Raw genomic sequence first — 576,716 nt, forward strand, 5'->3', positions numbered from 1 at the left:
TCAAATTAGTATGCAGATAGGATACTTTGAAATCATATATATATATGTGTACACACACACACATATATATAGGTATTTGGACAAATACTTATATATACATACATGTGTGCATATATAAGTTAGAAAGTAAACATTCTTATATAATTGCTAGTGTAAAGAAAACATGATAATAAAACTTGAAAATACTGAGAAAAAGCATGAAAAGAAAAGTTATGGCATCAAAACCACCAGGATGCATATGAAACAACAATTAGCAATATAATGTCTTAAACTCTGATCACTAAAATTAGAAATAATAGAGAAGTTCAAAACTGCCAAAGTTTGGTTCTTTGAAAGGATCAACGAAATGGACAAAAAACTGAGAATTTCGATGAGACAGAATGAGGAAAAGACATCTTTTATAAACTATTTTAGAAAAAAATTAACCACAGATAGATTAAATGAGTAATAATATACTAAAATAGTTTAGGCAAATAAGTACAAAAACATACACAGTCATAACCCTAACATAAATACTATATCAAGTAAGCAATAGGTTAATTGAAAAGTAAAATACACACATTACCATTAAATACATTTAATCAGTACATTAAAATATATGCCTATACATCGCACACCTCAAAACTATTCCAGGTTAAAATGATTTAGAAATAAGTTCTTACAAGGTTAACAATTACTCATCCAAATATATATAAAAGAATTATTGCAGATATTTAAAGCATTAATACAAGAATAGTATAAGCAATATAGTATAGGATTAGCAGAAGAATAGATAACCTCTGACCTACCCTGTTATGTACATAGATGCAAAATTTCTAAATAAAATATTCATGAATAGTATAACTAAAACATATATAGAGATACACATTGGAACATTTGATTTATGTGAAAAATGCAAGGATAATTTAATATTAGAATTTGATCACCTTCACTTTTGTAAACATAGCCTGTTTTTGCGCTTGAGATACTGAATGGAAAACTCCATTGTGTGTTGTTGGACTGTTTTGGAAATATTTGGTCAAATGTGTGTTAATTTGGCAGTAACGGCCTTTAAAGCAAACAAGCAAACAAAGCTGTGAAAACGGCCTTGGAGTATTATTTTTAGTTACTTGCAGAGTTTCTAGTTTTTAAAAAATATAATTTATGTTAAAATTAATGAATATATTAATTAATATATGATTATATAATATCTATAATATATATTATAGATAAAATGTCATTAATATAAAGAAGATAATGTCTATGAAAAAATTGGCTTTTGGACTTCCTTTCGTGGTCATTGTGAGTGAAATGACCTTTTCCTTTTATTAGTTTCACTTTTTCCTTTGTTCTAAAACTTAGACTGACATCTAGCTTTAACTGTCATTGTATGTTCTATTTTCCTGAGGGAGGAATAACTTATAATGCTGTTTGGTTTTATATTATTGGTGTGCTGGTGAATTTTTAAACTGTGTGCTAACTGCAATAAATTTTATGAACTGAAAAAAGACAAAATTAGAAGTTTTAATTTAGCACATTAATAAATTAAAAGAAAAAATGCACATAATTATCTCAGTTGTTATAGAGATGTTAAAATATAACATCCATTCATGATAAAAATCTATCAGGAAACCAAGACTTCCTTCTCTTGGAAAAAATTGTGTCTATCATAAATTTACAATTAGTGTCATATTTGATGATAAAGTATGTTAGAGACATTCTTTTAATAACAAGGGGAAAAATTAACATACTTGCTCACACCATTTGTATTTAGTAGTTACAGGACATTGGAATTAATATGTGAAGACAAGAAAGGATAACCAACAAAAAGAATGTAAAAATAAAAAGTAAAATTGGCTCAAATAATGAAAAATTTCATATTATTGATTCAAATAAGTGAAAGAAAATTAGTGGGCTTGAAAAAAATAAAGAATTAAAAACAAATTATTGTATAAAAAGTTAATATATGACATCTAATGATATACTTAAATACCAGCAAGAAGTACTAGGAAATGTACATAAAAACATTTTTAATTGTAATAAAATCCCCTACATGTTTTTTATGGGCTTAATTCCCTCTAACAAGAAAAATTTCTACTAGTAAAAGACCTCTTTGTTAGTATTTCACCTTGGCTACTCACACTCTTTGCTTGGGCTCCTCATGTTCCTCACATTGTTTGTTGGTACCATGGAAGTAATTAAGTGTTGTAGGCTTTAATTAGATCTTAACCAGTTTAATTAGATTTTAATTAGTTTTATCAAATCTTAATTAGTTGAGCATATAGAGAACCTCTACCTAATGGGAAGAGAAAATGGACAATCTTTTTTTTTTTTTTTTTTTTTCAGAAAGCAACTGTAAACATGGATGAAACTGTCATTTTGGAAATTAACTAAATATACAGTGAGATATTTATTCTTGAAAACTGTGAAAGTTTGCATTAGAAATGGGTTACTTTTACAGTGGTTTTCCCATATCTCACCCCAGCTCTCTCTGTGTGGTTGAACAAGTTGTGTGTGTGTGTGTGTGTGTGTGTGTGTGAGAGAGAGAGAGAGAGAGAAAGAGAGAGAAATGAGACTGCTTGGGAGAAACTAAAATACTAAAGGAAAGATTAAAGAAGACATACGGATGGCTAACAAACACATGAAAAGATGCTCAACATCACTCATTATCAGAGAAATGCAAATCAAAACCACAATGAGGTACCACTTCACACCAGTCAGAATGGCTGCGATCCAAAAATCGGCAAGCAATAAATGCTGGAGAGGGTGTGGAGAAAAGGGAACCCTCCTACACTGTTGGTGGGAATGCAAACTAGTACAGCTACTATGGAGAACAGTGTGGAGATTCCTTAAAAAACTGCAAATAGAACTACTTTATGACCCAGCAATCCCACTGCTGGGCATACACACCGAGGAAACCAGAATTGAAAGAGACACATGTACCCCAGTGTTCATCGCAGCACTGTTTATAATAGCCAGGACATGGAAACAACCTAGATGTCCATCAGCAGATGAATGGATAAGAAAGCTTTGGTACATATACAATGGAGTATTACTCAGCCGTTAAAAAGAATTCATTTGAATCAGTTCTGATGAGATGGATGAAACTGGAGCCAATTATACAGAGTGAAGTAAGCCAGAAAGAAAAACACCAATACAGTATACTAACACATATATATGGAATTTAGAAAGATGGCAATGACGACCCTCTATGCAAGACAGGAAAAAAGACACAGCTGTGTATAACGGACTTTTGGACTCAGAGGGAGAGGGAGAGGGTGGGATGATTTTGGAGAATGGCATTCTATCATGTATACTATCATGTAAGAATTGAATTGCTAGTCTATGTCTGATGCAGGATACAGCATGCTTGGGGTTGGTGCATGGGGATGACTCACTGAGATGTTATGGGGAGGGAGGTGGGAGGGGGGTTCATGTTTGGGAACACATGTAAGAATTAAAGATTTTAAAATTAAAAAAAAAAGAGTGAAAAAAAATAAAAATAAAAAAATTAAAAAAAAATAAAAATAAAAAGTTTCTTCATGTTAAAAATTAAGTTAAATACTTTTCATGAGTTAAAAAATGCTTTTGGTGAAATATTTCTTCTCAATTAATGTATTATGTATTTTCCAGTGATTTCAATATGATAATTCTATGTATTTGGGGGGGCATTTTTTTCAGTGTTTAAGAAGCATTAAAAGACTCGTTGGTGGAAAAAAAAAAAATGGCCTGGCATTTGAATACCCTCTACAGGACACACACAGATTTATCTTCAGAGTGTGAGCCCTGTTGACTTAAGGGGTCTGCATGCAGTCTTTTGTCAACTTCTGGCTGATCACCAGCTGTGCTGACACAGGGATAACCTTAAGAACCAGGCTTAAAAGATAAGATTCAGAAAATAAACTGAGAAAGAGTCACACAGAAATTCATCATAGATAAGTTAATGAAATTCAAAGAAAAAAGAAAATCTTGAAAGCAGCAAGAAAAATGAAAACAAATTACCATGTATAAGAAAACAATACTGTAATCTGGGATTGACTTTCTATTAGAAAAAAAATGGAAGTCCAAATGCATTGCAAAGATTTTTTTAAATGGTGGAGGGAAAATATTTTATCTATAAAATATAAAGGTAAAATTTGGACTCCCCTAGTTGTGCAGTAGTTAAGACTCTGTGCTTCCACTGCAGAGGGTATGGGTTCAAGCCCTGGTCAGGGAACTAAGATCCCACATGCAACATCCCCTTCCCCCAAAAAGTGATAAAATAACATTACGTTCAGAAATAGAAATTTAGAGAATTTGTCACTATCAAACCTATCTTATAAGAAACACTAAAGGTTGTCTTTCAGGCTAAAGAAAGTGATGCCAGGAAATAACATGAATTTCTAAGTAGAAGTGAAGAAAATCAGATACATCATATATGTAGGGTGAGTATAAGATAATCTATAGATATATTTCTCACTTTTTTCATTAACTCATTATAAAATTATATGGAGCAATAAGTGTAATTTTCTATAGTGGGGTCTATTACATATATAGATGTACCATATATGAATAAAGCACAAAGGAGAGGGGAAAAAATATATTGAATCAACAATGCTATACTTTAACAGAATTGTCAGTATTATTCCTAATTAGAGTATAATATGTTAAGATCTATTTTTAATTTCTCAAAAACAAGAAAGAAAATAAATGGAAGTTTTTTTTTAATCAGCAGAAGAAATAGACAAAAATATTTTTGACACAAAATAGGACATTTTTTTCTTTCTCTTTTAGAGGAAGAAGTGAGAAAAAGCTGCATGAATAAAATAGAAAACAAAGAGACCATAGCTGGCTTGAAATCCACCATTAAAGTAATGACACAAAGAATGAATGGGCTAAATACTCCATTCAAAAGGAAAAAAGAGATATTAATGGACTTAATTAAAAAGCTAACCTCAAATATATGATATATAGAAGAAACACTACTCAGATACAGAGAGAAAGAAAATTGAAACTAAAGGAAAAAAAATCATGTGATGACTATAAAAGAGAGAGAATGGTTGTATTAATATCAGGCAAAACCTATAATATTTGGAAGTTAAAAACACTCCTACATAAACCATGAGTAAAAAATAAAATCACAAAATAAGTTTAAAATATATATTTTAATATGTGTGAGAATGAAAATATATAAGAATTTGTTAGGTACAGCTGTAGCAGTGCTTAGAAATTCATAACTGTAATCTCCTCTATCAATAAAGATAAAACATCTCAAATCAATAAACTACATTTCCACTGCAGGAAAAATAGAAAAAAAAAAAAGATAAATTCCAAAGCAATCAGGAATAATGGAAAAAATAAAGCTTAAAGTGGAATGCAATGAAATAGAGAAAAATAGAGAAAACTGAGAAAAATCAGTACACCAAAGTTTTTTTTTAAAAGAAATCAAGAAAATTGCCAAACATTTAGCCTACTGACATTTAAAAGATTAAAATGAATTAAAAGAGGGGAACCACTATGAGGTACAGCAGTCAAAAAGATTATAATGACATATTTTGAACAACATTCTGCAAAAAGTTAAATGAACAAATGCCTGATAAATACAAAAATCTAAGATTGACTAACTAAAGAAGAAATGAAAAATTTGAATTTCCTAGGGAGTAAAATATTGAATTATTTATTTAAAAATTTGCCACAAAGGAAAATCCCAAACCAGATATTTCTACTACAGAACTTAATGAAGTATTTAAAGAAATGATACTGGTACTTCAAAAACTCTTTCAGAAAGCAGAAAACAAATGGAACATTCACAAACTCATTCTATGAGTGGAGTATTACTATTACATCAAAAAGAGAGATATAGATACTGAAAGAAAGAAAATTGTAGCTAGCCCTTAAGAAAATAGAACTAAAGTTCTTAATAAAATATTAGCCAATGGAGTCCAGCAACATAAAAAGGATTATAAATTATGGCCAACCATAATTTCTACTAGGAATGCAAGGTCACATAAGCATCAAAAATAGAATAAATGACAAAACCACATGATATTTCCAATAAGCTCAGAAAAAGCATTTGAAAATATTCTCTATCTTTTCATGGTAAAAATATTTAACAAACTAGACCTAGAAGGGAACTTCTTCAACCTGAGGATGGCCACTTTTGAAAGGCCTGTAGCTTACACTGAATGGTGACAGTGTTTTCCCACTCTCTTTGGGATCAAGGAAAAGATTCAACTCCTGACATTTCTATTCAACATTGTATTGGTGGTACTAGCAGATGTGAGAAAAGAAGAAAAAAGAGAGAGGGACAGACAGAGAAAAATGAGAGAGACAGAGAGAGAGAAAGAGAAGCTATTTTATAAGTAGAAAATCCTAAGGGACCCATAAAAATATTGCTAGAACTAATACACTAGAGAAGTCACAGAATGCCGTGTGTGTGTGTGTGTGTGTGTGTGTGTGTGTGTATACATACATATATTAAAACAAAATATATTTATATATAGTAATAATATTATTTGTAGCTGAAAATGGAGAAGCTCTACACAGTCAGCAAAAACAAGAGCTGGTGCTAACTGTGGCTCAGATCATGAACTCCTTAAGGCAAAATTCAGACTAAAATTGAAAAACTTAAGGGAAAACCACTAGGCTATCCAGGTATGACTTATATCAAATCTCTTATGATTATACAGTGTAAGTATCAAAGGATTAGATTTGATAGAGTGCTGGAAGAACTATGTACAAACCACTAGGCCATCCAGGTATGACCTATATCAAATCCTTTATGATTATACAGTGTAAGTGTCAAGGGATTAGATTTGATAGAGTGCTGGAAGAACTATGGACAAAGGTTCATAAAATCGTATGGGAGGTGGTGATCAAAATCATCCCCAAGAAAAAGAAATGAAAAAAGGCAAAATGGTTGTCGGAGGAGGCTGTACAAATAGCTGAGAAAAGAAAAGAGGTGAAAGTTAAAGGAAAAAGGAAAGGATATACCCAGCTGAATGCAGAGTTCCAGAGAATAGCAAAGAAATATAAGAAAGCCTTCTTAAGAAAGCAATGCAAAGAAATAGAGAAAATAATAGAATGGGAAAGACTAGAGATCTTTTTTTAAAAAGAAAATCAGACATACCAAGGGAATATTTCATGCAAAAATGGACACAATAAAGGACAGAAATACCAAGGGCCTAACAGAAACAGAAGAGATTAGAGGGGTTTAGGACGGGGAACACATGTACACTCATGGCAGATTCAAGTCAATGTATGGCAAAACCAATAAAATATTGTAAAATAAAATGAATAAATTAATTAATTAAAAAAAGAAGAGGTGGCAAGAATACACAGAAGAACTGTACAAAAAAAGAGAAAACTCTTTACTAGGAAGCAATAATACAAACAAAGCTAGTGGAGATGATAGAATTCCAGGTGAGTTATTTTAATCCTAAAAGATGATGCTGTTCAAGTGCTGCACTCAATATGCTAGAAAATTTGGAAAACTCAGCAGTGGCAAAAGGACTGGAAAAGGTTAGTTTTCATTCCAATCCCAAAGAAGGGCAATTGTAAAGAATGTTCAAACTACCATGCAACTACGCTCATCTCACATGCTAGCAAGATAATTGTCAAAATCCTTCAAGCTAGGCTTCAATAGTACATGAGCCGATAACTTCCAGGTGTATAATTTGGATTTAGAAAAGGCAGAGGAACCAGAGATCAAATTCCCAACATCTGTTGGATCACAGAAAAAGAAAGGGAATTCCAGAAAAACATCCACTTCTTCTTCAATGACTGCTAAAGCCTTTGACTGTGTGGATCACAATGAACTGTAGAAAATTCTTAAAGAGATGAGAATGCCAGAACACTGTACCTTCCTCATGAGAAACCTGTATGCAGGTCAAGAAGCAACAGAAAAAGGTATGGGACAATGGACTGGTTCACAATTGGGAAAAGAGTATGTCAAGGCTGTATATTGTCACCCTGCTTATTTAACTAATATGCAGACTACATCATGTAAAATTCTGAGCTGGACCAATCACAAGGTGGAATTAAGATGACTGGGAGAAATATCAACAACCTCAGATGTGCAGATGGCAGATATCTTAATGGCAGAAAGTGAAGGGGAACTACAGAGCCTTTTGATGAAGGTAAAAGAGGAGAGTGAAAAAGCTGGCTTAAAACTCAACAATGAAAAAACAAAGATTATGGCATCAGATCTCATCACTTCATGGCAAAAAGGTGGAGCAAAAGTGAATACAGTGGCAGATTTTATTTTCTTGATCTCCAAATTACTGTGCACAATGATGGCAGCCATGAAATTAAAAGATGCTTGCTCCTTGGAAGAAAAGCTATGACAAACCAAGACATCATATTAAAAAGTAGAGATGTCACTTTGCTGACAAAAGTCCCTATAGTCAAAGCTGTAGTTTCTTCAGTAGTCATGTGAGTGTCGGAAGATAAAGAAGTGTGAGTGTAAAAGAATTGATGCTTTTGAATTGTAGTACTGGAAAAGACTCTTAATAGTCCTTTGGATAGCAAGGAGAACAAATTAGTCAATACTGAAGAAAATCAATTCTGAATATTCATTGGAAGGGCTGATGCTGAAGCTCCAAAATTCTGGCCATGTAACGTGAAGAGGTGACTCATTAGAAAAGACCCTGATGCTGGGAAAGATTGAGGGTTGGAGGAGAAGGAGGAGACAGAGGATGAGATGGTTGGATGGCATCACCGATTCAATTGATATGCATTTGTGCAAATTCCAAGAGATAGTGAAGGACAGAGAAGCCTGGTGTACTGCAGTCCCTGTGGTTGCATGTTTGGACATGGCTTAGCAACTGAACAATGAAAAAAATGTGAACTAACAACAAAATTAATACCAATAAAATAATTTTATTCATAATAAAAAATCACTATATAAGAAAAATTATAAAAACATTTAATATTGTATGCTGAAGACTTGATATTAAGATAGTAATTATCCCCAAATTAATCTACTGATATAGTAGAATCACTATTTATATTCCAGCAAGAATTCTAATATACTTGGTTAGTTTTATATATATATATATATATATATATATATATATAGAGAGAGAGAGAGAGAGAGAGAGAGAGAGAGAGACAGGCAAAGGACCTAAAATAGTCAAAACAACTTAAAAAGAGAAGAGCAAATTGGAAGATTTAAACTACCAGATTTCAAAACTTATCACAAAGCTACAGTAATAATAACAGCATGCGGATAAGACAAAATTAAAAGCTATATATGACAAACCCACAGCAAACATTATCCTCAATGGTGAAAAATTGAAAGCATTTCCACTAAAGTCAGGAACAAGACAAGGGTGTCCACTCTCACCACTACTATTCAACGTGGTTTTGGAAGTTTTAGCCATGGCAATCAGAGAAGAAAAAGAAATAAAAGAAATCCAGATTGGAAAAGAAGAAGTAAAACTCTCACTCTTTGCAGATGACATGATCCTCTACATAGAAAACCCTAAAGATTCCACCAAAAAATTACTAGAGCTAATCAATGAATATAGTAAAGTTGCAGGATATAAAATCAACACACAGAAATCCCTCGCATTCCTATACACTAACAATGAGAAAACAGAAAGAGAAATTAAGGAAACAATTCCATTCACCATTGCAACAAAAAAAATAAAATACTTAGGAATATATCTACCTAAAGAAACTAAAGACCTATATATAGAAAACTATAAAACACTATAAAACACTGATGAAAGAAATCAAAGAGGACACAAATAGATGGAGAAATATACCATGCTCGTGGATTGGAAGAGTCAATATAGTGAAAATGAGTATACTACCCAGAGCAATCTATAGATTCAATGCAATCCCAATCAAGCTATCAATGGTATTTTTCACAGAACTAGAAAAAGTAATTTCACAATTTGTATGGAAATACAAAAAAACTCGAATAGCCAAAGCAATCTTGAGAAAGAAGAATGGAACTGGAGGAATCAACCTGCCTGACTTCAGCGTCTACTACAAAGCCACAGTCATCAAGACAGTATGGTCCTGGCACAAAGACAGAAATATAGATCAATGGAACAAAATAGAAAGCCCAGAGATAAATCCACGCACCTATGGACACCTTATCTTTGACAAAGAAGGCAAGAGTATACAATGGAGAAAAGACAATCTCTTTAACAAGTGGTGCTGGGAAAACTGGTCAACCACTTGTAAAAGAATGAAACTAGAACACTTTCTAACACCATACACAAAAATAAACTCAGAATGGATTAAATATCTAAATGTAAGACCAGAAACTATAAAACTAGAGGAGAACATAGGCAAAACACTCACCGACATAAATCACAGCAGGATCCTCTATGACCCACCTCCCAGAGTAATGGAAATAAAAGCAAAAATAAACAAACTGGACCTAATTAAAATTAAAAGCTTTGGCATGACAAAGGAAACTATAAGCAAGGTGAAAAGACAGCCTTCATAATGGGAGAAAAAAATAGCAAACAAAGCAACTGACAAAGAATTAATCTCAAAAATATACAAGCAACCCCTGCAGCTCAATTCCACAAAAATAAATGACCCAATCAGAAAATGGGCCAAAGAACTAAACAGAGATTTCTCCAAAGAAGACATACAGATGGCTAACAAACACATGAAAAGATGCTCACCATCACTCACTATCAGAGAAATGCAAATCAAAACTACAATGATGTACCATTTCACACCAGTCAGAATGGCTGTGATCCAAAGGTCTACAAGCAATAAATGCTGGAAAAGGTGTGGAGAAAAGGGAACCTTCTTATACTGTTGGTGGGAATGCAAACTAGTACAGCCACTATGGAGAACAGTGTGGAGATTCCTTAAAAAACTGGAAATAGAACTGCAATCCCACTACTGGGAATACACACTGAGGAAATTAGAATTGAAAGAGACAGGTGTACCCCAATATTCATCACAGCACTGTTTATAATAGTGAGGGCATGGAAGCAACCTAGATGTCCATCAGCAGATGGGTGGATAAGAAAGCTGTGGCACATATACACAATGGAATATTACTCAGCCATTAAAAAGAATACATTTGAAATCAGTTCTAATGAGGTGGACGAAACTGGAGCCGATTATACAGAGTGAAGTAAGCTGGAAAGAAAAACACCAATACACTATACTAATGCATATATATGGAATTTAGAAAGATGGTAAAGATAACCCTATATGTGAGACAGCAACAGAGACACAGATGTATAGCAGTTTTTTGGACTCTGTGGGAGAGGGCAAGGGTCGGATGATTTGGAAGAATAGCATTGAAACGTGTATATTATCATATGTGAAATGAATAGCCAGTCCAAGTTCAATGCATGAGACAGGGTGCTCGGGGCTGGTGCACTGGGATGACCCAGAGGGATGGGATGGGGAGGGAGGTGGGAGGGGGGTTCAGGATAGGGAACACATGTACACCCGTGGTGGATTCATGTCATTGTATGGCAAAACCACTACAATATTGTAAAGTAATTACTTCCAATTAAAATAAATAAATTTATATTTTAAAAAAGAGTCTAAAATAAACCCTCACATTTATGGTCAATTGACTTATGACAAGGTACTAAGAAAAATGTAATTGAAGAAAGGACAGCCATTTTAATCAATAGTTCTGGGACCATTTTTATATCCAACTGCAATAAAATGAACTAAACACTAAGCTTACACTATACACAAAATGAACTTAAACTGGATCATTGACCTAAATTTAGGAGCTAAAATATCAAACTTGCCAGAAAGAGACAAAGGATAAAACCTTCATGATTTTCAATTGGTAAAGATTCCTTAGATACAATACCAAAAGTATAAACTTTAAAAGAAGGGGAGAAAAAGATAAGTTGGACTTCAGTAAAATCTTACACTTCAAAAAGTACTGGTAGGTAAATGAAAACACAGGCTACAGACTGGGAGAATATATTTTCAAGTAATACATGGAGAAAGATATTAGATAACACCCCCATAGTTTCCTCCTGGTATCTGTGTCTTTGTTTAACTCCTTTCTATTCAGTGTAGGTAGCACATTTTTATGCTTGCAACTTAAAAGATCTAACAGTGATGAAATAACACTCTCAGTGTTAGTTATGTTAGGTAAGATTCTTTCTTGGCAGATGGCAAGCTTCTCCTTACTGGATTGATGAACTAAACAGCTGTGATGAGGAAGTTCATGTATTAAGCAACTGAGAAGACACCAGCCATCAGCCACCTTCCAGCAGTAAACCAGGGCCAACACTCATACATCAAAAATAAGAAGAATTTTGCCAGCAACCTGAATGAACTTGGAAGTAGATCTCTCCCCATTTGAGCTTCCAGAGGAAATTACTGTCCTGTCAAAATCTGATTTCATTATTCCAAGACCCTGAGCAGAGAACTCAGATAAGCTATGCCCAGAATTCTGACCCATGGAAATTTCAAGATTATAAATGTGTGTGCTGCTTGGCCACTAAATTTGTGGTAATTTATTATCAAGCTATATAAATCAAATGAATCATATATCTTCTAAACTATATAAAAAACGTACAGAGAATACATAAATAACCTCCAAATTTAATATCAAAACATCAAATATTCCAAGTAAAAATGAGGAAAATAAGTCAATAGACATTTCTCTAAAGAATATGTATAAACAGTTAATAAACACGTGAAGGTTCTCAACACCATTATTCTTTTGGGAGATGCAAATCAAAAGTTCAATGACAAAACACATTCTATCCACTAGAAGGGATATAACCAAAAGAATAGACAATGCTAATTGTTGACCAGAAATATGGAGAAACTAAAATCTTCATATAATGTTGGTGGAAATGTAAACTGGTATAATCACCTTGGAATAAAATAAAATGTCCCCTAACAGTTTCCTTAATAGTTAAGCATAAATTTATCATATGATAAAGCAATTTCACTTCTATGAATATTACCCAAGAGGGAAAAAAGTGTTTATGCTCACAAAAACCTTTGTGTGTGAATGCTCATAACTATGTTATTTATATTAGCTAAAATCTGGAACTGATATAAACATCAACTGGTAAACATAATGTGATGCATCTCTACAATAAAACACTACTCAGCCATACAGAGAGCCAAATATTCATCCATCGTGGACATAACTGAAAACACTCATGCTTTGTGAAAGAAGCCAGATGCAAAATTCTACACATTGTATGTTTACATACAACTGGCAAGCACATTTATAGAGGCAGAAAGAGATCAGTAGTTGCCTGGGTTTGGAAATGGAAGCAAGGTTAGATAGTAAGCTAGCTGATGGGGAATTTTGATGATGATGGAAATGTTCTAAAAGTAAATTCTGGATCTAGTTTCACAACTTTATTTACTGAAGATGACTGAATTTTATACTAGTGTGGTTGATTTTTGTTATGTAAATTATATCTCAATACAGCTGTTCAAAAAAACAAATGAAAGGTAAAGACATATTATAGTTTGGCCTGATTCACTGATTTGTAGTTTTTCTTTTCAGTAGTTAAATCCTCCAAAGATTAATGTGGAGTTAGAAATATCCAACCCAAACTGGTTCAAATAGAGTTATCACTCTATGAAATTTGGAGCTTGACAGAAGACACAAATGGATTGAGCTAAACTAAATCACACTCTTCCGATCCTTCTCTTTTTGCTACAGTGGTTCTGGGTGGTATTTAGGTCCTGTCTTCTCTAATGGCTCTTGTCATCTGTGAGTGGGTATTCTGCTAATAGAATGCACTTTTGCCTAAATCAAAGTAGTTTTCTATGATTTTCAACTAAAACTTAATCAATATGGAATTTAACTTCAAAACAAAAATGCTTATATACATTAGTGAGAGGGCAGATAAAACTTTAAGTCACTTACCCAATATATTTATGACAATATCCAGACCTTTAGTTATGTACCCTCAACATTTGTAAAAGAGAAGAGAATTAACAAACTTGAAAGATTTGAAAGATAAAATCACAGAATGCTAAAAATGGATATGATTCAATCATCAAACACCTTTTTTTTTTTTTTTGCTACAGTGGTGTAATAGGATATCTATAAACTCTAAAGCAAAGTGAAAAATCACTATTATATTTTTATTGGAAAAAACACTATTATAAAATTGCGCTCCACCATGCTGTTCCATGGTACCTCCTGTATGCATGTATGTATACTATGACTTAATAGCCCCACTGACAGAGGTACCTTAGAGTAATGATATTTTAAAACAGTGGTCTTATTCTCACAGGTATTAAGTTTTCATTCTTTAAAGAATTTTCAATCACTATTTTCTTAGTTTTTTAGAATAATTCTTTTATTGCATCCTTAGCTGTATATTCTAGAAATAGAAAATGATATCAATTTAAAGCAAAATGTGAACTGCAATCACTTTTATTTCTAATGAACTAAAGTTTGATTAAAGACAGAATTAAGAAGACACCTTCAAAGAAATTGTTAAAATTAATGCTAAATCTTAAGATTGTTATAACAAATCAATGAAAGCTATCTATCAACAAGTAAAATGTTTGCTCTATCATACTTTCATGTTTCTCTGATAAATTTTCTATCCTGTGATTACAATGTTTCTTCTTATATCTTACATAAAATAAATATTCTATTCCAAAAAACTCACAGATAAATAGATGTATTATAGTGGTACAAGATGGTATACACAAGGAGCAAGAGTTTGAATTTTTCCTAAAGCAAAGCTATGTGGCATAATCACAGATGAAAAAGATTCCTAATCTTTCCAAAACAAGAAAGACACAATGTGTTTTTGTAATCTGGCAATTCTGTATCTATTACTTTCAGAATTAAAGTGCTTCCTGAATTGGTTATCAGTTAAACTGGTGTTATCCTGTAATGCTGTTGTGCTTAGTTGATCTCATGTTGTTCACAAATGTTGTCTTCCCTTTCCTTTGGCAGGGCTCTCAAATAAGAAAAATAGGCAGAGTAGTGCAGTATTTGTGGGAAAATGCACTGACATGTTATACTTCTACCTATAGTTTACTTTTCTTAGAAGCATCTACAAAACAATACTTATTATTTCTAACAATAATTAAGATTATCAAAAAATAAAGGTCTTCATGTAGTAAAAAAAGAGAGAAAGAAAAAAACAAAGTGGAGTTTAGTGTATCATTGGAATTTTAAGATGTGTAATATACATGGAAACATTTTTTAACATATTTCTAATTTACTTGATGTTCATTCAAGAAGTTAAGATATGATCATTTTGCAGATGATATAGACAATGACTACATATAATGCTAGAACCTAAAGACAACCACTTTCCTGAGATCTAAATCTCTTTGAACACCATTAGTGATGATCTGGTCTTGGAGTATCTTTAGTAGTCAGGGATTTAATCTCATAAAGTTACCAATTTCATTTTTAGAAAGCTCTGTAAGTTATAAACATCTCTCTGTTAAGTTGAAATATACTCGCATTGGCTTTGAATTCCAAAGCCTATACTCTTCACAGAACAAATGGTGCTCCTCCCTGCCACATCTCGTTTCACATCTTTGAGGGTCCAGTTTCAATCCACTTTGCCATTGGGGCTTCTGTGTTTTTTGCTAGTTTTTAATTTTTGCAGATGTTCCTGAGAAGTGTCCCAGAAACCTCTGTGGGGAGATAGAGATGGAGATGGAAAGTGATGAAGAGAGAAAGACATTGGGAAGTGGAGGCTAGTGGAGGGAGTGATATCCTTTCTCACAACCCTAAACCCTGCTTTTTCCAGAGAAGCTCTGCACTTAGATCCTTTCCATTTAGCTCTTTTCTAAATTGGGCTCCCATATGAAATTTCAATTTTATTAGAAATATTTAAAAGTCAGTATAGTATATGACAACTCTAAGTATTTTCAAGTCACTTAGAGATTCAGAGACTGTGTCTTATTGATAATGATTTTCCTCACAATGAAAATATCACTTTGAAACACTGATATCAATGTGAATGCCAGAACTCATGTATCATGGGATTGAAACAGAATGAACATTAGCTGTTTGGTGAGGATTTTAACTTTCTCACCATTTCCTTCCAAACAATGCTAGAGTCCTTCAGAGGAGTCCTGTTAGTTCACCAAGAAACAGCTCCTTTCAATATGTCTGCTGCTGGTGGTGCTAAGTCAAGTACTTGTAATTGCAATGCTGGCCTGCCTATGGACGGTTCACTTTTGTTCTGGGAAAACATGAGGCTCTTTTACCACTGACCATCAAAAACAATGCCATCACTCCTCATTACTGTCAAAACAATGGTTTTGCTGCTGACGTCAAAGACAAATTTATCACTGCCCAAGATTAAGATATGGCTGAAATTTGCTCAGGTAAGGGCAATGAAGCCCAGGAACAATATATGCAGCCTCCGTCAGAATGACATGGCCATCCAACCTGGCATGGGCTTTGCACAGACACCACCACCATCAACACGGCAATTTTATAATTAATATTTCTACTACTAGCACTGCTGTTTCCACATCAGCATTGTAATCACATCATTTTTTAGGCTTTTTTCTTGTTTAGCTGTAAATCATTTTCAAGTCTTCTTAGTTTGACCACAATGTGTGCTTGCTAAGTCGCTTCAGTCATGTCCGACTCTTTGCAACTCTATGGATTGTACACTGCCAGGCTCCTCTGGCCATGTGGTTCTCCAGGCAAGAATACTGGAGTGGGTTGCCAGGCCCTCCTCCAGGGGATCTTCCCCACCCAGAGTTCAAACAAACACCCATCTCTTATGTCTCCTGCAATGGCAGGTGGATTCTTTACCACTAGTGACACTTGGGAAGCCCTTTGACCACAATTGCCTCTGCTATCTAGTCATCCAGGAATTTGAAATGCTTTTCTAAATTTTAGGAATATCAATTTTAAGAATGTCTGTTCTGTGAAGTTAAATCCAGCAACCTATTTCCATTTCCCTTGAGACCAAGCTCAGATAATTGATACCGGCTTCAGAGTTTGCATACATCCCCTGGAATGTTGGTTAAGAGGAGAGGGACGTAAATGAAACACTACAGGGGAATCCATTTTCATGAGTGTGGTAGAGAAACAGCCAATGTGCAGGTGTAGCAATGTGCAAGGTCAGATTGGCAGTGCTGCTAGAGGCTGTCAGTCATCTATTCAGTAGCCACGGAAACAGACTGCTCATTAGGGCAGACAAGTGGTGTCACGTGGTCATTGTTCTTGGCCGTGTACAGTTCTCTGTTCTTGTTCTCCGCAGTATAGGATATTGGCTAGACCCTCTTGACATTTTAATGAATTTATGTCTTGCTTAAACTAAGTGGGATTTATGATTTTTAATTATGTCCTGATAGCTATAGTTAGAATACTAAATATTTGAGTAGAGACTTGAATAAAAGCCCTTCAAAGAGCAAAATAGTGTAAAAAGCAAATTATTTCTATTTGAAAGGCAAAAATCAAGCTAGGTTAGAACACTGCTCTGACAGGTATTTTTTTAAAACTAGATATTTGCTATATAATTTTATTAATAAGGACAACCACAATCTTTTAGGGTAAATTTCTTCTAGGTTACGAATACTGTGTAAATTTATATAAGAAAATACATTCAGAGTAAGTATACTGCCATTTGTTTTCTTATTTAATAGTTCTTTATATGAAAATAATAATGATGAGACATACAGGATTATAGGGAATAACTAATAAAGTTTTAGAAAACTTTTTGTAAAGTATTGTTTATCACTGGTTAAGTGTCATATCATTCCTTAACACACAGAATAAATTTTTTAAATGATCAATATAGATAATAGAAAAAATACGAAGTATTAATTTATCTATTACTTTCTGAAAACAATATTCACTCCTTTGTTCCCAGTTTTCTTAGCTATATCATGAATGTTATATCTATTTTAGCATAGTTCATATGATTTTATTAGGAAAAAACTGCTCTAAGAGTAAAAATCTTATTTTTCATCTGCTGAAAATTTTTGTAACAAGGACTAACTTGTTCCATTTTACCAGTCATTAGAAACAGAACCAAAATTGCTTACATAGCAAATGTTTGCCAAGAGCTCAGTTACTTATCATAATGAATGTCAGAATGGTATTTAATAGGATTTGTGTCAAAGGAGGGAAATGGTGAAAACTCCAATTAAAATATATCTGACCAAAACACATTTTTTTTTTTTTTTACATTGCAGCAAACTCTGCTCATAGTTCAGTCTAGGTACATTTCAGAAACAGGATAGAGTAAATTATAATCCATCTTTTTGATAATGTAGATGATGAGAATGAAAATAATGATGTAATTTGGCTATAAATTTTATTCATAAAAAAGCATTTGTTATCATGAGTAACTGAACTAATAAAATGATTTTTATATAGCAAATAAGAACCTATAGTATTACATTTACAACACATATGTTTACATATGTAGATGTGTGCATGTGTGTGTACAGAGAGGAGAGAGACAGAGAAGGAATACATATCCTTAGATGTAAATGTAAAATCCAGAGAGCTATGCATCAAGAATTTTCTTCAAAATTCACATTTTAGCAAAGCTTGAAATGAACAATCACTAGGCTATTTGTAGCCTTAAAAAAAAAAGAGAGAAAAACTAATCATGATTGCTCACACATTTTCCTGCAGAAATGCTCAGTTTGATTATAGGTTTCTGCCACTTATCCCTCTGGCGGTGTTAGCTATTGTATAGTATACAAGCTACATTGCCCGTTTAAAAATGAAAAAAAGAAAAAAAGAAAGAATTCTAAAGCACACCTTTCCTCTGAGAATAAAGAGGAGGACTGTCAACCTGTATTGTTAAACCTTACAACCCACAGACTGGAGGGCTTATTTTCTCACTAAGTCAAGTGTTTATATTACAAATACCTGAAAATTCATCTCAAATGTTCTGAAAAGATAAAAAAGTACTGGTACACATTTACTGAAAAGATTAGAAGTAGGGTGGGTTTCACAAAAGATGGATCACAGTGATATCAAAGCTCTAAATTTCCCCCTGAAATTTTCTGAGCTCTCCCTCTAGGCAGTAAGTTTTCAGGAGAGCTCAAGGATCAACAGTTGATAGCAGTTGTGGGGATTGCTTTGTCTACAGAGAGAAACAGTGCTTTATGCTCCCACATATCAAGCCAGGCTGCTAAGTTTTACTCTGAGTTGAGCAATTTAGATCATAAACTTGAACTGGAGCAGGGATGCACTAATTGATCAAGGCTCTGTCTATCTTCTACCCTTAAAAAGAAGATAGAGCCACCACCAGATTCTGCAAGTTAAAACCATGGGTTACTGGAAAGAGCCAAGAGAGAAGTTGGTTCTGGGGAATCAGTCAGTGTGCTTACATTATAATTCACATTCTAGAGGAATGGAGATTGAGGATCAAATAGCCTAAAGTGACAACAAACATATTTTAAGCTGAGATCTATGTGACATCAAAACGTACTCTCAACTTTTTAAAATGTACCTATTCTTGGCTTTCTAACTTACTGATCTTCGATTTTCTTTAACTGAATCTCTTTCAGGAGAGGGGCTCCACAGATGGTGCTAGTGATAAAGAACCCACCTGCCAATACTGACATAAGAGACTTGGGTTCGATCCCTGGATTGGGAAGATCCCCTGGAGGAGGTAATGGCAATCCACTCCAGTATTCTTGCCTGGAAAATTCTAGGAACAGAGGAGCCTGGCGAGTTACAGTCCATGGGTGACAAAGAGTCAGACACAACTGAAGTGACTTAACACAGTTTAGGAGAGTTTCTGGTACAGGTAAAACTTGAGTTTCCAGCTATATAGCTGAAATATATACATTTAATGGACTTTGTTTTTAAATGCTTTCAGTACCTTAAAATAGAAAATTATTTTTATGTAAGCAGATATAAGAATAATACATATATGGATATATAGAGAGCCTGCTGCTGCTGCTAAGTGCTTCAGTCGTGTTCGACTCTTTGTGACCCTATAGACGGCAGCCCACCAGGCTCTCCCATCCCTGGGATTCTCCAGGCAAGAACACTGGAGTGGGTTGCCATTTCCTTCTCCAATGCATGAAAGTGAAAAGTGAAAGTGAAGTCGCTCAGTCATGTCCGACTCTTCGCGACCCCATGGACTGTAGCCTTCCAGGCTCCTCCATCCATAGGATTTTCCAGGCAAGAGTAATGGAGTGGGTTGCCATTGTCTTCTCTGACATCTATGTGTTTTTATGATGGATATTATTAGTTTCAAGAGCTAATAATATCCATCATAAAAGCACATAAAATAGTTTGTTTTCCATGTAAATGAATATTATAGTTTTTACAGAACCAGTTAAATATTTTCCTTTATAAAGTTGTTTTGTTGAGAAATCAAATGTACTGAAATGAGATTTAAAATGAATTAGATGCATTATTATGATTATTCATTTAAAGATTATTTAGCAGTATAAAATATTCACTTCTTTGATTTACCTAATAAATGAATACTGGCACTATTGGAAACAGTATGCAATTTCATTGTTTCATAGCAATGACAAATATAGAAAAAAATTCAAATACTTTACAGGGAGATCTTAAGTCCCTTGATAGTACAAATGAATCCTGGAGTGAAGAAATCATTTTACTTCAAGTAAGACTTTCATACTACCACTATTGAGGCTAACACCCTTTTCTAAACAACATTTTTTTATGAAATATTTGAGATCATCTACTCTTAGGTTTATCTTTTTCTGTTTTATGGTTGTTGTTTTTATTCAGAAAATTGATCCAAATAATCTAAATGACCTGTTTAAGTTCAAATGCCAGAGTAGCATATACAATCCAATATGCTATACTTTCAGAGTGCAAATGCATTTTCTCTTTGCCTCAAGAAAATTGCTCTGGGGCTTTTGAAAGAAAATTTGCTAATGTGGCCTTCCCAATGTTCATGTAAAGTTTACAGAAAGAGATTACCTAAAGAGGCAGCTAAGTGAGGGCTGTAGCTTGTAGTGGTGTTACACATTTTCTACTAACTTGAGAAAGTGCATATGTTATATCAAGCTTTAGTTTTCTCATCTGAAAAATGCAAGGACCAGGATATAACACATACTCAAACAAGGTTGTTGTGGTTGATGTTGTTCAGTCACCTAGTTGTGTCTAATTCTTTACAACCTCATGGACTGTAGCATGCCACGCCTCCCTATCTCTCAATATCTCCCAGAGTTTGCCCAAGTTCATGTCCACTGCATCAGTAATGTCATCCAACCTTCTCATCCTCTGATGAGACTCTGACACTCTCTTTTCCTCTGCTTTCAATCTTTCCCCGCATCAGGGTCTTTTCCAATGAGTTGGCTGTTCACATCAGGTGACCAAAATATTGGAGTTTCAGCTTCAGCATCAGTCCTGGCAGTGAGTATTCAGGGTTGATTTCTTTGCTGTCCAAGGGACTCTCAAGAGTCTTCTCCAGCACGACAGTTCAAAATCTCCAATTCTTTGGTGCTCTGCCTTCTTTATGTTCCAGCCCTCACAACTGTTCGTGACTACTGGAAAGACCATAGCCTTGACCATTTGTATCTTTGTTAGAAAAGTGATATCTTTGCTTTTTAACACAGTCTAGTTTTCTCTTAGCTTTCCTGCCAAGAAGCAATTGTTTTCCAACTTCATGACTGCAAGCATCATCCACAGTGATTTTAGAGCTAAAGAATAGGAAATCTATCACTGCTTCCACATTTTTCCCTTCTATTTGTCATTGGGCCAAATGTCATGATCTTTTTTTTTTTTTAATATTTAGTTTTAAGCTGACTTTTTTACTTTCTTCCTTCACCCTCATCAAGAGGCTTTTTATTTCCTCTTCACTTTCTGGCATTAGAGTGGTATCATCAGCATATCTGAGGTCGTTTATGTTTCTCCTGCCAATCTTGATTCCAGCTTGTAACTTCTCTAGCCCAGCATTTCTCATGATGCCCTTAGCCTGTCAATTAAACAAACAGGATGGCAACAAACATATTCCTTTCTCAATCCTGAACCAGTCAGTTCTTCCATACACAGTTTTAACTGCTGCTTCTTGACCTGTATACAGGTTTCTCAGGAGACAGGTAAAATGGTCTGGTATTCCCATCTCTTTCAAAGTTTTACATAGTTTGTTATGATCCACACAGTTGAAGGTTTTAGCATAGTCGATGAAGCAGAAGTAGATGTTTTTCCAGAATTCACTTCCTTTCTCTATGATCCAGCAAATGTTGGAAATTTGATCCCTGTTTCCTCTGCCTCTTCTCAACCCATTTTGTAATTCTTTATTTTTTTAATTTTTATTGAAGGATAATTGCTTTACAGAACTTCATTGTTTTCTGTCAAACCTCAACATGAATCAGCCATAGGTATGTATATATATGTGTGTGTGTATATATATATTCCCTCCAATTTGAACCTCCCTCCCATCTCCCTCCCCATCCCACGCCTCTAGGTCATCTTGGGATTCTTAGTTCACATAATGTTGAAGCCTAGCATACAGGATTTTGAGCATAACCTTACTAGCATGGGAGATGAGTGCAATTTTCTAGTGGTTTGAATATTCTTTAGTACTGCCCTTCTTGGGAACAGGGATAAGGACTGAACTTTTCCAATCCTGTGGCCACTGCTGGGTTTTCCAAGGTTGGTTTAGTTTAATTAAACTAAATTAGTATTAAACTAAATTAGTATTAAGGTTGCATTCAACATGCAAGGTATTAGCCTTTGCATGCATTTCCATGTACCCCTCAGCCTTCAAATTTATTATCTTCTTTTTCTGACAATATCTTTTTTAATGGATATACAACTCAGATCAAGTATAAGTAACATGAGTGCAGAAAATATTTCTTAACTTCTTAAAGACTTAATAACATTCTAAGAAGCTGATGTGTGTTTCACCCACATGAAAAAAAAAAAAAAGAATCTGAGGTAGGTTTTATTATAAATTCATTCTGCTAAGGAATTTGATCTGAGAAGGTTAAATGACTTGTGTAAAGTCATACAGCAAGGCATTTTGGAACCTAGATTCAAACCTCAGCACAATGTCATTTTTACCTCAATGTCTTTAGACTAACTGCTAAATTTCACCATCTTCAAATTAGTGGTCCGCAAATATCTTCAGGAAAAAAATCAAAAGTAATTAAATGTATATTTTTAATAATGTTCCCTTTCTATTGTAATTTCAAATATGGTATTTTAACTTTATCATGCAGAAGTCTGTGCATGGCTATTTCTCTTTATTTGAATAGTGCAGCTTTAAACTCCTTTAGAAACTGATTGGAGTATAAATAAATAAAAAGTTTAAAGGTTTTTAGAAATTATTTAGGAGGGAAGAAAATGGAAATAATCAAGTGAAAAAGAACTATTCATTAAATGAAATGGAAAAGAATATGACAATAAAGACATGGGTTATAACCAGGTGGGCTGGCTGTCTGCCATGTTTATCAATAATTAATAGCGTTCTTTTCATAAAAATGCCTCAAATACGTAGAAAATAGGTCTGGAATCAGGTTAAGTAATCCATAATCTCTAAAAGGATAATAGGCGTGTCATGTACTTTGGTTTCTAGAAACCAGTAAACAGTACTTTCTTTAATGTCAGTGCCTCAGGATTTGTGAAGTGGCACTGCAATTAGGAACTATGTCCATTCACTTTCCTCCCTTCTTTCTTGCTTGCTTGCTTGCTAAGTCACTTCAGTCGTGTCCAACTCTGTGCAACCCCATAGATGGCAGCCCACCAGGCTCCCCGTCCCTGGGATTCTCCAGGCAAGAACACTGGCGTGGGTCGCCATTTCCTTCTCCAATGCGTGAAACTGAAAAGTGAAAGTGAAGTCACTCAGTCACTCAGTTGTGTCCAACTCTTAGTGACCCCGTGGACTGTAGCCTACCAGGCTCCTCTGCCCAAGGGATTTTCCAGGCAAGAGTACTGGAGTGGGGTGCCATTGCCTTCTCTGCCCCTTCTTTCTACATCATACCAATTCTTCACTTAGCAATTTTCACTTGGTTGCTACAATATCTTGAGACAAAGTGATAGATCACCTGTCAGCAACAGGAACAGCTATTAAGATATGGCTGAAAAGAGACTAATTGTAAGAAATGGATTTGCTAGTAATCATTTGCTGGGAACTTTTGAAATCTCAAATAGTTCAAATATGTTAGCATGGTAGCTTTCAGTCAAGAGAATCAATATAATTCCATCCTTCACTGAAAAGGCTCAAAGTATACTGTCTCCATCCTAAAGTTCATTAAGTGCCTAATAAGTACAGTTCAATTCAACTAATATTTATTGATGCTTTATTAAATTCAGTATTTAGTATCTGGGTATTCAGGGAATACCAGGGTATACACTGAAGTTTCACCGAAGTGAAAGAGGGACAAAGCAAGAACAAACTGACTCATCACTTGTGTACAGAGTCATAGGAGAGACAAGAAGTATTTCATTTTTATTAAAGGTATTGAGTCAATTTACTTTGACTGAAGACATGGATAGCTTTCAATTAATACTTACAGTCTGGCAATAAAGTTTTTATAAATATTTATTACTTTAATAATATCTTTTGACACAATTTTAGGGCTGCTATTTTTTCTTTTTAGTGTGTCAAATAGTTCTTACTTGTGGAGTTTATGTATCTTTCATTTTGCTGGAGAAGATATATGTACTAAAAGAGTAACTGATTTTATTTGATGCTAGTAAAACAGCCACTACACTTGATGGGGTATTTCAAGTATGTTCTAATATGTCTTTCAAGTTAATTGAAACCCAGATGGCCTTCCTCTGACTTCAAGTGTCAGGGTACACTCTAAGAAAAACTATTAATAAGGACTAAGAGGGTCTAAAGTGGCCCTAACACCTCACTAATAACCTATATTTGGGAGCCAGGAGCAGTGGATACATGTGTGGTGAGGAGGCTTACAAGAATTAGGCCTTATTCAGTCCAAGGAAAAGTCTACAAAGATCTTTAGAATTCTCAATAGATTTGATCAGGGATCTTATCTGCCTTTCTTTTCATTAGTAGCATGATTTCACTTCAAAACTTTTGTTGAAAATCTTAGATAATTAAAGAGAAAACAGTTTAGAGTGATATGATACTTTGTATTTTAAAGGTTTTTCATATATATATTATTTTATATAATCCTTGGAGTTATTTGGTGGAGACTCTAGTTAAATTGGCTTCTCTGATGGCTCCCATGGCAAAGAATCTGCCTGCCAATGGAAGAGACCCAGGTTCAATCCCTAGGTCAGTCAGGAAGATCCCCTGAGAAACGGATGGCTAGCCATTTCAGTATTCTTGACTGGAGAAGTCCATGGACAGTGAAGCCTGGTGGGTTATAGTCCATGGTGTCACAAAGCAACTAATATTTTTTCAAGTTGGAAGAAAGAATGTATTTAATGGCATTTCACACAATGGTTGATATTTTTAAATGTGTAGCTCAAAACTTTACTGATAATTATGTTTGTAAATGTTTGCAATATTGCATCCGAGGTCAGTGGCAGCCGGGAGGAGACACCCCGCGTCCGAGGTCAGGGGTGGCTGGGAGGAGCAACCCGAGGAGCTGTGGCTGAGCGAGGCATAGGAGGGCCTAAAGGAGCTATCCCACATTGAAAGTCAGGAAGGGTGGTGGTAAGGAGATACCCCTCGTCCAAGGTAAGGAGCAGCGGCTGTGCTTTGCTGGAGCAGCCGTGAAGAGATACCCCACGCCCAAGGTAAGAGAAACCCAAGTAAGATGTCAGGTGTTGCAAGAGGGCATCAGAGAGCAGACACACCGAAACCACACTCACAGAAAACTAGTCAATCTAATCACACTAGGACCACAGCCTTGTCTAATTCAATGAAACCAAGCCATGCCTGGGGGGCAACCCAAGACGGGCGGGTCATGGTGGAGAGGTCTGACAGAATGTGGTCCACTGGAGAAGGGAATGGCAAGCCACTTCAGTATTCTTGCCTTGAGAACCCCATGAACAGTATGAAAAGGCAAAATGATAGGATACCAAAAGAGGAACTCCCCAGGTCATTAGGTGCCCAATATGCTTCTGGAGATCAGTGGAGAAATAACTCCAGAAAGAATGAAGGGATGGAGCCAAAGCAACAATACCCAGCTGTGGATGTGACTGGTGATAGAAGCAAGGTGCGATGCTGTAAAGAGCAATATTGCATAGGAACCTGGAATGTCAGGTCCATGAATCAAGGCAAATTGGAAGTGTTAAACAAGAAGTTGGCAAGGGTGAACGTCAACATTCTAGGAATCAGCGAACTAAAATGGACTGGAATGGGTGAATTTAACTCAGATGACCATTACATCTACTACTGTGGGCAGGAATCCCTCAGAAGAAATGGAGTCGCCACCATGATCAACAAAAGAGTTCGAAATGCAGTACTTGGATGCAGTCTCAAAAATGACAGAATGATCTCTGTTCGTCTCCAAGGCAAACCATTCAATATCACAGTAATCCAAGTCTATGCCCCAACCAGTAAAGTTGAAGAAACTGAAGTTGAACGGTTTTATGAAGACCTACAAGACCTTTTAGAACTAACACCCCAAAAAGATGTCCTTTTCATTATAGGGGACTGGAATGCAAAACTAGGATGTCAAGAAACACCTGGAGTAACAGGCAAATTTGGCCTTGGAATGCGGAATGAAGCAGGGCAAAGACTAACAGAGTTTTGCCAAGAAAATGCACTGGTCATAGCAAATACCCTCTTGCAACAACACAAGAGAAGACTCTACACGTGGACATCACCAGATGATCAACACCAAAATCAGATTGATTATATTCTTTGCAGCAAAACATGGAGAAACTCTATACAGTCAACAAAAACAAGACCAGGAGCTGACTGTGGCTCAGATTATGAACTCCTTATTACCAAATTCAGACTTAAATTGAAGAAAGTAGGGAAAACTGCTAGACCATTCAAGTATGACCTAAATCAAATCCCTTATGATTATACAGTGGAAGTGAGAAACAGATTTAAGGGCCTAGATCTGATAGATTGAGTGCCTGATGAACTATGAAATGAGGTTCATGACACTGTACAGGAGACAGGGATCACGACCATCCCCATGGAAAAGAAATGCAAAAAAGCAAAATGGCTGTCTGGGGAGGTTTTACAAATAGCTGTGAAAAGAAGAGAGGTGAAAAGCAAAGGAGAAAAGGAAAGATATAAGCATCTGAATGCAGAGTTCCAAAGAATAGCAAGAAGAGATAAGAAAGACTTCTTCAGGGATCAATGCAAATAAATAGAGGAAAACAACAGAATGGGAAAGACTAGACATCTCTTCAAGAAAATTAGAGGCACCAAGGGAACATTTCATGCAAAGATGGGCTTGATAAAGGACAGAAATGGTATGGACCTAACAGAAGCAGAAGATATTAAGAAGAGGTGGCAATAATACACAGAACTGTACAGAAAAGATCTTCACTACCCAGATAATCATGATGATGTGATCACTAATCCAGAGCCAGACATCTTGGAATGTAAAGTCAAGTGGGCCTTAGAAAGCACCACTACAAACAAAGCTGGTGGAGGTGATGGAATACAGTTGAGCTGTTTCAAATCCTGAAAGATGATGCGGTCAAAGTGCTGCACTCAATATGCCAACAAATTTGGAAAACTCAGCAGTGGCCACAGGACCGCAAAAGGTCAGTTTTCATTCCAATTCCAAAAAGGCAATGCCAAAGATGCTCAAACTACCACACAATTGCACTCATCTCACATGCTAGTAAAGTAATGCTCAAAATTCTCCAAGCCAGGCTTCAGCAATACGTGAACCATGAACTTCCTGATGTTCAAGCTGGTTTTAGAAAAGGCAGAGGAACCAGAGATCAAATTGCCAACATCTGCTGGATCATGGAAAAAACAAGAGACTTCCAGAAAAACTTCTACTTCTGTTTTATTGACCATGCCAAAGCCTTTGACTGTGTGGGTCACAATAAACTGTGGAAAATTCTGAAAGAGAAAGGAATACCAGACCACCTGACCTGCCTCCTGAGAAATCTGTATGCAGGTCAGGAAGCAAAAGTTAGAACTGGACGTGGAACAACAGACTGATTCCAAAGCAACAGTTAGAACTGGACATGGAACAACAGACTGGTTCCAAATAGGAAAAGGCGTACATCAAGGCTATATATTGTCACCCTGCTTATTTAACTTCTATACAGAGTACATCATGAGAAACGCTGGACTGGAAGAAACAAAAGCTGGAATCAAGACTGCTGGGAGAAATATCAATAACCTCAGATATGCAGATGACACCACCCTTATGGCAGAAAGTGAAGAGGAGCTAAAAAGCCTCTTGATGAAGTGAAAGAGGAGAGCGAAAAAGTTGGCTTCAAGCTCAACATTCAGAAAACTAAGATCATGGCATCTGGTCCCATCACTTCATGGGAAATAGATGGGGAAACAGTAGAAACAGTGTCAGACCTTATTTTTTTTGGGCTCCAAAATCACTGCAGATGGTGACTGCAGCCATGAAATTAAGAGACGCTTACTCCTTGGAAGAAAAGTAATGACCAACCTAGATAGTATATTTAAAAGCAGAGACATTACTTTTCTGACTAAGGTCTGTCTAGTCAAGGCTATGGTTTTTCCTGTGGTCATGTATGGATGTGAGAGTTGGACTGTGAAGAAGACTGAACGCTGAAGAATTGATGCTTTTGAAGTGTGGTGTTGGAGAAGACTCTTGAGAGTCCCTTGGACTGCAAGGAGATCCAACCAGTACATTCTGAAGGAGATCAGCCCTGGGATTTCTTTGGAAGGAATGATGCTAAAGCTGAAACTCCAGTACTTTGGCCACCTCATGCGAAGATTTGACTCATTGGAAAAGACTCTGATGCTGGGAGGAATTGGGGGCAGGAGGAGAAGGGGTCGACCGAGGATGAGATGGCTGGATGGCATCACGGACTCGATGGAGGTGAGTCTGAGTGAACTCCAGGAGATGGTGAAGGACAGGGAGGCCTGGCGTGCTGCGATTCATGGGGTCACAGGGAGTGGGACACGACTGAGCGACTGAACTGAACTGAACTGATTAGGTGAGGCTGAGGAAGACTGAAGATGGAAATTTGCTAAAAGATTTATAAAAATCAGTTTGCTTAAATAATCATCATATAAAACCCTATAAACCTCTATCAGTATCTCAGCATCAATTTTCATTTATACATATTCATTTTTAATATATGATTTGAAATATGTTTCATATATGCAGTATTATAATTCAACATGTATAAACACTACAAAGTGTTTATCACCATTGCCATCTATTACCATTTAGTTTATCCCTTTCACCCATTTCAACCACCCTAACCCTCCTCTTTTATGATAACTATAATCTATTTTCTACATCTGTTATCTTTAGTGAGTTTTCCATATTTTCTCTTCTAATGGAAGACTAGAAGTTGCAGATATGGAAGTAAATTGTTTCCTGATTGAAAATTGTAAAATCAGGCATTTTTGAAGACCAAAACAGGAAAAAAAAAATTATTTAAGTGGGGGAGTAAATCAATATCTTACTTTTTAGCTTAGAAGACAGGAAAATGATTTAAAAAGCAAAAAGAGGAAGAAAAAAAAGTTCATTTAAAAGATGGGAAGAAGAAATGTTGAATGCATTCTTAATTCATTGTAACTTTGATTTTTTTTAACTTCTATTCGTGAGGTTTGCCTTTGGTAACGCCAAACAAGTAACTCTGTGTGTACAAGGCACATTAATCATAATGTGTGCAATTGAAAGTTTTACCTCTTTTCATTCTAACTTGCATTGCATTCATTTTCTCTTTTTTTTTATAACCAGTTGATTCATTGGCTCTATTTTAATGTGTCTTGGCTAATTATTGTTATTTTTGTCTACGTTACCAACATCTGCTTGGAACTGAAATCCTATATATCTTTCATTTGAATTCATCTTATTTTTTTCCTTTTCTCTTGAGCATTAGTGTCATTTAAAGTGTGAAAATCAGCGTGGTCTACAACTCCAAAATTCTAAACCCTCACAAATGTAGGACTTTTATGCACCTCGCCAAGCTCTCTCAAATGAGCTTTGAAGGAAAAGCAAATATTTAATAATAGAAATGAGGGGTGGGGGGGAACTCAAGATTATTCATATAAGCATGGAAAATGTATTAAATAATTCTTAAAATCTTTGTCACTGCTCACAGTCCTTCCAGTGATCCACTAAGTTATTCAGAAATAACATACCATCTCTTCTGAGAGGGCATCATGCTGTCTAGTAAAATGAGATGGTGTATTTCAAGAGTAAAGCATCTTGATTTTAATCAGAGTTGCTAGCCGCTGACTGTGTGTAATGATGTTAATGGAATAGCCTGTGGAATAGCTCTTAATTTCTACTTTTTCAAAAGTCATTTTTACAGTAATCACTACCTCAATTAGTCATCATCTCATAGCAGATCCATAGCACCAATTTTTTCAAACACAATTTTAAAACAATTTTTACACATTGCAAGAAACAAAAAAAAAAAAAGAGAGAGAGAGAGAGAGAGAAGTAGCAGGGATACCTTTCTCCTTTTATCTATTACTTGAATATGCCAGAAAACCTCTTCACTTGCTAAAATTCACTTGCTATTAATAAAATAATAAAATAGCTCAGTATAAGGAATGAAAAGAGACACCTAAGGCACAAAAGAGATTATCTAGAAGGAATAAAAATAAGACTAACATTGACTTTCTCATATAAAATGCATGCAGTATTTTAGAATACAATGGAAAAAAATAGTTCAAAGATCAGAGAAAAACATACTTGAATCTTAAATTCCAAATCCATTTAGTCACAGGCAAGAGCCAAAAATATGTTCAATATGCAAAGAATAAGAACATTTACCTTGGAAGCATTCTCTCAGCAAATTCCTCCTGAACATACTCTATCAAAGCAAGTAAGTAAAATGCGAAAGTGGAAGATATAGGATTCAGGAAATTTTCACTTCATTTAAAGAGGGAAGCAAAAGGAAGTCCCAAGGTTACAGATTTGTAACAGATCTAAAAATCGCATATTTTAGTTTGTATAAGGAAAATGGTAAGCAGGTGGAATGGGATTTCCAGGAATTAAGAGGAATCCTGAGAATAGGTGCTATGATGGATCATTTGAAAATAATTCATGATATAATAGATACAAGTTTGGCAACTTTAAAAGAAAAATCCAATAAAGACTTTGGGAAAAGAAAAATCCTAAACAAATAAGGAAATAACTCTCCTAGTTATGTTTTGCAACATAAAAGAACAAAATACTGAACTTTGGTGACTGACAACAATCAGTGTATTAAATCTCACAATTTTATAGATTAGGAATGCAGACACTGTTTAGCTGGGTAATTCTGCTATTCCGTGTGGTATCAACTGAGGTCATTCAGTGGTGCTCAGATGGTAGATGAGCTAGTATGGAGGGTACAAAACTGATTCACTCATATGTCTATTATTTTGGAAGAAATGGATGAAAGTACAGGTCCCACTGTGACTGTCAAAAAATTATTTACAGATCCTCTCTCCCAGCAGTGAAGCAGGAAGTATTTCATTGGCACACGAGGGACCTCAGATGATCTTCTAAGACACAGAAATGAAAGCTGCTATCTTTTAAATTCTGGGGCTGGAAACTGACATTCCATGACTTCTGCAATGTTCTATTTGTCAAAATAGTCACAACACCCAGACTGACTCAAGTAAGAGTCTTCAACCACACTGTCAATGAAAAGAATGTGAATATATATATATATATATATATATATATATATATATATATATATATATATATATATGGCCATCTTCCACCTTTTTATCACAGTACATCATTTGGTTCTATTGTCCTTGATTTTTGCATAGACATATTTAGCTTCCCAGATGGTGCTAATGGTAAAGAACCTACCTGCCAATGCAGAAGACATAAGAGATACAGGTTCAATCCCTGGGTCAGGAAGATAGGAACGTTTCCTGAAGGAAGGCATGGCAACTCATTTCAGTATTCTTGCCTTGAGAATCCCATGGATGGAGGGATCTGGCTGGCTGTGATCCATAGGATCAGAGAGTTGGACACATAGCACATATGCTCTTGATTTTTACATAAACATATTTAGCTAGACAATTTTGTTGATTTAGGAATTTTAGAATCAGATAGACATAAAAAAAGATTTCATGTGGTTTTAAAAGAGAATGGAAATATTACTTAACTTGAGGCATATTAAAGGAAAAGCACAGATGACAGAATTTAATAAATGGCAAGAAAAGGGTAACAAAATTACAGTAAAATAATACTCCTGGAGTATTCTGGAGTAAAGTCACTGTGGTCTAAATGTTTGTGTCCATTCATCATTCACATGTTGAAACCTAACCTCTAAAGTGATGATATTGGAAGGTGGAGTGATTGGGACATGATTAGGTCACAAGGGTGGGGCCCTCATGAATGGGATTGTTGTTTAGTCTCTAGGTTGTGTCTGACCCTTTGGGATCCCATGAACTGCAGCAACCCAGGCTTCCCTGTTCTTCACAACCTCCTGGAGTTTGCTCAAACTCATGTCCATTGAGTTGGTGAATGCCATCCAACCATCTCATCATCTGTCTCCCCCTTCTACTCCTGCCCTCAATCTTTCCTAGTATCAAGATCTTTTCTAGTGAGTTGACTTTTCTCATCAGTTGGCCAAAGTATTGGAGCTTTAGCTTCAGCATCAGTTCTACCAGTGAATATTCAGGGTTGATTTCCTTTATGATTGACTGGTTTGATCTCCTTTCAGTCCAAGAGACCTTAGAGAGTCTTCTCCAGCACCACAGTTTGAAAGCATCAATTCTTCATTACTAAGCCTCCTCTGTGGTCCAACTCTCACATCCATATGTGACTACTGGAAAAACTGTAGCTTTGACTATATGGACCTTTGTCAGCAAAGTGTTATCTCTGCTTTTTAATATGCGGTCTAGATTTGTCATAGCTTTCCTTCCAAGGAACAAGCATCATTTAACTTTGTGGCTGCAGTCACAGGCCGCAGTGATTTTGGAGCTCAAGAAAATAAAATCTGTTACTGTTTTCACTTCCCCCCCAATGGGATTATATTCATATAAAAGAGCCAGAGAGCTCCTTGGCCTCTCTCACCATATGAGGACAAAAGGAGACTTTAGCCATCTGTGAATTAAGAGGGAGGCTCTCACCAGACACTGAATCTGCTGGTGCCTCCATCTTGAATTTTCAGACTCCAGATATGCGAGAAATATTAATAAATTACTGTTGTATAAGCCAGTCAGTTCACTGTATATTGTTATAGTGGACAAAATGGACTAAACAGAAGTGTAAAACAGTATTGTCTACAGTTGGCATTAAAGGAAATAGAAATGCATTATAAACATTAATTAAATAAAAAGTAACAGCAATACTACGAAGGTAGGCATTCCAAGAGAAGAGTAATAATTCAGTAGCTAAACCCTCATCTGACATACCAAAACCAATAGATAAATCAGAATGTACTAACTTAAAGAATAATACTACAAACACATTTTAAAAGAGATTTAGATGCAGCTACCTCAAAAAACAAACAAACAAAATTCTCAAAGTGAAGTGAGAGCAAAGAAAGAGGAATCTAGAAGAAAACTGCTCTTTTTTAATATAAACTGTTCAGTTCTACTAGTTTGTAGATAGTTTTTAGTTAAATATGTGAATGAATAGATTATGTTAGGTGTGGTCTATCCCACACTTCTACCCCTCTAAAGTCCCCAAAAGTGTTTTAGCATAATATCGGGAATACTGAAATCCAGGAATTCCCAGAGCAAAGGCCACAGGGTAAGCAGTGGTAGTGGTGGATCTAATGAGCAGAAGAAGGAATAACTACCAAGTCACTGAGTCCAGTGCAACATAAGAAAATTTTCCTCTATCCCAAAAATACTGAAGAAAAAAATAACCTTCAAGTGGATGAAAAGACATAACTTATACCTAGAGTTTTATAAGAAAAGAAACAAAAGATGTGTTAAGCATCTTTATAAGATGAATAAATTTGAACACTTAAGTTAACTCATAATTGGCAAGAGTCAAGAATGCTTACTGGGGAAAGAGTGGACTATTAAATGGTACAGGGAAAACTAGATATCTACATGTGAATGAATGAAACTGGACACCTATCTTACATTACTCACAAGAATTAACTCAAAGTGGAACAAGACTTAAAGACCTGAAACTATAAAATTGCTTAAAAAAAAAAGAAAAATCTTTTTGACATTGATCTTGTCAACAAATTTTGGGATATGACACCAGAATATAAGAAATAAAATAAAAACAATTTGAACCACATCAAAATAAAAAGCTTTTTAACAGCAAGGAAACAAGCTAATAAAGTGAAAAGGTAACCTGCAGAAAGGGAGAAAATATCTGAAAACCATATATTCCATAAGAGGTTAACATCCAAAGTATGTGAAGAAGTCATACAACTCAAGGGCAAAAAAATAAATAAATAAAAAAGAAAAGAAAAAAGTCAAATTATAAAGTGGGAAAAAGATGAATAGACATTTTTCCAAAGAAGTTATACATATGGTCAACTGGTTCATGAAAACGTATTCAAAGGCATTAATCAGCAGGGAAAGGCATGTAAAAACCTGACTTATTACCTTACCCTTGTTAGAATGTTAGTATGACTATTAGCAAAAAGACAAAAGATAAATGTTAGCAAGGATGTAGATAAAGGAGAACAGGAGAACATTTGTATACAATTGGTAGTGATATAAACTGGTACAGCTTCTAAGGAAAATACTACGGAGGTTTCTCAAAAAGTTAAAAATATTACTACCAGATGACCCAGCAGCTCTACACATTGGTGTATGGAATGAAATGAAATCACTAAGGAATTTCCACAGGAAATAAAATAACTAAGTTGAAGAGATATATGCACCCCATGTTCATTGCAACACCATTCACAATAGTCAAGACATGGAAGCAATCTAAGCACATCCATGGATAAATGAATATTCACATTTATGCAATAAGGTATTTGTTCAACCATAAGAAAGAAGGAAATACTACTATTTGCAACAGGAGGGTTGAAAATTTGATGCCATTATGCTGGCAAAATAAATCAGTGAAAAAAAATACTGCATGATGTCAGGGTGTGGAGAATGGGAATGTCAGTCAAAGTGTACAAAGTTTCAGTTACAAGATAAATATATTCTTGGGATGTAATGTACAGCTTGGTGACTATAGTCAACAATATTGCCTTACATCAGTTCAGTTCAGTCGCTCAGTCGTGTCCGACTCTTTGCGACCCCAAGAATTGCAGCACACCAGGCCTCCCTGTCCATCACCAGTTCCCGGAGTTCATTCAGACTTACGTCCATCAAGTCAGTGATACCATCCAGCCATCTCATCCTCTGTCGTCCCCTTCTCCTGCCCCCAATCCCTCCCAGCATCAGGGTCTTTTCCAATGAGTCAACAATTCGCATGAGGTGGCCAGAGTACTGGAGTTTCAGCTTGAGCATCATTCCTTCCAAAGAAATCGCAGGGCTAATCTCCTTCAGAATGGACTGGTTGGATCTCCTTGCAGTCCAAGGGACTCTCAAGAACCTTCTCCAACACCACAGTTCAAAAGCATCAATTCTTCAGCACTCAGCCTTCTTCACAGTCCAACTCTCACATCCATACATGACCACTGAAAAAATCATAGCCTTGACTAGATGGACCTTAGTCAGCAAAGTAATGTCTCTGCTTTTGAATATGCCATCTAGGTTGGTCATAACTTTTCTTCCAAGGAGTAAGCGTCTTTTAATTTCATGGCTGCAGTCACCATCTGCAGTGATTTTGGGGCCCCAAAACAATAAAGTCTGACACTGTTTCCACTGTTTCCCCATCTATTTGCCATGAAGGGATGGGACCGGATGCCATGATCTTCATTTTCTGAATGTTGAGATTTAAGCCAACTTTTTCACTCTCCTCTTTCACCTTCATCAAGAGGCTCTTTAGTTCCTCCTCACTTTCCGCCATAAGGGTGGTGTCATCTGCATATCTGAGCTTATTGATATTTCTCCTGGCCATCTTGATTCCAGCTTGTGTTTCTTCCAGTCCAGCATTTCTCATGATGTAATCTGCATATATGTTAAATAAGCAGGGTGACACTATACAGACTTGACGCACTCCTTTTCCTATTTGGAACCAGTCTGTGGTTCCATGTCCAGTTCTAACTGTTGCTTCCTGATCTGCATACACATTTCTCAAGAGGCAGGTCAGGTGGTCTGGTATTCGCATCTCTCTCAGAATTTTCCACAGTTTATTGTGATCCACACAGTCTGAAAGTTATTTAGAGAGTAGACCTTAAATGGTCTCATCACACACTCATACAAAGGTAATTAATTGTGTTACAGATGTTTAGCTGACCCTATTGTGGTAATTATGTTGCGTTACAACACGTTGTATACCTTAAACTTAAACAAAGTTATAAGTCAGTTATCACCTCAATAAAGCTGGGGTATAGGGGACTGGAAGACTGAAGAGTCTGGACTGATTGCAGCTGCAGTATGGTTGTTCAGTTGCTAAATTTTGCCCAACACTTTTGTGGCACCCTGGGACTGTAGCCCATCAGATTCTTCTGACCATGGGATTTTCCTAGCAAGAATACTGGAGTGGGTTGCCATTTCCTTTTGCAGGGGATCTTCCTGACCCAAGGAGTGAACCCAAATCTCCTGCTTGGCAGGCAGATCTTTACCACTGAGCCACCAGTAAGAAAGAAAGAAAGTGAAGTCATTAAGTCCTGTCCAACTCTTTGCAACCCCATGGACTGTAGCCTGCCAGGCTCCTCCATCCATGGGATTTTCCAGGCAAGAGTACTGGAGTGGGTTGCCATTTCCTTCTCCAGAGTATCTTCCCGACCTAGGGATCGAATCCAGGTCTTCCGCATTGTAAACAAGACGCTTTACCGTCTGCCACCAGTAAAGCCCCAGCCATAGTATATGGTTTGGGGGGAAGAAAGAATTAATGACTACTCACTTTTAAATGAACTTAAACAAATGTAATTGTAATGGGGTTCTGATATTTATTACCAAAATTATATGCTAGGTATCTATAAAAATCTTCAACCAGGGTGTGCTTATTGAAATAGACAAATTGTTGTTCCATTTTTCTAATCTGTCATGTCTCTTGTTTTGATGCATCCAATTAAGTGCCTTATCAATTGGTCATGTTGTTGTATGAAGATTTTCATTATAAATGCAATGAATGTTTGGGCTCCAGGGTTGAAATTGATTCAAGTACCAATTTTAAGAACTGTTTTCGTCAAGTTGATTTCATAGCTCTAGTTATTTCTGTTCCTATTTGTTATGCACAGATCTTTGCAAATTCTAAAACTCCAGGAGGTAGATCTCTCCTCCAGTTCTGCTAGCTACAGCTGTTCGTAAATACCAAGGAGTGTTTGAATCTAAATGTCTGCTGTTGTAGGAGGGCTTATATAAGATTTCCTGGCTCTTGGTGGAAAGGGAACATTCTTCCAATTTGAGAGAAACTCTTCTTCTCTCCACTTTATCCAACCACAATCTACTCAGAAGTAATTTGCACTGTATTCTTTCTAGTTGTTGGGATTATAAAAGTTATCATTTTACTTTCTCTGAATTTTTGAAGTTTAAATATTTCAAGAATATTTGTCATCTATTACCCTAATGTCAACTTCTAACAATCCTGAAATATCTAAAGATCAGTAATTTTCTTATTTGAAATAAATCATGCAGTAACACAAAAGGGACACTAGATATATTCAATATTTCATTTAGTCTGTTATCTATCTTCTATTTGTCTCCTTATTTTTAGTTTAGGTTTATGAGGCTTGATTTATTGTTTTTCCAATGACTGTTTTTCATTCCAGCAGCTGTTACTTTCATACAGAAAAAAAAAAAAAAGTTCTCTCATTAGAAAATAAGTATTTTTGAACATCTAGTAGTAGCTACTATTTCTGGATGTACTAATTCTGGATCCAGTCATAATCTCTGAGAAACTCACAATTTAGGGATGAGAGAAGATAATTACACAATAATGAATTTTCACATAACAACGTTTTTAATATATAATCACAGAGACATTCAGATAGCTGCAGGTACCAGGGAAGGAAATACCTAACTGCTAAGCAGGTGTGGAAAAGGTGGTAAAACTGTGTTTTTGGTTTTATAATGTTTATGAACCATGAGACAACAGTGGTGTGCACATTTTTCTATTTTCATAACAGCAAAACAAAATGTAAAAAATTAAAAACTCCAAAAGCAGAAGAAGGAAAAAAAAAAACCAACCAGAATGCAATACTGTAAGTCAAGTGATACCATTTCAGAGTACGTAAAATTGGAAAATCAACTGTGAAACCAATGTGTATCAACTGGAAAATATCTGCTATACCATTTGCCCTCCAGCTGTTATACATAGCATTGTGATCTCATCAGATCCTAGAAGGAGTGAAGCATTGTTCTTTCTCCACAGCATTCCTAAAGTAACAGGAATTGCCTGAACTTTAGATGCTAACATCAATGGCAACAGCTTTGGTTATTTTTCAGTTACATTTTTAAGTTGTGAACACTAGGATGTGCAGAAAAGAATTAACATAGAAGGTTTAACTGCTATCTTTGGGAGGCCTGCTCTCAAGGTTTACCTTTGGCTGCCATTTGGGAACTTGGATTTGGGAAGGGTCCCTGACATTAATTGATAAGAGTGACTTACTATGCCTAAACTCCTTGAACAAACAGTATTATATTATATTATGTTAGTCACTCAGTCATGTGCATCTCTTTGCAACCACATGGATTGTAGCCCACCAGGCTCCTCTGTCCATGGGATTCTCCAGGCAAGAATACTGAAATGGGTTGCCATTTCCTTCTCTAGGGGATCTTCCGAACCCAGGGATCAAATCCAGGCTCCCACATTGCAGGCAGATTCTTTACTGTCTGAGCCACCAGGGAAGCCCTGAACAAACAGTACGGTATATGTTAAATAAACACCTTCTTTCCTTCTGGGGCTCTGGAATTTGGATTCCTTCCAGCAGGGGATGCATATGTGAATAGCTCCCCACAAAATCTCTGCTCACTGGTCTCTAACAAATTTTACATACATGTTCACAACTTGTTGCCGGGGTGAGTAAGTGTGCCTTATAGACTCTACTGGGAAAAGATCACTGAAAGCTCGTTTCTATTTTGCCCCAAACTTTGCTCCATAAGACTTTTCTCATTGTCAATTATGTTTTGTATTCTTTCACTTTAATGAGCTGTGAATAAGACTATTAGAATCCTGTGAGTTCTCATAGTGAACCATCAAACATGGGATTGCTAATGGGAATTACCCTCCCCCCCCCAAAAAAAAGCTACATATTAAATTAGTTATATTTTGATAATTGTTCTGAAATTTGTTTATGTAAAATCACAATACAGATGATCTGAGTGTCAGTAGAAGAGGAGAAAATATTCTTGCCTCAGAAAACATAAAGTTCTTAAAGTAAGCTAATGGTTTTCCAATCATAGCTAGTTTATTAGCAAGGCCAAGTTTTAAATTATACATACAATTTTTGTTCAGTCACCAAGTCATGTCTCACTCTTTGTGACACCATGGACTGCAGCACACCAGGCTTCCCTGCCCCTCAGCATCTCTCAGAGTTTACCCAAGTTATGTCAAATAATTGGTGATGCCATCCAGCCATCTCATCCTGTCATCCTCTTCTCCTTCTGCCTTCAATCTTTCTCAGCATTAGGGTCTTTTCCAAAGAGTCGACTGTTCGCAAATTATTGGAGCTTCAGCTTCTGCATCAGTCCTTCCAATGACTATTCAGTGTTGATTTCCTTTAAGATTGACTGGTTTGATCTCCTTGCTTTCCAAGGGATTCTCAAGAGCTTCCAGCTTTTCCTTTTCTATTTGCCATGAAGTGATGGGACTGGATGACATGATCTTAGTTTTTGTAATAATGAGTTTTAAGCTGGCTTTTTCACTCTCTTCCTTCACCCTCATCAAGAGACTCTTTATTTCCTCTTTGCTTTCTGCCATTAGAGTGGTATCATCCACATATCTGGGGTTGTTTATATTTTCCTGGCAATCTTGATTCCAGCTTGTAACTCATCCATCCCAGCATTTCCTATGATGTAGTCTGTGTGTAAGTTAAACAAACAGGTTGGCTATAAATAGCCTTCTTGTACGCCTTTCTCAATTCTTAAACAGTCAGTTGTTCCATAAAGGGCTCTAACTGTTGATTCTTAACCCACATATAGGTTTCTCAGGAGACAGGTAAGATAACCTGATATTCCCATCTCTTTAAGAATTTTCCACAGTTTGTTGTGATCCACACAGTTAAAGGCTTTAGCATAGTCAATGAAACAGAGGTAGGTGTTTTTCTGGAACTCTCTTGCTTTCTCTGTGATCCAGTGAATGCTGGCAATTTGATCTCTGATTCCTCTGCCTTTTCTAAATGCAGCTTGAACATCTGGAATTTCTCAGTTCATGCTGAAACCTAGCTTGGAGGATTTTGGCCATAACCTTACTAGTATGAGATGAAGATGAGTGCAATTGCCTGGTGGTTTGAACACTCTTTAGTACTGCCCTTCTTGGGAACTGGGATGAGAATTGACCTTTTCCAGTCCTGTGGCCACTGTTGGGTTTTCCAAATTTGCTGATATATTAAGTGCAACACTTTAATAACATCATCTTTTAGTATTTTAAATAGCTCTACTGGAATTCCATCACCTGTACCAGCTTTATTGGAACAGAGTTTCCTAAGGCCCATTTGCCTTCGCACTTCAGAATATCTGGCTCTGAGTAAGAGACTACACCATCGTGGTTATCCAGGTCATTAAGATCTTTTCTGTACAGTTCTTCTGTGTATTCTTTCCATCTCTTCTTGATTTCTTCTGCTTCTTTTAGGTCTTCACTGTTTCTGTCCTTTCTTACACCCATCTTAGGATGACATGTTCCTTTATTTCTAACATTCTTCAAGAGATCTCTAGTCTTACCCTTTCTGTTGTTTTCCTTTATTTGTTTGCATTGTTCACTGAAGAATGCATTCTTGTCTCTCCTTTCTATTCTCTGGAACTCTGTATTTAGCTGGGTGTACCTTTCCCTTCTCCCCTCACTTTTCACTTCACTTCTTTCCTCCTCCATCTGTGAAGCCACCTCAGACAACCACTTTGCCTTCTTGCATTTCTTTTCCTTTGGGATTTTTTTTTTCACTGCCTCCTATACAATATTACAGACCTCTGTCCATAGTTCTTCAAGTACTCCATTTTCTAGATCTAACTCCTTGAATCTATTCAACACCTACATACATATACATTTATATAAAATGTTAATTTGTATATTAGTTATATATATAAATTGTATATTTACCTATTAATATATGTGTGTGTACCACTTCTGAGCTATTAACTCATAAAGAAAAAGTACCATTCTGCCTAAATCATGGTTAAAAGAATGTGAACTTTTCAAGCACAGGGATAATGACTTCTTTTCCTCCCAGCATTACCACTAGCCTACTGAGTGAACTGCAACAAGTTACTCAGTTACCTCGACTGAAGGCAGTCATCTCACTTTCCACATTTAGTTTTAGATGTTGGAATAGATAATTTTCAGAATGTGCTTCATTTCTGAAATTCTAGTTGTTATATGAGTAAAGGATGTCTTTGGCATTCAATCTATTTTCCGTTTCACCCTAAGGATTGACCACTGATCCAGCTGCCCTGTGGGCAATCCTGTACTTCCTCTAAACCCCTTGTGAGAACTACCAAGCTGCCTGTTCTTTCACTGATGAAGAATATCCAAGTCAGACGAAAGGTAAATCTTCTCTAACTGATGTATCAGTCTGGGTTAAGTCAGGTAAAGGGAGAAACTAGACGTAATAGAGAAATAAAGCAATATAAAATGTGGAAGAATCAGGTTTATATGTATGTGGGAAGAGCTAAAGGGGGAACTGTGGGAGTGATGGTAATGAAAAGATTTTAGAAAGAACCTTGAAGGATTCCAGCCTGAAGTACAGGAGCTGGGGGAGAGCGTAGTGCCAGTTTATCAAGAGGTGTGTCAAGAGGTGTGTGAAGCCCTGCATCTGGTCGCTAGGATCTCCTAAGAGGAATGGTTTCTGCTTCACCTTCTTCCATTGGTCAATTCTAATGATGATTCATCTAAAGAAGGGAATTAGAGAACTCTAAAGTTCTCAGACTTGGGAGTGTTGGCACGCCTTGTTGACAAAAGCCAAGTCATGCTGGCATGCTGGCTGTTGGGTGCCCATAGAAAACTACACATAAAGGGCTTCTAGAAACATATAAATCTGTATTTAAAAAACAATCAATCAGAACATTTACTACAATATTACATTTCCAGTGACATTGATGGTACTTCCTGTTTAAAAAAATGGGAGAAGGGAATCTGACTTTCTAAGATTTATTCAAAGGCTTTTTAGAAACACAGGATTTATATTTTATTTGATTGGAATAATTACTTTAAAAAGTATCAACCTATTCTCTACTGTCCTGGATAAGGGAATGGCGGCCCACTCTAATATCCTTGCCCCAGGAATCCCATGGAGAGAGGAACCTGGTAGGCTACAGTCCATGGGGTTACAAAGAGTTGGACATAACTGAGCAACTAACACAGTCATGCATGCACACACACACTAGTATATAAGACAAAATGAAATATTTAGTTGCCTTAAAGATGAATTGGGAATCTATAAAAGTATTCCCAGAGTTCAAATTTAATTATCATCTATCCATGAAGAATTTAGAAGACAACTGATATTATGATGGTAAGCCTCTAATAAAGTGATCTGGCATTTAAAAAATTTTGCCACTGAAAAGTTTATTTGGCACACAAATTTTCTGCAGCTATTCTAATATTTACTAGTTATAAACTAACAGATGAATTATATTTCAAATAGAATTGTGGAACCAAAGTTAGGGAAATCATACTTTCAAACTTTAATTGAAAAGTTAGTTTTCCATGCATGATTCTATAAGTTTTGAAGTTGCCAGCTTCAATATATGCTTTATTATACTTATCAATAGATATTTTGAAGGAAGTATTATTAGTTATGTTTGCACTTAAAAAGTCTTCCAAATTTGTCCAAACATATGTTTATAATAGTACCATGATGTTCTAGACTGAACAACATCAGTATGCCAAACAAAAATGTTACATAACATGAATGAACAACTGATAATCTGGGTCAAGTTACCCATCTAAAGGAAGAGGCATAAAGATCTGGATTTGAAATATGATGAGTACAGCAAATACTTGAAGGAATATTTGAAATTAGTGTTGTCCCCAGTCATAATCAGAAACATGGTAAACATAGTCCCTCGCCATACTAAAGCAATCACTCTTTCAGACACACAAGCTAAGTAAAGATAGTCGAAAGCACAGCACCTAAGGGTCAATTCTTATAAACCTCAAATACATTTTGGAACTTTAACTCATCATTTTCTTTTTCATTCAGTTCTCTGGTTAAATACTTCTGAGCAGCATACACATTTTTCTTCTTGTCTTCAAAGTCCTGATTCTTAATGTAATTTTGGATCTTAACTAGATTTTTTCATTAAATAACTCCTCCATGAAAGAAGTTAGGACTTCTGGAAAACAAAACAAGTAGATGTTGCCAATACTCAATCAATACCAGAGTTAGCGTTCCCTAATAAAATTTCTATTTTCTATTCATTTTTTACAAGGTTGCCTCATCAGTCTGACAGATAATCATAGATAGCTTTATTAAATGCTGTGTATGCAAAGGAGAATAAAGGAGCACTGCCGAGGGACATCTAACACAGGCAACTGGGAAAAGAAGAACATTGTTGTTCAGTCATTCAGTCGTGCCTGACTCTGTGACCCAGTGAACCACAGCACACCAGGCTTCCCTGTCCTTTTCTGTCTCCTCGAGTTTGCTCAAACTTATGTCCATAGAGTCGATGATGCCATCCAACCAACTCATCCTCTGCTGCCCGCTTCTCCCCCTGCCTTAAATCTTTCCCAGCATCAGGGTCTTTTCTAATGAGTCAGCCTTTCACATATTAGTTAATATTTCCTAAAAGGGGGGATATTGTCTCTGAATCTTTAAAGAGTGATAGAGCAGGTACTCAGCAGAGAAGAAGAAGATGCAAAGGGCAGAGCTAGCTGAGTGTGGAGCATTCAGACATCCACAGTACCGTTGGTTTTACTGGAGTAATGGCAGGAGTAGTGGCAGGAAATGAACCTGATTACTTAAGAAAGGAACAAATCATGAAAGACTTTGGCTTTTATTTGGAGAAGTTTAGCTTCTTTACAAAAATGGAAATCTATTAAAGAATCTTACATGAAAATATAGTTATTAAGATATTTATGTTTTAAAATAATTAACTCTTTTACTGAGAATACATTTAAAATAGAGAAAAATGTTAAGACTGTCGGATTAATCTGAGTGAGAAATCTCATGAATGTAAACTAAAACAACAAGAGGAGATACAATAAATATTTAGGGTATAAAATATGAAGGGTTAATTAATTGGGTTGAGAGTAGGAGAGAAATGAAGGGTGAATCTTAAATTAATGTTGAATTTCTTACGCGGTTGACTGAAGAAACCATCATATTAACACCAAGATCCAGGTTAGGAATAGACTTGAAGAGAAAATGAGGAGGTTTTGGTGTGATGAATTTGAGATGTCCAAGTCGGAATAAAACATTATATAAAGAGGCCAAAAACTCAAGAAGGCTTTTTCTGGAAAATGTTAATTTGGCAGTCACCAGTGTATTGGTAAAGTTCTACACAATCAGGTTTCAACAATATATTTCAGATCTCCCAGATAGACAGTAACAATTTTTATACCTTTGCTCAATACAGTAAAAATTATAGTCTTCCTCCTACATCAACTTATCCAGGCGTATGTCCCATATCTACATATAGAGCCTTCCATCTCACCCACACATCAAAATTCACATCACACAGTATGAAATATAAGATGTTTAAGAGTTATGTAAAACTCAAGTGCCAATAGCACATTTTTCTCTTAAAATTTCCCTGTCTAGGAAAAATGGGACAAAGTGCTTAAGATCTCTAAATTTATAGAATACTAAAATGTTCAAAGGGAAAGATGTAAGATTTCCACTGAAAAATACACAGTCATGTGACTTTAATGATAGATCTGAGTTTCGCAAGGAGTGAGTCATTTAGTAGTCTATTAATAATAAGAGAGTTTAAATTTCTTCATATAAAGTGAAGTGACTGGATTTGTTCAATGCTAAGATTCCTTCTTAATACCGAATTTCAAGATTAAATTAAAAATTATTGAAGTAATTCATTTTTATTGTAAGAATACTGTTGATGTGAATTTTGAATAATACACATGCATCATTATGCATTAGATTTATGGACTTACTCTGTACATAGCCATGTGCAGAAACTGACTTTTGCTAAAATATATTGGAAAAAAATCTAACTATTGCAGAATTAATCAATCTGGTCCTTATGGCAATATATTATGTTTATGGATAGTGTTTATTGATTATACTTTTCAAAATAATGCCTGAGCAGTCTCATTTTAATATAGTAGATAACTGTGTATGCACATCACAAAATGATGGAAATGCTTACCAAAAGAACGAGAATACATTTACAAATTCAATTATCGATTCTCTACCCTTTGAATTCATGCACTATTTATTTCATAATAGGTGTATGAATTCAGATTTATTTGGCCTTAAAGCTAGGCTTAATTTTGATAGCCATTGTAACAAAATAAACAGTCATAACATAGCTCCTTTCAGAATTGCCTCTCTATTCACTCAACTAACAATTGGTTTCATTTTTACAGTTGCTTTAATTTTGTTTCACTTTGACTATTTGTCTTCCCTGGTGGTGCAGAGGTTAAAGTGTCTGCCTGCAATGTGGGAGACCTGGGTTTGATCCCTGGGTCAGGAAGATCCCTGGAGAAGGAAATGGCAACCCACTCCAGTTGCTTTAATTTTGTTTCACTTTAATTATACTCACACTCACAGACATCACTCATTAACATATATTCACACAATTTCACAACCGTACACATGCATACTCAAACATATGCACACGTGTATACTCACATTTATGTGTCCTCTCTCTCTCTCACACACAGAGCAATGTGAGGTTTTTTCTTTCTGCTTCTGCACCCAATCTTACATATTCAAGACTCATGGAAAGTTGGTAGTTCAACCCCAAATAATGAACAATTATTTAATAAAAAGCTATTGCTCTCTATCCTTAAATATTTTTTAAGCTGGAAAAATGGACTTAAAATTTTTAAATGACACCTTTAGCTATCTAGAACTTTTAACTGAGATCAAATGCTTTAGAGACCCTCCTTGGTTCAATTCCAGGGTCCAATTTTACGGCTCTCAGCATTGCACAATCAAAGTAACTACAAAGTAAGAGAATCTGAACCCTCAGAGAACCTAAGAGAGGATCTTAGAGAATTTGAACCTAAGAAAATTTGAAAAACTGAGTTTTTTCTCTCCCACATCACATAGCTGTTAAGTGACACTGTTGATATATGAAACCAATTTCTTGTTTCTAAATTTAGAGATCTTTCAAGTACCTCAAAAAGAGACAGGAAAAGATGCATAAGCAGATTTTTCAACTGGATGTAAAAGATTCCTATCTGCATAATCCAGAGCTGTTTAATGAGGAGACCTAAAACCATTCCCTGGTGGGTTCAGTATATTCTGTCCTAGCTGGCCTCCCTTACTCAGAAGAATCATCAGCCACCTTGAGAAACTTGGGAGGACCATACAAAGCGGGTTTCAACAAGAGAGGTTGTTCAATTTCGTGCCTGCACTGAGAACTGTGCACTCTTGAGACTTGATTTCAGGTTTGTGTGGGTAACAAATGTGTTTTCTTACCCACTGGCATCTTTGCAGACATAGATATGTTCATTGTTAATTAACAAACACCCAGGCTTCTTACTGAACCCACTCTGTTATTCCAACTGATACCTTTTCATTGATTTTCATTGTCTCTAGGCCTCTCAAGATGAATTTTTTCCTATACCACATACATTAATGTCTACTTCCAGTCAGAATATTTCACGAATGCTCTCTCAGTTTGCAAATACACACACACACACACATATACATATAATATGGCCACTTTTTAAATGTTAAAACAGAAACTTTCAAGAAATGTACTTTGTAAAAACCACTCATGATCTTTAAGATGTATATGTTTAATTTATAATAAAATCAGGCTAAATTTAGGCCTGCTCTACATAAATGAAGTGATTCTTGTTGGTGCTACAATTGGTCATTTATCATAGTGACCTTAAGAATAGTTGGTTCATAATAATTTTAACCCCTTGATTCAGAGAACTGGTCCAAGTCTTAGTTCATAAACCCCACTTGTTCCATCTTCTTAGGCTGGAGCATCATTCTAGACATTTTCTTTCAGAACCAGTTCCTGCTATATGCCTATTCTTGTGGATTTATGGATCCAAACTTGCTTCCTAAATGTATAATATCTCAAAGTGCAAAACTCAGGACTGCCATTGTGGGTTTGTCTCAGGATAGCCACTGTGGGTTAATACTAACAAATCTCTTCCTCACACCCAGTTCCCTATCAACACTGTAGTCCTACACCTCACTTACTCAGCATCAGGGAAAAATTTTCTACTAACTGTCCCAAATTGTAGTATCTCATATTCCATGAGGCCTGTTTTCAAAATAATTTTAGACTCATCCTATTTAGTTACCTAAGTCTGCCCCCATCTTTTTGAATATATGAACAGTAAAAACTGCAAATAAAAGAATTGCCTGGATTTTCAGCCCTGGTTATGGACCTCAGACTCTGATGCTCTAATCAAGTTTTTCAGTTTCCCTTTTAGTTCTTCTGACAGCAGCAGGTCTAGCAGTAATCAAAGCGAGCAGAAGAAAAATGAAGCTTCTACTGAACACCAACAGGGCTCTCAAATTTTCTGCAGAAAGATTCACTGTCAGCTTTTCTATGCAGATGTGCTCCTTTGTATGTAGATGCTATTTATTCAGGGCACAGTAAAGTCAGCTTTATGGATGTTCAGTGTGAAGAAGCTGAAAGGTAAGTTCTTCTCTCATTTTAGAAACTGAAGGAAAATTTTAAAAAATGAATAATGATATAGACTCTCCCCAAAAAAGCAAAGAAATTTTAGCTCTTTGTCCAAGACTATAAATAGAAGAACTGCATGAAGCTCTATGATCTCACTTCAGTGAAGGAATTAATCAACTGTTGCATACCCTAATCTCTGTTAGCTGACTACAGCTGGCAGTGTGATCAAGTCTTCTTAAGCTCATGGCGGTGACTTTGCTTACTCTCTCAAGATTGAGAATTTGGGCCAGAACCAATTACACACTAGGGAGAACCAATGAAATTTCTGAAACATTTCCAGGGTAAACTGATCTCTATGAAATTACTTTCAAAGAGGTGGTATAGTGTATTAATCTGAAACATGCAATTTTCATAAAAGACTTTAATTCAAATACTGGATTTATCCAAGAATCTTTGGTTAATGCTATCTAATTCTCCTTACTGTAAAATGGGAAATATTATTCTTATATAGTGTTGCTGTGAGAATTTAAATCAGGAAATACAAATGAAGTGCTTAGTAGTATGCCTGGAAGACAGAAGCTAAACAATGAATAGTGGTGAACATTTTAAACTATTATTGTTATAATTCTTAATTGGGGAAGACACGTTGCAGACAGTAGCATTCTAGAAAATACTTGGCCAATTTGATTATATATAAATGATTTACTCAATACTGTGACCATCTACAAGAGTGGTGAGTAGAGCTTCACAATTTTCCTAGTGTGATGGGTTATAATATCATGGATAACACTTTGAAATAGCTCCATTGATATTATATCTCATAAGTGTTTAGTCCCATCAGTCCAGAACTGCTCATAGCAATACTGCCTCCAAGACAATTCCAAAAATCACAATTCTGAGAGCCTGAATTGACCCCCGTCAACAGGTATCCAGTATCATCACATCTGAAATGCCAGTCTTCCTAATCAACAAAAAATAAGAAATTTCTACATACTAATAGTAGTTTATTTCTCACTTTCTTGCCCTAAGTGAACTATGTACTTCTTCAATTAAAAACAAAGTATTTGATTGATCTCTAGAATTTGCTAATATGTTAGAAGAACAGAAAATGTAATTTATACCTGAGACTTAAAGATTGCTAAGACCTTTACCACAGAGATTACTGCCTTGTGCTGTCTATTGTCCAGGGACTGACAATTAGTACTTTAAATGTTTTATTTAGCTTACTATTTGTTTAAGGTGTGAATAATTTCACCAAAAAAAAAAAAAGTTTTGAAACTGTTCACCAGCACTATAATGAATACCAAATAAATGTTAAAAAATATATCATATTTATTGATTGGAATAATTAACACTACTAAGATAATTACCTGCCGCAAGTTAATATATGGAGCAATGCCACCCTGATAAGATGTCATAATGCTTTTTTAAAGAAATTGACAAGCCTAAGCTAAAATTAATATGGAAGTTCAAAGAACTTAGAATAGTCAACATAATCTGGAGGAAAAAGTGACTACATAATTTCAAGACTTACTATAAGTGACAGAAGTTCACTATACGGTATTAATACGATGATATACAAAAATAACAGAGAAGAAGTTTTGATAGATAAATATACAGATAGTCAACTGACTTTAGACACAAGTGCTAAGGTAATTCAATCGGGAAAGGGTTGCTTTTTCAACAAATGATGCTGAAATAAATTGATATTCTTTCTCATGGTGGGGAGGAACTTTGCTTTCTAACACCTAAAGCTCCTAGAAACAAATGTAAGAAAGAGAATAATGTAAGATTATTACATTATTAATTATTATTTTATGTCATAATGAAATAAAATACACAAAGTTTTTATAGATAGCATAAAAATAGTAACATAAAAGTATAAAAATATAGCATATATTGTATTTTATAAAAATTAATTCTACTTTTCTGAAGCAGTAGTTGGTCAACTTTTTCTGTGAAGACTGAATAAACATGAGAGGCCTTGGGAGCCACAAGCTATTTCTCACTACTTAACTCAGCTTTTAGAACTGGACGTGGAACAACAGACTGGTTCCAAATAGGAAAAGGAGTATGTCAAGGCTGTATATAGTCACCCTGCTTATTTAACTTATATGCAGAGTACACCATGAGAAATGCTGGGCTGAATGAAGCACAAGCTGGAATCAAGATTGCTGGGAGAAATATCAATAACCTCAGGTATGCAGATGACACCATCCTTATCATAGAAAGTGAAGAGGAACTAAAAAGCCTCCTGATGAAAGTGAAAGAGGAGAGTGAAAAAGTTGGCTTAAAGCTCAACATTCAGAAAACGAAGATCATGGCATCTGGTCCCATCACTTCATGGGAAATACATGGGGAAACAGTGGAAACAGTGTCAGACTTTATTTTGGGGGGCTCCAAAATCACTGCAGATAGTGATCGCAGCCAGGAAATTAAAAGACGCTTAGTCCTTGTAAGAAAAATTATGACCAACCTAGGTAGGGTATTGAAAAGCAGAGACATTACTTTGCCAACAAAGTTCCATCTAGTCAAGGCTATGGTTTTTCCAGTGGTCATGTATGGATGTGAGATTTGGACTGTGAAGAAAGCTGAGCGCCAAAGAATTGATGCTTTTGAACTGTAGTGTTGGAAAAGACTCTTGAGAGTCCCTTGGACTGCAAGGAGATCCAACCAGTCCATCCTAAAGGAGATAAGTCCTGGGTGTTCATTTGGAAGGACTGATGCTACAGCTGAAATTACAATACTTTGGCCACCTGATGCAAAGAGTTGACTCATTGGAAAGGACCCTGATGCTGGGAGGGATTGGGGGCAGGAGGAGAAGGGGACAACAGAGGATGAGATAGCTGGGTGGCATCACCGGACATGAGTTTGGGTAAACTCTGGGAGTTGGTGATGGACAGGGAGGCCTGGAGTACTGCAATTCATGGGGTTGAAAAGAGCCAGACACAACTGAGTGACTGAACTGAACTGAACTGAACTGAACTGAACTGAAGTCAGCTCTTGTAGTGTGAAAATGACCATTGATGGCAATACATAAACTAATGGGTGAGACTGTGTTCCAATAAACTATATTACAAAAATCAGGTAGCAACCTGGATTTAATCCATGGGTATTGTTTGTTGACCCTTGTTCTAAAGACACCATCACAAAAATGAGAAGGCAAGCCTCACACTAGAAGAAATTATTACTATTAAAAATCCTCTGGAGAAGGGAAAGGCTACCCTCTCCTGTATTCTGTCCTGGAGAATTCCATGGACTGTATAGTTCATGGGGTTGCAAAGAGTCAGACACAACTGAGTGACTTTCACTTTCACTTTTTGATAGAAGGTTGATACCCAGAATATAAATACCTCTCCTACAATTCAATAATAAAAAGGCAATAGCCTGAAAACAAAGGGAGGAAAGACAAGGATACCAAAGAATATAAAACTTTCCAATCAATGCAAGAAAAGTTGATTAGCTTCATAGACATCAGAAAAATGGATATTAAACCACCTAGAGTTAAAATGTCACACCAATCAGAATGGCTAAAAGAAAAAAAAAGTCTGACAACATCAAATGTGATGAGATTGTGGAACAACTGGAACTTTCATACATTTCTGTTAAGAGTAGAAAATTGTGCCATTTGGAAAACTCTTTAGCACTGGAATGCTTAGAATTCCCCTTCTAGGTATTTACCAGAAGAATGAAAACATATGACTAGAACATACTTCCATAACATTTTCAAAATAGCCCCAAGATGGAAATATCCCAAATATCCCTTAGCATAGATCAGCAAATTATGGTATATTGTTACAATGCTAAACTACACAGCAATATATAGAATGAACTATAAACATTCTTGATAACATGAATGAATCTTAAAAACAATAGACTGAGTTACAGAGGCAAGAGAGAAAAGAGAATATATGCATATATACTTTTTCCATTTACTTTTTGAAACAGGCAAAATTAAGCACCCAAAATTAAACACCCAAAAAAGATGTCCTTTTCATTCTAGGGGACTGGAGTGCAAAAGTAGGAAGTCAAGAAACACCTGGAGTAACAGGCAAATTTGGCCTTGGAATATGGAAAGACGCAGGGCAAAGACTAACAGAGTTTTGCCAAGAAAATGTAATAGTCATAGCAAACACCCTCTTCCAACAACACAAGAGAAGACTCTACACATGGATATCACTAGATGGTCAACACCGAAAACAGATTGATTATATTCAATATATAATATTGATGCTTTTGAACTGTGGTGTTGGAGAAGACTCTTGAGAGTCCCTTGGACTGCAAGGAGATCCAACCAGTCCATTCTGAAGGAGATCAACCCTGGGATTTCTTTGGAAGAAATGATGCTAAAGCTGAAGCTCCAGTACTTTGGCCACCTCATGCGAAGAGCTGACTCATTGGAAAAGACTCTGATGTTGGGAGGGATTGGGGGCAGGAGGAGAAGGGGACGACCAAGGATGAGATGGCTGGATGGCATCACAGACTCAATGGACGTGAGTCTGAGTGAACTCCGGCAGTTGGTGATGGACAGGGAAGACTGGCATGCTGCAGTCCATAGGGTCGCAAAAAGTCAGACACGACTGAGAGACTGAATTGAACTGAACTGAAAGCCTGGCTGGATTGGGATACTTGAAGAATAGAAGACCACATCTTCCCAGATGGTTGATTATGATGAGTCAGAGGATATCAGGGATCTTTAATCCCTAGGTGAATTTTACAAAAACACTCAGGACTGGCCAGAACAATAAGTAGTGATTTGTTGAAATAAGCATTACAGTTCTTAAGGACAAGATCAGACCTTGGTCCTTATCCTTAATGAGTTTCAGTCTAATTGCATAACACTACTGGCTCAGATGGTAAAGAATTTGTCTGCAGCAAGGGAGATCTGGGTTCAATCCCTGGGTCATGGAGATCCCCTGGAGGAGGATATGGCAACCCACTCCAGTATTCTTGCCTGAAGAATTCCATAGACAGAGGAGCCTGTCAGGCTACAGTCCATGGGGTTGCAACACTTGGACACAGCCAAGTGACTAACACTTTCAGTTTGTCTCATAGAAAAATGTACATGTTCAAAGAAAAAATAGATTATGGTTTATATATTATTTTTCTATCAATAACTTTATTGTTAATGGAATGAAAATAGATTAATATTCTCTTTGATATAACATATTGTAGATACATTTAAAAAACTTTGGTGATAATCTTTGCAAAAACAAATGGAAATATTGTGTCCTGAGCTCCTCTCAACACTTTTATATTCCTCAATACCAAAAGTCTCTTTTGGTTAAGATAGTTTAGAGTTTTGCTTCTAAATAGTCCTAAATTCATTTTAAAAATATTGACTTAAGAATAATTTTTAGTTTTAGAAAATAATGTGAATGGTAGGCAATATCATAGAAATTTTCCATTCAGTCCATTCATTAAGAATTGGTGATTACTCATGTTAGAGTCTTTACGTCAAAATAATTCTATATCCTATTTGTGGTGGAGATTTTTTAGTTTAGACCTAGTTTGGGTATTTTTGGTAATTTGTTAGTTCTGCTCACCCAGTAAGTCTATTCCTTCTGTTAAAAGAATAGGCATATATATATTGGCTTTGTTTTACTAACTAATTGAATATTAGATTCAAGGAACAGTACCTTAGGAACTGAACTCAAGATTTAGCTTATGTCCACTGAAAATTGTATTTTGTAATTCTAGAAAAAGCATATTAACCAGGCAGAGTATGCTGTTGCTGCTACTGCTAAGTCACTTCAGTCGTGTCCGACTCTGTGCGACCCCATAGACGGCAGCCCACCAAGCTCCCCCATCCCTGAGATTCTCCAGGCAAGAACACTGGAGTGGGTTGCCATTCCTTCTCCAATGCAGGAAAGTGAAAAGTGAAAGGGCAGTCGCTCAGTCGTGTCCAACTCGTAGCGACCCCATCAACTGCAGCCCACCAGGCTCCTCTGTCCATGGGATTTTCCAGGCAAGAGTACTGGAGTGGGGTGCCATTGCCTTCTCTGAGGCAGGATATAGCTATACTTTATTTTTGTTTAGGAGAGAATATAACAGGTGTGTCATATATTCTTTCTTGTGGTACCTATTAATAGGCAACTGCAACTAGCTTTCTTTTTATAAAGGAATAGAAAAATTACTTTCGCTTAAAATGTTGTTTACTGTGTATCTATGAAATACAATTTTTTAGTGATAAAATACTAGATTGTGTTCTAAATATACTTTGTCAATGGTTTTCATTTAAACTGGTTGACATAATTGGAAGTCTCAATGCTTCCTTAGTAGTCTTAAAACCTAGACAGAAGAAAATCATTTTATATAATCTCAGTAGAACCCCAAATTTTTTCAATATTTATTTATAGATAATACAGTTATAAAAAGCAGTATATAGAAGTTTAGAAAACAATCAGGGGATTAAAAAGAAAATTGATGTTAGTTTTAGTATAGCTTCTTATATTTTATTTTTTATATTTCATTCATATGAATTTCAGTATAGGCTGAAACTTACAGATGCAATATGTAGATGTAAGACTTAAAGAAAACTATATTTTAAAAAGTCACAGAAAAACAGGCTATACACAAGATCTCATTGCCAAATGACATATGATTTACTGTTAGTGCCTAACATTCTCCTGACTGCCAGATTATGCACCAAACCATTAAAACATCTATCTTGGCATAATCACTCATTGTAAGAATATAAAATATAGGCTCTCTAATTTCACTAACAGAAAGCAGTTAACTGAACCTGTCAAGTATCAAAATCTTTGTAGTGGAAACGAAATGTAATGTTCAAAAGGTTTGTAATAAAAAAAAATCAAATGTAATTTACCACTGATTTAGAGTGAACATTTTATTCTTTGAGTTAAAGCCATTTGATCAGAGAGAATATTTGTAACTAAAGGTATCAGTATTCAAATTCTAGAAGAGCAAATAACCTAAGAGTTCATCAGTTCCAAACCATAAACTTTATAGTGCTTCAGACAGATATCATTAATTTGGTTATACACATGCAAGTCTATCATTTTGAGGATGATTTAAATGATAAACTCCAAGCTGATTTCATACCACTCCTCAATAAGCTGTCTAGCCAATAAGACCTAAGGTATGCTATTCAACCTTAGTACTATTGAAATAAAAATAGTAAGGTAAACTACTCATACAAATTGATTATAAGTAAAGGGATTTTACTCTTTAAATGCACATATTGTAATATTATTTAATATAAATCAGGATCAAATATCTGGCATTCTCATCACACTTTTATTCCATTGTGTTAAAGCAAAGTATATTGGAGCTATACATGCTGTTACTTTTCCTATAAACCCACATGCATTACAAAATTTTGATTTGGTCACAGGCTAGCAATAGGGAAAGAAGTTGTAGGGAGTAGGGTGTGTGTGTGTGTTTCTATGTGTGAGTATGTGTGTCTGTGTGTAATTGATTAGCTAATCTACAAAGAGAAATTAACCTGATCATCAACATACAGGACTAGTTAGGGAACATATGCTTTTAGAGCCTAAAACACCTTTCTTCTGAGTGTAAAGAATCAAAGAAAATTTGTGACGTAATCGAGCTTTGTCCTGGGAGCATTGTTCCTTGCAACTGTTTCAGTAATCTTCCATTTGTTTGTTTGTTTATATCAAGATCTCCTTGATGAAAGAAGCAGTATGTTACTTTACATTTTGACACAGTCTTCTTTTATTAACTCTTGTTATTGTAGCTAATCTGGTTACTGAGTCTCTGCTTATCATAATATCATTTTCATTTTGTTATATGATAAAAAATACAAATAATAGCATAATTTCTGATATTCCAATAGATTTTATATATTCATTACCTTATTTTTTCTCTCAATAAACCTAGAAGATAGATTACATAATCCTTATATCTGTATTTGAAAATATTCAAATTATAGCTCTCTCAACTCACGCTTGCATCTACATTGGGAAGAAGTCTTTTATGATAGAAAAGGATATGACCTAAAGGCAGCTCATGGATGATGTGGCTTTGTGTATAGGTGTGAAGAAAAAAGTGTATTGCTACTTCATTAACATTCAGTCAGAGGTGGTGTTGAAAGGTAATAATGAGGTGAAATCCTCCCACGGTGCTGAGCCTTACTTAGGTGTCACACCTACTCATTGACTTGCTACATAGAAGTATCTTAAAATCAGTATGCATGTGAAATAAAAGGGGTAGTAAATGGCTTGGCTAGCTGACTGGGGCCTTGAAGGAGAGTGAGAGGATGGGGGAGGATAAGGAGCCGTGGACAAGAGTTATACGGATGGCCTTATGGGGGTGGGTACAAGGCAACCCACATGGAAGAGGCCCTAAACAGCTGTGTAGATCCAACAACTCATTCAGTTGATGTCAACCCACCCCTTTCTTCAGCTCTCCAAGAGCAGGCTCATGAATAGAGTAGTGATGACCAGAGGTGGAGTCTAAACTGCTTTGAAATGGAGTCTAACAGCTATCAACTGTTAGCCTTCCATTCTCCAAACTGAATTTAGCTACTGCTATTGGGGAATCTCAGATCTTACAGAAACAGAAATCAATACTGAGCACCAATCAAATATCGTTCTGTGAAGCTGCTAATTATCCACATAGTGATTAATTGATTACAACAAATACATTATACCCTGGAAATGCAGTAATCCTTATTGACTTGAATAAATATGACACAGGTATGGATTATCCTTTCCTATTGAAAGTGTAATGAACAGAACCATTGTATAAGATCTTACAGAATATCTGATTTTGGCAGGACTTTGTACTATATAATATCACCTCTGACCATTATGAATGGGACACTAAAGCTCTGGAGATTTAGGCTTCCAGTGACTCACAGCTGAGACGCTAACAGAGACTTGCACTTGGCCAAAGTGTATTGTGTCACTCTATGGCTCACTCTCTCCAGGGGCAGATCAGTGTGGGGAGATACAGACCTATCCTGCTAGCCTCAATCTGGCACAAAGATAAAGAGCTGTCCCAATTCTAGAACTTCTCATTAAATTGATTGTGGGCTTGCCCTGGTGGCTCAGACGGTAAAGAATCTTCCTGCAATGCAGGAAACCCAGGTGTGTTACTTGGGTCAGGAAGATTTCCTGGAGAAGAGAATGGCTACTCATTCCAGTATTCTTGCCTGGAGAATTCCATGGACAGAGGAGTCTGGCAGGCTACAGTCTATGGGGTCTCAAAGAGTCAGACACAGGACACCACGAACAACTAACACTATCACTTTCTTTCTCTTCCAACTGCATTGGAAATTAGCTTCCTCCACTCAAGCCTGCTTCTGCAGAAGTTATTCCCAAGAGCACTCTCCAATTATTAATAAATCCTTAGGTAGAATCTCTTCTCCAAATCTTTTTCATGGGAAATCCAACTTAAGGTAGGGACAGATATCAACCTAAGTCTCTCAAGATGCCTTGAACAGTTTGTCTGTGTAAATTTAAAAGGGACAAACAGCTCAAGCAGCTCAAAAGGAAAAAAAAAATGAAAAATGGGCAGAAGACCCAAATAGACATTACCCCAAAGAAGTCATTCAGATGGTTAAAAAGGCACTTGCAAAGATGCTCAACATCACTAATTATTAGAGAAATGAAAATCAAAATTACAGATATCACACACTGGGAGATATCATACACTGGGCAGAAAGCCATCATCAAAAAATCTACAAACAATAAATGCTGGAGAGGATGTGGAGAAAAGGGAACCCTCCTACACTGTTGGTGGGCATGTAAATTGGTGCAGCCACTAGGGCAAATAGCATGGAGGTTCCTTGAAAAATGAAAAATAGAGTTACTAAATGATCCTGTGATCTCATTCTTGGACTTACATCCAGAAAAGAAGAAAACTCAAATTCAAAAATATACATGCATTCCAATGTTAGACACAGAAATATGTCCATCAACAAAAGAATGGATAAAAAAGATTTTGTGTGTGTATATACACAATGGAATATTACTCAGCCATAATAAAGAATGAAATAATGCCATTTGCAGCAACATGGATAAGTATTTAATCGCTCAGTTATGTCTGACTCTTTGTGACCCCATGGACTGTAGTCCGCCAGACTCCTCTGTCCATGGGATTTCTCAGGCAAGAATACTGGAGTGGGCTGCCATTTCCTCCTCCAGGGGATCTTCCCATGCCAGGGACTGAACCTGCGTCTCCCATATCTCCTGTGTCTCCTGCATTGCAGGTGGATTCTTTATCCACTGAGCTGCTGGGGAAGCCCAGCAACATGCATAGACTTAGAGAATATCATACTAATTGAAGTACATCAGACAGAGAAAGACAAGTAACTATAATATCTTATACATAGAATCTAAAACATGGTACAAAGGAACTTATTACAAAACAGGCTCTCAGACATAGAAAACAGTCTGATGGCTATCAAAGGAGAAAGGGCAGGAAGGGATAAATTAGGAGTTTGGGGTTAGCAGATACAAATCAGTGTATATAAAAATGATAAACAACAAGGACCTACTGTATAGCACAGGGAACTTCATTCAATATATTTTAATAACCTATAATGCAAAATAATCTGAAAAATAGTGTGTATATATATATATGTGCATGTATACATATATATATATATATAACTGAATCATTTTGCTGTTTACCAGAAACCAACACAATAATGTAAATTGACTATATTTCAATTTTAAAAAGAGAGAAAATACTTCTTCTCTGAAATATAAAAAGAAATGAGATAGAAATGGTGAATTATTAGTTGATATTAAGATTTTATTCCTTGCATCATGACTAGAGGGTGCTAGCTCCATTTCTCCTTTATCTTGTATCCTGAGAAAAGATGAATCAAACTAAAATATGCCCAAGGAAAAGAGGGTAAATGGTTATGAATCCTTGCTGTATCTGTAACAGAGTCTCTTCTTTGGACATTTACTTATATTTTTTGTTACATTAAATATGTATTTATCCTCCTGGGGTATTTGAAAATATTCATAGTGACTAATGATGTTACATTATTTTCAGAAAAAATAAGCATCTATTTTTACAATGAGAAAAAAGTCTATTATTCAAACTTTAAATTGAAGTTCAAAGAGCATTTCTCTTTTCCAAATCTCAATGGTTTAATATATTTAATGCTTTTTAATTTTGAAACCTGTGGATAGTCTGAAACTCAAGGATCTTACATCAATCTTAAACATGTGTGACTCAGCTCTTTGATGTTAGTACAGTGCAAGAATTTTGAGGTATTGTTAATGTGGCTCAGAATTTTTTGAATAAATTTACATACCTAGCACATAATTGACCTAAGTGACTTTGGAAAGTTGCTGTAACCTAAATAAATTAAAAGTTTGTTTCTGCACATAAATAATATGTGCATACATTTATATTCCACAATATAATTTCTGAAGTTAATCTCAATAATTGTTTATCAGGTCTAAATGATTATCCCAGTATCTTAGATTAATTTTTGAAAAAAATATTTAAATACATTTATAGTATTAAATAAAAGAGGAACAATAAATACAATTGAACACAAATACACATTCAAAGAAGTAACTGAGCACAGCAGATCCCAGTCGATTATCCGAAGTTGGCAAGGATATTTCATTTCATACATCATTTAGAGACTAATTTGCCACAATGATTCTATAAATATAGTGGTTCTTAAGATGTCAGCAGAATGAGAAAGGGAAAAAAAAATATTTGTTTTCAACAAATGTCTATGCCAAGATGTGCAGAGCTGGTAAACCCTCCAGTTCTGTCAGGGGTATATTCGCATTGAACTGAGTTATATGCCTGACTTTTTGTAAGCTCAAAAATGAGATAAAATAAACAGAAATTACTTATTTCAAAACAGGGAGTTAATTTTCATGGATCCATAATATTTAATAGCATATTAGTTAGACGCTGGAATATAATGGCTCATCCTCTGTCAATATTTAATTAATAATTACGTTTCTTTTGAGGCCAATTTAGAGATAAGGTAAATGACAAAAAAATGGGCCCAAGTGTTCTGAAAAGATAAGTCAATATCAAATCCTGGTGACAAACATGAACTTGAACATTACATAAGAAGATATAGCAAAGAAATAATTCATGGATTTTGTTAATTGCTTCTCACAATATTGGACAAAGCACCTACATGCTAATCTTTTTCCAAATTTATCAACATCTGTAAGTAAACATGGAGAAGGCAATGGCAACCCATTCCAGTACTCTTGCCTGGAAAATCCCATGGATGGAGGAGCCTAGTAGGCTGCAGTCCATGGGATCGGGAAGAGTCAGACATGACTGAGCGACTTCACTTTCACTTTTCATTTTCATGCATTGGAGAAGGAAATGGCAACCCACTCCAGTGTTCTTGCCTGGAGAATCCCAGGGACGGGGGAACCTGATGGGCTGCCGTCTATGGGGTTGCACAGAGTCGGACACGACTGAAGTGACAGCAGCAGCAGTAGCAGCATAACTAAAGATGATGTCAATCAAGAATTTTTTCAATCAACCAAAGTATACAGATAGAGTGCCTGAAGAACTATGGATGGGGGTTGGTAACACTATACAGGAGGCAGTGACCATCCCCAAGAAAAAGAAATGCAACAAGGCAAAATAGTTATCTAAGGAAGCCTTACAAAGAGTTGAGAAAAGAAGTGAAAGATAAAGGACAAAGACACACCCAACTAAATGCAGAGTTCCAGAGAAAAGCAAGGAGAAAAAAGCCTTCTTAAGTGAACAATGCAAAGAAATAGAAGAAAACAATAGAATGAGAAAGACTAGAGATCTTTTCAAGAAAATCAGGGATCCCAAGGGAACATTTTATGCAAAGATGAGCATAATAAAGGACAGAAATGGCAAGGACCTAACCGAAGTAGAAGAGATTAGGAAGAGGTGGCAAGAAGGCACAGAAGAACTATACAAAAAAGGTCTTAATGACCCCAGTAAACATGATGGTGTGGTCACTTAGCTAGAGCCAGACAACCAGGAATGTGCAGTCAAGTGGGCATGGCTGTGAACAAAGCTAGTGGAGGAGATCGAACTCTAGCTTAGCTATTTCAAATCCTAAAAGATGATGCTGTGAAAGTGATGCATGCAATACGTCAGCAAATTTGGAAAACTCAGCAAACTGGAAAATGTGTTTTCATTCTAATCTGAAAGAAGGGCAATACCAAAGAATGTTCAAACCACAATACAATTGTGCTCATTTCACATGCTAGCAAGGTAATGCTCAAAATTCTTCAAGGGAGGCTTCAACAGTGTATGAACCAAGAATTTCCAGATGTTCAAGCTGGATTTAGAATAGGCAGAGGAACCAGAGATCAAATTGCCAACATCCACTGGATCATAGAAAAAGTGAGGGAATTCCAGATAAACATCTTCTTCACTGACTACGTTAAAGATTTGACTGTGTGGATCACAGCATACTGTGGAAAATTCTTAAAGAGATGGGAATACCAGAGCACCTTACTTACCTCCTGAGAAACTCATATGCAGGTCAAGAAGCAACAATTAGCACCGGACATGGAACAATGGACTGGTTCAAAACTGGGAAAGGAGTACATCAAAGCTGTATACTGTCACCCTGCATATTTTAGTTTTATGCAGAGTACATCATGAAAAATGCCAGGCTGAATGAATCAAAAGGTGGAATCAAGATTGCTGGGAGAAATACCAATAACTTCAAATACGCAGATGATACTACCCTAATGGTGGCAAGTGAAGGGGCCCTAAAGAACCTTTTGATGATGGTGAAAGAAGAGAGTGAAAAAGCTGGCTTAAAACTCAACATTCAAAAAATTTAAGATCATGGCATCCGGTCCCATCACTTCATGGCAAATATATGGGATGTTTGGGAACACATGTAAGAATTAAAGATTTTAAAATTTAATAAAAAAAAAAATAAAAAAAAAAAAAGGAAAAAATGGAAATGGAAACAGTGACAGACTTTATATTCTTGGGCTCCAAAATCACTGCAGATGGTGACTGCAGCCATAAAAGTAAAAGACACTTGTTACTTGGGAAAAAAAGCTATGAAGAGCCTAGACAGAGTATTAAAAAGCAGAGACATTACATTGCCAAGAAACATCTATTTAGCCAAAGCTATGTTTTTTTCAGTAGTCATGTATGGATGTGAGAGTTGGACCATAAAGAAGGTTGAGCACCAAATAATTAATGCTTTCTAACTGTGGTGCTGACGAAGACTCCTGAGAGTCCCTTGGACAGCAAGGAGATCAAAGCAGTCCATCCTAAAGGAAATCAACCCTGAATATTCATTGGAAGGGCTAATGCTAAAGCTCCAATACTTTGGCCACCTGATGCAAAGAACTGACTCATTCGAAAAGACTCTAATGTTGGGAAAGATTGAAGGCAGGAGAAGAAAGGGATGAAAGAGGATGAGATTGTTGGATGGTATCACCAACTCCATGGATATGAGTTTGAGCAAGTTCTGGGAGCTGGTGATGGACAGGGAAGCTTGGTATGCTGCAGTTCATGGGGTCACAAAGAGTTGGACAAGACTGAGTGACTGAACTCAATTGAACAAATTAAATTTATATTAAAAATATAGCATGTGTTGAATAAGAGTTCTATAAAAAAAGAATTCCAACATACAGAAAGCATTTCTTTATGAAACAATTTTTCTAGTTTTTTTTTAACCTTGTTAAGATTATCAAATAAGATAGTTCACTGCAGACATAATCTTCAAAGTTTTATTGGTGCTTTTCAGTTTTTTATTGTTTATGACTTACATGCTGATCCCTTCTTCTATAATTAAACATCTTAAATTTACATAGAGTCTGAATTTAAGAGTAAGTGATAAAAAGCATTCTTATATTTAAAGTAGTTATTGGTACACAGAGTGAAAAAATATTTGTAAAAATGTTAGACAAAGTTTAATATTTAAATTTGATTGTTGATGATGAAAATGTTGGTTAATATTTTAAAAAAGTCAACTGAGCAACTGAACAACAGCAACAATAAGGCATCCAGGACCTTAATGAGATATTAAAAAAAAAAATCCAAGTCTTTGTCCTAAAATGTTTACAGTTTAAAATAGGAAACATTTAAGCATTTACATATTAAATTTATAGAAAAAAAAAAGTAGATACCACAAATAGATACATCCATCCATCCATACCTACATGGATAGAGGGAGTGAGAGGTAAAGAGGTATGGATAATACTGTATAGTTTTTTTTTCAGTCAATTTTCCAAGCAATACAAATTGTTAACACTTACTCTTCACCAAATCATGTGCTATTATTAGTATTTAAAAAAAGAAGAAGTTGAGATTTTAAAAAGTCAATACGTTTGATGGAATTCCAATAGTTAACATGTGATGGATAAAGAAAGCCGACATATGCCTGGCTGGCTTCAAAGCATGTCCTCAACCAAGATGCTTACTCCTTTCCTTTCTATAAATAGGGTATTTCATCTAGTACTAAAGTGCTGGAATCATTTAAAAGCAGCCTTACACCATTTCTTGGAGATAATTTCTATGCACCCAGGTTCTGAGTAGCCCAGGGGGTAGGACTCTGCATTGTTCTATTAACATACCAGGTGATTTTGTTACCGGTGGTGCATCACTCACAATATGAAAGCACTTACAGAACTCACCTTGTGGCTAAAATTCAATGCAAAGGTAAAAGAAGTGTTGTTAAGGGAACAGAGATAGGCACTACAGGGAATTACTTCTATTTTTGTTTGTAACACAAGCAGCCACAATCCAAGAGAAGAGAATTTAAAAAGAGCAATTTGAATGATGTAATCCATAAAACCAACAGCTATCCTTCCATAAATTTTCTCACTGAGATCGCAGATATTGTAGCTATCCAATTTTACCTTCTCTTCATAATGCCAGGAGTTAAATTGTTTTAAATTTTGAGATGTAGATTTATATATAATTATAAGATAACAGAGAAATTCTATTTACTGAATTTCCATTTCAAGATTTCCTCTTCATTATAACATCTTGCATAACTATAGTTACAGGTTATAACCATACATTTCCTATCAATGTAATCCACTCATTTTATTCATATTTCATCTTTTATAGGCATTCATTTGTCTGTGCTTGTATTTAGTTCTATGAAATTTTGTCTCATGTATAGGGTTTTTTGTGTGTGTGTGACCATCACAGCCACAGAATATTTTCATCTCTAGGATCATACATAAAACCCTTGAAAGGCAACAGCTACATCTTTCCTACTCCCTTCCATAATCCCTGACTACCAGTATATCTTCACCTCTGTATATTTTGTTTCATAACACTATACAAATGGAATCACTGTGTATATAACCTTTTGAAATTGGCTTTTTTCACTCAAAGTAATTCCCCTGAATTCAGCATCATCCAAGCCATTGCTTGTATGAATCGTTGCTTCCTTATAATAGCTGAGTAGTATACCATAGTATGAATGGATTGCATTTTGCTTTAACTATATACCTTTTGAAGGAATATTTGGGTGGTTTTCAGTCTGGGGCTCAAATCAAAAGCCAAGAACCATTTTTGCTACCTTTTTATTTCATCAATTCCTGTATCCAATGACTGAGAAATTCCTATTAATACTACTTTCAAAACGCATCTCAAATCTATCCATCTTCATGAGACACCACGTCTAAGTCATTATCGTGTCTTTCTTGCCATACAGCCACAAGTCTGTTAGTTAGCAAATTGTCTTCTTAGAATCCACAGTGATTTACAGCTGGGCTTTTTACTAGCCTCAGCGTTTCCCCGTGACCCAATCTCTGCCTCTGTTTCTCGTCTGTTATAAACTGCATCCTCACATTTTGTCAGTAAGATTTAGCCACATTGGTCCTCTTTTCTTTCTTAAGCTCATTTTTTTCAGGGTCACTGTAAGTGCCATTCCTCTGCCCGAAGCATCTCTTTCTTCCTTACACGTGGCCAACTCAAATGTCACCACCTCAGACAGATCTTTCTTAACCCCCATATCTAACGTTGAACACTTGTAAGCTGTGATGGGAGCTTGCTTCAATTTCTTTTCAGGATGTGTCACCACTGAAATAACCCAATGTGTTTATTGTGAATCATTCAATTAAGAATCAATTCACTTGCTAGCTTGAAACATCTCTTATTCACCACTGTATTTTCAGAATCTGAATGGTATGATGCCTGGAATATAGTAGATATTTACTAAACATTTGTTTAATAAATACATGCATCAACTAACCTGTTTATCACCTACCTATCAAATGTTCTTTAAAATATGCACTGAAGTTAATCTGACAATCTCGTCTCCGATGACCAAACTCACACATCATGTGCCTTAAACAGAGAATTTTTCTTAAATATCATATTCTCTTCCCCATTTTCTTCCCTCTTCATAGAATATTTAATCCCCCCAGCCCACACTCCTTTGTTTGAGAAACTTTTACAGTATTTTGGACTGAATTAAAAAAAAAAAAGTCCCTGATCTTGCAACAAGGTTCTAAATGCTAACCAGAAACAAGTGACTTTTGGCTAACAGTCAGTATTTCAGCTGTTTTGCTACTTGAGAGTTCAAAGTACATCATTATATTAAAACATACTCATGTTCATCAGGCTGAGACTTTTTTCTTCATCTTGTGACATGTCTTTCAAATTCATGTTTAAAGTTTCAAATGTCAGGATTTGGTGGAGCCAGGGGTGAGGGCACATGAAGACAGTTTCCAACCTCTGAGGTTCTCAGTCACCTCTCATTGCATGTAAACTTATTCCCCACTTGGCATACATTTCTGTTACCCTTTTTTTAAATTTCACTACCAACATGCAGGCCAGCTGTCCCACCATCGTTTTGAATAGGATGCCATTATCCATGCTGTAGGGCTTTAGTATAGGACAAAATGTTCTTTGTTTATGTTAACTATTACTTAGCAGAGGGAAAGAGATATTTATAATTGATAAGGAGGCAAAAAATTGAGTATTAAAAAATCCCTAGATGTATAGATATATTTCAGATACAGGGCACCTTATGTCAGCAACCTTCTTTCCTTAGAAGAAACCCTTGACAGTCTCCATGCTTTGGTAGCCCAGTTGTATTCTGTCAGGAGTAAATTGGGTTTCTGGTAACACATTTTCTCTAAAGCAGCTTAAAAACTAATGACCGTGTCAAGCTATGTACACTGCCGGCAGCTACAGTATGCCAGAATAATTGCTTAAATTTGGATTTCTGGTACTATCGTTCAGTCAAAGGCTGTTTTGAATGCTGGCAGACAGACAATAAACTCATTGTGCATTTTATGGATAGATACAGACTCACAAGCTGGCTTATCTCCCTTTAGAACTCTGATTATTTGAGCAGTAATCATGTCCTTTCAATTTTCCAACCTGGCATCCCATTACAGAGCACAAAGCCTTTCAAACTATGGAATGGAAAATATTGGAGGAGGTCAACTTGAGGATGGTGTTTTGAGACTGAAGATATCTTACATACTTGGTGGAGTCCTACTTTTAAATAAAAACAGTAAGTCTTAGGGGAAAAAATTATAAGACTCAGATGCTGCTGCTGCTGCTGCTGCTGCTGCTGCTAAGTCGCTTCAGTCGTGTCCGACTCTGTGCGACCACATATACAGCAGCACACCAGGCTCCCCCGTCCCTGGGATTCTCCAGGCAAGAACACTGGAGTGGGTTGCCATTTCCTTCTCTAATGCTAGTGGGTGATAAACATGTGGACCTGTTTGACCTCATGTCATGTAAGGGTACCCTTTCTCTTCCTGCACTTATTCATGGGATTATTCTTTACTATTTTCTTTGTAGTTTCTCTTATTACTTCCTTTATTCTACCTCCATTTTATTCCATGGCTTTCTCAGCAACATTTACTGTATATGCATTTACATTTATAGTACAAAAAATAAATAAAGGAGTATAGTACAAAAAAAATAAAGGACTTTACCAGATTAACAAAAAATGAAAAATCCTGAGGCAGTTTGTTTACACTAGCCCTTCCCTATAAGAATTACCAAGGGGAATCCTTCAGTTGACATGAATAGATGCTAAAAAGCAATACAAAATATTGCACATATCTCACTGGTATAGGTAAACACATAGACAAACACTGAATACTGTAATATTGTAATGATGCCATGTAAATTACTTTTAATCCTATTAAAAAAGTTAAAAGACATTATTAAGAGTAATTGTGACTGCAAAAAATTTTTAATGGCTACACAATATAAAAGGAAGTAAATGCTGATGTCAATAACAAAGTATAGGGGGTGGAAGTAAAAGTGTACAGCTTTTGTTGTTATCAGCTTAAAATAGATTGTTAGAACTATGAGAGATTTGTTGCAAACCTCAAGGTAACCATTAAAGAAAAATCTACAGCAGATACACAGTAGTTAAGAGGAAAGAATCAAAGTATGTCACCACTCACACACAGAAAGATAGCAAGAAAAAAGAAGACAAGATAAGAACAAAACAGGAAATGGTTAACAAAATGGAAATAAGTCCTTACTTATCAATAATTATTTTATATGTAAATAGATTAAACTTACCAATCAAAAGATACAGAGTGACTAAATATGTTAAAAAATAAACCAACTGCTATCTACAAGACCCTTGCTTTAGATTTAAAGAGATCTGCAGGGTAAAAGTGAAGTTACGATTTTCACTTTAAAGAAACATTTGAAAAATCTGAAGACATTCCAAGTGTTTCAAGAGAACCCTCAGTTATAGCCTTATCATTCAGTTCAGTTCAGTTCAGTTCAGTTGCTCAGTTGTGTCCGACTCTTTGCGATCTCATGGACTGCAGCATACCAGGCTTCCCTGTCCATCATCAACTCCCAGAGTTTACTCAAACTCATGTCCATTGAGTCGGTGATGCCATCCAACCATCTCTTCCTCTGTCGTCCCCTTTTCCTCCTGCCTTCAATCTTCCCCAGCACCAGGGTCCTTTCAAATGTGTCAGTTCTTCGGATCAGGTGGCCAAAGTATTAGAGTTTCAGCTTCAATATCAGTCCTTCCAATTAATATTCAGGACTGATTTCCTTCAGGATGGACTGGTTGGATCTCCTTGCAGTCCAAGGGACTCTCAAGAGTCTTCTCCAACACCACAGTTCAAAAGCATCAATTCTTCTGAGCTCAGCTTTCTTTATAGTCCAACTCTCACATCCATACATGACTACTGGAAAAGCCATTGTTTTGACTAGATGGAGCTTTGTTGGCAAAGTAATGTCTCTGCTTTTTAATATGCTGTCTAGGTTGGTCATAACTTTTCTTCCAAGAAGCAAGCATCTTTTAATTTCATGGCTGCAGTCACCATCTGCAGTGATTTTGGAGCCCCCAAAAAATAAAGTCTGTTACTGTTTCCATTGTTTCCCCATCTATTTGCCATGAAGTGATGGAACCAGATGCAGTGATCTTAGTTTTCTGAATGTTGAGTTTTAAGCCAATTTTTTCACTCTTCTCTTTCACTTAGCATTATTCCTCTGTATTTTTTATTCTCTCCTGAATGTGTGTGTGCTCAGTTGTGTCCAACTCTTTGCCAACCTGTGGATTGTAGCCTGGCAGGCTTCTCCACGGAATGTTCCAGGCAAGAATATGGGAGTGAGTTGCCATTTCCTACTCCAGTGGATCTTCTTGACCCAGGAACTGAACCCGTGTCTCTTGAGTCTCCAGGCAAATTCTTTACCACTGTGCCATATGGGAAGCCTTAAATTTATATCCTATAAATATCAGTTTTTCCCCACGGATTTGAAATATAGTACGACACATATGACACCCAAACTACATATGCAATGTCATATCCTCAAAATTTCTCTTCATTTGGTTGACCTCAAACCATACAATGTCTACACTCATCAGATATCAGCTCCTCCACCTCAAACACAGACAGGCATTTTGCCACTGGTCATTTTCCCTTATGCCAACCTAAACAATATTTTATGCTTTTTTTCCTTAGTACTAATATATAATCACCCCCCATACACATTTTGATGATTATTTCTTTTGATGGCTTTCCTTTGCTTTCATTTTCAAAAGTTGCACAATAAGGAGCTGAAATATTTTCTCCCATAAAATTATAAAAGAGCATAGAGAGAGAAAATAAAAACAAGTAGAGCTCAGAGTCACATTTCTTGAAGAAAAGAATATAGTAAGAAACTTAGCAAGTTACATCTGAAGTTCTTAATAGCTAGTTTCTTATTCACATTTTCTTATTTATTTAATCTTTAGACATTAGAAAAATAACAATGCTTCAGATATGTCGTAGAGTGAATTTTGTGGTTCACCAGGGCCCAAAGGGCTTGTCCTTAAAATCTGCAGATTCAAAACGTGCTCTACCAATGCATCTAGAGTTTGACAATGATGATTATCAAATCGAGATGACAGAAACTACTGTGTCCCGAACATGGGCATTTACAGATTTATAAAAGGTAGGCATGAGCTAACCCTCTGCCTCTTATCCTTCTTTTTAACCTTGGCTGAATTACCAAATTTAAAGCTTCTGACTCATTAACTTCCACACGCTTTTCTGCTTTCTGAAACACTTACTGCCTTTATTCCACCTATGTCAGCCTAATAAGTCCTACTTCTTAGACTTCTTTACTATTTCCAAAGATACTTCCAACGTTTTGAAGCCTTGGAACCTCAACTGAAGACATGGTCCCTGTGTGTGTGTGTGTGTGTGTGTGTGTGTGTATGCAGGTGCACATTTGTCTAGCTGAAGAATGCTGAAGATGATGGAGAAGACATGTAGACTTCAGAGACTACTTCCGCTGGTTTATTTCTCCCATCTTGCAATCTTACATTTTCTCTTGGTCCCTTAGTTTGGCCCACATCTGAGCTCTCTCATATTATAGCCTAAGGCCCAAGTTGTTATCAAGATTTTTTTCTCCAAATATTCTCTAACTTCTCAAAAGGATTTTGATACAGGTGAAAGTTTCTAGAAAAATAAAAATAATAATTTGGAGAAAAGAGAGAATTTGATAGTCTGAAGAAATGCTGCTGTGGCACCAGGTCAGCCTCATCAGGGCCTGCGCATCAGATGACCAGAGCACGCGCATATACTAGTGTTTCTCTCTGTCAGCTTTTGTGAAAAAGAAAAATCTTTAGTTCCAGAGTTTAAGAATGCGTACATATATTAGCACTTTATCCGCTTCTTTTCCTCAACACATGCTTTCTCCAAAAACACTAGATGTGTTTCAGCCCTAAGGATAAACTCCTTTAATCTTGGTATTTTTCATGTCTTTTCAGTTACAGAATCGCAGACTTGTTTAGTAATAGATGACTTACAGAAATAGCAATGACATTTCCTTGTATATTATTATTCATTTAAATACCACCATGATGTTTATTTTTAACCTCTGGAACAAATTATAGTCATTCTTTCTATGCTGACTACACAATAGTTTCTTTGGGACTAATGTTAATCTTTGTGCCCCAGGAAAAGCCCTAGTAGTGGTTCTTGATGGCTTTTTATATCAAATCACAGGCTTTTTATAACAGATTCACAATTATTAATATGCAAGGTATGTTTCAGGAAATATTTTCTCAAGAAAATATATTGAACAAATATCTGAGGTTATTTACAGTAGGAAAAATATCACTGTCATGTAAACAAATGGCTACTTATATGTGTGCAATACCAGAGTGGGTAGCCTTTCCCTTCTCCAGGGGAAATCTTCCCAATCCAGGGATCAAACCCAGGTCTCCTGCATTGCAGGTGGATTTTTTACCAGCTGAGCCATAAGGGAAGACCAAGAATACTGGAAAGGGTAGCCTATCCCTTCTCTAAGGGATCTTGCCAACCCAGGAATCGAACAGGGGTCTTCTGCATTGCAGGAGAATTCTTTACCAACTGAACTATCAAGGAAGCCATATATACACACACACACACACACACACACACACAGAAATATATGTGTAATTGTGTATGCATGTATTTATACTTTGCTTTGCTTTCCCTGACGTTAATCCATGTGTACAATAGAAAAGTTCATTTTTATTACTCGTTTTTTTTACCTTTATCTCTGGGAAGAACGTAACAAAAGTCTATATTATGGAATCATTTGGCCAGTTTTAGACGAGTGAACCTTTCTGCCAGAAAAATAGCAATAGTCCAATCTCATTTTCTGATCTTTCTTTGGATCTCTGCTTGGTACTTGAAGCTTTCTTGTAAATGGATATAAGGGTTGTAAAGGTTAAGAGGAGACAGAAAAGCTAAAGCTTTAAAGTTCACTTATCATTTCTCCAACATAAGTTCTCAGGGAGGAGACCACTGAAAGCTTATTGGTCCTTCCTATTGTTTGATATCTTGACACCCAATTAACTGGGGCTTCAAGAGTTTAGCTCAAGTTCAAAAGGAAGAAAAATAAAACTCCGCTTTTTCCAAGTGTCTCCAAGACACTTCCCTATAAAATTCTGTTTTATAACATTATATTTATGCATTTTTAAACTATCAACTTTATTAGTTTTGTGGAAATTACACATCTTAATGAATGCTATCTAGTAGTACAGTAGCCTAAAGAGAAAAGCAAAGCATATGGAAGGTAGGCCTGTCTGAGTAACCCCCTAGTGTGTATAAGTTTAATCACTAAACTCTCCAGTACTGTGAGCCTCAAGGTCTAATTAATGTCTGTGAGAAATGAATATCACCTGCTGATTCACTGCCTTGAAATCATTCAAGCCCTCAAAGCTCTTAAGAAATGGGTGATCTTAGGTGGAGCAACCAGAGAAGGCACTGGCAACCGACTCCAGTACTCTTGCCTGGAAAATCCCATGGACAGAGGAGCCTGGTAGGCTACAGCCCACAGGGTTGTGAAGAGTCAGACACGACTGAGCGACTTGACTTTCACTTTTCACTTTCATGCATTGGAGAAGGAAATGGCAACCCACTCCAGTGTTCTTGCCTGGAGAATCCCAGGGACAAGGGAGCCTGGGGGGCTGCCGTCTATGGGGTCGCACAGAGTCGGACACGACTGAAGCGACTTAGCAGCAGCAGCAGCAGGTGGAGCAACAGATCAAGGAGTCTTGGTTTCAGTTTTTAATGTTAATATAATTAATTTTGGGGCCACAAACTTGTTGAGCAAAACTATTAGGTAAAGTGTAATCAGTTATAATATTTATGTTTACATGTTTTGTTTTCTTTGGATTTTCCCATGTTTCCTATGCCTGAGCACCAGAAATTTGGCTTCTTTCTCATATTTCTCCAATAAAGTCTCCTGGTTCTTAATGTGGACATATTCTTTTCAGTAGGTTTGTAGTTGAGTAGAGGGGGTACCTGGGACACCATGCATATCAATAACTATTTATGGACATTTCTTGCTTCCAGTTTTTAGTAATCGTAAACAAACAAAAACAAACAAACAAAACCCCCACAAAACTGGAATCTTCCTTGTGCCAGGAAATGACAGGTACTAGACTTGGGCCTCTGTGCCAGTTCTCTGAAGTTACTGCTCCCTTAGACTAAATATGGGCTTCCCTGGTGGCTCAGACAGTAAAGCGTCTGCCTGAAATGCAGGAGACCCAGGTTCTATCCCTGGGTCAGGAAGACACCCTGGAGAAGGAAACGGCCACCCACTGCAATACTCTTGCCTGGAAAATTCCATGGACAGAGGAGACTGGTAGGCTAGAGTTCATAAGGTCGCAAAGAGTCAGACACGATTGAGTGACCTCCCTTTCACATTTTCTTTTCTTTAGACTAAATATATCGACCCAGATTTTACACATTACTGTGGATTCTTGAGTACCCTGTGATCCCTCCTGAATTCCAGAAAAGAAATTCAACCATAATTCTAGAGTGCACGCTAATTCATGGACTGAACCCAAAGATAATTTGATCACCAGGCATGACATACAACTCACAGCAATGTTTTTATTTTTATTTCCTCTTGCTGCTAAAAACCTATAGGGGTGAAGAAAATTTATCTTCTTCCTTTTTAAGTTCTTTAGCTGGTCTAATAATTAAATTCATATAAGACAGATTAATACAAGAAAACTGAAGTTTCATACTATGTATACCTCCTATATACATAGGAGAGCCAGGAAAAACAAAGTAACTTTCTGAAATAGCCAAGCCACCACCTGAAACGCTGTCTCCAACTAAAGACAAAAGAAGACGTTGTAGGGCTAAGGAACTGGTATAGATCACCAGGAAAACACAGTAAACTAGGGCATGGGTTTTATGCAGGTTGAAGTGGGGTCCTTCTCCATTCATTGTTTCTAGAGATTTAGATAGTCCTTTCCCGACACAGCTAGAGAGACACCATCACAAATGAAAAATTTCCATACAAGTATAAACTTCTAGCAGAAGGGTAACTTCTACTCAGTTTTCAGAGCGCCATCCATGTCTACTGTTTCTTAAAATAACCAGCTGTATTAATCATTATGCCAAAGAAGCACATTTTGGGGTGGCATATCTTGTTCCCATTCAAAACTCATATGAAATTTGAACTTTAACCATTACAAGTATATTGACAACCTATACTTAAACTTTTGAATAGAAAATTTCCAGTTGGAATACTCACTAATAAAGACACTAGGATAGAAAATCGAGTACCCCAACACAGTACAAAGGCATTTAAGAGCTATTAATAAATTAAATGGCTCATAGTTTCATTGAGTTAGACAAGGCTATGGTCCATGTGATCAATTTGATTAGCTTTCTGTGACCTATATGCAGAGTACATCATGTGAAATGCCAGGCTAGATGAAGTACAAGCTGGAATCAAGATTGCTGGGAGAAATATTAAAACCTCAGATACACAAATGACAACACCCTTATGGCAGATAGCAAAGAAGAACTAAAGAACCTCTTGATGAAAGTGAAAGAGGAGAGTGAAAAAACTGGCTTAAAATTCAACATTCAGAAAACTAAGATCATGGCATATGGTTCCATCACTTCATGGCAAATAGATGGGGAAACAATGGAAACAGTAACAGACTTTATTTTGAGGGGATCCAAAATCACTGCAGATGGTGACTGCAGCCATGAAATTAAAAGACTCTTGCTTCTTGGGAAAAAAGCTATGAAAAACCTAGATAGCATATTGAAAAGCAGAGACATCACATTGCCAAGAAACATCCATTTAGTCAAAGCTGTGTTTTTTTCAATAGTCATGTATGGATGTGAGAGTTGAACCATAAAGAAAGTTGAGCACAGAATAACAGATGCTTTCAAACTGTGGTGTTGGAGAAGACTCTTGAGAGTCCCTTGGACAGCAACAAGATCCAACCAGTCCATCCTAAAGGAAATCAGTCCTGAATATTCACTGGAAGGACTGTTGCTGAAGCTGAAGCTCCAATACTTTGGCTACCTGATGCAAAAAAACTGACTCCTTGGAAAAGACCCTGATGCTGGGAAAGATTGAAGACAGGAGGAGAAGGGGACAACAGAGGTTCAGATGGTTGGATGGCATCACCGACTTGACGGATGTTGAGTTTCAGCAAGCTTTGGAAGTTGGTGATCGATGGGGCAGCCTGGTGTGGTGCCATCCATGGGGTCGCAGAGTCAGACACGACTGAGTGACTGAACTGAACTGAATAAATTAAATTTATATTAAAAATATAGCATGTGTTGAAGAAGGGTTCTGTAAAAAAGATTTCTAGCGTACAGAAAGCATTTCTTTATAAAACAATTTTTCTAGTTACCTAGTTGAGATTAGCAAATAAGATAGTTCACTGCAGACAGAATCTTCAAAGTTTTATTTGTGGTTTTCATAGCTTTGTATTATATTTGACTTATATGCTGATCACTTCTTCTATAATTAAATATCTATCTTACATAGAGTCTGAATTTAAGAGTGAGTGATAAAAAGCATTCTATGTTAAAAATAGTTGTTGGTACATAGAGTGAAAAAATATTTATAAACATGTTAGACAAAGTTTAATATTAAACTTTGATGGTTGATGATGAAAATGTCGGTTAATATTTAACACTTAGAAAATATATGAAAATGTATTAAAGGTCTTAAAGTTTTTATTATGTTTTATTTTTTATTACTTGATAACTTATTTGTCGATGTCTAAGAAAATAAATAAATAAATAGGTATAGTTATTAACACTAAATGATCTTACAAGTACGATATTATACAAAGGTAGGGTTGGGGACCCCAGAAGAAGAAAACCAGGCATGGCTTCCTTAACATAAGAGAAGCCATTTTTGGCCTAATCCATTCTGTGATCTAAACCTAGCCAAGATGCTCGCCCTTGAACAGATCTGAGCAGCAAATGATGTTAAGGAAACAAACAAAAATATTCAGAAATACCACCTGTCAGGCAAGAGAAGTAACAACAGCAACATCAGTAACAACAGTAACATCAGTTGTAAAGACTCCCATTTCTATTTTAATGGTAAAATTAGCCTGAAGCACTCAACTACCAGATCAACTAGAACCTTAGAGAAAATGATATAGGCATATTCTCACCATTGTGACTTCAGTCAACTCAAGCTTGGACTCTATCAACCAAGCCGCTTCATGAATACGCATGTACCTTTAGCTTAAAACTTGCCCATTTTGTTTTTGGGCCAGACACTGCTTTGGGAAAGATTTCTGGTGTTCTCCTTACTTGTTGCAAGAAATAAACCCTTCCTTCTATCTTTGTTGTGGTTGTGTTTTTTTGGCTTTGCACTCACCAAGAGGCAAACTCAGTTTTCAGGTAACAGTACTTTATCAAGAAAATTCATTTCAAATAATTTAAGAGGCATAAATATTCATTTCAGAACTGTATACCTCTAAAAGTTATTCACCCTAAAATCAAATTCTGCCAAGTTTATGATTAACCTCTCTATTCAGTGTACTAAAAAGTAGAGACATCACTTTGCTGACAATGGTTCATATGGTCAAAGGTATAATTTTTCCAGTAGTCATGTATGGATGTGAGAAAGAAAGTGAAAGTTGCTCAGTCGTTTCTGACTCTTTGCAACCCCATTGACTATACAGTCCATGAAATTCTCTAGGCCAGAATACTGGAGTGGGTAGCCTTTTTCCTCTCCAGGGGATCTTCCCAACCTAGGGGTTGAACCCAGGTCTCCCACATTGCAGGTGGTTGCTTTACCAGCTGAGCCTCAAGGGAAGCCCATGGATGTGAGAGATGGACCATAAAGAAGGCTGAGTGCCAAAGAATTGATGCTTTCAAACTGTGGTGCTGGAGAAGACTCTTGAGAGTCCCTTAGACTGCAAGGAGATCCAACCAGTCCATCCTAAAGGAAATCAACTCTGAATAGTTATTGGAAGGACTGATGCTGAAGCTGAAGCTGAAACTCCAACACTTTGGCCACCTGATGTGAAGAGCTGAATCATTGGAAAAGACCCTGATGCTGGGAAAGATTGAGGGCAAAAGGAGAAGAGGGCGACAGAGGATGAGATGGTTGGATGGCATTACCAACTCAATGGACATGAGTTTAAGCAAACTCCAGAAGTTGGTGATGGACAGGGAAGCCTGTTGTGCTGCAGTCCATGGGGTCACAAAGAGTTGGACATGGCAGCGACTGAATGACAACAGAATCCAAAACTTTATTCCCTTTCTTATCTTGCATCTGTTCCCCTCAGGACCAAGAAATATCAAAGAAAAGAGGGAACCTGCAGGGTCCTTCCAAGTACAAAAGCCTCTTGATGACATACCCCCTCTCCCCATCCTGTCTCTTAATTGTAAAAAAGGCTTTAGTCTCCTGGGCCTTGCCTGATTTCCAAAGAGCAGGCATCAGCAGTTACTAATTAGGGAAGCTGAAGTTGAACATGACTGAGCGACTGAACTGAACTGAATTAGGGAAGTGAGGAATTGCAGAAACAAAGGAAAAGCAGTCAGGAAAAAAGTGCAGGGATAAAACAGTACCAGTTCCTCCTCAAGAGATATGCAGAATAATTTGATCCCTGGTTTTGAGTTGTTCTGCAGGAACTAAGATTCTTCCCCTTGGGAGAGGAGGGTAAACAGGATTCCTGCTACCTCACCAGCAAGCAAACAATCAGAAGAAAGTCTCACTTTCTCACCCCAACCGTTGACTTTAAAACTCTTTCCAGAGTTCAAGGTCAGGACTTTTGAGCAGGAGCCACCATTTCTCTTTGCCTGGCCCTGCAATAAACCTTTTTCTGCTCCAAACTCTGATATTTCCATTTATTTGGCCTCACTGTGTGTATCGTGTACACAGATTGGGTCTGACAACACATCTCTTACCTGTGTCAGAAAATGTAAATTTACTTTTGATTCTATCTTTGAAGGCCACATGTGACTACAGTCTTAGAAAAACTGTAGAACTGGCTGTGTAACCTTTCTTTTTTCTGTTTCCATCTCTGCTCCACCTTTGAGCTGTCTCAATCTAGGCTGGCCTGCTGCTGTCTTACTCCTCAATATTTACCTCTGACATTTATATCTCCCATGTATACAGAAGGTATACATATTATTAAATATATATTTTTCCCCTGTTAATCTTTTGTTACAGGGGGTCTCAGTTAAGACATTAGAAGGGTGCAGGGGAAATTATTTTTCTTCCTTGAGAGTATTCTGGAATGTCTCCCAACACCTTTATTCTTCAAAGTGAAAAGAAACATCCATTGTAGAAAATTTGCAACTTGACTGAGGTATTAACCAAAAACACATATTTGATTAAAATACAAACATTAGAAAAATAGAAAACACTGTGAAAAATAATTCAAGGGATCCAACCTAGTCAAGTTCTACTTACTAATCATAGAACAAAAATACCTATCAATTTCTAGTTGATCTGACAAGCCTATATAATAGGAAACTGTGATAAAAGGAAAAAGGTAAGAATGGCATGTGCCTAGCTTACAATCCCACATTTTATACCATGACAACTCTATTTGGTTTTTAGAGAAACATTGAAAAGGGTGCAGGTATACACATGGAAAACAGTATCATGAAAGACAGATGCTCCATGAAATCAAGCGCTTTGCTCACAGAGAATTTAAAATACTTCTGGGAAGTGATTTAGCTTATATTAAAGTGCCCCCTTGAGGATAAAAACATAACTACATGACCCAAAGTTGTAGCCAGACCTCCAAATGCTAAAAAGAATTCATTTGAATCAGTTCTGACGAGATGGATGAAACTGGAGCCGATTATACAGAGTGAAGTAAGCCAGAAAGAAAAACACCAATACAGTATACTAACACATATATATGGAATTTAGAAAGATGGCAATGACGACCCTCTATGCAAGACAGGAAAAAAGACACAGCTGTGTATAACGGACTTTTGGACTCAGAGAGAGAGGGAGAGGGCGGGATGATTTGGGAGAATGGCATTCTATCATGTATACTATCATGTAAGAATTGAATCGCCAATCTATGTCTGACGCAGGATACAGCATGCTTGGGGCTGGTGCATGGGGATGACCCACAGAGATGTTATGGGGAGGGAGGTGGGAGGGGGTTTCATGTTTGGGAACACATGTAAGAATTAAAGATTTTGAAATTAAAAAAATAAAAAATTAAAATTAAAAAAAAAAAAAGAAAAAAAAAAAAAGAAAAAGAAAATTTTCAAGTGGTCATGTGTTAAAACTAGAGAAGACTTTTTTTGTAAAGCAAGGAGTTATTTGCATGACTTCTTTCCTATTTACTCTGTTAAAGGGGAAGAATTCTGCAAGAATAGCTGCTTAATCTAATGGGTAGGAATTTTGTCCATCTTTCATTGTTTAACAAATAAAACGTTTGTTACCGTGAAAGAGATGTCATTTTCAGTGACACCACTGAATTTCTGACCAACAAAAGATAACTTTATATGATTATATTCTATTTCAGAATCTCAAGCCTCTCCAAGGCATAACCTGGAGAGGTTGATGTGTTCACACAGGTTATTACTGAATCTCCAATTTTCCTTCCAGTGGCCCCTTCTCATTGGGTAGCTGATTCCCTTGAGGCTGCCACACAGCTTTGGTGCATGCATATTTCAGTGGGAACTTTAAATACTGGCTACTAAAATGGTCCATGAAGTTGGTCCACGTAGGACCATGAAAATGGTCCTTCACAGTTATATTGCTGCTTCCGTAGCACCCTGACTAACAGCATCCTGACTAAAGATGGGTCTCTCTTCTTGGCCCTTCTCTTGAGTTTTAAGAATTATATTTATGCTTCTTCAAAAACAATGCATTCTACCTTTTTGCTTCTTAAATATAATCATTACTTACCTGAAAGTTTCCTTCTAACAGCTTAACCTTTAAAAAATAAATGCAAAGCCATCTGTAAGCCCCCCTTTTCCCCCATTTCTGCTAACATTCCTCTCCTATGATAATGAACATAAAACCTCCCACATGCATAAAGAAGAAGAAATAAAAGGGAAAATTACAAGGAAGAAACAAATATTTTCTCAAAGTAAGATTATGCTAATTCAAAGATTAGGATCCTTAGAGTACTACTAACTGTGCAGATATGCTGCGGCTGCTGCTGCTGCTAAGTCGCTTCAGTCGTGTCCGACTCTGTGCAACCCCATAGACGGCAGCCCACCAGGCTCCCCCATCCCTGGGATTCTCCAGGCAAGAACACTGGAGTGGGTTGCCATTTCCTTCTCCAAGCATGAAAGTGAAAAGTGAAAGTGAAGTCACTGAGTCGTATCCAACTCTCAGCGACCCCCATGGACTGCAGCACCAGGCTCCTCCATCCATGGGATTTTCCAGGCAAGAGTACTGGAGTGGGGTGCCATTGGTGGAGAAATAACCAGTTACAAATATATAGGCAATTAGATGAAGTGAAAAGTGAAAGTGAAAGTCATTCAGTCATGTCTGAATGACTGTACAGTCTGTACAGTCCATGGAATTCTCCAGGCCATAATACTGGAGTGGGTAGCCTTTCCCTTCTCCAGGGGATCTTCCCAACCCAGGGATCGAATCAGGGTCTCCTGCATTGCAGCAGGCTCTTTAACAACTGAGCTATCGGGGAAGCCCGGCAACTAGATGACTCAGCTCTAAAAAAGTAAATTTTCTATAAAATCCACATATTATTTCTTGTTTTTTTTCCCCCCAAATTTAAATAAATTCTTCACCTTTGGAAGTTTGTCTTGACAAAAAAGAGACCCAGTCTTAAAAATCCCTGAACAGACAAAACCAGCTTAGTCATACAAACAAAGTTTAATTTAGCTTAAATTGCAAATTAAATTGGACCTGGGTCATTTCTTGTTTATACCCCTGGAAATGATAAGCAAAACTTGAACTGCTTCCTAAGGTTGTATGATGTAACCATTAACCAATTCCTCATGGTTTAAGAAAAGTCTAATATTACAACCAAGCACTGTAAAAATTAAACTGTCCCCACATTCTCATTATTTACATTTCTTTATAACAATAGCCCCCTGAGCCTCATTTCATGTTTTGGTTTGAATGGTCCATTTGCAAACACTCTTTTTGATGTGTGTACAAAACTTTTTTACTATTTACAACTTCGGTGATTAATAGGTTTTACTTCAGTTATTTCTGAACTTTTGACAATCTAGAACAAAATGCTAATATGGTAATTATATTTTCATACAAAAATCACACAAGTTGTTGAATTATCCCAAAGCTAGAAATATTGTCAGCTCCCCTTTCTGGTTTTAATCTAGGGATGTGTTAAGCATATGCATTTGCAAATCTTAATTTGTTAAAATAGTCAACTAACTACAAGGATACAGTGTGTGTTTGAGGTGAAAATAATGGTTAAAGTGAAAATTGGGAGATTTAGCAGAAAAGACTTGTGAGCTATGTGGGAAAAGAATGAACACTAAATCAAGCAAGTGGAAAGAAATATTACAAAATCTTAACACCATAACTGGAGAGAATATCCTTTGAAAAGTTAAATGCAGCTTAAAGAGATTTTTGCCTCAGGCTAGGATACAGACCTGGTGACAGCTTCTACATGGAAGAACTAGAAAAGCCACGAAAAACAAAGAAATTTTCTTTTTAGAAAGCAGCAACCCTTGACTGAGGACTGAGTTCTGTATGAACAGGGGAAGTCTGTAAGATGCTTCTATAAAATGACTATTACGTATTGAGAACAGAACCAAGACATCAGAGGTCACACAGTCTCAGAGGATGTAGAAAGTCTAGCTTATCCAGTGTGGAGAGATTTTGTCAACACTTCTTTGAGACACTAGCATCCACCAAGACAGAAATGTTCCAACTTGGGAATAAGGGCCACACCCTGGAGTAAGGTTTCCATTAGAAGACCACACTTTTATTTTTCTCTCCAAGTCCATAAGGACTCCCAAAACTATAACTCCTTATTTGGGGTTCCTTTGATCTTCCAGTTTACTGAAGCCCTATATTCAGACCCTATTGCCAGTCCATTGGCTACTGCCCAAGGAATAATTAAGAGCAAAAGCATACTATATTGTTATTCTCTTGTTTAGTGATGCCACAAATAATACCAATCTTAATTCTACCCATTCAGTGGATTTATCCTTTTAATCTTCAAATGACAACAATGAGTGTGTCGTAATGCATCTGTTTTCCAAGTCGAGTGTCCATCCTCTACTTCTGAGCTACCATCCTTACACCTAGATGCATATTTGGCATCCTATGATAACTGATTATAGGGAGGGGCTCCTCCAGCTATGGGGTTAGGAAACTAACTCCTGAAGGAGATTTCTTGTAGGGTTCAATGGCATAGCAATCACCTATTCATGTGTACAATGGACACTTCCAGTAGTTCCCTATCAAATATTCCTGAATATGCCATTTCATTTAATAGGGAATCCCTTTGTGCATGTCCTTCCTTGCTGGAAAAATGATCTGACATAAACCAAGAAACAATAGACATTTCGGTTCTCAAATTAATTTTATGTCTTAATATCAGTAGAATCATTTGCAACTGATGCCCATAATAGACCAAAAGCTGTCTTTGAAATCTGTGTAATTCTGATGATATATTAAGTGATTTTCAAGTTCAGAATCCCAATAGCTTTTACTGTTTGGCTTCAAACTATCCCTCACAATTTAAAGGATACTTTAAATATCCTTGTGGGAGACTGCCATATGTGTACCAAAGTCCATCATACATAAATACAAACTGACCCAACCAGCTAAAGCTCTCTTCCAAAACTGAAACTGAAAAGACAACATTAGCCAAACTGATTAAAGGAAACTAATGTCCTTTAGCATGTCTCGAAGCCTGAGTTTTTAATACCATATCAGGCATGGTCGATTGTACTCAAGGGAAGCAGATACTGCTTTATTAAGACATCAATCTATAGCTTCCTCTAGGGTCTATTAGGGATTTTTTAATAGATAAAACTGGAATTTGAAAAAGGATTTTGTGAGTACTGCATCTTATAAATCCTTAATTAAAAACAACATTTTCTAGTGCCTCCTGATAGCTGATATTGTTATAAACTAACAACTTTTGTGGGTTTGTGTATTTCTAGATGTTTTCATCAAGCATGCACAATTAACACTGAAAAGTAAATTTGCACATTTTTTGCTTCCATGATTAAAGTGTGGAAAGAATCCCCCATCCAGACATCACATTTGTTCCAGGAATATATTCAGGTAGTGGTAAAGCAACAACCATACAAAATATTCTTAATTTGAGTCACACTTCATTTTGTAAGCATCCAACAGTTGTCTTGTCAAACGCTGTTATTTTAAATTTACCTTTATATTGCTCTTTAGCTTTATATTAGCAAGTTTGGATGTAACTCTATGTCATATATCAGGATTCAACAAACCCTCCAGTCATTTTACCTTCACCACTTCAAACTACTTTGGGTCCCCTGGTGGAGATGGTGTCAAAAGACCTTGGCTCTTCTATCACTTGGAAATCCTTCCACTCATAATCCTCTCCTTTACCCCCTAGTATTTTAATTGAAACTAGCTCTGAAGAGATTATAGATTTATCTTCTGTATAATCAAAATGTTTAAGCCTCTGTGGCTAACATAAATTAAATGACTCTGTAGTGGCTCTTTTATAATTTAAGTTTCTGGTGGGACATTAAGACTACTTTATCTCTTACAGTCATTTATCAGAATTTTAGTAGCTACATATTCTGTATCTCCCTTTCCACAGCATTTTAAATCAACCATCTCTGCAATTCTATCCAGTTTAACTGTGCTTTTATTCATTTTTTTTTCTGAATAAAATCTTTTTCTTATTATTCAGACCCACTCAGGGCAGCTTTGAATCATTTAATCCTCACCAAAATAAATAAATAAATGTCAACTGGTTTAAAGTTTCAGTTAAGATGAATTAGTTCTAAAGCTCTTCTGTACAACGTTGGTATTTAGTCAACATTACTGTCTTGTGCACTGAAAATTTTGTTGAGAGTAGATCTCCTGTTTTAAATGTTCTTACCATAATATGCATGTATACACAAACATTTGGAGGTGAAAATATGTTTATTATATTGATTATGGTGATGGGTTCATGGGTGTATGAATATGCCCAGACCCCAAAATTGTATATATTAAACATGGGCAGGTTTTTGTATATCAAAGGGGCTTTCCTGATAGCTCAGTTGTACCTCAATTAAGCTGTTAAAAATAAAATGTCAGGGAAGTGTTTTCTCATTTCTTTTAACATATTTTATGCTTTCATACAATGTATGATACTTAAAAAGTAATGTTACAATATTTTCTTGCATTTTACTTAATATGTTTGGAATTTTAGCTGGATATAGATTCAATAGACTCAGAGATGTAACTATCATATACAATACAGTTTTTTAATGGGAAAATACTACTGAGTGCCAAACAATTGATCTGTGAGCACTATGCAAACACCTATGTTGAAAAGATGACTTTAATCCCTTAATCCATCTGACCTATGGAATTCTGGGTTACAAGAGTACCTGAAATTTTATGTCATGATGGATGTGTGAATTGGTTAAAAAAAAAAAAAAAAAGGAAAACTAATACAAAAATAAGTAAATAAAGTAATATAAGGAGCTGTGCCAATTTTAGTATAGCATCACTTAAACCATCACTTAACCATCACTGCTTTAAAAACACAGAAAAGTACATGGATTAGGAGAAACTTGAGTACTGTCATACCAGTTCTAAGTTGGTTGTAGTCACAAGGCTGCAGCAGCCTCATAAGCACAATCCTTATTCAATGTCCAAGGATTGAACTGGGTAGTTTTCTGTTTTAGGATATATATTATGTCTTCTAATTTTTCCTGGCTTAACAGGTTGGAACTTTACTCCTTCTGGCCACACTTCTTCAAAAGTTGAAGCTAAGTGAGGGTCCTGAAGTCTGATCATGCTTTCCCACTTGACAGTCTCTACACATGAATATAGCCTCTTTGTGTGTGTGTGTGTGTGTGTGTGTGTGTGTGTGTGTGCAAAATCCATTTCAAGAGAGACACAGAAAGGAGCTATCAATAAAGCTTTCATGTTTCAATAACCTATTGGATCCCTCTTCCTGCAACCTGTATAATCATTTTATTGACTATTAGTCTGATTGGAATCCTTTTGATCAGAATGGATATTTGCCAGTTCCCTTTGGGCAATAAATATGACCCTGCTCTTTACAGACTGAATCACCAGGTATAAGTCGATGGACTATTCTTGGATGATTTCTCAGTTAGCTTCATTTTTGCTAAAAGAGGCAAAAGCAGCCAAGACTTCCTTTCCATTAGAAGTCCTATTGTCTTTCAGAATCCATCTAGACCTGGGATCTACCAACTGCAAGTGACTTCAATGTATTTTCTCTGCCATCAATTCTTTCAGTGTTTGAAACATTGACCTCATCCTGAGGATGGCCAGGAAGCCATCCTGGTGACAACAGTTTCTCACTCTCACTTGCTTCATTTTATCCTTCCCAAACAAAACCTTAGTTAGGGATAACTTAATTATTGAGTCAAGAATTATTACAAAAATCTTATTTATAATATGAACTGCAAAAATTGCATAAGTCAGATAAGAGACAGGATCACAAACTTCTACAGAGCATATTTATGAAGGCTATAATAAAGGCAAATGATATGGTATAAAACAGAAAAAAAGCACAGGTAAGTGATGAGGCCCAGCAGATTTCCAGGCTTACCTCCCTGCAACGTTGTTTAGTCACACAGAATACATTTTGTCTCTAGACGACATGGAGCACATAATTCCTAACTTTGTTCTCTTAACTGTTACAATAAAAAACATAACAGGTTTATGTTTTTTTTATTGTTATAATAAAAAACATAATAAAAAACAGCCTTTCATCCTCATAACAACTATATACAAATTGCATGGCCAATAAGTTATTTCACTAATAGGTGCCCTTAAGGCTTTTGTAGATTATACATGAGAAATTTAAATTTATATAAAAAATTCACTGTTGCAATATTCTGTACGTACTTATATTAAAAACCAACCTACCCTAGTCTTTCTAATCAAGTAGTAACATGCTCTACTTAACAATCAATATAATGAATAACTATCTCATAAAGGTCATACAGTTTGCATATATTTTTAATGACACATTGTAGAAACAAAGGATTATTGTGAATTGCAAAGAAAGCAAAAATATCACAAATATATTTGAATTAGACTCATGGTAGAAAGTCAACAACATTCAGATCAATTCATTGACAGGTATTGAATATCAATTTACTGATTTGTAAAACATAGATAAACTGTGACCAAATATAATAATATCAATTTAAAAAAAGGCACAGCACCAGATAGGCCAGCCTTTGAATTCTGGCTTCATCATTCACAAATTGTGTGCCTCTGGGCACAAATGATTTACAATCGGCCCTTCATACTCATGGATTCTGCCTCCATGAAATTAATCAACTACCAATTGAAAATATCTGAAAACAATACTGAAATTTTCTAAAAACAAAGCTTGCGTTTTTCTTATACCAGCAACTATCTACATAGCATTTACATTATATTAGATACTATAGGTAATCCAGAGACAATTAAAAATGAATACAGGAAGATATGGATAGGTCTTATGAAAATGCTACATCATTTTATATAAGGGGCTTGAGCATTCTTAGATTTGGTATTCACAGGGGCTCCCAGAACTAATCCCTACAGATGCCAGAGAGTGACTTTATTAAAAACCAAATCTGTTACATAAATATTCTAATAACATGTTCATATTAAGGCCTATAAGAATTAGTCTATGACAAGCATAATCAGTTCCACATAAAAGGTATCTTAATAGTATTACTCATCTGAGAAGTTTTTACTCTCCTTTTCTCCCTGATTCAAATGCTTATAATAATAATATCTTTGCTCAAGAATTGTGAGGACAAAATGAGATCATGTGTGTAGAAATATTATAGGAAATATAAAGCAATGACCTTATTTAGATGCTTTGTTCTCATAATTTGTAGTTTCAAATTAACATTGTGTATGAAAGGGATTTATGTGTGTTGATTTTATATCCTGCAACTTCACTATATTCATTGATTAGCTCTAGTAATTTTCTGGTGGAGTCTTTAGGGTTTTCTATGTAGAGGATCATGTCATCAGCAAACAGAGTTTTACTTCTTCTTTTCCAATTTGTATTCCTTTCATTTCTATTTCTGCTCTGATTGCTGTAGCCAAAACTTCCAAAACTATGTTGAATAGTTGTGGTGAAAATGGGCACCCTACACAGAAATCCCTTGGATTCCTATACACTAATAATGAGAAAATAGAAAGAGAAATTAAGGAAACAATTCCATTCACCATAGCAATGAAAAGAAAAAAATTACTTAGGAATATATCTACCTAAAGAAACTAAAGACCTATATATAGAAAACTATAAAACACTGGTGAAAGAAATCAAGAAGGACACTAATGGATGGAGAAATATACCATGTTCATGGATCAGAAGAATCAATATAGTGAAAATGAGGATACTACTCAAAGCAATTTATAGATTCAATGCAACTCCTTTCAAGCTACCAATGGTATTTTTCACAGAGCTAGAACAAATACTTTCACAATTTGTATGGAAATACAAAAAACCTCGAATAGCCAAAGCAATCTTGAGAAAGAAGGATGGAACTGGAGGAATCAAGCTGCCTGACTTCAGGCTCTACTACAAAGCCACAGTCATCAAGACAGTATGGTGCTGGCACAAAGACAGAAATATCAATCAATGGAACAAAATAGAAAGCCAAGAGATCAATCCATGGACCTATGGACACCTTATCTTTGACAAAGGAGGCAAGAATATACAATGGAGAAAAGACAATCTCTTTAACAAGTGGTGCTGGGAAAACTGCTCAACCACTTGTAAAAGAATGAAAGTAGAACACTTTCTAACACCATACACAAAAATAAACTCAAAATGGATTAAAGTTCTAAATGTAAGACCAGAAACTATAAAACTCCTAGAGGAGAACATAGGCAAAACGCTCTCCGTCATATATCACAGCAGGATGCTCTGTGACCCAACTCCCAGAATACTGGAAATAAAAGCAAAAATAAACAAATGGGACCTAATTAAACTTAAAAGCTTCTGCACAACAAAGGAAACTATAAGCTAGGTGAAAAGACAGCCTTCAGAATGGGAGAAAATAATAGCAAATGAAGCAACTGACAAACAACTAATCTCAAAAATATACAAGCAACTCCTGCAGCTCAATTCCAGAAAAATAAATGACCCAAGCAAAAAATGGGCCAAAGAACTAAACAGACATTTCTCCAAAGAAGACATACAGATGGCTAACAAACACATGAAAAGATGCTCAACATCACTCATTATCAGAGAAATGCAAATCAAAACCACAATGAGGTACCATTTCACACCAGTCAGAATGGCTGCGATCCAAAAGTCTACAAGCAATAAATGCTGGAGAGGGTGTGGAGAAAAGGGAACCCTCTTACACTGTTGGTGGGAAAGCAAACTAGTACAGCCACTATGGAGAACAGTGTGAAGATTCCTTAAAAAACTGGAAATAGAACTGCCTTATGACCCAGCAATCCCACTCCTGGGCATACACACCGAGGAAACCAGAATTGAAAGGGACACGTGTACCCCAGTGTTCATCGCAACACTGTTTATAATAGCCAGGACATGGAAACAACCTAGATGCCCATCAGCAAATGAATGGATAAGAAAGCTGTGGTACATATACACAATGGAGTATTACTCAGCCATTAAAAAGAATACATTTGAATCAGTTCTAATGAGGTGGATGAAACTGGAGCTGATTATACAGAGTGAAGTAAGCCAGAAAGAAAAACACCAATACAGTATACTAATGCATATAGTTATCCTTCAATTAAAAATTAATTAATTAAAAAAAGAAAATAGTAAGACTGTATCAAAAAAGGAGGAGCCATGGTTATCTGTGGTCTCTGAGTCATAGGGTATGGGAAAAAGGGCATTACAAACCAGCAAAATGCTTTTTTTTTTTTTTACCTCATACCTCTCAGGGCCATTCTGGAATAAGCTCTTTCACACTGGGTTAAGAAGAAACTGATCCATGCCAACTTTTACAGTTCTTACAGTGTTACACCTCAAGGTACTTGTAAAAACTAAAGTGTTAACTTATTAATTTTCCTAGAATGTGTAAAAACAGTCTACTTTGCAAAAAAAAAAAAAAAAGAAAGGGGGGGGACAGAAATAAACAAGAGCATGAGTGACAGCAAAATATGGTGGTTCAGGGTACAGAAAAATGAATATACAATATCAGAAATTTATGATTAATAATGGGAGAGCAAAAAGGGATAGCAGGGACAGAAGGAGAGAGAAAAATTAGGAGTTTGGGATTAATAATATCCACTATATACATTCAGAAAACAAAGATCATGGCATCTGGTCCCATCACTTCATGGGAAATAGATGGGGAAACAGTGGAAACAGTGTCAGACTTTATTTTGGGGGGCTTCAAAATCACTGCAGATGGTGATTGCAGCCATGACATTAAAAAACACTTACTCTTTGGAAGAAAAGTTATGACCAACCTAGATGGCATATTCAAAAGCAGAGACATTACTTTGGCAACAAAGGTCCATCTAGTCAAGGCTATGGTTTTTCCAGTGGTCATGTGTGGATGTGAGAGTTGGACTGTGAAGAAAGCTGAGTGCTGAAGAATTGATGCTTTTGAACTGCGGTGTTGGAGAAGACTCTTGAGAGTCCCTTGGACTGCAAGGAGATCCAACCAGTCCATTCTGAAGGAGATCAGCCCTGGGATTTCTTTGGAAGGAATGATGCTCAAGCTGATCCAGTACTTTGGCCACCTCATGCAAAGAGTTGACTCATTGGAAAAGACTCTGACGCTGGGAGGGATTGGGGGCAGGAGAAGAAGGGGACGACAGAGGATAAGATGGCGGGATGGCATCACTGACTCGATGGATGCGAGTCTGAGTGAACACCGGGAGTTGGTGATGGACAGGGAGGCTTGGAGTGCTGCAGTTCATGGGGTCTCAAAGAGTCAGACACGACTGAGCGACTGAACTGAAATGAACTGAACTGAACGTATATGTATGGAATTTAGAAAGATGATAACAATAACACTGTATGTGAGACAGCAAAAGAAACACAGATGTATAGAACAGTCTTTTGGACTCTGTGGGAGACGGAGAGGGTGGGATGATTTGGGAGAATGGCATTGAAACATGTATAATATCATATAAGAAACGAGTCGCCAGCCCAGGTTCAATGCACAATACTGGATGCTTGGGGCTGGTGCACTGGGACGACCCAGAGGGATGGTACAGAGAGGGAGGAGGGAGGGGGGTTCAGGATGGGGAACACGTGTATACCTGTGGTGGATACACGGTGATGTATGGGAAAATCAATACAATATTGTAAAGTAATTAACCTCCAATTAAAATAAATAAATTTATTAAAAAAAATAAAGGTAGAACCTGGAAAAAAAATTAACATTGTGACCAGTGAACACATACACAAAAGTATTACATAGATCTGACCGGATTTTAACTAATTCAATATTTTTAAATGTTTGCAATTTGAAAAGAACCTTATTAGTAAGCACAGGGTATGCTTGCTTGAATGTGCTCCCTAATTCCTATGGTCATATTTTGAACTTCTCATAAAACTGACTCAAAATACAACTCTTAGCAGCTGTGTCCCTGTGCTCTTACTTATTTCCAGAAATAATATTAAAGGTTAAGACATTTAATTCTAAATAATCTAGAAACCTAAAGTGAAGTGAAGTGAAGTGAAGTTGCTCAGTTGTGTCCGACTCTTTGCGACCCCATGGACTGTAGCCTACCACGCTCCTCCATCCATGGGATTTTCCAGGCAAGAGTACTAGAGTGGGGTGCCATTGCCTTCTCCAGAGAGAAACCTAAACTATGAAAAAAAAAAGAACAATTTTTACCTGATGTTACCTACTTTTCTTTACCACCAGAGCAATTAAGAGCACTGAGAGTAGCTTACAATCTGCAATAGCCAGCCAGGTGAATGTAAACTATTTTTGATCATTTAAAAGATGCAGGCAGGGCTACCCTCTATGTGAGCTGATTAAATCTACTTGATAAATCTTAAGGACTTTTCTCCTAACTACAAAGCATAAGTCATTTTTATCTATCTTGCATATGACATAACTACTGAAATAACTGCGTGTACAGTATTACATTTATAAGAATGTCTATTGCCTCTTTTCCTATAGCTTTGGAGCTGCCAAAATAATTTTAAATTTCTATGAAGAATCTTAACCAGCATTGTCAGAAAATAGACTTCTATATGAGATAATTTTCTAGCTGATTCAAGCTAAATTTGTAAGAGCTTATCTTTATTTTTTAAAACAGCATTTATAAATGTTCCAAGTATAATATATATCCTTATCTACCTAAATATAGTGGATGAATAAAAGTCTTATCTTAATGAGGTAGGATATCATTAAAAGAATCAGTTGTGGCAATGAATAGCTAAAGAGCAAAAGCCTCAAGGGCAAGTCACTTCTTTGAAATGTGTTGGAAATATTAATCTTTTTGCCTTTCCACAGAATGACCTTTCTGTGTGTTTTGATTTTTATAATTATTCTTTTTCATTCACAGTTGAGCTATCCTTATCTAGGTGGTGAGCTTCTGAAGAGCAGGACTGTCTCATAAATTATCACAGATCTCCCCTCCCCACTCAAGGACACATCTTTGATCTGTCTGCCACCAGCAGCTACAGAGTTCTTCTCAATCCATCTTTCTTATTTACTATTTATAAACTTCTATGAGCTGGGAAATGGTCTTATAAAACTTGCAAGAACTTTGCTCAAAACTAGACTAGGCTCTGAGACAGTGTCTGTGGTATTTTTCATAGAATGTTGACTTCCTGACCTCAATACTGTTTTCACATTCTTCCAAGCCTTCTGGATAGTTGAGGTTGCCACAATAAGGAATACACTTGAATTCAGGCAGTTTGAGTCACCAGTTTAGTTGTAAACATATCTGGCTTGTATGATAGTTTAGATGTACAGGCATTTTGTAAATTAAACAATGCTGTACTGGCTGCCTAAGTTTTGTAATATTATATTTGGAAACAAGTTTAAATAAAGCAATAAATAATAGCACAAAGAATCCTTTATGTCAATAATGACATGCACATCTCCATTTATCAAATGCTTTCACAACTACTTAGTTTTGCAATGTTTTTCAATAAAGCACAAGGCTCCTATTGACTTTTTAATCTTTGTAACCAAAGAAGGATAGGCTCACATATATACCTTTTCATATAGTTTAACTACACCAGATAAAAACTTATACCTTCACGTTAAAAAAAAAAAAAAAAGTCCTTGGGCAATTGTCCCTGTTCTCTTGTTAGGCATAAGATGTCATATATCACACTCAAAGCTGACAGTTGCCACTGTTTCCTCACTCTTTAGACCAAGAGCACACACAGTTTTACTATTATCTGGATTTAGACCAAAAGTCTCCTGGATTTTCCAGTGCTGAAACAACTAGAATGTTGTCTGCTTTGACAAACCTTTAGCAAGTAACAATTATATAGTATAGTAGAATATATAATATATACATGTGTATAATATATATATAATAGGGTATAACACACATACATAATATATATGTATAGCAACACAGGATATATATGTAGCTATGTATATATGTAGTGAGATAGATATATATCTCCTGCTTAATGAGAAACCATCTACATGTTTTACAAGCATTGTAAGCATTTAGTTAGATGCTACCTTTGAATATGTATTATTCTTCACCTCACTCAGTTTTTCACTTTTTTTCATAACAATTTTGCCAAGCATCCACAGCCTCAGCACCCTCTGAAGTCTTAATTGGCACACAAATATATTTAAGGTACATAGGCATTTCTTCATGCCTGCTGAGGAGATTAGTTCAGATATTCTAAAGCAATAAAGCAGTGAATTCTGTAGTTGTACCAAAGCCTTTGCCACCTGTTAAAGAAAAGAGATCAAAGGTACTAGAGTACTGAGGCAATAGCAAGTGTAATAGCTGCCCCTGCTCTTTCTGGAAGGACAGTTCACAGCCCTTACAGAATTTCAGTCAAGTTCTAGTCCATATGAACTAGGATACTGTGGTTTGGGTTACCTCCTGAATAATTTTTTGGGTCAAGCTATGCAATTTTCTCTACAAAATTAAGGTGCTTGACCACAATAGGGTAAGTTACATGGAAAGAGAAGACTCTCCAAAAAAATAAACTGAGAGGGAAACAGCATCAAGAAGGACTTGGTGTGATCACTTTATTTTAAATCTGTATAGGTAGAGAAAATTTAGCACCACAGGACTGGTATTTTAAAATTTTCTTTAGCTCACCCTACTCCAAAAGGCCAAAAAGCTAAAGGCTTTCTCAATCTGAAAGGAGATAGAAGCAAATATTAATTTATGAACTGTAAATAGCTTGAAGCACACACATGTATGAAGCCCTTGCACAGCTGTATACTAGAAAAGATATTTAAGAATGTTGCAGTAACAGTTTCATAATAAACAAAAGGTAGAAACGTGCCAAATGTCCATCAAGAACAAAATTGATAAACGAATTTGGTATATTTATATAATGATCATAATAACAGCAAAAATAAATGAATTGTGGCCACACACAAAAACATGGATGAATCTTAACAAAATGTTAAAGGAAAGGGCATGTTATGATGACTCCATGCAGTGATATATATATATATATATGTATGTATATTGGATAAAATATGTATAGTTTATATATCATGTATATGACCCACAATTATAGATAATGAGTTGCTACCTCTGCCTAGGAGGCATGATTAAATGACAGAAAGAATCATATGAGAAGGAACATTATTGGTAATTTAAATATACACACCCATAAATATATAAAACAAGCATATGTAGACCAGTTTAAATATTGTGCTATGAACCAAAATGTGATTTATCTAATTACAAGCAATTATATTTATAAAATGTAATTTACTAACACAAACTAACTCACATTTTTTATCAGTCCTTCAGTATTTGCTAAATGCATTTCTCTTTTTCAAAATCTTTTTCTTATACTTTATCTTTGTGGAAAAGTTAAAAACTGGTTACCAGAGTATTTCAAACTTGAATACAACAGATATTATTTTAATTTAAATGAGCCAAGGAGAGGAAATATGACTAAAGTAGAACTCCTGAAGCTATAGCAAATTATTTGTTTGAAGTTGCTTTCCACTATCATTTTTTCTTTCCCACTTCTCACACCTATACATCCCTCTATTTTACATATACACACTCACACACACACATACACACACACCAGTAGATAAAAAAAAACTTCTAATGAAATATAAAAAAGAAAAAAAAAACAGGACACGTACATTGACATTTTTTTTTTCAACATAGCCTGGCTTCTAGTACATTCTAATAGCTTCTGGCTTCCATACCTTTTATTCTTCTCACTGGCTTCACTTCACTTTGATGAATGGGAGTTTCAGATGGAACACAGGGAGCACACACGGCAACACCAGTAGTGGCCCATTTACTGCCGCAAGCGGAGGTTTTTGTCTCACCTATTCTCACCTTGCACTCTTGCTGCTGTGACTGAGAGTTTCCTATGCCATATCTTCACACTGAGTTCATTTCTTGCTTTTGAATTCCTTTCTCCTAAAGATGAGTTCACTAATACCTGCTGCTACTTCCGTCAATGATCAGAGCACCTTAGCACATCCACATTCAACCTTTCCAGTAACCTATTCCAGCAGATAGCTTGTACACTTGCAATTGTATGAATACCAACTGTTATTGTACAGTTTTAGAAGTATCTTTGGAGTCAGGTTCTCTCGTATCTTTTTCCAATAATGACTTATTTTAGGATCCTCTGGCTAGTCTTTCCTTTTGCTTCTGTCTCTACCACCACAGTACCTGGATGAAAGCTTTTTTATTCAGTGTGGTCTGTCTGTCTCTGTATCTACCTACCCATGTATCTATTCATCATTTATCTACCTAAGTATAGATACAGATATATACAGCAGAGTATTTGTTTTGAAGATCCTTATTAAGCCAAATTTGTGGCTTAATCAGGGTTCTTATTTTTGAAACATTAATTATGTTAATGAATACTGGAAACCCTCATCACATTCTGCCTACCTATCTAAAGTAAATGAATTCCCAAATGATAATAATACTTTATTGGGAAGGAAATTAAATTGTCATTTAATATAGTTCACCAAATCTCACAATTTCCTTCTAAGTCAGTTATCCAAATTAAAAGAAATAGAATTTTCATTTATTTTTAACTAATACTTCCCTTTAATGATTAATGTTATAAAAATGAGGCAGGCATATTTTTTTATATTATCCATATATGAACTTGGAATTTATTTCATATAGTGAAATAATAAACATTATATATATGTATTTAGAGGATGCATTTTAGTAAAGTGAAGGTGAAATTGCTATCGTGTCTGACTCTTGGCGACCCCAAGGACTTTAGTCTACCATGCTCCTCTGTCCATGGGATTTTCCAGGCAAGAGTACTGGAGAGGGTTGCCATTTTCTTCTCCAGAGGATCTTCCCGACCCAGGGATCAAACCCGGGTCTCCCTCATTGTAGGCAGACACTTTAACATCTGAGCCACCAGGGAAGTCTTTTATTAAGAGAAATACAAATTTGGCTCCAGGTTGGTCTACAGCCATTGTATACAAACCACATGGTTGGTTTCTTGGGTAAATGTAAAAAAATAAAGTAATGAATGATAAAATCTGATCTTACTAAATATTAGACAAGCTGCACTATCTCTAAAGGATGAGTGAGCAATTATACATATATATTTTAAATATCTAATACTCAAAAGATGTAAACATTTTGTAATCTTTATTTAATCATAAATTTGACCATAAAAATTTATAAGGAAAAAAGTAGAACATCCATTTCAAAAATCCTGATTCAACACTCAAACTAAACACCCCTCGGAGAAGGCAATGGCAACCCAATCCTGTACTCTTGCCTGTAAAATCCCATAGACGGAGGAGCCTGGAAGGCTGCTGTCCATGGGTCGCTAAGAGTCGGACATGACTGAGCGACTTCACTTTCACTTTTCATTTTCACTCATTGGAGAAGGAAATGGCAACCCACTCCAGTGTTCTTGCCTGGAGAATCCCAGGGACGGGGGAGCCTGGTGGGCTGCCGTCTATGGGGTCGCACAGAGTCGGACACGACTGAAGTGACTTAGCAAACACTCCTAGTCATTTATTTAGATTAAACTGTATATATTGCTAACCAATGTTATCATCCCCAAAATAAGAGATCTGATCATTTTTTATTTAGGGAACTCATTTAAACATTCCCTAAGACTCATACATCTTGCCTAAACTGGCATACAGACTGTAACTAAATACATGCCCTTTTCCTTTTTTTTTGTTAATGACAGTGGAGTGTTCACATGGGCTTACAATTCTTGGTCTGTTTTCTCTTAAGTGTTGTCTATATGTTATTCCAATGTCTTTAACATCTGAGTGTAATATATGAAAATAAGTTCAATTTCATTATTTTCATTTTTTAAGAAACAAATTTTTAAAAGCTATAAGATATTGTCTTCATTCTGAAGTTTAGGCACCATTATGTGTATATATCTCAATGTCTTTCTTTTCTGAACTTCTGCCTGAAATTTGGGGGCTGTTTTAATTCTGCAAATTCAAGTATTTATTTCATAGAAATACTACTTGTAATTTGTTTAATTAACTTTGGTTTTTCATTTGCTTCTTTTGGGAAATAATTTATTTATATCATCTGCATTAGTTCTCTAGGAAGCTTGCTTTTCTCTCATCATTGCAACACTTTCAACTTGTACTGTGTCTATAAAGTGTTTCTTCCGCGTTATTGTCCAGGACACAAACCCAGGCCTCAATAATGGCAACCCTATTATTCAGTTTATCTACTAACTTCCTAAATGGAAGGATTTAAAAAATTTTTTCTATTTTGCAGTTGAAACCTCTTTCAACACTTCATATTTCTCGCAATTCTCTTTGCCTTCGATTTTGTCTATTCAAAGAATGGCTCTTTCTTCCTTTCTGCTGTTGGTGCCCATAAAGTGCCCTCACATGGCTTTGTCGATCCTTAGGGTACAAGTTCAAATTCCATGATACTTTATTGGGAATAATCCTTTGAGGGAGGAAAGGTTAAACAACACCTTTGTCACTCATTTACCAAAACCTTGACGAAGACTACCGTTACCTGGCATGTACAGCTTTAAAGTGAAACTTTCTTCATCTTGGTGGCAGCAAAAATTTATGATAATGACTCAAGGTAAAAGAGATCAGCAAGTTCATATTATTTTGACTTTTTTGATGTTTAGACTACACTCCACAGCTTATGGGATATCAGTTCCCTAACCAGGAATCAAACTCAGGCCTCCTATAGTGGAAGTACATGGCCTTAACCACTGGACTGCCAGGGAAGTCCCAGAAATGCAGTGTTCTAACAGTCTATATTAAGTCCCCTCCTACTCAAGAACAGTGAAAACAAGTTGTGCCTCAGCTCTTTCCACTGGGAGAAGTCTTCTCACAAAGTCAACAGCTTGAGATAATACCTCATATTTCAACCAGCTCAATAAATTGCTCTGCTCAGGACATACAGATGGTATTTGGAATACAATTGGAGAAATCAAACAACTTTTCAGAATCCTCTATTACCCAAATCTCCCAAGGCCTTATAATATGCTAACATTCACATTCCAAAAGAAAAGTTAACATCTTTAGTCCTGATTTCTCCACTGAGTTACAGATGTGTAAATTATGTGATTGAAATTTCTGCTTGCATATCTAATTGTCATATTGAACATAAATGTCCAAAAGTGACTCTCATTTTAAATATTTACTTGTTTACTTATTCATTTTTTGCCTTTTCCTTATCCATCGGCATGTAAACTCTAAGAACAGCAGAAACTTGATTCGTCTTATCGACCCTGTATCCCCATACTTAGTAGAATGTCTGCCCATATGCTAGCTGCACAATAAACACCTGTTAAACTCAGAGATTAATGCATGATAATAAATGCAATATAAGCAAGGTATTCACAGAAGAACAAAAGCAATAAACTTAAAAAAGCCTGGTCAGTGACAAATATTAAACAAACATAAAATAGCAATTTTCCTCTCCGATTTGAAAAGATCAAAAAGTAAGTACTTGAATCTAGAACACAAAAATTGTTCATTAAATATTTGTTGAGTTAATCAATGATGGAATTGGGCTGGTAAAATTGACAGTATTTGGTAGTGAGCATACAAAATAATTTGCCATCAAGGAAGAAGAGCGTTGAAAGAATTCATTCTCTTTGTATAGTTGTTTTGAAGCATAGTATGTATCTTGGAATATATACTAATACATGCATAAGGAAATAATGAGGGATACATTTATATATAAGAATATAAGGAGCATAAGCATCAACATGTTTGTAGTAGAATTACTTTGCAAATGGAAATGATTCTAAATTTACAATATAAGATGGATTAAATATGTTGTAGAATGCAAATATATGTTACAAAATTTAGTCTTCAAAAATGTTTTCTGAATCCTTTCTGACAATCTATTTCATAAAATTTCCAGGGAGAGTTGAGATATAAGGATGTGTACCACAATCATTAAAGAAAGAAAGGAAAAGACAAGGAGAGAAGGGGAAAAAAGAAAGTAATAGACAGGGAAAAGGGAGGAAGGAGAAGAAAGAAAGAAAAAAGAGAGGAGGGAAAGAAAGAAGGAAGGAAAAAGGGAAAGAATAATAAAAAGACAAGAAAAAAAGAAAATAAATCAGAGAATAGTTATCACTAGAGGAAAAGATAAATACCATAGATTATACCCTTAACATGAAATATTTGTAGCCCTTCAAATTAGAAATTAGAAATATCCTCAAAGTAGAGTTGTGTGAGAAAAGCTAGAATACATGTCACATGATTCCACTGTCTAAAGCAAAACCAAACAAAAATAATCAAATGATTTAAAAACTCTCAAACTATGTGTGTTTGTGGATCAGTGAAAGTGAAAGTCACTCAATTGTGTCCAACTCTTTGCAACCTATGGACTATAGGCCACCAGGCTCCTCTGTACATATATATAAATTATGAGAGTGAAACATACAGATAAATGAAATGCATAAAGGTAATTGATAGAGGTTACTTGGTAGGACTGAGGCCAGAGCTGCATATATAGGTTATTAGACAGAGGGTAAGCAAAATGCCAACCAAAATGGAAAAATAAATAAATAAATGACTGCTCACATAAGGAAAATAAACCACATAAAATAACATTTGGCCTTGGGAAAAATAATATTTGGCAAAATAGCAATATAAAACCCTGAATATACTGAATGACCCCAGTTTTAGGTATATTTAAATGAACAGTATATATCAGAAACTGCATTTAAAAAACATTTTATATATAACATGCATAAAGCACAGTGAAATAAGAATAAAATAATATATGTAATGATGCTTCAACAGTAATACCGTAGTGATATTTACTTTCTAATACACAACTTTTTGCTTATTTAACTATTCACTTTATATTGCAAATTTAAAATCCCATCAGGTTTTAAAAATCAAGTAAAAATTATCAAGTAAGATAAATGCTAGGGTACTCAAGGAAAAAAATACTATAGAATGAAAACAGAAGAACTGGTGTCAGAGAATCTGAAATTCAGTGTGAATGCGGGCAAATTTTTATTTCCTTAAGCCCCACTATCTATTCAATAAGATAGATGTATTAATAATAGCATTACACACATCATTACAAATATTAAATGAGATTACCTATGTGAAAGTGTGTGTAAAGTATAGAGATATAGCTTGCTATGTAAACACATACGGACATAGAGATCTAGATATGCAGTTATGTGAACAGTCACTCACTGGACAAATGTTCACTGAATTTCAACCACGTTGCATGTACAGTATTGAGGAAACCGATGAAATTCTTGCATTCATATAACTCACATTCTCATGAGAAAGAAGATAATAAGCACATATAAATCATGTAGTAATAAATGGTATTAAAAACAAAGCAACATAAAATGTTGATGGATGTCGATTTTTCTTTTTAAAATATTATTTATTTTAAATTGGGGATCATTGTTTCACTCTATTGTGCTGGTTTCTGTCATATATCACATGAATCGGCCAGAAGTATACCTGTGTCTCCTCCCTCCTGAAGCTCTCTCCACATGTCATTCCATCCCACCCCTCCAGGTTGTCACAGAGAACCGAGTTTGAGTTCCCCGAATCATACAGCAAATTCCCACTGGTTATCTGTTTTACTTACAGTAATGTATATGTTTCAATCTACTGTCATTTTGGATAGAGGAGACTCTGGGTCTTTGGAAGTGGCATATAAATACAGATCTGAATAAAATGAAGGAGAAACTCGTGTACGTTTGTTGAAAAAACTTTGCAAGAGAGAAAAACAAGTGCAGTCTTACTGCTGTGACCTACTAACGAATGAGATTGGATTAAATGAATAAGGGCAACAATGGCATAAGATTTTGGTGGGAGCAAGGTAAGGCAGGACATGGTAAGCCTTATAGAGAATCAAAAATAGATTAGCTCTCAATGAAAAAACTGGAAATAGAACTGCCTTATGACCCAGCAGTCCCACTGCTGGGCATACACAACCGTGGAAACCAGAGTTGAAAGAGACACGTGTACCCCAGTGTTCATCGCAGCACTCTTTATAATAGCCAGGACATGGAAACAACCTAGATGCCCATCAGCAGATGAATGGATAAGAAAGCTGTGGTACATATACACAATGGAGTAATACTCAGCCATTAAAAAGAATACATTTGAATCAGTTCTAATGAGGTGGATGAAACTGGAGCTGATTATACAGAGTGAAGTAAGCCAGAAAGAAAAACATTAATACAGTATACTAATGCATATATATGGAATTTAGAAAGATGGTAACGATAACCCTGTATGCAAGACAGCAAAAAAGACACAGATGGATAGAACAGTCTTTTGGACTCTGTGGGAGAGGGAGAGGGTGAGGGTGGGATGATTTGGGAGAATGGCATTGAAACATGTACAATATCATATAAAAAATGAATCGCCAGTCTAGTTTCGATGCAGGATACAGCATGCTTGGGGCTGGTGCACTGGGATGACCCAGAGAGATGGTATGGGGAGGGAGGTGGGAGGGGGGTTCAGGATTGGGAACACGTGTATACCCGTGGCGGATTCATGTTGATATATGGCAAAACCAATACAGTATTGTAAAGTAAAATAAAAAATAAAAAAATAGATTAGCTCTTTATAAGGGCAGTGGGAAGTGATCCAGGTCCTGGAGTAAGGGAGTTTGATACGATTTATATTCTAAATAGATTTGTGTTTATGAAGATATTATTGAGTGATGTCTGATAAATTAACCCACTGCTTTCTCTTTTAAAAATAACAATTCAAATCTCACACAGGAATAATTTCAAAATCTTTTTATTTTTTTATTTTATTTTTTTTTTTTTAAGTTAGCATTTACGTTTTTAGGAGGATAGCTGATTTACAACATTGTGTTTGTCGGTGTAGAGATTCTTCATCAGTTATCTCCATAAGCATATTGATTCATCTTTTTTTTCTCACATACACATTATTATAGAGTGTGTAGTACACTACCCTTTCTTTTTTTTTTTTTTTTAGCAATTAATTTATTTTTTTTTTTATTTTTTTTTTATTTTTTTTTATTTTTTTTTTATTTTTTATTTATTTATTTATTTTTTTAAATTAAATTTTTAAAATCTTTAATTCTTACATGTGTTCCCAAACATGAAACCCCCTTCCACCTCCCTCCCCACAACATCTCTGTGGGTGATCCCCATGCACCAGCCCCAAGCATGCTGCATCCTGCGCCAGACACAGACCGGCGATCCAATTCCCACACGACAGCACACATGATAGAATGCCATTCTCCCAAATCATCCCGCCCTCTCCCTCTCTCTCTGAGTCCAAAAGTCCGTTATACACAGCTGTGTCTTTTTTTCCTGTCTTGCATACAGGGTCGTCATTGCCATCTTTCTAAATTCCATATATATGTGTTAGTATACTGTATTGGTGTTTTTCTTTCTGGCTTACTTCACTCTGTATAATCGGCTCCAGTTTCATCCATCTCATCAGAACTGATTCAAATGAATTCTTTTTAACGGCTGAGTAATACTCCATCGTGTATATGTACCAAAGCTTCCTTATCCATTCATCTGCTGATGGACATCTAGGTTGTTTCCATGTCCTGGCTATTATAAACAGTGCTGCGATGAACATTGGGGTACATGTGTCTCTTTCAATTCTGGTTTCCTCGGTGTGTATACCCAGCAGTGGGATTGCTGGGTCATAAGGTAGTTCTATTTGCAATTTTTTAAGGAATCTCCACACTGTTCTCCATAGTGGCTGTACTAGTTTGCATTCCCACCAACAGTGTAGGAGGGTTCCCTTTTCTCCACACCCTCTCCAGCATTTGTTGCTTGCAGATTTTTGGATCGCAGCCATTCTGACTGGTGTGAAGTGGTACCTCATTGTGGTTTTGATTTGCATTTCTCTGATAATGAGTGATGTTGAGCATCTTTTCATGTGTTTGTTAGCCATCCGTATGTCTTCTTTGGAGAAATGTCTATTTAGTTCTTTGGCCCATTTTTTGATTGGGTCGTTTATTTTTCTGGAATTGAGCTGCATAAGTTGCTTGTATATTTTTGAGATTAGTTGTTTGTCAGTTGCTTCATTTGCTATTATTTTCTCCCATTCAGAAGGCTGTCTTTTCACCTTGCTTATAGTTTCCTTTGTTGTGCAGAAGCTTTTAATTTTAATTAGATCCCATTTGTTTATTTTTGCTTTTATTTCCAGAATTCTGGGAGGTGGATCATAGAGGATCCTGCTGTGATTTATGTCTGAGAGTGTTTTGCCTATATTCTCCTCTAGGAGTTTTATAGTTTCTGGTCTTACATTTAGATCTTTAATCCATTTTGAGTTTATTTTTGTGTGCGGTGTTAGAAAGTGACAAAATCTTTTTAGATTTTTGCTTTCTTCAAGGTCTTCTTGTTTTCCTACCTTTTTAACAGCCAATGGGATTCTCCTCAGATACTTTTGTAGCTTTAATAGCCGGTGTGATAACTTCCAGGGGTTTCTCATTTCCTGCTACTTTATGTTACACTGTTTGGATTATAATTTAAATTTTTTCTCTGAACTGTTTAATCTGAGTGTGCTTTGACTCCCCAATTAAAGCTTTAAAAATCTGAACTATTTAAATAGGAGTTAAACGGTTTCTTCTAAGAAACTTTCAAGAGTTTGCTTTTAACTTAGGAAAATATTCTGACTTTGAAAAATGGTACATAAAAACAGCTTTATCACTCAAGCTAACTTTCTAGTTGTGCCACTTCTTACCCTAAACACTTCTCTATATGTATGGCATCGTTAGGGAAGAAGAAAGAAGATGGAGAGAGAGAAACATCTCCATTTTGGTCCACAGTCATGATTTTTAAAAATACATCCTATCAGTTTATAATTATTGTGACTATTATCTTCAGAACTTATTATGTACTATTTTATAAGTAGAAATCTTAAAACACTTTTCAGTTAAATGTATCATCTATTTCATTACTCTAAAATAGTAATCATGCAAATAAACTTGATGCAAGGCTTTGTTGTTTCCTGTTGAAAGCAATCTAACAATCTCCATTACATTTTAGCTTAGCACGGCTTCACTGAAATAGCTAACAGCTGGTGGAAGGAGCTTACAAGTAGTAGAAAACACAAGATCTTGCTTATAAGTACACCTCATAAAATTCTTGAAGAATAAATACTGGATTGAAAAAATCAACTAGATATAAGTTGTGTAACATACAACTCTTTGTGTTTCAACAATTTATGAGGTGATTCCTGTCATCAGGGGTCTTCTCTGGGGCCTCCTTTCAATGGTTGTAGGTCCTACTAACTAGTAAGGGACAAAACCATATTGACTGATATATGTTTTATATATTATTCCTGGATGTGCACAGACTATCTGAATCAGAAGTTGGTTATAGACAAAAAGAATATGCAAAATAAAAGAATGTTTTCCTTTGCTAAGAAATCAGTTAATCATATATTGCCCTGAGATGTCTTTTCTACTTTTCTTATAATTTTTAATTTTTGTGTTACCTCGAATTGTATAATTCTTGAAAGTTGATTATCTGCAATACCTAGAGCAAATGACATACATTCCTATATATTTTAAACACTGGCAATGTTTAAAACATTTTTTTCTTGATAAAAGAAAATCTTACGGTATTATAAGGTATGAATCTCTGTAAACTTATTTTAGAGAAAAATGGAAGCATAGAAATAGATATTAATTGAGATTTTAAAGATAGAATCAATGTAGAATGAATGGATAAAATGATTTTTCAAAATTTTTACTGTATATGATATATACTTATCTTAGACTATACGTAAGTACTGACACTGAAAAACTCAAAGAAGCACTGCTCATATTATATCCTTAAAGTACAGCACCCTTGGAGTTCAATGCAACAGCTGGGTATGTATAATGTGATACTAGAATACAAAACTGTTTTAAAAATTATTTTCATGAAGAAGCTAATTAATGAAAAATGCAATATCCTATTATATATTATCTAAATATTTAATAAAATGTGGAAGATAAATTAAGACTGAAAATCCACATTACTTTCACTTCATTTTCTTTTCAGTAAATCACTTATGTAATACTTCTATGTAAATAAACTGCAAATAATTTGTTCTAATTTTGAATTAAGACACACTTATTGATTGAATACTATATTAATATCCATGTGTGTCTTCCTTTGAACAGTATGCCAAATGAAGTCTATTATAAATTATTCCTCAAAAGTTTTCTATGCAGATTCTGTCCATTTCATGAGTTTGGAAACCTCCCTTAGATAGAACAGTAGAAGCAAAAAGAACTAGTGAAATCACTAGCAACACAATTATGAAGCATTCAAAACCACAGATACATGATCAGCCTTCTTTTAATATCTCCGGCCACCCTCTTTTCTAACCGCTATCTCTTTGACTGCTGTTTCTAGAAAGAAATTACAAAGAAAGCTTGCATGTGCTCTATTACAGTTGTGGTGATATTAAAGTATTTCCTATTTACATGTATAGATGGAAAAAATGACACAAAGAAATTACTCATTCTTTGGTGAAGATAATAGGGTGATCAGAATCAGTTGTGAAATGCAGAATTTATATGCATCTCTTCCCTTTCCTGGATTGTAGACTGCAAATTCTGTTCTCATTTATACACATATTTAACATTGTGCACAATAAGAAGATATTCCCCAATGAATAACAAAAATCAGAACAAAATTTTATTATCTAACTTTACCTGTAAATTTAAGAAAACAATAAGCATATGACTGGTTATGTGGATTTGTTATATTTCTTAAAGAAGTTCTTAAATTCTTAGTTTGGAGGGTATATGAACTTTACATATTTTCTTATGTAAACATATATTTCAGATGTTTAATTTAACAGTTTATATACATATTGATATATACTAGACAGATAGGGCCAGCCATCCACATTAACTAGTTAAGGGATATATAAAACCAACAACAAAAAAATACAAAATACAACATCAAAAACAGTAGTCATGAAGGTAGCAGGGGGTGGGGTAAATAAGCAAAACTGTTAATATGGATTTGAACTGAAGAGATCAGCAGCTTGACTCACAGACACAGAGAACAGATTTGTGGTTGCCAAGGGGAGGGTGGCTGGAGGAAGGATGGATTGGGAGTTTGGGATAAGCAGATATAAACTATTATATATAGAGTGGATAGACAACAAGGTTCTACTGTATAGCACAGGGAACTATATTCAATATCCTGTGATATGTCATAATGGAAAGAATATGAAAAAGAAGGTACACATATGTATAAACAAATCACTGTATTGTACAGTAGAAATTAACACACCACTGTGAATCAACTCTACATCAATCAATCAATCAATAAATAAACCTCACTGAATTTTCTACATGTTACAAAACTGTTATTAACCTTCAAATCATTTAAACCTGTTCAAATTAAGTATTTTAAAGGTATTTATTTTCCTACAATTTAATTACATATATTTGAGGGTAAGAGTAATCTCCATCAATATTTTTAATTCTATTCTTCTCTAAGAAGCTATGGCACTAAGCGCAGGTGGTGGTGGTGGGCAGGCGCACTAAGCGCAGGCAGTGGCCACGGCCGGCGCACTAAGAGTGGCTGAGAGCTACCCCAAGTCTGAGGCCAGGGACGGCGGCCGGGGGGAGCTACCCTGCGTCTTGCCTTGAGAACCCCATAAACAGTATGAAAAGGCAAAATGGTAAGATACTGAAAGAGGAACTCCCCAGGTCAGTAGGTGCCCAATATGCTACTAGAGGTCAGTGGAGAAATAACTCCAGGAAGAATGGAGGGATGGAGCCAAAGCAAAAAAAAATACACAGCTGTGGATGTGACTGGTGATAGAAGCAATGTCCGATGCTGTAAAGAGCAATATTGCATAGGAACCTGGAATGTCAGGTCCATGAATCAAGGCAAATTGGAAGTGGTCAAACAGGAGATGGCAAGGGTGAACGTCGACATTCTACGAATCAGCGAACTAAAATGGACTGGAATGGGTGAATTTAACTCAGATGACCATTACATCTACTACTGTGGGCAGGAATCCCTCAGAAGAAATGGAGTAGCCATCATGGTCAACAAAAGAGTCCGAAATGCAGTACTTGGATGCAGTCTTAAAAACGACACAATGATCTCTGTTTGTTTCCAAGGCAAACCATTCAATATCACAGTAATCCAAGTCTATGCCCCAACCAGTAATGCTGAAGAAGCTGAAGTTGAACGGTTCCATGAAGACCTACAAGGCCGCTTAGAACTAACACCCAAAAAAGATGTCCTTTTCATTATAGGGGACTGGAATGCAAAAGTAGGAAGTCAAGAAACACCTGGAGTAACAGGCAAATTTGGCCTTGGAATGCGGAATGAAGCAGGGCAAAGACTAATAGAGTTTTGCCAAGAAAATGCACTGGTCATAGCAAACACCCTCTTGCAACAACACAAGAGAAGACTCGACACGTGGGCATCACCAGATGGTCAACACCAAAATCAGACTGATTACATTCTCTGCAGCAAAAGATGGAGAAGCTTTATACAGTCAACAAAAACAAGACCAGGAACTGACTGTGGCTCAGATCATGAACTCCTTATTACCAAATTCAGACTGAAATTGAAGAAAGCAGGGAAAACCACTAGACCATTCAGGTATGACCTAAATCAAATCCCTTATGATTATACAGTGGAAGTGAGAAATAGATTTAAGGGCTGAGATCTGATAGATAGAGTACCTGATGAATTATGGAATGAGGTTCATGACACTGTACAGGAGACAGGGATCAAGACCATCCCCATGGAAAAGAAATGCAGAAAAGCAAAATGGCTCTCTGGGGAGGTCTTAGAAATAGCTGTGAAAAGAAGAGAAGTGAAAAGCCAAGGAGAAAAGGAAAGATATAAGCATCTGAATGCAGAGTTCCAAAGAATAGCAAGAAGAGATAAGAAAGCCTTCTTCAGCGATCAATGCAAAGAAATAGAGGAAAAGAACAGAATGGGAAAGACTAGAGATCTCTTCAAGAAAATTAGAGATACCAAGGGAACATTTCAGGCAAAGATGGGCTCAATAAAGGACAGAAATGGTATGGACCTAACAGAAGCAGAAGATATTAAGAAGAGGTGGCAAGAATACATGGAAGAACTGTACAAAAAATATCTTCATGACCTGGATAATCACGATGGTGTGATCCCTCAGCTAGAGCCAGACATCCTGGAATGTGAAGTCAAGTGGGCCTTAAAAAGCATGACTACGAACAAAGCTAGTGGAGGTGATGGATTTCCAGTTGAGCTATTTCAAATCCTGAAAGATGATGCTGTCAAAGTGCTGCACTCGCTATGCCAGCAAATTTGGAAACCTCAGCAGTGGCCACAGGACTGGAAAAGGTCAGTTATCATTCCAATCCCAAAGAAAGGCAATGCCAAAGAATGCTCAAACTACTGCACAATTGCACTCATCTCACACACTAGCAAAGTAATGCTCAAAATTCTCGAAACCAGGCTTCAACAATACGTGAACCGTGAACTTCCAAATGTTCAAGCTGGTTTTACATAAGGCAGAGGAACCAGAGATTAAATTGCCAACATCCGCTGGATCATAGAAACAGGAAGAGAGTTTCAGAAAAACATCTGCTGTTACTGCTAAGTCGCTTCAGTCGTTTCTGACTCTGTATGACCCCACAGACAGCAGCCCATCATGCCCCTCTATCCCTGGGATTCTCCAGGCAAAAATATAGGAGTGGGTTGCCATTTCCTTCTCTAAGAAAAACATCTATTTCTGCTTTATTGACTATGCCAAAGCCTTTGACTATGTGGATCACAATAAACTGTGGAAAACTCTGAAAGAGATGGGAATACCAGACCACCTGACCTGCCTCTTGAGAAATGTGTATGCAGGTCAGGAAGTAACAGTTAGACTGGACATGGAACAATAGACTGGCTCCAAATAGGAAAAGGAGTACGTCAAGGCTGTATATTGTCTCCCTGCTTATTTAACTTATACGCAGGGTACATCATGAGAAACGCTGGGCTGGAGAAGCACAAGCTAGAATCAAGATTGCCAGGAGAAATATCAATAACCTCAGTGTGCAGATGACACCACACTTATGGCTGAAAGTGAAGAAGAACTAAAGAGCCTCTTGATGAAAGTGAAAGACGAGAGTGAAAAAGTTGGCTTAAAGCTCAACATTCAGAAAACAAAGACCATGGCATCCGGTCCCATCACTTCATGGGAAATAGATGGGGAAACAGTGGAAACAGTGTCAAACTTTATTGTTTTGGGGCTCCAAAAATCACTGCAGATGATGACTGCAGCCATGAAATAAAAAGACACTTACTCCTTGGAAGAAAAGTTATGACCAATCTAGACAGCATATTAAGAAACAGAGACATTACTTTGCCAACAAAGGTCTGTCTAGTCAAGGCTATGGTTTTTCCAGTAGTCATGTATGGATGTGAGAGTTGGACTTTAAAGAAAGCTGAGCACTGAAGAATTGATGCTGTTGAACTGTGGTTGTTGGAGAAGACTCTTGAGAGTCCCTTGCACTGCCAGGAGATCCAACCAGTCCATCCTAAAGGAATTCAGTCCTGAATGTTCATTGGAAGGACTGATGTTGAAGCCGAAGCTCTAATACTTTGGCCACCTGATGGGAAAAGCTGACTCATTTGAAAAGACCCTGATGCTGGGAAAGATTGAAGGCAGGAGGAGAAAGGGACGGCAGAGGATAAGATGGCTGGATGGCATCACCATCAATGGACATGAGTTTGAGTAAACTCCAGGAGTTGGTGATGGACAGGGAAGCCTGGTGTGCTGCAGTCCATGGCGTTGCAAAGAGTCGGACACGACTGAGCAACTGAACTGAACTGATGGTTAATATAACACTTCACAAGAGATTAGGTCCTTAGAATTCTCATCATAAGAAAAAAAAATTGTTTTCCTCCCTTTTGTCTCTTTGCAAGATGATGGAAATTACCTTAACTTTTTGTGGCAATCAATTTCATGATATATGTAAATCAAATTATCATGCTTGTACCTTAAACGTATTCAGAGCTGTGCATCAATTATATTTCAATAAAACAAAAAAAATAAAGTTTAAAAAATGCAACCCTCCTTAAAATTATCAAGCAAAATTTGACTTCATTTTGATAAACACATAAAATTTCTAGTTTTCAGAGAGAAAATTTAAGGTTTTTTCAAAGGTTTATTTAGGTTGTCTTTGATATTAGCAAATATAGATGCATTGCATTTATATGCCAAAATCTTAAGCACAAAAAGAAATGTGGTACTTTAGCAATGATATGAGTAAATATAAGCTTATAAGGTAAATGTACTAAATATCCTTAAATATTTCAATGTTTTCCTTTGTCTTGATTAGTTCCAATTCAACTTATAACATATAATTATCATAGAGTTTAGAAAAGACGAGAGAATAAAAGACATAGACTATTATATACATAAGAAGACTCAATACTGTAGAGATAGTCATTCTCTTCATATCAATCTATGTATAAAGAGGCACATGGTCTTCCTTCCTTATATCTAACTATTCATTAACAGTTCTGGGGCTGCATTATGTCTATATGTCAAAAAAAGTATTTACTGCACATGATGTATTACTCACAAGAGAATGAGAGGGAGAAAGCAGGCAAGACAGAAAACCAAAGCCCACCACGACCACACCCATGCTTGTTTTCTCATTCATTCTCAGTATGCTACTATGAAACATTTAAGAGATGCTCGAAACACCCGGGAACAGGTATGTCATGTTTGACTTCTTCCTGATCACGTGTACACGTTTGCATTCCACTGCAACATGCTACAGTACATCCGACCTTAAACTCCTATTGCCAGGCTTAAGAGGCTTTTACATCTGAAACAGGATACTGTGTATTTTGTTGGTGGAAAGCCAAATGTTCAGTTAGAAACAATAATGGAAAGTGAAGGCAACATTGTATTTGCTTGGAGGACAGGCTTGCTTTTCTGTTTCTTATGAATTATTTCACAGAGATACCTTGGTGTTCTGGATAGAGGGTATCAGGGTAAATGTTTGTAACATCCAATCATCATTTTCAATGTTTATTTTAAAAAATAAATTAAATCGACGGAATTCGCCCCAAAGTTTTGTAATTCTAGGTTGAAGTCAATCCAAAATATTTTCAAGGTAAAAGCTGGTGGCATGTGTTCATTCATTCAGCCACTATATTAAGTGCCAGACACTGTTCTATGTACTAGAAATATTGCAGTATATGAAAGTTTAAAAGCGTGCATGTTCTTAAGGTTTAAATAAAAACACAAGAGTACCACAAAGGTATGTTAATGGTGATAAGCACTGTGAAGGACGGTAAGGCAGAGAGTAATGAACATCGGGGGTGGAACGAGGGTTTGTAGCTAGACCGCTGGAGAAAATCTCTATTGAAGATGGTGTTTTAAGCAGTGTCACAGCAGAAGGAAGGGGCCAAGAGGTGCTGAGCCAAGAGTGGTTCTGGTAACTGAAATGGTGAAGGCAATGCATGTGAGCCACCGTGGTGCCTTCAAAGAAGTAGAAGAAGGCCAGGGTGTTTGGGAAAGATTGAGGGAGGAAGAGAATTAGTAGGTGATGTCTGACAGGTAATGTGGGAGAAGCCTGTGCAGGGCTGTGTGGACCACTGTAAAAATGTTTGCCTTTCACTAAGTGCTATGGGGAGTCACTGGAAATTTAAAAATGTAAACCAGTGTTTTGAAAGGATTATTCTGGCTGCTTCATTGAATTGAGGCTTATAGAGAAGGGAAAGGATGAAAATAGGGAGACGGGTTAGGAGCCTGTTGCAGGCAGTTGAGGCCAAGGTGGCAGGTAGAGCGTAAGATTTGAATTTTATTTGAAAGTTGCCAGTGGGTGTGGGGTGTGACAGAAGAAAGGGGTGAAGATTCGGGGATTATGCAACTCATGAAGGTGTTGCATAATTCCTAGCGACTAAAATGGAAAAGACAGGAAGGAGCAGACAATGAGGGAGGAAGTTGAGTTTAGTTTTAAATGTGTGCATTGTGTGAAATGTCTAGCAGAAATGCAGAATAGACAGTTTGATATGTGAATCTGGATTTCCGGAGAGAGACCTAGAACAGAGATGTAAATTTACAGAGAATGAGCTTCTATTTGGTATTTAAGCTACTTCAACATTGTCCTCACATGTATAAACTAGTAGAAGTGGCAGATAATCAGAAATTGTGTATGTTAGTCACTCAGTTGTGAGGCTCCTCTGTGGGATTTCCCAGGCAAGAATATTGGAGTGGGTTGCCATTTCCTTCACCAGGGGATCATCCCAGCCCAGCGATCAAACCTGGGTTCCCTTTACCATCTGACCCACCAGGAAGGCTTAAATTTTATAAACTCAGAATGTTACAGTCAGCTTCAAGGAGATCTGACGAGCTCGCTCTTTATAGAGTTAGGTCCACAATTTGCCGTTGTTATAAAATGTTATTAGCATAGAATGACGTTCTTTTTTTTTTTTTTTTGGCATGACTCCTTTAGTCATGGTATCAACATCTGAACAAGGTGGGCTTATAATCATTAGACGTAATAGAATATTTTGGCATTTTTTGGTGGCTGTTGAAAGGACCTAAGTATCTAAAGGCTTTAATAAAGTAAGAACATGACCTTATCCCTTAACACAATATATTCAGCTTTAGCTGCAATTTTTATAAAGCTACTAATAAACGCTCATTGTGGAGAAGGCAATGGCAAGCCACTCCAGTACTCTTGCCTGGAGAATCCCGAGGAGCCTGGTAGGCCACAGTCTATGGGGTCACTAAGAGTCTGACACAACTGAGTGACTTCACTTTCACTTTTCACTTTCATGCATTGGAGAAGGAAATGGCAACCCACTCCAGTGTTCTTGCCTGGAGAATCCCAGGGACAGGGGTCCCTGGCGGACAGCCGTCTATGGCGTCGCACAGAGTCGGACACAACTGAAATGACTTAGCAGCAGCAGCAGCAGCAGCAGCAGCAGCAGCAGCAGCAGCATAGCTCATTGATTGTGTATTTTCTACTTGGTTAATATTGAATTTTTAATATTGATTATACTTAAAGCTCAACATTCAGAAAATGAAGATCATGGCACCTGGTCCCATCACTTCATGGGAAATAGATGGGGAAACAGTGGAAACAGTGTCAGACTTTATTTTTTGGGCTCCAAAATCACTGCAGTTGGTGACTGCAGCCATGAAATTAAAAGACGCTTACTGCTTGGAAGAAAAGTTATGATCAACCTAGATAGCTTATTGAAAAGCAGAGACATTACTTTGTCAACAAAGGTCCGTCTAGTCAAGGCTATGGTTTTTCCAGTGGTCATGTATGGATGCGAGGGTTGGACTGTGAAGAAAGCTGAGCACCGAAGAATTGATGCTTTTGAACTGTGGTGTTGGAAAAGACTCTTGAGAGTCCCTTGGACTGCAAGGAGATCCAACCAGTCCATTCTAAAGGAGATCAGTCCTGGGTGTTCTTTGGAAGGACTGATGCTAAGCGAAGAGTTGACTCATTGGAAAAGACCCTGATGTTGGAGGGATTGGGGGCAGGAGGAGAAGGGGACGACAGAGGATAAGATGGCTGGATGGCATCAAAGAATCAATGGATGTGAGTTTTGGAGAACTCTAGGAGATGGTGATGGACAGGGTGGCCTGGCATGCTAAGATTCATGGGGTCGCAAAGAGTCGGACATGACTGAGTGACTGAACTGAACTGAACTCACATGGTATGCAACATTGTCTAAAGACAAAAGACCAAGATATTTTGAGACAGGCAAATGGTTATGAGAGTGTTTTGCAGAGTAAATACTGAAAAATTACTGATTGATTGCTAATGTAACATAAAATAATAATTAAATCAGGACATCATTTAGGTGTCATATTATGATAAATTGGGGATGAATTAAAGTATATTTAATGAAGATATAGAATGCAAACTGATAAGAAATGTAACTAGATGCATTGACTATACTGGTTGAATAATACACAAAAACATGTGCCAGCTAATATGGGAGATTTCTTATAGAATGCAAACTGATAAGAAATGTAACTAGATGCATTGACTATACTGGTTGAATAATATACAAAAACATGTGCAAGCTAATATGGGAGATTTCTAACACATTGGGCAGAACTTTGAACATCTAAGGTTTTGAATTCACCAATAAGGATTCTAACATGCATAATATGTAGAAGTAAAACATAAAGTGTGGAGTGAGTTTTAGTATAGGAATTGTTCATTCGGGTATGATACTTCATATGCCATATATTTCAGTGCATTTAAAAAGTAAATTATTGTATACCTCTATGTAGCTTAAAAATAAATATCTCTTAATAAATATTCCAGTTGAATATTAAATATGATGTATTATCTCTAGTAATATTAGAAACAATTTTATATAATTTATTTATATCATTAAAAAGTCATATTGCACTTGAAACGTGAAGCGCTTATGCTGTCAAAATCACACCAATTTCAAATATTTTATAAATTGAAAGATCTGTAAACTGAAATGGTGAATTTCCATTTATTGCCACTAGATGGTGATAGAACGCTTTATAAAGGGTTGCTGCTGCTGCTGCTGCTGCTAAATCGCATCAGTTGTGTCCGAATCTGTGCGACCCCATAGACGGCAGCCCACCAGGCTCCTCTATCCCTGGGATTCTCCAGGCAAGAACACTGGAGTGGGTTGCCATTTCCTTCTCTAATGCGTGAAAGTGGAAAGTGAAAGTGAACTCGCTCAGTCGTGTCCGACTCTTATCGACCTCATAGACTGTGGCCTACCAGGCTCCTCCGTCCATGGGATTTCCCAGGCAAGAGTGCTGAAGTGGGGTGCCATTGCCTTCTCCGATAAAGGGTTGAGCACAGCCTAAGTCAAGGATCTCTAGGGTCAATAAAAATAATAGGGAAACAAAATCCTGAGCAAGTAAATATCTATTAATTTTGAACTCAGTATTAGATTTTTGGAGGTAATTCTTGCTGTATTGGTTATTAGCATCTGGCAAGAATAACTTCTTAGGTTTTAAATAAATTCAAATACTGAACAGAGTTCATGAACTTTAAACCCATTTTTTCTATTCCTACCAGCAACAACTTACCAGAACCTTTTATCAAACTTATAAACACAAGATGAACCCTCTGACAATGATACATTTACAATGTTACTGTGATATTACATTTACAAAATAAACAATAATTAGGGTAAACTATACAATCACAATGTAGAAAGATGCAGAAAATTCTTTACGCTGTGATAAAAGCATAAAATTTTTGATGCAGTACATCATAAAATAAGAATTATCATTGACTCAGTCTCAAGTATCTGGCAATACACAAACATATCTAGAATATAATAGTCATCTCATTTTTAAAAAGTGAGTAGACTGAAGATTTCTATAAACTTTTTGAACTGTAGGTATCTTAGTGAAAATCTCTTACAACTTACTTATTATGCAAATCCATGAAGATTAAATGACTCATCCAATATTGTTGGAATTAGATGCCTGGTCAAGTGTTCTTTCAGATATACCATTTCTGACACATTTCCAATTCACTTATCCTCATGCCATGAGTTGTTTGATATCCAGCCATTTTATTTGTCCAGGGAAATAAACAGCATGGCCAACATCTGGATGTGTATTTCAATATATACTAGAACATTTTAAGTATGCATCCAACACAGATGTTATAATTGTCTCCAAATCTGCATAGGTCTGAGACATGCCATTCATGCTTTTAAAATTGCATGGCAGTATAGGGTACTTGGGCTTCCCTGGGGGCTCAGACATTAAAGAATTCGCCTGCAATGTAGGAGACCTGGGTTCGATCCCTGAGTAGGGAACATCCCCTAAGGGAATGGCAACCCACTTTAGTATTCTTGCCTGGAGAGTTCTGTAGACAGAGAAGCCTGGGGGGCTACAGTTCATGGGGTCGCAAAGAGTCAGACATGACTGAGCGACTAACCCTTTCACTTCATGGGGTACTTATCACTCACAGGTGCCTCATTATTTTAAAATAGAAGCGTATATGTTTAAAATGGGTAGAACAAAAGTGTGGTCAGAAAAATAAAACTAAATTTGAAGAATTAAATAGATATTTCCAAATATTCCATATTATGAATGTGTACTTGGTGCATCAGATAATTTCAATATAAAATCAGGAAAATTTTTTTCAATAAGGGCATGTTATATTTGATAGTCATTGTTAATACTAATTCCCACTGATAGCATCACATAGACTTTTCTGTAGTTGCTGCTTCTATATGTAGAATCATTTTCCAAAGTGCAACCTGAAACACTAGAGCTAAAAAATCTGTAATAATGAGTTTTGCTGCCAAGGGTATAAAAATTCTGCATACAATAACCCAACATGTCACAAACAACAATTATTGGACTCTCAATGTATATTAGCACATTAAAAGATAACTTTAAAAAACCTGTTGAATTTTTTCAACCCAGTATATAATTTTTTCAGCCCTCAAACTTGTTTTCATAAAATACATTTCTGGAAACAATACTCTCATTTTTCATCTCAGTATTCAGCTCCTTAAAAATTTAACTTCTTAGTATGTTGTAAAGTCTGACTTTATACAACTCCATGGACTGTAGTCCACCAGGCTCCTCTGTCCATAGGATTTTCCAGGCAAGAATACTGGAGTGGGTTGCCATGCCCTTCTCCAGGGGATCTTCCTGATCCAGGTATTGAAACTGGGTCTCCTGCATTGCAGACAGATTATTTACCATCTGAGCCACCAGAGAAGCCCTGGTTAGTTGCTCAATCATGTTTGACTCTATATTGTTGTTTTATTTTATTTTACTCTCTATCAACGTGTCCTTGGTATCTCATTTTCTTCTCATTTCTTCATGACCTCAAGATATAAATTTCAAATGCCCACATGAAAATAAAATCTGTGTCCTGGCTACTGTCCATATTTAATATGATTTTAATGTTCTATAATTAAACACAGCAGAGATATCCTAAGATGAGCTTATAAATAAGAGGAATTGCCTAAGGTCAGGAAATAGCTAGCCCTCAAAAATTCAGTGCTTGAACAAGTGCATCATAAAATAACTTCTTATTTATATTTTCTACTGCCAATAAATCTCCCTCAAGACAAAGATAAAATATCCATGCACTCACTTCATGTCCTTGAGACAGAAAATCAGGAGGATTAGGAGGAATTACTATCTGAAATCAATTCTCATAGAAAATTTATTATAAATATATCATATTTACTCTCAAAAATTATAGTATAGGCCAACTGCAATAAAGTTCACATACTCAAGGCAACTGTTAAAACATACAGAACTATGAAGATAAATTAAAAAATGTTGATTACCTTAACATAATAAAGCAGTTGCTAATTTAATTATGCACTTTATTTTTTGAATGAAAAATTACTGGAAATAAGATTGTGTTTGTTTATTTAGTGGAGTAGGGGTTTAAAAGAAATTTATAACCCAGACCTTCATTTGCTAAATTAAGATCATCTTGGACCTAACAGAAGCAGAAGATATTAAGAAGAGGTGGCAAGAATACACAGAAGAACTGAACAAAAAAATCTTCATGACCAAGATCATCACGATGGTGTGATCACTCACCTAGAGCCAGATATCCTGGAATGTGAAGTCAAGTGGGCCTTAGAAAGCATCACTATGAACAAAGCTAGTGGAGGTGATGGAATTCCAGTTGAGCTATTTCAAATCCTGAAAGATGATGCTGTCAAAGTGCTGCACTCAATATGCCAGCAAATTTGGAAAACTCAGCAGTGGCCATAGGACTAGAAAAGGTCAGTTTTCATTCCAATCCCAAAGAAAGGCAATGCCAAAGAATGCTCCAACTACTGCACGATTGCACTCATCTCACACGCTAGTAAAGTAATGCTCAAAATTCTCCAAGCCAGGCTTCAGCAATACGTGAACCGTGAACTCCCTGATGTTCAAGCTGGTTTTAGAAAAGGCAGAGGAACCAGAGATCAAATTCCCAACATCTGCTGGATCATGGAAAAAGCAAGAGAGTTCCAGAAAAACACCTATTTCTGCTTTATTGACTAAGCCAAAGCCTTTGACTGTGTGGGTCACAATAAACTGTGGAAAATTCTGAAAGAGATGGGAATACCAGACGACCTGACCTGCCCCTTGAGAAATCTGTATGCAGGTCAGGAAGCAACAGTTAGAAGTGGACATGAAACAACAGACTGGTTCCAAATAGGAACAGGAGTACGTCAAGGCGGCATATTGTCACCCTGCTTATTTAACTTCTATGCAGAGTACATTATGAGAAACGCTGGGCTGGAAGAAGCACAAGCTGGAATAAAGATTGCTGGAAGAAATATCAGTAATCTCAGATATGCAGATGACACCACCCTTATGGCAGAAAGTGAAGAAGAACTAAAGAGCCTCTTGATGAAAGTGAAAGAGGAGAGTGAAAAAGTTGGCGTAAAGGTCAACATTCAGAAAACTGAGATCTTGGCATCTGGTCCCATCACTTCATGGGAAATAAATGGAGAAACAGTGGAAACAGTGTGAGACTTTTTTTTTTTTTTGGCCCCAAAATCACTGTAGATGGTGATTGCAGCCATGAAATTAAAAGACGCTTACTCCTTGGAAGGAAAGTTATGACCAACCTAGATAGCATATTGAAAAGCAGAGACATTACTTTGCCAGCAAAGGTCCATCTAGTCAACGCTATGGTTTTTCCAGTGGTTATGTATGGATATGAGAGTGGAACTGTGAAGAAAGCTGAGGACGAAAGAATTGATGCTTTTGAACTGTGGTGTTGGAGAAGACTCTTGAGAGTCCCTTGGCCTGCAAGGAGATCTAACCAGTCTATTCTAAGGGATATCAGTCCTGGGTGTTCATTGGAAGGACTGATGCTAAAGCTGAAACTCCAATATTTTGGCCACTTCATGCGAAGAGTTGACTCATTGGAAAAGACCCTGATGCTGGGAGGGATTGGGAGCAGGAGGAGAAGGGGACGACAGAGGATGAGATGGCTGGATGGCATCACCAACTTGATGGACATGAGTTTGAGTAACTTCCAGGAGTTGGTGATGGACAGGGAGGCCTGGTGTTCTGTGGTTCATGTAGTCGCAAAGAGTTGGACACAACTGAGCGACTGAACTGATCTGATGGGCAATACATTCAATAATGTTCTTGGGAGTAAGTAGGGAGATCCTCCTTGACCGATATAAATTTTCATTCTAAGTATTTTCAAAACATTTCCAAAAGTCTTTCAAATCACTAAAGATCAAATTCCTTCACCATCTCTTGCAAAGTTTAATGTGAATGTTGTTTTAAGATTCTTTCAACAGTCACAGGAATTTTTTATTCCAAACTCAATGTTTCTTTGGCATTTTAATTCCCTTAAAAACTTTTAATGTATCTCATCTCTTTGTTGTCAGTTGGCTTTAAGGCCCAGTAGCCACACCCAAAGTTCCTTTTCAGACAGATTTCAACTCTGATTAATTGGGCTGCCCTTTCTTGTCCCACTGGTTTTCCTTCAGCTAAATCTATGCCCCAAGGGCCCACCTGGAACAAATGGATTGTGTGGGTGGGTAACATCCTCATCTGGTGTTTACTTCAAGCCTCAAGTCAAGCACTTCAACTGAGGAATCTCACTGGATTGCTCTTATTTTTATGTTCCTCTATTATTTTGGGGTGGAGAAAAGCAGTTGGCATTTAAAACTCTGAAAAGTTTACAATTTATGACTTAATCTCTTTTTATTTCTACTCATAAACTGGCCAAATATTTCCTGATATCATCTTTCTTATAGTGCAGTGTCAAAAGAAGCCTCCAGGAGCCAAAGAGTAGACACACAGGCTAAATAAGTCTATATTATGCCTTGCAAATTATCGTAGGTGATAATTTTACTTGAGGTTTTGTGGCTGCATAACTTAATCACATTTCCAGTCACTGATATGTTTCTTCATCACAGACCGCCAGCCATGCATCTGCCCTTTTTATTCAGCCGCCAAGTTGTGTCTAACTCTTTATGGCCCCGTGGACTATAGCCTGCCAGGCTCCTCTGTCTTCCACTATCTCCCAGAGTTTGCTCAAACTCATGTCCATTGAGTTGGTGATGTTAGCCAACCATCCTATCCTCTGCTGCTCACTTCACCTTTCACCTTCAATCTTTTTCATCATTAAGGTCTTGTACAATAAGTCGGCTCTTCGCATGGGGTGGCCAAAGTTGAAACATCAGCATCAGTCTTGTCGATGAATATTCAGGGTTGATTTCCTTTAGGATTGACTGGTTTGGGCTCCTTGCTGTTCAAGGGGACTCTTAAGAGTCTTCACCAGGACCAGTTTGAAAGTATCAAGTCTTCAGCTCTCAGTCTTCTTTATGGTCCAACATTCACATCCATACATGTTACTGGAAAAGCCATAGCTTTCTCTGCTTTTTAATACACTGCCTAAGTTTGTTGTAGCTTTGCTTCCAAGAAGCAAGCATCTTTTAATTTTATGGTTGCAGTCACCGTCTGCAGTAATTTTAGAAACAAGAAAATAAAATACATCACTGTTTCCATTTTTTCCCCTTCTATTTGCCATGAAGTGATGAAATCAGATGCCACGATCTTAGCTTTTTGAATGTTAAGTTTCAAGCCAGCTTTTTCACTCTCTTCTTTCACCCTCATCAAGAGACTTGTTAGTCCTCTTCACTTTCTGCCATTAGAGTGGTATCATCTGCATATTTGAGGTTGTTGACATTTCTCCCTGCAATCTTGTTTCCAGCTTGTGCTTTATTCAGCCTGGCATTTCATATTATTTACCTTAACATAGAAATTAAAGAAGCAGGGTGACAATATATACCCTTGTCATATTTCTTTCCCAATTTGGAAACAGTCTCACTGTTGCTTCTTGACCTGCATACAAGTTTCTCAGGAGACAGGTAAGATGGTCTGGCATTCCCATCTCTTTAAGAATTTTCCAGTTTGATGTGATCCAGATTACCTTGTTGTGATCCACAACAAGGTAGATGATTTTCTGGAATTCCCTTGCTTCCTCTATGATCCAAAAAATATTGGCAATTTGATTTTTGGTTCCTCTGCCTTTTCTAAACCCAGCTTGACTATCCGGAAGTTCTTGGTTCATGTACTGCTGAAGTCTAGTTTGAAGGATTTTGAGGCATAACTTTGCTAGCATGTGAAATGAGTGTAATTGTATAATAGTTTGAACATTCTCTGGCATTGCCTTTATTTGGGATTGGAATGAAAACGGACTTTTTCCAGTCTTGTGGCCACTGGTGAGTTTTCCAAATTTGCTGACATATTGAGTGCAGCCCCTTAACAGCATTGTCTTTTAGGATTTGAAATAGCTCAGCTGGAATTCCATCACTTCCACTAGCTTTGTTCATAGAAATGCCTCCTAAGGCCCACTTGTCTTCACATTCTGGAATGTCCAGCTCTAGGTGAGTGAACACATCATCATGGATTTGGGGGTATTAAGACTTCTTTTGTGTAGTTCTTCTGTGTGTTCTTGCCACCTCTTCCTAATCTCTTCTGCTTCTGTTAGGTTATTGGCCAAAAAAAAAACCCACAAAAAAAACAAAAAACACTACATGATCTCAGCCTTATCATGCCAAAGGAGCTTGCATAATTCAATGCACTTGTAGCACCCACATATAATTTCCCTTTTCTAATTATTCAATAATCTTAAAATCTTATAGCTATTTCTTAGTCAGATAAAATTCTAATGCATGTAGGGGTAGAAGAAGCTGTTTTCCACGGAGATGTCCTACTAGGAGAAAGAGAGAGGACGAGCGCGTACATGTGCGCATGTGCGAGCGTGTGAGTCTTGTTTCGGCTTAAGACAAGAGAACGCTTTGTCCGTGTCCATTCCATACCACAGCCTGGCAGTATGTCTGGGTAGCCACAGCGGAGAAAGGAAGTGACCATGGACTGTGTCTGAGAGGAGCCACAGATGTCTACAAAGGCATATCACTGGACCCCTGTAAGCATGTTAAGTTTCACTTGCTTTAGCACTCCCTTCTTTTTGGGCAAAAACCCCAGTGTGGGGAGAAAGAAAAACACCCTTAGAAGGAACAGAACCAGCTCAAGCCTGACCCTGAGGGCTTCCCTTCCAGCAATGGGAGCAAGACCCCAGTGGGAGAAGACCCCTCTCAGGGCAGTAACAGCCACTGAGCCGTGAAGAAGTCCTGCCTCATACCCTCTAGCTCCCCCATCACCATCACATCCCCTGCAGGTGAACGTAGCCAGGGCATCTCGAGGGAAGACTTGACAGGCATCCACATGAAATCCAGTCCTCCCCACAAAGGCATTGGGCACACATAGTGCACACAGGGTTGCTCCCACATAAGATCACAGTTTCAAGGCCATGATATATAACTGTTTCATCTAAATTCATAGAGACAGAGAAAGTTAAGCAAAATGAAAAGTCAGAGGAGCTACTCTTAATTGAAGGAGAAAGTCTCAACCTCTAAACAATTAAATAATGAAACATAAATATATAATGTACCAAAGAATTCAAAACAGTGGTAATAAAGATAGTAATTGAATTAGGAAAGAGAATTGATTTAAACACAGATCATTTTAACAAGGACCTAGAAAATGTAAAGAAAATAAAAATACATAATAAAATATCTGAGATATAAAGCCCTCTAGAAACAATGAACATTGACTAAATGACACAAAATAAAACATGAATGATCTAGAAAATAGAATAATGGAAACCATTCAATCAGAGCAGCACACAGAATGACAAAAAAATAAAATAAATCTGAGAAAACATGAGATGCAATGCATATCTGGGATAACATTAACATGCCAACGTTTGCATTATAGAGTTTCAGCAGGCAAAGAGAGAGAGAGAAGGATATTGAAACTGTATTTGAAGAAATTATGCCTGAAATCTTTCCATATCTAAAGAAAGAAACATATATCTAACTAGAGGAAGCACACAAGCTCCCAGAAATGAACCCAAACAGTACCATGTCAAGAGTATTATAAAGAAAATGGCAAAGGTTAAAGAGAGAATTATAAAAGCAGCAAGAGAAAAGTAGTTAAATACAGTGGAATCTTCATAAGGCTATCTGCACAAACTTTGGAAGCCACAAGGGAGCAGCAGCATAGTATATTCAAAGGGCTGAGAGGGAAAAAAAATAAACAAAAAAAAACCTTCATTCAAGATAACTTTATTTAGCAATAATTATCATTTAGAATGATAAAGAGAAATAAAGAACTTCTCAGAAAAATCAGAAACTGAAAGAATTCAGCAATACTAAACCTACCCTTAAAGAAATGTTGAAGAGTCTTCTTTAAATGGATAAGAAGTAAGAACCCACGGGAAAGGGAAAATACCAAAAGGAGAGCCAAATATATAATAAGGATCGAAGATTACTTAAATAAGCTAGTATATAGCCAGAATATATCTCAATATAATAAAGGCCATTTATGACAAACATACAGCCAAACTAATACTCAATGGTGGAAAGATGAAAGCATCTCCTCTAAGAACCAATACAATATTGTAAAGTAATTAACCTCCAATTAAAATAAATAAATTTATTTAAAAAATAAATAAAAGAAAAAAAATCAGGAACAGGACAGGAATGACCACTCTTGCTACTTCTATTTAACATCTATTGGAAGTCCTATACATGTATCAACCAGACAAAATGGGAGGAAGAAAGGAAGGGAGGGAGGGAGGGAACGGGAGAGGAAAATGGGGGGAAGAAAGGGAGGGAGGGAGACAGGAAGAAAAGGTACTAACCTTAGAAGGCAAGAGGTAAAAACTGTCACTATTTATAAATGGAATGACACTTTACACAGAGAACCTTGACGTCTCCACTCAGACTATTAGAACCGATAAATAAATTCAGCAGAGTTGCAGGATACAAGATCAATACCCAGAAATCTATTTTGTTTCCAGACATTAATAATGAAACATAAAAAAAAAAAAAATTTAGAAATCACATCAAAAATAATAAAAATATCTAGGAATAAACTTAATCAAGAAGGTGAAACACTCATATTCTGAAAGCTCTAAAACACTGATGAAGGAAATAGACGATAATACAAAGAAATGGAAAGATAGCCTATGCTCTTAGATTGGAATTAATATTGCTAAAACATTTGTACTATCCAGAGTAATCTACAAATTTAACATCATTCCTTTAAAAATGCCCATTAAATTTTTCATAGAATAGGACAAATAATTCTAAAATTTGTGTGAAACCACAAAAGATCTCAAATTGCTAAAGCAATTTTGAGTAAACAGAACAAAGCTGGAGATAAAACCCTGCCAGACTTCAGATTATGCTAAAAATCTACAGTAATCAAGACAGAATGATATTGGCACTAAACAGACACACAGATCAATGGAACAGAAAAGAGAGCTCAGAAGTAAATCCATGCACATATAGTCAATTAACCTAAGGAGGCAAGAATATACAATGAATAAATAGTTTCATCAACAAGCGGTACGGGGAAAATTGGACAAAACAGAGAAAATGATGAGTTTAGCATAACCTCACACCATGTACGAAAATAAATTTAAAATGGTTTGAAGACCTAAATGGAAGAAGGAAAACCATAAAACTCCTAAAAGAGAATGCAGGTAGAAAACTGACAAAAATCATTACAATTTTTTTCTTGGCTGAGTCTCCCAAGGCAAAATACATAATGCAAAAATAAACAAATAGGACCTAATTAAACTTAAAAGCTTTGGCATAGGAAAGAAAACCACTGGCACAATGAATAGACAGCATGAAGAATGGGAGAAAATATTTGCAAATGATGCCACCAACAAAGGGTTAATATACAAAATATTCAAACATTTCAAATATCATAAAAGAAACCACTCAATAAAAAATGAGCAGAAGACCTGAATAGACATTTTTCTTAAAAAGACATGCAGTATACTAACAGGCACATAAAAAGAGAAATACACATCAAAACCACCAGAAGATATCACCTCAAACATGTCAAAGTAACTATAATCAAATAGTTTACAAATAACAAATGTTGGAGAGGATGTGGAAAAAAAGAAACTTTCCTATACTGTTGGTAAAAATGTAAATTGTGCAGCCACTGTGAAAAACAGTATGGATGTGCCTCAAAAAACTGAAAATAGAACTACCATATGATCCAGCAATTCTATTCCTTGGTAAATATCCAGAAAAATAAAAAGGCTAATTTGAAAAGCAACATGCATCACAATGTTCATAGGAGAACTATTAATATTAGACACAGTATATGACAGGCAACCCAAGTACCCATTAACAAATTATTGGCTTAAGAAGATATTATACACATAGTCATCTATTTATGAATGAAATACTATCATTTGTAGCAACTAGGATGTGCCTAAAGAACATTATGCTTAACTACATAAGTCAGAAAGAGAGAAACAAATATTGTACTGGTTATGAATTAGAGTGGAATAAAAAATACAAATGAATGTATTTGTAAACAGAAACAAACATACAGAAATAAACATGTTTACTGAAATGGAGAGGGAAGGGGTTAGGGACAAATTAGGGGTATGGGATTAGCATACAACTATGTATAAAATGTATAAAATGTTGGTGAAAATGTAAATTATTTCCTATATAAAATAGGTAAGCAAGAAAGATATACTGGATAGCACAAAGAGCCACTATCTTGTAATAATCTATAATGAATATAATTGACAACAATGCTGAATCACTATGCTAATCTTGTAAACTGAGTATACTTCAGTTTTAAAAGTATACTTCAGTTGTGCAAGGTGTGTATGTTCTAGAGATCTGTCATACAACATAGTACCTGTAGTTAACCATATTGCATTGTGCAATTAAAACTTTGTTGAGGGTAGATCTGTTTTGAGTTCTTATATCAAAAGCAAAGGGGCACAAAGGAAATCAGAGGTGATATGTAGCTCTATTACCTTGACCATATTATGATTTCCCATGCATATGAATATGTCCAAACTAACCAAATTGTATGCATTAAATATATTCAGTTTTTAATACATCAGTTATATCTCAATAAAGATATTCTAAAAAGTGAAAATTAACCAATATTTTTAAAAGTACTAAAGAATTAGTGATATCAAATTGACATCTTTGAGATCAATAACATTGATAAACCAACCATATTGATGATGCCAAAAAGAGAGGACAAATTCTCTATTTCAGAGCATTGACATCAATATAGTTCTTTTCCATATTAAAGATATTAAAGTGGTATCTGCTCAGTTTTCTCTTTTACCCTTACCATTTTCCTATCCATATTCTATTTGTTTGAAGAAAGTTATTAAGTTTAGTAACTTTATTAAAAGTTAACTATTATTTGCATATATTTTCACTCGCCATCAGATGTGTCGTCTTTGTGTACCAGACCTTCAAGCGTAAATTGCTTACTGCTACTCGTGCAATGGTGAGCAGGTACTGATATGTTTTAACACGGCTCACAATTACAAAAAGAACTTTATTTTTAATGTTGGCAAATATACCCCAGTATATTTACATTCTTTCCCTTTAGCATTATTAATGAATCTTGATATTACAAATAGCTTCTTTTAAGTTTAATGAGCATGTCTCAAGAGAAAGTAGAGCTTATCACATTTAATATACCATTTAGTCTGCCCTAAATGTGATATCTTGATCTTAAAACTTTTATGTTTGAATGGGTTTGATGAATTGAGATCTCCCAATTTAAAGATTTCAAAAGGCTTACTGGATAAGGACACCTTTGTTATTAAATAGGTTTTTGGAAATCTACTCTTTTGATGGCTTAATTATAAATGGATTTAATTTCACCGGCTGGATGCCAAACTCAGACACCAGTGGCGGAAATGACTGACAAAATATGCTTTAGCCTTTGTAAAACACAAACATTTAATCACACACTTTGTAATAGCCAACTAAAACATATTTTCTTTTTTTACTCTTCATTTTTTTAATCCTGCTTTGAGGATTACCTTTCACCTTTATAACAGAATTGAATTCTGTGTTTGATGTGGTGATCCCAAACAAGCAAATCTTTGGGCGGGGGGAGAATTCTGTGGATTTAAGTTCTTTCCTGATTCTGCCCTTCATTAGTTCCATTAGAGACAAACAAAAATAATATCCTCCCACAAAGTATCAGAATAAGATGTGAGGGTTTCTCCTTTATGACAATATTAGAAGAGGTTTCAGGCAGCTCTAGAATTAAAATCAAAAAACTGCCACATAAAAGTTGTTTGTTTCAACTTTCTATATCTAGCATATTTTTATGTTTTGTATATGTGAAGTCTCACCCCAGTAAATAATTTATTATAACATATTACCTTATAACTGATGTGATTGAGAACTTCAAAGTAAAAATAACAACTTGTTGCTGAACTATGTCAAAATATAACAGAGCAGAGACATTCTCTTCTTAAGCAAGTAAAAGTCAACCATTTCTACTCCTTGTCATCATATGCTACCCAATAGTGCCGGGATAAGTGAGAAAAATGAGATCGGTTACAGAAAATATGGAAACCACGTGTTTCCTGTACCATCGAAGGTACAGGTAGTTTGTTAAATTTCAATCCTTCTATAAAGGCTATTTTGGGAATACAAGAAAGACATATTGTTGAGTATATTTGCCTCATCTCTGAGTACTTTAAAATTTCTCTTCTCTGTTATTGGAATTTTCATTTTACCTTAGTTTTTATATTAATATAATCACATTTCTGAAAAGTTTTTCCCAAAAGCATACCCAATTGCACATTTTCTGTATTATCCAGAATGTCTAAAACAGTTTTAAATAATGTTTGTTTTGTCATTTTTATTTCAGTGAGATGCTTCCAATATTTCCCTTCACAGTGTGATTTTGTTTGCTAGTCAGTGACTGACACCTTTTTCCAAGTTTACTGTTTGTAGAATGTATTAAAGCTTGCTAAATATTTTTTGTATTTTGGTTGACTGGTTTTAGAAATAAATGTGCAATTTATTTCTATATAAATGTGCAATATATATATATATATAGAGAGAGAGGCTATAAAAATGATGAATTTTAATATGATATTTAATAATAACTAGATTTCTGCACGGAGAAGGCAATGGCACCCCACTCCAGTACTCTTGCCTGGCAAATCCCATGGACGGAGGAGCCTGGTGGACTGCAGTCCACGGGGTCGCTAACAGTCGGACATGACTGAGTGACTTCCCTTTCACTTTTCACTTTCATGCATTGGAGAAGGAAATGGCAACTCACTCCAGTGTTCTTGCCTGGAGAATCCCAGGGATGGGGGAGCCTGGTGGGCTGCTATCTATGGGGTCACACAGAGTCGGACATGACTGAAGTGGCTTAGCAGCAGCAGCAGCAGATTTTTGCAATAAAAACTATTTGCTGATAAAGAATTTTTAAGTCATTATTTACTTTATTTCTTAATAATATATTTAGAAATTTGCATCTGTGTTTTCTTTTAAACTAAGCTGTAGTTTTCTTTTTCATGCTATGTATTTCAGGTATTTGAACAAAGGTTATTGTATTTTTGTGACATTAATTAGAAATTATTCCATCACTTTCAAAAGTCTATAAAAGCTTAAAAACTAATGTTATCTTTTATTGAAACCTGGAAAGAAACCATGGTTGATTTCTTATCTTACTCCCTGTTCTGAACTCTCCCTGATCTCCAGAGTTGAAGCAAGAATAGAATGATCAGGAATTGAGTTCACTCCAAGCTCAGACCAACTCAATTTAGGCAGGAGAGGAGAGACACTTCCTTTTCTCAGTTCCTGCTCTCTTCCATGCAACAATTTCATGCAACAACAAGTGAAGTTGAATGAATTACACTACATGGTTTTTTAGCAACTTCTCTCTAACCAGAGTTAGTGAGAGACGCCATCAGTTCAGTTCAGTTCAGTCGCTCAGTCATGTCCGACTCTGCAACCCCATGAATTGCAGCACACCAGGTCTCCCTGTCCATCACCAACTCCTGGAGTTTACTCAAACTCATGTCCGTTGAGTTGGTAATTCCATCAAGCCATCTCATCCTCTGTCGTCCCCTTCTCCTCCTGCCCCCAATCCCTCTCAGCATCAGAGTCTTTTCCAATGAGTCAGCTCTTCGCATGAGGTGGCCAAAGTACTGGAGTTTCAGTTTTAGCATCATTCCTTCCAAAGAACATTCAGGACTGATCTCCTTTAGAATGGACTGGTTGGATCTCCTTGCAGTCCAAGGGACGCCATAGGCCTGTGCTATCCCATACAGTCACAGCTCACATCCTGTGATTTACACACATACAAAACCTTCCTCCTTCTCACTCTTTTATTTGACTCTGACTCTAGTTTATTTCCAATATTCCTTTCTGGTTGGTCTATGGTACACCTAAGTTTAACCCACAAGACTCTCTACTTGTTTGCACATATTGGTATTGACTATCCCTCTCTTGTTTTAACTTGTGATTAAAATATATTAATGATTTAGTGGTTCCAGGTTACCTCATTTAAAAACTGCAGTCTTCATTTGATCATAATCCTAAAGTCAGTTGGTTTCCTTTAAAGTGTATATTAGTCATATTGTTTCTGTGATTAAATTATATGAAGAACCAAATGTTTAGTTTACTTTTCATTACTTATAATAGTAAATCAGAGAGTGTTAAACTAATCTCATTTTTCATCACTGTTTTTTTTTTTTTTTTTTTTTTTAGTTTTCACTTCTGTTTCTTCTTGGGCGGTCGTCAGTTGTGGGGGTACAAGACTGGTTTGCCTCAGGTGGCTAAGTCTGTGCAGCTATACAATGTAAACTTCAACTCACATATATTTTATAGCCAGTTTTAATTCTACAGATTCAACTGTGAATCTGTCTAACATTAGGAACATTCTTGCTATTTTGCACTGGGTCATTTGCAAATCCTAACTTCTCCTACTTCCTAATCCTACATATGTTTGATTTCATTGAAAGTAACTGAATGTTCTCCAGAACTGTCTCCTCTCTCATTTAGTTCCCTTTACTTTCACCAAGTTTCACACTTCTCTCTCCAACCTTCTCCTTTTCCTCTTATTCCTTCTCTGCAGTCTCCTACTTCTATGTGAGCTCATTTTACATCTTTTGCTCTGTTTATGCTTGTTTCTTGCCTTTCCAAAGAAAATCCTGTCAACAAGAAATAAGCCGTTTCTTTCTGATCAGTTAGCAAATAGAACATTGGATTAACCAACCTTCTAATCTTCTCTGTTTGCTTCTTACACTTTAAAGGCTGACTCTTTGTGGTATTTCTCCTCCTACTTTTTCCTTTTTCATTTATACTTCCAGTGCTGTCCAGTTACCTGAAGCTTTTGGAATACTAGACTCCAGGTATCTGAATTAGCCGTTTTATTGTAACATCATCCAGGTGACTAAGATGTACAAAATGGCATTCTTATGTTTTAAGCTGATCCCAATAAGTCTGATAGTTAAATATTCTTTTTATTTTACTCTCAGAATTTCAGAATTGACCTATGACTGCTTTTTTACATACATTTTGAATTGTCACATCTTTGTTTCTTGACTTGCTATTCTTTTTTGTAGATTTTATAAGCAAACATAATTATTGATACAATGTTAAATGTATGTATATATGAACTACATCATCAGGAAACGGCTTGGCAAAGTTATTTTTAAGTTACTGCTTTTTCTCATCAGCAATATTAACAGGCAAACCTAATTTATAGAAGTAGACTGGTTTATTTTGACATTTTGATGGAATAACTTCAACTATTTTTGAGCCAAAAAATGTCAGTGCTTGATAAATGGGCTCAGTTAGATGTTTTCCTGGGGTGGTTTCTCATTTCTAATTATTTATTGTCAACAATTTAAAATACTTAAATCCAGAATGATTCAGGACTTTACATCCTTCATTACAAGAATACTATAGCTAAGATTACAAGAGATAAAAGTACTAATGTCCATTTGGGCATGTCATAGCTTTTAAAATGATTATATATTTGAAGAGCCATTTGGATCTCATTAAAAATGAAATAGAATCTATGAAAACTGAAAAAAAAAAATCCACTGGGCAAGTGTTCTCTTAAGTGCCTTCAACTCCACCCAGTTTAAAGGAACTATATGTACAAGGTTGCATCTAAAATATTTTAAGCATTAAAAGACAGTTTAATCATAAAATAAATAGAAGTTAAACATATTGTCCATGATTTTATTTCTTCCCATCCCATGTCTTTGGTTATATTTAACATTTACTAATAAAAATGTATAATTCTTTCAGGAAATAAAAGCAAATTAATAATCATGTGGCAGAACTAATGCACAGTTACTTCTTTTCTCTAGTCTTCCAGTATAAATGGATTTTCCAAATAACTCAAAGTACCTTATTAGTCATTAAATTATGCCATCTCATTTACCAGGGGCACCATGGGTAAAGTTAACATCCCATCCCTCATGGAATACCAAACAAAAAGCGTAGATTTTTAATTTGACATTATAAGAAACAGAAAACTTATCTTCTCAATTCCAATGATGTGCAATTTAACACTGATCTAGCTGTTAGTGTTTTAGAATTCATAATAAACTGTGACACAGTAATTATCACATTTTTATTAGAGTAACTAATATGGGGGCTGTAGGAGAAGGGGACGACTGAGGATGGGATGGCTGGATGGCATCACGGACTCGATGGACGTGAGTCTGAGTGAACTCCAGGAGATGGTGATGGACAGGGAGGCCTGGCGTGCTATGATTCATGGGGTCGCAAAGAGTCAGACACGACTGAGTGACTGAACTGAACTGAACTGAACTGAACTGAATATGGTTGCAGAGAGAAGTATTTTTTTTTTTTCATTCTTTGTCTCTGTCTCTGTCTCTTTTTTCTCCCCATGGAATAATAAAATCCAAGACTTGGATGGAATCTTGGAAGTCACCTAATTCAACCCAGTGCCACCTTTATACTACCTCTAGCAGCCATAGCCTAAAGTATTCCTATGAATGGAAACATACTATTTTCCAGGGCAAACTCATTTATATGTCAAATTCTGCTATTTTCATAAAAGAATCTCTGTATTGAGCTGAAATATGTTTAAACTGTTAGATTATTGTTCCCTAGATTCATTTGAAGTTAACTAGAGGAAGTCAAATGCCTCATTTTATTCATTGAAAATATTTACATTCATTACATCCCTAAATATTATTTTTTACATATAAATCTGCTATCTCCTCTAAGGTTCTTTATATGACATAAAGACAGAGCTTTCATCATGTGAATTCCTCAACTGAATATAATATTGCAGAATATCCATTTAAATGCTAGATAAAAATGTACTGTTATTGGGATGGGGAGGAATGTGGGAGGGAGGTTCAAGAGGGATGGAACAGATGTATACCTATACCTGATTCATGCTGACGTTTGGCAGACACAATCACAGTTTTGTAAAGCTAGTATCCTTGAGTTAAAAATATAAATAAATTTAAAATTTAAAAAGATGTACTGCTATGTACATAATGTTGTATGGTGTATGTGTACTCAGTCATGTCTGACTCTTTCCCACCCTATGGACTGTAGCCCATCAGGCTGCTCTGTCCATGGAATTTTCCAGGCAATAATACTTGAGTGGGTTGCCATTTCCTATTCCAGAATGTTCAGTTCAGTTCAGTCGCTCAGTTGTGTCCGACTCCTTGGGACTCCATGAATCACAGCACACCAGGCTTCCCTGTCCATCAGCAACTCCCGGAGTTCATTCAAACCCACGTCCATCGAGTTGGTGATGCCATCCAGCCATCTCATCCTCTGTCGTCCCCTTTTCCAGAATGTTGTATACCATTAATAAAATTTAAAATTGCATTTGTGCATTTAATTACCATAATTAATCTGTCTTAAAATGAATTTTATTGTATGCATATCATATATCAATAAAGTTTAAAATATACATATAAATACGTACAGAAATATTTATCTCTGTGGTCATAGCTCCTCTCCCATTCTAACTTTCCATTATTAGATGTCCCTTCCCCTTTATTTTCATAAGCTAACTAGGGAATCTGTTAGTCTGCTCAGTTGTGTCCAGCTCTTTGGAGACCTCACTGACTGTAACCCGCCAGGCTTCTCTGTCCATGGCATTTTCCAGGCAAGAATACTGGAATGGGTTGCTGTTTCCTTCTTCAAAGGATCTTCCCAACCAAGGGATCAAACCCAGGTCTCCAGCATCACAGGCAGATTCTATACCATCTGAGCCATCAGGGAAGTCCCAAGTTGCTCAGTCGTGTCTGACTCTTTGTGACCCATGGACTATAACTTCCAGGCTCCTCTGTCCATGGAATTGTCCAGCCAAGAATACTGGAGTGGGTAGCCCTTCTCTTCTCCAGGGGATCTTCTGAACCCAGGGATCAAACCCAAGTCTCTCTCATTGCAGATGGATTTTTTACCATCTGAACCACTGGGGATAGTCTAAAACAAAACTGAATTTCTCATCAGTTTCACTAATGTACAGTGATGCACAGGGCAGGAGAAAAAGAAAGATCAGAATGATAAAACAGTTAAGGTTAAAATACATATTTATCCTAGAATGTAGGAAAATATTTATTTTTGAGTGTCTATGGAATAGTTACAAATTTTAAACATGAGTTAGAGAAGGAAAGGCCTAATAAATTTCAAAGAAAACACAAAGCAATAACAATAAAAACTATTTTTTAAATTATGAGAAATCCTAATCACTTTCAAATACATATGAATATTTTTAAACTCCCCTAACTGTTGTGCAAAACAAGAAATCTAGAATTTCTCAATAGTTTAGAAGTCTACATATCAAAAAATATGAGATGCAGATAAAGCTTTAATTGGAAGGAACTTTATCATTTAGCCTTAAATAATTCATCATGAATCAAAAATAATAACATATTAGTAAAATAATATATAAAAGTTAAAATTAGAAATGCCAAAAGAGAGAATGAAATAAAAAGCAAAAAGCAATAAATATAAAACAAATAAAATTTGTAAACAAATACCAGGTTTGGTTTTAAGAAAGGATACTATAAAATAGAATCAACATTTTTTGAGTAATTACTAGATGAAGAATATTGTGCCAAATACTATGTACAAACCATGCTCAACAATATTGTAATTAAATACTTATCTTCCAACTCAAAAATTTAATCTTGTCAATATAAATATAGTCAAATTCAGTGATTCTAAAGACAGATAAATAATGTAAGCTTGCTAGAGTATAAGTATCAAGAGGCCCACCATTTTTATGTTGGGTCACTATATGGCTTAGTCTTCCCAGGGGCTCAACGGTAAAGAATCTTCCTGTAATGTAGGAGACTCAGGTTAGACCCCTGGTTTGGGAAGATCATCTGCAGTAGGACATGGCAACCTACTCCAGCATTCTTGCCTGGAGGAGCCCATCAACAGAGGAGCCTGAGAGTTACAGTCCACAGCCTCGCGAAGAGCTGGACGTGACTGACGCGACTGAGAGCACAGGCACACGTACAGCATAGAATAGGACCTGAATAGAGAATCATTGAGTGAATTAAGGTAACAATTCAAAAAGATTTCTAGGCCTCTCCTCACTGCCAGAATGATGTTATCCCTCTCTCACTTGTCTATCTGCCTCAGTTTTATCCTGGCATATCATACAGTGTAATTTACCTCAGCTATTTCTCTGGTTCTCCCAACTGGCTTAGTGATCTAAATGGAGGGATATTGCAGTCTCTTCCTGGCAGGATGTTCCACCTTGAATTCCATGCTGTCCGTTTGCCTTACTATCAACTTCCATACCCCTTACAGAGTCCTTAGGCTCTTTCTCTTTCAGCTAATTTATATTCTGTTCCTGGAGTGGAGGTAACATAGTCAGTTTCCCCAAACCATGCTTGAGACACAGGGATTCATATGATTTCACTCAGGCTCATCCTCTAAAGCAACAGTGCAGTGGTGAAGACCATATACTTCTGATGTTATTTCTCAGTTAAAAACAGCTTGATTAAAAGCAACATTTGACTTCAAAATTTTAGGAGTTTATGGTAATTAATAGCATTTATTAATATTCCATGGTATGTCCTAATATTAAAAAAATCAGTTTTTTCCCTTTTGCTAAATTCTGACCAGTATTTATTTTATTTATTACATGCATACCATGAAGATCTTGAGAGAAATTAATACCTACATATACAGACAGTCCTTGACTTCATGATGATTCAATTCATGATTTTTAAATTTATAATACTGAGAAAGCAATGTGCATTCAATAGAAATTATACTTTTTTGAATTTTGATCTTCTCCTGGGCTAGTGATATGCAGTGTGATATTCTCTCCTCATGCTTGGCAGTGACGAGGGGCAGAAGCAGGAGGCCATAGATCTTAGCTTTACTAACATGAAGGCAAGTGACCACTATACTGACAAGCATTCTGCACCCAAGGTAAGTGTTCTGTTTTTCACTTTCAGTACAGTATTTAATAAATTGCAAGAGATGTTCAACACTTTATTATAAGATAGGCTTTGTGTTAGGTGATTTTTCCCAGCTGTGGGCTAATGTAAGTGTTCTTGAACACATTTAAGGTAGGCTAGGCTAAACTATGATATTCAGTAGGTTAGATGTATTAAATGTACCTTCAAATTACAGTATTTTAAACTTACAATGGGGTTATTAGAATGTAACTCCATCATAAATCGAGGAAAATCTGTATGGAAAAATGGAATACTATGATTTCAAATAATTTCTATTGTAGATTTACAGAGAAAAAACATTGACATGAAAATTAGTTTTATAGTTACATTTTAAGAAATATTTGGGAAATATTATATTTCCAACCTAGTTATCTGAAAAATAACCTGAGAAAAATTATACTATGTGAAGATAAAATAGTGTAGGAAGGTAAGCCTGATAGAATCTACCACTGGAAAAGGGCATTTTTAGGATTTTCAGTTTTACATAGAATAGGGCCTTTTCCAAATGTATTCTAGCAGGAAGCAACCTTTCCCTTAAAGAACCATGGGTATTGGAAATTCATACCTGAGACAGGTCATAGTGAAAATACATATGTTCTTGAAAAGTTTATTTTGTGAACACATAAAACTTGGAGGCTCATAGTGAAATAAAACTATTACAGCAGAGTTTCTGGAAGAAATAGAGACACTAGAAATTTAAGTAATTATACACTTTTCTGCACTCTGATTATTTCAGCTACATCTTGGAATGAGACAGGGTTTAAATCATAACATGTTTTTGTGTTTGTTGATGCCTTAATATATTGCATCCTGGAGAATGAAATGGCAACCCACTCCAGTGTTCTTGCCTGGAGAATCCCATGGACAGGAGAGCCTGGCTAGCCCCAGAACCTGGGGTTGCAATGAGCCGGACGTGGCTGAACGACAAACACTTTAATATATCCTATGTGATGTCATAACATACCTTTTATTTTTCATTAGCATAGTAATTCTTCTCTTTATAGCAAAACAGATTTCCTGCTAAGATATCTGGTTTACCCAAGCTTGACAGTTTGCTATTCTCTCATAATTCAACTATGGTCATTCGTCAGTCAGCACACAGCTCTTTTCTGAAAGTAAAGCCCTAGAGGATAAATGTGAATTCTCTTTCTCTCCTCTCAATCTCCCATCCTCCTCCTCCCCTACACTCTGTTCTCTCTATTGCTGGTTAGATCTTTTCAAAGTATTCTGAGCATATTTTGAAGAGGAGATCATTTGATTAACTTTTTGGCTATTTCAACTAAGTCATTATATTTCAATGGTTTCTGTAACTTGAGTTAGAAAACTGCTAAAACTAAATTTCTGTAAAAGAGAAGATATGGATTTATACAAATGATAACTTTTTGTGCCTTTTCCATACCTATGAAGGAAAAAAGTGTTTAAGGTACTAACTTTTTTGTTTTTTTTTTTTTACCAGAATTCTAGGTAGACAGGGAAAACTAATGAAATAATCATTGGTGGATGGGGGGCTTCGCAGGTAGTTCAATGGTAAAGAATCTACCTGCCAAGGCAGGAGACACAGGAGATGTCCCTGGGTTGGGAAGATCCTTTGAAGAAGTAATGGCAACCCACCCCAGTTTTCTTGCCTGGAGAATTCCATGGACAGAGAAGCCTGGTGGGCTACATCCATGAGGTCACAAAGAGTTAGACAAGACTGAGCAGGCGAGTGTGTGCACACACACACTCTCACACATGTAGGCTAGTAGTTCTCAAACTTTAGTGTACATCAGAATCACCTAGAGGACTTGATAAAACAGACCTGAGTCCTGCCCAGAGCTTCTCATTCAGTAGGTCTGGGATGAGGCTCAAGAATTTACATTTAAAAAACACTTTCAGTTGATGAAGTTGGGCTTCCCTTGTGGCTCAGCTGGTAAAGAATCCGCCTGCAATGTGGGAAACCTGGGTTCGATCCCTGGGTTGGAAAGATCCCCTGGAGAAGGGAAAGGCTACCCATTCCAGTATTCTGGCCTGGAGAATTTCATGGACTGTATAGTCCATGGGGTTGCAAAGAGTCGCACACAATTGAGCAAATTTCACTTTCCCACTTTCAGTTGATGCTAATGCTTTTATCCCAGGTACTGTGTTCTGAGAACCACTGATTTAGAGTCTAGTCAAATCTATTATGTAGTCCCTAACACTTTATGTATATCTTTTATAAATATTATTTAAGGAGATTTATATAGCAAGGATTTGATGACTTACTTCACATGCAAGGGTAAGTTTTGAACATCTAGGGATTGCATGGTTGATGAATAATTCAAGCTTACTACTTTCTATCTTTTATTCGATTGCCATTTTATAATTCTTCAATTTTAGTCTTATCTATTTCCAATGGAATAAAGAGTTTTCACAGCTCTTGTGTATGAATAGACAATCTGAGATGTAGTATGGCTGTATTAGTAATTGCAAAATATGTGTCCTCATACTAGTGACCTTTAATCAGTGAACAATTAAAAATGTGTATATTCCCGGGATATTTTAAATTCACATTCTAAAGGAAAGAAAGAAAAATGAAGAAAGGAAGAAAATATTCCCCAAATTAGTTACCTGAAATTGCCAAGTTTAATTAATATTTTAAGAGTATTGTTTAGTCACTAAGGTGTGTCTGACTCTTTTGTAGCCCCATGAACTATAGCCTACCAGGCTCCTCTGTTCATGGGATTTTCCAGGCAAGAATACTGGAGTGGTTGCCTTTTCCTTCTCCAGGGGATCTTCCTGACTGACACAAGGATTGAACCTCTGTCTCCTGCATTAACAGGTGGATTCTTTATCACTGAGCCACCAGGAAATGGTGTAACAGAGTGTATTAATATTTACTCAATACTTTGTAATAACCCATAATGGAATATAACCTGCAAAAAAGAACATAATCAATATACTGTGTACCTGAAACTAGCATGATATTGTAAATCAATGATACATCAATTAAAAAATAAAATCAGAATGTAATTTTTAATACTCTCACTTGGTATCATCAATGACAGTACAACTTTTCAATTAAAGGATACTTCTTACACAAGAAAACATATTTTAAATGTTTAGTTGCACACTAAACATTGTGACATCTTGTCTTCAGTTCCTCTTGGCATGATAATTCTATGCTGATTTGCTCCATTGCATTTTTGTGGGCTGATGAATACTGTGTAATTCTATATGGATTTCACCAGGGCACAGATATTTTGCATTGAAAGCAAAGTAGATTCAAGTATGTGTCCTTTGGCTTTTATGATCTGTGAGTAACATAAAGCTCAACTAGATTCCAGTATATAAACATGAAAAACAAAGATTGGAAAACACTAGTATCATTTTTGAGAGATAAAGTATCTGGACACATGTGAGCTCTTATTTCTAGCCACTTGCAGGACATGTTATTTAATCCATTTGCAAAAAAACAGTACATCAGAAGGACTTTGCTTATTTTATTTCAATGGTTTAATTTTTTGACAGTCAGTATGTACTGAATGTTAACTGAACTCTTTAGTAGCTGGTTTATCTGGCAAGTGATCAAATAGCTATAGAAACTGGCAACTCAGCAATCAAACAGTAGGAACCTTCAAGTAATCCCACTCTTTTCTATGGTCAGAAAATGTCAGTGAAATTAGAGTAAAGTTATCTAATTTTACTAGATAATTGTAGTGGAAATGTAGTGTTAAGGAAGCATATTTATATAGAAGTCTAACAATTTACTAACATGCCTTTCTTGATAACATTTTCTCTTTAAAGTTGAAGGAGCATGAGGTACAGAATACAATAACTTTTCTAGAAGGTTTCATGAATAATAGTAATGAGCAATTATAAATCATTGATTTGTTTCATTTATTTTTATGTCTGAAGAAAACTAAAGAGCAATGTCTGTAAACCATTTCTGTCCTTCTCAGGAAAAGGCAAACAAAATTTAATCATTGCCTTTTTTGTTGTTGAAAATATTAAGTAATCATTTTAACAGACTGTTCAAATGCTTAAAGTTTTTAAGAAGTTGCATTCAGTAAAGCAAATCCCTCTGACAAATTAGCTATGATTTTGCAACTGTTCAGTGAATTGGACCATTATGAGGTCCTAGCCAGTCAACAGGAAAGATGGTAAGCATGAAGTAGAGACATTCAAGTCAAAGGTAGAAGGGAGGAAAAAAAAAACATAAGGCTACAAAAGAGTTCCTGTCAAGGAGAAAGTGTTCAGATGCATACCCATTAAAAAACATGGCTTGATCTGATTCCATCTTTCATTCAGGAATGGCATGAGGGTAATCTTACTAATCTCAAGAAATGCCCAAATGTAGGCCCCCACTTTATGACATCCTGGCGTCAGATGGTGCATACTGGGTATCTGAGCAATGCTCTCCAGTTATTTACTCTCTTTTGACCAAATGTATAAACTGCTCTTTGTTTCCACACAATCATTCCACTGTTTGCAACTTCTGGTAGCGCTGAAGTTCACTCGTTTCTGGAAATTGATACATCAGTCATAGGAGCATTTTCTACTATATATACTTCAAGTATCACTGTAGATCAAAACATATAAGCAAAATGATAAACGTGACTGGTGTTTAGAAATGCCAAATCTACTCTCCCATGACCACTCACTTTCCAATTTCCTCTCAAGGTGGACTTGGAAGGGTCATTTTTGAGACTACTTTTTCTTTTTTAGTTCCTTTCAGAAGAACTTGCTTTTTCTTGTTGAAAGGGAAGAATGGCTTCTGCAGATTTTTCTCATAGGATAAGAAAATATAAGATAAAATAGAATAAAAAGAAGCATTTCTCCAACAGCAACAACATTACAAAGTTGGAAAATAGCTGTTAGTGACACATTACTAACAAAACAGCTAGAGAAAAATATTTGTTTTCCAGTAGTGATTTGTTTTTCAATAATGATAAACAGAACAGTGTTTCTATGCACCACACAGGTGAGGTTATACTAAAAAATCTCTGAATTTCCACCCCTGGCTCTTCTCAGGTTACCCATGTGACCACCCTCTCCAAAGTGAGCAGCCTTCACTCTCTTTTCTGATCAAAGATATACAGATATTAATAGTTGCACTACTTGCCATTCCAGACCACTGTGAGATGGAGATGCATGGGTGACACATATGCTCTTAGAACCTGCATGTCCTATTTAAGCAGTTTTTCACAGTGTTGATTTTCCTAACCTTATCACCTCAAGTCAATACATGAATACAGCATTCATCCATTCATACGTTATTCAGGAAACATTACTTGAATGCCCCATGTGAAAAGTTTCCACCAATAAAATATTTCCAAAATAGATGTGAAAACAATGGAACTATTATTTTATTTTCACTTTTCTAAGGTTCAGAGAGGAGAAGAAAAAAGAAACAGATACACAATTCAAGTGGGAAATTTTAGTAGGAGAAATTCAAGTTTCCAATAAATTTATTTTGAGAATGGAGTGCAATAAAACAACTAAAAAACAAACAAACAAACAAAAAGACCAAACAGAGTAGAGGTCCCATGCAGAAGTAGAGCAGATAAGACTTAAAGGATCTGGTACTTCCAATGGAAGTTACTAACTTTTAAGAAGATGTGTATGATACTGTCCCATTACCCCTTTTTGTCACTGAAGTAGCTACCTAATATTTACTAGTTTCCCCAAATCTTAGTTATGTCAGGAGGAAACACATGCAGTGTTTGCGAACACAACTGACAGTTCAAGATTATTAATGCTTAAATCTTGGCTCTATTTTTTACAGCTTTGTGCCCTTAAAATTTTTACTTAACTGCCCTGTGCTTTCATTTCTTTATGTGTGAAATTGGGGTGATAATGATACCTACCATGTTGTGAGGATGAAGTAAATTTATACATGGTAGGTACTTAGATGAGTTCCTGGTATATCATCAGTACCACAGAGCTGCTAAATATGATTGTTTTCTTTATTTTTTTATTTGAGTCTCTAAATGAGAAATACCACATATGAATCAACAATAAGGTAGATTAATTATAATCAGGCCCATCCCAGAAAATTTAAGGCACAAGCAACAATAATATCTACTATATACAGAGAGAGATTCACTTTCCCAGGCAGTCTTTTAAGTTTGTTACATGGTATATATATAATGATCCTCTAGTCTTAAGTAGTCACTATAATTATTTCTATTTGGCATATTAAAAAACTGAGGCATCCTGAGAGAAGCTAATTTACTCATGGCCATAGAGTTAGAAAATGGTTGAGCTGTGGTTTGAATGCAGACACTCTGTCTCCAGAGCTTGCACTCTTAACTCGTAGTGCCATTAAAAGTACCATATAGATATAAATATTTGTATCTGTGGTAATTCAAAGCTACTTAAAATGTTAACAAAAACATTCAGTTTTTCCAATACTCTGGATAAACAGAATTTTATTACACATACTTTTAATGCATCATTAAATTTTCTAATAAACTGTAAATCTTGAGCTTCCTTACTAATCTTGCACAGTAAATTATATTAATGTTTGCCACAAGATGGCAAACTTCACCAAGAAGTGCTCATCCTTGTCAGGTGCAAAGACCTATCACTAGGTACTTAACATGAGAGTCAGAAGAAAAAAAAAAAAGTAGCCTTCTGAGAGTGTTTTCCATAAACAATGACATTTAACTTTCATTTAGCCATGATCATTCTTGGCAGAAAACATGCATTAATGTTATTCAACTCATGTGTTCAAAGCTATGTCTTTTGTTTCTCTTTATTAAAAGCATTATATTCTGTTTCATAGATTCAATATTCTGCTCTCAAGATCAAAGCTCTCTGTCTGGCATTGTGATGCTTTCACATGAAATATTTTGATTATACAGAGATTATATATCCCTTTGGAAAAGCATTCTTTCAATGTACCTATCCAAATGGGTGCTTTGGGTGGAAATAAACATTTGCATTTAAACTGTTCTGTGGCCTGTCAGCATCACTATGGCCCATCAACACTGTCAGGGCATTAGCAGGAGACTAAACACTGGGGCAAAGCCTTGATAAGTGAGATGGACTAACTGAACCTATGAAAGCGGTCCTTTATGGGCAGATTCCGAGGGATACTCCCCATGCGGAAAATAACTGAAGGTTTAACATGTTTTACATTCATAGGTACAATGATATTAAAATGCGGAATGTCAGCACTATGAAACACATTATAAAATATACGTTCATCTTATCAAAATATAGCCTATTTTTCAAATTACAGTTCTAGTAGGATCCCAAGGCACAGCATGCACTTTTAAAAGTTGGGTATGGTTAAGGAAGATTTTCATGTTTAAGCAACAATGTCCTGTGAGCGATAGGGCCTGTGCAGAGGGCTGTCAGTTTTCTTTAAACCGTGTAGAACGATTCCCAGACAGCCAGAGAGGATGGTCCCCCTGAGTAGTGGGGTCAGTGAAAAGTCATGCCTGGCTCAAACTTTCTCACCCCAGAATCTGAGAGGCTGAGTTGATAGAACTCATGGCTCTGGCCAGCTTTGGAGTGGAAAATGGATTTGAGAGATTAAACCTAAATCTCTTGTGGATGAAGGCAAGGAACTAAATTCAGGACTACTGTGCTGGCTGTATGAGGACAGAAATGCTCACATCAGACCCTCAGGCCCTTATCTATGGGCTGAGGCCTCAACCTCCAGACCCTTCTTTGTTTTCACCCCTTAGGAGAGAGAAGGAAGTTTTAAGATATAAAACTTCTGAATATATTTTAAGAATAACTTTTCATCTGTTTATTTATAAAAGCAAGAGAATAGAGCTGGGTCTTTTTCATTATGTCTTTTTTTTTTCCTGTCCTCCTAGGGGGTCTCATTTCTGTTCAAGATTCTGTTAAAGATTAATGCATCAAAAGGTTTGCCAGAATTCACAGACTGGAACCAGGATTCTATCTCTGCTGTACCTACAATTCAAATGATTGCCTTAGGCCATGCAGTGGCCTTGGGGAGTGGGTCTTTTGAGGTCAACTGCTGTGATAATTGTCAAAAGAGGAAGAGGTCAGTATTTCACAGATTCAGAGCTCTTAGGTAATTTGTGAAGTAGTGCATTCAGTGGAGTTTTTGGAAACTTTCAATAATAACACTGTTAAGAGTATGCCTGGGTGAAGATTCAGGTCAACGCCGTGCAGTGGCTCCTCCCATGATTTCTGTGGTGAAGACTTCCCTCATAGCCAAAGACACATGTCGATTTCTTGTCATTTTAAGATAAGCTATGATTAATGTGGAAAGCAGAAGAAAAAGAATATCTAGAGCATTTTCCATGGATAGTGAATTGCGAGGTGTGCTCAGTGAATAAGGGATTCCCTTGTGGCTCAGACTGTAAAGAGTCTGCCTCTAATGTGGGAGAGTCAAGTTCGATTACTGGGTCTGGAACATCTCCTGGAGAAGCAAATGGCAACCAGTTCAGTATTCTTGCCTGGAAAATCCCAAGGACAGAGGATCCTGGCAGGCTACAGTCCATAGTGTCACAAAGAGTTGGACACAACCAAGCGGCTTTAGTTTCACTTGCCTTCACTTTTATTCATTGAATAAAACAAGAATCTACATAAACTGTATTTGTTTCAGAATTTATATCAGCATTCATTGTTTCTTTAATAGGAATTTGTATTAAGACTGGTTTTGATGCAATACTTTACTAATTTAAAGGTGTAGTGATTGAAGTTTATATTGAAAAATTAGAAAGTACAGCTTTAAGAATGACAGAATCAGTAATATTAGATTTCTCTCTCTGTGAGTCAAGAAGGGATTTTTAGTCCACAATCTGCTTTCTAGATCTTGGTTGAACAGTGCTATGCCCAAAATTACAGAACTAGTTATTAAGTAATATTCAATTTCCATTTCCGCTGTCACTAATTACCATGAACTTGGCAATTTTGGATAACACAAATTTCTGATCTCATACTTCCATTGGTCAGAAGTCCCGGGGATTGGTAGGTTTGTCTGCTCTGAGTATCGCAAACCTAAACTCAAAATGCAGGCAGGTAGAGTCGCATGCCCTTCTGGAAGCTCATTGGGAGAATCCATTTCCAGGGACATGTAGGTTGTTGGCAGGTTCAGTTCCCTGTGGTTGTAGGACTGAGATCTCCATTTCCTTGCTGGCTGACAGCTGAGGATTATCCTTAGGACCTAGAAGCCTTTCTCCAGTCCCCCACAGCTTGTTTCATTTTAATGCATGTCTCTATTGTCTTCAAGTGTACTTATTTATTTAGAAATGCTAATTTAGATAAACCATTTTGGGTTCACTTACATTGATCTAAGAATTTTCTAAACATGTTTCCTCCAATTATCTTGTTGTCAGGTAACCCAGCAAGATATTTAGCGGCTTTCCCAAGATCACCAGCAAAGAAATAGCACATTAGTTCCTAAAGAAAATGAAGCTTCAATGCAGTGAAAGTGTAACCAGACCACTATTAGATGTCTCCTGGGCCACTGCCCTTCCCACCAACTTTGTCCAACCAACACCTTCATACCTAAAACAGACCACACGTTCCTTCAGAGGAGGAATAGAATTTATAACAAAATTGAGCCTAGCATTTGGTAAAACTACAAATCAGAAAGTTCTGGTGAATAATCAAGAAGAAGGAGGCTCTATGGGGGAAGTAGGGAGTTCAGATTAATCACAAACAAGCTGAAAAATCAATAATAATAATGATGGTGATGATGATAATAATAGTAATAATACTAGTAACATGTTATTGCTAAAGAGTATAAACTTATTTGAGATGTCAGGCAAAGTGTTCAGACAAAATGAAACCCAAGTAGGTGGCACACCAGGTTGGAGATGGGAGAAGGGCAAACTTTCTTAGCCAACAGTCCATTGATCAAATACCTGCATATTTTAGCAACACAGCAGATGCCTAAAGTTCCAGGAAACGCTAAAGTGTACGCTGTTTTGAAAATAATATATTTATCTTTTTTCTCTCAAAATATTAGATATTAGCATTGTGGTGTAAGAGGTCAATAATTCTGAAGATTCTAATAAACAAAGAACTGTATATTGATTGAAGAGATCTTTTTAAAGCACAGAGAAAAAGCTGCTGCTTTTTCAATAATTTGGAGGGGGACAACACTGCTCACAATTGCACTTTTTCTGTTGGTGGTGACATTGTTTTAAATTAGGGAACCTGAGAACAAAATTACAGTTCTCAACAGATAAAGACAACAAAGTAACTTCATGATTATAAAAACTACAGAGACATGAAAATCTACATGGACTTACTTAGGTTTTTGTTATAATTTTCCCAAACTAAAGTTAACTAAGATGACAAAATCATAGAGGTAGTACACCACTGAGCAAAAAGCAAAAGGGAACTGGGTCCATAGTTCTCTTATGAGGTCTGTGCCTGTATATTTCCTCATTCTCTCCTGTGTGTGTGTGTGTGTGTGTGTGTGTGTGTGTATGTGTGTGTGTGTGTGTGTGTGTGTGTGTGTGTGTGTGTGCAGTTCCTTTCTCCCCACCCTTTTCTATGTAGATATGTCAGGCATTTGGAATACCGTTGGGCTCATTTGTCACAGGCTGCATCTCATCTTGGGCTCCCCAAACATTTGGGTTGATTCTTAACTTGCACACAGAAATATTCACTCTTTGTGGTGTACAGTTTTATGGGTTTTAACAAAAGCATATAATCATATACCTACTGCCACATTATCATATAGAGCGGTTTTATCAGTTCCAAGTGCTTCCTGGTGATACCCTTGGGCTCAATCTACCCTCAGTGCCTGGCAAATTAGATCTCCTTTTTGGTTTTAGATTTTTGCTTTTCTAAATTGTCATATGAATGGCATTATACCGTTTTTGTAATTTTTTGGATCAATTTACTTGGTTTAAATGCCTGGGAGGATGAGTACTGTATCATAGTTTCATTTTATAAAGAAAGTATTCAACTGTTTTCCATGATACTGCATTTCCTCCAGCAGTGTATGCATATCCCAGGAGTTCCATACCCTCTGCAGCCCTCGGTACTGTCAGTTTTCTGTTTTTCAAATTTTAGCCATCCTGAACAGACTTGTAGTGGTATGTCATTTTGTTTGTGGTGGTATCTGATTTTAATTTGCAGTTTGTTAACTGTTTATACACTTCTTTGCCAACTGTATGTCTGTATGAAGTGTCTACTTATTTAGCCCATTTTTTTTTTTTTTATTGGATTGCTTTCTCATGGTTGAATGTTAAAAGTTTTTAAGGTATTTTGGGAAAACATCATAATCAGATATGTTACTGGTGAATATTTTCTTTCATGCTATTGTTTATCTATTTTAGTCACTTAAGAGAGCATTTCATAAAGAGATTAAAAAATTATAAAGTCTTGGTCAATTTTTAAAATTGACTTTCTTTTAGAAGAATTTAAGGTTCACAGCAAAACTGAGGGGAAGTTACAGAGATTTCCCAGGTACCCCACATATACACAGCCTCCCCCATTATCACTGTCCTCAATCAGACACATCATAATGACTCAGAGTCTACAGTTTGCCTTAGAGTTCACTCTTGCTGTTGTATATTTTATGGGTTTGCATACACATATAGAGTATTGTAGAGTATTTTCACCATCCTGAAAATTCTCCGTGCTCCAACTTTTGGCCCCTCCTCACCTCTCCAAAGTCTAGCACATGCTGATCATTATTGTCTCCATAGTTTTGCTTTTCCCAGAATGTCATATAGTTGGAATCATGTATTGTACAGCCTTTTCCAGATTGCCATCTTTCACTTAGTATCATGTCCTCCATATCTTGCCCTAGCATGACAGCTTATTTCTTTTTAGTACTGAATGATGTTCCATTGTCTGAGTGTAGCACAGATTATTTATCCATTCAGCCACTGAAGCACACAGTGATTTCTTCCAAATCTTGACAATTCTAAATAAAGCTGCTCTAAACATCTATGTTCAGGTTTTGTGTGGATGTAAGTTTTCAAGTCCTTTGGGTAAAGCCACAGAGAAATCTTTTCAATTTTTTAATATTTTACATCTCATGTCTTTTATGTCTTACCTCAAACCTTTGTCAAACTCAAAGTCATACAAATTTTCTCCTATGTTTTACTCTAGAAATTATGTAATTTTATACATTTATATTTATGATATATTCTGAGCTAATTTTATACAAAGTATGAGATTTAAATCACTTTTAATTTTTGTTTTTAGATAACAAATGTCCAGCTATTTTAGCAACATTTGATGAATACAGTATGCTTTCTCCACTGAATTGCCTTTGTACTACTGTCAACAATCAGCATATTTGTGTAGATGTCTTTGGGCTCTCTGTTGTGTCCCATAATCTGTGTGCTTGTCACCTTCCACTACCACATTCTATTGATTTCTGTAGCTTTATAGTAAGCCTTTGATTTGCATAGGACAAGTCTTCCAATTTTGTTTTTCTTTTTCAGAATTATTTGCCTCTTCTGGATACTTTGCCTTTCCACACAAATTTTGAATAATGTTGTCAACAGTGATAAAAATATATTTCAAAGTTTTTGATTGGGATTGCACTGAATCCATAAAACAAATGACATATAATTGACAGTTTAATAAAACTGAAGCTTCAAATCCATGATCAGGCTCCTCTGTAGAGTATTTCTCTGATTACTTCATTATTGTCTCCCAGGTTCTAGCATAGAGTTATTACTTTCATTTGAATATTTATACTTAAGCATTTCTCCATTTATGCTATTATATTTGTAGCTATTTTTGTTTAATTTCAGATCCCCATTGTTTTTTTGATGATGGATAGAGATTTAATTTTTTGTATTGACCTTTTAATGCATGGCCTTGGATACACACTTAATTCTGGCAATTTTTAGTTGAATTTGGGGGGATTTTTACATAGTCATACTGAGAATAGACAAAAAAATACATTTTTTTTTCTATTCAATAGGGCTTTTGTTTTTGTATTTTGCCTTTAGTACTGACTACTGCTGCTGCTGCTAAGTCGCTTCAGTCGTGTCCGACTCTTTGCGACCCCGTAGACGGCAGCCCACCAGGCTCCCCCGCCCCTGGGATTCTCCAGGCAAGAACACTGGAGTGGGTTGCCATTTCCTTCTCTAATGCATGAAAGTGGAAAGTGAAACTGAAGTCGATCAGTCTTGTCCGACTCTTCACGTTCCCATGGACCGCAGCCCACCAGGCTCCTCCATCCATGGTTAGTACTGACTAGGACTTCCAAAACAATGCTGACTAGGAATGGTGAAAGTGGACATTTTTGCCTTTTTTACTGACCTTGAATTGTTGTTCAATTGCTCTTCCACCAGGGCTTCCCTAGTGGCTCAGACGGTAAAGTGTCTGCCTGCAATGCAGGAGACACGGGTTCGATCCCTGGGTTGGGAAGATCCCCTGTAGAAGGAAATGGCAGCCCACTCCAGTATTCTTGCCTGGAAAATCCCATGGACGGTGGAGCCTGGTAGGCTACTGTCCATGGGGTCGTACAGAGTCGGACACGACTAAGCGATTTCACTTCATTTCAACTGCTAAGTTAGGTCCAATTCTTTGCAATCCCATGAACTGAAGCACACCAGGCTTCATTGCCCTTCACTATCTTCTAGAGTTTGTCCAAACTCATGTCCATTGAGTTGATGATGCCATCCAACCATCTCACCTTCTACTTCCCCCTTCTCCTCTTGCTCTCAATCTCCAGCATCAGGGTCTTTTTCAATGAGTAAGCTCTTTGCATATAGAGAAGGCAATGGCTCCCCACTCCAGCACTCTTGCCTGGAAAATCCCATGGATGGAGGAGCCTGGTAGGCTGCAGTCCAAGGGGTCACGAAGAGTCAGACATGACTGAGTGACTTCACTTTCACTTTTCACTTTCATGCACTGGAGAAGGAAATGGCAACCCACTCCATTGTTCTTGCCTGGAGAATCCCAGGGATGGCAGAGCCTGGTGGGCTGCTGTCTATGGGTTCACACAGACTCGGATACAACTGAAGCGACTTAGCAGCAACAGCAGCAGCAGCTGTTTGCATCAGGTGGCCAACCTGTTAGACCTTCAGCTTTAGCATCAGTCCTTCCAATGAATATTCAGGGTTGATTTCCTTTAGAATTGACTGGTTTGATCTCCTTGCTGTCCAAGGGACTCTCAAGAGTCTTCTCCAGCAGCACGATTCGAAAGCATTAGTTCTTCAGTGCTCAACCTTCTTTATGGTCCACTTCGCACATCCTTACATGACTACTGACCTTAGTAGAAAATAATTCAGTTTTTCAGAATTAAGCATGCAGTGAGATGTAGAATTTTGTTGTTGCTACTGCTTTGTAGATGTTCTGGTTAATATTAGGTTAATGAAGTTTTCATCTATTCCTAGGTTTCTGAGAACATTTATCATGAATTGGTATTGCATTTTGTCAAAAAATTTGTTTCTGTGTATATGAGATATTAATAGTTTTTCTACTTTTTTAATATGGTGAATTATACTGTTTATTTTTCAAATATTGAATCAACTGCATTTTTGGAAGAAACCCAGTTTTTCATGATGTTTAATTGTTTCTGTATATTTCTGAATTCAATTTATTAAGGACTTTAGTGTCTATGTTCATGATACTGGGTTTGGAGCTTTCTTAGAACATCTTCATTCAATTTTGGCATGAGAGCACTGTTCGTCTCAGAAAGTGAGTTTGAAAGTGTTCCCTCTTCTATTTTCTGGAAGGAATTGTGTAAAAGCAGTATAATTTCTTCCCTAAATATTTGTTAATGTTCATCAGTGAAATCATCCACACCTGGAGTTTTCCTTTCTTGTAAAATTTTTAAGAATAAATTCAGTTTCTTAATAGACACAAGACTATCAGAGTTATATATACATTTATTTTTGCATATTCTATTAAACTGTTTTTCCAGGAAAGCATTCATTCATCTATTTTGCTGACTATATGAGCATAGAAATATAGGATTCTCTTATTTTTCTTTAATAGTCTATGGGAGCCTTCATGGTGTTCCCTATTTCATTTCTAATATTAGTAAATTCTGTTTCATTTCTTTTTATTTGCCAGTCTGAATAGAGCTTCATCAGTTTTATTCATCTTTTCCAATAACCACACTTTGGGTTCATTGACTTTCTCTACTGTTTTTCCATTTCAACCACATTGCTTTTGCACTGATCTTTATTATTTCCTTCCTTCGGCCTACTTTGAGTCATATTTGCTGTTCTTTTCCTACTTTAGTTGGAAAATTAGATCACTGATGTGAGATCATTCTTCTTCTCTAATATAAGCATTTTATAAATGTTCTCCAAGCACATGTGTATCTCATACATCTTTATGTGTTGTATTTTTGTTTTCACTTAGCTCAAAATATTTTAAAATTCCCTTCAAAACTTCTTTGATCCGTGATTTATTGAGAAATATGTTTCTTAATTTCCAATATTTGAAACATTTTCTAGATAATTTTCTATTACAAATCTAGTTAAATTCACTGTGTAGCAAGGAGATACAGTTTCTTTTATTTAAATTTATTAAGTATTATATAAAGAATGTATATCCTGATATGGTTCAGTTTTTCAGATGCATTCTATAAATGTTAACTAGGTCAATTTGTTTGGTTGTCTTATTTAAGTCATGTTTATTCTTAGTGACTTTCTTATTTGTTCCACAAATTATGAAAGAGTAATATCAATGAACCTACATTTAATTATGGATATGACTCTGTTTCTTTTCAGTTCTGTACTTTTTTTCTGCCTCATATAGGTGTGTGAACATTTAAAATGATGTATTTTTGGAGCACTGATCATTTTATCATTTTTAGAATTGTATTTATGTCTGATATTTACATTGTCTGATATTAACAGATATATTCCTACATTCTTTTGATGTGTTTGCATGATACATCTTTATTCATCATTTTATTTTTATCATTCTCTTTTGCTCTTTTTTAGTTATTTGGTTGACTATAGTACTATGTTTACATTTAAAGTGCCTTTCTTATAGTCAACTTATATATTCGGGTTTGCATTCTTTTTATATATCACGTTTGGCAATCTCTGTCCTTTAAATTGTATGTTGTAATATTACTGTTTAAGGTGATTATTTTAAATTGGTACTTTGTTTTTTCCTTTCTTTTTTCCTGTATTCCTCTGTACTGGTATTTTTATAATTGTAGTTTATTTCATGTGTTGACATTGATACTATTTAAAAACAATGGTAGTTTCACTTAATTTTACAATATATATGTATATATTTAATTGCTCAGATTTAATATCCAAATAATATTATACCACCTGACCTGCCTCTTGAGAAACCAATATGCAGGTCAGGAAGCAACAGTTAGAACTGGACATGGGACAACAGACTGGTTCCAAATAGGAAAAGGAGTACTTCAAGGCCGTATATTGTCACTCTGCTTATTTAACTTCTATGCAGAGTACATCATGAGAAACGCTGGGCTGGAAGAAGCACAAGCTGGAATCAAGATTTCGGGAGAAACATCAGTAACCTCAAATATGCAGATGACACCACTCTTATGGAAGAAAGTGAAGAGGAACTAAAAGCCTCTTGATGAAAGTGAAAGTGGAGAGTGAAAAAGTTGGCTTATAGCTCAACATTCAGAAAATGAAGATCATGGCATCTGGTCCCATCACTTCATGGAAAATAGATGGGGAAACAGTGGAAACAGTGTCAGACTTTATTTTGGGGGGCTCCAAAATCCCTGCAGATGGTGATTGCAGCCATGAAATTAAAAGATGCTTACTCCTTGGAAGGAATGTTATGACCAACCTAGATAGCATATTAAAAAGCGGAGAGATTACTTTGCCAACAAAGGTCCCTCTAGTCAAGGATATAGTTTTTCCAGTGGTCATGTATGGATGTGAGAGTTGGACTGTGAAGAAAAGCTGAGCGCCAAAGGATTGATGCTTTTGAACTGTGGTGTTGGAGAAGACTCTTGAGAGTCCCTTGGCCTGCAAGGAGATCCACCCAGTCCATTCTAAAGGAGATCAGCCCTGGGTGTTCTTAGGAAGGAATGATGCTAAAGCTGAAGCTCCAGTACTTTGGCCACCTCATGCGAAGTGTTGACTCATTGGAAAAGACTGTGATGATGGGAGGGATTGGGGGCAGGAGGAGAAGGGGACGACAGAGGATGATATGGCTGGATGGCATCACCAACTCAATGGGCATGGGTTTGAGTGAACTCTGGGAGATGGTGATGGACAGGGAGGCCTGGCATGCTGTGATTCATGGGGTCACAAAGAGTCGGACACGACTGAGCGACTGAACTGAACTGATTCCACATGAAACAACTGATACAGATCCAACTCTGTACCCCTCCATTCTATGTGATATCATCATGACAATGTATTTTGTACATGTATATTATTCCCATATTTGCTTTGTGTGATTACTTTTTAGAACATTTTTTAAAAAAGAGAAATAAATTTCATTTTATTCTATTTTCAATTCTCTGCAATTTGGGCGTAGGTACAAGTTTCTTGTATTTTGTCTGCTTGAGAAACTTAATTTAAAATAGATTTTTAGATTAGATCTGTTGGCAGTGGAGGTCTTCAGGTGTTTTGTTTTAGAAAATCTTTATCATTTTAAAGGATATTTTCACTGAGTATAGAATTTGGTGCAATTTTTTTTTCTTTCTTTTTCTCCATTTAAAAATGTTACTTAATTATGTTCTTGCTTGGCTGGGTTTATATGGAAGTCCACTGTACCTCTGATCCTCATTCCCGTATAAGTAATGCCTTTCTTCCTTTGGCTTCTTTCAAGAATTTTTATTTTGTCTTGCTTTTCAGCAGTTTGTTTGACTATTATTAGATATGTGCATCTGTATGTTGTAATTTCTTCTACTTGGTAGTCTCTGAGATTCTTGGGTCTATAGCTTAGTGTCTATTGCTAATTTTGAAAAATTCTTGGGCATTATTTTTAAGAAGTTTCATTGGTCTCATTTTCTCTTCATCTTTTTGAATTCCAGTTATGCATTATTCTCTTGTTGTTTAGTTGCTATGGCATGCCTGACTCTTTGGGATTCCATGAACTGTAGCCCACCAGGCTCCTCTGTCCATGAGGTTCTAAAGGCAACAATATTGGAGTGTGTTGCCATTTCCTTCTCCAGGGGATCTTCCTGACCCAGAGACTGAACCCTGGTCTCCTGCTGTGGTAGGTGGATTCTTTACCACTGAGCCACCAGAGAAGCCCAATTATGCATTTACAAAACTGCTATTTTCTTATAGTTCCTGGGCACTCTCTTCTGTTTCCTTTCGCTATTTTGCTGTTTTTTCCTTTTTGCTGTTTTTCATTTTTCTTTCATTTTTGGTGATTTTAGTGAGTTTTTCTTAGCTGTGTCAAGTTTAGCAATGAATCTATTGAAGACCTTATTTTTCATCATTATGATTTTTTGATGTTACTATGCTTTTAATTTTTAGTATTTTCATTTGAATCTTCTTCTCTTATATTGCCCATCACTCTGATTAAATTATCTATCCACAGCTCAGCTGGTAAAGAATCCGCTTGCAATGAGGGAGACCCTGGTTCAATTCCTGGGTCGGACGATCCCCTGGAGAAGTGATAGGCTACTCAACTCCGGTATTCTTGGGCTTCCTGGTGGCTCAGATGGTAAAGAATCCACCTGCAATATGGGAAACCTGAGTGTGATCCCTGGGTTGGGATGATCCTCTGGAGGGGGGAAAGGGTACTCACTCCAGTATTCTTGTCTGGAGAATCCCCATGGACAAGAGGAACCTGGCAGGGCACTGTCCATGGGGTTGCAAAGAGTCAGACACAACTGAGTGACTAAGCACAAACTTACATGTTTACTTTTTCTACTGACTTAAACTCTTCAAGCTATGACTTCAAGTTGCTTTCTTAAAATAAGGGAAACTAGATGACCTCTAAGGGGTCACCCAACACTAAAATTTTAGAATATAGAATATTCCCAGAAATCTACTTCAGGTTTTCTGAGAAGCTCTTCACCCTATTTTATAGAAATAAAGTAGTCTGATGCTGGGAAAGATTGAAGGTGGGAGGAGAAGGGGACGACATGAGATGGTTGGATGGCATCACTGACTCAATGGGCCTGAGTCTGAGTAAGCTCTGGGAGTTGGTGATGGACAGGGAGACCTGGTGTGCTGCAGTCCATAGGGTCACAGTAGAGTCGGACACGACTGAGTGACTGAACTGAACTGAACTGAATCAAAGCCTAGACCTTTTAGATTATTTTTTGTTAATAATCAGACACTTTTTCCCCCTGTAGCATGAGATACGAATGTGTGGTGTGGATGTCTATATTTCTGTGTGAGGCACACACACACATCTGTGCAGAAATCCATCCACGCATAGTCTTTGGAATCAGGAATTTAGATGGCATGCCAAGATAGAACACATGCTAGGGCCATCTGTCATTTGTAAAATGTAATATAAGAGAATGCATACGGGCATATTTACTGACTAAAAAGTGTTCTGGCACTTAATCAGATGCATAATGTAAACTGCACATTTTTGTAAGATTAAATTAAGTTGTTCTTTATGAACTTATCTGGGATTTCCAAAAGGAATTATACTTGGATTGTTACTTTTTTACTCATTTTTATCTGCTACAGAAAGACCCAAATAACTATATTAGTACTGCAAAAGTATTAAGGCTTTGCATTGGTATTAAGTCTTTTAAGAAACAGAAACATATTTAGCAGAAAAGTATTTAAACTTTTCAGTCACTAAGTCAGTCTTCAAATATATATATCAAATCACCTGATTTATTTTCCATATCCCTATCCAGTTACCCCATTTACAGTCCAAATGATAAAGCAACATTTAAAAGAAGGTGAGAAATACATTAGAAACATCTAAAAAGAAATAATCTATATATTTCAAAAAAACTTTCATTACTATGTTAAAATTTGGCCATTTTGTGTTTGAAAATATTATAGTGAAAAAAACTGATGATCTTTTGATATTGGAACATATGAGTGTCATACAAATTTGATCATTCTTTTTCTTACCTGAAATCTTATTTCTTTTTTCTGGAAGGATTTTTTTTTTCTTGTATCTTGATTAGAATTTCTTTTAAATCTATGTAATAACATTAGAGTAAGTGTAAGGAATATTACAATTCTTTGATGAAATCTTGAAACTGATGCTTGTAGTTATTTGGTTGAACTGGATTATCTTTTCATTCTTTATCATGTGTTTTAATGGACTGATGGAAAGTGCTAACTTTTATATCTCACAGCTCCCATCTAATAATTGAACTCATGTTCTTACTCCTAACTGGTCTAAAATTTAATAATAAATACAACTTACTCATCATATAACCTTTCTCTTCAGTCAGTTGTGAAGCAGTTTCACTACATGTAGTGTCAGAAATTATTGCTTGTCTCTCTCATGTATATTGTCATCTTTGTCATTGGTAATGGAATCCTTATTTTTGGCTTAATGGTAATTTTTGAAGTGTAAATCTTCGTGGCCTAGACTACTTTACAACGAGGGTGCCAGGGAAATGGAAGCAGGAGCACTTGGACGAGGTTTAGGGAAAACACTTTAAAGACTTTAAAGATGTGTGACTCAGTTGGAGGCATTCTTTATTGCTCTTGTTCCATCATAATTCCTGCTGCTTAAGTCATGGATGGATGGAGCTCTAGCGGGTCTTAGAACTATGATGAAAAGGCTAAGAGAAACAGAGACTTGGCCCCAATATCTAAACTACAGAAACAACTAGGAACTGTCTACTTCTGACAAGAAAAACAAATCCTTTTACATGTAGACCACTGTAATGAGTTCTCTGATAATAGGTGTCAGACCCAATTTGTACAGAAATGTGTGATATTCACAATGAATGAAAAAACACGTTTCCTCTTAGGGAGTATCTGACACAAGACTGTGAACAATTCTTGTCACCCAAATAAAATCTTAAAATATTTGTTTATAGTAGTTTTTAGTTTTGTTTTTATTGCCCACTTGTCATGCTCAAAGCCCTCGTGTTTTCAGTTGCTTATATTTTCTCTTCCTGAATTTAGTCATGAGTACCTGTGCTTCAAGTCTGAGACCAAATAAAAGTCTCTTTCATAGATCCATTTCCTATTATTGGTTTTTTAAAATATCATACAATGGTTTGCTAGCAGGGAGAGGGTAGGAGTATTCAGCATGCATCAAATTTTAGTTAGGCTATGAATAGCTCAATTGAAAGCTGATAATGCTAATTTAGAGAAGGGGTTGAAGGAATATTTTTTACCAACCAAGGCTAACTTTAATGACAATTTCAGGTGCAAAAATTATTTGTAAAACCAGAGAAAATTGCTAATAGTGATATTTCCCTTGATAAGTAGGAAAATATTTAAATATGATTTTTTAAATTAAAAAATAGTTTATATTGATTAACAATAATTTCAGGTATACAGCAAAGTTTTCAGTTATGCATATACATATATCTATTTTCTTTCACATTCTTTTCCCAATTTAACTTGTTACAGAATATTGAGCAGAGTTCCCTGTGCTATACAGTAGGTCTTTGTTGATTATTTTAAATATAGTACTGTGTATATATCAACCCCAGACTCCCAGTTTATCCCTCCTTCCTCATTGTTTCTACCTGGTAACCGTAAGTTCATTCTCTAAACCTGTGAGTCTGTTTAAATTTTGTAAAGAAGTCCATTTATATAATATTTTTAGATTTCACATATAAGCGATATCATATGGTATTTGTCTTTCTCTATCTGACTTACTTCACTTAGTACGATAATCTCCAGGTCCATATATGCTGCTGCCAATGGCATTATTTCATTCTCTTTAATGCCTGAGTAATATTCCACTGTATATATGTACCACGTCTCTATCCACTCATCTGTCAGTGGACATTTAGGTTGCTTCCATGTCTTGGCTACTTTAAACAGTGTTGCAGTGAACACTGGGGTGTGTGTATCCTTTTGAACCATGGTTTTCTCCAGATATATGCACAGGAGTGGAATTGGTGGGTTATATGGTAGCTTTATTTTTAGTTTTGTAAGGACCCTCCAAACTGTTCTCCCTGGTGGCTGTACCAATTACCATTTTACTGGCAGTGTAGCAGGGATCCCTTTTCTCCACACCCTCACCAGCATTTGTTTGTAGATTTTTTGATGATGGCCATTCTGACTGATGTGAGATAACACTTCATTGTAGTTTTAATTTGCGTCCCTCTTTGACTTCCCTGGTAGCTCAGATGGTAAAATGTCTGCCTACATTGTGGCAGATGCAGGTTCAATACCTGGGTCAGGAAGATCTCCTGGAGAAGGAAATGATAACCCACTCCAGTATTCTTGCTTGGAAAATCCCATGGATGGAGAAGCCTGTTAGGCTACAGTCCATGGGGTCGCAAAGAGTTGGGCATGACTGAGCGACTTCACTTTCACTTTTCTCTAATACTTAGTGATATTGAGCATTTTTTCATGTTCCTCTTGGCCATCTGTATATTTTCTTTGGAGAAATGTCTGTTTAGGTTTTCTGCTCATTTTTTGGATTGGACTGTTTATTTTTTTGATATTGAGCTACATGTACTATTTGTTTACTATTGCACCAAAAAAGAATAAAATACCTAGGCATAGCTCTGCATAAAGTGACAGAAGACTTGTACTCAAAATAAATACATAAATAAATAAAATAAGACCTGGTGAAGGAAATAGAAGATGACACAAATAGATGGAAAGATATACGATGTGCTTGAACTGGAATAATTAATATTGTCAAAATGACCATATTATGCAAGGCAATCTAAAGATTCAACGCAATCTCTATCAAATTACCAATGGCATTTTTCACAGAAGTAGAACAAGCATTTTTTAAATTTTATGGCAACACAAAAGCCCCCAGATAGGCAGAGCAATCTTAAGAAAGAAAAATGAAGCTGGAAGGATCAGGCTCCTTCATGCCAGACTATACTAAAAAGTGACAGTCATCAAAAAAGTATAGTATTGGCATAAAAATAGAAAATAGATTGATGGGTAGGAGATCCAGAAATAACTTGCATACCTATGGTCAATTTATCTGCACACAGAAGGCAAGACTATACAATGGAGAAAACACAGTCTCTCCAACAAATGATGCTGGGAAAACTAGATAGTTTTGTGTAAAAAAAAAAAAAAAGGAAAGAAATCAGGACATTCTTTTACATATTTAAATACTTATGAAATATAAAACTAAGCAATATAATATGGTACCTGGTACTTACTAGATGCTCAGAAAGTGATTTTGTGTGTCATCCATCCTAGGTATGAATTCTAGCTCTCTTTGATTTTCTCTAGGAGCATGGATAAGCCTGTATTCTGACTGGTAAAGTGAAGCTAAAAGAGTATCCATCAGTATTTTATAGAGTTATTGTTCATTATAGATTAAGTAATACATTTGAGGAAATTGCATTATGGCTACCACATGTTAAATTTCCAGTGTATTTTGGTCATCTTTATTTAATTATCAACAATGATACTGCAGAACTGTAAACTAATTGATACATTTGGAAAGCACTTTCAGGTACACTATCTATTTTAACCATGTGTTTCTGTGAGATCGAAAAACTTCTCATCCACATATTTATGGAGAAGGAAACCAGGGAAAGAAAAACTGCACTATCAGGCTAATTTCTCAAGTGGCAGATGATCTAAATTCTAGAATAAGGCTTCTTGATACTCTGAACATTGCCTATATGTTCTGCCAGTCTTGTATCTCTTCTCATGCACCTTCAGAATCTCATGAAATGCAAGGCGCCAAAACGCCATACAGTGTTGTTTGAGGGATGTTATGTGGCAAACACACACACACACACACACACACGTGGCAAACTTGCCCCAAAGTCCATCATCTATTTTGGTTCTTTGTTCCCAGCCCTTCTCCCAATATAGCTTCCATGCAGGTGTTTCCATGTGAGTACATGATTTCTTGTACCCTCTATGAACTTCTAGCTCATTCAATTTAGGTAAACATTTGAAAAATGACAACTTTTCTGCTTTCTACGATATAATGGCCTCAGATCTTCATTCAATTCTACTTTCTTCATCTCTGAAAGTTGAGTAACTGGAAAGAAATAATTACTTACAAATCATCTGTTTACACATATTATTGAGTAAACAAAAGGGCTCTTAGTTCAAATATATAAATATGTACAAAGGATTCATATTAGACAGGACAAATAACACTTCAAATGTTTTTACAGTCATCTACTATTTATGCTAGGCATAGGTGTGTCTCCTAATCACACTAAGTAGGAAGCTACATAGAAATAAATTGGTTTAACATATGTGTTCAAAAAACAAAGATGAATCTGAGAAAGTAGATCAATCTAGTAAAAAATGGTTAACGTGGCTTTCATATATTTGTGGTTTCTGAGTTTTAGAATTACATATTGTGAAGATTTATGTGGAATATTTGAAACTTTAAAAAAATATACAGAGATGCTTATTGCTCCAACTGCTGAAAAACAGTCATGTAAAAAGTGTAAGAAAATGGTCCTGTTGATAGATCCATGAGATAAGCATTAATGTTTTAACTGAATGCAATAGAAGTTTCAAAGTAGATTTGGTATTCAGTGCTACTTGAAAGCCTATCCAGATATATATTCTCAATATTAATGAAGTTTCTGCATGTCAGGGAATGAAGAATGACATGGCAGGTAAAGAATAAATAAATCATGGAGCCATCTTTCATTGTATAAACAAGACATTAACTTCTTGACCACTTACCAATCAGAATACCATAGCCTGAAAGAATCTTTCATGATAATTTAATCCATACTATAATTCAGGATACTGAATCCCAGAAAAATAAATGATTTATACAAAGTTCTAAAACTGAATCAGTTTTCTTAAAACTCTGTTTTGCTGATAATTATGATATTCAAGTGTCTAGACTCATAGGACTTAAGAGAGATTCCATGGTCTTGTCAATTATTTTTCCTTAGAGTTACAGAAAAGAAATAATGTGGACAAATAATATATTCATTTCATCCTTTTCTATAATAGGTTCATTCATTGTTTACATAAAATCAATCAGGAAGTTACTCTAACTTAAAGGCACCATTACCAGTGCCAGTAACTTTTAGCAATACTTGAGGTAAATTTCAATGCAAGTTTTTATAAAACTTGTTTTCTTTGGAAAGTGTTTTCTTAATTTTCTACTTTCTAACCTACTTTTAATTAACTTTGACTCATACAATACTTGACAATATCCTTAAAATAAAATAAAATCAAAGCAAAAGTAAAAGCTTTCAAATGAAAGGAAAACATCTGCAACATAGTAAGATAATCTTAAATTGAACTAATTATGGGGTTCATCAGGCTAGTCCTTAAAATCCCTTTAAACAACATTGGCTATAACCACACCTATGGGCTCAACTTTCAAAAGGAAAATATCACACTGAACACTTCTGAAAGAAACTTTATAAGAAGGCACATCTACCTAAGCTAAAAAACAGACATGGGGAACCAAAATGAGAGAGTGTGAAAAACATTTCTAAACTTTAGTCCTTACACCAAAATGCCAAATTGTGGCACCAAGATTGGAAAAAACCATACCAGCTGTATTTAATGCCCTTCATATTAAAAAAAAAAAAGTCTGGCATTGAAACAAAGCAATTACAGATACTTGTAACTTTCCAAACTCTACAATTTAACTCAAAATTTTCTCTCCTTATTCTAAAATTTCTTTCAAAAATTTATCTTGAGGCTGAGGTATATCATTCAACCAGTTCTCACAGAGCAACAAGAACTATCATTACTATTTCCTGAATAGAAGCAAAACCTGCTCTAGCATCTCTGAGATTTACCATTCTATTTTTACCCATGCTTCTTTCACAATGGGGAGACCAAGTTCAAAACACTCTTTTCCCTGAGTCACCCTCATTTTTTTCCTGTATGAATTATCTCATATCATGACCCTTTGCATCCACAAATGATATTCAATCTATAAATTTTAAGTTGAGTCATCACTGCCTACTTGCAACTCATTAAGATTTATTTAATAAGTCTATAAATTCAGGTTACAAACTTTAGACTTTATTTTGCAAATAAAGGGGGCACCAGAGAGATCTGAGGAGTACAAATTCTTCCAATTTTCAGTTTACAAGTCATTGTGGTAGTAATGTAGAGGATGGCTTATAACAATTTGTGACCTGAGGGAGACCAGCTAAAAGACCCTTCAGCTAGTCTATCAGAGATTTTGATGTGCACTTGAGCAAAGGCAAGTGTCAAAGGAAATGGAGTGATAGAAAGTGGTCTAAAGCTGTGATTCCTCAAACTTTAGCTGGCATCAGATTCAGAGCCTAAAGATATACATTTCTGAGTTCCAAGGTGATATTAATGCTGCTGGTCTAGGACCACACTCAAAAGACAACAAAACTAAAGCCTTTCTACTCCAAATGGACTTTGGATCAGAAGCACTGGCACCACCTCTGTTAAAACTAATATTATTAATAATTTAGGTATGAGATATCTCATCCTACCTTATCCAAGTCTGCCTTTTACAAGATTGTCCAGTGATTTCTGAAGATTGAGACTTGAGATGTGAAACAGTGATCTAAAATAAAGAACAGGTAAGATAAGCAGAGTTTGGAAAAGATGAAAGAGTATCTAACATGACTGATGCTATTGCCTAGAGCTGAGGGCTTCACTGGTAGCTGAGATGGTAAAGAATCTGCCTGCAATGAGGGAGACCTGGGTTTGATCCCTGGGTTGGGAAGATCCCCTGGAGGAGGGCATGGCTATTCACTCCAGTATTCATGCCTAGAGAATCTCCATGGAAGAGCAGTGTGGCAGGCTACAGTCCATAGGGTTCCAAAGAGTTGGACATGACTGAGCAACTAAGCATAGCCCAACAGAACATTAGGTAGACAGTGGTGATGGTGCTTATTCAGCCTATCCAGCTGATGGGTGAACAGGTAATGTCCTAGTGATTAACAAAATTTTCACAAATTTCAAAGTCACTTTTAATACATATATAACTCCAAGCTTGTGTAACACCAGCCAAAATATAAGGACAGTCCAAAGAGTTCACACAAGTCATGAGACATTTCTGAAACTTGAGATTAAGAACTGAGTTTTCTCTACAAAAAAAGAAGTCCCTGATCTACAGATAGGAAAAAACAAAAAAAAAAATCAATTCCTGGCTCTAACTCTGGATTTATCTCAAGATAGACTGTTTCCATCAATTTTTGTAGAGAATCAAGTTCCAAGCCACATGGCTAAGTGACTGCCTTTCTTCCCATAGGTAAGCCAATTTTTTGTTGTGTGTTTGAACAAAAATGGAAAGTAACTGCACCTGGGTTTTAAATGAGAAACCAGTTTCTAAAAAGAAGAGGATAAAAACCCAACACAAAAGCAAGGCTGCACTTTTGGTCCACAATGTGTTGCTCTTTGGGACTGCCTCTCAGGAAAGATAAAATTTCTGCCAACTTTGCTGTCTCTGAGAACAAGACTCAGTAAATGATGTTAGGAACCAAGAATCACAGCTAGAAAAGTTTTTAAAAAATAAGTGGCCAAACGTATGTTCCACTCACTAGGGGCAATGGCAGACCTGAGCAACTACCCCAGCCCCAATCCAAATCCAGGTCACCTGTTAAATGGCTATAAGACCTTGGCAAATTCCTTCATCCCTCTAGTCTCTTCAAAATAACCTTCACACGTGGTTTATGTGAGAATTAATGAACAATATATAAGAAGACTTAAAGTTAATAATTTCCAGTAATTTTAGGTATTTCCTGTCTTACTCATCGGCCACCTTAATAGATAAACATGCCATTCTTTCTTGGCTACTGCAGAATATCTAGACTGGCTCAGAAGCAACTGGCTCAAATTTTAAGCATTAAGTAGTTTTCAACTACTGGGCTGCACACTAATCGGCCAAGAGCTCTTTTTTCTCAAATATGCTACTCCATTACACTCGAAACTATAAACACTGGTTTATTGCAAGTGAATATATATGCCTTTACAGTGGTGATTATGCAAAAAGTGAAATAGAATATACACTGACGTTCATAATACCATCAAAAAACATGATATACTTGGGAGTAAATTTGATGAAGTATGTGCAAAACCTATACACTTAAGCTATAAAATAGCACTAAAAAAATTAAGACTTAAACTACACATACACATGTATCATGTTCATGGATCCAAAGATTCAATATTATTAAGGTGGCAGTTCTCTCCCAAACTGATTGATGGACTGAACACAATGTCAATAAAACTTTTAGTAGATTTTTTTTTTTTTTACAACAAGCTGAAATGATCATGGCCATGCAAAGAACACTATTTGTAAATAAGAACCAAACAACTTTTCAGGACTCAAATTATCACAAAAGATATATCAGACTCTCCCCCCCCCCACCAATATATCAATTCATTGTTCTATGATTATTCAAGAAAGTATTACTAGAGAGAAAAAAGCTCCCCTCAGACCATGACATAACACAGAGGTGACTTAACAACTATTTTGATGTACAGTGTAGAATCTGCCTGTCCATGCAGGAGACTCAGGAGATGTTGGTTTGATCCCTGGCTTAGGAAGATCCCCTGGAGAAGGAAATGGCAACTTAATCGAATATTCTTGCCTGGGAAAATCTATAGACAAAAAGGCCAGTGGATGGGGTCACAAAGAGTCAGACACAACTAAGCACACACATACACACAATGTAATTACCTGTGAATTTTTGTAGTTATTTTAGTTATGTTCTGAATCTTTTAATTTTCCTTGTCCATACACACAATGCTGTCTTCCCCGACTCACTTCAATACAAAGTTTAATTCTGTCTGGTTTCCTGAATATTAAGGGGCCTCCTGCCACAGTAAGGTTAGGGAGGATGAAGAAAATTAGAGAAGCAAGATCAGGCCAAGGTAAACATCCACAGAGAGGCGACACTCTCTGACCCACACAGGGAGCTAGGTGAAGTAGCTGGGAAATGTACCATTAAATGATAGAGTGGCAAAGAAATACAGTGTTTTCCCTTGTGCTGTTACATTTCTGGCAATAACTTACCTTGAAATATTCCCTCAAGTATGGTTCTCTTACGGTGTCAGAGGAAAATAGAGAGAGTATATATCAGGATATAAATGTGTCTTTGAGCCAAGAGGTACAACATTAGCTGAAGATTCTGGTTGCCTGTAAGGTACTTATATTTTCTTCTTCCCAATGGAAAAAAATGACCCTTCTAGATTGTTGAGCCAGACTCTGAAATTCTTTCTCTTGACCCATCAAAGTAATATTACTTCAGATCAGTTCAGTTCAGTCGCTCAGTCGTGTCCGACTCTTTGTGACCCCATGGACTTCAGCATGCCACGTTTCCTTGTCCATCACCGATTCCCAGAGCTTTCTCAAACTCAAGTCCATCAAGTCGATGATGCCATCGAACCGTCTCATCCTCTGTCATCTTCTTCTCCTCTTGTCTTCAATCTTTCCCTGCATCAGGGTTTTTTCAAATGAGTCAGCTCTTCACATCGGGTGGCCAAAGTATTGCAGTTTCAACTTCAGCATCAGTCCTTCCAATGAATATTCAGGACTGATTTCCTTTAGGATGGACTGGGGTTGGATCTCCTTTCTGTCTAAGGGACTCTCAAGAGTCATCTCAAACACCATAGTTCAAAAGCATTAATTCTTTGGCACTCAGCTTCCTTTATAGTCCAACTCCCACATCCGTACATGACTACTGGAAAAACCATAGCCTTGACTAGACAGACCTTTGTTGGCAATGTCTCTGTGTTTTAATATGCTGTCTAGTTGGTCATAGCTTTTCTTCCAAGGGCCAAGTGTCTTTTAATTTCATGTCTGAAGCCACAATCTGCAGTGATTTTGGAGCCCAAGAAAGTCAAGTCTTTCACTGTTTACATTGTTTCCCCATCTATTTCTCATGAAGTTATGGAACTGGATGCCATCATCTTCATTTTTTAAATATTGAGTTTTAAGGCAGATTTTTCACTCTCCTCTTTCAATTTCATCGGGAGGCTTTTTAATTCCTCTTCACTTTCTGCCATAAGGGTGGTGTCATCTGCATATGTGAGGTTATTAATATTTCTCCCTGCAATCTTGATTGCAGCTTATGCATGATACAGTCCGGCATTTTGCATGATGTACTTTGCATAAATGTTAAATAAGTAAGGTGACAGTATACAGCCTTGTCATGTTCTTTTCCCAGTTTGGAACCAGGCGGTCGTTCCATGTCTAGTTCCAACTGTTGCTTCTTGACCTGCATACAGGTTTCTCAGGAGGCAGGTAATGTCATCTGGTATTTCCAACTCTTGAAGAATTTTCCAGTTTGTTGTGATCTGCACAGTCAAAGGCTTTAGTGTAGTCAATGAAGCACAAGTAGATGTTTTCCTGAAATTCTCTTGCTTTCAGATGTTGGCAATTTGATCTCTGGTTCCTCTGCCTTTTCTAAATTCAGCTTGAACATCTGGAAGTTCTCGGTTCACATACTGTTTAAAATTACTAGGGTAAAAGAAAAAGCAGAGAAGGGCATGCACTGAAGGTTGAAAAATTCTCTTGTGTGTCTGGCTCTGGTCAGAACCCATTCATTTATACATGAACTTTCCATCTGCCCCATGGCTAAGGTGAGAAAGTCACTTGCACTTGCCACAGGTTTGGGTATTAGTAACGTCATTCAGAGTGCCAAGAATTCAATAAATTTCAGCATATGAAAAATAAAATATGGATTTAACAAAGTCATAAACATAAAGTCAACCTGTGAAAGTAAGAAAAACTGTAGATTTCCACTTATCTTTTGATTAAATAAAGTACTCTAGAAAATTAATAATAAAAGCAAAAAGTTTTAGGTGCTTGTCCTCACAATCCTTAAGTAGAAAAAAAAAATGATTAAAACATATAGAACCATTTAAGCTGTAAGAGTTTGTTTTTCTTTTTTTTCTAACTTTTGGACCTCACTGATTTTTTCTGTGCTATAATTAGAAAGGGGCAGTGGTATGGATAATTATAGATAAAACATCTGTGAAGTTTACTTTGGAATCACAAAATATATATATATTTAAAATGAGTCTTTAATTTTTGAAAATGTTTCATTTTCCTTGTCCCCTTATAGTAAGGGAAAAGCCAAGTCAATTCTCTCTCCGCTCCTCTGCAGTGAATTTCCACCAGCCACAAGTGGGAAAGCATTTCATATGTTTTTAGCACTTTATTACCACACAGGTTTTTTGCCCTTCAAAGACGAAGAGCAGACTCTACACTTATTGGTTTGTGATGATGATTCCTAGGGAATCAGTGCTTACCATACACCAGAATGCACTATCCCTGTACAGACTGTGAAGATTACACATTAGGTAAATAAAACTTTGCTCAGGCACATTTTATTTCATTTCTTAGGCAAATTTGCTCTCTGATTTTTAAATATCTTTTAAACACCTTTCAGCAAATATTTGGTTTCTATGGATGTTCACCGTCAGTGTTTGAAAGATTTATTGCCAGCGACGAATGAATCAGAAATTCTCAGAATATGTTTGCCAGTTGGAATGGTGCATTTTGTCCTAATCATTGTCAGTGCCAGGACACATTTATTTGAACAACAACAAAACATGGCACCATGCCTGACAAGTTGGTCTATAGCAAACTCAATGCTTTCTGGTAATACGGAAAAAATACTTCAGTACCAGATTTTATTTTAACTATATTTGCATGGAAACTAGGTTCATAAAACCAACACACGATATAAAGAAGTCTGTTGAAGTGATTGGAAAACAGAAGATGGATCCTTGGCAATCAGGAAACTGTAAAGTGTTTCTACTTGGATGGAACAGAAGGTAAAAATTGAGGAACAGAAGAAATTTAAAAAAAAACTATAAAATAGATTTTCAAGAAAAATTCACATGTTCAGTAGAAAGCAATTCTACTGTCAATACAGAATCTATTTAATATTTAATTAAAGACTTAAAAGGAATATGTAATCTAATATAGGAAGTTTAGAGAATAACTTTAAAAAGATTTAACAAATTACAGATTGTAGATACATGACAAAGAATCAAGAAAATTTAAGATGATTCTTTTTTTTTGGCTTAGAAAGTGGAAGACAGGATGTGCATATAGTGACTCTCTACTGAGTTTCACAATCCCAAGAAAGAAAAATATAAGAGCAGAGATGAAGGAAATATATATTAGAGAATAAAAGTAAAAGAAGTTTTCCAACAAATTATGGTTACCAGGGAAAAATGGGGGGGGATATAAATTGTGAGATTGGGATTGACAAATACATACTACTATTTGTAAAAGAGATAACTAATAAGGACCCACTGATAGCACAAAGAACTCTACTCAGTGCTCTGTAATGGTCTACATAGGAAAGAGGATCAAAAACAGAGTGGATATATGTATATGTATAACCAACTCATTTTGCCATACACCTAAAACTAACATGATATTTTAAATCATTATAAAATTTTTTTTAAGTAAAGGAATTTTGTATACAAAATATTCGTAATCCTGACTTTTAAGATGAGAGCAACTTTGAGATCCTTAGCAGCAGTACAAATCAGTAAATAAAATACAAACAGCTAACCATATTCCCAAGGAGATTCAAACAGTCCATTCTGAAGGAGATCAACCCTGGGATTTCTTTGGAAGGAATGATGCTAAAGCTGAAGCTCCAGTACTTTGGCCACCTCATGCAAAGAGTTGACTCATTGGAAAAGTCTCTGATGCTGGGAGGGATTGGGGGCAGGAGAAAAAGGGGACGACAGAGGATGAGATGGCTGGATGGCATCACTGACTTGATGGATGCGAGTCTGAGTGAACTCCGGGATTTGGTGATGGACAGGGAGGCCTGGCGTGCTGCGATTCATGAGGTCGCAGAGTCGGATACGACTGAGCAACTGAACTGAACTGAACTGAACCATATTCCCCAAAAACTTGTTTTTATAAATGTACAGAATTTCAAATTAGAAGAATGTTAAAAAAACCCTGATTCATAGTAAATTATTTCATTATAAAATATATGGCAGAGTAAAAATGTTTAATACTTATTAAACAATTATTATGTGCTAGACATCTATTTAAGCTTCAGAGAAATTAGACACGGCACAACTAAAGCTACAGTTTAAAAAAAATATCTGAGACCGGAACTGATTAGTCATGCCAGTGATAAACACCTAATCATGTTCAGTTCAGTTCACTAGCTTAGTCATGTCCAACTCTTTGGGACCCCATGAATTGCAGCACCCCAGTCCTCCCTGTCCATCACCAACTCCTGGAGTTCACCCAAACTCATGTCCATCAAGTCGGTGATGCCATCCAGCCATCTCATCCTCTGCTGTCCCCTTCTTCTCCTGCCCCTAACCCCTCCCAGCATCAGGGTCTTTTCCAATGAGTCAACTCTTCAAATCAGGTGGCCAAAGTATTGGAGTTTCAGCTTCAGCATCAGTCCTTCCAATGAACACCCAGGGCTGATCTCCTTTAGAATGGACTGGTTGGATCTCCTTGCAGTCCAAGGGACTCTCAAGAGTCTTCTCCAACACCACATTTCAAAAGCATCAATTCTTCACTCAGTTTTCTTTACAGTCCAACTCTCACATCCATACATGACCACTGGAAAAACCATAGCCTTGACTAGATGGACCTTTGTTGGCAAAGTAATGTCTCTGCTTTTGAATATGCTGTCTAGGTTGGTCATAACTTTCCTTCCAAGGAGTAAGTGTCTTTTAATTTCACAGCTGCAATCACCATCTGCAATGATTTTGGAGCCCCCCAAAATAAAGTCTGACACTGTTTCCACTGTTTCCCCATCTATTTCCCATGAAGTGATGGGACCAGATGCCATGATCTTTGTTTTCTGAATGTTGAGCTTTAAGCCAACTTTTTCACTCTCCTCTTTCACTTTCATCAAGAGGCTTTTTAGTTCCTCTTCACTTTCTGCCATAAGGGTGGTGTCATCTGCATATATGAGATTACTGATATTTCTCCTGGCAATCTTGATTCCAGCTTGTGCTTCTTCCAGTCCAGCATTTCTCATGATATACTCTGCATATAAGTTAAATAAGCAGGGTGACAATATGTAACCACTAAGTAATATACTTCCTGTCTCAACTATTTGATATAGTGTTGGATAAAGTGAACATTTGCTTATGAAAACCTCTCCTTTCTATAGGTACAAAAAATTAAATATGACTGATATGAAACTATCTCAAAATAAAAATTAATACAAGTATTTTGCTTAAAGCAACCTGAAGAGAATTGTTCTTTTTCTTGGCATTATTAATACAGTGAAAAATATTTAATCATTGATTTTTATACTACTATTATATGTTTAGTCTGGTCTTTTGATGCCAGATCTGTGATTTTTTCCTAGAATTGTCTCTGAAAGGCTAAGCTTTCTCAACTTGATATAGAATGACAATATAACTGTATACATTTTTCATTAATTACTTCTAAGCAGGTAAAATGATAATTTTTTATTTTTATTGAAGTAAAGTTGATGACCAATATGTTACAGATGTACAATATAGAGATTCACAATTTTAAAGGTTACATTCCATTCATTGTTATTATATTGAGGAGGAAATGTCAACCCACTCCAATATTCTTGCCTGGGAAATTCTGTGGACAGAGGAGCCTGGTGGGCTACAGTTTATGAGGTCACAGAAGAGTCAGACATGACTTGGCAACTAAACAAAAATAGTTATTATAAAATATTGGCTATATCTTCTCCATGTTGTAAAATATATCTTCATTTCTTATTCTCCACCTAAGCTTTGTACCTCTTAATTACCTGCCCCAGACTGCCTCTCTGCCTTTTACCTCTCCGCGCTGGTTACCACTAGTTGGTTCTCTATCTGAATCTGCTTTTATGTTATATTTACTAGTTTGTTGTATTAATAATAAACTGACTGTGTAAGTTAGAGATAATTAGAACCTGATTTATAAGGAGAGGGAGGAAGGAAAGGAAGAAAAAATGAACAGGTTTCAGAGTTAGTTGAAAAGAAAAGTCAATAGTCCCCAAGATCAATTGTTTATAGAAATATGAACAATAAGAAACTAATGAGAATCTGGCCTTTTCTTCCTTAGCTGTCAAGTGTAAGAAAGGATGGCATTAATAGACATAGGAGTACATATGTTAGTCATTCAGTTGTGTTGAACTCTTTATGACCCCATAAGCTGACTGTAGCCCACCAGGCCACCTTGTCCATGGAATTCTTTCCTTCTCCAGGAGATCTTCTCGACCCAGGAACTGAACCTGGGTCTCCCGCATTGCAGGCAGATTCTTTACCATCTGAGCCACCAGGGAAGCCCCAAGGAATACGTGAGTCATCCATAATTTTGACTTCCACTCTTAAATAGCCTAATTCATAATCTCAGGTCCATGTATCCTATGTGACTTCTCTAGAGTTCATGATACTGTGGAACATCTTCCCTTTTAAAGCTTTACCCCCTCAGCTTGCATGGTGTCATTTCCTCCCTTTTTCCTTCTCCCTGATGCTTCTTATCAGTGGCCTGTTTCTCTTCCTCTGCACACTCCACTAATGCTAGTTTTCCCTAGGATTTCAGCCATATATACAAAGGGAGTGTAGATTTTGAAGTCAGACCAATATGCTATTACATTTCAGCTCCTTCACTATCTTTGCAAACATGTGCAGTCTCTTTAGATGCTTTTTAGACTAGCTTAAAAAGCCCTCCAGTGGTCCAGGTCTCACTTATTGATCCAACTCCATCCATTAAAACTACTATATTCTTGCCCAACCCCGTATACTCTTGGTGGGAATGTAAATTGGTGCAGCCACTATGGAGAACAGTATGGAGGTTCCTCAAGAAAAATAGAATAGAGTTGACATCAGTTCATTCAGTTGCTCAGTCATCTCTGACTCTTTGCAACCCCATGGACTGCAGCATGCCAAGCCTCCCAGTCCATCATCAATTCCCAGAGTTTACTCAAACTCATTTCCATTGAGTCAGTGATGCCATCCAACCGTCTCATCCTCTGTCATCCCCTTCTCCTCTCACCTTCAATCTTTCCCAAAATCAGGGTCTTTTCTAATAAGTCAGTTCTTCACATAGGTGGCCAAGTATTAGAGTTTCAGCTTCAGCATCAGTCCTTCCAATGAATATTCAGGATTGATTTCCTTTAGAATTGGCTGGTTGGCACTCCTTTCTGTCCAAGGGACCCTCAAGAGTCTTTAACACCACACTTCAAAAGCATCAATTCTTTGGTGCTCAGCATTTTTTGTAGTCCAACTCTCATATCTATACATGACTACTAGAAAAACCATAGCCTTGACTAGATGGATCTTTGTTGGCAAAGTAGTCTCTAATTTTTAATAGTGCTATCTAGGTTGGTCATAACTTTTCTTCCAAGAAATAAGCGTCTTTTAATTTCCTGGCTGCAATCACCATTTGCAGGGATTTTGGAGCCCCCAAAAATAAACTCTAACACTGTTTCCATTGTTTCCCCATCTATTTCCCATGAAGTGATGGGACCGGATGCCATGATCTTTGTTTTCTGAATGTTGAGCTTTAAGCCAACTTTTTTACTCTCTTCTTTCATTTTCATCAAGAGGATCTTTAGTTCTTCTTCACTTTCTGCCGTAAGAGTGGTGTCATTTGCATATCTGAGGTTATTGATATTTTTCCCGGCAATCTTGATTCCAGCTTGTGCTTCTTCCAGTCCAACGTTTCTCATGATGTACTCTGCATAGAAGTTAAATAAGCAGGGTGACAATATACAGCCTTGATGTACTCCTTTCCCTATTTAGAACCAGTCTGTTGTTCCATGTCCAGTTCTAACTGTTGCATCCTGACCTGCATATAGATTTCTCAAGAGGCACTTGGGGCCAAACTATGGTGAAGGTATTGAAGATAATGGTGACCTCCTTCAAAAGGTCCCATGCAGGCACTGCTACACTCAATGCCCCGACCCTGCAGCAGGCCACCACCAACCCATGTGGAGACTCCTGGACACTCATGGGCAAGTCTGGCTCAGTCTCTTTTGGGGTCACTGCTCTTTTCTCCTGGGTCCTGGTGTACACAAATTTCTGTTTGTATCCCCCAAGAGTCTATTTCTGCAGTCCCGTGTAAGTTCGGGCAGGTCTATGGTGGGGTTAATGGCAACCTCCTCCATGAAGGCTTATGCCATACCCAAGTCTGCTGCACCCAGAGCCCCTGCCTCTGCAGCAGTCCACTGTTGACCTGTACCTCCACAGGGGACACTCAAACACAGTTCTGTCTCAGTCTTCATGGGGCCTCTGGGTCCTGGTGTGTACAAGGTTTGTTTGAGCCCTCTGAGTGTCTCTGGCGGGTGTGGGATTTGATTCTAAAGGCAATTTTGTCCCTCCTACTGCCTTGCTGGGGCTTCTCCTTTGCCCCTGGATGTGGGGTATCTCCTCACAGTTTCTCCAGTGCCTTGCAGCTGCCACTCCAGCACTGCACAGCCACTCCTCCATATGATCCAGTAATCCCACTCCTGGGAATATATCCAGACAAAACTATAATTTAAAAAGGTACATGCACCCCTATGTTCATAAAGCACTGTTTAAAATAGCCAAGACATGGAAACAATTTAAATTGCTAACTTCATTTTCAGATGAATGGGTGAAGAAGATTGGGTGTATATGTACATACACACATACACAATGGGATATTACTCAGCTATAAAGAAGAATAAAATAATGCCATTTGCAACTACCTAGCAACCAACTCCAGTATTCTTGCCTGGAGAATCCCATGGACAGAGGAGCCCAGCAGGCTACAGTTCATGAGGTTGCAGAATCAGACACAAATGAGCGACTAACACACACACACACACACACACACACACACACATACAAACAGACCTAGAGATTATCATATAAAGCAAAATTAAGTCAGAAAGAGAAAGACAAGTATTGTCTCATATCACTTATATGTGGAATCTCAAAACTAACATATTAACTTATGTATGAAACAGAAACAGATTTAGAATAGACTTGTGGTTGTCAAGGGGAGGGGTGGTGGGGGGGGAACAAACTGGGTGTTTGAGATTAGCAGATGCAAACTACTACATATAAAATGAGTAAACAACAAGGTCCTACTGTAGAGCACAGGGAACTGTAGTCAGTACTTTGTAATAAACCATAACAGAAAATAATTTGAAAAGATATATATAACTGAAACACTTTTCTGTACACCAGAGACTAACATGACACTGTAAATCAACTATACTTCACTGAAACAAAACAAAACTTTCCTCTTCTTCTCTTGCACAATTCCTATCCATACTCTGGGCTTCAGTTGTTTTCATTTGTTTTTTCCATTATCCAATGTAATGTTCTGTTTTTCAGAGTTATTGATGTGTTATTGCTTCTGTGTGTCACAAATCTCTATTCTTTTTTCTCTTGGATGAACCTGAATTGTAACTCAATTCCAACTAGGTACTGACAACCACTTCCTCAGTGATATCATTCCCAAAACTTCCAAATTAGGGTTAGTGCCCCACCATAACCCAAATTAAGGTTATGTCTAATGGTCCAGTAGTTTTGATGGCTATATAATTTATCCTCCAAACTGGGACATAATTGAGGGTAAAAGGAGGTACTATTATGATTATGTCAGTAAAACAGATGTGACCTGGGACTACTCTACCTTTAGAAAGTTCCTTTCTCAAACATAACATTGTTAGTTTGCCTTCTAATTTTCAGTCCTTATGTAAAGCATTCCATGAGGATGGGTACAGTGACGTTTATTACTCTGAACTTATGAAATTTATCCCAATGACTGATGCACAGTATGTACTCCACAAAGCATATATGTAAATGTTGTTAAGTTTCTTACAAAATAGATATTTTTAATATAATTATGCTTATAAAACTGTAGTTTCATTTTATTTGTGGTTTACAGGAATTTTCTTTAAAATAAACTGTTAAGTGTACCAGTAGCATTGAATTTTAATTTTAATTACTTAGTGGTTCTCCAAAATTTCCACGTAGAAATCATATTTGTGAAAAGTAACATTTTTGATCTTCTTTTACAATCCTGACTACTTTTCTTTAATTGAATTTGAATTACCTAGGAATTGCAGTATATTATTTAAAAGTGATGATACTTGTCACCTTGAGCTTAGCAATCATACAAATATGTATATATATTGGCAGTCATGTATATGTATATATTTAAATACTTTTAAACATATATATATAATGCTATAAAAGTTTTTCAAGTCAGTTTCTGCCATTTCTATGATCTACATTATCTAAATGTTTGCTTTCTTACTGTTCTTTTTATTGTTAAAAATAATAAATACAGAAAAAATAGATGAATCATATATGAATTTTCTTAATGATTATAAAAGTTATATGCACAATTTAATAATTAAAACATAAGAAGCATTAACCATTAATAGAAATAGATGGGGAAACAGTGGAAACAGTGTCAGACTTTATTTTTTGGGGCTCCAAAATCACTGCATATGGTGATTGCAGCCATAAAATTGAAAGACACTTGCTCCTTGGAAGGAAGGTTATGACCAATCTGGGTAGCATATTAAAAAGCAGAGATATTACTTTGCCAACAAAGGTCCATCTAGTCAAGGCTATGGTTTTTCCAGTGGTCATGTATGGATGTGAGAGTTGGACTGTGAAAAAGGCTGAGCGCCGAAGAATTGATGCTTTTGAACTGTGGTGTTGGAGAAGACTCTTGAAAGTCCCTTGGCCTGCAAGGAGATCCAACCAGTTCATTCTAAAGGCGATCAGTCCTGGGTGTTCTTTGGAAGGACTGATGCTAAAGCTGAAATTCCAATATTCTGGCCACTTCATGAGAACAGTTGACTCATTGTAAAAGACTCTGATGCTGGGAGAGATTGGAGGCAGGAGGAGAAGGGGACGACAGAGGATGAGATGGCTGGATGGCATCACTGACTCAATGGTCATGAGTTTGGGTGAACTGTGGGAGGTGGTGATGGACAGGGAGGCCTGGCGTGCTGCAATTCATGGGGTTGCAGAGTCAGACACAACTGAGCGACTGAAGTGAACCATTTACCTGCTCAAAACTAACATATTAACAATAGCACAGAATGATCCACTTTCTTTTCAGTGTTTTTAAACCTCTCTCCCTGCTATAACTCTTTGTGAAAACTATATCCTTGTGCAATTTTCTGGACTTACCACTTAGGTACATCTGAACAAGATATGTGTATCTTTAAAAGGTATAGTTTTATTTTCCATGTTATGGAACCACATGAGTATGAACTAAGGCTTTATGCATTCTTTTCACTTCTTTCTTTCAACATTGTACTCTTGAGTTCAGATGAAACTTGTTTATATTGATGCTTGCTAAATAATTTGGATATTTTCAGTGAAGTGTTGACCAATATCACTTGTCTAATACTTATTCAGATACACTACTGCAGATGGGCAAAATATTTTCTAATTTATATTCTATGGCTGGCAACAATGAGTCTTAGAGTATTGATATTCTTAACTTAATAAATCATGCCAAACTTTTTCTCCAATATGGTTACTCCCTCACATTAAAAAAAAAAAAAAACAGGCTTAGATTATATACAACATACTTGTTTGTTCCCAGAATTTAAAAAAAAGAATGATTTTTTGTGAATTTATACATTTATAGAGCTGTGCAACCATCATCACAACACAATTTTGAGAAGTTTCTCATCACCTATGCATATTTCTCATAGCCATCATTCTCCATTGTCACATCTATCCTCAGGCAACCATTCGTCTTCTTTCTATCTTTATGGATTTATCTTCTTTGAACCTTTCACGGGTTGTTGCTTACCACTGTCAGACATTCCAATTTTGATAACCTGATGGGTATGTAGTTTATTTTACAGTTTTTATTTTCATTTTTTTTTACAGTTTCTATTTTCATTTCTCTAGTTATTTATGTGGCTAAGTGACTTTTCTTATATAACCCCTTTGGTGTTTATCTTTCATGAATAACTTGTTCAAGACTTATTTCCTTTTTCCTATTAGATCTATGTGTGTGTATGTGTGCATGTGAAGTCAGTGGTAGGGAGGGGGTGAGAGAGTGATTTGCAGGAATTCTAAAATTTCCTCATCAGTTATAGGTGTTACACATCTTCTATCTCATTTTCATAACTGACTACTCATATATTCTTCACCTTGGATGAATGCATGTTTAATTTAATATAAACAAAATTGTCTTATCCTTTATGGCATCTAAGATTATCTGTCTTTTTCTTTACTTTTGCTCAATGACTTTTTATATCAAAGGTATAAAGATATTCTCTATAATATTTTATTAAAGCTTTATAGTTTTGCCTTCCATACTTTGTTTTGGAATCCTTCTAGAACGGATTTTTTTCTCTGTTTATAGGAAAGGGTTCTTTATCATAGTTTTCAATAAGTATATCCATTTTTTCTGCATATTTGAAAAGATCATTCTTTTCTTGCTGACCTGCCATATCATCTCAGTCATATATCAATTGCCATGCATTGCTGAAGGCTATTTTGACTGTAAATACTATTATACTTTTACTATGTTGCATCTATAAATAATACATGATTTGGTTATTTTAGATCTGCATTTTATAGCTTCTTATTCTCTGTAGAGATTTCCTGGCTTTTATTTCTTTAAAAACATTATATACATATGTGTTTCTAGTATCTGGTTTAAAAATTGTTTTGATGGTTTTGCAAGCTCCTTATCTTTCATATTACTGGTCAGGCTCTGTCATGGTAATTTTTGCCTGTGTGTTTGGTTTTCTTTACCTGGTGCTCCTTGATGACCTTTTACAATAGCTTCTTGAGCTTGCCTGGTGGCTCAGATGGTAAAGAATCTTCCTGTAGTGCAGGAGACCTGGGTTCAGTCCCTGGATTGGGAAGATCTCCTGGAGAAGGGAATAGAAAGTTGTTCTCTCCAAGGGCAGAGGAGTCTGGTGGGCTACAGTCCATGGGATCACGAAGAGCTGGACACAATTGGGCAACTAGAACTTTCTAGGGATGTTGTACCAGGAATGCAGCTAGGTATCCTGCAATGACCTAGAGAGATGGAAGTGGGGGGTGTGGGGAGCGGCACTGTCGGGGGGAGGCTCAAGTGTAGGAGGGGTATAAGCATACATATAGCTGACTCACGTTGTTGTACAGCAGAAACTAACACAACACTGTAAAACAATCATACTTCAAATTTTAAAAAAAATGAAAAATAAACACATAATAAAGTTACTGATTATTTCAAAGATGAAAAAAAAAAAAAACACACAAAAACACAAACTCAGGTTTAACATGAAAGGTTATGTCTTCCAGGAATTATTTGCCTTTTCATTTGCTTGGGCCAAGTACCTGAAGTACTACCAAGTGAAACTATGCTTGAAGATTCTTTGGCCAATCAGAGTCAGGCAGACTCAAACTGAAATTCATGTGATATCTTTCCAAGGGTTCATTTCTTAGGAAAAAGATTTAGCTGTTTATTTATATTTTTTTTCCCTATGCTCAACCTTTCTGTGAAACTCTAATGTATCACTATCTAATCATCATTGTCCTAAAGAGAACAGCCCACATGTTTCCTGCTTAGGTTGCATATGGATATCACAGTCTCCCAACCTTGGAGGGCAATGCTTATTAGAATGGATTTAGGTTCCATTGGCCCCTTGAGCCTTCACAGTTATAGCTCAGTTTCTCAACTGTGTTCATACCAAACGCGACCTCCTCTGATTTTTTCTTTGGTCTTTAAAGTCTTACTATCTTGATATTCCTAGCTTTGAAGAACAAGTTTTGTTTTGCATATGTTTATCAAAAGTTTTAGCTTATTTTTGGTGTTAGTTTGAAAATGTAAATTTGTGGGACTGCTGTTGGGCTTGAGAAAATTGGAAAAGTGAGATTGTATTTTTAGAGAAAGTAGTATTTATTGGTAATGCCAAAGTCTAAATTTTGAATTTGGTAGTAGGTGACTGAGTACAGTAGAGAATAAGATTACTAGAGGATTGGGAGCAAAAGGACAAAAGAAATAAATGCAGACACAGAAACTAGTTTTCTGACACCTATCGCTGAGAAGTAATGGATCTGGCCTTTATGAAGCCTGCTTACATTATGCCTTCTGTTTTCATTCTCTCGAGATAGTTGTGTCTTTTATTGCTGTAGAAACCCTAATAATTAAGCTCCTCTTATTTAGTTACAATGACGAACATCTATTTCTCAAAATAGACATTATCCATTCATTGGAAACAGTATTTGGATGAATGCCTCAAGTTAGACACACTGAAAATAGAATTAGTAACAGGATAGAAATGTCTACTAAATAAAAAATGAATTCACATTATTAGCATAACTCTGTGTGTAATATAACAAATTTATCATTGTTAATGGAAATATTCTAAAAATTTTAATTTTTACTCAAATTTCTCTACTTATTGGTTTTATTGTTTTCCCTTTATTATTTACTTCATATTTTAAAAAATTAGTTCATTAAAATTTTTTCATGTATTTACTAAACTACAGTTTCTACCTTGACCATCACTTTTTTTTTGATAATAAATTGTTCCTTTCTAAGAGAAAAATATGTAGTTTGTTTTTAATAGGCTTTATGTAACTATATTATACTAGTATATGTAAATATTTAACACTGATTTATATTATAAATTAGGATTCCTTCCTATGTATAATTTTAATAAACCTCTTTACTATTATTTTTATTTTTATGAGTTCTTCATTTAAAAATTACAAATAGATATATCTGAAACATAATTAAAGTAATTATAATATTTAAGTGGCAGTTATTCTTTTCTGTGAAATAGTCATATCTATTCTATTTTAAAATAGTTCAATGGTCTAGAAGGAACACATGTAAGAATTAAAGATTTTAAAATTAAAAAAAAATAAAAAACTAAAAAAAAAAAGAATTATGGGGTATAGAGGGCTTTTCTTGTACTATACACAAGTAGTGCACAAATGCAGCAAGATTTAACTTGTATAAAATTAAGAATTTTAGGATTTAATATCAAGCTCATCTCTCCAGAAACTGGACATATGAGCTATGAACCATATCTTAAGCTTTCTCATTTAGAAAATGGAGAGCATATGTCTTCTAATGTGTTTCACAAAGAGTAATATATTGGGTTGGCCTAAAAGTTTGTTTGAGTTTCATAATATGGTATGGAGAAACCTGAATAAACTTTTTGGCCTACCCAATATTAAAGAAGACTGGTGTACGTGTCAGAATTGTACAAAATAAAAACTATCATGGACATGAATAGTACATAATCTATACAGTATATAATATCCTCAATATATGTCAGCCATTCTCAATTAGGCCACTTAAAAAGAAAACTCTTTGTGATACAATGTGAGAAGTTATCCTGCTTTCCTCCAAAATATCGCTGTCCAATTTTCACAGTAATGTGTAATAATTAATGTATAATGCACTTGTAATGATTTTTGCATTACTAGATAATACTTTTATTTAAAATAGAGACTCTGTGATATCTGTACTTTCCCTTTGCCTACTCTTATGCAAGCAGCTCTTTATGCTAATTTTTATTATAATGTTTAGTAGCAAGAGTCACATCCTCTCCTATAAATAGTGGTCCAGGTGGTCTTCCCTGGTTACTCAGTGGTAAAAAACATGCCTGCCAATGCAGGAGACATGGGTTTGATCCTTGAGTCAGGAAGAGCCTCTGGAGGAGAAAACGGCAATCCACTCCAGTATTCTTGCTGGGAAATCCCATGGACAGAGGAGTCTGGCTTTAAAAATTTTAGCTCTTCTCTCAAATAAAATTTCCAAAATATACATATATTTCTTGTTTTTTCAAATAAATCCTTTAGTATCAAGTTTTATAATTTTATTCTTATTAAAATAATACATACATGGATGAGACTATTAATTTATTTTCTAATCTATGTGAAATTACTCATTATTATGGGTATATGTTGTTTTATTTATTTTATTAAAAACTAATCATGATTACTTGGGGTATAAATTAATCAGCCATTGACTTCTGTACATTTTAATTGCATCTAGCTACATTTTCATACCATTGCATTAAAAATAAGAATTCTCAAATTCTTTATCATTACCTTTTTTTATTATGCTATGCACAATGGACCAGAAATAGTGATGATATTATCTCCCCACCATCCTAATAGGTCATTTATTCCTGTATCATGTCTTAATATGCTGGAAAAATATTTCATAACTGTTAAAAATAAAGGCTAAATAAAATGTTTCTAGCTACTCCTGATTTCAGTGTAAATGTTTATTAATTCCCTTTTTATATTTAAACAAGAAAAAGTATGTCAGTTCTTCGAGGAGAAAAAAAATCACTATTCCACAATAATGATGGCAATAACTGATTCAGACAAGAAGGATTACTAGATGATTAAACAACTGGGATCATGTTTGCTGAAAAAAATATATGACACAGCATTCAAGTAGTTCATCACAAACATTAACTGAAAAGAGAAAAACAGTAACTGTCTTGTGTAATAACATAATGGATTCCATTTTAATGATGTAATTAAAATTAATATTGTGATTAATGGTGTAAATTGATATTGTGTGATTACTGCTGTGACATACTGAGAAGGACACACAATCACTCTTATCATTTTGCTAGAGAGATACAAAATGAACCAGATCATGAAGAAGTAGCTAACCTAAACTGAGGGATATTTTGTGAATGTAATGCCCTGCACTCTTTCAGAATCATGAGAGACAAAGAAAAGCTGAGGAATAAAGGAAAACATAGAAACATTTCTACTAAATACAATGCGTGATCACTGACTCAATTTGGGCTGAGGGGAAAAAGCAATATAGAGATTAGATGATGAATGAAATTTAGATACCGGCTTTCAGTTAGCTAAGAGAACCAATAATAATTTACCTAATTTTGGAAATTTCACTTTAAAAAAGATTAATCTCTGTTCCTTGGAAATACATACTAAAGTATTTAAGGGTAGGAAATATGATTTCTATTGCTCTCATATGGTTAAGAAAAATGTCATAGCTAGAAATAGAGCAAATATTAAAAAATAGTGAAAAGTAAATAATATAGTAATTACATATTAGAATTCTTTGAAATATGCTTGAAATTGTTCTGCATATTTGGAATTACATTAGCTTAAAAATATCAGTTTTCCTTTATTGGATATCTTAGACCATAGGATGACGTTTCCTTTTTAATTACAATTGCTGTGACATCTTGTATTAGCTCTATCAACCTAATCCTGTCACTAAATTACTCTTTACTCTTTGTTACCTTTAATGCTTCCTGTATTCATTCTACAAATGCTACAGCCTGGAAGAGAGACAGAGTGGTCCTCCCTTGGTTCTTAAAACCTTAATTCAATGGCACTCAGTGAGCTCTCCTACTGTGTATAACTAATCAACACCTTTCTTGGTCTGAACGTGTCTCTAAGAAGGTATAGGCTAGGCAAGGAGTCTCTGGTAAGGCTTGTTCTGATATCTGCTTTTTCCTCCTTCGTTTCTGTGTTATCACTTGGGTGTTGATACACAGTCGATCCATCAACGTCATCATGATGGACACTTGTCCTTCTACCCATTCATTATCCACAGAGAAATGGTAGTGAGGCATGGTCTGGGAATAGAGGCGTTTGAGGTTTACATTTAAGTATGTGACAAAAATGTTAGTCTTAATAGCAGCACAGTTTTTGATACACTTGTATCTTTTCATTCATGCTAACTTTTGCTAAAACAATGATTTGTACTCTTTTAGAAAATATTAACATTAGAAAGGCGGGTTGATTCAATTCTTCATTTAAGTTATAGGCAGAATGTTTCAGATAGATTCATAACCCAACAATGATGGTTAGATAGTTCAGACCCTGGCAGAAAATGTAGTTTTAAACATACAAAAGCACTAGAAGCTTCCTAGTTTCATCCCAATTTTAATCTCCCACAGTGTTCCCTAAGAGTTGAAGACTTTGGCAAGACTTGAATGCCCTAATGAAATGTGAATAATCCAGAAAGCATAAGTATGTGAATGCTGTAATGTATTTAAAGAATGACAACTGAAGGTAAATATGTATATAATTACTTCATTTATGGTTGTAGGTGGTAGTAATAAACTTTTGGCACAATAAGAATAATGTTATAATTAATTACTACATTTTTTAGGTTGTTAGTGGAACAGACCTGCTCTGTATATACAGTTTGGAGGTAGTAGAATAGCTATTTGGCATATGATATTCATAAGGAACAGGAAATGGTACATGTCTTTGAGTGAACTCATATGTGTCAGCATACTTTATTATGTAGTTTTATCTAATATAACTTAAGGGAAGGAGATTATATAGTTCATAGTGACTCAGAGGAAAAAAAAATTCTTAAAAAATTTTAAAGTTTTAGAAAAATCAGTGTGTTACAACCTTCAGTGATTTTTTTAAAACAGACTAAGCCACAGAAACCAAGTACTTTAAAGAAAAAATCAGATAATGTGCAAGTGTGACTTTTCCATTAATGGGCACTCATCTTATTAAAAGTTAAAATTTTGATAGGAAGTTTTTTTTAACCAGAGCAGCAAGATGTCAAGTTATTAAGATAATTAATTTATATATTACTTTACCTCTAATTATCATACTCTGAGTCAGTAACTTAATAATCTCAAAACCAAGATTTCTCCATATCATCTTCAGGGTAATTGTTTACATTAAAAAAAAATACAAAAATCTCTTTACAAAATGAAATATCTCTTTCTTATTGAAATTTTTCCTCTCCCTCTCTCCCTCCTTCTGTCTTAAAAAACAAAAACAAAAATACCTCCATTGTCCTCACATTCTTCTCCAGCAAGTGCTAGAGGTACATGTTTTCAATTTTTTCCCTCAGTTTCTTCTGAACTATCTCCAGTTTGGCCTCTGCTGACTGAGCATGCGCACAGACATGTACTACAATTTCACCAAAATTCATTTTCTACAAGATCACCAACACATTCTTCCTTACCAAAACTGATGGTTGTTTACCAGTCTTAGACACCCTTGAGCATTCTGGAGCATTTGAAAAGCTTTTCTTTCTTAAAGCAGCCCTCTCCCTCTTGGGCAAGATTCCTCTCAGAGCTTCCCACACTCCTCATGTCGCTCCATTTCAGTCTCTGTTTCTCTCTAATTTCTGACTATTAATGTAACCCAAGGTCACCCCTCCAACCTTGCTCTTTTCCACAGACCCTTTCTCCTTCAGCTTTGGCTTAATTATGCAAGAGATCTAGGCAGAAAGAAAGCTTTCCTTCCTGTAGGGCACAAGGCAGACAGCAAGCTCCAAACTTTGTCCTGGGGCCAAAAAGCTCTCTTAAGTTTATCCTTTTCTTCATTTAAATAGTCTTTAAACATTTAAAACTCCCTGCTTTGCGATGGCCGGTACTTTTTTTGTCCTTTTTTTTTGTGTTCAACGTTTTAGATTTACATCCATAACTGACTCATAGACCATATCATGCTTAGTAAATTTTTCAGGGTTAATTTCTTGAAGCAACTTTGTTTTTGTCACTTTATTCTCCTAATGTCATTTTACTTAATTTACAAAATTATGTAACTATGTCTTGTCTTGAGTTCAACACAAGTGACATATTACAAAGTAGTTACATCAGGCTACCCACATGTACTTCTTAGGCACACAGGAAGTTAAACTGATCAAATCTCAAAGTATTGAAATTATTACTGAAAGAGCTAATACCTAGATTTTAAAAAAAAAGACAAATTTTTTTTTCTTCTTTGTTATTTACAGGACAGTAGATAAAGGATATATAGATAAATGAGACATGAATCTTTTTCTCAAATTATTTCCTATATATATATAAAGTATGTTCATAAACATATTAGCAGGGCAAAGGTTAACAGGGTTTTGGGAAGAGAACTAACTAATGGTCATAGTAAACACCCTCTTTCAAGAACACATGAGAAGACTACACATGGACATCACCGGATGGAAAATACTGAAATTAGATTGATTATATTCTTTGCAGTCAAAGATGGAGAAGCTCTATACAGTCAGCAAAAACAAAACTGGGAGCTGAAGTGAAAATGAAAGTCGCTTACTTTGTGACCCCATGGACTTTATAGTCCATGGAATTCTCCAGGCCAAAATACTGGAGTAGATTTTCCCATTTCCAGAAGATCTTCCCAACCCATGGATCGAACCCAGGTTTCCCACATTGCAGGCAGATCCTTACCAGTTGTGCCACAGGGAAGCACAAGAATACTGGAGTGGGTAGCCTATCCTTTCTCCAGGAGATCTTCCTGACCTAGGAATCGAAATGGAGTCTCCTGAATTGCAGGCAGATTCTTTAAGAACTGAGCTCTCAGGGAGACTGGAAGCTGATGGTGGCTCAGATAATTAACTCCTTAACAGCAAAATACAGACTTCAATTAAAGAAAGTAGAGAAAACCACGAGGCCATAAAGGTATGACCTAAATCAAATTCCTTACCATTATACAGTGGAAGGGACAAATAGATTCAACAGATTAGATCTGATACAGTGCCTGAAGAACTGTAGATGGAGGTTCATGACATTGTACAGGAGGCAGTGATCAAGACCATCGTCAAGAAATAGAAATACAGAAAGGTAAAATGGTTGTCTGAGGAGGCCTTAAAAATAACTGAGAAAAGAAGAGAAGCTAAAGGCAAAGGGGAAAAAGAAAATTATACCCATCTGAATGCAGAGTTCCAAAGAATAGCAAGGAGAGATAATGAAGAAGGAATTCATAGGACCTGGACTCCATCTTAGGCCTGTTCATGCTGATCATGCTCAGCCACCTTTCCAATGGACTCTGAACTCTGTGTTTAGTGCCTATGAAAACAACAACAGAAGGATAAGACCCCCTCCAGACCGGGGAACCTTGAAGATCATATCTAGGTTACTCATCGCCTAAGAGAAAGCATACACTAATCACCCCTTCCTCCAGACAGGCCATAAATTTCTCTGTAACTCTCGGAGTGTAACCTCAGGTTTATTGAGTATTGGCTAATTGTTTGACTGTTTGAGCACGTGAGCACATAGCACTTGAATCATGGGGTTATTGGGATTGTATTTTTCTTGGTTTATGTAAGTCTCAAGGAATTTGGAGTGGTAGGTTCAGACACGTACACATGGAGTATGAAAGATTTTCACAAATGCTGGCTGGGGTCCTTGGCTAAGAGGAGACTCTGCCTTGGGTCCTCCAGTGTAATAAACTGCACTCCACTATCTGCATCGTCCTTCTGAGTGAGTTTGTTTCCCAGGATGCGTGACTACAACAATAAGAAAGCCTTCCTCAGGGGTCATTGCAAAGAAATAGAGGAAAACAACAGAATGGGAAAGACTAGAGATCTTTTCAAAAAAATTAGAGATACCAAGGGAACATTTCATGCAAAGATGGGCTCGGTAAGGACAGAAATGGTTTGGACCTAACAGAAGCAGAAGAAATTGAGAAGAGGTGTCAAGAATACACAGAAGAACTGTACAAAAAAGGTCTTCATGACCCAGATAACCCCAGTGGTGTGATCACTCACCTAGAGCCAGACATCCTGGAATGTGAAGTCAAGTGGGCCTTAGAAAGCATCACTATGAACAAAGCTAGTGGAGGTGATGGAATTCCAGTGGAGCTATTTCAAATCCTAAAAGAAGATGCTGTGAGAGTTCTGCACTCAATATGCCAGCAAATTTGGAAAACTCAACAGTGGCCAAGGACTGGAAAAGGTCAGTTTTCATTCCAATCCCAAAGAAAGGCAATGCCAAAGAATTCTCAAACTACCACACAATTGCACTCATCTCACATGCTAGTAAAGTAATGCTCAAAATTCTCCAAGCCAGGCCTCAACAGTACATGAACATCAAATTCCAGATGTTCAAGCTGGATTTAGAAAAGGCAGAGGAATCAGAGATCAAAATGCCAACATCCACTGGATCACAGAAAAAACAAAACAAAACAAGAGACTTCTATAAAACCATCTACTTCCTCTTTGTTAACTATGCCAAAGCCTTTGACTGTGTGGATCACAATAAACTGTGGAAAATTCTTCAAGAGATGGGAATACCAGACCACCTGACCTGACTGCTGAGAAATCTCTATGCAGGTCAAGAAACAACAGTTAGAACCAGACATGGAACAACAGACTGGTTCCAAATTGGGAAAGGAGTATGTCAAAGCTCTATATTGTCACCCTGCTTATTTAATTTATCTGCAGAGTACATCATGTGAAATGTTGGGCTGGATAAAGCACAAGCTGGAATCAAGATTGCTGGGAGAAATAATAGCCTCAGATATGCAGATGATACCACATTATGGCAGAAAGCGAAGAACTAAAGAGTGTCTTGATGAAAGTGAAAGAGGAGGTTGAAAATGTTGGCTTAAAGCTCAACATTCAGAAAACTAAGATTATGGCATCCGGTCCCATCACTTCATGGCAAATAAATGGGGAAACAATGGAAACAGTGACAGACTTTATTTTTTTGGACTCCAAAATGACTGCAGACTGTGACTGAAGCCCTGAAATTAAAAGAGGCCTGCCCCTTGGAAGAAAAGCTGTGGCCAACCTAGACAGCATATAAAAAGCAGAGCCAAATTTTGCTGACATAGGTCCATCTAGTCAAAGCTATGGTTTTTTGAGTAGCCATGTATGGATGTCAGAGTTGGACTATAAAGAAAGCTGAGCACTAAAGCAGTGATGCTTTTGAACTGTGGTGTTGGAGAAGACTTTTGACAATCCCTGGGACTGCATGGAGATCCAGCCAGTACATCCTAAAGGAAATCAGTCCTGAATATTCATTAGAAGGACTGATGTTGAAGCTGAAACTCCAATACTTTGGCTGCCTGATGTGAAGAACTAACCCATTTGAAAAGACTCTGATATGGGAAAGATTGAAGGCAGGAGGAGAAGGGGATGACAGAGGATGAGATGGTTGGATGGCATCATCGACTCAATGGATGTGAGTTTGAGCAAGCTCTGGAAATTGGTGATGGACAGGGAAGTCTGGCGTGCTGCAGTCTGTGGGGTCACAAAGAATTGGACATGACTGAGTGACTGAACTGACTGAATTGATGGTCATAATTAACTATAATATAAAATCATCATGAGAAATACAGGTAGTGTTATCAGATTAGAAGGAGAAGGGTCATTTATTCTTACAGAGTAGCAGGGACATCTCCTAAAAATGAGATTTAAAAGGAATCTGATGAACCACCCAAAATGTCATCATTTGGAGGAAACTGGCAGCAATTCTGAGTCACCCTAGTATCTCCTCCTATACAATATTTCAGTTTTATTCCCAAGCTGAAAAAAATACAAAATATATATATTTCCTTCTGTATTAAAATTTTCAACAAACAAAATGTTAAGATCCAAATTTCATGATATCATTGATAACATTTTCTAGAAAAAAAATCAAGAATATTTTAATTGTATTTACTTAAGAAGAATCCCAATATATATGTATCTTAGCATTTACGACTGGTTACCATCAGTTGTAATGATCATTTTCAAAGCTAAAATTGTCCCATCTTTAGCAAGAGCATTAAAAAAAAATTTAATTGGCACTAGTGTTAAAGTGCCTGCCTACCAATGCAGGAGATGTAAAAGAAATAGGTTCGATCCTTGGGTTAGGAAGGTCTCCTGGAGTTGGATATGAAAACCCACTCCAGTATTCTTACCTGAAGAATCTCATGGACAGTGGAGGCTGGTGGGCTACAGTACAGGGGTCACAAAAAGTCGGGCATGACTGAAACATGTACATGTTTCTTTTGATGTTATCCAGATGGCAAAGAATCTGCCTGCAATGCAGGAGACCTGGGTTCTATCCCTGGGTTGGGATGATCCTCCAGAGAAGAAAATGGAAACCCACTCCAATAATCTTGCCTGGAAAATCCCATAGATAGCGGAGCCTGGCAGGGTGACCCCAGGGTCACCCTGAATCCACGGGGTCACAAAGAATCAACATGACCGAGTGACTAAGCACACACAAGCATGAAGTCTTTGTCATTATACTGTGTGACACTGTGTTCCAAGATTTCCTTGGAAATTTTCTCTCCAGAATTGGAACTGGCCATTATTCTAAGAGAAAAAGTAATTAAGACTGCAATCTGTGTATAAGGACTCTTACTGGTACTAGGCTGGCCATTCTTTTTAGGCCTCCTCAGTGGACTGAGCAAAGAATATATGCTGATGAGAGATTAGATAGATGATAAATAGCGATAGGCACTTTTAAGAGATACTATGCTTTGTGAGGTCTTATTGATACTTCTATTCAAATTTAGGACCACAAGACTTTGTACATATTATGTTTCATATTACATTCATGACTGCTTTCTTTTACACTGAGAATTCAAGTTGCCTAGGGCACATGGCACAGCAAAATTTGTATAGTTCATAAGCATTATTTAAAGTTATCCCTCTTTATACAAACACTGCCAGAAAATGATATTAACACTTCTATTATGTGTATAATTCCTAAGAACAGCTTATTTACATGTGTTTTCCCAATATCCCCTAGTTTTAATAGTTGTTTTATATCTAATATAAATAAATATAATATCTAAGCATATGGTCATTACATACTATTCTATTTCATCTTTAATTCAATTTTAAGTCTATAAGTAACTCTGTTTAATGTTCACCATCCTCCTTATGTCCTTGCCTTTAGAGCTATTTTGGTTGTGTGAGATCATTCTCTAGTAGATTTCTTTAGAAGTCTCAAGGGAGCAAAATTCACTGAATTCTTCCATGTTGAGAAAACACTGATTATGCCTTTATAATTGAAATCAGTTCTGCCAGATTTTATGCTGACTCACATTCATTTCATTTTCTTGAATACGCTAAATACACAGTACTACTCTTTTTTTTTTTTTGACAAAAAGCACTGCTGTTGAAAGTGTTCAGTTCAGTTCAGTTCAGTCACTCAGTCGTGTCCGACTCTTTGCGACATCATGAATCGCAGCACGCCAGGCCTTCCTGTCCATCACCAACTCCTGGAGTTCACTCAGACTCATGTCCATCGAGTCAGTGATACCATCCAGCCATCTCATCCTCTGTCGTCCCCTTCTCCTCCTGCCCCCAATCCCTCCAGCATCAGAGTCTTTTCTAATGAGTCAACTCTTCGCACGATGTGGCCAAAGTATTGGAGTTTCAGCTTTAGCATCATTCCTTCCAAAGAACACCCAGGGCTGATCTCCTTCAGAATGGACTGGTTGGATCTCCTTGCAGTCCAAAGGACTCTCAAGAGTCTTCTCCAACACCACAGTTCAAAAGCATCAATTCTTCAGTGCTCAGCCTTCTTCAGAGTCCAACTCTCACATCCATACATGACCACAGGATGGTTTATAACTCATCTTAAAAATATTCATTTTCTCTAGGGATGTTTTTCTTCACCTTATTACCTTTTTATCTTATAATAAATGTGTGGAATTTGACCTTGGCAATGATCTCTTGGTTATTTTTATGGAAAAGTTTTTCTAATATATAAAAAGGCAAGGTTCAGAGACTTCTTTAACTTTACAGCGCTCCGTTTTCTGTTATTATCCAAGAGTGTTAGAAAAATACAACCATGCTTTCTGAACTTTTCTTGTTTTTTTAAATCAACCTCACTTCATCCAGTCATTTTCCTTTTTCTGTCTCTGTCCTTACGTTGCTTAATTTTCATTGCACTCAGCAATTTCTCCTCCATGTGTAGCTTTGTCCTGGCAGGGATCCCCAGTCAGTTTGGGGAGTTTTTAATGTCTGCCTGCAATGCAGGAGACCCTGGTTTGATTCCTGGATTGGGAAGATCCCGGAACGGATAGGCTACCCACTCCAGTATTCTTGGACTTCCCTGGTGGCTCAGATTGTAAAACATCTGTCCGCAATGCGGGAGACCTGGGGTGGGACACCCCTGGAGGAGGGCATGGCAACCCACTCCAGTATTCTTGCCTGGAGACTCCCCATGGACAAGAGCCTGGTGGGCTACAGTCCATAAGGTTGCAAAGCGTGGGACATGACTGAGTGCCTAAGCACAGAGACCCCTAGTTCTTTAGTGGTTACTGGGCAGTCATTGCACTCAACAACAAAGCAAGTTTTCTCTCCATTTCAGCTATTGTTTTCAAATTGGCCCTTAGGATATCCATAACTTTCAGGTGAGGGACCTTGTAGCTTTTTTTTTTTTTTTCCCCCTCACAGATAAGGGTGCCATGCAGGTTATTGATCTTTTTCCAAAAATTCTATCTACTTGTAATTTTGCACCCATAGCAATAACTTCCCCCTTAGTTTTGCTGTAAATACTGTCTGTGAGTTATGTTTTTTGTTTTTTTTTTAGTAAATAATCTGTTTTGATGTGAAAATTTAAAAAGATTGAGCTATTTGTCAAGAATACTCCACAGTTCTTGAATACTTTCTTGGGAAAATTTTTTCTGGATATCCAGTATTCCGTATTGCTAGATACAAAAGTCCTTTCTATAGATTTAAATTTCTTGCAATTACTGAAATATTAGGATTTATTCTTTGACTTTTTCTATGTTTATTTTATACTTATTTTGTCAATTATCTGCAGGTTATTTTTTATATGTATCTGCTAATTTGAATTTATATTTCTCATTTTCTTTTTTAGAAGTAAAGAGGAGGATCCATGGATCTCTCTTCCTCTCAATGTTTCTTTACATGTACTTGAGGCTGGTGGGAAAATGAGGAAAATCTCAAAAGCTCAGAATAGTAAGAAACTACTGACTCTTTACCACAACACTGACACACAAAAATGCATATAAATTATATGATTTTTATACTTTGGATCTGTGAGTTTATTTATTTTTTTGCTTTTGAAATTATAACTCCCCAACCAGACATTCATATAGGGAAATTTAAATAAACAGTGTCCAAAGTTAAAATCCTAAAACATACATGCATGAAAATTCAAAATGGATAATCCAGATTGCTGGACTCCTACTCCATCCTCTAAAGCTTGACACAATTGCCCTGGTCATCATGTTTAGATAGGCAAATGAGAGAAGAGCAAGAGAAAACCTAGCTTCTTTTAAATCACATTTTATTTGAGAACCAGTCCAATGGCCAGAGGTAGATATAAAAGAAATATGGTCCATGTTCACTCAGCTACTTACTAGAATAGTTGTTTAGTTGGTAAGTTGTGTCTGACTCTTTGCAACCCCATGGACTGTAGCCCACCAGGCTCCTCTGTCCATGGGATTTTCCAGGCAAGAATACTGGAGTCGGTTGCACTTTCTTCTCCAGGGGATCTTCCCAATGCTGGGACCAATCCCACCTCTTCTGAATTGGCAGGCAGGTTCTTTACCACTGAACCACCAGGGAAGACCATACTTTCTAGTATACTACACCATAGAAGGGCACGGGCTTTAATCTCTATTAAGTGCTTTCAATGACTATCAAAAACTCAAAACACTCATGGACATTTTAATATGTGATTAAAGTGATGATTGGGGATAAAAACCCACTAGACCAATACACTGTCCATTTAGTTTCTCTTTAATTGATAGCTTAAGATCTCTGAATTGTCTTTCTTTTAATCTTTGACTCATTTAAAGAAACATATCTGTTTGTCAAAAGATACTAGCCTAGTTGAATGGCCATTGATGTGACATCAGCAGATACCCTGGCCCCACCATTTCCTCAACTTGTTCTCTTGGCCAAGTTATTTAATCTTTTTGCTTCTTTTTATTTAGGTATAAACTAGACATATAAATAAAACCTAAGTCACAGAATAATAGAGAGGGTTAAATAAATTCATACTACACATGAAATAGAGTGGTACCTAGAAAATGCTTTTGCTGTTCTTGTTTTATTATTTTTATTATTAAATATACTCTGTCTACAAAATTGAATATTAAAAATTACTTGAGACGGAATTTACAAAATATCTTGAATACAATATGTTCCCAAGCAAATGCAAAGTATTCTTATCCCCAAAATGCTATTTAGCTTTGGCAGACCCTCTGAATTTCCCATTCAATCACCTTTTCTGTCCTGATTATTTTAATTGGTATTAGTGGATGTTCCTGTCTTAATAAATCTGTTTTAAGCTAGGTTCTATCCCCTTTAGACATGAAATAGTGTGAGCCTGTTTCCTTTTACATATCCCACTAAACACATGGCTCTGGTTAAGACCCAAGGTAGAAAAGGGATGCAAAGCACTAATATACAACCTACATATTTCCTCTGTGGAAATCAAGATTGATATCAGCCATCTTCTGAAATAGTCCATGTGGTACATAATAACCCTCTGGTAACTCAGAATAGGATTTCTTTAGTCATTTACATGGTAGTTGTAAAAGACATACATCTTGTGAAGCCAAAGCACAATTGTATTAAGTCTTGAAAGATAACCACTACCGGCAGGAGGGGCTGATAGAATTTAACCAAAATGAGGACACAACCTGAAAGAATAAATCCATATAATGTTGTATGGATTTACAAACAGCTTTAAAAAAATCAAGATAATAAAATAGCTGCCAAGTTGAATAGTCCATGTGCTTTACCCTAGTGGTGTGGTAAGTGGTTTACAGATTGAGTATCTATGGAAAACAAAGAATCTTTTTTATAATCCTCCAGGAAATTTAGACCATCAAATGTTGTATTATTGTCTCTAATTATATATGAAGAAAATCAGGAATTGTAGATGTGTGGGATGCATAAATTTCCATATTTTGTAAGAAATCATGTAAATGTCTAAAATATAGTTCTCAGTAAAAGTTATTATCTTTGGAATGCCATTCATATCACATGCTTCTTTTTAGTGCCTTCTAAATATGTGTTCCCTCTAGAGTTGGCTTCTTTTAAGTGTATGTTCTTCCAGTTGCCTATTTTTTATCAAAGAATTTAGAACTTAATAGATAGCATACTTCTGGACCAGACCAATTCTCTTTCTCTCACTATAAAGAGAAAGAATCTGCAGTTCAAAGAGGTTAATTACCAAGTGTTTAAAATAATGCCTTTACATATTGTGCTCACAATTTATCTTGTTGAATGCATGAATTAATTAATGTCAATCATAAATGGAAATACTGATGCACCACAGATTTTTGTTCTTAACTCTATTCTGTTAAAGACTTAATGCTCAGGCTCCAGGCTTTTGTTATGATATAATATGTGCTACATAGAAGTTTAAAGTCATTCTAAGTGAACAATGATTTGCATAACTTAGTTCTTGCTGTCAGCATGAACTGCAGAGACATGATTTTACTGCTGTTTTTTTTATTTTATATTTCCTCTCTGTGGTAAGCAAGGAAGTTTATGGTTATTATTTCATCTGAACCTTAAAAAAACTTTGTGAGAGACAGAGCAGCTTTTAATATGAGAAAACTGATAATCTGGCTTTACAAAACCTGGTAGAAATTTGGGGATGCAATTTCATATAGCCTCAAATAGTTTTTTTTTTTTCCTCTTCTATTCTTTACACAGTCAAAACAATGTTTTATGCACAAATATATTACACTTGTATGTGTGTACTTAAGGTGGGGACAGTGAGAATATGCCACTCTCCTTTTATCATAAGCTATTTGGCCACTAAGATTCCATATGTCTAGACATGTTTATAGGCCTCTTTCAGGAGCTTATTTATGAGCACTCTACAAAGCTTAGTGGTACAGATGATAATTCATGGAAAGAAAAAAACACAATTGATATGAAAGCTTCAAAAAAGATAGTTTCCTTTGCTAAAAGCATAGAGACAATATATTTGTTCAACTGATCTCCACTTACTTGTGTCTCAGTGATTTAGAGAAAATTTACTGGAGGAGAAAAATAACAAAAATTTAAAATAACTGTTTTTCTCTTCCAACAAATGAGTCCAAGAACCAATGAGTCACAGATCAATTCTTCAAACATTTAAAAGAGAACACCAACCCTTCTCAAAGTCTTCCAAATAATAGAAGAAAAAGGAAGACATTCAAACTCATTTTATAAGGCCAGTATAACCCTGTTACAAAAACCAGACAAAGATACTACAAGAAAAAAATTATAAGCCAATATCTCTGTTAATCACAGATGTAAAAATCTTTAACAACAACAAAAATAGCAAACTGAATTCAACAGTACATTAAATGGATCAGATACTGTGATCAAGTGGGATTTATTCCAGGGATGCAAGAATGGTTCAACAACCACAAATTAATATGAAATACCACTTTAAAATGGAGGATAAAAATTATTTGTCCATCTCAACAGGTACAGAAAAAAACATCTGATAAAGTTCAACACTTATTTATAATAAATTCTTTCAATAAAGTGGTTACAGAGAGAACATAACTCATCATAGTAAAGGTCATATAAGAAGAAACCCACAGCTAACATAGTACACAACATTAAAAAAAAATGCAAGCATTTCCTCTAAAGATGTCTACTGTCTTCATTTTTGTTCAACATAGTATTGGAAGTCCTAGGAACAATAATTGGGTTAGAAAAAGGAAATAAAAGGCATTCAGATTGGAAATGAAGAAGTAAAATGTCACTCTTTTACATGTAAAGATACAGAAAGAGAAATTGAGAAGACAATCCCATTTCCAAATGCATCAAAAAAAACAAAATATCTAGAAATAAATTTAACCAAGGAGGTAAAAGACCTGTACACTGCAACCATAAGACACTATGAAAAAAACTGAAGATGACACAAATAAATGGAAAGACATTTCATATTATGAAATATAAGGATTAATATTGTTAAAATGTCCATACTACCCAAAGGCAACCTACAGATTAAATGTGACCCCTATGAAAGTGCCGAAAACATATTTCACAGAACTCAAGCATGTAATCCTAAAATTTGTATTGAGCTAGAAAAAGCAAATAACCTACATAATCTTGAGGAATAACAACAAAGCTAGCAATACCATGCTCTCTGATATCAAACTATACTATAAACCTATATTATTTAAAAGTATGACACTATGTTAATCGAAAAAATATAGAACAATATTAACAGTATGATTCTGTTTAAGGAAGTATCATAAAAATTTAAGTAAACAAGATTAAGAAAATAAAGATCTTCATTGACATTAATATTTTGGTTTAGTTTCTAAAGTTTGTACAAGGATTATGCTTTATTTGCAATAAAAGGTAAAGCAAAAAAAAAAAAATAAACCAACTGAAACAGTGTGATACTAGCATGAAAAAAAGACACATAGATGAATGGAACAAAACGAAGAAACCAGAAATAAACCCACAGATACGTGGATAATAAATTTATGATGAAAAACCAAGAATACACAGTGGACAACAGTCTTTTCAACCAATGGTTCTGAGAAAACTGGACAGCCACAAGCAAAAGAATAAAATTTGACCACTATCTTACGCCATACACAAAAATTAACTTAAACTCGATTAAAGTCTTGAATGTAAGACCTGAAACCATAAGTCCTAAAAAAAAACATATTTGGAACCTCAATGACGTTGTTATTAGAAGGCTTTTGTGGATCTGATTTCAAAAGCTAGGGAAACAAAATAAAAAAGAAACAAGTGGGACTACATCAAATAAAAAGCCTCTTTACAGCAAAGGCAATCATCATCAAAATGAAAACACAGCCTACTAAATGGGAGAAGATACTTGCAAGTCATGCGTCTAATGTACAAAATAATTAAAAATTAATACAATTCAATATCAAAAAGCAACAATCTGATTTTAAATGGACAGAGGATATAAACAGACATTTTGCCAAAGAAAACATAGGCCAACAGGTTGATAAAAGGTATTCAGTACTGCTAATCAAGGAAATGTAAATCAAAACCACAATTAGGTGTCACCCTACATTTTTTAGAATGGTTCCAAAAGAACAAGAAGTAACATATGCTGATGAGAATGTAGAAGATGTGCATTGTTGATAGGAATTTACATTTCCATTGATAGCCACAATAGAAAACAGTATGAAGAGTCTTAAAAAAAAAACTAAGAACAAAATACCCATATGACCAAGCTATTCCACTTCTGGCTATTAATCTGAAGAATACAAAAACATTAATTCTGAAAGATAAATGCTCCCCTGTGTTCATTATAGCACTATTTACAATATTCAATATATGGAAATAGCTTAAGTACGTTAATGGTTGAATGGATAAAGAAGATATGACATTATATATATATATATGTTGCTAAGTCGCTTCAGTCATGTCCGACTCTGTGCGACCCCATAGACGTCAGCCTACCAGGCTCCCCTGTCCCTGGGATTCTCCAGGCAAGAACACTGGAGTGGGTTGCCATTTCCTTCTCCAATGCATGAAAGTGAAAAGTGAAAGTGAAGTTGCTCAGTCGTGTCCGACTCTTCACTACCCCATGGACTGCAGCCTACCAGGCTCTTCTGTCCATGGGATTTTCCAGGCAAGAGTACTGGAGTGGGGTGCCATTGCCTTTTCTGATATATATATATATTTTATATATATATATATATATATATATATAAATGTACACACATACATATATGGAGAGAGACATACACAATGGAATACTATTCTGCTATAAAAAATGAAATCTTGTTGTTTGTGACATCATAGATGAACCTTAAAGATAGTAATTTAAGTGAAATAAGTCATATGGAGAAAAACAAATACCATGTAATTATACCCTTATGTGGAATTTAAAACAACAACAAACAAATAAAACACTCACTGATACAGACAACAGACTAGTGGTTACCAGAGGTGAAAAGAGTTGGGGAGTACAAAATAGGTGAAAGGAGTTAATTGCAAGCTATACCTATTTTAATGGTCATTTCATAATTTAGCACATCAAGTTTATCTCAATTTTTTAAATTAAAAAGAAAATAATTGAAATAAAAATAATAAAATAGCTATTTTGTCATCCAATGTCTTCCTGAAGAAAAAAAAATCCTCTCCCTTTTGGGAGTCACCAGGTATGGTAATGGAGAAGGCAATGGCAACCCACTCCAGTACTCTTGCCTGGAAAATCCCATGGGCGGAGGAGCCTGGTAGGCTGCAGTCCATGGGGTCGCGAAGAGTCAGACATGACTGAGCAACTTCACTTTCACTTTTCACTTTCATGCATTGGAGAAGGAAATGGCAACCCACTCCAGTGTTCTTGCTTGGAGAATCCCAGGGACAAGGGAGGCTGGTGGGCTGCCGTCTATGGGGTTGCACAGAGCTGAACACGACTGAAGCGACTTAGCAGCAGGTATGGTAATGGGTGACTTGGTGCCATCAGAACTGGTGACAGTATTGCTAATAGGAGTCACTGGCAGCATCCAGGGTTTTCTGGTGTACTACTGGGCAATACTAGAGTAGCATGATAGCAGACTGAAGATTCTTAACGGCAAAGAGTGAGGCACTTTTCTTGGCTTTGGAATCAGGGTAGTGCATGCTTTGCTCCTACCCAAGGAGACAAGCTCAGTACATACCTACAGGCTCTTACCAGGACACAGAGATGGAGGCAGAAACTCCTGAACTCACCTTGCCCAGCAAGGTCCACAGTCCCCTGAACCTGGCAGCCATCTATGACAGTAACAAGAACAACATGAGTGACAATGAGGTCTATAGTGTCCACTATGACCAGATGCTGTCTGGGGAGGCCTTACAAATAGCTGTGAAAAGAAGAGAAGCAAAAAGCAAAGGAGAAAAGGAAAGATCTAAGCATCTGAATGGAGAGTTCCAAAGAATAGCAAGAAGAGATAAAAAAGCTTTCTTTAGCAATCACTGCAAAGAAATAGAGGAAAACAACAGAATGGGAAAGACTAGAGATCTCTTCAAGAAAATTAGAGATACCAAGGGAACATTTCATGCAAAGATGAGCTCAATAAAGGACAGAAATGGTATGGCCTAACAGAAGCAGAAGATATTAAGAAGAGGTGGCAAGAATACACAGAAGAACTGTACAAAAAAGATCTTCACAACCCGGATAATCATGAGGGTGTGATCTCTAATCTAGAGCCAGACATCCGGGAATGTGAAGTCAAGTGGGCCTTAGAAAGCATCACTATGAACAAAGCTAGTGGAGGTGATGGAATTTCAGTTGAGCTGTTTCAAATCCTGAAAGATGATGCTCTGAAAGTGCTGCACTCAATATGCCAGCAAATTTGGAAAACTCAGCAGTGGCCACAGGCCTGGAAAAGGTCAGTTTTCATTCCAATCCCAAAGAAAGGCAATGCCAAAGAATGCTCAAACTACTGCACAATTGCACTCATCTCACATGCTAGTAAAGTAATGCTCAAAATTCTCCAAGCCAGGCTTCAGCAATACGTGAACCGTGAACTCCCTGATGTTCAAGCTGGTTTTAGAAAAGGCAGAGGAACCAGAGATCAAATTGCCTACATTCACTGCATCATCGAAAAAGCAAGAGAGCTCCAGAAAAACATCTATTTCTGCTTTATTGACTATGCCAAAGCCTTTGACTGTGTGGATCACCATAAACTGTGGACAATTCTGAGAGAGATGGGAATACCAGACCACCTGATCTGTCTCTTGAGAAATCAGTATGCAGGTCAGGAAACAACAGTTAGAACCGGACATGGAGCAACAGACTGGTTACAAATAGGAAAAGGAGTACGTCAAGGCTGTATATGATCACCCTGCTTATTTAACTTCTATGCAGAGTACATCATGAGAAACGCTGGACTGGAAGACGCACAAGCTGGAATCAAGATTGCCGGGAGAAATATCAATAACCTCAGATATGCAGATGATACCACCCTTATGGCAGAAAGTGAAGAGGAGCTAAAAAGCCTCTTGATGAAAGTGAAAGTGGAGAGTGAAAAAGTTGGCTTAAAGCTCAACATTCAGAAAACTAAGATCATGGCATCTGGTCCCATCACTTGATGGGAAATAGATGGGGAAACAGTGGAAGCAGTATCAGACTTTATTTATTTATTTATTTTTAAATTTTTATTTTTACTTTATTTTGCTTTACCATACTGTATTGGTTTTGCCATACATTGATATGAATCCACTCCACCCGTGGTGGATTCAGACTTTATTTTTTTGGGCTCCAAAATCACTGGAGATGGTGATTGCAGCCATTAAATTAAAAGACGCTTACTCCTTGGAAGAAAAGTTATGACCAACATAGATAGTATATTCAAAAGCAGAGACATTACTTTGCTGACTAAGGTTCGTCTAGTCAAGGCTATGGTTTTTCCAGTGGTTATGTATGCATGTGAGAGTTGGACTGTGAAGAAGACCGAGTGCCAAAGAGTTGATGCTTTTGAACTGTGGTGTTGGAGAAGACTCTTGAGAGTCCCTTGGACTGCAAGGAGATCCAACCAGCCCATTCTGAAGGAGATCAGCCCTGGGATTTCTTTGGAGGGAATGATGCTGAAGCTGAAACTCCAGTACTTTCGCCACCTCATGTGAAGAGTTGACTCATTGGAAAAGACTTTGATGCTGGGAGGGAGTGGGGGCAGGAGGAGAAGGGGACGACAGAGGATGAGATGGCTGGATGGCATCACTGACTCAATGGAGGTGAGTCTGAGTGAACTCTGGGAGTTGGTGATGAACAGGGAGGCCTGGTGTGCTGCGATTCATGGGGTCGCAAAGAGTCGGACACAACTGAGTGACTGAACTGAACTGAACTAATGACCAGATGCTATCCCTATACACAGATGCACTGCACCTAGAAATCTATAGTGCCACACATGACATCCTGATTGAGAAGTACAAATGCTCAGAGGGGATTCAGAAGTATGACTACAACTTCAAGTTTGCCTTTGGGGCCTCCACTATGACATTCAGAAGAGCATTCAGATGAATACTTATATCTTCCATTACATACACCTGGGGCCTGCCCAGAGTGCCCCCAACTGTGCAGGATGAAGAAGTGATTCACTTATAATGGGATACTCAGCATATAATACCCCTATAACATATGGGCAGTTTCTACAGCAAAAGTCCCTCCATCATGCATTTCATGGATGTCTTCTACTGCCAGAGATGTCACTGTTCTGCATGGCAGACCACTTCCTGGCTCATGATCTGGAGTTTGACCACATGCACCAATAAATGGATATGATGGAGGTCATTCCAGATGCCACAGAAGACATGCCCTCATATATCAGTGGATTGAGTAGGGTTACAGAGAAGTACACCATGAGAGTGAAGTAAACATTTGCTGTCCTAAGTCACCTGGTGGCCTATGGGAAACAGTTGTTCCTCATCACCAGCAATCACTTCAGTTTCATGGAAATGGAGATGTTCCATACGATGGATCCTGACTGATCGGTTCAAATGAAATTATCCTCCAAATGGACAATTCCATCTTTTTTCACCAACCAACATAAATGCTGCAGAAAACTCAAAGAAAAGGGCTTATAACATAAACAAACAAACAAAAAACTTAAAACTCCTAGAATTATATTGCACAGTAATCAGAAATGCTAAAAGGGCCAAGATACCAAGTGTTGGCAAGAATATAGAGAAATGGAACACTCCCACATTAGGAGTGTAAGTTTTATCAGTACATTCATGTTGAAAGATTGTTTGGCAGTATCTAAAGCTAAATATACATAATCCCTGTTACCCAGATTTTCAATTTAATGGAGACTCAAGAAAAAAAAAAATGTATATTTGATTACCCAAAGTTGTGTTTAAGAAATTTATAGCAGCACTGTTTGTATTAACCTTGGCAGAAAATAACCCCAAATCCATCAATAGTAGAAAACAACTGTGGCATAATCACTCAATGGAACAATACCCAATAATAAAGTTAAACTAACTAGTATCTGCTTCCCAGGTGGCTCGCTGCTAAAGAATATGTCTGCTAATGCAGGAGGCACAGGTTCATTACCTGGGTCAGGAAGATCCCCAGGAGTAAGGCATGGCAACCCACTCCGATATTCTTGTCTGGGAAATCTCATGGGCAGAAAAGCCTGGTGGGCTATAGTACATGGGGTTGCAAAGAGTCAGACACAACTTAGTGACTAAACAACAACAACAAACTAGTCTTCAGTGCAACAACACAGATGAATCCCACCCACAAACTGTAGCACAAAAGATTCCAAACACAAAAAATACAGCCCTCAGGACTCCACTTATATAATATTTAAAACGGACAAAACATCTTTAGTACAAGGAACCTAGATAGGAATGGGGGAGGAGGTGGTGTAATTGACTGGAAGGAAGTATTATAAGTCCTTCTAGGTGTTGGTGATATCCTCCTTCTTGACTTGTCCATTTATGTGTATGTTACAGATAAGTTACTGGAAAGCAAGCAAGTAAGCCCAAATACATCCATTAAGAGGAATATCTGACTGGCAATTTCTATTAAATATATGTCTCCTTAATCAAACTCCATAATATCTTTTAGTAAGCTTGAAAATATACAAAAGTTAGGTACAATTCCTGTTTACAAAAAATAACAAGTAGCAAAGATCACTGTGACTATGCTGGAAATGAGTTTTAAAAGCTGTAAGGTCTTTCTAGCCATTAAAATCTTCTCATAGTTTTCAATAATCTGGAAGAATTCTTTCACCCACTGGTGAATGCATTGATTTTTATTATTTCCCCTGAAATAAATCTAAAATCAACATCACAAAGTTTGTCTGCCAAGGCAAATGTATAGCTTAAGCCACTTTTATACAGAAAGGAAAAAAGCATTTAAGTTTCCCACATCCCTACAACTTCCCCATAAGTGGGCCCAAATCATTGTGTCCCTCAGGATCCAATCATCTGGCTGGAGATGCCACAACTCACAATTCTATTTGGTGACTTCCTCAGGGATAATCACCCTAACTTCACATTTTTTTCATGTAAATTATTTGTTTTTAGGTTTCTTTCCTGGACATAGCACCATTTTTAGACCTGTTCTTAACTCCCAAACTGACAACAGTGAAATGTAGGCTCATTTATCTTTCATATTGGTTTCCTAGTCCCACTGTTTTCCTTATCTGATTAAGACCTTGGAAAGCTGTGACATTTTAAGCATCCCTCATCTTCATAACTCTGGAAACTATACAATGAGTGAAGCAGGGTGGGGATTTGGAACTGGCAATGATTGCTGTCATGTGTGTCTAAACATACAGACTGTATAGAATTTCAGCATGATTCCAACAGGTTTTTAGCAGTACGAGGCTGGCAGAAAGAAGTACTTGTGAGTTTCATGAATCTCGGCTGGCTTTAAGCAGTCTTATCACCTGGACCTATGTGTCCAGAGTAAATGCTGAAGACTTGGGTGATTCATCTTATTTCAGTTCTCCTGTCCTTCTTCATGGGCTTCCCTGGTAGCTCAAAGAATCTGCCTTCCATTGCGAGAGACGCAGGAGATGCAAGTTTGATCTTTGGGTTGGGAAGATCACCCTGGAGAAGGAAATGGCAACCCACTCCAGTATTCTTGCCTGCAAAATCCCATGGACAGAAGAGCCTGGTGGGCTACAGCCCATGGGGTCACAAAGAATCTAACATGACTGAGCAACTAAACAACAACATCCTCTCTCATCATGGTAATGCTGCTGCTGCTGCTAAGTCACTTTAGTCGTGTCCGACTCTGTGCGACCACATAGACGGCAGCCCACCAGGCTCCGCTGTCCCTGGGATTCTCCAGGCAAGAACACTGGAGTGGGTTGTCATTTCCTCAAATGCATGAACGTGAAAATGAGTACCTTATAGAATCTCAGGAGGACTTCCTTTGGGGGCCGGGGGTTGACTTGTCATAATTCTAACACTGCCTCTGTCATTTCCTATGAGGGTCTTTTCCTCATCCTAGAGAACAGAGTACCTTCTTGTTTTCAAAAATCCAATAAATAAGTGTGTTACCATAAAGACCAAGCAGACCTCAGACTCATTTACAGACTGTTCACACAGGATGTTTAAAAGCAGGAACCACATCCCCATCCGTAGTTCACCTAACCCCTATAAAAACAAGCTGCGGCGCCTCTTGCAAAGCTGGGCAACTGTAGCTGACCTTGGAGGGCCTGGCACTTTTTAGTACAATGAGCTGGTTTCTTTTCACTTCCAAGATGGGCGGAAGGAGCGCTTGTTACAGCCAGATAAGAAGTAATCCGTTGGCTGTGTTTCAGATGGATTTGCAGAGTATGATTTTCTTGGAAGAAAAATGAATCCCTTAACTGTTTTCTCCTGCCACCACAATAGCACTAACTGTGATTTACAGCAGTATGTTGCCTAATTTTCCATCTGCATATTATTTGGAAAGGGTAAAAGTTAGGGTAATGTAATGTGCAAATGAGTGAAAACAGAATTTGTTTGCTTTCTTTCCTGCCTACACATGGTCAGGGTTTTCTGATGTGTAAAGCATAGAATCTGTTTGCTTGGTATGTAGGCTCTTTTTTGATGTGAGTTCCAGTGGGTGTCTTAGACTAGGGCCAAGGAAACTTTTAGGGATGTTTTATAGGTACAAAATCAGGAGACAGTGTCTATGTGAGAGAAAGTGAATGGCAGGTTATCAGCCATTCTGTCCACACAGTTAAAGGCTCTTACTCTTTTGATGAGTGAACAGGAAAAATCCCCTACTTCTGTCAGTTTACATTACAGTAAGGAAAGAAGATAATTTTCTGTTAGCTGTTTTCAGCCCCACAAGAACTTGGAAGGGGATGGAGGCAGAGCCAAAAGGTGGAATTCTCCATCCAATTTCTGACTCTTCAGCTAGGTCTGTTCCTCTCTTCTTTCTCTTGTACGCATTGAAAGTATAGCTTTCACATACAGAAATGGTTATCTTTTTAAAGTTTGAAAACCATGACTGAAATTGCACTAACTGAATTAACAGTGCAAGTAGAAAGGTGGCATCAACCAGTTTGAGACTTAAAAAAAAAAAAATACTGACCACAGAATATGAGGACAAACTGTGTACACCAGCACCCCCTCTAATTAAGTGAATGTCATCCACGGAAGGGTAATATCCCTCACCATAATACAATCCCAAGCTTAGCTGGAGACACAATTATGATTCATTTGAAATTCAGTCTTGGAAGTGGCAATTTATCTGACATGATAAATAATGCTAGGTGAAAAGAAATTGAATTCTATTCATGTATTTATCTCTTGTGTGTATGTATATATGCTCAGTTGTGTTCAACTATTTGTGACCCCATGGATTGTGGCCTGCCAAGCTCGTCTGTCCATGAGATTTTTCCAGGCAAGAATACCAGAGTTTGTTACCCGTGTCTCCTGCATTGGCAGACAGATTCTTTACCACTGAGTTACCTGGAAAGCCTTTGTGTATTTAGAGCTCACTGTTTATGATCCCCCTTCCACCCCCCCCGCCCCCCCCCCCCCCCCCGCACACACACACACACAAAACCAGAATTGGCAGTTTGGGTAATAATCAGTGTTGTATATTTGATAAATTATGTTCTTAAACTCTGATAAATGATTATTCTCTTTAGGTCTCCTAGTAAGATTACAAAATCATATAGGAAAGAAGTAAACTGAATATTCCAAGATGGAAAAACAGAATTCCACTGAATAAAAAGTTATCTGATAACTTCACTCTGTTGCACTTTGTTAATCAGCATTGAATTTCAGGATTATTTTTCTTTTCGTTTTGGATATAGCCTACTATAAACAGAAAAATCATGTCCAGTGTTCTGTTGCCTGTTTGAAAACTTCACTTATGAGAAAATCCTTCTAGCTCACTGGAAATGGGGTCTGGCATTACAATATTTGTGCAAAATCTTCAGTAGTTCACGTACTGTGTTGCATATGCACATGGTATACACAATTTATATTAGTAAGCAGTACTAGTGTAAGAGGCATAATTACTGTATACCAACTAGAATTACTGCTACAGACTCACACGTGTTAAATCTAATTTGAAGAAAGGTGACTTTGACTTAAGAACTAACTAGAGATTACAAAGCAATGGTGTTTACAGTATTTTAGCAGAAAATATGGCAGTTTATTCACCCTTAATTTACTCAGATACATCTGATTTTATTTTTTTCCTAAGAAGGGTCCCAGCACATTTTTTTTTCTTGTGGATCCAGTTAGTCTTGTGATTCTGTGAAAGCAATCTAAGCTTACTGGCTACACTATGAGAACATTAGAGAATAACACCTCCTTGTCTCCATTTTCTACTTCAGCCTTTTATTCTTGCACAGATATGCCAAGGCACTGGGGAAACTTGGTGGTCTCTAAGGTAGCATTCCAGAGCCAGGAGAGTGCCTGGAAATATAATCAATGGTTAGATCTAAGGATACATGAGTCCTGGCTCATCTTCTGGATCCATCAATGTGTGAGGGCTATTTCTTGTGCTTGGCTTTAGAGAATATGGATTCATTCTAAACAGCTTCTCTTTTTTCAAATCTTTATGTTTAAACATAAACATTAAAACAGCTGACATTATACCCAGAAAATAACTCCACCAACAGTGACCTTACAATTTAACATCTTAAAAACTAACCTATTCTATATTGAGCATTTTCTAATAATAAAATTGTAATTGGGTATTATTTCTATCAAGGAGTTAAACTTGAACTTGGCTGAAGCAAAGAATTATAATTATGTATCCAAATTGCTCTTATTCAGAGGTTTTCAGCCTGAGGTACAAGGATATAATTCAGTGAGTTCAGAGAAACTTCTAAAATAAAAATATTTTAGAAACTTCTAAAATAAAAATATTTTCAGGGTTTTTTTTTTTTTTATAAAAAACATAACTTTTATCAGAATTTTATCCCAAAATTGCTAAGCATGACTGATTTTATAATGATTTTGTTATTATGATTAGTTGTTAATAGTACTCAAATGGTATTTTAGCTGATGAATCAAAACTGAAATTTGTAAAAACAAATTCAGAAATAGCTAGAGGTATTTTCAAATTTATGATTATCTATTATAAAAAGACTGTCAACATGCTGTCTCCAATCTAAAACACAATCATAGCTTGGAATCCAAAATTCCTGTAGTCAATCAAAAGTTTTCCTGAAGGCTTTGTGTTTCCTTCTTCTTTTTAAATAGGTAAACAGGTGCAACATAGCTACTGGGAAACAGAGAATAAAAGCTCCCAAAGATGTGAATAGTAACAGTAAGAATCCATCAATTACACAGTTATTCCTCACTTCCTGACACTATTCTAAGTGTTTTGCATATTTCATCTGGTTTCAGTTCAGTTCAGTCACTCAGTCATGTCCGATTCTTCGCGACCCCATGAATCGCAGCATGCCAGAGTTCACTCAGACTCACGTCCATCGAGTCAGTGATGCCATCCAGCCATCTCATCCTCTATCATCCCCTTCTCCTCCTGCCCCCAATCCCTTCCAGCATCAGAGTCTTTTCCAATGAGTCAACTCTTCGCATCAGGTGGCCAAAGTACTGGAGTTTCAGCTTTAGCATCATTCCTTCCAAATGAAAGAAATCCCAGGGCTGATTTCCTTCAGAATGGACTGGTTGGATCTCCTTGCAGTCCAAGGGACTCTCAAGAGTCTGCTTTAATCCCCCAAATAATTTTACAGATTAGGTACTACTGTTGTCCTCTCAGTTTTACAGATGGTAAAGCCAACACAGATCAATTTGCAAACTATACCCACTGTCAATTAGTTAGTGAGTCTGGCCTTAAAAACTTAAGGCCACCTAAGTTAACTTAAGGGCACTTAAATTAACCACCTTGGCTATGCTACCTTGAGAATCAAAGATCACACAATGCAAAGAACAATGTACATTTCAAGGCTCACCTCTTAGACTGAAGTAACAGCAGGACTCTTTTTTCTTCCTATCAGCAGCATTAGATCCTCTCAACTCCTATTTCTACAGTCTCTGTAGCTCTTAATCCCTCAGTCTCATCAACTTCAGTAATGTCCTATATCAATTACATGCACATGTTTCATTATCTCTACTTAATTTTGTTCTCTTCAACCTTTCCTCAGGAAAAAGGACTATATGGTCAATGTTAAAAATTAGAATGGTAATTTGGTATACCTCTGTCCTCCTATTGTTGCATCCCTTAGGCTATGACATAAAGTTGCACAATACCCAGACTTTTCTAGTTCAAGTGAACACAAACATGCCTATGAAATTCATCTTTGTAGAAAAGTCAGCACATACTTCAACTTTTGTAAGTATACTTCATTCATTAAGTGTCAGAAAATACCAAACTTTAGGTAACTGTATTGTTTACTGATATCACATATGGTGTCATAGTCTCCCTATTTATGTTTACAGGAGAACAGGAAAGTAGTTACTGTCACTAAAGAGAGTGGAGGATTTCTTTTAAAATATTCTTACTTGCAAAATGACTAGGAATACAGATTAACTGCAAAATAGTCAAATGAGAGATGAGCTAACACATATTTTTATGATTAACAAGTAAAATAGGCATCTAGGAATTAATATCATACTGAAATTTAAAGCTCTAACATAGAGGCTTTCCTTTGTATTAATATGCCTTTCCAACTCCAGAGTTAGCATATATGTATACAAAATGCATTAAAGCCATTGCTTTATCAGAACTTGAAGACTGCATGAAAATATTAAAAAGACTCTTGGGACAAAGAGTGATAATTCTCAGTACATCTGACATGGAGGAAAAATTTGTCATACATAGAAGTGAAGGGGAATTGGAAGTTGGCATAAGAACATCTTCCTCCATTTTTAATGTTTTATGTATTTAAGTTTTGTTGTGAACTTCAAGCAACACAAATAAATGTCATTTAATCAAAGTCAAAATAAGCTTTGATTTTCATACAATTTAAGGAAAAGATTTTATTAAATTTTGTAAATCTGAATACTTCTAAGGATCAAATCTGAGATTTCTTGGCAATTAAATAAAAATACCTAGGTATGTTATTGAAAATAGTTTAGCTACTTCTGATTATCCCAGTAGCTTTCAGTATACCAATAGAGAAAATTATCAATATTTGTAATGGTTGGGATATAAACTCTTTTCTCGGTGTAATTCCTTGTTACTATGAAGATATGCTTGAAGATCCAATGTATGCCATCAGGACAAAAGTTATGCCACAAAAATCTTATTTGCATAAGTGGTTAATTACATGAACAACTATAATTATAAATAGCTTTGCATGATTTTCATGCTCAGTTCCTTACAAAGGACATATGACACATGAGACAGAGTTTTAAAAATACTTTCAGAAATCCTGAAACAACACAAAGGCCATTCACTATACCAGTTACTTCCAGGCAGTAAGTAAAAGAGGAAGGTAAATAAGTGAAGTGTGCCATTTATGGGGTTTTGTTTGTAATTAATGACTTATTATTTTACAGTAATAGTATTATGACATAATTACTTTTTGAGTAATAGTGAAATGTTGAGCTTTAGGCAAATTGCTACATTTTGGCTGTGCATTTGGCACAAATCAAGTTGATGCTTAAAGAAACCAGGATCCTCCATGATCACATATCTAAAATGATACCTAGTATTAGACTCTTATTTTCAAAAGTATTTAACAGAAATAATAATATGTTATTATCATTGTTTTATTGTAATACTGATAATGATATCAAATCAAGCACTTTACCATACCTAGATCTGTAACCATAATACACCACACAACTTTGTTTCATAGCTATTAATTATTTTAGAATTGCATTGGCTTCAGTTTATGTGATTACATTATTATAATATGAAATTATTTAATAAATGTTGATATATATATATGTGTATCTCACAGATGTAAATGTGATTTAATGTATTGGTTAGGAAATCATTCAATCATTTTGAAATTAACCAAAAATGAGGAAAACATAAGTCATTTTATCCTCATATTCTAGTTAAATATTTTGACACAGGCCCATCTGGATAGAATCTTGTGTAACTTGTTTCTGATGACCTATGATTTTGACAGTTTGGACAGCAATTTTACAACAGTTACTTTAGTTCTTAGGTTGCCACACTGAGATTTAAAATACAGATGGAAGGGCCTACTTTTTTAGATGCTGGTCTCAGTGGTTATATGCAGAATCATTCAAAAGATATGGAAAGATGGAGTAAAAGGGGTAAAACTTATGGGAGTTAAGGACAAATATAAAAAGATCAAGTGAGCAAAAGACAGAAGCACTCTAGTGGAAAAAAACACAACAGGCTGGATCTATAACAAAATATTAGATGACCACAAAAGTCACTGCTTATAAACAGATCCAAGACTCAGTCTTGCAATAAGTATGAACGATTATGTTGCTATTAGTAAGCATATATATTTGCTGCCAGAACTTACGCTTATCTTAACATGAAAGATTTTATAAATATAATAAATTTGGACCCTTTAAGCAGACATTTTATTAATAAAACATTGTGATTAAAAAAAAATAAAACCCTCAAAGTTGATTTGGAACATAACTCCTGAATATAGACTAAGTAATCTCAATCTACTATAAATATAATACTATTCTCTAGGTATGTAAAATTTATCACACACACAGACACACACCCCTATCTTACAGTGCAGCATATCATTGATCACATTTTCTATATATAGATTCTCTTTTAGGTATCAGATTTAAGCATAACCACATTAGTCTCTCAAATACATTTCAAGTTAGATACTGACTCTGAGATTTTCCAGCATCAAGTAAATGCATATGTAACACATTTCAATTTAGATACTGACTCTGAGATTTTCCAGCATCAAGTAAATGCATATGTAACACATTTCAAAGGAACAGACTGCCTTTTAAGGAAAAATCCAAATCCCGAACGCTGTGTCTACTACATTGCTTAAATTGCTTAAAATTCAGAAAGCATGCAAAAAACCCTTAAGTAAAACCCAAACCCAAGATTATCCTACCGAGGAAAAACAGGATGGTCATAATAATCATACATACCATATGAATATCCACTTGATGTTCAGAGAAGATAACTCAAGGAGATGAAATGGTGTGAGTCATAATTTAAAACATTCCAGTTATCATCCATAAAAGGTTTGTGGTAACGTGAGAGGTCTTGTCTGCAACATAATTCAGTCTTGGCATTCGGCTTTGCCTCTATCACCCAAGGTCTGTTCTAGGTTATTATTGCAAACTCAATGGACTCAGCTGCAGTGATGATAGAAGCCAGTTTCCATATTATTGTTAACTGACCACTGGCTTGGGATAGAGCCTAGATCTCACAAAAAGTGACCTTATGCAGGGAACATTGGATTTATGCTATCAAAAGACTTTCTTTTGCTGATCTTGTAACTGCCTACACACATACATAGCAGGCAGCTTGCCAAAACACTCTGAAATAATGCCCCTAATTAAAGTAAGCCACTTTCACCATTTGATGTACAAACTGTTTCTTTTACAAGTTTATCAAAAAGAGATTATGTATTGAATATCAAAGTGGATTTTCTTGAGTTCAGAGAGTATTTCTGCACTGTATTTTGGCATCATAGATAGTGTGGAATGTGTGTGCTTGATCTTTTCATATCTTGGGATCTGTGGGTAATTTACAGTCATCAACATTGTTGACACAGCACAAAATAATGTAAAATCTAGCCAGAATAATGACTATGGGACTAAGTTTTTTGCTTTGGTCTCTTTCTTGTTAATTCTTTGTAAATGAAGTTTAATTTACCATGCCCAATTTTGAACTTAAAATTCACTGAAATCTTGAGCTGTATTTCATTAAGTAACATGGTATAAGAAAGTGGTGGTATATATTTTTTAATATCTAATGGTGTTTCTAAAAAAATGACTTATTGCCGCTTCAAGTCAGATGTCTTACAGGAACTTCTCTTTCATACATAATTTGTATATTAAATGATAACAGCTTTCTAAAAATGATTCAGATTCAACTCGTGCATTGTTTTGCTCTGTGTAATGGCATAATGGGCCCACTACTAAGCATGCTTTGGCACTAAATCATCTTTGTGACATTGTCTGGAAGGAAAGTTTGACTCTAAGGGCTAGTATTTCTATACTCCGTCCCAAGGAAAGGTTAAAACATGTTTTAAGAATTATTATTAGCAAATGAAACACAAAGGTAATGTGAAATAGTATATGGTAAATAAAGTGCCAGCATTATAATTGGAGGACTTATAAGGGGACTTGCAGGGAACTGGAAGATACTTCTTACAGAAAAAGAACTTGAGAAAGAAAATCTCTATTGACAAACTTTTTGGGTTACCCTTCACCTTGACCCCAGTCACCAAGATATGCATGTATGTATCTGTCTTAAGAAGTAGACAAAAGACCTTGGAAACTAAACCCAGAGACAGCCAGACAGACAGTTCCCAGACTATTCCAGTGTGCATCATACTCTGGCAATAGAAAAAATAATATTAAATATACAATCCAGAGATGGATGGAGGGGTGGGTGGAATGTATGGCTTAAAACCAAGATTGTTTAAAAAAAAGTATAAACATTATTGAGAGGTTTTGGAAGATATGAGTCTCATTACACAATATTTAAAATGTCCTATATTTAAAAAATACTTTGCAGACAGAGAACAAGGAAAATATCAACAGGCATATGATACAACAACCAATGTTTGCCAATAACGTGACACAATTGTTGGAACTGACAAAGACTTCAAAGCAGCTATTAAAAAAAATTCCAACAAGTAAAAATGATCACTGTTAAAATGAATGGAAAGCTAGAAAAGCTCAGAAAATAAGTGGAATATATGAAAAACAATCAAATGGGAATTTTATAACTTAAAACCAAACCCTCACTAGATGTGCTTAATAACAGAGTAGATATGACAGAGAAAGAGTAAGGAAACTTGAAGGCAATCGAAACAACAGGGGCAAAACATATTAGAAAAACAAATGCACAGAGCTTATGGAATACATGGACCGGTATCAAACGGCCCTAGAAAGAAGGGAGAAACTAAGTGTAACACAGAAAAAAAAATTGAATAAATATTGTTTGATCATGTCCTCAGTTTTATGAAAGATATAAACTTACAGATTTAAGAAACTCATTAACTTCAAACAGAATACACTGCAGAAATGTATATCCATATGAGTTGTTATAAAAGTGCTGGAAATCAGAGACAAAGAAAAAACTTTTTCAAAGCAGGGAGAAAGGAAAATAATGCATCGATTTCGGAAGAACAACAACTTGAAGATTGGCTTCAAATTTTATTTCAGAAATAACTGAGGACAGAATGAGTGAAGCCAAAAATTTAAAAGTGCTGTAATCCTAGATTTCTATATCTAGTGAAAATATCTTTTAGGAGCAAAGGGGGAATAAAAATACTTTCAGACGAAATGAATCTAAGAGAGAAGGTGTTGGCAGCAGACCTGTACTCAAAGTATCACTAAACAAAAATTTTCAGCCAGAAAACCAGAAGTAAATTTGCATTATTAGGAATGAAGAAAGAACAGCAGAAATGGTAAGCACTTGGCTAAATATAATGGACTCTTCATCTGTACTTGAGTTCTTTAAAATGCATCTGATGGTTGAATGCAAAATTGTAAAATTATCTGACAATTTCAGTGTATGTAGGGGTAATATACAAGTACAACACAAGGGGAGAAGTAAAGGAATACATGTTGTGCTAAGGTTTTTATCTCCATTGGAAGTGGAAAAATATTCTTTCTAAGCAGAAGTAAAAAGATAAGTATGTAACTGTAATCTCTAGGACAATCACTAAAAGAATTATGCAAAGACAACGAAGAGAGAAATTTAAATAATTTAAAAATATCCAAATAACTCAGAAGGAGATAGAAAGGGGAGCCAGAGTAAGTATGATAAGAAGAACCAAACAAAAAGAAATGCCAGACCTAAATTTGAAGATATTTATCATCTGGTATGTTCATATCCCTAAACACATCGATAAAAACATAGAATGCCAGAGTAAAAATTTTGAAATGTGAAACAACTATATTCTATCAGAAGTCACTTAAAATATAACAGAAATTGATTTCCAGAATGGCAATGTGAGGAGTTCTACAGATCCTCACTTCAGTGGAACAAACATAACTGGTGAAAACAACCATTCAATTTTCTGTAAAGGGTCCTAAATGATTTTAGAAAGTGGAAGAATAGTTGCTGAAGAAAATTTACTACATCTTGTGTGACAAGTGCAAGCCTTGGTAACTTGAGTCATTGTCTCCTTCATTCTTCCTCCATCCCAGCTCAGGAAGCTCCACTCATGGGAGCAACAAAGAAGACACAGCTCCTTCTCTCTCCAGGTCCTCGGTAGGGCTAATTTGGCCACCCATTCCTTCCCACCTCATACATTTCTTGTTGCAGAAACTCTGTTCCAGGCAAATGCAGTTGAGATGTCTGGGGCTCCCTTCCTCCATGCAGCTGCTTTCTTAAAGAAGCACAACTCTAGACAGGGCAGCCTGAGAACATTCTGCCCCAAACCAGACTTTCAGGCAAAGATTCCACATCATTAGAGGTAAGCTGAGAAGATTAAGGGCTACCATGGCCACTAAATGTTCCATTCATAGAACACAGGTGTCACCCTGTGAGAAGTGGTCATTCAGACGGAGGAGAACAAAAGTTCTGCCCAGAGGTAGAGGAGGCCTTGGGAACAGAGCTGTGTAGCTCCCACTAAGGAAACTGTGTTTATGACCAAGGTGATACGTTAAATCCACAGGAAAAAATAAAACTAGATATGATAAAAGTAAAAATTTTAATATAATGAACTCTAAATACATTTTCACCTTTTCCTCTTAGCTTCTTGGAAAGCTATACAATTATATAAATAATTATAACAATGTATCATTAGTTTTGTAAGACATATAAACATAACATGTATAACAAAAAAGAGTGAGAAGAAAGAAATAGAGCTATACACGAACAGTATTTTCTATTTCTAACTGAAATTCAGCTAGTATAATTCTGAGGTAAATTCTGGCTAGATTAAGATACATATGGTAAGTTCTGGAGCAACCAAAAATAAAACTCAAAAGTGTAAAGCCCTATTAACAGTATGTTTTATCAAATACCCAGTAGCAGGAGAGTAAATACACAATCAGGAAGCTCTGCTAAAGAAAGCAGTGGAAAGACAACAGGAAATGAAAAGAAATTACTCATTTCTCCAAGAATTAACCCGGAGAAAGTCATCTAAACTGTATGTATTATAGCATTGTATCGCTTGCCCTAGTTTGTGAGATCCTTGAGGATAAAGCCCATGACATATTGTGCAAGCCTCACATGCACTCTAATATTTCATAGGGTCTAGTAAACTACTGATGAATATTAACAATAATAAGAAGAAAATGAATTCAGGACATTTCTATACTTGGGAACTGAAAAGAAAATGGCAAAAGCTGCAGATGTTAGAAATCTTGGAAAAGCAATTTAAAAGTTATGATTCAGTGTGTTATATCTGTGTAAGTTACCACATTAGACAGAACTGAACCATCCTTTCCACTAGGAAGCAAGAGAGAAAAAGACTGAGGAGACCCTTTTATATATAAAAGGAGGAAGAGAGTCTGGATCTGGGGCTGATAGACAACCTGTTGAAGCACAACTGAATCTGGATAATTTGAAGATAAAATGGACAAAGATCATATCCAGGCAAAGAAGAGCAACGGCACTTCATTTTCCCTGGAGACATACATCTGTATGTGACCATTCCTCACACATGAATGAGTTTCTTGAAATATGAAAAAGTATGCTAGCATCAATATCTGGTTTGTTGATATTTTAAAGAACTTTAATGAGTTATTCTAGTTCACCTTTACATTAGTCCTATGTTATAAATCGGTTTGTTCAATACTTGCCTATAGAGGAAATATTTTACGACGACAGAGTGTCTTCATTGATGTGAATATTGCTCAGTCGTGTCCAATTCTTTGCAACCCCATGGACTGTACAGTCCATGGAATTCTCCAGGCCGGAATATTGGAGTGGGTATCCTTTCCCTTCCCCAGGGGACCTTCCCAACCCAGGGATCCAACCCAAGTCTCCCGCATTGAAAGCGGATTCTTTACCTGCTGAGCCACAACGGAAGCGCAAGAATACAGGAACGGGTGGCCTATGCCTTCTCCAGCGGATCTTCCCAGCCCATGAATCCAAGCGGGGTCTCCAGAATTGCAGGTGGATTCTTTACCAACTGAGCTATCATGAAAGCCCAAAAGGGGGCGCTGTGGCAAAAAAAAAATAATAATCTTGTTCAGTTAAATTCATTTTAGTCTCAATTATGTCCGATTCTTTGCGACCCCATGGACTGCAGCATGCCAGGCCTCCCTGTCCATCACCAGCTCCCGGAGTTCACTCAAACTCGTGTCCATTGAGCCCATGTTGCTTTCCAACCATCTCATCCTCTGTCATCACCTTCTCCTCCCACCTTCTATCTTCCCCAGCATCAGGGGCTTTTCAAACGAGTCAGTTCTTCACATCAGGTGGCCAGAGTATTGGAATTTCAGCTTCAGCATCAGTCCTTCCAATGAATACTCAGGACTGATTTCCTCAAGCAGGTCAATAATCATGTTACCCCACAAGTATTGATTGTGCAAAGTTTGACTTCCCAGGTGGCGTTAGTGGTAAAGAACCTACCAGCCAGTGCAGGAGACATAAGAGCTGCAGGTACCATCCCTGGGTGAGGAAGATCCCCTGGAGGAGGGCACCACAATCCACTCCAGTCTTCTTTCCTGGAGAATCCCCACGGACAGAGGAGCTTGGTGGTCCACAGCCCATAGGGTCGAGTTAAAGTGATGTGCTTCCTATTCACAGAAGCTCCAGGCTGGTGTCCCCACAAACTAACTTGTGATAAGATCTTCCTTGGCAGCAATAATGTGAGGAGAAGAAATTAAGGATCTATTTTTTATCTGAAATCCTTTCTATCTTGCCCCTCTCCCTTATTTTTTTGAGGGTAGGGATTAGAATATTCTTTCAGTTATAATAGTCATAGGAGCATTTTAAAAATAGCTGTAATAGCAAAAAAAAATGTGAAAGATTTCTCTCAACAGGAGTGACTGGAAGTATGAATAAATTATCTTGTATGATACCTCATATATTATGGAAGATTCTATATTCATACATTATGATATCAGTTAAAATGTGCATATGTCAGCTTCAAAAACATATAAGAATTTCAAACAGGGAATGTTGAAGGAAAATAGCAAGGCATGAGAAAATAAAGAGCTGAAAGCACTTAAAGTTCAACAACAAAATTATATTACATACATCAGATAAAAATTTTTTAAAAAAGGTAAAAATACAATTTGGAATAGTATTACCCTTGGGGACAAAACCATAGCCTTGACTAGACGGACCTTTGTTGGCAAAGTAATGTCTCTGCTTTTTAATATGCTATCTATGTTGGTCATAACCTTCCTTACAAGGAGTAAGCGTCTTTTAATTTCATGGCTGCAATCACTATCTTCAGTGATTTTGGAGCCCCCAAAAATAAAGTCTGACACTGTTTCCACTGTTTCCCCATCTATTTCCCATGAAGGGATGGGACCAGATGTCATGATCTTCGTTTTCTGAATGTTGAGCTTTAAGCCAACTTTTTCACTCTCCTCTTTCACTTTCATCAAGAGGCTTTTTAGTCCTTCTTCACTTTCTGCCAGAAGGGTGGTGTCATCTGCATATCTGAGGTTATTGATATTTCCCCTGGAAATCTTGATTTAGCTTGTGCTTCTTTCAGCCCAGCTTTTCTCATGATGTACTCTGGGACTGATGCTGAAGCTGAAACTCCAATACTTTGGCCACCTCATGCAAAGAGTTGACTCATTGGAAAAGACCCTGATGCTGGGAGGGATTGGGGGCAGGAGGAGAAGGGGACGACAGAGGATGAGATGGCTGGATGGTATCACCGACTCGATGAACATGAGTTTGGGTAAATTCTGTGAGTTGGTGATGGACAGGGAGGCCTGGTGTGCTGCGATTCATGGGGTCGCAAAGAGTCGGACACGACTAAGCGACTGAACTGAACTGAACTGAACCATGGACAAAAGAAAGGAGGATAAAATAGGAAGATGAAACATTAGAACATTCGTTGGAATTGGTAATATTCTAATTTTGAAGAAGGGGAACTAAGCATAGTGATTACTTTTATATAAATATGCATAAATATATCATGCTTGTTATATAATATATACTATTTATATATTTAAATATAAACTTCAAATTACAAATTAAGAAAAAAAGATGGTTACCAGGAAGTACTCACATTCCTTAACCCTTGAATATCTCTTTGAAGGACTTGACATAAAAAGTGCAATCATGTTCTTAATGAAGATATGATATTTGTAAGGAAGTGAAAATAAAACATTGGATCTTCTTTATATCTTTCAAGTATCTCTCAGATGATATAGTATCAAGCTTACAGAATTTTAGGAAAAGATAAAAAATATTTTCTATTAAACATTATAATGACTGTGGATAAGTTTCTCCCCCCAGTATTTCCCTAACAAAATACTAAATTTGTTAGTTCTCTAAATTTAGTTTGTAACATTTTCTGTTATTTTCACCCTGACATTTGGGAGTCTCTGGCCTCAGTATCCTTGTCCAGAAACCAGTCTCCTGACCCATTTTCCTTTTCAGCAGAGCTTGTGGTTCTGAAAGAACAGCTTCATTAAATAATTCAAATGAGCAGTGAATTAAATAAAACTGTTTGATTGTACCAGCCAATTGACTTAAAATTAATTTAAAACCTGATTCAGTACCCTGGCACAAAAACTGACTGTTGTTAATACATTGATAGTATTGAATAGTAGTAGATTGAAATAGAAATCATGAAAATAAATGGTCAATGCAATCTTTACCTATCTTTTAATATAATATAATATAATATATTATAGTAAAATTATATGGTTTAAAGAGTGAAAATGCTGCTTGAAGGGCTAGAAACATGATGAAAATGACTATACCTCTTAGAAACTTCATGGTATTTTCATTATTTCCAGTACATCAATTTATTATACCTTATAATTTGCTTTTCAGTTAACTCTAATAATTATGAAATGGGAATAAAAAGAAATTGAGGCCCTTTTTAAAATTTGAATACAAAATGTTATTAACTGAAAATCATCTTTGGCAAGTGTTTTACAATTTTGGTAAACTTAATTAAATGCCAATGAAATTTTAATGAAGTATTTTCTTTTGCAAGTTTATATACATTACGATATATAAAATAAAGGTAATGCTAAGTGTTGAGGCAATTACATTGTGTAGATTTCTTTTTGCTTTCCTAGGGAAAACAAATACCCTGTACTCTCAGAGCCAGCTGGAATAGGAGAACCCTGTAAATGAGGCATGAGGCAAGAATGTGGCTTCTTGGCTCAAGCCTCTTCATAGGAAATCCTTGACAAGTTAAATGAATAAAAACATATATACACATTTTAAAAGATTAGGAGTAAAATAAACAATAATGAGAAGTTCACTGGAATCTGGTGATCAAAGCAAAAGCATAATCCACCTTAAGAAAGGAAAGGAAACTTAAGAAAATTTTCTTTATTAATGTTGCTTGGGAGGGGCCCGCCTCCAGATGCCTTAGTGGCAGGTAGTACAAGGAAAGCTATCAACTGTTCAAGTCTGATCCAAATCATTGAGAAGGTGCTGTTTTCCTTCCATAATAAATTCATTTGCCATATGATTCTTTAAAAAGGGGTATGTTTCTGTAATGTACCCTTTTAGAAAACAATTTAGTATTTCTTTTCTTTCATTATGAGCTTTCCATGAATATTTTGTCTACATATAATTTTAAAAGCTCATATAACTTAATCGTTTGTGTTCTTGCAATAAACAGAACTCTCTGATAAATGTAGGCTATTCCAATTTGAACTAAGATAAATCTCTATGGAGATTCAGATGTTTCTGGACCCTGTTAATGGGGCTATTTAATAAGGTTTAGAAAAAAACAAAGGTTTCCTAGGCCTACAGGATTATAAAGTATCCCAACACTAAATCCAGTCTCTTCTCCAAATGGAAAAGTTTGACATAATATTCTCAGTTTAGATAGTTTCAGAAACAGACCTTAATATGTTGGACCAGCACCATGCACCTGGGCCACTGAAAACTGCTTTACCCTAGGATATGCATTTCAAATACAATCTTTGGACATTTGTTTGAGTTCTAGACTTCTATCCTTACTGATTTTTCATTTCCTTTTCTTGACTATGTGTTTGTTACCTACTATCCTTAATGCTTCCCTGCCTGGGCTTCCTTGGTGGCTCAGATAGAAAAGAATCTGCTTGCAATGCAGGAGACCGGAATTCTATCTCTGGGTTGGGAAGTTCCCTGGAGAAAGGAATGGCTACCCACTTCTTGCCTGGAGAATTCCATGGACAGAGAAGCCTGATGGGCTATAGTCTACATGGTCACAAAGAGTTGGACATGGCTGAGTGACTAAAAAAAAGTAATTCTAAACTTTTGGCAATTCCGTCACATTCGTATAACTGCAGCCCTCCTTTATTCTGATCATCCCAATTTTGAGCCCATTCTGAGTCCATCCTAATGCTGATCCCAATCTCAGTTCCATGTCCTGTGTGTACCCTTTTTAAAACCAACTTCCGCTCCACCTATGTCCTTGGCCCTCTCTCTGCCTTCTGTTTTCACCTTCTCAATAACCCACATTATGTAAGGCACAGACTAAGTTCTCTAGGGGATGTCTGGGATTATCTTCTGCATTTTCATTAGATATACACATTCCAAACAGGCTCAACAACAGGCTTAAGCTGATAGATTTAATTAGTGGGAAAAGAGAAACAGGTTATTGTATCATGACTCCCAGTGTAGTGTTGTTTCTATCAAATCAGAACTATAGATTTTTCACTAAAAGATGTTAAAATATGATTTAATGCTGTTGGGAAAACTGGACAGCTACAAAAGGATGAAACTGGACTACTCTTTCATACCATGCAGAAAAAGTTCAAAATGGATTAAAGACTTAAATGTAAGACATGAAACCATAAATTCCTAGAAGAAAACACAATCGGTAAGCTCTTTGATATTACTCTTAGCTGTATTTGTCTGGATATGTCTCCTCAGGCAAAAGAAACAAAAGCAAAAAAAAAGGGACTATATCAAACTAAAAACCATTTACCCAGAAAATGAAACAAAACATAAGATCTCCTACTGAATGAGAGAATATGCTTGCAAATGATATATCTGATATGTAGTTACTATCCTATATGTATATATATAAAATAAAAACTCAGGTAACTCAATATCAAAATATAAACAACCCAATTTTTTAAAAAAAGACAGGAGCTGAGCAGACATTTTTCCAAAGAAGATAGACAGACAGCAGGCACATGAAAAAATGCTCAACACAACTAATCACCAGGGATATGAAAATCAAAACCACAGTGATATATCATCTCACACTCATCAGAATAAATAGTATCCAAGAGACAACAAATAACAGATGCTGGTGAAGATATGGAGGAAAGGGAACTCTCTTGCACTGTTGGTGAGAAGTAAATTGGTGCAGCCACTGAGGAAAATAGCATGTAAATTCCTCAAAAAAATAAAAATGGAACTGCAATATGATCCAGGAATGTCATTTCTAGGTAAATATTCATCTGAAGAAAGTGGAAATGCTAATTAGAAAAAGATATATACACCCCTATGTTAATAACAAAATTATTATAATAGCTAAAATATGGAAGCAATGTAAGTGTTCATAACCAGATGAATGGATAAAGATGTGGTATATATATATTGCCTTATCATAAAAATGAAATTTTGCCATATATTTGACAAAATAGATGGACCTAGAAGGTATTATGCTAAGTGAAATAAGTTTATCAAAGAAAGACAAATACTCTATGATATAACTTATATGTGGAATCTAAAACACAAAACAAATGAACAATTATAACAAAACAGAAACAGTTATAAGCACAGAGAGTAAATAGGTGGTTGCCAGAGGAGAGGGGTTGAGGGGGGGAACAAAAAATAAGGGAGATTAGAGGTACAAACTTTCAGGTATAAAATAAATGTGTCACAAGTATAAAAAATACAGTGTGGGAAATATAGAAATGTATTAGTTAGTAGTTCAGTCACTCAGTTATGTATGGATCTTTGTGACCCAATGAATTGCAGCATGCCATAGCTCCCTGGCCATCACTAATTCCCGGAGTTTACCCAAATTCATGTCCATTGAGTCGGTGATGCGACCAACCATCTTTACCTCTGTCATCCCCTTCTCCTCCTGCCTTCAATCTTTCCCAGCATCAGGGTCTTTTCAAATGAGTCAGCTCTTCACTTCAGGTGGCCAAAGTATTGGAGTTTCAGCTTCAACACTAGTCCTTCCAATGAACACCCAGGACTGATCTCCTTTAAAATGGACTAGTTGGATCTTCTTGCAGTCCAAGGGACTCTCAAGAGTCTTCTCCAACACCACAGTTCAAAAGCATCAATTCTTTGGCACTCAGCTTTCTTTATTGTACAACTTTCATATCCATACATGACTACTGGAAAACCATAGCTTTGACTAGATGGATCTTTGTTGACAAAGTAATGTCTTTGATTTTTAATATGCTGTCTAGGTTGGTCATAACTTTCCTTCCAAGGAGTAAGCATCTTTTAATTTCATGGCTGCAATCACCATCTCCAGTGATTTTGGAGCCCCCCAAAATAAAGTCAGCCACTGTTTTCACTGTTTCCCTATCTATTTGCCATGAAGCAATGGGACTGGATGCCATGATCTTAGTTTTCTGAATGTTGAGCTTTAAGCTAACTATTTTTACTATCCTCTTTCACTTTCATCAAGAGGCTCTTTAGTTCTTCTTCACTTTCTGCCATAAGGGTGGTGTCATCTGCATATCTGAGGTTATTGATATTTCTCCTGGCAATCTTGATTCCAGCTTGTGCTTCTTCCAGTCCAGCATTTCTCATGATGTACTCTGCATATAAGTTAAATAAGCAGGGTGACAATATACAGCCTTGATGTACTCCTTTTCCTATTGGGAACCAGTCTGTTGTTCCACGTCCAGTTCTAACTGTTGTTTCCTGACCTGCATACAGATTTCTCAAGAGGCAGTTCAGGTGGTCTGGTATTCCCATCTTTTTCAGAATTTTCCACAGTTTTTTGTAATCCACTCAGTTAAAGGCTTTGGCATAGTCAATAAAGCAGAAATAAATGTTTTTCTGGAACTCTCCTGCTTTTTCCATGATCCAGCAGATGTTGGCAATTTGATCTCTGGTTCCTCTGCCTTTTCTAAAACCAGCTTGAACATCAGGGAGTTCATGGTTCATGTATTGCTGAAGCCTGGCTTGGAGAATTTTGAGCATTACTTTACTAGCGTGTGAGATGAGTGCAATTGTGCGGTAGTTTGAGCATTCTTTGGCATTGCCTTTCTTTGGGACTGGAATGAAAACTGACCTTTTCCAGTCCTGTGGCCACTGCTGAGTTTTCCACATTTGCTGGCATATTGAGTGCAGCACTTTGACAGCATCATCTTTCAGGATTTGAAACAGCTCAACTGGAATTGCATCACCTCCACTAGCTTTGTTCGTAGTGATGCTTCCTAAGGCCCACTTGATTTCACATTCCAGGATGTCTGGCTCTAGGTGAGTGATCACACCATCATGATGATCTGGGTCTATGAAGATCTTTTTTGTATCGTTCTTTTGTGTATTCTTGCCACCTCTTTTTAATATCTTCTGCTTCTGTTAGGTCCATACCATTTCTGTCCTTTATTGAGCTCATCTTTGCATGAAATGTTCCCTTGGTATCTCTAATTTTCTTGAAGAGATCTCTAGTCTTTCCCATTCTGCTCTTTTCCTCTATTTCTCTGCATTGATTGCTGATGAAGGCTTTCTTATCTCTGCTTGCTTTTTTTTGGAACTCTGCATTCAAATGGGTATATATTTCCTTTTCTCTTTGCTTTTTGCTTCTCTTCTTTTCACAGCTATTTGTAAGGCCTCCTCAGACAGCCATTTTGCTTTTAGGCACTTCTTTTCCATGGGGATGTTCTTGATCCCTTTCTCCTGTACAATGTCACGAACCTCATTCCATAGTTCATCAGGCACTCTGTCTGTCAGATCTAGTCCCATAAATCTATTTCTCATTTCCACTGTATAATCATGAGGGATTTGATTTAAGTCATACCCGAATGGTCTAGTGGTTTTCCCCACTTTCTTCAATTCAATTCTGAATTTGGGAATAAGGGGAAATGTATAGAAATAGCAAATCACTCAGCTGCACAACAGGAACTAGCATAGTGTTGTAGGTCAGTCATACTTCAAAACCTAACTAACATAGGAAAACCTTTTTTGATTGTTAGTGGCGGAGGGTGAAGAGGAGGGTGAAGTAGATAAAGGCAGCCAAAAGATACAAATTTCTATTTGTAAGTACAAGGGATATAATGCATAAAATGATAAACATTATTAATACCATTGTATGTTATATATAAAGATTGTTAAGAACATAAACCCTTAGAGTCCTTATCACAATAAAAAATTAATTTCCTCAATTTTGTATGTAGATGAGATGGTGAATATTCAACCATCTCACCTGTGTCATAATATACATAAGTCAAATTGTTAAGCTGTGATATCTTAAGTTTATACAATGATGTACGACAGTTATATTTCATCAATGAAACAAATAAAAATATATCTTACTAAATTTTTTTTTAGAGGTGCTCTTTCCAGTCTTTAAGATTCTTGTGTATTCCTTTATGATTGCCTTAGGACCTACACAATTTTGGTAAAAACAATGTGGAGTCATAACATTTTAGTGCCCTAAGCTCAGGCATTCATTTGACTATTTTCAAAGTATAAGACAGTGATAGCTTCTCTTTCACTTCACTAATTCAATCTTGATTTAATTAATATATTTCTATGTGTTAAGTTCAATTTACTAGTGTTTTTAAAATAACACTGATTAATATAAAAACAGCCACTCTCTCCTTCTCACTCCAAGAAACCTAATTTGAAAAAGGAAAAAAACAAAAACAAAAACAAAAACCTATCTATCTTGTAAGAGTGCTATGTTCTGCCTTTGATTCCTCCTCTCACCCTATTTTAAGACCCATTTTCTTAAACTTTTGACTAAATATTTCCTTGAAGAGACTTTCAATTCTGTCACAACACTAATATCTTCTTGGTGGCCCTGATCAACTTGTGCCTCTTTCTTCTCGTCTAAGAACAGTGTATAAAATAATAGAGACCCACACTTGTATTTCAAACAATGAATAAATGGGATAGTAATTATAATATCAAATATTACAGTTACTATAAAGGAAAATGATTGTTTCAAAAGAAATAATGTCTATTTATTTATTTTAACTTCAAAAGGAATTCATTTTTGTCTAGATATATAATTTTGTATTATTTTCCAGATTACAGACCATAACCCTTCAGATAAAAATACATTATATTTATAGAAATTTGATTCCAGTTGTAATTTCAGATGTAAATATTAAGACCATTCAGTCTAACTGGACTGACCCTGGAAACAAATCCTTGCTTTCATGAAATTCTAATTCTATCTACACAATTCATTTGCTTTTACAGTTTTCTGGCAATATTCTGTCTCTGTGGCTTATGTTTCTTTCATATAGCCAAAGAATTTCTCCCAACGTCCCCCATTAACCCAAAAAGAAATTTCAACTGAGACTGCTGGATTCCAGAATATCTGTATCAACTCCAGAATTTCCAAAAACAACTTGAGATTAAGAGAAACACTAGATGTCTCAAAGGAGCTTCCCATTAAATTTTATGTACAGTTTTCTAATAAACTTACACATTTGGATTGCTGGTACTTTAGTTTAAACATAGAAAATCATGTAAAACTATAGGTTTGTTTCATGTCATTGATATACTTTTGACTTCATATTTTTATGTCTTTATTAGAGGATTAAAGATATTATATAAACACACATATCAACTGAAACTTAGTTAACATGTAGAACCTTTTCATCATGATACAGCCATCAGTTAGACAAAAACAAAACTTATTGAAATGGTTGCCTCTTTTCTGCCTTACGGTTTTTAAATAAACCTGGAGTTTGACTTGAGTCATATTGGTTTGTGGGAACTGGCTTCACAGAATAAATGTTTACAAGATCAGTCCTCAAAAGGACATTGTCAACATCTTTAAGCCATGGGTTTGATAATTTTATTCATCTCCTGTTTATAGTATAATTTTATTTTTTTAACTTTCAAAAATGTTATCCCAACAGTTGGGCTTTATAAAATTGCTTTTAGTTCTTTCATCTGAAATATTCTTAGTTGAACTCAATTTTACACTGAAAAGTTGAGTAAAAAGTGTAAAAAAATAAAATTATTTATATGCAATTAATTCTTTTTTCTAAATGGTGAAGTTTTGCTTCCTTCTTTCATTTATATTACTGTAACTAAATGTTACTATAACTAAACCAGACTGTTAAAATATAATTTTGTTTTTGCTCAAAGTTTTGGCAAAGAAAGCAAACTTATTTTTAAGTTGCTTCTCTTAAATTGGAGAAACACTGATGAATATAAACTACGCTAACAAGGAACACAATGGGATGGTATAGGCCAGTATGTTACATGATCTATTAATACAATATTACTATTGATTTTAAATAGTTATCTCTGGTAGATATTTTAAATTACTTTTTTTCATTCCACTCTCCTAATTGGAGAGCTTGGATATTTAATGATATTTTTAAGACTTTAATGCTGCTTACCTAACATTTACATTGTATTTATGAATCATAAGTAATCTAGAGATAATTTAAGGTATATGGAAAGATGTGTGTAGGTAATATGCAAATACTATGCCATTTTATTCAAGGGACTTACATATCCTCAGATTTGGGTATCCATGGGGGTCTGAGAACATATCCTCCTTAAATATTGAGGGATGACTATAGTTGAATTCTACCATCAGTTCTGTATTAATTTAAGGTCATTCATACAGTCACACACATTCCGCATTCCATTGATTTTGGGGCATACTCAATTCCTGTTACTGGTAATCTACAAGAAGAAACAACTAGTTTGATTACTATTTCTAGGCTAGACTTGATTATTGTAACTGTATTTGAGGACTCTCAAATTAGATTTAGTTTTATTTATTTGGTTAGATATAGTTTTAGATTTATTTAGATTTAGTTTTCTCTTACAATATAGCTTCTATTATTTTTAATTAGACTTCAAATAAATCTGTAGAGTCAGACAAGATTTAGTGACTAGACAACAATAAATGATAAATCATTCTTGCTTTGTTTTATTCATGCAATAACAGCATTATTTTAACTTCAAAAGGAGAAAGAAGTGATTCACTTTTTTTCATATAAGAAATTCACTTCTGGATCCTTGTGTTGACTTTAAATCATACTTTACCAATATATTAACTTATTTTTAAATAAAATATTTTCTCTATACTCCTTTTTTTTCCATTTTTTATTTTTATATATTTTTTTTAATTTTTGTTTTACTTTACTTTACAATACTGTATTGGTTTTGCCATACATTGACATGAATCTGCCACGGGTGTACATGAGTTCCCAATCCTGAATTCCACTCCATATCATCTCTCTGGAACATCCCCATGCACCAGCCCCAAGCATCCTGTATCCTGTATCCAACATAGACTGGCAATTTGTTTCTTACATGATAGTATACATGTTTCAGTGCCATTCTCCCAAATCATCCCACCCTCTCCCTTTCCCTCAGAATCCAAAAGTCCGTTCTATACATCTGTGTCTCTTTTGCTGTCTTGCATACAGGGTTATCATTACCAACTTTCTAAATTCCATATATTTGTGATAGTATACTGTATTGGTGTTTTTCTTTCTGGCTTCCTGAACTCTGTATAATCGGCTCCAGTTTCATCCATCTCATCAGAACTGATTCAAACATATTCTTTTTAATGGCTGAGTAATACTCCATTGTGTATATGTACCACAGCTTTCTTATCCATTCGTCTGCTGATGGACATTTAGGTTGTTTCCATGTCCTGGCTATTATAAACAGTGCTGCAATGAACATTGGGGTACATGTGTCTCTTTCAATTCTGGTTTCCTTGGTGTGTATGCCCAGCAGTGGGATTGCTGGTCATAAGGCAGTTCTATTTGTAGTTTTTTAAGGAATCTCCACAGTGTTTTCCATAGTGGCTGTACTAGTTTGCATTCCCACCAACAGTGTAAGAGGGTTCCCTTTTCTCCACACCCTCTCCAGCATTTATTGCTTGTGGACTTTTGGATCACAGCCATTCTGACTGGTGTGAAATGGTACCTCATTGTGGTCTTGATTCGCATTTCTCTAATAATGAGTGATGTTGAGGATCTTTTCATGTGTTTGTTAGCCATCCGTATGTCTTCTTTGGAGAAATGTCTATTTAGTTCTTTGGCCCATTTTTTGATTGGGTCGTTTATTTTTCTGGAATTGAGCTGCATAAGTTGCTTGTATATTTTTGAGATTAGTTGTTTGTCAGTTGCTTCATTTGCTATTATTTTCTCCCCTGCTGAAGGCTGTCTTTTCACCTTGCTTATAGTTTCCTTTGTTGTGTAGAAGCTTTTAATTTTAATTAGATCCCATTTGTTTATTTTTCCTCTTAATTCCAGTATTCTGGGAGATGGGTCATAGAGGATGCTGCTGTGATTTATGTCAGAGAGTGTTTTGCCTATGTTCTCCTCTAGGAGTTTTATAGTTTCTGGTCTTACATTTAGATCTTTGATCCATTTTGAGTTTATTTTTGTGTATGGTGTTAGAAAGTGATCTAGTTTCATTCTTTTACAAGTGGTTGACCAGTTTTCCCAGCACCACTTGTTAAAGAGATTGTCTTTAATCCACTGTATATTCTTGCCTCCTTTGTCGAAGATAAGGTGTCCATAGGTGTGTGGATTGATCTCTGGGCTTTCTATTTTGTTCCATTGATCTATATTTCTGTCTTTGTGCCAGTACCATACTGTCTTGATGACTGTGGCTTTGTAGTAGAGCCTGAGGTCAGGCAGGTTGATTCCTCCAGTTCCATTCTTCTTTCTCAAGATTGCTTTGGCTATTTGAGGCTTTTTGTATTTCCATACAAATCTTGAAACTATTTGTTCTAGTTCTGTGAAAAATACCGCTGGTAGCTTGATAGGGATTGCATTGAATCTGTAGATTGCTTTGGGTAGTATCCTCATTTTCACTATATTGATTCTTCTGATCCACGAACATGGTATATTTCTCCATCTATTAGTGTCCTCTTTGATTTCTTTCATCAGTGTTTTATAGTTTTCTATATATAGGTCTTTAGTCTCTTTAGGTAGATATATTCTTAAGTATTTTATTCTTTTTGTTGCACTGGTGAATGGAATTGTTTCCTTAATTTCTTTTTCTACTTTCTCATTATTAGTGTATAGGAATGCAAGGGATTTCTGTGTGTTGATTTTCTATCCTGCCACTTAACTAAATTCATTGATTAGCTCTAGTGATTTTCTGGTGGAGTCTTTAGGGTTTTCTATGTAGAGGATCATGTCATCTGAAAACAGTGAGAGTTTTACTTCTTCTTTTCCAATTTGGATTCCTTTTATTTCTTTTTCTGCTCTGATTGCTGTGGCCAAAACTTCCAGAACTATGTTGAATAGTAGTAGTGAAAGTGGGCACCCTTGTCTTGTTCCTGACTTTAGGGGAAATGCTTTCAATTTTTTGCCATTGAAGATAATGTTTGCTGTGGGTTTGTCATATATAGCTTTTATTATGTTGAGGTATGTTCCTTCTATTCCTGCTTTCTGGAGAGTTTTTATCATAAATGGATGTTGAATTTTGTCAAAGGCCTTCTCTGCATCTATTGAGATAATCATATGGCTTTTATTTTTCAGTTTGTTAATGTGGTGAATTACATTGATTGATTTGCAGATATTGAAGAATCCTTGCATCCCTGGGATGAAGCCAACTTGGTCATGGTGCGTGATCTTTTTAATGTGTTGTTGGATTCTGATTGCTAGAATTTTGTTGAGGATTTTTGCATCTATGTTCATCAGTGATATTGGCCTGTAGTTTTCTTTCCTTGAGGCATCTTTGTCAGGTTTAGGTATTAGGTTGATGGTGGCCTCATAGAATGAGTTTGGAAGTTTACCTTCCTCTGCAATTTTCTGGAAGACTTTGAGTAGGATAGGTGTTAGCTCTTCTCGAAATTTGTGGTAGAATTCAGCTGTGAAGCTGTCTGGACCTGGGCTTTTGTTTGCTGGAAGATTTCTGATTACAATTTCAATTTCCGTGGTTGTGATGGGTCCGTTAAGATTTTCTATTTCTTCCTGGTTCAGTTTTGGAAAGTTGTACTTTTCTAAGAATTTATCCATTTCTTCCACGTTGTCCATTTTGTTGGCATATAGTTGCTGATAGTAGTCTCTTATGATCCTTTGTATCTCTGTGTTGTCTGTTGTGATCTCTCCCTTTTCATTTCTAATTTTATTGATTTGATTTTTCTCCCTTTGTTTCTTGATGAGTCTGGCTAATGGTTTGTCAATTTTATTTATCCTTTGAAAGAACCAGCTTTGTTGATTTTTGCTATGGTCTCTTTTGTTTCTTTTGCATTTATTTCTGCCCTAATTTTTAAGATTTCTTTCCTTCTACTAACTCTGGGGTTCTCCATTTCTTCCTTTTCTGGTTGCTTTAGGTGTAGAGTTAGGTTATTTATTTGACTTTTTTCTTGTTTCTTGAGGTATGGCTGTATTGCTATGAACGTTCCTCTTAGCACTGCTTTTATAGTGTCCCACAGGTTTTGGGTTGTTGTGTTTTCATTTTCATTCATTTCTATACATATTTTGATTTCTTTTTTTGATTTCTTCTGTGATTTGTTGGTTATTCAGAAGTGTGTTGTTCAGCCTCCATATGTTGGAATTTTTAATAGTTTTTCTCCTGTAATTGAGATCTAATCTTAATGCATTATGGTCAGAAAAGATGCTTGGAATAATTTCAATTTTTTTGAATTTATTAAGGCTAGGTTTATGGCCCAGGATGTGATCTATCCTGGAGAAGGTTCCATGAGCACTTGAGAAAAAGGTAAAAATCATTGTTTTGGGGTGAAATGTCCTATAGATATCAATTAGGTCTAACTGGTCCATTGTATCATTTAAAGTTTGTGTTTCTTTGTTAATTTTCTGTTTAGTTGATCTGTCCATAGGTGTGAGTGGGGTATTAAAGTCTCCCACTATTATTGTGTTACTGTTAATTTCCCTTTTCATACTTGTTAGCCTTTGTCTTACATATTGTGGTGCTCCTATATTGGGTGCATATATATTTATAATTGTTATATCTTCTTCTTGGGTTGATCCTTTGATCATTATGTCATGGCCTTCTTTGTCTCTTTTCACAGCCTTTGTTTTAAAGTCTATTTTATTGGATGTGAGTATTGCTACTACTGCTTTGTTTTGGTCTCTATTTGCATGGAATATTTTTTTTCCAGCCCTTTACTTTCAGTCAGTATATGTCCCTTGTTTTGTGGTGGGTCTCTTGTAGGCAGCATATATAGGGATCTTGTTTTTGTATCCATTCAGGCAGTCTTTGCCTTTTGGTTGGGGCGTTCAACCCATTTACGTTTAAGGTAACTATTGATAAGTACCATCCCATTGCCATTTACTTTACTGTTTTGGGATTGGGTTTATATGCCCTTTTTGTGTTTCCTGTCTAGAGAATATCCTTTAGCATTTGTTGGAGAGCTGGTTTGGTGGTGCTGAATTCTCTCAGCTTTTGCTTGTTTGTAAAGCTTTTGATTTCTCCTTCATATTTGAATGAGATCCTTGCTGGGTACAGTAATCTGGGCTGTAGGTTATTGTCTTTCATCACTTTAAGTATGTCTTGCCATTCCCTCCTGGCCTGGAGAGTTTCTATTGAAAGATCAGCTGTCATCCTTATGGGAATCCCCTTGTGTGTTATTTGTTGTTTTTCCCTTGCTGCTTTTAATATTTGTTCTTTGTGTTTGATCTTTGTTAATTTGATAAATATGTGTCTTGGGGTGTTTCGCCTTGGGTTTATCCTATTTGGAACTCTCTGGATTTCTTGGACTTGGGTGATTATTTCCTTCCCCATTTTAGGGAAGTTTTCAACTATTATCTCCTCAAGTATTTTTTCATGGCCTTTCTTTTTTCTTCTTCTTCTGGGACTCATATAATTCGAATGTTGGAGCATTTCATATTGTCCTGGAGCTCTCTGAGATTATCCTTATTTCTTTTAATTAATTTTTCTTTTTTCCTCTCTGATTCATTTATTTCTACCATTCTATCTTCTATTTCACTAATCCTATCTCCTGCCTCCGTTATTCTGCTATTTGTTGCCTCCAGAGTGTTTCTGATCTCATTTATTGCATTATTCATTATATACTGACTCTTTTTTATTTCTTCTAGGTCCTTATTAAACCTTTCTTGCATCTTCTCAATCCTTGTCTCCAGGCTATTTATCTGTGATTCCATTTTGATTTCAAGATTTTGGATCATTTTCACTATCAATATTCAGAATTCTTTCTCAGGTAGATTCCCTATCTCTTTCTCTTTTGTTTGGTTTGGTGGGCATTTCTCCTGTTCCTTTACCTGCTGGGTATTCCTCTGTCTCTTCATCTTGGTTATATTACTGCATTTGGTGTGGCCTTTCTATATTCTGGGAATTTGTGGTGTTCTCTTTATTATGGAGTTTCCTCACTGTGAGTGAGGTTGTATCAGTGGCTTGTCAAGGTTTCTTGGTTAGGGAGTCTTGTGTTTGAGTTCTAGTGGATGGAGCTGTATTTCTTCTCTCTGGAGTGCAATGAAGTGACCAGTAATGGGTTATGAGACATCAAAGGTTTTGGAGTAACTTTGAGCTGCCTGTATATTGAAGCTCAGGGGTGTGTTCCTGTGTGGCTGGAGAATTTGCGTGGTATGTCTTGCTCTGGAACTTGTTGGCCCTTGGGTGGTGCTTGGTTTCAGTGTAGGTATGGAGGCTTTTGATGAGCTCCTATCGATTAATGTTCCCTGGATTCAGGAGTTCTCTGATGTTCTCAGGATTTGGACTTAAGCCTCCTGCTTCTGGTTTTCAGTTTTATTTTTACAGTAGCCTCAAGACTTCTCCATCTATACAAGACCGATGATAAAACATCTAGGTTAAAGATGAACAGTTTCTCCACATTGAGGGACACCCAGAGAGGTTCACTGAGTTACATGGAGAATAGAAGAGGCAGGGGGTAGTTAAAGGTGACTGGAATGAGATGAGGTGGGATCAGAAGAGGAGAGAGCAAGCTAGTCAGTAGTCACTTCCTTATGTGCATTCCTCAGTCTGGACTGCTCAGAGGTGTTCACAGAGTTATACAGGGAAGAGAGGGAGGAAGTAAACAGATGTGGCCAGGAGGATAAATGAGGGAAATGAAAAGGAGAGAGACAGATCCAGCCAGTAACCAGTTCCCTAAGTGTTCTCCACCGTCTGGAACACTTAGAGATTCACAGAGTTGGGTAGAGAAGAGAAGGGGGAGAGAAGAGACAGAGACCACCTGGTGGAAAAAAAGGAGAGTCCAAAGGAGAAGAGAGTGGTCAAACAAGTAATCTTTCTCTCAGGTAAAATTGGGTACTGAAGATTGGTTTTTAAATGTACAAAATTGACAACAAATACCAAAAAGCAAAGATTAAAAATCTAGAGTAGAGGTTGGATTTTCAAAAATACAATATTAAAGAAAAGAAGAAGAAGAAGAATGAAAAAAAAAAAAACAAAGCCACAAGAATTATTAAAAAATAACAACCACAGAAAGAGTATATATGGTGTTTGCTTTAAAAACAGGGCCTTTTTTTTTTGAAAAGTAATAGTAGGTTATAAAAATAAAAATTAAAGGAGAAATAGAGGACTTAAAAATTTTTAAAGGTTAAAAAAAAAAGAAGAGAAAAAAACAATCACACAACAATATCAACAACAACAACAACAACAACAAAAAGAATGATTGTAAAAATAGTAAAAATATATCTGGCCCTTTCTCTGGTGTTGTGGGCAGTGTGGGGTCACTTCCAAGGCGGTTCCCTCTGTTTAACTTCTTCCATTTGCTGGTCTCTTCAGTGTCTCATTTCTGCCCTGTCAGAGCCTTTCTTTTTAGGCTCACTTGTTCAGTCGCAGTGGGGAGGGAGGGATGCTGCAAACAAGTAACACTGGTGTGTGCTTGCAGTGTCTCAGCCCCCCAGGCCTGCCCCTGCTCGTGGTGCACACCGCTCAGGCTCTACGTTGCTCTGCCGGGAACCGTCTGAGGCCAGCCCTAGGCTGCATGCACCTCCCCGGTCTAAGCCGCTCAGGTTCGGCGCTCAGGTAGCCCTCAGAGGCGCAGATTCAGTTGGGCCTGCGTTTTGTGCCCTTCCCATGTCCAAGTAGCTCAGGTGTTTGGCGAGTGCAGTCGCTACAACTTATCACCTTTCCTGTCTCTGCTGCTCAGTTTTCTGGGTGTATCGCTGGCGTCCCTTCTCTGGCAGCTGATGACTGTCCAGAACCCCCAGAAGTCTTAGTTAGCAAAGAAGCCTGCTTGCATTTTGGTAGGTAATGTCTCTCTTGGGCTGCAATTTCCCCCTTCCAGCCCTTACAGCTCTGGCTGCCTGTTCCCAGCGGGGGATGGTCTGCAGCCAGCTATTTCTGTTCCATCCTTTATTCTGTGCGCAGTCCTGGCGGTGTCTTATGTTCGAGCTTCTGGCATGGTAGCTATCCCACAGTCTGGTTTGATAACCCAAGCTAGTTCGCTCTGGTTACACGCGGGGCGTTCCAGCCAGAATCTTACAAAGCATTGCAGCCCACACCTCCTGTGCCTCCCTGCACAGCCCCCACTTGCTAGTGGCAGATGCAGGCTTCTGCACTGCTTCTCCACTGGAGGAGTTACTGTTGGGCTTGTAATCTGTTGGTTTTAATTATTTATTTATTTTTCCTTCCTGTTATGTTGCCCTTTGTGCTTCCAAGGCTCACCACAGACTCAGCAGCGAGAATGTTTCCTGGTGTTTGGAAACCTCTCTTCTTACGATTCCCTTCTCAGGATGGAGATCCCTCCCTACCTCCTTTGTTTCCTTTTTCATCTTTTATATTTTTTCCTACCTGTTTTTGAAGACAATGATCTGCTTTTCTGGGTGCCTGATATCCTCTGCCAGCATTCAGAAGTTGTTTTGTGGAATTTACTCAGCACTGAAATGTTCTTTTGCTGAATTTGTGAGGGAGAAAGTGATCTGCCCGTCCTATTCCTCTGCCATCTTAGGACCGCCCCGACTCATTCTTTGAATGACTCCTTCTTGAATAAGAAAATACAAAGATTTCAATGCCATTTTTTCTACTAATTTATCTATTAATAATTTGTCAATGACTTTCTCTGGCTTGAATTTAGAATCTATAGTAATTCTTTCTTATTTCATTTATGTATTCAGAAGTTTTATTTACAACAAAAATGTATTAAGCAATTGTGAGTTATGTAATATTTCTTGAGTACTTGGATAGAAATAACATGTCCAAGCCTGTGGGAAGCAGGTATATCCCTTAGACATTATGATGTGTCTGAGAGAAAAATGGTGTATTTTCATTTAGGAAATAAAGTGAGTAGGGAACAAGATGCAACTTAAGATTGCTTTGATTTAAAAATCAAATACATTTAATTTTATGCTTAGCACTCAGTTTCACCTATTACCTTTGCTTTTGTTATCCAGTCGCTAAATCATGTCTGACTCTTCGTGATCCTATGAACTGCAGCACGTCAGGCTTTCTTGTCCTTCACTATCTCCTGGAGTTTGCTCAAACTCATGTCCATTGAATGGGTGATGCCATCCAATCATCTCATTCTCTGTTGCCCCCTTCACCTCTTGCCCTCACTATTTCCCAGCATCAGGTTCCTTTCCAATGAGTTGGCTTGTTGCATCAGGTAGTCAAAGGATTGGAGCTTTGGCTTTGGTGTCAGTCCTTCCAGTGAATATTCAGGGTTGATTTAATTTAGGATTGACTGGTTTGATCTCCTTGCAGTCCAATGGACTCTCAAGAGTCTGCTCCAGGACAATTTTTTTTTCTCTCTTTTAAAATTTTATTTATTTATTTATTTATTTTAATTTTAAAATCTTTAACTCTTACATGCCTTCCCAAACATGAGCCCCCCTCCCACCTCCCTCCCCAGAACATCTCTCTGGGTCATCCCCATGTACCAGTCCCAAGCATGCTGTATCCTGCGTCAGACGTAGACTGGCGATTCAATTCTTACATGATGGTATACATGTTAGAATGCCATTCTCCCAAATCATCCCACCCTCTCCCTCTCCCTCTGAGTCCAAAAGTCCATTATACACATCTGTGTCTTTTTTGCTGTCTTGCATACAGGGTCGTCATTGCCATCTTTCTAAATTCCATATATATGTGTTAGTACACTGTATTGGTGTTTTTCTTTCTGGCTTACTTCACTCTGTATAATCCAGTTTCATCCATCTCATCCGAACTGATTCAAATGAATTCTTTTTAATGGCTGAGTAATACTCCATTGTGTATATGTACCACAGCTTTCTTATCCATTCATCTGCTGATGGACATCTAGGTTGTTTCCATGTCCTGGCTATTATAAATAGTGCTGTGATGAACATTTGGGTACATGTGTCTCTTTCAATTCTGGTTTCCTTGGTGTGTATGCCCAGCAGTGGGATTGCTGGTCATAAGGCAGTTCTATTTGTAGTTTTTTAAGGAATCTCCACACTGCTCTCCATAGTGGCTGTACTAGTTTGCATTCCTACCAACAGTGTAGGAGGGTTCCCTTTTCTCCACACCCTCTCCAGCATTTATTGCTTGCAGATTTTTGGATTGCAGCCATTCTGACTGGTGTGAAGTGGTACCTCATTGTGGTTTTGATTTGCATTTCTCTAATAATGAGTGGTGTTGAGCATCTTTTCATGTGTTTGTTAGCCATCCATATGTCTTCTTTGGAGAAATGTCTATTTAGTTCTTTGGCCCATTTTTTGATTGGGTCGTGTATTTTTCTGGAATTGAGCTGCATAAGTTGCTTGTATATTTTTGAGATTAGTTGTTTGTCAGTTGCTTCATTTGCTATTATTTTCTCCCCTTCAGAAGGCTGTCTTTTAACCTTGCTTATATTTCCTTTGTTGTGCAGAAGCTCTTAATTTTAATTAGATCCCATTTGTTTATTTTTGCTTTTATTTCCAGTATTCTGGGAGGTGGATCATAGAGGATCCTTCTGTGATTTATGTCGGAGAGTGTTTTGCCTATGTTCTCCTCTAGGAGTTTTATAGTTTCCGGTCTTACATTTAGATCTTTAATCCATTTTGAGTTTATTTTTGTGTGTGGTGTTAGAAAGTGATCTAGTTTCATTCTTTTACAAGTGTGTGTAATTTCAGAAATATCTGAAATGGACAGGATTCAGCTAAATAATAAAGATGATTTTGGAATCAAAGGTGGTTCTTAGAACAGACTACTTTAACTCCTAGGAAAGGGAAATGGTAGGGAGCTATGAGGATAAATCTTTGTCTGATTTTATTGACTTGACTTTTGAAATCATGCTTGGACATAAAATAACCCAGAAATGTCTAGCTCTCATGAGGGATACGTGACAGAATAAGCTGTGGAATTAGAAGTTACAATCGCTTCTCAGCCTTTTGGCTAAGATCAAGTGTAGAAGTTACAGGCTCTGAGTCCACTCTTTTGATTCTAATCCAATAGGATCTAGAGTAGATGCGGGCACTTTACTTTTTGGAGATACACAGATCTGATACTCTTCCCGGTTTGAAAACCACTAAGCTACATTACTAAGTGTGGTAAACATCTATAAAATTTCAAATCTATTCTAAATTTAAACATTGAGTATCTGGACAGAAACAGCCAAGTGAATTCAATAAAATATTAGAATCTGATTATTTAAAAGTTATTTAAAAATATAAAAATTGATTCAGACCACCTTCAGAGGAGTCAACAGAATGAGCTAAATGCCAAGACTATTTCTGTGACTGACCTCAAGGCTGAGCACATATGTACACTGCTGCTTAGGTCTAACTCCAGAAAAGAGAATTTAGGAATGGAAAGAAAATTACTGAAGAACCTTCTCCATTCCCCACCCCATCTCCCTGCCCAGACCAGTAACTACAAAGCAAAGACTTGAGATGAATATATTCTTATACCCTGAATTTCATTATGAAGAAAACAAGTTATACTTAATTTTCTGTGATAGCTTACATGAAACATGTTAAAAGGAAATACTGAGGCAGTTTTATTTAAACTTCCTTCTCTATCACAATATCCACTAACATGTAGTATCTACCAAATCATATCCAACAGATAGTTCCATGGAGAATAAATTAACTTTTTTATCTCTTTTTCTGAGACTTTCTGAAAATGCTTAAATTTCTTCTGGGGCATTGGCAGTAACCATGTCATTTCTTGGGACACATAGCAGAAACTGTTTGTGACTTAACAATACCCACATCCTCATCCTTATTAACAAAACATAGATCTTTGACTTGGAGAGTAACAAGCTCATCTAAGTATTGCCGTTATTCCTCTCTTTTGCTGTTAGATGTCAGCATACAACAAATTTCTTATCAAGTGGGGCAAAACTGGAAATTTGTGAAGTATTTCTGAAAAAAAAAATCTTTCATTTTCTGGTGAATAAAACAAGAGTCTGATGGTACTATTACACTCCTTCCTACAATGAGATGGACATATAGTCTGAGTTGCAATAACCTTACTGTGCAAGAACCAGCTGTCTCTTTTCTCAAAGGAAATGTCCTTTTTATCCTGAATGTGGCTTCATTTATCCCTCTGTTTTCAGCCAGGCTAATAGATGTTTATTGAACTGAATCAAAGGCTTTGGAATTTAGAGTGTGACTATGCTTAATCTGGATTAATATTTACCTAAACTTCAGAATTTTTATTTCACACAGACACACTTTTTTTCCCAAAATGCTTTGGCAAATGGGACTGGGAAAGGGACAGCAAGGAGCAAGGGCTAAACATTTTTTTTTTTTTTTTGAGGGGGTGGGGGGTGGACAAGAGCTAACTAATCTCCTCACACATTATTTCTCCCTTTCATGTTCTTACTCTTTCATACACCTAGGCATGTATATACACAACATGGATAGAGAGAGAAAGAAAGAAAAAAAAAAAAACCAGCTGCTTAAAAATATGCAGTTTTATCAAGATCCTAATAAAAATTACAACCAAAATAATATGTAACATTTAATGATTATAATGCAGTCATTATCATTAAAAATAGGTTGATATCTTGCCCATGATTTTGACTTTTACTTTCTGTCCTTTTGTGAGGCTCTCTTTTCCATATGTATACAATCTCTGTACTTATTCAAGCATGTCACAGATACAGCAGTGCTACTACTAATTATAGCTTTATAGTTTCACATTCCTATTCTCATCTAGTGTTACCTCCAATCTCTTCAACACCCCAGGTAGATGAAAATAATAAATATCACAAGTTCAAAAACAGGAAGCAAAATTTTATCAAATTATAAATAAGAAATCCAATTAGACTTTATAGAAAAGCTCAGAAGAAAATTGGTAATTGAAAAAATCACAACAGCAAATTTAAAAAGGCAATTAAGAAGTATTAATAACAACTGAATAAGCTACACTGATATTCCCCAGTGTGCCAAATGATCTGCATGGAAGTGTTTTGGCAGATACGGATTTTGATTGAGCAGAGAAGTGAGTGAACACTTCCTCATTTTCAGAAGCAATGCCAATAGCTTGGATTGAAGATGAGCACAGTTTGTGTTGTAGGGTGTTTTATGACTCAAGAGTTGTTGAGGATTCCAGATGCTGATGTTTCATGGGAGAATATAGGAGCAAAAGAGAAGAGAGAAATCTAAGGAGGGACCTGACATCTGCAAACCAATTCCCCCTTTTTTCTTTAATGGAAATTATGCTCAGACGTGTGTGCTCTGATGAGTCAAACTGAAGTCATTTTTACACACAGCTTATTGTAGAGGTGGGTAATCTATTGACACTGGCTGGGAATCATTCCAGCAAGACCTTTTATTCAAGTAAACAGCAATTGGAAAACTTCTCCTGATTAAATCATACTTGTTTCTGACATCAAGATGGCTTCCAAAAATTAGAACTTGAAGCAATACCATCTTGAAATACTTAATTGTATTCCCTGATCATCCTATAAATCAGAATTGATTTGGTTTCTCTTTCTAAAGGAAAAAAAAAAGGTATCTTTTTTTACAAATTATTTTTTGCTTCAACTATAGAATAAAAATGAAGATAATACTTAGACATCTTCATGTTGTTTTTGTTAATACAACAAAGAAAGAAAAATGAAAAGCTTTAGGATGGTAAAGGAAAGCAAATCATAACTTTTTTACCCATCATGTTGGTATTAATAACTCAAGAGAAGAGCCACTTCGTATTTTGTTTCCCTTCTTAGAAAGGATATGCACCCAAATAAGAATAAACTGGATTCTCTGTTCCAGGACTGTGTGTATAACAAATGTTGGCTTTAAAGTGTTTACTGTATATTAGTTTCTGTGCAAGGTATTGCACATGTATTACATAGTTTAATTGTACAACACCAGTGAGGTATTACTATATTCAATTCACAGATGAAGGAACTCAAGTCAGGCAGACCATGTCAACAGTACACAGTAGGGAAGTTACCAAGGCCCAGTTTGTCTTTTGACGAAAACTCCAAAATGCCCTAGTTCCCATACTCCAATTATCTGAGGTCTGTGAAAAAAATCCAAACCCAGCTGTATGAAATCACCCTGCCCAGGCCGGAACGCACCCTGAGCCATCTCTCTTCTACAACACAAACACAATTAAAACATGATCACTGTGCATCCAGCAAGCAAAGGGTTTGTGTGTGTGTGTGCTCAATTGTGTCCAACTCTTTCCGACCTCATGGATGGTAAATGACCATGATCATCTGTCCATGGGGCTTTCCAGGCAAGAATGCTGGAGCAGATTGCCATTTCCTTTTCCAGGGGATCTTTCCAACCCACGGATTGAACCAGCACCTCCTGCATTGGCATGTGGGTTCTTTACTGCTGAACCACCAGGGAATAGACTTTGTGAAAACAACTAAAAGCATAGGTGAAAATAGCCCTGTGGAATACTGCCCCAGTGGATCATTTTCCATAAGTCAGGTTTTCAAAAGTTAACAGCTAGGAAGAAAGATTTCCACTTGTATTAATTAGTGTCCTATTGTTGCCATAACAAACTACTAAAAACCAAGCAGCTTTAAAACAGTAAAAATATTGTATCTTACAGTTCTGAAGGCTAGCAGTCCAAAATAGGTATCACAAGGTGTCATTGGGGCCAAGCTCCTTCCCGGAGTCTGCCAACATTTCTTGGATTGGCACTTGCCAGCAAGATCTCAAACATCCTGACTCTGACTCTGACTCTTCAGCTCTACTCCTTCTCCCCTTCACACCTAAGTACTCTGGTGATTACATTGGGCCCACTTAATAACCAGAACTACTCTCCTTAATTGAAGATCAGATAATTTGCAATCTTACTTTCACCTGAAACTTTAATTCTCCTTTGTCGTATAACACAATAAGCTTCAGGGACTGGGGTATAGACACCACCTAGGAATGAGTATGGGCTTTCCTCGTGGCTCAGTGATAAAGAACTTGCCTACAGTGCAGAAGACCAGCATTTGATTCCTGGGTTGGGAAGATTCATTTGAGGAGGGCATGGCAACCAACTCCAGTAATCTTTCCTAGAGAATTTCATGGATAGAGGAGCATGGTGGGCTGTAGTCCACAAAGTCTCACAGAGTCAGAGGCAGCTAAGCAGCAGGGATCAGTATTCTGCCTACCATAGCCACTCTAAAAACAATGGAAAATCAAGAGTTGTAAGAGATATAAAAGGTCAAATGTGGGCAAAACCTCAAATTGTTTATCTTCAAATTCTAAGCACTGGAAGTCAGTAAACATCCATGGCAGGAACATAAGGAAAAACTCAAAAATCCTTATCACTTCTTGGGAATTTCAGAAGCAGCATGGAAGGATAGCTTCAATTCTGGTATCTAAAAATGGTGTGACTTAAAGCATGTCTGTGAACTTGTATTTCTAAACCTCGGATTCTTCATCTTCAAAATCACAGGATATGAATAAACAACCCTCAGGTCATATCTAGAAGGTAGAATATGATCTCTGAAAGACAAGGTTTTGATGAAGATATGAAATTCTGAGAAATGTGGGTAATAGGAACCTGTAATAGCACTGCACCTAACAAAGGCAATTAACATTTTATTACTTAAAAAAATGTATAATCTGACGCTGAGGTAATACTTCAGTTGTGAGTAAGGAGTCTTATTTTTACTAAAATTTGCAGATGATGAAGGAAAAATAGAATTATTTTGGTCAAAGTGAATACCTATGAGGACTATTATGTGAAATAATTTTTACTTTGTTATTCATTGTCATAGAAAATAAAAATTAAGCAAAATACTGTAAACAGAAACATAAAAATATCTTTATATGGTTACAAACAGTTGCACTGAAATATGATTAATGGGCTAGTGAAAGCAGTTGTCTTAAACAAAAATCTATAACTGACATAGACAATTAAAGATTCTCATATTTATGATATTTCATATAATATTAAATTAGGATTTATGATTTTATATTATATCTCATATTTTAACATCAAAATGAAAACTCAAGTTCTAATTACTTAAAAAGACTAAATCTTAAAAATGGATAAAGCAGAAAAGTACTTTCTAATATCAAATATGGGAAATTTTTTTTAAAAGCACATTAGTCAAAAGTATTCTTTGAATACATGTACCCCTTTAATTCATATTAAATATAATTGTACACATATTACTTAAACATAATTTTGTGGGTGATGATTTTATAATAGGCCATAACTTGAAATTTGAAGAAGAGACATCTTGTGGCTAGCAAAAAAAAAAAAAAAAAAATCAACTTCAGGTAAAAGCAGATGGGATTAAGGCAGAAATATAAAACCAGTAAGGGAAAGACATTTCAAGAATGTAAACTCCTGTAATCTCTTTGGTCCTTATTGTCCTTATTCATAACATATATAATATTTCCTATCTATCAAATCTATGATTCTATAAGAAGTGAACTGATAGGGTCCAGGAGATTCAATTAACAAATTAAAAATGAAAATTGCTCAATATTAAAAGGAGCGAGAGTATTCTATATAAACGCTGAAGAAATAAGACTCTCAGGAAGTGACTGAGATGAATAGGGGTGGGGAAGGCAGTGAGGAAGAAGTTGAAAGTAGTTTTAGGTAAAAAGATGTTCTGTGCTTGGGATTTGTGCCCAAGTTAAATTAGCAAAAAATGCAAGTAAGTAATTAGAGTGTGCTTTAGGCCTGGAATCATTTGGGATTATAGGGATTATAGGAAAGTATTGTTTTCTAGAGAGCCACCAAGAAAACTGAGGTTTAAATAGAGCTGAAATTGAGATAGAAAAAGCCAGAAAAGGAAATTAGGAGATAGGCAAATTGTTGGTGGCTAAAATTTAGTGTGAGAGATAATACATAGTTAATATTCACTAATACATTGCCCATCTTATTTTACACATCTATACACCATTTGGAGGAGGGTATGGCAACCTTCAGTAAGCACGCCTGGAGAATCCCATGGACAGAGGAGCCTGGCAGGCTACACTCCATAGGGTCGCAAAGAGTCAGATATGACTAAAGTGACTTAGCACACGCACTTACCATTTATACACTCAGATGATAGTAATTACAAAGATTGTGCATTCATTGTGCTCCAGAACCTTGTAACTAAGTTATTTTCTTCTTAGGAAAGCTATAAAGGTACCTAAAAAATAATGGAGATCTAAAAAGGAGATTTTCAAACTTAACATTTATTGGATTTCTGTCTTGTTAGTGGCATTAATATAACTAGATACTGGAGCAAGAAGAGAACACTATAATAGAGCAGTAAGGATAATGGTTACTTTTTTATGTAAACAGTGAAGTTTTACATCACTCAATATTTCTCATATGATTACTATTTAATTAATGTTGATAGTTATGATTGGGTAATGAATCAGAAGTCTTAGATATTAATTTTAGTCCTGCTACTTACCAGTTATGTTTTCTTCTATATCATTTTACCTCTCTTTAATCTCAGTTCTCATATTAATTAATTCATAAAGAAAAATATCTCTTGTAACCCTATTGGATAGGATTGCTGTGAAAAGAGACAGAATATATTATATCTCTCTGTCTGCCTATCTATATATCAATGCTGTTTGTAAACACCAAAAAACAATAAGAATCCATATGGCTATGGCAAAGTCTTGTCTATACAGAGACTGTAAAGTAAAAATTTAGCTATAATACATGTATAAAGGCTATAAAAATACATAAAAAGTGCTGACAACATAATGACAGAATACAGCAAATGCTGTAAGCAAAGTACAGTTTCATTTTCATGAATACATTAATGAAAGACTATGTGCTATTAACACCAATTGATTCAGTAGACTTAATGAAATGGATCAGAATAGATAAAAGGAATAATTAACTAAAAACCGAGTTGAAGAAATCTATATAAATATTACATAGAGCATATCTGCAGTGGCAGAATGTACTTTAGTCACTCCCACCCTTCAAAAGTTTCAGTTTTAAACCATATCAGACACTTGAAAACCTAACACACATTTCAGCCTAATAGTACTCCTTGATGACTAAAATAATTATTTTAAACATTGCAAAGAAAATGTCAAAACGGCTCCTGATTCATATGCTATCAGCACAATATTAGGTATCCCTTAAAAGAGGAAGAGTGACTTACAGTCATAGAGAAAATAATAATAAAATATATATTGGGTTGTATAGAGAAGAAACCACAGAAAAGTTTATGTTAAATTCTAGGGAAACCACAGAATGATTAGATTATAGAATCCTCTCCCTGGGGAAGTAAAAGATACCCTGTGTCTATCAAAACTTATCAGGGGAAATGAAAGAGGGTGGAGACAAGACAGGAATTCTACACCAAAAGGGGAGGATAAAGGAGGATGACGACCTTTGACTTTTTTTCTGTAGCATTCTTGGACACAAAACTGCTCAGAGCCAGTAATATTTTTTTCTGAATTAGCTGTAAATAAATCGGAAACATATGTATTATAATTTCACATTCTGAAACTGACCCTGGTCATCCCTAATGGAGTGGGGAAAGTTACTCATTAAATTCCATATATTTTCAATTTAGCAAGCTCTGAACCAAGGGCATGAGGATGGAGTATGAGGGCATCAACATCAATACTAGAAAAGACAAGTCTATGCAAGAGGTATCTGAGGATGTCTCTCTCCAGTGCCTCTTTATCTGTGCCAGTCATCTCCTTCAGACAAAATATTTTCTCACATGACAGAACTAATTTTGACACAAAATGTTCCGTATTGATTTCTGGGATTCTGTTGTCCTCTGCAGATTCCTGCTGGACTGAACAGGAAAACCACTTTGATCCATAATTCAATAGAAAGCCCAATATAACTTTTCAAATTTACTACTGACATCTGAGAAGATGAAGAATAGCATCCCATCCTTTTTCTTGGAATTTCAAGAACAATGAATAAAACTTTTCTGTCCAAAGGGCATATTTTGCATAAGGAGCCACATCACTGGGGAGAAATGTACCAAAAATGATCCAAGTTTTTAAATAATAAAGGAAAAGATGACTGGGTGTAGCTGTTATGTGCTTTTCATTACATCCTACACCCTAAGAAAAAGTACTCCTTCCGGATTCCAAGATTAAGGCCTTTGTGCCATAAAATGCAGCAGAATGATGTCCTTTACAGTAGTTTTTTTTTTTTTTTTTAACTTTTTATTTTTACTTTATTTTACTTTACAATACTGTATTGGTTTTGCCATACATTGACATCTAATTCCATGTGATCCAACTTGACATTCTAGCTGGATGTAGAAAAAACAAAGGGATCAGCAAAAAATAAGCCTGATTAGTATTATGCTTTTCAACTATCTTTCATGATATATAGTTAAGAATTTCTCTTAAAATATCACAATTTTCATTCATAAAAAATGTAGATAAATACCATATATTTGGTAAAATGTATATAGATCATGTTATTTTCAAGGCAATACTTGTGAAAATTTCAAAGATATATTAATAAAAGTTCAAATTGCTCCACCATAGTAAAGTGTAAAATAGTTTATCATTTTATGGTATTATGCTCTCTTATTTATATATTTATTAATAATACATTCAAATATTACTCAGGAACACATAAATACCTTTGTGACTTCTATGAACTATTGATAGCATTGTTATAATTTTATGCTTGAGATAATATGAAATCTGAGAGTGATTTATGTTTATCATACCTTACATTTGCTTGACAAATTTCTCAATCCTAAAATAATTGAAACTATTTCAAGATTAACCCATTACTGACTGGGAGATTTTTGCTGAAACTAATGCCTGTGGCCAATGATTTCTTATTTAAATGATACTAGTCTGTCTCTGGTCAATAACCTTCAGGTAACAAAAGATGTATTAAAACTCTCTGATCAACAATGTGTTAAGAGGGACTCTAGGCTTATGATGTTTGTCAGTCATTCAATTGCTTAATGTTTTTGAAAGAAAAACATGTTTACACACAAAATTATTTCTCTTTACAATAACAATAAAATGTCAGAGAAAGAAAGTAAAAAAAGAATCTCATTTTAAATGGCATTTTAAAAAACCCTAGGAATAAACCTAACCAAGGAAATGAAAAACATATATGCTAAAACTATAATATATTGATGAAGGAAATTGAAGATGAGACAAACAAATAGAAAGATATTCTATTCTCACATAGAATGCTAAAATGGCCCCACCACCCAAAGCAATCTACAGATTTAATGTGATCCCTATCAAATTACTCATGACATTTTTAACAGATATTAGAACATCCTACAATTCATATGGAAAATAAGCAATCTTGAGGAAAAAGAACATACCTGAGGTATAACCTTCCCAAACTTCAGACAATACCACAAAGCCATAGTAATCAAAACAGTATGGTATTGGTAAAAATAAAAATGAAAAAAACATACATACAGATCAATGAAATAGAATAGAAAGCCCAGAAATAAACCCATATATCTATATTCAATTAATCTTTGACAAAGAAAGCAAGAAAATATGATGGATAAAAGAGAGTCTCTACAACAAGTGGTGTTTGGGAAAGCTGGACAGTCTCATGTAAATCAATGAAATTAGAATACTCCTTCACACTATATAAAAAATAAAATCAAATGTTTTAAAGATCTAATTATAAGACACAACACCAAAAGCTCCTAGAAGAGAACAAATGCAAAACATTTTCAGACATAAACTATAGCAATATTTTCTTAGATCAATCTCCTGAAGCAAAAGAAATAAAGGTAAAAAGAGATTACTTGAACCAAATTAAACTTAAAAGCATTTGCAGAACAAAGAAAACCATCAACCTATGGGTTGATGAAAATACAACCTATGGGATGAGAAAATATTTACAAATGTAGCAACTGAGAAGGGCTTAATTTTTAAAATATATAAAGAGCTCATATAACTCAATATTAAAAAAAAAAGGAAAGAAAACCTAAATAAACATTTCTTCAAAGAAGACAGATGGCCAGGAAGCACATGAAAAGATGCTCAACATTGCTGATTATTAGAGAAATGCAAATCAAAACCACATGAGGTATCACCTCAGACTGGTCATAATCAAAATGTCTACAAATAATAAAGAGGATGTGGAGAAAAGGGAACCCTCCTACATTGCTGACAGAAATTTAAATTGGTACAGACACAATGGAGACTCCTTTAAAAAAGTAAAAATATCTACCATATGATCCAACATCCCATACCTAGGCATATACCCAGAAAAGAAAATTCTAATTCAGAAAGATAAATGCATCCAAGTGTTCAGTGTGGCACTATTTATAATAGCCAAGATGTGGAAACAACTCAATAAATAATTATTTTAAGAAGTTGTGATACACACACACACACACACACACACACATACATAGACACACGATAGAATATTATTCAGCCATGGAAAAGAAGAAACCATTGCCATTTGCAGCAACATGGATGGAAGTAGAGAATATGATACTGAGTGAAGTAAGTCCAACAGAGAAAGACAAATATCATATGATATCACTTATATGTGGAATCTAAAAATATACTACAAATGAATCTGTATAATGGAAACAAGACTCACAGACATAGAAAACAAATTTCTGGTTAGGAGCATGGAGTTAACAAACTACTATACATAAAATAGATAAGCAATAAGGATTTATTTTGTAACACAGGGAACAGTATTCAATATTTTATAATAGCCTATCATGGAAAATATTCTAAAATAAAAAAATGTATATATAACAATTACTTTGCTGTATACTCAAAACTAACTCAATATTCTAACACTAACAAAATATTGTAAGTAGACTATACCTTGATTAAAAAATTTTTTTCAAAACATTTAAAGAGTATTATATATATTTATATATAGTGGGCTTCCCTGGTGGCTCAGCAGTAAAGGATCCACCCGCAATGCAGGAAATGAGGGTTTGATCCATAGGTCAGAAAGATCCTGTGGAGAAGGAAATTGCAACCCACTCTAGTATTCTTGCCTGGAAAGTCCCACAGACAGAAGAGCCTTGCGGGCTACATTCTATGGAGTCACAAAAGAGTCACACGACTTTGTGACTAAACAACAAAATATTTATATACAATATTCATATAGTATATATAATACATACTATATTTAATATAGAAATATAATGCATAGTTTTCCCACTCAGAATTATTTTCATTTTACTCAATTAATAATTATAAATTATCAGGAATAATTCAAAACATGAGTAGAACTTTTTAACAAATTTTACCATTGATCCAAAAGTTCAAAGATCTTTGATAATTATACTTTTAGGCCTTGCAGATGTAATAAATTATAGATTGGAACTGATCTCACCTACTTCAATATGTTTAACCTTCCATTATTTGGTTGTGAATTCTAGCTTTAAAAACATGATATAAGATACACTTAAATGAATTTCCCTTTACTGCATTTTCAAATCTATACAGAAAATATACTCCAACTCAAGTCAGTTTGTGAAAATGTCTCAAAAGAGAAAAGAGAAAATAAAGGTTTATAATGTTTGGAAACTCTTTAGGAGCTTTGTTTCCAGTATATTATTTTACTTATCAACCTTGGTCCAACACAAACTAACTAGAGTAGGATAAATCTAGTGATTTTCCACCAAATGAATTCCAAGCTTGCAAAAATGAGAACTGATAATAACAAGAATAATATTTTTATATCTCCCTTTCCTATTTAGGTCCATCAAGAGGAAAACTATAAAGTAAATAGTGGTCCATCCAAAAGGCAGAAGCACAAACATGACAGGCCTTGTGGTACTATTTCTTGAATAGCTCATGTGATTTGTTGGAGTATTTTTATAGGCTAAATTACAGAATTATAGAATCATGAAATTTTTAGAACTGAAAGGAATGTTAGCAATCACTAGGGTGCTGTTTAGTAAACAAACCCTTGAATGTTCAAAACAATACATCAAGGAGCTCACCTAATTTCCTAAGACCTTCCTCTCCCAACAGACTACCTCCTATATTTCAGGAGGTGCTGGGTATAAGGCATCATGTAACTTCACTACACTGTGATCCGGTACAAGGTGGATAAGTTTGGGTTTTTTCAGGATTCTACCCAAGGGAGTTTATTGTTGGAAGTTAAAGGGATTCATAGGCAAACACATTTATTGAAACATAGCCCATACAGAAATCCAGATAATACCACTAGAATAAATTTCATAGGTACAAAAATGCATCTTGGTAACTAAAATCTGCAGTATATAGCAAAGAATCTAGCTTAGCTTATTGTCTCTAAAATTCATTATAATATCTTAATAGATTATGGGATTTTTTAGGGTAGAGTTTTACATGCTACATGACTGCTATTCATACAGAATCTAGCATTGCATTTAGTAGAAACTGGATATTTATTATTTTTTGTTTATTTTTTGATAATTTATGTGACATCTGTCTCAAAAACAAAAACAGAACAAACCTCTACAATATCATGCATGCATGCTCAGTAGCTAAGTTGTGTCCAACGCTGTGACCCTATGGAAAAGGAAATGGCAACCCATTCCAGTATTCTTGCCTGGAGAATCCCATGGACAGAGGAGCCTGGTGGGCTGCTGTCTATGGGGTCGCATAGAGTTGGACATGACTGAAGCGACTTAGCAGCAGCAGCAGCTGTGACCCTATGGACTATAGCCTGCCAGGCTCCTCTGTCCAGGGGATTTTCCATCCAAAATACTGCAGTGAGTTGCCACTTCCTCCTCCAGGGGATATTCCTGATGCAGGGATCAAACACATGTCCCCTGTGTCTCCTGCATTGGCAGGCATATTCTTTACCACTGAGCCACTTGGGAAGCCCCCATCAATATCATATGAACATCTAAAATGTGCCATTTATTTTAGTAAGATTATTAGTAAAAACTTAACTGTCTTAAAGATGATTATTTCATTTAAGCCTCACAAAAATCTAGTTTGCAAGTGAGAGGACTGCTTAAGGGGGATAATAATTTGACCTGAGTTGCGTAACTGTTATGGTATAGTTTTGATCTTCAAGCTCAAATGTCTGTTAAAGCCCAGCTGTGAGAAATGATAGAAAGCCAGAAGGATTTGCACATTAGTTCATCTATTTTTCAAAGGAAGGATAAAAAAATTCTTAGAAATTTACTTCAAATAAAGTATATAATAATACAATAACTATATGAAAAAGGAAAATTTAAACTGAGGTATACCATGCAATTTAATCAAAGAGGAAAACAAAACAAAATCATTCTCCCCAGAAATCTCCCTTTTACTCTTCCTCAAAGTTTCTTCATATTGAAAGAGAAACACAGTATCCCCTGGAGTAAAAATGATACCTGGTAAACATGCTCATGAAGATGTGATGGACTGAAGTCCCCCTCTATCTACATTCCTTTTGATCTAGCTCATAATTTTGAATGCCTGTGGTTTGGAATGCTCAGCTAATCTGTGGACTGACCTGTTTCCACGTCCATCTAACAGGTTTCTACATTTCCCTCTCACTTTCAAGCATGCATGCACAGATTTGGTAAATTATTTCAGTCTCTTTATAATTACTGTCCTTGATATGAGTTTTTGCCTTTCAAGCATTCTGTTAAAATTACACTTGTTCTCTGAATTCAACTGTCCTTTTACTGAGAATAGGAGATACAATGTTGATTTTATAGATTAGCACAATATTAAACAGACTTCCCCAATAGTTGATATTAGAAGTATATTATCTTTTTCTGTTTCATTAGGCATTCTTATTCATCTTTATGGGGAGTGTCTAAGGTCATTTGATACATTTATTTTTATTTAAGGGGGTTTCCTAAGGTCATTGGATATCTTTTACTTTTATTTAAATATCTTGGATCTTTCATTAGGGGAAAAAATAGAAAGTTTTCCACTGAAAATAAATCAAAATACTGGGTGGGCTTGTAAAGTTCCAAAATTATTTTAAAGTCATATTTAGCTGCCAAAATTGATATAATTCATCAGCTGGCATTCTTAGTGCAAGAAAATTTCCAATTATTTGAATCAAAATTTAAAATAGATGATATGATTCTCATGCTCATTTTAGCAATTTTTGAACATTGTGTTTCTTTGGCTATTTTGCAGTCTGGCTGGATAAAATTGACAGCATATTAAATGATTAGAGAGAATTAATTAGTTAATTGAGAACTGATTCCAACTCAACTTAGTATTACTATAGTAAGTTTCATTCAATAACGGAAATTTCAGTTCAGTTCAGTTCAGTCGCTCAGTCGTGTCCAACTCTTTGCGACCCCATGAATCGCAGCACACCAGGCCTCCCTGTCCATCACCAACTCCAGGAGTTCACACAAACCCATGTCCATCGAGTCGGTGATGCCATCCAGCCACCTCATCCTCTGTCGTCCCCTTCTCCTCCTGCCCCCAATCCCTCCCAGCATCAGGGTCTTTTCCAATGAGTCAACTCTTTGCATCAGGTGGCCAAAGTATTGGAATTTCAGCTGTAGCATCAGTCCTTCCAATGAACACCCAGGACTGATCTCCTTTAGGATGGACTGGTTGGATCTCCTTGCAGTCCAAGGGACTCTCAAGAGTCTTCTCCAAAACCACAGCTCAAATGCATCAATTCTTCAGCATTCAGCTTTCTTCACAGTCCAACTCTCACATCCATACATGGCTACTGGAAAAACTATAGCCTTGACTAGATGAATCTTTGTTGGCAAAGTAATGTCTCTGCTTTTGAATATGCTATCTAGGTTGGTCATAACTTTCCTTCCAAGGAGTAAGCGTCTTTTAATTTTATAGCTGCAATCACTAACTGCAGTGATTTGGGATCCCCCAAAAATAAAGTCTGACACTGTTTCCACTGTCTCCCCATCTATTTCCCATGAAGTGATGGGACCAGATGCCTTAAGTTTAAAGTAGCGCTAATGAACAGTAATCAACAAAGACTGAAATTTTTAATATATAATAGTTCAGGCTGAACTATTATATAAACATAGTATTTATAAACTATATTTTACCACATAAAAGCAAAAATATCCTTAATTTATATTTATTAAATCTGGTTAATAGTTCTTGTAAAGGTTTCCATTTCAGTTAACTGTTAGGTGTACATAGGAGGAAAAAGTATTCAGATTCCACTTTATAAGAAGCAAGAAATATGTATCTATTAATAAGAAATTTGGCTTGTTACTTCAGTCACCTTTCATCTCAACTTAAAAATTACCATATTTTATACATATCTATAAAGTATTGTATTTTATTTTAGCCAGCTTCACTTCTGCTTTCTTAATACAGTCCAGAGAGCCTATTTTTTAGCGAAACCACTCCTGTGTGCTTTTTATGGAGTTATTCACTTATTCCTTTGTGCTATATTTAATACAATATATTTTTCAATTGGAGATGATACCTTACTGTCTTCTAATTATTATTCATGTCTGTTTTCTCTTTTAAAATAATGAACTTGTAAATAGCCCAGTCACTTCGTTTCATCTTTTCACAGACTGTACTAGATACTCTTTCTAGCACTTAGAAGATGAACTGGAATGTAAATTTCCATCAGCCAATAAATTTCATGAGGCAAGGCTTTTGTTGTTTATTCACTGATGTGTCATAATCACCAAAAAAAATTTTAAAAAGCCTGGAAATTCTCACTAAATAAATATTCATTGAACTCATAAAATTTTCTTTAATTCCTTTAATTAGTTTATTCAATTGGAATTATTTAATTTGAATTAGATCTTAAAGTATCTAATCATGAAAATTATTATTTGCCTTTCTATTAGCTTCTATGATATAATTCTTTGAATTGCATCAGTGTATAAACTATTTTCTGAATTTAAGTTTGTACCTCAATTATACATTTAAGTCACCAAAATGAAGAATCAGATCTGCTACATCAGATTGTAACCTGTGCCTGCCCTTCTGACACAAGCGCCATCTAATATGTGTGCATTATGTCTCCCAAGTCTGGTACTTTCCTCAGAAGCTGCAACCAAACTGTGTTTGAGTCTTAACACTGAAAATGGGGTAGAAACTTCACTGAACAGTCTCACTCATGATGTTTCTGGCACTGTTTAGGTAATTTCATGCCAAAAAACTGCAAGAGGCCACATTAGATTTCAGAAGGACACACTACCTCTTGCCAGAAACAGGAAGATAAGTGTACATGATGAAATTCTCACAGGTTAACAATAATTACAACAACATATTTTTCAAGCCCTCTCTTTGGCAATCTCCTGTTTCTAGTCTGTAATTTTAATTGCTCCATTCATACTGAATTAAATGTGAACTAGTAAAAGTTAACTTGTTTATTTAAAACAGCATTGGACTGTGAAAATCAAGAGACCTAGAATCACGTACCAATTGAATCATTAACAAGCTGTGTGTTTTTGGCCAGTCTCCTCTGTTTTCTTCATTCTTAGGATCCCAAATTGAGAAAGCAGGAGATTGAGCTATGTGATGTTTGAAGCCTCATCAAGCTCTAAGATTCTAAGATCCTTTTAACTTATTCCTAAACATTGATATCTCCCAATTTCACCATATTTTTATACTCGTGTTATAGCTTTAGAATACCTTCCCTTTCCTTGTCTTTTCAAATCTTGATTACTTTCTAAGACCCGCTTACTTCAAATTTCCAACAAGAACCCTTCCCTGATTGCTGTGTGTGGACATACTAACAGCCATATGAATATAATATTTTTTCTATTCAACAATAGTTTTGAATATGTATTAGTCTTGTACCTTCAAGTAGCTTATTATGCTCTAGGAAAAAAGATGATAGCCATGATTTTTTTGTTTGCTTTATGGCATTTAGTAGCAGTCTAAGTATTTATTAGTTTTCTGTTATTATCATTGTAGTTTTAAGAAGTACTTGATAGACTGCTTACTTAATTCATTTTTGAATGGAATTATATCTGCAATTAAAAAAATCTACAGTTAAAACTCCAGTTTTGTCTTTTTGCATATGTTCTTAAATTTAAATATGACTGAATTTGCCATCCTGTTGGTAATGCTAGTAATCTGAAGGACCTTTCATTTTTGATTTTATATATACTTCATTGTTTCTGAGAATTAGTTTTGCCTATGAAAAAGGTTTTTGGTGAGACCTCTGTGTGTGTTCAAGTAGAGAGAAATTTTACCTTTTCAGATGATTCATTTAGCTAAAAGACTTTTTTATGTGGACTGTGGTGTTGGAGAAGACTCTTGAGAGTCCCTTGGACTGCAAGGAGATCCAACCAGCCCATTCTGAAGGAGATCAACCCTGGGATTTCTTTGGAAGGAATGATGCTAAAGCTGAAACTCCAGTACTTTGGCCACCTCATGCGAAGAGCTGACTCATTGGAAAAGACTCTGAGGCTGGGAGGGATTGGGGGCAGGAAGAGAAGGGGACGACAGAAGATGAGATGGCTGGACGGCATCACTGACTCGATGGATGTGAGTCTGAGTGAACTCCGGGAGCTGGTGATGGACAGGGAGGCCTGGTGTGCTGCGATTCATGGGGTCACAAAGAGTTGGACATGACTGAGTGACTGAACTGAACTGAATTGAAGGGATGAGAAGATCATGACTCAGGAGAACCAGAGCTTAGTACCAACTTTATCAGGAAGTCTTTGGATAACAAACCAATAAATTAATATGTTTGTGCTCAGCTATCCTATTACAGCTTTAATTCAGTCTTATTCTCCTGATTTATTTCACAGTTTAGTTGAAAATAGAATGAGAAATTAAAAAAATATTAAATATAAGCCTATTAAAATGCTAGAATATAACTACTTTCAGTTTGCTTTTTCTATCTTCACTTCAACTGTTTTTGCTATCAATCAGACTTGTTGAGATTATTTAAAATTTGGTAGAAAAAAACTCCTTCAACAGAAAAAACTGTGCATGAGATTGAGACTACTTTTGCTGAAAATACCTATAGGCAGAAGCAATGAATATGAAACTCGTCTAAATAATTAGTGTGGTTTGTAAAAATTTAAATAACTTTAAAACATGTTTTAAAATATTTCTGAGTTTTAAAAATATGCTTTATGTGACAAAATGAAGAGTGGTCCTATGCTGATATCCATTTTTAGTATATGTGCTGCCAAAGTGAGGATTAGTGATTTCCATTTTTAATTTACTTCTTTATGAAAAACACAAAAGCATGAGAACCACAGATCTAGCCCAACTCTACTTTTTTAAGTAGAAAATAAATCAAGGCTTGGAGTGATTCCACAATTTGCTCAACTCCCAGATATAGAAAGTGCATAAAATGATACAAATGAGCTCATGTAGAGAACAGAAAGTGACTGACAGATCTGAAAATCAAACTTATGACTACTAGAGGGGAAACTTGGGGAAAAGTGAAAAACTAGAGATTGGGACTAACATACACACACTGTTATATTTAGAGTCAGTTCAGTTCAGTTGCTCAGTCGTGTCCGACTCTTTGAGACTCCATGAATCGCAGCACACCAGGCCTCCCTGTCAATCACCAACTCCCAGAGTCTACACAAACTCATGTCCATCGAGTCGGTGACGCCATCCAGCCATCTCATCCTCTATCATTCCCTTCTCCATCTGCCCCTAATCTCTCCCAGCCTCAGGGTCTTTTCCAATGAGTCAACTGTTCACATCAGTTGGCCAAAGGAATATTGGAGTTTCAGCTTCAGCATCAGTCCTTCCAGTGAACACCCAGGACTGATCTCCTTTAGGATGGACTGGTTGGATCTTCTTGCAGTCCAAGGGACTCTCAAGAGTCTTTTCCAAGTCTTCTTCAAAAGCATCAATTCCTTGGTGCTCAGCTTTCTTCACAGTCCAACTCTCACATCCATACATGACCACTGGAAAAACCATAGCCTTGACTAGATTGTCCTTTGTTGGCAAAGTAATGTCTCTGCTTTTGAATACGCTATCTAGGTTGGTCATAACTTTCCTTCCAAGGAGTAAGTGTCTTTTAATTTCATGGCTGCAATCACCATCTGCGGTGATCTTGGAGCTCCCCAAAATAAAGTCTGACACTGTTTCTACTGTTTCCCCATTTATTTCCCATGAAGTGATGGGAACTAATAATGATCTACTGTATAGCACAGGGAATTCTGGTCAATATTCTGTAATAAGTTATACGGGAAAACAACTTGAAAGGAAATGGATAAATTGCATGTATATAAGTGAATCCCTTTGCTGTACTCCTGAAACTAACATGATATTGTAAGTCAACTATGCTCCAATAAAAAATTAAAAATATATAAAAATGGACATATGTAAAAAAAGCTTACTTTCCTATTTAAAAAAATACTCTTTTACTTTCTGAAGAAGACAGTTTTCCATAAAATCTCTCTAATATAGTATACTTTTAATTTATGGACCATAAAACATGACTTTTCTACAATCAGTAAATTTGCTGAAGCAAGTACATGAGCCAGTGGTTGAAGTTTTGGGGAAGTCTTATTTCTTACTGATCTCCTCAGTGTCAGATAAGACTGTTAAAACATGTGGGAGTGTCCATTAGTGTGTGATGCATTAACAATTCAGTTCTTACTAAGATACATTAATTTATAAAGAAACTCTAAAATTTATAGAAGACTTCAACTATATAACTTTCTGATAAATAGTAAATAAAAATGTCAGCAGATAACAAGTGAATTAATTGTCTTGAGTTTCTTCTTGGGAGAGTACACGTAACTTTTCTATTAATTAGATTTCTTCTAGTTTGTTCAGTTTTAGTGAACATAAAAGTCTTTCAGCTGTGTCTGACTCTTTGAGACCCCATTGACTGTACTGTAGTCTACCAGACTCCTCTATCTATGGAATTCTTCAGGCAAGAAAACTGGAGTCAGTAGCCATTCACTTCTCCAGGGGATCTTTTGGACCTAGAGATAAAACTAGGGTCTCCCACATTGCAGACAAATTATTTACAGTCTGAGATATCAAATGTCCATAGATAACAAGTGAATTAATGGTCTTGGGTTTCCTCTTGGGCAAGTACACATAACTTTGCATTAGTTATCTATTAATTAGATCTCTTTTAGCTTGTTCAATTTTAGTAAATTTTTTATATATTGAATGATTATTTCTTTTAATCTCCTTTCCTACTTCTTTTCCTTTTGGTTCATTAATTATATTTATTAAGAGCTCATTTTAATTTAATAAAGTACATTAACTTAATCATTTTTATCTTCACAATAAGCCCATGAAGTAATATTATCTTTCTTTAACTAAAGACAAAGTTAAGATAACTCACCAAAGACCACATAGTGAGCAAATGGCCAAGTCATTAACAAGATACAAGCATTTTTGAATCCAAAGTAGATATTCTTAACCTTAATCCATCCTGCCTTTGTCTGTCTCACTGGCATTATATGTTTATTCTTAATTCTTATTACTTGAAGAAGCTCATGATCATTCATCTTTAAAAATAATTTTCACATTTGAAATTTACAATCAGAAGAAAAATAACCCTATTTAAACTTTATCTTTATATCAATACTTAAGCTGCATTACATGATATACTTCAGAAGTTTTGAGAAAACAACTAAAATGCAACCACAGAATAAGCACATATTTTACATCCACACAATTCTCTCTAATACAAACACATAATAAGGTAGACTGATTGGTTTTCAACAAAGCAATTCATTCACCTAGTTAAGCAAAATTCTTTATTTTTCATCAAGGTCATGAAAAACAAGACTGAGAAACTGACATAGATCAGAGGATATTTAGGAGATATGACTAAATGTCATGTGGTATCCTGAATTACATCTTGGAACAACAATAACAACAAAAAGTCATTATAGGGAAAACATAAAATCCAAATAAAGTCTTTAGTTTAATTAATATATTACCAAGGCTAGTGGTTTAGTATTGACCAAAGCTCCATGGCATCTATTAGCATTAGGGAAAACCAGTGGAAGTGTTAGGGGAAGCACATTGACTGAAACCGTCCCCGCTGGCCAGGCACTATGGTAACAATTTGCATGAGTTGCTTCAGGACAGGAGATACTGGTAAGGAGCACAGAACTAATAAACTGCTACCAACAGGAAGAGCTCAGGGAGGGTCAAAAGGAGACAACACATGTCTGACCACCTCCCAGAGTCCTCATTGGCATCCATCTTGGATGAACAAAGTGTGCACCACCAGGAAGGATTCGGATTCAGAATGATTGGCTAAAGACAACTTGGAAACTAATCCCATCACCATAAAACCTGGGTGTCACATGGCAGAGCAGTTCTCCTGGGTTCCCTTATCCTACGGCTCTCCTGCTCTCTGCCTGGGCACCCTTTCCCAATAAAATCTCTTGTTTTGTCAGTACATGTGTCTTCTCGGACAATTCATTTCTGAGTGTTAGACAAGAGCCCACTTTTGGGCCCTGGAAGGGGTTCCCCTTCCTGCAAGAGAAGATGTACAGAAACTCCTTGGATCATCTTTTCAATTTTTATGCATATTTTGAGGTTTTTTTTTTTTTTTTAATGAAAGAAAAAATGTTTCATTGAGTACCTAGCATGTGCTATGGTGCTTCTCCAGTGGTTCAGTGGTAAAGACTCTGCCAGCCATACAGGAGACATAGGTCCAATCCCTGGGTGGGGAAGATTCCCTGAAAGAGGGCATGACAATCCACTCTGATATTCTTGCCTGGAGAATCCCATGAACAGGGGAGCCTAGCAGGCTACAGTTCATAGCATCACAGAGTCACACATGACTGAAGTGACTGAGCAAGCATGAGCAGGCATATATTGTGGGGAGGAGTAGCCAGGAAAGAAAAGTCAACACAGCTGCTGCCTTCTGCAGGTTCACATCTAATGAGGTTAGTAATTCTGACTACAAAAGAGTAGGACACTGTTTCATATGGATATGTACAGAAAGCAGATAGGGGGCCAAAGGAAGGAGGATATTACTTGGCCAACATGAAGAATACTTAGTGGTTCAGAAAATACTTCATTATGTTATCCAAATTTTTAGTGTGAAACAAAAATGTATACTATCTATAAGTCAATATTGCTTATTTTAAGGATAATCTTGAAAAAAAATATATGTAGACAAATATTTATCTTTATAACAAAAGTTTAGATACAGAGATAGAAGATAGATGCAATAAAAAGATTAGATATAATTTTTTTCTTTATAATACTAAAATACTTTTGTTAAAAGTAGTGATATGCAATTTGCTTTATTCTAGATATGAATAGCATCTAATTAGCCAGAGATTCAATAAAGTTGGAAATATTTTAACATTTCAATGGTAGTGGGTAGTATAGGTCTTAGTTCTCCATCAGAACATAATTCTACAAACTCCTGTTAGACTTGTAAAATTACAAACTTTTTTCAAGAAATAAGGGCTTATAACTGAAGTTTTCTTAGGCTTGTTTATAATGTCATTTATCATGTTCCAGATAGGAAAATTTTATCTTAATAGAGTCCTCAGATATTCAATTACATTGACTGTGTTAAACAGAGTTATGAATACTAGTGTAATAATTGCTTTGATAAGAGGGTTAGGTGAATATTCTAAAGCACAGTATATTTGTGAGAGTAATTATAAATCAATTATGGGATCTGCTTTTGTCACTAATCATTTAGAAATCCATTAACAGAAGGTTCTGTGAACAGCTGAAATACTGTGCATGTCACTTTATGTTTGGGTACTATAAATATAGGATTAAAAAGGCTTTATGAACATTTAACTACATTTTAACTAACACCCTGCAGTCCATTTTCTATCAGTAAAATGCCTAGGAGTTTACAATCATACAGTTTCAAAAAATCCAGATGGACCCCATTACCGTTTCGCTTCTTGTGCAGTTTGAAAACATGACCTTGTTTCTCACAAAAACATACAATTTTATATTAGTGTTAAGTGCTGTAATATCTCTATGCTTTTAACTTAATTTGAGCTATTCTATTTTGTTGTTATATGAAAATTGTTATGACTCACAATGATACTGGCCAATTTGCCAATAATGGGACCTAACATAGACATAAAATCAATAGCATCATGATGCCATCTTAGGTATGTAAAGTTGATTTTTTGATACACCATTAAACATATATGGGCATTCATTTGTTTTCCTGGTAGTGGTAATAGATTTGACTCAATCCATTCACATTGTGTTTTCCAGTCCTTCATATGACCTTTGGTTTTCATCTGCATTTTAGTTGTCAGAGTTCTCCGATATAGTAAACTCAGATATATTGAAGAAATAAAATTTATTTTTAGTTCACTAGCCCCTACTTTCTCTATGTTTACCTCTCATGCTTACTCAACCTTTAGATATCCTCTCAAGAGATGCTCTCAGGAGAGGAGCTAATGATTTCACTTACATTTCAGCGTAAAAAACAAAAAGCAGTTTAACTTACCCAGTGATATTTTCTTCTCTTGGCAGTTGAAAAATCTATTCAAGTAAAGGACACAATCTCTATAATACTGGATAAAAATAAGATTGTTTTAAGGTCAGCTTGGAAGGAAGCATGAATCTTTTCATTATCCTAACATGGATGATACGTGGAAAGGCTTACCTCTATCTTTGCTAGGAACAGATCCAGGTCAGGTCTGTTCTCCTGGCATAAGTACAAATTGAATTTCATTCCACTCTCAAAAAAAAATTCCAATTTGGATTTTAAACTATACAGTTGTTTAGTCCTATAAAAGACCTTGGCCACAGAGGGACTCAGATTTTGCCCTCAATAGGATATAGTGAAAAATATATGCATGAATGGACAGATTAATTGACGTGCATATTTTTTGAGTTCTTTTCAAATACTTAATGATCCTATAATCATGGATCTTAAGTTACATTACATTCTTTGCTTAAGTCTTTCCTAATCTTTTATTGCACTAGGTGAAAGGAAGGGTAGATTCAATGTCATACATCCGAAAAGGCAAAGTCAGCATACATTTCCTGGTAAAAAATCCAATATCTAATACCTGTTTCAAATCTTTGTAGGTGAGATGAGTAGAGCGATGACTGCCAAAAAGTCTGTGTTTGGCTCAAGATCCAAGATCCAGTATAAAAATAAAAATTTCAGGTGTTTCAATAAACCTGAAAGACTTTATCTGTTTGAAAGAAATTGATTGATATTACATCTGTCATTATTAAAAAATCTATTTTTAAAAAGTACAGTCAGAAACAAATAAACCCCATTAATAAAATCCGTGGAGGACTGAAATGGTTCAGAAATTCTGCAATGGAATATCCTTTCAAAGCGTGTGCTGTTTGGTCACTGGTTCTAATTACATTCATGATACAAGTCACGTTTTTGCTGAAAATCCATGACATAGCCACCATGCCAGAACCTGACAATCTCCAAAGCCTATTCAAACAACACCAGGGCAGTAGAAAGATCATCTTGTCACACACTTTAGTTAGGTCCAATATCTCACACGAGTCTATAATAAAACTTGTGAAACTCTTGTGCTGCCATTTTGTAAGTCCTCAATTTTCACATATTACTCTTTACATGAATACAACTAATTATGTAATGTGATATACATTTGTAATTGAGAAAAAATCAGGTAGAGGAAAGGTTTAATTAACTTTTGTTTAAATTTCATGACAAGGCAAACCCTGAAAGCATCACAATAATTTTGTAGAAAATAATATACACTGTTAAATGAAGCAAGATGAGGGAAAAGGTATACATTTCCATTTAGATCCACATCAGCAATAAACATCTCAATCATGAAAATGATTATTAGTAAAAAGTATTTCTGTTTATCCATTATAAATATATCTAATTGGTAGGCAAAGAAACAAAACACCCTGAGCCAGATCTAGTTATTTATTTTTTTAATTTCATTTAATATATTTTAAAATGGGTGCCTTTACATATTTTTAAAAAATCAATTCCTCTTTAGGTAAGATATATTTCTTACATTTCTCACCATTCTTGTACTTGATTCTTTTCATTTCTATACTGTCAGAACTAGGCATGGTGCTTTTCTTTCTTCTCTTGTTTTCTTTAACTTTATCTGCTGAAAAAAAAATTTAATTTACTTTCCTATACTTTCTTACAAGTAAGGAAGCTGGGACGCTCAAATCAACTTTCCCATAGATCCTTAACATCAAAATTCTGGATGTGTCTTTGGTTCTAGTAACTGATAAACTCAGATAAGTTTCGGAAGAAAGAGGTGAGGTACTTCTGTTTCTAGTTGTGTCCTTGGAGATGTACATGTTTAGTAGTGGTTAGATGGGTGGACCCAGCATTCCAGGTCAGAGATTGCTGTCGTTGCCTACATGTTAGCAACAGGAGCTTGATAAGCCCTGGATGGTGATTATGAACTGACTATTGTGATGGCAGTCTCTAGCCCTCCAGACATTCCATGATGTGGTAAGGGAAGATTTAATTCTCTACAATCATTTTGTTGTTGTTTGAAATAAATAGAAAGATATCTATTTTCTGTCCTGACACTGCACCTTTTAGAGATCCCTCTTCTATACTGAAAAAGCAAGCTACTTTTAGCAGACATTCATTAAGGAAAAATCATTAGAATTATCACTCTTAGTTATAGACATGTAAATTAAACTATACTCCTTGTCCTATGAAAAAAGGTAACAGAACATTTTAGATGGCCAACCCAGCTCCCATATCCATCATTAGGGACATACAAGTGCTTTTAAGTTGGGGGTAAATGAGCTGAAAGATCAAAAGCATTCTAAGAAGAGGATCAATGGCAAACCTATTTCATGAATTTATATATCCCCAACTAGTATCTATTGGTAGGAAAAGGAAAGAATATCAAGAAGCACACTCCCAAACAAATGGAGCTCACTGTAATGGGATAAAAAGTCTAGATATAGAATTCAGAATGAGAGGGCCCATTATGAAGCAATGATGTCAAGACTAACTGCCTGTACCTCGAGTCCAACAGACACTCTAACATGGCACATGTGTTCTGAGAGCAATGGCTAAGGTCAATTGAACAATATGAGATCCATTTCTACCACTAAGAGTGTTGATGTACAAGCGCTTCCATATACTGGGCATTTTGGTGCAGATAGAGAAATAATGTATGTGTTTCTAATAGAGAGATTAGCTTTCTGTTAATCTAGCTAGTTGTTACTGGAGCCAGATTTCTTATGACTGTATTTAAACCCTAAGTTGTGGATTACTTCCTATTGGTTTCATGATTGGTTTCTTTTTTTGGAGAATCAGGAAAATTATTTTCTCCCAAACTCTCTCCTTAGAATTCTTGTCTGTGAAGGATTCAAATGTTTCAGTGAAATACTTATATTGCTGACAGCCTAATTATAGTCCATGTGACTTCTTTCAAACCATACCTGAGGTCTTATATTGGTCTCCTACCTACAGTGTCTTCTCAGCACTGAATAATTCTAACAGATTCATCATGCCCTGGTTAAAGGATTTCAGTGGTTTCTGTCATCTTGGTATATGAACAATAGCATTCTAGACTGCAGGATTAAAGTGTTTATGAAAAAGTACTTGCAACTTAATAATATATAGGTCAACAGCAATTTACCCTAAAGGGTTAATGATACAAAAGTCCATTTCATTTCTAGTATACTGGCAGCAGTAATCACTGATTTGTCTCTACAATGACATTAGGAGAACCAGAAGCATAAAGTCCTTCACCCCTCAAAGAGAAAAACCTACTGTCTCATGTTGCATGTGCTGTGCTGTCTATTTAGTCATGTCTAACTCTTTGAGACCCTATGGACTATAGCCCACCAGGCTCCTCTCTCCGTGGGATTCTCCAGGCTAGAATACTGGAGTGGATTGTGTGCCCTTTTTTTTTTCTAGGGGATCTTCCCTTCCCAGGGATCAAATTCACATCTCTTATATTTCCTGCATTGACAGGCAGGTTCTTTACCACTAATGCCACCTGGGAAGCCCCATATGTGGTACAGTCTGGAGATATAGAGCTACTGCCTTGTAGCCTCATAGAGAGAAGGTCATGAAGCCAACCATTCACTAGTTCCACATGCCCTAAGAAAGGTCAGTAGCTCTAGTAGGTATTATTCAATGATCTGTTCTTTTATTTAAAAAAGGAGGCCTTTCTTGACATGTAAGATAGTATCACACATGGCAAGTGACTAAGCTTAAAGCTACAGTAGAGATGCACATGAACAATATGAATGCAAAAAATACAATGAAGAAGAGAGATTATTCTCCCCTGGATAGAGACTTACTACATCTGTTACCGTTACATTCATATGTTGACTATGTTTTCACCAATAAGCTTGCAGTGAGGCACACTGGAATAGGCCAAAAATTTCATCATATTTCATATATGAGAAATAAAAGGCCTCCGTAATACTTGCATCCAAGTCATTATCCATATATTTGACAAACTGTTTTCCACACATTCAATACATCAGTGAATTTGGTCCTGTTCATAGCCAAACATCAAATCAGCAAGTATTACTTCATTCTGAAAACACAATCACTTGTTACCGTCATTAAGTTATTCTTTAGAGACAACAGTACATAGGAACTTCCTCTGCTGTTAGGAAGCTCATATTCAACTGGAAGGGAGAGAGAGAAATGTAAGGACACCACTACAATACAATACAACACACGCGGCTCTACAAGCACAGGCAAGGTGAAGAAACACAGATAGGGAGGGTTGTAAGTCTTACTGAGGCAAGTCAGCAGGGATGGCAGATAATAGTCCACGTGCTTTCAAACAGACCATGCCTGCTTAAGACTGTATGCTACTTAAAAGACAGTTTCTTCTTCCCTCTCTTTCCCTTTGGTAATGGCCAGGAAGGCCTTGCGGAGATTGCAAAGCCACAGGACAGAGGCAGCCTGGAACTCTGAGTCTACTTGAAGAAGAGGTCTTGGCAGGATTGAGAAATAAACTCTGTCTTGTCAAGCCACTGAGGCTTTCATGTGTCTGCTGTGGCAGCTAACATTTCCTATCTTGGCTGTATCAGAGAAAAATTATTAGGTCAACTTAGTGAAATATTACAGCTTGGAACTGAGAATAAAAAATTGTCTAAGATTTTTGACAGGTGAGTCATAGACTGTAGTATCAAGTAGCATAGTCATAGAGTATATATGTATATGAAGACATGCAGTTCTGAAACATTCTACAATACTCTAAAATTTGATAGTCATAAATTGATAGACAGGACAGGAAAGATCAGATCCATGACATCAGATCATTAAAAGGAAATTTAAAAATCTTGTGCTTAATAATCAGGCACTGATTTTTAAAGGGAGTCAAAACTATGGTCTGGTTTGTGTTTCTTAAAAAGGTTAATCTGGTGGCAGAATGAAGAATATTATAAAAGTAGTTTGACAGATAAGTTAAAAAATCTTTTACATTAGTCTGGGGAAAAAATAAGACACTGAACAAAAGCAGAGACACAGAAGTTAAAAAGTCTAATGATGATTAACAAGGCAATTTGAAGGGGTTAGGTAATTGATTATAAATAGGAGGATTAGTGAAGGGAGGGTTAGGGTTTAGCTCCTAATTTCTAGCATCTGTACAGATAAACGCACCATTAACTGAGCAGTTACATAGAAAATATTTGGAAGTAAAATAAGAGTATGACATATTGAGTTTTCAAATTTTTAGCAAACAGGTCAAAACTCAAAGGCTACCCAAAACCTAGAAATAAAGAGTTCTCACAACATTGTGAACATAGTAAGTTCTCAATATGCATGTTTTCCTTTGTTTCCTTAATTGAATGATGGCTATATCAAGGGTTGGAAATTGAGGAACTAGACAAACGATTAGAAAGTATCATTTGTTCTTAAACCTCAATAGCAAAGTTTTCAACAGTATTACACCGAGAGGAAGCATACAAATGCTTTAAGAAGATTTGATATTTCCAAAGAAACTCTGAAAGAATGACAACCATGTCCTGTTTGACTATTGTCCAGTCTCAGCAATATAATCCTTTTGCTGCAGAACTGTTTCCACATATATCTGAAAATTAGCTAGAAAAGAAAATATCATTATTTCCTGAAAATTTATAAAGAGAGGGAAGAGGATGAAGCAGAACATAGGGAGGAATTAAAAAAGAAATAAAAAACAAAACAAGGTTTTCTATAAAGTCTCACGAAAGATTCTCCATTGTGATATTTGAGATGATTGACAGGAAAAATAAAGAAAATAAAACCTTGTTAATAAAAGGTGAATTGGCTTCTACCAAACCTAACATATCCCAAGTCCACACAAACAACGTACTTTATTAAGCTATATGCCAGTTGAATAGATGCTTCCTGGTGGCAGTTTCACTATTTACAAAGTTTCAACGTCATCCTGGAGAAGGCAATGGCAACCCACTCCGGTACTCTTGCCTGGAAAATCCCATTGGGGGAGGAGCCTGGTAGGCTGCGCTTCATGGGGTCTCGAAGAGTTGGACACGACTGAGCGACTTCACTTTCACTTTCACGCATTGGAGAAGGAAATGGCAACCCACTCCAGTGTTCTTGCCTGGAGAATCCCAGAGACGGGGGAGCCTGGTGGGCGGCTGTCGATGGGGCCACACAGAGTCAGACACGACTGAAGCAAGTTAGCAGCAGTAGCAGCAACGTCATTCTGGTTGTCCAGAACTTGTTAATGTTACTAAAGGTTTTTCCCAAGAGGGTTGACATAGCACAGCTGTCAAAAATATACCCACTGAGTTTAAATAATCAGTATGACATTTTACAAATGAGTAAAAGCCAAGAGACTCAAAGTCCGGAAAACTTATCCAGAACTAACATTCTTAATTTCCTCAAGGCCTTAAAAGCAAAAAGAATAAAAATGTCCACGTTACTGGTAAGATTCGTGAAGTTGTCTCCACCTAGTTTTCTGTAACTAATTACCTTTTAAAAATACATTTTTGCAAAGCTAATATAAAGCAGCCTTCTCAAATGGTCAAAATCTTCGACTGCATATACCTGGTATGGGTTGTTTTTTTGTGTGACCTTAAGAAGTTGCTTTCAATTTCCTCATCCACCAAAAGATGGCCAAAACACCCATTTACCCCTAAAACTCTGGTGGAAGTCAGTTAACAAGTTAAAAAAAAAAATCTGAAAATTATAAAAGTACTTCATAAAATTGTCAGTTATACTTTCAGAGCTTTATTTTTTCTTTCTCAAGGGCATTTGCACTAAACTAGATATAACATGGGCTTCCCAGGCAGCTCAGTGGTAAAGAATCTGCATCCCAATGCAGAAGACATGATTTCAATACTTGCATTGGGAAGGTCCCCCCTGGAGAAGGAAATGGCAACCCACTTCAGAATTTTCGCCTGGGAAATCCCATGCTCAGAGGAGACTGGCAGACTGCAGTCATTGGCATCAGAAAGAGTCGGACAGGATTTAGCAACTAAACACGTGAATAATTAAACTCTTATACTTCTTCTTATATGCAACCAGATGTATAAGTAAACACTTGGAACTAAGGAGTAAATTTTTATTAATGTATATCACTCAAGACAAAAAAGGATATTCATCACAAAAGTTGCTATAGGAAATGAAGGAAATGTTATGTGATTATCCATACTGTGATGGTGGTTTAGTTGCTAAGTTGTCTCTGACTCTTGCAACGCCAAGGACTATAGTCCACCAGGCTCCTCTGTCCATGGGATTTCCCAGGCAAGAATACTGGAGTGGGTTGCCATTTCCTTCTCCAGGGGATCTTCCCAACCCAGGGATCAAACTCTTGTCTCCTGCATTGTGGGTGGATTCTTTACTGCTGAGCCACCTGGGAAGCCCTATTCATACTGAGAAATATTTATTTATAATGCTGATAATAAAGGTCACTTTCACTGATTCTAAAACACATGATTTTAATATCTCTTTTCTTTCTTTCTCTCTCTCCTAATGACCTCTGGCAAACCATTCAGCCTCTCTCAGTTATGATTTACTGACAAATAAAATAAATATTAGCACTTGAAGTAGTTATCCTGTGAAAATATGTCCAATCGATTGACTAAAGTTTACAGATAATTCTAGATCATGATTAATAACACTATGGAATTCTGAATTCTGCAGAAAATGAAGAAATTGGACCAGCTTAACAGAACACAGCACGCTGATTCTGTTATTTCCAATCCAAGCCAGATCAGTGGTTTCTAAAGCAAACTTGAGCTATGCTCGTATTCTAACGACTCATCTACTAGTGGCACTACCTACCAGCAATACTGGATTTGCACAGACTGTTATGTTTCAGAAAGGGAAATATGCCTATAATATGTGGTTTTGAAAATATATGTATAAAATGTGAAATAATAAAAACTGATCCAAAGAACATGGTTCCTTATGGTTTCAAGATGGCTTTTTGGAAAAGTCCATTAATTTTTTAAGGTAGCTCTATGGACTAAGGCAAAAAGTACATTGAGTAAAAGAACAATAGAAAAAAGCTGAAAAGAAGGAACAGATTGAAAGTTTCATTGTGTCTCTAAATTCTGGTTTAAAGATCATATCTTTTGAACATGCTTTCATAATTTGTAAATTAATTAGCCAATATTGTGATGAGGTGATCAATAAAATGAAATTATATTTCAAATAAAATGTTTTAAAATTGTAGTTTATATAGTATATTATACACACTGTCTTTCTTGAATAATAGTGTAATATAATTGAAATAAATAGCAAAATTGAACTGACTTATTACTTGAAATACTTATTAAAATGGGTATCAATTTGGTGGCAGTAACCAAGTTATAAGGCTATGTATTTAGATAACTTCCTTTCCTTCTTAGAAAAATGATAAATAAAATTGTAGATGCCCTAAAGTTTAATAAGATGAAAGTGAGATGCAAACATGTTATTAAAGGAATCAAATGAGAAGCCATGGGAGAAAGCAGTTAGATGTTTGTCATTGAATATTAAATGTTTAATATGATTTTTTTAATATTTATCAACTTCATTAAGGTATAATTCACATATAAAAACCATCACTTTACATAAATGCAGACAAAACTATAATTCAAAAAGATATGCACCCTTATGTTCATAGCAGCACTATCACAATAGCCAAGAAATGGAAACAATCTAAATGCTCATCGACAGATGAATGGATAAAGATATGATATACATACACAATGGAATATTACTCAGACATCAAGAACAATGAGATAATACCATGTGCACAACACAGATGGACCTAGATATTATCATACTCAATGAAGTCAGAAAAAGAAAGGCAAATACCATATGATATCACTTATATGAGGAATCTAAAATACAACTCCAATTCACTTATCTACAAAACAGATACAGATTCACAGAATATAGAGAACAGACTGGCTGCCAAGAGGGAGTGAGATGGGAGTGGATGGTTAGGAGGTTGGGATTAGCAGATGCAAACCACTATACATATGATGGATAAACAACAAGGTCCTACTATAGAGTACAGGGTGCTATATTCAATATCCTGTGAAAACCATAATGTAAAATAATACAAAAAAGGATGAATATATATGCATAACTAAATTACTTTGCTACACAGCATTCATTAACACAATATTGCAAATCAACTCTAGTTCAATAAAATATGTTTTTTTAATCACCATTTTAAGTGTATGAATTTATGAGTTTTGGAAAATGTATTAAAAAATACTAACCACGATTATTACATGGAAATTTCTTTCATCCCAACAAAGTCTCCTCATGACTCTTTTCAGTCACCACTGTTTTCCTATTCATAGGCAAATACCCATCTGCTTCTTAAAATAACACTATAGTTTTGCCTTTTGTAGAATTTCTTACAAATGGAATATAGAATATAGCCATTTTGTCTGGCTTTTTTCACTTCAATGCAATTATATTGAAATTTATTTATGCTAATAACAATTTATTCTTTCAATTCCTGAGTACTATTCCATTGTACGGGATATATCACAATTTTTTTATCCTCTCCCCAATTGAGGGACATCTGCATTGCTTTTAGTTTTTGGTTATCAGGGGCAAAGCTGATATGAACATTCAATAGTAATTCTTTTAGTTCAGTTGCTCAGTCATGTCCAGCTCTTTGCCACCCCATGGACTGTAGCATGCCAGGCCTCCCTATCCATTACCACCTCCCGGAGTTTCCTCAAACTCATGTCCATTGAGTCAGTGATGCCGTCTAACCATCTCATTCTCTGTTGTCCCCTTCTTCTGCCTTCAGTCTTTCCCAGCATCAGGGTCTTTTCAAATAAGTCAATTCTTTGCATCAGGTGGCCAAAGTATTGGAGTTTCAGCTTCAGCATAGGTCCTTCCAGGGAATATTCAGGACTGATTTCCTTTAGGATTGACTGGTTGGATCTCCTTGCAGTCTAAGGGACTCTCAAGAGTCTCTTTCAATGCCACAGTTCAAAAGCATCAATTCTTTGGCACTCAGCTTTCTTTATAGTCCAATTCTCACATCCATACATGACTACTGGAAAAATCATAGTTTGACTAGATGGACTTTTGTTGGCAAAGTAATGTCTCTACTTTTGAATATGCTATCTGGTTTGGTCATAACTTTCTTCCAAGGAGTAAGTGTCTTTTAATTTCATGGCTGCAGTCACCATCTGCAGTGATTTTGGAGCCCCCCAAAATAAAGTCTGTCTGTTTCCACTGTTTTCCCATCTATTTGCCATAAAGTTATGGGACCAGATGCCATGATCTTTGTTTTCTGAATGTTGAATTTTAAGCCAGCTTTTTCACTCTCCTCTTTCACTTTCATCAAGAGGCTTTTTAGTTCCTCTTCACTTTCTGCCATAAGGGTGGTGTCATCTGCATATCTGAGGTTATTGATATTTCTCCCGGCAATCTGGATTCTAGCTTGTGCTTCTTCCAGCCCAGCGTTTCTCATGATGTACTCTGCATAGAAGTTAAATAAGCAAGGTGACAATATACAGCCTTCACGTACTCCTTTTGCTATTTGAACCCGCCTGTTGTTCCACGTTCAGGTCTAACTGTTGCTTCCTGACCTGCATACAGTTTTCTCAGGAGGCAGGTCAGGTGGTCTAGTATTCCCATCTCTTTCAGAATTTTCCACAGTTTGTTGTGGTCCACACAGTCAAAAAGGTTTGGTATAGTCAATAAAGCAGAAGCGGATATTTTTCTGGAACTCTCTTGCTTTTTTGGTGATCCAGCAGATGTTGGCAATTTGATCTCTGGTTCCTCTGCCTTTTCTAAATCCAGCTTGAACATTTGGAAGTTAACAGTTCACATGCTGTTGAAGCAATTCTTCGTGTGAACATATATTTTTCCTCTTCAGTAAATAACTAAGAGAAAGATTTTTAGGTTACAAAATAATTATATACTCATCTGCATAAGAAATTGCTAAATTATTTTCCTAAATAGCAGTCTCATATTATATGCTACCAGTGTTATATAAAATTTTCAATGGCTTCTCCACAATGATACTATCAATCTGGTTGTAATTCTAGCAGTTCTAGTGCATTTGAAATAATTTGTATGGTCCTAACATGGAACAAAAGAGTCCGAAATGCAGTACTTGGATGCAATCGCAAAAATGACAGAATGATCTCTGTTCGTTTCCAAGGCAAACCACTCAGTATCACAGTAATCCAAGTCTATGCCCCAACCAGTAACGCTGAAGAAGCTGAAGTTAAATGGTTCTTTGAAGACCTACAAGACCTTTTAGAACTAACACCCAAAAAAGTTGTACTTTTCATTGTAGGGGATTGGAATGCAAAAGTAGGAAGTTAAGAAACACCTGGAGTAACAGGCAAATTTGGCCTTGAAATGAGGAATGAAGCAGGGCAAAGGCTAATAGAGTTTTGCAAAAAAAAATGCACTGGTCATAGCAAACACCCTCTTCCAACAAAACAAGAGAAGACTCTACACATGGACATCACCAGATGGTCAACACTGAAATCAGATTGATTATATTCTTTGCAGCCAAAAATGGAGAAGCTCTATACAGTCAAAACAAAACAAGACCAGGAGCTGACTGTGGCTCAGATCATGAACTCCTTATTACTAAATTCAGACTCAAATTGAAGAAAGTAGGGAAAACCACTGGACCATTCAGGTATGACCTAAATCAAATCCCTTATGATTGTACAGTGGAAGTGAAAAATAGATTTAAGGGCCTAGATCTGATAGATAGAGTGCCTGATGAACTATGGAATGAGGTTTGTGACATTGTACAGGAGACAGGGATCAAGACCATCCCCATGGAAAAGAAATGCAAAAAAGAAAAGGCTGTCTGGGGAGGCCTTACAAATAGCTGTGAAAAGAAGAGGCAAAAAACAAAGGAGAAAAGGAAAGATATAAGCATCTGAATGCAGAGTTCCAAGGAATAGCAAGAAGAGATAAGAAAACCTTCTTCAGTGATCAACGCAAAGAAATAGAGGAAAACAACAGAATGGGAAAGACTAGAGATCTCTTCAAGAAAATTAGAGATACCAAGGGAACATTTCTTGCAAAGATGGGCTTGATAAAGGACAGAAATGGTATGGACCTAACAGAAGCAAAAGATATTCAGAAGAGGTGGCAAGAATACACAGAAAAACTGTACAGAAAAGATCTTCACGACCCAGATAAACATGATGGTATGATCACTCATCTAGAGCCAGACATCCTGGAATGTGAAGTCAAGTGGGCCTTAGAAAGCATCAGTACGATTAAAGCTAGTGGAGGTGATGGAATTCCAGTTGAGCTATTTCAAATCCTGAAAGATGATGTTGTGAAAGTGCTGCACTCAATGTGTCAGCAAATTTGGAAAACTCAGCAGTGGCAGATGACACTACCCTTATGGCAGAAAGTAAAGAGGAATTAAAAAGCCTCTTGATGAAAGTGAAAGTGGAGAGTGAAAAAGTTGGCTTAAAGCTCAACAATCAGAAAACGAAGATCATGGCATCCAGTCCCATCACTTCATGCGAAATAGATGGGGAAACATTGGAAACTGTCAGACTTTATTTTTTGGGGCTCCAAAATCACTGCAGATGGTGACTGCAGCCATGAAATTAAAAGATGCTTACTCCTTGGAAGAAAAGTTGTGACCAACCTATATAGCATATTCAAAAGCAGAGACATTACTTTGCTGACTAAGGTCCGTCTAATCAAGACTATGGTTTTTCCTGTGGTCATGTATGGATGTGAGAGTTGGACTGAGCACTGAAGAATTGATGCTTTTGAACTGTGTGTTGGAGAAGACTCTTGAGAGTCCCTTGGACTGCAAGGAGATCCAACCAATCCATTCTGAAGGAGATAAACCCTGGGATTTCTTTGGAAGGAATGATGCTAAAGCTGAAGCTCCAGTACTTTGGCCACCTCATGTGAAGGGCTGACTCATTGGAAAAGACTGTGATGCTGGGAGGGATTGGGGGCAGGAGGAGAAGGGGACGACAGAGGATGAGATACTGGATGGCATCACTGACTCGATGGACATGAGTCTGAGTGAACTCCGGGAGCTGGTGATGGACAGGGAGGCCTGGCGTGTTCTGATTCATGGGGTCACAAAGAGTTGGACACGACTGAGTGACTAAAGTGAACTGAACTGAACATGGAACAACAGACTGGTTCCAAATAGGAAAAGGAGTACATCAAGTCTGGATATTGTCACCCTGCTTATTTAACTTCTATTCAGAGTATATCATGAGAAACTCTGGGCTGGAAGAAGCACAAGCTGGAATCAAGATTGCCAGAAGAAATATCAATAACCTCAGATATGCAGATGACACCACCCTTATGGCAGAAAGTGAAGAGGAACTAAAAAGCCTCTTGATGAAAGTGAAAGTGGAAAGTGAAAAAGTTGGCTTAAAGCTCAACATTCAGAAAACGAGGATCATGGCATCTGTTCCCATCACTTTATGGGAAATAGATGGGGAAACAATGGAAACAGACAGACTTTATTTTTGGGGGCTCCAAAATCACTGCAGATGGTGACTGCAGCCATGAAATTAAAAGACACTTACTCTTTGGAAGAAAAGTTATGACCAACCTAGATAGCATATTCAAAAGCAGAGATATTACTTTGCCAACTAAGGTCTGTCTAGTCAAGGCTATGGTTTTTCCTGTAATCATGTATGGATATGAGAGTTGGACTGTGAAGGCTGAGTGCTGAAGAAATGATGCTTTTGAACTGTGGTGTTGGAGAAGACTCTTGAGAGTCCCTTGGACTGCAAGGAGATCCAACCAGTCCATTCTAAAGGAGATCAGCCCTGGGATTTCTTTGGAAGGAATGATGCTAAAGCTGAAACTCCATTACTTTGGCCACCTCATGCGAAGGGTTGACTCATTGGAAAAGACTGTGATGCTGGGAGGGATTGGGGGCAGGAGGAGAAGGGGACGACCCAGGATGAGATAGCTGGATGGCATCACGGACTTGATGGACATGAGTCTGAGTGAACTCAGGGAGTAGGTGATGGACAGGGAGGCCTGGCTCGCTGCGATTCATGGGGTCGCAAAGAGTGGGACATGACTGAGTGACTGAAATGAACTGAACTGAACTGATATTTATAACATCAATAGAAATTGTAAGTTGTTACACTAAGTAACAACTTATAGTGCTATTAAGCTAAATCTGAGTATACACTGTTACCAATTTTTATTCACCAACACATGGTTTATTCTCAGCCTCCTTCTTTTCATGTTTGCAAATTCCCGTTCCAACAGGATCCTACCATCCAATTTCCATTTACTTAATTGCTCAATTCCCATATACGTGAATAGTGGTTTCAGAATTATTAATCAATACATAGTTCTTTTTGTCATTAGTCTTATTGACTACACTAATTTCCAAAAGGATATAAGTCAGCCCTTGTACTCACCTCTCTCAGTGAGCTTGTCTCACTGAAGTACTGCAAGGATAGATATTACAGAAAGATACTGTGATTTGTATAAATAAATTTGTATATAATTGTATGAATAAAGGAGCTTCTAAAGAGGTATAATAGGAAAAAACAAAAATCAAATATATGAGAAAATAGCAAGAAATGTTGAACAATTTTTAAATCCATATGTGAGGAGTACAGGAAAGACATGTTTTTATAAATCCTAAATATTCCACTCTACTAGAACAATAAATTCATCAAGGCAGCAGGATACAAGATTAACATTTAGAAATCAGGTGTATTTCTTTACACTAACAATGAAAAACAGAAAATAAAAATGACAGTAAAAAGTTACTTAGGAATAAACTTTACCGAGGAGTATATGAGCTATACACTGAGAACTACAAAACATCGATAAAGGAAATTAAAGATGATTAAAAGAGATGGAAAGCCATTCTTAAATTGGATGAGTTAATATTGTTAAAACGGCCCTCCTACTACCCAAAGCAATCTACAGATTTGATGTGATCACTATGAAATCACCCATGACATTTTCACAGAACTAGAACCAAACAATAGTAAAATTTATGTGGAACTGAAAAAGACCCAGAATTGCCAAAGCAATCATAAGTAAAAAGACCAAAGCAGGAGGCATAACCTGCCCAGACTTCAGACAATTTTATAAAGCTACAGTAATCAATACAGGGTGGTACTGGCTAGATCATTCATGTTGATCAATGAAAAAGATAGAGAGCCCAGAAAAAACAAAAACAAGAAACCCCCACACATCCATGGTCAATTAATCTTCAACAAAGGAAGCAAGAATATTCAATAGATAAAAGATAGTATCTTTAATAAGGATTATTCATAGAATACAAAACAAGAAAATTATATTAAAATACTTTTAGTATTTAGTTTTTGACAGTGGAAAATATTTACTTAAGGGTGGAGGGCCACACATATGCCATATTTCATAAATTAATTCCTGATGACAAAGTGTGAGGACAATGACCAGCCACATTGTAGTTTGTCAGTATGTCAAATTGCTTTCCCTTGTCTTGCCTCTGTGCTTTGAACTGTTAGATCCTCTCTGCTTAATTTTCACCAACTATCCAATTGTCTCCTTCTCATTGTTCAAGGAGATATGCTCATTTAGTGCCCTGTGCTTTCCCTTTTATATGATTCATCACACTATAGAGTATGACTTCAATCTCTTTTTTAATTTAATTATAAACTCTTTTACAACTCTACTTCTTCCTAGAACTAATTACATTTCTAGTAGATTTATGCACTTATTAAACCTTTGTATTATATCCTGGAGTCTTTCCTTAGTAATTCTCTGTGTTAATGTCTACTAGGAGTAGAACTTATTTTTTAATCATATTTTTAACAATTATGAGCATATAAGACAGCAGTTATCAATTTTGATATAATTATTTCACAAACTTTTCTTTTTTAAATGTATTTATTTTTCACTGAAGGATAATTGCTTTACAGAATTTTGCTGTTTTCTGTAAAACCTCAACATGAATCAGCCATAGGTATACATATATCCCCTTCCTTTGAACCTCGCTCTCATCTCCCTCCCCATCGCACCCCTCTAGATGGATACAGAGCACCTGTTTGAGTTTCCTGAGCCATACAGCAAATTCCTGTTGGCTATCTATTTTATATATGAAAATGTAAGTTTCCATGTTACTCTTTCCATACATCTCACTCTCTCCTCCCCTCTCCTCATGTCCATAAGCCTATTCGTTATGTTTCTCCATTGTTGCCCTGTAAATAAATTCATTAGTATCATTTTTCTAGATTCTGTATATATGTGTTAGAATAAGATATTTATTGTTCTCTTTCTGACTTCCTTCATTCTGTATAATAGGTTCTAGGGTCATCCGCCTCATTAGAAATGACTCAAATGAGTTCCTTTTTATGGCTGGGTAATGTTTCATTGTGTATATGTATCACAATTTCTTTATTCATTCATCTGTTGATGGACATCTAGGTTGCTTCCATGTTCTAGCTATTGTAAATAGTGCTGCAATGAACAATGGGATACATGTGTCTCTTTCAGTTTTGGTTTCCTCAGGGTATATGCCTAGGAGTGGGATTGCTGGATCATATGGTGGTTTTATTTCTAGTTTTTTTAAGGAATCTCCATACTATCTTCCACAGTGGCTGCATCAATTTACATTCCCACCAACAGTGCAAGAGTGTTCCCTTTCCTCCACATCCTTTCCAGCATTTATTGTTTGTAGACTTCTTAATGAGGGCCATTTTGAGTGGTGTGAGGTAATATCTCATTGTAGTTTTGATACACATTTCTCTAATAATGAGCGATGTTGAGTATCGCTTCATGTGTTTGTTAGCAATCTGTATGTCTGTGGAGAAATGTCTGTTTAGGTCTTTTTCCCACTTTTTGATTGGGTTGTTTGTTTCTGGTATTGAGTTATATGAGCTGCTTGTATATTTTTGAAATTAATCCTTTGTCAGTTGTTTCATTTGCTATTATTTTCTTCCATTCTGAGGTTGTCTTTTCACCTTTCTTATAGTTTCTTTTGCTGTGCAAAAGCTTTTAAGTTTAATCAGGTCCCAATTGTTTACTTTTATTTTTATTTCTGTTACTCTAGGAGGTGGGTCCTAGAGGATCTTGCTTTGATTTATGTCATTGAGTGTTCTGCCTGTGTTTTCCTCTGAGTTTTATAGTTTCTGGTATTACATTTAGGTCTTTAATCCATTTTGAGTTTATCTTTGTGTGTGGTGTTAGGAGGTGTTCTAATTTCATTCTTTTACATGTAGCTGTCTAGTTTTCCCAGCATCATTTATTGAAGAGGCTGTCTTTGCCCCATTGTATATTCTTGCCTCCTTTGTAAAAAATAAGGTAGATGCATGGGTTTATTTCTGGGCTTTCTATATTATTACATTAGTCTATTTTTCTGTTTTTGTGCCAGTACCATACTGTCTTGATGACTATAGCTTTGTAGTATAATCTGAAGTCAGGAAGGTTGATTCCTCCAGCTCCATTCTTCTTTCTCAAGACTGTTTTGCTGTTCAAAGTCTTTTGTGTTTCCATATGAATTGTGAATTTTTTTTCTAGTTCTGTGAAAAATGCATTGGTAATTTGATAGGGATTGCACTGAATCTGTAGATTGCATTTGGTAGTATAGTAATTTTCACAATATTGATTCTTCCTATACAGGGTCATGGAATATCTCTCCATGTTCATACCATCTTTGATTTATTTCATTAGTGTCTATAATTTTCTGTGTACAGTTCTTTTGTCTCCTTAGGTAAGTTTATTCCTAGATATTTAATCTTTTAAATTTCTCTTTCTGGATCTTCATTGTTAATATATAGAAATGCAAGTGATTTCTGTGTATTGATTCTATATCCTGCAAATTTGCTAAATTCACTGATTAGCTCTAGTAATTTTCTGCTACTGTCTTTAGGGTTATGTACAGTATCATGTCATCTGCAGACAGTGAGAGCTTTACTTCTTCTTTTCTGATCTGGATTCCTTTTATTTCTTTTTCTTCGCTGATTGGTATAGGTAGAACTTCCAGAAATATGTTGAATAATAGTGGCAAAAGTGGGCATCCTTGTCTTGTTCCTGATCTTAGGGGAAATGCTATCAGTTTTTTTGCCATTGAGAATAATCTCTGTTGTAGGTTTATCATATATGGTCTTTACTATGTTGAGGTATGTTCCTTTTATGCCCATTTTTTAAAGAGTTTTAATCATAAATGGGTGCTGAATTTTGTCAAAGGCTTTTTCTGCATCTATTGAGATTATCATGTGGGTTTTATCTTTTCATTTGTTAATATGGTGCATCACATTAATTGATTTGCATAATTGAAGAATCCTTGCATCCTTGGAATAAACCCACCTTGATCATGGTGTATGAGCTTTTTGATCTGCTGCTAAATTTTGTTTGCTAATATTTTGTTGAAGATTTTTGCATCTAAGTTTATCAGTGATATTGTCCTGTTGTTTCCTTTTTTGGTGTTGTCTGTGTCTGGTTTTGGTATCAGGGTGACGGTGACCTCGTAGAATGACTTTGGAAGTATTCCTTCTTCCGAAATTTATTTAAAGAGTTTTAGAAGGATAGGCATTAGCTCTTCTCTAAATGTTTGATAGAATTCTCCTGTGAAGCCATCTGGTCCTGGGCTTTTGTTTTCTGGGAGATTTTTGATCACAGCTTCAATATCAGTGCTTGTAACTGGGTTGTTCATAATTTCTGTTTCTTCTTGGTTCAGTCTTGGAAGATTGAACTTTTCTAAGAATCTGTCCATTTCTTCCAAGTTATCTATTTTATTGCCATATCATTGTTCATAATAGTTTCCTATAATCCTTTTTTTTTTCTGCATTGCCTGTTGTAACCTCTCCATTTTCATTTCTAATTTTGTTGATTTGATTCTTCTCCCTTTTGTTCTATATAAATCTGGCTAAATATTTGGGAATGAGGTTCGTGACATTGTAAAGGAGACAGGGATCAAGATCATCCCCACAGAAAAGAAATGCAAAAAGCAAAATGGCTGTCTGGGGAGGCCTTACAAATAGCTGTGAAAAGAAGAGAGGCAAAAAACAAAGGAGAAAAGGAAAGATATAAGCAACTGAATGCAGTGTTTCAAAGAATAGCAAGAGGTGATAAGAAAGCCTTCTTCAGTAATCAATGCAAAGAAACAGGGGAAAAGAACATAATGGGAAAGACTAGTGATCTCTAGAGAAAATTAGAGATACCAAGGGAAGACTTCATGCAAAGATGGGCTTGATAAAGCACAGAAATGGTATGGACCTAACAGAAGCAGAAGATATTAAGAAGAGGTGGCAAGAATACACAGAAGAACTGTACAAAAAAGATCTTCATGACCCAGATAATCACGATGGTGTGATCACTCATCTAGAGCCAGACATCCTGGAATGTGAAGTCAAGTGGGTCTTAAAAGCATCACTACGAACAAAGCTAGTGGAGGTGATGGAATTCCAGTTGAGCTATTTCAAACCCTGAAAGATGATGCTATGAAAGCGCTGCACTCAATATGCCAGCAAATTTGGAAAACTCAGCAGTGGCCACAGGACTGGAAAAGATCAGTTTTCATTCCAATCCCAAAGAAAGGCAATGCCAAAGAATGCTCAGACTACCACACAATTTCACTCATCTCACATGCTAGTAAAGTAATGCTCAAAATTCTCCAAGCCAGGCTTCAGCAGTACATGAACCATGAACTCCCTGATGTTCAGCTGATTTTAGAAAAGGAAGAGGAACCAGGGGTCAAACTGCCAACATCTGCTGGATCATGGAAAAAGCAAGAGAGTTCCAGAAAAACATCTATTTCTGCTTTCTTGACTATGCCAAAGCCTTTGACTGTGTGGATCACAATAACTGTGGAAAATTCTGAGAGATGGGAATACCAGACCACCTGACCTGCCTCTTGAGAAATCTAACTGGACATGGAACAACAGACTGGTTTCAAATAGAAAAAGGAGTACGTCAAGGCTGTATATTGTCACCCTGCTTATTTAACTTATATGCAGAGTACATCATGAGAAACGCTGGACTGGAAGAAGCACAAGCTCGAATCAAGATTGCTGGAAGAAATATCAATAACCTCAGATACGCAGATGACACCACCCTTATGGCAGAAAGTGAAGAGGAACTAAAAAGCCTCTTGATGAAAGTGAAAGTGGAGAGTGAAAAAGTTGGCTTAAAGCTCAATATTCAGAAAACGAAGATCATGGCATCCGGTCCTATCACTACATGGGAAATAGATGGGGAAACAGTGGAAACAGTGTCAGACTTTTTTTAGGGGGGTGCTCCAAAATCACTGCAGATGGTGACCGCAGCCATGAAATTAAAAGACGCTTACTCCTTGGAAGGAAAGTTATGACCAACCTAGATGGCATATTCAAAAGCAGAGACATTACTTTGCAGGCTATGGTTTTTCCTGTGGTCATGTATGGATGTGAGAGTTGGACTATGAAGAAAGCTGAGCGCTGAAGAATTGATGCTTTTGAACTGTGGTGTTGGAGAAGACTCTTGAGAGTCCCTTGGACTGCAAGGATATCCAACCAGTCTATTCTGAAGGAGATCAGCCCTGGGATTTCTTTGGAAGGAATGATGCTAAAGCTGAAACTCCAGTACTTTGGCCACCTCATGCGAAGAGTTGACTTATTGGAAAAGACTCTGAGGCTGGGAGGGATTGGGGGCAGGAGGAGAAGGGGACAACAGAGGATGAGATAGCTGGATGGCATCACTGCCTCGATGGACGTGAGTCTGAGTGAATTCTGGGAGTTGGTGATGGACAGGGAGGCCTGGCATGCTGTGAATCATGGGGTCGAGGAGAGTTGGACACGACTGAGTGACTGAACTGAACTGAACTGAACATTTGTCAATTTTATTTATCTTTTTGAAGAACCAGCTTTTAGTTTTATTAATCTTTACTGGTGTTTCTTTCATTTCTTTTTCATTTTATTTCTGCTCGGATCTTTATGATTTTTTTCCTTTTACTAATTTTTGAATTTTTTTTTTTTACTTCTTTCTCCAGTTGTTTTAGGTATAACATTATATTATCTATTTAATATTTTTCTTGTTTCTTAAGGTAGGATTGTATTGCTATCAATTTCCCTCATAGAACTGCTTTTGCTGCATCCCATAGATTTTGAGTTGTTATGTTTTTATTGTCATTCGTTTCTATAAATTTTTTAATTTCCCTCTTGATTTCTTCAGTAACCTCTTGGGTATTTAGAAGTGTGTTGTTTAATCTCCATGTGTTTGTGTTTCTTACAGTTTTTTTCTTGTATGTGATATCTAATCTCATAGTGTTGTGGTTGGAGAAGATGCTTGACATGATTTCAATTTTCTTGAATTTACTGAGGTTTCATTTGTGACCCAAGATGTATTCTATCCTGAAGAATGTTACATATGCACTTGAGAAGAAGGTATATCCTTCTGCCTTTGGATGGAATGTCCCTAAAGTGAGTGGAGTCGCTCAGTCGTGTCTGAATCTTTGCGACCCCATGGACTGTAGCCTACCAGGCTTCTCCATCCATGGGACTTTCCAGGCAAGAATACCGGAGTGGGTTGCCATTTCCTTCTCCAGGGGATCTTCCCAACCCAGGGATCAAACTCAGGTCTCCCACATTGCAGGCAGACACTTTACCCTCTGAGCCACCAGGGAAGCCTGAAAGGTCCTGAAGGTATCAATAAATCCATCACATCTAATGCATCATTTAAGACTTATGTTTCCTTATTAATTTTCTGATTTGATGATCTGCCCATTGGTGTGAGTGGGGTGATAAAGTCGCCTACTATTATTGTGTTACTGTCAATTTCTCTTTGTATGTCTATTAATGTTTGTCTTATGTATTGAGGTGCTCCTATGTTGGGTGCATAGATACTTACAGTTATTAGGTCTTCCTCTTGGATTGATCCCTTGATCATCATGTAGTGTCCTTCCTTATCTCTTGTAATATTTTTTATTTTAAGGTCTATTTTGTCTGATATGAGGATTATTACTCCAGTTTTCTTTTGCTTCCCATTTGCCTGGAATATATTTTTCCATCCTCTCCTTTCATCTATGTGTGTCTTTAGGTCTGAAGTGCATTTCTTGTAGACAGCATATATATGAGTCTTGTTTTGAATTTTTTCAGTCAGTCTGTGTCTTTGAATTGGAGCATTTAATCCATTTACATTAAAGTGATTATTGATATATATGTTCCTATTGCCATTTTCTTAATTGTTTGGGGTTGATTTTTTAGATCTTTTTTCTTCTCATGTATTTCTTGACTATATAAGTCCCTTTAACATTTTTAAAGCTGTAACATTGTAAAGCTGGCTTGGTAGTATTAAATTCTCTTAACTTTTGCTTGTCTTAAAAGCTTTTGATTTCTCCATCAATTTTGAGTGAGATTCTTGCCAGGTACAGTAATCTTGGTTGTAGATTTTTCCCTTTCAGTACTTTAAATATATCCTGCCATTCCTTTCTAGCCTGCAGAGTTTATGCTGAAAGATCAGCTGTTAAGCCTATGGGATTTCCCTTGTATGTTACTTGTTGCTTCTCCCTTGCTGCTTTTAATATTCTTTCTTTGTGTTTAGTCTCTGTTATTTCGATTAGTATACGTCTTGAAATGTTTCTCCTTGGGTTTATTCTGTATGGGACTCTTTGTACCTCTTGCACTTGATTGACTATTTCCTTTTCCATGTTGTGGAAAATTTTAACTATAACCTCTTTAAAAATTTTCTCATACCCTTTCTTTTTCTCTTCTTCTTCTGGGATCCCTATAATTTGAATGCTGGTGGGTTTGATATTATTCCAGAGGTCTCTGAGACTATACTCAGTTCTTTTCATTCTTTTTTACTTTATTCTGCTTTTCAGAAGTTATTTCCACCATTTTATCTTCCAGCTCCCTTATTCATTCTTCTGCTTCAGATATTCTGCTATTGATTCCTTCTAGGATATTTTTAATTTCAATAATTGTGTTTTTTGTCTCTCTGTGTTTATTCTTTAATTCTTCTAGGTCTTTGTTAATTGATTCTTGCATTTTCTCCATTTTGTTTTCAAGCCTTTTGCCATCTTTACTATCATCATTCTGAATTCTCATTCAGGTAGTTTGCCCATTTCCTCTTCATTTATTTGGACTTCTGTGTTTCTAATTTGTTCCTTCATTTGTGCAGTATTTCTCTGCCATTTAATTTTTTTTAAACTTATTGTGTTTGAGGTCTCCTTTTCCCAGGCTTCAAGGGAAGTTTAATTCTTTCCTTGAAGAAGGTTGAATTTTTTCTTCTTTTTGGTTTCTGCCCTCCTAAGTTTGGTCCAGTGATTTGTGTAAGCTTCATATAGGGTGAAATTTGTGCTGAGTTCTCACTTGTTTGTTTTCCCTCTGATGGACGAGGCTGAGTGGGTTTGTATTTTTGTTTTGTTTGTTGTTTAGTGCTCCTTTGGTGGCTCAGACAGTTAAGCATCTGTCTACGATGCAGGAGACCCAGGTTCGGTCCCTGGGTTGGGAAGATCCCATGGAGAAGGAAATGATAACCCACTCCAGTACTCTTGCCTGGAGAATCCCATGTAGGGAGGAGCCTGGTAGGCTACAGTCCATGGGGTCACAAAGAGTCAGACACCACTGAGCAACTTCACTTTCACTTTTCACTTTGTTGTTTAGATGAGGTGTCCTTCACAGGGTGCTGTGGTGGTTGGGTGATGCCATGTCTTGTATTCAAGTGATTTCCTTTCTGTGAGTTCTCACTATTTAATACTCTCTAGGGTTAGTTCTCTGGTAGTCTAGGGTCTTGGAGTCAGTTCTCACACTCCAAAGGCTCAGGGTTTGATCTCTGGTCAGGAACGAAGATTTCACAAGTGGTTTGTTATGGCATTAAGTAAGATTAAAACAAATATCCAAAAATGAGAAACCAATCATGAACCCCAGACAAATGGCAGTTACAAAATCAGGCAAATAATGATTAAATAATGGAATAGGCACATATGTATATACACCCATGAGCAAAGTCAAACAGTCTAACAAAATAAAGTACAGTAGATTGACCCAGTGAACAAAGGATATCAACAATTATATTTATCAGTTAAGAACAAAACTAATTAAAACATAAACTGGAAAACAAAACTAAAGCAAGGTGCCAAGTGGGGAATGAAGCAATGAAAACAAAACTAACAAATATTTTGAGAGGAAAGGAAAGAAAGAAAAGAAAGAATAGATATGCAAAGTTAAATAGAGGCAGATGAAGATTTATATATATTAAAGATTAACTACAAGGGGAAAAGAACAGTAGGAAAGGCAAACAAAGGAATAAATGTAGGAGATAGGAGAAGATGGCAGAAAATACGACGGGGAGACCACTTTCTCCCTCACAAATTCATCAAAAGAACATTTCAATGCTGATTAAACTTCACTAAACAACTTCTGAATGTTGGCAGAGGACATCAGGCACCCAGAAAAGCAGATCATTGTCTTCAAAAACAGTTCTTAAAGCAAACGCCATATATATATATTTTTTGTGGTTGTTTTTTTTAATAATTCATGTGACTTTTTAAAAATTTCTTCTTCTTCATCTTTTCTTTAATATTGTATTTTTGAAAATCTAACACTTACTTTAGATTTTTAATCTTTGCTTTTTGGTATTTGTTATCAATTTTGTACCTTTAAAAACCCAATCTTCAGTACCCATTTTTACTTGAGAGTGAGATTACTGGCTTGACCACTGTCTCCTCCTTTGAACTCTTCTTTTCCTCCACCAGGTTGCCTCTTTCTCCTCCTTCCCCCTTCTCTTCTCTATCCAACTCCATGAATCTCTGTGTGTTCCAGACAGTGGAGAACACTTAGGGAACTGGTTACCGGCTGGATCTGTCTCTCCTTTTCATTCCCCTCTTTTACCCTCCTGGCCACCTCTGTCTCCTTCCTCCCTCTCCTCTTCTTTGTATAACTCCGTGAACATCTCTGAGCAGTCCAGACAGTGGAGCGCACATAAGGAAGTGATTACTGCCTAGCTTGCTCTCTCCTCTTCTGATCCCACCTCATCTCATTCCAGTCACCTCTAACTCCCCCCTCCCTCTTCTCTTCTCCATGTAACTCAGTGAGCCTCTCTGGGTGTCCCTCAATGTGGAGAAACTTTTCATTTCTAACCTAGATGTTTTATCATTGGTGCTGTATAGATGGAAAAGTCTTGAAGCTACTATAAAAATAAAACTGAAAACCAGAAGCAGGAGACTTAAGTCCAAATTCTGAGAACATCAGAGAACTCCTGAATCCAGGGAACATTAATCGATAGGAGCTCATCAAACACCTCCATACCTACACTGAAACCAAGCACCACCCAAGGGCCAACAAGTTCCAGAGCAAGACATATCACGAAAATTCTCCAGCAACACAGGAACACACCCCTGAGCTTCAATATACAGGCAGCTCAAAGTTACTCCAAAACCTTTGACATCTCATAACTCATTACTGGACACTTCATTGCACTCCAGAGAGAATAAATCCAGCTCCACCCACTGGAACTGCGACACAAGCTTCCCTAACCAAGAAACCTTGACAAGCCACTGATACAACCCCATCCACAGTGAGGAAACTCCATAATAAAGATAACTCCACAAATTCCCAGAATACAGAAAGGCCACACCAAACGCAGTAATATAACCAAGATGAAGAGACAGAGGAATACCCAGCAGGTAAAGGAACAGGAGAAATCCCCACCAAACCAAACAAAAGAGAAAGAGATAGGGAATCTACCTGAGAAAGAATTCCAAATATTGATAGTGAAAATGATCCAAAATCTTGAAATCAAAATGGAATCACAGATAAATAGCCTGGAGACAAGGAATGAGAAGATGCAAGAAAGGTTTAACAAGGACCTAGAAGAAATAAAAAAGAGTCAGTATATAATGAATAATGCAATAAATGAGATCAGAAACACTCTGGAGGCAACAAATAGTAGAATAATGGAGGCAGAAGATAGGATTAGTGAAATAGAAGATAGAATGGTAGAAATAAATGAATCAGAGAGGAAAAAAGAAAAATGAATTAAAAGAAATAAGGATAATTTCAGAGACCTCTAGGACAATATGAAATGCCCCAAGATTCGAATTATATGAGTCCCAGAAGAAGAAGAAAAAAGAAAGGCCATGAAAAAATACTTGAGGAGATAATAGTTGAAAACTTCCCTAAAATGGGGAAGGAAATAATCACCCAAGTCCAAGAAACCCAGAGAGTCCCAAACACGATAAACCCAAGGTGAAACACCCCAAGAAACATATTAATCAAATTAACAAAGATCAAACATAAAGAACAAATATTAAAAGCAGCAAGGGAAAAACAACAAATAACACACAAGGGGATTCCCATAAGGATAACAGCTGATCTTTCGATAGAAACTCTTCAGGCCAGGATGGAATGGCAAGAGATACTTAAAGTGATGAAAGAAAAGAACCTACAGCCCAGATTACTGTACCCAGCAAGGATCTCATTCAAATATGAAGGAGAAATCAAAAGCTTTACAGACAAGCAAAAGCTGAGAGAATTCAGCACCACCAAACCAGCTTTCCAACAATTGCTAAAGGATATTCTCTAGACAGGAAACACAAAAAGAGTGTATAAACTGGAACCCAAAACAATAAAGTAAATGGCAATGGGATCATACTTATCAATAAATACCTTAAACGTAAATGGGTTGAATGCCCCAACGTAAAGGCAAAGACTGCCTGAATGGATACAAAAACAAGGCCCCTATATATGTTGTCTACAAGAGACCCACCTCAAACAAGGGAAACATACAGACTGAATGTAAAGGGCTGGAAAAAAATATTCCATTCAAATAGAGACCAAAAGAAAGCAGGAGTAGCTATACTCATATCAGATAAAATAGACTTTAAAACAAAGGCTTTGAAAAGAGACAAAGAAGGCCACGACATAATGATCAAAGGATCAATGCAAGAAAAAGATATAACAATTATAAATATATATGCACCCAACATAGGAGCATGGCAATATGTAAGACAAATGCTAACAAGCATGAAAGGGGAAATTAACAGTAACACAGTAATAGTGGGAGACTTTAATATCCCACTCACACCTATGGACAGATCAACTAAACAGAAAATTAACAAAGAAACACAAACTTTAAATGATACAATAGACCAGTTGGACCTAATTGATATTTGTAGGACATTACACCCCAAAACAATGAATTTCACCTTTTTCTCAAGTGCTCACGGAACCTTCTCCAGGATAGATCACATCCTGGGCCATAAATCTATCCTTGATAAATTCAAAAAAATGGAAATCATTCCAAGCATCTTTTCTGACCATAATGCATTAAGATTAGATCTCAATTACAGGAGAAAAACTATTAAAAATTCCAACATATGGAGGTTGAACAACACATTTCTGAATAACCAACAAATCACAGAAATCAAAAAAGAAATCAAAATATGTATAGAAATGAATAAAAATGAAAACACAACCCAAAACCTGTGGGACACTATAAAAGCAGTGCTAAGAGGAAAGTTCATAGCGACACAGGCATACCTCAAGAAACAAGAAAAAAGTCAAATAAATAACCTAACTCTACACCTATAGCAACTAGAAAAGGAAGGAATGGAGAACCCCAGAGTTAGTAGAAGGAAAGAAATCTTAAAAATTAGGGCAGAAATAAATGCAAAAGAAACAGAAGAGACCATAGCAAAAATCAACAAAACCAAAAGCTGGTTCTTTGAAAGGATAAATAAAATGGACAAACCATTAGCCAGACTCATCAAGAAACAAAGAGAGAAAAATCAAATCAATAAAATTAGAAATGAAAAGGGAGAGATCACAACAGACAACACAGAGATACAAAGGATCATAAGAGACTACTATCAGCAATTATATGCCAACAAAATGGACAACGTGGAAGAAATGGACAAATTCTTAGAAAAGTACAACTTTCCAAAACTGAACCAGGAAGAAATAGAAAATCTTAACAGACCCATCACAACCATGGAAATTGAAACTGTAATCAGAAATCTTCCAGCAAACAAAAGCCCAGGTCCAGAAGGCTTCACAGCTTAATTCTACCAAAAATTTAGAGAAGAGCTAACACCTATCCTCCTCAAAGTCTTCCAGAAAATTGCAGAGGAAGGTCAACTTCCAAACTCATTCTATGAGGCCACCATCACCCTAATACCAAAACCTGAAAAGATGCCACAAGGAAAGAAAACTACAGGCCAATATCACTGATGAACATAGATGCAAAAATCGTTAACAAAATTCTAGCAATCAGAATCCAGCAACACATTAAAAAGATCATACACCATGACCAAGTGGGCTTCATCCCAGGGATGCAAGGATTCTTCAATATCTGCAAATCAATCAATGTAATTCACCACATTAACATATTGAAAAATAAAAGCCATATGATTATCTCAATAGATGCAGAGAAAGCCTTTGACAAAATTCAACTCCATTAATGATAAAAACTCTACAGAAAGCAGGAATAGAAGGAACATATCTCAACATAATAAAAGCTATATATGACAAACCCACAGCAAACATTATCCTCAATGGTGAAAAATTGAAAGCATTTCCCCTAAAATCAGGAGCAAGACAAGGGTGCCCACTTTTACCACTACTATTCAACATAGTTCTGGAAGTTTTAGTCACAGCAATGAGAGCATAAAAAGAAATAAAAGGAGTCCAAATTGGAAAAGAAGAAGTAAAACTCTCACTGTTTGCAGATGACATGATCCTCTACATAGAAAACCCTAAAGACTCCACCAGAAAATTACCAGAACTAATCAGTGAATATAGTAAATTTGCGGGATATAAAATCAACACACAGAAATCCTTTGCATTCCTATACACTAATAATGAGAAAGCAGAAAAATAAATTAAGCAAACAATTCCATTCACCATTGCAATGAAAATAATAAAATACTTGGGAATATATCTACTATAGAAAACTATAAAACACTGATGAAAGAAATCAAAGAGGACACTAATAGATGGAGAAATATACCATGTTCATTGATCAGAAGAATCAATACAGTGAAAATGAGTATACTACCCAAAGCAATCTACAGATTCAATGCAATCCCTATCAAGCTACCAGCGGTATTTTTCACAGAACTAGAACAAATAGTTTCAAGATTTGTATGGAAATACAAAAAACCTCGAATAGCCAAAGCAATCTTGAGAAAGAAGAATGGAACCGGAGGAATCAAGCTGCCTGACCTCAGGCTCTACTACAAAGCCACAGTCATCAAGACAGTATGGTACTGGCACAAAGACAGAAATATAGATCAATGGAACAAAATAGAAAGCCCAGAGATCAATCCACACACCTATGGACACCTTATCTTTGACAAAGGAGGCAAGAATATACAATGGATTAAAGACAATCTCTTTAACAAGTGATGCTGGGAAAACCGGTCAACCACTTGCAAAAGAATGAAACCAGAACACTTTCTAACATCATAGACAAAAATAAACTCAAAATGGATTAGAGATCTAAACGTAAGACCAGAAACTAAAACTCCTAGAGGAGAACATAGGCAAAACACTCTCAGACATAAATCACAGCAGCATCCTCAATGATCCACCTCCCAGTAAAAGCAAAAATAAACAAATGGGATCTAATTAAAATTTAAAGTTTCTGCACTACAAGGAAACTATAAGCAAGGTGAAAAGACAGCCTTCAGAATGGGAGAAAATAATAGCAAATGAAGCAACTGACAAACAACTAATCTCAAAAATATACAAGCAACTTATGCAGCTCAAGTCCAGAAAGATAAATGACCCAATCAAAAAATGGGCCAAAGAACTAAATAGACATTTCTCCAAAGAAGACTTATGGATGGCTAACAAACACATGAAAAGATGCTCAACATCTCTCATCATCAGAGAAATGCAAATCAAGACCACAATGAGGTACCACTTCACACCAGTCAGAATGACTGTGATCCAAAAGTCCACAAGCAATAAATGCTGGAGAGGGTGTGGAGAAAAGGGAACACTCTTACACTGTTGGTGGGAATGCAAACTAGTACAGCCACTATGGAGAACAGTGTGGAGATTCCTTAAAAAACTACAAATAGAACTGCCTTATGACCCAGCAATCCCACTGCTGGGCATACACACTGAGGAAACCAGAATTGAAAGAGACACGTGTACCCCAGTGTTCATCGCAGCACTGTTTATAATAGCCAGGACATGGAAGCAACCTAGATGTCCATCAGCAGATGAATGGATAAGAAAGCTGTGGTACATATACACAGTGGAGTATTACTCAGCCATTAAAAAGAATACATTTGAATCAGTTTTAATGAGGTGGATGAAACTGGAGCCTATTATACAGAGTGAAGTAAGCCAGAAAGAAAAACACCAATACAGTATACTAACACATATATATGGAATTTAGAAAGATGGTAATGATAACCCTATATGTGAGACAGCAAAAGAGACACAGATGTAAAGAATAGACTTTTGAACTCTGTGGGAGAGGGAGAGGGTGGAATGATTTGGCAGAATGACACTGAAACATGTATACTATCATGTAAGAAACGAATCGCTAGTCTAGGTTCCATACAGGATACAGGATGCTTGGGGCTGGTGCACTAGGATGACCCAGAGAGATGATATGGGGAGGGTGGTGGGAGGGGGGTTCAGGGTTGGGAACTCATGTACACCTGTGGTGGATTCATGTCAATGTATGGCAAAACCAATACAGTAAAGTAAAAAAATATAATTTAAATTAAAAAAAGGAATAAATGTAGAAAAATATAATAAGTTTTAAAAATTAAAATTATAAAAAAGAGAGAAAAAAAGGAAGAAAACAAAAAAAGGAAAACTCTAAAGAACTACAAAAGCCCAATGTAGAAGCAGAGTTTATAACAATAAACAGTGTGACAGAATATACACACACACATATACACCCATAAGCAAAATCAACACAGTCCAAGAAAAATAAAGTCCAATAGATTGACCCAGTGAACAAAAGAAACCAAAAATTATATCTACCAGAACAATACTAACTAAAGTACAAACTGGAACACAAAACTAAAGCAAGGTGCCAACTGGGGAATTAAGCAATGAAAATAAAACTAATGAATATGTTGAGAGGAAAGAAGAGAAAGGAAAGAAAGAAAGAACAGATATGCAAAGTTAAATAGAGGTAGATAAAGAAGATTTATATACATTAAAGACTAACTGCAAGGGGAAAGAAGAGTAGGAAAAGCAAGGAAATGAATAAATTTAGAAAAAAATATTAATAGGTTTAAAAAAATAAAAATTCAAATTAAAAAAAATATAGAGGAAAAAAATAGGAAAACTCCACAGAACTGCAAAAGCCCAATGTAGAGGCAGATTTATAACAACAATAAAAAATATGACTGAGAGAAATAAAAACTCAAAAACTTAATTGGATATCTTAGTGCCAATAAAATCAACAACTGCAATAGCAGGGAGGGAAGGAAAAAGAAAAAAAAAATCCAAAAGAATCTACAGAACAAATTAAAAAATAAGAACAATAAACGTTTTTCTTGAGTCACTGTGTCAGAGTCTTTTCCCTCACTGGGAATCACAGCCCACCTTACCACCCTAGGATGCCCTCCAGCACTGTGCTGATCGCTGGACCTGCTGTGGGGGCAGCTCAGATTCTAAATCTGGTCCTTCTCCTGTGTGTTCTTGCCTCCAATGTCCACAGCTATAAGAACTAGTGTGTTTTCTTTTGTTGCGGTTCTCAATGGCCTTTTATATATTCCATAGGCAGAGTCTGCCTAGTTGATCATGTGGATTTAATCTGCAGCTTGTAGAGCTGGTGGGAAGGTTCTGGGTCATCTTGCTTAGCCACACTGCCTGTGGGTTTCAATTATGATTTATTTCCACCTCTATTTGTGGGTCGTCCACTGGGGTTTGTTCCCAGTTGAACAAACTTGGAGGCTGGCCTGGAGGGCTTGGATTTGCCCCTGTGAGGGCCAGCAGTGGAGGTGGTGCAGCTGCTTGCGTCACAGGGCTTCTGGCAGAACCAGGTACTCAGGGGAGTTGGTGGCTAGGACAGCAGGAAATATTGTGCTCTAGAAGGGTATGGCAACCACTGTTGGCCAATATGCTCCAGTATTCTTGCCTGTAGAACCCCTTCCCTGACAAAGAAGCCTGACACACCACAGTCTACAGGGTTGTAAAGAGTCAGATATGACTGAAGCGCCCCTACACACATAAACACAAGACTTTTTGCGCCTGTGGCAGCTCTGCCCCAGTGAAAATTAAGTTGTAGCTTATTCTTCTTTTTAACACAATACTGTAGCCTGCTTGACCTTTTTCAAACTTTTTATTTAATCTCTTTGCTAATAAGTTTTCATATATTATAAATCCTTACCTCCAAAATACAATATTTTTGGAACCTACATTCTCTTTAAAGAATAGTTTTGACAGACTTACATGAGCATTAACTTTACATATGTGTGATTCCCATGCTTATCTCAGTCCATTTTTTCTTTTAAGTTTTACTCTTAGATTTTTAATATTATTTAACTTTTAAAATGTATGCTAACATATTTTTGAAGAAACATTGCTTTATATTAGGCATACAAATGCTATATTTTCTGATATACATAAAAATGTCTTTCTCTTTTTCACTTTTCCCTTTAAAAAGCACTCAGTTGGGCATAAAATAATTGCATCATATCCTTTTCCTCTTAAAACACTGTAGACTGTTCCTTTTTCTTATGGCAGTTTGATTTACAAAGAAGAATTCCAAAGTCAACTTGTATTTTGTTCCTTTGTAATAAAATATTTTTCCAGCTGAATTCTTGTGCAGATAAGTGCACACACACACACATACACACACACAGACACATTAACACACAAACACTCTCATACATATAAAAACCAATTATGGTAAATTAATTATAATTCTGGAATCTAGATAAGATGTCTACAGGTTTCATTTTACTATTCTTGCAAGTTCCATGTATATTTTAACATTTTCATTAAAAAATTTGTAATTTAATCATTTCCCAAGATGCTCACAGGTGTGATTTTTTTTCTCTGAATCAAATTCAATGAATGCTCCATACTGTATACTAACATGCATTTCAACTCAGAAAAATTTCTATAAACACTGCTTTGACTATTGTTCCAGTTCCTATTTCTTATTCCCTACTCTACAATGACAATAATTCTTGTATTGGATTGCAGATAATTTTTTTCCTTGCCCATCATATTCTATTTTAACTTTTATAGTCGTGTGTTTTTGAATTCTACATTTTGGGAAACACTAATGAGTTCTTTATATCCTTGGTTCCTTGCACTTCAAAGGGAATTATTTAAAAAGTCATTTTAAACATGAGTTATTTTACAAGTTCTTTTTAAAATTATTTAAATAAGTACATTAAAAAGTTAATTGCTATTTAAAATTTAACTTTCAAGACCACCATATTTATAATTATTTTAGATAGAAAGTAAAACATTTGAATTCTACTTTATTTAAAAGAGTGAAATACAAACCCACATATGTATTTATGTCTATTTAATAATGGACCTGATACAAGCACTGAAATAACAAGTAACTATACATATACTTTTACTACACCATGCTCAAAAAGTATTTGTGTTTATTCACTATGATGTACATGATTCATTAAGTCAATAAGGAAATTATTAAAAAAGAAAAAAATGTTGAAACAAAGAATAAAAAAATAAATTGAGTTACTTTTTAAAAAGTAAAAATTGGCCTCAATTCATGTCATAACTTATTTTACATAAAACAAACTTCTCTGGCATAGGTATTTATTTTCTCTCTAATAGCTTAATATAAATTACAGCTAGATTTTGGGTTCCAATTATCTAAATTAGATAAAGTATACTGAGACATAATCTGGATTCAAAAATCAAGCAAAACCAACTAAGGCAGATTATCATCTCTATGACTCAAAAGTTAGAAATCAGTTCTTGTCATAGAGAATTCTTCATTTAGGTTCCACAAGTGACTCAAATATGTATCTGGGGATACTAAATTAATCACATGTGTAAGTATTCTTAACATGTTGATGTCCAAATTCAAGCAGATATAGATTTGAATGGACTTTTACTTCTTTCAGTTGCTCAGTCATGACCGACTGTTTGCAACCCCATGGACTGCAGCATGCCAGGCTTCCCTGTCCATCACCAACTTCTCTCAGAGATGCTCAAACTCATGCCCATCAAGTCAGTGATGCCAACCAACCATCTCATCCTCTTTCATCCCCTTGTCCTCCTGCCTTCAATCTTTCCCAGCATCAGGGTCTTTTCCAATGAATCAGTTCTTCTCATCAAGTGGCCAAAGTATTGGACTTCAGCACAGCATCAGTCCTTCCAATGATTATTCAGGACTGATTTCCTTTAGGATTGATTGGTTTGATCTCCTTACAGTCCAAGGGACTCTCAAGAGTCTTCTCCAACACCACAGTTCAAAAGCATCAATTCTTTGGCACTCAGCTTTCTTTGTAGTCCAACTCTCACATCCATACATGCTGCTGCTGCTGCTAAGTCGCTTCAGTCGTGTCCGACTCTGTGCGACCCCACAGATGGCAGCCCACCAGGTTCCCCTGTCCCTGGGATTCTCCAGGCAAGGACTCTGGAGTGGGTTGCCATTTCCTTCTCCAATGCAAGAAAGTGAAACTAAAGTCGCTCAGTATCAGACTCTTCACGACTCCATGGACTGCAGCCCACCAGGCTCCTCTGTCCACGGGATTTTCCAGGCAAGAGTACTGGAGTGGGGTGCCATCACCTTTTCTGTCCATACATGACTACTGGAAAAACCATAGCTTTGAATATACCTACCTTTGTTGGCAAAGTAATGTCTCTGCTTTTTAATATGCTCTCTAGATTGGTCATAGCTTTTCTCCAAGGAGCAAGCATCTTTTAATTTCATGGCTGCAGTCACCATCTGCAGTGATTTTTGAGCCCAAGAAAAGTTTGTCACTGTTTCCATTGTTTCCCCATCTATTTGTCATCAAGTTATGTGACCAGATGCCATGATCTTTTTTTGAGTGTTGAATTTTAAGCCAGCTTTTTCACTCTACTCTTCCATTCTCATCAAGAGTATCTTTAGTGCCTCTTTGATTTCTGCTATAAGGTTGTGTCATCTGCATATCTGAAGTTATTGATTTTTATCCCAGCATTTTTGATTCCAGCTTGTGCTTCATCCAGCCCAGCATTTCTCATGATGTACTCTGCATATAAGTTAAATAAGCAGGGTGACAATATACAGCCTTGATGTACTCCTTTCCCAATTTGGAACCACTCCATTGTTCCATGTCCAGTTCTAACTTTTGCTACTTGACCTGCATACCGATTTCTCAGGAGGCAGATAAAGTAGTCTAGTGTTCCCATCTCTTGAAGAATTTTCCACAGTTTGTTATGATTTGCACAGGTAAACACTTTAGCATAGTCAATGAAGCAGATGTTTTTCTGGAATTCTCTTGCGTTTCCTATGATCCAGTGTTTGTCGGCAATTCAATCTCTGGTTCCTCTGACTTTTCTAAATCCAGCCTGAATATCTGAAAGTTCTCGGTTCACATACTGTTGAAGTCTAGCTTGGAGAATTTTGAGCATTACTCTGCTAGTGTATGAGATGAGTGCAACTGTGCAGTAGTTTGAACATTCTTTGGCATTGCCTTTCTTTGGGATTAGAATGAAAACTGACCTTTTCCAGTCCTGTGGCCATTGCTGAGTTTTCCAAATTTGCTGGCATATTGAGTGTAGCACTTTAACAGCATCATCTTTGGGATCTGAAATAGCTCAGTTGGAATTCCATCACCTCCACTATCTTTGTTCATAGTGATGCCTCCTAAGGCCCACTTCACTTGACTTTGCACTTGACTTTGCATTCCAGGATGTGTGGCTCTAAGTGATTGATCATACCATTGTGGTTATCTGGATCATTAAGATCTTTTTTGTATAGTTCTGTGTATTCTTGCCACCTCTTAACATCTTCTGCTTCTGTTAGGTCCATACCATTTCAGTCCTTTATTGTGCCCATCTTTACATGAAATGTTCCTGGCTCTATGATTTTAGGGCAGTTTTTTTTTTTTTTCTTAACTTCAGGATTGTCTTTAAATCTCTAAATGAGGATAATAGTATTATCGAAGTCTTAGGAATATTGTATTACATTATATAATACATCTAAAAGTCACATATTTTATGCCTAAAGAAATTCACTTGTAAACATCTGGCATATTAAAAAAGTTCAATCACCATGTTTCCAGAGGAGAATCACAAGTATTAACAATGAATAGTTGTGCCTATCAAATTCTGTGGACTCACATTTAATAGAGCCCCGGATTGAACTAAAATGGGTTGCAACATAAATAAACTTCACTACTGATATCTCATTAAAAAAACAAAACAAAACAAAACAAAAGATGAACAAGCAGTCTTTTAGGGATGACTTCACAGAATAGCTTCTGATTACACACAAAGAGGAAAATGTTGAGGGATTTCACATAAAAATCAGAATATTCAAATAAGACTAACAAGAATTTTAGTAGAGGATAAAAATGATAATTAATTCTTTTAATAGTAGGCTTACATACTTGTGATGTCAGAGGCAGGCATCATTATCTTTCTATTGAATTCTTTGCTTGATTCTTAAAATGTTCACAATTCCTCATTTCTAACCAAAGTTAGGGAAATGGCATTGCCTAAAAGACCTTCCCTTAAACTGGCCTCCTGTCTACTATCTCCCATTTATTTCTGTTTTTGTTTTTTACCCAAAACATTACAAACTATATATGCCAGAAACTTAAGACATAAGTTCCTTCCTATAAGGGCAAGATGACATAAAATGCAAAGATTTAGTTCTAGTCCAATAACTCAAGTACAATAAATGTACAGTGAGTATTTATTATTCTAATAAGAATCAACATGTGGGTCTCCAGAAATTCTTATGGTAATTTTTTAGAACTGTCTAGAGAACCACAGAATATATTATTAGGAAACACCAAAGAGTAGGTGTAGAAGGATTCTGGGAGTCCATTAAGCTTCAGCCACAAAAAACTCATGTGACTCGCACAAGTTATTGAACCTCTCAATAACAATGTTTTCATCTGAAAGAAAATAATAACACCTACTTCAAAGTACTGATTGTAGATTAACTCTCTGTTAACTATGCCTAAAAAAGGTTATAATAAGTAGTAGGCATTTTTAAAGTATCTGCTCTCATTATTACTTGTTTGTTTTTACTATGCTATTTCTCCACCTTGAGGACCTCAAAATTAAACATTTTTAAATGTTTTAAGATAGAAGACTAGAAAATCAATGATATGAGATATAAATGAGGACAAATGAACAAAAACACAAAAAATAAATATAAAATAAATAACATATTATGACAAAAGAGCCAACAATATACAGAGGGGAAAGGACAGTAAATGGAGCCTGGAAAACAGGATAGCCACAGGTAAAAGAATAAACCTGGAGTACTATCTTACAACATATACAAAAAAAAAAAAGTCAAAATAAATTGAAGACTTGAACATAAGACCTGAAACCATAATTTCCTAGAAGAAAATGGGCAGTAATTTCCTTGACATCAGTATTGGCAATTATTGTTTGGATTTAAGAGCAAAAGCAAAGGCAACAAAATAAAAAACCAAGTGGGACTAAATCAAACTAAAAGCTGCTGAACAGCAAAAGAAACCATCAACAAAATAAAAATATCACCTATCAAATGGGAGAAAATACTTGCAAAATCATATATCTATTAAGGCATTAATCTGCAAAATATATTCAAAAGAATTTAAATAACTCAATAGCAAAAGTCAAATAGTCTAATTTTAAGATGTGCAGAGGATCTGGATAGACACTTTTCCAAAGGAAACATACAAATGATTAACAGGAACACAAAAAATTGTTCAATATCACTAATCGTAGTATGTGTGTGTACTAAGTAGCTTCAGTCGTGGCTGACTCTTTGTGACCCTAAGGACTGTAGCCCTCCAAGCTCCTCTGCCATGGTATTCTCCGGGCAAACATACTGATATATGTTGCCATTTCCTGCTCCAGGAATCATCAGGAAAATGGAAATCAAAACCGTAGTGATATATACTTCACACCTGCTAGAATGGCTATCATCAAAAAGATAAGATATGGCAAATGCTTGTGAGGAAGTGGACAAAACGGAACCTTTGTGCACGGCTGGTAGAAAGCAAATTGGTACAGTTACTACAGAAAACGGTATGGAGTTACGTCAACAATTTAAATAAATAGAACTAAAATATGATCCAGCAGTTCCACTTCTGGTAGTCATCCAAAACCAAACAAAATGAAAAAGGACACTAGTAATTTAAAAACATATCTTCACCTTCATGTTTGCTGCTGCATTGTTTAAGATGAACAAGACACGGAAACAGCCTAATTGTCTATCATCAAATGAATGGATAATGAAAATGTAATACATATATGTATATATATTATAGACAACAAAGTATATAATATAGACAACCATTTGCCTCCTTGCATTTCTTTCTCTTGTGGATGGTATTGGTCACAGTATTAGCAACCTTCACCCATTGTTATTCAAGAACCCTTGAATCTATTTGTCACTTCCACTGTATAATCATAATGGATTTGATTTAGGTCATAGTTGAATAGCCTAGTGGTTTTCCCAAATTTCTTCAATTTAAGTCATATTAACAACATAATATAAACAGTATAATATAATTAATAATATATTTTAATATAATTACATATAATCATATGATATTATTAGTATGAAAAAGTGAAATTGTTAGTCATTCAATTGTATCTGACTCTTTGTGGTGCCATGGACTATAGCCTGCCAGGCTCTTCTGACAATGGAATTTTCCAGGCCAGAATACTGGAGTGGATAGCCATTTGCTCCCCCAGGGGATCTTCCAAACCCAGTGATCAAACCCAGGTCTCCCACATTACAGGCAGATTCTTTACCATCTGAGCCACAAGGAAAGCCCATTATATACATATAATATATGTAATATATATATAACATTTCATATATATACTATTATATATTATAATAAGTATTATATAATTATACATTACATATAACTATATTATACCAATAATATTGGTACTTCCCAGGTGGCTCAGGTGGTAAAGAATTGCCTGCCATGAAGGAGACCTTGGTTGAACCACTGGGTCAGGAAGATCCCCTGAAGAAGGGAATGGCTACCCATTCTGCTATTATTTTATATATGATTATATTATGTGTGTGCTTAGTATATTGCTTATATTATATTATGTTATTAAACTGGCTTAAATTGAAGAAAATAGGGAAAACCACTAGGCCATTCAGGTATGACTTATTTCCCTTGTGATTATACAGTGGAGTGACAAATAGATTCAAGAGATTAGATCTCATAGACAAAGTGACTGAAGAACAACCAATGGAGGTTGCTAACACTGTAACCAATATCATCCCCAAGAAAAAGAAATGCAAGAACACAAAACAGTTGTCTGAGGAGGACTTACAAATAGCTGAAAAAGAAGAGAAGAGAAAGGGAAACATATATTTAACTGAATGCATATTTCCAAAGAACAGCAGGTGGAGATAAGAAAAACTTCTTACATGAAAAATGCAAAGAAATAGAGGAAAACGATAGAATGGGAAAGACTAGAGATCTCGTCAAGACCAAAGGAATGTTTCATGCAAAGATGCCACAATAAAGGATAGAAACAGTAAGGACCTAACAGAAGCGAAGAGATTAAGAAGAAGTGGCAAGAATACCCAGAAGAATAGTAGAAAAAGAGCTCTTAATGACCCAGATAACCAGCTGTGATCACTCACCTAGAGCCAGACATCCTGGAGTATGAAGTCAAGTGGGCTTTGGGAAGCATCACTATGACCAAAGTTAGTGGAGATGATACAATTCCAACTGATCTATTTCAGATCCTAAAAGATGATGCTGTGAAAGTGCTACACACAATATGCCAGCAATTCTAGAACCCTCAGCAGTGGCCACAGGACTGGAAAAGGTCAGATTTCATTTCAATACCAAAGAAGGGCAATCCCAAAGAATGTTCAAAATACCGTTCAATTGCACTCATTTCACTTGCTAGCAAGGTAATGCTCAAAATCCTTCAAGCTATGCTTCAACAGTACATGAACCAAAAACTTCCAGATGTTCAAGCTGGATTTAGAAAAGGCAGAGGAACTAGAGATCAAATTGTCAACATCTGTTGGATCATAGAAAAAAGCAAGAGAATTCCAGAAAAACATCTGCTTCTGCTTCATTGACTATGCTAGAGCCTTTGAATAGGTGGATCACAACAAACTGTGGAAAATTCTTAAAGAGATGGGGATACCTGACCCCCTTACCTGCATCCTGGGAAACCCCAATGAAAGTCAAGAAGCAACAGTTAGAACTGGACATGAAACAACAGACTGGTTCCAAATTGGGAAAGGAGTACATCAAGGCAGTATCCTATCACCCTGCTTACTTAGCTTATATACAAAGTATACCATGACATATGATGGGCTGGATGAATCACAAGATAGAACCAAGATTGCCAGTAGAAATATCAACAACCTTAGATGATACTTCCCTAATGGCAGAAAGTGAAAAGGAGGTTCTTGATGAGTGTGAAAGAGGAGAGTGAAAAAGCTAGCTTTAAACTCAACATTCAAAAAATGAAGATCATTACCATCTTTCTAAATTCCATATATATACGTTAGTATACTGTATTGGTGCTTTTCTTTCTGGCTTACTTCACTCTGTATAATCGGATTCATGTTGATGTATGGCAAAACTAATACAATATTGTAAATTAAAATAAAATCTGAAAAAAAAATGAAGAGCATGGCATCCAGTCCCATCACTTCATGACAAATAGATGAGGAAAAAATGGAAACAGTGACAGACTTCATTTTGCTGGGCTCCAAATCACTGCAGACTGTAAAAGCAACCATGAAATTAAAAGACATTCCTTAGAAGAAAAGCTATGACCAACCTAGACAGCATATTAAAAAGCAGAGATATCACTTTGCTGACAAACATCTGTATGGTCAAAGCTATGGTTTTTCCAGTAGTCATGTGTAGATGTGAGAGTTGGACCATAGGAGGGCTGAGTGCCAAAGAATTGATGCTTTTGATCTGCAATGCTGGAGAAGACTCTTGAGAGTTCCTTTTTTAAAATTTATTTTAAAATTTTTTTTTAAATTTTTATTTTTTCTTTATTTTGCTTTACAATACTGTATTGGTTTTGCCATACATTGACATGAATCTGCCATGAGTGTACATGAGTTCCCAATCCTGAGCCCCCTCCCACCTCCCACCCCGTATCATCTCTCTGGATCTTCCCCGTGCACCAGCCCCGAGCATCCTGTATCCTGTATCGAACATAGACTGGCGATTCATTTCTTACATGATAGTATACATGTTTCAATGTCATTCTCCCAAATCATCCCACCCTCTCCCTCTCCCACAGAGTCCAAAAGTCCGTTCTATACATCTGTGTCTCTTTTGCTGTCTCGCATACAGGGTTATCATTACCATCTTTCTAAATTCCATATATATGTGTTAGTATGCTGTATTGGTGTTTTTCTTTCTGGCTTACTTCACTTGAACTGTAAGGAGATCAAACCAGTCAATCTTAAAGGAAATCAGTCCTGAACATTCATTGGAAGGACTGATGCTGAGCTGAAGCTCCAATACTTTGACCACCTGATGTGATGAACTGACTTGTTGGAAAAGACCCTGATGCTGGGAAAGACTGAGGGCAGGAAGAGAAGGGGACGACAGAGGATGAGATGGTTGGATGGCATCACTGACTGAATGTTCATGTGTTTGAACAAGCTCTTGGAGATGGTGAAGGACATGGAAGCCTGGCATGCTTCTGTTCATTGGGTCACAAATAGTCCAACACGACTTAGTGACTGAACAACATGACAAATTAATATATGATATATTATATTACATGTAATACTATATATTAGATATGATATATGCCAATATTTATGATAATAGTAATATAATATTTATTAAATAAAATAATATTCCATATTATTCAGCCATGAAAAGAAAAAATTCTGCTATTTGTGACAACAAAGATTGATCTAGAGGGCATTATGATAGGTGATACAAGTTAGACAAAACATGTACCATACAATCTTATCTACATTTAAAACCTAAAAAAAAAAAAAAAATCTCAGAGAGAACAGATTAGTGGTTATAAGAGACCAAGGTAGGGATTTCAGGGTAGGATGGGTGAAACAGATGGTGGTCGAAAGGTGATAACGTCCAGTTATAAGATGAATAGGTCCTATGGATATTATGTACACCAGGGTAACTATAGTTCATAACACTGTATCATATATTCAAAAGTCGCTAAGAAAGTAGATCTTAAAAGTTTTCATCACAAGAAAAAAAAATAGCTCTAACTATGTATATCAATGAATGTTAACCAGAGAGCATGCTGATCATTTCCCAATACGTACATCATCAAACCATTATGTTTCACAATTGAAACTGATATATTTACATGTCAACTATAGCTCAAAACAATTGAGAATAGAAAAATAATAAATAAGTATAATATTTTATTTATAATAATAAACAAATAGAAAAAATAATATAAACTGGAGATCAAGATGGTTAAATAGAAGGATGCTGAGCTTACCTTCCTGCAGGAACACATGAAAACTAATTCTACATGTCGAGTAACTCTTGCTGAAAATGGACTGGAGATTTGCAAGAAGGTCCTTTACAGACAAGGCTATAAAGAAAGATCAATGTTGAGTTTGGCAGAAAGGGAGGAGGAGCAATTCCGTCAGGACTCAGGTTCCTAGCAAGGGACATAGGAAGGTGTTATCATGAGCTTAGGGATACTCCTTGCGGAATGAGGGGTTTGAGTCATATAATGGGCACCCCAGCTCTGAAGTTTGACATGAGATGAGTCCCCTGTGCAGGTTTGAAAATCAGCAGGACTAACGGGTGGGCTATAAGAAACTTAAGCTCCACTCATGAACAGCGCACTTGCTAATAACTGGGAACACGGTGAAGCCAGCAGATTGAGACTGCCTGGAGCACCACCACCACACCAGAGTACACCACAGACTGCATCGTCCTCTGCTCCAGCCATTCTTGTTCTGATGCATCTCTCCACTAGGAGGAGGAGCTTTGCCAAGGGGAGCGCAGACAGAGAGAGAACAGCTCAGACCTGACTCTGCCTCTGACCAGGGTGAAGACAGTATTACTAGCGTTCTGCAGAGGTGGCAGACTGAAAACAGCCTTGGGCTCTGAACCATTTGCCTGGGCCTAAGGGACACCTAAAGGAAGACCTATGCTACCAGCAGATACAACTCTCCCACCGAACCCACACACAGACTGCATAAGGACACTTGTGCACAACACACCCCTTCAAGACTGGGACACAGAACTTTTCACCTACTGTCAGACAGACAGAGAAAGATAAACAGAATGAGAAGACAGAGGAATGTGTTTCAAATCAAAGAGGAGAAAAACACCGTGAAAAATCCCTAATGAAACAGAGATAAATAGTTTACCGGTTAAAAGATTGAAAGCTTTAAGAATAAGAATGCTAATAGAACTGGAGAAAAGTTAGATAAACTGAATTTTAACAAGGAATTGTGTTCAGTGAGTCATGTCTGCCTCTTTGCAGCCCTATGGACTATATAGCCTGCCAGGCTCCTCTGCCCATGGAATTTCCTGACAAGAATACTGGAGTGGGGTGCCATTTCCTACTCCAAGGCATCTTCTTGACCCAAGGGTTGAACCTGTGTCTACTGCATTGCAGGTGGATTCTTCACTACTGAGCCACCTGGGAAACCCAACAAAGGATCAGAAAATATTTTTTTATAAAAGAACCATTCAGAGCAGAATGCAAAAACTAAAATGAAAAAACAAACTAGAAGGGCCTAACAGCAGACTAAATAATACAGAACACATATGTGATCTGGAAGACAGAATAATGGAAATTACCCAACTGAACAGCCAAAAGAAATATCTTTTTAATGAGGATAGTTTAATGAGACAATATAAGGCATATTAATATTTTCATGATAGGGATCCCAGAGGGAGAAGAAAGAGAAAAAGTGTTCAAACGTATATTTGATGAAATTATGAGACTAAAATATTACTGAAACTAAAGAGAGAAACAGATTTCCAGGTATGGACATTACATATAATACTGTGTAATATATTCCTATTCTCAGATTTATATTCACACCGTGATTATACCATGTTTCCCATTCTCTGGTAGACAGAAATAGTTCTGTGTCCTTTGTGTGTATATACATATTGCAACCCCATCTTTTACTTATTTTCTTTTTCTGCCTTTCTATTAATATTTTAACTTCAAATGCCTAACGTATCTCTTTATCAGATGTGCTGGATTTACATGTGATACAATGATCTCATCTAGTAAATTAGGACCCTCATGTCAAGGCTTCATGAAATATGAGTGAATTATGCTGCAAAGTGCTAAATGTGAGGTTTTAAATAATAAATAAAGCCTATATATGAGCTGAGTGGATGGTAGACCTTCTTTAAAAAGTATTATTTTGTTAAACTGTCTTCTGACATACGATGCGATGAGAAAGAATAATACTACTTTGTTTCTACTCCATTCCAGTACATCTCTAATGATAATATCTTTTTAAAATAAATTTAAGGAATTAATCATAATTCCATAAAAGCATATCTAGAAATTCAAATAATAGACAATGGTGAGCTTGGTTATACAGGTATCAAATAACCTAGGGGAAAAGAATTTTTGATTGACCTCCTGACTTAATGAGGTCACAAAACTATAGCCATTCTGTTATTTCACTTAAGAGTATTATGTACCAGACAGTCACTGTCTGAAAACGTTGAGAAGCATGAAACTCAACTCTAGGATAAAGCTCTGTGGGCCCTGAAATAAACCATTTTTATTTCTAAAAGAAGCTGGAAATGAACCGTGGTATTACAGAACCTAAAACTGCAAAGTGCCCACTGGCCCATTTTTTTCCCCCAGTGCTTCTGCACATGAAGTATAACTCCCTAAAGAATACTGCCAAATGCTTCCTTCTTCTGTTAAATGATTCAAATGGTGGTCTTTCCACAACTGCTTTCACTTTTACAGTCTGAAAGTCTCAGCATTTGTATATTTAACCTCTGACTTTTCCTTTTTTGTTTCTGTATCTCTAAAACCAGCTTAATTCAGTGGGGAATATAGACTGGTCTGTATTTTAACACTTCCTGTACTTTGCCTACCATACAGACCTGAGTTAAGGACCATGAGAGCTGGGATCTATTATCATGTTTCATACATCACACCAAAACATATATTTTGACAAAGAGAAATTCACTCTCAGAATAGCCCCTATTATCCTCTTTCTCCCTCCTCATCATATAACCATACAGAATTGTCTTAATTTTCTTAAATGCCAAGGACCTTTTGACCAGATAATTATTTTCTAAGATGGCATGCTAGAATGCTTGAAAGTACATTAATTTTTCCTTTGACTTACAGGAGAAAAAAAAAAAAAAAAACTTTTGAAATTCGTTAGCTGGAAGGGTGCAAAATTTTGAGAGTTAACCACCTATAAAACATTAACACAAAAGGAAAAGTATGATTAGCCAACAACAGTGAGCCCCTGGGGCACTGGATCAAGGAACAAATGGAAAGAGTTCTGAAAGACTCTGAATATGCAGAAGAAAGTCAAGGATTGGGAAGAAATGCAAAACACATTTTGCCTATGGCATACCCTCTATGTAATATGGAGTCTTGCAAAATTTCAAAGGTTTTGACTGAGATGTTGATTTATATGCACACATATGCTTACTTGACAATATTTGGATTCAGGGTATTAATAAATGATGATTAAAGAAAATTGTGGCCTCCATATGTGCCTAAGGGTAGCCTTGATAGACTTTCCAATAATTACCATCTTTCTGATTACAGAAGGGAAGTTGAATGTTAAAGCAGAATGCCAAAGTTTTAATTAAATGTGCAAGAGAAAGTTGATACTAAGTCATACAAGAGAAAATTACTGAAGCATATCCAAGTTGATCAGAAGTCAAAAACTTTCAGTAAAAAGAAAACCTCATAATCATAAATTCTTAATATCAACATACTCATTCATCTGATAACCCTAAAATAGAATTTTAATGAGAGTATCCAAAACCAATAGTCTAAACACTGTTTTCATGGGGTTACAGAATTTTACCCTGTCCTCACAAAGTTTTTGACACAGACCCAGGATTTATATTACCAAAGTGTACTAACAATGGAAAGGTATTGTTCAAAGCAAAAGAACTGGAAAATGGAAAAGAGAGGAGAGTAATAGGATTTGTAAATTCAATGAACTGATTTTCTTCATATTGGCCTATCTAACCATGTGGCTATTAATTTCTGCAGTAGTCATTTCTGTACTAAACAATGTCTCTTTGATCTAAAAATAACTAAAGAGTTTATTAAATTCTACATAATTTTAATAGCACAGTGGAAATTTAAAAAAAAAATTAGACTGAAAGAGCAGACCACATTTATTACAAGCTCTACATGTTACTCCATGGTAAATATGTTACAGTGATTATATACCCTGAGAGAGACTTGAGTTACTAAATAATAAATGATATTACTAACAAACACAATAGCCAGCTTTCACTCATTGATTAAACTGGGACTGCCTGCTTGTTTTCTTTCATGTACTGTCTGAGGCGTAATGATGCAGACAGAAACAAATATTTTCTTTCAAGGAGCTCTCCTAAACTGTGGGTTAATCAAGTAAAGAATCTAAGGGCTGGATTAGCACCAAGAACATAGGGGGATCATATTACATTGCTTATACGTAGAATCTTAAAAAAAGAGAGATACAAATGAACTTATTTATAAAACAGAAAAAGAACCACAGACAGAGAAAATATAGTTACCAAAAGGGAAAAGCCGGGGTGGGGGATAAATTAAGTTTGAGATTAACATATACACACTACTATATATAAAATTGGGAAAGGATTTGATGCTGGGAGGGATTGGGGGCAGGAGGAGAAGGGGACGACCGAGGATGAGATGGCTGGATGGCATCACTGACTTGATGGACGTGAGTCTGAGTGAACTCCGGGAGTTGGTGATGGACAGGGAGGCCTGGCGTGCTGCGATTCATGGGGTCGCAAAGAGTTGGACACGACTGAGCGACTGAAATGAACTGAACTGAACTGATATATAAAATAGATAACCAACAAGGACCTACCATGTAGCCCAGCAAACTATACTCAATATATTATAATAACTTATAAGGGAAAAGAATTTGAAAAAGAATACATAAATATATATTTAGATCTATTTATATAACTGAATCACTATACTGTACACCTGGAACTGGCACACCACTGTAAATCAACTATGCTTCAATTTAAAAATAGCATCAAGTTATATAACTTAAATATGTACAATTTTCATATGTCAATGATATCTCAATAAGGCTATTAAAAAACAACATAGAAATAAATCTCCCAACTCAGGAATCAGACCCTAGTCTCCTGCATTGCAGGCAGATTCTTTATCTTCTGAGCTACCAGGGAAGCCATCGATATAAATACTAAGTGAGAATATTCACCCATACTGGGGCAGGGATTGGCCTAAACCAGAGGCATATCAAGCATCCAAAATAGCCCTAGGTTCCTAAGTCGCTGTCATCATGGATCTATCCATAGTTCTCTTTAGAATAACTTTATATCACATATGTATATGCTTATTTAATATCATCTTCAATGCTGTATACCTAAAACTAGCACAACACTGTACATCAACTATATCTCAGTAAAAAAAGAAACAAAACATTGTCTTTGGTTTTGCTTTAATTTAACTTTCAATTTCACTTGCTTGTACTGAAATAATGAACAATCAGGAACCTATCATTTAACCTATAACTAAAGCAAACTGGCATATGTGTTATTGGTGGTTCATATCTACCTACTTCTCTCTCTTCTATCCTTCCCCACCAGCCATCACAGAAATAACTATCACTCTGAACTTCATGATTACTTCCAAGTTCTTAATTCTTTCAACATGAACACATATACCTAAACACTATGCAACATGGTGTTGCTTGTTTTAAAGTTATAAATCTTAAAACCTGATCTATGTTTCAAAGGCTGAGCAGGTACTATTTGAATTATGTACTTGCTTTCTAATCAAGAAGGTTTAAAGTGGTGTTAATATCTTCTCTAAAATGGTAGGTATAAGTTCATCTCTTTCTAATTATTACGAACAGGTCAGTTTGTAGGGCACCAAAGTGAGGGACTGGCAGAAAAGAAAAGGCCGATTCAGTGTAAGAAGAATCTTTAATTCTTTACCATTTTCATAGTCAATTCTTGTGATCATATTATTACTCTGTGTGTGTGTGTGTGCTTAGTCACTCAGTTGCGTCTGACTCTTTGTGACCTCATGGACTATAGTCTGCCAGGCTCTTCTGTCCATCGGATTCTCCAGGCAAGAGTATTGGAGTGTGTTGCCATTTCCTTCTCCAGGGGATCTTCCTCACCCAGGGAACGAATCTGTGTTTCCTGCCTTGCAGGTGGGTCCTTTACTGTCTGAGCCACTGTTATTTAAATGTCTAGCAGGAGCATTTGGGCAAATTTTCAAAATATAAATATGGGTAAAAATCCTGCATCCAGTCCCATATGGCGAGGAGACCTCAGCCCGAGCCCCTTAGACGTTTCTGAATTACTTTATGTGATGCCCTTACTAAACCTTGGAGAAAAACAAAAAAAAATACTTACTAAGCCAGTTAAATACTGGCTGAAAGAAGGTACTTTGAGAGGTAGTATGTTCAATGGTGAAGAATATGGGCCATTTCTGTGTTATCAGTTTTCTCACTAATTTAATAGAAATGATATCATTATAGAATCTTGCGAAACTGAACCTGATAAATAGTCCTTGTTACTAGAATTAGATTTTGTTTTGTGTGATTGTTGTGAGGTTTCATTGACTATGTTTTCTTCAGGTATAAATTATTAATGATATCACAGATGTAACATACTTTTTATATACGAAATATGTATTTTGATATATGTTTTCAATCATAAAGTGACCAAGAGAGATATCAATTAATTACTAAGTTTATAGCCTTATGAGGTCTGTGGCTTATACAACTTAGAGGATTTTAAATATATATATATATATATATATATATATATATATGCCAACCTTTGATAATTTAATTGTTGACAACAATTAAATTATCAAAGGCTGGCATATATCACTTACATCAGAAAATCCAGAAAAATAGTGTAAATTTATTTTTAACTTAGCTATCTTAACTGACATGGTTTTATGATATGTTTTGCCAGATAGTTTTGGCTTAAAATTCTAACTTTTGATATAATAATGTTTTTATAATGGTTTTCTGTAAAGAAAGAGTTGAAATTGTCTTTTAGCATGGCTGATAGAAAAACATTGGTTATTTTTATTTAGTTCTAAGATTTGAAGGCACAGTTAAGTATATGCCCAAAGGAAAGGACATTGTTTTAACCTGAGTGTCATTCAAAAAAATATTATAGAAATCATTAACTGGCTTGATATATCTGTCACCTGATACTCTTTTCATTTCCCATATCCATCAAGATCAGGGTGCCATGGGACACAATGTTAATAGTGCAACACAACCTGTGTCTTCATACCTTTATGTTACAATGTTACAAATTGGCAAAGAACTTCTGGAAATCTCCTACAAGGGGATAGTGAGCAATATATTAACTATGCACAAAAGTCATTGCCAAATCACAAAGTGATTGCCAACCAGATAACCTACTAAAACCCAGACAAAATGTGTCCCAAGCTTCCAAGTTTCCCCTTAGACAGACTCTATAAAAATGCTCAGGGATACTTTGAAGCCACATGACACAGAAGTTCCAGTACAGAGATGATAATCTCAAGTAACTTTAATTGAAATTACTTATTCTGGTAAATTTCAGTTAAAATGTAAGACCAACAGAATACATTTCTAGGGTCTCTGCCAGGGTTCTGAAAGGAGCTCATGAAAGTTAAGAGATGAAGAGTTTAAACTCTGATGTTATGCTGGCTAAATTTTGGAAGTAAGAATTAAATATATTTTGAAAATCTGCACTAATTCAGCACTAACTGCTGCAAAAGATAATACTGATTATAAACAAAAGAAAAAGTACATGTATTCTTATAAAATAACTAAAGTACACATTTCTTTCAATTTCACTTGCAGTTTTGGGGGCAAATATGTCAGCTAATTGACAAGAAATCTAAATGCTATTTATTTTTTAGTATGGAAATACATAGATATATTCTGAAGTAGAATGACATCTTTTGGGGGATGTACATGTTAATAACTTTTACACAAGTCTCATGCTTATAATAGGTGCTTTGGTCTCCAAAATGTAGGGCCATGAATTTTTTATTAAAAAAAAAATCACATTTGGGTATAGGTACAAAATATTTATGACTCTTTAAGAATGATTAAAGAATTTTCCATGCTAGGGTTACTTTTTCCTAGATATAAAATAGAAATGACTTCAGTGATATCAAAGTATTACTAAATAGGAGAAATAAATTATTAAAATTGATTATCAAACAATAGTTCCTGAGATCATTTTGATTAGGTATAAATCATTCAAGATACATAATTTAATATTAGTTGTGATTAAATATATTAAATTCAGAGTATTGACCACAGAAGAAAATAGTGGCTCAATAAAAATTTATGGTTAGCACAAAGTAATATAATTTTGCAAACAGGAATAAAATTCAGGTGTTGGGGAAACTTTCTCATGCAAAGATATCTTCTCCCAAAGCAAACTGAGTGCATTTGTCAAATGATGTACTCTACATGCATTTCCTAAAAGGAGATTAGTATGTAGTTTGCAACAAGGCATCATCAACGTATTCAGTTCAGCTCAGTTTAGTCGCTCAGTTGTGTCCGACTCTTTGCGACCCCATGGACCGCAGCATGTCAGGCCTCCTTGTCCATCACCAACTCCTAGAGCTTGCTCAAATTCATGCCCATTGAGTCAATCATGTGTATTTAAAACTACAAGCCAAACATTAATTTCAAATGTTCAGTTCACTATAGGCTGAATACTATATATGATAGTGAGGGTCAGCTGTCAAGACGCTGCATCCCAATTTTCTTCTGTCAGTAAACCCACTGCATTATCACAGACATACTGCGTTAGGAAAAACTTTCCCCAAATTGAAATCACTCACAGAAAAATGTCCTTAAACCTGGTTAAGAGGTTTTCAATAGCCATTTGTTCTTTTTATAGGGAGAGATTCTTCTTGGCTTTTCAAAATACTCTTCTCATTTTGAAACCAACATAAAATCTGATTAATGTAACAGAACTACCTTACACTCTCCTCCATCTGTAAATTTCTGCACTCTCATGTATTAGAGAACCATCTGGATCAGCATCATGAAATGGAGAACAGATGGGCAAGAGACATAGGGCTTTGTGAGGAAAACGACAGGGAATAGGACACATTATTATTTGTTATTGTTTATAGTCATGCTAGGTATTTATCATGCATATACTGTTAGGAGATTAACATTTTCAAATTTCAGAAAATAAAAACCTTCCAAAAAAGTTTCCATGAATAAACCCTTCCTTCACTGGAAAATGTTATTTGACACCATTATTATAGTTTAGCAATGGAACATATTTCCTCTTTAAGATACAAAGTGCACTGGAAAGGCCCAACCAAATATATAAAATATGCATAAAGCTACCAAATAGCCATTAGGAACTAAATGGGATTAAGGACACTTATGGTAAGTGGCTGTTGCTGAGTATGGACTAGGGATAGCAGGAACGGGAAAGAGGAAAATATACTGAGAATTTAGGGGAGAATGCCCAAAAGCCCAGAATTAATTAATAGCCTTAAGATCACAGAAGGAGCTTGAAAAAGTGGAGAAACAGGACAGAATTTACATGATTCTTTCTTCAACTTTGTATCTTGTGGACACATTTAAAATATATTTCACTCAATGTATGCATGCTAAATCCCTTCAGTTGCATCCCACTCTGTGCAACCCTATGGACTGTAGCTTGTTAGGCTCCTCTGTCCGCGGGATTCTCCAGCAAGAATGCTGGAGTGGGTTGCCAAGCCCTCCTCCAGGGGATCTTCCCAGCCCAGGGATCAAACCCACATCTCTTGTCTCCTGCATTGGCAGGTAGGTTCTTTACCACTAGCACCACCTGGGAAGCCTCATATTTCACTCTACATAATGACTAACAAATGGTTAGTCAGTTTTTGTTCACAGTGTCTAGAACCACAGAAATCATGCTTGTAACCACCTTCATTTAGAGAAGTTATGTATTTCAATTCCACAATATATGTAATGTCAGAGTTGTAAACAATATGAAAGAAAATTTCTCAGAATGAGCAATCACCTTAATTTTTACATATTTTGTATGCATACATGGCAAGCAGAATTCTCTTTCCTTCATAAATCAGGATGTGTTTCCTAAAGCATATCATTGTATGTTCTTTCTAGAAGGAGGTTTTGTGTGTTAGTCATTCAGTTGTGTCCAACTCTTTGCGACCCCATGCACTGTAGCCTGCCAGGATCCTCTGCCCGTGGGATTCTCCAGGCAAGAATAATGGAGTGGGTTGCCATTCCCTTCTCCAGGGGATCTTTCCAACTCAGGGATCCAACCTAGGTCTCCTGTATTGCAGACAGATGCTTTGCCATCTGAACCACCAGGGAAGCCTAAAGGAGCTTTTATTTTTGACAATGTGTAACATCATAATACCATGACATAGTAATAATAATATGCTATGTAGATGCTTTTGTTTATACTTTAAGCTTTCTGAAGACTTTAGTTTCTCTCTTCTGAATAAGTTAAGAACCCCAATTCTCCTTTCTAATGATTTTCCTCATAAGTTAACATGAAATATAATTATTTCATAATGATTAAACAAAATAGCTACATTTTTGAAAACTGTCCTACTGTTATATGTATACATTCTCAATAAATCCCCCAAAGTGTCTTGAAGAAAATATTACTTCTGTCTCCTTTTTCATGTAAGAAAACTGAAGCTCTGAGAAGCCAGGTCACACCACTAGCAGGTGGGTGATCTTGAATTTGAACCCACACAGTCAAGTTCCAGTAGACTTGTACTCTTGCTGACCCTGTTTTTCTGTCCTACTGTGGTTCTTATGTGTATATTATGTGCCAAGAACCATTCACAAGTCTTTACATCTACTAATTCAATTAATCTGTCCTCACTATTAGGTACCACTATTATACTTACTTTATAAATGAGGAAACTGGTAGCTGGAAGTGTATAATTTGCCTAAATCTACCTGTTAAAGCAGGGGGAAATGTCAGTGACTTTAATAAGAGAAGAAAACGTATCCACCTAGTCTCTGTACCCCAGTCTACATCATCCAAATGTGCTTGCAAGCAGCACTAAGAGGTGAAGACAGATTGCCTGACTCCCAGACTAGTGCTTTCTCAACTCTTATTTAATGCAGAGCACACATCAACTGAGCCAAACCCACTGCAAAGGATGCTGCTTGTCTCATCTTCCTAATTTCCACAGTAAAATCTTGAATTTCCACTTTGAGTTGTGGTCCAATTGGTCCAGACATCAAGCTACAAAAATATCTGAATTGCTTTACATAGTTACCAGAATTTAGTATAAAAAATAAAATTAAAAACCAATAAAATTATGTAGGATATTATACAGTTAAGGTCATTAAAGTAATGGTATATACCATAATAAATACTATATGCTATGTTTCTGTGGTTAAATTCACTCAACTTTTTCTCATCTAGAACTAAGGAAATCTTTACATAGCAGTAAGCAGCTATAATCTGCCTTATCCTCTCTGACTCCTCTTCTCCCATGTCTCAAATAGCTCACAGTGTTTCTGAACTACTTTGGAATGATCCTTTCCACATACTACTTCTTTTATTAAAATTGGATATAAATAGATGCTCACATTTTTAATGGCTTATATTTAGATTTTAAATATAACTTCCACTCAGAGATTAGTTAAATATCAAATTAATTTAAAGTCATTATTTTTTTCTCTACTGAGGAAGAGAATTGAATGGGAAACAATAGAATGGGAAAGACTAGAGTTATCTTCAAGAAAATCAGAGATAGCAAGGGAATATTTCATGAAAAGATGGGTACAATAAAGGACAGAAATTGTATGGACCTAACAGTAGCAGAAGATATTAAGAAGAGGTTGTAAGAATACACAGAAAACTATATATTAAAAAAAAGACCTTTATGACCCAGATAACCACGATGGTGTGATCATTCACCTTAGAGCCAGACATCCTGATATGCAAAGTCAAGTGGACCTTAGGAAGCATCACTAAAAACAAAGCTAGTGGAGGTGATGGAATTCCAGTTGAGCTATTTCAGATCCTAAAAGATGATGCTATTAAAGTGCTGCACTCAATATGTGAGCAAAATTGGAAACTCAGCAGTGGCCACAGGCCTGGAAAAGGTCAGTTTTCATTCAAGAAAGACAATGCCAAAGAATGCTCAAACTACCACACAACTGCACTCATCTCACAAGCTAGCTAAGTAATGTTCAAAATTCTCCAAGCTAGGCATCAACAGTATTTGAACTGTGAACTTCCAGATGTTCAAGTTGGATTTAGAAAAGGCAGAGGAACCAGGAATCAAATGGCCAACATCTGTTTGATCATTGAAACATCAAAAGAGTTCCAGAAAAACATCTACTTCTGCTTTATTGACTACATCAAAGCTTTTGACTGTCTGGATCACAATAAACTGTGGAAAATTCTTCAAGAGATGGGAATAACAGACCACCTGACCTGCCTCCTGAGAAATCTGTATGCAGGTCAGGAAGCAACAGTTAGACATGGAACAATGAAGTGGTTCCAAACTGGGAAAGGAGTATATCAAGGCTGTATATTGTCACCCTGCTTATTTAACTTATATGCAGAGTACATCATATGACATGCCAGGCTGGATGAAGCTCAGCTGGAATCAAGATTGCTGGGAGAAATATCAGTAACCTCAGATAGGCAGATGACACCACCTTTATCGCAGAAAGCAAATAAGAACTAAAGAGCCTCTTTTTGAAAGTAAAAGAGGAGAGTGAAAAAGCTGGCTTAAAACTCTACATTCAAAAAACTAAGATAGATCATGGCATTCGGTCCCATCACTCCATGGCAAAGAGATAGGGAAACAATGGAAACAGTGAGAGGTTATTTTTCTGGGCTCAAAATCACTGCAGATGTTGACTGAAGCCATGAAATTAAAAGACACTTACTCTTTGGAAGAAAAGCTATGACCAACCTAGACAGCATATTAAAAAGCAGAGACATTATTCATTGACAAAGGTCCATCCAGTCAAAGCTATGTTTTTTCCAGTAGTCATGTATAGATATGAGAGTTGGATTATAAAGAAAGCTGAGTGCCAAAGAATTGATGTTTCTGAACTCTGGTGTTGGAGAAGACTCTTGAGAGTCCCTTGGACTGCAAGGAGATCAAACCATTCAATCCTAAAGCAAATTAGTCCTGAATATTCATTGGAAGAACTGAAACTCCAATACTTTGCTCACCTGATGCGAATAACTGACTCATTGGAAAAGACCTTGATGCTGGCAAAGATTGAAGGCAGGAGATGACAGAGGATGAGACAGTTGGAAGGCATCACCAACTCGATGGACATGAATTTGAGCAAGCTCTGGGAGTTTGTGACGGACAGGGATGCCTGGCGTGCTACAGTCCATGGGGTCTCAGAGTCAAACACGACTGAGTGACTGAACTGAACTTAACTGAGGAAGAAGTTCATCCCAAAATGCCTCTCTTTGCAATGGCATTGCTTTCCATTCACTTCACTTCCCTGTTAGTCTAATATCTATCCTCAGTGTAATCATGTTGGTTTTATCAGGTGATGTTGATATTGAAGTAGCATCAGGTATGAAACAAGGGAAGGTAGCTGAAATGAACTACTGCGGTACAGATAACTGGTATATACTGATGTAGAGAATGCCTGTTTGTTTAACAGAATTTTTAATAAAAAATTAATTTCTTGATAATGAAATGTGCCATTAAACATTGTAGCTAATTAAATGCAACCAAATATAAATATATACATGCATCAGTTCAGTTCAGTTCAGTCGCTCAGTCATGTCTGACTCTTTGCGACCCCATGAATTGCAGCACACCAGGCCTCCCTGTCCATCACCTTCTCCCGGAGTTCACTCAGACTCACGTCCATCGAGTCCGTGATGCCATCCAGCCATCTCATCCTCAGTCGTCCACTTCTCCTCCTGACCCCAATCCCTCCCAGCATCACAGTCTTTTCAATGAGTCAACTCTTCACATGAGGTAGCCAAAGTACTGGAGCTTCAGCTTTAGCATCATTCCTTCCAAAGAAATCCCAGGGTTGATCTCCTTCAGAATGGACTGGTTGGATCTCCTTGCAGTCCAAGGGACTCTCAAGAGTCTTCTCCAACACCACAGTTCAAAAGCATCAATTCTTCAGTGCTCAGCCATCTTCACAGTCCAAGTCACACATCCATATATGACCACAAGAAAAACAATAGCCTTGACTAGACAGACCTTAGTCGGCAAAGTAATGTCTCTGCTTTTGAATAGACTATCTAGGTTGGTCATAACTTTTCTTCCAAGGAGTAAGCGTCTTTTAATTTCATGGCTGCAGTCACCATCTGCAGTGATTTTGGAGCCCAAAAAAGTAAAGTCTGACACTGTTTCCACTGTTTCCCCATCTATTTCCCATGAAGTGATGGGACCAGAAGCCATGATCTTCATTTTCTGAATATTGAGCTTTAAGCCAACTTTTTCACTCTCCTCTTTCACTTTCATCAAGAGGCTTTTTAGTTCCTCTTCACTTTCGGCCATAAGAGTGGTGTCATCTGCATATCTGAGGTTATTGATATTTCTCCTGGCAATCTTGATTCCAGCTTGTGTTTCATCCAGTCCAGCATTTCTCATGATGTACTCTGCATATAAGTTAAATAAGCAGGGTGACAATATACAGCCTTGAGGTACTCCTTTTCCTATTTGGAACCAGTCTGTTGTTCCACGTCCAGTTCTAACTGTTACTTCCTGACCTGCATACAGATTTCTCAAGAGGCAGGTCAGGTGGTCTGGTATTCCTATCTCTTTCAGAATTTTCCACAGTTTATTGTGATCCACACAGTCAAAGGCTTTGGCATAGTCAATAAAGCAGAAATAAATATTTTTCTGGAACTCTCTTGCTTTTTCCATGATCCAGCGGATGTTGGCAATTTAATCTCTGGTTTCTCTGCCTTTTCTAAAACCAGCTTGAACATCAGGGAGTTCACGGTTCATGTATTGCTGAAGCCTGGCTTGGAGAATTTTAGGCATTACTTTACTAGCATGTGAGATGTGTGCAATTGTGTGGTAGTTTGAGCATTCTTTGGCATTGCCTTTCTTTAGAATTGGAATGAAAACAGACCTTTTCCAATCCCGTGGCCACTGCTGAGTTTCCCAAATTTGTTGGCATATTGAGTGCAGCACTTTCACAGCATCATCTTTCAGGATTTGAAACAGCTCAACTGGAATTCCATCACCTCCACTAGCTTTGTTCGTAGTGATGCTTTCTCAGGCCCACTTGACTTCACATTCCAAGATGTCTGGCTCTAGATTAGTAATCACATCATCATGATTATCTGGGTCGTGAAGATCTTCTTTGTACAGTTCTTCCATGTATTCTTGCCACCTCTTCTTAATATCTTTTGCTTCTGTTAGGTTCATATCATTTCTGTCCTTTATTGAGCCCATCCTTGCATGAAATGTTCCCTTGATATCTCTAATTTTCTTAAAGAGATCTCTAGTCTTTCCCATTATGATCTTTTCCTCTATTTCTTTGCATTGATCGCTGAAGAAGGCTTTCTTATCTCTTCTTGCTATTATTTGGAACTCTCCATTCAGATGCTTATATCTTTCCTTTTCTCCTTTGTTTTTTTGCCTCTCTTCTTTTCACAGCTATTTGTAAGGCCACCCCAGACAGCCATTGTGCTTTTTTGCATTTCTTTTCCATGGGGATGGTCTTGATCCCTGTCTCCTGTACAATGTCATGAACCTCATTCCATAGTCATCAGGCACTCTATCTATCAGATCTAGGCCCTTAAATCTATTTCTCACTTCCACTGTATAATCATAAGGGATTTGATTTAGGTCATACCTGAATGGTCTAGCAGTTTTCCCTACTTTCTTCAATTTGAGTCTGAATTTTGTAATAAGGAGTTTGTAATCTGAGCCACAGTCAGCTCCTGGTCTTGTTTTTGTTGACTGTGTAGAGCCTCTCCATCTTTTGCTGCAGAGAATATAATCAATCTCATTTCAGTGTTGACCATCTGGTGATGTCCATGTGTAGAGTCTTCTCTTGTGTTGTTGGAAGAGGGTGTTTGCTATGACCAGTGCATTTTCTTGGCAAAACTCTATTAGTCTTTGCCCTGCTTCATTCAGCATTCCAAGGCCAAATTTGCCTGTTCCTCCAGGTGTTTCTTGGCTTCCTACTTTTTCATTCCAGTCCCCTATAATGAAAAGGACATCTTGTATATGGATGAGTTATTAACTTGATGAGTTTGGAACTAATAGCTAAATCACAGGAAATGTATAACCAAAAGTCAACTTTTACTCACGTTTTATTAGGAGTTTCTTTAAACAGTAACTACACCTCAGGACTAGTTTGGAGCAGCTGACAGCAGACCGGTCTGGGATGTCTTATTTGGTAAGCACAGGATTTACAAGGACTTCTAAAAACATACAGTCATCAGAATGAAGTGTAAATCCCTACAGGGTACACTATTACAAAATCTGGAAAATAAATTTTATGTGTTCTAAGTAGCCAATCACATCAATGGCAAACCAAACAAAGCATGGAAAGTTTAGTTTCTGCAAAATAATATTAGCTCATGACCAAGTCATATTCTTTGGTGTAAAACTGCATATGAGAAAGATAAATGTCATATGATATAACTTATATATGGAATCTAAAAAATGGTAAAAGTAAACTTATTTACAAAACAGAAATATAGTCACAGATATGGAACACAAATTTATGGTTACCAAAGGGGATGGGGAGGAGGGATATATTAAGAGACTGGAACTGACATATACATACTACTCTATATAAAATATATAGTAACTAATAAGGACCTACTGTGTAGCACAAGGAACTCTACTCAATATTCTCTATGAACTATATGGGGAAAGAATCTAAAAAATAGTGGATATATGTACATGTATAACTGAGTCACTTTGCTGAACACCTGAAACTAACAAAACTCATTGTAAATCAACTATACAGAATATAAATTTATTTTAAAAATGCATGTGTTGTGTGTGGGTCCTGGAAGGTACCAGGAAGGTGAGTGTTGTATTGTGAGCCTCTCTAGCTTTCACTGTTAACTCCCCACCTTTCGCATGCTCAAAATATTCACTAAGGTTGTCTCTATCTGAAGACTGAGGGAGAAGACTTCTAAGAAGGAATTGAAATGTGAACTGATTTCTCCAGCACCAGGAAAATGGAATTATTTAACAATATTTTGAATGAGGGTGAAACATCCAGCACAAAAAAGTAGCATGACTAATTACAGGAGGGCTTACCAGCAGTTTCCTCTTTTTTATATTTAGCAACTTCTTATATTCAAGTCTAAATAAATTGGATAGGAAAATACTTTCTTGTCCTTAATACATGACCTACTTTCTTCTCAGTGCCTACAGTTTTCTTTACCATTTCTTTTTTCCCCCCTTCTTTTATCTTTATTACTGAAAAATTTTCTGAATTTTGCCTTTGCATGATTATTGTGGTTCTAATGAAAATTGTATATATGTGTTTAGTTTGGAGAGAAAGACAGAGATTGAGAGAGGGAACTATATTTTGACAAGTTCTTAGATTCTCTTAGACACTAGTTGAAGAGTCATTGCCCTAGATTTCTAACCTACTATTCTTTTTATTTTGTGGTGAAGTGGTGTCACTCAAATTCGATAAACTTATCTTGAGTCTTTTATCAATTTTGCTATGTGCTGTGTGTACATATATGAGGAATAGATGGTTTCTATCTTCAAGGAACTCGCATTTAATATACTAGTTTACTATCACATATTATCAAGTTGAAATCTCTAGACCCTGCAAACAAAACAGCTGCAATTATTTCCATCCTCATATGAAATACATCACTGAGAAGTAATTTCAAAACAAACCTTTCATGATCTCAGCTACATTTCTAGATTTCTGAAGCAAGTGTGTCAACAATGTATTTTGAAATGCTTTTTTAGATTTCAGATATAAAAATTCTGTTTTATGTATTTACCTTCTAACTGTTCATCTTATCGCTTCAACTGATTAAGTTTGAAAGGCTGAGTTCAGGAATACCTTTCCAGTGCCCAGAGGCATCACAATTGCTTTATTTCAAATTCTGGTTTAGAGAAGTAGGTTATGGAAATATCCTTCAGTCTTAAAACTTCAGGGAAAATGTTAATAGGAAACCTCATAACTTCTGTTGAATGAATTGATTTTGAAATGCAGAAAGCTATACCAATGATGTGTCTGACACAGAACTGTCAAAATACCATCAAAAGGTTTATACTGCATTTTCTAATTCTTACTGTTCCAGAGAAGCCTAGACAAAACCCAGGCAAAGTGTCTGCTATTATTCATTAATCACTGTAAGATTCACTGTGTTAATAAGTTTTTAATTATAAAATAAATAAATAAAGCGGAAGGGTTGAAAGTTTAGAGGTAACTCCTTGCTAAATGCTAAACTTCACAGTTTTGAATATATGCTTTCTTGAATTAGAAAATGGTTTTCATAGTAAATTATTCATTTTTATTTCTTTCATTCAATGTCCTACATTTTCAGGCATTGCAGTGTGTCCTGTCATCTTGACATTATGAAAAGCAAGCTATGGTTTTATTTTTCACTTCAAACTATTGCAGAATACCACTAAGGACTTTGTTTCTTCTGTGAAATTCCAGGGAAATCTCTAACTCACCTCAGACATGACGTGTATCATAAACATGCTTCAGGCCTCTTCTGAGTGCCTGCAAAGCATGGCCCATCTGGCGAGCCTGAGTCGTGGCCTTATTTCTGGCAAAGCAATCATTTAAGGGAGCCAAGAATAAGAGTAGTAGAAGGAACTGCCCGTATATCAGACTAAAAGAAAGTGATGAGTGTATGAAATCTCCCAGTGGGTAGAGAACCATTTGTAAATTACTCTGGCCGCCTTTGTAGACATATAGAGTGCCCTGCCCTTACTTTGTTCTCACTGGGATCGTCCACTTTCACGTAGGAGACCAGCTGCAGTAACACATTCAATTCATTGGAGAAAACACATTCCAACCATAGGCTTTGTAGTAAAATGAAATTTATCTCATGAACATTCTTTTGCAATTTTTAGACATGTTAATAGTCCCATGTGTGATCCTTTCTTCTATTCACTAAACAATTAATTTTATAATGAATTAATTTTGTCAAGCACAAAAAGAAGGATCATGTATACTCTACACTGAGTATGAGTCATGCAGAATAAGTGGAGTTCCACTACTACTAAAAATAGCAAGTAGTATAATTATAACAGTAATCAATATATATTACTTTCCCTGAAGAGGCACTGCACTTTGCATTTTACCTTGGCTATATTTAACTGCTAAAACAACCTTATAAGAAGGCATTGTTTTTACCCTCAGTATAATAGTTGAAGACACTGAGACTTGGACAAGATTATAATATCAAGACCTTGGGCAGACTTATAGAGCTAGGAAATAAATGCACGGGAGGTAAAAGAGACTCATCATACTAGAAATCTATATATAGTAACTGAATCAATCTACATGCAAATCCTCAAAGAATGATTTTATACACATATTGTTATGTTTAAATCATTATCAGGCTAAATATCTTCCCCAAGACCACATATGATGGGATTCTGATTTACACTCAGGTCTTACTCCAAAGACCACCATCTCTCTGTTAACATTACATTTCATTAGGTATATTTATCAGAAGAAGGAGTAGGAGGGTTAGGAGGAGAAGAAAAGAAAGCTACAATCATCTCTCAGCATCCACAGAAGATTGGTACCAGGACCTCCAAAGATATGAAAATCTGAGTATAGTCAAATACCATAGATAAGATGGCATAGTATTTGTATATAACATTCATCTCTCAATGTACTTGAAATCATCTTTATGTTACTTAAAATACCTAATTAATGTAAATATCAATACCCTGGACATGTAAATAGTTGGTGGAGCTGGCAGATTCAAATTTTGCCTTTTGGAAAATTTCTGGAGTTTTTCTTTTTTTCCAATATTTTTTATCAGAGTTTTCAAACCATAGAGGGTCCACTGTACTCTGTCAGGAGGGACTAAAATATTTTTAGATGAGCTTTACATCAAGCATCATGTATATTAACAATGTTAACAACACTATAGTCATGACCTCATTGAAACTTGGTGACTGTTATTTTTCTATCTAATCCTTCTCTCTAATCTTTCATCAATATGTTACAGTACAGTAATGATAGAACCTTCCATTTCCAATCAGACAATAGATTAAAGACCTAAATATAAGACCAGATACTATAAAACTCTTATAGGAAAACACAGGCAGAACACACTTTGACATAAATTGCAACAATGTTTCTTTTGGATTCACCATCTAGAGCAATAAGAATAAAAATAAAACTAAACAAATGAGACCAAATTAAATTTAAAAGATTTTGCATAGCAAAGGAAACCATCACTAAAAAGGAAAGACAACCCACAGAATAAGAAAGCATTTGCAAACAATGGGATGGACAAGGGGTTAATCTCCAAAATATACAAACAGCTCATGAACCTCAATATAAAAAAAGCAACCCAATTGAAAAAGGGACAGAAGATCTCAACAGACATTTCTCCACAGAAGACATACAGATGTCCAAAAAACACGAGAAGATGTTCAATATCACTACTTTTTAGAGAAATGCAAATGAAAGCAATGATGTATAACCTCACACCAGCTACAGTGGCCATTATTAAAATGTCTACAAACAATAAACGCTGGAGAGGGTGTGGAGAAAAGAGAACCTTCCTACACTATTGGTGGAAATGTAAATTGGTACAGCCAGTAAGTTGGGATGCCTGGAGAATCCCAGGGACTGGGGAGCCTGGTGGGCTCCCATCTATGGGGTTGCACAGAGTCGGACACGACTGAAGTGACTTAACAGTAAGTTGGGATTAACATATATACATTACTATATAAAGAAATAGACCTACTGTATGGCACAGAGATTTCTACTCAGTACTCTGTAATAACCTATATATAGGAAAAGAGTCTGAAAAACAATATACATGTAATATATATGTGTGTGTTTGTGTGTGTGTGTAAATAAATCATTTTTCCAGTACACCTGTAACCAACACATTGTAAATCAACTATACTCCAGTAGAAAATAAACAATTTTTAAAAGAAATGTAGATTGGTTTTATATTCTTTTTATGCCACTTTTATGGATAGTTACCAAAAACTTCAAAGTATAAAGAAGTGAAGTTTAGTTACCAATATGTGAGATGTTATTTTGTAATCAGAGTCAAGGAAATATGGTTTAATTAACAAAATTGTTCTTCAGCATATTCAGAAATATGAGTGGCCAGTTTAATTTATCTCACATGAAAATGTGCTAAAAATCCTGGAGGGGACAAATACAGCCAAGAGAGAAACTTTCCTCCTGGGCTTGTTTCCTATTTTTATCCATTGATAGTTCATTTTGGTTGTACTGTTCACATGCATCTTTGAAAGAATGATTTATTCACCCCCAGTCAATAAGCAGAGTGACATATAGTACATGAAAACAAAACCCGCAAGATCACAAAACTAAAACTACCAGTCTAGTTTGTCAAAGGCAGATGATCCACTTGGGAATGGGGAATTTGGCAGAAACAAGTTGTAATATTTTAAGGGTTGTCACAAACTTGGTTAAAACTGTCCTTCTTAAGAAAGGCAGTTTAATTGCATCACATTTCTTTTTTTTTCATATTGATATTTAGTTCTTAGGGACTACCAAGATACAAATTTCATAATATCAATTTCAAATCTGGGACACATATCAACGTAAAATGAACCAAATTTATATATAAATTTATTTCAGATTGCTCAAATTCCTATTTTGGTTAAAGTAATAAAATCTTAGCCATATGGTAATCACCATATAGATGTCTAAGTACACATTTAAATTTTTAAATGTCAATATGATTTAGATGGGACAGACTAACCTTAAAATTTTCACTTGTACATTCGGATCTCCCAAGAAGTAATGGCTCAGGAAAATGTAAGTCATCATATTAAAATATTATTCAAAACAGCTCCTCTTCCACCAAAGCTTGGGAGGTTCACAAACATTCGAATTCATAATACTCTCAGTAACTTAGGAATTTTTTTCTTTGCATATCCTAGGCCAAAAGAAATACCTAACAGTTCCCATTACTTAGTAGCTAATTCCAAACAGACTCACAAGTATTTATGTTCTAACAACTTAGCAGGCTTTTAGAAAAAAATACACATAAATTGAGAGAACAAAATAAAAAATTTTAGTTCATTCTTAAACAATTACTTACAAATTGGGTGTGTGCACCTGTTTAGCTGTGTAAGCTTTTTAAATCAAATCAAACACTCACACACTCATTTCCTGTTTCACAGTGATTTTCATATGGTACTTACTTTTTTATCATGCAACTGCAGGAAACACCATTCAGCAAGTCATGATGTCATCAAAAGGAATGCAGCCCTATGCAATGTTGAAATTGTTAATATTTTTCACTTTATGTCTGAGAGCTGTTGAGTATTGCCATGTTTTTCTTGAAATTTTAAGTTCTGCAGCTCCCCAATGTGTTTGCTGTAGCTCCTGAGAGAATACACTGGTGCATAGTTTGAGTGGTATGATTGTAGTCTGTTGATCTCATTGTCATATAGATATGTCTCAAGTAGAATTAGGTTTTGAAATCTGTTGTTTCACTACCAAACTGTTTTAAAGCTTTTGTTTCACTGCCAAATAGTTTCAGCATATTAACCTTCCAGTCTTCTGCCCTATGCACAGAACCCTGGGTAAGAGAGTGATTGGGAATAGCCAGCAGCTGAGTCCAATCAGCCTTTATTGCACTGAGATGTGAGACGTGGCAGTGGTATCAAGGCACTGGAATGATGAAGCTTGTCTTTCTGAGAACACATTCTGGGGTTCTACTCTTTGACTTAATATTACTGTTTGGGCTGGATTCCAGGGAAATATATTTGATAGGGCTTTTGTCTATAGGACAAAGTATGTCCATATGGGCTTCCCTGGTGGCTCAGAAGATAAAGAATCTGCCTGCTGTGTGGGAAACCCAGGTTCAATCCTTGGGTTGGGAAGATCCCCTGGAGAAGGAAATGGCAACCCACTCCAGTATTCTTGCCTGGAGAATCTCATGGACCAAGGAGTCTGGTAGGTTATAGTTCATGGGGTCATAAAGAGTCAGACATGACTAAGTGACTAACACAACACTTGTCTATAGAAACAGTTTGATGCAAAATAAATAATGCCATGTTGAGTACAGAGAAGTACCAATGAACATTCAGGATAATGGGTGGAGAGATATTTCTATACGGGAACTTTCTGTATTTCAGTTTATTGTCCAATCAGTGCGCAATGAGGTTTTTTTGCTGGTTTCTTTGGGCTTTCCTGGTGGCTCAGCTGGTAAAGAATTTGCTTTCAATGTGGGAAACCTGGGTTCAGTCTCTGGGTTGGGAAGATCCTCTGGAGAAGGGAAACACTACCCACTCCTGTAATCTGGCCTGAGAATTCCATGGACTGTATAGTCCATGGGGTAGCAAAGAGTCGGACATGACTGAGTGACTTTTACACTTTTTTCAGGGTCCAGGTTTTATTTCTTCCTGTTAATGTCCTAGAACTATCTCTTTATGGTTATCGTTAAAAGCACCACCCTGGCTAATTACACATCTTCCACTAAGAGAAGAGGATATAGTACAACCTCCTTTATATGTGGAATCTAAAAACAAACAAGCCAAGGTCATAGATATAGAGAACAGATTGATGGTTGCCAAGACTAGGGATAGACGGTGGAAAATGGGCAAAATGGGTAAAGATGGTCAAAAGGCACAAAACTTCTAGTTTTAAAACTAATAAGCCATAGGGATGTAATAATACTGTATCATGTATTTGAAGGTTGCTAGGAGAGTAGATCTTAAAAGTTCTCAATGCAAGAAAAGTATTCTATAATTATGTATGGTGGAAGATGTTAACTAGACTTACTGCAGTGATTATTTTGCAATATATACAAATAACAAATCATTATGTTGTACATTTAAGACTAACAAAAGCTTGAATGTCAATTATACCTCAATTAAAATATTTATTAATTTTTAAAAGTCTAAAAAACAGTAGCAATGCTATTACTACTCATGAAACAATATAGGAAGTCTTGACTCTATAGTTTCTGAATATCATTTATTTCACATTGATTGTATCACCACTCATGGTCTTGCATTTTCTGTAGTGTTCCCTATGAATGTTCGTTTCCAAGGACTCTGAATGGTTGTTAATATCAGTGTATTTTGTTAACAATGATAGTAAATGTGAGAGCTATAATAAAAATAAGCATCTAAAAAATAACTCATTTTCTAGTTAAATTTATCTTTAAAAATTATTGACATAAATGTCAAACAACACATCTTCCATCCATGTCTTTTCCTGTAATCACTAGGCAATAATCACTGGATCCCTAGAAAGTGATCTTTTTCAATGATGTCTGCACTCTCACCTTCTACACACTGAGGAGCGTGTCAATCAGAAGGACTTACTGATCTTGCAGAATGACAATCTCAAAAGCCCTTGGGGGAGATACACATGGCCACTCCAAGTATGGCCTGTCGCATGGCCTGGAGCCTGTGTGTGTGTGGTGGGGGTGGGGTGGGGGGGTGGTGATGTCCCTGGGTGTGAGCAGGGAAGGGTGGGTGGAGCATAGGGCACAGGGTAAAAATAAGACTAACAAACATCATAAGCCACTTTAGTGAACACTTTGTGGGGCATTTTACCAGGCAGCACATGAAAGTCAGACTTGACTGTACTGGTGTCTAGGCTTGTGAATGGAGAGTGTTACTCAGGCCAGGTCTATTTCAGTGACTTTACCATTGCAAGTAAGCAATGTGCTATTTATCCCCCCTGGGCAGATTCTCATCCTTTCAGCATTCCTCTCCTTGGGCTTTCTTCTTAAGATTTACATCACATTTCTTCCTAATATTGTCTTCTTCATACTTTAATTTTTTTAAAAATTTCTTCTCAATACCTTATTTTTTTATATTTTTGATAAATTTCTCCTTAATACTTTGTTCTTAAGCCTTATCCCAAATACATTAGTGTTTAAGGTTAACAGATATGTTACAAAGCTTACCTTTTCAATTTATGTCTTTATCTGCCATCTTTGAGGTCCAAAACAGGATTTTATATTCTGCTTTGCTCCGAGGTTTTCTAGTGCCCCACGTATTCCAGAATATTGGTGAAGGTAACACAATCTGGAGGGACTTTTAATGTAACTCTGCTCTTCCAAAGTATTGTGATCTTCAGAGACCTGTCACAGAAAAAAGGAAGCAATAGGAGTGGGCACATAAATTCTCGCCAGTTAGAAATTAGGTTTATATGTAATCCTCAATTACATATTGACATTTATCCTGCTTATTTTGTTTAGTTTTGTCTGTGTTTATCTGGTTATTTGGTTGTATGAGTTAAGCTGAAATGCTTGACTTGAGCATTCTGTTGAGCAAAGGTGCTTAGATTGGGTGCCAAGATTCTTGTTTCTAGACCATTTGTTTATTAACTGACTGCATGCTCCTGAACCAATCACATTATATTAAGCTTCAATATTATTTATCAAAATAATTAAGTTATATGAACTCTAAGGCCCCATTATTTATCAAAATCCTATATAGCCATGGTTTTAGGTTAAAAAATGATTGTGACTTGACTTGATATAACTCCAATTTATGTTATTTTTGACCACATACTTCACCTTTTATATATGACAGATTTATGGATTAACAAAATTGAATTCATCCTAGGTACTTATTAAAATATCATTAACCTCCTCCCCAAGATAAAACAGATTAATGTAATCTGAGGTAATGAGATTTTTAGCTACATAACAGGAGCTCTGGACCTAATCATATCAAGTCCACTTTTCTTCTCATTCTTAGATAATGAGAGAAGCACAGTATTTCTTAAATATTAAATAGGTTGTGACAAAACCTTCCAAAATGTCATTAATAATAAGTAAAAAGGGGCACCTAATTTGAGTTATGCATTACTGGAAAAATATATTAGTTCAAAAGAAATAACAACTATTTCTTAATCTCATTAACTAATTAAGCATTTTATTTTCATCAGAATTGTTACCCTAAGGAAACCAGTATCTGATTCAATACTCTTTCTTATACTAATGACTAAGTAAGAAAACTATTTAAAGATGAAGAATCAAAGATACTAAAAATTTATTATTTATACTTTAGATCAATCTTTTAATCTATGCATTTTCACCATATTGTCTGCCCCATTTTTCTCAAATGCATTTCATCATATAATGTTTACTACAGCATATAATAAAAGATAATTCTGTTCCTCACAAAGTGCCTATTTTGAAAATATCATCACTGTTTTCATTAAACATTGAAAGAAACAGTGTATGCTATAGCGGATTAAGAAAATGGATGTGAATACTGTCTTCAGTGGGACTTGGAATTTCCAGAATAGATATTTGGTTCATAATGAGTGCTCACTTTGTGTCAGGTATTGCTCTAAGTGACCCACATTCACTTATTTAATATAAAGCTGCTATGATTAGGCTTCCCTAATAACCTCATTTTATAAAAATGAAAAACAAGAACTGGAGTTCCATTACGTTGCTTTGTGCCACATGGTTCCTTAGTGCAGATCCAGAATGCCCACCCAGCAGTCTGGTTCCACAGCCAGGTTTATAACCACAGTTCCAGGTCAGGTAACCTTACTTTCTATGACTGAGTCTCTTCAAATGTGAAAATATGGACAGGTTAACACTGAAGATCTGTTTCAGGAAAAAGACTTTTCATGTCATCAGAAGATAAAACACATTTACAAAATGCATTCCCAAGTTAGTCAAAGATTAAATTTCTCTTAAAAACAGGAGGAAATTTCAAGATTCTCAATTACTTTGCAGAAATTGAGGAAAAAGTAGTTCAATACTAGAGTATTATTTTATATCTGCAATGTCTCTTTCTGGAGAAGGAAATGGAACCCACTCAGTATTCTTGCCTGGGAGATCCCATGGACACAGAACTGGCAGGTTACAGCCTATGGGGTCTCAAGAGTAGGTCACGACTTAGCGACTAAATAATGAACAACAAATGTCTCTTTTGAAGCTTAATTGAAGTCCATGAATGTTTTTAAAGCAATGGAAGTGAGAGAAAATATAAAATTCACCATGGCTCTTTTTTCTGCCTTCTCATTTGGTCATGATATAATGCCTATGCCTAGAACATTATCAGGAGAAACATCTCATTCTCTCCTTTCTTCTACAAAAAACAATTTTCTGGGTTTGATTGAAACCCCATAAGCCTCAGTGATGTGGTTAGTATAACAACAGTGTTCTCTTTCCTTGAAAGACTTACAGAGAACTACTGATGTCAGACCAGGTACCGCACCCCGCCCCCCTCAAAAAAATGGTAATGAAGGATCCACTACACATTCAAACAAAATTTAATTCATAATTTCATATTTCAAAACCATTGTTTTATTACTTAATTATTGCTGAGTTTATTCAAAGGCATTAAGATGTTTATAATACTGTCACTAAGGAAGCACTGTGTGTAGGGCATCAAAACTAGTCTAGGGATACTGAGATGGTCCTCTGACTTGGCATAATGCAAATGCAAGAATTGTATGTAACCCACGCAGTTTTCTGGGGGAAAAAAAAAAAAAATCACAAAAAGTATACCTACAGATATATTCCAATCAAAATTATTTGAATGGCACAGCTTTGCAAATGTGCATTTTCACATCAGATATAACAAAGATTAAATTAAATTAGGACTATACTCAAGTTTTTGATAACACATTTATTCTTCTAAAATTTAAAAACTGCTTACAAACTTCTTATTCTTACCATAATTTTGTTTTATAAATATGATCTCTGAAGATATACTGACTAATAATTCAAATGTTAATGACTTGGGAAGTATTAAACTCAAAAAGTAATGCTTTCTGAGAGAGACACTTTCATATACATTTCCCTAAAGATGTCACCTTTGCTAAAATCGGGGCCAAAGCTATTCTAAGTCCCAGCGTTTCTCTGCCTGTGAAAAATTCATATCTATCCCCCTCTAGATTCCTCACTTTAAATATATATTAGCACAACCTATTTGTTATTATGTTTTTGTGCAAAAGCAAAGGTTTACCTCTCAGATCTTGAACTAAGATGTAAACCACAGAGTATTGTTTGGCCAACAGTCAAATACTAGGCCATTTAACCTTTAACCTTTCCTTTCTCTAAGACATTTTCTCTTTTTATCAAAATATTAATCTCTTTGTGTTAGCTACTTCTGGCCTTCCCTGCATAGTTAACCTTAATCCATTGCGATCTTGTCAAAATACTTCTATTTCACCTTTTAGAGAAATTCCAGCTGCTTCTTTTTTGTAAGAGTTTTGTTTTTACTGAAAGACCACACAACTTAGACAAAGTAAGAAGGATTTTTCCTTATAAAAATTTTGTATTGTGAAAAATACTATTTTAGTTCTATCTTTAAAGGGTAACTAGACCAGTTTTTCTTAGCATAATTAAAATGCATTATTTAACATATTTAAATGCCTTCAGTAGGCCATGAACTTGCTATTTCGTTACTGCTACAAAGATGCCAGCTGAAAACTTTACCAAAGAAGTTATATACATTTTCCCCACATTTCCTATATTTTTCAAATTTGCATCCCAAAACTTGTAAAAGTAATTGAGTCAAAGATCCACAGCATTTTCAACCAAAGTGTAATAGTTTTTGATAAAGTACCTGGGTATATTGAGTGAATACTTCACGAATATTGTATTCATTGGTTTTTAGCATATTCCTACCCATTTAAAACAAGAAATTCACTATAGTATATTAAGTGTGCAATTTGAAGTTGAAGTTATTTTCAATGTACCCTTATTTGTCTGTCACTCTTTTGTGAAGTATACCATTATTAGAATAGCTTCAAACAAAAAAATATAGTGGCTACGTTTTTCAAGAATTTGGCTTTGCAACATCAGAAATTTAGCAAAGCAGAAAACTAAAGTCTTCAATTATCTTTCTGTATTTCTTTGCTTAAATTTCATTTATCTTTTCCATTACAGGTCTGCCTTACCTCTTATCTAGGATATGACAACACTGTCTTATCTGATCTGTCTTTGTGTCACATGCTCAGTTGTGTCTGACTCTTTGAAACCCTGTGGATTGTAGCCTTCCAGACTCTTCTGTCCATGAAATTTTCCAGGTAAGAATACAGGAGTGGGTTGTCATTTCCTACTCCAGGTGATCCAGGAGATCTTCCCAGCTGAGGGGTCCAACTCCCATCCTCTGTGTCTCCTGCATTGCAGCCAGATTCCTCACCTGCTAAGCCGTCTGGTCTAACTACCTTCAATCTTTCTAACCCTCCTACTTCTCATTCCATATGAACATCATAGCAAATTGTCTTTCTGAAGCATAGTTCTGATTGTAACATTTGGAGTCAACTTTTGTGAATTATCATTTACATATTATAATAATGACCACATCTCACATGTGCAGTATGCTGCTGTGACGACTGTATGTACCTTTAAATTATCAACACAATTAAGACATCAAGGCTACCCTGGTGGCTCAGATGGTAAAGCGTCTACCTGCAGTGCGGGAGACCTGGGTTCAATCCCTGGGTTGGGAAGATCCCCTGGAGAGGGAAATGGCAACCCACTCCAGTATTCTTGCCTGGAAAATTCCATGGACTGAGAGGTTCCTCAGAGCTTGGTAGGCTACAGTCCATGGGGTCGCAAAGAGTCAGACACGACTGAGCGACTTGCTTTGCTTTTTAAGACATCAAAAAATTCTGGCACTCCAGAAAATATGTTCATGTCCCTATTCATTCGATTCTCTCCCAAAACCTGACCCAGGGCAACAATTAAGCTGATTTCTATCAAAATAACTTGATTTTTAATCTCTCCTAGGATCTCATATAAAAAGGATTATTATGCATCTGGCTTCCATTACTAAGATTAGTGTTTTGAGAGTTATGTGTGTTGTGGCTGTATTGGAAGTTATTCTTGTTAATGTGTGAGTTTGGGCTTGTGGGAAGCCCATACATTAGCTGGTGGCTCAGTGGTAAAGAATCCATCTGCAATGTAGGACACTCGAGAAATGTATGTTTGATCCCTGGGTCAGGAAGATCTCCTGGAGGAGGGCATGGCAACCCACTCCAGTCTTCTTAACTGGAGAATTCCATGGACAGAGGAGTCTGGTGGTCTGTCATCGAAGTGGTTGCAAAGAGTCAGACATAACTGAAGTGAATGAGCACAGCACAATATTCTAGCATATACATGTATCAGTTTGTTTCCCACACATATGTTTTTGTATATTTGGGTTGTTTCATTCAGTGAGTAAAACAAATAAATCAGCAATGAACACTTGTTTACATAATTGATGGACATAGGTTTTCATTTCTCTAGGGAAAATTCAAAAGGGGTTAAACATTACAGGAAACATCAAAATATTTTTCAAAATCACACCCTCATCATTTATGAGAGTTCAAATAGCTCATATCTCAATCAATACTTAGTATTGCAATAACTTTAGGTTGTTATCATTCTAGTGAGTGTGAAATGGAATCTCACTGTGCTTTTAATTTTAAGCTCTTGACTTACATAGAACATCTTTCATGATCTTATTGGTAATCTGTATATTTTATTTTGGGTGGTATCTATTTGAGACTTCTGCCAATTTACAATTGCCAAGATATGGAAGCAACCTAAGAGTCCATTAATAGATAAATGGATAAAGAAGATATATAAATGGAATACTACTCAGCCATGAAAAATAATGAATGTTGCCATTTGCAGCAACATGGAAGGGCATTATGCTAAGGGAAATAAGCAAGACAGAGAAAGACAAACACTGTATAATATCACTTATATGTGGAATCTGAAAAATACAACATGCTAGTTAATTTTTTAAAAAAAGAAACAGACTCACAGATACAGAGAACAACGCATGGCTACCAGTGAGGAGCAGGGGAAGGGCATTATAAGGGTGGAGGAGGAAGAGGTACAAACTATTGGGTGTAACACAGGCTCAAGGGTGTATTGTAAAACATGGGGCATATAGCCAATATTTTGTAATAACTGCATGGAAAGTAATCTTTTTAAATTATATTAATTTTTAAAAACTTTTGCTTAATCTTTTAGTATTAATTTATAACACGTCTATTTATGTTCTAGATATAAGCCTCTTGACATATATTTTAAAACACACTTTTCCTCCAATATGAGTTTTTCAAAAGCAAACACAAATTTGTTATGAAATTGAACTTAACAATTAATTCATGTGTGATTAATATTTTTTCTGTCCTCTCCAAGAAACCTTTTCCTACCCTAAATATGTCGAATTTTTCTCTATATTTTCTTCTGGAAGATTTATATTTGTAGCTCTTATGTCTATGGGTAATATTTATTTTGCCTTTTTAGTAAGAATAATATATAGGCATCAAAGTTCACATTGTACCCACAGATATCCCATTGTTCCAGGAGCATTCATTGAAAAGAACGCTATCCTTTCTCAAATGAATAATCTTGACATATTTATTGGAAATCAGTTGGCCATATCTTTATGAATCTATTTATAGACTCTATTCTATTTCATTTACCTGTATGTCTGTCCTTATTAACTACTATACTCTTATTGTCACTGTAGCCCTATAGTACATCTCAATGATCAAAGTGGTCTAAATCATACAGTTTCTTTTTCTTTCTCAATACTGTTTTGCCCTCTGTATTCTTTGCTCTTTCACATAAAGAGCAAAACAGTCTTGCTTGGGTTTTTAATGGGAGTATAATGAATTTACAGCTCAATTTGGGAAAATTTGACACCATAACAATATTAATTTTTCCAGTTTATGGATCAGTATATCCTACAATTTACTTAGGGTTTCTAAATTCCTCTTAGAAAGATTTTATTGTTTTCAAAGTACAGGTTTATAATCTACTTTAAAAAATCATTCTTCAGTCTTTTACCTTAATGCCATTATAATCTTTTTTATTTTTACTATTTTTCAATTGTTCATTTCCAGTGTACACAAATATATTTATTTTATGTAAAGCTAATTACAATGGTTGGTTATCTTGGATGTAAAATTTTCATTCTTATGTTTTGCTTAAAATATAATTTCTCTTTGAAAGAAATTTTGCTAAGAATTCAGCATAATTTTTATATGTATAGAATTATTTGCCATTTATAGTGCTCTTCATTCTTCCTTTCAGTCTTTAATCTATTCAGTATTACATCCCTTCATTCTGAAGAACATCCTAAATGTTTCCTTGTAGTTTTCTCTGCCAGTGAGATGGTCTCTGAGCTTTCACTTGTCTGAAAATGCCTTTTTTCATACTTTTTTTAGAAGCACATTTTTATCAAACTTACAATTTAGATTTGTAATTTTTTTCAGCACTATGAAGAAAAAATTAACCATACAGAAATATCAAGTTTGGTTCAGTGCTTCAGAAATATCAGTGATTCAGGTTTCATCTGCATTTCAGCTCTATAGTCCTTAGCATATTGGTTTATGGGTCTTTGAATCCAAGATGGTTGTTGTAGTGACAAAAATTATGTCTTCAAGGCATAAAATAGCCAGGAAAGTATTTCTAGTTACATTTTCCTATTTCATCTAAAATATATAAAAAAGATTTCCAGAAGCGTTTGTATCAGATTTCCACTTAAAGTCACAGACTGAAATAAAGCTTTGTCGTCACCACTAGTTGTGATGTAACGTTGGAAAAGTATTTGGCTTTCCATCCTCTGTAATGTGATATGTGAAGAAAAAAGCTTTCACTATGAATTTGGGGTTACACATCATTAAGATTTACTTCTATAGGAAAATAAACTAAGAAATAGTCTTGTATGTACAATTGGGATGCCCCTGAAAAAAAAAAAAATCAGTTATAATTCCAGAGGGAAGAGAGCAATAAAGAAGAAGAAATGTTTGAAGAACAAATAGCCAAGAATTTTTCAGAAATAATAAAAGATGTCAATATCAACTATATATCCAAGATATGAAGAGCAGAACAAATAATATCCAAGCAAAATATCCAAGTAGGACAAATAATAATACACAATAAAAATCTAAGTGCTTTATACTCTAATTTATGAAAAGTCAAAGATAAAGAGAAAATCTTGAAGTCAGAGAACAAAAAAATACACAGAGGAAGAGAGATAAGGATTAGTGAAAACTTGCCACCAGGGACTATGCAAACCAGATTATCATGTACGTTTATTTGTATGACATTCTGGAAAAAGTGAAATTATCATAAAAGGGAATTGCTGAGTGCTTGCCAAGATTAGAAGATTAGGGTGTGTTTAAATATAACGTGGTACAGAGATGATTTTTTCTTTGTGGAAATTTTCTATATCTTGATCGTGGTAGAGGTTTCACAGCTATACATGTATGTAAAAACATATAGAATTTTGTCCTAAAAAGGTTGAATTTCACTGCATGTAAATTATATCTCAATAATCTTGATTAGAACATAGTGTAAAATTTCCAGTAAACATTGCAGACATCTCAGATATTTGCTAAAACTTCCTCCCAGGACATGAATGTGATGACAGTAAACAAATACTCTAAACTGGTATATAAACTTAATATGTGAACAAGAGAAATAGGAGAGGGTATGATAGAAGAACAAATTTCTGTAGCTGAAGGATTGATCAGAGATCAGGTGGGGAGGAGATGTGAAAGATCTCCCAGAATTCAGCACAGCCTTAAGAGACAAGATAACAATCAGTTCAGTTCAGTCGCTCAGCAGTTTCCGACTCTTTGAGACACCATGCACTGTAGCATGCCAGGCTTCCCTGTCTATCACCAACTCCCGGGGCCTGTGCAAACTTATGTCCATCCAGTCACTGAAGACATCCAACCATCTCATCCTAGGTTTTTGCCTTCCCTACCTGCCTTCAATCTTTCCCAGCATCAAGGTCTCTTCCAATGAGTCAGTTCTTCACATTCAGGACCAATTTCCCTTAGGATAGCGTGGTTTGATCTCCTTGCTGTCCAAGGGACTCTCAAGAGTCTTCCCAGGCACCACAATTAAAAAGCATCAATTCTTTGGTGCTCAGCCTTCTTTATGATCCATGTCCCATATCCATGCATGATTACTGGAGAAACCATTTCTTGGACTATACAGACTTTTGTTGGCAAAGTAATATCTCTGCTTTTTATTATGCTGTCTAGGTTGGTCATAGCTTTTCTTCCAAGAAGCAAGAGTTTTTTAATTTCATGGCCACAATCACCATCTTCAGTAATTTTGAAGCCCACAAAAATAAAATCTTTCATGATTTCCATTGTTTCCCCATCTATTTGCCATGAAGTGATGGGACTGGATGCAGTGATCTTCATATTTTGAATGTGAATTTTAAGCCAGCTTTCTAACTCTCCTCTTTCATCAAGAGGCTTTTTAGTTCCTCTTTGCTTTCTGCCACAAGGGTGGTGTCATCTGTATATCTGTGGTTATTTATATTTCTTCCTGCAATCTTGATTCCAGCTTGTGCTTAATCCAGTCTGGCATTTGGCATGATGTACTCTGCATATAAGTTATTTAAGCAGGGTGACAGCATACAGCTTTGACGTACTCCTTTCCCAATTTGGAACCACTTCACTGTTCCATGTCTGGTTCTAACTGTTGCTCCTTGACCTGCATACAAATTTCTCATGAGGCAGGTCAGGTGGTCTGTTATTCCAAACTCTTGAAGAATTTTCCAATTTATTGTGATCCACTCAGTCAAAGGCTTTAGCATCATCAATGAAGCAGAAGTAGATGTTTTTCTGGACTTCTCTTGCTTTTTCTATGATTCAACGGATGTTGGCAATTTGATCTCTGGTTCCTCTGCCTTTTCTAAATTCAGGTCGAACATCTGGAAGTTCTCAGGTTTATGTACTGCTGAAGCCTAGCTTGGAGAATTTTGAGCATTACACTGCTAGAATGTGAGATTAGTACAACTGTGTGGTAGTTTGAGCATTCTTTGGCGTTACCTTTCTTTGGGATTGGAATGAAAACTGACCTTTTCCAGTCCTGTGGCCACTGCTGAGTTTTCCAAATTTGCTGACATATTGAGTGAAGCACTTTCACAGCATCATCTTTTAAGATCTGAAATAGCTCAACTGGTATTCCATCACCTCCACCAGCTTTTTTTCATTGTAATATTTCCTAAGGCCCACCCTACTTCACACTCCAAGATGTCTGGCTCTAGGTGAATGATCACACCATTGTGGTTGTCTGGGTCATGAAGATATTTTTTGTATAGTTCTTCTGTGTATTCTTATCACCTCTTCTGGATTTCTTCTCCTTCTGTTAGGTCTATACCATTTCTGTCCTTTATTGTACCCATCTTTGCATGAAATGTTCCCTTGGTATCAATAATTTTCTTGAAGAGATCTCTAGTAGTTTCCATTATACTGTTGTCCTCTATTTCTTTGCATTGCTCCCTTAAGTCTTTCTTATATCTCTTTACTATCCTCTAGAACTCTCTATACAGCTCTGAGTATATCTGTCCTTTTCTCCTTTGCCTTTCAGTTCTCTTTTTTTCTGTCACATGTAAGGGCTCCTCAGACAACCATTTGCCTTTTTTTTTTCTTTTTCTTGGGGATGGTTTTGATCATGGCCTCCTATACGAAGTTCGAACCTCCATCATAGTTCTTCAGACACTCTACCTATTGATCTAATCCCTTGAATCTATTTGTCACTTCCATCGTATAATCGTAAAGAATTTGATTTAGGTCATACCTGAATGGTCTACTGGTTTTCCATACTTTCTTTAAGTCTGAATTTTGCAATAAGGAGTTCATGATATGAGCCACAGTCATGGTTTTTTGTTTTGTTTTGTTTTGTTTTCTGACTGTATAGAACTCTTCCATCTTCCGTGCAAAAAATATAATCAATCTGATTTTGGTATTGGCCATGTAGTGATGTCCATATGTAGAGTCGTCTCTTGTGTTGTTGGAAAAGGGTGTTTGCTATGACTAGCGTGTTTTCTTGGTAAAACACCACTAGCCTCTGCCCTGTTACAGATTGTACTCCGAGGCCAAAAGTGACTGTTAGTCCAAGTATGTCTTGACTTCCTACTTTTCTGTTCTAGTTCCCTATGATGAAAAGGACATCTTTTTTTTGGTGTTAGTTCTAGAAGGTCTTGATAGAACAATACAACTTTAGCTTCTTCCGCATTAGTGGTTGGGCACAGGCTTGAATTACTTAGTGAGGTAAGGTAAGGGTTTAGCAACAGGAGACTCGTGTAACAATGGCAATCAAATAACCTCCCTATACCTTCTTCATTATGTTCATTAAGTGTGTTGTCAAGAGTGGAAGCAAGTTTTCAAAAGGGAAAATTATTCTTTGGTGACAGAGGACAGAATTGTAGTTGAATGTCAATGGCATTGACATTTTAAAAGATAGATTCCTGTGATGGTAGAAATAGCCTACATCCTGATGTGGAGAATGGTTACCCTTAGGTAAGCACAAGTAAAAGTGCATTAAGATGAACATATAAGATTAATACACTCTACTGCATGTATATTAGATCTGAATAATTTTTAAAATAGGAATTATAAACAAAATATTTTCCTTTTTAACTTTCAAAAATACCAGATATCATGCTTTTGCCTTTTAAATCTCACAGGGAGAGTGGTGCCTCATATATTGTAGATGCTCAATAAATATTTTTGAATGTAAACAAAGGATGAAGTACAGTGATGGCTAAATATTTTACTAAATAATGGCTTTTAATTTTACATGTTACAAGTCTTTATTATTTAGTATGAAAATCCATTAAACTACATTTGCAAACTGAATTTCATAGGCCATGATTTTTTTCTCTTTTCTGCATTAGCTCATGTCGAAGATAATAGTAAAGCTCTAATAAAAATACTATAATCTCATATTTCAACTCACATTTTAGTGTAAGATGATGTTATTGACTGATGAAATAGCCCCAGAGGTAGGATGCTTAAAAATATTCTAGGACAATTTATCCCTAAGATTAACAGCAAACGGTTTAAGATCTTTTAAAATGTTCTTCCCTTTTATCTTCTCATGTGATATCTGCTGTGATATGGTTGTAGAGCATAAATAACTTGAAAATGTTGTCACAACTTTTATGTGGTCCTTCTCACAGTATTAAAGTTTTGTGGTAGGTCAATGGTGTTCAATAAACAAGTTGCTACATGCAAAAATCTTGTGACTTCTTTCAATGTGTACCATAAATGTACAGCCCTCCAGCATTTCCTGCAAGATTTACTGTGCTTCCAAGTAGTGGATAAGTGATGTTGATCACATACATGAAATACATATGTGATTGCTTCAAGCAGCCATAAAATATTATTGTCCAATACCTGCTTTTTGACAAGATCTCATAGAGATAAAATGTAAGTCTTCCAATAGCTGCATACAACCAATAGTTTGCATTCTTAAAAAATTATATCCATAGATCCTGAAATAGATTATTTCAAAATAGTTAACATATTTTGGAAGAGAAATTTGCTGGACTATCATAGCAATTGGAGTTATTGGGCACTGATGAACTGAGATTTCATTTGGAATGTAAATTTTCATTTTCATAAAACTAATAAATATTCAGTTATTGGAAGAATATGAAAAGGATAAAGGAAGAATGTTGCTTTTATATTTGAATTCTTTACAGGATAAGATGTATACAATAGAGCATCACATCTTATAATTTCACCACAACTTTTTAAAAAAGATAGCAGTCTATCTACTGCAATTAATTCTTTACAAATTAATCAATGCACAAACTTTTAAAATTACTTTTGTTTTTAAATTTGATAAAGAGGCATATATAAACATAACAAATGTGTTTGAAATAATTTTTCCCCTTGTTCTGGCTTCTACTCATTCTTTAAGGTCAAACAGAATGGAATATTTGTCTCTTAAATAATAAAGTATTCTGCTAGGTCAGAGTCTAAAATAATAAAACTTATTAGCATCACATGTATCATTACTTTTGGAATAATAAAAATATTTTTATAATTTTTTATATTTACAAGATGTAGTTAAGTCTATATCTTTCTTCTTTCTACTTGGGATTTGCTCAATAATTCTGAAGGGAATGAGGAATAAAAATGTAAATTTCATCTTTGATAAACCTTACAGAAACTTCAAACCTGCGTCTCAACTGAATAGGAAAAGATCTCAAATGCAGTGATGGTCAAACAAGGATTTAGAAAGACACAGGATACTCACTTCAGGGTACACTGAACAGCAACTAACACTTATCTAAAATAAGAGGCAAAAGCAAAGGTGCAAACCAACACATCTGTGCTTACAAAGGTGGGAAGTAGGTCCTTGGAGTGGCAGTGGGAGCTTTCTTGGATTTGGTTTGATTTTTAATCCTACATATGAGCAATATTTTCATAAAACATTTTGCCAGTGAGGCAGGGTAGAGGACAGTGACTGAAGTAGAAGCAACATATTCAGTTGCCTGAGAGAAGTAGCAGTAAAATAACTCATTTACTCACAAACCGTGTCATAAAGATAATTCTCACTACATTGGAAATGACCTTGAGCCCTTCAATGGTGAATGAGAGAAGAACAGTGAAGTTCCCCAAATGTGACCAAGGACATAACATGCAACTCAATTATGTCCAATATAGAGCTAACAGGCAGACATTTTAAATTTGCAATAACTCAGGGGATACACTGCTCATATATTGCTCATAAGCTTTTTTTTCAGTACTTGAGAATGAACTTCAGGCAACCTTGAGATGATGATGAAACTCCGGCAAAAGGAATGTGTGACTATGTCTAAGTTGAATATGGAGCTTAAGTTCACAATATACGATATACACATGATAAACCTTAAAACTTGGAAAATTCATGAATAATAAGTGATGTCAGGGAAAGGAGAAGGGAAATTTGTAGATAATGTCATGTCCCCATTTTTGCACATGTAAAAAATTATTTGAAGCTAACAATAACAGATGTATGAAGAATTTAACTACTTGTCAATAAACTAACATCTTTGTAAAGAACATCTTAAAGGGATAAAACAGTAAAATATATAAATATTAACTATATAAATCAAGATAGAAAGGAAGAAAATATATAATTATGTTATGTAAGAAAAACGTTGCCATAGTTATATAAGAAATTTAAAAAAATTTAAGAGAGTTCTTTGGGAACTTCATCACATAAATTTGTGATCCTATGGAAAAGATAATTTTCATGAACATACATATTATCATAACTGTCTCAGAAGATAAACAAATTCTAAACTGAATAAAAAATGACATAATAAATTTTAAAAAGTCCCCAGAGATTTTCTTCTTGAAAAAGCACTGGGCCTGAATTTTTCCACAGAGGTACCTCAGAGGAACTATAAGAAACAAATTCTTCATATACCATTTAGCACTATTCTTTCTTAAGAGAGGAGAACAATCAAATCATTTAGATATTTTGATGAAGAAAGTTGCATTTCAAAATCTAACAAAGAATGTAAATTATAAATTAAAAATTGCAATCTCCAGATCAATCTCACTGATATCAATGAAGAAATTAAAAATATATCTTTAACAAGCATAATTCATCAACTGATTAAAAGGATAATAAAATTTCATGACATATCATGTTTACTCCAAAAATACAAAGATTCTTGATTATCAGGAAATCATTTATATAATATACCACATTTATAGATCAAAAATGAAAATATCTAAACAAATCTGAAAAGATATTTAATAACATAAAATAACATTTAAGAAAAAGTTTTGGTTAAAACTGTCAAGAAGTAGGAATGAATGGACAGTTCTTTCACATGATAAAATGCATATATTTTATCCCAAAAGACAACAATGTGAAAAATCTGCTACTAAAATAATGAAAGAAAATCAACAATATTTAACAGTACTAGGCAATAAGAAATAAAGCTGTAGAATTTGATGGAGAAATGGGCAATATTGTTATATGAAGGTGACAATTCTTGACCTGAAAAATTACAAGATTATAAATTTATAGAATTCAAGCAAGGATTAGTCAGCATAGAAAATGGAAGGAAAGCTATTGCGTGATAGAAACAAGAACGACTTAAAATAGGCTTGTTAATATATTTAATAAGTGGTTAAGAAAGTGAAAGTGTTAGTTGCTCAGTTGTGTTCGACTCTTTGCAACCCCATGACTGTAGCTCCCAGGCTCCTCTATCCTTATTCTCCAGGCAAGAATACTGGAGTAGAGGGACGTTTCATTCTCCAGGGGATCTTCTCTACCCAGGGACTGAACTTTGGTCTCCTGCATTGCAGGCAGATTCTTTACCCGTCTGAGCCCCCAGGGAAGCCCAATAAGAAGTCAAGTTCTATATAAAAAAATTTCAGAATGATATACAAAAGAACATTTTGCAAGATGAAAAAACACTGCAAGCACATGCTTATTTAGAAGGACTTCACAATGTTTAGAAGGGTTTCCCTGGTGGCACAAATGGTAAAGAATCTGTCTGCCATGCAGGACACCCAGGTTCCATCCCTGGGTCTGGAAGATCCCGTGGAGAAGGGAATTGCAACCACTGCAGTGTTCTTACCTGGAGAATTCCACGGACGGAGGAGCCTAGCAGGCTATACAGTATATGGGGTTGCCAACAGTTGGACACGACTGAGTGACTAACACTTTCAACATTTTCCACAATATGAAGTAGTGATTATCACTGAATTTATCAATTTAAAATTGTTTCTATAAAATTACTTTTTTTTTTTTGTATGTATTAGACAGAATTCCCTGGTCATCCAGTGGTTAGGACTCCCGCTTCAACTACAAGGGACTAGGGTTTGATTTCTGGTCAAGGAACTAAGGTCCTGAATGCCCCATGATGTGGCTAAAAACAAGTAAAGTACTAGACACATTTTGTAGAAAATAGATAAATAAATAAATAACCAAAAAGTCAAGAGAAATTCTAAAAAGTTTTAAAAGTTGAGTGTAGCCATTATTCTCATCAAACTATTCTAACCACCTATCAGGTCAGCAGGGAAGCCCAATATTAAAACATTAAACTATAATAACTAAATAGCATGGTATAGGTGAGCATATAGACAGCTAGGTCAATGGAAAATACTGGAAAGCATTTGTTTTTAATTTGCAAAGTGAGAAACAATATCCATAATAAATAAAACATATACATACACACACACTACAGAGAGAAATCAAATGAACATTTTTGAAATCAACACAATGATCTGGGAATAATAATTGCCTCTGAGGAGAAAAACTGTGTATCAGTGACCAGAGATGGAAGAACTACTTAAATTTGATAATACGTCATTTTGTACATTTTAATTTTGGTACCTAACATATTCAAGAAATAAATTTTTTAATGTTTAAGGTAGCTATTTTGAACATTATTTCAATATATTCAACCAAAAGTTAATTTAGGGATTGTCAGTTCTTGAGGTTCAGCATTGTGACACTGGTAAAAATAATTATTGTATTGACTAAGAAGAAATAACTCATGCTACTACGGAATAGATTAATTGAAATGAAAGAGCCATCATGGCAGTAATAATTTAACTAATATTAATTAATTTGGACACTAACAGCAGAACTGATGTCTTTCATGATTTAAGTATTTTAACATCAACATATAACAAGCAATTGAATGATTTGCATTGATTTGCTATAGAGCTTTCCAATGCAATTAGGGGAAAAGATGTGAAATATAAGAAATAAAAATGTAAGTTTAGTTCTATGACAGGCTTCAGCCATGCAAAACCTTGTGTCACTTTTCATAAATATACCACAGGTGATCATTCTACCAAAAACTATAGTCCAAACTATAATCAATCTTTAAACTTAGCTTTGTTTTGTCATCAAACAAAAGATGATTCCTAAGTTAATATCTAAGTACTTTATAACAATTCAGTTTGGTATAACTCTTACTATTTTAATAGAAAGTACTTAGGTTTTCTCAGATAACAGGAACTTTGAATTTGTTTTATTAGAATCAAGTTGTGATTTCATACATACAATGAAATCTGTGGTCAAATGACAAAAATGACACAGAGTGTTTTATTAGTTTTTGTTTATATGAAGCCAAAAAGCCAATTCTAATAAACTGTTAAAAATATTAATTTCATTCGTATTTATATGTAATTAGTGAGTAAATGTCACAATTGTTTACTTAAACATTTCTACTTTACTAACAAGTGATCTTAAGTCAATATTAAAAACCAATTACGGGAAAATTGTATGTGCTGCCACTGGTGTTTGTCACTCTCATAAATTTTTTCCTTTATTTCATCACAATAGCATCTAACTCCATTTAAAAATGAAACAGTAGTCTTTAAAATCAGTTAATACATTTTATTTCTCTTTCAAAATACAGTTACATTTAACATGAACAGAAAATTCCAGAGAGTGGATGTAGACTAGCTCCTTTGGCTTCATCCTTATGTGACTGTTACAATATACTTAATCATATAAATAATAATATTATTAACATTGAGAATATCCATGGAAAAATGCCAATATTAACTAGGATGAGGGAGACATATTTTACTACTTTTTACACACAAATGAATAAACTGAAGTTTATTGGAGAACCATACACAGAAAGGAGTCAATAACCAAACTAGATCTTTTATCAATAAATATCAAAATTCCCAAGCTACTCACATTTCTGAAATCATACTTCTTCCCTTGTTCTGGAAGTATATTTATCATGTGTCTCATTCACTACAACACTGATCAAGTGGGAAACTCCCTTAAAATCATCAGGTTTCTGCATGCAGATTATCTTGGCAGAGGCATATAATATTAAGAAAAATGGGTCAATAATTCTCATGTGTTGTCAGCTTAGGAGAGAAGCTCATCAGTATATCATTGTTTATGTGACACAACCTTTTTTAAATTTTTTTTGGAAAAAGAATGACCATATATGAAGTACTTCTATCTTCAATTATATTTAAAATTAGAGAATGAGATTTTCTTCTTATTCTTCTCAGTATAGCCTTTACTAACATTTGATTTCTAAAGTTTTGCTATTTATTATTATCAATATTCTAGATTTTATTAATTTGTATTATTCAATACTATGGCTCCAATTCATCTTGTTTCTTTGGTATTTTTATTTTTATAATTTTGCAAATATCATGTTGTTTTATGTGATACAGGTATCATTATGTATGTTACTATAATTACTATATAATAAAACTATTCCTCATAGTTTAAGTCATTAATGTAACATTTACTAAGAAGAAATAGTAATTTAGAACCTGGATTAATATTTCAGTAATAAATGAAGATTTAAATATGAGCCCTCTCAACGAGCTTAGGTTAATGAGAGAAAAAGTAATGTAAGCAAATAAAAGCAACCTATCCTATCTTCCTTTTTTATGTGTAAAATGGTATGACTTAGGTTTTGAGTCATGACCCATCAATATGTTGTGGGTAATGAGAGATGTGTCCAAGCTACAGTTTGTCTTTTCATAAAAAGTTAGCCCTCTAATAATTCTAAATTGTTTAAATCTATTAAATTGTACCACAGATGCCCACAAGAAGGAACAACTGAACCTGTTTAGAGAAAGACAGGGATGTTTTCACATTAATGTCAGATATTAGTTTCTGGGGGTTCGCCTTCTTTTTCTTTTTTTTCCCCCAATATCTTCTACTTAAACATATTGTTAGTTAATTATTTTGGCCTTCATTATCTAGAAAATAAAATACTAGAGTTTGTACTTGCAAAGTGTACCGATTAGTTTGACTCTAATTAACTGATTTTTATCACTGTGAATATGTTTCCAGAATGATAAAAAAGGGGGTTTTGTACAGTAAAAAATGAACATGAAATGTAATATATTACTTATTATTTGACACAAATCGTCCAGATGATCTGATCAACTGTGATATAAGCTAAAATATCACTTGAGATACTTAAAAAGATTAAATGAAAAGTTTGGGTTTTTCACAAAGAGCTGTCATTCACATTTGCCCTATTTCCTTACAACTTTTAACTTAAAATCACAAAACTGCTTTTACTTGTAATTTCTTATTCTCTTTCTCTTTTCTTGATATTTAAAATATAGTACCTTTGTATCCAAGAAGTAAAACCTAGATGACAAATAACTGCTTCCATGTAATTCAGAGAAAATCCAGATAATTCATTTTTTGACCTGGAATTGAACTCCAACAGCAGTTAGCAAGTTGGTGAGCAAAGTATGTCAAACATACATTACATGAACGAGTGTCCATTTGACACGCATAATTCTCTGGCTGTGTTATTTATGTAAATATGGTAACATGAAACACATTTTTAGAATGAAAGGGAAGTAAATTATGATGCTCATTTTAGCTGAAATTTTATTTTAAAATATAATGAATGCAGGTAATGTGGGGTTAGACCAAGCTTAATCAATGTAAAGTAATAATAATAAAAAAAAGACTACTGATTACAAAACATGGCTTCAGTGGTCTTCCGTTTTCTTTTTAAAATATCTTTCTTTTTTACGTATTAAATCATATGACTTAGGCTTCATAATTTCAAATATTGAAAACATCATCCGTAAGTATGTTGTTGGTAATAACAGGTATACTCACCTACAATTTACCTTTGCATAAGATTTTAATGCTGTTGGAATTCCAAGGTATTTACGTTTATTACATTTCAAGTAAGTATCTAAAAGTAGAAACCTCAATTAATGGCACAGGAAAAATTCAGATAATCATCCACATTGAATAGCATCCAAAAATAATGGAAAGTTAAAATCTGTCACTAAAGAAGATAAAAGTTATTTTAGGATGTGTAGAATAGTATAATTATCTTACTTTCCATATGATTTTTAAGCTCTGAGAGGTGATTAGGAAGCTGAATCATGTATGGGAGACATATTCTGTTTCTACTTTGAAATCCTTATCATGCTGTGACATTTGAGGATACCATTTTTCTTCTGCTAAGTTAAAGGTATTATAAGATTAAACTCAATGTTCTAAAATATGTGTTGCTAGAAAGATAAGAGAATCTCTATAGCAGAAGTCATATTCCAAATGTGTTAGTGTCTGTTTGCACATTTAGAGTAAGAGTTATGCTGGCCACTTCTCAAGAATATGTGCCTGTTATGAATCCGAATTGAATTAACCAGTAAGAGTCATTTATGGTGGGGAAAGAATGTAAGAGGAGGTGCTTAGAATCAGAGCAGTGTCAGGGTTGTGTGAGTGTGACCTGATGCACTTTGAGAAAATTCACTACTTTCTTGAGACTATGAAACCATATATTCACATACTTGTCATACTTAAAGTAGTGTCAAATATTAAAGCAAATTCAATGCAATCCCTATCAAGCTCCCAGCCATATTTTTCAAAGAACTAGAACAAATAATTTCAAGATTTGTATGGAAATACAAAAAAACCTCGAATTGCCAAAGCAATCTTGAGAAAGAAGAATGGAACTGGAGGAATCAACTTGCCTGACTTCAGGCTCTACTACAAAGCCACAGTCATCAAAACAGTATGGTACTGGCACAAAGACAGACATATAGATCAATGGAACAAAATAGAAAGCCCAGAGATAAATCCACACACATATGGACACCTTATCTTTGACAAAGGAGGCAAGAATATACAATGGAGTAAAGACAAGCTCTTTAACAAGTGGTGTTGGGAAAACTGGTCAACCACTTGTAAAAGAATGAAACTAGATCACTTTCTAACATCGCACACAAAAATAAACTCAAAATGGATTAAAGATCTAAATGTAAGACCAGAAACTATAAAACTGCTAGAGGAGAACATAGGCAAAACACTCTCAGACATAAATCACAGCAGGATCCTCTATGATCCACCTCCCAGAATTCTGGAAATAAAAGCAAAAATAAACAAATGGGATCTAATTAAACTTAAAAGCTTCTGCACAACAAAGGAAATATAAGCAAGGTGAAAAGACAGCCTTCTGAATGGGAGAAAATAATAGCAAATGAAGCAACTGACAAACAACTAATCTCAAAAATATACAAGCAACTTATGCAGCTCAATTCCAGAAAAATAAACGACCCAATCAAAAAATGGGCCAAAGAACTAAATAGACATTTCTCCAAAGAAGACATACAGATGGCTAACAAACACATGAAAAGATGCTCAACATCACTCATTATCAGAGAAATGCAAATCAAAACCACAATGAGATACCACTTCACACCAGTTAGAATGGCTGGGATCCAAAAATCTGCAAGCAATAAATGCTGGAGAGGGTATGGAGAAAAGGGAACCCTCCTACACTGTTGGTGGGAATGCAAACTAGTTCAGCCACTATGGAGAACAGTGTGGAGATTCCTTAAAAAATTGCAAATAGAACTGCCTTATGACCCAGCAATCCCACTGCTGGGCATACACACCGAGAAAACCAGAATTGAAAGAGACACATGTACCCCAATGTTCATCGCAGCACTGTTTATAATAGCCAGGACATGGAAACAACCTAGATGTCCATCAGCAGATGAATGGATAAGAAAGCTGTGGTACATATACACAATGGAGTATTACTCAGCCGTTAAAAAGAATACATTTGAATCAGTTCTGATGAGATGGATGAAACTGGAGCCGATTATACAAAGTGAAGTAAGCCAGAAAGAAAAACACCAATACAGTATACTAACACATATATATGGAATTTAGAAAGATGGCAATAACGACCCTGTATGCAAGACAGGAAAAAAGACACAGCTGTGTATAACGGACTTTTGGACTCAGAGGGAGAGGGAGAGGGTGGGATGATTTGGCAGAACGGCATTCTATCACATATACTATCATGTAAGAATTGAATTGCCAGTCTATGTCTGACGCAGGATACAGCATGCTTGGGGTTGGTGCATGGGGATGACCCACTGAGATGTTATGGGGAGGGAGGTGGGAGGGGGGTTCATGTCTGGGAACACATGTAAGAATTAAAGATTTTAAAATTTAAAAAAAAATTTAAAAAAATTAAATTAAAAAAAATAAAAAATAAAAATACTGTATTGATAACAATAAACTGCTTTCATGTCTTAAAAAAAATAAAGGCTGATATACTAAGATGGGGGTAAACAAAAAAAAAAAAAATATTAAAGCATCTCCCAGAACTTACAACTACAGGATGATTACAGCTGAGTGGCTATTCTGGTGGGAAAAGTGTCTATCCCACCATCATTTATTCAACATCAGCAATGGAGTACATACTCTAAGCAAGATGCTAGGCTAAGTGATTTTTGGCGTGCATAGATATATTTGCTACAGTAAATTTAAAAACTGAGAAAATACAGTTAACACATTTTTTAATGCTTCGTATGAACCAGACACCTTTCTAAGTATTTAATTTATTAGTTCATTTGATTTTCAAATAATCGTATGAGCTTGGTAGTATTAACATCTTCATTTTAAGTAAAGGGTTGAATCCCCGAGAGAAAAGTAACTTGCCTCCAAATAAAGCAATGAGATGAATGTGTGGGATTCAACTCAAGGCTGAATACAGAATCTTAATCTCTTTACTTCACTGCTTAAAATACATCACTTCACCATGCTAACTCAAAATTTTACTTGAAAACATTCTGCTAAAGGGCTTGATATTTCTTCACACATCTCTTACTTCCCCTTCTTCACCTCTTCCTCATTTGTTATAGGGGTCCAAAGTTTAGACATGGCTGGTTTTTATCCTCATGGTATAACAGCTAAAATTAAGGTGCCCAATAGGATGAATTCTCACCTGGAGGATTTGGGGGAAATTCTACTTTCAAGCTCATTCAGATCGTTGGTAGAAATCAGTTTCTTGTGGTTGCAAGGCTAATCCCATTATCTTGCTGGCTGTCAGTAGGGGTCAATCTCAGCTCCTAAGGGTGCCCTCCATTCCTTGTCAAATAGCCCCTTCCACCCAGCTACAAAGAACCTCCCTTGTTCCTAATTCCTCTCATGCTTCTAGAGACATCCTCTGTCTCTAGACATCTCAACAGATTTACGGGTTTTATGTTATTAGGTTAGGCCCATATGAATAACTGCCTTTCCTTAAAACCAAATATGCCATAAAATATAACTTGATTATATGAGTAAAATCCCTAATATAACCAGCCTCAGAGAATATGAAGAGTATGTAGACCAGGCAAGTGGGGATGTTAGTCCTATCTTAGAAACCTGCTTACCACAAACAGTGACAGCATTAAGATTGGTTTAGGATGTTCAATCACCTGAGATATGCAGAAGACACCACCCTTATGGCAGAAAGTGAAGAGGAACTAAAAAGCCTCTTGATGAAAGTGAAAGAGGAGAGTGAAAAAGTTGGCTTAAAGCTCAACATTCAGAAAACGAAGATCATGGCATCCCATCCCATCACTTCATGGGAAGTAGATGGAGAAACAGTGGAAACAGTGTCAGACTTTATTTTTTTGGGCTCCAAAATCACTGCAGATGGTGACTGCAGCCATGAAATTAAAAGACGCTTACTCCTTGGAAGAAAAATTATGACCAACCTAGATAGTATATTCAAAAGCAGAGACATTACTTTGCCGACTAAGGTCCGTCTTGTCAAGGCTATGGTTTTTCCTGTGGTCATGTATGGATGTGAGAGTTGGACTGTGAAGAAGGCTGAGTGCCAAAGAACTGATGCTTTTGAACTATGGTGTTGAAGACTCTTGAGAGTCCCTTGGACTGCAAGGAGATCCAACCAGTCCACTCTGAAAGAGATCAGCCCTGGGATTTCTTTGGAAGGAATGATGCTAAAGCTGAAACTCAGGTACTTTGGCCACCTCATGCGAAGAGTTGACTCATTGGAAAAGACTGTGATGCTGGGAGGGATTGTGGGCAGGAGGAGAAGGGGACGACAAAGGATGAGATGGCTGGATGGCATCACGGACTCGATGGAGGTGAGTCTGAGTGAACTCCGGGAGTTGGTGATGGACAGGGAGGCCTGGCGTGCTGCGATTCATGGGGTCACAAACAGTCGGACACGACTGAGTGACTGAACTGAACTGAACTTGAGATGCTTATGGTTCATTTATGTATAATTATCATACATATTTTAAAATGCGTATTTGGCTTAGAAAAAGAGATTAACAGTAAGTATATAATTTTACAGTCATTTCAACATTACAATGGAAAAAATCATGGAAGCATATAATGAAGAGAACAGTGACAAAGCAGAATGCATGCTTTGTGGAAACACTGTTATTGAGGGATTGTGGAAAACAGACACACTTTTATGGAAAAGAGAGAAATAAAGGAGAGGAGAAAAACAGAGACAGAAAAGCAGAAAAAGACCATAAATGAATAATGCTGCATAAACTAAAATTTGAGACAAAAGTTGAAGAAAAAGATAGCAATTTGGAATGGACAGTGATTGGTCCCTGGAAACACACTAATGATGGACTTGAAGAAAGGAATACTGATGAAGTCAGGGCAGGAGTAGAAGCAGTTTTCAAAGGCTTAAGTAGAAAAGAGGAAAAAAATCAGCAGGTACCAATTATTATTGTGAATAGATTAGTAGCATAAAGAATTAACTCTAAAAACCTAACTTGATTCCCTTATGAATTATGTAATAATTAGGTTTTTTTTTTTTTTTTTTTAAAGGAAGAAAGATGGTGGGATAAGAAAGGTAGTTGACAGGCAAAGCCAAAGCCATGTGTTGACTGAAATATTCTCCTGGAGAAATTTTGGCACTCAAGTAAAAGCATGTGTTTGCTTGCATTATTCTGTGAATGTCTCCAAAGCAGGAGAGATAAAAGGATACATGGCATTTGCACTTTCTTGTCAGCTATTTTTTCTTTGTTGTCTTCTGTCCTGGTAAATGAAGGAATTTCCTGGCAAATAATTACCACATGAACTTTTAATAATAGGTATAAATGCTTTCATAAAAATTGTGCAGTGGCATTCATGGGGGAGATAAGAGGAGCCCATCATCACCTGGAAGCTAGTTCTGCTAAAATTCCCATTGTCTTCCAGACATTAATACATCAGTCATTCAAATCGCTGTACTATAGATCACCTCCGTGATCCAACAGCAACCACTAAAACTTTCAGCTCCATCCCAAAAGAGTTTTTCAGTCCAATGGAAGAGTGATGCTTTCAGAATTCACTCATTTCCATCCCTCTTTGGCATCAAAACAGCCTGACAAAGGCAGGTATTAAAATTTCTAATTATGTAAAAGTTTTTATTTTAATTTCTTCTCATAACTTCAGTGCAAAAAGGTTACCAGTGGCAATAATGCACTAAGATAAGTGCTGTGCTATTAATAAAAATAGCAAGCTAAAAATACTTTTTTGCAAACATTCATAGAAGTCTTCATATTTAGTGAATCACTGAGCAGCAGAAAAACTTCTTAGCATCTAAGCTGGAGCCACCACCACATTTCTGTTTTTGATTATTTATTAAAGTGCTTTCCTTATATAGAAACTGAAAAACATGTTTTACATGGTTATTTTACTATTTTACATGTTTAATTCACTATATTCCATACAATGAATGATTTAATTTTCACTATTTTATAACTATTCTTTCTTGAAGTCTGAAAATAATTTTATTTCATTGTAAAAGTCACTTCTCTGTAATACATCTATGCCATTCAATTTATTAAAATTTACAGATTTCTGTACTATACAAATTCATATTTAAAAGAGCACAGATGATGAAAAGTATATATAATATAGTCCTATAAAGAAATAGAGTAGGAATGGCTGTAGTACAAAAGATTGAGACAAATTTGTTGCATTATTCATAATTTCAAATACCATTATAAGCTATTCATTATGAGTGAACACAAGGAATAATCCATAATCAATTTCTGTTGCTTTCAAATCAATTAGGTATGAAAGTGAAAGTGAAGCAGCTCAGTCACGTCTGACTCTTTGCAACCCTGTGGATTGTAGCCTACCAGGCTCCTTCCTCCATGGGATTCTCCAGGAAAGAAAACTGGAGTGGGTTGCCATTTCCTTCTCCAGGGGATCTTCCCAACCCAGGGATCGAACTGGGGTCTCCCACATTGCAGGCAGACGCTTTAACCTCTTACCAGTGGCCAAAACCTATAAATCTAATCCACCTTGATAATGGTAGCACTCACAAAACAGGCAAAGCCTAATCACATCAGGGGATTAAGTAGTAGAATTTCTCATGCTTTTATATCTAAATGAAAGGGGAAAAAATAAGGATTAAAAACATTGATAGATTCTCAATAGTAAGTCAGTTATGACTGCCAAGACCCTCTGCCTAGAATTATTTATGTTATAATAATAAAATCGTGGTTTTCATGACCACAAAGAAAAACTTGTTTGTTTTTATCTGTATGAATCAACAGAAATAGCCTTTGCCAAGTACTTTGATTGCATATCCTTACTGCCAAATGCTAATGTCTAAACTGGCCTCTGTTAATTGTGCCATTTTGATTCAGCTCTGTTTTGCCATACAAATGATTGAGATCATAAAACTGTACCCATTAAGTCATAAACTAAGAAAAAGTTACTTAATGTTTGCTCCCAGCTTTTCAAAGGCAGATAGTGACAGCTCATTTCAGAAACAGGAATCTAAGATTTTTCTGCTAGGCTATTATCAAAAAGTCAGTCAGATTTACACTGCAATTACCTTTACAAAAATTGATACATTGCCAGAGTTTGCAGGGACATTAGATATTGTCTTATCCTGTGTTTCTCTGAAATAGTGCCTGAGACAGAGGATGACACATGAACAGTTCATTTGAGACTATGAACCCAGGAACCAGAAATGAGTTGTGGGGCAAGAGAACCAGGAATGAAAATAGAGCCATTATGCTATCAAATGGGCCATTACTATGGAAACAAGGTACTTGATGTCTTGGAGCCATATGAGAAACTTCATGAACACTTTCTAGGCATAAAAAGAAGTATTCATTTATCAGTTCCTACCCCCATGTTCAAAGACGGTTCCAAGAGATATGTCTTCACAGGAAGGAGACATGAAAACAGAAAAGCCCTGGGCAGAAATGTACAAGGTAGGGGCTGCTATTACATGCTTCCATCATAGAGATATATTCCATATCTCAGAGGACAAAAAGAAACACGCTCTAACAGGCTGTTTCATCCTTTCATTAGATCCGTTGCTCCTGGGTGACAGGGTATATACCTTAGATCAGCAGATGCAATAGTTACATGCAGATTATTGTATCTCTGTTGACAAAATAGGTCCCTTGAAAAGAAACAATATTGTGCAATATACTATTCTGATAAAACAAGCATGTAGATGGTGATGCTTGTAGATATACTGAACATAGGAAAAGGAACCCATATGCAGCATTGGTGTCAGTTCTGGTAAGAATGACCTATTGTCTCTCCAGGATAGAAAGCCTAAGAGGTCATCAACTTGAGCTGTTTTGTGGGGGTGGGGAACCTATAACATATTGAAGACTAAGCATCAGGAGTTTTCGAAAGAATGATAATGGCCACACTCAGTAATACATTCTGGCAGAAATGACAGGTGAAGTCCTGGCTATCCCATGTAGCAATATCAGAGAAGGCTATGGGCAAGATTTTCAAGGTGAGGCACTTCCATGTATGCCTACATGAAGCTGGATAAATCCTATTGGAGCTTGTCAATAGAGCAGTGTCTTTAGTAAAAGTTGAGGCAAAGAGAATTTTAAGTGGGCACAAGAGACTCTCTATAGAACTATAAGTAACATATTTCCATGTCCTACTAATATAGGAATTACAATATTCCTAGTCCATGCAGTCCATGGGGTTGCAAAGAGTCAGACATGACTGAGAGACTGAACTGGACTGAACTAATAGTTGAGCAACCACCTTCTGCTGAAGTGTCTTAATTAGGGTGATTAATTTCTTGTGATTCTAAAAATCATATCATCCATTGGCTAACCTATGGGGCATTCTCATGAAGACCAGGAATTCAGATGCTGTACCCACATGAGAATTTACAGAAGATGCCTAGAGGATGGATCATTCAGTGAGCCACTGGGATTAAACAAAGAATATCATTAAAAATTCAGGAATTTTCAGTCTTTTGAATAGAAACAGTGTTTTAAAACCAAATGCACTGTTAATTGAGGATTTGAAGAGATGAGATACATGAAAGGGAAGAGATACATGAAAGGGAATGCCTGAGGATGGAGATAAGACCCTTCAAGGAGTGAGGAAGGAAGGACTCAGAGAAGCATACATGGCTCCCCTTGTTGAAAAAGGACCCAAATAGTACTTAGTGTTTCCACATCATAATTGCTGACGCTATTTTGCTTTTTGAGCCCAAATACATCATGCCTGGAACAAAAGGAGTGGGTGTGTGCTCAGTTGCTCAGTTGTGTCCAATTCTTTGCAACCTCATGGACTAGAGCCTGCCAGGCTCCTCTGTCCAAGGGATTTTCCAGGCAAGAATACTGGAGTGAGTTGCCATTTCCTCCTCAAGGGGATTTTCCAGACCCAGGGATCAAACTCATGTCTCCTGTGTCTTCTGCATTGGCAGACAGATTCTTTACCACTGAGCTGTCAGGAAAGCCCATGGAACAAGAGGCGGCATCTGTAAAAGAGTCTATAGAGATGACATATTCCAACTGCTTCTGGCATCTTAGTGCACAGAGTTTTAACCTCTTCTATGGAGTAAGAGAAGCATAGGCATTTAGTGAAATACAATCTTGAAAATGTAAAGAAAGCTATTTAAAGATGTGTAAAGAATCTTATATTGAAATGAATTCTAATTGTTCTTTATTTTGCAATTGTTGTTTTTTAGTCTTAATCTTAGAAGATAGAAAAAAGTTTACTCTGATTTCTGTATGCCAATTCTTCAAATATTTGAAAACCATTATCATCATCTCTTAGTATTTTATTTCTTCTCTAGCTTCTTTAACAACTGTTTTTCATTTAAAAGTGCTTCCAGGCAACTTACCATCCTTGTCATCTTTCTCAGATCTCCTTCTGCATATCTTTCTCTGGCTGTGTTTTATAAAATAAAAGATCTTCCAGGGACATGTACACAGCCAAATCTTCAATAAAAAGTGAAAGAGGAATATTCAGATTACCTGTGGAGATCAGGAAAGCAGAATCAGGATCTGGTATAAAGTAATGGAAATTAGAAATGTCAAGCACACTGGAAGTAGAATGAGGTAGTATCAGTGGAGTAAAATGAGAGATTGAGAAACACACAGGTTATGATTATATGGGTAACCACTGTGAAAGAGGAGCATCTGGATCCCCAGATAACTGCTACCCCTTTCATTATAAACTACTTCTAACATGTCCAGACTGATAGTTTTATCATGGATCTTAACATCTTGCTATGGAGTTTTTGTTTGTAATAAAATGTCAAAATTGATATATTTAAAAAATTCAATGAGGAGCCCAAATATATTTATATAAAAGCAAAAACTATATAATAAAACAATAAACCAATTACTGAGTACTAAATTCCAGCTAGGGTATTAAAAACCTTCACATGTGCTTCTTAAGTATACGCAATATCCCTTTAAATGGTAGGTGGTAGGTTATTTGTGTCAAGGTAATGTAACAAATAAGTATCAGAGCTGAAATTAAAAAAAAAAAAATATTTATGTTTAACTTCAAAATTTGTGCTCTTAAATGTGATAGTATATGGAACAACTCCTCAAATAACTGTAAAGTTCCCACTCTATACAAAACAGAATGATATATGTTGTATTTGCGGTAAAGTCTCATATCAGGAAGCTGGCACTCTACTAACATAAAATATCAAACTTCCTCTGTAAAAGATAAAATTCTTAAGGGGCCATAATGGAAATCTAAGCATGGTGTCATATGTTGACACAGGAGGAAATAACTAATTTAACCTGGCAATTTGGGGAAAAAGACTGGTTTTTGGAGGGTTAGTAGGATTTCTATAAGTAGATAAATGATAAATATAGAAATGTTAAACAAAGGAAATCTATTATAGTAAGAATCTATTGCAGTTGTGCAGATGAGATACAATGACAATTTCAACAGAGCTTGAAGTTATAACTTATTTTTTTTCTCTATAATTAACTTTTAGTCACATAGGGGGCTGTTAATTTGTTTCCCTTTAATAAATTAAAATGTTGAAGATAAAAGCAATCCTTTAAAATCCCTCTCTAATGCCCTCATTACCACTGATATAAAGTTTCTTTATATGTCTCCAAGCCTTTGCTTTTACATACATTCATACATACATATGTACTACATGTAAGACAGAAATACATAAGAAATTACCAACTTGCATATATAGGTTTATATACATTACATGGTACTATTACATTAATTTGCTAAGACTACCTTTAGTACAAACTGAACAGTTTAATAACAGAAATGTATTGTTTCACAGTTCTGGAAGTTAAAATCCTAAATGAAGGTGTGTTCAGGGTTGGTTCCCTATGAAAGCTGGGAGGAAGAGTATATGCTTTGCCTCTCACCTAGCCTTTGGTGTTTTGCTAAGAATCTTTGGCATTCCTTGGCCTATAGCAGCATCACCCTAATGTGTGCCTTTGTTTTAATTTAACTTTCTCCTCATACACATGTTTGTCTTCAAATTTCCCTTATTTATAAGTACAATAATCATACTGTATTAGAGCCTATCCTAATGACCTCATTTTAACTTGAAAACCTCTATAAAGACCGTAAACTCTCAGCTGCATGTCTGTGTTCATATTGGGAAACTCTAAAATTCATATTTGGAAATTTTGTCCCAAAATTCATATTGGGAAACTCTAATTCTCAATGTGATGTTTTATCAAGATTGAGCCTTGACAGGTAATTAAATCATGAGGATACAGCCCTCCTGATGAAACATATATGCTTATAAGAAGAACCAGGAGAGAGGTTGCATCTTCTCTCTCTGCCATGTGGGGACACAGAGGGAGGTGGCTATCTACAAGCCGAGAAATTACTAGGCTCTGGATCTGCTACCACCTTGAGACTTTTTTGCCTCCAGACCTATGGGAAATAAATATTCCTTATTTAAGCCTCCCAGTCTACGGTGTTTTGTTATAGCAGCCCAAGTTGCCTAAGACACACTATTTCCAATTAAGATGATATTTTGAGGCACTGCGAGTTAGGACTTCAACATATGGATTTGGGGACGCAATTCAATCAGTAGGAGCTGTGAAAATGTTTGAACTTTTTATATCTAATATTCTTAGATCTAAGAAACTGGCTAAATATAAATATCAACTAAATGTACAAAATTAACATTTTTTAATGACCCACAATCAAACTAGGGCAAGTGGATATTGAAGATACTTCTGCTTTGTTAATTTTTATGAGCTGTTTGTAATTGATAAGCTAAGCAGCAATACTGATGTGTGCTCAGCTGCTCAGTCATGTTTGACTCTTTGCAATTCTATGGACTATAGCATGCCAGGCTTGTTTGTCCATGGGGTTTCCCAGGCAAGAAGACAAGAAAATTGAGTTGCCATTTCCTCCTCCAAGGGATCTTTCCGACCCAGGGTTTGAACCCATGGCTCCTACCACATCCCCAGCATTGCAGGCAGATTCTTTACCACTGAGCCACCTATATTTTATTCACATGAGAATTCTCCTAAAGCATTTGAAATGTCAATAGTTGTTGTTCCTCATGACTATATTGGAAGATAAGTAAACATATTTTATGTTTTTATCAATAATAGCTAAATTGAATTATATTTAGAAAAGATAGCCTCAGTGATAAATTGTTAAATGATATTTTTCAATTTTTAAATTGAGTAAGTGTAAAAATTTTGAAGAATATATTTCTGAACTAAAGACTTTTTATTTCAGGACAAAAAAATGCTATTTTGATGATTCATTTTTAATGATGTCACTTTTTTTTATGAAGCATAATTTCTATTAGCCAATTTAGTAATTTATCCCTTGGATATTTTGGAGAGTTTTTTGGAGAGAATTTGGAAATTTTTTTTTCCTCTCTTGTTTTAATACAGTATGATTTAAAAATAAAAAATAAAAAGGGAGGGACAGCAAATGACTCCAGCTCAGACTTTCCCCTTGAATTTCAACAAGGTTTCTGGCCAACATCATATCCAAAAGAAGACTCTACAGCACAGGCATGCTTTCCATTTCAGAATAGTGTCTTGTTCTAATATTCTAAATTTCCTAATTTTATCCACATGGTTTCCTCCATTATATAAAGTTAAATTAAAAAGTAAAAGACTGATCTGAAATCCATCTATTTGCTAAGGGATGTGCTGTGCAGTGTGCCAGGCATTCCACACAGAACTTTTGACGTTTCAGATCTATGCTGGGGTATTGCATATCTCCTCATCACTTGTTTATAAGGGTGGGTTAGAAAGAACAGCTTGACCTTAGTTCAGAAATCAGCAGAGTCTGGAAACAAAGAGAGTATGCCCAGAATAAACAGAACTTGCAAAGAATACTAGAAACAGGCATTGTGGTCACTGCAATCAATTATTCAGTGCTGTTGATTTCTACCACACTCCTTCAGCAAATGCAATGCAGTGTTTGGTACTCTGCACCACAGCACTGTGAGCTCATTTGCTTAAGATAATACTATACCACATTTGTCAACCAGTCCTTCAATAAATGACTTCTGACACCTTGAAAACAGGAAGAAATTTACTTCTTTGTTATTGATTGGCCCATCTTTAATGTAACAAATGCATTTTCTACAAAATTATGAAGATAAATGAAGAATGTTTTCAATGCATGACTCTTTTATTGTAGTAATACTAGATTTTAGAATGGTTTAATAAACTTAAGTGAAAAAAATGTATGACGTTTGGTAGTATAATCTCTGAGACATTTAATGTTAAACATCCAGAAGTGGGAGAATTGAGGATGCGGGAAGGGAAATGGGATTATGGGCTATCCAACAAGTCCAAACTGCAGAATACTGTAACCAAGTTTGTCAATGATATATCCAGGTCTTTGCTACTGCTTTTCTTCAGCCGCAATATGCTCTCTGTAAAGCTAGACTACTTAATTACAGGAAGCTGACATGTAACGATACCATGGGGCAAACCTGGAACATATAAATCATGACACCCTTTTTTAATTCCATAATTATTCATTTTATTTAAAATTATAATTCTCAAATGTTTGGGTTATGACATTTATGTTTGGGTAAATAGTCATCATTGTGATGAAATATTTTCAATCACTTTCATTAAAGAAAATTTTAGAGTTGGAAGGGAACTCAAAAGACATCAAGAGAACTTCATTATCTTACAGATAAACTTTGAGGTGAAAAATTGAGATCACGCAACCTGCAAGTGATGTCAACAAAACAGAGTCAAATCTGAATAGATCAGGTTCTGTTTACATGTCATAGCATAGCTCACCAGCTATCTAGTGGACTGACTAGCTTGATAGTTTATAATATGGCATAAACTGCTTATGGCAGGATATGATATCAATGGTATACTATATGGCATCTAAATCTACCTGGAAGGGTTTGCTTATGGAACTGATGGACAGCGAACATTTCATATATATCTTTGATCACCTACCTCCCTTCTCAGGGGTAGTCTTAAAAAAGATAAACATTTTTTTAAAAATTAAAACATCTCCAAGTTTAGTTTGCTTGAGGGAGAGGATAACCAAAGGAAGGATTTAAAATAATGTCTGAGTAGTATATAAGACCAGCCATATAATTTGTATTACCTAGTGCAAAATGAAAATGTGGGGCCCTTTGCTTAGTACTTTGTTATTAAAGGTACAAAAATATAAAATAACTTTCTTTAAAAGATTTTTATCACTAAGCATAACTATAAAATGTGGACACAAGTGTTAATAAAAATATTAATTTTCAAATTACAAAAAATTATATTATAATTTTATATAATAATACAGACAATAATTTTTAATGTGGCATCATGATTGATTATAGAATTTTGGTTCTCACTAGTCTGCAAATTCATTTACTAGATCATCAAAATTTATATTTATAGCAACATTTTTTACAATTGATATAACTGAAAGCATCTGTCACTCTGTAAATGCAAGGTCACAAGTAATTTTGATAATTTTTAATTTTGAGAAGGATCTTTCTGCTGATGTTACTGTTTCTGGATCTGGTAAGAATGTTTTAAAGGCTGTGGTACTATTAGAATAGATTTCTAATAAATTATTTCAAATATGAAATTTAGTACATCTGGATCTGATTTCTCAAGGAATTTTTTTTTTTATAAAAGATTTAACTTTTCATACAAATTAGTTTCCTGGAAGTCTGAATTTAATTTAAATGTAAATTTACAAAACAGCATTTTAATGTTTCTTCTGACATTTCCTGTAACTTGTGGAGGTTGTATTAAAAACAAAGCAACTTCAGAATTTTTACATAATTCAAAATGTCTGTCTAAGCATTCTATTGCTATATCTTCAATTTCAAGAAAATAATTTAATTTAAAATTGTCTTCCTTGTTAAAAATAGAGTCATCCAAAACTTCATATAAGAATAATGTTCTTTTCTAATAATGCAATGATTTTTAACTTTTATTTCTATTTCCAGGCCTACAAAAAATTGCTTTGCAGTATTGTGTCAGTTATCACAAAGGAGATTCTAAACTCTTTGAAGTGTTCTAATTACTCCCAGTATTCTTTTCTGCAATATCCATGTGTAAACTTCTATTTTGCAATAATATACTGAAATAGTTTGCAGCTTGACAGCAGCAGTTTCTTCCCCAGCACTCAGCCTGGAGACTTAATATTTCTGCAGATGTCTCAAGACAGGCCCTGGAGACAGAAGAGCAAGCCAGCCTCACAAATCAGGTCCAAAAACCCAGGCAGAACATTTCCTCTCTCCCATCGTCATCACTGCTGGCACATTTTCTGCTGCTATAGCCAATGCTGCTCCAGTCCGGTCTCAGACCCTGGCTTGGCAATCACCATGGTGCCCTAAAATGCCCCAAAGCATGTGCTTACAGGCCCTGCCAACTTTCCAGCATGCTTGAACCAGCAGGTGCTGACTTACTGCTAGATCACGACCATGTGAGGCTGCTGCCCCTCAGTATGTCTCCTCTGCTCATGCGCAAGCTCTCCTGTTCCATCAGCCTTCACTTAACTCAAGGCCAAAGAATTTCAAGACAGTAAAAGCAAAGCATTAAACAAAGCATGGGGCTTTCTTAGCATGAGGTCTGTGCAAGTAGATTGATCACCTGTCTCTGAAGTAAGAAGGAACAGATGACTGGATGGCTCATTGATTTGAAAACAGCAAAATCAAAAGATTAGATAATACTGAAGTTTGGGGAAAGACTTTATCAGATTTAGTGCTCGCTAGAGAGCTTTCCGGAGAAGGCAATGGCACCCCACTCCAGTACTCTTGCCTGGAGAATCCTATGGACAGAGGAGCCTGGTAGGCTGCAGTCTATGGGGTCGCTACTAGTCGGACACGACTGAGTGACTTCACTTTCACTTTTCACTTTCACGCATTGAAGAAGGAAATGGCAACCCACTCCAGTGTTCTTGCCTGGAGAATCCCAGGGATGGGGGAGACTGGTGGGCTGCCATCTCTGGGGTCGCACAGAGTCGGACACGACTGAAGCAACTTAGCAGCAGCAGCAGCAGCAGCAGAGAGCTTTCACTAGAGAAAAGACTTTCTAACAAAGAACTGATTAAACTATCAAAGATGGCCAACTATTTTTTGTTTTCATTATCCAATCTTGTTCTTTCTGATGGAACAAAACCAAAGCAATCAAGGGAGCAGGGATGAGAATGTTTGACAAAATCAAGAACATGACCTTCTTCTTACCGTGTTCTTCCTGGATTGAACCCTAATTTTCCAGGAACAAATCCAATGCTCATTTCATAATTAGTCACTGGGCCACCCACTTGTGTAACAGAGTTAGGTTATTCTGCCATGGGCCTGGAATTAAAAGATAAAAGAGTAAATTATCTGTTCTCCGTAGAGCAAGAAGTTGTTTCACACAGTAGTATTCAGACCTTTGAATGCTGACATGTTCCATGCTAAATTAATATTTTAAGAACAGTGGTTAATTATTTTGCTTAATGTCACACAACTAATAAGTGGTTGAATCAGCATTTGAGTCCAGAATGCCTGACTTAAAAGCTGCAATCCTACCCTATTACTCAGAATGCCCAGTACTACCTGGTCTTCTTTTATATTTATGAACAGGCATCTCAGATAAGTATTCATCACTCTCAAAATAAATAAACAAAAAATCCTATTATATTCCTTGAAAATAAGTTTACCACTCTTCCAGTAACTATTTCTCTATTATTAGTTCCTCTCTTCTGAGTTGTTAATCTTAGCTTATATGTCATAAGGAAAACAGATGCAATCAGATGAGACCAGCACTGCTCTTCTCCTCCAACATGTATATTAAAAATTCCTAATATGATGTAACAATACTGCCTTTTTCTGATCTAAGGGTAAGCCAGTTGTGCTATGGAGTATATCTCTCACTTCTCAAGGACTTTAATAAATATCCTCTTTCCCTATCACATGATCAGTGTTCTCCTTTTATAGTAAATCACTTTATCAGAATGTCTTAACATTAAAAAAAAAATTATTTCTTAAAGAAATTCTTTAGACTTTCTGCCTACTCATTTGTCATATCTTCAACCTGCTTCACTAAACAGCTCTTATTAAGATCACAAATTATCCTAAGATCAATGGCCAACTTTTGTTTTCAATTCACTTGATTTCTCGTCAGCATTTAAAATTGAATAATCTTTCCTTCTTTATTAAAACATGCTATTTCTTAAGTAAACGTTTCTCAGTGTTCCCCAGATAAGCAGCATGAGCATTATATCTCTACAGCCACACTGAAGCAGCATGATGGACACTGACCAAACTCTGGTTCATGGGTCAAGACAATCAAGATGATGATGCCACACACACACTAAGAAGGCATGAAAAGACATTACTCACATAATCACACTTTCCAGAGACATCAAAATCGTTCTTAAGAGGGCCAAAAATGTCTCATGAGAGCAGGCAAAGGAGACTGGCCTAGGATTTTATTGTGGTTAGGGGGTGGTGCCACAGGCAGAAATTTTTAAGGATTTGAGCTTGTTATCAGGACCAAAGGAGAAGAAGGCTGGGCTGTTCAATTGGTGTATCTAGAAGTGGCCAGAAGAGGAAGAGAAAGGAGTAAGGCTGAAAAACTTACTTATGTCTGCAGTGAAACATAAAAATATACCCAGACCCTTTATTATAACTGTGGACTTATGAAATAAGCAAATTATCACAGTTTCTGATTCAGAAACTAAGATGATGGGCCAGCAATTTTATGTCTTAACAAGCTTTCCAGGCTATTTTGATGCACTGTCAAATATAACCATCCTTTTCCCGGTGGCTCAGTGTAAAGAATCTGCCTGCAATGCAGGAGATGCAAGAGATCTGGGTTCAATCCCTAGGTCAGGAAGATCCCCTGGAGGAGGAAATGGCAACCTACTCCAGTATTCTTGCCTGGAGAATCCCATGGACAGAGGAGCCTGGGGAGTCACAGTACACAGGTCACAAAGAGTCAGACATGACTGAAGCGACTTAGTACACCCGCATACGCTCTAGCAAAAGAAGGTTTATCTGAGTTTTCCTCCACCTCATGCCTCAAAAATAACAAAATAACAGCTTTCTCTACCTAGAGGTCTTCTGTGGCTTTAAAATCCACCAAGAATGTATGACTCCCAAATCTTTAACTCCAGTTTGGATCTCTCCACTGTGTTCTAGTCTTGTTTTTACAAAAGGATTCTCCACATTCTCAAGATTTATACGATCTTTCATCTGTTTACATCTCTTCCCTCATCTCTCCCCATTTTCTCAATTCTCCCTAGTTATGAAATTGTTAATTTATCAATAAGTAATTGACAGTTTTCCTACCTCTTGTAAGTAGCTTGAAAATAAGGAAATTTTTTTTTAGTCTTATTCAACTTTATATCCCTAATTTATCCTTATATGAATAAACATAAAATTAACCTAACATATAACTGGTACTTAATAAATTCTGAATGAATAAATGCTCTTGTTAGACAAGTTGAGGTGGATGACCACTTTTGGAAAGGTGTAGGAATGATGCCATGTGTGAATTGCTTCAAGAAATAGAAAGTAATGGAGATACGAGTCAATGCTTTTCCACTCATGCCCACACTGTCAAACCAGGGGCACTGACTGAAAACCGCCCCTGCAGAGTGGCTGGTCATGCTTTATGTCACTGTTGATATGATCGGTGATGGATATATATATAATCCAAGGCAGCTCAATCCCATAATAAACACATTTTATTCAAACACAGCAGCACATACAAAATATGGAAGCATATTCAAACTGAGCAATGTTAGTATAATTTCACTGCAATGGCATATCTTTCTATATGGATGAGGCACATGAGACAGAAGAGGATAAAAATGAAAGGGTGATTTAAAAGGTTTCTAGGCAGGTGATCAGAAATTAGCTAAATGAGGAAAATGATGAGAAAAAATACAATGTCATAGTAATGGGAATAAAATTGGCCTTGCAAGAACTAAAAGTCAAATAAAAGTGGGAAAGGGTCACATAATAAAGTTGATAGGTTCCCCCTGTGATATTTTGTCAAAAAGAGAAATAGTCTAGCCCACCAGAGAATATTTGCCTCATTATTTTTCAATAATAAAATCTGTAAACACGTGTATATTCAGGGTCCGATCTGAACAAGTACTCAAATGTTTGCTCCGTATGGTGTACAAATCTCCTGGGCTTGTGGAACTACTCTAAAGCTTCTTAGAATGGGAAGAATATTCTCGTTAGACTTGAGGTACTTCCTCTTTCAGCTATGTTGGCAGTACTAGCTGAGTCTCTTCTCCTCTTGAACAGCCTTACAGAACCCACTTATTCTGACTATAACATACATAAGGGCTTGTATAGATGTACACACAACAAATAAATGAAGCTCGTTGACATTCACCAATATTTTCTTAAAAATTTCACCTCAAGGGACATTTCATAAACAAGAGTCAGTAAACTTAGCTCAAACAAAGATGTGGTTCAATTTCTTTCAGCCAAATTGTTTTCTTAATTCCGAGCTGTCATGTGCCTGCGGTTATAGAACTCCCCACAGACTGCAGCCTGCCCCCATGTGCTTTCGAGTACCCCTGGGTTTTGGATCAGATTCAAACTCATCTGTAGGTCTGTGGTTTTAAGAAATAAAGAAATAAATTCAAGAATGCTCATCACTATGTGGCTTATATGTGGAATAAAAGAACTAATTTCCTCATAGTAATTTAAAGCAGACTAAGTAAATTCAAAGAAAAAAAAAAGACACAAAACTTGCCATTTCAGAAAACATTTCCAAATTTCAAAAATCAAGTTATCAAATGTAACCCATAAATACACACATAGGCAGATGTACTGGAATATATACTTATCATAAATTGATTTAATCTTGATATATTCAGTCAGTAAATGCTTGCTGAGTGCATCTCTGTGCCAGAGGCCATTATATGCTGTGCATGCATGCTAAGTTGCTTCAGTTGTGTGAGGCTCTTTGCAACCCCCTGGACTGTATGTAGCCCTCCAGGTTCCTCTGTCCATGGAATTCTCCAGGCAAGAAAACTGGAGTGGGTTGCCCTGCCTTCCTCCAGGGGATCTTCCCCACCTAGGGATCAAACCTGGGTGTCCTGCATTGCAGGCGGATTCTTTACTGCTAAGCCAGCAGGGAAGCCCTATTATATCCTAAGACACACATTAAATAGACTTGATGCCTTACTTTGAAATCTTTACATAGTTCACTCATAAATAGAACACAACTGAATTGTAATAAGAACAGAATCATAAAGTATGTTCCTCTTATTTCAGTAAACTTAAGTTTAGTTGTAGAGATAAAGTACATGCAAAAATGAATAACAGTAACATGTGGCACCTTGCAAAAAGACCTAAATGAGTATTACTGACAGAATTACTCTCAAACATATGAGAAGAGAAATTTGCCTCTAAGATTTGTGTTTAAAAACAAGTCTTTTGTAAGAATTATTTCCTGTCAAAACTTGATGGAGCTCAAACTATAAAAGGGGGCTTGGGTGATGGGGGGAAGAAGACTTAAAAAGAAGATTCTAGTTGCAAGGGAGGACATCAAACATAGGTCAAAACTGGTTTCAGGAAAACGGTATTCAAGGTACTGGGGTAGACAAATATGTTAGGCAAAGTCAATTTTATTTTTTGAATATTCAATGTGAAATGCAGCTGTTACCAAATAAAGAAATTTTGTTTCATACACAAAAGGACATGACAGTGAATTAAAAGTGAATACAAGTGAATAAAAAGATACAGAAAAGTGGAACAAGCCAACAAATCTTTGGAGAGACACTAAGCTGTCCTGTGCAAAGCACTCTGCTTTCCCTCGACAGCAGAAGCTGTTGGAATCGTCCTCAGATTTCCTTCTGTTAGCCAGTGCATTCTTTCTATGGCTGCCATAGACATAGACTGCTAAAAACTCACAACTCCTCCCTTTTCTGGAAAATTCCCCTTGACTTAACAAGAATTACATTGGCCTGTAATCCATGTGCCACTATTTGCCCTTGCTCTGGAAATTATACTGTATGGGCAGCCAATTACTGATTGAACTTGAAGTTCTCCTCATGGATGCCAGGAAATTGATAGTTCTTGGTGTGCACTAGCATAGCAATAGCTAGGGTTTTCATACATGGTAACCTGAGATAAGATGCAGGAGGAAAGATATGTGTTAACATATGCAAAATCTTAGGTGTTTGAGAAGTATGGAAGAAATCGCTAACCAAAAGGGACTGTGGAGATAAGAGGTTATTTCTATGGGCTGTCGATGCATTGGAGAGAACACAATAGGCAAACTCAGGGAAACAGTGAAGGACAGGGTAGACTGGCATGCAGCAGTTCACGGGGTCAGAAAGTCGGACACGACTTAGCAGCTGAACAGCAACAATAAGAAGAACATGGAAGCAAACTAAAAGTCTAGCAACAGAGGGATGAATAAAGAAGGTGTGGTTCATATGTACTCAGGTACATATGTATTCCTTTCATAAAAAGGAATGAAATTGTGCTATTCACAGAGACATGGATGGACCTAGAAGCTGTCATAAAAAGGAAAATAAATCCAAAACAGAGAAACAAATATCATATATTAACACACACATATATATATGGAATCTAGAAAAATTGCAGAGATGAACTGATTTGCAAAGAAATAGAGACAAAGATGTAGAGAATAGTATATGGCCAACAAGGGGGAAGGGATGGTGGGATGAATTGGGAAATTGTGACTGACATATTTATGTGTGTCATATATAGTGTGTATATATAATATATATATACTATTGATACTATAAATAAATCCAAACCTACTCTACAGTGTGGGGAACTCTACACAATCATCTGTAGTAACCTAAATGAGAAGGAAATCCAAAAAGAGGGCATGTACATAATGTATAGCTGATTCAGTTTGCTGTACAGCAGAAACTAACACAACATTGTAAAGCAACTATATTCCAATATTTTTTTTTTTTTAAAGAAGAAGCAAGTGAGCATATTTACTGAATGAGCATTTAGGTCAGAATACCAGCTAGTGATCTGACCCTCAGAGATCTATGAAAATGTCTAATGGATCACAATGTTTCGGGTAGCAAGGGAGATAGGGAGACAGTAAGGATAAATAGGTACGTATGTATGTAACCATGCATGTTCAATTGTGTCTGACTCTTTGCGATTCTATGGACTGTAGCCCACCAGGCTCCTCTGTAAATGGGATACTCCAGGCAAGAAACCTGGAGTGGAATGCCATGCCCTCCTCCAGGGGATATTCGCAACCTATATGTACAGCAAAAATATTTTATTTATTTCATCAAACTCATCAGATTCTCTTATTAATACTAATACTGTTTTATTTATTCTTCAATTATTCTCTTTTTAGATAATCAAAACAACAATTTAAAAAAAGGTCAGTTTGATTTTTGCTTTAAATTTAGCATACATTTATTTATTTTTCTTATTTTATTCCATCAGTTCAGTTCAGTCTCTCAGTCATGTCCAACTGCTTGCGACCCCATGAATCGCAGCACGCCAGGCCTCCCTGTCCATCACCAACTCCCGGAGTTCTCTCAGACTCATGTCCATTGAGTCAGTGATGCCATCCAGCCATCTCATCCTCTGTCATCCCCTTCTCCTCCTGCCCCCAATCCCTCCCAGCATCAGAGTCTTTTCCAATGAGTCAACTCTTTGCATGAGGTGGCCAAAGTACTGGAGTTTTAGCTTCATCATAATTTCTTCCAAAGAAATCCCAGGGCTGATCTCCTTCAGAATGGACCGGTTGGATCTCCTTGCAGTCCAAGGGACTCTCAAGAGTCTTCTCCAACACCACAGCTCAAAAGCATCAATTCTTCGGCGCTCAGCTTTCTTCATTGTCCAACTCTCACATCCATACATGACCACTGGAAAAACCATAGCCTTGACTAGATGGACCTTTGTTGCCAAAGTAATGTCTCTGCTTTTGAATATACTATCTAGGTTGGTCATAACTTTTCTTCCAAAGAGCAAGCGTCTTTTAATTTCAAGGCTATAATCATGATCTGCAGTGATTTTGGAGCCCCAAAAACAAAGTCTGACACTGTTTCCACTGGTTCCTCATCTATTTCCCATGAAGTGATGGGACCAGATGCCATGATCTTCGTTTTCTGAATGTTGAGCTTTAAGCCAACTTTTTCACTTTTCACTTTAACTTTCATCAAGAGGCTTTTTCGTTCCTCTTCACTTTCTGCCATAAGGATGGTGTCATCTGCATATCTGAGGTTATTGATATTTCTCCTGGCAATCTTGATTCCAGCTTGTGCTTCTTCCAGTCCAGCATTTCTCATGATGTACTCTGCATAGAAGTTAAATAAGCAGGGTGACAATATACAGCCTTGACCTACTCCTTTTCCTATTTGGATCCAGTCTGTTGTTCCATGTCCAGTTCTAACTGTTGCTTCCTGACCTGCATACAGATTTCTCAAGAGGCAGGTCAGGTGGTCTGGTATTACCATGTCTTTCAGAATTTTCCACAGACCAGAATTGGTAGCACAATGCTGAATATTTTCAATATGCTGCTTTAGTTGAAGTGTATGAAGAAAACTAAAGCTTACAAAAATATGTAACTGAAAAAGGATGGATGATTTGAATAATCTTTTCAGATAACTAGGGATTTTTGTTTTGCTATTGCACTAAAATTTGACAAGGGGTAGATAGTAGCTTAAAAAATAGTGACAATGTAAAATATGAAATCATATCAGTAAATTTTTCATACTCTTTCACATTAAACTCCATCAGTTTGGGCTTCTCTGGTGGCTCAGTGGTAAAGATTTGGTCTGTCAATGCAGGAGACACAGGTTTGCTCCCTGATCCGGGAAGATGCCACATGACACAGAGCAACGAAGCCTGTGTTCCACAACTACTGAGACTGTGTTCTTGAGCCCGGGAGCCACAACACTTGAGGCCACGTGCTGAAAATACTGATGCCCATGGGCCTAGAGCCCATGCTCCACAAGAGAAGCCACCGCAATGAGAAGCCTAAGCACTATAGCTAGATAGCAGCCCCCACTCTTCACAACTACAGTAAGGCCCACACAGCAAGAAAGAGTCAGCACAGCCAAAAATAAATAAATAAATCATATACATATAAAAAATTCATCAGTTTATCTTTGACCTTGAAATATATACTTTACCTAAGCATGACTGTATAACATGATGAGCTGATCATTTGGAAAATACTGGTTCATTGAGTTACGCAGATCTTCCAGATGTTAGCATATTTCCTGATACAAATAAAACAGGAACTTTTGTTATTATCTCCTCAAAACAAGACATTTAGAACTGGGAAGCTGTCAAGTTTATGGTGGTGGAGACAATTTACCCAAATTGTAAGTTTTGTTCCAAGACTCCAATTTTATTATTGGCAACAAATACTGTTAACTGTTTTCCTTGATATGACAGGCTAACTTTGTTTATTTTCCAAAAGATCTCTGCCAAGTACCAAAATACGAATGGTTTTTCTGTCAGTTATTTATTTCAAGTAAAAACATTATGTTCCCTGGTGGCTCAGACGGTACAACGTCTGCCTACAATGCAGGAGACCTGGGTTCAATCCCTGGGTCGGGAAGATCTCCTGGAGAAGGGAATGGCAACCCACTCCAATATTCTTGTCTCACCCAAGAGTGACTCCATAAATAAGTGGCTGATTAAACTAACAACTCAAAACGTCATATAGTTATTTTCCTTGAAACAGCTATCATAGTGCCATATGCAGCATGAATCTTTATACATGCTTCCCACATGATTACAGAAAATAATTTTAACATGTGTACCCAAGAGTAGAGATTATAAATACAATCCATCCCTCTATACCCACAGGTCCACACCCATGGAGTCAACCAATCAGGGATTGAAAATATTAGAAAAACATTTTTCCAGAAAATTCCAAAAAGCAAAACTTGAATGTGCAACATACCAGCAACTATTTACCTAGCAATCTGCATTGTATTTGCAACTATTTATATAGCATTTATATTGTATTATGAACAGAGGAGCCTGGAGGGCTACTATCCATGAGATTGCAGAAGAGTTGGACACAATTTAGCGACTAAACAACAATGTATTACAAGTAATCTAGAAATGATTTAAAGTATATAGAAGGATGTGCATATCTTACATGCAAATACTACATCATTTTATATAAGGGACCTGAATATTTACAGATTTTGGCATCTGTAGAGGATCCTGAAATCAGTCCCTCACAGATACTGAGGGATGACTGTATTAATAATTTTTATTGCTTCTTTCAGGACACTTTGAAGTATAAACTTGCCTTTTAATTTTATTTATTAACTTTTTTAACAAATGCATAGTGATTTAAAAAGATGCAATTATCAGTTTGATTTGTTATCACTGCCTAGATCATTCAAAGATGTCAGCAGTTTCACCCCAATTTTGCTTTTGTATATAATACAGTAGAAAAACTAGTAACTTTCTACTATCATTATGAAAATTTTTTTGACATTGTGGATTTTTATTCCTGTCTCTTAAACAGATCTTAAGCTAACACTCAGGTCTTAGAGGCTCTGAGTCACTCTCCCTTAGGGGTTAGCTCATCTCACTGAATCCATGCTCTTCTCTAGTCTTAATGTTTCCTGACTTTCTTTCCAGTTCAACAAAGCACATAAAGTAAATTTTCATATTTTTATCTAAACTTTTTGGGTGTTTATAACGGAAATTTATTCAGGATATTCCAGCATATTCTCCATCCACTCTTCAATTCACTCTGCTTCTTCACTGCCTGGGCCACCAGGGAAGTCCATAATGTACTACATACCATGTGGCTTGTGTGGACTTAGTTCCTCAGCCAGGGATAAAAGCCACACCCTTGCAGTGGAAGCACAGAGGCTTGACCACTAGATCACCAGGGAAGTCCAAGACTTAATATGGCCTTCCCAAATGGAGAGATCCCCCAAATTGATTTTCTCTACTCAAACAAATAATGTTTATTATGCAAATCTTATACATGCACTATTATATGTATAGTTTTTGAAATATGCTAATAAAACAAGCCTAACAAACTACTACTTAATAAAATCACTAAACATTACCAATAACATTGAATATCTACTTGTATGCTTCTCCCTATTCTTACTTCCCCAATGGCTATCTTGAACTTTTAAAACTAGTCATTCTCTTGTTTTTCTATAGATTTAGGCATACAAATATACATATATGTATATATATAAACAATATATGTTTTGTTTGAGGAATTTATAAAAATAATACAATTTCTGTATGTGTATAGGTTAACTTTTTCACTTAAAATTTCACTTATAAGATTTATGTTGTTAGTATAATACAAAGTCATTTTTCTCATTTTGCATAATATTACTCTGTGTGAATATACCACTATTTATTTGTGAATTCTCTTGCCAATGGATGTTGGATTATTTCCAGCATTTTTGCTAATGAAAGCATTCTCTAAGATGTTCCAGGCTCATACTTGGCCCATTTCATGCTTGGTGGCTTGATAAACCACCTGAGAATTTGCCAAACTCCTTTCCAGAAGCTAGTCTTACGCAAGAGTTTTTATAGACGATATCTTTAAAAGTAGACAGATGTTGTAGGGAATATAAATTTTCATATATAATACTAAATTATTGTTGAAATAGCTTATTCTAATTTGAAGTCCAATCAAAAATTTATGTAAGTTTCTGGTTGTTTGATATGCTTTCAAACACTTGGTATAAATACCTATTTTTTCCAAAGTAAGTTGCATATGAATACATCTCATTGAAGTCTTCATTTTTATTTTCCTAATTATTAATGTGCATGAACAGTTCAACTAACCAAATTTGATACCTCTGTTAAGAAATGCCCATTCATATTTCTTCTGTTGTTTAGTTTATGCTGTTTGTCTTTTTAGAAAAATTTATTCTAATGAATATTTCATATACTATAGATACTGATTATTTAACATAATATGTGTTATAAATAGTTTCTAGATTGCCTTTTCACTTATATTTTTTAGTCATTGGTTGCCTATATAAGATACAAAATTATAGTCAGCTATATTAGTAAATATGCTAATTTTTATAGATTTTTTTGACTGTTTACAATTATTTATTTATTTTTATTCATTTCCCCAATTAGTCTCTAAATTCATGGAATCTAAGACAACACTTGCATTGTTCAACATAGTATCCTCAGTTCATGTCAGAATTCTAGAAGCAGTCAATTAGGTATGTGTTGGTTGAATGGAATGAGTTATTCCTACCATCTGTAGAGACCCATAAGTAAAAATTAACAATTATTAGCTTAAGTGGTCATTAAGTAAAAGCACTTTTATATATGTATTCCCAAACCAGATGCTTCAGAAAAATAAAAGAGATATACAAGGTATGACTCCCTACCCTGGAGGCATTTTCATAGACACAAATCCCTTTCTTTTCATGAGCTGAGCCATAAGCCCTTTATTTAGTCTATTTCAAGCAATAAGACTGGTCTAAGTATTATTTTTTAATACCTACAGCTATTTTAAATCACCTTGGCATTTGTTTCACTGGTAGTATTTATTATGTAAAACAATTTTAATGTAGCTTATATCTCCAGGAAATTATTGAGAAAACTGTGTCTAACTTTACTGAAAATTCAGAAAATTTGCCACTTGATCTGATTCCATGAACCACATATGTCAAACATTTTAAGAAACATTTGTGGTGCAAAAACAAAAAATATAACACCTTTATTTAAAATAATTAAGATGTGGAAAGTGTATCAGCACAGTTAAGTAAAAAATTGATTTTACTTTTTTTAATATGGAAAGTGCCCTCTTTCACATGATTTTTTTAAAAACTCAATACAATTATTATATGAATAAGGATATAGCTGGGAATCATGCCAAACACAATGAAGTAGACAGTTAAAGAACATAGAGAAGATAAAGAGTTTTCCTTATAGAACTTTCAATATTGCCTTTTAATATTTTAATATTGCCTAGGAAAGACAGGTCATGGCTCAACAAATGTTGTTGAAAGCAGCAAAAATGACATTCTACCGACCAGCATTTCTACCCATTGACTCATCCATAGCTCTTTACAATTCATAATGATAACTACCAAACTGAATTATACAGATACATATTAAGAATGCTCTAAAAAACTGGAGATGTTATAAGTGAATTCCTTTTGTTGTTATCTAAGCACAAAATAACAGTAATTTTATTAATCACAAGGGTACATTTAGCCAGATAAACATACTATAATCTTGCAATGTAAGTATACCATACCTTAAGTCAATACTTATATTTGTATTTTGGTATCTGTTCACCCAAACTTTCACCAACCATATTGGAATTTTGATAAAAGTGTCATGCATCAACAACAAGGCTAAAATATTTAACTGAATATGGCTTTTTTTTTTTTATTCTTTTTTTTTTTTTTTACTTTATTTTACTTTACAGTACTGTATTGGTTTTGCCATACATTGACATGAATCCACCACGGGTGTACATGCGTTCCCAAACATGAACCCCCCCTCCCCCCGCCTCCCCATAACATCTCTCTGGGTCATCACCGTGCACCAGCCCCAAGCATGCTGTATCCTGTGTCAGACATAGACTGGTGATTCGATTCTTACATGATAGTATACATGTTAGAATGCCATTCTCCAAAATCATCCCACCCTCTCCCTCTCCCTCTGAGTCCAAAAGTCCGTTATACACAGCTGTGTCTTTTTTGCTGTCTTGCATACAAGGTTATCATTGCCATCTTTCTAAATTCCATATATATGTGTTAGTATACTGTATTGGTGTTTTTCTTTCTGGCTTACTTCACTCTGTATAATCGGCTCCAGTTTCATCCATCTCATCAGAACTGATTCAAATGTATTCTTTTTAATGGCTGAGTAATACTCCATTGTGTATATGTACCACAGCTTTCTTATCCATTCATCTGCTGATGGACATTTAGGTTGTTTCCATGTCCTGGCTATTATAAACAGTGCTGCGATGAACATTGGGGTACATGTGTCTCTTTCAATTCTGGTTTCCTCGGTGTGTATGCCCAGCAGTGGGATTGCTGGGTCATGAGGTAGTTCTATTTGCAATTTTTTAAGGAATCTCCACACTGTTCTCCACAGTGGCTGTAATAGTTTGCATTTCCACCAACAGTGTAGGAGGGTTCCCTTTTCTCCACACCCTCTCCAGCATTTATTGCTTGCAGATTTTTAGATCGCAGACATTCTGTCTGGTGTGAAGTGGTGCCTCATTGTGGTTTTGATTTGCATTTCTCTAATAATGAGTGATGTTGAGCATCTTTTCATGTGTTTGTTAGCCATCCGTATGTCTTCTTTGGAGAAATGTCTATTTAGTTCTTTGGCCCATTTTTTGATTGGGTCGTTTATTTTTCTGGAGTTGAGCTGCATAAGTTGCTTGTATATTTTTGACATTAGTTGTTTGTCAGTTGATTCATTTGCTATTATTTTCTCCCATTCAGAAGGCTGTCTTTTCACTTTGCTTATATTTTCCTTTGTTGTGCAGAAGCTTTTAATTTTAATTAGATCCCATTTGTTTATTTTTGCTTTTATTTCCAGTATTCTGGGAGGTGGATCATAGAGGATCCTGCTGTGATTTATGTCGGAGAGTGTTTTGCCTATATTCTCCTCTAGGAGTTTTATAGTTTCCGGTCTTACATTTAGATCTTTAATCCATTTTGAGTTTATTTTTGTGTATGGTGTTAGAAAGTGATCTAATTTCATTCTTTTACAAGTGGTTGACCGGTTTTCCCAGCACCACTTGTTAAAGAGATTGTCTTTACTCCATTGTATATTCTTGCCTCCTTTGTCAAAGATAAGGTGTCCATATGTGTGTGGATTGATCTCTGGGCTTTCTATTTTGTTCCATTGATCTGTATTTCTGTCTTTGTGCCAGTACCATACTGTCTTGATGACTGTGCCTTTGTAGTAGAGCCTGAAGTCAGGCAAGTTGACTCCTCCAGTTCCATTCTTCTTTCTCAAGATTGCTTTGGCTATTCGAGGTATTTTGTATTTCCATACAAATCTTGAAATTATTTGTTCTAGTTCTGTGAAAATATGGCTGGTAGCTTGATAGGGATTGCATTGAATTTGTAAATTGCTTTGGGTAGTATACTCATTTTCACTATATTGATTCTTCCAATCCATGAACATGGTATATTTGTCCACCTATTAGTGTCCTCTTTGATTTCCTTCATCAGTGTTTTATAGTTTTCTATATATAGGTCTTTAGTCTCTTTAGGTAGATATATTCTTAAGTATTTTATTCTTTTTGTTGCAATGGTGAATGGAATTGTTTCCTTAATTTCTTTTTCTACTTTCTCATTGTTAGTGTATAGGAATGCAAGGGATTTCTGAGTGTTGACTTTATATCCTGCAACTTTACTATATTCATTGATTAGCTCTAGTAATTTTCTGGTGGAGTCTTTAGGGTTTTCTATATAGAGGATCATGTCATCTGCAAACAGTGAGAGTTTTACTTCTTCTTATCCAATTTGGATTCCTTTTATTTCTTTTTCTGCTCTGATTGCTGTGGCCAAAACTTCCAAAACTATGTTGAATAGTAGCAGTGAAAGTGGGCACCCTTGTCTTGTTCCTGACTTTAGGGGAAATGCTTTCAATTTTTCACCATTGAGGATAATGTTTGCTGTGGGTTTGTCATATATAGCTTTTATTATGTTGAGGTATGTTCCTTCTATTCCTGCTTTCTGGAGAGTTTTTTCATAAGTGGATGTTGAATTTTGTCAAAGGCCTTCTCTGCATCTATGGAGATAATCATATGGTTTTTATTTTTCAGTTTGTTAATGTGGTGAATTACATTGATTGATTTGCAGATATTGAAGAATCCTTGCATCCCTGGGATAAAGCCCACTTGGTCATGGTGTATGATCTTTTTAATGTGTTGTTGGATTCTGATTGCTAGAATTTTGTTGAGGATTTTTGCATCTATGTTCATCAGTGATATTGGCCTGTAGTTTTCTTTTTTTGTAGTATCTTTGTCAGGTTTTGGTATTAGGGTGATGGTGGCCTCATAGAATGAGTTTGGAAGTTTACCTTCCTCTGCAATTTTCTGGAAGACTTTGAGGAGGATAGGTGTCAGCTCTTCTAGAAATTTCTGGTAGAATTCAGCTGTGAAGCTGTCTGGACCTGGACTTTTGTTTGCTGGAAGATTTCTGATTACAGTTTCAATTTCCATGCTTGTGATGGGTCTGTTAAGATTTTCTATTTCTTCCTGGTTCAGTTTTGGAAAATTGTACTTTTCTAGGAATTTGTCCATTTTTTCCATTTTATTGGCATATAACTGCTGATAGCAGTCTCTTATGATCCTTTGTATTTCTGTGTTGTCTGTTGTGATCTCTCCATTTTCATTTCTAATTTTATTGATTTGATTTTTCTCTCTTTGCTTCTTGATGAGTCTGGCTAATGGTTTGTCAATTTTATATATCCTTTCAAAGAACCAGCTTTTGGCTTTGTTGATTTTTGCTATGGTCTCTTCTGTTTCTTTTGCATTTATTTCTGCCCTAATTTTTAAGATTTCTTTCCTTCTACTAACTCTGGGGTTCTCCAATTCTTCCTTTTCTAGTTGCTTTAGGTGTAGAGTTAGGTTATTTATTTGAATTTTTTCTTGTTTCTTGAGGTATGCCTATATTGCTATGAACTTTCCCCTTAGCACTGCTTTTATAGTGTCCCACAGGTTTTGGGTTGTTGTGTTTTCATTTTCATTAGTTTCTATGCATATTTTGATTTCTTTTTTGATTTCTTCTGTGATTTGTTGGTTATTCAGAAATGTGTTGTTCAACCTCCATATGTTGGAATTTTTAATAGTTTTTCTCATGTAATTGAGATCTAATCTTAATGCATTATGGTCAGAAAAGATGCTTGGAATGATTTTGATTTTTTTGAATTTATTAAGGCTAGATTTATGGCCCAGGATGTGATCTATCCTGGAGAAGGTTCCATGAGCACTTGAGAAAGGGGTGAAATTCATTGTTTTGGGGTGAAATGTCCTATAGATATCAATTAGGTCTAAATGGTCTATTTCATCATTTAAAGTTTGTGTTTCTTTGTTAATTTTCTATTTAGTTGATCTGTCCATAGGTGTGAGTGGGGTATTAAAGTCTCCCACTATTATTGTGTTATTGTTGATTTCCCCTTTCATACTTGTTAGCATTTGTCTTACATATTGCGGTGCTCCTATGTTGGGTGCATATATATTTATAATTGTTATATCTTCTTCTTGGATTGATCCTTTGATCATTATGTAGTGGCCTTCTTTGTCTCTTTTCACAGCCTTTGTTTTAAAGTCTATTTTATCGGAAATGAGTATTGCCACTTCTGCTTTCTTTTGGTCTCTATTTGCATGGTATATCTTTTTTCAGCCCTTCACTTTCAGTCTGTATGTGTCCCTTGTTTTGAGGTGGGTCTCTTGTAAGCAGCATATAGAGGGGTCTTGTTTTTGTATCCATTCGGCCAGTCTTTGTCTTTTGGTTGGGGCGTTCAACCCATTTACGTTTAAGGTAATTATTGATAAGTATGATCCTGTTACCATTTACTTTATGGTTTTGGGTTCGGGTTTATACACCCTTTTTGTGTTTCCTGTCTAGAGAATATCCTTTAGAATTTGTTGGAGAGCTGGTTTGGTGGTGCTGAATTCCCTCAGCTTTTGCTTGTCTGTAAAGCTTTTGATTTCTCCTTCATATTTGAAAGAGATCCTTGCTGGGTACAGTAATCTGGGCTGTAGGTTATTTTAATTCATCACTTTAAGTATGTCTTGCCATTCCCTCCTGGCCTGAAGAGTTTCTATCGAAAGATCAGCTGTTATCCTTATGGGAATCCCCTTGTGTGTTATTTGTTGTTTTTCCCTTGCTGCTTTTAATATTTGTTCTTTGTGTTTGATCTTTGTTAATTTGATTAATATGTGTCTTGGGGTGTTTCACCTTGGGTTTATCCTATTTGGAACTCTCCGTGTTTCTTGGACTTGGGTGATTATTTCCTTCCCCATTTTAGGGAGGTTTTCAACTATTATCTCCTCAAGGATTTTCTCATGGTCTTTCTTTTTGTCTTCTTCTTCTTCTGGGACTCCTATAATTCGAATGTTGGAGCGTTTCATATAGTCCTGGAGGTTTCTGAGATTGTCCTCATTTCTTTTAATTCGTTTTTCTTGTTTCCTCTCTGATTCATTTATTTCTACCATTCTATCTTCTATTTCACTAATCCTATCTTCTGGCTCTGTTATTCTGCTATTTGTTGCTTCCAGAGTGTTTCTGATCTCATTTATTGCGTTATTCATTATATATTGACTCTTTTTTATTTCTTCTAGGTCCTTGTTAAACCTTTCTTGCATCTTCTCAATCCTTGTCTCTAGGCTATTTATCTGTGATTCCATTTTGATTTCAAGATTTTGGATCATTTTCACTATCAATATTCGGAATTCTTTCTCAGATAGATTTCCTACCTCTTCCTCTTTTGTTTGGTTTGGTGGGCAACCCTCCTGTTCCTTTACCTGCTGAGTATTCCTCTGTCTCTTCATCTTGGTTATATTGCTGCATTTGGGGTGGCCTTTTTATATTCTGGTAATTTGTGGAGTCCCCCCACTGTGGGAGGGGTTGTATCAGTGGCTTGTCTAGGTTTCCTGGTTAGGGAAGCTTGTGTTGGAGTTCTGGTGGGTGGAGCTGGGTTTCTTCTCTCTGGAGTGCAGTGGAGTGATCAGTAATGGGTTATGAGACGTCAAAGGTTTTGGAGTAACTTTGAGCTGCCTGTATATTGAAGCTCAGGAATGTGTTCTTGTGTTGCTGGAGAATTTGTGTGGTATGTCTTGTTCTGGAACTTGTTGGTCCTAGGGTGGAGCTTGGTTTCAGTGTAGGTATGGAGGCATTTGATGAGCTCCTATTGCTTAATGTTCCCTGAATTCAGGAGTTCTCTGATGTTTTCAGGCTTTGGACTTAAGCCTCCTGCTTCTGGCTTTCAGTTTTATTTTTACAGTAGCCTCTAGACTTCTCCATCTATACAGCACCGATGGTAAAACATCTAGTTTAAAGATGAAAAGTTTCTCCACATTGAGGGACACCCAGAGAGGTTCACTGAGTTACAAGGAGAAGAGAAGAGGGAGGGGGTAGTTAGAGGTCACTGGAATGAGATGCGGTGAGATCAAAACAGGAGCGAGCAAGCTAGCCAGTAGTCAGCTCCTAATGTGCGCTCTATAGTCTGGACCGCTCAGTGGTATTTACGGAGTTATACAGGGAAGAGGAGAGGGAGGAAGTAGACAGAGGTGGCCAGGAGGATAAGAGAGAGGAATGAGAAGGAGAGAGACAAATCCTACCAGTAACCAGTTCCTTAGGTGTTCTCCACCGTCTGGAACACACAGAGATTCACAGAGTTGGATAGAGAAGAGATGGGGGAGAAAAGAGACAGAGGCCACCTGGTGGAGAAAAAGGAGAGTCCAAAGGAGGAGAGAGTGGTCAAGCCTGTAATCTCGCTCTCAGGTAAAATTGGGTAGTGAAGTTTGGGTTTTTAAATGTACAAAATTGACAACAAAAACCAAAGAGGTAAGATTAAAAATCTAGAGAAGAGGTTGGATTTTCAAAAATACAATATTAAAGAAAAGAAGCAGAAGGAAAAAGGAAAAAAGAAAAAAAAAGCCACAAGAATTATTTAAAAAAAAAAAACAAAACACCAATAACCACCCAAAGACTATATATGGTGTTTGCCTTAAAAAAAAAAAAAAAAAAGTCTTTTTTTTTGAATATTAATAATAGGTTATAGAATTAAAAATTAGAGGAGAAATAGAAGACTTAACTATTAAAAAAAAAGTCAGAAAAAAAGAAAAAAAAGAAGAAAAAAAAAGGAATGATTTTAAAAATAGTAAAAATATATCTGGCCCTTCTCTGATGTTGTGGGCATTGTGAGGTCACATCCAAGGCGGTTCCCTCTGTTTAACTTCTTCTTTATGCTGGTTTTTTAGGCTCACTAGTTCAGTCGCGCTGTGGGGAGGGGGGATGCTGCAAAGAAATAGCGCTGTCGTGTGCACACAATGTCTCAGCCCTGCTGGACCTATCCCTTCTCGCAGCTCACAAACCACTCCGGCTCTACGATGCTCAGCCGGGAACTGTCTGAGGCCGGCCCTAGGCTGCGTGCACTTCCCCGGTCTAAGCCGCTCAGGTTCGGTGCTCAGGTAGCCCTCAGAGGCACAGATTCCGTTGGGACTGCATTTTGTGCCCTTCCCAGGTCCAAGTAGCTCAGGAGTTTGGCGAGCGTGATAGCTGCGACTTGTCGCCTTTTCTGCCTCTGCTGCTCAGTTTTCTGGGTGGACCGCTGGCGCCCCTTGTGAGGCAGATGATGACTGTCCAGCATCCCCAGAAGTCTTAGCAAAGAAGCCTGCTTGCAATTTGGTAAGTGAAGTCTCTCCGGGTCTGCAATTGCCCCTTTCCAGCCCTTATGGCTCTGGCTGCCTGTCCCCGGCGGGGGGATGGTCTGCAGCTGGCTTTTTCCGTTCCGTCCTTTGTTCTGTGCTCGGTCCTGGTGGTGTCTTATGTTCGAGCTTTTCGCGTGGTAGCTATCCCACAGTCTGGTTTGCTAGCCCAAGTTAGATCGTTCTGGTTGCGCGTGGGGCGTTCCTGCCCGATTCTTACAAAGCACTGCAGTCCGCACCTCTCGCGCTTCCCTGCCCTGCCCCCACTTCCCAATGGCGGATGCAGGCGTCTGTGCTGCTTTTCCGCTGGGGGAGTTACTGTTGGGCTTGTAATCTCTTGGTTTTAATTATTTCTTTATTTTTCCTTCCTGTTATGTTGCCTTCCGTGTTTCCAAGGCTCGCCACAGACTCGGCAGGGAGAGTGTTTCCTGGTGTTTGGAAACCTCTCTTCTTAAAATTCCCTTCTCGGGACGGGCTTCCCTTCCCGGGACGGAGCTCCCTCCCCACCTCCTTTGTCTCCTTTTTCATCTTTTATATTTTTTCCTACCTGTTTTTGAAGACAATGGTCTGCTTTTCTGGTTGCCTGATGTCCTCTGCCAGCCTACAGAAGTTGTTTTGTGGAGTTTTCTCAGTGTTGAAATGTTCTTTTGAGGAATTTGTGAGGGAGAAAGTGGTCTTCACGTCCTATTCCTCCGCCATCTTCTGAATATAGTTTTAATTGATTTTATTAAAGAGAATTGTTTAAAAGAAGACAGAATAAAACATGTTTTAAACAGCAGGTTATTTTCAGGAAATCTAGAATTTGTCATATCCCTAAGAAACTAAGTTCTTCATAATTTTTAAGGAATAATGGCAAAAATAGTCATTTGGGCAAAGATGGTATTAGACTGCAAGTACTAATGAAATGATTATATATGTAATTATGTTTAAATTATGAATTAACATAAAATTGATACATAAAATGTAACATATATCAAATATGTTTACCTATATATTAGTATGTACTATATATGTATTTGCATATATATGCATATATATGTCTATATATATACAGTTTCATATATGTGTGCATGTGTTTATGTGTTTCTGCCTTTTCATTTGAAACAATTATCATTTTTTTTGTCTCTAATTGGATTCTTTGTTCACCCCAAGTCCCATATTCTACACTTTTTATCCCTCATTTTCTTGCATTATTTTCTTCTCTTTGACTCTGCAAAATAGAAGAGGACAAAAGTATAATTTTGAAACAATGAAGTGCAAAGATTATAATTCTCTCAATAGCAGTTTCTGTCAGGTTATAGTCATCAACATTCTTCCCCAAATTAGCTATTTCTGGATGGCTGGTGATAAACCAGCTCACCAACAAATCTTCCACGGGTCTTTAAAGCTAACAAACAGGTCTAGTATTTGAATCCAGACCTTCTAGATTAAAACTGCTTGATCTTCATCACTGGATTTTGATTGATATAAAGTAGACAAGATAGATTTTGGTTGATATAAAGTAGACAAGATAGATTTTGTACATACTGTAGTTTATAATTGGCATTTTTCAGAAATCAGCTGAAAGTGGAAAAGAAATGAACTGGAGTAGGTAAAGAAAATGCCCAAAAGAGGGAAAGAAATTAGAGTAATCAAAGGAAGTTCACATGAGTATACCAGACAGAAAATATAGACCATATTAGACTTTTTAACAGATGGAATTCAACATAGGTAATTGGTTACACTGATGATAGAGGCAAGGAGAATAAAAGCTATGACTAAATACATAACTGCAGGAAGCAGCTACTACCTAGAACTAAGGGAACAAAGGGAAGAAGTTGCAGTCATGAGAACCTAGAAGCTCAGAGGGAAGTTTCTATGGATTTAGAGTTCAGACCCCTGAAAGCCAGTGTGGCTGGCTGCTGCAGGGAAACAATAAAGCTTGTTCTGTGTATGCAAGAAGGAGTTGGATGCTGGAACCAATTGCTGCGAAGATGATGCTGAGAGGAATAGCAAACACATGAAAAAAATTATATTCTCCCTTCCTCTTGCTGGCCAATCTCTCTGCATTGCTACTGATGGGTACTAAAAGGAAGTCCAGTAGTATAGGAAAAATGCAATTTGCAAATTCTTCACAGATTCTGTTTTTTTTAAAGAGAGATTTATGTTGACATATGGCAGAAACCAACATATATTGTAAAGCAATTATCCTCCAATTAAAAATAAATTAAAATAAAGATTAATTGTTTCTGAGACAAAAATAGGTACATAGCACAGTTATATAGGACCATAGGCAGAGTGAATAGCTTAGAGGTGCGAATGCTGATGGGGCAGATAATAAATACAGAATTGAACCAATTCAATGTAAAGCATTTGTGAGATACATAAGTAGAATGCATGTGGTTGAATATTTATGTATATCTGTAGAATAGGAGAAATATCATTAGCAACACAAACATCATTCATTCATTATTCATTTGTTCATTCATTATTCATTTGTTCATTCATTTATTCAATATACCACTGACATATAGGTAATAATAAACCATAGGCTGGTTTATAATGTCCAGATAAATAAGAAATACTGAGAAAAGAAAAGTTATATCCTAGGATATAAATCCTAGGATCTTCATTTGTAAAAGGCAATCTAAAGAGGCTCAGGATATTTACTGCTTACCAGATGTTTGGCCTTGGCTACTTGGCCCTCTTGTACCTCAATTTCCTTTTTTGTAAAATGAGGATAAAATTTGCTTCACAGGACCGTTGTGAGTATTAAGGGAATCAATGGCAGATGCTTACAATAATGCCAAGTACATTGTAAGTGTCTATTCAGTACTAGTTTTTAGTACGGTTACAGGAACACCAAAATAAAAAGAGTCAGCAAAGTTTTTCTTACTACTTTTAAGGAAGACTGGAAAGTATGCATACTGAATCTCTACAATATCAACTTGTTTGTTCTTGTATATGCCTGTACGGGTTGTGTACGACTCAACCCCATATATGAGATTCACACAATGCTATTCACATAATGGCATCTATTAATGAGACAGCCAAAGTAATTCTCCACTTGATTAAAGTATAAAGCTTGTTTTCTGTGTAAATGCTTCCTATATATTATTTAAGACTTTTGATACTGTACCACTTGCTTTCTGATTTGTGAGAGGATCCATGACAGAATAAATGATACAAGAATGAAGTCAAATGAACGCTTTAAACTTAATGTAGAGATTTCACTAAAATAGTAAAGTGAGACATAATTTGAATGTGAATGCAGCTTTCTAAAATGCAATAAGATATTTTTCAGTTATGTAGAAATATTCATGGAGAAAGATGCATGTGAAAAAATGCATAATAAAATGCAAGATGGGACTACTGATTGACAGGGAGCTTCAAAATGCTGGGTGAGAATTTATATATTTCATAATTCAGTCTACTTTATACTCTACACTTTTACAAAAGGAATAGCTTGGCAAATAGATGCCCAAATCACTGCAGACGATGACTGCAGCCATGAAATTAAGAGACGCTTGCTCATTGGAAGAAAAACTATGACCAACCTGCTGCTGCTAAGCCGCTTCAGTCGTGTCCAACTCTGTGCGACCCCATAGATGGCAGCCCACCCGGCTCTGCCATCCCTGGGATTCTCCAGGCAAGAACACTGGAGTGGGTTGCCATTTCCTTCTCCAATGCATGAAAGTGAAAAGTGAAAGTGAAGTCGTTCAGTCGTGTCTGACTCTTAGCGACCCCATGGACTGCAGCCTACCAGGCTCCCGTCCATGGGATTTTCCAGGCAAGAGTACTGGAGTAGGTTGCCATTGCCTTCTCTGATGACAAACCTAGACAGCGTTAAAAAAGCAGAGACATTACTTTGCTGATAAAGGTCTGTATAATCAAACCTATGATTTTTACAGTAGTCATATATGCATGTGATATTTGGACTATAAACAAGGCTGAACACTAAAGAATTAATGGTTTCAAACTGTGGTGCTGAAAAAGACTGTTGAGAGTCCCTTGTACTGTAGGTAGATCAAACCAGTCAATCCTAAAGGAAATCAGTCCTGAATATTCATTGAAAGGACTGACGCTGAAGCTGAAACTCCAATATACTTTGGTCACCTGATGTGAAAAGCTGACTCACTGGAAAAGACTCTGATGCTGGGAAAGATTGAAGGTGGGAGGAGAAGGGGACAACAGAGGATGAGATGGTTGGATGGTATCACCGACTTGATGGACGTGAGTTTGAACAAGCTCTGGGACTTGGTGATGGACAGGGAAGTCTGGTGTGCTACAGTCCATAGGGTCACAAAGAGTCAGACACATCTTAGTGACTGAACAAGTCTGGCATATTTTCATAGTAAAATTCTTCTCTCTTACTTTATTTTTAGAATTAACAGATGCAGTTGTATTATTCAATACTGTGCCTTCAGAGCTTCTCTGAGATATATATATATATAATAATCTTTGTTGTGATTCAGATATCTTGTACATAAGAGAACTATGAAAGTTTTCACTTAATAGCTTGCAGTGCAGTTCATTCAGAAATAACTTTTTCAGTTTTTCTTGTCTCAAACTCACTTAAAATGAATTTCTTTTATTTCAGTTACTTGGGGGTCAAACATATTTGAACTGCTAGCTAGTATACTTTAATTTGCCTAGAAATGTAGGAGAAATATGATGTATAGAAGACGGCTTATGCTTGAGTGTATAAGCTACAACTAACTCCACCCCTGATGACTTCATCTTTATCCAAATGAAATATAAAATTGGGCCACATTTTGAAGTGTGCAAGTAAAAATAATGACTTAGTTGTTGTCACTATTGGCCTCAAATGGGAGAATTGTATAAACATCTGAGAGAAAGAGTAAGGAATCAAAATGACAGAATATACAATCTTTAAAAAGAAGAGAGCCAGGTCAAAGTATAATTTTTTTAATCTTTTTTTAAATTTTCTAGGATTGGGGGCAAGGGGTGTGTCTAGTGTTTCACTTTTCTGGATGACTTAGAGTTGAAGGGATTCTTTTAACAAATACTATACTGCTGAATGCTGTTCAATCAGAATGTAAAAGTTTTCAAATTCATGTTATACAGAGCCTACAGACAAGGTCAATTTGCCATCTCCTTAAGTGCCAAATGGTAACCATTGTTTTATTTCATTTACTAAGTTACATATGTACATGTCATGGCCAATATCAAGAAATAAATATTCAGTAATATCTGTCATTCTTCTTCTGTCTGTATTCAATACAAATAAAATTTAACTGCTATATTTCACTAGCAATTGTGACATTTTATTTTTTAAATGAAAATACATGATAATGAATATTTGTTCTAGAAATCAGCATAAAAATTTATGTTGTTATTTAGCAGTATTTATCTCATTATTCCTGTCATAATTTTATATAGAGATTAAAGTAGCCATGTACATTTTGCCTGTCCTCTGAAAGAATTGCAATTTAAAATTAGTTATATTTCCCTATTTACTCACTTCAGATCCCCAGAAATTTATGGTCTATCTCTTAAAAAAAGCCCAATATGCATAATAATAAATATAGAAAAAATTTTGATCTGAAAAGAAGGCTTGCAAGGATTTTTCCTCAAAGGTAATATGAAAATAAGACAAAATGCATGTTCTAGTTTTATAATTCTTGATTTACAAACATCATTATCAACATACAACATAAATTTTATTGCAATTAAGGGAATCTGTACTTTGTTTTTCACTGTACTTTTGTAGGTAAGAGAAATTATAATATTTAGTCAACATCAGCTCTGATGTTCTTTGAGAAAAAAGAATCTATAAATGCATGAAAGTAAGTTAAATAAAGTTAGTCATAATTGATACTGGAAGGAAAAAATGACAGACTGACTTTGATTCAACTTGACTCACGTGATCAAAGTCAACTTGATTGGCATAATCATCATCTATGTATAAATACTAAGTTTCTGAGAGTGGCAGGGCTTGGCTTAGTGATCTAGGAATCCAGAGAGAGCCTAGACTGCCTGGAGCCAGAGGTTTAAGTCTTGTCAGCCAACCCTTTCTCTTTCTGAAGCAGATAAAATAGGTTCTGAAAAGCCAGCTCTTTGTATGAGGTGGAATGGGGATCTCTCAATGACACCTTCAAATCATGGCCTGACTTTCCTTTGGGGCTCTTACAGATTATTTTGTCTGTCTTACACAACAGAACAGCTCTGTCTTTGCCACAATTCTGAAACCCCAGACCAAAATATCTAGTGGGCCAACAACCACAATATACCAATAAAGAACTTGGAATTGTAACTATTTTCATCTGTTTTACCAAAATTGATTTTTTTTTTTTGAGAAATTAAGAACAGGAGAATAAGCTTGTACATCCAGAAAGATGACCTCTAATAATGAGATATTTATAAACTACTTTGGAGTTAGGAGTTGAAAAGGAAAAACAAAGCATGAATGGGAAATCCATGGTGGAACTCCTGGGTCAGAAGGCAAATCGGATTCAACGAAATAACAAGAGCTGTGGACCTCGCGGGAGCTTTTAATCACTCATCCAATGCAACCTGGCACAGGCACCTCATTAAAGGATGTCTTCAGTTATTCAAATGACAACATAATGGTCCAGAAATCATCAGAAGAATTTAAGCAATGGACTGAAATATCTCCATTTATTGTTTTTTTGTTTTGTTTTGTTTTTGAAAATCGGAAGGTAAGAACAGAAATATAACAAAGTTTGTCTTTTTTTCCAAAAGAAAACCAAGAATACTATTAGAATGAAAAGGCACACAGTTTATTTTAAGAAGGTAGGTGCAGCTTTATTAAAAAGTAACTTAGGTTATGAGGATAATTAATAAATAATAAAGAGAACAAAATGAGACAATATACTTCGCATGTAAGTACATGAAAAGAAACCAAAAATTCCTTGAAGAATTTAATGAATGACATTGGCAAAGTAGGTGAATGTTTCTATTTTTGTCAGAAAAGATTATTTGATCTGAACCAAAACATTTTTGACATACTTTTTATTGTTTATCCAATTAGTCAAAAGAATTAGCAATATTAACATTTATTAAATAAAAGAGTAGCTAAGTATTAAAGGATTTAGAAGCTTCTAAATTGTGTTCTTAGGTACAGTCTACTGAAATCATGAAAAGCATGATAGACAATGCAGAAGCTATTCCATCTGCCTTGAAATAACTTAGAGGCCAATGAGCCATCACTGCAATGAACAAAATTCAGTGAAATTACTACTTCTTTGTGGACAATGTGTCATGTTTAATACAGAATCATATTTTCATAACACTTTCAGACTGAGGCCATTAAATAATTCTTTGGCCAAATACAGTACTTCAGAAAGTAAACAGTTTGTCTCTAAATCCGTCTATGCATAAGAACAGGACACAAAAACAAGGACATTTTCAGGAGAGTATCTGTAAGGAAGGAGCAAATAAGTCACTTCTTAAAACCTCATATATCTATCCAGTGTCAGAGTATTTGAGAAAAATCATATTTATTTCAGAAACCAAGAATTCTTTGTGACAGACAACTATTCCTTTATTCTCCAAGAAAAAAGTTCAAGACTTAGAGCAAAAACAGCTGCTTTCTCTGAATGTGGAAAAGTAGCCATGAATTCAGTCTATAATTACGTGTAATGGACATCAATTTGCCTGTCTAGATTTTTCAGTTCTCAGTATTTCAGGAATTTGCAGGTGTCAGAACTTTGCAACACTCAGCCATTTAAAACAATAGTAACTGTCAAGACTACTGAATTCTGACACAGAAAAGTTCAAACAGGCCCCTGGTACATCACTAAACAGATGACTTTTCTCCCAAAAGCCACCAGATCCCTGAGAAAATGCAGAGTGTCACACGGAGCTGCAATTAAAAATTTACCAAATAATAGATTCCAACAGCAGTGGTCAAAAGAATTCTGGTTTATGAAAAAGACATTTAGAGGTCATCTGTTCTATCTTTACTGACCTATATAATAATCTGCTTAAGAAAGCTGTCTGGCATTTAATCTTTTATACAATTTACTGACTCCACTAAGTTGTATTACTTGTAAGAAGCTCAAGAGTTCTCTAACTATAGAGTACAGTAAGTTTTATACTAAGACTATAGTAAGTTTTATACTATTGAGACTATTTATGAACTAAAAATTAAAATATGTAGGTCTGATATGGGGATAACTTTTTGAATTTGATATGTCTTAGAAAACTTGGAATTTATTATGACTGAGCTAAACCATTTTAAATTCTTCATAGCTCCTAACAACATATCTTTCATAATGCATACATACTACGTCGCTTCAGTCGTGTCTGACTCTTTGCAACCACACTGACCATAACCTTCCAGGCTCCTCTGTTCTTGGGATTCTTTAGGGAAGAATACTGGAATGTGTTACCATGCCCTCCTCATCTTTCATAATAGATATTAGTTAAAAAATATTAATGCATGAATTATGCAAAGTAGCAATTAAAGTTCTAATTAGTTTAATTATAACTAAATATATCTAACTTAATACTAAATAAAGCTTTCACCCAGGTTTAGTTATTCTGGATTTCTGAATGTTACATTAGTGACTGGATAATGTGTAATAGTTTACTTGGCATCTTGATGCCATCCTATCAAAGTGAATTAAACTGAAAGGATGAATATGAATCTTTTTCCCCTGAAGTTTCAAAGGTGCATAATCATGTGCAAAAATATTTAAATTCTGCCAGTCTCACTGAAATCACATTATAAAGAGCAAAAAGGTTCATATTTTAGTAAAAAAGATAAAATTTGAATATAATCCTATAAATGTAACGGCTTAAAATCTATAATGTGGTTGAGCAAAAACTGGTATAGACTTTTCCGAGTTTTGGTAAAATGAATTATAGCTGCTGCTGTTGCTGCTAAGTTGCTGCAGTCGTGTCCGACTCTGTGCGACCCCATAGATGGCAGCCCACCAGGCTACCCTGTCCCGGGGATTCTCCAGGCAAGAACACTGGAGTGGGTTGCCATTTCATTCTCCAATGCATGAAAATAAAAAGTGAAAGTGAAGTCGCTCAGTCGTGTCCGACTCTTAGCGACCCCCTGGACTGCAGCCTACCAGGCTCCTCCATCGATGGGATTTTCCAGGCAAGAGCTATAGATAGATAGATCTATCTAATATCTAAATAGTTATATAAAACTTCTATATAAAATCATATATATATAGTTATATATATATATAAAATATATACACATAATTTCTTTTACTCAAAGTTAAGCATCATCTGTTTAACAGTTTCTACTTTAACTTTTATCTTCATTGGTAATTATGTTGAGAATTAGATACAGAATAGATTTTAAATTTCAATCAAATTTGTTATATCACATAATGCCTAAATAACTAATTAACTGAGTCACTTCCAGTAGTCAATCAATTTCAAAAGTGTAAAATAATTGGGTGGATCAATCACATTGTCAATGCAGCTGGAACACTCCAAGAGTTATACAACAACATTGTACAAATCTTATTGCAATTATACAGTCACCTAAATTGTAAGTACATGCTTCAGTGTGTTTTACTACAATAGTTCTTTTCTTTTTGACATAAGAAGAGTTCATGTTCTGATTTGTTTTTCATTAAATGGATCAGTTATTTTTAAAAGTATGTGTTTTACCATATATTTTATATTTTAATTCTCAAAATAACATACTGGCATAAAATTTGTAAATGCATGCCCATTAGTTGCTAATATTCCATGTTGGAAAATAAAATTAGCAAGTTTAAAAAAAAAGTTGTTTAACTATGTGTTTACACATATAATGTAAGTGAATTCTATGGGGAGAAAAACAACTTTTTGTACAATAGCTTCAGGTTTCATTTAATGGAAATTGTTGGCAGTTTTTAATTCCAATTACTTATCATCTAACTAGTAAATAACTTCTTGTTCAGTATAATGAGGTAGTTGAACTTTTTCTTCTATAAAATAAATGCTGTAACTTCAAGACCATTTGGAGAAATACAAACCTCAGGAAAATGCTGCTTTTGCTTCAATAATCTAACACAGTTTCATTTTACTCTAAGTCATTGCTATGATTGTCTCCTCATTGTACTGGCTATTAAGCTATTATTTTTCAGCTTCAAATCCTCCCTCTGCACTTTATTTGTGAGATAGAACCTGGAACTTGGAGAACTGCATTTCTCAATTACCAGCTGGCTCTGTCTTCGTTTTCACTAGAGGAAGATGGAAAGTCTGAACTAGAGAAAGGACTCACTCCTCCTGTTTGCTTCCAGTTCCCTTCTGTCAGCATTATTCCAGTAATAGTTCTTTATCCTGGCAGTTGAAACTGATTCCAATTTGCAGTTTGCCTTCCACCTTCTTAAAACCAGTCTTACTGGGTCTCCTCAGCAACAATTGGCTGGCACCCTCTTTTCTGAAAACTGAATTTCAGATGGGCAGGGCCCTCATCTGACTTCCTGAGGTACCAGTCCTCACGGAGTAATGTTCTTTTTCAGAGGTCTGAATCTCATCACTGAGGGCAAGATCTGTCCTTTAAACTCTAGGCTTCCTTCCAATGTTAACTTTCTGCCTTTGTTTCCCAGCCCCAGCAGCCCTGCTTTCTTTAATTACTACCTCTGTGATACCTCAATGTTCCCCAACTGCTTTTCCACTTCTCCAATACTTACACAATTTCTCACATTAAAATGCTTCTCTACTAAAATCACTGGTATTTAGTTTTCTGGCCAGACCCTGATTGAGCCCTCACTAATTATGGCCCATCATTTAATTACTTTTCCTAAGTGTTTTTAAAGTCAATAATTCCATTTAAAGCCTACATTCATGTTTTAGTTCATTTTGGCTACATCTAATTTTTGAGTAATTATAGAAATGAAGAACTGGAACAGATTTTAAAGATCATCTAACCCAGTGCTAATATGGAAAAGCACCTGAAGTCATAGAGCTCTTTGGGGATTTTTGTACCCATGACAAAGAAATATTTAATTTTCTTCATTCTCAATGCTGACATATTTAATTCTCTCATATGAACTGGAAACATTTCTATCAGGATAAATATGAGTACATGATGACTGTGCAAAATAAATTATATTCTGAAGTACAGAAAAGATAAGTTGGTAGTATAGCATAATTTTGCATTTTTAATTACTTCCATTAATGCATATAAGTATTAATTTATATGTGATATAGTTTGCTGATACTTATTAGCTGGTGAGTTGGAGTAAAGGTCTAAGTGCCAATACTGAGGGAGAAAAATCTTAAAATTCAGAAAATTATATACCCTATTCAGTGTAGTGACAAAATAACTCATTCTAATCTTTGGAGATTAAGACTATTTCAGAGAGTTAATCTAACACCCTATTTTAATAAACAATGTTTATTTCAAACAATAAGTAACTAAATTATAAGGTCAAACAATAGTAACTAAATTATAAAGTCAAAATCAAAGAATAGAAACTAAATCATAAAAAATCAAATAATAGTAACTAAATTATGAAGTCAAAATCCTATGATAAAACCAGTGTAGTTTTATTATGCTGCAAATATTTAATATTAGGATGGAATGTGATTATATTGGGCTTCCCTTTATTTATTTTTTTCTGATTTTGTTTATAAACATTACTCAATTACGTAGGGCTAAGTCTGGCAAAAACTGTCAGCATGCAGAAAATACAGCTATCAATTTGAAAAAAGGAAACTTGTAATTGAATTAAAATATGTTAGCTTGCTTGTAAGAGTCTGGCCTAAGATAAAAGAATGAGAATTCTTTTGTAACAATTCATAAAATTCCAACAACATAAATGCCACTAGAAATAAGTCAAATTTTAAAAGAAATATTTTAAAAGGGTTTACCCTGGATAGGGGGCTTCCCAGGTAGCACATCAGTAAAGAATCCACCTGCCAAGCAAGAGACATGGGTTCAATCCCTGGGTCAGGAAGATTCACTGGAGTAGGAAATGGCAACCCACTCCAGTATTCTTGCATGGGAAATCCCATGAACGGAGGAACCAGGCAGGCCATAGTCCATGAAGATACAAAAGAGTCAGACACAACTTAGCTACTAAACAACAACAATTACCCTTGATTGAATTTATAAACAAAATTCAAATTTGAAGTTATTAATTTTTAAGTGATATATCTAATAATTCTATTTCCTTTAATGTGTCATATAATTTGATCTACGGTGCCAATCAAAGAAAAACAGACAGGTACCTACCTTTCTTCTCACTGCATTTGAGGATCAGAAGGGCTACTTAAGGTCCTACGTGAGTGTAACAGTGTAACTGGTCCTACATCAGATGTTATGGGGCCTTCCTGGGACAGATTCTTCTCTCTGCATCCTCTGCCTGCCTCTTGTTTGCAGAAAAGCTGTAACCTCCTGGGCCTCCCGTGAGTTACAAAAGCCTGGCTCAAGAATTAATGATTGAAAGGATGTGAACACGTAGTGACAAAAGTAGCAGTTGGGCCAGGAAAACTGGTAACAATTTAAATAGTAAAGCAACCATATAGTTCTTCCTGAAGTACTTAGACAATAGTATCTGATGCATATTTCCTGAGTTATTTTGTAGATGCTAAAATACCCATCAAATGGAAGAAGTTAACTACTTAGGACCAAAAGCACTTAATCCCCAGGCCTTCTGGAGTGTGAGGATTGATGATGTTAACTGAAACTGCCCTGTTACCTCACCATCAACCAATCAGAGAGTCACAGCCAAGGTGAGCAGGCACCCTTGGCTCTGCTTCCTTACCTCTCCTTTAAAAATACTGCCCTGAAATTCATCAGGGGAGTTCGGATATTTTGAGCATGAGCCAACCTGTTCTCCCTGCAGGAGCCTTACAATAAACATTTCTCTGCTTTAAACTCTGACATTTCGGTTTGTTAGGCCTCTATGCATCAGGTGTGTGATGACTCTAGTTCAGACTCAGGTTAGTCTTACAGTAAATGTCTCCATCTCCTTTATCCTTGTGGCTTTATCCTTAAAGGCATCGTTAAGATAGCATAAATCTAAATCCTATAGACTATGGGTTCTTAAAAGGCAAAAGTGATATTTCTTTTTTCCTCAGTGTCTCCTATTCTTAGAAAATAGTATTGAAAAATAGAAAAATCCTAGCAATGTTACTGTGAAACATGAATGAAAATACCTTAGGTATGCTATACTCCTTCAAAATAAGTCTTGCCTGTTAAATGTTTATTCATGAACGATGACAAGCTGTTATCTTCATGTGTCTCCATAACTAATACATTAAGAAAGTTTTCTATTTTTCCCCCCATAGTTGCAATAGAAGCAATATCGAGCACAGGAAGGAAAAAGAAGAAGAACTTGTCAAAGAGAAGGCTTCTATCTTGTCCTCATATTTGACAGTTGCACTCAGGCTTTTTTTATATTATCCACAATCAGATAAATCAGATACACAAGATGGAAAATTGCCCTGAAGATGCATGTCTTTCAGAAGATTAACTTCCAGACATCCACAGGTTAAGGTTCTTATCTATAGTTATAGAATGAAATTTTACTTTAAGAAAGAGCTGATTCAATGGACATGAGTTTGAGCAAACTCCTGGAGATAGTAAAGGACAGGAAAGCCTGGCGTGCTGCAGTTCATGGGGTTGCAAAGAGTTGGACAGGATTTAGTGAATGAGCAACAGCAAAGGAATAGCAGGCTTCAGTTATCAGGAGGAAGAGAAAGACAAGAATCAGTAAAGGCTCTGTTTACAGGACAAAGGTGAATAACTGCCAAACAGCTATTTCTTCTTTCTCTCTCCTAAGGTGCTAAGAGTTTGATCCTTGCTTCTCTAGGCAGAAGGAGTCCAGAAACATAGTTCCTTCTGATTTGGGGGCTCATAAACAGATATCAGGTACCTGCCACGCCCAACCATGAGCCAGTAAATGTACCCTCTCAATGAATACCTTCATCTTCCTTGAACGGACTTCACTCTTTTATACATCGAGTTCATATCTTGTGTTAAATGCTAACATTTTTACTTAAAATATATTTTTAACAACTCTTGATTATTCAGTATAAGAAAGTATATTCCTACGAACTTTAAGTTAATTTTGTTGATCATAATTCATTTGTTTTATTACTAAATGCCTTTTCTTAAATATTAATGTATTACCATTATTAATTTTAACATTATCCATTTATTTTTACAAATAATTTATAAATTTATAAGCACTACTAACACATGTATAATAGTTTTTAAAATCACACTAGGTCATTTAGTAAAGTTGATACTAAATAAAAGTAGTTGTCTAGATGTTAGTATAGCAAGTAGTCATGCTGAAAAGACAGAAAGTAGCCAGATTCATGAGTCTAAAATAATACCTAAATTTTACATTTTGAATAACCTTAGCAGAGATTTAAGCATTGGAAAATATATGAATATGAAGTAACTTCTGCAAACTGAAATTATATTTTAAGTATCATCCCATTGCTTTCATCAGTTCCCAACAGAGTGACTTATAAATAACAAGTTCTCTACCAATATTAATAATGTGGTTCAAATAGTTTGAAAAAATGGATAAAGTATGGAGGAAAGGACTAACCTTAATCTAAAAGAAGGCAAAGGAAGAGTGAATATGTTCAGTTATGATAAGTGTGCAGATGTGTGCATGTGTATATTAAAGAGAGAGATGAATGGAGGGAAATTAAAAATTTGAAAGCCTATAATAAAAATAACATATTATATTCAATATCTTGTAATAACCTGTAATGGAAAAGAATGTAAAAAAGAATATATATATTTATATACACATATATATATATCTGTAACTGAATCACTTTACCATATACCTGAAATTAATTCAACATTGTAAATCAACTATATTTGAATACAAATTTTAAAAAGAAACTTAAAAATAATTCTTAGTTCAACAAAATTTAAAGGTTTGTGCTTATCATGCAAAATATGAAAGTCTGCTGAACAAATTATGAAATTATGGATTTTTAAAATTTCCTTTAGGAAGGTCTAAAAGGCAGGCCATAGCATACAAGGGAAACTAGTTCCATCCACATTCAGCAGTTCTGTGATGAACTCCTAGTCTTCTCTGACTGCTTTCCAAACCAAATGGAAATGCTTAAGTGCTTGACAAAGCTTTGGTGGTATATATCTGCCATGTGGGATGATACCATATCACATAATAAGTTGTACATTTTAGGTGATACATATGCTAAATTAAATCGAGCTGTTTGCTTTCAGTAAGCTAAAGTGCCCCTTGAAAGATTTCCAGATCCAGGTGCTTATAAAAACAAATTTGAAAGGCAACATTAATTTTAATGCCTACTGAGCTGCATTCAGCAATTGCAAATTATGGAAATACTTCAAACTTTATAGGATTACAAAATGGAAAGTGATCAGGGTTCTGGGCATGGGTCCTATGCAAGTTTTTTCTAAACAGTTCTGCACTGGAAAATAGAATCCATGTGCTCCTATTTACCTGAATATGTTCCAAACAAAATCTAAATTTTTATATAAGGAAATCCAAAATACAGTGACTTAATGTCTAGCCAACACAAAGAATATCTGTAGTATCACTGTCTCATGATGTTCAATTTATACAGAGTCATTAAAAATAAAATAAAATAGTGAGGTGAATTATTTTCACCCATTCATCTTGTACCAATATATAAGAAAATGTCGATTTTTATTAAAAGATCTAGTACATGCCCCTGTTTAGGAAACAAAAAAAAAAGACAAAAAAGTATTTTTTTGTTTTGCTTATGTAATGGAAAAGGGATGGAGAGGTAAGGAAACATATAAAAGTAGAAGGAAATAGTTCCTGAATCTTGGCCCTGCACTAAATCAATTTTGTTCTGGTGCAAAATGGTGAATAAGACAAATATTTTTCTTCATAGAATTTATATGTTAGTGGAAAGGGAGAAAAAAAATATTCATGTGGAAAATAAGTAAATAAATATAAGAAGAGAAAAATAAAGCCGGTAATGAAAATGAAACATACTAACATGATAGAGTTGGGAAACAGGATCGAAAGGGCCACGAGGAAAAGCCCCTTTCAGTGTACATTTCTGAGAGAGTTAAAAGGTGAAAAGCCATCAGGCCATCACCTTGAGTAATCTGAGGATTTGACCAGAGCTATAATGGAACGGGAACATTGCAGGTAACTATTTCACTACTAAACTAACTCAATAAGTAGTCCTCCTTTCTATGACAATGGCTTTGATATACTGTGAAAGTTCCTTACTGTTTTGGCTTCCCTGGTGGTTCAGAGGTTAAAGCGTCTGCCTGTAATGTGGGAGACCTGGGTTTGATGCCTGGGTCAGGAAGATCCCCTGGAGAAGGAAATGGGAACCCACTCCAGTATTCTTGCCTGGAGAATCCCATGGACGAAGGAGCCTGGTGGGCTATAGTCCACGGGGTCACAAAGAGTCAGACATGACTGAGTGACTTCAGTTCCACTTACAAAACGTTAACAATTGATGATTTTAGGTGAATGGTACATAATGAGTGTTGTTTCTGCTTTTTACCAGTTTTCCTATCAATTAGAAAGTTTCCTAAATAAAAGGTTGGGAAATTTATTTCTTAAGAAACAGGAATTAAGTTCATCCAGTGACCAACATAGACAGCATATTAAAAAGCAGAGACATTGTTTTGTCAACAAAGGACTGTCTAATCAAAGCTATGGTTTTTCCAGTAGTCATATATGGATGTGAGAATTGGACTATAAAGAAGGCTGAGCACTGAAGAATTGATGCTTTTGAACTCTGGTGTTGGAGAAGACTCTTGAGAGTCCCTTGGACTGCAAAGAGATCCAACCAGTCGATTCCAAAGGAAATCAGTTCAAAATATTCATTGGAAGGACTGATGCTGAAGCTGAAACTCCAAAACTTTGGTCACCTGATGTGAAGAATTGACTCATTGGAAGAGACCCTGATGCTGGGAAAGATTGAAGGTGGCAGGAGGGGATGACAGAGGATGAGATGGTTGGATGGCACCACCGACTCAATGCACGTGAGTCTGAGTAAACTCTGGGAGTTGGTGACGCATAGGGAGGCCTGGCGTGCTGTAGTCCATGGGGTCACAAAGAGTTGGACAAGACTGAGCACTGAACTGAACTGAACTGAACATGGTAATTGCCAATGATTATGTAAAATGAATGGATGTCTTAGAGGAGGTTTCTTTTATGAAATACTCCATGACAGACTTCTATTTTAGAACAGAAATAATACAAACAGTGGCCTGTCCAACAACATAACACATTTCACCATGTCCAGATAACAGTGCAGTAAATGCTTAAAATAGAGAAGACAGCCAGAATTATTAAGAGTCTGCATAATATCTGAACCTGACTTTATTCTGACCCTATGCATCAATCCTTCTTTGGCTATTTTGTCTCTGTGTCTGACATGTCCCACACTTGCACTCATCTTACCTCTATTCTATCTTTCTAATGTCTCCCGGGCTCCAGTTACAGTTCTGGCTTCTGCACTGCATTACCTGCCTCCTTGTTCCTTATCTTACATTTCATGCTTTCTTTTCTCCCAGTTTGACTTCTTTATCCCTACATCATTATTCTTAGCATAGCATACAGGAGCCTGAAAAAAATGTGGTTGTCCTTTGCCAAATTCATTTCTTGCAGAAACTTGTATTCTATTCGCTACTCTAGGGATCCTGAGGCCTTATAAACATTCTGTAAATGTCAAGATGTTTCACACCTGCATGACTTTGTCAAAACTAATACTTTTATATCAAAAATCTTCCCTACAAATTGGAACACTCTTTTTTCTCAGCTCATTACTAAAGATAAACTTCAAAGGTGAAGATTATTCCAACAATCTCCCATCCCACTCTAGAACCAATTGCCTATATTATAATTCAAGAATAGTCAGCAGCTTTTCATTGATAACCCTTGTTATTTACAAGGATCTTTCATTTTTGGAATGAAACTTTTAAAAATAGGAATCTTGCCTAATTTATCACAAATGCACAGCACCAAGAACCTTGTGTGTTACAGAGACTCACTGATTAAACATTTGTTGACATGATGAATGGATTCAAAACCAAGACTGAAATTATTTAGTCATATTCAATATTTTTGTGTTTAAATAGATTTATGCTTACTCTTCAAAATACATGTACGATTTTCATTCCAAGATATTTATTGAACACTTACTGTACACAAGTCCAGGGCTATTTGCTAAGCATGAAGAAATAGGAAAAATTTCCTGTCATGATTGAGGTCAATGTCAAGAAGCAAAGACAGACAAAACTTTATTGGGAGTTTTAAGTGCTTTTATATGATATGTTAAATGATGCTACAAAATCAAAGAGGAATATAAATGATAGCCCCTTTGAGAAAATTACACATGCTCTGAAACTCAGAATATGTAGGAATAGCCTAAATGGAAGAATGTTAGTAATGTAATGTCAGCAGGAAATGATCTTATAAGATTACTATTACAGGGGAATTTTCATGATAGCCAATTAGAAGATGCATAAGAGAAAAAGACACTATCAGGGTACTGACAAACAACAGCAAAAGAAATTGAGAATTTAAAATAATACAGTGTCAGTAACAATAGAGAATGAGAAATTTTATGAGAAATTTTGGAAATAAAGTGAACGTAATTTGACATATGGGTGTTAAAATGTTACGAAACGGAAAAACTGAGAAGAGTCTTTAGTTTATGCCATGTACAGCAAAGTGTCACCTTAAGGTATTCTATGGCAAATGGTAGGTTAGTTAGCAAGTGCGGGGAAGGAGACAGTTGTCTTGATCTTGAACATGTTGACTCTTTAATACCTGTGATCATTAAAAGGCTGTCTCCAAATCTCAGAAACTGATTTAGATTTGAAATACACATTTATGGACTCTCAGTGTGAGAGGGTTGTTAACTCTGTAATTGTGGATGATTTCATCAAGAGAGGGTCCCAAAGTGATCACAGAAGTGTCCCTGGAAAATTTCAACAGATAAGGAATTAATGTAAGAAAGTGATATTAAGACGGGGACAGGGATTAAAGAAGCTATACACCATAGTTTAAAATGCCCCAGGGAATCACTAGCCATAAAGGAAGCTTGCCAAAACACTAGCTGTTAGATAGCACCTTTATCCTTTAAAAATTTACCTCCAATTACACAACCTCATTCCAGCAAACGGTGGGTTCAATCAATTCATTTTGTTCTTTTGTGTGTGTGTGTGTGTTTTAAATGATGCAATACATTTTTATCTGGGTTTGGTCTTGAAAGTCCCTAATATATTTGGAAAGTTATTCCACAAAAGATTACTGGTGGAGTTTTTTTATCTGCTTGCCTTTGTTTTCTGATTTGTAATATGGATTCTTAAGTTTTATGTTTCTTGAATTCACCTTTTACATGAACATGTATCACAAAGAGAAATAAGAAAGTTAAGAAAACAATATTTTATAATAAAGTATTTACAAAGGAAATGTAGCATTTAAGGGGTTCTTTTATAACATAAACACAAAGAGAAATAAGAAAGTTAAGAAAACAATATTTTATAATAAAGTATTTACAAAGGAAATGTAGCATGTAAGGGGTTCTTTTATAACATAAACACAAATTCAATATAGAAGTGGGATTTTTGTGACTATTTTATTTATAGACAGTGTTGGATAGTTCAGTTCCCCAAGATAGAATATCTATATTCTAGAAGTTATGCTATTCTTTTCTTGACATATAATTAGCCTGTAATTAAATGTACATATCCTAATTGTTCAGTTCAATGAGTTTTGCTAAACCCATGCATCTGAAACTAATAGCTCAATCAAAATAGCAACACCACCAAGACCCTAGAAAGTACTCTTATGTCATTGTCACAATCACTCTAATCGTAGGTTAGTTTTTTCCTGTATCTGGATTTAGATAAATGAAATCACTCTGTAATCCTTTGTGTTTGGCTTTATCTGCCTACATAGTGCTTTGAGATTCTCCTTATTGTTTTACTGTTCAGCAGTTTTTTTTTTTTTTTTTTTTTTTATCTTGAGAGTATATTATATGGTATGGTTATACCATAGGTTGATTATTCTTTATTCTGTTGTTGGGTGGGTATTTGACTTGTTTCTAATATTTGGCTATTCTGAATAAAGCTACTATGGACTTTATTTTATAATATTTTGTATGGATACATTTTCATCCCCTTTGGGTGAAAAACAAAAGTTGAATTACTGAGTTATACAGTAAATGTATATTCAATTTTGTAAGAAACTTGCAGGCAGTTCTTCAGAGTACTTGACAAGTTTACATTTCCACTGGCAAGGTATGAGTGTTACTTGAATTCTCACCAAGACTGGTGTTGTCAGAAATCTTTATTTGTCGTTCTACTGGGTTTGAAGTGGATTGCACTGTGGTTTTTAATATGCATCTCTCCAGTGACTAACAAAGCTGAACATATTTTCATAGGCTTAGTGACCATTTATATTCTCTGTAAAGTCCAAGTTTTTGGACTATTATGGAGACACTTAAACTTTTTTATTATTATTTAATGGAAACATTTTACTTATACAAGTTCTTTGTCTAATATAAGTAATTAAATATTTTTTCATCATGTGTCCTTTGTCTACTCATTTCCCTAATGTCATCTTTTGATGATCAAAAACATATTTTAATTTTAATAACTTCCAGTGTATTACTTCTTTTATGGTTTGTGATTTTTGTGTCCTCAGACTTAATCTAAAATTAACCTAAAATTATGAAGATATTTGCTTGTGTTTCTTCTAGTTCTATGGTTTTGAGTTTTACTTTTAGATCAATAATCTACCTCAAGCTAATTTTGAGAGACAGACTGTAACAGTCATTTTTATCTACATGAATATATTTTTGTTTCAGCATCATTTGCTAAACAATATTTTCTCCATTGAATTTTCCTAACATCTTATGAAAAAGTTTACTCTCTACATATAGGTTTATTTCTGAGCTCTATTCTGTTAAACTGTATTTGCTTACCAATATACCAATATCACAATGTCTCATAACTATAACTTTATAGTAAGCCTTGAATTCAAGTATTGCAATTTATAATTATACTTTTTATATGTTTATATATATATATTCAAATAATTCATACTACTTTTGGCATGATTGTGTCTACTCCAGATTATTTTTACCTTCATATGAATTTTCAAACCATGGTCTCTACTACCTTAAAGGGACTTGCTGAAATTTTAATATGGTTTATAGTTGAATCTCATTGGATCTCATTGAATCTCATTGGAAAAGACTCTGATGATTGGAGGGATTGAGGGCAGGAGGAAAAGGGGACGACAGAGGATGAGATGACTGGATGGCATCACCGACTCGATGGACGTGAGTCTGAGTGAACTCTGGGAGTTGGTGATGGACAGGGAGGCCTGGCGTGCTGCGATTCATGCCGTCACAAAGAGTCGAACACGACTGAGTGACTGAAGTGAACTGAACTGATAGTTGAATCTATGGATCAATTTGGAAAGAGTAGACATATCAATAATATAGAGTTTTACAATCTATGAATATGGCTTATTTATGCTTTTACTTATGTCTTTAGTTTATCTTTACAATGTTTTATAGGAGTCAGTATAGAGATCTTCATTTTCATGCATTGGAGAAGGAAATGGCAACCCACTCCAGTATTCTTGCCTAGAGAATCCCAGGGATGGGGGAGCCTGGTGGGCTGCCATCTATGGGGTCGCACAGAGGCAGATACGACTGAAGCAACTTAGCAGCAGCATAGAGATCTTACTCATCTTACATGAGAGTCATTCTTATTCATCAGATATTTCTTCATGCTACTATTAAAGTGAATTTAAAATCAATTTCCAAAGCTAGAATATATAGAAAAATAAATATTCCTTATGTCGTCTTTGTGTCCTTTCTAATTATTAATTTCTAATTCTTGACTAATTGCAAATAGAACAAATAGCTTTGCATTGTACTCTATAAAAAAAAATATTTAAAACTTCATCATTAAGTTATGGAAAGATTTTTTCTTATATATATTTTATTAGAATGAGAGTTACTTTCTATTTTAAGATTGCCTTAATAAAGTTTATATTATAAAGAGATACTGTTTCTTTAACTATTGAGATTATAAGTGGTCATTTCTTTAAATGTTTAAATGAGGGTTATTATTTTGATTTTCAGTGCATTTTAGGAATAATACCACTTGGTAATGATATATCCACTTTATATATTGCCCAATCCAATTTGTTTCATATTTTGTTAAGGATTTTAACATTTATATTTGAGGCTTATCAGTGTGGTATCAGGGCTATGTTGTCTTCTTAATATAAGTTGGGAAGTAGTGAATTTATTTTTGAAGTCAATAACCAAAGTAATTATGCTTAATCAAATTGTAAATTCTTGTGAAAAGTATCTCTATGAAAGCTTCTGGAATTATAATCCACAATTCTTTACAACTCCTCCAATAACCTGGCATAAATCTATTTCAAGACCCAAGGTTGAAATTAAATGCTTCCATGTCAGCAAATCTGCAGCTGCACAGGTTGCATCTTTACATTGGGCTTTTTGAATATTTTGGCCTCAATGGTGAAAATCTTATTAAGCATGATAGGATATTCTGAATCTTAAAACTCACTTGGAATTGCAGATCTGTCAGTGCTTTAGAGAGGCAGACACTGTAGAACACAAGATCTGAAGTCAGTAAATGCAGACCATCTTAGCAACAAACATAGCCATCCTGAGTTCATTTGAAAGGAGACCCCCCAAATCCCTCTCATCAAGAGATGAGAAAGAAATGACAGCTCTCTTCAACAAGAATAAGCTGATTTCAAGGAGTTGTTCAAAGATTTATCTAGAATGTGGACATTTTTTATCACCTGCATTCCAGAGATACCATAGCATTAGAGAAAACATTTAAATTGCTCTTTGAGCCTGATACTGTGAGTTAATTACTTAAAATAATAATGGGAATACATTTGAGGCTTTTAAACAGGAAAAATGTATTCAGGAGCATGGTCTTCTCTGTTTTATTTCTTTTGAAAATGAACTGTATTAGCAATGACAGATGAAGCAGGCCTGCAGGAGATGTGGCCTAGGTGTGGTGACAGGCTGGTATTCACAATGGACGTATCGTTGTGCCTCAGGCAGTTGTTTTATATACTCCACATTTTGAAAGCTAGTAATACAGCATTGTTTCTTACATATTTTCTAGCTATTATAAGATAAATGTGTTTGTATGTGCTCAGTTGTTCAGTCATGTCCAACTCTGTGGCCCCACGGACTGTACTGAACCAGAAGTCTGCAGTGCAGTGGCTCTTTTTATAAACAGAATGCCAATATTTCAAGTAAGGAAAATTTTCAGTGAGGATTGACTCATTTCTACTAGCAGGGAGAAAAGTACGTGGTTCTCCTCCCTCAATTCCACAATACCATAGACATGACTGATTTACTAGAAACAAATGTAATAAATTAGTCTCTTGCTAATAGAACTCAGTTATGTCTCACAAAGTAGAATCTTGGGTTCAATCTACATTAGTACACTTTTGTGTACATGAACCACAATAATCAAAAGTGCATCAGCTAGAATGTTGAGGTTATATATTTCCCAATTAATAATCTGTTGTTAACTCATATTAAGGAACATGTTTGCTATCAAGAAGTATCTTGTATCCCCTCCTTAGCAGGTGGATTCTTGAGCCACCCATTCCAAGAATAGCTATCCTGGGCTTCCCAGAAGATCTCCTGGAGAAGGGAATGCAACCCACTCCAGTACTCTTGCCAGGAAAAGCCCATGGACAGAGGCGCCTGGCAGGCTATAGTCCAAGGGGTCACAAAGAGTCAGACAGGGCTGAGTGACTAAACACCCACACAAAGATATACAGGGTAATATGCATGTGATATGAATCAGAGTGAAAGAGAAAAGTGACAGTGAAAGTCGCTCAGTCTTCTCCGACTATTTGTGACCCCAGGGACTATACAGTCCATAGAATTCTCCAGGCCAGTATAGTGGAGTGAGTAGCTGTTCCCCTCTCGAGGGGATCTTCCCAATCCAGGGATTGAACCAAGGTCTCCTGCATTGCAGGCAGATTCTTTACCAGCTGAGCTACCAGGGAAGGGGTTTCAAAAAGCCCAAAATGGTTTAGTTCTTAAAATTGATATTACCATTTTTTGGGTCAAATTATATAGTAGATTGCAATTATTTTATGTTTTATTTTCAAATTTACACTAAACTAAGTCAATTCTTTAAGAAGGTAAACATTTACAAATAAAATAGTAAAAATAGAAAAACACATTTCTCCAAAGAGGAAATGCAGTTGGTCAATAAGAAGAAGGAAACATACTCAACATCACTAATCAACAGAAAAATTCCAATCAGGGAGTTTGGGATCAACATATATACACCACAATATTTCAAATGGATAACCAACAAGGACTTACTGTATGAACTCTGCTCAATGTTATGTGGCAGCATGGATGGGAGAGGAGTTTGTGGGAGAATGGATACATGTATATGTATGACTAAGCCACTTTGCTGTTCATGTGAAACTATCACCACATGGTTAATTGACAAAACAAAAAGTTTAAAAAAGGTTAATGTATAGACAGGGTAAGTATAGATTTTTTCAGTTTTGCAGTTGCATAAGAAGCCATTCTTGGAGAAGGGCATGGCAACCCACTCCAGTATTCCTGCCTGGGGAATCCCATGGACAAAGAAGCCTGTCAGGCTACAGTCCATAGGGTCACAAAGAGTTGGACAAGACTGAAGCGACTTAGCAGGCAGGCAGGCAAGAAGGTCTTCTACACCTTTACAGAATAACAAAACAGAAGTCATGGTATCCCTAACACCTGGTCAGAATTTAATTTCCACTTTACATTTATTTGAGGCAAAATTAACTTTATATAAACACGCTGTGAGACTGCACTCATTTGCAGAGATTTCCACTTCCCATTATTCCACTCACAGCTTTCAGGAAACTCTGCTCGACATTTTTGTTATTCAGTCATGTCACTCCTCTCATGTTCAAAGGCTTTTGAAATCCCCTTGCTTAACAAAGATCCCTATGAGTTAGAGCACAAAAGAAAAAAAAATAAAACTAATCTCTCTGCCTCTAATTTATTTTTCTCCCTGGCACATTTCTACCAAAGAGTAAAGCCATTCCTGGATGTGCTTATGGCGCTTTCTTATCAGTTCTTATATGCATATTAATTGAATAAATAACAAAATTAACACTGGAAATGTATACATAAAGCCTTCATAAAAAGTAAGAAGAAAAATGGTAGTCAAAACCACAATGAAATATACATTTACTCATGTTCTAATGGCTCTCATTAAAAAGAAACTAAATTACACGTGTCGGTGAGGGTATCAAGAAAAGAAACTTTGTATAAATTTGTACATCCGCTGTAGAAAGCAATATGAAGTTTCGTCAAAAAATTAAAAATAGAAATACAGTGAGATCCAGTAATCCCATCCCTGTGTATCAGTCTGAAGAGAACAAAAATACCATGCCCACTGATGAATAAATGGATAAAAAAGATGTGTCATCTATGTATATATGTTTGTGTGTGTGTATAAAAGAATGCTTCTCAGTCATAGAAAAAGAATAAGATCTTGTCATTTGCAAGAGCATGGACAGACCTAGAGGGTATTATGTTCAGGGAAATAAGTCAAACTAAGAAAGACAAATATTATATGTATTCACTTATATGTGGAATCTTAAAAGCAAAGAAATGAACAAATATAATAAAACAGAAACAGACTCAAAGAGAATAAACTAGTGGTTGCCAGAGGGAAGAACGTGGTAGAGAAAGGAAATCAGTAAAAGGGATTAAGAGGTACAAACTGATACAGTAAATAAGTCACAGGGATATAATGTACAGCACAGGGAATATAGTCAATGTTTTACAATAACTTTGTATGATGTATTATCTATTAAAGTTTGAAATAGTATGTTGTACACCTGAAACTAATATATACTGTAAATCAACTATAGTTTAAAAAAAAAAAAGCATACTTTCTGACAAGGGGATCCAGAAAATTGAATCAGGGAAACTACGACTGCTAAAAAGAGTGGGAGAATCTCAAAATGGAAACAAAACAGAAATGCAGTCTCAAACTCTGTTCCCCTTTTGGACTGATTCTTGAATCATGTATACATGGAACAGACCCAAAGCAGCTCAGGAAGAGCATGAAATGTGAACTTAAGTCAGAGCTGCTGTTCAAGCAACCGATTATGCAATTCGAGTGCAGCAAAGATAAGTGCCAGCTAAAACAAAGAGATAAGAAAACTTATCAGAGAAAACATTTGAAACAAATAAAAAAACTCATCAGAGAAAATTACAGTTTCCAAAAGTTATTCATAATGTTCAGCATATAAGTTGAAGTCATTGGTTATGCATAGAACCAAAACGAAATAAAATAAACATATTTCCAGGAGAAAAAACACACAAGGATAAACTAGATATATAGAGATTAAATCTATACTAGATTATAATATATTACTAGATTTATATATTTTATATAAAGTTATAAAATATTCATTGGACATGGACCATGGAAAGTTAAGGTTGTATACTGTAGTACCTAAGCAATTACTAAAAATAATGCAGGAGGAGCATAAAGATGGCGGAGGAATAGGACGGGAAGACCACTTTCTCCCTCACAAATTCCTCAAAAGAACATTTCAACGCTGAGCAAACTCCACAAAACAACCTCTGTAGGCTGGCAGAGGACAGCAGGCAACCAGAAAAGCAGACCATTGTCTTCAAAAACAGGTAGGAAAAAATATAAACGACGAAAAAGGAGACAAAGGAGGTGGGGAGGGAGCTCCGTCCCGGGAAGGGAAGCCCGTCCCGGGAAGGGAATTTTAAGAAGAGAGGTTTCCAAACACCAGGAAACACTCTCCCTGCCGAGTCTGTGGCGAGTCTTGGAAACCCAGAGGGCAACATAACAGGAAGGAAAAATAAAGAAATAATTAAAACCAAGAGATTACAAGCCCAACAGTAACTCCCCCAGCGGAAAAGCAGCACAGACGCCTGCATCCGCCATTGGGAAGTGGGGGCAGGGCAGGGACGCGCGGGAGGCGCGGGCTGCAGTGCTTTGTAAGAATCGGGCAGGAACGCCCCACGCGCAACCAGAACGATCTAACTTGCGCTAGCAAACCAGACTGTGGGATAGCTACCGCACGAAAAGCTCGAACATAAGACGCCGCCAGGACCGAGCACAGAACAAAGGACGGAACGGGAAAAGCCGGCTGCAGATCATCCCCCGCCGGGGACAGGCAGCCAGAGCCGTAAGGACTGGAAAGGGGCAATTGCAGACCCGGAGAGACTTTACTTACCTAACTGCAAGCAGGCTTCTTTGCTAAGACTTCTGGGGGTGCTGGACAGTCACAATCTGCCTCACGGGGGACGCCAGCGGTCCACCCAGAAAGTTGAGCAGCAGCGACAGAAAAGGTGACAAGCCGCGGCGATCACGCTCGCCAAACTCCTGAGCTACTCGGACCTGGGAAGGGCACAAAGCGCAGTCCCAGCCGAATCTGTGCCTCTGAGGGCTGCCTGAGCGCCAAACCTGAGCGGCTTGGACCGGGAAGTGCACGCAGCCTAGGGCCGGCCCCAGACGGTTCCCAGCTGTGCATCGTAGAGCCGGAGCGGTTTGTGCGCCGCGAGAAGGGACAGGTCAAGCGGGGCTGTGACACTGTGAGCACACGACAGCGCTATTTGTTTGCGGCATTCCCCCTCCCCACAGCGCGACTGAACTAGTGAGCCTGAAAAACCAGCAAACGGAAGAAGTTAAACAGAGGGAACCACCTTGGAAGTGATCCCACACGGCCCAAAACATCAGAGAAGAGCCAGATATATTTTTACTATTTTAAAAATCATTCCTTTTTTTTTTCTTCTTTTTTTTTTCTAACCTTTTTTTTTAATTGTTAAATCTTCTATTTCTCCTCTAATTTTTATTACTATAACCTATTATTACTATTTTTTTTAAAAAAAAGACCTTTTTTTTTTTTTTTTTTTAAGGCAAACACCATATATAGCCTTTGGATGGTTGTTGGTGGGGTTTTTTTTGTTTGTTTGTTTTGTTTTTTTTGTTTGCTTGTTTTTTTTAATAATTCTTGGTTTTTTTTCTTTCTTTCTTTCCTGCTTTTTCCTTCTGCTTCTTTTCTTTAATATTGTATTTTTGAAAATCCAACCTCTACTCTAGATTTTTAACCTTTGCTCTTAGGTTTTTGTTGTCAATTATGTTCATTTAAAAACCCAAACTTCACTACCCAAGTTTACCTGAGAGCGAGATTACTGGCTTGACCACTCTCTTCTCCTATGGACTCTCCTTTTTCTCCACCAGGCGGCCTCTGTCTCTTTTCTCCCCCATCTCTTCTCTATCCAACTCTGTGAATCTCTGTGTGTTCCAGACAGTGGAGAACACCTAAGGAACTGGTTACTGGCAGGATTTGTCTCTCTCCTTCTCATTCCTCTCTCTTATCCTCCTGGTCACCTCTGTCTACTTCCTCCCTCTCCTCTTCCCTGTATAACTCCGTAAATACCTGAGCGGGCCAGACTATAGAGCGCACATAAGGAAGTGACTACTGCCTAGCTTGCTCTCTCCTCTTTTGATCTCACCGCATCTCATTCCAGTTACCTCTAACTACCCCCTCCATCTTCTCTTCTCCTTGTAACTCAGTGAACCTCTCTGAGTGTCCCTCAATGTGGAGAAACTTTTCATCTTTAACCTAGATGTTTTATCATCGGTGCTGTATAGATGGAGAAGTCTAGAGGCCACTGTAAAAACTGAAGACCAGAAGCAGGAGGCTTAAATACAAAGCCTGAAAGCATTAGAGAACTCTTGAATTCAGGGAACATTAAGCAATAGGAGCTCATCAAATGCCTTCATACTTACACTGAAACCAAGCTCCACCCAAGGGCCAACAAGTTCCAAAACAAGACATATCACTCAAATTCTCCAGCAACACAGGAACACTCCCCTGAGCTTGAATATACAGGCAGCTCAAAATTATTCCAAAACCTTTGATGTCTCATAACCCATCACTGGTCACTCCACTGCACTCCAGAGAGAAGAAACCCAGCTCCACCCACCAGAACTCCAACACAAGCCTCCCTAACCAGGAAACCTAGACAAGCCACTGATACAACCCCACCCACAGTGAGGAAGCTCCATAATAAAGAGAACTCCACAAATTACCAGAATATAAAAAGACCACCCCAAACGCAGCAATATAACCAAGATGAAGAGACAGAGGAATACTCAGCAGGTAAAGGAACAGGAGAGTTGCCCACCAAACCAAACAAAAGAGGAAGAAGTAGGGAATCTACCTGAGAAGGAATTCCGAATATTGATAGTGAAAATGATCCAAAATCTTGAAATCAAAATGGAATCACAGATAAATAGCCTAGAGACAAGGATTGAGAAGATGCAAGAAAGGTTTAACAAGGACCTAGAAGAAATAAAAAAGAGTCAAAATATAATGAATAATGCAATAAATGAGATCAGAAACACTCTGGAGGCAACAAATAGTAGAATAACGGAGGCAGAAGATAGGATTAGTGAAATAGAAGATAGAATGGTAGAAATAAATGAATCAGAGAGGAAACAAGAAATACGAATTAAAAGAAACGAGGACAATCTCAGAGACCTCCAGGACAATATGAAACGCTCCAACATTCGAATTATAGGAGTCCCAGAAGAAGAAGACAGAAAGAAAGATCATGAGAAAATCCTTGAGGAGATAATAGTTGAAAACTTCCCTAAAATGGGGAAGGAAATAATCACCCAAGTCCAAGAAACACAGAGAGTTCCAAATAGGATAAACCCAAGGCGAAACACCCCAAGACACATATTAATTAAATTAACAAAGGTCAAACACAAAGAACAAATATTAAAAGCAGCAAGGGAAAAACAACAAATAACACACAAGGGGATTCCCATAAGGATAACAGCTGATCTTTCAATAGAAACTCTTCAGGCCAGGAGGGAATGGCAAGACATACTTAAAGTGATGAAAGACAATAACCTACAGCCCAGATTACTGTACCCAGCAAGGATCTCATTCAAATACGAAGGAGAAATCAAAAGCTTTACAGACAAGCAAAAGCTGAGAGAATTCAGCACCACCAAACCAGCTCTCCAACAAATTCTAAAGGATATTCTCTAGACAGGAAACCGAAAAGGGTGTATAAACCCGAACCCAAAACAATAAAGTAAATGGTAACGGGATCATACTTATCAATAATTACCTTAAACGTAAATGGGTTGAACGCCCCAACCAAAAGGCAAAGACTGGCCGAATGGATACAAAAACAAGACCCCTCTATATGCTGCTTACAAGAGACCCACCTCAAAACAAGGGACACATATAGACTGAAAGTGAAGGGCTGGAATAAGATATACCACGCAAATAGAGACCAAAAGAAAGCAGGAGTGGCAATACTCATATCCGATAAAATAGACTTTAAAACAAAGGCTGTGAAAAGAGACAAAGAAGGCCACTACATAATGATCAAAGGATCAATCCAAGAAGAAGATATAACAATTATAAATATATATGCACCCAATATAGGAGCACCGCAATATGTAAGACAAATGCTAACAAGTATGAAAGGGGAAATCAACAATAACACAATAATAGTGGGAGACTTTAATACACCACTCACACCTATGGACAGATCAACTAAACAGAAAATTAACAAAGAAACACAAACTTTAAATGATACATTAGATCAATTAGACCTAATTGATATCTATAGGACATTTCACCCCAAAACAATGAATTTCACCTTTTTTTCAAGTGCTCATGGAACCTTCTCCAGGATAGATCACATCCTGGGCCATAAATCTAAACTTGATAAATTCAAAAAAATCGAAATCATTCCAAGCATCTTTTCTGACCATAATGCATTAAGATTAGATCTCAATTACAGGAGAAAAACTACTAAAAATTCCAACATATGGAGGTTGAACAACACACTTCTGAATAACCAACAAATCACAGAAGAAATCAAAAAAGAAATCAAAATATGCATAGAAACTAATGAAAATGAAAACACAACAACCCAAAACCTGTGGGACACTATAAAAGCAGTGCTAAGAGGAAAGTTCATAGCAATACAGGCATACCTCAAGAAACAAGAAAAAAGTCAAATAAATAACCTAACTCTACAACTAAAGCAACTAGAAAAGGAAGAATTGGAGAACCCCAGAGTTAGTAGAAGGAAAGAAATCTTAAAAATTAGGGCAGAAATAAATGCTAAAGAAACAAAAGAGACCATAGCAAAAATCAACAAGGCCAAAAGCTGGTTGTTTGAAAGGATAAATAAAATTGACAAACCACTAGCCAGACTCATCAAGAAGCAAAGAGAGAAAAATCAAATCAATAAAATTAGAAATGAAAATGGAGAGATCACAACAGACAACACAGAAATACAAAAGATCATAAGAGACTACTATCAGCAGTTGTATGCCAATAAAATGGACAATGTGGAAGAAATGGACAAATTCTTAGAAAAGTACAATTTTCCAAAACTGAACCAGGAAGAAATAGAAAATCTTAACAGACCCATCACCAGCACGGAAATTGAAACTGTAATCAGAAATCTTCCAGCAAACAAAAGCCCAGGTCCAGACGGCTTCACAGCTGAATTCTACCAAAAATTTCGAGAAGAGCTAACACCTATCCTACTCAAACTCTTCCAGAAAATTGCAGAGGAAGGTAAACTTCCAAACTCATTCTATGAGGCCACCATGACCCTAATACCAAAACCTGACAAAGATGTCACAAAAAAAGAAAACTACAGGCCAATATCACTGATGAACATAGATGCAAAAATCCTCAACAAAATTCTAGCAATCAGAATCCAACAACATATTAAAAAGATCATACACCATGACCAAGTGGGCTTTATCCCAGGGATGCAAGGATTCTTCAATATCCGCAAATCAATCAATGTAATTCACCACATTAACAAATTGAAAAATAAAAACCATATGATTATCTCAATAGATGCAGAGAAGGCCTTTGACAAAATTCAACATCCATTTATGATAAAAACTCTCCAGAAAGCAGGAATAGAAGGAACATACCTCAACATAATAAAAGCTATATATGACAAACCCACAGCAAACATTATCCTTAATGGTGAAAAATTGAAAGCATTTCCCCTAAAGTCAGGAACAAGACAAGGGTGTCCGCTTTCACCGCTACTATTCAACATAGTTCTGGAAGTTTTGGCCACAGCAATCAGAGCAGAAAAAGAAATAAAAGGAATCCAAATTGGATAAGAAGAAGTAAAACTCTCACTGTTTGCAGATGACATGATCCTCTACATGGAAAACCCTAAAGACTCCACCAGAAAATTACTAGAGCTCATCAATGAATATAGTAAAGTTGCAGGATATAAAATCAACACACAGAAATCCCTTGCATTCCTATACACTAATAATGAGAAAGTAGGAAAAGAAATTAAGGAAACAATTCCATTCACCATTGCAACAAAAAGAATAAAATACTTAGGAATATATCTACCCAAAGAAACTAAAGACCTATATATAGAAAACTATAAAACACTGATGAAAGAAATCAAAGAGGACACTAATAGATGGAGAAATATACCATGTTCATGGATTGGAAGAATCAATATAGTGAAAATGAGTATACTACCCAAAGCAATTTACAAATTCAATGCAATCCCTATTAAGCTACTAGCTATATTTTTCACAGAACTAGAACAAATAATTTCAAGATTTGTATGGAAATACAAAATACCTCGAATAGCCAAAGCAATCTTGAGAAAGAAGAATGGAACTGGAGGAATCAACCTGCCTGATCTCAGGCTCTACTACAAAGGCACAGTCATCAAGACAGTATGGTACTGGCACAAAGACAGAAATACAGATCAATGGAACAAAATAGAAAGCCCAGAGATCAATCCACACACATATGGACACCTTATCTTTGACAAAGGAGGCAAGAATATACAATGGAGTAAAGACAATCTCTTTAACAAGTGGTGCTGGGAAAACTGGTCAACCACTTGTAAAAGAATGAAACTAGATCACTTTCTAACACCATACACAAAAATAAACTCAAAATGGATTAAAGATCTAAATGTAAGACCAGAAACTATAAAACTCCTAGAGGAGAATATAGGCAAAACACTCTCAGACATAAATCACAGCAGGATCCTCTATGATCCACCTCCCAGAATTCTGGAAATAAAAGCAAAAATAAACAAATGGGATCTAATTAAAATTAAAAGCTTCTGCACAACAAAGGAAAATATACGCAAGGTGAAAAGACAGCCTTCTGAATGGGAGAAAATAATAGCAAATGAAGCAACTGACAAACAACTAATCTCAAAAATATACAAGCAACTTATGCAGCTCAATTCCAGAAAAATAAACGACCCAATCAAAAAATGGGCCAAAGAACTAAATAGACATTTCTCCAAAGAAGACATACGGATGGCTAACAAACACATGAAAAGATGCTCAACATCACTCATTATCAGAGAAATGCAAATCAAAACCACAATGAGGTACCACTTCACACCAGTCAGAATGGCTGCTATCCAAAAATCTGCAAACAATAAATGCTGGAGAGGGTGTGGAGAAAAGGGAACCCTCCTACACTGTTGGTGGGAATGCAAACTAGTACAGCCACTATGGAGAACAGTGTGGAGATTCCTTAAAAAATTGCAAATAGAACTACCTTATGACCCAGCAATCCCACTGCTGGGTATACACACCGAGGAAACCAGAATTGAAAGAGACACATGTACCCCAATGTTCATCGCAGCACTGTTTATAATAGCCAGGACATGGAAACAACCTAGATGTCCATCAGCAGATGAATGGATAAGAAAGCCTTGGTACATGTACACAATGGAGTATTACTCAGCCGTTAAAAAGAATTCATTTGAATCAGTTCTGATGAGATGGATGAAACTGGAGCCGATTATACAGAGTGAAGTAAGCCAGAAAGAAAAACACCAATACAGTATACTAACACATATATATGGAATTTAGAAAGATGGCAATGACGACCCTGTATGCAAGACAGGAAAAAAGACACAGCTGTGTATAACGGACTTTTGGACTCAGAGAGAGAGGGAGAGGGCGGGATGATTTGGGAGACTGGCATTCTATCAAGTATACTATCATGTAAGAATTGAATCGCCAGTCTATGTCTGACGCAGGATACAGCATGCTCGGGGCTGGTGCATGGGGATGACCCACAGAGATGTTATGGGGAGGGAGGTGGGAGGGGGTTTCATGTTTGGGAACACATGTAAGAATTAAAGATTTTAAAATTTAATAAAAAAAATAAAAATAAAAAATAAATAAATAAAATAAAAAAAAATAAAAATAAATAAAAATAAAAAATAAAAATAATGCAAAAAAGTATAGGAATAGAGCCAACAGGAAAAATAAAGTTGAATTCTAAAAAATATTGAAATATTCCAAAAATTAATCATAAGGAAGAGAAAAACAAAATGCAGAGGGAATATAGAAAAATGTAGATAACACAAAATTTAAAGTAAATATTATAATAAATATTAATGAATTAAATATTCCAACTGCAAATCACATATCTGACAGAGATTATATGAAGAATATAAAAGAACTCATACAACTCAAAAACATAATCAACTCACTGAGAAACAAACAAAAGTGGCAAAAATTCTGAATCAAAAACCACTTGACACAATAAATTACATAATGATAAACAAGCACACAAAAATATGCAAATATCTGTAGTCTTCAGGGAAATGTAAGCACAAAAAGACCAGGGAAATAAACACACAAAAATATGCTTTTAGGATTAAATTTAAAACATTTACAATACTAAGCATGGGTAAGAATGTGAAACAACTGGAATTTTCATGCATTGTTGGTTAAAATATAAAATTTTATAATCACTTGGGAGTATAGTATTACATACTAAGATGTGTATATAAATATATATATACATGCATCAAATACACTGCATATTATGTAAATGAAATATATAAACACACACACCATATGACAAAGAAATAATACTCCTAACCATATACCCAACTATCTGTATCCAACTGTATTGAATTAAACTAAGAGAACATAGATCATGATCGTCTGGGGCTAGGAGTTGGGAGAGAAGTAGATGGTAAAGGGGCACCGAGTATGTAACCATTTTAGATAAGAGAAAATTTATCTTTCTTCTTTGTGGGGTGAATCATATGACTACACATTTAATAAAATTCAGTTGCACATGTCATGAAATCTGTTGCTCAATACATTTGAAAACAACTATGAGAAAAGTATTATTTGGGGGATATGTAAAATAGGAAAGAAAAATAAGAGAACAGTGTATGTACTAGTACTGCTTAAAAAGATATTTAAATCTAATATTTTACTGAAACCAAGAATATAGTTTCATCTTTCCCTCTCCCACTCTGCCCTCTCTCCCTCCTTCTCCTCCTTCCCTTCCTTTTCCTTGTTCTTTTTCCTCTTTATTTCTTCTCCATTCCCTTCTCCTTTATCATTTTCATTTTTTTTTGCTTATTGTTTCCTCATGTATAAATTGGAGCTTTGCATATATAGTATCATATAAAGTGAAATATTACATTCAACCATTGTAAATGTCATCCATATCTTCATAATGGTGCACATAATGAAGTCACAAACAGAATTTTAATCAATGCTGATTTTTACATGTATAATTGCCTTGCTTTGGGTCTGTTTTTCCTACTTTGTCTTATTCACTGCCAAATTTCTAGCATCCTTAAGTGCCTGGCACATAAACGTCATTAGAAAAGTACTTCTTTGAAGTTGAACTCTGTTTCTTTGCTTAAAATAGGTAGATAGCTGGGAATAGAACACCATCAGTTGTAACATGTTGCACCCCCAACTTTAAAAATCCACTTGTGCTTACTGATAAGAGAAAATGTCTGAAAAAGAAATCTGAGAGTGCCTGGATGAAGCAATTTTAAATAGGGTCCAGAGAGAAGACCTTTCAGAGAAAGGGTTATATTTATGGGCAGACACTGATGATCCATACACACACAGACACACAGACACACACACACACACAGCATTTCCGTTTACATTATCTTAGATGCTTTCTTTGTGTCATCATTACAGATGAATGAGGAAACAGCATTCATAAAGTGCATATTCAATTATATAATGCAAAAGAACAAAATTTTATTAATATTGTACTTGAATGAATAGACTCATCTGATACTTTCAACAGCTGAATAACAGGTCACAAATGTTAATATCAACCAAATACAAGTTTTGAACAAGCAAAGATATTTTTATAAAGCTAAGAATGTAAATCTTATCCCTGGCTACAAACTTTTAGCTTCTGGCAGACCATCAGGAGTGTCCAAATTATGGCTAAGATCTTGGAGGAGAACACAAAGCTATGTTCTTTTAAGTTTACTTTAAAATTGTATTGTGCCTTCTGATATTTGGTATAAACTTTGATTCATAACCTTTCAATATCAACTAGAATGGCACAAGATAAAAAACAGCGCCAGAGCTATTGCCAGTGAAGGAGATAGAGAGACTGCTAGTCCACTCAGCAACCACTCATGTAACTTTAGTGACCATGAATCAGGAAGTTTAAATCCACTCCAAACCTTGTTATTATATAACATTTTTGGCAAGAAAACACATATACTTTTTATGCTTTCTGGATATTTTAAGAAATTTTGGAAGGTTATTTCATCTAACCTTTGTTTTTATTTTAATTACATATTTTGAACGCTAAGCTTTCCGTGAGTGAAAGTTGCTCAGTATTGTCCACTCTTTTCGACCCCAAGGACTATACAGTCCATGGAATTCTCCAGACCAGAATACTGGAGTGGGTGGCCTTTCCCTTCTACAGGGAATTTTCCCAACCCAGGGATCAAACCCAGGTCTCCTGCCTTGCAGGTGGATTCCTTACCAACTGAGCCAAAAGGGAAGGCCAAATGCAAAGCCACAGTACAAACTCAACCAATATTTTTTGGAAAAAAAAAAGTGTAAAATATTTGAAGTAGCCTATAATTAATTGGTTTATAATTATTACTATGTTTAAAGCACTGCAGTATAAAAGCACTAAATCCTTCTTTAAGAAAGTTCAGCTTGAACTTACTTTCTTTTCCTTTTTATCTGCCTATGTATGTAATAGTTAAATCATGAGTATTATAAATTACAGTTCAGATTATTTGGAAAGATTGTCTGAGCTTAACAGATTTACAAAAGAAATAAGCAAAAGGCATATTCCCTGTATAATTTAGATATATCATATTTCACATATTCTACTGAAAAATTTTGCAAAATGAAACTTTTATTTTCCAATTTGAAAACAAACCAGTGAGTTCTTTGACATTGCATCAAATCTTCATCTGTTTAAAATGGAAAAATCAATATTTAATCCTCTAAATTTCAAAGTAAATTTTCACTCTGTTTAATCATGGGTGGAATATACTCCGTGATAATTTTGTCCTAGTCCATCCAAACTCACTCAGAAGCCTAAGAGAAATTACTGGAAGAAAGTAATTTGAACTGTAAATATTTTCTAACCCAAAATCAATATTGAGACATTTTAACTTTTAAGTGAGAGTCAGATCATTCAGGTTAAGAATGTGAATGTCATGAAGCAGTATCACTGATGAATATTATTATTTGCCCTAAAACTGTGTGAAGAAAATAATGAACAGAATTTAAGAAACTCAGGTACTAATCTTAGTTTCAATTGCACTGTGAACTTGAGAATAAAATAACATGCCTACAACAGTTATTATTTCCATAAAATTTTCAGGATTTTATTTGTTGAAAAATATATCTGTATTAATTTTTTTAAATATTCATGAGGTTCTATCAATCTTAATTTTTTCTAAAAGTGTCATTTAGCTTCAAGTACATGAGACCAAGTTTTGTCACACAGTCACTATATAAAGGCCTATATGTGAGAAACAAAATCTTTTACAGGTAGCAAATTGAATAAAATTTTCAAAAAGAAAATGTTATTATTCACTGAGCTTTTATTATTGCTGCCATAAGCACCACCATAATAATTCTCATTTATTGCTATGAGACAAGTATTGTTAGCCCTACTTTATAATTCTCAGAGATTAAGTAATTTGCAAAACATCAAATATTAATAAATTAGGTGAACTCAACTCATCCTTTTTTTTTTTCACTCTGAATTCCACTGTCTTCCAATTAAATTACCTAAAATCAGCCACTTAAAATATGGAAAGCACTGAGTCTTTGACTTAAACATATTTGCCAAATGATAGCAACTATAATAACAAAAGCAATTAAGATGCAATGAGTATGCTTTATATTCCAGGAATTATAATTTTTTCAAAAAAGACTTTTAAAAATTATTTTATGTAATCATTATAAAAAATCCATAATATAGGTGCTATTTTATAAATGAAAAATGGATTCATTGGATGTACCTGGCCACCATTACAGTCCATAAATGATAGAGCACAAGTCAGAGCACAGTTTATCTTGTTTCAAGAGCCCCCACAGGAATACACCACTGCTAAATAACAATGTCTGTGTTTTGCCTTTTGCTTGAAAACATACCTAAGACATCTTTCCGAGCCTTAAGAGTCTAACTTCAACGACTCCTGAACACATATACTCATGAAAATGACAACAAAATCAAGTTAATTTGTATTAATTCCTGAAGACTGAAAAAGGAAAAAATAAGCTAACACGCTATTCAATTAAGAAAACTTAACCTTCTGGATTAACTCCAACGAACAGAGACAACCAATGAACGTCTTCTTTGAAAAGACAGCCACAATTGGATTAATCCTGTAGGCACTTGTACTGTTTTATCACTATTATACAGCTAGATGGTCAAGTTAATTAAAGAATTGATTTTCTTTTTTAACATTTTATTCAATTTGCTACCTGAAAAAGATTTTGTTTCTTATATGTAGGCCTTTATATAATGACTGTGTGACAAAACTTGGTCTCATGTACTTGAAGCTAAATGACACTTTTAGAAAAAGTTAAGATTGATAGAACCTCATGAATATTTAAAAAAATTAATACAGATATATTTTTCAACAAATAAAATCCTGAAAATTTTATGGAAATAATAACTGTTGTAGGCATGTTATTTTTTTCTCAGGTTCACAGTGCAATTGAAACTAGGATGAGTACTTGAGTTTCCTAAATTCTGTTCATCATTTTCTTCATACAGTTTTAGGGCAAGTGATACTGCTTCATGACATTCACATTCTTAACCTGAATGACCTGACTCTCACTTAAAAGTTAAAATGTCTCAATATTGATTTTGGATTAGGAATAAAATTCCTTTATTTTTCCTCCTGTTTTTCAATTTAATCCCTTTCAAACTGAATCAGAGAGAGAAGGAGAAAGGAAAAATGAATATGGAAATGTTAAGGCAATAAAATCACCCTGGACTATAGCCCATGCTCCATATGTAGCTTAGATTAATTATTCCTTAGCTCCCAATGACCATGGTGGAAATTTAAAAGAGTGTGAATTTAGATTCTCTGTTTCCTTAATAAACTATAAGGACAGAGTTTAGTTTATTTTCACATTGGAAAGTGTTCTTTATAATCTGAAGGAACTATTTTCAGAAAATAGCAATGATTATCTCATAGATATTTATAAAATGTTCATAAGCAATTCACTAAATTAAGCTATATTTTATCTTTGTAATTTATAGTCCAATATGAAAGTAAACACAGTAGAAAAATAACATGGCTTAACTTTTCAAGATCCATTGAAAATTTAAGCTAAATATTTTGGATATATACTTCTCAACTCACAATGATATTAATGTATATTGTTCATTAAAAATTGAGAAAATGGCTAATATCTACTGAATTTTCACTATGTATATAACTCGTTAAAAATTTTACATTTTCTTAACTTTCATCGTAATTGTTGTTCAGTCACTCAGTCCTGTCCAACTCTTTACAACCCCAAGGACTGCAGCACGCCAGGCTTCCTTGTCCTTTACCATCACCCGGAGCTTATTCAGACTCATTCCACTGAGTCAGTGATGTGATCCAAATATCTCGTCCTCTGTCATCCCCTTCTCCTTCTTCCTTCAATCTTTCCCAGCATCAGGATCTTTTCTAATGAGTTGACTTTTCCATCAGGTGGCGAAAGTATTCAGGACTGATTTCATTTAGGATTGACTGGTTTGAATTCCTTGCAGTCCAAGGGACTCTCAAGAGTCTTCTCCAACACCACAGTTCAAAAGCATCAATCTTTTGGTGCTCAGTCTTCTTATGGTCCAACTCCCACACCCATACATGGCCACTGGAAAAACCATTACTTTGACTATATGGACCTTTGTCAGCAAAGTAATGTCTTTGCTTTTTAATATGCTGTCTAGGTTAGTCATAGCTTTTCTTCCAACGAGCAAGTGTCTTTTAATTCCATGGCTGAAGTTTATATCTGCAGTGATTTTGGAGCCCAAGAAAATAAAGCCTGTTATGTTTCCACTATTTCCCCATGTATTTGCCATGAAGTGATGGGATCAGTTTCCATGATCTTAGATTCTCGAATGTTGAGTTTAAAACCAGCCTTTTCACTCTCCTCTTTTACCTTCATGAAGAGGTTCTTTAGTTCCTCTTCACTTTCTGCCATAAGAGTGATGTTATCTGCATATCTGAGGTTATTTACATTTCTCCCAGAAATCTTGATTCCAGCTTATGTTTCATCCAGCCCCAGCATTTTGTATGATGTACTCTGCATATTAAGTTAAATAAGCCAGGTGACAATATTCTAACTGATGCTTCTTAATCTGCATACAGGTTTCTGAAAATCAGTCATATATCGTCTCTTGAAGAATTTTCCACAGTTGTGATTCACACAGTCAAAGGCTTTAGCATAGTCAATGAAACAGAAGTAGATGTTTTCCTGGAATTCGCTTGCTTTTTCAATTATCCAGCAGATGTTGGCAATTTGATCTCCAGTTCCTCTGCCTTTTCTAACTCCAGCTTGAACATGTGGAAATTTTCAGTTCACCTGCTGTGGAAGTCTAGCCTGGAGAATTTTGAGCATTACTTTGCTAGTGTGTGAGATGAGTGCATTTGTGCAGTAGTTGGAATATTCTTTGGCATTGCTTTCTTTGGGATTGGAATGAAAACAGACCTTTTCCAGTCCCGTGGCCACTGCTGAGTTTTCCAAATTTGCTGGTATGTTGAGTATAGCACTTTTACAGCATCTTCTCTTAGGATTTGAAATAGCTCAGCTGGAATTCTATCACCTCCACTAGCTTTGTTCGTAGTGATGCTTCCAAAGGCCCATTTGACTTTGCAGTCCAGGATATCCAACTCTAGGTGAGTGATCACACCATCGTGGTTATCTGGGTCATAAAGACCTCTTTTGTCTAGATCTGTGTGTGCTTTTCATTCTTCTTAATATCTTCTGCTTCTGTTAGGTCCCTAATATCTCTGTCCTTTATTGTGCCCATCTTTGCATGAAACATTCCCTTAATATCTCTAAATTCCTTCAAGAGATCTCTAGTCTTTCCCATTGTATTGTTTCCTTCATTTCTTTGATTTGATCACTTAGGATGGCTTTCTTATCCTTCTTTGCTATTCTTCTGAATTCTGCATTTCAGATGGGTATGTCTTTCCTTTTCTCCTTTGCCTCTCACTTTTCTTCTTTTATCAGCTATTTGTAAGGCCTCCCATTTATCCTTTTTGCATTTCTTTTTCTTCGGGATGGTTTTGGTCACCACCGCCACCACCTATACAGTGTTAGGGACCACTGTCCATAGTTCTTCAGGCAGTCTGTCTATGAGCTCTAATCTCTTGAATCTATTTGTCACTTCCACTGTATAATCATAGGGGATTTGATTTAGGTCATACCTGAATGGTCTAGTGGTTTTATCTACTTTCCTCAATTTATGTCTGAATTTTGCAATAGGGAGTTCATGATCTAATTCAAGGCTGAATATTGTCACCCTGCTTATTTAACTTATACGCAGAGTACATTATGAGAAATGCTGGGCTGGATGAAGTACAAGCTGGAATCAAGATTGCCAAGAGAGATATCAATAACCTCAGATAAGCAGATGACACCACCCTTTTGGCAGGAAGCAAAGAAGAACAAGAAAGCCTCTTAATGAAAGAGGAGAGCGAAAAAGTTGGCTTAAAGCTCAACATTCAGAAAACTAAGATCATGGCATCTGGGCCCATCACTTCATGGGAAATAGATGGGGAAACAGTGGAAACAATGACAGACTTTATTTTGAGGGGCTCCAAAATCACTGCAGATGGTGACTGCAGCCATGAAATTAAAAAACACTTACTCTTTGGAAGGAAAATTAAGACCAACCTAAACAGCATATTATAAAGCAAAGACATTACTATGCCAACAAAGGTCCATCTAGTCAAGGCTATGGTTTTTCCAGTGGTCATGTATGGATGTGATAAAGAAAGCTGAGCGTAGAAGAAGTGATGCTTTTGAACTGTGGTTGGAGAAGACTCTTCAGAGTCCCTTGGACTGCAAGGAGATCCATCCAGTCCATCCTAAAGATCAGTTCTGGGTGTTCATTGGAAGGACTGATGTTGAAACTGAAACTCCAATACTTCGACCAACTAATGTGAAGAGCTGACTCATTGGAGAAGACCCTGATGTTGGGAAAGATTGAGGGCAGGAGGAGAAGGGGATGACAGAGGGTGAGATGGTTGTATGGCATCATCTAATCGATGGACATGAGTTTGGGTAGACTCTGGGAGTTGGTGATGGACAGGGAGTTCTGGTGTGCTGCGGTTCATGTGGTCGCAAAGAGTCGGACACAACTGAGCAACTGAACTGAACTGAACTGCACTGAAAATGTTACCATTTTAACATATATTCAATATTTAATAAGACTATTGAGATGTTTTACATTTTTAATATTAAATTTCCCCAAAAGTGCATATTTTGCACTTACAGAACATTTGAACTTGGACTAGCCATGTTTCAAGTGTATAGTTGTGAAATGTGACTGGTGACTACTTTATTGGACAAAGCAGATATGACCTAGATATAAGATGAGAAACCAAGGCATATAGACTTAAGAAATGTATCCAAGAGCACACAATTAGAAACAGAGACTGACCTTAGGTCTAGACCAACTGTCTAACCATAAAGCCTAAGAAGATTAATCACTATGTGTAACGTAATGCTTTTCAAACAAGATGATGAATAAAAATCCTTTTGTGCTAAGGATCTGAGTTTAAGTAAGTGACTGTGTGGCGCTGCTGCACTGGTGCTGGAGTGGCAGCTGCATGACGCTGGAGCAGCTGTGTTGAGATACCCCAAGTCCAAGGTCAGGAGCTGTAGCTATGCTTTGCTGGCGCGGTGGTGAGGAGATACCCTATGCCCAAGGGCAAAGGAGAAGCCTCAGCAAGATGGTAGGATGGGCGAATTCATATTTAGAATCAAATCCCATTCCTAGCAGAGATGCTCAGAGGGCTCAAATAAACCTTGTGCATACCAGGACCCAGGGACCCCACAGAGACCGAGACAGAACTCTGAGCATTTCCTGTGGAGGTACAGGTCAGCAGTGGACTGCTGCAGGGACAGGGGCTCTGGGTGCAGCAGACTTGGGTATGGCATAAGTCTTCTTGGAGGAAGTCACCATCAACCCCAGCACAGAGCTGCCAGAACTTACACAGGACTGGGAAATAGACTCTTGGAGGGCACAACAGAAGCTTGTGTGCACCAGGACCCAGGAGAAAGGAGCAGTGACCCTAGAAGAGACTGAATCAGATTTGCCCAGGAGTGTCCACGTCTCCAGAGGAGGCGTGGGACAGTGGTGGCTTGCTGCAGGGTTAGGGGCACTGAGTGTAGCAGTACATGCATGTGACCTTTTGAAGGAGGTCGCCATTATCTTCATTACCTCCACCATAGTTTGGCCCCAGGTAAATAGCAGGGAGGGAACACAGCTTCACCCATCAACAGAAAATTGGATTAAAGATTTACTGAGCATGGCCCTGCCCATCAGAACAAGACCCAGTTTCCCCCTCAGTCAGTCTCTCCCATCAGGAAGCTTCCATAAAGCCTCTCTTATCTTTCTCCATAAGAGGACAGACAGACTGAAAACCACAGTCACAGAAAACTAACCAATCTGATCACATGGACCAGAGTCTTGTCTAACTCAGTGAACCTACAAGCCGTGCCATGTAGGGCCACCCAAGACAGATGGATCATGGTGGGAAATTCTGACAAAATGTAGTCCACTGGAGAAGGGAATGGCAAACCACTTCAGTATTCCAGCCTTGAGAACCCCATGAACAGTATGAAAGTGCAAAAAGATAGGACACTGAAAGATGAACTCCCCAGGTCGGTAGGTGCCCAATATGCTACTGGAGATCAGTGGAGAAATAACTCCAGAAAGAATGAAGGGATGGAGCCAAAGCAAAAACAACACCCAGCTGTGAATGTGACTGGTGATAGAGCCAAAATCCGATGCTGTAAACAGCAGCATTGCATAGAACCTGGAACGTTCGGTCCATGAATCAAGGCAAATTGGAAATGGGCAACAGGAGATGATAAGAGTGAATATTGACATTTTAGGAATCAGCAAACTAAAGTGGATGGGAATGGGTGAATTTAACTCAGATGACCATTATATCTACTACTGTGAGCAAGAATCCCTTAGAAGACATGGAGTAGCCATCATAGTCAACAAGAGTCCAAAATGCAGTACTTGGATGCAATCTAAAAACAACAGAATGATCTATGTTCATTTCCAAGGCAAACCAAATATCATGGTAATCCAGGTCTATGCCCCGACCAGTAAGATTGAAGAAGCTGAAGTTGAACAGTTCTATGAAGACCTACAAGACCTTCTAGAACTAACAGCCAAAAAAGATGTCCTTTTCATCATAGGGAACTGGAATGCAAAAGTAGGAAGTCAAGAAACACTTGGAGTAACAGGCAAATTTGGCCTTGGAGTACAGAATGAAGCAGGACAAAGGCTAACAGAGTTTTGCCAAGAGAACACACTGGTCATAGCAAACACCCTCTTGCAACAACACAAGAGAAGACTCTACACATGGATGTCACCAGATGATCAATACTGAAATCAGATTGATTATATTTGCAGCGAACGATGGAGACGCTCTATACAGTCAGCTAAAACAAGACTGGGAGCTGACAGTGGCTCAGATCATGAACTCTTTATTGCCAAATTCAGACTTAAATTGAAGAAAGTAGGAAAAAACCACTGGACGTATGACCTAAATTAAATCCCTTCCAATTAAACGGTGGAAGTGAGAAATAGATTCAAGGGATTAGATCTGATGGACAGAGTGCCTGATGAACTATGGACAGAGGTTCGTGACACTGTACAGGAGACAGGGATCAAGACCATCCTCAAGAAAAAGACATGCAAAAAAGCAAAATGGCTGTCTGAGGAGTCCTTGGAACTCCTTATGGAACTGGACATGGAACAACAGACTGGTTCCAAATAGGGAAAGGAGTACATCAAGGCTGTATATCATCATCTTGCTTATTTAACTTATATGCAGAGTACATCATGAGAAATGCTGGGCTGGATGAAGCACAAGCTGGAATCAAAATTGCCAGGAGAAATATCAATAACCTCAGATATGGAGATGACATCACCCTTATGGCAGAAAGTGAAGAAGAACTAAAGAGCCTCTTGGTGAAAGTGAATGAGGAGGGTGAAAAATTTGGCTTAAAGCTCAACATTCAGAAAACTAAGATCATGGCACCTGGTCCCATCACTTCATGGCAAATAGATGGGGAAATAGCAGAAACAGTGAGAGATTTTATTTTGGGGGGCTCCAAAATCACTGCAGATGGTGACTGCAGCCATGAAATCAAAAGATGCTAACTCCTTGGAAGAAAAGTTATGACCACCCTAAACACCATATTAAAAGCAGAGTTATTACTTTGTCCACAAAGGTCCATCTAGTCAAGGCTATGGTTTTTCCAGTAGTCATGTATAGATGTGAGAGTTGGACTATAAAGAAAGCTGAGCATCAAAGAATTAATGCTGTTGAACTGTATTGTTGGAGAAGACTCTGAGAGTCCCTTGGATTGCAAGGAGATCTAACCAATCCATCCTAAAGGAGATCAGTCCTGAGTGTTCATTGGAAGGACTGATGTTGAAGCTGAAACTCCAATCCTTTGGTCACCTGATGCAAAGAACTGACTCATTTGAAAAGACCCTGATGCTGGGAAAGATTGAGGGCAGGAGGAGAAGGGGATGACAAAGGATGAGATGGTTGGATGGCATCACTGACTCAATGGACATGAGTATGAGTAACTCAGCGAGCTGGTGATGGACAGGGAGGCCTGCAGTCCTTGTGATTGCAGAGTCAGACATGACTGAGAGACTGAACTGAACTGAACTGAATTATATGTCAGGCGTTTTGCTAATTGTTGAGGATACAAAAATGGTTTCAGGTAATTTACAGTCTAAAAGGAGAGACAAGGAATAAAAAGTGTCAAAATAATCTGATAAATGCTATGGTAGAGATAGGCAAGGGAGGAGATGCTAAAGACCATAAGAATATTTGACTCACGCAGAATGATAAACTTAAATCAGTTCCAGTTCAGTCAGTTCAATAAAGGATAAGTTAAAATTATCCAGGTGAAAAATACAAAGGCCACTTAGGCAGAGGAAAAGAATAAGTCAATGAGGCATGTCAGAATGCATACCCTACTGAGTATAATCTGTATTACTAAATCAGAAAAAGGAGTAGCAAGAGGTAAAATGACCAGTGAGTAAAGGTCAAGAAATAAATTTGGACATTAGAGGTCCGCTGAAAATAGTTTAACAAGGAAATTATGTGGTTTGTCTTATATTTCAGTTAGAATATTTCAGCTACATTGGGAGGGAGACCATCAATCTAGGAAATAAAATATAAAAATTAGGGCAACATAATAAGGATGAAAAGGAAATGACAGGTTAGAGAAAATCTATATTGGGAAAATGTTTATTTTATTATTGTTTTTACTGTAGCAAATTTTTTCCCTGAGTTTTTTTGTTTCCTCTTATAAAATTTAGTAAGTATCGGCAGCTTACTAAGGGCAGCTCTAAGAGAATGTTTTCTCTCTCATATTCATTACTGGCTTTGTCTTACTCATGTGATCTGTTTATCATAATAAATTGAATACTCTTTTTTTCTTGGACTTGGATAGAGCCAAACATAATTGCTTCACTCATCTTTACACAAAAAGGAATGCTGAAATCAGTAAACATTCTTTTTTTTTTTTTCTATGTGGTAAGCCAGAAATGCAATGTGCCAATATATCCTGGGCAACACAATCATATCAAATGGTTTCCAAAAATATAATTGATTCAGCATACTGTTAAAGTTTCTTCCAGCAATAAAATAGCATCTCTCTCCTTATGCTGGCTTTTTTACTTAAATTCTAAGTGCTTAGAGCAGAAAATATCTGCAAACATGTAACAAATATTTTCAGGGAAGCAAGGAAAACTTGATGGTTCAGAAAGCCAAGTAATATTTCTCTTACCTGTGCAGACAGCCTTATGAAGATTTCTCCTGCCTAAAAATATATGCCCAAAGAACCCATAATGGAACAAAGATTTAATCATAAATGATTTGTCTCTTTTAGTTACCTATAGAAAATAGCCTCAAGAGGTATAACATAATAAAATCTTATAAGTGTTTTCAAAATGCTATACTGTGAGCTTATCACTTCATAACATTACGAGACATTAATTCTGTTTAGAGTGGAAAAAAGAATATTTAAGTGAAGAAAGTAAATACTTGATTTAATGCATTATTTAAGCACAGGTTTCCCCTGCTATCTGCAAATACAGTGTTCCTAGGAAAGTTTTTCTACACTGAAATGGCTTAAAGCAAAGAAACAATTATCTTGAGACAGACAAAATATTTTGTGCCAATGGATACACAGAATAAATTGAGATAAAGCACAGATGCCCACAGACACTGCTCAAAGCCACAGCGGCTTGATGCTGAGATGCTGTTTGTAGTTCTGGGAAGGAACTTAGGGTGCCACTCTCCCTGCTGGGGTGTATGCTGCCTCCATAACGGCCACACTCTGCAAAACAAACACAAAACCCTATTTCGCTTTATGCCTTTTTTTTTGGTAAAAGTGAAAATCCTCTTCCGATTTCTTTCAGTTAGTGAAAACAGGCATAGTTGTCCCTTGGTATCCATGGAGAATAGGGTCCAGGACCCACCTTGGATACCCAAAATTCATGAATGATCAAGCCCATTATATAAAATGATGTGATATTTGCAATATAGCCTGCACATATCCTCCCTTCTACTTTAATCATCTCTAGATTACTTATAATACTGAATACAATAGCAAAATGTGTAAACAGTTGCCAATCTACAGCAAATTCAAATTTTGCTTTTTGGAACTTTCTGGAAGATTTTTAAAAAATATTTTCTATCTGCTGTTGTTTGGATCTGCAGATGTGGAACCCATGGATATGGAAGGCAGATGGTGCTAATTCAGGTCTTCCAGAAAAGCCCAGTAAAATTTCAAAAAACAGGAAATACCTGTGTTTGTCCAGAAATTTGGCCAGGTTCTTCCTAATCTCTTTCTGCTTTTAAGATATTGACTTGTCAGTTCTTAACACTTTAAGAAGGATTGCTTTATTTACATCAGCGCATGACTAGATTTTGTTCATGGTATTATTCAGAAACTGGAGACTTGCCTGGATCTTTAGTTTTTCCATGGTTTCTTTGCTTCCACTATTAACAGGTCATAATGAAGCCAAATGAGCTTTCTGAAATAACTACTTTCTCACTGCTTTCCTACATGCCTCATAGAATAAATGGCTTCAAGAGATTCACATAACTTTCTTGGTGGTCTTCTGGGTTAGAATCACAAAGTGCACTTGAGTTTGTCCAATCTAGTTACAAGCCTGGTTTTCTGTCCACAGTTTTTTTGTTCACATAGCATATTCACTTTTGTTTTTAGCCACAATTATGAATTTACTGTCATAAATAAGGTTAAGTGTACAAATAAAGTTTAAATTAATTAATGATCTTTAATTTGCATGACTGCACTTGTGAGTACCAGTGCATATATATACACAAACTATGAAACTTATAAAAAGAAAGGAAGACACACACACACACATTTCAACCCCAAATTATTTAATTCAGTTGCCGAGCTCCTCCAAGGCAACAAACCAGAGCTTAATAAAAAACTCATGTTGCAATCCTATAATCCACTAACACACTGTGACTTGGGAAACAATTAAGAAGCTATGTGGCTGATATTTTTTTAATGAGGTGGCTGCATTATTTCTACATAGGGTAGAATTTTTTTTTCTATGACATAAGAGGGGGTTTCCCAGGTGGCACTAGTGGTAAAGAACCTGTATGCCAATGCAGGAGACATAAGAGATGTGGGTTCTATCCCTGAGTTGGAAAGATCCCCTATAGGAGAGCATGGCAACACAAGCCAGTATTCTTGCCTGCAGAATCCCAGACAGAGGAGCCTGGAGGATTATAGTCCATAGGGTCACAAAGAGTATCCATGTTTCATGAGTAATACAGCTTTATAAATAGCAAATAAACCAGATACTTTATAGTAATAATTGCAATAGTGAATTCCTCTATTTTGCTCTAAACTGATATAACTTTTTCCTGATTAAGTATAGAAAGCTAACTTTACTGGAATTATATTGCTTGATTATGTTAAATTAAATCTATTACTTTCAACAATGTATCTCATAAAGTTTCTTATGAAAGGTATCACCATTGGAAATTATAGTTATGTATGTATACATACCTACATATATATGTGTGTGTGTGTATATATATCATCATGCTTGTGTGCTCAGTTGTGCCCAACTCTTTGTGACCCCATGGACTGTTAATCTGTCAGGATCCTCAGTCCATGGGATTTTCCAGACAAGAATACTGAAGTGGATTGCCATTTCCACCTCCAGGAGATCTTCCTGACCCAGGAATTGAACTCACATCTCCATTTTTCCTGCATTGCTGGCGAATTCTTTACTGCTTGAGCCATAAGGGAAATTTATATATACATAAAATAAAAGAAGGCAGAGAGCCAAAGAACTGATGCCTTCACACTGTTGTGCTGGGGAAGACTCCTGAGATTCTCTTGGACAACAAGGAGATCAAAATAGTCAATCTTAAGAGAAACTAACCCTGAATACTCATTGGAAGAACTGAGGCTGAAGCTGAAGCTCCAGTATTTTGGTCACCTGATGTGAACAGTCAACTCATTGGAAAAGTCCCTGGGACTTTCCGCTGGGAAAGATTGAGGGCAGAAGGAAAAGAGGGCATCAGAGGATGAGATGGTTGGATGGCATCATCGATACAATGGACGTGAACTTGGGCAAACTTCAGCAGATGGTAAGAGACAGGGAGGCTTGGCATGCTGCAGTCCATGGGGTTGCAAAGAATCAGACATGACTGGATGAATGAACAACAAATAAAATAAAAGCACTGAAGTAAAACAGATAACAATGTAAAATCTATCTAATAACTCACTGTATTTTCTGGACATAGCATATTCAATACCAATTTTCCAAAGAATTAGCCCGTTCCAGAAATGTGGGTTTTTTTTCAGTTTTTTAGAGCTGAATTGTGGATATTTCATATAGTTTCTCAGCCATGTCACAAAGCCCTGAGCCTATTCAAATTCCTAAGATTTTTAAATAGCTTCTCATCTTAACTAAGTATATTGTTTTGCTATAGGTTAAAGAAAACTTGACTCTACCTTTTGAAAAGAAAAGTGGGAGTGGGGCAGGCAGGACATTTATCTGCTATTGTAGCTTATATTGCTGTAACACATTTCTTCAAACTTGCTGGCTTAAAAAAAAATGCAAATTTATCAGCTTACAGTTCTGTGGGTTAGTCAATGGGCATGCATCTCACTGGGCTAAAATCAAGCTGTCAGCAAGCTGCATTTCTTTCTGGATGCTCTAGGAAAGAATCTGTTTTCTTGACTTTTTTGGCCTCTACTGCTGTCCACATTTCTTGGGTGACGGCCCTCTCCTCCATCTTCAAAGCAAGCAATGTTACCACTTTGTGACCATTCTTCCAGAGTTACATCTGCCCCTGACTCTTCACTTCTTCCTCCCTTTTCTATTATTAAAAACTCTTGCAGTTACATTAGTCCCGCCAGATAATCCAGAATAAATTCTATTTTAAAGTCAAATGATTATCACCCTTACTTTTATGAGCAACGCTAATTACCCTGTGCTATGTAACCTAACAGATTTATTGATTTCAAGGACCTGGACATACTGAGAAAGTGTTTTTCTGTCCTTGACAATCATATTCCTAAAATGCATAATGAATAGCATCAGTTTCAGATACAGCTTTATCAATAATATTTACATAAAATATATCTTCAGACCTGCAATGCAGGAGACCCTGTTTCTATTCCTGGGTCAGGAAGATCCCCTGGAGAAGGGATAGGCTACCCACTCCAGTATTCTTGGGCTTCCCTGGTGGCTCAGACAGTAAAGAATCTGTTTGCAATGTGGGAGACCTGGGTTCGATCCCTGGGTTGGGAAGATCCCCTAGAGGAAGGCATGGTAACCCACTCCAGTATTCTTGCCTGGAGACTCCCCATGGAGCCGGGCTGGTTACAGCGGATGGGATCACACAGAGTCGGACACGACTGAGCAACTAACGTATCATCAGAACCATATTTTCTTCCTAATCTCCTGGATTGCTCTCAGTTCTATTTCATTTAATCTGTCAGTATGGGTGCAGCAGCATCTTTAACCCATATCCTTTCCAATTTCTGTACTAAAGAATGTATCTTTTCCCCTAATCCAAATAAAAATCTAAATTTACTGTCCTTGGCTTTCTTGGCTTGGCTGAAGGCCTGGGTCTATTATTAATCTAGTCACTCTCCCAGGAGGTAATAAGGCTGAAGTCATGTGCCATCCTTTCTATCAGAATTACTATCAGCAGATGCCCACTGACTGAGACTGAACAAAGTTATGGATATTCAAGTGGAAACTTGAAGCTAATTTTGTAAGTACAATTAATAGATGATGGGTAGGAAAAAAAAAAGAAACACACAAAACACCAGAAACATAAAATATAAAAGCGTCAGCTACTGCCCCAGGCTACATTACACTCATTATCAACCAAGTTAAAAACGGTGATAGAGGTCTACCAGAAATAAGAACACAATGCTGAAAAGCCAAACTCTTCTTTCATAGAAGACATTCTGTGTGCTCATTTAACGGTGAACCTGAGTTCTAAAGAAGAAACGTCTTCCAGATACAAATATAACCTCTTTGTCCAGTCTTATGTTCCTCATTCTCCACCTGTTCCCCTTACTCCAGCTAACCCAGATTCCTCACTGTACATACACCACTGGCAGTCCCACATCTACCTAGACTCTGGTTCCAGTTCTAGTTTCTTAACCTGAGTCACAGTTTCTATATGGAAATAATACTGATCTTGAAAAAAGAAAAATCTTTGATCTTAGTATTGTTTTAAAATAAAAGGTGTAGTAATATGTATAACACTTATGCAAAATAGTTGCTAATACATAAGCCATATATTTATATTTATACTTTATATTTTTGCATTTCTGTGTGTGTATGAGAGAGAGTAGTTTGGAAGTTATTAAATAGGAAGAGTATAAAAGACTCCTATACTGAGATGTCTGACTCACTCTATAATTAAAGACACAATTCACTAAACCACAAGGGCATATAGCTTTTTTTTTAACTAAGTGTGGTTTTAATCTCAAATATTTGAGATAATGACTATCCATTACCTTGAGACCAATGGTTGTCACTGAATATAGTAAGATAAATGTGTGTGTGGAGTTGTCTTTACCTCTTTTTTGCCATGTATTTAAGATACATTGTACATTTAGCCTGGGACATTTATCAAGGAAAAAAGGTTTAAAATTTAAGACATAATCAGTTTTAGATTTTGACTTGAATCTTACTGGTGAAAACTAGCATCGTACCATATTTTACAATCAATCAATTAGAAGGAAAATGATAATACTACTTCATATATCTCAATACTTTTCACTTAAAGGTCTCAAAAAGAATAAGACACTTTGCAAATAAGAATGAATGAAACCTTCAAAGTGCTGCTTTGAGTTACATAAATATTATTTCAGTCACTTAAACATCTGCAGTCCAATGGCTTGGACAGTTTAGTGACTTACTCAAGGCTACAGATTAAATCGAACACAGGGCCAAACTCCAGTTTAGTGGCTAAGCTGCCAGATTTCTACCGTGTTGTTTGTTGTTGGTTATAAAGCAAAATCCTCACTTTAAAAATGGAAGAGACATGTAGTTTTAATTTAAATCAGATTTATCAGAGACTCGACTGCTCTAGTTTTTAAAGTGCCCTTTCTTGTTCTGGATTTGTTCCACAGGTTTCTAAGATACAGTTACTCCACTCTTTGACTGCCATTTGTCTTTCCTGATTTCCTGTTAACCTTGTGGATTTCTGAAAGCATGCCTATCTCTTCCCTTGTGTCCAATGCACATGCTTCTAGTGCAAAGGAATTTACATCAAATGGGGAGGAATTCTTTCTATTCTGGAGGAGGGCTGTTGGGAGTTAACAATGAGGAGTTGGCAGAAAATCTTCTAAACTGTATATATCTTTCTTCCTCTCACAGCTCATGCCAATAAATGTTTTTTGTTTTTTTTTTTTTTTTTTTTAAATTTCCCTGCTGTGGTGTCCTGTTCATCATCTATGTTCTCGGGATGAACTTTCTACCACTGACATGATATACAGAGGTGTGCAGTACAGATGGGTTTAAAGGAATTCAAAAACTATGCATATTTTAGAGAATAATTTGAGAGGGTTATATGTTATATACATACACTTGAATGCAGCCAAGATTCCAAAAGGCAATATTTAGAAGTTAACACAATGAAATCAAAGAGGAAATAGCTATATAATCAGAGATACAAAACTCAATGAAAGCTAAACATGGCTTTAAGTAATAATTTTTTAAAAGGATAGAAAATATAAAGTTGTCTGCTATGTATTATAATTGACTTCTCATAATCTATAACCATCATTTCTTTTCTATTTAGAGGAATCTGCTATTAGAACTCTTACTGATGGTAATAACCAACTTTGAGTGGCAGTTTTATTAACCTCTTTTAAAATACTGGGAATTTTAACCCATTTAACAATGTTTGTGCATGCTAAGTTGCTTCAGTCATGTTCGACTCTTTTTGACCCTATGGAGTGTAGCCCACCTGGCTCCTATGTCCATGGGATTCTCCAGGCAAGAATACCGGAATAAGTTGCCATTTTCTCCTACAGGGAATCTTTCCCGACCCAGGGATCAAACCCATGACTCTTATGTCTCCTGCACTGGCAGGCAGGTTCTTTAACACTAGTGTCACCTGGGAAGACCATGTTTGACACTGCTGCTGCTGCTGAGTTGCTTCAGTCGTGTCCGACTCTGTGCGACCCCATAGACGGCAGCCCATCAGGCTCCCCCGTCCCTGGGATTCTCCAGGCAAGAACACTGGAGTGGGTTGCCATTTCCTTCTCCAATGCATGAAAGCACAAAGTGAAAGTGAATTCGCTCAGTCGTGTCTGACTCTTAGCGACCCCATGGACTACAGCCCACCAGGCTCCTCCGTCCATGGGATTTTCCAGGCAAGAATACTGGAGTGGGGTGCCATTGCCTTCTCCCATGTTTGACACAGCTGTGGCCAAATAGACAGGAATCTCATCAGTGGATACAGGCAAAGAGTAGGAAGCCATAAATTAGATAGCTGGAAATAAGTGGCTTAAGGTCACAAAAGCTGACCTTCATAAAAAAATAGCAGAGTGCAAAGGGATGAGACATATTTAAGCTTATTGTGACTTAGCTTTTGATATTTATAGGGAATTATAACTTGGTGGATAAAAATTCTAAGCTGTCATTTTTGTACTATATTAAGACAAAGAGATGTATGATAGTTTCCTTGTTTCAGTTCAGTTCAGTTCAGTCGCTCAGTCATATCTGACTCTTTGCGACCCTATGGACTGCAACACGCCACGCTTCCCAGTCCATCACCAACTCCTGGAGCTTGCTCAAACTCATGTCCATTGAGTCAGTGATGCCATCCAACCATCTCATCCTCTGTCATCCCCTTCTCCTGCCTTCAATATTTCCCAGCATCCGGGTCTTTTCCAATGAGTCAGTTTTTTGCATCAGGTAGCCAAAGTATTGGAGCTTCAGCATCAGCATCAGTCCTTCCAATGAATATTCAAGACTGTTTTACTTTATGATTGACTGGTTTGATCTTGAAGTCCAAGGGACCCTCGGGAGTCTTCTCCAATGCCACAACTCAAAAGCATCAATTCTTTGGCAATCAGCTTTCTTTATGATACAACTCCCACATCCATACATGACTACTCGAGAAAACATTGCTTTGACTATACGGACCTTTGTCGGCAAAGTAATGTCTCTGCTTTTAATATGCTGTCTAGGTTTGTTATAGCTTTTCTTCTAAGGAGCAAGTGCCTTTTAATCTCATGGCTGCAGTCACCATCTGCAGTGATTTTGGAGTCCAAGAAAATAAAGTCTGTCAGTTTCCATTCTTTCCCCATCTATTTGCCATGAAGTGATGGGATGGGACACCACGATTTTAGCTTTATGAACTGAGTTTTAAGCCAGCTCTTTTACTCTCCTCTTTCACTTTCATCAAGAGGTTCTTTATCCTCTTTACTTTCTGCCATAAGCGTGATGTCATTTGCATATCTGAAGTAATTTTATTTCCCCTGGCAATCTTGATTCCAGTTTATGCTTTATCTAGCCCGGCATTTTGCATAATGTACTCTGCATATAAGTTAAATAAGCAAGGTGACAAAATACAGCCTTTGTGTACTCCTTTCCCAATCTGGGTATGCTGTTCCTTGTCCAGTTTTAACTGTTGCTTCTTGACCTGCATACAGATTTCTCAGGATGCAGGTAAGGTGGTCTGGTATTCCCATCTCTTTCAGAATTTTCCAGTTTGTTGTGATCCATACAGTCAAACTTTAGTGTTGTCAACGAGGCAGATGTTTTTTTCTGAAATTCTCTTGCTTTTTCTATGATCCAACAGATACTGGCAATTTGATCTCTGGTTCCTCTGCTGCTGCTGCTGCTGCTGCTGCTGCTGCTGCTAAGTCACTTCAGTCATGTCCGACTCGGTGCGACCCTATAGACGGCAGCCCATCACCGTCCCTGGGATTCTCCAGGCAAGAACACTGGAGTGGGTTGCTATTTCCTTCTCCAATGCCTGAAAGTGAAAAGTGAAAGTGAAATTGCTCAGTTGTGTCTGACTCTTAGCGACCCCATGGACTGCAGCCTACCAGGCTCCTCCATCCATGGGATTTTCCAGGCAAGAGTACTGGAGTGGGGTGCCTTCTCAGGTTCCTCTACCTTTTCTAAATCCAGTTTGAACATCTGGAAGTTCACGGTTCATGTACTGTTGAAGCCTAGCTTGGAGAATTTTGAGTATTACTTTGCTAGTATGTGAGATGAGTGCAATTGTGTGGTAGTTTGAACATTCTTTGGCACTGCCTTTCTTTGGGATTGGAATGAAAAACTGACCTTTTTCCAGCCCTGTGGCCACTGCTGAGTTTTCCAAATTTGCTGACATATTGAGTGCAGCACTTTCATAGCAACATCTTTTAGAATTTGGACTGATATCCAAACTTTAGTAAGCATGTAAGAAAGTACCATGTTCTATGCTTTAGTTTTCTATTGCTATGCAACAAATTATCATAAATTTAACAACTTAAAAACAACACCAGGTGCTGCAGTGGTAAACAATCTGCCTGCCAATATAGGAGACTCATGAAACTTGGGTTTGATTTCTGCGTCAGGAAGAAGCCCTGGAGAAGAGCATGGCAACCCACTCCAGTAATTTTTGGTCTGGAGAATCCCATAGACAGAGGAGTCTGGTGGGCTACAGCCCATGGGGCCAAAAAGAATTGGACATGATTGAAGTGTCTTAGCATATAAGCATGCACATCAACCACGTATGCATCAAGATTTGGAAAGAAAAATGCATTTCATCCACTGTGGATATGGCATTACTTGATAGATTGGTATGAACTTGGGTTTTGACATCAGACTGACTTTTTCTTTTCAACTAATGAGAATTAAAACGTTAACTCTGTCATTGCCAGGCTACATACTTTGGGCAAGGCACATCAAAGATAAATTGAAGATAATGACATCTATTTCACAAAATTTTGAGCACAGAACTGAGGATATTGAAGGTCCCGTATTAGTCCCTTCTCTCTTTTAGCTCCAGAGCTGAGTGAGACTGTTCTCACTCAGTGAGCCAGATTCTCTGGCTGTTTCTGCAGTTACATAATACTGAAGAAGTGGAGTATGTCTGACACTGATCAGATCAAGTGCTTGGGGTGTTCACTGATGCTGATGATAAATTGTTAATTTACCATCTTAAGTTAGTTCAAAAGCAAAATCCAGGAACTGATTACCCTTTTAAAAATATTTATATAATTTATATGAGGTTATATGAGGTTTATATGAGGTTACATTTTTATGAAGTTACTTTAACTTTAAAACAGTATACCATTATAATTATTTTTAAAATATTTTTTTACTTAAATCAGACGCCATCGTGGCAAATTTGAGTTGCTTTTGCTAACATGAACTCCAGAACTTCAGAATTGAAATATTTTTCTTCATTCTAGTACTGTTTCTTTCGTTACTTTAAGAAAAGATATCCACCAAAAAAACGACTTTGGTATAGGAAAAGTATAGACAGTGCCATAATTTGGCCCTGGATGGTGTTTAATCAAAGATATTCTCATGAATATATTTAGGTCTGGTGTTGCCTACCACACTAAACAATTTCTTTTCTATAAGCTTACTCTTGAGGGGGAGGCTTCCCAGGTGGCGTTAGAGGTAAAGAATCCGATTGTCGATGCAAGTATATGTAAAAGATGAGGGTTCAATTCCTGGGTTGGGAAGAGCCCCTGGAGGAGGGCAGGGCAAATCACTCCAGTATTCTTGCCTGGAGAATCCCAAGGACAGAGGAGCCTGGTGGGCTACAGTCTCTAGGGTCACACAGAATCGGATACGACTGAAGCAGCTTAAAGCCCGAACTTTTGAGGAGCAATTAGACAGACACAATTAGGTTTCCATCAGTACCTTTTGTAACATCCTTCCTGGCTCTGAATTCATAAATAATAAAGAAAAATCAAAGCCAAAATGTTTGGTTAGATAGTGACATACACAAGATAGAACTTCCCTACAAACAAAAGCATGTTTACTAATGAAAAATAAAGGCTATAAATACTTAAAAGTATTTCAGACACTTTTACATTTTCCTGAATTGCTTTTGAGACATTCTGATTAGGATCAGTTGCTATGAAAGAAGGAAAATACATGGTCTTTAAAGATTCTTGAAACTCTTACATGGCAATTCTGGTCACATTTCATTAGCCATATAAGACATGGTCAAGCATAACTTCAAGTGGGTGAAGGGGGACATTTCTACTATGTGCAGAAAAGACAACTGTAACATATTTATTAAGACCCCTGTCTATCACAGTGTTGGCCTCCCCAGGTGACTCAGCAGTAAAGAATCTGACTGCAATGCAGGAGACGCCGCAGGAGATGCAAGTCTGATCCCTGGGTCAGGAAGACCCCCTGGGGAAGGAAATGGCAACCCACCCCAATATTCTTGCCTGGGAAATCCCATGGACAGAGAAGCCTCGTGGCCCACAGTCCATGGGACCACAAAGAGTCAGACATAACTTAACGACTGTGCACATACACATGCATTACAGTGTTCCCTGCTGGTCCCCAAATAAGTACACCAATCTTTCAGAATGCAGTATAAATTTATTCTGTCCTCCAAGGAAGGAAATCCCAAAATACAAGAGTCAAGGCACAAGCACACAGCGTGGGGTCTCTGAGTGGCATATGATAATCTCTACATTAGGGATGATGTACAGTAGTCTCTTTATCTCACTCAGCTGTGACTTCCTTAGATCCAGAGACATATGAACATAAGATAAATTAGTTCCCCACACATCCATCTTGCAGAGATACAACAGGTTCACAATAATGGCATACTTCAGAATGACAGAATGTGAGCCAACTTGCAGACTCTGATATTTACCACTCCTGAGATCCTTCTGGGTCAATATTCCAACAGTACCCTTCTTCAGAAATGGCCAATATACCTGCCTTATTTCCATTCTCTGTATGTATCTTACTTGATCAGTTTTCCACAGCTTCTGATACAGTCTTCTGGGAAGTTTTTCTTTTATCATAATTGTCTTTAACAATATTTGAAATGGGGCATGAGACACATACCTAGTATGGTAATTAAATGCTGGCCTAAGAAATACTTAGAGTCACTAGAACCCAGGAGGGACAAGGAAGAAGTCTTCACAAGAGCCTTCAGGGGAAATACGACCTTGTCTACACTTTGATTTCAGATGTCTAGCCTTCAAAACTGTGACAGAATACATTTTTGTTTGTGTTTTTAACCTACTAAGCTTATGACAATCTGTACAGCAGCCCTAGGAAATCAAAAACCTTCCCTGGGTCCATGTGACTTGTTTTGGCTGGTAAAATGTGAGCATAAAAGATGAGTAACTTTCTTGTGAATACACCTAGTTACTAGTATGGGGCACTGTGGCACTCTCCTTGCCCCAGTGATTGTGGAAGCATGAATCAAGATGAATATTGTTGTTCAGTCACTGAGTCATGTTTGGCTCTTTCTGATCTCATGAACTGTAGCACATCAGGCTTCCCTGTCCTTCACTGTCCCCTGGTGTTTGCTCAAACTCATGTCCATTGAGTCAGTGATGCCATCCAACCATCTCATCCTCTCTCAACCCCTTCTCATTTTGCCCTCAATCTTTCCCAGAATTTTCCAATGAGTCAACTCTTTGCCTCAGATGGCCAAGGTATTGGAGCTTAGGTTTCAGTATCAGTCCTTCTGATGAATATTCAGGGCTTATTTCCTTTAGGATTGACTGGTTTACTCTTCTTGCTGTCTAAGGGATTCTCAAGAATCTTCTCCAACACCACAGTTCAAAAAGTATCAGTTCTTCAAAGCTCAGTCTTCTTTATGGTCCAACTCTCACATATATACATGACTACTGGAAAAACCGCAGCTTTGACTATATGGACCTTGGTTGGCAAAGTGATGTCTCTGCTTTTTAATACACTGTCTAGGTTTGTCATAGCTATTCTTCCAAGGAACAAGCATCTTTCAATTTCGTGGCTGCAGTCACCATCCACATTAATTTTGCAGCCCAAGGAAATGAAATCTGACACTGTTTCACATTTTCCCCATTTATTTGCCACAAAGTGATAGGACAAGATGCCATTATCTTCATTTTCTGAATGTTGCATAAGCCAGCTTTTTCACTCTTCTCTTTCACCTTCATCAAGAGGCTCTTTAGTTCCTCTTCACTTTCTGCCATTGAAGTGGTATCATCTAGATATCTGAGGTTGTTTGCATTTCTCCCATTAATCTTGCTTCCAGTTTGTGATTCATCCAGCCTTGCATTTTGCATGATACATCTGCATGTAAGTCTAATAAGCAGCATGACAGTATACAGTCTTGATGTATACTCCTTTCCCAATTTTGAACCAGTTTGTTGTTCCATGTCCAGTTCTAACTGTTGCTTCTTGTCCTGCACACAGGTTTCTCAGGAGGCAGGTAATGTGTTCTGGTATTCCCATCTCATTAAGAATATCCCACAGATTGTTGTGATCCACATAGTCAAAGCCTTCATAGTCAATGAAGCAGAAGTATATGTTTTTATGAATTCCCTTGCTTTTTCTATGATCCAGCATATGTTGGCAATTTTATCTCTAGTTCCTCTGCCTTTTCTAAATCTAGCTTGTACATCTGGAAGTTCTCGGTTCACATATTGCTGAAGCCTAGCTTAAAGGAATTTGAGCATACTCTTGCTGAATGGTACTCAGCCAAAAAAAGCAACAAAATTATTTCATTTGCAGAGACTTGGATGGACCTAGAGACTGTCATAAAAAGTGAAGTAAGACAGAAAGAGAAAAACACAAATATTGCATATTAACACATATATGTGGAATCTAGAAAATGGTATAGATGAACTTATTTGCAAAGCAGAAAACCAGACACAGATGTAGAGAACAAATATATGGATACCAAGAGGGGAAGGCAAAGGGGAGTGGATTAGGAGATTGGGATTGGCTTATATACTCTATTATATATAAAGTAGAGATGAGAACTGACTGTATAGCACAGGAAACTCTACTCAATACTCTGTGTGTGTGTGTGTGTGTGTGTGTGTGTGTGAGTCACTCAGTCATGTCCAACTCTTTGCAACCCCCTGGACCATAGCCTGCTAGGTTGCTATGTCCATGGAATTCTCCAGGAAAGAATACTGGAGTGGGTTGCCATTCCCTCCTCCAGGGGATCTGCCTGACACAGGATCGAATCCAGATGTCCTGCATTGCAGGCAGATTCTTTACCATCTGAGCCACCAGGGAAGCCCACTTAATGCTCTGTGGTGACCTAAATGGAAAGGAAATCCAAAGAAGAGGGGATATATGTATATGTGTGGCTGATTCACTCTGTTGTACAGCAGAAACTAACACAAAAGCAACTATTAAAAAATGACAATGCCTAAATCAACTCAGGGCTCTGGTTGATTTAATGATCAGATTAGCCTGGCTAATCTGTTCTGTATGTGATTGCAAGCAATAAATAAATAACCTTTTGTAGTTTTAAGCCACTAACATATTTGGCCAGTTAGTGACTGCAACATATCTTAGCCCATACTCATGATTAAAGCAGTTAACAGAAATTCGGGGATTAATAATTTCCTTTCAATGTTCCAATGCAAACTTTACTAATTCCCTTTTAACATATTTGTTGCAAATTCAACTATGGCTCAATAACATTCCAAGGAAATATTAAAGAGGAAGTATCAAGAATCTTGGAATCAAATACACCTGCCTGGAATTCAAATACATTTAATTTCTTTGAGGAAGTCCCCCATGTCTCAGTCTTTTGATGTGCAATGTATAAGCAGTGTTTGTCAGGTTCCAAGTAGACAATTGATGGCAAAGACTTTGTAAACTATAAACAACTATATCAGTTCAGTTCAGTTCAGTCCTTCAGTCGTGTCCGACTCTTTGCAACCCGATGAACCACAGCATGCCAGGTCTCCCTGTCCATCACCAACTCCCAGAGTCTACTCAAACTCATGTCCATTGAGTCAGTGATGCCATCCAACCATCTCATCCTCTGTTGTCCCCTTCTCCTCCTGCCCTCATTCTTTCCCAGCATCAGGGTCTTTTCAAATGAGTCAGCTCTTTGCATCAGGTGGCCAGGAGTTTCAGCTTCAACATCAGTCCTTCCAATGAACACCCAAGACTGATTTCCTTTAGGATGGACTAGTTGGATCTCCTTGCAGTCCAAGGGACTCTCAAGAGTCTTCTCCAACACCACAGTTCAAAAGCATCAATTCTTCGGCACTCAGCTTTCTTCATAGTACAACTCTCACATCCATATATGACCACTGGAAAAACCATAGGCTTGACTAGACTAAACTATATACACATAATCAATTTCCATTTCACATCTGTGATGACAAGAAACTACCCATGCCATAATATTTAGGGGCAAGTCTTAACAAGGTGAACCAAAACTCCTGACTTTTCCTAAATGAATAATACAGATTCTTCATATTTCCACAAATTCATGAATTCCAGTGAGATATATCGAAAGAAGACTGAACCCAGAAAAAAAAAAAAAAAGATATATTCCACAGATAAATTCTGCTAAATGGTCTTCTCACAATGACTCCTTATCTTCAAGATAATGGATGAGCTTTTATGGCTTAGAGAATCTGAGCTGTTTAAGGAATATGGCTGAGGGCTACTTAAAAAGTCAGAGACAAACAATAACCACATACGATTATTCCAGCCAAAGCTATAGTACCTGGAGGATACAGATGATTACCAGAGGAAATAAAATGAACTTTGGAAATAAGCAAGGTTGTAAACAATATTTATTAGTATTAGTTTCTGCTTTATATGACAGAAAAATTGCTTAAGAGCAGTTATAGAAGAATTTAGGTTTTTTTCTTTCTCCAACAAAATAATTCCTGAAAAACTGAATGGCTAGCTAATATGCTAGCTCAATTAGCTCATGAAGACAGGCTCTGTCTCGCTACTCCACCATTGTTGTTTCTCAAGTGGTTGTTGGAACTTCAACCCTTACATTTTCCTTCCAGCATATGAAAACAGAAAGCGTTTTCTCCTTATCATTTTAAGGAGACCTCCTGGAATGACTCCATGAACATTTCTAATTACATGTCGCCACATGCAACTAGTCACATAGCCACTCTGAGACACAAATAGGCTAACAAATACAGCCTTTTAGCTACAAGTGCCATTACCACTTTTACTATGGACATTTGTTAGAATTTGTGAGTAGGATGGGGATGAACGTTGTAGTATCTGCTGCAGGAAGGAAAAACTGGAGTCAAAATGAAAGGGAACGATAGTTAAAGAATAAATAAGAAATCAGTACTCATTCCTTATGTAAATAAACACATTTATCTAGAAATTCATTTATTCAACAGGTATCTATTGAGAATAACATAACGTGAGATGTGTTACTAGGTCCTATGAGTACAGTGAAGAGTAAGACCCTGTGCATCTGTGCTAGGTCACTTCAGTCGTGTCTGACTCTTTGAGACTCTTTGTAGCCGCCAGGCTCCTCTGTCCATGTGATTCTCCAGGCAAGAATGCTGGAGTGAGTTGCCATGCCCTCCTCCAGGGGATCTTCCAGACACAGGGAAGAACTCAGGTCTATTACGTCTCTTGCATTGACAGGTGAGTGCTTTCACCACTAGCACCATGTGGGGAAGCCAAAGATACTGTTTGCCTTCAGGCAAATTGTGATTGAAGGAGGATTCATAATGATAGATAAATAATTAAAATGAAAATGTAAATATATAAGAGATGGGCAAGATGGAGGTAAAAACATCTCTTTCAGTAGGTTGAAACTATATGTTTGATTGATATTAGTAATAAGAGATGTCTTGAACCAGGGTGGAGGGGTTGTGTCAGTGGGAATCAAAGTCGCGGAACCTATATCAACTTTTAAGAAAGGCAGAAGTAGGCTTCAAAACTGAATGTATGTTTGTGAGAAAAAGAATAATAAATAATAGTATATCTAAGATTTTCTCTTCTAAGTAATTGGAAAAAATACTCTTATGTATTAAATGAGCAAGCAGATCAGGATGAGAATCAAGCTGAAGAGGCACTAAGATGATGCGGAGTTTGGGTTAATGAAACCTTGTCTGGTTCTGGTTGACACCAACTTCCCACCCCCCCAACTCTCTTGTGTTTCCTCAGCACTGTGACACACCTCAATCAAATCATTTAACACGCGGTCTAGAAAAGGCCACTGCAGCACCAACGTTTTGCTACGGCTGGCTTTTACCAGCTTGAATGCATTAAGTGTGTACTTTTTTTTTTCCCTTAGCCCTAGTTCAGTGACACAAATTGACAGTTTGAAACCAGTCATGGTGGGAGCATTTACACCATAGAAATTGGCAAATGCTTCTTATCAGGCTCTCTCTTTCCCTGAAGAGCTAGTTGTTAAACATCTATCAACACATCTCTATGTATAACTCTCTGCATCTCAGACTGTAAGTTTTTGGAGGGTACAGCCATATATGTGTCTTCTTTTGGCAGGAGTGCAGCATTTAGTGGTGGCAATGGGTATTGATTTTATTGAAGTTCCATAAGAAATGTGGGTTAATTTAACAGATAATCAGAGAAAAACATTCTGTACACAGTTGGAAAAATGGTTTGGAGTTCACTTTTGAGAGCGTAGCTTGAGTTATGTGTGGATTTGGTAATAGTTAAGTTTGAGAAAAGAAATAACTCATATGTGGAATGTGTTATAAAGTTGGTACAGCTGTTAAACTTAAATGTCAACATTGTGGAGAGAAAAATAAGCTTTTAACTACAGAGTTTGCTTTATCTTGCAGTAACCTGGAACTGGAATCTGCAAATGTATGGTTTATGGAATCATCTAGAAAGCATGGGAAATGAGCTTTACCTTGGGTCCACTTGAGAAAAAAAATGGCATCACATCATGTAGACAGGCATAATAGTAATGTGGATGAAGCGTGCCTCAGTTTCACCTTTCAGAATCACTTCGTCTTCCCAAGATTCATAAAACATGAATGTATGAAATGTTATAGGTTCCCCATACAAACACTCAGCATAGACATAGATTACTACAGAGTAATCCAATTATAAGAGAATAAAACTTATATTCACTCTGAATAAAAGAATAAACACCTAAATGTGGAGTAACAACTTAGTGAGCTACTTAAAGGGCAATTGCAGAGCAGATTTTCAATTGGTGCTAAAACCTACTGCAGAGAGAGAGCCACATTTTACATCCTTTCATTATGTGGGATGTTTCCAGATGTAATGAAGAATGCAAGGTCCTAATTCAGGATGCCTGTTCTTTAATATAACTAAAATAAAATCCTTGGTCTTAAAACAGCTTAATAACATAAAGAATCATTACATTGACCAAATATAAATTGAGTGCACGTAAATAATGTATTCTAAGGGTATAAAAGTAAAATCATATTAGTTATAAATTTAAGTGATAGTCTTTATTGAAAAGTATACAATTATATGATGTCCTGACTATCCCATAAAATAAAGAACATATTGTTACTATAAATATGTTAAGTCTAAAGCTGTGCCTTCTGGGCATCATGGTGAAATAAATTAGGTTTCCAACCTTTTAATATCACCTGTGTCTCTCAAATCAATGTAAGTTGATGCACAGTAAGGGACAACACAGTATTTGTGGCAAACTTTAAAAAAAATGGATTAATATATCTTTGTTAGAAATTACCTGGTCCCCTAAATGTATGTTCTAAGAATTTTCCTGCTATTCTACTAATAATTTAATCACCACAATCTATCTGGAAAAAAATATTTAGATTAATAACACAGATACCATCATAGACAGGCTTTTTAACATTTTTTGTTTTCTATATCTAAATTCATAGAGCATGACCTTTTAAAAAAAGTCTAAATTTTCTTTTTTAGGCCTATACTAGCTATATATTATTTATATACTATTAAATAGTATAAATAGTATATATTTATGTACTATTAAATGACTATGTATCTTGCTTAATCCTCTGTTGTTAAGCAAGCCAGAGAGCTTTGTGTGTATTTTCTCCACACAGAGCTCTTTAGAATTAATGTATAATCATAATGAGTTTTATTACTAAAGAATAAAATTATTTGCAGCTTCTGCATGGACACAACTGATCAGGTCCAGATGAACAATTTTAAAGAACTAGCTTAATTTAAAAGTGCTTTGTCTAATATTTCATAATATTCAGTGATCTATTTCTACATCAGTTTTGTGTCCTTGAACTTATTTTTGAGATGGGGACATTTCTGTAAATGCCTCATAATGTTGTTATAAGATTTAAAAGAGGTGTAATTTTTTTCATTCTCCACATTAATGACAGCTACTATTAAAAGTATCAGATAGTTTTAATTTTAATGAATTTGTAAATTAAAAATCATACAAATGACTAGAAATCATGTACAATGTACAATGATCATGTACAATGCATTATGTAAAGCTGACCATATATGTCACTAGTATTGCTTTATATTGTCAAAAAAATGGATTTACTTGAAGTATAAAATCTGTATTTAAAAGTCACTATTATGTTCAGAAGTGTTTCCTTGCATCTAGAGGCTGATAAAATGCATTTTTCTAATAAGAAATATAAAAATTAATTCGAAATCTAAAGCCTGATCTTTAAGTTCTAAACATCCTGAAAAGTTGGCGTTTATGACTTCTTGTGGGCAGATATACACTCAACTACCAGCAGGTGGCAGTATGCATATGGAAGAATAATTTTTCAAACTGCTTTACTGTTTGAGCCACCAGGGAAGCCAAACTGCAGATTATGGCTATTACTAGCAAATGCATTTGCATTCACTTTAAGGCTCTATTTAGGAGGGAAAAAAGGAATTCCTAACTGCTTTAAAAGCTCTTACTATTATCTTCCTTATTTAGTTCAAGAAAGAGTATATGGTTGTCATTTGTGAAATACAGTGTCTTAAACCTAGTGAGCAAGGGTGCATGCTAAGTCGCTTCAGTCATGTCCACCTCTTCGCGACCCCATGGAACTATATCCCGCCAAGCTCTCTGTCCATGGGGATTCTCCAGGCAAGGATACTGGAGTGGTTCTTAGTGAACCTGTCACTAGAAGAAAATCTTCGTGAACCTCATGCTGATTCTTAGATAATACTTTTTACTATAAATAAGTCAAAATATTACTCCATTAGGTGAAAGTTCATTAAAACATAAAAGTTTAACAACAGAAAAAAGACCCAGAATGGAATTCCGATTCACACCAAGTAAATGAGGATGGTGTTTGTAGAGACACTTAGTTTTTCTCAGTAGACCCTGAAGTCACGCCAGAGTCACACCGGAGGAGTGAGTTGCCGAGTCTTCCCTCCAGGGGATCTTTCTGACCCAAGGATCGAACCTGCATCTCTTACGTCTATTTGCATTGGCAAGGGGGTTCTTTACAACTAGCACCACCTGAGAAGTCCCAAGACTAGTGTAGCCCAAGTTTCCAGGAAGATGAGAATTACTGATTGGCATTTTAACAGGACTCTTCTCTGATCTGTCATTTAGCATCAAATAGGCCATTTAACTGTGAGATCCTTTAGTATATACTCTCATGGCTGTTTATTTGTTGGGGGTTTCTCCAGCTTGCACACATATGTATACAATGTTTTATGTTCTAAAAATGTATGAAAAAGGAAGGATAAAAATAGAATATGAGATAGAGATGGACTAGTGTCAATTCTTCAGGATTATTCAACAGTGAAATCATATCATTTATCAAACTAGTAGGAAGCTTAAATCTGTTTCAAAAACTGGTTTGGATATATATGTAGCAACGGAAACATTTTTGTTTTTTATCCTGTGTCTCTTATCCCCAAAACCTATGAATGAAGGGTCACAGATGGTGGAATATGCTATACTAGCAACCCTTCCCCACTGTCCCTGGTCATTCATGATTATGTTTTTTTTTTTTTTTTTTGGCAGAACGTGTGTCAGAAGAATGACTCTAGAACTTTGTAGAACAGGAAGAGATGGTGTTCAGCAGTAACTTAAAAAGTAGGGTAGTGAAGTGGAGAAGGCAAGAAGTATATGAGAAAGTGATGGTGATGGAAGAGGTCCTTTCTATTTGCATTGGGCTCATGGAAGTTTATTTTTACTTTTTTCTCCTAAATAAAAGTATATCTAAATAGATATATCTACATGTTTCCATATTATATGTCACATATCTTGTTCAAGAGTATAAATATGCAATGTAATCACATATGTATCTGAAATAAGAGAAACAAAGAGAATATAGCACTAAAAATCTATGACTTTTCAATAAAAATTATTTTGCAGTTTCATGAAAGTTTTGTGAATTCTTCATCTATAGTAATGCTAACATATGTTTTGAAATATATGCTATTTACCTACTAGCTCCTTTGTTGAAGAAAGAAGTTTAGGTTTGATGGGGGGAGGAAAAGGTGTTGATGCAGACAGCTCTGCTATTTTTCAGTTCTATTGAGTACTGCCGATTTTGAAGCACTATCCTCAAGTTACTAGTAGATTCACATGTGTACGTTAAAAATAAGATGGATACTATTAATTTAACTCAGAAATCTTCTCTACTTCCATCCTGTTAGGAGGCAGACTGTAATCCCTGGGCCCAATTCTGATACTGGAGAAGTATCCTCATTTCCATTCAATGAGTTTCCCATACTTCTCTTTCATAAGTATCATTCCTACTTTCTGTCTTAGTGAACCTCATGCTGATTATTAGATAATACTTTTTAATATAAATTAGTCAAAATATTACTCGATTAGGTGAAAGTTCATTAAAACATAAAAGCTTACAACAGAACAAAGACCCAGAATGGAATTCCAATCCACACTGAGTAAATGGGGATGGTGTCTGTAGAGACAACTGCTCTTTGTCAGTAGACCCTGAAGTCACACCGGAAGTGCAGCAGTATTAAACTAAATGAGATTTGGTGTGACTCACAAGAAGATAAGCATTTTTGACCTTTCCATTCCAGTAACTTAAGAGAAATGGACTATATGGATTAACCCATATGGAGAAACAAGGACATTTTATGCAATAGATTTTTAAAATGCATGTGTCAGCTAAACGTGTTTCAAATCCCATATTCCAAAAAAAAAGTGGATTTTTGAAAACTTTTTAAATTGTATTGAATTCTAGCATACATGTGGAAAAGTACACAGATCAAATCGACTGGACTGATGACTTGTTTTTTTATTTATTTTTACAAAACAAATGCACCTAAGTAACCAACCATAAGATTAAGGAATAGAATATACCTAGAACATAATGGTTACCTAATACTAACTTCTCCATCACTACTTCTATGTAACCATATCCTGTTTTCTAAAACCACAGATGAGCTTTGTATTTCATTGAACTTTATATAAATACAATCATGTAGTGTATATGCTTCTGTGGGCGGTTAATTTTAATCAACATAATATTTATGAAGTTCCAGCCATGTAGTTCTTATTCATAATCATGCCACACATCTCATTGTATCATGCAAATTTCATCCAATTTGAAACTGGAATAGCATTTCTATGAATATTATAGTACATATCCCTTGACACAATAGGGTGTGCATTTCTACTGGGTATATAACATACATATATTAAGTTACATAATTAGTAAATGCTGCCAAACCGTGTTTCAAAGTGGTTGTACTAATTTATACTTTCCCTAATTGTGATGAAAATTTTGGTCACTCTATATCTTCACCAGTACTTATTATGGTACGTAATTTTCATTTAGTCATTCTCCCAGTGTACTTTTAAAGACAATGTATATGTATAATATCATACAGAAAACAAAAACACATGTGAAATATGTAGCATATATTAACATGCATATGATATGTCACGTATACAACATGATACTAAAAAGAGTTTGACTTAGATGTTGCAGAGACTACCAGCCTGCTGTGGAATAAACAATTGACTGGACAGCCTACATGATCCTTGCCTCCACACTATTTTTTCCTGGAAAGAGAGAAGGAAGAGACCCTGAGGTCTGGAAGAGACCACACCTACTTACTTAGCAGCTCTCATATACAATGCATCATTAGGAATCTAGGTCATATCTTCAAAGAGCTTGCTGCTGCTGCTAAGTTACTTCAGTTGTGTCCGACTCTGTGCGACCCTATAGACGGTAGCCCACCAGACTCCCTCATCCCTGGGATCCTCCAGGCAAGAATACTGGAGTGGGTTGCCATTTCCTTCTCCAATGCATGAAAGTGAAAAGTGAAAGTGAAGTCTCTCAGTTGTGTCTGACTCCTAGCGACCCCATGGACTGCAGCCTACCAGGCTCCTCTGTCCCTGGGATTTTTCAGGCAAGAGTACTGGAGTGGGGTGCCATTGCCTTCTCCTCAAAGAGCTTACCTTTACCTTAATGGTTTAGAAGAATGCATCCTCCACCTGTGCTTGGTGATTGAACAGGGAGGACCTGAGATAGAGAGGCCAGTTCAAAAAGTACTGCTCTGTTGGACATGCTGGATCAGGTGCTGAAACGGAAGAGTGCATTGGAGAATCAGCCCAAGAATTTCAGTTGCTTTATATTTGCACCTCCTGAAAATGAGTCTCCTCTCTTGAAAAATATAAACTCTTAGGTTCGTTTCCTTCCTAAATTGTTACCTTGAATACAAAATGCTATATGTGTCAGCTTAATGAGAACTGAGAGAAGTTTTGGGCCATTTAAACTTCTGCTCCTGGGCCTAAATGGCATTTCATAGTTTTTGCCCTGAATGTTTATAAACTTCAACCATAATAGCCAGTTAAAAACAAATTCACTTCCCTAACAATTCTGGCCAAGTCAATCACGTGTGCTATGCCTGGAGAACTTGAAGCAGCTTTATAGTCCGACAGAGACCTGATTTTGAACTTCCAAGTTTTCAAGTCACTTCTCAGAGCCTTAGTTACTTCATTTGTCAATTTTGAATAGTTTAGGCTGGCTACTATGGGAATTGTGATAATTAGATTAAAGAATTTATATAAAATGCTTGGTACTGTCCTTGGAACACAATAAGTGAGTAAGTGAAGTAGCTCAGTTGTGTCTGACTCTTTGTGACCCCATGGACTATAGCCTACCAGGCTCCTCTGTCCATGGGATTTTCCAGGCAAGAGTACTGGAGTGGGTTGCCATTTCCCTCTCCAGGGGATCTTCCTGACTCAAGGATCGAACCTGAGTCTCCTGCATTACAGGCAGATGCTTTACCTTCTGAGCCACCAGGGAAATCCTAGAACACAATAGGTATGTAATAAATGGTCGATAACACTGTTAAAATTTATTATTAAATAGATTTTACATCTTAAATTTCTATCAAGATAAAAATGGCATGGTGTTTCTCATGTATTATAAATTTGTGTATAGCATTCAAAGTAATAGTGGATATTTCATATTTATATGCAATTTTCATTATTTTTTGGAGTTTGCTACACTGAGCAACATTTTCAACATCCAAAAGACTATATTTATTTCTACTGGTTTACTTAAATTTTCAATAAAAATTCTTACTTAATAGAGTACTGAAACAGAAAAAAAAGACCCCACACTAGGTTTATTATAATGAAAATGGATATTTATGAGTGTTTGTTTTGTTACTCATTATATATATGTATGTATTATGTGTGTATATGTGTATATATATATATATATGTATATATATATATATATATATATATATATGTAGAGAGATAGATATATTTCTCCATAGAATCCAACAAGTTTGGCAAGCTTTCTATGAAAGTTTATTTTTATGAAGATTGCCACAATTTTGTATGAGTAACTATATAAGACCAGCTTGTGAAAGTTTGTCATATTTTCCTTCTTGCCTAAGAGCAAACTAAATAAAGTCAATAAAAAATTCTTAAGCAAGGAGAGTACAATGCCTTTATGGAAAGAGGTTGATTCTTGGCAGAGAAATAACCTAAATTTAGGCTGCTACTTCAACTGAAGTATTGTAAGAAAAAAAATTATGCATCTGAAATTTCCTCCAAACAATGTAGCAATGACAGGAGTTTCAATAAAATCTTGTAAAGATATGACTTATGCCATAAACCCATGATATAATAGTATCATCATGTCATAGTTTATTCCCCCAAAACAAAAGGCAAAATGTATATTAAGAAGGAGTAGCAGTAATGAAACCATAATTTTCCATAAGTATCATGTAAATTAGCAATGTTCAAACAATTTTTGAGCTCTCAGTTTTAATCCTTTGCATTCTAATTGATCCTGTCACAATTTCATAAAATAATTCAGGGTTGAAATAATACTTATTTAAACAGTTATATTAAGTCACTAATTCTAATTCCAAAATTCCTATTAAGTTTTTACTATGTTTTGTATATACTGGCAGGCTTCCCAGGTGGCTCACTGGTAAAGAATCTGCCTACTAATGCAGGAGACACAGGTTGGATTCCTAAGTCAAGAAGATCTCTTCTAGGAGAAAATGGAGTATTTTTGCTTGAAGAATCCCATGGACAGAGGAGCCTGGCAGGCCTTGTCCATAGGGTTGCAAAGTCAGATACGACTGACTGACTGAGCACCATCGGTATATACTGACACTAAGAATGTGATAGTGAATAAGAAAGTTTCTTCCCATAAAGTTTATGTTGCAACAGATAAAAACAATCCACAAACAAGAAATTAGCTCTGATTGTTGCTATATAGAAATTGAAAATAGGTTTCAGTGTTCACAAACGATGACCACAAACAGGTTTGAATGGTAAAGAGTTGGTAATCAAGGAAAAATCAATGGCAAGAACATGACAGACAAAAATAACCTGTCTGATGGGAAGACATGATGGTAGGCACCCATTTAAGGCACAGAAAAATTATTCTGAGACCAAAACACAGGAACAAGTTAGAAAGTGGAAGGAGTGAAGTTCAGAGGTAGACAGGGGTCAGGTCATATAGAGCCTAGGGTTTTACTGAAAGTCATTTAAGAGTTTTAAAATTCTCCAATAAGTGATATAATTGATTGATAAGTGATTTAACTTGATTCATACTTTAAAAAATTGAAGATTGGGGAATGGATTATAAAAGTTCAGTAGAGAACTTTATTCAAAAAACAAAGCAAATTAAATAGTCATGACAATAAAAGATAGTAGCCCTGAGTAGAGATGACCATCATAGATATGGGGAGATGTGGATAGATCTTGGGTAGTTTTAGGACTTGCTTATAGGTTAAATATGGGTGCTGAGATATATTGAATAGTCTAGGAAACCTTCTAGGTGTTTATTTGGTGCTGTTGCTATTTTCTTAAAATGGGAAAGACAGTGACAAGCAGGCTCAGGATGGTGGTAGAAGTTAACAGTTCTATTTTTTAATTCATTTTTTAAGTGTGTATTACCTATTAGAAATGCACATGGAAATGTTAAGCTATTAAGTATTAAAAAAAACATGAAGTTCAGAGAAGTGGTCAATACTGAAGAAGTTAGTTTGGGAATGAATCATCATTTTAGAATGCCAGAAAGCAGTATGGTATATGACTGCACTTAATATCTACCACGACAGAGGAAGAATATCCATCCAGTGCCTGGTAAGTCAAGAGTAATCTGTGTATAGAGCTTTGAGACTTTGAACTTTATGTTAAAATCCAACCATTCAACCTAGGATTCATAAATTTATTGACCATAAAGTATGTGAAGTTCTTGCTGCTGAGCCCTGACTAGGTAGACTCCACCTTGCCTCCTGACTCACATTTATGCTTTTATCTTTAATCTGGTTGATTTTCCATAGATCTTTCCCAGTTTTTCACTGAGTGCTGAATCATAGAGCTTTCTCTCTGCCTCTATTTAAATCATCACATGTGATTCTTCTGGAAGAATGAATGAATCCAACAGGGTCATGATAATGAAATGACCTTACTAATGAAATACATATGTATGATTGTTTCATACACCAGCTAAGCACTCCTTGGCTCTTCAGTTTAGAAATATTTTATATTTCTTAAAGTGGAAGAATACTTTTAAAACAAAAATTGACCAACTATATTTAAACAATCATTTTCAAAGATTTTAAAACAAGTTTCAAAAATGGATAAGTTCATTAAATTAATCCTTTGATTTTTGGCAAATAGGCTGGTAGTGAATTGACTTTCTGGGGCTTCTCTGGTGGCTCAGATGGTAAAGAATCTCCTTGGCAATGCAGGAGACCTGGGTTCGATCTCTGGGTTAGGAAGATCCCCTGGAGAAGGGAATGGAAACCCATTCCAGTATTCTTGCCTGGAGAATCCCATGGACAGAAGAGTCTGGTGGGCTACATACAGTTCATGGGATCACCAAGAATTGGACACAAATGAGGAGCTAACACACACACACACACACACACACACACACACACACACACTGACTTTCTACAAATTCACCTACAAAATGTCTATTCCTCATGTGCAATTACCTTCTAAGGTAGTGAAGTGTGTGCTATGACTTGATTTTGTAAGGAAAAGTAATGTGTAAAACTTGATAGATTTAGTGTTGAGTTATTAAGCTCATGCTTTTTTAAAGTGAAAAATCAAAGATACTGCTAACCCTACTAAACTGTGTTTCCTACCTTAATAACTGAAGAGAATGCTGAATTTAATTACAGATTAGTGAATATAAATACATAATCCTACCCATACAATTTCAAGGACCCTCTGAAATCTATTCACAGATCTAAGGTTATAATACCCTGAACTTTATACTAAAATTCAAGACCACCTTGATATCTATATCTTGGTCCCCTTGATAATCCATGTGGTACATGGGAAACTATGTTGGACCTCCATGTTTCATAGCTTTTAGTAGGACATCATTTCTCAAAAACTGAGCAATTTCTGGGGAAAACAGAATCTTACAACAAACAGTACAGTTTTTGGAAATTAAAGGTCCCCAACTATAGCAAACATGGCAACATAAGAAACTGTGACTTCAAACAGAATTCTGTGAAGTAAAAAAATAATAATAAAATAAATAAATAAAAATTTTAGAAATCAACCTTGGGGGATAAATCTAATTTCCTGAGCAATCTTGGTAAGGGGTATCCATGGAGTATTTGTACAACAAAGTCTCACAGCTGATGTAAAATCCTGGCAATCTTATTAGGTTGGGTTCAGTCATTACATTTGAACACTAAAGTAAATTGCTCTTCTTCCCACTGATAGTTGGGAAAATGGATTTTGCCAGATATACCTATGCAATTGGCTACTCACCTTATAATAAGTTTAATCTTCATGAAAGCCTTATCCATTCATACACACTTTAAAACACTAAATAAACTCCAAAAATACTACAAGAAGTTCTTAAAAAGATCTCTTTGTTCTTAAGAGGTGCCCTATACCACTTCCACGGAATTCTCAGGATTTGGCAGAGTGAAGTATCAAAAGCCACGGCTTGGTGACCAACAGATGTGCTTCTGCTAACTATAATAGAACAAATTTCTAATTTGCTCAGTAAATATTTATAAGTGCTTAACACTTAGTGGTTTTGGTAAAAATATAAAATTAAAGTAAACAAAAGAACAAATAACATAACTAAACATTCCAACAAGAAATTAGTTGATTCTCTCTGGTTCAGTTCAGTTCAGTTCAGTTCAGTCGTTCAGTCGTGTCTGACTCTTTGCGACCCCATGAATTGCAGCACCCCAGGCCTCCCTGTCCATCACCAACTCCTGGAGTTCACTCAGACTCACGTCCATCGAGTCAATGATGCCAGCCAGCCATCTCATCCTCTGTTGTCCCCTTCTCCTCCTGTCCCCAATCCCTCCCAGCATCAGGGTCTTTTCCAATGAGTCAACTCTTCGCATGAGGTGGCCAAAGTACTGGAGTTTCAGCTTTAGCATCATTCCTTCCAAAGAAATCCCAGGGCCGATCTCCTTCAGAATGGACTGGTTGGATCTCCTTGCAGTCCAAGGGACTCTCAAGAGTCTTGTCCAACACCATGGTTCAAAAGCATCAATTCTTTGGCGCTCAGCCTTCTTCACAGTCCAACTCTCACATCCATACATGACCACAGGAAAAACCATAGCCTTGGCTAGACGGACTTTAGTCGGCAAAGTAATGTCTCTGCTTTTTAATATGCTATCTAGGTTGGTCATAACTTTTCTTGCAAGGAGTAAGCGTCTTTTAGTTTCATGGCTGCAGTCACCATCTGCAGTGATTTTGGTAGCTTATAGTGTAGAACAAGAAGAAAGTGTTAGTCACTCAATCATGTCCAATTCTTTGCAATCCCATGGACTGTACCCGCCAGACTCCTCTGTCCATGGAATTCTCCAGGAAATAATACTGGAGTGGGTAACCATTCCCTTCTCAGGTGATCCTCCCAGCCCAGGGATTGAACCATCATACTTCTGTCATTACACTTAACTCCTGGTTCTTCCGAAGGAATGATTTAATTATTACAGTACCAGGAGTTAAGTGTAATGACAGAAGTATGATGTACAGAGCTTCATGAAAACACAGCTAGGAGGTCACATAAACTAGACTAAGAGGCTTGAAAACTTTTACCAAAAATTATAAATTTAGACTTGAGTTTTGAGGGACAAGCAGGCATTAACATGCTAATGAGGAAAGTATTTATGCCCATAGGCCAGCATGTGCAATGTATGAATACATGGAATTACTTGACATGCTGAGAGTAAAACAAATAATTTAATATAATAGAAATTAAGAGTATTGTATAGGTAATAATTGGAGAATCAGACCATCAAGGGCCTTTTGTGTTCAGTGGAACAACTGACACATGTTTTTCCTTTAAGTTGTAGGAAGGACTTAAAAGTCTTTTAAGCACATGAACACACAATCATATTTATATTTTTTAAGTTTCTCTGAAAGGATATTGGAGTGAGTGAAGATGGATTGGTTAAAGGGACCCCAGTGAAGAAGTTATCATACTAATCCAGGATAGAAGTGGTGATGGGCAGAAATAATCTTGGAAAAGAAAAAGGGAGTCACTTTCAGGAAATAATAGGAAGGAGGAATCTACATGATTAAATAGTTGATACAATGATGAAGGGAGGAAGGAGGGTACAATAGATGCAATTTCTAGTTTTCCCACAGAAATAGAAGGTGTGGAGACAAGAAATTGACAAATATGTTTTAAGGAAAATAATACGAATTCAACTTTGAATATGTTGTGTATAAGGTTTGGGGGACATCAAATTCATTGTATGATACGCATCAAATTTATGATGTAAAACTTAGCAGTATAACCAACACTGGAAATAAAATGTTTTATTAGAATGCAATGTGTGTTACATAGATAAAAATACATATTATTTATTTAGATACTTGAAAGAATATACAGTATTACAATATAAAATGGATAATCTTTCAGCATTATATGTGAAGAAAATTTGAAAGGTCATCGTGTTTGTTTCATATCAGGAATTGCTTCACATTTTGAAGGGTCTTAAAGAAGGGATGAACTAGGTATGGCAGGACAAGTTGCACCTTCCTTTTAGCCATCAGAAAAAATAGAAACAAAACAGGAAAACACCCACAAAATAGGAAAAGATAATTGATTTGCTGTGTCCAGTGCTAATTTAATAAGAGAAAGTTCTCATAACACAATTTGTTTGCAATGTAATTTTAAAAACGATTAGTGTCTAAAAGTCTCCCAGAGAAGAACAATGGCAACAGGACTCTATTATATTGACACATTTAATTTCAGTTTTAGATGGTGTCTTTTCACTTTCCAACATCTCTGAAATATAGATTCATCTTAATATCAATAACATTTTATACTTGTTCTCTCCTAAAGAGCCAGTTCTTTCAACAGTCTGAACATGTGTCCAAAGCACAACCATTTAAAATTCAGGAAAAAGGGTTTTAGTTGTTTGAAAGGTACCTCTTAAAGCACAAGGAACAGATAATCAGAGGATAGGGGACTGAATGTTGTGAAAAAATTTTCAAAATACAAGCGCTAAAAGTAGGTTTGCCCTATATTATGTAAGTGCAAGAGCCCAGTACTAGTAATTTAAAACAAAATGATTCTTTTAAAAAATTCTCTATCATCAGTGCTTTGGAGCATCTGGATAAAAAATAGATGTCAATAACACTGAACTTAATTACTGAAAAAGTTATACTTTGAATGTGAAATTTAGAAATACAATATTCAATTTAACTGGCTTATTTTTTTTTTTTTTACTTATACATAAAAAAATGGTGATTTATAATTTTTCAGAAAATTCTGCATAATTAAATCCAAAAGAATTCTTTCAATTACCATAAAATTCTAAAAGTTAAGGAAAGCATTGTACCATGGTTTAACTTGCTTTTCTTTTTAAAAAATAACATGCATTCACAACTTATAGTATTATAGATAGATGAAATACTATGTCTGGTGCAACAACAAAAAGACAAAGAAAAAAAAAGTTGTTTCTGTAACTATAACTCTCTTCTACAAAGTTTTCTTTTTTCCTCTCCTAAAGTGGAAAAGAGAGCCAGTTAGATGGAAGATCATTCCACAGAGCAAGATGGCTCAACTAATCCTTACCAGCCACCATTTAGATTCTGAAACCTGGAATGATTAACTGTGACTTTTGAAAGTAAACTGACCACATGTACTCTGAGGATCTGCCTGTATGATCACCCAGCAGAGGAAAGAGAGATAAAGGTGAAAGGATGAGCACAGAAAGGGAGGGAGTAGACAGGTGGAGGTGTGGGGTGGGGAGAGAGTCCTGATTCCCAAGGCATACAAGTTTTCATTATCTTTCTCTGAGGATCTAAATGACATTAAATTGCTCCAGCAGAGCAAAGGCAAGCCTTCAGACCTCTGGAACAACTTCAGACCATGACGTTTTCAGGGTATAATGCAGGTTATACAACCCAGAGTTGACTTTAAAACAAGTGAATATTTATCAGGAAGCAGAGCTGTTGCCAGGGTAGGGAGGGTTTTAAAGTGTGCCTTAAATGCATTAAGGAAACATACATACATAAAATGTCTTGGAAACTGAGAAATCAATGAAAGAAGGTCATGGAAACTTGATGGAAACCTCCCTTGAAGTGGTAGATGGGTTAAAAAATAAAAGTAGCTCAATCTTGGCATATCTGTGGTTTTGGACACTTAAGTCTTTCATGTAGTTAAAAAGTACAAAGGAAAACCAAGTATAGTTCCTGGGATCCTAATAGAAGGAGGATAAAAAGCCTTTTTTCCTGTTGTAATTAGGCAAATATCTGTTCAATGTCATGGAAATATGTGTACTTAGACAAAGATTCAGAAACAATTCTTCTGATTGTTGGCAGGAAACATTTATCACATTAGTACCTTTGTGTTCAAACTCTTTCACTTTCGTGATGTAACACATTGCTTATTGGAATATTTATACTGATACATATTGCTTATTGGAATATTTATACCTGGATACAATTATCCAGGTAATAGTGTGAAAATTATAAGACAAAATTCTAAAAAGCAAATAATGCAATAAAAATGCATTCAAAGCACAGTCACATTGTATATTAGTTTTCTATTGCTGTCTAAGAAACCACAACACATTGAAGGGCTTTAAAACAATACCTGTTTATTAGCTCACATTTCTGTAGGTCAGAAGTGTGGACACAGTGTTACTGGAGTCCCTGCTCAAGGTCCCACAGGTTGAAAATCAAGATGTCAAGCAGTCACTTTCTCAGTAGAATCTTGCAGTGTTCTTTCAGTTTGATGGCACAAATTAGTTCCTTATGGTTGTCAGAGTCAGTCCCCTATTGCATTGCTTGTTGTGAGATGGACATCACTTTCATCTCTGAGAGTTCACCTGCCCTCTCCATCTTCAAAACCAGCAATGGAGAGTCTCCTCTCACACTTCAAATCTTTTTAGCTGGGAAAAGCCAAGATCCTTTAAGGGCTCACATGATTGGATCAGTCTCTGGCAGGACATCTTTCTCAAATATAATGGGTATCTGGTAGATATAGCTTGTTAACATAAGAGTACACAGTTAATCAAGAATGGGACTTAACCAGTAACACCCAGCCTGACATAGAACAGCACTGATCTTGTCTGTGTTCAAAGAATTTCTATAATCATAGCTAAGTATCTGATACAGTCCACCCTCTGTATCCGTTGCAGGACATCAAATGATGGGATCTTAATTACATTCTGAAAAGTCTCAACACAGTGGCACTCTTACTTGAGTTAGATTGACTGGTAGAAGATGTGTATTTTCCAGAGACTGGGAATCTCAGGTCATAATTCTGTCTATGACAGACTAGCAGATATAGTGACATTTAGGCATTTGGAAATGCAGTGAATTACCTAAAAAGCACCATGAATTTAAAAGACGCTTTCTCCGTGGAAAAAAGTAATGACCAACCTAGACAGCATATTAAAAAGCAGAGACATTACTTTGCCAACAAAGTTCCATCTAGTCAAAGCTATGACTTTTCCAGTAGTCATGTATGGATGTGAGAGTTGGACTATAAAGAAAGCTGAGCACTGAAGAATTGATGCTTTTGAACTGTGGTGTTGGAGAAGACTCTTGAGAGTCCCTTGGACACCAAGAAGATCCAGCCAGTCCATCCTAAAGGAAATAAATCCTGAATATTCACTGGAAGGACTGATGCTGAAGCTGAAACTCCAATACTCTGGCCACTTGATGTGAAGAACTGACTCACTGGAAAAGACCATGATGCTGGGAAAGATTGAAGGTGGGAGGAGAAGAGGACAACAGAGGATGAGATGGTTGGATGGTATCACTGACTCAATGGACATGAGTTTAGTAGGCTCCAGGAGTTGGTAATGGACAGGGGAACCTGGCATGCTGCAGTCCATGGGGTTGCAAAGAGTCAAACAGAACTGAGTGACTGAACTGAACTAAACTGAACCTAAAAAGGATGCAGGTTGGGCATTTCTGAGCTCTTCCCCTTTACTAGAAATGTCTTGGCAGATTTCACCTCTCACCCTTCAGTGATGTTGCCTTCCATTTTTAACTTGAAGTAAGTCTTGAGAAACCTTGTATCTTTCTCAAATATAATGGGTATCTGGTAGATATAGCTTGTTAACGTAAGAGTACACAGTTAATCAAGAATGGGACTTAACCAGTAACACCCAGCCTGACATAGAACATCACTGATCTTGTCTGTGTTCAAAGAATTTCTATAATCATAGCTAAGTATCTGATACAGTCCACCCTCTGTATCCGTTGGTTCTGCATTTGCAGATTCAACCAACTGCAAACTGAAAATATTTGAAAAAATAATTCCAGAAAGTTTCAAAAATTAAAATTTGAATCTGTCATTCATGGTAACTGTTTATATGACATTTACATTGTAATTACAACTATTTATTATAAAGAATATTTACATTGTATTAGGTATTAACATGGCTTCCCAGGTGGCATTAGTGGTTAAAAAAAAAAACCACTTGCCAATGCAGGAGACGTGAGACATGGGCTCGATCTCTGCATCGGGAAGATGTCCTGGAGGAGGGCATGACAACCTACTCCAGTATTCTTGCCCGGAGCATCCCATGGACTGAAGAGCCTGGGGGGCTGCAGTCCATGGGATCACAAAGAGTTGGACATGACTGAAGCAACTTAGCACATTACACTACACAGGTGTCAATATTATAAGCAATGTAGGGATGATTTAAAGTGAGATTCAGTAACCATTACTGAAGCTGTGCTCCTTTAAGTGATGAATCTGTCTAGTAAAGAGACTGTGTTTTCACCACTGAAATTTCCTCCTGAGATTTTCTTACCATATTTATGGCATCATAAGACCTTTGCTAAGGCATCCAGTTTTCTTCTCTTATCTCTGTCAAAAGAGATTCGAAATATATGTTCTCACATCAGTAATTTGCATCTCAGTCTCAACTAAAAGCTATATAGATATATTTTCACTTTATGTTGTACCTTATATAATGAAATAGTATGTCATTTAAAATTAATTTACTGATAGCAGGATATTAACACATGAAAATCACTTGAAAATTATTTTGAATCATGATTACTAACACATTGAATGCCTATTCTAAGGCACTATGTTAAAACCTTTAAGCTAGGAACTTGTTTAATCCTCAAGCTTCCCCTGTGTCTCAGAGGTAAAGAATCTGCTTGCAATGCAGGAGATTCAGAAGACACAGGTTAGATCCCTGGGTTGGGAAGCTCCCCTGGAGGAGGAAGTGACTACCTTCCCCAGTATTCCGTCTGGGACAATCCCATGACAGAGAAACCTGGTGGGCTACAGTCCATGGGGTTGCAAATAGTTAAGACACAACTGAGCAATTGAGCACATGGTCACATTACTTTAATCCTCACAATGTATAAGGTGGTTATTATAACTGCACAATTTTACCAACAAGAAAATTGAAGTATATAGGAATAAATTTAAAGCAAACTTATCAAAGTAATGTAGGCAGTTAAGAATATGACCCTAAGTAAATTGATTTTATTGATTGCTATAATAACTGCCTTCCACAAAGGACACCATTCAGTAACTATGAACATGTATATGGGTAAAAGGAAACTTTCCCTCCTGAAGTATGATTTCCCTTTGCTAGATGCTGCCACTGTGATCAGTGATTTTCCCCGCTTTGAGGAAAAACATATATATTTTATATATGTAAACATATATAAAATAAAAATGACTGTGCATGAGATATTTAGCACAGTTAGGAGGCAATAACATGCATCTTCCTTTTTTCATGTGTAAAGTAACACTGGAGATCTGAATATAGTAATTTGGTGTTTGGGGACCCTTTGTAGTATACAAAATGCATACTGAATCATGAGACTAAAGAAATCACTGTCTCCTCTGCTTCACAACTGGCTTCCAAGATCTGTGATAAGTCTGAGGCTTTACCATACATCCAAGACAAGCAGTTGGCCAGTTTTAGGGGTACTGCCAGAAAACATGAGACTCTTGGATCAGAGACAACTTAATTTTTATGTCAGTTCCCCTTGTTCCCAGTTTCCGAGGGGCCAATGTACAAAGACCTAGGTGAAGTGGCAACAAAGTAGCTTTGCATCACAGCTAAGAAGTATTAAAGTCAAGGAACTCAAAAGTTTTACTATGAATTGCAAACAAATTTGCCTGATCTTTACTCTGGGGGAGGCACTCAATTTCTTTAAGTTATTCTACATACAAATGTTCTTAAAGCAATGGTCTTAAAGCAAAAGGCAGTTAGGGCCTTGACTTGCAAGCCAAACAAAACTGACAAAATTATAAAGAACCATCACACAAGCTCACTAGTTGTGGAGTTTTGGTTTATCACTTAATCCTTCTGAGCTTGGTAATCTGTAAAACAGTAGTACCAGACATTTATTTGTCTAAGGATGAACTATAATAATGTATTTTAAATCACACTGTGAACTACAAAGTACTCCAAACAAATGTTACAGTTGTTATTCTGATCGTCCTTGAAATCAAATATATAAGCACTTTTCTGTGGTCAGCAAGTACATGACGGATTGGATGGATATTAACTTTGGCAATATTCTAGGACATATTCAGCTGGCCATAATACCAATTAAGTCTGAGTGAGAGATTTAGGATTGTTTGGGACCCAACGTAGGGAGAGTTATATTAAAATTCAATGAATTACAAGGGAAGATGTTAATTCATGATTAGAAAAAGAAATCCAACTCCTGAAAAGAAAGCAGGACATATTTTTATCCTGAAAAATGCCTGAGTGTTTTCAGAATTTGATTAAGTGGTTCATACCAGTTACAATAATATGAAAAACAGCTTAACTAGCATATGGAGACATAAAGATGACTTGTGTAAATAAAACCACACAGCTGATTGTATCTCTACATAAAAGAAGGGCTCTTACCAATAACCTAAAGGTCTAATTGGGTGTGAAAAATACTGGTTAGTTTCCTAACAGGTTAAACCTAAAAATATTTAATGTTTATTTACTATATTGTTGCACATATTGGATTAGTATTTATACTTATACCTTCATTTAATATATTTCCATTTTTAGTGCCCCTACTTATAAATTTAAAGTTATTTCTTTAAGGAACTTATTAATAAAATAAGGTTTTATTGAGTTATATCTTTAAGTTAAATGTTTCTCTGGGTTTATTTTCCTACAGAAGAAGTAAAAAATTAAATTTGGTTTGTTCACTTATCAAACGAATAAGGTGCACTGTTAACATAGAGAGCAGTTAAATTTCTTTCTCTATTGCTGACTATTTAATCCTTAAGAAAGATAGTATAAAATCTTTCTCTAAGTATAATAAATTCCAGATTTTATAAAATCCCCAGAAGCTTTTAAAAAATGTTTCAAAAGCTTTAAGAAGTCTCCTCTCCCCAACCCCAACAGGAAGCTCTGACAATAGTTAAATACATTCATCATATGTGGAGTACAAGAAATATGATTATGATGCATCAGTGTTGGAAAAATTGTACAGAGGAAAAAAACACATTACTCACTTTGTTCAATTTACAGGCTAATCAGACACAAAGCTAAGTTGTGAAGAACATGAAACAAAGAGCAAATAGGATTTGAGTGTGTGTGTGTTTGTGTAATCTATGCCAGATCCAAAAGACTAGAGTAAGTAATTAAAGTATAATAAAATGGAGTGGTATCATTTTTTCTATTTTTTATTTTATTGTACTGGGGAATATAGCACATGTAAAAAATGTTATCTATATATATATAATTTAAAATAATAATAACCTATATAACTACCACTCAAAAAACAGAATTTTGCCAATACCAGAGAAGTCCTTATGGTCCTCTGTAATAGATTTGATCACTTTCCAGTATGCTCTTGAATATTTTGTTAATCAATTCTTTGTTTTTCTATAATATTATGTATATATATTTCCTTAAAAAACTATGTCTGTATTTTAATTTTTCAGTTTCAATGAATGGGATTATTTTGTATACATTCTTTTTATTTCTCTCTTTATTACAGTTTTTGAGATTCATCCAGATGATGTATTTAGTTGCAGTTTATTCTTTCCACTGTTGAATGTTAATCCAATGTGAGATTGTACAGCAATTTATTTATATCAATATACTGAATTGATGATTGTTTGTTGGTTGGTTGGTTGTTTTGGCTGTTGCCAGCTTTGGGTGCACTGTCAATCATTCATTATTATGAACACACTGCAGGTTTTTGTACATGACTCCTGGAACACACATGCAGTGACTCAGTCTTACACTTGAAGACATATACTTAAGAGTGAAATTGATGGCTCATAAGGGCTTCCCAGGTGGCGCTAGTGGTAAAGAACCCACCTGCCAATGCACGTAGGCATAAGAGACTCAGGTTCTATCTTTGGGTTAGAAAGATCCCCTGGAGGAGGGCATGGCAACGCACTCTAGAGTTCTTGCCTGGAGAACCCATGGACACAGGAGCCTGGCGATGGCAGTCCACAGCATCACACAGAGTTGGACAGGACTGCAACAACTTACCATGCAAGGTATATATATCATCATTTTAATTAGTTTTTTCAGTTTTCCAAAGAGCTTGAAATAAGTTTGAACTCTTTGATCCTTCTTATATTGCTGATGGGAATATACAATGGTGTGTGTGTGTGTGTGTGTGTGTGTGTGTGTGTGTTAGTTGTTCAGTCATGTCTGACTCTTTGCAACCCCATGGACTGTAGTGTGCCAGACTCCTCCATCCATGGAATTCTCCTGGCAAGAATACTGGAGTGGATAACCATTCCCTTTTCTAGGGGATCTTCCCAACCCAGGGATTGAACCCAATTCTCCCTCATTGCAGGCAGATTCTTTACTGTCTGCGCCACCAGTGAAGCCCCTAAAATGGTACAGACACTTACAAAATGTATACAGCACTTTCTCAGCTCTTACTATATGAATCAGCAATCACACACATGGGCATTTATTACAGAGATGTGAAAACTTACATTGACACAATACATAGGAAAATACCAATACATGAATGTATTAGCAACTTTATTTATAATAGAAAAGCTGTAACAATAGCCCAAATGTCCTTCCTTTGGTGAATGTATGGACAAACTCTGATACATCCATACCTGGAATCTGTATATTCTATAGATGGAACACCGTACCACTAAAAAACAATAAACTATCAAATAAGTCTAACAACCTGAATGGACCTGGAAAATTGTTCTTAGTGAAAAATGTCAGTCTCAAAATGTTTCATGTTGTACTGTCTCATTATATAACATTCTTGAAACGGAAAAACGATGTAAAGATGGAGAACATATCCATGATTGCCAGGGGCCAAGTAGACTGTGTATGTGTGTGTGGTGAGGTTATAGACACAAGTACAAAAAGATAGCATGCTAGAGCTGTTTTGTAGTGACAGGACCATGTGGCACCTTAATTTGGGTGGTGGTTATATAAATCTATACTTATGATAAAAACTGTACAGAATTGTATATTCACATAAATTAATGCAGATTTTAAAATGATGAAAAGACTATATTCTGGTTAGCAGTGATGTGCCATTTCTTGGTTTTGATGTTATACAACAGCTGTGTAATATGCCTCTACTGGGGAAAGTTGGGTAAAGAGTATATGAAAATCTGCACTATTTCTGCAACCTTCTTTGAGTCTATGCTTCAGAATAAAAAACCTTTATGCCTATCATATTTAACTAAAGAATATTTTTTTTATTCTGGCATGATTTTTAATTTTGTGTGCATATGTATGTGTGTGTCTCAGGGAAAGAAATCAACATATACTATTTACAAAATGTTGTTGTCCCCTATTAGCCAATATAGATTGTTGATAGTATGCATATTCTTGTGTGTCCATTTATATACACTTACAATCCAACAGAAATACATGAAAGCTAGCATCTATTTATTTGTGTTTAAATTATGCCTTGTTCACTGAACTCACTCTTTAAAGTATGTAGGTGATATGACTATAGTCAGCTGTTCTGTACCACTCACAGAATTATTTCCTTACTTGTCTTTTGATTTTTTACATAACATTTGCAAAGAAACAGTTTTTTATTCATTTAGAATATATGAACCAGGAGGGTATTTGAGGAGAAATTACTAATCACACAGTCCAATGTACACAAGTTGCTAGTATGAGCTTTTTTTCTGAGAACAGAATTGAAGTGAAAGGAATCAGAAAAGAACAAGAGGCTCCAGGAAAAGCAAGGAAGTGAAAAGTGGTGGAGACAGTTGGTGCTGACAGAGGCTTTTCTGATGGAAGCTTAAGTACTGCTTCCATCGCCCTGTGGTGGAACCAGGTGGTACAGATTTGCGGTTTAATACATTGTTTTAAGTGTCAGATCATTCAGGCCATTGCTCAGGATCCAAATCCAAAAAGAGGCCTTAAAATCATTCAAATGTAAACGAAGAGAGACTATGCTTACCAGATCCTTTTTAGGTACAAGAGTTATATGAGGTTGGGGAATTCTTTGATAATTTATTAAAGCATGTGAGTAAAGAACTGGGAAGGCACCAAGTATCAATTGAGCATCATTAAACTGCCTTCTAAGAAATGGACCCTATTAACTACAGGATTATTTGCTTTGCCAAGTACAATGTGGGAGTAGGGGAGACTTGTTTGAGAAAATGGGAAGAGACTGATCACACCCTCCAATTAGCCGCCTTCCCTCCTTTTCTGCTACAAAGTTGTCAACCTTCTACATGAAAGTAGAATATAATAAACACCAAAAGCATCTTGATTTGAAGGACTGATGATTTATTAGCTTGCCTGGGGCATCCACATGTCTGTTTAGCCCTAGTGGCATATACACATTATATATGTGTGGCCACATAATTGCAAACATGCACAAATGCACAGAAAGTAGTCTTTCCAGCTGAAGAGAATACTGCTGACAATGCAGTAATGCTCCTGAAAATGGTGCTTTGGGATTTCACACCCTCACTCTCACTTGGGCTTCCTCCTCCAGATCTAACTCCTGAGTACTGGCACAGAAATATACCACATAAATATATATACAAAACACTTACATCTAGTATTAAATACTAGAATTCAGTATTCTTTGTCACACTGGAAACATGCCACATGGCAAAAAGACTTGGTTCTTATACAACAGAATTCTTTCCGACCTTCCTTTTTCCCTTAGTGTAAGATTACATTCATTTATTTGCTTGTAAAAACCCATGTAACTCTGTCCACTAGAAGTTGGCAAGGCATTCCAACCATGCAGAGCACAGATAAGTAAATTTCAGACCAATTGTTGATGGCTAAATTCATTTTTTCTTTACAGAAAAGACAATCCATATTTCCCTTTTTCCTTGACAGAAAACTGTACATACTTGTGTATGGGAATACTGAGGTCTTTTATTGAAGACTGTCATAAAAAAACATTCAAAAACTATTTCTATTCTCAGTGGCTGAGGTTTTTACTTTTTCCTTTTATGTGGTTGCAGTTTTCTTGAAATTATATGTGTGTGTGTGCGCGTGTGTGTGTGTGTGTGCGTGCACTGTCACTTCAGTCATGTCCGAGTCTTTGCAACCCTGTGGGCTGTATCCTCTGTCCATGGGGATTCTCCAGGCAAGAATACTGGAGTGGGTAGCCATGTCCTCCTTCAGGGGATCTTTCCAAGCCAGGGATCAAAACTGCTTCTCTTATAGCTCCTGTGTTGGCGGGCTGATTCTTTACCACTAGCGATATCCAGGAAGTCCATATAAATAAATATATATACACATAAAATTATTCTATGTGTATAATTATTTTAGTATGTATAATATTTATGTTGAAGATAGTTGTGCATAAACATTTCAGAATATTTCTACTCTTAGTGCTTCGTATTTTCTATTTTTCTTTTTACTTGGTTGCATTTTGTCTTGAGATTTCCTATATATGTATATAACATAATTCTAATAACATATATAGTATAATATAGTATAACATATATAGCATAATACATTAATATAAATAAACTAGAATTATAACCAGACTCAATCTTAAAAGAAAGAGGTAATATACATTTAACTGATTTTGGAGAAAAGAGAGGCTGAGAGTGAAATTTGTTTTCTCCTTTATCTACTAATTTGAAAATACTCTTAAAAATGAAGTTATTTTCGTTTGGTAGTTTAAGCTTCAAATACAACTTTAAAAAAATCTCTAAAGGCACACCTAGGTATTACTGGCCAGTCATGTATCTGGTCATTCCACATATTGAGCACTTTAACGCCTGAATAGAAATACAGACGGGAGAAGGCAATGGCACCCCACTCCAGTACTCTCGCCTGGAAAATCCCATGGATGGAGGAGCCTGCTAGGCTGCAGTCCATGGGGTTGTGAAGAGTCGGACACAACTGAGCAACTTCCCTTTCACTTTTCACTTTCATGCATTGGAGAAGAAAATGGCAACCCACTCCAGCGTTCTTGCCTGGAGAATCCCAGGGACGGCGGAGCCTGGTGGGCTGCCATCTATCGGATCACACAGAGTCGGACACGACTGAAGCGACTTAGGAGCAGCCCCAGCAGAAATACAGACATGGCCCTTGTGAAATGTATGATTTAGTAAATAAAAAAGTTATTAAGTAGACAGACACAAATACACATGTAATTATAGTTATAAAGGGCTTCCTAGGTGGCTTAGTGGTAAAGAATCTGCCTGCCAATGCAGAAAACATGGGTTCAATTTCTGGTTGGTAAGATCCCCATTTCCAGTATTCTTACCTGAAGAATCCCATAGACAGAGGAGCGTAGCGGGCTGCAGTCCATGGGGCTGCAAAGAGTCAGGCACAACTGAGCGACTGAACATGCACTTATAATAGCCGCTATGATAGAAAAACAAAAGGAATTTGGTTCCACATTGTAATAACTATCCTTTCTCTTATTTCAAACATTTCACATTCTATTACAATTAAAATTTAGCTTCTTAGCTATATTTGTCTATTGGGAAATCTCATGTTTGCTTATAAATTAAAAATCTAGGTCTCAATTATGAGTTATAAAATCATAAATTGACATCTTATGTTTATGAAAAAGTAAGACTTTTTGGTATAGTGCATATACTAGTAAATGTAGAAGACTTTTCTCCATTGATAGTATTTAAGCCCACCCCATTTTTGCATGCTGCTTTTTCTTCCAGCATGATCTAAGATAAGGTAGTGGTAAAGAATCGAATGTACAGGCTTATAAATTCTGGAAGTAGATCCATTTAAAAAACAAATAAAATGCCATTATTACAGGGTATTATTTATTAGTTTTTCTAAATAAATCCAGTAATGTGTCACACACATGTTTGAGCTTCCAAAATTGTGCAGTCGTATATTTCCAGTTTAATACATTGCAAGTCAATGTATTTACTGGATTTAAGTTCCAGTAAACTCTCACTACTAAATTTCCTTGGCTTCAGCAAATTAATCACTAAAGATCATAGGAATTATATATAGCTTGTATATATCAAATGGTAGCTCTGCAAATTTGTTTGGGCTTATTTAGATTTTGTTGCTATGTATGATAAATAATTAAAAGATAACTATTATTTCTAAATCCTTCTAAGACATGTGTGTATTATTTTAACAAATCAACTTAAAAATCAGCTTAATTTTCAGAATGATTTTCCAATAATGATGCCAAAACTTTAACATCAGTGTTCCAAGGCACATGCATTTCTGGATTCCTTTGGCAAATGTTGCCACAAAACTTTGATTGAATTTAAGTCTAATATATTTACTTAAGTGGAACCCTATGCCTGTATTTCTACTAACTAAATGCATTTAAAAACACAAGTATGTATGACAGAATTGAAAAATGTACATCCCTTTTCAACACTTTGAATAAAAATTATCAATTACTTGATAGCTGCCTTTAAATTCTTAGCAGTGTTTTGTTATATATTTTGACTTTTAGGTTGAGTGATATATGAAGAAAATGAGGTCTAGAGATATTGAGAAACAGACCACATCTACTTAGTAGCTAACTAGCTGTATAGTCAGACATATAATCACATGCTCCAGGATCCTAACTTACTACCTTTGAACTATGCTATACAACATTATTAAAGATAATCACTTTCAAGAACTATACCTTTTATAATCCACAACACTCTCTATCATTTTTTCATATCCCAACCATAAATATCACACGTACAATATGCGAAGATAACAAGTTACTATGAATTTTGAAATAACCTTATGTTTTCTTATGAAAGTTTGCAGTTTAGTTTTTCTTTAAAGACAATTATTCCATTTGTGGTTTTTCTAAAAGAGAATGGATGCAATTGTTTTCTTGCTGCAAAGTGGCCCATCTAAACATTACTGTTCCAAATAAAACAAATTATATATTCAAAAATTCAAGTAAAATTCCCATATAAAGGTTAATTATTTGTGTGTCATCCCTAGTGGAAGGAGGAATTCTTTTGCTTAGAATACATATTTAATATTCTATGAATAATTTAGACATGTGAGTTCTGCAGGGGTTGGAAAGCTAGCTTATTTGTTCATTTTTAAAGTATAAAGTATTCTATGTGTTCCAAAAACAATTAGAATTAGTTTTGTTCTTTCTAGTAACTGAGTTTGAGATTTGAACTCTGTATTTATTTTACTTTCTAAAAAGAAGTATGTTTACTGTTGATTTAATACAGTTTTTTATGAGTATATGTAAGTTTATATTTTGTATATTTCAATTTAAATAATAGTAAACTCTTGAAAAAGCAAAGGAGAAAAGGAAAGATATAAGCATCTGAATGCAGAGTTCCAGAGAATAGCAGGAAGAGATAAGTAAGCCTTCTTCAGCGATCAATGCAAAGAAATAGAGGAAAACAACAGAACAGGAAAGACTAGAGATCTCTTCAAGAAAATTCAAGATACCAAGGGAATATTTCATGCGAAGATGGGCTGGATAAAGGACAGAAATGGTATGGACCTAACAGAAGCAGAAGATATTAAGAGGAGGTGGCAAGAATACACAGAAGAACTGTACAGAAAAGATCTTCGCGACCCAGATAATCATGATGATGTGATCACTAATTTAGAGTCAGACATCTAAGAAAGTGAGGTCAAGTGGGCCTTAGAAAGCATCACTACGAACAAAGCTAGTGGAGGTGATGGAATTCCAGTTGAGTCGTTTCAAATCCTGAAAGATGATGCTGTGAAAGTACTGCACTCAATATGCCAGCAAATGTGGAAAACTCAGCAGTGGCCACAGGACTGGAAAAGGTCCGTTTTCATTCCAATTCCAAAGAAAGGCAATGCCAAAGAATGTTCAAACTACTGCACAATTGCGCTCATCTCAGATGCTAGTAAAGTAGTGCTCAAAATTCTCCAAGTCAGACTTCAGCAATACGTGAACCGTGAACTCCCTGATGTTCAAGCTGGTTTTAGAAAAGGCAGAGGAACCAGAGATCAAATTGCCAACATCTGCTGGATCATGGAAAAAGCAAGGGAGTTCCAGAAAAACATCTACTTCTGCTTTATTGACTATGCCAAAGCCTTTGACTGTGTGGATCACAATAAACTGGACAATTCTCAAAGAGATGGGAATACCAGACCACCTGGCCTGCCTCTTGAGAAATCTGTATGCAGGTCAGGAAGCAACAGTTAGAACTGGACGTGGAACAACAGACTGGTTCCAAATAGGAAAAGGAGTGCATCAAGCCTGTATATTGTCACCCTGCTTATTTAACTTATATGAACAGTACATCATGAGAAATGCTGGACTGGAAGAAACACAAGCTGGAATCAAGATTGCTGGGAGAAATATCAATAAGCTCAGATATGCAGATGACACCACCCTTATGGCAGAAAGTGAAGAAGAACTAAAAAGCCTCTTGATGAAAGTGAAAGTGGAGAGTGAAAAAGTTGGCTTAAAGCTCAACATTCAGAAAATGAAGATTATGGCATCCCGTCCCATCATTTCATGGGCAATAGATGGGGAAACAGTGGAAACAGTGTCAGGCTTTATTTTCTTGGGCTCCAAAATTACTGCAGATGGTGACTGCAGCCATGAAATTAAAAGACTCTTACTCCTTGGAAGAAAAGTTATGACCAACCTAGAGAGTATATTCAAAAGCAGAGACATTACTTTGCCGACTAAGATCTGTCTAGTCAAGGCTATGGTTTTTCTAGTGATCATGTATGGATGTGAGAGTTGGACCGTGAAGAAGGCTGAGGCCCGAAGAATTGATGCTTTTGAACTGTGGTGTTGGAGAAGACTCTTGAGAGTCCCTTGGACTGCAAGGAGATCCAACCAGTCCATTCTGAAGGAGATCGGCCCTGGGATTTCTTTGGAAGGAATGATGCTAAAGATGAAGCTCCAGTACTTTGGCCACCTCATGCGAAGAGTTGACTCATTCGAAAAGACTGATGCTGGGTGGGATTGGGGGTAGGAGGAGGAGGGGACGACAGAGGATGAGATGGCTGGATGGCATCACTGACTCGATGGATGTGAGTCTGAGTGAACTCCAGTTGTTGGTGATGGACAGGGAGGCCTGGGGTGCTGCAATTCATGGGTTCGCAAAGAGTCGGACAGGACTGAGCAACTGAAATGAACTGAACTGAACTGAAACTCTTAAAATGTCTTTACATGACAAATTAACTTTTCTGAACATCTTTAAAAAAATAAAGAAAATTTTTACAGGAAACTTTGGATCTTCTGTTCAATGGAGAAGTCTGTATTAAAAATACAGCAAAACCATATAAGAAAGAAAAAGCAAGCATTTTCTATGTGAAACCCAAAGGAATATTTATTATCTTAAGAAACTTAAGTTGCTTTTCCCAGGTCACAAGTCTGATTACAAGTGTATTGACATGGATTTCTCAGATTTTAGTGTCAGACCATTCTTATATTTTTATTGATTGTTCTTCTGTAACTAATTAACTTTGTAAAAGAGTGTATCTTATAACCTAAAAGGTTTAATAAATTATATATCATTACATTATTTATTAAATTATATATTTATACATTTATTTTAATACATATTTTTCTTTTGCAACTGAATGCAAATTACTTTTGAATAGTGTTTGTCATACTCTTTTATGTTTTCAGCACTTATGATATTGACAAGTACAAAATATTCAATTAACTCACTTCTTTAGTATCTTTTTTACATTTTTTAAAGACCTTATTTTTTTAGAAGTTTTATGTTTACACCAAAATTGAGATGAAGGTACACATATTTCCCATGTATTGGGTTGGCCAACCAGTTTGTTTAGGTCTTTCCATAACACCTTTTGGAAAAACTAAAACAAAACCCTTTGTCCACCCAATACTTTTTATTAATATATAACCCCATTATCAACATCACTCACCAGGATAGTACTTTTTTTTTTAACCAAGGATGAAACTATACTGATACATATAATCACACAAAATTGAAAATTTACCCAAAAAGTGTTGAACAAATGCACAATTACATATATCCCTCATTATTCCATACAGAGTTTATTTTTAGTACCCTAAAAATTGTTTGTGCTCTACGTATTCATTTCTCCCTCCCCTTCCTGTTCTCAGCTAACCATTAATCCTTTTATCGTTTTCAGAGTTTTGCCTTTTCCAGAATGTCATATAATTGAAATCATATATCATTCAGCCTTTTCAGGTTGTCTTCTTTTGCTTCAGTTCAGTTCAGTTCAGTAGCTAGGTCGTGTCCGACTCTTTGCGACTTCATGAATCGTAGCACGCCAGGCCTCCCTGTCCATCAACAGCTCCCGGAGTTCACGCAGACTCACATCCATCCAGTCAGTGATGCCATCCAGCCATCATCCTTGGTCGTCCCCTTCTCCTCCTGCCCCCAATCCCTCCCACCATAAGAGTCTTTTCCAATGAGTCAACTCTTCACATGAGGTGGCCAAAGTACTGGAGTTTCAGCTTTAGCATCATTCCTTCCAAAGAAATCCCAGGGTTGATCTCCTTCAGAATGGACTGGTTGGAGTTCTTTGCAGTCCAAGGGACTCTCAAGAGTCTTCTCCAACACCACAGCTCAAAAGCATCAACTCTTCAGTGCTCAGCCTTCTTCACAGTCCAACTCTCATATCCATACATGACCACAGGAAAAACCATAGCCTTGACTAGACGGACATTTGTTGGCAAAGTAATGTTTCTGCTTTTGAATATGCTTTCTAGGTTGGTCATAACTTTTCTTCCAAGGAGTAAGCGTCTTTTAATTTCATGGCTGCAGTCACCATCTGCAGTGATTTTGGAGCCCCCCAAAATAAAGTCTGACACTGTCTCCCCTATTTGCCCATCTATTTCCCATAAAGTGATGGACCAGATCCCATGATCTTTGTTTTCTGAATGTTGAGCTTTAGGCCAACTTTTTCACTCTCCACTTTCACTTTCATCAAGAGGCTTTTTAGCTCCTCTTCAATTTCTACCATAAGGGTGGTGTCATCTGCATATCTGAGCTTATTGATATTTCTCCCGGCAATCTGGATTCCAGCTTTTGTTTCTTCCAGTCCAGCATTTCTCATGATTTACTCTGCATGTAAGTTAAATAAGCAGGGTGACAATATACAGCCTTGACATACTCCTTTTCCTATTTGGAACCAGTCTGTTGTTCCATGTCCAGTTCTAACTGTTACTTCCTGACCTGCATACAGATTTCTCAAGAAGCAGGTCAGGTGGTCTGGTATTCCCTTCTCTTTGAGAATTGTCCACAGTTTATTGTGACCCACACAGTCAAAGGCTTTGGCATAGTCAATAAAGCAGAAATAGATGTTTCTCTGGAACTCTCTTGCTTTTTTGATGATCCAGCAGATGTTGGCAATTTGATCTCTGGTTTCTCTGCTTTTCTAAAACCAGCTTGAGCATCAGGGAGTTCACGGTTCATGTATTGCTGAAGCCTGGCTTGGAGAATTTTGAGCATTACTTTACTAGCATGTGAGATGAGTGCAATTGTGTGGTAGTTGGAGCACTCTTTTGCATTTCCATTCTTTGGAATTGGAATGAAAATGGACCTTTTCCAGTCCTGTGGCCACTGCTGAGTTTTCCACATTTGCTGGCATATTGAGTGCAGCACTTTCAGAGCATCATCTTTCAGGATTTGAAACTGCTCAACTGGAATTCCATCACCTCCACTAGCTTTGTTCGTAGCGATGCTTTCCAAGGCCCACTTGACTTCACATTCCAGTATGTCTGGCTCTAGATTAGTGATCTCACCTTCATGATTTTCCGGGTCATGAAGATCTTTTCTGTACAGTTTTTCTGTGTATTCTTGTCGCCTCTTCTTAATATCTTCTGCTTCTGTTAGGTCCATACCATTTCTGTCCTTTATCCAGCCCATCTTTGCATGAAATGTTCCCTTGGTTTCTCTAATTTTCTTGAAAAGATCTCTAGTCTCCTGTTCTGTTGTTTTCCTCTATTTCTTTGCATTGATTGCTGAAAAACGCTTTCTTATCTCTTCTTGCTGTTCTCTGGAATTCTGCATTCAGATGCTTATATCTTTCCTTTTCTCCTTTGCTTTTCACCTCTCTTCTTTTCACAGCTGTTTGTAAGACCTCCCTAGACAGCCATTTTGCTTTTTTGCATTTCTTTTCTATGGGGATGGTCTTGATCCCTGTCTCCTGTACAATGTCACAAACCTTATTCCATAGTTCATCAGGCACTCTATCTATCAGATCTAGGCCCTTAAATCTATTTCTCACTTCCACTGTATAATCATAAGGAATTTGATTTAGGTCACACCTGAATGGTCTAGCGGTTTTCCCTACTTCTTCAATTTGAGTCTGAATTTGGTAATAAGGAGTTCATGATCTGAGCCACAGCCAGCTCCTGGTCTTATTTTTGTTGACTGTATACAGCTTCTCCATCTTTGGCTGCAAATAATATAATTAATCTGATTTCGGTGTTGACCGTCTGGTGATGTCCATGTGTAGAGTCTTCTCTTGTGTTTTTGGAAGAGGGTGTTTGCTATGACCAGTGCATTTTCTTGGCGAAACTCTATTAGTCTTTGCCCTGCTTCATTGCGCATTCCAAGGCCAAATTTGCCTGTTACTCCAGGTGTTTCTTGACTTCCTACTTTTGCATTCCAGTCCCCTATAATGAAAAGGACATCTTTTTGGGGTATTAGTTCTAAAAGGTCTTGTAGGTCTTCATAAAACTGTTCAACTTCAGCTTGTTCAACGTTACTGGTTGGGGCATAGACTTGGATAAATGTGGTATTGAATGGTTTGCCTTGGAGATGAACAGAGATCATTCTGTCGTTTTTGAGATTGCATCCAAGTACTGCATTTCAGAATCTTTCGTTGACCATGATGGCTACTCCATTTCTTCTGAGGGATTCCTGCCCACAGTCATCGATATAATGGTCATTTGAGTTAAATTCACCCATTCCAGTCCATTGTAGTTCACTGATTCCTAGAATGTTGACGTTCACTCTTGCCATCTCACTTCCAATTTGCCTTGATTCATGGACCTGACATTCCAGGTTCCTATGCAATATTGCTCTTTACAGCATCATACCTTGTTTCTATCACCAGTCACATCCACAGCTGGATATTGTTTTTGCTTTGGCTTCATCCCTTCATTCTTTCTGGAGTTATTTCTCCACTGATCTCCAGTAGCATATTGGTCACCTACTGACCTGGGGAGTTCCTCTTTCAGTATCCTATCATTTTGCCTTTTCATACTGTTCATGGGGTTCTCAAGGCAAGAATACTAAAGTGGTTTGCCTTTCCCTTTTCTAGTGGACCACATTCTGTCAGATCTCTCCACAATGACCCGCCCGTCTTGGGTTGCCCCGCGGGCATGGCTTGATTTCATTGAGTTAGACAAGGCTGTGGTCCTAGTGTGATTAGATTGACTAGTTTCCTATGAGAATGGTTTCAGTTTGTCAGCCCTTTGATGCCCTCTTGCAACACCTACCATCTTACTTGGTTTTCTCTTACCTTGGGCGTGGGGTATCTCTTCACGGCTGCTCCAGCAAAGCACAGCCGCTGCTCCTTACCTTGGATGAGGCATATCTCCTCTCCTTATATTACTTCTTTTGCTTAGTAATATACATTTAAAGTTTCTTCACATCTTCATGGCTTGAAAGCCCATTTCCTTTTATTGCTAGATTATATTCCATTATTTGTATATTAGTTCAGTTCAGTCTCTCAGTCATGTCCAACTCTGTTGAACATGGACTACAGCATGCCAGGCCTCCCTGTCCATCACCAACTCCCACAGCTTACTCAAACTCATGTCCATTGAGTCGGTGATGCCATCCAACCATCTCATCCTCTGTCGTCTCCTTCTCCCACCTTCAATCTTTCCCAGCATCAGGGCCTTTTCAAATGAGTCAGTTTTCACATCAGGTGGCCAAAGTATTGGAGTTTCAGCATCAGTGTCAGTCCTTCCAATGAATATTCAGGACTGATTTCCTTTAGGATGGACTGGTTGGATCTCCTGGCTATGCAAGGGACTGTGGATTATTTATACCCTGGATTATTTATCCATCACCTACTGAAAGACATCCTGGTTGCTTCCAAGTTTTGGCAACTACAGATAAAGGCATTATAAATATCCATATGCAGGTTTCTGTGTAGGCATGTTTTCAAATCCTTCCAATAAAACACCAAGAAGTGTGACTGCTAGATCTTACAGCAAAGAGTATGTTTAATTTTGTATGAAACAACAAACTGTCTTATAAAATGGTTGCAACATATTGCATTCCCATCAGCAATGTATGAAATTTCCTATTATCCACATCCTTGCCAAATTTGCTATTGTCAGTGCTCAATTTGGGTGATTCTAATAGGTGTACAGAGGTGTCTCTTTGCTTTATTTATAATTCTCTTATGACATATGATGTGGAACATCTTTTCATATGTTTATCAGTCACCTATACATCTTATTTGCTCAAGTGTCTGTTAACTACTTTGGCTCATTTTTTTATCAGGTTGTTTATTTTCTTATTTTTCAGTTTTAATAGTGTTTTGCATTTAATTTGCATTAACAGTCCTTTATCACATGTCTCTTTTGCAAGTATTTTATATCAGTCTGTGGCTTGTCTTATAATTTTCTTGATATTGTCTCTCATAGAGATGAAATTTTCAATTTTAATGATCTACAACTGATCAATTATTTCTCTCATGGACCATGTCTTTGATATTATACCTAAAAAAGCACTACCATAGGGTTTCTTCTATGTAATTATTCTAGGATGTTTATAATTTTGAATTTTACATTTATATCTGTGATATATTTTGTGCTCATTTTGGTGAAGAGTGTAAGGTCTGTGTCTAGATTTATTTTTTTGAAATAAATGTTCACTTGTACTAACCCCATTTGTTAAAAGGCTATCTTTATTCCATTTAATAGCTTTTCTCCTTTGTCAATGATCAGTTGACATTATTTACAGAAATCTATTTCTGAGCTCTCTATTCTCTTTCATCAATTTCACTATTCTTTTGCCAGTACCACACAGTCTTGGTTACAGTAGCTTTATGGTAAGTCTTGACATTGAATTGCTGTTATTCCATCTCTCAGTAGTGTCCGACTCATTGCGAACTGGACTGCAGCACGCCAGGCTTCCATTTCATTCACTGTCTGTCAGAGTTTTACTCAAACTCTTGTGCACTGAGTCGATGATGTCATCCAACCATATAACCCTCTGTAGCCCCCTTCTCCTGCCTTCAATCTTTCCCAGCATCTGGGTCTTTTCCAACTAGTTGGCTCTTTGCATTTGGTGGCCAAAGTATTGGAGCTTCAGCTTCAGCATCAGTCCTTCCAATGAATATTCAGGACTGATCTCCTTTAGGATTGACTGGTTTGATCTCCTTGCAGTCCAAGGGACTCTCAAGAGTTTTCTCCAGCAATACAGTTTGAAAATATCAATTCTTTGGTGCTCAGCCTTCTTAATGGTCTAACTCTTACACCTACACATGACTGACTACTGGGAAAAACAAAGCTTTGACTATATGGATCTTTGTCGGCAAAGTGATGTCTTTGCTCTTCAACACACTGTCTAGGTTTGTCATAGCTTTCTTTCATAGGAGCAAATGTCTTTTAATTTCATGGCTGCAGTCACTGTCCATAGTTATTTTTAAGCCAAAGAAAATAAAATCTGTCACCATTTCCATTGTTTCCAAATATATTTGCCATTAAGTGACGGGACCAGATGCTATGATCTTACTTTTTAAAATGCTGATTTTTAAACCAGCTTTTTCACTCTCCTCTTCCACCTTCATCAAGAGGTTCTTTAGTTCCTCTTCCTTTTCTTCCATTAGGGTTGTATCATCTTCATCTTTGAGGTCGTTGATATTTCTCCCAGCAATCTTGATTCCAGCTTGCTGTTCATCCAGTCTGTCATTTCACAAGATACACTCTGCATATAAGTTAAATAAGTAGGGTGACAATATACAGCCTTGATGTACTCCTTTGTTCCATGTTTCCCTTGTGACTCAGCTGGTAAAGAATCCCCCTGCAATGTGGGAAACTTGGGTCTGATCCCTGGGTTTGGAAGATCCCTGGAGAAAGGAAAGACTACCCACTCCAGTCTTCTGGCCTGGAGAATTCTATGGACTGTATAGTCCATGGGGTTGCAGAGTTGGACACAACTGAGTGACTTTCACTTTTCACTTTCACTATTGTTCCATGTCCGGCTCTAACTGTTGCTTCTTGACCTGCATACAGGTTTCACAGGAGTCAGGTAAGGTGGTCAGGTATTCACATTTCTTGAAGAATTTTCCATAGTTTGTTTTGATCCACACAGTCAAAGTATTTAGCCTAGTCAATGACACAGAAGTAGATATTTTTCTGGAATTCTCTTGCTTTTACTTGATCCAACAGATGTTGGCAATTTGATCTTTGGTTCCTCTACCTTTTCTAAATCCAGCCTGTACATCTGGAAGTTCTCAGTTCATGTACTGTTAAAACCTAGCTTGGAGGATTTTGAGCATTACCTTGCTGTGTGTGAGATGAATGTAATTGTGCATTGTGCTCAGTCACTCAGTCATGTCCCTCTCTTTGTGACCCCATGAACTGTAGCCCATCAGGCTCCTCTGTCCATGGGATTTTCCAGGCAAGAATACTAGAGTGGGTTGACATTTCCTTCTCCAGAAAATTGTGCGGTAGCTTGAACATTCTTTGGCATACCCCTTCTTTGGGACTGAAATGAAAACTGACCTTTTCCAGTTCTGTGGCCATGGCTGAGTTTTCTAAATTTGCTGATATATTGAATGCAGCACTTTAACAGCATCATCTTTTAGATTTAAAATAGCTCAGCTGGAATTCCATCACCTCCCCTAGCTTTATTTGCAGTAATGCCTCCTACGACCCACTTGATTTCACACTCCTAGATACCATCTTGGTTATCATGTCATTAATACCTTTTTTGAAGTTAAGTAGTGCCAATCCTCTATCTTTGTCCTTTTCCTTAAATATTGTGCTGGTTATTTGGGGTCTTATGCCTCTCCCTGTAAAATTTAGAATCAGGATGTTGATACCTATAAAATAACCAGTTGGGACTTAGATTGTAATGGCATTGAATCTACAGATAAATTTGGTGAGAAATTACATCTTGATTATGTTGAATATTATATTGAATCTTCTTTACTAGAATATGGAACACTTTTCTCATCTATTTAGCTTTTTTTCTTTACTTCATTTATTAGTGTTTTATACCTGTTCCTAGTTTAGATTCTGTACATATTTTGTTAGATTTTTACCTAAATATGCTATTTATTTAAGTGTTATAGTTAGTGGTATTGTGTTTTTAATTTCAACATCCACTTGTTCATAGTTGGTATGTAGGAAGACAATAGACTTCTGTTTATAACCTTGTATCCTACAATTTTCTTAGAATCATTTATTAGATCCAGGAAGATTTATCGATTCTTTTGGATTTTCCACATAGAAAATCATGTCATTTGTGAATAGTTTTATGCTTTTTTGTCCAATCTATTCCTTTTGTTTTCTTTTCTTATCTGTTGCTTTAGCAAGGACTTTCAGTATGATGTTGAAAAGGAGTGGCAAGAGGGGGCATCTTCATCTTTTATCTGATATTTGTGGGAAGGCTTTGAATTGATCACCATTAAATATGGTGTTAGCTATAAAAGTTTGTGTAGGTAGTCTTTATCAATTTGAAAATGTTTCCCTCTATTCCTATTTCCTGAGAGGTTTTTTTTTTTTTTTTTTTTTTTATCATGAATAGGTGCTATATTCTGTCAAATACTTTTTTTGTACATGTTGACATCATCATGTGATTTTCCTTTTTAGTCTTCTCATAGAATGGATTCTATTAATTAATTTTTAGAGGTTGTATACATGAAGGGATTTGTCTCTAAGGTGTGAAGACTCTCACTAAACCTCTGGGTACACCAAAACAAAGAGATCAATATGAAATCAATATTTTATAGGAATTTTTCCGAATGTCTTTGCTGTGATAAAAGTTATATGAATATATAGGGGTTACAGTAGAGAATCCAGAACAGTATCACGAAAGGGATTATTCTGAAAACTGAAAAAAAAAAAATCATAGTACTTGAAATCAATTCCAAAAGAGATCAAAAATTTTAAACTTAGAGTAGGTATGTATTTTGGTAATACAGAATTTGGAATGAGGGAAAATGGTGAAGGAACAGCCAACAACATGTTGTTGAGTATATACTTTTGTTGAACAAATAAAAGAAAATTAGAAGTTTAGGAAAAATACATTAAAAAAGAAAAAAAAATCCAAAAACTGTACCAGAGTGTAGCAGCAACTGTCATATCAGATTGCTTGATATTTAAGAAGAAATTACTTTAGGTACAGAATGACTAGAGGGTTTAGATGAATGATAGCATAAAGTGGAGAGGGTTTTCTTAACAGAGTTTTAGAGGTCAGAAGTATAATTAGAAAGGTGAATTGGGGACTGATGTTTATAATTCATGCCAATGCTACAAAAGAACATGGGTTAGGTATTAGCACTTAGCACAGAAAAGGTCGAGATGAAGATGGACTGTATGACACTTGATAAATAATGACAAATATGTGATTTTACTGTTTTAAATAAGACCGCTTGGGGACTTCTGGTTTCAGCTTCATCATGAAAGTTCTTGGAAGGTGTCACTCCTATTCTTTTAAACAAGAAAAAGTTGGACAAATAAACTCAATTACTTTTCTTTAACATATCAGAAAACAGAGGTTTAAGAACAAAGCAACACCTAAGAATCTGATAAGACAGCCATATCCAGAGAGATACAGCACCCAAGTTTTACCTTCCATGAAGCAAAGCCACTGGAACCACACCTGATAAGAACATTTAGATGCTATTTTTGGAGAACTGCCAGAGGCGACAGAGGGTGAGATGGTTAGATAGCATCACTGATGCAATGGACATGAACTTGGGCAAACTCCAGGGGATGGTGAGGGACAGAGAGGCCTGGTGTGCTGCAGTCCATGGGGTTTCAAAGAGTTGGACATGACTTAGCAACTGAACAACAATAACCACAACCAGAGGCTGAGTACGAGTAGCAAGAGAATGACAAATTCCTAGGATCACAGTCCTAGGATTCCCCCACTCAAGCATAGTTTTATCTTTCCCTCCAGAAATGCCACCAGCTTCTCAAGATGAAGGTCTCTGAAGGATCTCCTTATGTGAGGATATGGGGTTGGAGATACCAAGAACATTAAGAAATATATCTGGAGCCTTCCCCAGAAAGAGACCTTCTCTTCAGGGGAAAGGACTTTGCCATAGACTAATCCTAGATTCTTAGTCCAATTAGGGGAGGTAAATCCTCCCCATTCTAGTCTCCTCTACCTCTTGTGACTCACCTAAAATGAAAACACACACACACAAAGACACAAACATACACATACACATAACAGGTATGTGTGGGTGAGCAAGGGGAGAGGGGCAGGAAACGGTGTCACAGTCCTGAGACACAGACACTAAAAGGATGGAGCTTAAGAAAAATGTAGAAAAATCACTTTGCTCCGCATATTACCACAAAGGCTCCAGCATAATAACAGTAGATACAGGTAAAGTGCTGTAAGACACAGACTCTCTCTGAAGTAGGGAAGCCTAAGGTCAAGAGAGGACACAAAAATAAGGCACTAGAAGAATTGGAAGTTGATGGTATCTACAGCTACAACAAACAGCAAACACATCCCCGTTCCTAGCCTGATTAATATAAGTCATCATATTAAGAGCCTATTTACCCCAGTTTCTATTACCTGACAAATCGCGTCCCAGCTTTCAAAAAATATAAAGAAAACACACCAATAGCGCCCCCATCAAAAAACAAAACAGAATCGGAAGAAGCAATCAGATTGGAAAAGCAATCATGAGAACCAGACTCACATGTGACACAGATGTTGGGTTAATCAGAGAATTTAAACTAACTGTGATTAAAACATTATGAATTCTAATGGAATAAATAGATACAATGAAAGTGCATATGGGTAATGTAAGCAGAAAGATGGAAAGAATCAAAAGGAACTTCTAGAAGCAAAAAAATACAATAACATAAATGAAGAATGCCTTTGATGGGCTCATCAGTAAATGTGACACAGCTGAATTCAGTGAACATAAAGAAAGATCAATAAAAATGTCCCAAACTGAAATGCAAGGAGAAAAAAGTATGGAAAAAAAATAGAATATAACATTGGAGTAATGTGGGAAATTTTCAAAAAGTATAATATGTGTGTAATTGGAGTACTATAAAGAAAAGAGAGAACAAAAGAGAGATATTTGAAGAAATAAAAATCAAGAATTTTCCAAAATCATAACAGATACAAAACCACAGATCCACAAACCAGTTTGGAGAACATGAAGCAGGAAAAAACAAAAACAAAACCCTCTACATGTAATATTTAAAATTAAAAAAGCAAAGACAGAGGAAAAATTGAAAGAATCCAGAGAAATAAAAACACTTTTTCTATATAGGAACAGTAAGTTAAATTCCATTGGAATCTTTTCAGAAACCATGAATCAAGAAGAAAGTGAAGTGAAATATTTAAAGCTTTGAAAGCTCTTTGCCTTGAAGTCGATGTTCAGAGAAATGATCCTTCAAAATTGAAAGATAAATGACTTTCTCAGCCAAAATAAAGCTGAAGGAATTAATTACCAGCAGACCTACACCTGCAAAAACGAAATTAAGAAATTAAAAGAAATGCTCCAAACAAAAGAAAGACAGTGTATGTTAGAAAACTGGACCTATGAAAAAAAAAGTGTTGGAGAACAGAAAAATGAAGATTAAATCTCTTCCCTTTGTTCCTTATTCTTAACTGATGTTAAAAATAACTGTTCAAAGAAATAATTGTAACTAATATTTTGGGTGGTTATATCATATGGTTAGTGAAATGAATGACAGCAATATCACAGAGGATGGGAGGAAGAAACTGAAAATACTTTTTTATTGTATCTGTACTACTTATGGAATGGTATAATGTTATTTTCAGTTGAATCCAAGCCAGTTTAAAATGTACAGAATATGGTAAACTTTAGGGCAACTACTAAAGAAACATTTAAAGAGTAAAAAAAGGGAGATAAATGAAGAAAAGAGATAAAATGGAAGTGTAAATTAATAAAATACTCAAAACTAGAGGAGGGAAAAAAGAGGGGAAAAGAGAAAACTGGAATGAACAGGAGCAGTTGCAAACATGGTAAATATGAGTTCAACTCTATCAATAATTACCTTAAGTAAGAGTGATATAAATAACACCAATTAAAATATAGAATTTTATGATAAGAAAGAAAAATAGCCCAGTTGTATTAAGAAATTCATTTTAAATATAAAGACAAAGATAGGTTGAAAGGAAAGGAATAGAGAAAAATACACCATGCTAACACAAATTAAAACAAAGCTGGAGTATCTATACTAATTTCAGACAAGATATAATTCAGAATGAGAAAGATTATCAGTCATGAAAAGGAATCTTGATAATAATAAAGTGGTGAATTCTTCAAGAAGACACAACACATCTGGACACGTAGGCATCTAAAAAAGTGTCCAAATAGCTCGTGCAAAAATTGATAGACAAACCCACATCATCCTAGAGTCTAAAAGCCCAGATAAGTAAATAATTCAAAAGATGCATATTCTGAGAAACAGCTAACTTGAAAGACTAAATAATTTAGGCTATAAACTATAAAACACAGATAAAACAAAAATTTAATATGTTATAAGGAAAAGAGAAAGTTACACATTTGTATGAATGCTGCTTTCTTAAAACATTGTTTAATTTTGCTGTCTCAATTTAGTAATCCTCACAATGAAATAGATCTAAAAATTCCATAACAAAGAAGCATTAATTTTCCCACATTATGCTGAATAATTTAAAAAAATGCAAAGTACCATTTGCTCTGAATAATTCTAGAGACAAATTTAATAAATTAACACAACCACCCAAGTTGGACTGAAATACAATCATTTAAATGCCTATTGTTTTTAGTAATATGGTAATTTTGCTGCATGTAGACTAACATCTGGTTAATATGTTAGAGCCAGTCATATGTAATGTCAAAACTATACAAGTAAATAATCTCTTTGTCCTAAAACAAATGTTATGGCTAACTGTAACTGAAACAGAGGGCTAAATCAATTTTTTAATAATTATAAGAAGAAAATGCACACACACACAAACATGCACAATGCTATGTGTGTATACTTATCTTAAGCATATTATGAATTAAACCTAAGCAAGGACCTGCTTACATCTAAACATGTAGGTAATAAAGAAAAATGGAGGTGAAGCAATATAAAAGAAACATGACTGAAATTTTCAAGAACTGACTAAAAGAAAAACTCACAAATTTATACATAAAGAAAATATAACAAGGGCTTCCGTGGTGGCTCAGAGGTTAAAGCATCTGCCTCCAATGTGGGAAACCCGGGTTTGATCCCTGGGTCGGGAAGATCCCCTAGAGAAGGAAATGGTAACCCACCCTGTGATCACCTGGCTAAGACTCCATGCTCTCAATGCAGGGCACCCAGATTCAATTCCTTGTCATGGAACAAGAGCCTCCATGCTGAAACTAAAGATCACATGTGCCACAACTAAGACCAGGAAAAGCCAAATAAATAATTTTTTTTTTTTAAAGGAAGTATAACATATACCAACTGGTATAAGAAAAAGATATCCACTGACATACTGTAAAAAACAAATGATAACTAACCAAATAGATGAGAAGTGAAAAGCAAAGGAGAATAGGAAAGATATAAGCATCTGAATATAGAGTTCCAAAAAATAACAAGAAGAGATAAGAAAGCCTTACTCAGCCATCAGTGCAAAGAAATAGAGGAAAACAACAGAATGGGAAAGACAAGAGATCTCTTCAAGAAAATTAGAGATACCAAGGGGACATTTCCTGCAAAGATGGGCTCAATAAAGGACAGAAATGGTATGGATCTAACAGAAGCAGAAGATATTAAGAAGAGGTGGCAAGAGTACACAGAACTGTACAAAATAGAACTTCACGACCAAGAAAAACATGATGGTGTGATCACTCACCTAGAGAAAGACATCCTGGAATGTGAAGTCAAGTGGGCCTTGGAAAGCATCACTACGAGCAAAGCTAATGGAGGTGATGGAATTTCAGTTGAGCTATTTCAAATCCTGAAAGATGATGCTGTGAAAGGACTGCACTCAATATGCCAGGAAATCTGGAAAACTCAGAAGTGGCCACAGGACTGGAAAAGGTCAGTTTTCATTCCAATCCCAAAGAATGCTCAAACTACTGCACAATTGCACTCATCTCACATTGTAGTAAAGTAATGCTCAAAATTCTCCAAGCCAGGCTTCAGCAATACGTGAACTGTGAACTTCCAGATGTTCAAGCTGATTTTAGGAAAAGCAGAGAAACCAGAGATCAAATTGCCAACATCTGCTGGATCATGGAAAAAGCAAGAGAGTTCCAAAAAAAAATCTGTGTCTGCTTTATTGACTATGCCAAAGCCTTTGACTGTGTGGATCATGATAAGCTGTGAAAATTCTGAAAGAGATGGGAATACCAGACCACCTGACCTGTCTCTTGAGAAACCTATGTGCAGGTCGGGAAGCAACAGTTAGAACTGGACATGAAACAACAGACTTATTCCAAATAGGAAAAGGAGTACGTCAAGGCTGTATATTGCCATACTGCTTATTTAACTTCTACGCAGAGTGCATCATGAGAAACCCTGGGCTGGAAGAAACACAAGCTGGAATCAAGATTGCCGGGAGAAATATCAATAACCTCAGATATGCAGATGACACCACCCTTATGGCAGAAAGCGAAGAGCAACTAAAAAGCCTCTTGATGAAAGTGAAAGTGGAGAATGAAAAAGTTGGCTTAAAGCTCAACATTGAGAAAACTAAGATTATGGCATCTGGTCACATCATTTCATGGGCAATAAATGGGGAAACAGTGGAAACAGTGTCAGACTTTATTTTGGGGGGCTCCAAAATCACTGCAGGTGTTGACTGCAGCCATGAAATTAAAAGACGCTTACTCCTTGGAAGGAAAGTTATGACCAACCTAGAGAGCATATTCAAAAGCAGAGACAATACTTTGCCAACAAATGTCTGTCTAGTCAAGGCTATGGTTTTTCCTGTGGTCATGTATGGATGTGAGAGTTGGACTGTGAAGAAAGCTGAGCACCTAAGAATTGATGCTTTTGAAGTGTGGTGTTGGAAAAGACTTTTGAGAGTCCCTTGGACTGCAAGGAGTTCCAACCAGTCCACCCTAAAGGAGATAAATCCTGGGTATTCACTGGAAGGACTGATGCTAAAGCTGAAACTCCAATACTTTGGCCACCTCATTGAAGAGTTAACTCATTGGAAAAGACTCTGATGCTGGGAGGGATTGGGGCCAAGAGGAGAATGGGACGACAGAGGATGAGATGGCTGGATGGCATCACTGACTCGATGGATGTGAGTCTGAGTGAACTCCGGGAGTTGGTGTGCTGTGATTCATGGGGTCACAAAGAGTTGGACATGACTGAGTGACTGAACTGAACTGAACTGAACCAACTAGAACTATATTTTCATCTGAACTACAAAGAATGAGAGAGCAATAGAGACCATTTAAAAGTGAAAAAGTTTACAACTTCAAGTCTGTCATGAAAGAAATTTCCAAAAGATAAACTTCAGGAAGAAGAAAAAAAAACATTACCACAAGAAAGGTCAGTCAGTGCAGTTGTGTCTATTTGTGATCGCATGGATTGCAGCACGCCGGGTTTCCTGTCCATCACCAACTCTCAGAGTCTACCCAAACTAATGTCCATCACATTACTGATGCCATCCAACCATCTCATCGTCTGTCGTCCCCTTCTCCTCCCACCTTCAATCTTTCTCAGCATCTGGGTCTCTTCCAATGCGTTGGTTCTTCACATCAGTTTCCCAAGCATTGGAATTTCAACTTCAACATTGAGAAAGAATATTCAGGACTGATTTTCTTTAGGATGGACTGTTTGGATCTCCTTGCAGTCCAAGGGACTCTCAAGAGTCTTCTCTAACATCACAGTTCAAAAGCAGCAATTTTTCAGTGCTCAGCTTTCTTGATGGCTCAACTCTCACATCCATACATGACTACCAGAAAAACCATAGCTTTGACTAGACCGACCTTTGCCGGGAAAGTGATGTCTCTGCTTTTTAATCTGCTGTCTAGGTTGGCCATAACTTTCCTTCCAAGGAGTAAGTGTCTTTTAATTTCATGGCTACAATCACCATCTGCAGGGATTTTGGAGCCCAGAAAAATAAAGTCAGCCATTATTTCCACTGTTTCCCTACCTATTTGCCATAGGTGATGGGACCAGATACCATGATATTTGTTTTCTGAATGTTGAGCTTTAAGCCAACTTTTTCACTCTCATCTTTCACTTTCATCAAGAGGCTCTTTAGTTCTTCACTTTCTTCCATAAGGGTGGTGTCATCTGCATATCTAAGGTTATTGATATTTCTCCCAGCAATCTTAATTCCAGCTTGTGCTTCCTCCAGCCCAGTGTTTCTCATGATGTACTCTGCATACAAGTTAAATAAAATGAAGTCCCCAAGTCGGTAGGTGCCCAATATGTTACTGGAGATCAGTGGAGAAATAACTCCAGAAAGAATTAAGGGATGGAGCCAAAGCAAAAACAACTCCCAGTTGTGGATGAGACTGGTAATAGAAGCAAGGTTCGATGTTGTAAAGAGCATTATTGCATAGGAACCTGGAATGTTAGGTCCAAGAATCAAGGTAAATTGGAAGTGGTCAAACAGGAGATGGCAAGAGTGAACATCGACATTCTAGGATTCAGTGAACTAAGATGGACTGGAATGGTTGAATTTAACTCAGATGACCATTATATTTACTACTGTGGGCAGGAATCCCTTAGAAGAAATGGAGTAACCATCATAGTCAACAAAAGATCCAAAATGCACTACTTGGGTGCAATCTCAACAACGACAGAATGATCTCTGTTCCCTTCCAAGGCAAACCATTCAATATTATGGTAGTCCAAGTCTATGCCCCAACCAGTATCTCTGAATATGCTGAATGGTTCCTTGAAGACCTACAAGACTTTCTAGAACTAACACCCAAAAAAGATGTCCTTTTCATTATAGGGGACTGGAATGCAAAAGTAAGAAGTCAAGAAACACCTGAAGTAACAGGCAAATTTGGCTTTGGGGTACAGAATGAAACAGGGCAAAGGCAATAGAGGTTTGTGACATTGTATAGGGGACAGGAATCAAGACTATCCCCAAGAAAAAAGAAATGCAAAAAAGCAAAATGTCTGTCTGAGGAGGCCTTACAAATAGCTGTGAAAAAAAGAGAAGTGAAAATTAAAGGAGAAAAGGAAAGATGTTCCTTGGTACCCAAATCTGGTTTTTATCAATGTCACTGAAGTATCTATATGCTTCTTTACTTATTTTTAATCTTTAATCTCATACATTTCTTCTCTTTCTCAAAGCCCTATTTTGTAGGCCAACCTATACTTCCAAAAACACATCAATAGTTCAATCTCCTCCTCTTCCACACAACTGGAAAATGTAAATAAATAAGTTAAATACATAGGCTCTGTAGCATCCAGAGTTAATATCTTTCTAATGTTAAAATTATGGTGAGAAGACCAAATGAAGGAAATCTCAATAGAGACTCTTTTGACTTTCTTTGGCTACCACACAGGACTTAATGAGAAAATCTCCAGAGATCCAAGGATGGTTATCTCTACAGAAGATTTCATAATTCTGGTAATTCTGTTTAAGTTCACTTGACATTCCTGGCTTTAAAACATATTTGTAGAATTAGACAATAATCACAAGTGGCCAAATGCCTAGTTTTAAAACACATTTAAAAAAATCTATTTTAGAAAGTTTTTTGCTTTGTCAACTTTTGATATTAGTCAGGAAATATGATACTTATACCTTATTTTATAACCTACATGAAAATCATATCTTTTTTTTGGGGGGGGCGGTTTACTCCTAATGTTGAGACCTTGATTTTATAGCATAGTGTTAATTTCTGTCATTGTAGAAGATGCTAATTTACTGTTAATACTTAATCTAGGTTTGTTGTTCCGTTTTTATACACAGAGACATACTCATGGTAGCAACCAGGCAAAATAGTTTTTATTAGTAATTTTCATCATATAACATATTTTAAGAAGGTGACAGTAAGGTAAATAAAATAAAAGTATACTATGGTTCATTTTTATTAAAGTATATATTTTATTAATAAGTCTAAAAATACAAAATGTGTATTTTCTGCAACATCAGTTTGTAATTTCTTCAATATGTGGAAATGTATTTTACATCATTTCTGCAAATCAAAATATCATCAGATATTGGCCTCATTATTGTATGCTGCTACAAAAATATTCAAAAATGCTGCCAATCATTATAAATAAAAAGCATGAATCATAAGACAATAAGTGTTAAAATGCAACATATGGTCTATGTTTTAAGTAATTTTTTAACTATGTATTGGTAGATTATATATATTTTGATACAATATGTACTTTAGATTTTAGTGTTAAAATGGTCATATCTGCACAGTCTTATGTAGAAGTGATATCATGAAATCCAGCAAATATTAATAGCAACTGCATATTGTTACAGGATGCAGACATTTTAACAGTAATTATAACTAATAAAATATATTTCTTCTTTATGATATATTTATATACTAGGGAGTAATTAGGAAGATGTTTTGAATAAAACCATTCTTAAAAGAGATCCATATGTCATGAAAATTAATGAAACAATTATTCTTGGCTAGAGATAATTTTGTCGGAAAGTTAGATGTGAAAATTTCTGGGGAAAATTCTGCTTCTACAAATAACATGAAGGTCTGTCCTCTTTGTTGTTTGTTGTTGTTCAGTCACTAAGTAGTATCCTCCTTTTTCAACCACATGAACTGCAGAACGCCAGGCTTCCCTGTCCTCCACTATCACCCAGAGTTTGCTCAAACTCATATTCATTGAGTCTACCCAAACTAATATCCATCACATTACTGATGCCATCCAACCATCTCATCCTCTGTTGTCCCCTTCTCCTCTTAACTTCCAACTTTCCCACATCAGGGTCATTTCTAATGAGTTGGCTCTTTGCATCAGCTGGCCAAAGTATTGGAATTTCAGCTTCAGCATCAGTCCTTTCAATGAATATTCAGGATTGATTTCCTTTAGGATTGACTGGTTTGATCTTTTTGCTGTCCAAAGGACTTTCAGGAGTCTTCTCCAGCACCACAGTTCAAAGCATCAGCTCTTCTATGCTCAGCCTTCTTTATGGTCCAACTCTCACATGTATACATGACTACTGGAAAAACCGTAGCTTTGACTATATGGACCTTTGTTGGCAAAGTGATGACTCTGCCTTTTAATACACTGTCTAGGTTTGTCATAGCTTTCCTTTCAAGGAGCAAGTGTCTTTTAATTCCCCTATAGATAACAATTATAGTTTCTGGGATACAAAAAAATAAATTGAGTAGTTAGCTATCTTGGAGAAGGAAATGGCAACCCACTCCAGTACTCTTGCCTGAAAAATTCCATGGACGGAGAAGCCTGGTAGGCTACAGTCCACAGGGTTTCAAAGAGTTGGACACAACTGAGCAACTTCACTAGTTAGTTATCTAGAGGCACTGGAGAATCACCAAAAGCAGGCAGAATATACTGAGGAGGAGTCACTCTTTGGAACCAGAAACAGCATTAGATGAAGTTTCCTTTTTTAAAGAATAGTTTTTATCTGATATTAGACTCCAGTCTGTGACATGTGAAGTGGCAAAAACTCAGATGGAAATTTAAAGCCTTACTGCTTTGAAGAACCACAGGAAAGAGTTCAGAGTTACTACAGCCGGTGGAAATGTAAGAGGAAATACAAGAAAGGAGAGATCCTCATTTAGAAAGCCTCAAGTTCTGCATATAAATTCTGTCCACATCTCTGGCTAACACGTGAATTATGTATGCAAACGGTTAACTCCAAACAGCCCAGGTAAGGCTAAAAGAATTAAACAGCTTTCTGAAGCTGCCCACATCAGCAAAGGTAGCTTTCAGTTTAATCTCGCTAACTGTGTACTAACACAAACAAAAAGGAGTAGTCTTTTGAGGACTATATTGTAATCAAAACTGAAATCTCTATAATACCTTCATTCACAATGACCAGGACATGATTGAAAATTTGACCCATATTCAAGAAACCAATTGAGATGACCCAGATTTTAGAATCAGTAGACAAGGATTGTAAAGCAGCATTTGTGTTTGTGGACACAAAGGAAATACACTTATAATAAAAAATAAGAAATCTCAAAAAGAAAGGAAGGCATTTAGAAAGAACCAGATGGAAATTTTAGAGTTGAGAAATACAAAATCTAAGATAATTTATGTAATGTTCCAACATGGTCAGTTCTCAAAGAGAGAGAGCGCAAACTGTAGCTAAAGAACTGCTAAATGTAAAGAAAAGAAAATCGTCTTTAATCTTTACGTTATTCTATGCCAAGAATAAAGGCAAAATGATGGCAAAGTTAAAAACACCAAAAGAATAGGCTAGGCAATTCATTCTTTTGAAACTTTTCGCCCTTCAGAAGTGGGCAATTGTTCTTTCACAATGATATTTAATTTAAACATTTACTCTTTCTAATAGGTACATTCAGCTGAGCAAATTTTGATACATTATACTGGAATACAGTTTAAGGATAAGTACAGAGCAAATGTTATATAATCTTTAGTTTTATGCTCAAGTATAAGAGTCACAGAATTTGACACATGGTTACGGGTTAAAGACACATAGTACCATATAAAAAAATAACTGAATTAGAACAAAAATGTAGAATATTTTAAAATACTAAGTATTTAACTTATGTATAATTAAAGCATTAACTCAATTCAATAGTGCTAGTGAAATCATAATGATTAGAATAGATTACTAAGAGAGAAAATTACTCATGTCAATGAACATTTGTTCATGGAATACTGCTATTTCATTCTTGAAATAATACACTTTTCCCTCAAAACTTGAGTGAAACTTTCCAAGGCAGAACCAATTATATTGTTCACCTTTGTTTTCCTCAAGCCTACTAATAGATTTAGCATATTAGATGCTGAACATACTAGTTAAATAAAGAGTTCCTACTCAAAAATCCTGAATATGTCAATTAAATAAGAAAATAGGCTTAGTTTCTGAAAGATTTTTATCCTTTGGTTTTATATATATAATGAACACGCTTTCAATTCTTAACTTGTAGTTAATTTTAAAGCAGAGTACAAGGAAAGTATTATAATTTGGCATTTTAATCTTAATAAATTCTTTAAAAGGGTAGAAAAAAATTCATTTCCATGGAAAATGTTTTGATAAGGTATGAAGGCTATTTTCAGACATATGTTTATCCCATTATACATGTTTATATTGATAAAAATCTGAAATTTCTATCAAAATCTTTAGTACCATTTACCTTCATAACTTTTGGTACTTTCATAATACAGGAACACTGATATTATATTGGATACCGCAGAAGAATTGATGCTTTTGAGCTGTGGTGTTGGAGAAGACTTGAGTCTCCTGGACTGCAAGGAGATCCAACCAGTCCATCCTAAAGCAGATCAGTCCTGGGTGTTCATTGGAAGGACTGATGCTGAAGCTGAAACTCCAGTACTTTGGCCACCTGATGCAAAGAGCTGACTCATTTGAAAAGACCCTGATGCTGGGAAAGATTGATGGCAGGCAGAGAAGGGGACAGCAGAGGGTGAGATGGTTGGATGGCATCACTGACTCAATGGACATGGGTTTGGGTGGACTCCGGAAGTTGGTGATGGACAGGGAGGCCTGACAGGTTCATGGGGTCACAAAGAGTCGGACACAACTGAGCAGCTGAACTGAACTGAATAATTATTAAAGTTTCCTTACCAATCTTGAAAAAAACATGTATTGGAATTCAATTAGTCAAAACTTTAGTTTAAAGCAAATTGTTAACTTTGGGGGGACCATGGTCTTTCATAGATTTAAACAATTTTTAAAAGGAAATTCAAAAGAAAATAGTTTAATGACAGATCATGGAAATGTTACTGGAGCATTTGATTCATATTCAATGTTTTCCTTGGCTAAATAATGAAATCCAAAGATCTAAAGGTATTTTCTTTTTCTCTTTAAACAACTTTGGAGAATGTATCCCCCATGGACAAAGTGAGAAAAGAGGAGGATAAAATTAAGTCCAGTAGAAAGAAAGCATTGTATTTTCAAAAACTTTGATCTATACATGAGGAAGTAGTTACAGCATGCAATTATGCAATGCTATGTGTACAGAAAAATACTTGGAGATGCTTAATTACAGATGCTACTCAAGACATTTACAGAGAAATAATACTCTGCACCTACTCCAGATTACTCCAAATAGTCAAAGTCAATGGAAATTTTCTCTGCTATTTCAATTTCTGTGATGTGATACCTCCTCAGAGGTTTTTTTGTTTGTTTGTTTGCTTGTTTTAAAACTACAACTAATAAAAATACCAATAATTTAGTGATAGCTCCTAAAAAACCTAATTAGTAAGTACTGTGAAGGAGACAGAGAGATACTGTTATGTCCTAACCCTCAAATAAGCCTTTCTTAAAAGTCATGTAATGGCAGGATCTGTATATATATCTTTTTCTTAATGTTTTCAGTGGTGCCTTTTCTTAAAATTCCAGTTTTTCTTACATGCACATAATCATAAGTAATCCAGACAGGTAAAGTTGACCAAGTACAAGATAAAATGTAATGTCCTCTCTTATGCCCAATGTATTATTTTTCAGGTAGAGATGGCATGTTCAGAGAATAATTTATTGCATTATTTGGTGATTTTTCTTTTTTTTTCTAAACTATAATGGAGAAGAAATTAAACTTTAACAGTAACAAATAATGTGCTCAGGTAAACATTATGTAAGTTGAAATGAAACTCTGGAATTAAGAAAAGGTTTTTCAAAAGCTCAAAAATATTTCTAAAAGTTTCTGTATTCTTAAGACTACAGAAAGCATACCTTATTTCTTGCAGCTTGCAACATTGCTCATGTTGCTTGAGTGACATGATCATTTCAGGTAACAAACTTGATAGACCTAGCCTTATTTGATGAAGTATAACTAAATTGCCAAGAAGTGCAGAATTCTATCAAAATACTGCTCTCTAACAAGAACAATTCATGCAAAAATGGACACAATGAAAGGCAGAAATGATATGAACATAACAGAAGCAGAAGATATTAAGAAGAGGTGGTAAGAATACACAGAACTATACAAAAAAGATCTTAATGGCCCAGATAACCATGTTAATGTGATCAATCACCTAGAGCCAGACATCCTAGACTATGAAGTCAAGTGGGTTTTAGGAAGCATCACTATGAACAAAGCTAGTGGAGGTGATGTAATTTCAGCTGAGCTATTTCTAATCCTAAGAGATGATGCTGTTAAAGTGCTGCACTCAATGCTCAGCAAATTTGGAAAACTCAGCAGCAGCCACAGGACTGGAAAGGTCTTTTCACTCCAGTCCCAAAGAAGGACAATGCCAATGAATGTTCAAACTACTGCACAATTTGCACTCATTTCACATGCTAGCAAAGGAATGCTCAAAATTCTCCAAGCTAGGCTTCAACAGTAATGAACTGAGAACTCCCAGATATTCAAACTGGATTTAGGAAAAGCAGAGTGAACTTTGGGAGTTGGTGATGGACAGGGAGGCCTGGCGTGCTGCAATTCATGGGGTTGCAAAGAGTCAGACACGACTGAGTGACTGAACTGAACTGAACTGAACTGAGGAACCAGGGATCAAATTGCTAACATCTGTTGGATAATAGAAAAAGCAAGAAGTTTCCAGAAAAACATATGCTTCTGCTTCATGGACTATGCTAAAGCCTTTGACTGTGTGGATCACAACAAACTGTGGAAAATTCTTTTTCTTTTTTTTTACCTTTGTATTTTATTCAGAGTATAGCCATTTAGCAATGTTGTGATAGTTTCAGATGCATATATAATCATATCAAAAATTGAACATATACAGCAGATAATGTTCAGTATTAGATGACAGTTTTTCAAAAAAAAGAATGCTTTGTGCATACAAACAGCTAGACATAATCCAATGGAGGAACAGTGGCAGGGTAGGAAGCAAGGTGGGATACCAGAGTCTGCTGCCAGCTTTGTTCCCTGGGACAGATCATGTACCTTCTTAGAGTTTCGCTTCTCTAGATCAGCTGTGTTTTCCAGCATTACTTCTTCATTAACATCCCATTGTGGTTATGCATGCATGCTGTCTCTTCAATCATGTCTGACTCTGTGCAGCCCCATAGATATCAGACCACCTTACATGCCTCGTGAGAAATGTGTATGAATGTCAAGAAGCACCAGTCAAAAGCAGATATGGAACAATGGACTGGTTCCAAATTGGGAAAGGAGTATGTCAAGGCTGTATATTTTCACCTTGCTTATTTAACTTATATGTAGAGTACATCATGTGAAATGCCAGGCTGGATGAAACACAATCTGGAATCAAGATTGTTGGGAGAAATGTCAATAACCTCAGATACGCAGATGACACCACCTTTATGGCAGAAAGTGAAGAGAACTAAAGAACCTCTTGAGGAAGGTGAAAGCTGGCTTAAAATTTAACATTCAAAAACAGACCATGGTATCTAGTCCCATAACTTCATGGCAAATAGATGGGGGAACAGTAGAAACAGTAACGGACTTTATTTTCTTGGGCTCCAAAATACCTTCAGATGGTGACTGCAGCCATGAAATTAAAAGAAGATTGCTTATTGAAAGAAAAGCTATGACAAACCTAGACAGTATATTAAAAAGCAGAGACATTACTTTGCCAACCCAAATCAGTACAGACAAAGCTGTTTCTTCCAGTTGTCAATTACAGATGTGAGAGCTGGACAATAAAAAAAGGCTGAGCATTGAAGAATTGATGCCTTTGAACTACAGCGTGGATGAAAATTCTTGAGATCCCTAGATCAAATCAGTCAGTCCTAAAGAAAATCAACCCTAAATATTCATTGGAAGAACTAATGCTGAAGCTGAAGCTCCAATACTTTGGCCAGCTGATATGAAGAGCCAACTCATTAGAAAAGACCCTGATGCTGGGAAAGATTGCAGGGAAGAGGAGAAGGGGACAACAGAGGATGAGATGGTTGGATGGCATCACTGACTCAATGGACGTGAGTTTGAGCAAGCTCTGGGAGATGGTGAAGGGGTGGGAAGACTGGTGTGCTGCAGTCCATGGGGTCACAAAGAATCAGACACAACCAAGCAACTGAACAACAACAACAACCAAGACTATGCTGAATTCAGTGAAACATTAATTGTACTGTGTCATAAGGACTATATGCCTGTTTATACATGCAGACAGAGTCACAGCCTCCTAACTCACTTAAAAATTAAAAATCAAAGAAGAAATAAAGCAAATAGAACAAAAGCAAAGCAAACTGAAGAAAAGAAAAAAAATTAACAAGAAAGGGAAAAGGAAAAAGAAAGGCATACAAGTAAATATCTGGCAACACGACAGTCAGCTTCCACAGGCCAAATGAAATAAATCTAACTTGACATAGGAAACAAATTTAGACAGTAGCACATTAAGTTCAAGAATCAGAAATATGATTTAAATAGTATAAACTTCACTTTTATTATAAACAATCACACTGTCCAAATATTTTTTTATGCCAAACTGAAAAGGAAGATAATTTTTTGAAGAAGGGCAATTACTGCCAAAATATGATTTCTCATGAATACAGACTCCTAAATAATTTTCTCTGGTAATGTCCGCTTGCTAAATGGTTTTCTAACAAATAATTTTGCTGATTGTTTCTGATGTCTAAGTGAGCCTTGACCAGAAATTTATCAACATAATGGAAATTTTGAACTGATGATTCTAAAATCAGACTTGCTAGCAATGACTTCCTACTCCTCAACCGAACTTAAGTCTCTTGAGGATAAGAAATCATTTTCATTAAACTTTGTATCACATTGAAGGAAGAAGAGAAAGAATAAATGGGCATGGACAATGTGACCATCTCCCCCAGCCATTGCACAACCAACCATTTCCAGCTAGAGTCAATGCATACAGCAAATTCAGGAGAACTCATTGGAAATGACTGTGACACAAAACTAATCATACGACACATTAAGGCATCAATAGCACTTCCAAGAAAATAAATATCTCTCATTTGGCATTTAACAACCTTTGTAATTACTTCTAATTGAATAATTTCTAATCTTCTCTGGACTTCTTGCTCCCTACTTCAAATTTCTACTATAGAAATACCTGGGAATTCACAATCAATAGGGCGAGAAACTAAATCCATTTACAAATTTCTCTACCTGTGAAAAATACTGGGGTTATATTAGGCTAATGCCAAAATAAAGACTTTTTTAGGGCCCTCTCTCAGATTTTTTATATGCTCAGTTAATCATATAATTTCTACTTTGTCCACACATTGCTCTCTTCCTTCCTGGTTCCTTTTCTCTACCTCACATTGCGTCCTTTTTTCTCCTATTTCTTCACTGATCTCATTTCTTTAGTCTTTCTTGAAGCCATTTATTATGATTAAGACTTCAGGTTAATTTTCTAAATTATACTTCAATCATGTTAAAACACTGAAAAAATAATGTGTACCAAACTAAATACAGTTTTCTTAAATTGTGACTCAAAATCAAAGCCTGATTTAGTTTTCAGCTGTTAATCTTAATAATTCCCTACATGGATCCAGTAGACCAATCCAGGTATATCACTCTTCTTCTGAAACAAGTAGTCATTTTCCTCCTTCTCCCTAAAAGTCCCCTTCTTCCTCAGCATTACTGTTCTGCAGTTTCACAAAACATGATATCAATGTTACTATCTGTGTGAAGTCTTGATATTTCCAAACAGATATGATCCCCTTTTCCTCTAAACCCCCTAAGCCCTCTTTTCAGATGCTAATCATCATCTATCTGGTGGTGTAACTGTTTTGGTGTTTTCTTAACACTCATCTGACATATCTATACTTTACCTCATTGTGCTGGGAATTCTCTATCCCACTTTCTATTATAGGACATTTCTCTGATTCTTACACAAAAGAGACCAAAAAGAAAAAAGACACTGCATAAAATTTAAAAGTCAGCAAAGTAAATAAAACTTAGCCACTTAAATCCATATATCTAACAGCCTCTAGTGACTAGAGAAAACCCAGATACCTACTTAGGGAATCCCTCACTCCAGTGTGTTAACTACTGTATGACTCAGAGTAAACATTTGGATGTCTGACTGGAACCATCCTTGTGGTTTGGTGTTCTCTGAAACAAAATATAATATATTTGAAGGGATGTTATCACTGAAAACACAATTTCCATTCTTTTTCTGTACAGGTACTGACCACAGAGAGGAGTCCCAGATGACTGAAGTAGTGGAAACATTTACCCTTGTCAAGCTATTTTTTGTCTAGAAGACTGGTGACCATCCTGTCACTCAGGCCTGCTGCTGAGTCAGGGAAAGGAAGTGAAAGGGAAGCACTGGTCCAGCTGGGCAAGTGGCCCAGACAGACGCCCACACTTACTGCCAACCATAAGGAGAAAATGAAGAACATATGACTTAAGTCACCAAACTAGATATTTTCCTGGTAAATATAAACTTAGTACTTAGCAGATTGTATATAAAATGACAATAAGCAATTACTAATAATATGTATATCACAGTAAATGTCATTTGTCTTACTTTATAAAACTTGTTTTTAAATAACATGAAAGGAAAAATCTATGGTAAACCACAGTTAGGTTATTATAAAATATATCAAGAATTCTATTGAACTGCATTGGTTAAAACAAACACTGATTATATTTAACAGCACCAATAAACTTATAAGCATTCAGCAGATATTACAAATTGTAACGTGTGGCACACAATTAACAATTTCCATAAGCTGATTTTTTCAAATAGCTTATCATTTTATATTTATAAATAGTTTCCAAAGAAACTACATGAAGCACATCAAAGTGTTATATCATTTTAAGTGAAGATATTAGTAATTAGGCAGATGTTACTTACATTCTTCCAAACAGACCCAAAACATCACAGATACACAGCAAGGACCATTTTTCTTGCTATCTCATGGACAGTGGTGTGTGCATTGTGAGTTAGGGGTTTTATTCACCACTGAATTCCTGGATGGAGCACAGTGCCAGGAAACCAGGATATACTTAAAAAAATGAATGAAAATTCCATCCACCATATTTGAATGTGTAACAGTTCTGATGGATTTCTTAGTTGACTGTAATATTAGTCCAATAAAACAATTTTCTTCAATTTTTTAAATTAGAAATTAAAAATCTTAAACTGTTTGGTGAATTCATTTTTGATAAAATCAATGATTTTATCTTAGTGAGATTAAATAATATGCTCTGTTCTAAAGAATGAGATGCAGCATTTATGAATCACCATAGACAAGATTAGAGATTAATACCTAAACCAGCTAAGTAAGCACTTGGACTTAAGAAGCTCTGATAATCAAATTTTGTGGATTTGGAAGAAAACACTGAATCACTGCAGATCATGAAAGATATAGCAGCACTGAGAGTCACTGATGAATATATACATATATACACACAGATATATATGTATTTTTAAGAGCAATTTCATCATATGTATGATTTGCATGATATTAGAGTCTTTGTTTTATTCTCTATTTTTTAAAGTTAGATATATTTAAAATAAATGCATACCTGATAAACATACATATCTATAAATACATAAATTCATATATTTATACATACTTATTTGGGCTTCCCAGATGGTGCCAGTGGTAAAGAACCTGCCTGCCTATTCAGGAGACATAAGAGTTGTGGGTTCAATTCCTGGGTGGGGAAGATCCCCTGGAGTAGAAAATGGCAACCCACTCCAGTATTCTTGCCTGGAGAATCCTATGGACAGAGAAGCCTGGCAGGCTACAGTCCAGAGTCACAAAGAGTCAGACAGGCCTGAAGCAACTTAGCATGCACACACTTAATATAGTCTTTTACCACTTTAATCATTTTTTTTTTTTTCTGTCTCAAACACTACATTGTGATTTTCTTACAGGCTAGGAATACACTATATTCAACATTTCATCCATCAGTTAGGAAGTTACTGTTCTATTTCCAGTGAAATATTGTGGTGCATTAACAAGATAATAAAATGTACAGATTATAAGAAGATGCAGATTTTATGCACATTTTTTATCTAGAGATTAGAAAATTTGCTTATGAATTTGATGTATGGTGTAAGAGGACAATTGTCAGAGATAACATTAAAGTTTTGGTAGAAAGAAAGAAAGTGAAGTCACTCAGTCGTGTCCGACTCTTTGTGACCCCATGGACTGTAGTCTACCAGGCTCCTCTATCCATGGAATTTTCCAGGCAATAGTCCTGGAGTGGATTGTCATTTCCTTCTCCAGGAGATCTTCCCAACCCAGGTCTCGAACCCCGGTCTCCCACACTGTGGACAGACGCTTTACCGTCTGAGCCACCAGGTCATCATTTACTAAATGAAAGGTGACCGGACAACAGATACTTAATTTTGCCTAGAGAATTTATGAGCATACTGTCCATGGTGATTTTTTTTTTTTCTTTCTATTCATTCTCTGTAATGCCAAGAAATCCTAAGAAACAGACGGAAGCATATTATAACAATTCAGATTCTCCTTTTCAACACTGAATCATCTAGCAGTAATCAAGTTACGTTTTGCCTATATTGCCAAAGAAGAATCAGCCAACTCTAAATATTCACTCTACCCAATTGATCAACACCTGTGAGCATGAAGTCTAATATTTATTACTTCTGCTGCTAATGGTGTTTCACAGAGTGTTTTAAAAAAATGAGTTGGTTGAACAATAATAGAAAAAGAAAATGGTCAATGTAAAACCTGCCAGTCTGTGTTCATACAGTGATGTACAATCTCATATGTGATGTATGAAGTATGATCTAGTTTGTGATGTTAATGCAATTGAATATATAAAAGCTGTGGCAGTGCCTATACAATAGCATAGCAAAACTGTTCCTTTCCTGCTAGAAAACAACTTAGATGCAGTCTCACTACATAGACTTTAACTTACACACATTCAACGCCCTTTCACATTTTCTCTCTTAGCCCTCATATCAGAACTTAGAGTACTGGTGGCTATAGGTGAGAATTTAATAAATCTGAACGCTGTTCCTCTTGGTTTTGAAAAACAGTACTATGCTTCATATCACTGTTTTCCTCTCTGTTTTAGATGTTGAAATCAGAACCTAACCTTTGTGTTAGAAGCAACTTCTTTCTTCTCTGGTGGCTCAGATGGTAAAGAATTTATAAGACTGCAATGCAGGGAACCCACGTTTGATCCCTTGGGAAGATCCCCTGGAGAAGGGAATGGCTACTCTCCTTTATTCTAGACTAGAGAATTCCACAGACAGAGGAGTCTGGTGAGCTACAATCCATGGGGTCGCAAAGAGCTGGACACAACAGAGTGACTAAGAGTGACTAACACTTTCATTTTTCAATGATAGATTTACACCTGATAATTCGATTCATTCCTTTTTGCTTACATGTATGAATAAAACCAGTAAAAGGTACAGTTTACCTGTTTAAAATATTAGTATCACTGAAAAATAAAATCATGCATAAGTAAGTCAATTTAATTCAGCCTCTTAAGAGCATAGTTATCTAGTCTAAGCATTTCTCATCAGTGCTGTAGACAGAGAAAAAGTGAAACTAAGATTATAAAAAAAAGACTTTAATAAAAATTGTGAAAGACATTTTTGCATCTAAGAAATCAAGCTTTAGAATGCTCTCTACATATAACAGAGTCTAAAATTTCTCCAATATAAGTTAGCAGTTCATATTCTGCATTATCATAATATAAAGGATAAACCAACTCAATGATATATCCCCAATATAGCTAGAAATATATTCACTTTTTCTGACATCAATTTATTTGCTTGTTTATATTTATGTAGTTTTATATGTGTTCTTAAGTTTAGATGCTGAAGATTTCTTTTTAAATATTAAATTTGTATTAAAAGTTAACTTCTAATATAATAATTAGACTGAGACTCTTAAGACAAAGGAAGCTTCAATGAGTTTTTAGAGTAAAAATAAGGGATCTCAAAATCCTTTATAAAAATTTTTGTAGATTCATTAATTAGTATTTTTCATATTCATACTTATTTTTCAAGTGCCTATAAATATTATTATAATTTACAAAATATAAATTTACCTTAAAATATCACTGACCTTCTCATAGTTTTTGACTATTACACATTTTCCTGATCAGAGGTTACTAATAGTATCACTATTACCTTATGAATATCTGCAAAACATTTTGACATTAAAAACCAGGTCATCAGACTTGAAAAAATTTAGGTACTAATTTACTCCATCTTAATGAAGTAACTGTCCTTAACTAATGAAATCTAATCTTCTGCCCTTTTGTCTGTAGTTAGTGGAGATTAGAAACATCTGGTTAGGATCAAATATTCATAATCCTCTCATGTAAAGTTACATAATCCAGACTTTTTTTTAACATATTTCGAAAGAACTAAATACTTACCAAAAAACTGGACAGAAGGTCATGCTAACCTTAGGTTATTTTGAAGTTTTATTGGGAATACCAGTGCCCTATCATTTTAATTCTTTATCCTGTTTTACCTGAAAGATGCAACTGTTTCACACTTCAGCCTAAATGAGGCTAGTACTGCACAAAATGCTGTCTTTGGTTAATTGCTAGCTGTTGCTCCACACATGTCAAATTCAAGTAATTAAAACTGCAGTGCCCCCAAGTAAAACATTAGAATTTTTACATTCCAAAGGGCCTCATTAAAACCAGATGACTAGTTTGGCTTCTAGAATGACTTGGCTAGAACATATCCACTTCAAATCCATACTGTCTTATTTGCTTACATCACAGAATGATTGACTCAAGAATCTGAAGGGTCCTCCAAAGTTTATCTAACCTCTTTCCAAGCAGAATTTTAATTTAAATATCTTGGGGAGAGGCTATCTAATATCTCACCACAGATCCACACTTAAAAATATTTTGAGATGACTTGCATCATTAATTTGTATAACTTTTTAGTAAAAAAAAAACAACAAAAAATCTTCAATGTTCTATTTTACTAAAATTCCCTCAATACAATCTTAGCCCATTAATTTCTGGTCTGTTATTAGGTAAAGCAACACTAATTTTAACTGTCTTGAATAATACCCCACCCTACATTATTTTCAACATATAGAGAGCTCAAACTTTGCCTTCCTCATGATAATAAAACTTGAGAGTCTAAGTTCTTGATAAAAGTAACAGTCAACAAATTCATAAATCCCATGTTTGGTTTATACATATTTTACTATGCTTGAGCAATTTATAACTGTGTCAATTATTTAACCACTCAACATTTGAAACAAGGGAATTAAAGGACATTAATATCATATTTCTTAAAGAATATTTATTTAAATATATATATTACAATAAATGTAATAAGCCCCTCATCATGGACAGTTTAGTGAGGTAATAAGTAAAGAGCTTAAGCAGCTTATGAATCATCAATGAAAATATGCATATTGTATTAAAAATAATGCAATCTTTGAAGCCCATTGTGACTTATCCTTTAGCAAATAATCCTAAAAACTGCAAATGACAGTGCTTATGCAAGTAATTTCTTCCTTCCCATTAGCAATGGGCAAAAAGTAATCAATGCATAGTTGTTCCTGTCTGCCACTATGTCACAGGTCAACATTAAAACAGGCTGTAATGAAAAATACAGCTTTATGACATAACACATCCGATTGCGTATGCATGTGAGAGAAAAGACAGTCTTTTGAAGTCTAGGTAAATATTGAGTCAAATTCAGTTTCCTTTCACACCTGTTTGCTCTGGGCACAGTCTGTTAGCTGAGCACAGAAGGCTGTTGATTGTAACTCACTTAGAACACAGAACAGAAACACTGATTTTGTCATTTCAGCTGAGAAAATGGAAAAAGCAATACAGGGAAGGTATACGATTTTTAGTGGCCTTCATATTACACACCATTTTTACAGCAGTCTGATTTCTGATTCCTCAGAAAAGTGATAAAGTACTGAATTATTTTTATTCATGAAACTGGCTGAATACAGTAAGAATTCAATTCAAACTGTTACCATTAAGCACATTTCTAATATCAGTGTAAGATTCAATCTTAAATAAAATACAAATATCTGTTTTTATAGCCATGGAACATAAATCTCTTTTTCCTCCTGGGTATTTATCTTTCTGTATGTGTTTAGGTAATGCTAAGTGCCTTGCAAGAGAACATATTTCTGCTTTACCTGTAACAGTCATAATCATATTTTGTATATTATGGATATTCTATTTCTTAAATATAAATAACTCTTTTGATGAAGAAGCAATAAAATATTTATTACATTTTCTTATTAATTTTAAATATTTATCAATTATTCAACTATTCAATATTCTCTCAAAATATGTTTGATTTCTAGGCCAAGGGCAAACTGGGTAGAAAACCATATATCAAGCAAGCAATATATAAAGTTGCATATGTGCCTATATAAATATTCATCTTCATAAAAGGGAAACGTGAATTTTAGAGTGACAAGCTAAAATATTTTTCCTTACAAAAAAACTTTGCGGATTGATTGTGACCATGATCTTACAAAGACCCATGACAAACTGCTAAAATGCAAATGACTCAAGTTGGTTGAGTTAGGTTTATATCACATAATAACCTTGCATCTTACCCTTGATTTCTTTATTTGATTAGTTCTTCCATTGCTATGGAACTGTAGAAGGTTCGTCCAAGTACTAAGAAGGTATTTGTTTTTATTCAGCCGCTAATTTGTGTCCAACTCTTTGTGACCTCGTGGACTGCAGAACACCAGTCTCCCCTGACCTTCACTATCTCCTGGAGTTTGCTCAGACTCACATCCACTGAGTCAGTGATACCATCCAACCATCCTATCCTCTGTCACCAACTTCTCCTCCTGCCTTCAATTTTTCCCAGCATCAGGGTCTTTTCCAATGAGCGAGCTCTTTGCATCAAGTGGCCCAAGTACTAGATCTTCAGTTATACCATGAGTTCTTCCAATGAAAATTCAGGATTGATTTCCTTTAGGATTGACTGGTTTGGTTTCCTTGCAGTCCAAGGGACTCCCAAGAGTCTTCTCCAACACCACAGTTCAAAATCATCAATTCTTCAGTGCTCAGCTTTCGTTATGGTCCAACTCTTACATTTGCACATGACTCCTGGAAAAAACAGAGCTTTGACTATCATATAGTTTTTATCTTTGTCGGCAAAGCAATGTCTCTACTTATTAATATGCTGTCTAGGTTTGTTATAGCTTTTCTTCCAAGAAGCAAAGGTATTTTTACTTCCATGGCTATAGTCACCATCTGCAGTGATTTTGGAGCCCAAGAAAATAAAATCTGTCACTGTTTCCATTTTCCCCCCATCTTTATGACATTAAGTGATGTGACCAGATGCCATGATCTTAATTTTTTAATGTTGAGTTTTAAGCCAGCTTTTTTACTCTTCTCTTTCACCTTCATTGAGAGGCTCTTTAGTTCCTCTTAGCTTTCTACCATTAAGGCTGTATCATCTGCCTATCTGAGGTTGTTGACATTTCTCCTGGGAATCTTGATTCCAGCTTGTGCTTCATCCAGCCTGGCATTTCTCATGATTACTCTGCATATACGTGAAATAAGGAGGATGACAATATACAGACTTGATGTACTCCTTTCCCAATTTTGAACCAGTCTGTGCCCCAAATCCAGTTCTAACTGTTGCTTCTGACCGACCTATAGATTTCTCAGGAGGTAGGTCAGGTGATCTGGTATTCCATCTCTAAGAATTTTCCTCAGTTTGTTGTGACCCACACAGCCAAAGGCATTAGTGTAGTCAATGAAGCAGAAGTAAATGTTTTTCTGGAATTCTCTTGCTTTTTCTGTGATCCAGCTAATATTAGCAATTTGATCTCTGGTTCCTCTACCTTTTCTAAATCCTGCTTGTACATCTGGAAGCGCTCGATTCATGTACTGTTGAAGCCTGGCTTGAAGGATTTTGAGCGTTACTCTCCTAGCATGTGAAATGAGTGCATTTATATGATAGTTTGAACATTCTTTGTCATCACTCTTCTTTGGGATTGAAATGAAAACTGATCTTTTCCAGTCCTCTGGCCATGCTAAGTCCAAATTTGCTGGCATACTGAATGCAGCATTTTAACAACATCATTTTTTTAAGATTTGAAATAGCTCAGCTGTAATTCCATCACCTCCACTAGCTTTGCTTGTGTTAATGATTCTTAAGGCCCGCTTGACTTCATACTCCAGGGTGTCTGGCTCTAGGTAAGTGACTATACCATTGTAGTTATCTGGTCATTAAGACCTTTTTTGTACAGTTCTTTTGTGTATTCTTGCCAGCTCTTCTTAATCTCTTCTGCTTCTGTTAGGTCCTTGCCTTTTCTGTCCTTTACTGTGCCCATCTTTGCATGAAATGTTTCCTTGGTATCTCCAGTTTTCTTGAAAAGATCTCTAATCTTTCCCATTCTATTGTTTCCCTCTATTTCTTTGCATTGTTCATTTAAGAGGGCTTTCTTATCTCTCCTTGCTATTCTTTGGAACTCTACATTCAGTTCCCTTTCTCCTTTGCCTTTCACTTCTCTTATTTTCCCAGCTATTTGTAAGGCCTCCTCAGACAACCATTTTGCCTTCTTGCATTTCTTTTTCTTTGAACAGTTTTGGTCACTGCCTCCTGTACAATGTTACAAACCTCTGTCCATAGTTCTTCAGGCACTCTATCTATCAGATCTAATCCCTTGAATTTATTTGTCACTTCCACTGTATAATCAAAAGGGATTTTATTTAGGTCATACCAGAATGGCTTAGAGGTTTTACCTACTTTATTCAATATTTGCAGTAAGGAGTTCATACTCTGAGCAACAGTAAACTCCAGGTCATGTTTTTGTTGACTGTATGGAGCTTCTGCATCTTCAGCTGCAAAGAACATAATTAATCTAATTTTGGTATTGACCATCTGGTGATGTCCATGTGAAGAGTTGTCTCTTGTGTTGTTGGAACAACGTGTTTGCTATGACCAGTGTCTTCTCCTGGCCAAACGCTATTAGCCTTTGTCCTGTTTCATTTTGTACTCCAAGGCCAAACTTGCCTGTTACTCCAGGTATTTTCTTGACTTCCTACTTTTGCATTCCAATTCCCTATGATGAAAAGGACATCCTTTTTAGGTGTTCACTCTAGGTCTTGGAGGTCTTCATAGAACCATTTGACTTTGGCTTCTTTGGCATTAGTGGTTGGGGCACAGACTTGGATTACTGAGATGCTGAATGCTTTGCATAGGAAATGAACTGAGGACATTCTGTAATTTTTGAGATTGCACCCAAGTACTGCATTTCAGACTTTTGTTGACCATGAGGGCTACATCTGATTTAAATTCACCCATAACTGTCAGTTTCAGTTCACTGATTTCTAAAATGTTGATGTTTAATCTTGCCATCTCCCATTCGACCACATGCAATTTACCTTGATTCATGGACCTAACATTCCAGGTTCCTATGCAATATTGTTCACTACAGCATCAGAATTTACTTTCATCACCAGACACATCCACAACGGGGAGTTGTTTTCCTTTTGGGTCAGCCTCTTCATTTTTTTTTTTTTTTCCTGGAGGCAGTCTCTGCTCTTCTCCAGTAGCTTATTGGACACCTACCAACCTAGAGGGGTCCATCTTCCAGTGTCATATCTTTTAGTCTTCTCATACAGTTCATAGAGTTCTCAAGGCAAGAATACTGAACTGATTTGCCATTCCCTTTTCCAGCGGACTACCTTTTGTCAAAACTCTCCACCATGAAGGTACTTAGAAGCTCCATAACTTCAGTGATCTTGGGAGTCACTCTGTTCCCTGTCTTTCTCAGCTCTACTATTTTTTCTCTGTGTTGGCCATTTGTTTTTCCCATAAGTAAAATTTCTCCATGTGAGAGGATATAGTAATACTAGGTCCACACAAGGCCCTAGTCTTTTAACAAAGCTTAGTGATCTCAAAGGACTGTATTTCTCCACTCTAGCATCTACATGTTAAATCCCATCACTGGGTCAATGATTGTGATTAAAGTGATGGGTAATGTAAGCTGGATGGCATCACGGACTCGATGGATGTGAGTCTGAGTGAACTCCGGGAGATGGTGATGGACAGGGAGGCCTGGCGTGCTGCGATTCATGGGGTCGCAAAGAGTCGGACACGACTGAGCGACTGAACTGAACTGAACTGAACTGAATGTAAGCGAGACCTAGATCAGCCACTCCTCTGGCTACAGAGAGAAAAGAAAGATAGGAAGGCAGGCATGACCACTGGTCCCACCAGAATGACAAGCAGTAGATAATACTTGATTCCCCCAAAAGGATGGAGTTGGCTGTTAATACATGAAATGTGGGTAAACAAGGTTATCAAAATTCTGTTCACCTCATTTCAACCTTTAGCTGCTCAGTTAGCACACCTATAATCAATTCAATGAATGACTTCACCTATAACAGTGCAATTATTTCACTTAAAACATACTTATCCTCTCTCTGAAGGGCACAACCCATAGAAATATGAAGTCATCCTGTTCCAAAGCTGGTCTTTTTGGGTAAAATGCATTTTTCTAAATCAAGTCCAGATGTGAGTCCTCACAGTACCACAACACAATTCTAACTATAAATAGAACCATTTCCATCTTACTCAACAGACAATGTTAGGAAAAAGAGAAACAGTACAAAAAATACTCCTATTTGAAAAGCAAGAAAGGAACAATCACAAGCTCATTCTTGTCTGTTACTGGTGTAAATTAATTGCTTTGACCCATTGTGGGGCTATCACTTGTCCATGTATCTCCATTACCATGCTCCTGAGGGCACAAGGGAACACACCGTGCCTTCACACAGGGCTCTGCAACATAAACAGTACTTAAGAATGGTATTAGTCTTGGTCCTGCAGGCTTTGAGGGCAATCACAGGTGGCTAATTACAAAGCATGGGTTTTCCTAAGAATACAATTATCTTAAAATCCTAGTCATCGATCGGTTGTCATTCAGGGGAATTCTACTCATTAGTAATCAAAAATAAAATGTTGCCATGTTATGCTTCTTAAATCTCTACCATGCCCTTGCATTTTCTGTCTTTCACCAACACAATGGATTCTAGGCAAGACCCTAAATTCAGTTTAATGGCTTTCCTCTTGGCATCCCTCTCAGGTCAGTATTGATCTATATGCCAGGATGGAGGAGTGGAGACATATTAGTCCATTCACCTCCACACTTCTAGGCTGGAACCCTGGGGATGGTGAATGGGAGGATGGTGCGTGCCATTATATAATATAATATATATATATATATATATATATATATATATATATATATTTACATATACACACACATATAATCAGGTAGAGGAGAGAATAAAAAGTATTATTTCAGAGGATTCTGGATATTCCTTCAAATTCCTTCAGGGTTTCAAACTTGTTTTTGGGTCTGTTTCTCATCGCCGTGATCTGTTCCCTTCTTAAGGGCTGGCAAAAATATCCATTAGATACATGATTGTCCTACTCCCAGTAGCCTTGGTATCAAAACTGAATTGTTTTGCAGATTAAGATTATAAGCTTTAAGACTCTAGGCTTAAAGAGTTTTCTCTTAAAAATGAAAAAAAGAAATTAAAAAAAAAATAGTGCTTTAAAGAGGTAATAGAGGCATATGGCAAAAAAAAAAAAAAAAAAATTCAAACAATGCAGTGAGGGGTATTGCTTGTTTCCATTTTCTTGACACTCAAATTCTAGTTCCTTGACCAGGGGCAATCATTAAAGTTCTACATATATTTCCAGAAATGGTCTATATAAGTAATAGTACATTCATGTCTGTCACAATGTGATACCACTGCCTACCCATCAGAGGAACTATAATGAAAATAATTGAAAATTCCAAATGTGACAATAAAGTGAAGAAACAGTTTATTTATACACAACTGAATGGGATGTAAATTAGTGGAGGTGCCTTGGAAAAATGACTTGTCAGGATCAGCTAAAGTAAATTGATGTATACTCTTGTTGTTTAGTCACTAAGTCATGCCCGACTCTTTTGCAACCCCCTGGACTGTAGCCCACCAGGCTCCTCTGTCCGTGGGATTCCCAGGCAAGAATACTGGACTGGATGCCATTTCCTTCTCCAGAGTATCATTCTGACCCAGGGATTGAATGTATATCTCTTGCATTGGCAAGCAAATTCTTCACTATTAAGCTACCAGGGAAGCCCATAGATACTCTATGAATCAACAATTCCACTTGGAGGTATAGAGAGCCAACAGAAATTTGTATACACAAACACCAAAAGACACAAACGTTATTGCTCATAGCATTGCTATTTGCAAAAAAAAAAAAAAAAAAAAAAAAAGCTTATAAAAAGTAGAATAAATTGTGTAATATTCTTACAGTGTCATGTATGGCAACGAGAATGAAAAAACTGCCACTACTGGCAGAAGTTTGGATAAAGATTACAAAAGTAACATTGAATGAAAGAAACCAGACACATAAAAAGAATGTCCTGTGTGAGTCTATTTACATAAACTACAAAAAGAAGCAAAGCAAACCTGTGCTCTTAGAAGTTAGAAAAGTGGTTTCTCCTGAGGATTGACTAAGGGCTGATTGGTATTTGTATTAATACTCAAAATTTGCTAAAATCCATGCTGTTACTGGAAGTATTCTACATAATCATGTATAATCATATATTTAATCCACAAATAAAATGAATGAGGTAGAGTTCTACTTACTGACACTAATATAACACCAAAAATGTAACACTTAAAAAGAAATAGCAGAATAATATATTATCACAAAACATAGCTCTACTTTTATATATACATATACATTTGTAAAACTAAACTTTCAGAAAACTAAGATCATGGCATCTGGTCCCGTCACTTCATGGTAAATAGATGGGGAAACAGTAGAAACAGTGGCTGACTTTATTTTGGGGGGCTCCAAAACCACTGCAGATGGTGATTGCAGCCATGAAATGAAAAGACACTTACTCCTTGGAAGAAAAGTTATGACCAACCTAGATAGCATATTCAAAAGCAGAGACATTACTTTGCCAACAAAGGTCTGTCTAGTCAAAGCTATGGTTTTTCCAGTAGTCATGTATGGATGTGAGAGTCGGACTATAAAGAAAGCTGAGTGCCAAAGAATTGATACTTTTGAACTGTGGTGTTGGAGAAGACCCTTGAGAGTCCCTTGGACTGCATGGAGATCCAACTAGTCCATCCTAAAGGAGATCAGTCCTGCTCTTCGTTGGAAGGACTGATGTTGAAGCTGAAACTCCAATATTTTGGCCACCTGATGCGAAGAGTTGACTCATTTGAAAAGACCCTGATGCTGGGAAAGATTGAGGGCAGGAGGAAAAGGGGATGACAGAGGATGAGATGGTTGGATGGCATCACCGACTCAATGGACATGGGTTTGGGTAGACTCTTGCATTTGGTGATGGACAGGAAGGCCTGGAGTGCTGCAGTTCACGGGGCCCCAAAAAGTTGGATATGACTGAGCAACTGAACTGAACTGATACATTTGAAAGATTATTTAAAATATCATTGGGATATATACTGAACTGATACGTGGCTATATATTGTGAGAAATAATATTCCCCTATATGTATTATAATATCATAAACACTCAATTATATATGTATGCATCATTATATACATATATATGTATACATACATGTATATATGTGCATTCAATTGTGTCCAACTCTGCAACCCATGGACTATAGCCCACCAGGTTCCTCTGTTCATAGAATTTTCCAGGCAAGAATACTGAAGTGAATTGCTGGTTGCTATTTCCTACTCCAGGGGATCTCCCCTACCCAGGGATTGAACCCATGTCTCTTGTGGCTCCTGCATTGACAGGTGGATTCTTTACCACTGGCACCACCTGGGAAGCTCACACACACACACAAAAATGCATATATTAATTATATATATATATATTTTTTTTTCAAGTAAAAAATAAATTAGCCAAGGTGTGGAAGTAACTCAATGTCCATTAATAAATGAATGGATAAATAAAATGTGATATATGCAAATGATGGACTATTATTTAACCTCAAAAAGGAAGCAAATTCCATCATAAGATACAACACTGATGAACCTTGAGAACATTATATAAATGAAACTAGTCCTCAAGAAAGATAAGTATTGCATGACCCTACTTAAATGAATATCTAAAGTAGTCAAATTTACAGAAAGTAGAATCGTGATTTAAATGGCTGGAGTAAGGAAAAGTTGAAAAGGGAGTTGTTGATACAGACTATCATATTTTCAAGGTAAAACGTTCTGTTGATCCATTTCACAACAACATGAATATAGTTAACACTTTCAAATTATAAACTTACCGTGAACTTCCAGATGTTCAAGCTGGTTTTAGAAAAGACAGAACAACCAGAAGTCAAATTGCCAACATCCACTGGATCATGGAAAAAGCAAGAGAGTTCCAGAAAAACATCTATTTTCTGCTTTATTGACTATGCCAAAGCCTTTGACTGTGTGGATCACAATAAACTGTGGACAATTCTCAAAGAGATAGGAATATCAGACCACCTGATCTGCCTCTTGAAAAACCTATATGCAGGTCAGGAAGCAACAGTTAGAACTGGACATGGAACAACAGACTGGTTCCAAATAGGAAAAGGAGGATGTCAAGGCTGTATATTGTTACCCTGCTTATTTAACTTCTATGCAGAGTACATCATGAGAAATGCTGGCCTAGAAAAAGCGCAAGCCGGAATCAAGATTGCCAGGAGAAATATCAATAACCTCAGATATGCAGATGACACCACCCTTATGGCAGAAAGTGAAGAGGAACTCAAAAGCCTCTTGATGAAAGTGAAAGAAGAGAGTGAAAAAGTTGGCTTAAAGCTCAACATTCAGAAAACGAAGATCATGGCATCTGGTCCCATCACTTCATGGGAAATAGATGGGGAAACAGTGGAAACAGTGTCAGACTTTATTTTGGGGGCTCCAAAATCACTGCAGACGGTGATTGCAGCCATGAAATTAAAAGATGCTTACTCCTTGGAAGGAAAGTTTTGACCAACCTAGATAGCATATTCAAAAACAGAGACATTACTTTGCCAACAAAGGTCTGTCTAGTCAAGGCTATGGTTTTTCCAGTGGTCATGTATGGATGTGAGCATTGGACTGTGAAGAAAGCTGTGTGCCGAAGAATTGATGCTTTTGAACTGTGGTGTTAGAGAAGACTCTTGAGAGTCCCGTGGACTGCAAGGAGATCCAACCAGTCCATCCTAAAGGAGATCAGTCCTGTGTGTTCATTGGAAGGACTGATACTGAAGCTGAAATGCCAATGCTTTGGCCACCTCATGTGACGAGTTGACTCTTTGGAAAGGACCCTGATGCTGGGAGGGATTGGGGGCAGGAGGAGAAGGGGACAACAGAGGATGAGGTGGCTGCAGGGCATCACCGGCTCAATGGCCATGAGTTTGAGTGAACTCCAGGAGCTGGTGATGGACAGGGAGGCCTGGCATGCTGTGATTCATGGGGTCGCAAAGAATTGGACATACTGAGCGACTGAACTGAACTGAACTGATCTGGTGGTAAATTTCATGATAATGTGTTTTCTGCCACAATAAAAATTGTAATTAAATAAACAGAAGAAGACAATGGCAAAAATTATACATTAATTCTAAACTTTGCCCTAATCCCTTACCAACATGTTTTAATTTGCTTTAATTTATATAGAGTTGTCTCAATTTTTCAAATGGCTGCAACACATTTTGTTGTATAGAAATATTTCTATGTCAACTCTTATACTGATGAACAGACTTACAAGCATGATTAACAGCTGTGTAAATAGGGGAAAAAAGGCAATAGAAAACAATTTTTTACTCTATCTAAATTTTTTAGAAATTTTATTTTCTCAGACCCAGTTATTCCATTTCCATGAATGTATCCTACAACACATCTCCACACATGTGTTAAGATGTCCGTTCAAGGAAATTGACTGCAGCTTCTTTATAACAGCAAGTTTTGCTTCCAAGTAAAAGGAGGACCATGAACATTGAATTCAACTGCAGAAACTAGTAACCTGACCGTATTTCTCATTGTAGAATGAATTCCTTAAAGGGTATTATTCCGCTTTATCTTCCAACTCACAATCTTCAGTTTCCTTAATGGGATAGCCATTTTCTACATATTTTTTTCGGTTAACATTGGTTCTTCCACTCTAAGGACAGAAGACAATGGCTATGTTCTACTTACAGGAACTCTAGGTTGAATATTTGCTTTGTGCTTTGGAACTTGGTGATATAGCATACACCATGGAATAAAGATTGCCGGGAGAAATATCAATAGCCTCAGATATGCAGATGATACCACCCTTATGGCAGAAACAAAGAGGAACTAAAGAACCTATCAATGAAAGTAAAAGAGGAGAGTGAAAAAGCTGGCTTAAAACTCAACATTCAAAAAATGAAGATCATGGCATCCAGTCCCATCAATTCATGGCAAATAGATGGGAAAACAATGGAAACAGTGACAGATTTTATTTTCTCAGGCTCCCAAATCACTGCAGATGGTGACTGCAACCATGAAATTAAAAAATGCTTGCTCCTTGGAAGAAAAGCTATGACTAACCTAGACAGCATATTAAGAAGCAGAGACATCACTTTACCAACAAAGGTCCATCTAGTCAAAGCTATGATTTTCCCAGTAGTCATGTATGGATGTGAGAGTTGGATCATAAAGACTAAGTGCCGAAGAATTGATGCTTTTGAACTGCGGTGTTTGAGAAAACTCTTGAGAGTCCCTTGGACTGCAAGGAGATCAAACCAGTCAATTCTAAAGGAAATCAACCCTGAATATTCATTGGAAGGACTAATGTTGAAGCTGAAGCTCCAATACTTTGACGCTAAGAGACAACTCATTGGAAAAGAGCCTGATGCTGGGAAAGATAGAAGGCAGGAGGAGAAGGGGATGACAGAGGATGAAATGGTTGGGTGGCATCATGGACTCAATGGAGATGAGTGAGCTCCGGGAGATGGTGAAGGACAGGGCAGCCTGGCATACTGCAGTCCATGGAGTCACAAAGTGTTAGACACAACTGAGTGACTGAACAACAACAAAAAGATTTATACATTTAAAAAATATATATATCAAGTTATTTCCTAGTTCACTTCATTTCCATAGGCCTCAAATGCTCATCTGCAAGATAAAGAAATTACTTTTAACTAATTCAAGAGATCTGCCCACCACTTCTAGGGCCATAACTTCTTGCAGAGGGTCCTAACTAAGTTTCTTTTCAATAGCAATGAAAACTGACTTGAAGAAAGAGGCTGGAAGGTTGTATTTATCTTGTATTTTTTATAACTCTGTTGTCAAACAAGTGGATACAGCAGACACTTAATATGTCTTTACTGTTGGGGATGATGACAGTATTTTTACTGCTGTCTTTGCAATAAGACAAGTGGAAAATGAGTTCAGTATCAGAATAACTATAAAAATACTTTACTAAAAGTGCAACAGTATTAGTAAAAATGGCAATAACAATTTAAAAAAATTTTTCTATACCAGAGACAGTTTAACCTTTTACATAAAAGGTCATATATCTCTAAACATATAAATAGACATCATAGGATAGGGCCCATATATTTAAATAATGAAATTAGGATTCATAGAATTAAAGTGAGTTATCTAAGAACACACAGCTGTAGAGAGTAGCTGAGATACAAGTCCAGATTCCTCTGGCTTTGGTTTCTCTCACCACCATGTCATTACATCATGCTGCTTCAGAAAAAGATAAGGCTCTGTACTTTCTAATTATATGTTAAGTAATATCTAATTTTGAAATAAACTTCTGATGGTTTTGTATGCTAATAAGAGAAAAATCCATCGACATAGTGGCCAGGTCTTCCTATTAGTGAATGTGCAGCTATTTAATAAGAAAATCTAAAATACTAACTTAAAAATTTAAAACATATTAAAAAATTAAAGATTTTAAAATTAAAAAAAAAGAAAGAAAAAAAAAAGAATGCAAACTAAAGAATGCATACTAAAATATCATTTTAGACCTAAAAAAAAAAAAATATTTAGAATTCTTAGTTGAAACTATACATTAGAAACCAAATGACCCAACCTCCGGTCACAGGGATCATGTAAAGTTGAGCTTTGAGTCAAGCATGTTTGCTTACCCAATTTGGTATATGTTAAGTGGCATGTAGCTTCCATAAATATAGAGAGCACCAAAGGTCTTCACCACATCAGAGTGTGGGTAACACTTCATTTCACCAAACATAAATATAATATAACTTCTCTATTCTATATTTATGGGGCAGGTGTTGACCATATAATAGCAAGTTTACTAAAGAATGTCAACTGGCAAAGTATACCCCGTGAATGATATTGGTAAATACAGTAGTTTCATAAGGAAAATGTACTGCTTATTTCTGTTTTCCAACCAAGAGAGAAGGTCACAGCACATAGCAATTACCTTGAGGCTCTTTGCTTCACGAAAGGTGGCTTCCAATTTCATGACCACAAGTCTGGAGAATGCAATCAGTGTGGTCGTGGTCTAAGCAGGACAACCTTTCAACTCATCATTGCCAATCAGAGCAGAGCATCCTATTTGGGAAGTGTAGTAGATCCCATGCTGCAGCTTTCAGAAAAGGAAAAAACTAGCAATCTCACTGAGGCCACTGTGAAAACATGGCCTTACCATGGTAGCATTAAGCTGTTATTGATGCCCCTTAGCTGAAAAAAATAAATTAGCTTTATAAAATAGAACTTTTAACTTAAATGGAATTAACTGAGACATTTTTACTCAAACTACATCAAAACTGAATATTTATTTTGTATAATATGTACAAGCTGCTTCTTTACTCTTTTAAGATAATATATAATATCACCATTTAATTTTTGAGTATTTTGTCATAAAGTCTGCTTAATAAGTTAACAGTAAGAAAACTATTCAAATACAATGGAAAACATTCTGTATTCTGAACTCTATTATTAATGTCTTAATTATATCCTTGCACTCTTCTGCAACATTGTGCTGAATAAAATTTCACACGATTTAGAAGACTGATTGTTGCTCATTTATTTATCTAATTGCTATTAAGCACCAAACAAAGTTCTAAGTATATAATGTGTGACTACTATATTAATTAAATTTCTACAGAGAAATGGAAGCAATGGGGGATGGATCTGTACATATATCCCAAACATAAAGGTTTATTTCATTCTCTATGATTTCAAAATTATTTCATTTTATCTTTATTAAAAATATCATTTAGCTTATGAAAGTAATATATTAAAACATCATATATTTTGAGTATCTTTACAGAAGGACAGTAAATAAACTAAAACTCCAAAACCTACTTTTCTTAATACCTGCACTAAAAAAAAAAAACAAAAAAAAAAAACTTCACTGGATGGGGGTCACATTCCCAGGGGAAAGGAAATTAAATGAAGTCAATAAAGATATCTGATGGTTGTTTTTCCATCTTATGTGTTCATAAGGCTAAACAATTTATGGTAACAGCTGTGAGTAGGCGTTTAAAGAATACTTCTTTCCTGTTCATTTTGGTGACATGAGTCACTTTGACTTTTTCTTTTGGATATTGACACAAAGGAAATTTTTGTTTAATTCAAATACTTCATGCTACCTGAAAAAATGCACTACTTTGCACATAGTTCATGTTTTAGAGTTGAAACTTCAACAAAAGAAGTCATAAATTTCAAATGTACACATACATTGGTATAATATTATGATGAATACTTCGGGTCTTGAATCATTTAAGAATGTCCACACTTCCGTATTAGCTCAGCTCAGTCGCTCGGTCGGATCCAACTCTTTGTGAACCCATGAATCACTGCATGCCAGCCCTCCCTGTCCATCAACAACTCCCAGAGTTCACTCAAACTCATGTCCATCGAGTCGGTGACGCCCTCCAGCCATCTCATCCTCTGTTGTTCCCTTCTCCTCCTGTCCCCAATCCCCCTCAGCATCAGAGTCTTTTCCAATGAGTCAATTCTTCACATGAGGTGGCCAAAGTATTAGAGTTTCAGTTGCAGCATCAGTGCTTCCAATGAATACCCAGGACTGATCTCCTTTAGAATGGACTGGTTGGATCTCCTTGCAGTCCAAGGGACTCTCAAGAGTCTTCTCTAACACCACAGTTCAAAAGCATCAATTCTTCGGTGCTCAGCTCTCTTCACAGTCCAACGCTCACATCCATACATGACCACTGGAAAAACCATAGCCTTGACTAGACAGACCTTTGTTGGCAAAGTAATGTCTCTGTTTTTGAATATGCTATCTAGGTTGGTCAAAACCTTCCTTCCAAGGAGTAAGCATCTTTTAATTTCATGGCTGCAATCACCATCTACAGTGATTTTGGAGACCAAAAAAATAAAGTCTGACACTGTTTCCACTGGTTCCCCATCCATTTCCCATGAAGTGATGGGACCAGATGCCATGATCTTCGTTTTCTAAATGTGAGCTTTAAGCCAACTTTCTCACTCTCCTCTTTCACTTTCATCAAGAGGCTTTTGAGTTCCTCTTCACTTTCTGCCATAAGGGTGGTGTCATCTGGATATCTGAGCTTATTGATATTTCTCCCTGCAGTCTTGATCCCAGCTTGTGTTTCTTCCAGTCCAGCATTTCTCATGATGTACTCTGCATAGAAGTTAAAAAAGCGGGGTGACAATATACAGCCTTGACGTACTCCTTTTCCTATTTGGAACCAGTCTGTTGTTCCATGACCAGTTCTAACTGTTGCTTCCTGACCTGCATACAGGTTTTTCAAGAGGCAGGTCAGGGTCTGATATTCCCAACTGTGATCCACACAGTCAAAGGCTTTGGCATAGTCAATAAAGCAGATATAGATGTTTTTGTGGAACTCTCTTGCTTTATTCATGATCCAGCAGATGTTGGCAACTTGATCTCTGGTTCCTCTGCCTTTTCTAAAACCAGCTTGAACACCAGGAAGTTCACGGTTCATGTATTGCTGAAGCCTGGCTTGGAGAATTTTGAGCACTGTTTTACTAGCATGTGAGATAAGTGCAATTGTGCAGTAGTTTGAGCATTCTTTGGCACTGCCTTTCTTAGGGATTGAAATGAAAACTGACCTTTTCCAGTCCTGTAGGCCACTGCTGAGTTTTCCAAATTTGCTGGCATATAGAGTCCAGCACTTTGACAGCATCATCTTTCAGGATTTGAAATAGCTCAACTGGAATTCCATCACCTCCACTAGCTTTGTTCATAGTGATGCTTTCTTTTTTTTTTTTTTTCACTTTACAATACTGTATTGGTTTTGCCATACATCAACATGAATCTGCCACGGGTGTACATAAGTTCCCACTCCTGAACCCCCCTCCCATCTCCCTCCCCATACCATCCCTCTGGGTTATCCCAGTGCACCAGCCCCAAGCATCCTGTATTCTGCATCGAACCTAGACTGGAGATTCATTTCTTATATGATATTATACATGTTTCAATGCCATTCTCCCAGATCATCCCACCCTCTCCCTCTCCCACAGAGTCCAAAAGTCTGTTCTGTACATCTGCATCACTTCTGCTGTCTTGCATACAGGGTTATCGTTACCATCTTTCTAAATTCCATATATATGTGTTAGTATACTGTATTGGTGTTTTTTTCTGGCTTACTTCAATCTGTATAATCGGCTCCAGTTTTATCCACCTCATTAAAACTGATTCAAATGTATTCTTTTTGATGGCTAAGTAATACTCCATTGTGTATATGTATCACAGCTTTCTTATCCATTCATCTGCTGATGGACATCTATGTTGCTTGCTCAGCGGTTCCTTCCACTACAAAGTAATTAAATTACTGTCTCATAGTGATGCTTTCTAAGGCCCACTTGACTTCACATTCCAAGATGTCTGGCTCTAGGTGAGTGATCACACCATCATGATTATCTGTGTCATGAAGGTTTTTTTGTACAGTTCTTCTGTCTATTCTTGCCATCTCTTCTTAATATCTTCTGCTTCTGTTAGGTCCATACCATTTCTGTCCTTTATCGAGCCCATCTTTGCATGAAATATTCCCTTGGTATCTCTAATTTTCTTGAAGAGATCTCTAGTCCTTCCCATTCTGTTGTTTTCCTCTATTTCTTTGCACTGATCACTGAGGAAGGCTTTCTTATCTCCCCTTACTATTCTTTAGAACTCTGCATTTAGATGCTTATATCTTTTGTTTTCTCCTTTGCTTTTGGCTTCTCTTCTTTTCACAACTATTTGTAAGGCCACCCCAGACAGCTATTTTGCTTTTTTACATTTCTTTTCCATGGGCATAGTCTTGATCCCTGTCTCCTGTACAATGTCACGAATCTCCATCCATAGTTCATCAGGCACTCCATATCTATCATATCTAGTCCCTTAAATCTATTTCTCACTTCCACTGTATAATCATCAGGGATTTGATTTAGGTCATACCTGAATGGTCTAGTGGTTTTCCCTACTTTCTTCAATTTAAGTCTGAATTTGGTAATAAGGAGTTCATGATCTGAGCCACAGTCAGCTCCTGGTCTTGTTTTTGTTGACTGTATAGAGCTTCTCCATCTTTGGCTGCAAAGAATATAATCAACCTGATTTCGATGTTGGCCATCTGGTGATGTCCATGTGTAGAGTCTTCTCTTGTGTTGTTGGAAGAGGGTGTTTGCTATGACCAGTGCATTTTCTTGGCAAAACTTTATTAGTCTTTGCCCTGCTTCATACCATATTCCAAGGCCAAATTTTCCTGTTACTCCAGGTGTCTTGATTTCCTACCTTTGCATTCCAGTCCCCTATAATGAAAAGGACATCTTTTTTGGGTGTTATTTCTAAAAGGTCTTGTAGGTCTTCATAGAACCTTTCAACTGCAGCTTCTTCAGCGTTACTGCTTGGGGCATAGGCTTGGATCCGTGATATTGAATGGTTTGCCTTGGAAATGAACAGAGATCATTCTGTCGTTTTTGAGATTGCATCCAAGAACTGCATTTCAGACTCTTTTGTTGACCATGATGGCTACTCCATTTCTTCTAAGGGATTCCTGCCTGCAGTAGTAGATATAATGGTCATCTGGGTTAAATTCATCCATTCCAGTCCATTTTAGTTCGCTGATTCCTAGAATGTTGACGTTCACTCTTGCCATCTCCTGCTTGACCACTTCCAATTTGCCTTGATTCATGGACCTGACATTCCAGGTTCCTATGCAATATTTCTCTTTACAGCATCAGACCTTGTGTCTATCAACAGTCACATCCACAACTGGGTATTGTTTTTGCTTTGGCTCCATCCCTTCATTCTTTCTGGAGTTATTTCTCCACTGATCTCCAGTAGCATATTGGGCACCTACTGCCCTGGGGAGTTCCTCTTTCAGTATCCTATCATTTTGCCTTTTCCTACTGTTCATGGGGTTCTCATGGCAAGAATACTGAAGTGGTTTTCTTCAGTATAACATCTTATAAATTCCACCTTGACTCCATACTATTCTATGGCCATGGTTTTCAACTTAGCTATGCTATTTTTCCAGATGATTAGAAAATAAGATTTTTGAATCATTCAGATTTTGAATAGAACTTATTCTACTATTCTATTGAGTAGTTTATGGATAATAAAAAGATAATAAATTTCAAAGTAGTCCAAGGTATCATATAGATGGTGATAGTGATATATGCTCAGTCACTCATTGCATCCAACTCTTTGCAACCCCATGGACTGCAGTCCACCAGGCTCTTCTTTCTGTTCATGGAATTATCCATAGTGTTATACCTTTTACTAAAACTATGGGCTTCCCTGGTGGCTCAGAGGGTAAAGCATCTGCCTGCCATGTGGGAGACCCAAGTTCGATCCCTGGGTCCAGAAGATCCCCTGGAGTAGGAAATGGCAACCCACTCCAGTATTCTTGCCTGGAGAATCCCATGGATGTAGAAACCTTGTAGGCTACAGTCCACGTTGTTGCAAAGAGTCGGACACGACTGATTGACTTCACTCACTTACTCATTGTTGAAAATATAGGTGAGTTATAGCTCTCCTTTGGTTTAACAACAATGACATTAATAAATCTTGAGACCCATTCATTGGAGGCACAGTATTTATGGGAGCTTTAGGTCTGTTATACAATATAACATAATGTAAAATAATACAATATAAATGATAGTATATATCATCTTCCCTCATCTCCTTGTAACCACTGAAGCTGATGGGCTGGGTTTTTCATGGGTTATGATATTTAGAAACAGCAGAATGCATAGTCTGTTTTCAAATTTTCACTTGGACCAAAATCAAAATCTATGGGAACAGACATTCCTGGTTACACAAGATGCAGAGTCAGCCAAACCAAATCATGATGACATATCCTTTAATTTTCCACCTAACTCATGACATTTTTCTAGGAATAAAATAAAATCTATCTAGGCAAGCTATGTTTACAGGTAGAATAATTGTTTCAAGTAGGTTTCTCCCTATAACAAACAGTTTGCATGCATGCTTATAATAAACATTCATTTAGTAGTTTATCTGAACTGTCAGAGGATTCAGTAAAGTCTTATTGAGCATAAGGATTGGGTTTTCCCTTCTCACATATTTAAGAAATGTTTTGAGTTCAAGGAGGGGGAAACAACTCACATAAGATTACTCTAGTAAATTTTTCCAACAGTGTTTATTCTGAGAAGACAGTGGAAGGTACTTGAATAAAGTAAGTCTGGCAAGACTTGAATGCTTCAGTAGTGGGCAATGGGAGTTGTTTTTAGAGCAGTGAAAGCATAGAGACAGATGACTCTTTATTTTCTGAGTTAACTCACTTTCAATGACATGAAAGGAAACTGTGGGATGGTGACTAACACCAGTGGGAAGAGTGGAAAGGCTCGAGAAAACCAAAATAGAGTTTGTGTTTAGGGCACTTCCTTAACTGTCACTTCTTGAGTTAACACCCTCTCTATTTTCCATCACACTTCTTTGCATTGCCTTGAATTTAGCCTTCAAAACATTTGCTACATCAGTGATGATTTTATATGTAGCGCACACTATTTTGGAAGGTATGGTTTTAGAGGTCTTTAATATTTTTAATTTAATGTGGATTATTTACTATAACATCAATTGGAAATATTAAAGCAAGGATACATTGGAAACCAAACCTAATAGTGTGTTAGCAGAATATAAAATCAGAAGCATAAATATTTTCAGACCTTTCAAATACATGAATATTCATTGAAAGAGTTACTTTTGTGATAGACTTCTGTGATCTACTCAGTTATCTCTTTGGTGCAGCAAGTAAAAATGATCAGGGAGGCTGACAAGTTAAGAACACTCCTGATTATCTTCCTTCCCGAGGTTCCCTTGTTATTATATTTTCCTGGACTCCTTTGCTGGTTGCTTATTTTTACTTAACCATTCTTTCACACTTTTTTTCTAACCAATAAATACTGGGCTTCTTCAGATTTTACTTCTTGGCCCTTCTCAATATTTTTTCTACCAATTAGGTCCCACAAAAATTTCTATAATAATGGAAATTTTCTATAAGCTTCACTGTCCATGTGCCAATCTTGACTAGTAATTAGTCAATTGAAATTTAGCCAAGAGAATATTAAAGAATATAATGGAAATGTTCTCCTCTAATTATGCTACCCAATGTCACCACCAACTCTTTTATCTGTTCCTTTACTCTTTCTCCTTGTCTTTTCCTGTTTTCCTCTTTGATTTATTTTCTGTTCTCTCAATTAACCTCCTTTGAAGATCTCCTTCATATACAAAGATTGATCTATTATTGCTATTGATCTCCAAGTTTCCAGGTTACCTATACATGCACTGACTTATTCATCATATATTCATCAGGCAATTAGCAGGTTCTAGGCACCATCAGATGTAATTCAAGAGAGAAGACTAACTTTGAAGAAAGAATTACAACTGTGATGACTATTGCAGGAGGTGAATGTCTATCTAGAGGAAATTTTTGCAATGACATCTTCCAACCTTATGTAATGTAGCACGTTCATACATGGCAGTCATTTAAAGATTTTAGGTAATGGTAATGTTCCTAAATTTGGAAAATATGATCTCAATTTTTTTAAGGTTCCTTTATTCTGGGGGGAAAAAAAAACCACACATGAATGGGCAAAAATAACAGCAACAGAAATAATGAAATTGCCTTACCCTGAAACTAGAATTAAGTATCATGGTGTGTTAATGTAAATTTTTGTGAATTGTTTAGCTGGATTTCTTTCTTATAGAGACAGTGTAGGGAAAGTTAGGAAGAACAATAAATAGCTCTTGGCCTTCTTAAAGGAGAGAGCAACGTGCAAAAGTCATCTACTTTTAGGGTGCAGTGGTGTGGCTGTTGTTGTCCTAGCTTGATTGGTTAATGAGAGAGTTTTGGTGCAGTTTGTGGCGAACAGGAATATTGCTTGCAGAACATGACCTGAAAAAAGTAAAAACAGAAGAAATTGCTTTACCCACCCCTACCAACTTTGTTTTTTAAAAATTTTCTATTTTATAGAGAACTGAACAAAAGTACCACAATGAATAACTGTAAACCCTTCACTTAGAGTCACCAAGTGTTTATATCTTCTGTCATTGCTTTATCTATATAAATATTTATACACATACTTTAACCATTTGAAAAGTAGAATGAAAGTATAAAGATTCTCCATTAATATGTCAGCATACACTTTCTAAAAATAAAGACATTCTACATAATCAAAATATCATTATCAAATCTAAAATTATTATTTCATGTATTAGTCGCTCAGTTGAGTCAGACTCTTTGTGACCCTATGGACTATAGCCCACCAGGCTCCTCTTTCCATGAAATTCTCCAGGCAAAAATACTAGAGTAGGTTGCCATTTATTTCCCTCTCCAGGAAATTTTCCTAACCCAAGGACTCAAACCTAGGTCTTCTGCATTACAGGCAGATTCATTATCTTCTAAGCCACAGATAATTGTAATTGTCTATATAGTCCCAATTGTTTCAGAAGTCATAAGTTTCTGGCTCCTTTAAAGAAAAAAAAGCATTATGTTTTTGCACAAATGAAAGCATATTAACCTATTAAAATGTTTGCACCTTGCTTTTTTTTTTTTTTTTTTACCCATAAAAATAGGTGCTGGATATCACCTATCAATTTATACAAAATTTTCTCATTCTTTCTAATTACTACTTAGCACTTCTTTTTACAGATATGCTATAGCTTATTTAACCAGTCTCTTATGGATGGCATTTGGGTTCCCAAATTTTGCTCATAACTAGTAACCTTTAGCATATATTGTTTTGTATTTTGGAAGGCCTATCTGCAGGGTGATTTCCAAACGTGAGATTTTCAGGTCAAAGGGAAGAATGTATACAAGGATTTTATTGAATACTGCCAAAATTTCCTCCAAAGAGCTTAACCATTTTGCAAAAAGTCAAAGTGTGCTATTCCCAAAAGTTCCAGGTGCAGAGTATGTCATCAAGTTTTTGAAGTTTTCCATTCTAAAAAGTGAGAAATGGTAATCTCAATATAGCTTTAGTTTGCATTTTATTGACTAAAATAATGCATATTTTCAGATGTTTTATGACTATTTCCCTGTGTTAAATTCTATTCATGTGCTTTGCCCGCTTTCTATATGCTTTTTATCTTTTATTTCTTAATATTGAAAGTATATTTCTAAATACTTAAATATGTTAATATTAGAGAGATTAGCCAATGTGTACTTCTGTGAAACACCATGTAGAGTTTTTGTTGTTTCTGACCCAAGTGATACAGAAGTTCTTGCTTTTTGCTGGTTCCACTACAGAACAACTAATCACCTTTTCAGATTTAACATGAGATCAGTGTCCTGGACGGAGAAGGCAATGGCAACCCACTCCAGTACTCTTGGAACCCCGAAAAATCCCATGGACGGAGTAGCCTGGAAGTCTGTAGTCCGTGGGGTCGCTGAGGGTCGGACACGACTGAGCGACTTCACTTTCACTTTTCACTTTTCTGCATTGGATAAGGAAGTGGCGGCCCACTCCAGTGTTCTTGCCTGGAGAATCCCAGGGACGGGGGAATAGTAGCAGCGCCCTGGATGAAGCCTTTCTGAAATTATTCCTCCCTGCTTTTCCTCTGAGACATGAACAGCATTTCCTTCCCTCCATCAATTGGGAACAAAAGAAGAGAAATTGAGACAGAGTACTGGGGAAGATTTGGAGATGCAGATCTCTCTGATAAAATGTACAATTAGAATGAAATGTTGTGGAGGAAATGATTGAAACATAAGAAAGAGAAAAGTGGATGAAGATTCATCAGCACCATCCTAATCATTTTGCATATGGTTATGGAATCTGGCTAATGGCCTTTGCACCTCCTATACAACTGGAATACATTGCTAAATGGCCTTCAAGACTACATTCTTTGCACCAAAGTCCATTTCTAAACCTGTCTGAAACAAGGTAATAGAGAGGAAATGACAAGTTGAAAAACTGTGTTGAGGTAACAGTTTAGGATATGATGATTGATTGCTTTGGACAAGGATTTGTAAAAATGCAGGAAATTATGTCTCAACCATGGTACACAGCAGAAACCCTCAGAGGGCTTTTTCAAAGGTGATTTTCCAAGACCACACCCCATCCCTAATGAATCAGAAGCTTTGTGACTGTGCTTAAGGCTGCTGGCATATATGCACTTGGGGAAAGATGAGGATGTTGAGTATGAGGTGTGAAATGAGACCTCTACATGTTCTGATAATAAGCAACTTTCATATAGGTTTATTGACCATTTAAGCTTACTCATTTTTTCTGTTGTATTTTAAAAATTTATTATTGCCTTTTATAAAGGATTTTTTTGGATATCCTGATGATAATCCCTAATCAGCTGTACATATGACATAACTTTCTCAGGTTACAGCTTATCTTTGCATATTGATTAAAGCATCTTTGAACTTAAAGTAGCATTTAAAAAAATAATATAGATAATGCATGAATCTTTACTTTTTTGTTTATTCTAGATATCTTCTTCAAAACATATTTTCCTGATCTGAAGTCAAAATCTCTACTGTTTTCTAAAAGTTTTTAAAACTTTTATAGTTTGCCTTTCACACTTCAGTCTTGAATCCACTTAGAACCATTTATTTAACAGTGTGAAGTGTTAAACAATGTGAAGTAGAAAGTTCATTTTACTATTTTATGTGTGTGAGTGCATATATATGAGGCTTCCCTGATGGTTTAGTGATAAAGAATCTGCCTACAAAGTAAGACACAGGAGACATGGGTTCAATTATTGGGTCAGAAAGATTGCCTGGAGGAGGGCATGGCAACCCACTTCAGTATTCTTGCCTGGAGAATCCCATGGACAGAGAAGCCTGGCAAACTACAACCCATGGGGTCACAAAGAGTCAGACACGACTGAAGTGACTCAGTATATACCCACTCACATATATATATACAGAAACACACACATAGTTTTCCCAGTACTATTTGTTAGCAGTCAGACTGCTATTTCACAAGTCTGTCTAGGAAACAGAAACACTAGGGAATGCAATGGAGGCAGTTGTGGAGGGACTGAAAACCTTCAGTAGACACTCAGAGGAAAACTTGTGTGGATAAGGATAGCTTCATGTCCTGTACAGTTGCAGAGGCCCATGCCTAGAAGGGCCTGATTTCTTTTTTGTAATTTATATTTATATTCAGGTGGCATTGGTTTATGAGCTTCCCAGGTGGTGCTAGTGGCAAGGAACTTGCCTGCCAATGCAGGAGATGTAAGAGACACAGGCTCCCTGGGTTGGGAAGATTCCCTGGAGGAGGACATGGTAATCCACTCCAATATTCTTGCCTGGAGAATCCCATGCACAGAGGAGCCCGGCCGGCTACAGTCCACAGGGATACACAGAGTCAGACACAACTGAAGCGACTTAGTAAGCATGCACATGTGACATTGGCTTATAATTGTATATAAGGCTCATAGCAGTATATAAGGTTCATGTGTACAACGTTATGTTTTTTTATCTGTATACCCTACGATGTGTTCACCACTGAAAATTTAGTGTGTATCTGTCACCATACACATTGATCCCTTTTACTCATTTCTCCCTCCCCACCCTTTCCTACCTGGTAACCACTACTCTGTTCTCTGTATCCACATATTCATTTCTGTTTCATTCCACATGTAAATTTATTTATTTTTGTGTACTTGATTGCTGGTTTTATATTCCACATATAAGAGACATCATACAGTATTTGTTTTTATCCATCTGCCTTATTTCACTTAGCATAATACACTCAAGAGTCATCCATATCGTCACAAATGGCAAGCAGTTTCACTAATGGGCATAGGTCTGGAAAAAACAAAAACACTAATTGGACAAGACTCAGGCACCCCAATGTTCATAACAGCATTATTTACAACTGTCAAGACACGGAAGCAACCAAAGTGTTCATCAACAGATAAGTGGATTAAGAAGATGTGGTGTATATATATATATATATATATATATATACACACACACACACACACACACACAGTGGAAAGCAATTCAGTTATGAAAAAAGAATGTAATTCTGTCATTTTCAGTAACATGGATGGATTTAGAGGACATTGTGATAAGTGAACTAAATCAGAGAAAGACAGATAGATACTCTATCACTTTGATGAAAATCTAATAAACAGCAAACTCTTTAATGTTAAAAAAAAAAAAAAAGGAGACTCACAGACACAGGGAAAAAAAAAACAAACCTAGTAGTTACAAGTAGGGTGAGGAAAGAGGGGAGGGCAAGATAGAAGTAGTAAATTAAAGGTACACACTATTAGATATAAAATAGTTCAGTTCAGTTACTCAGTCATGTCCAACTCTTTGTGACCCCATGGACTGCAGCATGCCAGGCTACCCTGTCCATCAACAACTCCTGGAGCTTGGTCAAACTCATTTCCATTGAGCCAGTGATGCCATTCAACCATCTCATCCTCTGTCATCCCATTCTTCGCCTGCCTTCAATCTTTCCCAGCATCAGGGTCTTTTCCTATGAGTCAGTTCTTTGACTCAGTTGGCCAAGGTATTGGAGTTTCAACTTCAATATCAATCCTTCCAGTGAAAATTCAGGACTGATTCCTTTAGGATAGACTGGTTTGATCTCTTTGCCTTCCAAGGGACTCTCAAGAGTCCTCTCAAACACCACAGTTCAAGAGCATCAGTTCTTCAGTGCTCAGCTTTCTTTATGGTCCAACTCTTACATCCATAAATGACTACTGGAAAAACCATAGCTTTGACTACAAGGACATTTGTCAGCAGACAAGGTAACATTTGATCTCTCACTCCTCTGCTTTTTCTCTGCTTTTTAACATGCTGTCTAGATTTGTCATAGCCTTTCTTCCAAGGAACAAGTGTCTTTTAATTTCATGGCTGCAGTCACCATCTGCAGTGATTTTGGAGGCGAATAAAATAAAGTCTGTCACTGTTCCCATTGTTTCTCCTCTACCAATTTGGAACCAGTCCATTGTTCCATGTCTGGCTTTTATTGTTGCTTCTTGACCTGCATACAGGTTTCTCAGGAGGCAGGTAAGGTGGTCTGGTATTCCCATCACTTTAAGAATTTTCCACAGTTTGTTGTGATCCACACACTCAAAGGCTTTAGTGTAGTCAGTGAAGAAAAAGTAGATGTTTTTCTGGAACTCTATTGCTTTTTCTATAAAGCAATGGATGTAGGTAATTTGATCTCTCGCTCCTCTGCTTTTTCAAAATCCAGCTTGAACATCTGGAAGTTCTTGGCTCATGTACTATAGAAGCCTAGCTTGGAGAATTTTGAGCATTACTTTGCTAGCATGTGAGATGAGTGCAATTGTGCGGTAGTTTGAACATTCTTTGGCATTGCCATTTTGGGGACTGGAATGAAAGCTGATCTTTTCCAGTCTTGTGGCCACTGCTGAGATTTCCTAATTTGCTGGCATATTGAGTGCAGCACTTTCACAGCATCATCTTTCAGGATTTGAAATAGCTCAACTGGAATTCCATCACCTCCACTAGCTTTGTTCATAGTGATGTTTCCTAAGGCCCACTTGACTTTGCATTCCAGGATGTCTGGCTCTAGCTGAGTGATCACACCATTGTGGATATCGGGGTCATTAAGATCTTTTTTGTATTGTTCTATGTATTCTTGCCACCTCTTCTTAATATCTTCTGCTTCTGTTAAGTCCATATCATTTCTGTCAGTTATTATGCCCATCTTTGCATGAAATGTTCCCTTTGTTTCTCTAATTTCTTTGAAGTGATTCCTAGTCTTTCCCATTGCATTGTTTTGATTTATCCTTTGTATTGATCACTTAGGAAGGCTTTCTTATCTCTCCTTGCTCTTCTTTGGAACTCTGCATTCAAATGGGTCTATATTTCCTTTTCACCTTTGCCTCTTGTTTCTCTTCTCTTCTAAGTAATTTGTAAGGGTTCAGACAACCATTTTGCCTTTTTGCATGTCTTCTTTTGGGAGATGATTTTGAACACTGCCTCCTGTAGAATTTTACAAACCTCTGTCCATAGTTCTTCAAGCACTTTATCTATCAGATCTAATTCCTTGAATCTATTTGTCACTTCCACTGTATAATCATTAGGGATTTGATTTAGGTCATACCTGAATGTCTGGTGGTTTTACCTACTTTCTTCCATTTAAGTCTGAATTTGGCAATAAGGACTTTGCAATCTGAGCCACAGTCAGCTCCCAATCTTGTTTTTGATGACTGTATAGAGCTTCTCCATCTTCAGCTGCAGAGAATATAATCAATCTGATTTCAGTATTGACCATCTGGTGATGTCCATTTGTAGAGTTGTTTTTTGTGTTGTTCAAAGAGGGTGTTTGCTATGACCAGTGCATTCTCTTGGAAAAACTCTGCTAGCCTTTGCCCTGCTTCATATTGTTCTCCAAGGCAAAACTTGCCTGTTATTCCAGATATCTCTTGACTTCCTACTTTTGCATTCTTATTCCCTATGATGAAAAGGACATCTTTTTTTGGTGTTAGTTCTAGAAGGTCTTGTAGGTCTTCAGAGAGCCATTCAACTTGAGCATCTTTGGCATTAGTGATTGGGGCATAAACTTGGATTCCTGTGATATTGAATGGTTTACCTTGGAAACAGAGGTTATTCTGTTGTTTTTGAGATTGCACCCAAGTACTGCATTTTAGACTCTTTTGTTGACTATGAGGGCTACTCCATTTCTTCTAAAGGGTTCTTGCCAACAGTATTTGATATAAAAGTCATCTGAATTAAATTTGCCCATTCTGGTCCATTTTAGTTCACTGATTCCTAAAATGTCTACTTTCACTTTTGCCATCTTCTGTTTGATCACTTCCAATTTACCTTGATTCATAGACCTATCATTCCAGGTTCCTATGCTATATTGTTCTTTACAGCATCAGACTTTATGTCCATCACCAGTCACATATACAACTGGGTGCTGTATTTGCTTTGGCTCAGCCTTCTTCATTCTTTCCTGAGCTATTTCTCCACTTTGTTCCAGTAACATATTAGGCACCTATCAACCTGGAGAGTTCGTCTTTCAGTGTCATATCATTTTGCCTTTTCATACTGTTCATGAGGTTTCCACAAGATGGCAGAGTAGAAAGACATATGCTCATCTTCTGCTGTGAGCACTCCAGAATTGCATCTAACTGCTCAATAACCATTGACAAGAAGATGTTGGATCCCACCATAAAAGATATCCTATGTCCAAAGGCAAAGGAGAAGCCCAAACAAGATGGTAGGAGGGGCAAAATCACATTTAGAATCAAATCCCATACCCACCAGAGATCCTTGGAGGGTTCAAACAAAACTTTGTGCGTACTAGGACCAGGGAGCCCACAAGAGACTGAGCCAGACCTGCCTTTGAGTTTTTGAGTGTCTTCTGTGAAGGTATCCGCAACCAGCACACTAAGTACAGGCGGCTGCTGAGACTGGTGCACTAAGCATGGCCGAGAGGAGCTACCCCACGTCCAAGGTCAGAGGCCGAGGCCGAGAGGAGCCACCCTGCGCCCGAGGCTGGGGCGGCAACCAGGAGGAGCCACCCCACCTCCTGGGTCAGGGGCGGTGGCCAGGAGGAGCCACCCCATGTCCGGGGTCAGGGGCAGCAGCTGGGAGGAGCCACCATGCGTCCAGGGTCAGGGGCAACGGCCGAGAGGAGCCACCCTGTGTCCGAGGCCAGGGGCAGTGGCCAGGAGGAGCAACTCAATGTCCAAGGAGCTGTGGCTGTGCAGGCGCAGGAGGGCCTAGAGGAGCTATCCCAAGGTGAATGTCAGCAAGGGCGGTGGTGTGGAGATACCCCACATCCAAGGTAAGGAGCAGTGGCTATGCATTGCTGGAGCAGCCGTGAAGAGATAACCCACGCCCAAAGTAAGAGAAACCCAAGTAAGATGGTAGGTGTTGCAAGAGGGCATCAGAGGGCAGACACACTGAAACCATACTCACAGAAAACTAGTCAATCTAATCACACTAGGACCACAGCCTTGTCTAACTCAATGAAACTAAGCCATGCCCACAGGGCAACCCAAGATGGGCGGGTCATGGTGGAGAGGTCTGCCAGAATGTGGTCCACTGGAGAAAGAAATGGCAAACTACTTCAGTATTCTTGCCTTGAGAACCCCATGAACAATATGAAAAGGCAAAATGATAGGAAACTGAAAGAGGAACTCCCCAAGTAAGTAGGTGCCCAATATACTACTGGAGATCAGTGGAGAAATAACTCCAGAAAGAATGAAAGGAGGGAGCCAATGCAAGAACAATACCCAGCTGTGGATGTGACTGGTGACAGAAGCAAGGTCTGATGCTGTAAAGAGCGATACTGCATAGGAACACAGAATGTCAGGGCCATGAATCAAGGCAAATTGTAAGTGGTCAAACAAGAGATGGCAAGAGTGAACATCAACATTCTAGGAATCAGCGAACTAAAATGGACTGCTACTGCTAAGTCACTTCAATCGTGTCCGACTCCGTGCGACCCCATAGACGGCAGCCCACCAGACTCCCCCATCCCTGGATTCTCCAGGCAAGAACACTGGAGTAGGTTGCCATTTCCTTCTCCAATGCATGAAAGTGAAAAGTGAAAGTGAAGTCACTGAGTCATGTCCAACTCTCAGCGACCCCTAGGACTGCAGCCTTGCAGGTTCCTCCATCCATGGGATTTTCCAGGCAAGAGTACTGGAGTAGGGTGCCACTACCTTCTCCAAAATGGACTGGAATGGGTGAATTTAACTCAGATGACCATTATATACCTACTAGTATGGGCAGGAATCCCTCAGAAGAAATGGAGTAGCCATCGTGATCAACAGAAGAGTCCGAAATGCAGTACTTGGATGCAGTCTTAAAAACGACAGAATGATCTCTGTTCGTTTCCAAGGCAAACCATTCAATATCATGGTAATCCAAGTCTCTGCCCCAACCAGTAACGCTGAAGAAGCTGAAGTTGAATGGTTCTATGAAGACCTACAAGACCTTTTAGAACTAACACCCAAAAAAGATGTCCTTTTCATTATAGGGGACTGGAATGCAAAGTAGGAAGTCAAGAAACACCTGGAGTAACAGGCAAATTTGGCCTTGGAGTGCAGAATGAAGCAGGGCAAAGACTAATAGAGTTTTTCCAAGAGAATGCACTGGTCATAGCAAACACCCTCTTCCAACAACACAAGAGAAGACTCTACACATGGACATTACCAGATGGTCAACACCAAAATCAGATTGATTATATTCTTTGCAGCCAAAGGTGGAGAAGCTGTATACAGTCAACAAAAACAAGACCAGGAGCTGACTGTGGCTCAGATCATGAACTCCTTATTACCAAATTCAGACTCAAATTGAAGAAGTAGGGAAAACCGCTAGACCATTCAGGTATAACCTAAATCAAATCCCTTAAGATTATACAGTGGAAGTGAGAAACATATTTAAGGGATTAGATCTGATAGATAGAGTGCCTGATGAACTATGGAATGAGGTCCGTGACATTGTACGGAGGACAGGGATCAAGACCATCCTCATGGAAAAGAAATGCAAAAAAGCTCAATGGCTGTCTGGGGAGGCCTTACAAATAGCTGTGAAAAGAAGAGAGGCAAAAAGCAAAGGAGAAAAGGAAAGATATAAGCATCTGAATGCAGAGTTCCAAAGAATAGCAAGAAGAGATAAGAAAGCCTTCTTCAGCGATCATTGCAAAGAAATAGAGGAAAAGAACAGAATGGGAAAGACTAGAGATCTCTTCAAGAAAATTAGAGATACCAAGAGAATATTTCAGGCAAAGATGGGCTCGATAAAGGACAGAAATGGTATGGACTTGACAGAAGCAGAAGATATTAAGAAGAGGTGGCAAGAATACACAGAAGAACTGTACAAAAAAGATCTTTATGACGTGGATAATCATGATGGTGTGATCACCCATCTAGAGCCAACATCCTGGAATGTGAAGGGAAGTGGGCATTAGAAAGCATCACTACGAACAAAGCTAGTGGAGGTTATGGAATTCCAGTTGAGCTATTTCAAATCATGAAAGATGATGTTGTGAAAGTGCTGCACTCACAATGCCAGCAAATTTGGAAAACTCACCAATGGCCAAGGGACTGGAAAAGGTCAGTTTTTTATTCCAATCCCAAAGAAAGGCAATGCCAAAGAATGCTCATACTACCACACAGTTGCACTCATCTCACACGCTAGTAAAGGAATGCTCAAAATTCTCCAAGCCAGGCTTCAGCAATATGTGAACTGTGACTTCCTGATGTTCAAGCTGGTTTTAGAAAAGGCAGAGGAACTGGAGATCAAATTGCCAACATATGTTGGATCATGGAAAAAGCAAGAGAGTTTCAGAAAAACATCTATTTCTGCTTTCTTGACTATGCCAAAGCTTTTGACTCTGTGGATCACAATAAACTGTGGAAAATTCTGAGAGAGATGGGAATACAAGATCACCTGACCTACCTTTTGAGAAATCTGTATGCAGGTCAGGAAGCAATAGTTAGAACTGGACGTGGAACAGACTTGTTCAAATAGGAGAAGGAGTATGTCAAGGCTGTATATTGTCACCCTGCTTATTTAACTTCTATGCAGAGTACATCATGAGAAATTCTGGGATGGAAGAAACACAAGCTGGAATCAAGATTGCCAGGAGAAATATCAATAAGCTCAGATATGCAGATGACACCACCCTTATGGAAGAAAGTGAAGAGGAACTCAAAAGTCTCTTGATGAAAGTAAAAGAGGAGAGTGAAAAAGTTGGCTTAAAGCTCAACATTCAGAAAGCTAAGATCATGGCATCTGGTCGCATCACTTCATGGGAAATAGATGGGGAAACAGTGGAAACAGTGTCAGACTTTATCTTTTTGGGCTTCAAAATCACTGCAGATGGTGTCTGCAGCCATGAAATTAAAAGACGCTTACTCCTTGGAAGAAACATTATGACCAACCTAGATAGCATATTAAAAAGCAGAGACATTACTTTGCCGACTAAGGTCCGTCTAGTCAAGGTTATGGTTTTTCCTGTGGTCATGTACGGATGTGAGAGTTGGACTGTGAAGAAGCCTGAGTGCCAAAAAATTGATGCCTTTGAACTGTGGTGTTGGAGAAGACTCTTGAGAATCCCTTGGACTGCAAGAAGCTCCAACCAGTCCATTCTGAAAGAGATCAGTCCTGGGATTTCTTTGGAAGGAATGATGCTAAAGCTGAAGCTCCAGTACTTTGGCCACCTCATGCAAAGAGTTGACTCATTGGAAAAGACTTTGATGCTGGGAGGGATTGGGGGCAGGAGGAGAAGGGGATGACAGAGGATGAGATGGCTGGATGGCATCCCTGACTCGATGGGCATGAGTCTGAGTGAAGTCCAGCTGTTGGTGATGGACAGGGAGGCCTGGCGTGCTGCGATTCATGGGGTCCCAAAGAGTCGGGCACTACTGAGTGACTGAACTGAACTGTGAAGGTATGAGCCAGCACTGGCCTGCATAGGGCCAGGAGCTCCAGTGGGGCCAGGGGCTCTGGCTGAAGCAGACCTGGGAGGCATGTCATGTGAGTCCCACCATAGAGACACAGAGCAAACAATCACAAATTGGAAAATAATTATACCAAAGAAGTTCTCATACTGTTGTGAAAGTTTTAGGGCTCACAACATATTTCACAACCTGGTCATCTGACAAAGGGACTGAGAACCCCCAGGGAATTTGACTTTAATGGGCAGTGGGATTTGATTACAGAACTTCCACAGGACTGGGGAAACAGACTCTTGAAGGGCACGAACAAGACCTTGTGTGCACCAGGATGCAGGAGAAAAGAGAAGTGACCCTACAATAGACTGAATCAGACTTGTCTCTGAGTATCCAGGTGTCTCTGGCAGAGGTGTAGGTCCACAGTGGCCTGCTGTGGGATCATGGGCATTGAATACAGCAGTCCTGGCATAAGTCCTTTCGAAAGAGGTCACCTCAGGCCAAACTACAGGGATGGAACAAAGCCCCATCCATCAACAGAAAATTGGACTAAAGATTTACTGAGCATGGCTCCACCCATCAGCTAAAGATCCAGATTCCCCGACAGCCAGTCCTTTCCATCAGGAAGCTCCCACAAGCCTCTTATCCTTATCCATCCTTATGCAAGAGAGAAGACAGAAAGGAAATCACAACTCCCAGAGTTCAACCAAACTCATGTGCATCGAGTCAGTGATGCCATCCAGCCATCTCATTCTCCATCATCCCCTTCTCCTCCTGCCCCCAATCCCTCCCAGCATCAGGGTCCTTTCCAAAGAGTCAACTCTTCGCATGAAGTGGCCAAAGTATTGGAGTTTCAGCTTCAGCATCAGTCCTTCCGATGAACACCCAAGACTGATCTCCTTTAGGATGGACTGGTGACTCTCAAGAGTCTTCTCAAACACCACAGTTCAAAAGTATCAATTCTTCGGCCCTCAGCTTTCTTCACAGTCCAACTCTCACATCCATACATGACCACTGGAAAAACCATAGCCTTGACTAGACGGACCTTTGTTGGAAAGCTAATATATTTGCTTTTCAATATGCTATCTAGGTTGGTCATAACTTTCCTTCCAAGAAGTAAGCGTCTTTTAATTTCATGGCTGCAGACACCATCTGCAGTGATTTTGGAGCTCCCCAAAATAAAGTCTGACACTGTTTCCACTGTTTCCTCATCTATTTCCCATAAAGTGATGCGACCAGATGCCATGATCTTAGCTTTCTGAATGTTGAGCTTTAAGCCAACTTTTTCACTCTCCTCTTTTACTTTCATCAAGAGGCTTTTGAGTTCCTCTTCACTTTCTTCCATAAGGGTGGTGTCATCTGCATATCTGAGCTTATTGATATTTCTCCTGGCAATCTTGATTCCAGCTTGTGTTTCTTCCATCCTAGAATTTCTCATGATGTACTCTGCATAGAAGTTAAATAAGCAGGGTGACAATATACAGCCTTGATGTACTCCTTTTCCCATTTGGAACCAGTCTGTTGTTCTATGTCCAATCTGATTGTTGCTTCCTGACCTGCATACAGATTTCTCAAGAGGCAAGTTAGGTGGTCTGGTAGTCCCATCTCTTTCAGAATTTTCCACAGTTTATTGTGATCCACAGAGTCAAAAGCTTTGGCATAGGCAAGAAAGCAGAAATCGATGTTTTTCTGAAACTCTCTTGCTTTTCCTGTGATCCAACATATGTTGGCAATTTGATCTCCGGTTCCTCTGACTTATCTAAAACCAGCTTGAACATCAGGAAGTTCACGGTTCACATATTGCTGAAGCCTGGCTTGGAGAATTTTGAGCATTCCTTTACTAGCGTGTGAGATGAGTGCAACTGTGTGGTAGTATGAGCATTCTTTGGCATTGCCTTTCTTTGGGATTGGAATAAAAACTGACCTTTTCCAGTCCTATGGCCACTGCTGAGTTTTCCCAATTTGCTGGCATATAGAGTCCAGCCCTTTCACAGCATCATCTGTCATATGAAATAGCTCAACTGGAATTCCATCACCTCCACTAGCTTTGCTCATAGTGATGTTTTCTAAGGCCCATTTGACTTCATATTCCAAGATATCTGGCTCTAGGTGAGTGATCACACCATCGTGATTATCTGGGTCATGTAGCTCTTTTTTGTACAGTTCTTCTGTGTATTCTTGCCATCTCTTCTTAATATCTTCTGCTTCTGTTAGGTCCAATCCATTTCTGTTCTTGATCGAACCCATGTTTGCATGAAATGTTCCCTTAGTATCTGAAATCTCTAGTCTTTCCCATTCTGTTGTTTTCCTCTATTTCTTTGCATTGATCGCTGAGGAACACTTTCTTATCTCTCCTTGCTATTCTTTGGAACTCTGCATTCAGATGCTTATATCTTTCCTTTTTTCCTTTGCTTTTCACTTATCTTCTTTTCATAGCTATTTGTAAGGCCTCCTTAGACAACCATTTTGCTTTTTTGCATTTCTTTTCCATTGGGATGGTCTTGATCCCTGTCTCCTGTACAATGTCATGAACCTCCGTCCATAGTTCATCAGGCACTCTATCTATCAAGTCTCGTCCCTTAAATCTATTTCTCACTTCCACTGTATAATCATAAGGGATTTGATTTAGGTCATACCTGAATGGTCTAGTGGTTTCCCCCATTTTCTTCAACTTAAGTCTGAGTTTGGCAGTGAAGAGTTCATGATTTGAGCCACAGGCAACTCCTTGTCTTATTTTTGCTGACTATATAGTTTCTCCATCTTTGTCTGCAAAGAATATAATCAGTTTAATTTTGGTGTTGACCATGTGTAGAGTCTTCTCTTATATAAGACTTATATAGTATTATACATCAGTTATACTGCAAATAAAAAAAATGGATAAAGTACCGGAATATCACTATATTGTATACCTGTAACTGAAACTCCAGTACTTTGTCACCTCATGCGAAGAGTTGACTCATTGGAAAAGACTTTGCTGCTGGATGGGATTGGGGGCAGGAGGAAAGAGGGACGACAGAAAATAAGATGGCTGGATTGCATCACCGACTCGATGAACAAGAGTTTGAGTGAACTCCAGGAGATGATGATGGACAGGGAGGCCTGGCGTGCTGTGATTCATGGGGTCGCAGAGTCGGACATGACTGAGCGACTGAACTGAACTGAACTTATATAGTATTATACATCTACTATACTTCAAATAAAACAACGGATATAGGACCAGAATACACATTTTTCAAAGAAGGCAAACAGATGGGTAACAGGTACATGAAAAAGAGTCCAACATCACTAATTATTAGGAAATGTAAGTTGAAATTACAATGAGACATCTCCTCACATCTGTTAGAATGACTGTTATAAAAAAGGCAAGAAATAATGTGTTGGCAAAGATGGAGAAAAAAGAGGACCCTAGTACACTGTTGACAAGAATGTAATTTGGTGCAGGAAATGGAAAACAGTACAGAAATTCCTCAAAATCTTAAGAGTAGAACTATCAGACTATCTAGCTGTCCCACTTCTGGGTGTTTATCCAAAGACTATGAAAATGTTAATTCAAAGATTTATGCTGTCTATGTTCATAGCAGCATTATTTATGATAGCCAAAGCATAGAAACAATCTAAGTGTTCATCGATAGAAAAATGGACAAGAAAATGTGGGATACATACATTGTTATTGCTGTTTAGTTGTTAAGTTGTGTCTGACTCTTTTGTGACCCCATGGACTTTAGACCACCAGGCTCCGCTGTCAATGGGATTTCCCAAGCAAGAATATCAGACTGGGTTGCCATTTCCTTCTCCAGGGGATCTTCCTGACCCAGGGATCGAACTTGCATCTCCTGCATTGGCAGGTGAAATCTTTATTAGAAGTCTCCCTGAGTCACCAGGGAAGCCGTATACGCATGCACACATACACACACACACACACATACGCACATTTATATATATGAATAATAGGGAGAAGGCAATGGCAACCCACTCCAGTACTCTCGCCTGGAAAATCCCATGGATGGAGGAGTCTGGTAGGCTGCAGTCCGTGGGGTTGCTAGGAGTCGGACACGACTGAGCGACTTCACTTTCACTTTCCACTTTCATGCATTGGAGAAGGACATGGCAACCCACTCCAGTGTTATTGCCTGGAGAATCCCAGGGGCGGGGGAGCCTGGTGGGCTGCCGTCTATGGGGTCGCACAGAGTCGGATATGACTGAAATGACTTAGTAGTAGTAGTAGTAGTAGTAGTATGAATAATAGAAGTGTGTGAACTTAATTTAACGCTCTCCTATTGCCATATTGAAATTTCAAATACTCTGTAAACATGGACCCTCTCTTTAACTTTGCACTGGGTGTACTGGTCCTTACAAATCATGTCTAAAAAACGTTATCTGGCAACATTTGTATTTAGACTGCTTTTGTCATCTTCAATGTCTATTTCCATTGGTTGAGATCTTACAGACTTAAGAATATTCAGTTACTCTGCTATTCAAGAGCAGATTCTACTTTTTGCTTTTCCTCCCTCACATTAAAATTTTCAGCTATTTCCCCGGATAAGAAGATTAAAACACACACACACACACACACACAAAGACACTCACATATTAGTGAGAAATAAGATTACCAAGTGATTTATTCTGCTATAAAACAAAGTGATAAGAAAAATCAAAGCTCAATCAGCCAAACAAAATGGTAATATAGAGAGAACATATGGTAACTAACAAATGTCAAGATTATTGTCCCTCACACATTTTTCCAGAACAGGTTGGATTCCTTGCCTCCCCATTGAAATACACCAATTAGAAATATAAGTAACTATATACTCCTCTAAGACTTCCAACACAGATCTTTGACTCTATACTTTGCTTCCTATGCACATGTAGTTGAGATAAACATACACTGAGCACCTGGAAATTCAGGCTATGAGGAGGAAAAGAAAAAGTAACAGGAGATGATTTGGATTCTTAGAGAAGGACAGAGACAGATCAAATACCCCAGTGATGGACATCGTGTAGTATGAATATATCCCTATCTTACAACTAGTTCTGTAAGTCATGGTGGAAAGCACCTGTTCAGTTCAGTTCAATTGCTCAGTCATGTCCGACTCTGTGACTCCATGAATCGCAGCACACCAGGCCTCCTTGTCCATCACCAACTCTGGAGTTCACCCAAACTCATGTGCATCGAGTCAGTGATGCCATCCAGCCATCTCATCCTCTGTCATCCTCTTCTCCTCCTGCCCCAGCCAATCCCTCCCAGCATCAGAGTCTTTTCCAATGAGTCAACTCTTCGCATGAGGTGACCTAAATACTGGAGTTTCAGCTTCAGCATCAGTCCTTCCAATGAACACCCAGGACTGATCTACTTTAGGATGGACTGGTTGGATCTCATTGCAGTCCAAGGGACTCTCAAGAGTCTTCTCCAACACCACAGTTCAAAAGCATCAATTCTTAGGTGCTCAGCCTTCTTCACAGTCCAACTCTCACATCCATACATGACCACTGGAAAAACCATAGCCTTGACTAGATGGACCTTTGTTGCCAAAGTAATGTCTCTGCTTTTTAATATGCTATCTAGGTTGGTCATAACTTTTCTTCCAAGGAGTAAGCGTCTTTTAATTTCATGGCTGCAGTCACCATCTGCAGTGATTTTGGAGCCCCCCAAAATAAAGTCAGCCACTGTTTCCCCTGTTTCCCCATCTATTTCCCATGAAGTGATGGGACCAGATGCCATGATCTTCATTTTCTGAATGTCGAGCTTTAAGCCAACTTTTTCACTCTCCACTTTCAATTTGAACAAGAGGCTTTTTAGTTCCTCTTCACTTTGCCATAAGGGTGGTGTCATCTGCATATCTGAGGTTATTGAGATTTCTCCCGGCAATCTTGATTCCAGCTTGTGCTTCTACCAGTACCCTACTTTAAATTAATATTTCTGGCAAGGATTGTTAAATTTTGGTTTGAAAGTATCAGTAATCAGTCTTCATAAAGTTGTGGAAGAGATAAGTGAGGGGAATGATTAGTTGAAAAATCTGGTGTGAGAAACACAAAAGAGAGTAGAAGCTAGGAAAGTTCATAATCATAAGTGTGTCTAAGTGAGCAGACACTAGAAGCAAAAAGAGTTGCCCTTTACAGCCATGGTTCTGGGAAGCATGGGTGAGTGGTCTCCAGGTTAAATATGAGAATAATGACTTGCTTCTCAATGAGGAAATGTTCTCAAACTTTAAGTTATTTACTTGAAGTGAAAATGAAACATAATTGCCCAATATTTATCTAAAAGTGACAAAACCATTTAAGGGCAAAAGTTAGTTAATAAAATCTTCATTATTTTCTTAGACCAGTAGAGGGACCCATTTCTCATGCCTTTTTTTTTTTTTTTTTTTAACTTCTTCCTCTTTGAAAGTCATTTTTGCTGTTCTTACAAGATCCCAGGAATTTTAATAATTGCTTTTAGAGTTTGGGGCCCCACAAAATTACAGTGATAAGGTCTTTGATCATGAGGAGTCATGTCCAAGAGCAAGTGAACGAGGCAGGGTCATCTGAAACAGAAACATGAATCTAGGAAAGAAAACTGAAAAGTAGGTGGAAAAATGATGCATGTCATTAGGAGAGTTAAGGAATGACAGAGATAGTACTTTGGAAAAGATGAAACAACCTGTAAATCAATTCAGAAGTCAAAAGTGATAAACATGAAATCAAAGAAAAGAAGATCTAGGACAGAACACTTAGGGGATGCCTCTGGCCACGGTCTGCAGAGACAGAAACTCCTTTGGCTCAAGGAGGGGTTAGAAGAGAGTTCTGCTTTGCAAGGAGAAAACAGAGAAAAATGAGAAGAAAGAATTACTACAATAATGGGCGTTGTAAGCTGTAAAATATTTTCTCCATTCTAGTTTAGAATGGAGTTTCCCCATTGGGAGGTTAAAAATCAAGTGTAAAAGGTAAAATTAATTTAGTAAGTAGTGACCAAGATAAAAAAAAAAAAAAAAAAAAAGAAAATCAAAACATGAAGAGACCATAATAGAAGAGAATGGAAATGAAGTAAAATAGAATTGAAGGTATAGGTATATTAACAATAAATAATTTAAGAAATTTGCTTTAAGTTTATATGTCTATAGATGAGCATACATTTACATGTATGTCTAACTTTGAATAGGAATAAAATATATTCAAAACAAAGATTCTAGATTAATTCAAATTTTCTTCCAGCTCTAACATAAATATCTTAAATATATTAACATCGTTAATTTATATATTTGACATGTAAATATCTTAAAAATTATTGGAATCTTGGGGCTGGGGAGATCTTCAGGAGACTAGAAGGGAAAAATAGAAAAATACATGATTTTAAAATCTAACTTACTTATACAAGGTATTAAAATAGTGTTATAGTCATATAGAATTTTATGTGTCTTTAAAAAAAAACCTTTTCAAGCACTTTTTTACTTAAACTGGTCAGGTTATACACTTATTTCAATATAGTATTAAAGATGCTTTTTAGATTTATTTGTTAAGGCAGCAGTTGGAAAGGAGGATGGGGGAAGTTGGAAAAAATAAAGTAAAATTTGAAAGTTGTTTTCCTCAATTATAGCACAGAGCAGCTATCTATTATATTCACTCATGAAGGGGGTGGCGGGGGGGAAGAAACCCTTCACTTTTCTTATTGCATTTCCAGCATCCATCACATTGGACTTCCAAAGCAATAAGAAAAGGCTGCTTGCTAAACCAAAAATTTGTGAAAGTGGTAAAACTAAATAAGCTTTTGCTAAAATATTATATACAATTCATGAGCATTTATGTTTCATTATACAAATGTTAATCCTTAACTCACACACTGTCTCACCAAATGAGGGGATACTGAAGCTTGTTAAAACCCAGACAGTGCAGCTGAACCAGGGAAATGGGGTAAAGTATAAACAAATCAAATGCTTAACCTTGCAATGAAGACATGTCAACATAAACATAACTGTACTTCTCATTTTCCTCAAATACAGTATTGGCAACACAATGAAAACTAGCTTTCCACTGTGAACACAGCAGTGACATTCTTTGCGTTTCTGAACAGAGCTATTAGAGTCTTTCCTAGAATAATGGAATAGTGTGAATATTTTTACATTCTCGGATATTTTCTTTATACCAGGAAGTACTAGTCAGATTTTCTATAAGATCTATATCTACAACAGCCAAAGGACACTAAGTAATATACCTAGTAGTGTTTGTAGTATAACAAGCTCCCCTAAATATTTTTGGCTGAAAACAATAAGCATTTATTACTTCTCACAGTCCTTTGTATTGCTTAGGTAGTTCTTCCTCTCTAGGCATATTTAAGCAAAGCTTGAGGATTTAGAACAGTCTGACAGTTATGAAGTTGCTTGATCTACCAAGTCCTCATCCAGGAAAGATTTGGGCTACCTTTGGCTTCTGGCACATGGTGGTAACAGGATTTGAAAGAACAACAAGAGAGCAAGATCCAGTGCCTAAATAGTTTCCAAGTTTTTATTTGTATCACATTTGCTAATATCCCATTGCTCAAAGCAAGTCATATGAACAAAGCAAGAATCAAAGGATGGAAAACTGACTCCCTTAATGGAAGAATTGCAAGTTAGGAGAGATTTAACATTGCATTTTGAGTTGATTTTTATGGTGTAAAGTAAGGTCCAATTTCATTATTTTGCACGTGGATCCAGTTTTTCCAATATCTTTTGTTGAACAGATGACCCTTTTCTCAATGTGTATCCCTGTCACCCTTTTTGAAGATCAGTTGGCGGAATATATGTGAATTTATTCCTGGACTTTCTATTTTGTTTCATTTTTCTGTATGTCTGTCTTTATGTCTGTACCACCCTGCTTTGATTACTGTGGCTTTATAGTAGATTTTGAAACCATTGTCATTAGTTAAAGCATTCTCAAGACTGCTTTAATTATTTGGAATCTTTAGTGGTTTCATATTAATTTTAGGATTGTTTCCTTTTTCTATAAAAAATACCATCAGGGTTTTGATAGGGAGAGCATTGAATTTAAATATCACTTTGGCTAGTATACACATTTTAACAATATGAAGTATTATGATCTAATATGATATTTTTCTATTTATTTGTCTTCTTTATTTCTTTTAATCAATGGTTTATAGTGTTAAGTGTACAAGTCTATCACCCCTCCTGACACTGTAAAAGTCTTGGAAAAAAATACAAGGGAAAAGCTTTTTGAGGCAGATCTTGGCAATGATATCTTGGCTACCACACAGAAGCACAGGCCTCAAACCCAACAACAGACACTGGACTACATCTTACTAAAAAGCTTCCACACAGCAAAGGAAACCACAGAATGAAAAAACTAACTAGAATGGGAGAAAATATTTGCAAGCCCTAAATTTGATGGAAGGTTAATCTCCAAAATATATAAAGAACATCTGCAATTTAATAATAATAAAATAACAACAACAAGATATTAAATGGGCAAAGGAATTTAACAGACATTTCTTGAAAGATGACATAAAAAAAGCCAACAGAAGTAGGAAAACGTGACCAATATCAAATATCATCTTACACTGTTAGAATGGTTACTATCAAAAAAGCACAAAACAGGTCAATATAGGTGAAGTGTGTGGAGAAATTAAATGTGTGTATGCTTCCGGTGAGAATGCAAATTGGTACACTAATTATGTACCAAACTGATCACATGGACCATAGCCTTGTCTAACTCAATGAAACTATGGGACATGCCCTGAAAGGCCACCCAGGATGGACGGGACATAGTGGAGAGTTTTGACAGAACATAGTGCACTGAGGAAGAGAATGGCATATCACTTCATGATTCTTGCCTTGAGAACCCCATGAACAGTAAAAAGGCAAAATGATATGACACTGAAAGATGAACTCCCCAGGTTGGTAGGTGCCCAATATGCTACTAGAGAAGAGAGGAGAAACAGCTCGGGAAAGAATGAAGATGTTGAGCCTAAGTAAAAATAAAAATCAGTTATGGATGTGACTGGTGATGGAATTAAAGTCCAATACTGTAAAGAACAATATTGCATAATAACCTGGAATGTTAGGTCCATGTATCAAGGTAAACTGGAAGTGGTCAAACAAAAGATGGCAACAATGAACATTGACATTTTAGGAAGCAGTGAACTAAAATGGGCTGGAATGGGAAAATTTAATTCAGATGGCCATTGTATCTACTACTGTGGGCAAAAACCCCTTAGAAGAAATGGAGTAGCCCTCATAGTTGACACAAGAGTCTAAAATGCAGTACTTGGGTGAAATCTCAAAAACAATAGTGATCTTTGTTTCCAAGGCTAACCATTCTATATCATAGTGATCCAAGTCTATGCCCCAACCACTAATGCCAAAGAACCTGAAGTTCAACAGCTCTATGAAGACATACAAGACTTTCTAGAACTAACACCAAATAAAAGAAGTCCTTTTCATCATAGGGGACTGGAATGCAAAAGTAGAAAGTCAAGAGATATCTGGAATAACAGGCAAGTTTGAAATTGGAATACAAAAAGAAGCAGGGCAAAGACTAACATAATTTTTCCCAGAGAATGCACTGGCCATAGCAAATACCCTCTTCCAACAACACAAGAGATGACTTTACATATGGACATCACCAGGTGGTCAATACCAAAATCAGATTGATTATATTCTTTACAGCTGAAGATGGAGAAGCTCTATACAGTTAGCAAAAACAAGACTGGGAGCTGACTGTGGCTCAAATCATGAATCCCTTATTGCAAAATTCAGACTTAAATTGAAGAAAGTAGGAAAAACCACTAGACCATTCAGGTATGACCTAAATCAAATCCCTTATGATTATACAGTGTAAATGACAAATATATTCAAGGGATTAGATCTGATAGAGTACCTGAAGAACTATGGATGGAGGTTCATAACATTGTATAGGAGGCTGTGATCCAAACCATCCCCAAGAAAAAGAAATGCAAAAAGGCAAAATGATGTTGAAGGAGGCCTTACAAATAGCGGAGAAAAGAAACAAAAGGCAAAGGAAAGATATACCAATCGGAATGCAGAGTTCCAAAGGGGAGATAAGAAAGTCTTCCCAAGTGATCAATGGGAAAGACTAGAGATCCATTCAAGGAAATGAGAGATAAAAAAGGAATACTCCATGCATATATGGGCACAATAAAGGACAAAAATAGTATGAACCTAACGGAAGCAGAAGAGATTAAGAAGAGGTGGTAATAATACACAGAAGGACCATATTAAAAGGATCTAATGACTCAGATGATCATGATGGTGTGATCACTCATCTGGAGCCAGACATCCTGGAGTACAAAGTCAAGTGTGTTTTAGAAAGCATCACTATGAGCAAAGCTGGTGGAGATGATGGAATTCCAGATAAGCTGGAATTTCAAACGCTAAATATTTCAAATGCTAAAAGATGATGCTGTGAAAGTGATGCACTCAATATGCCAGCAAATTTGGAAAACTCAGCATTTGCCACCAGACTGGAAAAGTTCAGTTATCATTCCAATCCCATAGAAAGGCAACACCAAAAATGTTCAAACTACTGCACAATTGCACTCATCTCACATGCTAGTAAAGTAATGCCCAAAACTCTCCAAGCTAGGCTTCAACAGTATGTGACCAAAAAATTCCAAATGTTCAAGCTTGATTTCGAAAAGACAGACAAACTAATGTTCAAATTGCCAACATCCATTGGATCATACAAAAAGCAAGAGGATTCCAGAAAAATATCTACTTTTACTTCATTGACTACCCTAAAACTTTTGATCATGTGGATCACAACAAACTGTAAAATTCTTAAAGTGATGGGAATACCAGACCACCTTACGTGCCTCTTGAGAAACCTGCGTGCGGGTCAAGAAACAACAGTTAGAACCAGACATAGAACAACAGAATGGTTCAAAATTTGGAAAGTAATACATCAAGGTTGTATATTGTCACCCCGCTTGTTTATCTTATATGCACAGTACATCATGTGAAATGCCAAACTGGATGAAGCACAAGCTGGAATCAAAATTGCCACAAGAAATATCAATAACCTCAGATATGCAGATGACACCACCCTTATTGAAGAAAGTGAAGAGAAACTAAAGAGCCTTTTGATGAAAATGAAAGAGGAGAGTGAAAAAGTTGGCTTAAAGCTCAACATTCAGAAAACGAAGATCATGGCATCTGGTCCCATCATTTCATGGCAAATAGATGGGGAAACAGAGGAAACAGTAACAGACTTTATTTTCTTAGGTTACAAAATCACTGCTGATGGTGACTGCAGCCATGAAATTAAAAGATGCTTGCTCCTTGGAACAAAAACTATGACAAATGTAGACAGCATATTAAAAAGCAAAGACATTACTTTGCCAACAAAGTTCCATCTAGTCAAAGTTTTGGTTTTTCCAGTAGTCATGCATGGATGTGAGAGTTGGACCATAAAGAAAGCTGAGCTCCAAAGAATTGATACTTTGCAACCATGGTGTTGGAGAAGGCTCTTGAGAGTCACTTGGACTGCAAGGAGATCAAACCAGTCAATCCCAACGGAAATCAGTCCTGAATATTCATTGGAAGGACTGATGCTGAAGCTGAAGCTCCAATACTTTGGCCACCTGATGCGAAGAGCCGACTCATTAGAATATACCCTGATGCTGGGAAAAGTTGAAGGCAGAAGTAGGGGACAACAGAGGACAAGGTGGTTGGATGGCATCACCAACTCAGTGGAGATGATCTTGAGCAAACTCCTGGAAATAGTGAAGGGCAGAGAAGCCCTGCATGCTGCAGTCGGTGGGGTCGCAAAGAGTCGAACACAACTGAGCTGACTAAATGGAAAAGACCCTGATGCTGGGGAAGATTGAAGGCAGGAGTAGAAGGGGATGACAGAGGATAAGGTTGTTGGATGGCATCACTGACTTGATAGACATGAATTTGAGCAAGCTCTGGGAGTTGGTGATGGACAGGGAAGCATGGTGTACTGCAGTCCATGGGTTTGCAAAGAGTTGGACATGCCTGAGTGACTGAACTGACAGACAGTCATTGTAAAAAACAGTATGGGGATTCTTCAAAAAATTTAAAGCTGATATACAACTGAGCAATCCCACTTATATCCAAAAGAATTGAAATGAAGGTTTAAAAGATTAATTTCCACTGCCATCTTTATTACAACATTATTCACAGTATTTAAGATATGTATACAACTTAAATGCCCAATGACAGATGAATAAAGAATATTTGGTATATACAGCATGTTTATTTTGTGGGGGCTCCAAAATCACTGCATATAGTGATTGCAACCATGAAATTAAAAGATGTGAATTGCACATCACCAAGCTCTCTGTTAGTAATAATGTAACATATGCGAATCTCCCCAGTTTATTGGAAATACCCTCCTAAAATAAGCCTTTTACTTTTTAGGAAAGTCTTAGCAAGCACAATAGAAAGAGGCCATAATATAGAAAAAGAGGTCTCATATTTTTTCCACTGAAGTGTTTTTGTTTTTGACTGTGCATAAATTGCAAACATAGTTGTGAAATTGGATCTCTTAATATAGAAAAATTATTCAATATATAGAATTCAAAATCTGAAGTCATCACATTTGGCTTTGAATTCTATTTTTGCTACCAGCAAAATGGGTCACCCTGGACAACTAATTGTTTGACTACTGTAAGCCTAAATTTTCTAATCAGTAAAATTGTAGTAATAATAATGATGATGATGATGGAAAATCAGCATGTTTTTTGAAAGATTAATATCATAAAACAGCATATTTTATCAGTTATTATTTATGATTATTAATTTTACTGTGAAAGACAAAGTGACAGTTATCCTAATCTCTCACTGAACAAAAATAACCACAATAACAGCTAAAATAAGGAGACTGAGCTGAGGCTCAAAGCCAGATATATTTCCACAGCACTAAAAAAATCAAAAATATATGCAAAGTTAAAGGAATTCATAAGATTAATTTGAAAGAGGAGATCTCCAAATTCTCCCTAACTCTCTAAGTGCTTTGACTTTTAATCATAATTATCTGGTAGCTTTTCAGGTATATGGTTTAAAGATTGGTAAATAATCATATTCTTTCTAATGTAAAATTAATCAAGCCATAGTCTGCCGGATCATCTTCCATAAAGTTATTCCAAGTATTAAAGCAGGAAAAGAAGCCAAAGCACACATACATGGGTAATCTGGAAATGAATTTAAGTATTTTATAAGTTGCCATACTTCCCATTTATTGTCTCAAATAATTGACCAGGTGTTCATGGAAGCCAACTTTGAGGTTTCTAAATTCTTCTGATATTCTCTAAATCCTTCCGGCAATACTCACCTCAGTGAAAGATCAAATTTCCTCAGAGCACAGGAAGAGAGCTGTTTTATAAGCAGTTAGAACCAAACACATAACTAGAAAAACAGCCAAGATTATTGCACCCTACTCCACGTGAAAACTTCAGAGTTTTTCTGCCTTTTCTTTTGAAGTAGTTGTTGGAGTTTATCTGAGTGCATTTAAAGAAGACTATAATGTAACACTGATCATCTTACATGAATATAAACATCACAGTAAATAAGAGCCATCTTTTTAAGATTAGCTACCTATTATAGCTAGGTAAATCAACAAAGATCAAAACTTTGCAGTAGTGCTGTATATTGTCACCCTGCTTATTTACCTTCTATGCAGAGTACATCATGAGACATGCTGGGCTGGAAGAAGCACAAGCTGGAATCAAGATTGCTGGAAGAAATATCAATCACCTCAGATATGCAGATGACACCACCATCATGGCAGGAAGTGAAGAGGAACTAAAAAGCCTCTTGATGAAAGCAAAAGAGGAGAGTGAAAAAGTGGGCTTAAAGCTCAACATTCAGAAAATGAAGATCATGGCATCTGGTCCCATCACTTCAAGGGAAATAGATGGGGAAACAGTGGAAATAGTGTCAGACTATATTTTTGGGCTCCAAAATCACCACAGATGGTGATTGCAGCCATGAAATTAAAAGATGCTTGCTCTTTGGAAGGAAAGTTATGACCAACCTAGATATCATATTAAAAGCAGAGATATTACTTTGCCAACAAAGGTCCATCTAGTCAAGGCTATGGTTTTTCCTTTGGTCATGTATGGATGTGAGAGTTGGACTGTGAAGAAAGCTGAGTGCTGAAGAATTGATGCTTTTGAACTGTGGTGTTGGAGAAGACTCTTGAGAGTCCCTTGGACTGCAAGGAGATCCAATCAGTCCACCCTAAAGGAGACCAGTCCTGGGTGTTCATTGGAAGGACTGATGCTGAAGCTGAAACCCCAATACTTTGGCCCCCTCACGCAAAGAGTTGACTCATTGGAAGAGACCCTGATGCTGAGAGGGATTGGGGTCAGAGGAGAAGGGGACAACAGAGAATGAGATGGCTGGATGCCATCACCGACTTGACGCACATGAGTTTGGGTGAACTCCGGGGGTTGGTGATGGACAGGGAGGCCTGGTGTGCTGCGATTCATGGGGTCACAAAAAGTCAGACATGACTGAGCGACTGAACTGAACTGAACTACACTTTCAAAAGCAGCACATTAGCCAAGACTTGCAATCAGCCAAGTGTTAGAAATTCACCTAGCACATCACATTACCAATATACATGGTCAGGAAAAAACATTTTGAAATAGTGTTAATCCTATGCTAATGAAAAAATTTGAGAGCCAAAGTTGACGAATCTGTTTACAAATGCTAACTTTTGTAAATGGATAAATGACAAGTAAATTTGATATACAGAAGCATTCAGTTTTAATTACAGCCTTACATTGATTTCCCTGCTAGCTCAGTCAGTAAAGAATCTGCTTGCAGTGCAGGAGACCCAGGTTCCATCCCTGGGTGGGAAAGATACTCTGGAGAAGGAAATGGCAAACCACTCCAGAATCCTTGCCTGGAAAATCCCATAGACAAAGGAGCCTGGTGGGCTACAGCCTATGGGATCCTATAGTTAGCATGACTGAATGACTAACACTTTCACTTTTGCTTGTATATAGATATTCAAGTTTTCAACAATAGCAGTTATCAATTTTAATACTATCTCTTATTATGTCAATTGATATAAAAGAGATCATTAAGTCCTCAAAAACTCTGTTGAGACCATTACCCATATTAAAACTTACTGACCTATACAGCATTTAATTAATTTCATGTAGTCTCTTTCAGTGTTTCTTACCATTTAGCTTTGATGATATGGTGATTTTAACATCATCCAAATGAGATTAATTCTTGTTCTGTTAAGGTAGAATTGTCTTGTGATTATAAGAGAAAGAACTTAAAATTTACTTTTATTTACAAAAGAATAAAAAAATTAAAAACCTCTCCCACAGTATATTTTATATGAATAAAATTTACTTAAAACTAAAAATTTTTTAAAGAGAGAGCAGGTTTATATCAATAACACTGTAAGTTAAGCTCACTTTTAAATATAAAATTATCTAGAATATTGTAAAAATTTAAGCTTTCTTTTTAAAAAGTTATCTTTTTATACAATAGAAAGTAAATTTCAGAAATTCATCTTCTTACTGTGCTTTGATATTTTAAATTATATTTATACAGAAAACAACATTTCAAGAGGTAAATATAAATGTTTTTATAGAAGTCTTTCATAAGGGTTCTAATGAATAAACAACACAAATTTTAGAAAGATGGCAGAAATTTCATTTCATACACAAAAAAAGTCACATGATTTTTACCATACAAATCTTTTTAATTACAATCTAATTGACTATGTCAAAAAAAAAGATTGAAAAAATTGATTTCTTAGTAGTTGCCAGATGTTCAAGCTGGTTTTAGAAAAGGCAGCGGAATCAGAGATCAAATTGCCAACATCTGCTGGATCATCGAAAAAGCAAGAAAGTTCCAGAAAAACATCTATTTCTGCTTTCTTGACTATGCCAAAGCCTTTGACTGTCTGGATCACAACAAACTGTGAAAATTCTGAAAGAGGCAGGCACCTGACCTGCCTCTTGAGAAACTTATATGCAGGTAAGGAAGCAACAGTGAGAACTGGACATGGAACAACAGACTGGTTCCAAATAGGAAAAGGAGTACGTCAAGGCTGTATATTATCATCCTGCTTATTTAACTTCTATGCAGAGTACATCATGAGAAACACTGGGCTGGAAGAAGTACAAATTGGAATCAAGATTGCCGGGAGAAATATCAATAACCTCAAATATGCAGATGACACCACCCTTTTGGCAGGAAGTGAAGAAGGACTAAAAAGCCTCTTGATGTAAGTGAAAGAGGAGAGTGAAAAGTTGGCTTAAGCTCAACATTCATGGCACCTGGTCCCATCACTTCATGGGAAATAGATGGGGAAACAGTGGGAAAAGTGTCAGACTATTTTGGTGGGGGGGGCTCCAAAATCACTGCAGATGGCGATTGCAGCCATGAAATTAAAATACGCTTACTCTTTGAAAGGAAAATTATGATTAACCTAGATAGCATATTCAAAAGCAGAGACATTACTTTGCCAACAAAGGTCCATCTAGTCAAGACTATGGATTTTCCAATGATCATGTATGGATGTGAGAGTTGGACTGTGAAGAAAGCTGAGTGCTGAAGAATTGATGCTTTTGAACTGTGGTATTGGAGAAGACTCTTGAGAGTCCCTTGGACTGCAAGGAGATCCAACCAGTCCATCCTAAAGGAGATCAGTCCTGGGTGTTCACTGGAAGGACTGATGCTCAAGCTGAAACTCCAATACTTTGGCTACCTCATGCAAAGAGCTGACTCATTGGAAAAGACCCTGATGCTGGGAGGGACTGGGGACAGGAGGAGAAGGGGATGGCAGAGGATGAGATGGCTTGACGGCATCACTGGCTCAATGGACATGATTTTTAGTGAACTCCGGCAGTTGGTGATGCACAGGGAGGCCTGCCGTGCTGCGGTTCATGGGGTTCCAAAAGAGTTGGGCGTGACTGAGTGACTGAACTGAACTGAATCTTATCCATATACAAAATAAATGAAATTTATAAGATACATATAAACATATATCAGAGAGATCATTTTCAACATCTTCTGATATATTGCTGTAATAGGTTTACAATTTGTTCTTGTTCAGTTGCTCAGTCATGTCCAACTCTTTGTGTCCCCATGGACTGCAGCACGCAGCACTTCCCTGCCCTTCACTATTTCCAGCAGTTTGCTCAAACTCATCTCCACTGAGTTGGTGATGCCATCCAACCATCTTGTCCTCTGTTGTCCCCTACTTCTGCCTTCAACTTTTCCCAGCATCAGGGTATATTCTAATGAGTCAGCTCTTTGAATCAGGTGGCCAAAGTATTGGAGCTTCAGCTTCAGCATCAGTCCTTCCAATGAATATTTAGGACTGATTTCCTTTGGGATTGACTGGTTTGATCTTCTTGCTGTCCATTGGACTCTCGAGTCTTCTCACCACCACAGTTCGAAGGCATCAATTCTTCAGTGGTCAGCCTTTTTTGTTGTCCAGCTCTCACATCTGTATGTGACTACTGGAAGAAATTTAGCTTTGACTATACAGACTTTGGTTGTCAAAGTAATGTGTCTGCTTTTTAATATGCTGTCTACATTTGGCATAGCTTTTGTTCCAAGGAGCAAGGATCTTTTAATTTCATGGATGCAGTCACCATCTGCAGTGATTTTGGAGCCCAAGAAAATAGTCTGTTAATGTTTCCATTGTTATCCCATCTATTTGCCATGAAGTGATGGGACCAGATGCCATGATCTTTGTTTTTAAAATGTTGAGTTTACGCCAACTTTTTCACTCTCCTCTTTCATCTTCATCAAGAGGCTCATTAATACCTCTTTGTTTTGTGCTGTTAGGGTGGTGCCATCTGTATATTTGAGGTTATTGATTTTCCCCCCAGCAATCTTGATTACAGCTTGTAAATCATCCAGCCTGGTATTTCACATGATGGTATTCTGCATAAAAGATAAATAAACAGGGTGACAATATACAGCCTTGACATACTCCTTTCCCAATTTGGAACCAGTCCATTGTTTCATGTCTGGTTCTAATTGCTGCTTCTTGACCTGCTTACAGGTTTCACAGGAAGCAGATAAGGTGGTCTGGAATTCCCATTCGTTGAAGAATTTTCCAGTTTGTTGTGATCCACATAGTCAAAGGCTTTTATCATAATCAATGAAGCAGAAGTAGATGTTTTTCTGGAATTCTCTTGCTTTTTCTATGATCCAGCAGCTGTTGGTAATTTGATCTCTGGTTCCTCTGTCTTTTCTAAATCCACCTTGAACATCTGAAAAGTTCTCAGTTCACATACTGTTGAAGCCTAGATTGAAGGATTTTGAGCATTACCTTCCTAGCATGTGAAATGAGTGCAACTGTATGGTATTTTGAACATTCTTTGCCATTTACCTTCTTTGGGATTAGAATGAAAACTGACCTCTTCCAGTCTTGTGGTCACTGTTGAGTTTTCCAAATTTGCTGGCATATTGAGTGCAGCACTTTCACAGCATCATCCTTTAGGATTTGAAATAGTTTAGCTGGAATTCTATCACTTCCACTAGGTTTGTTGGAGGTGATGCTTCCTAAAGCTAACTTGACTTTGCATTTCAGGATATCTGGCTTTAGGTCATTGATCAAAGCATCATGGTTTTCCAGGTAATTAAGATCTTTTTTATATAGTTCTTCTGTGTATTCTTGCCACCTCTTCTTAATATCTTCTGCTATTGGACCTACCCTGTTCACTTCAGTTCAATTGCTCAGTCATGTCCGACTCTTTGAGACCCCATGAATTGCAGCACGCCAGGCCTCCCTGTCCATCACCAACTTCCGGAGTTCACTCAGACTCACGTCCATCGAGTCAGTGATGCCATTCAGCCATCTCATCCTCTGGTCGTCCCCTTCTCTTCCTGCCCCCAATCCCAGAATCAGAGTCTTTTCCAATGAGTCAACTCTTCACATGAGGTGGCCAAAGTACTGGAGTTTCAGCTTTAGCATCATTCCTTCCAAAGAAATCCCAGGGCTGATCTCCTTCAGAATGGATTGGTTGGATCTCCTTGCAGTCCAAGGGACTCTCAAGAGTCTTCTCCAACACCACAGTTCAAAAGCATCAATGGAACAACACACTGGTTTCAAATAGGAAAAGGAGTACATCAAGGCTGTATATTGTCACCCTGCTTATTTAACTGATATGCAGAGTACATCCTGAAAAACGCTGGACTGAAAGAAACACAAGCTGGAATCAAGATTGCCGGGAGAAATATCAATAACCTCAGATATGCAGATGACACCACCCTTATGGCAGAAAGTGAAGAGGAACTCAAAAGCCTCTTGATGAAAGTGAAAGAGGAGAGTGAAAAAACTGCCTTAAAGCTAAACATTCAGAAAACGAAGATCATGGCAACCGGTCCCATCAATCACTTCACGGGAAATAAATGGGGAAACAGCGGAAACAGTGGCTGACTTTATTTGGGGGGGCTCTAAAATCACTGCAGATGGTGACTGCAGCCATGAAATTAAAAGACGTTTACTCCTTGGAAGACAAGTTATGACCAACCTAGATAGCATATTCAAAAGCAGGGACATTACTTTGCTGACTAAGGTCCGTCTAGTCAAGGCTATGGTTTTTCCTGTGGTGATGTATGGATGTGAGAGTTGGACTGTGAAGAAGGCTGAGTGCCGAAGAATTGGACATACCCTGTTAGATCCATACAGTTTCTTTCCTTTATTGTGCCCATCTTTGCATGAAATATTCCCTTGGTACCTCTAATTTTGTTGAAGAGATCTCTAGTCTTTCCCATTATATTCTTTGTTTTCATTTCTGTAAATTCACATAATAAATAATAAAGCTATATTTCAAACACATGCCTAGGCATAATGACCATCTACTCAGTTCAGTTCAGTTCAGTTGCTCAGTCATGTCCGACTCTTTGTGACCCCATGAATCACAGCATGCCAGGCCTCCTTGTCCATCACCAATTCCTGGAGTTCACTAAAAATCATGTCCATCGAGTCAGTGATGCCATCCAGCCATCTCATTCTCTGTTGTCCCCTTCTCCTCCTGTCCCCAATCCCTCCCAACATTAGGGTCTTTTCCAATGAGTCAAGTCTTCACATAAGGTGGCCAAAGTATTGGAGTTTCAGCTTCAGCATCAGTCCTTCCAATGAACACCCAGGACTGATCTCCTTTAGGATGGACTGGTTGGATCTCCTTGCAGTCCAAGGGACTCTCAAGAGTCTTCTCCAACACCACATTCAAAAGCACCAACTTTTCGGCACTCAGCTTTCTTCACAGTCCAACTCTCACATCCATACATGACCACAGGAAAAACCATAGCCTTGACTAAACGGAACTTTGTTGGCAAAGTAATATCTCTGCTTTTCAATATGCTATCTAAGTGGGTCATAACTTTCCTTCCAAGGAGTAAGTGTCTTTTAATTGCATTGCTGTAGTCACCATCTGCTCACCTAGAGTGAAATAGAGAATATCAAAGCCTGTCCTAGATTCCTTTATGACAACTTGACAGATACTGAGAAATATTTTTCAATGACTCCCATAGGTATCTATTTTAACTATGTGTAAGCAAATCGTCCATCAGACCACAATTAAACATTTACTCATTCAAAGCTTCTTCTCCAGTGAGGAATGAAAATTTCTAAATCAGGATGTCAAGGGTGGTTGATTGGTTAAACAGAAGAAATTATATGTATTGGGTTCTCTTTACCTTTAAATCATTTTCTGTGGTGGAAATTGTAAAACAAAAAATTACCAAAGGAAAATAAGAGAAATTTAAATCACAAGCATTTCCTTTTTCTTTTTAAAACAAGAAATACGTAGCACATAGCTTTCTGTGATGGTGTGAACATAAATATATATTTAACGTCTTGCTCTGCGGTAAGTATAGAAAAGTATAACACAAAAGTTTACCCTCAAGAATTGTCATAATTTCATAGAGACCACTTACCCTTTGTATACGACACTGGTTCTGCAGGTAAAATTGGCCCTAGAATGTGTGGAAGTCATCCTATCACGTGGGCCGTGAAACTAAAGATGGCCCCCTAGACTTCACTGGGGACTGTGGATAGGACTTAGAATCATGGGCTCTGAGACTTCCTGGTGGTGCAGTGAATAGGAATTTGCCTGCCAACGCAGGGGACACGGCTTCAATTCCTGGTCTGGGAAGATCCCACACATCTTGGAGCAACTAAGCCCACGCACTGAAACTATTGAGCCCATGCGAGGCAACTCCTGAAGCCTGTGCTCTAGAGCCTGTGCTCTGCAACAAGATATGCCACCACAATGAGAAGCCCATGGACTACAACAAAGAGTAGGTCCCACTTGCTGCCCAAATGGCAAGGAAAAGAGAGAAAGCCTATGCAAAGCAAGGAACATCCAGAGAAGCTAAAAATAAATAAATAAAATTATTAAAAAACAATAAGAATCATGGACTCCATCTGGAGGGAACTCTAGGGACCTCTTTTTAAACTTTTCCTCTTTACAGGTGAGAAGATTGGTACCACTGAAATATGAAAGCAAAGTAAAAAGAACAGCAACCCAAAGACCAACTTTATCAATAAAAAGTCAGAAAAAAGATGATAGAATAATTAGCTTCATGACAAATTAAGCAAATGAGTAAACTGCAAAACAACCTGTGTTCACACAAGTTTTTTGTGTGTGTGTGTCCTTTTAGATATCTATATAATATATAATGTGGATGATTAAAAAAATCTTCGATGTACACACTGATATCTTAACAGGGCTCAGTATGGAGGCATTCAATTTTTTTCTCTTTGCCTCTTTCCACTATTATTTTCTACAATGAAAAAGATATTTGAAAACAAAGATAATAACGCAAAAGACAAGCTATGAGTGACAATGCACAACACTAAACAAAGTTCACGTTTCATGATTTTCAATTGACATCTGCAGATAAATATTTACTCTCTTGGGGATACATACAGATTCTTAAATGATAATGGGAAGCATTTCAGTCAGCTTAAACACCTGAGTTGCTTCTTATCTCTGCAATAAGCTGAAAGTAAAAATTTCTGAGAAAGTAAATTTTGCATAAAATTTTCATAACATACAGTTCTAAAATTTTACCAATAAAATACATTCATTCTACTAAAATGAATAAACTAACCCACAAATACTATGCTGATAGCTACTTAATATTATGCAATTAAATCAAGTCATATTTTTTCACCCATTCTTATTTCTTTCCTTTCTGTAAATTTTCTTTTTCATAAGCTTAAAGGTTTTTGCTATCCTCTTGTAGTACTAGATCAAAAGCCTTCTAGTTAGCGTTTATTCTCTAAAGCAATCTCCATTTAAGAAACCTCTGTTTAAGGAAACGAAAGAAATCCCTTTGACAGATTCTAAAACTATAACTTCAGCTTATTAGTTATAGTTGAACTATATTCTAAAGACCACTGAACTTTAGGAAACAATCTTTCTGTCTCAGATATTTTCTGACACTTCTTTTTTGTTTTTGTTTTTTTTTTTCCACTCTGGAAAAGAGCACATAACATAAAATTTACCCTTTAACCATTTTAAAGTGTAAAGTTCACTAGAGTCAAACAAGTATTCACACTGTAAAAGAGATATACAAAACTATTTCATCTTGAAAATTTGAAACTCTATGCCACTAAACAACTCCCCTTTCTCTCTCTCCCTCACACAGTCCCTGTAACCACGATTATGTGTGTGCACTCTAAGTCACTTCATTCGTGTACTTTCTATGAATTTGACTACATTAGATAACTGCACATAAGTGAAATGATACAGTATCTTTTTTGGCTGGCTTATTTCACTTAGCATAATGTTCTTACTATTCACCAGTGTTGCAGAATGTGATTTCCTTCCTTTTTAATGCTAATATTCCATTGTATGTAGTATCACTTTTTGTTAATCCATTAATCCCTCAATGGTCATTTGGGTTGTTGCTACCTCTTGGCTATTATAAATAGTGACACAGTTAGCATTGCTCTCAAAACATCATTTCAAAATTCTTTCAATTCTTTTGGTTACATACCCAGAAGTGAGATTACTACGTCGTATGGTAGCCATCTTTTTAATACTTTGAGGAACTGCTTCCATCCACATTGTTTTCTGTATTGCTATGTGCCTTTAATATACCAATATTGAAAGTTTATATTAAAAAAGAGACAAGTAAAAAGGGAAAAAAATCATACTTTTACTTCTTTAAAACATGGAGAAGTAAAACTTCATATATAAACTTGAAAAAACATACATATGTGTCTAATTTGTGATAGTCAAAATACTTCAATTGGTATTTAGAAAAAGAGCAATGAATCAAAATATTTTCCTACTGATTCATTCTTTACCATTTACCTACACTATACTATAACAACATAGTGTTGCTATTCCTTGGTAGCAAGCATTTAAATGCCTTATCAGTACATGGAGAGAAGCCACAAAAATCTGACAATCTGAGAACATTTTATAAATCAGTCCCTGCCTTTGGATAAACATTTTTTTTAAAGTCACACTCATAGTATAAAGACTGATTAGAAAAATTTGGAAGATAAAAGTTCATATATCAGAGCTAAACAGACATAAAAATAAATATTTCAGAAGTATATATTCTATATAATATCATATTAACTTATACAAATGGATTTGAAATAAATGAACTCATGTTCATACAAGTTACATTTTTTAAAATGTCTAGTTTTTGAAAATGCCTCAATGATGCAAAAAACTCCTTGTGTCTCTTAAAAGAACAATGTTACTGAATTTAGGACCTATCTAGCTAATCCTCAACAATCCTCCTGTAAGGCTTCTCATGTTCTGAGTTTCCTATCAGTGAGGTAATCGTATATATATAGACTACTGCTGCTACTCCTGCTAAGTCGCTTCAGTCATGTCCAACTCTGTGCGACCCCATAGACAGCAGCCCACCAGGGCTGGTGGGCCATCCCTGGGATTCTCCAGGCAAGAACACTGGCGTGGGTTGCCATTTCCTTCTCCAATGCATGTAAGTGAAAAGTGAAAGGGAAGTCGCTCAGTCGTGTCTGACTCTTCGCGACCCCATGGACTGCAGCCTGGACCAGGCTCCTCCGTCCACAGGATTTTCCAGGCAAGAGTACTGGAGTGGGTTGCCATTGCCTTCTCTGTATATATAGACTACTTTATTATATTTTGGTCACAGAACCAAATAAAAATACTAAGCACTAAAAGGAAGAATATAGTTAGGTAATTTTTAAAAGAAAAAAAAAATGAATTTTGAGAGAATAGGTATGTTTAGGACCAGGCTTGAAATTATATTGCTGTTTTCAAAAGAAAAGTTTCAACATCAGTTTAAATGTATGGGATTTCAGGGAAAACTTAACAAACATAACAACTTAAATCAGCTGAAAATTTTCAGTTTAATTTACATTCACAATTTTTTTTTAACACCTAGTGAATTAATTTGCTAAGGTAATGGCACATTCAAATAACTGAAAGCATTTAATTTTTCATGTTGGTTCAGTTACGGACGCCTCCTTGCATGATTCCAGATCTATTTAAACTTGAAAGAGGGAAATGTATAACTGGAATTTCTATTTCTATTTTTTTATTTAGCATAAGTCAGATAGTTTGGGTTTGGGAAGAAGAAAACAGACCTGCATAATCAGCACTATTCATTGCTTGTATATTTGTTTATACTCCTGTGTGGCCCATTTGATTTTCAGAGACTCAAATTCCCTGTCTTAGCATTCATATTCAGAGAAGGCGATGGCACCCCACTCCAGTACTCTTGCCTGGAAAATCCCATGGACAGAGGAGCCTGGTAGGCTGCAGTCCATGGGGTCGCAAAGAGTCAGACACGACTGAGCCATTTCCCTTTCACTTTTCACTTTCATGCATTGGAGAAGGAAATGGCAACCCACTCCAATGTTCTTGCCTGGAGAATCCCAGGGACAGGGGAACCTGGTGGGCTGCCGTCAATGGGGTAGCACAGAGTTGGACATGACTGAAGTGACTTAGCAGCAGCAGTAGCAGCAGCAGCATTCATATTGAAAAGAAAATGAAAGCATCTTTTTGGAGTATTTGAATTCCATTTTCTGCTTTTTCTCAGTTCATCTATTATAATAATTTAGAACACAGACCCTGGAGACCAGTTGCCTGAGTCACAAATTGCAGGTCTATCATCTTCTTTGTGTGGAATCCTTAGATAGTCTGTGTTACAGCTATCTTACTCACCTAGTACTTGATGTTTTTAGGTTGTTGTAAGAATTAAATTAATATTTGAATGCACTTCAAGCTGCCTGCTATAATACATGCACAGTATAGAATGAATGTTAACACCATTATTTATCTAATGAAAAATGCCTCATGAAGAATAGAAGCTTTAATTTCTAATATGTAATACTGAAGGTACATGAACATTAATTTTTATATATTTTTAAAGCATTTAAATTATGTAATATATATGGCTACCTTCTATGTTAGTTTCCTAGGACTACTGAAGCAAATTACTGAAAACTGGGTGGCTTAAAACAACAGAAAGTATTTGAAAGTATTTTCTCAGTTCTGGAGTCCAGAGTCCACAGTCAAATCGTGGTCAGTGCAGTGCTCTCTTTGAAAGCTCTATGTTGTTGGTGGCCATGATCTAGACTATACTAATAACCAGATCCTTATGGTTCATACAGATTCTTTTAATGTAAACACTAACCAATGGACACTTTTTGTAATTTCAGCCCACTGACTGGCCAAAATGAATTGGAGTTGCCGTCTACAATGAGAGAATATATTTAGTTGCTGGTACTAGATTTGGACAAATGAGCCTCTGACTTGTATCCAGGTACTGAAAGTAAGGAGAAAAGGCAAAGAAGTACCCTTGTGGCCTACATTCCATTTTCCTTTCAAAATGGAATAGTAGCATGCTTTCTTCCAGCTGTGTATTTCACACGTCTTAACTTTCAAACTCTTCAGTTGTGTTAACACAGTAATGACATCATCTAAAAAGCCAAATTTCTCTTAATAACCACTGTAAATGAGAGGGGGAAAAAAGCCTGACTTTTGGATACTGGGGCATGAAAAGACTCGGCACTCAATCCTTCCTTGTCTTGTTTCTTTGGTCTTATGTTCAGATAAACATTGGTAAAAGTGGATAATTATCTAAAATATATTTTTGAAAATTTTGTCACCCTTCTCAGTGTGTGACAGCATACAAGACAATACAATATATATGAGTTTCAAAAATTTTCTTGTTTCTATCTGGCTTCTGGTTTTTCTATGTGTTTCTTGGAACATAACTCCAGTCTGCCTCTGTCTTCACATGCATGGCCTTCTGTTTGTTTTCCTCTTTTGTCTTTTGTAAGGACAATTGTCATTGCGTCCAGGATAACCTCATCTTGAGATACTCAATTACATCTAAGACCCTTTTTGATAAATAATGTCACAATTAAAGGCTCCAAAAGTTAGGACATGGACATGTCATTTTAGAGAACACCATCTGACACACCACATTTTTCTCCTCTAATATTTGTTTTTTATTTAACAAGTTCCTTCTCTTTAATATAGAATTAATATTATTATATGATAGAAATAATAATTTTTCATTTTAATAATTAATGCTTAATACATTTTAACAGCTACTGCTTGTTTAACAATATTCAACCTACATGGTAGTTTTAGTATTCTTCAGAAAACTGTGATCTACCTGGTTTTATTTGGTGAAGAGAAACTCATTACATATAGGTTTTGTTTTCTTTCAAATCTTTGAACTAAGGATATGGTAAAACTTGCAGAGCCAATTTCCTAATTATACACAGTTGAGTGTTTCCACAATTTGTCTTTCAACTTCATAATTATATTATCAGCTTCTTTAGTTACACACTGCAAAAATGTTAGTTCTTGTTGACATTGTCACCATCTCCTGTTCACACCCTCCTATATATAATGTACAGTCAAGTACCAGATGGAAAGGCAGACACTAAACAATCAAAACATGCAATTAAAAGCTTCCCGTCTCTAGGGAATGTTTTGGCCAGAAATGCAGAAGGTTTGGAGGGAAAGCGGACAACTTTTATTAAGTTCAGTCATATCTTTGGCTTCTGATCAAGAGTTAATGCTATTTTAATCATGAAGGGGAAGGCAAAATACAATTTGGGCAGAAAAGTATAATGGGGAAGCTTAACAGCTTCAGCTCCAGTTTCAACTGAGCCTGGGGCCATTCTGCAACTTTATTACTTAGAATGAAATGTTTACAGATGAACACTTTTACCATTACTATAAAAATAAAAAAAAATATGTTAGTTGTAATGTGACTGATTACTGGAAATTAACCATTAGTAATATTTTTTAATTAATGTATTGCCTAACAGGAAATGTATTTACAAACTAAGAGGATAATAACTCTTACCTTGAGGCTAGATATGGTACAATTTTTACTTTTGTCTGATCAAGTAGGAAGAATGGATTATATTTCTGTCAATATAGAGAAAGGAAAAGTTCCATATAGCTTTAGGAGTCATTTAGAATTTGATGGGATGCTATTCAAAAAGTGTAAATCTGTTTTTAACAAAAGGGAGAAAGGCTTAAAAGGCAAAGTTTTTTCAAAGACATTTTGACTTTATAAAGTAACATGTGGAAGATAGATTTTCCCTCTATAAATTAGGAAAACAGGTATACTAGAATATGCATTTCATTTGTCCATAAATAATAGTTAAAATTATAGCAAATTTTCACCATGCATGACTATATTTAAGTGCAATTTTATTAAATTAGTTAGTTCTACATGTCTTAAGGATTTTAAAAATTAAATCAACTTTCTGACAATTTATTTCAGCCCTCTCCTTTTTCTCCCCTCCATTTCATTTTCATTGTTACTTAACTATACATCTAACTAAAATAATTTAACAATTATTCATTATGTTTTACTATTATTTATTATATTTATTTGTCATAAAAATCTAATTCAAGATTTTATTTGATTTTTGTGTCTTCAAAAGATATTAACAACAAAGAATGTTCTCTATCCATTATATTAGATACATTTGTACAACAATAACAAAAAAACACACAACAAACAAATGTAAAAAATAAGGATCTGAGAATTTTCTAACGTCTCAAGTGCTAGCATTTCTTAAAAATACTTAGATACGGTGCAGTTTAATTTACCCTCTTACCAACTATAGCTTAATAGTCTTACTTTGTTCATATTTTAAAGTAAGTGGGAAATATGTTCATATTTTAAAGTAAATGGGAATTACTCTAGAGGAAAAAAATAGAAAGGAGAGATAGAAAGCAAACAGTTCTTCCAAAGTTGTGATCTTTTAAAAGACTAATTTAACTATTCACTTTAAAATAATCATGTTAGACACAAAGGACATAATTGGTCTGGCATGTGTTCCAGTGAAGAGTTCATCTTCACATTCTTGGCAATAATCATATAGGTTGCAGTTAAAAATAAGGGAATTGGCCGAGGTTTTTCCAAGTTTTTTTTCTAATCAAATACTCAAAACTGTAGAAACATCTAAGTTTCAAGCACCACCAAACCCAAAAATTAAGGACAACTGGGGAAAACTTTTATTTTATTCTTATATTTAGTCTCCTTGTATATAGTCAAAGCTACGGTTTTTCCAGTAGTTATGTACAGACGTGAGAGTTGGATCATAAAGAAGTTTGAGTGATGAAGAAGTGATGCTTTTGAACTGTGGTGCTGAAGAAGAGTCTTGTGAGTCTCTTGGACAGCAAGGAGATCAAACCTGTCAATCCTAAAGGAAATCAGTCCTGAATATTCATTGGAAGGACTGATGCTGAAGCTAAAGCTTCAATAATTTGGCCACCTGATGCGAAGAGCTGACTCATTGGAAAAGCCCCCGATTCTGTGAAAGATTGAGGGCAGAAGAAGAGGGTGACAGAGGATGAGATGGTTGGATGGCATCATCAAATCAATGGACATGAGTTTGAGCAAGCTCTATGAGATAGGGAAGGACAGGGAAAGCTGCTGTCCATAGGGTCACAAAGAGTCTGACACGACTGAGTGATTGAACAACGACTCAAAGCCAGAACAATAGATGACATCTTTGTATGATATGTTAATTTATCAAAAATATTTTTTTGAGTTTTTTGTATTCAAAAAGTCAATAGATCCTTGGTTATGTGTATTTGAAAGTTTAAGTATGTCTTCTTAGAATTGGAAGTCAAGCTGTTTTAGCTTGTGATCTCTAAAGTTGATGATGACACAACGACTCAGGTGCATGCAGTTTATTTGGAAACTGATCTTAGGAAACAGGAGTGATGGAGGGAAAAATAGGTGATACTGAAAAGGAAGAAATGCCATGAATGGGTTTCTGATTTGGACAACCGATGCTCCACTCCATCAACTCCCATCTGAGAAGTGGGGTGGTTACCTTGAAATTGTCATCCACCAATTTTAAGGAGTACATCAAGGCTGTATATTGTCACCCTGCTTATTTAACTTATATCCAGAGTACATTATGAGAAATGCTGGACTGGAAGAAACACAAGCTGGAATCAAGATTGCCAAGAGAAATATCAATAACCTCAGATATGCAGATGACACCACCCTTATGGCAGAAAGTGAAGAGGAGTAAAAAGCCCCATGATGAAAGTGAAAGAGGAGAGTAAAAAAGTTGGCTTAAAGCTCAACATTCAGAAAACGAACATCATGGCATCCCATCCCATCACTTCATGGGAAATAGATGGGGAAACAGTGGAAACAGTGTCAGACTTTATCTTTTTGGGCTCCAAAATCACTGCAGATGGTGACTGCAGCCATGAAATTAAAAGACACTTACTGCTTGGAAGAAAAGTTATGACCAACCTAGAGAGCATATTCAAAAGCAGAGACATTACTTTGCCGACTAAGGTCCGTCTAGTCAAGGCTACGGTTTTTCCTGTGGTCATGTATGGATGTGAGAGTTGGACTGTGAAGAAGGCTGAGCACCAAAGAATTGATGCGTTTGAACTGTGGTGTTGGAGAAGACTCTTGAGAGTCCCTTGGACTGCAAGGAGATCCAACCAGTCCATTCTGAAGGAGATCAACCCTGGGATTTCTTTGGAAGGAATGATGCTAAAGCTGAAGCTCCAGTACTTTGGCCACCTCATGCGAAGAGCTGACTCATTGGAAAAGACTCTGATGCTGGGAGGGATTTGGGGCAGGAGGAGAAGGGGACGACCGAGGATGAGATGGCTGGATGGCATCACTGACTTGATGGATGCGAGTCTGAGTGAACTCCGGGATTTGGTGATGGACAGGGAGGCCTGGCGTGCTGCGATTCACAGGGTCGCAAAGAGTCGGACACGACTGAGCGACTGAAAGGAACTGAATTTTAATGTGCCAGATCTTCCAATGGTTAAAGGTTGACCCTTGGAATGTGCAGTCTAGTGCACTTCATTATTTTGGAGCTAGAATAACCCTCAGAGACAGAAGCAGATAGATGCAAGTATTTGCAATGGGGTTTTGTCACAAGTCTGAAAGTAGTTTACCTGAGCTGCAAAGGAATATGGAGGAGAGATTCAAGAATCTTCTATAAAGGTTTAGCTCAAAATTTGATCCTGTTATGTATGTGGATGATATGAAGACAAGCACACAAGTTTAGAAAACATCCAGTTGATTCTTTTAAAGATCAAAAAGTTGATCCAGTTCAGGGAAGGAAAGAGATTATAGAGCTATTCTGAGTATTTTCTAGAGATCTTCCATTTACATTTTTAGTAATTTTCTGGTAGAAGGAAACTGCGCAATAACATGACTTGGTTTGTTAAAAAATAAACATTTATGTTTAGATCAAAACATAGAGTCCATGAAATTTTAGATAATACTGAATATGAACAAGGATCCACATTATCTGTTGGAAAATAATTCCTGCAAAAATGGTATTTTTCTGAATGTTTCTCAACAATCCATTCTATTTCCCATGAATTTAGTCAGTCTTTATCTCTCAAACTCAACTTTCCTTTCTTTCATTTATTATCAAACTAAATAAGGAAATTTGGTAAGTCTTTAAAAGTACCTTTAATTGAAATTCTGAGAGTAAATGACACTGAATTATGTTACTATCAGCTCTAAGATGTTTCAACAATGTTTAAAAAAATGTCTTAAGTAGAAAACTGAAACTAAATTTATTTTAAAACAAATCACTACTTCAAGGGAAATATATATATATATATGTGTGTGTCTCATATTTATGGCTCATAAAACATTAATAGTTAGGTCATTGACTTGAATTGCTTACGACATGTTAAATTTCATTTTCTTTTGTACCAGCTCTAGAATAGTAGTTATAAGTCAGGTATTTAATTTGGCAGATCTAACTGATATAATATGACCAGAAGAAAAGAAAAAGAAGACTCTTCGACACTTCTTGTGAAATCTGGGCTGCGGCCTGAGAAAAAAGGCAGAAACTATTAATACCTACAACAGTAGATTCATTTGGTCATGGTCATTTAGCATATCCACTTTAAAATGAAAAAAAAAAATCTCAATATCTTCATCTACCTTTTCTTTTTTTGTTTGTTTGGGTCTGTTCTTTTTTGAAAATTTTGTGCAGCAGTTACATGTATCTATTTATGGTCATTTGACTCATTCTATTTATATTCTTTGGTAGTATTATCTAGTATATATACGTTGAATGTTTATAATGTATAGTCCAAAATATCACAAGTTTAGAATAACTGCATCTGTTTTATTTAGCAATCCTTTGTTTAACCAATGGAAGTGTATTTTTGTGAATGGATTTTGCAATTTGGGCCAATATTTTGGAAACAGAAAGTCTAGCCATTGTGTCTCTAAGACTGCTTGTTAATATGCTTGAGCAGTTTATTAGTAAACACAGCTGAATAACTAAAATTCAAAGCCAGTTCTTGAGCAAACAGATTTGACCTTAGCTATCATGACACTATGTTCACCCTTCAGTGGATCTGTTTTCCTTTACTCCCAGCAAGCTGAGCAACAGTGTATTTTATTAATGTCTTTCGTGCATACAGCTGTACCTGCACAGAAAACTACTGACTCCTGATTAACTTTTGACCTCTGGAAACCACCTAATTTTGGCTTCTTTTTCAATGCTTCAAATACTAAGGTGAAGCATTCAATTAATATTTTCAAGCTACATGATATAAAAAAAAAACATTTTATTGACTCAGAGTTAAATTATGTCAAAAAGAACCAGCAGGAAATTGTTACAGACCAATCTGGACTTTCTCAACTCTTTCTTCCTGGTAGCAAATTCACTATTTTTTTTTTTTTTTAATGTATACACTGAATGTAGTTGGCAAATCAATTGCATCCATGACTACTGGGTGGGAAATTTGTCTTTTTTAACTTATTTCCTTCATATTCTCTCCTGCTCTATTTCATGCTCAAGTAATAATTCACTGGCACAAGTGGATAAAAACAGCTATTCTAAAAAGGGAGTAATAGTAGGAGCTGTTTAAGAATCAAAACATTTTTTAAAAAGTACAGCTGTACTGATATTGTTATCAGGCCAGCTATTTCTGATGGCTAGGTGACGGTAAGAGGCAGAACAAACTCTCAGCGTAACTATTTTGCTGACTTGTTTCCGCTATTGTGGTATGCATTTATCTTTCAAAGTGATATAGCCCATATGTACACACTGTAAAGATGCCAATAAAATGCAAGTGCTCTTCAAAAGATATAAGTACATGAATGCAGTTATTGGTACTTCCTATGCACGGGCAGGAGACTGAACATCATGCAAGTGTCTTCATTCAGGAAGTTAATTCTGCATTTCATATAGAATAGCTTATATTTATCTCCAAAAGCATTCAAAACTAGTGGTGTAATTCATACAAAGTCTCAGGAACATACAGGCTCCAGGCCCCGTAACTGCCTAGCCATTTGCTCCTCTCCTCCACCTTATAAGCCATACCTGCTACCCAGAAACTCAGACCTGAGACTTCCAACTCTGAATTGTTCTTCCTGAAGTGAATTTGGCATCATGAAGCATTCTTACTCCAGAAGGCATACAGGTAGAGACTAAGAACATGAACTCGTAAGCGAAACCACCTTGTGAAGTGGATGCCTCACTTCACTTCTCTGTGTCTTCTCCCGTACTGTTTCTTTACCTGTAAGATGTGTGTCATAATAGGGTTTGTTGGTAGAATTACATGAGTGAATTAAGAACACAGCCTGTCTGTAGCATGTGTTCCATAAATTTGTCGTTGATACAAAACATTTCCCTTGCTTATCTTTTAACCACTGTTTACTTCACATGTAGATATGCTTATCTCTTATCTACTTAGTGTAAAGTATTTACCACCAAAACATTTCCTCACTTTTATAGTATTAAACATTAAAAATAATAATAATAATCAGAGACATGACCCTTAGGGAAGGCAATGTAAATTACATGAATCCACTGTTAAAATCTATGTATATATCTGCTTCTAGTCTTTCACACTTGAAACTAAATTAATTGATTAAATCATAGCTAACAAAAAGCAACCTAGCCCAACTTAATTTTTTTCTTTAGCTCTCCACTGTCCTACTAATTCGTCTATCATATTTGTTTCTACATTCTCTCATAATTACCAACAACTCCTAGAGTATAAAGGTAGTGTCTATGTCATCTTTGAATAATTATACAGTAAAACACATATTTGATAAGTATTTATTGAATTAAAAATAAGGCAAATCATATGTTAAAAGAGAAACATAACAAGGAAATATAAAACTGTAGGACACAGGTATTATAGGACGGCAGAAACAGCTCCAAGTTCCTGGAGAAGGGAGGGACTGGGGCAGAGAAATAATACATGAGGACAATGGATACTTAACGTTCTGGAAATGTAAGTGCTGACAGGAAAGAGTTAGGGGCTGAGAGATGTGGATAAATATATTTACTTCCTCTATGGGAGTGTTGGGCTTAATGTTTTACATTTTTTCATGAGAGTTAAGATGATAGTGTTTATAAACATCTAAAACCACAAGGACAAGGGGGTGGGTGGGTAGTGGTTTACTATTTTAACATGATTGAGTTGCCTGCAATGAAATACTAAAAGAAGAAATGTCGTGAAAAAGAACTTATGACTGTGAGCCATCTGTCAATTAGCAAAGAAATGGAGGATGCTTTCTTACCATGTTTTTCAGATAACAACTGTTCTTTTGCTAGAGAGTGGCACTAGTAGTGAAGAACCCACTTGCCAAAGCAGGGGATGTAAAAGATGTGGGTTCCATCTCTAGGTCAAGAAGATCCCCTAGAGAAGGAAATGGCACCTCACTCCAGGATACTTGCTGGGAAAGTCTCATGGACAGAGGGGCCTGTCAGGCTGCAGTCCATAGGGTCGCAAAGAGTTGGACAAGAAAGAGCATATGAGCACACATACACATGGAAGATGTTAACTCAGACAGAAGTGCACTCAAAAAATATACAAATCCTCAAGTTCAATATGAATTCTTCTCAAGTTCATGGCCAAAACTGCTTTGAATCCTAAACTATCCCCCATATAATTGTGACAAAAATATCATCTCTCTTCAAAAGTGATAGGGAATTATGGGTTAACTTCCAGAAAATTTGTGGATTTACCTATACTCCTGATGTGAAATAAATTGTGTAAGATTATAAGGACAGTAAGTATGTGAAGTATATGAAGCCAGCCCTAAAACTCAGAACTCTGGACTCATTGTCCAGGTTCACCCACTATAACACACTACAAAGACTGGGAAGAAGGGAAGAAAACAGAAGACACTGAGAAATGAAAAAATAGGCATTAGTCCTGCAGACACTAAGTGAAGCAGTAGAGCTAAAATTAAAAAAAAAAAAAAAGACCAGCGTTAGTCCTGTAGATACTAAATGAAACAGAACTAACATGATTTGTTTAACTAAGCATAAAAAAGTTAAAGGAGATATACCAGTCAGAATAATCATGGCTCTAGTGGATAAAATCTTGGGAAGAAATTTTAATTAATTAAAAAAAAAAGGATTAACAGAAAATTAATGAAAGGAAAATTTATATATTTAAACCAGAATTAAGTGATTTATATTGGCTTTGTGTGTATTGTACAGTAGTTAGCTACACATCTGAAGCATCTCTGAAGTTTAGTGGATGACATGAGAAGGGAAAGCTACTACAAAATATGGTAGTAAGAATGAAGACAAAGACTAAGTTTCAGGAACTTGGGTTTACTCTTAGTGATAGTGCCATAAAGCCATCATAAGACATGTTTCAATTGCCCCATTATATCAGATGTCTCTTGGAGGGGTAGGGGTAACATTGCACAGATCAGTATGGTAAATAATATTATGTATAATCATTCAGGCCAGGCCAGAACACAGTCTATTTAACTATATAGAGAAGAGTCTTCAGGTAACTATATCTTAATCAGCAGGTTTGGGTTCAAGGAAATGAAACCTGTCTCTGGGTGGATGATAGGAAAAAGAGAGAATTTCTTCATAAGATACTTGTGAATGAACACATACTATGTTTCAGGTAGTAGTATTATCAAGAAGAGTTAAGGCGTCAATCCTAAAAGAACAATGAGAAAAGAAAGACTCTTAAGACATGAACTTAGGCATGCTGAGCCCAACTTGTAACTCATAATCAAAACCATGGCAGAGGCTCCCGCTGGTACCAACGCTGATGTGCAGAGCACTAAGGCCACATGGCCTGCTTGCCATGTTCCTGGGCGATAATTCCCACCTCTTTATCATTTTTTGAATTCTCAATTTCACATAGAAAGTACTATAAATGATTGACCATGTTTGTTTTATACTTTCAACCCTGTGTTATTGGTTTCTTATAGGTGTATCTTATCTCAATGGAAATATTATGAGACCACAGAACGAATGCTGTATGCAGAGCTAAAAACATCTGGATTAAGGCAAAGCTCTGTAATTTATTAGCTCTTTGGTCTTAGAAAAGGCTCTAAACTTTCTGAGCCTCAACTGCCTTCACCCTACAAATGGTTATAATAATAAAGAAGAATATAATAACAGAGAATTCCCACCTCCTATGTGTTAGGATAGAATAGAATGATCCAATAAAAATGAAAATATATTAGAAAACTAAACATGGGACTCGTGTTTTTCTTTTTCAAAAGGGAGGCAACTGGAAAAATTTCCCCAGATGAAATTTCTAGTAGAATCCCCAGTAACAAAAATAATAATATTCAAATATATTTTATAAATCATTTCCTGAGTAAAAATATATAATATTCACTTATTAAACGTTTTTAAACAAGACATTTACATTTCAGGCTGCAATTTACTTTATATTGGTTGCATGGAATCAAGAATACTTGGGTTCCCACAGTGAAGTAGTTGAAAAAGACATTTCCAAAAAAATTTTAATTATAATAATTACTTCATTTTACTGTACAATTAATTTAAAAGCTTACAGATGGAACATAGTAAATTTTTAAAATAATAACCATGCTGTATAAGAGTATGTAACAGAAGACAATACAACTAAAAAGCAAATTAAGCTTTCCTCCTACCCAGAATTGAGAACCTCTTACATAGAATAGCCCTGTAAACAGTTTCTTATGTATCATTCAAAAATAGTCTGTGTATTTAGAGCATTGTAACCAGATATGGTTTGTGATCTCTTCTCAATATTACATATCACTGATATAGAAACTTTAAAGTGAAATAATAAATCCCACATGTAAATTTAATCTAATACTCTACACCCTTAAAATAAATATCAAGATAATATAAGAAATACACAATATTTAGGATTTCCACATGTTAAAATGATGCAATAATATCAGAATTCAGTGTGTTATATGTTTATTTTTTACTGAAAAACTGTTACCCCATGATGAGAGTGTGCTCACAGCTCACATGGCTGCAAATTGCTGGTCATTTAATGGAAGATGGTTAATGTGTATTTTGGTTGGATAATGAGCATACATTTTATATGGGTGCCCATGTATAGATGTGAATTCAAGGGAAGGACAATAATGAATTGTAAGAAGTTAAATGTGGGTATTCCCTGGTGGTACAGTGTATAGGAATCTGCCTGCCAAGGCAAGGGATACAAGTTCAATCCCTGGTCTGGGAAGATCCACATGCCATGGAGCAACAAAACCCATGTGTCTCAAGTACTGACCTGCGTGTCACAACTACTGAAGCCTATGCACCCTAGAGCCTGCACTCTACAACAAGAGAAGCTACAGTATTGAGGAGCCAGTGTACCACGGCAAAAAGCAGCCCGTGCTCACCATAACTAGAGCAAGCCCGTGTGTAGCAATGAAGACCCAAGCAACCAAAACTATAACTAAATAAATAACAATTTTAAAAGAAGTCCATATGTTTCTTTCGTGTGGTTTTAGTAGAGGAGAGTGGTTTTAGTAGGGGAACACAGAAATGAGTCCAAGTGCTTAAGCTAGTAATACCAGTCAATTCAGTTGCTCAGTTGTGTCCAACCTTTTGTGACCCCATAGACTGCAGGAAATCAGGCTTCCCTGTCCATCACCAACTCCCAGAGCTTACTCAAACTCATGTCCATTGAGCGGTGATGCCATCCAACCATCTCATCTTCTGTCATCCCCTTCTCCTCCTGCCTTCAGTCTTTCCCAGTATCAGGGTCTTTTCCTGTGAGTTGGTTCTTTGCATCAGGTGGCCAAATATTGGAGTTTCAGCTTCAGCATCAGTCCTTCCAATGAATTTTCAGGACTGATTTCTTT

The sequence above is a fragment of the Capricornis sumatraensis genome, chromosome 5, assembly GCF_032405125.1.
Source record: "Capricornis sumatraensis isolate serow.1 chromosome 5, serow.2, whole genome shotgun sequence".
Classification (NCBI taxonomy): Eukaryota; Metazoa; Chordata; class Mammalia; order Artiodactyla; family Bovidae; genus Capricornis; species Capricornis sumatraensis.